The sequence below is a fragment of the Ceratotherium simum genome, chromosome 2 (genome assembly GCF_057802395.1).
Source record: "Ceratotherium simum simum isolate JZ-2026a chromosome 2, ASM5780239v1, whole genome shotgun sequence".
NCBI lineage: Eukaryota > Metazoa > Chordata > Mammalia > Perissodactyla > Rhinocerotidae > Ceratotherium > Ceratotherium simum.
The window spans coordinates 13,667,372-14,244,087 of record NC_141901.1 but is presented as its reverse complement, the minus strand read 5'-3'; the positions used below and the strand labels follow the sequence as shown (position 1 = coordinate 14,244,087).

Below are 576,716 nucleotides of genomic sequence, written 5' to 3'. Positions count from 1 at the left end.
GCTGTTGTTTGCCTCAGAGTTTGCGTAAGTACTTGTGCATGACTATCTCCTGAGATAGTTGAAAACTAAATGGTTATTGGAGCCAGCCCAATGAGCTAAGTGTTTTAAATAAATAAATAATGACACATGTGCATATTGAATATAACTGTCATAAATGACTATTTAAGGTCACTATAGAGAACAAAGCGTAATTCAACCCAGGAGAGTATAGCTAAAACATTCTCAAGGACCTAATTAATTCTTAGAAGAAAAAGACTGCGAGTTGATCAAAGGTTAGAGGATGCTCGCCCCATGATTTGGGGAGGAGAAAGAAACCCACAATTGCTGGTGGGAATGTCAAATGGTAAAACCGCTTTGGAAAACAGTTTGGCAGTTTACAGGTAAAAGTTAAACATAAAATTACTTGGAAATTCCATTCATAGGTATGTACCTAAGAGAAACGAAAACATATGACCTCACACAGACTTGCATGCAAATATTCATGATAGCATTATTCATAATGGCCCCAAACTTGGAACAACCTCAATATCCATCAAGTGTTGAAGGAATACATAAAATGTGGTATATCCATACAATGGAATACTACTCAGAAATAAAAAAGGAATAAACTACTGACACGTCACATCATGGATGAACTTCGAAAACATCATGCTCAGTGAAATAAGTTAGACACCAGAGACGGCATATTATATGATTCCATGTGCATGAAATGTCTAGAAAAGGCAAACTTAAAGAGACAGAAAGTAGGTTAGTGATTGCCTGGGGCTAGGGATGGGAATGGGATGAGAGGATAAGGGATCTTAGGGGGGGATGGAAATGTTCTAAACTGATTGATGGTGATGGTTGCATCACTGGGTAAAGTTACTAAAAATTAATGAATAGTGCACTTGAAATGGTTAAATTTTATGAAATGTAAAATATACCTTGATACTGCTGTTAAAAAAAAAAAAGAACCTACATTTTCCTGGAAGACAGAAGGATGGGCAGTGGGCAAGTGCCCTTGGAAACGCTGCCCTTGAAAGGGATTTGTCAAATCTCAACCTGGGCCGACACGTACGCTGCCAGTCACTTGCTAGGCCTCAGCCCTCCTCACTGTATTTCTCTTTAGAAGGTGTTCTCCTCTAGTGTCTGGTTTGGGCCTAGAAAACATTTAGAGTCCTGGTTGGCACTTGAGTGGAGGAGCCAGCACTTGCATTGCCTCTTGTACCCTCTGCTTCCCTGCATGGGAACGGCCAATTCTGCAGACTCCTGATGGAAAATCTTAATGGGAGCAAGAAAAGCTCATTTGTCAGCCCAGTGTAGGGTAAATCTAGCCAGAGGAAGTGGGGCAGGGTGGAGCAGAGGCCTGAAGAGAGAGTGCCCTGGAGACAGAGGGAGGGAAGAGGTGGGCTCAGCCTACCTGATTCTCCTGGGGAGGAGCCCGGGGTATGGCGGGACACCTTCACCCAGAGAGAACCTATTGCCCTGGGGACGCTTGCACTGTGATGAGAAGCTGCCCATCTTACCCAGGGGCTTGTGCCGCTCTCAATGGTCCTGTCTCACTGGGACGTGCTCAAGACAGCAGGGCCAGAGGGAGCCAGGTTGACCGGGGCGGGGCAAGTATAGTAATGTAGACCAGGAGAGGAGCCAGGGAAGGGGAGAGCCAGACATGATGCTCAGCCAATGTCCAGAAGAGGACAGCTTGGGCTAGGAAGTGATATAGTTTGAATATAGTTATATAGTTTTCATTCATATCTATCGATTATTATTAGCTCTGTGTTCCTCAGCAAATTACTTAACCTCTATCAGTTATCTATTACCACGTATATTTTGTGGTACACTATACTATACTATTATATATGCCTCGGACAGCTGCATTCAGCTGCAGGGTCAGCTGGGGGCTGTGCTCAGCTGAGACTCAGAGCCAGATGGGCTTCTCTCACCGTGTGGGTCTTTTTATTCCTTAGTTTGGTTCTGGATTCTTACATGGTGGCTGAGTTGCAAGAGGATAAGCTCCAGTGCGTAAGCATTTATCAAACTTCTGCTTAAGTCATGTTTGCTGATGGGCCATTGGCCAAAGCAAATCACCTTGGTAAGCAGGGAATCCATGTGGGAGGGGACTATGTGAGAATGTGAATCCTGGGAGGTCTGATTCATGTGGGGACCAGCAGCACAACAGTCTATCACATTTCCTAAGCCTCAGTTTCTTCATCTGTAAAATGGAGACAATATAGTATTTTATTAGGCTTCTTATGTAGAATAAATGAGATAATGTATGTAAAGCACCTATCATAATGCCTAGCATTTAGTAAGTTATCAATGACTATCTGCTTTTATCGTTATCACTAACGTTGGTATTACAATTATTACTATAGTACTTTTCCTTCAGATTTATCAGAGTATAGAGAGATGCGAGAGTGAAAAGCCAGGAGGGCCTGACCTAATCTAGGAAGTCAAGAAAGACTTTCTTAAGAAAATGATGTTTCAGCTGAGGTCTGGTAGATAAATTAAAAGTTTACTAGGCTAAAGGGATCAGTGGGGAAGAGCATTCCAGGAGCGGGAACAGCATGTGCAAGGGCCCTGTGGTTGGGGGGAGTATGTGGCAACTACCACAGCCATGAAAACAGATGATTATACAACGTTAGCATTGCAAACCTATTGCTATTCCCAGGGTGTTATGAACAGGCCCCTTTAACATTTGCAGGGCCTAGGGCAAGAGTACAAAGAGAGGCCCATAGGCTATATATCTAAGTATTTAAAATTATAAACCTAGCTAACAAACTATCAATAAAATATGTTCTATCCTCCTACCTTATCCGATGTACCCCTAGCTCACCCCCTTTGACTTTCCAGCTCCAGCTCTATCCTGTCCCATGAGGGTCAGGGCACATGCATGTGGACCCCCCAGATTACATATCAAAGCTTCTCCCCAGCAGCAAATAGCCATTGCCCAGCCACCCTTCAGCATCTCTCAGGGTGTGTTCACCAGCTGTGTGGTCCATTTTCAGGATGGACCTAGTGAGGAGGGCTCTAGGCCATTGAAGGAGAGCATTCTGGGGTTTTGGGTACCCAAAGTATAGTTCAGAAGGGAGGGCACAGCCTCTAAGTGGGCACATCCCCTTGGTCTATGGGTTATTTGTCCTGTAAAGAGGGGCCAGTCAAAAGGAGGGTAAGAGGGGAGCGCCCTAATACACAAGGCCTAAGGCAGGGCTCCCGGCACCCAGAACAATACTGGTTATGGGAAGCCAGGGAAAATAACCGAGGCCAGGGAGGGGAGGCAGGGTCAGGGAAGGCTTCCTGGAGGAGGAAATGCCCGAGCCCAGTATTTTCCTGCAGAGGAAGCATCTGCTGCAAAATTGAAGTACATGACATAGTAAATCTAATGTTCCTTGAAATCAAATGTGAAATGTTACAGCCAGGTGGCAGACGTTTTAGCTTTGTTTAAGAAGTCATTTCTCTTTTAACCGCTTTGTTTGGCAAGATTACAAGTGTTCTGATCAACTCAATTTCAGTTGAGACGTCTTTCTCTACCAGGCTCAAATACAGTTTAGTGCAGAGCCGTTAGAGGTCCATGCACTCATCTCTAAGTTGCTATCATGGGGATGAGAAAGATTTTTTTAATTTAAGGGCTTAACTATGGAAACTTTTTAAGTGGCTCATGCAATTAGATTTAAATGCTTGGTGTGAAATACCAGCTTGCTGTGAGTGGGGAGGGGGAGAATACGGCTGAGTGAATACAGACAGGAATGCAGAAGAGTGAGCATCCTCGCGTCCTTTCCCTTCTAAGGAAATGCTGACCGAGGGCAGTGAGATGGTCATTCATCATCTCCCCTCTCATCCCCAGGTCAAGATAGCTGCCCTTGATATTTAAGCACCAGAATACTTGACAGATGGAAGGCTTTGTTCTAATATTTATTTATTTATCTATTTTACTGTGAAAATGAGAATTGCATATTTGTCTGTGGAAGTCCGAGGGTGGGACAAGCCAGCTCTGGTGGCAAGATTAACTGCACTAAAGAGAGCCAGGAACCCTCGTATTTTTAAATATAACGATCTCAGTCATTTTGCCCAGGGGGAAATAGCAATGTCGGGAACGAACTACTAATTACCAGCAACATCCCAGAAGAGAGATGGGGAGAGTCCATGTGGGGAGGCATGTGGGGACAAAGGCATGTGACCCATCTGCTGAGAGTCTCCTCAGCAACCCAGTCCAAGAGTCTTTGCAAGAAAAGGGCAGCCTCCCAGGAAATTTCTTCCTAATTCCTCTCGCCCCATCCAAATCCCACCAAGAAAGGAAGAGATGAGGCCAAAATATCTGGAATGGAAGGGAAGAGGAAGGGAGGAAAAATGAACTCCAGAGTTGCCAATTTGGAAGACTGGAGAGAAAGGCAGAACTTTACAGAGATACTCAGTTTAGGGAGAGTTTGTTATTATGACTGTGTCATCAATAGTGAATTTTAACTGAGGGCTTACCCACTGAGTTCCCAGCAGTGCTCGAGTTTATATTCTATGAGGAATATACACATCCCATGAGGAAAGTGCCCTTCTTATCTCTTTTTACAGATGAAGACAAAAAGGCTTCAAGAGATTGGGTTCAGGGTGGTAGGGAAGACAATGGATTCCCTTTGGTCAGAGTGAATTTCAGGTGACATCAGTTCTAAAAGGGGATCCCCATGATCGGAAATCAGATTTCTGATTTCCCCCCCCAGAAATCAGAAATTTGAACCTGAGGGTAGAGGGGAGGCTGGCAGGGGAAGAAGGGAAGCAGGGCATATAGATTTCCACAGTATATCTTTTTGTGTCTTTTGAATTTTGAAGCATATGAATGTGTTATCTGTTCAACAAATAAATAAAAATGTAATAACAAAAAAAAAATCAGAAATTGAAGTTGAGGAAAGGTCAGGACTGAAAAAATAGTCCTTTGAGAGTCAGGTGGTGTTGAAGACAAGCACATAAAAGTGAGTGGGCAACGTCCGGTGACAAGAGCCCAGTAGTAATCGGTAAACCAAGGTGGGAGAGATTGTTCTTGGTTGTTTTTAATCAACAAATCAGAAGCAAACTAAATACTCTCTTGGGTCACAGTTTAGAATCTTAACAGACAAGAGTGAACTCTGGGCTTGTAGAAGTATTTAGAAGGCACTAGGAGAGATTCTTACTACCTGAGTAATCCGGGAAATGTTTATCCTGAAAAGAAGGCTAAAGTAAACTTGTCTACAGCTAGTAATAGAAGCTCGAGGCAATGATGCACAGCCCCGTTCCTCCTAAGAGCAACTGGCTCAAGCATTTTAGGAAGAGGCCAAGGCAGATAAGACACTGCATGGAACTTAGTTATGCATCACTTGGTTTCTTTAATGTTTCCTGAACTAAGTAGGATTATTAAATGTTTTACATTTAATCTGTACCTCGTGCAAGCAGAAATTGGTTCTGAATGCCCAGGAGAACCATTCCTCCAAAGTTCAGCACTTCTAGCTCCCTGGCCAGCCCTTTGTCAGCACCAAATAAACGATGAATGAAGTGGGAGAGGGGAGGTGAGAACCTTTTTGAGAAACGGTTGTCCTCAGTAGGAGAGACAAATGAGAACCACAGAACATTAAGCTGACAGGAACCTTGGAGATGGACTAGGGAAGTTGACCTGAGCATGTATCGGGATCTCACAGAGGGCTTGTTAATACACAGGCTCCAGCCCCAGAGTTTCAGATTCATGTCTGGGGAGGGCCCAGGAATTTGCTTTTCTGATAACTTCCCAGATGATGCTATTTTATTTTACCACATTTTGAGGACCAGTGAACTAGTGAAACCTCTTCATCTTACAAACAGGAAACAGAAGCCCAGAGGGTTTCAATAACGTGTCCTAGACCCCCTAGCTAATGGCAGAGCTGGGACTAGAATCTCAACCTCTCTCTCTTTCCTTCATCTCTAAATATTTCAGCACGTATTTCCTAAAAGTAGGAACACTCTTTCATAACCACAGGACAGTTCCAATATCAGGAAATTAACATTAAAACAATACTATAAATGAATCTACAGACCTTATTCAAATTTTGTCAGCTGTCCCACTAGTGTCCTTTATCTGGGCCAGGATCCAATCCAGAGTCAGACAAATTTAGTTGTGATGTCTCTTCAGTTTCCCTTAATCTGGAACAATTCCTCAGTCTGTCTTTGTTTTTAGGACCTTGATACTTTTGAAGAGTACAGGTCAGTTATTTTGAAGAATGTCCCTAGATTTGGGTTTGTCTGATGTTTTCGCATGATTAAATTCAAGTTGTGCATTTTTGGCACAAATAGCACAGCAGTGATATAGTGTCCTTCTCAGGGCATCACGTCAGCAGCACATCAGGCCCATTTATTCCATTTCTGGTGATGGGAACGTTAATCACTTGGTTAAGATGGTGTCTGCCAGTTTTCTCCATGGTGGTTACCATTTTTTCCCTCTGTAATTAGTAAGTATCTTGTGAGGATATACCTTGAGACTATGTAGGCATATTTCTTATCATACTTCACTCACTAATTTTATCATCCGTGAACGATTCTTACCTGAAGCAACTATTAATGTGGTGGTTGCCAAGTGGTAATTCTCTAATTCTATCCTTTATCCTACATTAGTTGGAATTGTACTATAAAGAAAAGTTTCTCCTTCTCCCACATTCATTCATTCACATCAGTATGGACTCACTCATGGATTCTTTTTTATTCTAGATTCCATATCTCTTGCCACCTAAGTCAGTTCTCTTTTCAGTGTATGGCCCTGCTGCTTATAATACCATTATTTCAGATTTATTAGTTTATCACATTTGTTCAAAAATCAAACTGAAATTTTTTCAGGCTCTTCTCTTTCTTGCCCGTGCAGTTTCCAGACTAGAGTCAAGCAATACTGGCAGTCTTAAAGGATGCTAGAGCTATTGCTCTGGGTCATATTTTCCAGGGTCATAATAGCAATTAAAAAATTTTTGCCTTGAAGCCAATGCCTTCATCATTTCCCATGCACTTTAATTCCTCTTAGGCCATGTGTGTAACCAGTCTAACCATGCTCATATTATGGCCTTTGAGCTAAAGGAGGATGCCATCCTCAAGTACAGATACTAGGAGAGGGGCAGGCAGAGGTGGTCATGGCCAAACCTAGGTTTCCATGAAGGAAAAAACTGCCTTAGAGCAAAACTCTCTATTTGCTCATCCTCCCACTCCATTGTCCCTGAGGTATCCGAAGGAGGGACAATGGCTTGCAGTGGTATTTGGTTGTATGAGTCCAAAGGAAAATAAATGCTAACTCACAAGTAAATATTTGCCATTTTTGACTACAAATTACATTATATGATTAAAAAGAAACAAGTGTTTACCTATCCTTGATTTCATCATCACGTCATTATGCAAGAAAAATAAATCAGCTATTTAGTGGAAGCAAGATGTGACTTGAAAAAAATCTAAGCACTTTTTGTTTTTAGAAACAAATATAGCTGATTCAGAATCATACAAAATGAAAATTTCATTTTGAGTTGCATACACCTAGTTCTCTAAGATATATCCCAAGGGAAATTCCTCTTGGGATATAGCCATTTATGACCAGTATTAGAATTCTCAGGGAATAAGACACCAAACTGAACCAGGCTGAGTTGGAATGTCTAATGCAGTGGTTCTCAAACTATGGCGATACTGCCCCCCAAGGGGCATTTGGTACAGGGTGGATGTATTTTTATGGCTGTCACAATCAGTAGGGTGGGGGTGCTACTGACATCTAATTGGCAGGGGCCAACATGGCAGGGGCTAAACATCCTGCCTGCATGGGACAGTTCCATATAGCACGAGTTGCTCTGCCCAAAATGCCAGTAACATCCCATGGAGAAACAGAGTTTTCCCAGGAATTTGGAATTAGACTAAGATTCCAACTCAGTATAAGTGCTGGCTTGAATTGAAGAATTATAACCCTAGGAGCTGTTGACTGTAGCTATTATTTACTTGGTGTTTGGGGAACAGAGAGAGCTAGTCTGCAGAGAGAGGACTGACACAGATATGTAGAAAGAAACCGGAAAGAGTGACAGAGGGAGACTCTTGCCCGTGCTCTTATTCAAGCCCTTGGCTCTCATTACATTTCAGGCCCATCTGCAATCCTGTTGTTGGTTTCTGTGACATTTTGTTGTTTGCAAACAAGAATTTTAACTTCACAGAGACTAACTGCCATCTTCTGCCCCCTGACTGAGCAAGAGAGAAAGCTAGTGTGTAGAGGGAAAGAGGGAAGCAGAGGCATAGAGAAGCAGAAATGTGCCGGTGGAGGCTGCCTGAAGGCCTTAAGGCTCCTGGTCAGCTTCTGAGGCCCCGCTGCCTCTGGACCAATCAAATGTGGGCTGAGAGATGGGTCCTAGGAGACGGGTCTTTCCAGAAACTGCGTTGCGACTGGAGGGGCCAGGGCAGTTCCAGAAGAGGCGGAAATGCTGGGCAGCAAATTGTACCAGAGTCCACTGCACCTCCAGTAGGAGGTCAGCCCAGACTGAGGCTGGAACTTCTTACACCCCTTCCATGGAAAGAACCAGCATGAGTTTGAATTAGGTGAAGCTGTTTGGTGTAGACTTGACTGCCAGGGGGTTGCATCTGGATTAGGGGTCAGTTAAGAAAATAACCGTGAGCTGAAAATAAATAAAAAAATAAAGAAAGTGACTTTCTTATTTTTTTGGTGAGGAAGATTGGCAACAGATGTTAGCTCAGGGCCAATCTTCCTCTTTTTGCTTGAGGAAGACTGTCCTTGAGCTGACATCCGTGTCAGTCTTCCTCCACTTTTTGTATGTGGGATGCTGCCACAGCATGGCTTGACAAGCCGTGCATAGGTGCTCGCCTGGGATCCGAACCTGCAGACCCCACCAAAGCAGAGCGCATGAACTTAACCACTACACCACCGGGCCAGCCCTGAAAGTCACTTTCTTTAAAGGAAAACAAAAACAAAAACAAAACCCCTCACACTCAAGGGAAAACAGCTCTTAAAATATTAGCCTTGCTCTCTTAATTAGCTTTTTACCTGCTTGAGTAGAATACTCAAGTTTGTGTTGAAGATGGTAGGTTTCATTTCTGTTACTATTGGAACTTGATGAGATAGAGAGGGTAGTATTGGTTTCTTGGTGTATTTCTGTGGGCTGGTGCTTAATTGCTTGGCTGTAGCTTCTTTAACTGAAAAGGGAAATTGGTGAGGGAGAATATAATTCCAAGAACTTTTGGTTTTGCTAGACAGCAAATCATTTAACAGTGATAAAAGTATGGCTTCAGAAGAGGTCGTTTCCTTTTTCACCTGCCATTTACAGGCAGTGAGTATGGACAGATGAAGGAAATGTAGTGGATGACACAGTGTTCTGTGGCATGGCTTGGGTGTGAGATCTGAGTGTTTCCTTGCAAGGCTTCCATCCCAATCTTGTTTTCCTTGGATTTCAGAGACGATGCTGGGATTCCCATGATGGATCACCAGCACTTTTCACTCGTGATTGTACCCTTGGTACATCCCCACCCGTCATTCCCTTAACAGAGTCCTTTCATTCCTACAGCTCTCAAAACAGGATTAGCTTCAGAATCGGTTGCTTTAAAACATCAATTATGCCAAAAAATACATCTCAATTTCAGGAATGGAAACTTTTTTTTTTGTGTGTGAGGAAGACCGGCTCTGAGCTAACAGCTATTGCCAATCCTCCTCCTTTTTTTTCCCCAAAGCCCCAATAGATAGTTGTATGTCATAGTTGCACATCCTTCTAGTTGCTGTATGTGGGACCCAGCCTCAGCATGGCCGGACAAGCGGTGCATCGGTGCACGCCCGGGATCTGAACCCGGGCCTCCAGTAGTGGAGTGCATGCACTTAACCGCTAAGCCACGGGGCCAGCCCAGAAACATTTTTTAAATCAAAGCAAAAATCAAGTCTTGTGCAATAGTCATCTGATTAAACCCCTTCAGCTATCTAAAGGAAGCTCTTTCTTATGTTAACATGTCTCCAGCAGCAGAATTTCTCCAGTTCAGTCATTCTTGTTATTCAACTCTACCAAGCTTGAAAAACTCTGGACTGATGGGTGGGAAATAGTACCTGACACCTGGTGGGCAATCAGCAAATACCAGTTGAATTAAATTGAAGTGAAGCCTGAGTTCGAATCCAATTTGGGCTATCAGTTATCAGAGTGAGCTAGGTCTTGTTTTTACATTTGTGATAGAAGATTGAAGTACTATCTTATCTCTAAGGTCTCTTGCAACTCTAAAATCTATGAGAAATAAAGTGTTTGATAGTACAGTTAGTACTCTGAGCCATTTCTCAGGGCCTATGTCTAACTTTTTGAGAATTAGTTGCATTATTGACAACTATGCCACTCTCCAGTTTGCTTATAACATGCCACAGTGGCCTTCTCTCTGATCCTTGAATAGGCTTGGTGAGCCAGGCCTGGGCTGGATTTCAGCCCCACCTGGCCCCTTGGCCAGGTACCCTTATTCAGTGAACAACCTACACAACTGTGTGCACTCTCTGTCCAGCACCATGCAAAGCGCCTGCAGATAACAGAAACATAATATTAGTTGAATGAATAAATCAACTTTATTGAAGTTTAATTTACCTACTATAAAATGCACCATTTTAAGTGTTCAGTTCAATGAATTTTGACAAATTCATGTACCCAGGTAACCACTACTGCAATCAAGATATAGAAATTCCATTACCCCAAAAAGTTCCCTTATGTCCTTTTACAGTTGTCTCTCCTCCCATGCACCATCTCCCACCCCCCAGCCTCAAGCAATCACTGAATCTTTTAATTTTATTTAGTTATATCTTGCCTCTTTGCAAAAGAATTTTAAAATGGCCTTAAAAGGGAATAAATATATCAAAATCAATAAAAGCGGGGGAATAAAAAGAAGAAAGCAGGATTAAGAGGAGCAAGGCAGATATCCCAACCATAAGGTCGATGGAGTGTCTGTGATTGAGCTGGAAGGCTGAGGTTTGGCTGCAGTCTCCTTACAGCCAAGGCAAAGAGGGAAAAGTGGTACTTCAATTCCTGTCTGAGAGGAAGAAGCATTTCATTTGTCTCACGGGAGATGGCTTCCCTAACACAAAGATCTGAGATACTCCTCACGCGGGTCATCAGATGGAAGTTTTTGAAGGATGCGGTGAAAGGTGTCTTCAATGACAATTTCATAGCAAACGCAGCAGGAATAGTCACTTGTCTATTTCATCCAGACAATCTTCCATAAACATTCCTATAGCAAATATTAACGTACCTTCCCTAAATAAGATGGCCTCACTGGGTTTTTCAGAAAAGTGGGATAGTCAACAATTGAAAATTATCTTCTCTAGTGAGGTCTGGAATTCAGGAATCCTTTACTGTCCTTATGGGCAGAGACTGTGCTTTGAAATCCAGCTGGGCAGGCGGGAGGATTAATGCTCAATTATGAAACTTAAAAAAGCCTGGCCAGGATCCCCGTCTAGATCAAAGGCCTTCCCATCCCTGCCTGGAGCTGGGCTGTGAGTGGCGGCTGTGTCTGAGAAAAAGCCAGGATTTTCTTAAGGAATCAGTTTTGGAGCTGGGCCAACAGGAGCCAGGACTCCGTTGAGATGCCAAACTTCCATATAGTAGAACAAACACTTGAACATGAAAGACACTGTGGGCAAGTGTTGACAGCTTCTCATCGCAGCCATAGGAATTTCTTGGTAATTTTCTTGGAAGATTGAGTTCTAAGCCACCTCACCCATGCCTGTTGTTGGGTTAGAGAGGCCCTGAAACGAATACCCTCTTCCCTGCTGGATTCTGAATCAACTGGGAAATAAGACAAAGGGGTAAAGCAAGAATATATCTGTTGTTGGGAAATGTGGCTGGTGTCTGTGGGCAAGCGAGTTTCCTGGGTTTAAGCCCCAGAATTAGATAGCCTTTCCCATCCCATCATAGGCGATACCTAGCCAGCACAGGCTTCTATAAGAAGTGGGACAAGGAGGATTGAGAACATGGGAACTTGCTCCCAATGCGGGGAGAGAGACAGCGGAAGGAGCTAGGCAACCCTGCCCAGTTCCACCTTCCAAACTCACCAGTCAGGAGAGTTGTTGCTCCTCTGCCTCTGGGCTACCAGAACAATGTATTCCCTATGTATCCGCTGGGACGAATTAGCCAAAAAGTATCTCTGAAGGGCTTGAAGGCATGTTGTGGACTTGTTTGATATTGACCGTTTAAATGTTGTTGGCTGCTAGCTCAAGACAGTAGTTTTTGTGTAACAGCTTTGATGGTTGAGGTTAAACCCTTCTTTTTGAAAATGGGTAGACATCGACACTATTTTCTTCTTTCTGCTTTTCCATAAGACTATACCTGCTGTTAATTTTGGCAAGGGGTGTGTCTATGTTGTCTAAAAGTGGTATCAGCCATTAAGATCTATATTAAAAGAAAGAGGAAGAGGGTGGGTCCCTTGTTTTACACTACTGAACCTCACTTGGTCCTTCAAGGTCATTCTTGCCACTCCTTGATTCAGGGACTGGTATTACAAACAAGATTTTGCAAGCACATTAAGAAAAGCAATCTTGATATGCTTATGTTGCTTGGTCTGCAGTCAGTTCTGCTCAGTGGTGTGCTGGTAAATGCATTAAAAAAAAGGCTCTTGGGGCCGGCCCCATGGCTTAGCGGTTAAGTGCATGCGCTCCGCTACTGGTGGCCCGGTTCAGATCTGGGCATGCACCGACGCACCACTTCTCCGGCCATGCTGAGGCCGCGTCCCACATACAGCAACTAGAAGGATGTGCAGCTATGACATACAACTATCTACTGGGGCTTTGGGGAGAAAAAAGGGAAAAAAAGGAGGAGGATTGGCAATAGATGTTAGCTCAGAGCCGGTCTTCCTCAGCAAAAAGAGGAGGATTAGCATGGATGTTAGCTCAGGGCTGATTTTCCTCACACACAAAAAAAAGGCTCTTGAAGTAAAGAAGTCCTGATTTATAGTGTTTTCTATTTTTCAGTTTCTGTGGGGTAAATACTCCTTCCATGGCTGATTTTGAGCTACCAATGTGATGTCACCAAACATGGAGTTGGGAAGAGGAATACAGTAGCACACCATTTTATGGTATTTCCACCAAACAGATACAATAGACCTAAATTTTTTTTTTTTTGGTGAGGAAGATCAGCCCTGAGCTAACATCCATGCCAATCCCCCTCTTTTTGCTGGGGAAGACTGGCCCTGGGCTAACATCTGTGCCCACCTTCCTCCACTTTATGTGGGACGTGGCCTCAGCAATGGCTTGACAAGCGGTGCATCAGTGCGCGCCTGGGATCCAAACCTGGGCCGCCAGCAGCAGAGCACGTGCACTTAACCGCTACGCCACGGGGCCAGCCCCAGACCTAAATAATCTTAAGAGAATATATATTACATATTAATAAAATATTAGTAAAATAATTAGGAAAGGATACATTTTGAGTATTTATTCTTAATATAATTTATTTAATTGTAAGTTTATATAAATTTGTAATAAGCATACCAAACCAAGTGGGCTCACCTCCTGGTGATTTAAACGAGACTCTACACCAGTAGAAGTTGTCTCACAAAGTAAAGTGTATCTGCAGCAAATAGGAGGCCATGAGGAATCATTTCCAAAGTCATGGCGTTGTGAAACAAAGGGAAGCAGGAACTTTATTTGTGTTGGGGAATGAATATTCAAAAGGGAGAGGCAGGTACACTGCAGATTATGGTAATAAGGCTTAATCTCCTCCTGAAGAGATCTTCGCATTAAAAATAAGGCGAGGTCATGGGCATAGCTCTTGTAGGGAGGCTTGGTTAGCTTCAGGGTGGTTGCTAGTTGTGTCTCCTTAACGTAAAAAACAACTTGGAAAAACAGCTAAATGTTTCCAAACCCACCCTTGAGTTCCTCAGGGCACTAGTCGGTGACAATAATGGTTGCTTTTAACAATCAGCTGGCAAAATTACTGAAATTTAAGGATCAGCTCTCGTGAGCCAGTAGGAGCCAGCTCCAGCACATCACTGGCTCTGATCAACATAATTAAAAGCCAAGGGAAGATCGATATCGCTATGAGGGGAAAATGTACCAATCAGCGGTCAATACTGCAAAGTCAACATTGGACAGAGCCCCAACCCTGCCATTTGTTAGGAAAAGAGCTTAATGTTTTGATGGACTATCCAGCAAACTTAACGGGTCTACAATTTTGGGAGAACAGAGAGGATTTGCCCTTTCAAAAAATGAAACAAATTCTACTTTCAGTCAATCTAGAGTGAGGAAAAATTCGACAAGAGTTAGAGCCCATCTATTAGAACTCATTGACAAGTTTGATGACAAACATTTTGACATTTCAATGTCAACTCGAGTCTTAAGCTTTATGCAGTTTTCGGTGTTTCAGGCGAGTTATGGCTGAAGGGGCCACAGACGATCTATTGTGATGTGCAGGTGGGATGTGATAATGGCTGAGCAAGGGAGGTGAGAAGGAGACCAGAGCGGAAAGGCTGAGGAAGATTCGGAAGGGACCCTCTCCTACTTTCATTGGGCTTGAGGCTGAAGGCAGAGCATCAGTAACCTCCCCATAAACAAAAATACGGAAATGTTTTCATCTAATTTTAAAGGGAACTTTTTACTCTAAAGATATTCAGCAAATGGAGATGACCGTATCAGAACAACAAACCAGCATTTTCTTCTTTTTAAAAAGAAACCGGATTATTTTGCCTGACATACCCATGTGTACAGTGGAGAGAGAAGTGTATTTGGAGTAAGCACACTTCCGAGCAGTTGTGCCACATGGGACAAATCACTTACCCTCTCCCGACCTGTTCCCTCCTCTGCCAAATCGGGCAGAGTGGGCATGACAACTCTCCTGTGTTGGTGTGAGGTCGGATGAGAGAACGTGCATGAAAGCACCTCACACACTCTAAGGCACTGGCAACCCTTTAAAACCAATATGTTGCTTTTGCAAATAGATTAAGAAAATTTTTTTTCTTGTCTTTTTAAATATCTTTCTTGCCAGAGTGTACCGGACTGTGGAACGAGAAACTTGCCTTCCAGTCCCTCCTCCGTTACCCTGCTGCCGGCCTCTGCTGAGAACAGCTATTTTTCTGAGGCTCAGCTTCCTTATCTCCAAATGGAAGGCAGACTAGTTGATCCCCGTTAACATTTTAAAATCCCCTTCACTCCTGTCTTTCAGCTCCTCTTACTAAAACTTTATCTTTGCTTTGACTGAAAAGCTAACTCTGACTCTGAATTCTTTTTTTTTTTATTTGTGAGGAAGATCAGCCCTGAGCTAACATCCATGCCAATCCTCCTCTTTTTGCTGAGGAAGACCGGCCTTGAGCTAACATCCATGCCCATCTTCCTCCACTTTATACGGGACGCCACCACAGCATGGCCTGACAAGCGGTACGTTGGTGTGCAGCCAGGATCCAAACACAGGTCATCAGCAGCAGAACGCACACACTTAACCGCTACGCCACTGGGCCGGCCCCTAACTCTGAATTCTTTACGCATCTGTGAGGCCCCACTTCTTACAAGAGGACATCTTCAGAGGAGGGGCATTTCTATCTTTGTTTTCAGACCTTGAGGGGTGGACAAAGAGGATGATTCTGTTTTCTCCCTCAGGTTTCTGAGTCAAACCAAAGAAAACAAACACAAAAGATTGCAAATCATAGTGGGTTGTGTATCCCTCAATGTGGTAAAGACCTTGAAAAGTGACCTGGTGTTCATCAGTTTAGTCTGTTTGCTGAATTCAAGGTGATTTTGGGTTCCGCAGAACATCATGCTGTTTTCCCAGCCCTTGGACAGCAAGAGAATGCAAAGCACATTTTGTAGTTAGGTTTTACACACATAGGGTTCCAAGAAAAATTCAATACATGTGTTCTGATTCATTCACACTTTACTCAGTAAATAACTATTTGATATCCAAGAAGGCTTCAGAGTTTTAGTGAAAAATCTCTTCAAAGTATTCTTTCCTTTCAACACAGCAGTCATATTTTCCTAAGAATAAGAATTAATAATGGCCAGTAGGGTTTGTGGGTGTTTGAAACATTGCCAGAATTCCTCTTTTGTCAACTTCAGAGTTACTTCAGAAGATCTAACGTACATAATCATGTAACCGAGCAAAAAGGGGCTCATTCTGCTTGCCGCAATCCTGTGCCAATCAATTGCAGATGAGTCAGTGGTTGAGAAAGGAAAGTTTATACGATTAGCTAGCACAACTGGAAGATGGTGGACTACAGTCCTAAAGAACCATCTTAAAGTCATACAGAATCTTGAGGCAGTTATATAGGGGAAATGGGCAGCGTAGGAGGAGGTTTAGGGATATCGACCATCCCATGTGATGAACTTCAAGGTTCCTCATTATCTTTTTCCTCTGTCATTTGTGATGGGTACCAACACAGAATTTTTCTTTCTTGAGCTCATCATGTTCCTGGGGAACTCAGAGAACAAAGTTATCCTTACCACAGCTGGCAGATATACGTAAGCAAGTCATAGAACTAGCAGATCATGTATTTTGCAAAAGTGAGAGATGCTTAATCATCTAGGCTACATGCAGGCCAGAAGGCATTCATAGAGACTAGTGAGTCAGGGTTATAGTTACAATATTGCTTCCTTTCCCTAAAATGGCTTCCCTCATGCTAACTTAAGATCTAGCTGTTACAATCATATTTTTAAAACAATGCATATACCTAGTGTGTGTGTGTGCATGTGTGTGTGTCAGGAATTGTGCTAGGCACTTTACATACACTGTCATGAACGTTGATAACAATGTTTGAAGGTAGGTATGACTTCTCTCATTTACAGGTGAAGAAGCTGAGGGGCAGGTTTTATGACTTGCCCAAGGCCAGAGCTGACAAGTTGCGATGCCAAGATTCTATTGAACTCTCTCTGTTTGCATCTTCTCTGTTAATTTTGTTCACTTCAGCAAATATTTATCAAGTACCTCGATGTGCCAGGTGCTGTCCCAAGCCTGAGGAGAAAAACAAGGAAAGACCTTGAGATGCTCCCAGTGAAGGGCTTCCTATTTTTATCCTTCAGCATGTGACTGGAGATGGCAGGAAAATAGGGGTTTATGAGGTTGTATCAGTTAGGATGTGTTTGATTGTAACTAACAGGAAATCTAACTCAAAGCGCCTTAAACAAGAAGGAGGACACACTGTGGCTAAGAATGCTACTTATCCCCTAATATCCATCTCCTCCTTCTACCGGGGGCAGAAACCCTATTTTTAGCCAGACATATGACCTTCCAGAATAAAGACAATATTTCTCAGCCACACTTGAAGAAGCTAGGTGTGGCCATATAACTAAGTTTTGTCATGTAAACAGAGTGCTACGTGCATCTTCTGGGAAGTGGCTTTCTCTTTTCTCCTTCTTGCTGACTGGATTCAGATGTGATGGCAGTAGTTGGAGCAGCCATCTTGAACCACAGGGGAGTAAATTTTGTGTTAAGACGGTAGAGCTATCAGATATAAGGTATACTATCCCTGGACTATCTGCCTGGACTTTTTTTTTTAACCTGAGAAAGAAATAAACCTTTAACTTGTTTAAGCCACTGTTATTTGGGGTTTTCAGTTACTTGCAACTGAACCTCATCCTAACTCATATAGTATTCACATAACTGGAAGTCCAGAGGTAGGGTGGGCTTCAGTGTTAGTTTGATTCAGCAGCTCAAACATAGCATCAAGGAATCAGCTTTGTTCCAGATCTTTGTTTTGCCTTTGGTGTGGGTTTCATCCTAAGGCTGGCTCTCTTTCATGGGACAAGGTGGCTGCTAACGAAAAGATGGATACATGCTTCCTTATCAATTTTCAGAGAGAGAGTAACATCCAGAAGTGCTCTCGTAAAAACAATGAAGTTCCTTTCCCAGAAGCCCTCTGACATCTTCCTGCTTTTTCTTGCCCTGAATCAGGCCAAATGTAGCCAGGGAAATGCCATGAATTGATTGGTTCAGTTTTTTTTTTTTTTTTAAGTTGATGTAACCTCTTTTTTTTTTTTTTTAAATTTATTTTTCCCCAAAGGCCCAGTAGATAGTTGTATGTCATAGTTGCACATCCTTCTAGTTGCTGTATGTGGGACACAGCCTCAGCATGGCTAGAGAAGCAGTGCGTCGGTGCGCACCCGGGATCCAAACCCGGGCCGCCAGCAGCAGAGCGCGAGCACTTAACTGCTAAGCCACGGGGCTGGCCCATGATTGGTTCAGTTCTGACAGAATGAATAACTGTGGCAAGGGAGTTGGGCTTACACTAATAGACTTGAACTACTCAGGTCCATCGCTGGAGGTGGGGTATTTTTTCTTTTTAAATTCATGATAACATACTAATTTAGGGTCAGTACAGACAATTCTTGGCATCAATCAATTTAACCTTCAGAATTTGTACTGTCCTTGAAGGGCCCCAATAGTCCACTATGTAAGGGGCAGCATAACAATTTCCTGGTGTGGTTGCTAAGAGGATTCAGTGAAATACGCAGCCTCTCTATTTCAGGAAACAGAAAGAGGCTGGTGGGCTAGAGGGAGTCATTTTACTGGTGAGTCCAAACAATGGGCCCACGGAGTCCCCAGATAAATCCCTTGGAATCGTGCAGAGCTGTCAGTACTAGGCCCTCTCAGGGTGTTGTGACTCAGGGACGGCTCCTGCCCGAGCACTTCTCCAGCCTTCCCATCCCCGCTCCTCCAAGGCTACCTGAGGTGCCCTTAATTCTTGGAATTTATGTTCTTTGGGATTAAAACATCTTTTCAGAAAGTCCCCAGTAAGCTGGGAGGAGTGACACATTAAACTGCAGCACAAAGGTGTTGATTAGATTAATTAGAAGGCCTCCCTCCACTCCCCTACTCACCCCCCCCCCCAGCCCCCAGCCTAGCCACCACTACCTTCTCTAACACCAGGGACACTGAGCCAGTGGGCAGCTGGGGTGTCATCATAGAAAAGAAAAAGTTCCCAGGTTCTGGCTAATCATAGAGGGCAGGGTGGGATAGCGAAATGGGGGTCCTGAGTCCCCGGCCAGGACAGGAGGCAGGGATAATAAGAATGATCAGGAAGTGGAGACAGTGGAAGACATCAAAGTCAATTTCAGTGACTTAATAATTTAGCCCAGGGCTAGCCCTGTGCGATCTATTCTGAGGGACAAAATAGCTATCATTTGATTCTGTGGCTGTTGAGAGACAACAGCTCTATTACTTCCCATCTTGGTTGCATCAGTGGTTGCCAGAATCTTTGAAGCTTTGTTTCTTACTCATCCGTCTGGCCTGTGGCGTGCCCACATGGCTCAGTACACAGCCTTGTTAAAATGACAAGACTCCATTAGGCTCCCCAAAATGGCAAGAAACAACCAGAAGGAGGGCATTCATTCAGGACAGAAATCATGTCAGAGGAGTAAAGCCAGAAACACTGGCCTGAAATAGGATTAGAGGGAGCTAAGGCACACTGGCAGGCAGAAGGTCTTTTCCATTATTTTCAACCAACTCTAAAAGCAATTCTACAATAAATATCTTTTTCTGTAGTAAATTCACTTGGGTACTATCTTTCAACAGGCCATCAGTTGGTTAGCTTATTTAAGCTCATCACTTAAAGCAATTAGACATATGATACTTAATCCAAAACTATCAGGACCTAATTTATTCTTCTGAAGGGCCATTCGTGAAGTTCTTGTGAAGCATTTTATTTCATCTTTACCTCAGTTTTTCTCTAAGTGTCCTCCCTGGATCATTCACATACAAATCACATGACAGGGGAGCGGTGGCTATGGTGGTGGTGGTGGTGTTGAGTGATAAAAATCACTCAGCTAACACTATGGTTGTGAAGTGCTCCATCCAGAATCTACTAAACTAGACTATCTGGGAGTAGGGCCTAGAAATGAGCATTTTAAACTAGCAAGTCATGTGATTTTAATCGCCCTAGGGTTGAAGCACATTGATTCCTAGAGAATGCTGATAATAATACCTTACAGTATATGGGGACTTTTGTCCCCATAATATCTCATTGGCGCCTCACCACAAGCTCAGGGAAGAATGTCAGAGCAGGTATGATCATTTCCATTTTATGAAGCAGGGACCGCAGCTCTGTGCCTTCAAGTAACTTGCACAAGGTCACACTCTCATACATGGGGTGGACTGGAACTCAGTTCTTACAGCACCAAATTCAGTGCCCCTGCCATTACACTGAATGGTAATGATATTCCAGCTGACTAAATGTGGAACCCCATCTTGGGCCATTGTCTAAAGGGAAAGAAAACAGACATAGTCTGAGCAGCCATAGGAAGAAGCAGACTTTGTGGAAAGAGAAAAACCATAAAAACTTGGAAGACATCAATAACCAGCATACTTAAGGTCATTAATGGTCTAATCATAATGTTGAATTTGTCCAAACTACAAATATAATAATTATCTTTATTACATATTTAGATTTGGCCTGGTTGACTCAACTAATTGGTTTGAGCAGGGACAATCAAGAGTTTACAGTAGTGAACCACGTGATCAGAAATTCAATTAAGTGAATGCTGGCTACATTCATTTACTTTCAATGGTAAGCATGTTGAATGAAAATCTGTGTGACTCAAACCTGAGTCAAGAACATATGAGGAATTATTCATACCCACTTTCCTTTTGTCAGCAATCCATGATGTCCCAGTTTCATTCTGAAATTTTAGTGGAATTAAATCTGAGGAACTCAAAAAATTACATCATGAACTATAATTTGGTTCAGTTACGATTATTAGCCAGTACAAACCTGCTAATGAGACACACGTTGGCAATTAGCTTCACAACCATAGTGTTAGGCAGACAAGTAATTCCTGCTGAACTCCTGCATATATGTGTGATGGTTAATTTCGTGTGTCAACTTGACTGGGCCATGAGATGCCCAGATATCTAGTTAAACATTATTTCTAGATATGTCTGTGAGAGTGTTTCCAGAAGAGATTAGCATCTGAATTAGTAGACTGAGTAAAGCAGATTGCCCTCCCTGATGTGGGTGGGCATCACCCAATCTGTTGAGGAACTGAATAGAACAAAAAGGTGGAGGAAGGGTAAATTCACTCCCTTCCTGACATTGTCTGCTGGGACATCGGTCTTCTCCTACACTCGGACTGGGGCTTATGTCATTAGCTCCCCTGGTTCTCAAGCCTTCAGGTTTGGTCTTGAACTACACTGGCTTTCCTGTGCCTCCAACTTGCAGATGACAGACAGTGGGATTTCTCAGCTTCCATAGTCATGTGAGCCAATTCCTGATTTATTTATTTATTTTTTTTAAACTTTATTTTCTTTTTTTCCCCAAAGCCCCAGTAGACAGTTGTATGCCATAGTTGCACGTCCTTCTAGTTGCTGTATGTGGGACGCGGCCTCAGCATGGCCGGAGAAGCGGTGCATCGGTGTGCGCCCGGGATCCGAACCCAAGCCGCCAGTAGTGGAGCACACGTGCTTAACCGCTAAGCCACGGGGCCGGTCCAAGCCAATTCCTTATAATAAATCTCTCTCTCTCTCTCTATGTGTATATATATGAGAATATACATATATATATATCCTATTGTTCTATTTCTCTGGAGAATCTTGACTAACATACCATGTAAACATTTTTTTTAACCTCAAAATCTCAGTGGCCACATTGTGGGGTCAGACTGGTCACATTTAGCCTTGACCCCTTGCCAACTACTGGATTTATAGCATAATGCTAAGGAGGCTGGGGTTATGTGTTGGGATCCATATGGAACTGCTCGCTTGGCTTTGTTTGATGGCTTTAGGCTTAGTTCTACTTCCCTGGCAGCCATCTTGTGGTGTGAGAGAGCATAAATGGCTGGTTCACAAGGGTTGGAAAGACCAGATCCCTTTCCAGCATTGCTTCAGAAAGCAACCTCTGGTAAGATACTGTGTAAGCTGAATAAGTCCTTTGTTAACTTGCACTCTGCATGAATTTTTACGTCACATTTGGTGAAAAATGTAGATTACATTCCTGGGTTTACACCACTGTGATTAAACATTTTCCTAATAATCACTTATGGATTAATTATAGTAGATCCTGAGTTAGAATAAATCCAGGCCATTTTGGGGCAATCTGGGTACAATATGTTATTGTATTTCTCTAAATGCCAGTAAGGTTGTATGTTTCTCCATGACAACCCCACCCCCCCAATCTATTCTTCTCTGTTTTGTATTTTTACTTTTTTGATACCCAGAAACATATCTGTCCTCCACCACTGGGATAAATATACTGGCTTGTTTTCTAGTTTTCAAAACAGTTTGTAGTTGTTGTTTAATAATTCTTTGAACTATCTGGGTTTATCAAAATGTATGATGCGTGTAATAGGTATGAACTGTTCCACTGCACTTGAGGTGCAAGAAATACCACTTTCTTTTTGTAGCTCAGGATCTAGTCTCTGAGCCCAGCAGTAATTATTTAGGGAGGGGCTCCTCCCTCTCCCTCATCCTTCCCTGGGTTACGCCAGGCCCTCAGGCGTTACTCTATCTGGGGATAGAGGCCTTTGTCATTAATCCATTTGGTCACCACAGAAGATGCTCCTTGCCCAAGGCTACATAGACCTCATACACAGACCTTGGCTGGCAGGCCTTGCAGCAATCTCCTCACCAGGCCAGACAGCATGACAGCTGCTCCCAAGGTGAGGAGCTTGATGTCTGGCCTTGACAACGTCCCTGCGCCATCTCCCATTCAAGGTCCTGCCACCTCTTGGGCACTGTGTGTTCCCGTCTCCTTAGAGAGGCCTCAAACCAAAGAACCCACCACTCTCTGCCTGGCATCAAGCCTCTCCCCAGCTCTAGACACCTCATGGCCCCCAATCCCACCCTCAGCCTCCTCTTGCCTGGGAAACTGGGAACCAGTGCTCTCAAACACAGGCTTGGTCCTAAAACACAAAATGTGTCCCATGAGAACGAGGAACACAGGGACACAAAGCCTGTGCCTTTTCTGAGAGGGGTACAGGGAAAATTCCCTTCAGTCTTTGCTGATGAGTCCAGAGCAGCCAAAAAAAAAAGGCCTCCATCAAAACATAAACCACAAAAAAAAGGCAAGACACCAGATACTTTCTCAATAATTCACTCTAAGTATGACATATATGTATGTAGAATTATCCCCCTGTTTTTCCTACAGTTTTGTTTAAATAATGTTTCTTTTTCTATTGTTATATAGCTTGTGTTCTCTTCCCTCCCCCAATATGTTTTGCCCCTAAAGCTGTCAAATCTATTTCTGGAATATCCGTTTTATTCAATTAGTGATTTTTTTTTCCTCTCTCTGTTTTGAAGTCAATACCATACAATTTTCATGAAGATTTAATTGTTATATGTTTCAAAATCTAATAGGATGCATCCATAAACTAAGAAAAAAGATTTTGTTATTCTTGACTGCTTTTTCTTTTGAACTAATTTCACACTACTTGTCAAGTTGTATAAATTATCTTAGGGGAAATTTAATGGCATTAAATTCACATCCTAATTTAAGATATATTATGTTTACTATATTCTCTTAACCAGAAGCAAGGTAGATTTTTCCATTTTTTGTCTCCATTTCTTTTTCCTATTATGGTGTTTTACATTTCTTTGAGTAAGATAAATTCTTTTTATTCCAAGTTGAGTCAATACTCAAGAATTTATGTTTTTTGTTACTCTTACAGAATGGAATCTCTTTTTGTTTGTGTACCCCTAATATAAAGAATAACACCACATTTTGTGGATTTATCTTATACTCCCTAGTTCTTTGTCACCTCTCACCTCATGGGTTTTATAAGTATATAATAATATCATCTCCCAAATAGCATCTCCCAAAGATACTTTAATTACAGTATTTCTGTCCTGTGTAGATGCTTCTGTTTCTTGCCCTTCTCAAAACGTTGTTGTCAGCACTTTAATACGGTGCCGAGTGTAATGACAGCAGAGGGCACGTCGCTGGCTTTGCAGGGATTCTTCATATTATGTACTATTGGCTTGTAGTTTTGGTTTCTTTAAAAAAGAAATTTTAATACAGAAACACTTCTTGTTAAAATATTTAGAGTTTTCAAAAGGAATAAATTTTGATTCGATTTGAATTATTTCTTGGCATCTATTGAGATGATGAAGTCATTTTACAAATTTGTCCTATACGCATGATGATTTAAAACCTTTCCCTTGAATGGACGTGTGGGCAACACAGTAATATCTGGATTCAGCTCATAACTCAAAGCTGAAAAACAAAGAAGCAAGCAAGCAAGTAAACAAACCAACCAACCCAGGAGCTCAGAAAGGCCTGAGCTTCTTTATGAAAGAAGCACAATTTGTTTGGGAGTGTTTATCCCCAGGAGGCCCACCATGGGCAGTCATTTGAAATGTGCTCAGCTGATAACCCAGACCACTTCTTGGCCCCTCATGCTCACTCTTGCATTTGATTGTCCTGTGGATTGTGGTCCAGGCTCTGCTGGGCCAGAGAATGTCCTGCTCTGACAATCTTCCTTGTTTTCAACTGATCTTTGCAACCATGGTGCATTCTTTTTGGTCATTCAATCACAGGGATGAAAATTTTAGTTACTGCCTCGTACTATGAACCATAGCAATTGTATGTCATAAGATGACTTTCATGTCCTACTATAAATAGAGTTTGGCTTTCATTACTAGATATACACCGACAATTAACAATAAACAGTAGTTTTTTGGTAAATGGATACTGGGGGAAAATATTACAACCTTGAGTTACACAATCTTGGTTAAAAGAATTGTGTAATTACCTGATGTATTTTGGACTGTTGAAACATATACTCTGTATTGGTCAATGATAGAAATTTTTTCTTTAAGTATTTTGTAAAAGAATCATTTTAATTTTTTTTACACAAATCAAGTTGGCACAGATTGAAAAAAATTTTAACCCATAGTAAGTCAAGGTGAGGGCAATTTGGCAATATCTATCAAAACTGTAAACGCACATGCCTTTTACTCAGTAATTCCCCCACTAGGTAGTTATTGTTCATATACAATAAAATGTGTGTGCACTGTGTAAGGATATAAACATAGTGTATTTATAATTTATAACATTGAAAAAACTTGGAAACATCTTAAATATGTCTAAAAAATAAATTGGTTAAATAAGTTATGATATATCCATTCAATGGAATCCCACACAACTGCTAAAGAATGAGGTAGGTCCACAGGTCCTGATATGAAAATATGACCAAGACACATTAAGTGAAAAAAACAAGACGAAGAACAGTATGTACAATATGTCCTTATTTACGTTTTTAAAAAATAGAATTAGCTTCTTTATGTTTAGAAAAATTCTGGAAGAATACTATTTGACTATTTTACTATGAGAATATGTAATTTTTATAATGAAAAGTTCTTGCTCTCACTTAAAAGTAATATAATTTCATTGTAGAAATTTTAGAAGACAGAGAAGGATATAAGGATAAAACTAAGAATTATCCAGATAAAAATAAGAATTACCCAAAAACAATTTGATGTTTTCCCTTTTGGCATTCTTCAATGCATATTTACACTTTCAAAAAGATTAGCACCCCAATGCTCATGTAACTTTATAGTCAACCTTTTCTCTACCAGCCAGTATATATCATGAGCATTTTTCCATATCATTAGTCAGTAATGAAAATATTTTCCCTGAATTACCCATTCTCTTTCTCTATATCATAATTCAAGACAGTTTTAGTTGGACCTTTCCATTGCTGTATAGCCAGGTACAGTGGACTGAGAACAGACTTTAGAATCAGAAGACCTACCTTCAAGTCATTCTTCTGCTGGTTAGTTGTGTGATCTTGGGCAAGTTGCTTAGCTGAATTGAACAACATTTTCCTTTTCAGTAATATGGGTAAAATAAGAGCCAGCCTTACCTACAGGATAATGATATTGTGAGGATTAGATGAGGTATCACGGGTAAAGTGCTCTTTGAACTGTAAAGTCTGGTAAGAATCTACCCATTGCCCTAAGGCTGACCCTCAGGGCCTCTCTCCAGGTCTGCTCACTCCGCCTTCTCCTTACCTGAGTGATTGAGATCTCCTAAAAGGAGCCCACCTCCTGAGCAGTGAAGACCAGACTCAACCTGGCACTCAAAGACTCTCACAGTCTGGACCAAACCCGCATTTCTAGCCCCATCTGCTGATCCTGCCATCTTGGCACCATTTCAGTCCCTTCCATGAACTTTCACATAGGAACATACTTTCCAGGTATCTTGTTGATATTGTCTTTACCTAGAACATCCTTAATTTTCTCTTGTGCCTGGCAAAATCCTGCTCATCCTTCAAGGTCCATCTCCAGTGTCAGCCTTTCAGTCTGACATCCAAGACTGAAATAATGGTTTCCTCCTCTGGCTCACTCAGTACATGCTGTGGCTGATCTATACCCATTTATCACATGGTTCAAGAATCCCTTGACTCTTGTGGCATAATTACCACCTTTGGGGCATCTGCCCATCTCATGATTCATCTCCATTTTCCAAGACTTGTGTCATTGTACAGCAGCCATATTTGGCCATAGCTGATTGGAACAGAGGTGAATCCTTGGGCCAATAAGATCCTCTTTCCTGGGACTTTGGAATTCACATTTAGGATGCTCGTCAGTGTTGCTGCAAGTAAGAACATGTACCTTCAGGAGTTGAGCTTGCCTTTGTGGAGTGGTCATATCTGCCCCATCTGGGTACACAGAAGTAGAGGATGTTGTCTGTGAAGAAGATCCGTGAGTAATGAACAGAGACCAGAGGCCATGAAACCCCAGTGAGAGAGAGTGCCAGAGGAAGTGCCTTGGTCCCAGGCAGCTTTCTAAGGCAGGGTCCCAGGGCTTGAGAGGCCCCACTGCACTTTGAGCAGCTTTGGGCTCCATGAAGTAACCATACGTAAATAAATATCTCCCTTTGCTTAAGGAAGATGGACACACAAATCACCATAAAATAATGTGGATGTTCAGTACTAGAGACACACCCAAGGTTTTATGGAGCACCTGGGAGCAAGGGAAGGTGCTGAGGTGGGTAGTCAGGAATGGCTTCCTGTAGAAGGTGATGTTGGACAAGTAAGGAGGGCATTTCAGGCTGAGGGAACAGAAGGAGCAACAGAGTGGTGGTGGGAACCACAAGCAGTTCAGCGTCGCTGGAGCACAAAGGCACGGAGAGGCCAGGAGTGAGGCTGGCTGGAACGGCGGGCAGGAGCCTGCTCAGGGAGAATCTCGGGTGCCGTGGGAAGGCGCTTGGACTTCGTCCTGGAGGTCACTGGTTCTCAACCTTGGTTTTACATTAGAATTTTCTGGGGAATTTTAAAAAGAAATATGGATGCCTTCTCCAATCCAGTCTAATTAAATCAGAATGGCTAGGGGTGGAAGCTGGGCGCTCAAATTTTTTAAAAAGCTGCCCAGGTGATTCTGATGTGCAGCCAGCGTGGAGAACCTGACAGGACCTGAAGTAGGACAAAGGTTGTGGGAACGGAGAGGAGAAGAAGTTTATGAACACCTATTTAGGAGATAAAATAATTTTAAGACTTAGTGATTGGACAGTAAGAGAAGGTGGTTAGCGTTGACCTGAGGGTCCCAGCTTGGGTCACTGGAAATGCCTCAGACAGGCGGGCATGAGGAAGGGGTCTGGGGAAAGCTGGTGAGTTCCCTTTGGACCTGGGGAACGTGAGGTGGTACCTGGATGTCCAGGTAGAGATCAGGCAGCTGGAGTGACCCGTCTAAGGCTTGGGGGGGCTACACCAGGTGGAAATAATTGGCAGTTTGATAGCTGATTGAAGGTTGTCTCCGTTTTTACCATTTAATGAGAGTAGCCTCCAAAAAAAGTCACTTTCTAGCTTACAAAGGTGTTAGCGGTGTTAAAAGCAAGGAGCGGCCCCACCCCAGATCACCACCCGAGATAGGGTGTGATGTGTATCTCCAAAGTGCCTTGAAGTCAGGTGGCTCCTCAGAGTTCTAAAATTAGCAGAGCAGCTGTGCTTGGTGGGTGGCAATGCCCGTGGCTCACTCGGCCTGAGAGCTGGGCCTTCCTGCCGTGGGCTCTGTTTGTGTGAGCAGGTCAGGGATCAAGCAGGAATCTGTTTCTTTGAAGAATTCCCCCAGGAGCCGAATGTCATGCGAGTGTGCTGTAAGAGGACAGAAAATGTCTTCCGTTGCCAGATGGAAGGGAAAGACGGGGAGGGTATACTGGAAAGGAGCCTCATGAAAGGGTGATTTTTCAAGAAAGTTCACCCTAGAAATGACACCCCGAAAGACAGGTGAGGAGGCGGTTCGCTTTGGAGGAGTCAGAATTAGGTCCGAAACTGAAAACCTGCGGTGGGGCTCTGTGTTTTGCACAGAAGAGTGCTGTGTAAATGCTTCCTGGTTGTGGTTTTGACTCTCTGGGGTGGTTCAAACTGGGCTTCAGATGAGAGCTCTGCTGCCAACGCCCCCCACCTGAGGGATTTGGGGAGGGGTGCCAGGAAGGTAGGCAGAAGTGGAGGAGGGGGAATCTTCTCAGTGCATTTCTCGATTTAGAAAAAAAAAATATGTGTGTGTGCGTGTGTGTGTATATATACGTAGTATATTAAAGTATATTTTTATATATATAACCAATAAATGGCTGGGGAGGAGAATGGGGGCAAAGGGTTGTAAGTGACAAAATACTTCATCGTGGCTCCATCATGGATTCTCCCCTTCTTGAGCTTTTGTCTGAAGATTATTACACACGTGGAAGAAGGAGGACTGAGAAAATTAAAAGTGGCCAGTTCCTCCCTAACTGAAACATGACTCAGCAACAAGCTGTAGGGGCGTTGTAAATCCAGGAGTAGCACTTTACATAGCATTTATCTGCGGATGGTTTTTCTACAAATACCACCATAATCCCGGATAACACTGGAAGATAGCCTCTGTCCAGAGAGGCGCCCTCAGCTCTCTCCATAACTGTTGGACGTTGGTGAGGACGCCTGGAGTGGCAGCGAAAGCGGAGGAGGTATAAAAGGAGAGGGCAGGTGGAATGTGACCGGAGCAACACCTTAGGACCAAAAAGGAGGACTTTTTGGCTGGGTCTCCTGGATTAGTACCGAGTTGGAGAAAAGAAACTGCCTAGGAAGCTGTGTCAGTCCAGCCAGTGTGTGCCCAGATGTGTGTTATCCTAGGCCAAGCTGTGTCTGCACTCCGAAACACTTCCCTGGCTTGGAATATTCTCTTTTGTAATCTTGGTTGTGTTTCCTAGTGAATCCTTGGATGAATTTAAGGGGGGCTTCCATAGCTAGGACAGCAAGAGAGCAGCAAGTTCCCCATGAGGGAGTCCCAGTGGAGAGGAAAACCTGCGGGTGGAGGTGAATCCTGGAAGCGAGGACTTTGGAAGGAGACAGTTGTAGGCAGCTGGGACTGATGATACAATCCAACCCCTCAGGGCCACCCTGTGGCTTAGCGGTTAAGTGCACGCGCTCCGCTGCTGGCGGCCCGGGTTCGGATCCAAGGCGTGCCCCGACGCACCGCCTCTCCGGCCATGCTGAGGACGTGTCCCACATACAGCAACTAGAAGGATGTGCAACTATGACATACGACTATCTACTGGAGCTTTGGGGGGAAAAAAAGGAGGAGGATTGACAATAGATGTTAGCTCAGAGCCAGTTTTCCTCAGCAAAAAAAAGAGGAGGATTAGCATGGATGTTAGCCCAGGGCTGATCTTCCTCACACACAAAAAAAATAATAAAATAAAAAAAAACCAATCCAACGCCTCTTTTTTCTTTATACTTCAATCCTTGTGTTTCTTTTCTTTTTTCTTGCTGAGGAAGATTCGTCCTGAGCTAACATCTGTTGCCAGTCTTCCTCTATTTTGTATGTGGGTCACCGCCACTGCATGGCCACACAGCACGGTGTAGGTCTGCACCGGGGAACTGACCAGGGCCACCAAAGTACAGCGTGCTGAACTTAACCACAAGGCCACTGGAGCTGGCCCTGTTTTTCTTAATTTTGTTGAAGATTCAACATTCAGCCCATTTACCTTACTTTCATTTATTTATTATTTATTTATTTGGTGAGGAAGATTGTCCCTGTGCTAACATCTGTTGCCAATCATCCTCTTTTTTGCCTGAGGAGGATTGTCACTGAGCTCACATCTGTGCCAATGTTCCTCTATTTTGTATGTAGAACGCCTGCCACAGCATGGCTTGATGAGTGGTGTGTAGGTCTGTGCCTGGGATCCTAACCTGCAAACCCTGGGCCTCCAAAGGGGAGTGTGCGAACTTAACCACTGCGCCGCTGGGCTGGCCACTACTTTACTTTTATTTTTATAGCTGGCAAAGGCCTTTATAATCCTCTTCCAGTGGCCAAGAGAAACCACTGGGCCAGTATACTCTGTGTCTCTCCCTCACATCTAATGAAACGGGCCAGGGCACCGCCAACACCAGCCCCAGGCCCTGGAGCCAGGGATTTCCTCTGCTTCCGAGCTTCTCCTCCTCCAGCTGATTTGGGATCTTGATGACTTCTCTGCATTTCTTCAGTCTCTTCCCTTACAGCTAGATTTAGGGGGGTGGTGCACATCCAGTGGCTGCTTGTACTTCAAAGCTACTTCTGGACAGCTTGAGGCAATCTCAGACCACTCGCTAGGTAAAGAAGAGGAATTTCCAAATATGTAGCTGACTTCGTGAGTCACCTGGGGGAGCCGTTTATTGGGGGGGGCCTCCACAGAGAACATACTGCCCACCCATGTGATCACTTTTTGTCCATTCTGATGCAGAGGCTAAAACACAAAACCCAACATAACATACGTTCAGAAAGGGAGCATATGAGTGTTTCTGCATATATGATCCACAACACTCCTTTGACCCTGACACATTGAGAGCAAATCTGCCCTTATTCGAGGGCACAGGAGTGGCACAGACAGTATGTCTCTTTTGTGGTATTTCAGGCTCAGCTTACAAAGCTTCTTAAAGGGGTGAAGTAGGATATTTTGGTGATGACACTAAAGGGGTGTGTGAAGTGACTACAATGAAGGCTGATGGTCTAGACTCAGGGATCCCATTCCCTCCTTGTTCCTATTTGGTTGAACATTTGGAGACAGGGAGATCTGTCAGGATCTCCCTTTGTTTCTCCATAAGCGTTAAAGGAAACCAACATTTATTAAGTAACTAGTTCCATGCACCATGCTAAACACTTTATATAGATATATCTGTGTAGTTTCATCCTGAAACAGTTCTGCAAGGTAGGTGTCTGTGATCCCATTTCACAGGTAAGAATCCTTTAAGAATCACTGCAAGGTGAAGTAATTGCCAGAAATCTGGATGCTAGTGAGTGATGGATCTAGAATTCTAATCCAGCTTGCCTGATGTCAAAGTCCACGTACTTTCTTTACGCCATGCTACCTCCTGGAAAAGAACTAAATCCCTCTTTTTAGAAGGTTTGAGAGAATGAACCAGGAACTGCATGTAAAAAGCTTTGACAGTTGCAAATCAAAGTCTCTGTAAGTCTTAGATTCTTACGTATGATGAAAAGAAAATTGAAAGAGATCGATTAAAATCTCACCAATTCAAAAAATATTGCCCAGGAATCATCAAAATTAGAAATTGTGAGTAGGAATATGGATCTCAGCCTTTTCACTCAGAGGGAAGACACTACTGAGGCTCAGTTTTGCTGCAGATTCCAAACTGTAATATGTGTGTGCACATTGATAGAATGGCTTCCCAACCTGGGAGAGCTCTCAGGGTCATTAAAAGATGAAGGGTTCACAATGACCACAATCTTTTTTTTTTTTTTTTTTTTTTTTTTAAAGATTTTATTTATTTTATTTTTTCCCCCCAAAGCCCCAGTAGATAGTTGTATGTCATAGCTGCACATCCTTCTAGTTGCTGTATGTGGGACTCGGCCTCAGGATGGACGGAGAAGTGGTGCCTCGATGTGCACCCGGGATCCGAACCCGGGCCACCAGCATTGCAGCGCGCGCACTTAACCACCAAGCCACAGGGCCGGCCCTTGACCACAATCTTAAAGAGGGCTATTAGTAAAGGAAATATAGACTTCTGATGGATTAAAACAGATTTTTAAAAAGAATCCATAACTGCTGGACAAAGACAGCAACATTAATTTCCATTTTCTGCAAGGGGAAGTATATGTCATTTAATTCAAGTCAACCCCACAGTCTTCAGGGTTTAGAGACCTAGATCATTCTCCAGACTTGAGCCAGGCCAAGGTATAACATCAACAGGCTTTAGACGTCTTAAGAAAGTGACATCATTCCAGAGGAAATGAGAGTACCTCACAGAGGCTTTGAGGATAATCCATGACTTCTATTGTTTTGTAAAGAAAGACTCAGGAGTGGCCTTCGGATGGCAACCCTCCTCCCAGCAATGCAGGAACTCACCTCACATCAACATCAACCTAGGTTCTCTGTGTAGGTTGGCTTCAGGGGGTTTGGTTCTGAAGTGATCTAAATAAAGATATATTTTCCCTGTTTACTCTGAAAAGATATCTAGTCTATCAGCAGAGTCCTCTGATGGTAGATGCCACAAAAATAGAGAAAATATAACATCTTTTTTTACAGTCTAACTCTTTTGGATAAGATAACTTTCCTATTGGACTACATTTTTCTTGTTGGTTAACTCCAGTTGAAGAATATGTCAGAGCCATTCAGGCACTTGGTTGCGAGTCTTGGAGGTTGGCGTTGTACACAGAATGTGCAGCCTCCTTCTAGGAGAGAGAGAAGGAGTCTTCACAGCATCTGAGTGCCAGGAGGGAATCTGTAGTAGGCGGCCTCTAAAATAGGTCCCAATGATTCCTGCCTCCTGGTATTCATGCCCTTGTATACTCCACTCCCTTGGGTGTGGGCTGGATTTAGTGAGTCAATTCTAAGGAACAGAATCTCAGCAAAAGTGATGGATGTCACAAAGACTCTGACTTCCTTCTTGCTTGTCCTCTCCTGCTTGCGCTAATAAAAGCCAGCCGCCATGTTGTGAGCTGCCCTATGCAGAGATCCATGTAGCAGGAAACTGAGGGAGGCCTCCAGCCAATAGCCAGTGAGGAACCGAGGCTCTGTCTCCAACTGAGACTCTTATTCTAGGATTCAGAGAGGGACTGAATCCTGCCAACAACCACTTGAGTGAGCTAGAAAGCAGATCCTCTCCACGTTGAACCCTGAGATGATTTCAGCCCCGGCTGACACCTTAATTACAGCCTCAGGGAGACCCTGATTCAGGGGACTTGGCTACGCAGGGCCTGGATTTCTGACCCACAGAATCTGTGAGATAATAAAAGTTTGTTGTTTTAAGCTGCTAAGTTTCAGGTTAATTTGTTATGTCATTTTAGGTAACTAATTCCTCCAATCCAACCTCTATTCTCAGTGAGCTGATGAAGACCTGGAGAGATCTGGTACTTCACAGGAAGTCCCACAGACCAAGAAGCCAAGCCCCTGAGTTTGCAGGTGGGGCTCTCTCACCAATTTACAATGCCCTTCTGCAATTTGGCACTATGGAAATTCATCTGCCATGGCCTTATTTAAAACCCCTTTAAATGAGCCCCCACTTTTTCCCAAGAGGATGTCTCAATTTCCAGCTGGCCAGGAAGAGGACAGGGCAGAGTCTGGAAGGCTGATCTTGAAGCCAGTCTGTCCCCACCATGGCCCCGGGGCAGGGCTCCCTCCCCCCCAGCTAAACCCCGTTCCAGGCACTGGGCTTTCTCTTCTACTCCGAGAAACCTTGAAATTCACAAATCTCCCTAGATAATGGATTCTAGCATTTTACAGCCTTTCTCTCTCCTGCTACAATTTAGAGCTATCTTGGGCTGTTAATTCTTAAAGGAAACGAGCAGTCTCTCCCATCCCCGTTCTCCTCAAGTCACAGATTTGTGTCGTGCTGCCTTTAGCACCAGGCCTTCTGACGGGGTGGGGTGGGGGTGGGGGGGGGGGGGGAATGAAGTGGCTCTGGGAGGGACAGGACAGTCCCGGCAGCACAGCTTTCGGGGTCTGGACAGAAGATGGAGAGGATGGGGTGGGGTAAGCCTGGGGGAAACTGGGAGCAGAGGATTGGGCTGGGCCAGAGGAGTCTGGGCCAAGACAGAGGTGGAGACAAATAAGGGATCTTTGTTCGGTAAGAGGGGGGCAGGAGTTGTGGGCTGTGTGTAGGAGCAACGGTGTAACAGTCAAAACCAGACTGAGAGGCAGGAGGAGCTTGGAGTTAGGGAGGCAGGACAACTACCGGCACAAAAGGGCAACGGCAGGCAGGGGATCAGGAACCCAGGCCTCAAACACAGGCATCAGCGTCAAGTAGACCTTGATGATACTCAATACGAGGCCTTGATACTAAAACAGCTGTCTGCCCAGATGGCCTGTTTGCTCCCAGTTACAGCAGGAGCCAACCCCAGGGCATGGATATCCTTCATTTTTAGAGAGTTTCCACCTCATTTCAAATGTCCTCACACTCAGAGAAAGGAGGAAGCAGGGTCAGGGGTGTCTGCCTTTCACGCTCCACAAACTGGCTCCCCAGTGGCCCTTGGGGTGAGGGTGGGGTGCCAGGCAGGGGTGATGGTGGGTTGTGGTGTGGTCGGCTGTGTGCTTTCCATGTCTCCTGGCATATCTGTGTCTAATAATGATAGGGAAGGAGGGAGGAGGTCTCTCTAGTGTTTGGCTCCTTTAGGATTTGGGGAGCAGTGCTTGGTGAGGCCAAAAGGACAGCTGCTCCTTAAGATTCCAGGTGGATCCACAGAAATCTTCGATTCTAGAGAGGTCAGCAAGCAGGAGAGATCGTCTACCTCTTCCTGCCACCTGGTGCATGCTCCAGCTAATTTGTAGACCATTTCTAAGTCTCTGGTTACTGAAATGACCTTTGTATGGACTACAGCATAGAGGGTCACAAAATGGCAGCCCACTGGATCCTGCCCTCGGATAAAAATTTTATTTGATCCAGCTCAATATTTAAAAAAAAAAAATTAGCGCCACTTAAAAATCAGGATACTTCACTCAAGTCCAGATTTCTGGCTTCTCTGGCTGCATTGGGCCTCCTTCCCTTATGATATCACAGTGCTGAGGCAGGTGGCCTCCTTCAGATGGAGAAAACACTGATGGACCTGCACTTCAGATGGACCCTCCAGGTCCCGGCCTCCAAGGTCCTCACTCACATGAGGCACCGCAAGCACTTGAACCCTGCCTGTTTTACTCATTTACTTTATCTTCCTGGCGCCTGTAGGCATCTGAGATTTTACCCCATGGAACTGAAGGACCAACCTGGCCCAGAAGAAGATACAGGCGTCATAATACAAAGCTCAAAATTCTTGTACTTCGAATACCTTTTTGATACCTGGGAAAGGATTTTCATAATCTCTCTAATTACATGTCTGCTTTATTTCATTCTTTCTTCTGTGTTGCACTTTCAAGAGCTCTCAGAAATTGTCTGAAAGAGCCAACTGTACTTATATAATTAGCGTAATAATATTGGTCAAGATACATGAGCTCTGCACAAACATAAAATGAACAGAGGGAACCATTTCTCATTAACTGAAAGAGGTCACACCGTGTAGATTATGTCCAGAGACGCTACTTTGGTCAAAAGTAATCGGCTCTGATTAAAACAGAAATAAAGTAGCTGAATTATAATAACAGAGCAGCTGCTAAACCCACTGTTGATTTCATCAGGAGACAAGGCGGGTTAGGGGGGGCTACTGATGACAACTCCTGAGTCTCATCCAAGAAAACGCACAGTAATTTTTCCATCTAGTGTCAAATTATTAGCTATTCAAATGAATATTCCTAGTTAAATTCGATAAATTGGATTATCTGCTTTTGTTTCACGTTTTTTTAATGTGCACCTTATATGATTGCACTTAACTAGCACTACACAAATCCCCACACATAGCTGTTCAATATATTCTAATTTAACTTGAAAATGTGCTTCTCAAAAAGATCATTTGGAACCAGTGAACTCTAGTTTCTAGTTTGGCTTAATTGCTATTTTGTTCTATCATATTGAACAGGTGACTTCCTCTCTGGGCCCCATTTTCCCCGTCTCTCGCTCTCTGGGAATCATGGACACAAGCGTCTGAGTTCCGGGTCTGTAACAAAGGCCTTTCTATTAGGGCTGAGGCACAGGAAGAGACCATGAGAGCATGTGGCCTGGGAGGCCCTTTGAAAGCACTGAGCTTTCATAGTCACATCTGTCCTCAGAGGACTCTCCTGGCTGTCACAAGGGGGTGTGGGTTTTGGAGGATAACATGAGGAAATGTAGTTAACTTTAAAAAGTAGATGAATTTAAAAAATATTTATATATCGAAGTATAAGGAAAGAACATAGATCAATACAGTGTTTCTAATTAGAATGAGGAACTAGGTTTAAAAAGGATTTAACTGTGAAACTACAACTTATTTCATTACTCAGACATATACTCTATGGCGGTCTCTGTGGGTAGGCAACTGGTTATATGGCATGATTAAGGGGTGCCAGCAAAATGATTGTCCATAAGGAAAGGAATCAAATCCATTTCCACTTGCTGTTATGGTGCCCTGCATTAACTTAATCAAAAGACATGTAAGGAGCCTACTGCAATGCAGGCACCCGGCCTAATAAATATGGATAAGTGAACAATGCCCCACTCTCAATTTAAAGTTTTCTCTATTTAATGTCTCTCCTACCTGCCTACCGTAGGGACTGAAATCTTACTAAAGATGCATTTCAAGCTGTATGTGTGTGGGAGATGGATAAGCACGTTGAAAAACATCTGTACGTAGCTGGCCCCCTGGCTTAGTGGTTAAGTGCGCGCGCTCCGCTGCTGGTGGCCCGGGTTCGGATCCCGGCCGCCCACCGACATACCATTTCTCCAGCCAGAGAGCCCGTGTCCCACATACAGCAACTAGAAGGATGTGCCGCTATGACATACAACTATCTGCTGGGGCTTGGGGCGGGGGGAAATAAATAAATAAAATTATTAAAAAAAAAAAAATCTGTAGCTACGTGAAGATGGCCAAAATGACGATGCAGCACATGCTTGTGCTTGTGCCGACATCATGCTCTCATGTTGCTGCTGTGTGATAATTTTCTCTTTAATCTCACCCTAAACACTTTTTTTCTTAATTATGTTTTGTTTTCAATGTGATGTGAACTTAAGGTTTTTTTTCTTCTTCTTCTGAAGATATCAGGGGATATATGCACTGCGGGATGTGGGAGATGTTAAAATCCTACTGTTTCTCCCTGCAGTGCCTGTTATTTTCTCCCATTCCAAGCACGCACGTTTACCTCCAACTGACCCAAAGTTGAAATGCTCAGTTCTTTATTGTTTTCTTTTAAGTAATTCATGCTTGGTGAGATGTGCAGTTTGAGGGGAAAAAAAAGAACTTAAAATAAACAAGGGGAAGACATTTTTTATAGACTTGCTAGAGTGGGACAGTTACACTGGTGAACGCGGGGCTGAGATGCTGAGGGGACTCCCTGGCCCACTGCCCAGTGTCCATCAGCCTGCCTCGACCCTGGGAGCCCTGTGCAAATGTCAGTCGTAGCCACAGTGAAAAAGGATGTTTCTTCTTCCTCTTCCTTCTTTGCTTCCTAAAACAACCATCTCCTGACCAAGGACTCAGAGAAAGTGGAACATGTTTTCTCTCTTCTGGTTAGAAAAACAAACACACACTCTGAACCTCCAGCTTTTCCTTTCTGATTCGTCACAGCCTCGCTTATCTGCCTTGCTCAGGGAAGAGAGAAGCTGCTACGCCTAATGCCCTTGACCATCAGAGTCTCACATCCCAGCCTAGTCCAGTTTCTAGGATACCCAGCCCCAACGCCAGGCTTTGGCAGGGAACTCCCCTCCGCCCCCGCCCCCGCCCCCGCATTTAAAGCATGAAATCTTGAGTGTTGCTGAGCCCCCAGGACTTGCTCTTTATCACTCTGGGGGCATTTTCTTTGAATACAGTCCAGTCTCTCAGATTCCCACGTCCCAAGAAGCTGCTCTCTGTCCGATGGAACATTCTGTTGCTGTTCACTGTGAGCCAGTCTTATTTTGTTCTTTTTATTAGGGAATGTTTCCATCATGGGCCTGCGAGTTGAAAAGGATCCATGCTCAGAAAGAGAGTGGCTTTGTCTCTCTCCCGGTAGTGACCTCTATCAGGAGCTCTCTCGAGGCTCCAAACAAGACATAATGGCAAGAGATGCTTCGAGCTGCACTGATGAAATTTTGAGATTTGCAATGAAACTACTAGCCAGGCTGCCTGGATATATTAAAATGTCATCTCTATATTTTGGACGTGACTAGCTTGTTTAGTTAATGCTAGAGGGGAAAATAGACTTTGTTCTCAAGGGAGAGAAGCAGGAGGAGAAAACAGACATATGGACAGTTGACAATGTTCCAGCCACTTTGTAACATAGAGCTAAACCCACCTTTATTAGATCCAAAAATTATCAGCCAATTTAAGTCCCCTGGGAGTGATGCTGGGCTCCAGCAGAGGTGGCCAAAGCGCCCTCAGTATAGGGGCAGAACGCTAAATTCTATTCTATTAACTCCAGTTCTCAAGGGGGGAAGCAGAGATTCTTTGTTTTTTGTTTCATTTTTGTGTGTGTGAGGAAGACTAGCCCTCAGCTAACATCGGTTGCCAGTCCTCCTCTTTTTGCTGAGGAAGGTGGGCCCTGGGCTAACATTCCTCTGCTTTATATGGGACGCCGCCACAGCATGGTTTGACAAGCGGTGAATCGGTCTGCACCAGGGATCCGAACCTGCAAACCCCGGGGCGCTGAAGCGGAGCACGTGAACTTAACCGCTACACCACCGGCCGGCCCTGGAAGCAGAGATTCTTAACACTAGTTACTAATTATGTGTCAGGCACTAGGCTTGGTGCTTTAATGTATACTATTTAATTTAATCCTCACAACAACTTGGAAAATAGGTATTATTACTACTGTGTGTCTATGGATTTATTTTTCTTTACATTCACATCACTCACATCCTTACTTGGTCAGGTCATTGCTCAAATGTCTCCTTTGACAAGCCTTTCTTGAGCCCCCAGTGCATAACCACAGCACCTGTTATTCTCTGTGTTATTTGTATGACCTCTTTGAAGCTGTTTCCTTCTGGGCAAATTCCTCCCAATTCCAATTTGTTAATTCTTTCTTCAACTATGTTTAGTTTAGAATCTATCCTACTGAGTTTTTTTTTTTTTAATTTCAGTGGTTATATTTTTCTTCATAATTTCTAATTTTATATCCAATTGTGCTTATTTCATTTCTGTCTGTTTTAATGGCCTAATATGTCAGTGGCATATATCTTTTTTAAGGATATAATACTTTCATTTATCTCTTCAAGACCTTTTTTTTTTTTTCTTTTTTTGGTGAGGAAAATCATCCCTGAGCTAACATCCATTGCCAATCTTCCTTTTTTTGCTGAGGAAGATTAGCCCTGAGCTAACATCTGTGCCCATCTTCCTCTATTTTGTATATGGCATGCCACCACAGCCCTGGCCCAGGATCTGAACCTGTGAACCCTGGGCCACCGAAGCAGAGCGTGCAAACTTAACCACTATGCCACTGGGCCAGCTCCCAGGGATTCTAAATGTCCATATTTTCAAGTCTTTTCAGAATTTTTTATTATTTTATTTTTTCTGGAAAAACTCATATTCCAATTATTGGTTTTATTGATTGTCTTTCTCGGTGTAAGATTTCTTGATGTATTTTAAAGTGGGTTTACAGGATCAGCATGTGTGCGAGGTTTTTTCCCTGCCTTTCTTTTTCTCTCTCTGTGTACTTCCCTTCAGGGGCTGGTGTTTGAACCTGGTTCTCAAGGCCCTAAGCTACACCCCAGACAGTGGTGGGCAGCAGGTTTTCCAGCTTCCTTTCACAAGCCAGGGAAGCCCTGTCCTGAGCTCTGAATGTGACTTTGGTTCCCGTGCCTCCCGTGGAGTGCTTTCCCCTGTGATGTACTTTTATCTACAGAAGCCAAACTCACCACTCCTACTACCTACTTCTATATCCAGAGCCTGGCAGGCCCTCAGATCAGCCTCTACTCATTGCTTTGCATTTTGATTCTGTTCCAGGACCATGGACATATGTATCTCATTTTAGAGTGTGGCTACGACTTCTTAAATTCTCTTTTATAGGTTATCTATCATTGCTATGTGTTGGAGCAGAGTGGACTTCAAAGCATTCACTTACAATACCATCGAACCTGGTGAACATGAATAAGAACTGAGAAAAATATTTATAGTGGGATAGACCATGGAGGTGAAAAATGGGCAATTATGTACAGGTTGGAAGAGGAAAGAACCTAAAGAAATGATGTGTTCAAGTATGAGTGGTGAGTTGCTGTGCAAGAACTCCAGTTATTAAAATGGTAGGAAAAGCCATGAAATTTAGAGTTGGTTGAATGGCCATGACTTCCTCCCTCTCTCTCCTTCCTTCTTCTCAAATCCCCTCTCCCTCAACCCTTTCACGTTGGTGATAACCCCTAGGGTGACCAACTATTTTGGTTTGCCTAGGACTGTCCTGGGTTTTGCTCTGAAAGTCCTGCTTCCTAGGAAAGCCTCAGTCCTAGGCAATCCAGATGGTCGATCACCTTAACTCTATCTTTCACGTTGTGAGCCCTAATAGAAGCCCTTTAACACAAAAACTAACTTTATTAAGGGATGACGTGAGAGACAATAATGTGAGGGGGAAGAAACAGTTGTAGGCAATGGGCCTCTGCAGTCTTTGCTTGGGTAGAGGAAGCCACAACCCAAGAAATCACTTTCACTTTGAATTGAGTAGAAATACAACTAGAAAGGGCTCTTCAAAGAATTTGAATTTACTTGCTTGGAGAAATCTGAATAACCAATGCAAATGATGTTTATAGTTCCTTATATATTGGATTCAGATATTACTTGCTTTTGGAAAGGAAAATTGTATAACCGTTATTTGATTTACCTTCTCTGTAGTTTTCTTGAGTTCAATAAGCCATGCTGTCATGATTTAAGTATGCTGTATTAGGTAATATTCAGTTCCACTGACTCCATAGTCATTGTCTGTGATCAAAACCATAAATCATTTCACTATATTCAAACTACCTTTATCTTTGGAAATCATTGGTCAGTTCTACAGCTACCATTACCACAGCTAAAAATAACGCTGCCAAGGTTGCCCTTGGCTGTCAGCAGTCATTGCTAACACGCTAATTTTGCGCGAATGGCAGTGGAGGTCAGTGGTGTGTAGCAGCGATGTACCTTGACTCAGGGAATGAAATAAGATCGATAAATTCGATCCAGTCATGGTTATTCTATTTCTCTTTATAAAATACTCATTTTCCCATCCTTCCTTCATGTTAGGAGTAAAATGTTACCAGTTGGGACCAAGGAGACAGAAAATGAAAGTTGGCTGGAAGTTTTCCAGGAAACATTTTGCTTTTCTGATAAAAGGGACAGACTTGAAGGAAAGCTTGGGGTCATTTCTTTTCCCCTTCTTCCTATCTGGAATATGGATGTGATTCCTGGAACTGAGGTAGCCACATTAAGTCCATGAAGTAATAGCATGATGATGAAAAGCAATATGCCTAGTAAGAGGCATGTTAGAAAGAGAGAAAGAGCCTGAGCCATTGATGACACAGTTGAGCTGTCAGACTATCCCTGAGACCATCCCTCTGGACTTCTTGTTAATAAAAACAGATGTCCTTATCATTTAAGCCACTGTTGATGCATATCCCTTTACTAGCAACTAAAAAACAATGTCATACTGAAAAGCAAGGTAAATAACGCATAGTAATGGTACATGGCCATGGAAATGGGGATACACGTTGCCAGATTTGTTGTGATTTTTGGCGGATTTTTTCATTCCATAGCTGTTTATACTAAATAGAAAAGGAAAGACTCTTTTTGTTCTCCTCAGGGCTCAATGATTATTAAGTATCAGTATAAAGAAAACATGCCACAATGTGCTCTCACTGCCGTGGCTGTTAAGGGATGAATATGTAACTCGGCAGGTGAATGACACCATACTAAAATCCTTTTGTGCACCTTGAAAATATAATCTCATCTGTGCTATTGTTTTGGAGCAAAAGGTAATAGGCTGAGGATCAGCAGATCTTCCAGGGAAATGTTTTTGCTGGGAGGCTGGATTAAATCCACTGCAAGAACAAAATAATTGCCTATAGTGGGCTGGGAGTTGTACCCATGAACCTGCTCCCATCTGTAGATCTAAGGAGAGGATTCAACCAATGCTCAAGTGGACAATGAGCCCAACCCAAGGCAGTCCAAATAGCCTCTCTATTTGTAGGAGGATAGATCTTACCTTGGTCAAGGATGAGTAAAGAGGTCAAAAATGAATTACATGGGGGATGCTGTAGAACAAGGTAAAGGGAACTTCATCTCAAGGCTCAGAGGAAGAACATGACTCTGAAAATGATATACTGCAGGAATCAGAAGAAGATTTGGGGAAATGCGTGGCATCCTTAATAGAAAAAAGGTAGGGAGGAAGAAAAAAAAAACACTAACCAAAACCCAAAGAAACAGATATGTTAAGAATGAACCATAGACTTCTTTTTTGTGTGTGTGAGGAAGATCAGCCCTGAGCTAACACCCATGCCAATCCTCCTCCTTTTTTTTTTTTTTCTCTTTTTCTCCCCAAAGCCCCAGTAGATAGTTGTATGTCATAGTTGCACATCCTTCTATTTGCTGTATGTGGGACGCTGCCTCAGCATGGCCGGAGAAGTGGTGCGTCGGTGCGCGCCCAGAATCCAAACCCAGGCCACCAGTAGCGGAGTGTGCGCACCCAACCACTATGCCATGGGGCCGGCTCCAAACCATAGACTTCTGAGTATAGTTAACCTCTGAGTACCTACCATGGACCAGCACTGCACTAGGAGCTGGGGCTCACAGACTGCTAAAGCATAGCTCTTGACCCCCAGGGGCTCACAGCACAGTGATCCCATTCCAACACAGTAACTTATTCCAGGTTGAATTATTACAGTGAGCTATGATATCATGTGGTCCTACTGTATTTAAAAGTGTTTATTTTCTAGACTCAGTCACTCTATTTTGGAAAGAAATTAAATTACCATCTTCTAAGTAAGTAAATGAAGCAGGGAATGCACAGAGGGATGGAAACCTCTGAATGTTTTATTGAGCTCTGATTGATTCATGCAAGACACTCAAGGAAAATCCACCATCCTTTAGAAAATAGATTTCTCCATGCTCAGATGAAAGTGGTGGAAGTTGCCCAGGAAGAGAAGTGAGGTAATGACAACAACAAAAGCTGCTGCCTCTGTCCAACCAGCATTCAGCCCTCGGGTTGAGCCGTAAGCTCTTTGAAGACTCAGATGAATCTTTGCACCAGCACAGGGACATGTCAGGGACGCTCACTCACTGCTTCTGATATTGACAACTGTCAATCCGATCCTGGCCGCCCCTCTACCTCCAGTCTTCCCCTTCCCTCCACTGTAAACAGAAATTAAGCCAACACAGTCAGAACTTCCTATCTTCTTCCTCACCTCCAAGGAAATAATTCACAGCAGAAGAGTGTGGGGGGTGGGGACAATCATTTCTAAGTCTGTGAATTAAGCTTTTCTTAAAGGACTCTGCCTCCTGGGCCACATTGAGGGACCTAAGGGTGGGAATGGGCCACAAGCTGGGCCAATTATAGAGTACCGCCTCGCCCTCGGCACAGCGACTGGGTAAGGGATAGACATCTGACCCAGTGAGGCCAATTACAGCATATGTTGGGAATTTATGACCTACGGACCACAGAGCACAGTGCTCATTTTCTCTCTGTGGTGGAGACTAGCAGTCCTGAACTCATCAAGATGGTGTTTCCCGCCACATGGAGGAAGTTGGCCTGCAGTAGAAGGAATGATGCCAGCACCCAGAGATGCAGTAGGGCAGATCCATTTCCAGCTCTTCATGAGCTACAGCCACACCTCCACTTTCCTGCAGTCGCACTAGCCTTCCAAATACATTTTCCTTTGCATCTAAAATGAGTTTAAACAAACAAAAAAACCCCACTGATTGTTGTACCCTTTATGTGCTTTGGTTTTCCAAAATAAAATTTTTTTCCTGATTATAAGAATGATACTCACAAAATTTAAACAAGATTGAAAAGTATAATATATAAAATAAAAATGACTGTAATTCCACCATCTAGATATAACCACTGTCTTTTAATATTCTTCTAGGTATTTCTTTCTTTCAAAAGAGAGAGAGATAATTTTACAAGTGCAATTTTATAACACACCATTTCACCTAAACATATGTTTGGGGTACTTTTATAGAATAATACTTCTAAATCTACATTTTTTAAGTGGGTGCATAGTATTTTATTACATTAAATCACTTTAATTAATGTACCCAGCCCTTTTTGTTGGACATTTAGATTATTTCAAAAGTTTCACTATTTATAAAGAACACAACAATGAACATCTTTGTATGTACATTTTGGAACACTTGATTGCCTCTTTTTGGATACCTTTCTCACTTCTCAAATACTAATACTGTTATTTGTCTAACGGGACTCAACAAGTTTTGGCAACTCCTCTGTGGTCTGTCCTATCAGCTCCATATCTGCCCTCTCAGAATCACTCCTTATTCATTCCAACTGTCAACAAACATTCACCGAGAGTATATGATGTGCCTGCCACCATAGTAGATTGTGGGGAAACTAATGTGGAGAAGTTTTGGTTTTTATCCTTAAGGAGGAAGGAGAAACTAGCATCTACTGAAATCCGACTCTGTGCCAAGCACTGTACAGGATTCTTTACCTCATTTATTCTTCATTCAAAACAAAACACAACACCACCCTTGCGCAGTGGGTAGTATTACTTCTTTTATATAAATGAAGACAAGGAAGAGCGGAAAGGTTGAGTAGCTTGTCCAAGATCATACAGTCTGTCAGCGCAAAGCTGGAATTCCAAGCCAGGTCTGTCTGATTTCTTTCTGTCACGCACAGTTTAAGGAGAGAGATGTGAAAACAAATGAGCAAACAAGCTGCAAGTGCTTTTTCAAATCTGAACAAAAGGCTGTATTTAGGTCCATCAACCACGATGATCAGCAGCAGCGGACTCTAGACAAGTCTTTCATCTGCAGCAGGGCCCTCTTTAAATAGTTCATGTTCAAGGGTCCAAACCAAACCTTAAATGGTTTGCCTGACTCCACACAGCTCCAGGAAGCCCTTGGTAGCCAGAATATTTGCCAGCTGGGAAGCTGGGGGATAGGAGGAGGCTGTTTCTAAACAGCTCCTATTTAGAGAAGCTGAAACTAGCAGGTGTCATGCAGGGTTCCTGGAAAGATCAGAACAGCAGTCAGAGAGCAGACAGAGCCATTTGAAAGACCTTGGAGGGAAGGGACAGACTGTTGCGAGGTCTTGGGCTCAGACTGGTGGGGATGACACCATGAATAGGCGATGCCCCGGCATAAGCCAACCCTTGGGATAAGCATGAATTTTACTGGAGGCTGGGTGTGGAGGAGCCTGGAAGCATTGCTAACCAGGCACGGGGCTGCAATAGCTGATTAAGCGTGGACAGTTTGTGACTCAGAGTTTCCTGAAGGTTTTAGATTTGTCCGGGCGAGATCCACAAAGCTGACCAGGCAGCACCCCATGACATCAAGCCAGGAAGTCCTTCCACAGATTGACAGGCCTCAGCTCTTGCCTTCCCACTCTACGAGAAGGAAGTGCAGAGCAGGTGCATACGGGGAGTTGCCTGGAGCTGATCTCTCCAACCCTCCTTTCCTTGCACATGTTCCAAGTGGGCTCCTTGTCCTGTGGCTGAACCCTCTACTGGAGGGATCATGGCAGAGTGCAGTGACTTTGCAACCTAAATGAAACCCTCTGTTTAACAAATGAAATCTTGACGGGAACACCAGTAGATAAGGCAAATAAAACTGGAGCTGCTTCCATCTGAGTAGGAGTCGGGGATGCCAGGATCTCCCTCTTTTCCGAGGATGTTCTGTTGGGTACACAATTTAAAAACCACTGCCATAGCTGGAAGAGCCCTGAGTCTAAAGTTAGAACACCCAGGTTCTAAACCAGGCTCTGCCACTTAGAAAGAGTGTGGCTTTTGAGAAGTCATTTAACCTTTCTTAGACTCCGTATTTTCATCTGTGAAATGAAGATAATAATTCTTGTCTACTTCAGAAGTGGTTGTGAGCATCAGGTGCAATCATGTGGGTCAAAGCAGCTATAAAATGACACATAAATGTGCAACGTTCCTCTCCTTGGCTTCTCCACATCTGCATAGCCCCATGACTTTTCCATGTCCTTGGGCTGGGTGACAGAGCCATACCACTTGGGACCCAAACACTGTGATCTACTTATTTTTATGGTTTTCAAAGATAAATGGTCATTTTGAAGGTACATTTCTTGGGTTTTTCTCCCCTCCATGTTGTTATTCTTGGATCATCCTTTTCACTTCTCTGACAGATAGACAGACTGACCCGCTTCTGTGTCTCAGTTCCCCACACAAGGAGACCCAAACCTGCTGCCCTCAGGTGTGCTCACAGTAGCAGATGCTCCATGTGTGCCAGCTGATTTTGTCACTTAGATTTATGACTCTCTGGGAAATCCATTTTAATGGATTGACAAGGGAATGACAAGGTCATCGCCTCTCCTTCTCTAAGTGTACCCCAGATCCGTACAAAATAAAAACACCATCTCTTCTTGGAGTTGTATCAGAGAAACCATTATTTCTGGTGGTTCTCCTGTTGCTCAGTACTTTATGTGGTGGAACTATACGTGGCGAAAGATAGTCTGAGGTAGTGTAACACATCCATGCCAGGATCTCCCACCAGCAAAGCCAGAGATCTTAGGAATGAAGGTGATGGTGGTTCATGAACCACAGTGGTTCATCAGAGGGGACCATGTCAATTCCTCAAAGTCATGGGCTGACTGATACAGTGGGCTTGATTTGGAGGGCGGTTTAGTAAATTATGGTGCCTATGCTGTTCTCAGCTCCTCCTCAGCTGCCTACACTGCAAGAGCTTTCCTTCTAGTGCATGACACTTGGGTGGGTTTTGAAACCCGTGAGTTGTAGCTCCATGTTCCCAGATAGTCACCAGCTGTATATCAAAGGTATATGGCTATGGTTATTGTATTCAATTGGATAGACTTTGTTTTCTGTGTAGGAACTTAGCTAGTGTTGTGATTTTTACTAGTAGAGTGGTTTCAGGCCCATGATGTCAATGATCACCGTTTAAGAGAGAGCCAGTTGACTCTCCTGAAGGGCCAATGGTTTGGATGACCCATTATGGGCAGGGTAGAAATTGGATTTTAAATGGGGGCAATAATTCTGCCACAGCCTGTAGACTAATAGAGCTTAACTTAGCTGCTTACTCGGAAGAGATTTACTTCCTCCTTTTGCACCTGTTTTGACATTTCCCATAGGTTCATAGCCCACTTGACTTTAGTGGGGCCATAGACACCCTTTCTGCAACTGTGCAGCCCATCTTCACAATTTTTTTTGAGTGACATAGTCCAGTGAAAAAGAAGAATAAATAAGGTTAAAGGAGAGAGGCTGCTAGCAGAGAATTCTAGTCCTGAGATTCCTGGCAGCAAGATCCACTCTCCTTGCCAGAGGGGCACTTGAGGCTTTCACTGTTTGGCCTCTTCCCACTGCTCAGATCTGTTCCTTGATGTTCCTCTAAAATACAATAATCCCTCGGGGCCAGACTTCAGGACTTTGGTGTTCCCCCAGAGCATGACGTAGAAAGACACTTCTTTGCTTCTTTCACTCTCTCCACTCCCTCTGCCCATCCCTGTGTCTCTCCGTGGTGCCAAAGAGACATCACACATCCTCCTCGTAGCAGCCCAGTTGTCTTCACAAGCAGGGCTTCCTGTTGTTCAGCCTGCAGCCCGGTCATGTGCGTGGTGTCATCTGGTGACACAGGCCCCACTGGAGCATCCTGACCCCTGAATGACCAGCTTTCAAGCTGAGGACCAGAGAACTCATTGGTGAATGGGTGTAAAATGCGTTTTGTGCCTACACCCAACATTTAATTCTGACCCCTGGCTATGCACCATAAAGGGCCGGAGAGTGTATGGGATAATTAAAATCTCAATTGGTTAATTGGTTTTAACTTCCTTCCCCACCAGACCTTTTACCAGAGTTATTAATTTCCCCATTTTTCTCCTTTCACTTTCTCTGTCCAACCTCTATTTAGGGAACTAATCAACCATGACAAGAATAAAAGGGCGGCAGCCAGGGGAAGGGGAAATAAGGAGCCTGGATCATCTGCAACTGGACCGTGGGCTCCTGAACTGATGGTATCCCACCTCACAGGGGTGAGATGGTCTCACTATCCTTCCCCCTGCTTATAACTCATTACACAGACCTCCTGCGTGAGGTCCCTCCCTCCCATGGGGCCCACCCATCAGGCAGAAAGGCAGAGAGTGTGGCTTTGCTTCTGGGGTGGGACAGGAGGAAGAAATGGCTGCTGCCAAGGGAATAAGGAGTCCTGTGTGAGAGTCTAGGATGTTCTCAGCCTCAGAACAGGCCAGTAAGCTCTGAGGCATGCAAATCCCCACAGATGCAGGATATAAAACAAAAGTGGCCCTGGATGAGGCTAATGGGGCAGCTGGCTACCCATTTTGCATATGCTCACCAGAGGCTAAAGTTAGGTTCTGGCTCACACCAGGTGGAGGGGCCACATTTAGCTACTCCGCACCACTGAACAGGAGGGCTTGCCTATGCTTTGCTTAGGACGGGGTCAGCTTCCCCTTTCAGAGGCGTAGATTGGGCCCCAGGTCATGGTTGTGTTGGGGCAAAGTCAGGGAAAAATCACCACTCCTCCTTCCCTTCCCCCCAACCAAGTCTGAACATCACAGATTTAAAGTCTACCTAAAATGGACCTGAAGGATTGTCGAGTCTTGCCTAGTCACCTCGATGCTGTTAAGCCCATCTCCCTCTTTGCTCCATCCCATCTAAAACATCACCAAATCCCATAAAAGAGGCCCCAGCCTGGTATTGCTCATGGACTTCACTGGAACCATTTCCACTAACCGGTCTCCTGCAGCGTTATTGGCTGTGCTCAGACCCTTCTGACCTCTGACCCCACGATGGGCCTTCCTTTCTGCGGTCTGGCCTCGCCCCTTGCACCCAATGCTCAGCTTCTCTCGCCTTCAATTTTGCTTTCTTCCTTAGCCATGGTTTGCATGCCTATCACAGTGAGCTGCCTTGAGCCATGCAGGCCCCCACGTGTGCAGGACCCAGGCATATGGCCCCAAAGACCAAAGGAGGAAGAGGGGTGTTAACCAAAGAGCCCACGGGGAGAGGAGGTTTGTGGGCTGTGTGTGCCAAATGGAAACCCCTGCGCCCCACAGTCTTGTCTGTACCCCCCACCAGCTCCAGCCCCCTCTTAGCTATGGGATCTGAGCAGACCCCTAAAGTCCAGGCCACGGAACTAGGGCCCCATTTGCCAGACCCCAGGGGCACCTGTGTTGTGCTAAAGACATGGTGCCCCACTGTGTCTTTGAAAGACTGCCCGTTAGACAGACGATTTATTTTTCCTTTTCGAAAGGGAAGGAGGGGAAGGTGGTGGTTTCAGGAAGGATGTGAGACCCAGTTAGCTGCCTTATGTCAGTGGTTGTCAGGGATGGACGAAGTCTTGCGCACAACGGTCTCCGTGACCCTGTGTGAGTGTGGTGGGGAGGAGGCTAGACGGGGTGGAGACTGAGGAGAGCTCGGAATCCCTGCCCCATCTCTACCTCAGGCAGCCAGCCCAGACCCAGTGAGAGGGAGCACATTCCCTTTTTTGGTCCTGGAAATTAAGGGCTGTTCTCTTGTCTGGAGAAAGCTACAGATTCTAAATGCTTCCAAAAGCGAGAGGCCGGTCATGACTGGATTCTGGTCACTAGAATAACAGGTGAACAAGAGGACGGGCTGAAGAGGATGGTGGGCAATGTTTGGGAAACCATTACCCATATCCCACCTGGGCTGCTTTTTAACATGGTGTTTTTTCATAGCTCATGGACAGCGTTGACTACCCACAGAGCAGGCCACTGTGCTGAGCATGCTGGGCCATAATACCAGTGACAACAAAAGACATAGAAGGCTCTGTTCACAAAGAGTTAAATATGTGATGGGGAAGACAAGATGGGACCCAGGAACACACAGCAGGATCTATATCAACAAATGTAATAATTACGTGAGGATAGAGAGCTAGGGAGAGACGTTCCCCAGCAGCCGTTATAGGCATGTAGACAAACACAACTACAAGGGCCCTTAGGTCAACCTTGGAGATGGATCCACGTTCCTCAGATGTCTGAAACCACTCCAATCTGTTTGAAGCTCTCATTACCACATCTGTTCAAATATTGTTTCCGGTGGTTTATTCTGGAAGAGATGTTTGCTCCTTTGGGAATCACTTCGGAGCACATTCCCTCCAGAGAACAACTACAAACATCAGGCACAGGGTCCCCAAAGGCTCTCTTGTAGACGGCAGACCAGGACCTGATGGAGGAGGACCAGCAATAAGGTCGCCTCAAAAAACAGTAAAATGGTTGACCCCTCCAACCTTCCACTCTTAAATCAAGCCAGTCATGCAACTGACCTCACACCTGAGGGGTGGTTTTTGCTTGCTTGTGTTTCTGCTATGTGGAAGGAAACAGGTGCTGAGAAAGGTAGGTTGTAAAAGAAAACGGCTGCCTTACCCTGATTAACTGGGAACAGACAGAGAGAAGGTTTTCTTCTTACGGAAAGTTAAAGCTGTAGAGAGCAGAACCAGGGTTTCTTGACCTGGACACTATTGGCATTGTGGCCTGGATAGTTCTTTGTTATTGGGGGGGCTGTCCCGTGCATTGTAGGATGTTTAGTAGCATCCCTGGCCTCTACTGCCCAGCCCCCACCTCCAGTGGGGGACTGGAGTCATTTTTATTGTAATGTCTAAATAAAAATAAAAAAATAAAATAAATTAAAATGTAAATAAAAATAAAAAATGTCTCCTGACACTGCCAAATGTCCCTTCCCCTGCAAAATCGCCTGCAGTTGAGAGTTGCTGCTACAGAGGAAATGGTGGGGGTCCCAGGCAGCAGCAGGGACCCCCCTGCCATTGCTCTGGAAAGTCTTCACTTCCACAATGGAGACAGAATCACGAGAGGGTGGGTGGAGGTGATGGGGTTCAGCATGGCTCAAACTCTAATGATGTGCATTGCCTTCTCAAGAAAAAAATGTTTGAGGATTTCCAGTGTTGATGTAAATCACTTTTATAAGATTGTTAGTTAAATATGTGCAAACGTGAGACTGGGCGTGCATCCCACAGGCTTGTAACTTTTCTACAACTATGAAATCAAAACAAATTCATGATTTTGACAACCTAAATATAAAACCAGTTACACTCAAGTTAACATTAATTTAATGGGACAGATGCTGTGAGTTTTGTGGAGGAAATTGCCCCTCGCTTTGTCACTCTGGTGCCGAGTCACTTCTTTGGGTCGGGCATTGTCCCATGACTCAAATCTCACACGACATTATCTTTTCAAACTCCTGTGAAAACTGGTTGTGAACCTTCCATGAGGTCACTTGGCAAACGCAGACTTCACTCATTAATGTGACCTGTGTTTTCCTCTTACTGGCTTGAGACAATTAAAACAGCACATCTGGGCCCCGATGTGATTGTAAACCCAGAGCAATGCTGGCACCATCAGCTCTAAAGAGGACACACGGAGGACCCAGATGATGCTCAGATTCTTTAGATTCTCGTCAAAATGAAAAGAATTTTTTATTAAAAATATTTTTAAGTTCCCACAGAGAACTCCCAAGAACACACTAGGAAGCTCTCAGAGGAGTTCTGATCAGGTCTGATCTTCTTTACAGATGAGGAAGGAGGCCAGAGAATTGCCCAGGAAACGCAGCTGCTGAGGGTCAGGGGCTGGCTGGAAAGGGGCCTCTGCTCTGGAAGCCCGGGCCCGCTCCTCTCCTCTCAGCTGTCTTTCCGCCATGACATTACAGAATTCTGATGTGAAACTGGGCATGAGATTTGGCTTATTATTTTAAGTGTTCATTCCACTGAACTGAATACTTAAACTTCATTTTTTAAAGGTACTATATTGAAACAGGAAGTTTCTTTTTAAAATCTCGATCTTTTAGTATTTAATAGTATGGTTAGAAAGCATTTTGTGTGCACGTGTGTGTGTGTGTGAAATATAACATACATACATAAAAGTGCATTAAACATCAATATCCAGTTTAGTAAATAATTATAAAGTGAAAACCCATGAAGCCACAGCCAGGTCAGGAAATAGAACATTTCCGTTGCTCAGAAGTCTAGTATTCTTCGTGATCACAATTCTTCCTTTTCTCTACAAGTAACCACTATCCTGATTTTTATTATAATACTTTCCTTGTTCTTCCTTATAGTTTTGCCATCTCTATATGCATCCCTAAACCGTAGAGTTCGGTTTTGCCTGTTGATGAGCTTTCTATCAATGGACTCTCACTCTATGCATTTGCGTCTTGCTTCTTTTGCTCAACAGTACATTTGTGAAATTCATCCCTGCTGTGGCAAGTGGCTCTCGTTCTTGCTTATCCTTTCTTTGTTGGGCAGACATTTGGGTTGTTCCCAGCTTGGGGCTATTATGACCAAGGCTTCTATAAACATTCTTGTATTTATCCTGTCCACAGGACATACGTGTGCATCTACCTCTAGGCATGTTCCCACAGTGGCATTTCTTAATTGTGAACAGTGTGTGTGAATCTTCAACCTTAGTAACTAATGGCAACTATTTTCCAAAATCATTGCTTCAATTTAAACTCCCACTAGCAGTAGCTCCCATCATTCTCCATCCTCATTAGCACTTGTTATTGTCAAACTTTAAAATTATAACTGGTCAGATGGGTGTGTAGTGCTATCTCATTAGGGGTTTCATTTGCATTTCCCTGATTGAAATGAAGTGCCTCTTACCACAGTCATTGGCCACATGGATTTCCTCTTATGTTGTGTGCCTGTTCAGGACTTTTGCCATCTTTCTATTGTCAAAATTAAATTTTCTTTGAAAATAAATTTTATCTGCATCAAAATTACATTTGACAGAAAAGTGTGCCCATCTTCCAAAGTACTTCTGCTCACCAGAGACCTGTATACAGTAAAGGCAAACTGTCTAAGATCTGTAAGCTTAGAAGGGATTGTTTTTAACTCCAAATCATTGAAAAGATAACAATAGAAGTTCACAGGAAAATACTCATTCAAATATTTTTTCTTGTCTCCATTTTCCAAATCTAACATCCTTTTATTGAATTTTGCCCTCTCTTGGTTCCCTATATTTTCATAGAGAATAGACATGCCCCTATATATCATAGTCCTTTGTTAAAATTACCACATAGAGATAAGGTCATTTATTATTGTATTCTGTATTTCTCAGTGCTGTGTGTTGTAGGCATTACTTTGAGTTAGCTAAATGTCAATAATAAAGTGGTGCCTCTAATGTATATACAACCTTTGCAGCTGAGATAACATTAAGTAAAATATGTATATATGGCTATAGTAGTTATACAAATCTAATAAAAAAATAAATAGCTCACCCAAGCCTGAGGTCTAACTTTTGCTCATCTTATCTCCCGTACACATTTGGGTACGAGTTCATTGGCAAAAAGCGAAGCCCATATAATGCACTGTGAAATAAATTATTCAGTAATCTGTGATGTCCTTGTAACATGAGAATCCCTTATTAAAAAAAATAAATAGCTGCACTGCTTTCAGAGGCATGTGCCTACTATTTATAGTCTTTATAGAAATTGCTTTGCTAGCGAACCCAATTAGGACTTCCTGGTAATCTACAGAATTGATGTGTGTTGCATGGTTTTTACACTAAGCTGTTTATTACCTGTATACATGTGGGTGTGTGATGCATACACACACCCCAGAGGACCAGCAGAGAAAGCCCAAGAGTTATTTGTTAGAGCGGTCTCATTTCCCCCTTAACACTGTGGACACTCAAATAGGGACAAAGCCACTATAGGTCACCTGCAGATTCAATGGTATGTATTCCTGACTGTATCCAGGCAACCGGGTCTCTACTTTCTTCAAAGTAAGCATTTTAGTTGTCTGCTAAAAATAACAGATTTCCCTCCTAGGCAAGTAGGAGCCTGGACACTGAGTCTCCCCCTTCCCCCCCCTTCCCCCAGGTGCAAATGCAATGGCCTGAAAGCTGGGGTGGGACCTGGGTTGCATAGACTTGAGGAATTGAGGAGGCAGCTTGCAGATCAGAGCGGGGAAGATGGCCTAAATGAATTCTCATTCTGGAAGGGCTGGAAAAGAAATAGTCAGGTGTCTATTTTTCATAGTTTGATTTTTTGATTAGAAAAAATATTTTATGAATATAGAAACATAACTGGTATGTGGACAAAGCAATTCCCTTTATAATAGGCCCATGAATGCCAGAATAGCTAATTAACTTCATTATTCATGCAGTATATGTTAACTTTTGAGTTGACAATTACTGAAAATGTTTCAATATTGTGCATCAACTCATATCTCAAAAGCAATCATTGTTAGAATTCTTGGCATATTGAAAAAATTATGGACTGATGAATAAGATGGAATTATGTAAAATACGATTTGAATTTTTCTGGCACTTTGTACAATCGTTCAGTAGTAAACAAGCTTCTGAAAAATAAAAATATATGAAAGCTGCACAAATAAGTAACCGTTAAAAGTTGAAATATAAAAATATTTTTTTGAATTAACATAATGAGATTTCACTACACACCCATCAGAATGGCTAAAATAAAAAATAGTGATCTATCAATTACCAGCAAGGATGCAGAGAAACTGGACCACTCATACATTGTTGGTGGGGGCAGCCACTCTGGAGAACATTTTGGTAGTTTCTTATAAAACTGAACATGCAATTACCACATGACCCAGCAACTGTATTCTTGGGCACCTATCCCAGGTAAATAAAAACTTATATTTTTTGTTTACACAAAAGCCTGTATATGAATGTTCATAGCAGCTTTATTCACAATAGCCCCAAACTGGAAACAATGCAGCTGTCCTTCAGTGGGTGAATGGTTAAATCAGCCGTGGTCCATCCACACCTTGGAACACTCCTCAGCAATAAAAAGGAACCAACTATTGATGCATGCAAAAACTTGGATGGGTCTCAAGGGAATCAGGCTGAGTGAAAAAAGCCAATCCCAAAAGATTACATAGGTTATGATTTCATTTATATAACAGTCTTGAACGACAAAATTGTGGGGTTGGAGAACAGATTAGTGTTTTCCAGGGTTTAGGGCTGGGGGGGTTGAGGAGAGAGCAAGAAGGAGGTGGGCGGTGTTACACAAAGACAAGGCAAGAGATGGTGATTGACCCATAAACCTCCACATGTGATAAAATAGCAAAGAACTAAATACACACACACACAAATGAGACATGTAAGGCGGGAAATCTGAACAAGGTTGGTGGATTGTACCAGTGTCAATACCCTGCTTGTGATATTATGTTAAAGTTTTGCAAGATGTTACCATTGGGGGGAACTGGGTAAAGAGCACATGATCTCACTCTGATTATTTCTTACCACTGCATGTGAATCTATAACTATCTCAAAAGAGATAATTAAATTTTAAATATTAGGTAAAATCTAGTATTTACATGACAGACATCTCTTAACCTTGTTGTAGAGAGGAAGAATCCAGGTGTGAAGCTAAAGAAAGACCAGTGGGGAAGCCCGAAAAAGTTCAAAGTGGAAGACAAAGGCAGAGGCTAGAGCTGTTCCTGCACCTGTGTGTGTACGCGTGTGTGTGTGCATGTACACATGCGCGTGTGAAGGGAAGGTATCAGCAGAGGTCATTTTGAGGGTACCTGGGCAGGGTTGGGAGGGAGCTCTTAGCAATGAGGATCCGCTGTGTGCTAGTGAGGAGGCTCCCAGAGGCAAAGGAGGGGAGAGAGAGCAGCTCCCTATGGGGACCCAAGGTCCAACCATGAGTTTTTAAACTTCAGTAACTCAAACATACACCATTAGATAGAGCTAGAATTACTCCAGCTGCTGGAACCAAATCTTTCTTTTTTTGGGACGGATCCAAACCACAGAGAACAGTGGATTATCTTTGGGCAGCTGTGAACGGGGCTGTATTAGTCACCACAGCTTCAATTGTGCTTCTGTTTGGTTATCAAGCTGCAATTCCATTGATACCCCCTCGGTGAGTGCATCCTCTGTGAGCACCGTGAGAAGGAGCTCCGGTTGAATTGAAAACGTTTTCTGAATTTGTAATTGTAATATGACCTTGCTTCTCCTGGTCCCAATTAACGCAGCTTTAGGATAATCCAAGGTGAAGGAGAGTAAGAGCTGACGAAGAAGGAAATGGGTGAGTCAAGGCAGACGCTGGGGTCTGTTCTCTTAGACCTTGGGTGGGCTCAATGGAACCTTGTGCCCTGGGCTTAATTTGGGCCTCACCCCATCCCAGAGCCTGATGTGAGTGGAAGGGACTAATAAAAACCTACTGACTGGGGGCCAGCCCAGTGGCGCAGTGGTTAAGTGCACGCGCTCAGCTGTGGCGGCCCGGGGTTTGCTGGATCCCGGGCACGTACCCACACACTGCTTGGCAAGCCATGCTGTGGTGGCGTCCCATATAAAGTGGAGGAAGATGGGCACGGATGTTAGCCCAGGGCCAGTCTTCCTCAGCAAAAAAAAAAAAAAAAAAAAAAAAAAAGGAGGATTGGCAGATGTTAGCACAGGGCTGATCTCCTTACAAAAAAACCCCAAAAAACCGAAAAAAACCTACTGACTAGTTGGAGGGGGGCTAGGAGTCCAGGAGATTAGTGGGAAAAACAAAACAGAAAGTACTTCGTGTCCTGTTCAAGACTGCAACTTTCAGTACTGATTTCCTACAGCAATTTCAGCGTGTACCTTACTGGTTCCTTAATTCCACTTCGGAAAGCAAGCAAGTTCCACAGCATTTGTTTCTTAATGGCTCTGTTTCTGATGAACTATCATCGTGGTTCATTTGCTGCCCTTCAGGTGCTCACTGTTGTCCTGTGTCTAAAGGACACCCTGTGCACTTTGTTTGCGGATCTTCATGGACCTCTACCAGGCATCTTCAGCTTCAACAGTGAGGTCTATTTTTCGTCACTCTTCCTGGTGGCCCATCAGAGTAAGATAGATGGTTTGGGGTAAATAATGGAAAAAGGATGATCTTTGAGGCCAGATAGATCTGCACTTGCCAACTATGTGATCTCAACAAGTTATTTAACTTCTTGGAATCTGAATGACAAAGTGGTTAAAAGTAAAGGCTTTAGGGTCAGACCAATGGATTTGAATCCTATCACCGCTACATACTGCCCAGGTGTCCCTGGGTAAATTACTGAACTTCTCTAAACCTCAGTTTCTTTACCTGTCAAATGCATATGGCAGAGACAGCTAGTTTCCCTCCTTCCTTAGTAATAAACTCTTGGTTTTTAGCTGGACACATGACCTTCTAATAATCATATTTTTTAACCTCCCACGTAGCTAGGCATGGCTATGTGACTATGTGATGAAATATCATGTGCAATTTCTGGGAAGTGTCCTTAAAGGAAGGATGTTTGCTCTTCTTCACCTCTTCCTCCACCTTGTTTCCTGGAATGCAGATTTGATAGCTGGAGCCCTAGCAGTCATCTTAGACCATGAAGATGAGGGCCACACTCTAGGGACGGCAGAGTTGAAAGCTAAAAGAAACTGCTGCCCCTGAACGTTTTTAACTTTTTGAACTTACTTTTAAATTTCTAGTGTGAGAGAATACAACTAGTGTATTTAAGCCACTGTTACTTCAGGTTTTTCATCACATGTAGATGAATCTAATCCTAATTGATATAGTAGGGTTCATAATAGCTACCAAGGGACACCAGTGGAAAAGGCAGAGTAAGGACTCCAAAAACTCTTTCCTCTATCAAAGCAATGAGAAAACTGGCAACAATTGTCCAAGTCAACTTTTTCAAAACTCTGAAAATTAACAAAAGGCTTTTTGGTTAGCCTATTTATTCCATCTGTAGACATTTATTCACAAAAAAGACACTGAATCTCAGTAAGAACAGCAAACTTTGTGGCATTTTAACATGCCCCCTCTGTGGCAGTCTTGTAAACCAACAGCCCACAATTGCAGTGAAAACTAGAAACCTGCCAGCCACTGGAGGGGGCAAAACAGGGTGGGAGCACCTTCAAAACCTCATCCCCAGAGAATTGTCATTATTTGACCTCTATAGTGGTTTCCTGAAAGACCCCACTGGCAAGGCTACCTTTATTTGACCTATCTTAGAGCTCACCCAGTGTGAAAAGCCTTTTAACCCGGTATGTTTGTTGACAACAATTAGAGGCAATTATTTAACTTTACAACAGTTGTGGCAAATAATAGGCTAACCAAAAAGTTTAAAAGGAAAAGCTGTGGAATGAGATGTTTATAGGGGCTTTGAAAGACTCTGACACATTCCAGCAAATCTACAAGGCCACACGCATATGTAGGGCTGTGCCCATTCCCAGGGCTGTGTGAATGTTCAGGAAAGACCTGAGAAGGCTCTGAGCTCTCACTGGCTGACCTTGAGGCTCTGAAAAAGCAGGAAATAAAGGCTAAATCAGAGTTGTCAACTGCCCAGCTTAGTGTTGAAGGCATGCTCCAACATTCACACAGAGTCCTCTGCAAAGACTGGGAGACTTGGCCGGCCCCGTGGCTTAGCGGTTAAGTGCGTGCGCTGCGATGCAGGCTGCCCGGGTTCGGATCCCGGGCGCACACAGACGCACTGCTTCTCCGGCCATGCTGAGGCCGCGTCCCACATACAACAACTAGAAGAATGTGCAACTATGACTTACAACTATCGCTTGGGGCTTTAGGGGAAAAATAAATAAATTAAAAAAAAAAAAATTTTAAAAAAAAAAAAAAAAAAAAAAAAAAAAGACTGGGAGACTTATTGGTTTTGGGCATTTAAGGAAATCTCTGTGTAATCATTAGCTGACCACTAAGCTAACTAAGCAGACACTTCAGTGGCCACACACAACCAAAAAAAAAGACTTAGTTCAGAAAAGCCACAAAACAAACAAACAACAACAAACAGCAACAGCAAAACGAACCTAGGGAGGGTGGCAAATCTGCTACATTCCATTGTGGTGGGATAACAGTTGCTACATTATATTATTGAAAATGTCTAGTTTTCAACAAAAGATTATCAGACAAGTAAATAAACAAGAAAGTATGGCCTATATACTGGAAAAAAGCAATCAATAGAAACTGTCCCTGAAGAAGCCCAGACATTGGGCTTACTAGACTTCCTAGACAAAGACTTTAAATCAGCTCTTTTAAATATGTTCAAAGAACGAAAAGAAATAATATCTAAAGAAATAAAGTATGAGAATTATATATCACTAGATAGAGACTATTAATAAAGAGATAAAAATTATTTTTAAAAAGAACCAAATAGAAATTCTGATGTTGAAATGAAAAATTCCCTAGGAGAGCACAACAGAAGATGCGAGCAGGCAGAAGAAAGAATTAGCAAACTTGAAGATAGGTCAATTTAAATTACATGGTCTCAGGAAGAGAAACAAAAAAGAATGAGGAAAATTGAATAGAGCCTTAAAGACTTGTGTGAAACACCATCAAGTGTACCAATATATGCATAATTGGAGGTCCATAAGGAAAAGAGAAAGGGCAAAAGAATATTTTAAGAAATAATGGCTGAAAACTTCCCAAATTTGATTAAAAACATTAATCTACAATCCAAGAAGCTCAACAAACTTTAAGTATTATAAACTCAAAATATTCACCTAGATGTATCAAAATCAAACTGTCAAAAGCCAAAGGCAAAGAGACAATCTTGAAAATAGCAAGAGAGAAGTAACTCATCATATACACAGGATCCTCAATAAGAGTAACACTCAAACACTCCAATTAAAAGGCAGATATTGACAGGATGAATAAAAATAAACCAATGTGATACAACTATAGTTCTCTATAAGAGACACACTGTAGATTCAAAGACACAAATAGGCTGGAAGTAAAACAATGGAAAAAGATATACCATGTATACAGTAATCGAAAGAGAGCTGGACAAACTAAACTAATATCAGACAAAACATTTTACTAATTAATTATACTACATTATACTAATATACGGAAAAATTGTTGCTAGAGAAAAAGAAGGAAATTTTATAATGATACGAGGGTCAATCCATCAAAAAAGATAAAGCAATTACAAACATATATGCACCTATCAACAGAGTCTCAAAATACATGAAGCAAAATAATAGAATTGAAAGGAGAAATAGATAACTCAGCAGTAATAATTGGAGACTTCAATACCTCACTTTCAATAATGAATATAAACTAGACAGAAGATCACTAAGGAAACAGAAGACTTTAACAACACTATAAACCAACTAGACCTAACAGATATCTATAGAATGCTCCACCCAACAACAGCAAAATACACATTCTTCCAAAGTGCAACAGTAATCTTTCTCCAGGATAGACCATATGTTTGGCTATAAAACAAGTCTCAATAATGTTAAAAGGATTAAAATCACACAAAGTACATTCTCCCACCACAATGGAATGAAACTAGAAGCCAATGACAAAATTTGGGAAATTCACAAATATGTGGAAATTATACAACATATACCTAAATAACCAATGGGTCAAAAAAAGAAATAACAAGGAAAATTATAATAATAACTTTAAGGGGCCGGCCTGATGGCATAGCAGTTAAGTTCGTGTGCTCCGCTTCGGCAGCCCAGGTTTCGCCGGTTCTGCTCCTGGGCGCAGACCTATGTATCGCTCATCAAGCCATGCTGAGGCGGCATCCCACATAGAGCAACTAGGAGGATGTACAACTATGACATACAACTGTCTACTGGGGCTTTGGGGAGAAAAACGGAAAAAAAGAGGAAGATTGGCAACAGATGTCAGCTCAGAGCCAATCTTCCTCAAAAAAAAAAAAAAGAGAGAGAAAATTAAACAAAAAAAAGAATAACGACTTTGATATGAAAGAAAATGAATATACAACATATCAAATTTTTTTTTTTTTGTGAGGAAGATTGGACCTGAGCTAACATCTCCCAATCCTCCTCTTTTTGCTGAGGAAGACTGGCCCTGGGCTAACATCCACGCCCATCTTCCTCCACTTTATATGGGACGCCGCCACAGCGTGGCTTGACAAGCAGTGCGTCGCTGTGCGCCCGGGATCCAAACCAGCGATCCCCGGGCCGCCGCAGCGGAGCATGCACACTTAACCGCTTATACCACCGGGCCGGCCCCCATACCAAATCTCATGGGATGCAGTGAAAACGTGCATAGAAGGAAATTTATAACTGTAAATGCCTATATTAAAAAAGAAGAAAGATCTCAAATCAAAACATCATCTTCCATCTTAAGAAGTTAGAAAAAGAAGAGCAAACTAAATCCAAAGCAAGCAGAAGAAAGACAACAAAGATTAGAGTGAAAAATAAATGAAATAGCGAAGACAAAAAATCAACCAAAAGCTGGTTCTTTGAAAAGATCAAAAAATTGACAAACCTTTAGCTACAATGACCAAGAAAAAAGAGAGAAAGCTCAAACTATTAAAATCAGGGATGACAGAGGGATTACACCGACTTTATAGAACTAAAAAGGATTATAACGGAATATTATGAACAACTGTATTCCAACAAAATAGATAACCTAGATGAAATGGACTAGTTCCTAGAAAGACACAAACTATCAAAACGACTCAAGAAGAAATAGAAAATCTGACTAGATTTATGACAAGAGATTGAATTAGTAACCAAAAATTTTCCAACAAAAAAAAAGCCCTGAACCAGATGGCTTCACTGGTGAGTTCTCCCAAAAGTTTATAGAAAAATCAACACCAATCCTTTACAAATTCTTTCAAAAAAAGAAGAGGAGGGAACACTTCCTAACTCATTCTATGAGGACAGTAGTACCTAGATAGCAAAATCAGACAAAGAAATCACAGGAAAAGAAAAAATTCTCAACGAAATACCAGCAAACTGAATCCAGCAACATATAAAAAAGATTATATTATTTTATACATCATATATATTATAGATTATATTAAATGATATAGTAAATGCAAAAGGCAAGCACATAGTAAGTACTCCATAAATGATCATTTCTTTCCTTTTTCCTATGAACTAGTGTGACAGAAATTACCATGGTTCACCAATCTGGTTTCCCTCTTTTGTGCATAGTTGATCCTCATTATTTGTGAGTTCTGTATTTGCAAATCTGCTTACTTGCTAAAATTTATTTGTAACCCCAAAATCAACACTCACGTTGCTTCTGTGCTCATTCACGGACATGTGCAGAGTGGTGAAAAATTTGAGTTGCCTGACACACATGGCCCCAGTGAGGTGAAACAAGCCTGATTTCAGCTCTTCTACTATAAACAAGTATCCTTTTTGGGGTCTATTTAGTGACATTTTTTCACATTTTTGTGCTTTCTGTTGGTGGTTTCACTGTTTAAATGATTCCCAAGTGTAGTGCTGAAGTCCTGCCTGGTGTTCCTAAGCACAAGAAGGCTGTGATGTGCCTTATGGAGAAATACACGTATTAAATAAACTTTATTCAGGCATGAGTTATACTGCTGTTGGCTGTGAGTTCAATGTTAATGAGTCAACAATATATGTTAAATAAAGTGTCTTTAAATAGATACACACAGAAAACAAAGTTATTATTGATCAGTTGATGAAAACGTTGCATCCAGAGGCTCCTAAGAACCTAACCTCGTATTTCCCCTAGGAGCAATGGTTCAGTGTTTTCTAATTCAGTAATTGCAATTACTTTATAAAATACAACTACACAAATAATAAGAATCGACTGTACCTGTATCCTGCTATGATAGATTAAAACACACGGCTACAATGGCTACAACTCCTTCCATCAAGAGACTGTTTCCAGGGGCCAGCCCCGTGGCTTAGCGGTTAAGTGCGCGTGCTCCGCTGCTGGCGGCCCGGGTTCGGATCCTAGGTGCGCACCCATGCACAGCTTGTCAGGCCATGCTGTGGCGGCGTCCCATATAAAGTGGAGGAAGATGGGCACAGGTGTTAGACCAGGGCCAGTCTTCCTCAGCAAAAAGAGGAGGATTGACATGGATGTTAGCTCAGGGCTGATCTTCCTCACACACGAAAAAAGAGAGACTGTTTCCAGACTTTGAATCTGGGTTGGCCCTAGGACTGGCCTTGACCAATAGAATGTGGCAGAAGTGTTGTGCAAGTTCTGAAGCCTGGGCTCAAGACCCCTTGCAGCTTTTGCTTTTGTCCTCTTGGAACACTGTCCTGAGACTATCATATTAAGGAAGTCAGCTGAGTCTACTACTTCAAAGAAGCCCCATGGAGAAGATCTGAGGCACCCCAGCCAACAGACAGCACCAACTACCAGGTACATGAATGAGGACATCTAGGGCTTTTCAGCCCAGCCGATCCTCTGACCAAATACAGCTGTATATGTAAGCCCAGGCCAAACCAGCAAAGAAGTTGCCCAGCCAACTCACAGAATTGTGAGAAATAACAAACTGTGTTGCTGAAAACATATGTTTGGGGTGGGTTTTTTTTTACAGGAACCAATAACTGATACATCCACCTGCTTGGAGTTCAGTGTGGCCATGGGACTCGCTTTTGCAAATTAAATATGACACATCACCTCCAGGGGGAAGCATTTATTTGCTCTTCCTTGCTCTTTCCCTGCTGTGGCAATCAGGGAAGTATGTGTTGATAAGGAAGAGCCACAGATCAAACGGAATGCTGAGTCAACATGTGAGGATAGTTGCTCTGGATAACTGCCCAAACCTACAGCAGATAAGGGGTAAGTTATAAATAAACTTTTGTTGCATAAATCCGAAGATTTGGGGGCTGTTTGTTACTACTATAGCATATCTAGTCTATCTAGCCTATCCTGATCAGTACAGCTGGCATAGCAGGACTGGAGATTTAAACAGACATTTTCTATGCAAGGTACTTTTTCCACCCACCCAAGAATTTCTAGACCCATCTAGGAAAAGGAATTTAGGCTGATAGTTCAATGCAAAGTTGGCTATCTGGGATTTATTAGAAATATTAATCACCCTTTTTGAATCCATTTATTCCATATACATTTGTTGGTGTCCTTACTGGTTCATTGTACAAAAGACATTCTTGGACCACCCTGGTGCCACCCTGATAGTCCTTTGGAGAACAAAGACATGATCCTGAACCAGTTCAGTGGATTCAGCATGCAGAGGAGAACAGAATGGCAGTCAGTCAGCTGACCTTGCTGTCTTTGCTGAGCTGTGTCCCATTATCACAGTCAAGTTCACCTTACAGCTAAACTAGTTTGCAACAATTTTCTCATGTGTCAAGTGAAATGAGAAAACATGCCCCAAAATTTAAATGGCTGATAAAAACGATAGTCCTTAAAAACAGATATATTATTGTCATTTAAGATCTGGTTACCCTCCCTGTCTTTGATGTGTTAATGTACTACGTATGCATGTATGTGACTGTGGAGAAATATTTACATCTTTATTTTAAAAAACACACACCAAAAAACTCTGGTTATCTCTATAGGTGAGGCCCTTCATGGAGGCAGACACTACTTAGGTTTGCAAATTGTAGCTCTGCTATGGTCTGAATGTTTGTGTTCCTGCAAAGTTCATGTTAAATCCTAATGCCCAATGCGATGGTATTGGGAGGTGGGGTCTTTGGGAGGTGATTAGGTCATAGGGGTGGAGCCCTCATGAATGGGATTAGTGCTTTTATAAAAGAGATCCCACAGAGTTTCCTAGCCCCTTCTGCCATGGGCGGATACAATGATAAGTCTGTGACCTGGAAGAGGGCCGTCACCCAACCTTCCTGGCACCCTGATCTCAAGCTTCCAGCCTCCAGAACTGTGAGAAATAAATTTCTGTTGTTCATAAGCCACCCAGTCTGTGGTATTTTGTTATAGCAGCCTGAACAGACTAAGACAAGCACTCAGTGTGTTTCTGCACAAAACACTGTTAATTTAACAAGGTGGAGCTGTGTCAACAAGCGAGGCAGATCCTCACGGATCAGAAAGTAGGCGTGGGGGCCGGCCCAGTGGCTTAGTGGTTAAGTGCGCGCGCTCCGCTGCTGGCGGCCCGGGTTCGGATCCCGGGCGCACACTGATGCACCGCTTCTCTGGCCATGCTGAGGCCGCGTCCCACATACAGCAACTAGAAGGATGTGCAACTGTGACATACAACTATCTACTGGGGCTTTGGGGGAAAAATAAATAAAATTAAAAAAAAAAAAAAAAAGAAAGTAGGCGTGGGCTTAGGCCTGACGTCACACATAGAGACAGGAGACGATTTATGGGTGAGATAGGATCGGGCCGAGGAGATTCAATAGTGCTTAAGAAATTTTAGATACGTTTGGACTGAGATGAACGCCACTATTCCATATTGCAGTCAGTGTCGTTGGCTGCTTCCAATTGGTGTCAATCAACATCAGAATTTACGCCACTGGAGGAGCCGGGTATTTCTGACTTTCCCTATAATTTATTTCACCAAGAAGGAATTGTTCACTATCCTTTGTGCAGCACAGCAATAGCTCCTTACTATGGCTATAGTCCCAGCCTCCGTAACAGTGTAATTCATTTTCCAAAACTGCCTGGTCCACAATTTCCATTGACTCTGGCCACATCTTCCTTCCCCCCCTACTCCTTTTTCTACAATTCTGGATTTTGTGAGTCAAAGTTTGGGACATTGGCAAGGATTCAACTTGAGCCAAACCAGAAGAAATGGATTTGAATTTGAGTTAAAACAGGATTGATTTGGAATAGACATAAAGGAGCAATTCTTGATATACATTTATCTTCGGATTCAGAGACCAAAGCCATGATGATTTAGGCCAGCAACAGACCCCTTCTTCTGTGACAAAATCTTCGGTTTGTGACCTGCATGTGACTAGAGCCTTTGGGCTACCCCGTTTTCACCTTATGCCCAAATACTTCCATCCCACTTCTGCCTGCACCCCCTGCCCTGCCCCCTCCCCCCATTAACTCCAAAAGCACAAATTAGTAACATGAATTTGACTGAACTTTTCATAGGGAAACAAAGGAGGTACACGCACTCACACAGCCACATTCCTTCCCCTTCAGCAACTCTGCTCTTTGTCTGAAGTTCGTCTCCCGATTTCCTTTTGTGCCTCTCCAGCCCCTGCGCACTCCACTCGCATCCCCCAGATCCCCTCTCAAAATACCACCACCTTGCACAGTCCCCTCAGGAAAACAGAAACCAGCAGAACAACATTCAGTACAATAAAAGACCTGTAGTTACCTGTCTGACCATCACGTCTCTGGGGATGGAGGTGGAGGGCGAGGCTCAGGTACCCCCACCCCAAGAGGACCCCAAATCATGAGGTCAAGTTGGGAGAGACGCTGGGCCTTTCATCTGCTCTGAACTCCAGGGCAGGTCATGGCATCACAAGGCTCCCTCAACCAACTAGCAAACATTGGTTTAGGCTTCCGCTGGGCTCAAGGCAGGAGGCGGCCACGTGGGCTCAGGTTGATCCCTAATGGCTGCATGTTCTGTGACCGACTTTCTTGGTGAGTTAGAGAAATTGTGTTACCAAGAACGCAAGCATCTGGTAGAAGCCAGGAGACTTTCCCTGGGGATAGAAGTTCTTCTGAAAACCAAGAATAAAGGGAACAGGGACAAGCCAAAACCAATGGAGTGGTGTTTAACAGAAAATACTTGGAACTAGAAGACACAGTTTCTCCTTTGGCCTGGCTCAGACTGGCTGTCCTGGGCCTTGGGCAAATCACTGTTTTTTTGAACCTCCGCTTGCTCCACTCTAAAAGTGGAGATGCCCTTCCTACCTCATAGGGAATAACGTAATTTGGAGGTTAAAATGAGACAATGCATAGGAAAAGGTGCTACGGGGAAAAAAGGCTTAGGAATGAAATGAACAAGCCGACCTGTGTTTCTTTTCAGCCTGAATGTGGAGACTCTAGGGTACAGTTAGACCAGCTTTTCCCGTGCAAGTTGTTATGGTTCCTGTCGTGTTGGTACTCGTGGAGAGCTTACTCATTGTTTCAAAAGAAAGCTCCTTTTATTGTGAAATTGTGAACTCATTGCCCTAGCAAACCATTGTGGCTAAAAGAGTAGAGTCCCTGATATGAGTGTCAGAATTCTCCCTCGTAGAGTGCCAAGCAGAGGTTGTTTCAAGGGATAGGCAAGCTTGAAGGAGCAAAGGGGTTGGGAGCCAGAACTGGAGGGAGACTTGCTCGCAACACAGCTGGGACAAAGCCCAAGAGGGTCTCGGAAAGGAGCCAGAAGTGTCTCAGGAGGGAGGGTGAGTGGGGCTGCAGGGAGAGAGGAGGACTAATAACGGCCCCTGGCCTTGTGGAGCACACCAGAGTTTCAAAAGTGCTCCTGCATTCGTTATTCCACTGACTCTCACAAGGACCCTATGTTGTATGTATTACATTGACCCGCAGGAAATTGCCGTATCGGCTCAGAGAGGTTAAGCGGCTTTCACGAGGTCACACAGTAAGTATTAGAGCATGGCAGAAAAATGAGGTGGGGTAGTTTGTGAAGTGAGGACATATGAATTTTTTCCCCCACAACTTCTCTAGGATTTTCCTTTTTATTGTCATATGCTGATAAGACAGATTCGAGTTTAAGGAAAACGCTAAATGGCATTTGGAGGTCTAGCGGGGCCACAGGTTTGGTGAGAAGGCAAAAGAATAACTTCCTCTTTTAAAATCCCCGACTCCTTGTCTATCACTGAACCAAACCCAGTTTGAGTGTCTCCCAGGTCTGCTCGGCCCCACGTGTCCTCTGGCCTCAGCTCCTGCTCCTAATACCCCTGGGTGAACACTGGGCTTCCCAATGTTTTTCATGGTGCCTGATGCCAGGCCAAATCTGAATAAATGAAATGTGTGGTGTGAGGGCTGGCTTCACCAGTGACCACTTGGAGAGGCGAGGGAACGCAGCTCAGAACTGTGGGGGAACTAACACGCCATGGAGACAACTTTGACCGGTGAAAGACAACAGACAGCAAGGAGCCAGCAGATAAATTCCTTTCCCTCCTCTTCTGCTCTGGAGTGTGGTGGATCCACTTGGCCCGTCTGGAAGACATCCTGTGTGGCCAAGCTGAAGGCGGCCTTCCTCTGTGAAGTTGTAGCTGGCTGATAACACACCACCTTCTCTTTGCTTTCCCTCCTCTCACGCCCACTGCCTCCATACTGCACCTCCCAATTAAGCCTTAACACAAACTTTGCCTCAGATACTTTTTTCTAGGGAGTTAAGATAATCCTTTGACCCAAATTCCCATTTCCTACCTCATCTGTGGAAGGATCCCATAATCTCTATGAAGTCTTTGGATGAAGGCACAGGACCCCTTCCCTGGGTGAAGCTGGATCCACCGGGCGGGTTAGCAGTGGACGAGGCTGCTATTCTGGGCAGAGCCCTAAGCCAGGTGTTTTGGATGAACACAAAGCCAGCAGAAGGTCCATTTCTCAGGTGAGGTTCTCTGGGTAAAATGGTTTGCTAAGGCCCACGGGTCCCACCCACAGGGATGCGGACTTCATTAATATAAAAGGGACAACTCTCAATGAAAAGAGCAGCTTCAAGGTGGAGTCTCTAAAATGAGTGAGCCATTTACATCCAGAAATGATCAATGTCTATAAAACGAGATTGGTGTTCCCCCTACTTAATAATAAATAGATGAAAAAGAAAAATAGCTTTTACACTGGTATGTGACAATCCATTGTGTACCTCATTTAAAAAAAAAGTCCCAGGGTCATGAAGCCCATGTGGAGTCCAGGCATTTTTAAATCCCCGGAAGAGAAGGGCTCGGGACATGTCAGGTGCGGTTGTATCACTAGGTGTGTGTGCGGCTTAAAAGACAACATTTGGGATCGGCCATCGTTTCCACTCGCTGTCCTACTCCAGAAATCTGTCACAACGCGCATTTCGTAACTTTATCAGGCAGGGCCATGGAGAGGCTGCCTTTGGGGCCAGGGCACAGCTGTAACCTGAGTGTTCCGAGGATGTGGCTTGTCCCCAAGGAGAAAGGTGCTGTCAGAGGAGCAGAGCCAGGGGAGCCAGCAGGAGGGAAGGGAGCCCAGGACCCCTCCCCTGATGTGTGAGAGCTGCTTCTCCTGGAAAAGCAGGACCGGGCTTGAACGCAGACCGGGGAGCAGCCTTCCCCCACACCCCCCACCCCGCCGCCTCCCTTCCTCCCGCATCCAGGCAGAGCTTGTCTTCTAGAACGCTGCTCCCTACTCTGTCCCCGGAGTCCATCTCCTCCCCTTCCTCTCTGGTGGCGCCCGGTGCAATCATGCCTTTGCCTTCTCTCACGCATGACGCAAGGTCACACTGACCTCCAGCTTGCTTCCCTCCAATCCAGTCTCTCGGATGGTCCGACAGTCAATACATCAGAATCATGGGGTGGGGGCGGGACCGGTGCACAATTTTAAAATGCAGACCCTCAGGCCCTGCCCCTGGCCTAGTGAATGAGACTATCCCAGTAAGGCCCAGGAGTCTATTTTTAACAAGCGCTCCAGGAGATTCTGCTGCAGGCTAAATCATCTTTTCCTTGGCTGCCGGTTGAATCTTACACACAGATTTGCTCATCTCACCCCCTTGGTTTAGGCGCTGGGCTGGGGGTGGGATGGGGGTGGGTGTGTCTGCTACATCAGGTGAACTGGTGGGACTGGCCCACCTCAAGTCTCCTACCTGAGGGACTGGGGTGCTGCCTGGCCTGGGAAAGGACCCTTCATAAGACAGGAGACTGGACAGGCTTGACTAGTGAGGACTGCAAACCTCAGTGAAGGCTGAGGAAAGGTTGGTATTTGACCCCAAATTGATGCCTGGCCCTGACCCATGAACCAGCACCCAGCGAGAGAGGGAGCTGGAAGTAAAATCTGGAAGTGCTATTGCACTGAACTTTGCTAACACACGCACACATGCACTCATGCACACGAGCACACACAGGGCACAGCAGCACTTTTTAGAGGCCTTATGGGGAGGACATTTCTCCCACTTCACCAAAGGCTGGCACAATTTTGTCTTTTTTATGGCTATGTAGTATTCCACTGTGTGTGTGTGTGTGTGTGTGTGTGTGTGTGTGTGTGTACCACATCTTCATGGGACGGACAATTTGTAATTAAGAAACTTAAACCCTTATTGGAAAGTTTTGGGTTGTAGCAAGAGAGAAGCTATAAGAACCTTTGTAAATACTTATCATTCACTACAATAAAATAATGAAGACACCACACAGAACAAAGACAATATTTGTGATATTTTGCTCATCTTTATTAATTTCCATTAGAATTTGTAGAAAATGTTCAGGATCTTCTTTCTCTATATTTTAAGAGAATCCTTGTAAATTAATTTTGCTTTGCCCCGTGTGTTATACATACTAAGGCACTGCCCTTGTTGGTTTTCTCATTTCTTTGTTTGTTTAAACACCATTCTGAGCTTTTTAAAACTCAGCATTGTTAGCAGTTACTGTGGGACTGTTCACAGGTCCCACAGCTGCAGTGTCACCTGGGAAAATGAGTAACTTGGATGTTTCGACAGAAAACACGCAGTCGTCCTCTTGCCAGGGTCACAGAGTCCTCTCTGCTTGAGATCTTTGGGCCAGAGCTCACGCGATCTCTGCTTCCCTCCTCTCAGATCCCACCCACGTCCAGTTCCAAGGCCAGGGTCCCCCCGCCCCCCCATTCTTTCTCCACTCCTCCCTGGCCGTCTGCTTTCCGCCCCTGTCCTCCACGCATTTGTTAGAACTCCCTCAGCTAAGATCTCTGGAACTGAAGGGAGAGCTGGAGGAAGCCTGGCAGCCCTGGGACCTCAGGGACTGCAGGTGTGGCCTTGTGGCTGCCCATCCCTCTCTCGGCCCCTCTTCACTTTCTCTGGCTCCTCCAAGGGGCAGAGGTTTTAGCTCAATTCCAAAGAGAGGAGAGAGAATCTTCTAACTTCCACAGAAACATTTCATGGACAGGCTTCAGCCCCCAGCAGGGTCACAGACCCGTTCCAGTGCTCATCCCTGTGGGAAGAAGATGGATGCTATGATCGGTCACTCCCTTCACTCACCTCCTTACTCTCATCTTCCTATAACCCAGTCTCCACAGATTAGTCAGAGCGATATTTGAAAAATGTAAATTGATGTTATCACTTCCCTACTTAAGATCTTCCAGTGACTTCCCATTCCACTTAGAAGAGAATCTGAGAGTTTGGCCACGGCCAAGAAGGCCACAGGATCCAGCCTCTGTAACTTCTCCAACCTCATCTCCTACTTTCTCCTCTTCTACACTTGAGCTATATCGGTACCTTCTTGCTCGTCCTCAAATGCATCAAACTCCTTCCTACCCCAGGGCCTTTGTACTCACTCTGGAGTGCTCTCCCCCTGGAACTTCTCATGGCTGGCTCCTTCCCTGCTAAGATATCACGACCTCAGAGAGGCCTTCAAATCACTTATTTAAATAGCTCTCCTGTCTCTCCATCACACTCCGTCCCCTTACATTTCTTTATTTTCTTCACAGCACAAATCGCCATCTGCAATTCTCACAATTCTTTATCTACAGTTTACAGACTGTCTCCTCTGACCAGAATGTCAGCTCTTGAGGCCAGGGACCTGCTGTCCTTGTTCATAGGTGTGTTCCCTGACTGAGCCCAGTGCCTGGCACATAATTAGTGCTCAGCAAATGCTTACTGGGAACAAATGAATCCAGACCTTGAGGTGAGGCGGCTTAGGAAGGCTGGGCCATGGACATGGCACACCCACCTGGAGCACTTGGATCCATGAAATAACCAGACCTGGTGGCTTAGACAGGTGAGCAACATTTCCAGGTGAAGGTGTGGTGCCAGCCACCAATCGTGGGCGCTCTCTATCACCTTTTCCAATGTTTTTGGTCTCCTTCCAGTTTCCCCCTGATTTCCATTCTCTGCTTTTCTCAGATTCTTTCTCATTCAAACCTGCTTTCTCACCATTTTAGTTTTATAATGCCTGTCACAGAGGTTAGAATATGCTAACGCTGTCTTTGCATTTGAAAAAGCTACTAGATCTTCACCTGCCTTCTATACACAGACAGAGTTTCCTTAGTTATTGTCAAAATTTGGAGGCACTTTTCTTTTTGGCTCTTTATGAGCCTAGTACTAGTTACTGTTACATGAATTTGCCATAAAAAATCTTATAAAATGACACAACGTTTTTATATAATTCCTTTGTTAAATGGCTCTCAAACCATGTAAAATGAGAGGTTCAAAGGAAAATAAGCTGACATTTAGATACTTAACCAATTATCTTTTGCATTTGCATTCATATTTGTCTGAAATATAAGGAACTTCACAATAGTGCCCTTCCACAGTACCTGATTCTTAATTAAATGAACACCATTGCTACAACTCTCAGATAAATAAAATGAGCATTTCTACGTGAATTAGAAATGCCAACTTGTTAATAGCTTCCCTGAGGTTTTGTTATAAAATCACCGCTGTTTCTGTCATTGTTCAGGCATAACAAATCTGGAAATAAGAATGTTCTTCAGGCGGTCGATTCCCAAGTGTGGACTGGATATTCCACAAGCCAGTTTTCTCCTCATTCCTATTATAATCCATGACAACAGTTAATTGGTTGGAAAAATATTTCACACCATTTATTTTAGTGAAATCCACCAAATTCAGATCAGTTAAAAGATGAAGCTGGGGGCCAGCCCATGGCTTAGCGGTTAAGTGCACGCGCTCTGCTACTGGCGGCCTGGTTTGGATCCCGGGCGCACACCAACGCACCGCTTCTCCAGCCATGCTGAGGCTCCGTCCCACATACAGCAACTAGAAAGATGTGCAACTATGACATACGACTATCTACTGGGGCTTTGGGGAAAAAAAAAGGAGGAGGATTGGCAATAGACGTTAGCTCAGAGCTGGTCTTCCTCAGCAAAAAGAGGAGGATTAGCACGGATGTTAGCTCAGGGCTGATCTTCTTCACCAAAAAAAAAAAAAAAAAAAAGATGAAGCTGGTCTGAACTTATTAAAATCAGAAAATTTACAGCATTAAAAAAATACTAGATAGTAAACTTCTTAAAGGCAGAGAGCCTGTTGTACCTGTCTTCGTTTCCCCAGTATTTAGCTGGGTAGTTTGGGCCTCCAAGTGCCTCAGTTTCCTCATCTGTAAAATGGCCATAATACTAGTGCCCAAGGGCCGGCCCCGTGGCTTAGCAGTTAAGTGCGTGCGCTCCGCTACTGGCGGCCCGGGTACGGATCCCGGGCGCACACCGACACACCACTTCTCCGGCCATGCTGAGGCTGCGTCCCACATACAGCAACTAGAAGGATGTGCAACTGTGACATACAACTATCTACTGGGGCTTTGGGGAAAAAAAAAAAAAAAGGAGGAGGATTGGCAATAGATGTTAGCTCAGAGCCGGTCTTCCTCAGCAAAAAGAGGAAGATTAGCATGGATGTTAGCTCAGGGCTGATCTTCCTCACACCAAAAAAAATAAAATAAAAAAAAAGAAATACTAGTGCCCAATACTTCACAGGTCTGTTGTGAGGCTGAATGCTTGGAAAGCACTCAACCAAGAGCTTAGCATGAAGCAAACGTCTAACAGGTGTTACCTGCTCTTGTTAGGCTTAACAAGACTTAGTAATTATTGCTTTATGATGACGAAATGCAGTTCACTACCTTTCAACAACTCAGAATGCTCCCCAAGTCCTTCCAAGAAGAGGTCCTGTTGGGCCTCCTTCAAAGAATGGATGACTCATTTATAATTCACAGTGCCATACCCGTACCAAAAATTATTGTGCTAAAGTCCCTTAAAGAGCTGATTTCTTAGTTAAAACTAACATTTTCCTTGCACTCTAGTCTGTTTGCTGAGTTTTCATGGTAAATCTTTAAAGTAGAATAGAAGAGAATGTCAGTATAGTCTAATCACGTAATATTTATCCACATTTTAAGTTACTGTCATCTAAAAGGATGAAGTTATACTGTGTTTTAAATCAGTAGAATGTGTACTACAAATAATGCACATCTTGTGAGACGGAGCCTTGGTGTATTCTCAGTTCAATGTCATTCCTCTTTCTCTCCTAACCACCCCCTTTGCCTTCAACTCCCTTGTTTAACATTATTTCCATCTTGGAACAGAGTCTTTGAATTCATTATGGGGACCTGCAGTTTCCACTTTGTTTTTCATAACTTATGTATTTAGAAAGTTCACATTGTTTTGTTTTTAAGCTTAGCTAGGCATTTCATTATTTTGGTGACTCGTTTCTTGGCTCCAGACAGGTGATAGCAACAGCAAGATGAAAACGGAACTGCTCTCGGGGACTGAGCTCGCCAGGACACACCCAGGCTGCTTCCAACACTTGTGGGGCCTGGAAGAAGAGATCCAATGGGAGCCTGCATTCTTTACGCTGGGAGACCTCTCCTCGCCCCTCCCACACCATGCCAGGCACCCTCTGCCCATGAGGTGCCCTGATCTCACTGCCTTTGAAGTTCCTCAGAGCAACACGAGGCTGGAAAGTCCAGCTCAAATGCAGAATTCTTGGCCTCCTGGGAACTCCATACTAGAACATGGTGGCACAGGGAGATGGTCCCTGGTGCCCAGCCTGCCGCCAACCCCTTCTCTTCCCACCAGGTTCCAGTGCCATGAAAGCTCTCGTATACTGGCACATGGACACCCAGCTCTGTGTTCAAGCAGGCTCCCTACAAATAGCTGCCCCCTGGCCATTCCATGGGCTGGCAACATGGGCCCTGGGTACCTGGAGAATGTTCTAGAAGGGAGGATGCGGGCTTATCCCTTGAAAATGCTATGCCAGGGCCAGGATTCCTCTTGCCTGGATCCAAAGGCAGTGCTTACTAGGGATTATCATTCTTCTCATAAAGTTGCAGTCCCTGACCCCAAAGTGGGTATTGGAGAAAGGAGTTCAGCCAAATATAAGGGTGGGCTGTTTTGAACGCTGTGCTGTATTCGACACATTATAAACACATTAGATGAGGTTAAAGAAGGGAAAGAGCTCAGCCAGTGTTGCTGCAAGAGCCTCCCTGGAGGAGGGAGGACCTGAACCAGGTCCCAGATGAAGTAGGGAACACCTGTCCGTTATACTTTCTGTTAGAATTTGTGATGGTCTTTCTCTTCACGTCATTGACAGTCATAGCACATATTTTCTTGGACATTATTTTCTTTAAGGTTTTGTCAGGAAAACCATTCTGGCAAGACCTCAGTTTTCTGCCCATCTCATTTTTCTGTGGCCCTCAAAATGAAAACAAGCTCCTTAAAGACCACCACTCCCTCTCCCGGCCTCCACCGTGTGTGCTTCAATGGTTTCTAAAATGTTTAGATGAGCTCCACCAGTCAAGGGCTGAGAAGGTTTCAGAAGTTTCAGAAGCAAAATGTTTTGTCTGAACCAGGCTGCTTTGGATTGTGTTGACACAACCCAGGCACTTTCCTCCTGGCCTCCCAAATTCGGCCCAGAGTTGTCCCCTCAGTCACTTGCTTGGTGTTATGACAAGTAACGAATCAGAGCGGGAACATTTTAGTTTTCTCTGTTTCTTAAAATGCCATCCTGGGACGCCCTGGTGGTGACTTAGGACATAAATCCCAAGGCTCCGTGTAGCTGGCCTGTAGCTACTTGTCTTCCCTGTGGGCCAGAGCTTGTCCTTTGTAACGTTTATGTTTATAACTGGAGAGTTTATTCTTCGGTTTAGGGCACAGAATGATAACTGGCTTACGCAACTCTGGAATTAAAACCGAGAAGGTAGGGAGGCAGGTTTCTTGGGTCTTCAATGAAAAAGCTGAAGGTGACTATCCTGCCTTTTTGACTACAGAAACTGTGATGAAGTGGAAAGAATTTGGACTGTGACTCATAATAACTGGGCTTGATCCCTGAGCCCCTCTTCTGTCCTTCATTGCATACGCACTTACTGAGCCCTTGATGTTCAAGGCACCCAGGATGCCCAGGTGGGCACCACCACATTCTGTAGGGTGGCCAGTCCATCAGCCTCCCTCAGCCTTGCTTTCTTCATCTGTCAACGGCACTAACATGGACACCTCTCAGGGAGAATGGGAAAATCACAGAAGTGGAAATGGCACACCTGGCACTTAGGTGGACAAAGTAAACCTTGAAGAGCCAGTGTCCTGGAACCAGTAGCTGCCTGGAGGATCTGGGTGTGCCCTGTTCTAGTCCCTCTATGTGGTCCTGGGGTGGGGGTCCCAGGCAGCCCTTGGCTGCTGCAGAGCAAGTTCTCTGTCATGAGCAAATAAAGCTGAACTGCTGTTTCTGTAGCAGAGAGGATTTCAGCAAGTTTAGCACTCTTCAAACAAAGAAGGAAATGTATTATCTCTTTCCTGAAGCCCCATTAAATATTGGAAAAATATTACCAAAATTAACTTCAAACTGCAATTTTTAGAAGGTGTCTGTAATGTACCCCCCAGCCTTCCGAAGGGTTCTAGATGCATCTGGAGCTCAGTTATGACCCTCCCCGAGTTCTCTTACCTCATGCGAATCCATCTGCCCTCAGAGTCGAGAGAACATGCATTCTCCTGAACTCTCTTGAAGTCTCTCTCTTGATCTGACTCTGTGGAATTGGGCAGCCAGTGTCTTGTGAACGCGAAGTCAGAGGAAATTCTGAGCAAGGCCCTGTATTTGCTGGGAAGGTAAAGAGACCATTTTCCACCTCTCACTTCTCGCGGGAAGTACCAAAACAACGGGCCTGTCTAGCCCCACTACTGCTTTCTGTCTCTGAAGGCTTCCTGGCGCCAGCACTAGGCCCTCCATCTTATTCATGATCCGAGATGATCCCTCCTGTGCTGTGTATCCATCCCACGGGGTCACTGGAGGGCAGACACCAGCAGGGAAGGTGTTGTTGACTCACTCCCACAAATATCCCCTGTATTATCAGGGCAATTATAAAACACTGCTCCTAAAAATGCAACAATAAAATACCCAACTGAGGACTCTCAGTATAATTTGTCTGCCAACCTTCTGTTTTTATGACAGAAGGTCGAGCTGTGAGGGAAAATAAAGCACAGAGAAGTACACTTACCTTAAGTTCTTCCAGTAGAGAAAAAAATTTAGGCATTTTCTAATTTTTTTTCTTTTTTCTTTTTTTTTTGTGAGGAAGGTCAGCCCTAAGCTAACATCCATGCCAATCCTCTCCTTTTTTTTTTGCTGAGGAAGACTGGCCCTGAGCTAACATCCATGCCCATCTTCCTCCACTTTATGTGGGACACCGCCTCAGCACGGCCTGACAAGCGATACGTCAGTGGCCGCCTGGGATCCGAACCAGGGCCGCCAGCCGCGGAGTGCTCGCACTTAACCGCTATGCCATGGGGCCAGCCCCCTCTAATTTTTTTCCTTCAAAAAAAAAAAAATCTGCTCCTCTAATTCCACGAGAAGTCTAAAGAATTACAGAAATCGTGATTGACGGCCTTGAGACCTGAACTTCAGGAGGCTCAGAGAACTGGGCGTGGGAGTGGTGGGGGTGGTTTTGGGTCAAATCAGAACTTCTCCATTTAAGAAAAGAAAATGAAGTGGTTGCAGAAAGTTCTATAAGAATGACTAGAAAGGGCCGGCCCCCTGGCTTACCGGTTAAGTGCAAGCGCTCCACTGCTGGCGGCCCGGGTTTGGATCCCGGGCGCGCACCGACGCACCGCTTCTCCGGCCATGCTGAGGCCGCGTCCCACATACAGCAACTAGAAGGATGTGCAGCTATGACATACAACTATCTACTGGGGCTTTGGGGAAAAAGAAATAAATAAATAAAATTATTAAAAAAAAAAAGAATGACTAGAAAATGAAATTTTCATTTATTACAGAATTTATCCAGTGCTGCACAACTGTTTGAGATTTCCTAAAAGTCTAGGTTGATATTAACGAAGCGCTTACCTTCCGAAATAATCAGGCTCAACACTCCAGTGAGGTAAGGAAAGAAAGAAACCCAGGCACGGGAAAGCTGACAAAGCTGCGGGCAAGGAACAAAATGCTATAGGAGCCTGCAGCCGCACCAAGCCTGAGCGATGCACGGAAAGGAGCGAGGGACAGCTGCCTCCAAGCTTCTCATCCTCCCACAATAGTACCTAAAAGCGTTGGCTGATATTTCTCCAAGTGTGGCCAACCCACCGCGCCTCGGAGTCTCTTGGGGTATTTGTTAACAATGCAAATTCCTGGGCTCCATCCTTGTCTTCCCGAACTAGAACCTTTAAGAATGAGAAAGTGGAATCTGCATTTTTATACCAACAGCCCAGGGGCTTGTTATTCTGATGTTGCTCGCCAGCTCCTTTTACAGGGTCAGACACTAAACACCAGGTCCCTACTGTGTGTGGAGAAGCATCCTGGGTGTTGTGTGGATGTGCCCAAGAAGCAGAAGGCGGTTTTGTGTCCTAAGGCGCATACTCCCAAGGTGTCCATAAATCCTCAGAGGCATGTCGCTGGGTCCACTTCCTGGCTTCCCCTGACAGTGTTCATGGGAAGCCCCAGCGCCTCGCGTCTCACCTGCTTCTCTTCTCACAAGTAGAAAACCAAGTTCGAATTGGGCAAATGGTTAACCGCCCAGGTGTGGAAGAAGGGTCAAGTCAGAAGTAGGGAGAGAGGGCTGGTTCCCACAGGAATCAGAAATTCCAGAGAAGACGCCAAGCAACTGCACCTTGGTGGGGAAAGGGGAGGGGGAGGGAAGGGGGCGGCGAGAGGCCCCCACTCCATTCCAGCGGGCCTGGGTCCCATTCCTCTCCACTTCTCCATCCCCCACCTCCACGCTTGGTTCCCTTTACCGGGGAGAGCCTCCCCTCACCTCCCACTCCCTCTGCAGCATCTGCAAGAGATCACCAAGATCAGGACGCAGCAAGCTGGTTAAATATCAAACCAAGGCGGCTGACCGCTGACCTGGCCTTGACCAGTGACCATCCTTGCCTCCTCACTTTACTCTGCAAGAGCCGCCCCACCCCCCACCCCGCTCTCATCCTTATCCCCTTCCAGTCCGTCTGTGGCCAAACCCGTGGCCTTGGAGCCTGCTCTGTGAGATGCGAATCCCGAAGTAGAAAAGTTTCTGGAAAGCAAAGAGAAGGAACCAGAGCCAGGATGAGGCCGCAGCGGCCCGCCCAGGTCCAGGCTGGGGCGCCTGGGTCCGCGGTTGCCGATGGCGCCCTCGAGGTCAGCCCCGCGGCCTCCGGCACCCGGCTCCGGACAAAGTGCGGCGCCTGCGCCACCCAGCGGGCGCAGCGAGAACTGCACGCCCCGGCGAGCCCAGCTCCCTCCCACCGCTCGCGGCTGAGCACTAAGACAATTAAGAACAATGCCTGGCGCCGAGTAATGCTCGGTGTAAGGTTGCTATCATTCCTGTGCCAGGAACGAATCCACTTTCAGCAAAAGAAGAAACCGGAATGGTAGTAATACCAATAGTGCGGACGAAGATGGTGACATCTACTATTTCAGCGGCGCTTTAAATTTCCCCACGGATCCATGTTCTGGGCCAGTGAACTGTTTTACAGCCTGGGGCAGAATCAGGAGGTCTGCAGCACTATTACCAGCTGGTGTCTTGGAGTCCTGGGTTAAACATTGCTCAGCAGCATTCATTTATTCACTGAGCTGCCCTTGCCCTTCAGACTGCAGCCCCTGATCCGGAAGGGAACCTGCGCCCCCTCCTGTGGCCAGGGTGGGTCTCGGTGCCCTTCTCTTTTGGCCTCCGAGAAGCGAAGGGATATTTTCCGCTGGTAACTCCCCCTACCTGTGGGGGCAGAGAAAGTTCAGAGAGGTGCAGGGAGGCCTGGGAGAAAGGGAGGGTGTGTGGTCTCACCTCCTCGCCCTGAGGCTGCTGCTCGAGACAGGCGTTAATCGAACACCCGAATCCCCCGCCGGGCCTCGCGCCACCAGCTCCGCGCGCTGCGCTCTGACTGATGTGGGAGCAGGAAGGTGGTACCTGGCGGCGGAGCAGAACCCCTCCAGCCGACCAGGTCTGCATCTCCACACCCAACGCTGCCTTAAAACTGTGGATCCCTCCCTGCAGGGCTTTAGGAGCCCCCACTGAGCACCATTTGTAGAAAATCAGGTCACTGTGCAGAAATGTATGTACTATGCTTCCCCACAACGAGCACGGCTTTCTCCACTACTTCATTCAAGTGTGCCCTCATGTCACCTTCCCAGAGGAACTTCCCCTCACCACTCTAGGCCAACAGCCCGATTCCACCTCCTCCAGTCTGGCACTATTCTAGGCACAGGGGACAACAAGGGTAAAGGAGGGACCAAGTGACATTCAGAGCCAAGGGAGGAAGAGGAAGATGTAGGAAAGGAGGTGTGAGAGGTGTGGAGGGCCGGAACAGGCAGGGGCTTGTCCGCCATGGTAAGGGGCGTGACTTAGGTTCTGAGTCTGAAAAGGAGGGGTCCGCTGCGATGTCCATTTTAGGAAGAGCACTCTGGCTGCCGTTTGGAGAACTGATGTGGGGAGGATGTCCATAACAGAAGCAGGGAGACTGGCTAGGAGGCCACTGGAAGTCGTGACACGGCTTGGACCAGGCCAGGAGCAGTGGAGATGGTGAGAGGAGCTCAGATTTGGGGTCCACATCTGAAGGCGGCGGACAGCAGTTGCTGATGGATATGGATGTGATGTGTAAGCAAAAGAGAGAAATAAAGGATACTTCTCAGGATTTTGTCCTGAGCAACTGGAAGAATGACAATTACTAATATTCATTGTTAGCCACGCACGCTTCTGATCCCTTGATGTATTTTAAAGCCATTTAAATTTCACAGCACTACTGTGAACTAGGTGTTATTATTGTCCCCATTTTATAGAAGAGAAATTGGAGGCACAGAGAGTTTAATCAATTTGCATAAAGTCACACAGCTAGCAAGCGGAAAAGCTGGGATTTGAACTCAATGCTTAACCACTACACAGTTCTCCCTCCTTATAAAAAAGAAAAATAAAGGTGCCAGCCAGGTGGCATAGTGGTTAAGTACTTCTACTCACTCTGCTTTGGCAGCCCGGGGTTCGCCAGTTTGCATCCCAGGTGCAGACATACACACCACTCATCAAGCCATACTGTGTCCCATATACAAAACAGAAGATTGGCATGGATGTTAGCTCAGGGACAATCTTCCTCAAGGAAAAAAATAGAAGAATGGCGTTAACTGTAATAGGAAAGCCGGAGGGTTGGCGGCCGTGGGGGGTGGAGGGGTGTGAATCGAGAGTTCTGGTCCAGATATGTTCAGATGAGATGCCTATTAAACATCCAAGCTGGGTGTGTGGCAGGAGGGAGCTGTGAATCGAGAGTTCTGGTCCAGATATGTTCAGATGAGATGCCTATTAAACATCCAAGCTGGGTGTGTGGCAGGAGGGAGCATGCGGGGCTGGCTGGAGGGAGGAGAGGGCAGAATGCCTGCCTTGAATGGGTGGGGATGCAAACTGATCTTTCAGAGCAGCTCATCAGGCCTTAGGGGCGTCAGGAAGGTGTTGAGGAGATACTGCTCTAGAGCAGTGCTTGTTTCATCTGAAGATCCCATGAAAGCCCTGACCTTGTTCCAGAACAAATCACATCTCACGGGCACTGCTCCACCCACGGGAGCAACATTTCCCACACAACCTCAGGGTGTTCGTGGGCCCTCGGGAGCCAACCCTGGGCCATTCTAGAGTTACTATCACGCCTCCCCTCACCCACCAGCAATAACCAGATGTTACCACATCATGTAGGGTCCAACCAGCCCTCTGATAAGGTCTCCATGGGTCAGACCACCCTCTCTGTCTGCCTGAGGTAGGAAGTACACCATTTCCAATGGAGCAAACTTGCTGGAGAGTGAGAATTGAGTCAATTTTGAATGTCTGTGTAGAGAGAGCGCCTCACCCACCCCCACACGTGTTTCATTTGGAAATGCTTGCTTTGGATATGGCCCCACGTGGAAGAGGAGAATGTACCCACACACAGGCTTTTACTCATCTGTAGGTCAGTTACTCATCTGTTATTAATCTGGATAGTCTTTAAGTTTAAAGAGAAGACTAGCACATTCCACTGTTTCCATCCACAAAACTGCTCCTCTGGGATACAATGGGTGTTTGTTGCTGCTGCTTTGTTTGTTTGTTTTGGCTGCCCAGCTTCCAGCACCCTTCCTCTTTGGGGGACTCTCCCTACGTGAGTCCCAGCAGGAGGCGGGATCCATCAGGCCCTCTGGGAATTGAAGGTGCCAGGCACTTCCACTTCTCCCCACCCCTGCAGAGTTCGCAGGCTTCCTGTAGTGGTCCAGCCAAGTTGGGGCTCTGACCTGTGAGGGAAAAGGTGCAGGGACAGAAGGAACTTATTTTTGGCCGTGGCAACGAGGCCGGGAGACCACCTGTGAAGGCTGTGTGCTGTGTCCAGTGCAGCAGTCCCAGTGGTGGTATCCTAGCCGTAGCAGGGCCTCGGCTGAGTTTCCTGCCGCCAGCCTGCCCTGGGACCTGCCCGTGTCCCCAGTGTGGCGCTCCGGCCTCCCCACTGATAAAGTCTGTGTGTGTCCCCACCTCCACTCAGTAAGCCCCTTCCCCGCCTAAGCCAGTCAGTTTCTGCGCCTGCCGCCCCCTGCAGCAGTTGCGCTGAGCTGCCAGCTGCCGTCGTGCTCTGCTCCACAGTAACAGTGTTTGGGCTGCTGCTTCTCCCAGTCCCTGCGTTAGGATTCCTGGCCTGACAAAGCCTTGCTGTGCGACTTGTGCCAGAGCCCACCGTGGCCTCTGAATGTCAGTAAAGAGAGGGGCTCCTCTCCCAGCAAAGACTCTACAAATGAGAGTGGCTATGCAGCAGCCAGACCCAATTACAAAGGTTATAACAATAACCATCACGTCCCAGGGACAATCCTTTGGTTTTTCTGGCTCTAAATGAAGTCTGACAAGCCATCAAACCTTCCAGTCTCATCGTCCCTGAGATTTTTTCCAACTTCACAAGACCAACCGAGGCTGGAGTCCCACTCCAGGGAGACTGCAAGCCTCTGAGTCGGAGACCGGGCTGTGAGGCTCCCAGCTACTCCTGGCTGGGGCCTGGGCTATATTTGGGTGATGGCTGGGCCAAGACAGAGACATCTCAGCTTTTCCGAAGGCAGTGGGTGCCCACGGGGTCTGCACCATGCTGGAACATACCATCCTTTTCGAGAAGGAAGGAAAACCAGCAGCTGACTCATGACTACGTCCTCCTGCAGACGAGTATGCAGCTTCAGGGTCTGGCTGGAGCGTCTGAGCGCTGGGCTCACATCTCACGGCCACTGCTCCACCCATGGGCTGGGCAGGGCTTCAGCTGGGGCGCGCTGCTCACAGCCCTGAGGGTTGCTGAAATACCAAGCCGCTTCCATCTGGTTAGTAAACAGCTGCTGCCCTGAGCCCCCACCCCCAATCCAACTGCCACCTGTCCATCATTACCCTGGTCCTTTCCCAGGATCCCGAAGACTCCTCACAATCCAGCAACCAGAGGGTCACACCTGGCACAGCCAGCACTTCCAAGTTCTGGTGGGTCAGAGCCAGGGGTTAAATATTTCGGGTATCACCCCTGACCGCAAGGGTTCTCAGAGCCCATCTGTTCCTGACTTTTCTCCCATCACCACGCACACGGCTGCCCAGTCCCACCACTTCTCATCACCAAACTAATATGCAGCCTGTCCTCCTGACCTGGTTCGAGCCCCACCTCCTGCAGGAACTTGTCCTGATTTCATAGTCCACAGATCTTGCCCTCATACCCACACCACTCTGCCTTCCTCTAGCCTCACATGGACCCTGCTTCACCAAAGATGTCTCGCTTGAAGCTCTTCCAGAGTCGTCAACTTATCATTGCCCGGTGGGTTGATGCAGGGTTACAGCTCCCTGCCTTATTGTTACCTGGCAGCAGGTAAGTGATGCCAGGACCTCCAGGCCAGGGCCAGAGAGGGGAAGGTCCCAGGAAGGCCAGGTCACAGCTGGTAGGGCTGCCTCAGAAGGGAAGTTCTTGAGAGAGGCCAAGCTGGAAAGACCTCAGTGCTAGGGAGCCATGAGCAATGCTGAGCTGGTCAGTAGTCAGAGCAGGTAAACTCGGGTGGGGCTGAGGCAAAGGGAAGGGCAAAGGGTGGGTCACACCCTGAGCAGAAGGAGGGCATGGTAGAAGGTCAGCTTAGTCACAAACCCAGTGTGTGGCAGGGACCTTCCCTCTGGGCCAAGAGGGGCCTGAAAGTGACAGGCTCCTGACAGAGTGGCAAGGAGGCCACATGGCACCTATGCCAGCTAAGGAGATGTCCATCCCACCTCCACTCAGTGAGCAGGTTGCAGCGAGGGGGCCTTGCTTTTGGGAACTTGAATCACATTTTTCCATAGTGTGTCATGTTTGTTTAGAAACTGCCCCCCTCCCCAATTGCCAGGGATTGGTGGCTCCTGACACGTTTGCTTTAAATCTCTGTTTCTTGTCAGTGAGCCAGTTTAACTTTCTACTGTGGCACTGATGAAAGTCACTATTCAGCACTAGACCCAGATCCTTCGGGGAGGGATTTTGTCGCCATGGAGATGGAATCTGGGCTTGGTGCTGCCTGTTCAGCCCTGGGTGTTACTGGGTTGACTCAGCCCAGCACGCAGCGGGAGGCAATCCTCCTGCACCCCCGCAGCCTTTCCCTCCCCAACTGTATCCAGACCGTGACTTCTGCTGACCAGCTGTTTAGCTTCAGTACTTGACACACGCTGCTGAAACCTGCAGCCACGGGAGCCCACAGCTGAGCCCACAGGAGCCAACCTCCGGCCTGCTCGGATCTCAGCCACACCCAGAGACCCAGAGAGAAGTGACTCAGGCTGGACACAGCGGCTCCAAATGACCTCAAGTGACACAGCAAGCAGAATGAAGTTGACACTCTGAGTTTCACCTATCAGCTCGATTTGTCATTTACCTCGCAGTGGCTGCCACCATTTCCCAGCACCAGCTACATTTAAACGTGGGCAGACCTGCTAACATCCCCACCTTGCCTGCCCTGACCCCAAGTGCCTCAACTCTGGGTGCACATCCGCATGCCTGGGGAGCATTGCAACCCCGGGCGCCCCGGGCCTCCTGCAGAGATCTTGATGGAATTGGTCTGGGGGGCCTGGGCCCGTGTTTCCAGAGCTCCCCAGGGGATTTGAGAACATCTGATCGGAACATCTGATTCTGTTAGGGAAAAGGATGCTAAACAGACACACTATTTCCATCCCAACTTAGTCACGAACACACCTGCAGCTGGGCTCATGCCTTCAGTCATGGATTTCCGGTGTGAACTCAGCTATGCTCATTCCTGACCTGAAATCTTCCATAATTATGTCTGTATCCAACTCTTTCTCCTTGAGTTTTAGTAACTTTTAAGTTTCGGCTTCATTCTCTGGACTGTGAGTTGAGAGACTCAGTTCATAGACCACCTCTGAAGGCAAATTATTACATCATAAATAATCTAGCGATGGGAAAGTAGGTTGAGAATAAAACAAGAAAGGTCATCTGATTGTTCTGACACAGTCATGGATCTTTTACCTCAATTCTGTTTTTTTTTTTTTATTTTCCTTTACCTCAACTCTGTTTTGCTTTTTGTTTTTTGTTTTTTCTGCTGAGCTAACATCTGTTGCAATTCTTCCTCTTTTTTCTATGTGAGCTGCTGCCGCAGCATGGCCACTGACAGACAAGTGGTGTAGGTCCACACCCGGGTACCCAACCCAGGCCACCCAAGTGGAGCTCACCAAACTTAACCATTAGGCCACCAGGGCTGGCCCTAAACTCTGTTTTGTTTTGTTTATGTGTTTGTTTCTCTTAGGTCAACACTTTGTTGTATTTATTTTGTTTGTTTTAGCTTTTTTAATTCTAGAGACTTTTGAACATAGCACAAAAGTAAACAGAACAGTCTCATGAACTACCACATACCTACCCACCTCCCAACCCCAACTGTGGCCAACCTGGCCCCATCCCCCACACCCATCAATTTAGCTCATCTTCTATTATTTTGAAGCAAATCCCAGATATCATATTATTTCATCTGTAAAAGTTTTAGAAAATCACTCAAAAAGAACTCTTTTTGTATCATAACCACACTTCTATTACACATCAAAACAAATCAACAATTCCTACTGTTCAAATTTCCAGATTGTCTCAAAATTGTCATACATGGATTGAAAAAAAAACCAGTTTGAATCAAATGAGGTTCATGTGTCGAAACTGGTTGATATACCTTTTAAGTCTGTTTTAATCTATAGGTTACTCCTCCATGTTTTTTTTTCCTTGCAATTTGTTGAAGACATTGGGTTGTTCATCCTGTAGATTTGTCCACAATCTAGATTTTGCTGATGACCTCCCTATGGTGTAATTTAATACGCTCTCCGTCCCTATTTTTCCTGTAAATTGGTCCTTGGGTCTAGAGCTTAATCAGATTCAGGGCTGGTTTTAGTGGTGATATATTCTTCCAACAGGAGGTACAGGATGTCTGGCTGTCTCTTTCTGTGATATTAGAGGCTGCGGGTGATCAATGCCTGAATCCTTTGGTTCATTAAACATTTCAATATAGTGATGTCTGATTCTATCATTCCTCCTTCATAGAGGTGTTCCAGCTTATAAATGACAGAGGAGTGACCGAATCAGATATCACTATTTATCTACAGTTTGACACCCGGGATAACTGATTGATTTCCTCCTTTTTTTTTTTTTTTTTTTTTACCATTTTCAAAATAATGAATTGCTTTCCTAGCATACGCTAACAGTGAACAATCAGAGTTTAGTTTAGGTTTGTTTTGTTTTTAGTATTACTATGAATTCCTGGATTTTAACACATGTGATGTGTTTCAATTCATTGCAGTTAATATTCTTATTGATGCTCAAGTGGCCCCGTGTTAGCCAGTGGGAGTCTCTTCCAGTTGGCTCCTGAATCCTTCAGACATGAACTGAGAAGTCTATATATTTTAAACAAGCCTCATCTTGTACATTTTCTGCCCAGACCTAGAATCAGCCATTTCTCCCTGGAGCCCTGGTTCCTTTCAGTGGGAAATAGTACTTGGAGATTTCACCCTGGATGTCTGGAATTTACCTATTCTTCTATTTCACCTAAGTGTCCTCAAATTTTATTTATTTATTTATTATTATTATTTTTTGTGAGGAAGATCGGCCCTGAGCTAACATCTGCCAATCCTCCTCTTTTTGCTGAGGAAGACTGGGCTAACATCCATGCCCATCTTCCTCCACCTTATGTGGGAGGCCGCCACAGCATGGCCCGACAAGCAGTGCGTCCGTGTGCGCCCGGGATCCGAACCGGTGAACCCCGGGCCCCGGCAGTGGAGCGCGCACACCCAACCGCTTGCGCCATCAGGCCGGCCCCAGTGTCCTCAAATTTTAGTCCCTCTATCCTGGTCTTAAAGTCAGAGTAGGTACTGGCTTTAGCTCTGAGGCCACTCAGCATTCTTACAGGATGAACACATGTGAGCACTGAGTCCAAAGATGTTGATGAGCACAGGCTAGGTGGGCATGGACAAAGACAGTCTTAGGAGTTTAGAATCTCTTCTGTAGGCAGCCGGGGCTGGGGGAGGGGGGGGGTGCGGGGGGGGGGAATCCTTCTAGATCAGTGCTTCTCAAACTTTAATGTGCATACGAATTACCTGGGGATCTTGTTAAAATGCAGAGTCTGATTCAGCAGCCCTGGGGGGCCTGCGATGCTGCGTGTCTAACAAGCTCCCGAGTGACGTGGTGATGTTGGTCCACGGGCCTCACTCTGAGTGGCCAGGCTCTACAAGCAGTAAGTAGGAAGGGGGTGTTGGCACTGAATGAGCTTAAGGAGCTCAGAGTGAGGGTGAGGGAGCCTTCACAGAGGAGGTGGCTAGGACAGTGGCTGGGATTGTTTTTTTTAAATCAGGACCCAGAGCAACAGAGTAATGGTAACTTCACTTTTAAACTTAAAAAAAAATTATTAAGGTAGAACATTCATAGATCAAAGGGAACAAATCATAAGTGGACAGCTTGATCAATTTTTTGAGATATAATTCACATATTGTAAAATTCATCCCTTTCAGGTGTAAAATTCAGTTGTTTTTAGTATATTTAGAGTTGTGTAACCATTGCCATGATCTAATGCCAGAACATTTTCATCATCCTCAAAAAGAAATCCTATATCCATTAGCAGTCATTCCTCACTTCCCCCACCCCCAGCCCCTGGCAATCACTAATCTATTTTCTATCTCTGTGGATTTGCCTCTTCTGGACTTTTCACATAAATAAAATCAAACAATATGTGGTCTTTTGTGACTGGCTTCTTTCACTTAGCATAATGTTTTCAAGGTCCATCCACGTTGTAGCATGTATCAGTACTTCATTCCTTTTTATGGTTGGATAATATTCCATTGTATGGATAGACCACATTTTGTTTATCCATTCGTCATCAGCTGATGGACATTTGGGTCGTTTCCATCTTTTAGCTCTTATGAGTAACGCTGCTATAAACATTCACGTACATATTTTGGTGTGGGCATGTATTTTCAGTTCTTTCGGGTATATATCTAGGAGTGGAATTGCTGGGTCAGATGGTAACTCTCCGTTAAATTTTTGAGGAACTGCCAAACTGTTATCCAAAGCAGATGCACCATCTTACGTTTGCAGTTTGATGTATACTTTTTTATACATATCACCACCTCCCAGATCAAGAAATAGGATGTTATCAGCACTCTAGAACCCTCCTCTGCACCTCGTCCCTGTCATCCCCCCACCCTAAGGGTAACCACTAGTTGGACTTCTGTCACTATTGATGGCTGGGACTTTGAGAGGCAGGACTGGGGGTATATTCCCTGTGGTGAGAACAGCGTTAGCGGAGGCACAGTGAACGAGGAGGGCAATTCTGGTTTTAAATCCTTCTGTGTGGACAGGTCCCCAGATTTCCCTGCTGTTGTACCAAGACCTGGTGAAGCGATATTCTCCCTCCACGCCCCACTTCCTGCGCAGCCAGCCTACCCTTTCAGCGAAACAACAAGCGGTGGGCTTCTCAACCGGATCCTCTGGGAGGCGGGCGAGGCCGCTGAAGTGGGGAAGCCATGTGCACGATGCTCAGGGCTCATCCTTGCTCAGGGCTCATCCTAAGGACAATCTCAGCACGAAGCGCCACGGTTCAGCCCGCTTTGTGGCGGGGCGGCTGCAATGAAGGAGTCTGCCATTGCAATGGCCCTGTCACAACTGTCCTCCCCTGCCCCTTTAGTCTCCACTCACCTCCCGCCAGCAGGCTCTTTAGGAACGACTCAGACCCCCAGGCCTCAGCCGGCCGCCGCACGGCGCTGAGGCAGGACTTTCTGAGCAGGTCTCCCGACCTGCGGGGAACTGCGCATGGGCAGTGGGCGCGCCGCCTGTTGTTCCGCGGGGCGGCGCGCTCAGCTCGCTCAGCGAGGAGGGCTTCCAGGAGGTGGCCGTCAGGATGTCGGGCGTGCAGCTGCCTCAGCGAGGCCCCCAGCACCAGGAGGCCCTTTTTCTCGCTTCAGCTTTTCTCCAGCATCCGGCCCTGCAGTCCATCCTTTTCCCCTAAACTGACCTTCTCCTTCTGGCCTCGTCCAAGCACATACATAGAATTACACACACAAAGTCACTGTCACACACACACTCAAAACTGCTCAGAGATATTTATCCCTGTCCTGGAAATTGTTGACTTGCCAATGACTTTTCATTACCAGCCCCTCATCCCCAAAAGTCCCTCCTTCCAGCTCCTCTGAAAGATTGTGACAGCCCTCTGGCAGGTAGGTGGTCAGGCCTTGCTCCAAAAATACCATCCGGACACAAACAGCCTGAAATTGTCATGTCCCTCCAGCCCACTGCCTGGAAATTTATCAATTAGAGGTGAATTTGGGTACTCTTTAAATGATGCGCACGTCCCTGGGAGGGCCAGGCTGTCACACATCAGGGTGCATTAATTTAATAGATTGCTGTCCTACCAACACCGAGCTGAGAAGGGCAGCTGCAGGCATGGGAGTGTGGACGGGAGTGGAGGATAGAAAACTCTGGAGCGAGGTAGCTATGATGGGCAGGGCAGGCTGGGACGTGCTGCTGAGTTCTGGGCGTGCCTCGTGCAGTCCTGAGGCTCTGGAGAGGCAAGTCCCAAGGCAGGATCTAGAAAGGGAAATGGGAAGATGCCAAAGATAGACTTTTTAAGGTTCAGTATTTTATATACACCGGGCAGGAGTTGAAACCCAAAACCCAACTTCCCTTCCTCTTCCCCAGGGTCCTCTTATGCCTACTCATCTCTCCCCACACTTTCTTTCCTCTCCTCTACACTGACCTTCCCCTATTCCTTTTCTCTCCCCAGAAAAGTCTCGTTAGTTCTATTTTCTCTATATTAAAGATTTAAATGGCTTTTGGAGGCTAGCCTTGGAATCTAACAATTGTTACAGCACCACTTTATGGGAAAATGCATGGTCTAGCCTTGTCCTGGCTCATAGTAGGTGCTCAAGAAATGCTGGTTAAGTGAATAAAGGAGTGGATGAAGGTCACTTCATTGTGAGTTCCAAATATGAGTTTTGGGGTGGCCTTTTGGAACTGATCCTTATGTGGGTGACCACTGGCTTTCCTGTTGGCACAAATCAGAGCTGTCAGTCATCCTGGGCCCCCACAACATTCAGAAGATGAAGCCGGGGTGGGACCCACAGTCTAGACCCCCAATCTTGTCTGATTTCGTTTCTTCTGTCCTTGCAGCTCTTCCTTCTGGAAAGGTCTGTGGGCAGGGACCGATGGGGCCCCAGCGCCCTCTGCTGGTTTGTTTTCAATAGTTGGCTTCTGCGTACTTGGGTTTGTAAATACCCTTGCTTTTAATGCGCTTGGGCAAGGCTGGGAGTGAGGATTTCTGGATTTATTCCAGGCCCACTCCTCAGTGAATGGCAAGTCTGGAGGAAGCTCCTGGTGATAAAATTTCAGGGTGGCTTCCCAGCCACTAATAATTTAAGTCGGTTTTATTTTTGTTTTAACAACCTCCCTGGCTTGAGTGCCTAAGTGTGAAGTAGAAATAGCTTCTAGCCCGAGCTCAGTGCTGCATCTCTGATGTCAATGGGTTCTTTCACTTGCTTTTGAGAGGCACAGGTCTGGTTTTCCCTAAGAGAAATGAGACACTTTCCTCTAAAAAAGAGAAGCAACCCTGTCCACAGCAGCACTGCCTCCTGGACAGAGGCTGGCACTGGGCTTTCTCTAATTCACATGAAACTCTGGCTCCCCCCAGAGGCCCGTGGGCTGGCTGAAGAGAGAAGCCACAGGCTTGGCTTTCTGCACCAGACCCTTTCCAGCACTCCTCCAGGATCGCAGCAGCAGATACTGAAGAGCTCCTGGGCTGGCAGGTAGTGGACAGGGAACCACCCACAGGGGTACAGAATCCAAGGCCAAACTAACCCAGACTGGGGGCGGCCCCTTGTTCAGAGGGAGGCCCCCCGTTTTCCGTGCACCAGATGGCATAGCATAGAGCACTGCTTCTCAGTCTTGTATGCGCCCTGGAGTCACCTGGGAGATCTTGTTAAAAAGCAGATCCTGATTGGGAAGGTCTGGGATATAGCCTGAGACTCCGTAGTTCTAGCAAGCTCCCAGATGATGCTGATGCTCCTGATCCGGGGACCACACCGTGAGAAGCAAGAGTGTGGAGGAAATAGGTTCTGAAATCAGAATACTCGGGTTCAAATTCCAACTCTGCCGCTTACTCTGTGACCTTGGACAGATTACTTTCATCACCTTCTCTCTGAGCCTGTTTCATGTATAAAGCAGGGAGAATGAGTTTGAATAACTTCATAAGAAGACAGACAGAATGACTTCATAGGGTGGTTGTGAGAACAAGATGAAACAGTGCAGGGACAGCTCTTCCCCAGAGCCGCAGAGCCTGCTGCACGGTAAGTATCTTTACAGTCGTGTGTCCTCTCAGCAAGTGTTGACTGGTCCCCTGCTATGCACCTGGCACTGCCCTCGGCCCAGGGATGGAGCAGAGACAGAAACCAAGTCTCAGCTCTCAGGAGTGTCCATTCTAGAAGAAGAAGACAGACAACAAACAGGTTCAATACATAGCGTGTAAGTTGGTGATAAGTGTGCTGGAGAGAAAAATAAAGCAGAGGAAGGAAGGTAAGGCATGCTGGGGGTGGGGATATCGCTATTTGTGTGGAATAATAGGGAAAGTGACACTGTTTTGAGTTAATTGTGAGGTAAGGGATCTGGCCACGTGGATAGCTGAGGAAATGGGAGGGAGCATTTGTAAGTGCAAGTGCAAAGGCCCTGAGGTAAGAGTGTGCATGGTACATGTGAGGAAGAACGAGGAAACCAGTGTGGCTGGAGCCCAGAAAGTGAGGGGAAGAAGACCATGTGTGTCGTGGGTGAAGGTGGAGGGCAGATCCTGTAGGGCCTTGCAAGCCATTGACTTTGGATTTTGCTCTGAGAGAAATGGGAAAACACCAGAAAGTTCTGAGCGTAAGAGTGATATGATATAACCAATATTTTAAAGGACAGCTTCAACTTGTTGAGAATAGACAGTGGGGGACTCCTACTACACTCCAAGGCCTTTGTAATAGCTCAGGGGAGAGAGGGGGTGGCAGAGACCACTGGGGGAAGTGGTGGGAGGATATATATGGAATAAGAATCACTCCTGGCTGTAAACATGAAGCCATTTTGATTTTGTTTCCTATTGTTCCTTTAAATGTCTTCAGTGGGGTTAACCTACCCTTTGGATGAACACGTGGAGGGTGCATGGCTTCACTGGGCTCTCCCAGGAGACAGGAAGGTCTGGGGTGCTTCCAGCAGAGGAGATTTTGGGAGATCTTGACTGACTTTGTCTCCATTCCTAAGGGTCCTTCCTAGGCCATCTTTCTCTTCCTTGAAAAAAAATTCTTGCTGAGCCAGCCCTGATGGCCTAGCAGTTAAAGTTTGGTGCGCTCCACTTTGGCGGCCCAGGGCCGGTTCCCAGGCGTGGAACTACACCACTCGTCTGTCAGCAGCCATGCTGTGGTGGCGGCTCACATAGAAGAACTAGAAGAACTTACAACTATATACAACTATGTACTGGGGTTTTGAGGGGGAAAAGGGAAAAAGAGGAGGATTGGCAACAAATGTTAGCATAGGGCAAAGGTTCCCCTGCAAAAAAAAAAAAACATAACATTTAAAAAAAATTATTGCTTTTTATTACACAAATAATACATGTTCATTGTGGAAACATTAGAAATTATAGATAAGCACAAGGAATGATAGAAAAATTTGTCATAATTCTATTATGCACAGAAAACCACTGCTGTTATTCTTGTGTGTATCCTTCTAGGTCCTCAGTTCATGCGTGCCTCCCTATGCACACGCACACAAACATACACACACACCCATTTTTACCAAAAATGGGATTATACTCTAATGCTTCTTCATAATTTGCTGTTTTTCACTTAACATTATATCATTAACATCTCTTGATGGCATTAAATATATTTCCACAATATATTGTTCTTAATGTCAATAGAGCATTCCATTTTATGGGTTGTGCCATCATTTATTTAACCAATTGGTGTCCACTTATGTTGTGTCTGATTTTTAAGTATATATTATAAACAACTCCATGATGAGTACTCTTGTAGCTAAATCTTGGCACCCATCTGTAATTTTTCCCTGTCTTTTAAAGCATCTGATATGTGTCACCAAATTGCCTCTCAGAAATATTTTACTGATTAGACTCATACTGGAGTCGCTTATTTCCCCACAAACTCATCACTCATAAAAAACAAAACAAAACAGAAACAAACTCTTCTTGGTCACCACTTGTAAAAGCTGATGTCAACACTAAAGTGTGTAATGGGCAGAACCTCCCACCATTAAACATCGCTCCCTCACCTGCTGAGGGCACACTGTCCACCTTTGGGGTCCTCTACTGTGAGAATTGGGGTTGGCCTTTCAGACTCTCTGTTTCATCTCAGTTCTGGAGGTTGAACATGTTTTGGTTGTGTTTTGTTTTAATATAGAGATAAGTACCAAAAAGTCACCTTGATCACACACATAGGTGGGCAAATGACCTTTGAAATACTGAGGAGGGGTGCAGGGAGGCTCTGGGGGCCCCTGCAGCCAGTCAGGGGAGCCCCCATTAGGAAGAGGGGTGGGTAGCCCATTGCCATGGCAATGGGTGTAATCGACCTGTTGAGTCTGAGAAAGATTAGTCTGGGCTCCCTCTGTGGTGGTGGATGCCTGAGCCCAGCCTCACCCGCCTTCCGGGGCTGGCTGTGCCTATGTTCAGAGAAGGGGTGCTGTGAGTGGGCACTGTGCCAAGGCCCATGGCAGTGATGGGAATGGATGACACAGCCCAGCCTCCTCCAGGGCCCAGCCCTGCCCACCTAATTGCCACCAGATGATTCACCCTCCTGTTTCTCTGGAGCCTGCTTGAGTCAGGCCTGGGGCTGTAGGGCCGGCCCTCTATGGGTGGGCTGGGCTGAGCCAACTGCACTTCACTCGGTTGGAATCAGACACTGAGGCTCCAGGAATGAGGTGCTGGGTTACAAGGGCCCTATTCTGTCCTCGAGAATGGCCAGTCCCAATCCCCTCACCATTCCTACATTTTCCTATTGTTTGATTTTCTAATATACACATCCTTCCTCCTTTCAAAACAGCTATAGGTCATTTGTTTATTTTTTAAATTAAAGTAGATCAACATCCACCTCATTGCAGGCCTGGCTCTGCCTGGAGTCATCAAGGTGTCAGGACACTGGGACTGAGAATTGAAGGCCTTTTAATCGAGGAAAGGCAATTCTGACCTCCTCATCATTGTTGTCACAGCAGTTTTTGTAGAAAATTCAATCCCTCTACAGATACTCTCATTTAACCCTCCACACCAGCCCTAGAATTAGGTGTTATATCCCCATGTTCCAGATGAAAACACTGTGTCTCGGAGAGGGGAAGGGACTCACCTGCAGCCACACCACTGATTTGGGTCCAGGTTCAGTGCTGAGGTCTATGCTCCTGAGGTCTGTGCTCCTTCTACCTCATCTCCTTCCCCTTGGAAGTGCACCTGGCCCCGGGGAGCCACAGAGCAAAGGGAGCAAAGAGCACTGGGCTGGGAGTCAGAAAACCTGGCTTCTGGTCTTGGCTTTGCTACAAATTGGCTGTGTGGCTGAGGGCACCTCACTGCACCTCTCTGGGCCTCAGAACCCTCATAGCAAATTGAAGAGATTGGCTCAGATGATCTCCGAGATTTCTTCTAACCGTGAGGCCTTAGCCTTGTTCGGTGGTAAGTAACAGAAAGCCACTCTGCGGTGACAGAACAGGCACTGCAGTCCAGGAGCCCAGGAGCCCTCACAAAACTGTGGCAGAAGCCAGCACCAGACCAGTGGGCCTGGACCCGGAAAGTGGCTCTGGCTGCCCCCTCTCTGCAACTGCCTGGGTCTCGACTTCTCTCACCTCCTTTGTTTCATTCTTCTCTCTCTGCAAATTGGTTTTCTTTTTCTACAGACCAGCATTTTCTGCTTCTCTGGCCCATGTTGGCAGATGCCTCCCCAGCTCCCAATTATATGTCCTCAGTTCTGGGGCCAACAGAGGCACAAAATTCCAATTCCAAATCCCCAGGGAAAGAAATCCGATGGGGCAAGTTGGGTTGGAAATCCACCTAGACCTGATCAACCGGGTCCTGTAGCACAAAGGAGAAGTAGGGGCCCAGGGCAGGGAGATGCCCCACAGGAGGCTCTGCACACAGGACAGGAATAGCATCTTTGGGAGGAGAGACAAGGTTAAGTCTAATTTCATTCCAGGTGGGGTGACATTGAGACTGATAGAGAAAGCACAAGCTCACCAGCAAAGCTGGCCCACGTGCGGTGTCAGCAGGAATGATGGGCTGTGGCTCCCCGAAGGTCCATTCCCAAGGGCAGACGCGACAGCTGTTTGACAGCCAGGCAAACCTGTCCTCTCAACACACACTGTTGTCCTTCTGTTGCCTCTGAGTTGGATGGAACTGGGGCACAAGGGGTTTGGGAAGGGTCAAGGGACAGAGACTGCAGAGACCACTGCCACCAGTCTTCGGGGCTTGATTAGCACTGCAGGATCATTTGCACAAAGAAGACTCGGCGCTTCAGCTGATCCTAGCAGCTCGGTTTCCCTGATGACCTTGTTTTAGTTCTTAAAACTGACGTCTGCTTAGGTTTGAAAACACGACCAGGGGAATCTGGCCACAAAATCAAATCTCAAGAGGGATGCTCTGTCATCCCATGAGCCAGTCTGAACACAGGACACAGTCACATATCTATCACATATCTATGTCACAGTCAAATATCCATCTGGGATAGAAATCTGGATAATCTAGAGCGTTTTCTTGGGACCTCCTCTCAGCCTGCTGAGTCCTGGGGGGACCCATGTGGGAGGAGACCCCTGCTGGCACCCCAGGACCCTTCAAGCATGTCCATGGTGCCGAGGCTGCGGTGCTGGGAAAGCTGTTGGGGGTCAAGAGGGTCAACACGTGGACCACCCAGGGAAGGCAGAGAAATTCAGATGACATAGATTCCTGAGCACCTGCCAGGTGCAGGGTTCTGACCCCCATGCTGAGAATGCAGACGAAGACGACAGGAACGCTGCCTCTAGAGAATGACAAGCTGCAGAGGAAAGACATATGCAGGTTGGAAATAGTAAGGAGGTGGGAAACTTCTCTAAATGACCGAGTGGCCTAGTCATTGAGTCCTTGAAGAGCTGTGTGGAGGTAGAGGGTGGTCCAGTAGGGATGATGGGGGCTTCCTGGAGGTGAGAGAATGAGATGAGCAAAGGCAGGGGCGTCGGGGTGTGAAGGGCACATTTGGGGCTCTAGAGTGTAGGTTTACAGATAGGAATGGGGAGAAAACATCAGAAATCTAAGATCAGATCAGAAATGCAAGGTCCTGAGCAGCAGGTTGAGGAGTTTGGATATTGTCCCTTAAGAAACGAGCACTGGAGAAGATTTTTGAGCAAGGGAGTGAGTTGCAGGGAAAAGCAGAGGTTAAGGACCAAGTATCTGGAAGTGGCATGCACAGTGGATTCCAGGTCGAGAAGAAACTGCTGGAGTCGAGGGAAGTGGGTCTGAAGCTGTTATAAGTGGTCCAGGATCCAGAAGCTAAGAGCCTAGATTAGGCTGTGTACGGGAATTGGGCGATTCAGGAATGGACATTGGAAATGTTATAAAGACGGCAGGGGAATTGGTAGCTCATTTGCTGTGGGAGGTAGAGAGAAAATGTCAAGCTTGAACGACTAAGTGGCACCAATGTCAGAAACAGGGAATGTTCACCACACATCCACATAGTTGTCAAATGGCAGGGGTAGTGGGTGATCAATGAATTCTGTGTAGTCTCTGTCCTTAAGCAACTCATATCCTCTTCTGTCATCCTCAGCTCTTCCAGAAAAGGTCCTGAGAGCCATCAAAGATATGTCATGGAGGAAGTGATAGAGAGCAGGGTACAGAGGAAAGAAAATTCCACTGCCAGCCTGTAACAGGTACTTTGCCCATATTCTCAGAAATCCTAAGAACCAGAGGAGCTCTGAGGGAGGAGGCGGGGGTCTGGCTGCACAGAGTAGGGGCCCTGATCTCCACAGCGCTGAGATTTCCTCCTGGGACGTCCAGCCAGGGCACCAAGTGGACAGGCAGATGGGCTGATGGAAGCCCTGTGGGGAGCGAGGTCTGGCCCTTGTTCAGAGATCCTCCTGTGCTCCGGGTGCCAGGACACTGAGCAGGGACAAGGACCCTGTCAGGGAGTCAGGCAGAGAAGGGATTTGGGCCCAGCGGTGAGGAGTCTGTTTTTGGCTGCACTGAGTTTGACAGGATGGCTTGGGCCGGGAGAGATAGGGGGATCTGACCTTGGGTGAGAGGTCACGGTTGGAGTCCAAGGCCTGGAGTCACCTGCCAGAGACCATGACTGGAGACCACTGTTCGTTCTTCCTTAGATCAAAGTTGCCATTAGTTCTTCTCAAACAGATTAACATTCCTGTCTCGGCCAGCTTCTCTGGTGGCATTAACAAGCTGGCAAGTGAATGCTGATGGAGAGAAGGGTTGGGAGAGGCATTTATAATCAAGTGATGATTATGGAGACCCAATTTAAAAAAAACAATAAAGTCATTGTTCCTGAACATGAGGGACAGGACTAGGGGTTGAATTTTAGAGTCACGTGGGATTTCCCTTTTGTCCAGCCCCATTCTTCTTTTCCCCATTAATTAATTAATCTAGACTTTAGATTCCAGAGCCAGTTTGATTTGTTTCAGGAGGGTATCTGTTAATTTGGGTTTGACCTTCTGATCCTGGAGGGCTGATATTGATCAAGTGCCACACAGTCCTCACTCACTGAGCAAACTGTTAATTCTGGGGCCCCTGCGTCGAGCAGGACAGATGTGATTCCTGCCCTCAGTCTCCTAGAAGGAAGTGAAGTAGGTCCCTAGAAGACAGTAAAGCGATATAGGAACAGCCTAGAGGTTGTCCAGATTTAGGATGTAGGCAGAGGAGTAGTGACCAAGAGAGACACAAAAGGAAAAGTTGGGGTGGGAAAAGCAGCAGTCCAGGAAGCCGAGAACCCCAGGAGCATTAATCCCCAGGGCCAAAAGCAGGAACTAAAGCCAGAAGAATGAGGACTGAGGAAGGGCCATGGAACCAGCTGCCAGGAGGTGACTGGCTTCCCTCAGGGGAGCAGCTTCAAGGGAAAAGCAGGGCGGAGGCTAAGCAGAGCAGGGGTGATGACGCAGAGCGGGCCTCAAAGGTGCTCCTCCGTGAAGAGGAAGCAAAGTGTCGGGGGGGATTGGAGGAAGGGGGTCAAAAGTACCAACTTCCAGTTATAAGATAAATAAGTCCTGGGGATGTAAGGTACAACCTGACAACCATAGGCAACACTGCTGGACGCCATATAGGAAAGCTGTTAAGAGAGGAAATCCCAAGAGTTCTCATCACAAAGGAAAACAATTTTTTTTCTTTTTCTTTTTGTATTTATATAAGATGATGGATGTTAACTAAACATTGTGATGATCATTTCATGCTATATGTAACTCAAATCATTATGCTGCACACCTTAGACTTCTACAGTGCTGTATGTCAATTATTAGTCTGGTGTTTAAGATTCGGTGCTCTCACCGCCGCAGCCCCGGTTTGTTTCCCGGTCAGGGAACCACACCACCCGTCTGTCGGTTGTCATACTGTGGCGGCTGTGTGTTGCTGTGATGCTGAAAGCTACGCCACTGGTATTTCAAATACCAGCAGGGTCACCCATGGTGGACTGGTTTCAGCGGAGCTTCCAGACTAAGACAGACTAGGAAGAAGGACCTGGCCACCCACTTCCAAAAAATTGGCCATGAAAACCCAAAGAATAGCAGCAAAGCACTGTCTGATACAGCGTCAGAAGGTGAGAGGATGGCGCAAAAAGATGGGCAGGGTTTCGCTCTGCTATACGCAGGGTCGCTAGGAGTTGGAATCGACTGTAGGGTACTAACAACAATAAATGCCAGTTATATCTCAATAAAACCGGGGAAAAGAAAAAAAGAGCAGCAGGCAGGGCTGTCGGTGGGTCAGCAGTTTAGTGGGCAGGTCTGGGTTCCTGCTTCCCTGGAAGGTAGCAGACCACAGAAGAACCACACGTTTGATTTTCAGGTGGTTGCAAGGACTGTAAGGGTGACTGAGGACGTACCAGGTGTGTACTTCCACAGTCACAGCAGGGAATAAAGCACAATACAACTCATTTTAATTTCTGAACTTTGTACCAGCCGCCTCCCTGACGGCAGACAACGTAATTTGGTCTATTAGGGGTTAAGTGTTCTTCAGTTTAATAAAGCAAATATTTTTTTGTTGGGGAAAAAAAAAAAAAGAGGTAAAGTGACTCGCAGGGCACCATGGGCCAGAGAAGGTGTTTAAAGACAGGCAAACACACAGAGGGCAGTGGGAAAATTGCTTTTACTTAGCCTATTTTAAAGAATCATCTGGGCCACCAATGGGAGAGTGGATAAATTATAGTGTATTCATAAAAAAGAAACTGCATAACAATTAAAAAACAATGAACTACTGCTATACATAAAACAATATGCACGAATTGCACAGACATAATTTTGAACAAAAGAAATTTTGACACAAAAGCATACATATATGATTCCACTTAGATCAAGTTCAACAACAGGCAAAATAATACGTAGAGCAGAAATTAGAATAGTGGTAACCTGGGTGGGGGGTAGATATGAATTGGGAAGAGGTTCTGGAAATGTCCTATAAATAAATGTTCTATTACGATGTCAGTGATGTGCATATATAAAAATTCACCAAGCTGTACTTTGTGCATATAACCATATACTTTATGCCTCAACTTTTGAAGTCTTTAAAAAAAATGAACAGTAGATGTGCACATGTATTATCTACTGCTGCATAACCAGTTACCTCAAAACCTAGCAATTTAAACCAACAAGCATTTATTGTTTCAGTTTCTGCAGGTCAGGAATTTGGGAGAAGCCTAACTGGGTGGTTCTGGCTCAGGGCGTCTCATGGGGTTGCAGTCAATGTACCAGCGGGGCAACAGTCATCTCAAGGCTCGAGTGGGGCCGGAGGATGACTCCTCACATGGCTGTTGGCAGGAGGCTTCAGTTCCTTGCCATGTGACCCTTTCTGTAGGACTGCTTAGGTGTCCTCATGTCATGGCAGCGAGCTTCGCCCAGAATGAGCGTCCAAGAGAGAGCAAGATGGAAGCCACGTGTCTTTTATGACTTAGTCTCAGAATTAATACACCATCTCTTCTGCCATATTCTATTCATTAGAAGCAAGTGACGGGCCGGCTCCGTGGCTTGGCGGTTAAGTGCGCGCGCTCTGATGCTGGCGGCCGGGGTTCGGATCCCAGGCGCGCCCCGAGGCACCACTTCTCCGTCCAACGCGAGGCTGAGTCCCACGTACAGCAACTAGAAGGATGTGAACCTATGACATACAACTATCTACTGGGGCTTTGGGGGGAAAAAATGAATAAATAAAATCTTTAAAAAAAAATAAAAATAAAAAAATAAAAAAAAAAAGAAGCAAGTGACTATGTCTAGCCCACACTCAAGCGGAGAGGAATTAGGCTCCTCTTGAAAAAAAGAGTATCATCAAAGAATTTGTGGGCCTTTTTAAAAACCACCAGAGCACAGAACTGAACAGTGCAGTGTTCCCAGGTGTTTGGAGGTTTCCTCGTCAAGGGGCAGGGTCTGGGGAGTCCTCTGTGGTAGGCAGAATAGTAGCCCCCGAAGATGTCCATGTTCTAATCTCCAGAAGTTGTGAACATGTTATGTCACATGGTGAAGGGGAAGTAAGTTTGCTCAGCAGTTGACCTTAAAATAAGGAGAGTAGCCTGGATTATCCAGGTGGGCCCAATGTAATCACAAGAGTCCTTAAAAGTGGAAGCAGGAGGGGGCTGGCCTGGTGGCATAGTGCTTAAGTTTGTGTGCTCCACTTTGGCAGCCCAGGGTTCACAGATTCGGATCCTGGGCACAGACCTACACACTGCTCATCAAGTCAGGCTATGGCAGCGTCCCACATACAAAGCGGAGGAAGATTGGCACAGATGTTAGCTCAGGGCCAATCTTCCTCACCAAAAAAAGAAAAAAAAAGTGGAAGCAGGAGGCAGAAGAACCAGTGTCAGAGTGATGCAGAACGGGGAAGACTCGACTGGCCATTGCTGTCTTTGAACGTGGAAAGGGGCCATGAGCCAAGGAATGCAGGCAGCCTCTAGAAGCTGAAAAAGGCAAGGAAACAGATTCTCCCCTAGAGCCTCCAGAAGCAACGCAGACCTGCCGACACCTTGGTTTTAGCGTAGTGAGACCAATTTTGGACCAATTTTGTTGTCTTAAGCCATTAAAAGTGTGGTAATCTGTTACAGCAGCAATAGGAAACTAATAGAGGGTTATACATCCCCTTCTTCTTTTTCCCACCCCTAATCCATTTCTGCTTTTATCACATGCCTATGATTATTGTACTTATTTATATACAGTAGTCCTCTATTATCTGCAGGGGATACATTTCAAGACCCCCAGTGGATGCCTGAAACCACAGATTGTACTGAACCCTAGGTATACTATGTTTTTTCCTATACATACATACCTATGATAAAGTTTAAATTAGGCACAGTAAGAGATTAATAACAATAACTAATAATAGAAAAATTATAACAATATACTGTAATAAAAGTTATGTGAATGTGGTCTCTCTCTCAAAATATCTTATTGTACTGTACTCACCCTTCTTGTGGTGATGTGAGATGATACAATGCCTAGTGATGAGATGAAGTGAGGTGAATGATGTAGGCATTGTGACATAGTGTTAGGTTTCTATTGACCTTCTGAGCATACGTCAGAAGGAGGATCATCTGCTTCTGGACCGCAGTTGACTGCAGGTAACTGAAACCGTGGAAAGCAAAACCGCGGATGAGGGGGAACTACTGTATGGTCCATATTTTTAATATACAGGTTTACCATCTCTCCTTTAAAACTACAAGCTCCTTGAGGGCAAGGCCTATACTTTGTTTGTTTTTTAAATGTATATCTGAAGCCCCCAATATATTGCTCCTTACTATGTAGCCATTAAGAACTTGATCAGTTATTTACTAGACTGCCTAAAAGTCGAAGCAGCCAATCTAGCAAAGAGATGAAATAAGAAAGAGCTGGTGTGAAATAAAATATGGAATCCCATTAAATCCTCTCCGTTGAACTGAAGCCAAAGAATCACACTCATGGCCAGATAGTCTACTGAAATACTGTTTTCTCTGTATCTTTCTTTACTCTCATTTCAAGCTCATAGCCAAGCTTTGTCTTCCCTCAGTAGGGCATCTGGAACAGGTCACAGAGTCGAGCAGGGGGAGGTCATGGCTCAGCCCCACCTTTGTAAGGACCTAAGGCCTCTGAAGTGATATGTCTCCTTTTGGGTAGCGGGAGAGGACACCTTTGAGAGGATAAGGAGGGTGGGTCCTCGGAGCCCCAGAAAGGGACCAAGTTCCTATGAGCAGTGGGGACCTGAGTTCTGCTGACAAGACCTCAGAGGGAAGCAGTGCCGACTAGACCCTGGGCCTGGGGGTTCCCTGCATTGCCAAGACATCCCCCCACATTCAGTGCAGGAGCTGAGAACATGGAGGGAGCAGGTGCATAGGGCAGTGGGGGGGTCTCTCCTGCAACCACACAGAATGGCATCTGATGTCCTCAGGGCCTCCCATCTGTTTTGACCTGGGACCTTTGCAGAATCAGGTGCAGTGGAGGGAGGCAGTGAGGTGGAGGGGATGGGGATGACCCTGAGGATGACCAAGATAGAATTTCCCACTAACCCATTAGGAATAGGAGGAGGGATTGGAGTCTGAAATATGCTGATTTAGAACTAAAAAAAGTGACACTCTGCACACTCAGGTTTAGGGCTGATATTCAAAATGATGATACTCGCTTTGGCTTTAAATGAAGATTTTAATCTCCGGGTAGAGAAAGGCCTGGGGCGGGTGGTAGGAAAGAGGGCAGCAAGGCTTCAGTGTGCCGCTCCGGGAGTGGGGAGAGGATGAGCCGGAGCTGCGGGTGGGTTCTGAGGCGGCGCTAGGTTGGAAGCATGTCCCCAGTTGCACAGAGGTTGAAGCACAGGTAAATCAGAAGGCAGCTCCAGATGCCAAGGGTGAAAAGGGCGCCCAGGCCTGGTGTGGAAGTTTCCTGCCAGATGGGGAGAGAGGCAAGAACCTGAGGCAAGGTCAGGTCAGCAGCTGGGAAGGCACCTCCCCTCCACAGGAGCCTCTAGACAGCAGCCTCCAGGCCGGGCTACCCCGTTCCCCTTCCGGGTGCCGCGTCCTCTAAGACTGAGTGGATGTGGTGGGGGCAGACTCTGCACAACCACAGGTGGGATTCGATGCGGATGCAGCCTGAGCACACTGCCTTTGGTGGAGGTGGGGTGCCCGATGGAGACATTTCTTGTATGGATCTACCTACCCCTGATTGTAGTTGCTCTTTAGGGCACACAACATACATTTCTCCTGCAGAGGACAGAAACGGCACAAGAAAGGTCATTTTTCCCTGGTCCAAGATGGCCAGCCTGCTGGGCACCTCAGCAGGTCTTGCTATAGGAGAGGACAGAACAGTACAGGGGTGCTGGTGAGCAGGCACATCCAGGGTTGAGTCCTACTTGGTCATGGCGGAGGAATCTCCCCAGGCCTAGAGGACAAGACCCCAGAGAGGGCTCCAGGCTAGGGAGGCATCCTGGGGCCAGCAGAGGGGTGGAACCAGTCCCTTTACAGCAAGAGATAAGGGAGCCAGAGAGCCCAGGGGAAGGCAGGGAGGAGCAGGAGCCCAGGGGTGTAGCACTGGTGGAGGGCGGTGGGGCTTCACTTACGCAGCAGGTCTCACATTGATGGAGGCAATCCAGCGGGTCCTGTTTTGGTTTCTGTAGTGCCACATTCTTGTGAAGAGCCAGCGGTGCTCCGTCAGCTTCGTGCATTTTCTTGAGCCGAAGCTGTGGGTCAGTCTTTCCCATGAGCCTGAGTTCCTGCTGCTCCTTTGGTCCTCTTCTAAGGGGACTGGGGAGTCAGCGAGGGGCAGAGTTGGGGAGATAATTTCTAACATGACAAGGAGATAACCTGTAGCACAGGTGGCCACGGAAGCCTTTGACTCCAAGCCATTGGGGCAATAGAAAACAAGACAGCTCCTGGAAGAGTGTGCGAGTCCTCTGAACCCCAAGGAACATTTAGCAAAGGGAAGGGAGGAGATTCTTTGGGGGTGAAGAGAGATGGGTGCAGGTTACACTTACTGCTTGCTGTTCTGTATATTTATTAAAACATCCATCTTCTCATCCATATCCTTCTGCATTTCCTTCAAGAGAGAATCCAAAGCTAGAATCATCATCTTGAAGAGCCTTTGAAATCCCTTTCTCCTGCCTCTCTCTGCAAACCACTCAGAGATCACCTCAGCATCTTACTTCCTCAAGAGTCCTCACCGGCCTTAGGTGAGGTGGCTTCTGGTGTGTGTGGGACACGCACCATCTCTCTTTTTCCCCTCCCCCATTCCATGATGAGGCAGAAGCACAGGCAGAGTCATTAGGGCTTTGTCCGAAGTCGCCAGGTGAGTCCGAGGCCAGGAAATCTTTTACTTGATTTCACACTTGGATGAAACCATTATCTGCCTTGGTTCAATGTCTCTACAATGATGGAACCAAGAAAACAAATCTTGTGACCCCCAAAGACGCTTCTGACTCCGATGTTTTAACCCCGGCTATGCACCCCGATCCTGTGTATTTGTGTTTGCTCCACCTTGTACCCAATTCCTGGCAGAAATGGTCAACACAACAAAAAACTGACAGTAGCTCAAATGGCACCTCGTTTATTATTTACTAAGAACTAAAAGAATAATAAAATCTTCTTGGCAAAGTTTAGATCTATAAAATTTGACCTGGGAAATTGGATAGAAATAGTGTTTGCAAAAGAAATTCTAAGATGGCAGACATTATCATTGACAATGTTTGTTATGGACAAAAACCGGGTTGGATTGAACATCATAAAATATAAATGAAAAATAATTTGCTTCAAGGAAAATAATTTTAATAAAAAATGAAAGATTTGGAAACAGTTTACTGATCTGTGGTAGAAAATTAATCAAAGAATTATACTGTCTGGGTGGAGATGATTTCAAAAAATACCTTCTTGAAAAGATTTTTAAATATTAGTATAAGTTTTGAATAAAATATTTGTATTCATAAATAGAGTAAAAATATCCTTGAAGTAAAAATGTCCCCTGGGTCCAAGAAATCAGAGTCAAAATGTCCCATATTCTTACAAGTCTCACCATCACTTCAAACTCGTGGTGTCCCAAACGGACCTCACTTTCTCTTCTAAATTAACTGTTTCCTAACTAGCCTTGTCAATGTCACCACTTTCTTCTAATCTTCCAGATTAAAACTTTGGTGTCATTGTGGCTGCCTGCTTCTCCTCCATTCTCTATATTGAATTAATCACCAAGAATGTTGTTTTTCCTTCGATGCATCTTTCAGATTTACCCTTTTCCTTCTGTTCCTCCACCTGGTCCAGCTTTCTTCACCTTGAGCCAGGAGGCGGCTTCCTGTCTGATATGCTTGCTCCTGACGGCCCCTGCCTGCTCTCCCGGCGCCCCCAGGCCGCCTTGCAAACAGCTGCCGGCTCAGCTTTCTGAAGTGCTGCTCCTAGCATGTTCTTTGATTAAGAATCTCTAGAGGCCTCTTACTGCTTACACAGCCAAGTCCCAACCTGTCTGCCTGTCTTGCAAAAGCCTTCATTATCCACCGCCTTTGTGCCCGCTCCGTTTTACTTCTCTCTGTTTCCCCCAATGATCTCACTTTTATGACTGATCTCCCTGCTGACCGTGATCCGCCTCACGTTCAGCCTGCTTCCACGCTGTGCGCGAGCTGTTCCCGCGCCCAAAATAGCCTCCTTTGTGCCTTTTGTTACCCAGTCCTACTCACTAACAAAATGCTTCCTGTGTTTGCATATTGTTTAATATAGAAATAATGCATGCCTTTTGTAGGAAATTTGGACAATACAGAGGAATATAAAAGAAAAAATTAATCTCATCACCTAGCAATAATTGCTATTAACCCTTCTGGTATATTTCTTTCCTGTCTTTTTTCTATATATTTACTTACCTATTGTTTATTCACATAGTTGAGATCAGCCCATATATACTACTCGTATCTTGCTTTTTTACTTCTCATTATAGGCATTCTTTTTAAACACTGTCTCTGATAGTTCCTAATTTTCATTATATGGATATACTATCATTTATTTGGCTATTCCTTTACTGTTGAAAATTGTGGTTGTTTCCAAATTTTTTCTATGATCAATAATCCTGTGATGAACATCTTTTTGTATATACCCATGCTGGCATTTCTGATTGTTCTCATAGGTTAAATTCTGACAAGTGGAACTGATAAGTCAAGCAGTTTTGATACCTATTGTCTAATTCCTATCTAGTTTTGTACAAACTTGCGCTCTGATCAGCAGTATAAGAGCATTCCTATCTCATTCTCTGATTGTCATAATTTAAAACTTTGCTTCTTGGAATGTGACAGTTATCTAAGTATTGTTCTCATTTGCATTTATTTGATTATTCATGAGGTAAACGTTTTAAATATATTTATTGCTTTTTAGTTATATTCTCTTCTGTGGATTGTCTGTTCATACCCTTTGCCCATTTTTCTATTTGGTTCTTATTGATTTGTGTGAGCTTTATATGTTACAGATAAAAACCTTTTGTCTGTGTCTATTTGCAGAAAATTGTTTCCCCAAAACTGTTGTTTGCCTTTTAATTCTGTATATGGTGCTTTTCTGTTATAATTTTTATATTGTTAAATATATCAATATTTCCTTTGTGATTTTTCCCACGGTATTTATATTTAGACCATCCAGTTAAATATTTACGTATAATTTCTTCGTATTGGTTTTTATTATTTAAATTAACTTTATAGACTATCTCAGTTTATAGTGTTAACAAACCAAATTGTTTTTTCCTCATATAGTCAAGCAATGTTCTTAATATTATTACATAATCTTTTCCTTCTCACTGACATGTAAAAAATCATCTTTATCATATTTTAAATTTTATAGAGCTGTGGTTCCCACCCCTGAGTGTACGATGGAATCTCCCTGGGGATCTTTAAAAACTACTGATGCCTGGACCTCATCTCAAGAGGTTATGATTTAATTGTTATGGGATGCAGCCTGGGATAAGGGGGGTGGAGGGGGCAGGTCAAAGCCACGGTACAGGCGATTCCAATGTGCAGCCAAGGTTAATAACTACTTCCACGGTGTTTGGGATCTGGTTCTCATCCAGGGGCAAGCATCAGAATCACTTGCCGAGTTTTAAGCAATTGTGCCCCATCCTAGAGATTTTTATTCAGTTCATCTGGGCCAGGGCTGGGTCTGTGGATTTTAAAAATCCTCAAAAGTGATTCTCAGTGTATTCCTGGCTGAGAGGCTGTTACAGGGTTACCTACCCTGGTTTTGTTTATCTGTCTGGTTATCTAGACAAGACTATTGTGGCTTTATTATGAATTTTAATATCTGGTAGGGGTAAGTGCACCCTTACAACTCTTAAAAAATTTGTAGCTATCTGCTTTTTCCTATTTATGCTCCTACATCACCATTGATGTAGAAGCATAAATAAATAAACCACTTCTCAAACTTTCACCTGAGGAATGTGAAAGAAAATCCTAGGGTGCAAGCCCCATCCACACAGGACCTGGGCTCTGCTTTCCATATTAGTGCTCCCGGTGATTCTGAAACACACCGAGCCTGAGAACCACTATTCTAGAATCTAGACGATCCTCTCAGTAATTGTTGAGTCCAAAATAATCTTATTGGGCTTTTGGTGAGGTTTGTGTTAAGCTTGCAATGCAGCCTTCAAGGCTCACATAAGACTCACTTTCTCTATAAGGACTTTTCTGGCTACCCCAGCCCACATGTATGACTCACTTCTCTAAATCCCTAATTAACTGACTGCCAGTTATCATTTAGCTTGGTGCTTGTTATTTAATTCTCTCCTACTAGATTGTAAGCACCTGCAGGGCAGGGTCTGGCTTCTCTTGCCTAATTCCCAGTATGGTACTGGCCCATGGAAGGCACTCAGTAAATGCTTACCTTCATAATCTCCACGAATTCCTGGAGTTTATCAAAATCCTTGTCCATTACATCCTTTATCTAATGTGGAAGAAAGGCACAGTGCGTATTACTGAAGACAGTTGTGGAGTCGTCTTTGGGAAATTTTAAGCAAAGGGCAACAGCTGCTCCTCTGGAATGAGCTGGATAAAGCTCAAGGAATGGACTAATAACGGCCTATTAAAGCCACTTTCTCCCCAGGAGTCAATGAAGGGACTAGGGGGCATGTACCATCAAGTCATCACCACCACCAGCCTTGGCACAACTTAGATCTGGCTATTGCAAGGCTCCCATGTGGAGCTCAGGCCACAGCTTCAATTACACCTTCTTGCTTGAGCATTTCCTTTCTTTATAAGTGTGCTATAGGTGGTTCCATCAAAGAAACAAGAAGAGAATTCTTGCTCTGCAGCTTGCTCAGGGGAGGTGAAAAGGAGAACGGAACTGGTCCCTGACTGCCCCCAAATTCCAAGTCAGCCGCTCTCATTCTGTCACTAAGGTTATATCTCCTCAGCCTTATCAATGAGACACCTCAGAGAGTCCTTATCATTGGAAAGTTGGATTTAAGCATCAAACAAGAAATAGATATCCTAAGTTGCTCAACACAAACACTCTAGGGGATTCAGGCTGAGTCAGTTTGATTGCTTTTTCCATGCAGTTTCCTATTTCCTTTGCTATTCAAAGTTTGGTATTGCATTTTCCTCGAAGCTACCCTTTTCCTCCAAGTTAGGAAAAATCTCATCCTCTTACCTGTTTTATCTCCTCCATTTTTTCCTTGAGCTCTTCCCTCACCTCCCTGAGTTCATTCTGAGGAAATAAATAGGGAAGAGACAGTAAAGCAAAAGTCTTGGATGGAAGGGAAACTTTCAAAAGGAGGAAAGGAAAGATCTTGGGGCATTGACAAAAGAGGAACAGAGAGATACCTCCCATTAGGGAGGAAGGAAAGGAAGTGTCAAGAAAATAGGATGGTAGGACACCTAGACATCATGTGCCTCCTGATCTGATGCACTGGGAAGGACACACCTTCACTTCTGTGACATGACCCCCAAAACGCACAGCCTAAATCTAACCATGAGGCAGCATCAGACAACCCAAATTAAGGGTCATTCTACAAAATAAATGATCTGTAATCTTCAAAAATGGCAATGTCCCAAAAGACAAAGGTTGAAGAACTGTTCCAGATGAAAGGAGACTCAAGAGACACAGACACTAGATGTAATGTGTGATCCTGGATGGGATCTAACCAAAAAAGTTTTTTACTTTTGTTATGAAAGACATTAGTGGATAATCGGTGAAATTAGAATAAGGGCTATAGGTGAGTGCTTTGTCAACGTTAATCTCCTGATTTTGATATTTTGATAATTGTACTGTGGCTATGTAAGAGAGTGTTCCTGTTTTTAGGAAATATACTCTGAAATTTGAGAGAGAAACATGCTCTCAAATGGTTCAGGAAATATGTATATTATATATGTGTGTGTGAATATATATATATAGAGAGAGAGAGAGAGAACCATGATAAAATGCCAACATTGGGTGAATCTGGGTGAAGGGTGCAGAAGTCACTGTACAGAATTTACTGTACCATTTTTTGAAACTTTTCTGTAAGTCTGAAATTATTTCAAAACAAATAGTTAAAAAAAGACAAAGAAAGAACCGGATGGAATGAAGCCACAGGGGCTGGAGCAGAGCCGTATATGCCAGCAGTTTATGAGCCACAGAGGTTGTTCAGTGGCCTCCACCTCTCCACTGTGCTGCTGCAGCCTCTGGGGGGTTGGACACCTGTGTTCACACACCTGCGTTTGCACACCTACCTTTAGCTCCTGTGTCCCTCCTGGTTTGGTAAACGGCCCTTCTTGTTTAGCTCCTTTGTAGTCATATGTCTGTTGATTGAAACCAGAAACACAGAATATGAGAAATTGCAGGTGTGGGGTGGATGAGGCAGAGGAGTTTCTGTTCCTCTCTTTGGGCCAAGACAGAGAGGTGAAAGCTGGTGGCCCCACCTGCGCAGCAGGTTCCCACATCCCGCTCCTCTGTCTCTGAACTCATCTGCACTCCCCTCCCGGCCCCCTGGGCCTCCACTCTCAGTGTGCTGAGCAGCCAGGCTCATCCAGCCTCAGGCCCTCTGCACGAGCTGCTTCCCCGCCCACAAAGCTCTTCCTCAGCCTTTGAGTTGCTGGTGTCTTTGAGCTGAGAGCTCAAAGGCAGGCCTTTCCCCACCACCCAATCTACAGCAGCCACCCAGTCATGTTTCCCTATTTTAATTGTCTGCGTAGCAGGTAACACTACTGAATTTTTCCGTGTTTGTGTATGTATCTGATGAGTTACTAGTGTGAAGCTGTATGAGAGTAGAGAGCTTGTCTCTCAGTATATCCCCCAGCACCTGGGAAAGGTCTTGGCCACCAGGAACAGCAAACGACCCCTGAGTCCAAGTCACCTGCCCACAGGTCTCAGGCCTGGCTGCCGGCATGGCCTCAAAAAAGCTTCTCACTTTGGTCGGCTCTGGCTTCAGTTCCAGGCAAACTGTCTTATAGTTCTTGCTCTGTGGAGAGAAGAGGTTGTGATTCAGCCTGCCAAGCATCAGGGCTGGGGAGGGTAAGCCCCGGCCCTTGCAAGAGGACCCCCACCAACCCTTCTCATCCAACTGTGCTTGAGCTCAGGCCCCCATACCCCCCAGCACCCGAGTCAAGACGAGTCAAATTCGGTCACATTATACTCTTCTTATGAGCGTCCACCTGCCAGTCCAGCAGGCAGCCCTCTCCCCGCTGGGGGGCCTGGGCAGGGAAGCACTTTAAGGTAACCAAAGGAGCCGTATAAGTATTATTTCAGGAGCACAGGTTTGGGGACAGACTTGGGTTCCAGTCTCAGCTGTCCTCCTTACTAGCTGTGTCAACTTGGGCAAGTTATTTAGTCTCTCTGAGCCTCCATTTCCTCATCTGTAAACTGGGGCTGATGATTACATTTACCTAATAGTGTTCTTAGCGCCTTAGACACGCCTGTTAGGTGCGGGCCAGGCACAGGCCTGGCGGGGGGTCTTGGCTCCGGGAGTATGGGGATGGGGTGGGGCATTACAGTGCTCTTTGTCCCAGAGGGAGTCAGCAGTGGCCTCTTTCCTTCCCGCCCCAAGGGCAGGGATTAATCCCACCCTCCTTCCAGGCTGAGAGGCTACTTCATGCTCGGAACAGAGAAAGAAAAGCTGAGGATTCCTGGGGCGTTCTCTGAAGCCCCTCCCTCCCAGCCTCACATCTCCATGCTCAGAGAGGGGAGCTCAGAGGCCCCATGTGGCCTAGCAATGTTTCTCCTTTACCAGGTTTGTTTTCTTCAGTTCTGCCTTCTTGGCCAACATGATGGAGGAGGCCAGAGTGTTCTTCAACTTCCCGACCTCCCCACAATGGGCCCCCGTGACCAGGCCACTGTCCTATGCAGATTACAGGCCAAGGTGAGGGCAGGATGACCACCTCTCTGTGTGCGGAACAGCTGAGGTCACAATGCCCAGGACCCATGTGCCAGCCCGGAGTGTCACCACAGCTTTGAGCCTGGGGTGCCTTGGCCACTGAGAAGAGGGACTTGGGTCAAGTGCCAAGCTCTCCTGACATGGATGGACCCTTCCTCGTTTGGGGCTGAGATTCTCTGAAGTCTCTCTGGTTCAAGGTGCGTGTACTGTGCTAACCCAAGTTTCTCGTGCTGGCGAGGGGGAGTGCCAATCTCGGCAGGATGATTTCTGGCCTGACTGCACAGCTGGCCGTGTCTCCTCTCTCCCCGACACCACCCCAGTCTCTCCTCTCGGTTCTTCCATCATCCTGGAAGAGGGTTGGGGCAAAAAGCAATATGTGGACAGAGCTGACAGTGAGAGGTCTGGGGGTGGGGGTGGGGAGGAAAAGTGGGGCTGTTCTGAGGGCAGCTGTAACTTGTGCTTAAAGAGTCAAAGGAACATAGCCTCCCTGGGACCTAAAAATCATTCAGAATTCAAGTTAGCAAGCCTAATTTCTCTTTTCCTCTTATCCCTGGGCATTTCACTTTCTTCTTCCCTCTCATTTCAGCTACTATTTGCTACAGAAAAGGTCAACTTGGGAATTCCAAGAACAGACAGCACAGGAGTACAGGAACTGATGCAAATCGCCTGTGAAGTCCGTGCCCGCACCCCCACACCCCCGCAATGACTTATCACACTCACCCTGCCCATGCCTGTCCCTCCAGAGGCTGTGAGCACCCAAACTTCCTCGGGAGCCACCTGCAGCGTTTCCAATGGATTTCCAAGGGGCTTATTTCACAGCCAGCGTCTGGTGATGTCCTTCCATCTCACTCCATCACAACCATCACACAAGGAGAATGCGACTGTCACTCTGTTCAGTCGGGGAGGGAGGAGCAGGGGTGGTGATGAGCTTCCCGGATTCGCTTTCCCTGCTCGTCAGTGAGAGGCTGGCACTTTAAGGTCCTTTGACCACTTCGCTCTGTCCTCCCAGATCCTCCGGCCACGTGGCAGGGAGGGCCTTTCTCCATAGGTTTCCAAAGATCCTGCAGGCTTGAGCAAGGAACTGCAGTGAAAATGACTGACCCTATCTCAACATTTACCAGTCCTCTGAAAATGGGCACCGTCTCCTCCTTGTTAGGGCCTGAGATCCTCCTGGACCTGCAGCAAAGTCTCCTTTGCTTGGCTGAGAAGTTGTTAAATGAGCCTCCTTCTAGCCAAGCATTTCACATGAGCCCACTGGCCTGTATATCAGGAAATTGGGTCTAAAAGAAATCAATTTAACAACAGACCTACAGCTCCAGGCTGTCCCTTCTCACAATATGTGCTATTCATGCTCCCAAATACATCATTGCTGTTATCAATATGTTCTGGAAGGGCTGGGGAAATCCATTGGGTGAACTTGAATAAATGAGTCTCATGTTATTTTCTTCTCTAAGATTTTGCAACTGCATGAAGTGCTAGGTTGAAGCACCATTGGGATGCTGGGTATTGCTGTGGTACAACTTTGTTACACGCAAGTCATAGGCCGCTTTTACCTGAAGAATGCCAGATATGCTTTTCTAACTCCCCTTCATGGCAAAACCCCTTGGTACCAGGATAAGGAGCACAAAGCCCACAGATGTTCCAGTGGAGTTCGATGGAAAAGAGATATTCACAACAGAGCAAAAGAAGGAGCCACAAGTTGATGTCATTTGGATTTCCTTTTCATTACAAGTGTCCTGGTTTCTCAGTTTCATGAAGAGGGTGTTGTCTGGGGAGGCTGGTGTGGGAGAGGGGATTTTAAGATGGTCTTGGGCCTCTGAGTTTGGCCTCTTGTGATTCCAGGGATACAAAATTCCAGGATCTGGCCAACGATGAAGCCCAAGCTCAGCCACTAACCACGTGTAGGCCAAGAGAACGTGAAGAGAATGTCATCCATGCTTAGGGGCCTATTTGACCGCTGGGTGACCCAGGGTTCTAAAGCCCTTTGATTAGTGTTCTAAAGCCTATGCGTGTTTCATCAGGGTGTCCGGAATCCTGACGGCTGGGGTCTCCAGTCAACCTGGCATGACATGGTTAACTTGTGTGACCTGCATGATTTGCTCTAACAACTCCTGCCAACACACTGCGGTATCTGGGTGCTGCCCTGAGCCCAAGGGCCTCTCTGCTTCCTATGCCCAGGAAACCTCTCACATACATTTTTTAGAGATTTAATATGATTGGTGACTGCATTGTCCTACTTGACTGATTTATAGTCACCTTAGAAAGCTCTACACCGTGCAGGGTACAGGTATCTTTTCTCATTGACACGTTGGTCACCATGCAATTTCTGATTGTTTCTATAAATAGTGTATCAGATCTTGGCTAGAATCATAATCTTATTATATCATTTCTATGGAAAAATTACATCCAGTTTCTATCATGTGAACTTCTAGTACCTCTATTTCAGGAATGTAACATAATATTCTGAGGAGATAATTGTAAATCTCCAGCTAATGATAAGTGAGAAGTCAAAGCAGATGTATGGTATGAGGATTGCAGGCTTTTTTCTCCTGTGTGTTCACCATGATAGGGACACGTTTGCTAGGCCCTCCCAGGACCCAGGGGAACCTGTTACTATTCCCACAGCCAACCATTAGAGAGCAGCCTGCTGTGTGAGATAAAGCAAGAGCCGCCAACGATCAGAGGCTCCCCTGCTCCTGCCAAATTCTGCTCCTGGGACCTCCTCACTTGGCTGGTGTCCCTTACCCTCTTTGGATGGAGTCCAAACAGAGGACGGCAGTTATACTCCTGCCTCTTTTAGCTTCCCTGCTCGAAGACTCTCTACAGTTGCTTTCCCAGTCCCTAACAGCCTCCTCTCCACCTCCGACACCTCCAAATTCCCATTTATCACTGCAATCATAAAACTGAGTGGCACAACAGCCTCTTTGGGTTGCCCTTGTTGGAGGATTATTTTTTGCATGGTGTCCACAGAGGATCACAAATGAAAGATTCTATGGGTTAGCCCTGGGAGCAGCTGCTTCACTCCCACTCCTACTCCTTTGGCTGGAACGCAACCACAAGGTCACACTAACTGCAAAGGAGGCTGGGACACGTGACCAAGTTTCTCTCAAGAATAAGAGGAAATAGGTTTAAAGAGCAGTTAGCCAATCTCTGCCACACCTTCCCAGTGCATCTCATCTTTCTTATTTTACTCTCTTAACAAGTCCTCTGTAAGAAAACTTGATTTAGAGTTCTTTTGTTTTTAATGCAAAAGGGAGGTAGCCGACAAGGTCCAAAAGGGAAGACTACAGGGGACACTTGAGCCGGGACTAAATCTCCTAGCAAATGTGAACTGGCAAAGTTAGAGTTGGGGTTAGGGATCCACTTCTTTCTCACCTGAGTGGTCAATGGGCTGGGACAATGAGACAGATTGTAATAATGATCCTGTCTGGGGCTTTACAATACAATAGTCCCAGTCTATCCCAGTCCCATTCTGCAGAAGACCCTGCAAACCTCCCTCCCTTCCTGCAGGCACCAGAATGTGTGTCTGGTCTGAAGCTTCTTTTGCTGTTTTAAGTCCTCTGAGTAGCACTGGGGCCCAACCAAGTTGCCTGACCTATGCCAGCACCTTCCCTGGGGATGGGCCCTGCTGTAGGCCTCTTGGCTGCGAGTCCATAAACTGCTTCAGATGCACCTGTCTAGCCCCATGAAGCCACCTGAACATGACCCCTGCCTGGGGACACCTACTGCTAGGCCTCATCACCAGAAAACACCAACTCAGATTGGACTCAAGTTCTCCAGAACCTGGATACACTGGCTGCTAGTTGGCCTCCTGTGGTGTCAGCCTGGCCAGTGCCTTTTTCACAGCTAGTTACTTCCTTCTCTGCACCATTTTGCCCCCGGGGTCATTAGCACCTCAGAGCTGAGTCCATGTGAAGAATGGCCCAGGTGTGAATCTTCTTCCCTTGGTAGGAGTTCGAGGGCCTGGGCTTGCAGCAAGAGCATCTCTGACCTGGAGCTGTGGATGATGAAAGCGAGGAAGCTTATAGAGCCATGAGTCATGTGGAAAGGCTAGTGAGCTCGAGAAGGCTGTTTAAATCTGTCTCCACACAGAGGAGCCACACGCAGATTCTGGGAGCCATCCTAGAGCCATCTGGAGACCATCAGGGTGGGGACAGCACAGGCACAGCAGCCCGGAAGCTCTCAGGGGTGACTGAGTTGCCAGTGGGGGAAGCTTGGTGCATTTAAAGACTAAGAATTAGGCAGTATCCAAGAGGTTTGCTCCTTCCTTCTTGTTCCATGACTGAGCCCTGTGCAGGGTTGTGGACCTTTTCCTTCGTTGGCAAACAGCACTGACAGAATGCTCATAAACTGGCTGCCTGGTTCTCTGAATCTTAAATTCAACGGATTCCAGCAAGGAGCTCTGTCTGACTCATGCTGCAGAGGACTCCACATTGAGTCCCCTGTCCGTTCAACACAGGTTTACTGAGCACTTACTCTGTGCCGAGTACCCTGCTGGGCACCAGGGGCTCAGAGATCATTAAGATCCCAGCCGCTAGGAACTCATCATCGATGGGCTGACTGAGACATCAATAGAATCACACTTCCAATATGGTAAGTAGGCCCAGGTGCCGAGGGAGCCCAGAGGAGGGGCACGGCCCAGTTCTTGGAACTGGCTCTCGGCCATGATCTTCTGGATCCCATTCTTGGCCTTGTGAGCTGCCCAATACCCTGGTTCCTCTAGACGCAGCTTCTCTATACCCCAGCACAGGAGGCAGGCAGGGCCATGGTACCTACCACATGCCAGACTTTCCCAATGCTGACCTGGGTCTCTGAAGACGAAGTGCTCCCTCCCCTCACCAGTGGCACCGTCCCCTCCATGCTGGGCCCTCAATGGTGAGTATTTATCTGTCTCCGGCATGTCACATGGGTGTTCCTTCCAGCGCAGAGAGGTCTTCACCTGTCCCAGCGGGGGTGTTGAATGCCAAATCATCCTTCTCTGTCTGCTCCATCTGGCCCGAGTTCACCTGCACCTGGCCTTGTCACTACATACAGCAGTTTGGGCTGGACTTAAATCTCCACATCCCCTCACAGCGTAGAAGAACAAGAAGGTGTCCTCTGAGCTGTGTGTGTGTCAAGCTGATATTTCACCAGGGCAGACCTAGCAGGAGGCCCTGGGTTCTCAGGCCCCTTCCACTCAGACCCAGGCCCCTGGCTGTCCTGAGACCACATCCTTCTTTCCTCCCTTTGTCGTTGTTGGGGAGCTTTCTCCCACCCCGCCACCGTGGCTGGTGACATCAAGGCAAAGTCTTCCGGGAAGACATTTCTCTCTCTGCCCGCCTTTCTGAATCGGCCCATTCAGAGGAGGCCACGCTTTCTCCTGTGCTCACGCAAGGTGCTTTGTGCCTTGGACTCCATCTAGCAGGAGGGTGTTTGCCGTACTCTTTGGATCCCTCGTTCTCCCAGGAGGGAATACCTTGTTTTTCAGATTCCCTCGAGCAGCCCTCAGCCACGGCTGCACCCTGTCCCAGCCCCTTCTGAGCTCATTCTCAGACCTGCCCTCAAGAGTGCAAAAGCCAGCTCAGAGCCCCCGCCCAGCCTCTCCAGTCTCCTCAGCCTGTTGGCACAGCTTGGCTAGTGCCAAACAGGGGTGCAGATTCCTGGGGCTGCACGGCATCGTTTCCTTGCAGAAGGACAGGATGGCTGAGGTGTAAAGAGACGTTGGGCTGTCCTATTGCTAAGGAGGGACTTTTGGTTACCCTGAAGAGGGGCTTTGGGCCTGTGGACCTGGAGTCTCTGGTTCAGTGGTTTCCTGGCGGCCCTGACAGTCTTCTTCCTGCAGGTTGAGCTAGAGTCAAGGGTTTGCCCACAGGGACTTGGGGAGTCACTGCAATAGAACAGCTAGTGTCTTAACCAAGCATTTTGCATGCGTTCTACCTAATTGTGATGGTGGTTCCACTGGTGTATTCATTCTGCAAAACCAATCAAACTGTATACTTAAAATAGGTGCGTATGCCTTAAAATATTTAAGTTAATTTAGAGACAATAAACAGATGCAGTGTTTCTGGCACATTGGAATTTGTGCAGTGTGTCAAAGCCATGACAAAGATTATTTCATTTAATCCTCATAAAGCCATTGTAAAATAGCTATCACTGCCCTCATTTTGCAGATAAGGAATTGTTTAGGAAAACCACCCCCAGTCCTTCCTCATGTGTGTCTCCTTTACTCTCACACCACTACCACACTCGCCACACTTCTGACACCAGATGTGTGGGGTTTTCCCCACAACAAGCAATTCTCTGTGACACCAGCTGAGTATCCTATAATTTCACTCAGTTCTGACACTGTCGACCTGGAGATAGCATCAGATCCCACAGGTTAAGGACTCAATCCTACAAGACTAACCTCCCCTCCTTCTGACCTCTGACTTTAGATGCCAATCGCAAGTCCAGGTTGTCAACTGTGCTTCTGACCAACTGGCTAGAGATTGGAGGTTCCTACGACCCCCTTCTAGGGTTCTATTAGAGCAGCTCACAGAACTCAGAGAAACATTTTATTTACTAGATTACTGGTTTATTACAATAGGAAATAACTCAGGAGCAGACAGATGGAAGAGATGCATAGGGTGAGGTTTGGGGAGAAGGCACAGAGCTCTCATGCCCTCTCTGAGCGGGCAACTCTCCCCAGATCTCCATGTGTTCACCAACCCAGAAGCTCTCTGAACCCCATACTTTTAGGATTTTTGTGGAGGCTGCATTACGTAGGCATGATCAGTCATGGACTCTGGAGGATGAGGGGGTAGGGCTGAAAGTTCCAAGCTTCACACCACGGCTTGGTCTTTCTGGTCAGCAGCCCCCATCCAGGAGCCCACCAAGAGTCACTTCATTAGAACAAAAGACACTCCTATCACCCAGGAAATTACAAGGGTTTTAGGAGCTCTGTGCCAGGAACCAGGGGCAGAGACCAATGTATATATTTTCTGTTATCTCATAGGAATCAAGGCTTAGAGAAAACCATTCGAGTTGTGCTTGGCTGGGGCATTGTGGCCACAATGCACGTCTCTAACAAAGACCCCAGACAGTCGTTAGCAACTCACTTTTCAGAAGAACACCTGCCGGCTCTCAGGGGTGCTGAGAGCCTGTCCCACTAATAAAGCAAATGTGGGAAATGCAGCTTCCACTTTTGGGGATGCAGATCTAGTTGGTCTGGGAGAAAAAGTATATATATATTGTGGGAAAGTGAGAGTTGTAGATCTGCACCCGAGAGAGTGCTATGTCTGGGTGGAAGTGCGTTCCTCCTCTGGGAACAGGAGAAGATGCTGCAGGGAGCGGCCACTGAGGCCTTTGCTTCCTGCAGCTCATGCAAACACAGTGTTTGTTCCTGGGTCGCATAGGAAGCCTGCTGCTTCCTTCTCTCTGTTCCTTTTACCCTGCCTGGGTTTCCTGGCACAACTCCAGTGAAGCTCACGTCCCGGGGAGCAGGGCTGTCCTCCCTCCCCATGTCACTAGCCCTCCGTGTCCAGTCTAAGGCTCCTCATTCATTTATTCATCTCTATGGATCTGACAGAGTCCTAGGTAGGAGTGGGAACCCAAGAGAAAAATAGGAGCCAATCCTCCTAATACAAACTGTAATGCCCACTTGTTATTGAGCATTTTGCTGGACTCGCTGTGGGTGAGTGCTTTGTGCCTACGGCGCAGTCTCTGCTCTGAAGTGGCTCCGCAGTCTAGCAGGAGAAAAGAAATGCGTATGGAATTTCAATCCTGAGTGCCGAGCACTGCCCTCGGGGAGATGCAGTGCCCGACCCCCAGGCCACAGAGGCCCGGCACCCTCACTGAGCTTCCCCAAGTGGTTCTCTCTGCTCCCAATGGGAAGCCCGGGCTGCCTAGCAGGGCCCTAATTCAAGACTCTTGAATGACACCAAGGGCCGAGTGATAGGGTCCTAGCAGGGGTGGTGTTTTCCAGGCCAGGGTTGTCAGGGTCTCTTCTGTCCCCAGAGAGTGGCCCTGAGAGGCCTTGGCACAAACAGGTTCCCATTGGGATGAAGTCATCTGAAGCCATCACTGTACAAGAGAATATTGTGGCAGGACATTGTTGTTGAAGCATTAACAATTTTTTCCTTTTTCCCTTTGCCCTTTCAGTCAGAGGGGCTGTTTGTCCTCCAGGCTTTGGTTTCCAAAAGCCTATTCCTTGGGAGAGTGGAGAGAGCTCTGGGTATAAACAGGGTGCAGGGAAGGACAGAGGGAGGGGAGTGGGGAGAGAGAGAGCGAGCGAGCTGTTCATGGTTCCCCAAAGAAAGCGCTGTGGTCTGGTCTGTGCTTAATCGGGGAGCCGGAGCCTAGCCTGGGGTGGGATCCTCTGACCTTGCTGAAGTAGGACTTGCTGGGGGCCCATCACCTCCCCACCTCATGCTTTCTGGTGACCTGAGCTTGAATTGCTGCCCTGCTACTTTCAATACCATGTAGTCTTGAGCAAGTTATTTCACTTCTCCGAGCCACAACTTTCTCACCTGTGAAATGGGGACCATGATGGCCTCTCTCTGGTGTTGTGGCTGTTGTGGGCGTGGGCAGGGAGGGGAGTCTGGCAAAGCCTGGCCCACATGCCAGGCTGGCCCACATGCCCACATGCCAGGACCTGGACATGCCAGGTCCTCCTCCCTCCCCACCCACCCTTCTCTCTCCCTCCACTCTGTCCCTTGCTCCTCTGGGCCTTGAGGACCCCAGGGGTCTAACCTAGCCTGCCCTCTGTCACCCTACTCCCTGCCTCCCCCTGGCCAGCCCCAGGGTGGGCTCCTCCCCTCCGGTCTCTGGATCCCTGGGCCCTCCCTGTAAGTTCCAGGGGGACAGGGCTCTTTTCTGTTTTATTCAGGCTGCGTCCCCAGCACCTCACACAGTGGCTGGCATGCAGTAGGCACTGAATAAATATTTGTTTAGTAAAATCTGTCAGTTTGGGTAGGAAAGAGGAAGAGAATGGAGAGCAAGGAAGAAATAACCAGAAGACCAGACACAGCCTCTGCCCGAGGTGGGAGCCTTTCCACCCGCCGCCTGTCCCGTGTGCAGCCATGCTGGCCTGGGGGCTGCTGCTCTCCCTCTGCGCAGCAGGTAAGGCTGCTGCCTGGGCCGGGCCAGGGGGCGCTGGGCTCCATGCATGCACAGGGCTTGGGTTGAGGTCAGGGGTGGGAGGGCTCCTTTCCCCTCAGGGTCTCAGATTTCGAGGTTGAAGGGGAGACAAAGTGGAAAGAAATGAATGCTTTTCAACTGTCAGTCCAGGTGTGGTGAGTGAAGCCTCGGCCCCCTCTTCTCTGCTTGCTGCCTCAGCCCTGTCAGCCCTGGCCGGGCTCCTCTCACCCCTACCCTCCCAGATCCCAGGGGCCAGGGGCCAGACCTAGTGTTTGCTGTCCCCCCTTTTTTTTTTTTTTTTGGTGAGGAAGATTGGCTCTGAGCTAACATCTGTTGCCAATTCTCCTCTTTTTGCTGAGGAAGATTAGCCCTGAGCTAACATCTGTGCCTATCTTCCTCTATTTTGTATGTGGGACGCCACCACACATGGCTTGATGAGCCATGCCTAGGTCCATGCCCGAGATTTGAACCTGCGAACCCCGGGCCTCCAAAGCAGAGCATGCGAATTTAACCATGATGCTACCAGGCCAGCCCCTGCGTTTGCTGTTCTGCATATAATTTCACTTACTCATTTCTTCATTTACGCATCTAACCAACAAATACTTACCAAGCGCCTAGTAGGGCCAGTCAGAAATGGACCCTGACTTCACGGAGCTTACGGTCTAGTGGCAGGTCAAGACATCGGCAAGAAGACAGTAAACAAGGTTATTACAGACCGTGACGAATGCGGTGAAGGAGACGATGAGGGTGAGGAGCGGGGAGAGTCACAGGGAGAGGCCTGTGGGGGATCCTTTAGGTGAAGTGGGCGGAGAAGCTTCTCCAAGGAAGGGAGATTTGGGCTGAGTCTAAGGGGTAAACTGAGGAACCAAAAGAATAAAGCCAGAAAAGGTCCCGAGGCACAGGGAAGAGCCCAAGGACGAGCCTGGTGTGTGAGGAACAGATGTGGGAGGCGAGGAGGCTTCCTCCAGAAGCAGGCCCAGGATTGCAGGCCCAGGGGCTGTGGGAAGGTGCTGAAGGTTGGGACCCGGAGGAGTGATGAGTGAATATCTTAGAAAGGTCCCTCTGGCTGTGGCGTGGGGAGTGTACTGTGACGGCTGAGGACAGAAGCAGAGGGAACAGTTGGGGCCAGTGCCATCAGTCCCGGCGAGGGAAGGGCAACTTGGGCCAGGGCAGCAGTGGGCATGGGAAGGAGTGGAAAGTGTAAGAAGGCTCAAGATACACACTGGCCATAGAACTGACAGGATTTGCTGTGTGACGCGACGCCAAGAATAGAGACAGAAAGGGACCAACAATGCCTCCTGGGTTGGGGCTTGAGGTGCTGGATTGAGGGGTGCCATGTGATGAGCTGGGAGACCAGAAAGAATAGAACAGGGTGGATCTATGCGTATGTATGGAACAGACAGTCAGACACACACGCCGAGCTCAGCCGTGGAGGCTGGAATCTGGGAGTTGTCAGCACACAGTGTTTATTTATTTTGTGAGGAAGATCAGCCCTGAGCTAACATCCACACCAATCCTCCTCTCTTTGCTGAGGAAGACTGGCCCTGGGCTAACATCCATGCTCATCTTCCTCTACTTTATATGGGACGCCGCCACAGCATGGCTTGACAAGCAGTGCGTGGGTGTGTGCCCAGGATCCGAACCTGCGAACCCCTGGCCGCTGCAGCGGAGCACGCACACTTAACCCTGCGCCACTGGGCCGGCCCCAGCAGGCAGTGTTTAAAGGCAGGAGATCAGCTGGGACAGCAGGGTTTTCAAACTGTGGGTTGTGACCAGTTAGATCCTAAAATCAATTTAGTGGGCCACAGCCAGTGATTTTAAAAAATTAAGCAGAATAGGATAAAAAATATCAAAGTGAATCACACGTCATAAGAAAGAGTAATTTTTTTTTTCTTTTCCCTTTCATTGGCTCAGGGATCCTCCAACTTTTCTCAACTTTGGACCCTGGTGGGTGGGAGCTTCATTCTTTTTGGCAAGTGCCTGCTCAGGCCTGTTCCCTGTCCCCCCTCTGCCGCGCACGTTCTTGCCGCTCTGTAGGCCCACTTCTTCAGGCTTATCTTCCTCTTCTAGGGCATCTGGCTTGAGGTGGGTCCCAAGATCCTAGCACCAAGAGGCGCCTTCACCCTTTCTACCCCTCTGCACAGGCAGGAGCTGGGCAGAGCAGAGCAGCCCTTGACCAGCCCTCATCTGCTGGGACCACAACGGCATGCAGTCAAGGAAGGAAGGAAACGAGCATCGAGATCCTGGGGCTTGGGGCTGGATCCTGGGAGAAGTGTGATTTTCTCATCATTTCATTCATTCGTTCACTCATTTCCAACACATCAAGCCCTTCTGATGTGCTGGACGCTGGGAATGCAATGATGAATAAGGCTTGTTCTTTGCTCCCAAGTTGCCCGGACCTGGTGGTGGAGACAGACAAGCAAAAAGGTCCTTTCCCAGGGGGCTTTTAAAAAATTTTGATGCTGGTCCCAGCAACAGAGATTCAGATCCTTGCTGTAGGGTGGGCCTGAGCACTGGTGCATTTGAAAAAGCCCCCCAGGTGATTCTAATGTGCAGCCCCAGTTCCAAGCCCCTGATGCCTACGTCAGGGCAGTACCATGCTATGACTAAGGGCCTGGACCTGGGACCCCTGCTCAGGGTCCTTGGGTCCTGACTCTACCCCTTCCCACTGGGTGGCCTTGGCCAAGTCACTTAACTCTCTGTGACTTGCTTTCCTCATTCGTAAAATGTGTGTAGTGACGTCCATCTATCCTGAGGAGTTGTTGGAAGGATGCAGTGAGCTAATGGCACATCTTGAATGCTCAGTAAATACTGTCAGTCGTTACTCAGAGGTTAACAGAGGTGCATTGCAGCATACAGGAAGGGCACTACTCAGGACAGGGCAGAGGGATGAGGAGTTAGCTGGGCGAAGGGAAGGGGGAGATGAGGGAATGGGAGAATGGGGTATTGAGGGAGCAGGCCGGGATGGCAGTCCTCTCAGGCCAAGAGAGCAGCTTGTGCAAAGGCCCGGAGGCAAAGCTTTGTGCAACTGGAGGACCAGCGGTGAGAGGTACAGTGGAGAGAAGAAGATGAAGAAGCGGCTGTGGCATGGCTGAAAGGTCTCTGGGGACTAAGGGGTGGGCGGCATGGGGGCAGCCGTGCGTTGACAACCTCTCCTGCCCCAGTCCTGCAGCTGATGAGCAATGGTAAGACCTTCTCAAGGGTAGAGGAGGAGCTGAGCTGGTCCGAGGCCAGGCAGGACTGCAGGCTGCACCACACAGACCTGACAGACCCACAGAGCGTGAACAGCTTGAGCAGCGTGAACGCTCTGAGGCGTGGCTCGGCCTCTTCTGGGATGCGCGCATTCACGGCCTGAGCTGGGTCAGCGGCTCCACCGTCACCACCCAGGTGTGGAGCTTGCTGCTGGTCTTCAAGGAGGGCTTCTGGGGGCTGCCTCGTGCACAGCTCAGAAGCCCTTCACCTGCTGTGATGGTGTATTCAGAGTCCTACTCTGGGCCTGGTCTTCCTCCCAGGGTTGCTTCTCCAGAGCAAATGAGAGGGGGAGAGCGAGCGAGCTCAATTCTTTCAGAGGATAACTGACTATTATCTTAACCTTTTTTGCTACATTCTTCTCTGCGGCCTCAGTTTCCACCTCCTGTATCCTTCGTTCCCAAGACTCCATCGGAGAAACAGGTGTAAATCAAGGCAGAGAAAAAGTAAAATCTTGAATGTTCCACCATGTCCCCTCCTTCTGCCAATTAAGGATTTGGGACACCAGGAAAAAGAAAGAGAGGAAAAAGGGAAAGGCAGGCGGGGAATCCATTTGCATCTACACAGAAACGAGAGCAGAATCCAAGGTCTCTCGCCTTCTCATGAAGCACAGTCTGGTTTTCTGTCCCTTGGGACTGGGGGAGAGTGGAACAGCCACTCCCTGGGAGAACCTCTGCTTCCGGACGCTGGTGGGTGGGAGCCAGCTGCTTCGGCCATCTCTGCAGGAAACCCAGTATTGGTACTCGATGTGCATGGTTGTTAGGGAACAGCCCCCCATCCTGCCCTTTGCCCAGGTAGCTCATGCCACTGAACCTTGTCTTGAAGGTGCTGAGAAGATCATATAGAAGGATGGTGATAGGCCAGACAGCACTTTCCTGGTCAAAAGTGCCAGATTCTGCTTTTCCCTCAGTCAGCCAAGCCCACTCCTAACCCTAACCCCTCAGATAGCGACATGGACGACCAACCTGATGTGACCCCAATTCTCTGGCACACCATGCCTGTCATGGGGCCTTGAAATATAGCCCACGGTGGCCTAGGTTTGACCTTGGGATTCGAAAGCCAGTAGAGATTTCCAGGAGTGGTGAGCATGCCGGGGTGGGAGTCCCCTGGAAGGAAAGGATGTGTGGGGGGAGCTGTCCCCCCCTCCCTCTAGTGTCTTAGGACTCCACCAAGACATGTCCTAACTCTACCCACTTCTGTCTGTCTCTGCAAGTCCACCCCCAGCACACGCCACCACTGCCTCTCCTGGGGTCTGCCCCTGCCCCTACAGTCTGTTCTCTACACTGAGTGAGCTCTTAAAAGTGTAAACCAGATCACTTTGCTTAAACATATTCAGTAGGTTCCCTTAGCACTTAGAATCACATCCCTTTGGTAGCCACCCAGGCCCTGCTTGACTTCTTTGGCCTCATCTCCTAGCCCTCTCCAGGGCCACACTGGCTGCTTTTTGCTCCTCACACACACGCGGCCCCTTCCCACTTAGGACCTTGGCCTTGGCTCTGCCCGGGGTACTCCTACCTCCTTGCGAGGCTGGCTGCTTCTCATATTCTCTTCAAGAGCAAGGATCCCGCTTATCTTGTTTCTGCTATTTTCCCAGGGCCTAGAATAGCGTCTGCTACACAATAGGCGCTCAATATATATATTTATTGAATAAATGTAGATGGGAACGAACAAGCCTACCCTTGAGCTAGGCTTCTCCTGGCTTCAACTCGGCGGTTCCTGGTGCCTGCAGAGGATCCTGGGCAGCCCTACTCCCGCCCCAGAAGGTGTGGTCTGTTTCTGTTTTGCAGGTGCTGCCGTGGGACCCCGCATCTTCACGGAGCCTGCTCTCAGGCTGACCACCTCTCCAAAGCCAGATACACACTTAGGAGCTCCGCCTTCCCTTGGGCTTGTGCACCTGGACGAGCTGGCAGGTTCATGCCACCTGTGGCCCCTCTGCTCCCCCAACCCCTGCCTGGTTGAGGGATCCCTGGCTTTGCTGGTCCCAGGCTGAAACCCATGGAGAGGATCAATGCCTTTAGTATTCAGACGGACCCAGAGGGGGAGGTGACTTGCTCAAGGTCTCCAACTAGAGACCCCAGGTCCCCAGCTGCATCCCAGCTCTTCCGATGCCCCAACTCAGTGGCTTGGGGGTGCGGGCATGGGCAGCACCTCGTCACAGCCAAAGGCCCGTCCATCTGCGGGGGTAGATGTCCCCCTCTGGATATTACTGCCCTGGTATTAAAAAAAAATGTTTCTTCATGTCTGATGTAGAGAAATTCTATGACGAAGGAGATATACTCCTTGACCTATCTGCTTTATACAGTTGGTTTTCTGCCTGTTATGGAATCTGGAGTTGTAAAGTGAAAATGACATGGACTTCCAAGGCTGGCAGACCTCCTCTGAATCTTGACATGCCACTTAATATGGCCTGAGTTTGGGCAAGTCCTCACCTTTCCATCGCCTCCCTTTTCTCCTCTATAAATGAGGTTAATAACATCCCCCTCTCCGGATTACAGTGAAGATTTAAAAAGATGATGTATGCCACATGCACAGCTTGGGGCTGGAGAGGACTAGGTGCTTAATAAAGGGTAGCTTTAAAAAGTCAGTTTAGATAGGGGAAATTAGGGAAATATCAGGCAAATCTTGACGGGCTTAGGTGAACAGGCCTGTGTCAGAGAGTTTGGGAGGCTCTATTTGAATTTGAGGATGTGACTCCTAATCCCGCAAACAGAGAGTTTCTTTTATCAGGTCTCTGGAATCATCCCTCAGGTGGTGCCAAAGCACATTCTTTCCAAACTTCCGTCATTTAGAATCACAGGTGCTCGGGCTTCTGTGACAGGCCTGGCAAGGGGCAGGGTAGGTGGGGACTCAGGGTAGACGCCGTGGGAGGCTAGCATCTTGGTCTGTCTGACCTCCACCAGAAGTCAGGGCCACTGGGCACAGGCCTGCTCTGCCTCTTTCCAGCAGGTCCGCCCCTCACTAGGCTTGCCTCTTCTCCCTGGCTCTCCTGATGTTGTGAGGAGCATCACACACTTCCTCTGTTCTCCCTCAGCCCTGGAGCCTCCTGAGAGCCAGCCCGGCAGGCACAGCCCCTAGAAATCACACATGAGGCTGACTCCAAGCCAGGATTGTCCTACCTCCCTCACTATCTCCCCCCAAAGTTTAACTACCATTTAATGAAGTATTTATTTTTGCATGCACTGTGCTAAACCATTTCTATATATGGTTTCACATAATCCTTTAAATTAAATGAATTTAGGTACTATTATTATCCCCATTGTACAGGTGAAGAAATTGAGACTTAGACTTACCGTATAAGGCCACTGAGCCATGAGGAGAGCTCTTAACCCCTGCTTCTCCGAATGTGTTCTTGCCCCCAGCTGCTGGTGTTCATTCTCCCAACCTGGTATTGAGTCTGCCTATAAACTTGTGGATTTGAACAAACCTAACACCCAGGGACCAGAGGTCAAGGGCTGGGGTCAGACCAGAGCTCTGTCCCCAGGTGGTGATGAGGGCTGGATGTCAGAGATCCAGACCTCAGGTCTTTATGTTCTCTGCTCCCAGCTGTGGTCCAGATTGGTGGACAGACCTTCATGCGATTTGACCGAGAAATGACGTGGCAGGCGGCCCTGCTCTACTGCCGCAGCCACCAGACAGACCTGGCTGACCTGCAGACGGTGATTGACGAGGCAGACAAGGAGGCCTTGAAGTCCATCACGAGTGACACTGAGGCCTGGATTGGCCTCTACTTCAACGCGGCCTCTCGGTCTCTGAGCTGGTCCAGTGACTTGGGTGCCAGCATCCCCACCTGGCTACAGGTGCCCGAGTTCTGGCCAGGACTGTGTGCGGGAATTGGCACCTTCATGCGCTACTCCCCTAGAGTTTATGCAGTGGTCTGCTCTGCCCTGAAACCCTTCATCTGCTTCTACAGTGAGTGGCAGTCCACCCCACGGGCCCCTGGCCCAGCAAGGCTAGAATGGGATGGGAAATGGGTTTACTTGGCAGCAGGAGACATTGACGATAGACCTAAGGAAGCACTTCTAGACTCTGAGGGTAACTGAGTTCTGGAGCAGGCTTTATTTTAACTCTGGGGGATCTTTAAAGAATGGAATGGACCTCACAGCCTCAGGACATTAGCAATGAGCAATGGCAATTAGTTGTTGGGCCAGGAAGTGGTTTAAAGTGGGCTTTGGAATCAGACAGACTTTACCACTAGCTAGAAACAAGGTGGGTAGCATCTCTGAGCCTCCTTTTCCTCATCTGGGAAATATGTTTAGCAAAATGGTTTTGATGACACCCACCTCATAGGATGGCTTTGAAGACTGAATGAGAATGTGTATAAAGGACCTGGTAGACACCCTGGCACAGAGTAAGCACTCAACAGATATTAACCATTGTCATCGTTAATGTCACTACAAATGCATGGGAACCAGAGGCCGCCTGATTATTCTGGATCTTGTGTGGAATATGTCTCCTCAGCCACAAGCCTCATCCTGCCTTGTCCTCTCCTTCTCTCTTTTCTTTTCTTTCTTTCTTTATTTCCTCCCTTCCTCCCTCCCTCCGTCCTTCCCTTCCTTCTTTCTTTCTTTTTTGTAACAGCTTTAATAAGATATAATTCATATATCTTAAAATTCACTCTTTTGAAGTGTCCAATTCAGTGGGTTTTAGTATATTCACAGGGTTGTCCGATCATCACTACCATCTTATTTTAGGACATCTTTTTTTTATTTATGTCATAATAGTTTATAACATCGTGAAATTTTAGATGTACATTATTGTTGGTCAGTCACCATATAAATGCCTCCCTTCAACCCTTGTGCCCACCGTCCAACCCCCTTCCCCCTGGTAAAAACCAAACTGTTCTCTCTGTCTGTGTGTTAGTTTATGTTCTACATACGAGTGAAATCATGTGGTGTTTGTCTTTCTCTGTCTGGCTTATTTCACTTAACATAATACCCTCCAGGTCCATCCATGTTGTTGCAAATGAGACGATTTTGTCTTTTTTATGGCTGAGTAGTATTCCACTGTATATATATACCACATCTTCATCCAGTCATCAGTTGAGGGACACTTAGGTTGCTTCCACTTCTTGGCTATAGTGAATAATGCTACAATGAACATAGGGGTGCATAAGGCTCTTTGGATTGTTGATTTCAGGTTCTTTGGATAGATACCCAGTAGTGGGATAGCTGGATCATAAGGTATTTCTATTTTTAATTTTTTGAGGAATCTCCGTACTGTTTTCCATAGAGGCTGCACCACTTTGCATTCCCACCAGCAGTGAATTAGGGTTCCCATTTCTCCACAACCTCTCCAACATTTGCTATTTTTTGTCTTGGTGATTATAGCCATTCTAACAGGTGTAAGGTGATATCTTAGTGTAGTTTTGATTTGCATTTCCCTGATGATTAGTGATGTTGAACATCTTTTCATGTGCCTATTGGCCATCTGTATATCTTCCTTGGAAAAATGTCTGTTCATATCCTCTGCCCATTTTTTTTTGACCAGGTTGTTTGTTTTTTTGTTGTTCAGTTGTGTGAGTTCTTTATATATTATGGAGATTAACCCCTTGTCAGATATATGATTTGAAAATATTTTCTTTCAGCTGTTGGGTTGTCTTTTCATTTTCATCCTGGTTTCATTTGCCTTGCAGAAGCTCTTTAGTCTAATGAAGTCCCCTTTGTTTATTTTTTCTTTTGTTTCCCTTGTCCAAGTAGACATGGAACTCTAAAAGATCCCTCTATGACTGATGTCAAAGAGTGTACTGCCTATGTTTTCTTCCAGGAATTTTATAGTTTCAGGTCTTACCTTCAAGTCTTTGATCCATTTTGAGTTAATTTTTGTGTATGGCGAAAGAAAATAGTCTACTTTCATTCTTTTGCATGTGGCTGTCCAGTTTTCCCAGAACCATTTATTGACGAGACTTTCCTTTCTCCATTGTATGTTCTTAGCTCCTTTGTTGAAGATTAGCTGTCTGTAGATGTGTGGTTTTATTTCTGGGCTTTCAATTCTGTTCCATTGATCTGTGTGTCTGTTTTTTGTACCAGTACCATGCTGTTTTAATTATTATAGCTTTGTAGTATATTTTGAAGTCAAGGATTGTGATGCTTCCAGCTTTGTTCTTTTTTCTCAGGATTGCTTTAGCTATTGGGGGTCTTTTGTTGCCCCACATGAATTTTAGTATTCTTTGTTCTATTTCCATGAAGAATGTCACTGGGATTCTGAATGGGATTGCATTGAATTTGTAGATTGCTTTAGGTATTACGGACATTTTAACTATGTTTATTCTTCCAATCCATGTTCATGGGATGTCTTTCCATTTCTTTATGTTATCATTTATTTCTTTCATTAATGCCTTATAGTTTTCATTGTATAGGTCTTTCACCTCCTTGGTTAAATTTATTCCTAGATATTTTATTCTTTTTGTTCCAATTGTAAATGGGATTGTCCTCTTGAGTTCTCTTTCTGTTAGTTCGTTATTACAGTATAGAAATACAACTGATTTTTGTAAGTTGATTTTGTACCCTGCAACTTTGCTGTAGTTGTTGATTATTTATAATAGTTTTCTGGTGGATTCTATAGGGTTTTCTACATATAAAATCACATCATCTGCAATCAGCGAGAGTTTCACTTCTTCATTGCCTATTTGGATTCCTTTTATTTCTTTTTCTTGCCTAAATGCTCTGACCAAAACCTCCAGTACTATGTTCAATAAGAGTGGCAAGAGTGGGCACCCTTGTCTGGTTCCTGTTTTCAGAGGAATGGCTTTCAGTTTTTCCCTGTTGTGTATGATGTTGGCTGTCGGTTTGTCATATATGGCCTTTATTATGTTGAGGTACTTTCCTTCTTTGTACCCATTTTGTTGAGAGTTTTTATCATAAATGGATGTTGGATCTTGTCAAATGCTTTCTCTGCATCTATTGAGATGATCATGTGGTTTTTATTCCTCATTTTGTTAATGTGGTGTATCACACTGATTGATTTGCGGATGTTGAACCATCCCTGTGTCCCTGGTATAAATCCCACTTGATCATGGTGTATGATCTTTTTAATATATTGCTGTATTCGGTTTGCCAATATTTTGTTGAGGATTTTTGCATCTATGTTTATCAGCAATATTGGCCTGTAATTTTCCTTCTTTGTATTGTCCTTGTCTGGCTTTGGTATCAGGGTGATGTTGGCCTCATAGAATGTGTTGGGAAGTGTTCCATCTTCCTCTATTTTTGGAATAGTTTGAGAAGGATAGGTATTAAATCTTCTTTGAGTGTTTGGTAAAATTCTCCAGGGAAGCCATCTGGTCCTGGACTTTTATTTTTTGGGAGGTTTTTGATTACTGTTTCAATCTCTTTACTTATGATTGGTCTACTCAGATTCTCTATTTCTTCTTGATTTAGTTTTGGGAGGTTGTATGAGTCTAAGAATTTATCCATTTCTTCTAGATTGTCCAATTTGTTGGCATATAACTTCTCATGGTGTTCTCTTATAATCCTTTGTATTTCTGGTGTCTGTTGTAATTTCTTCTCTTTCATTTCTAATTTTATTTATTTGAGCCTTTCTCTTTTTTTCTTAGTGAGTTTGGCTAAGGGTTTGTAAACCTTGTTTATATTCTCAAAGAACCAGCTCTTTGTTTCATTGATCCTTTCTACTGCTGTTTTGGTTTCAATTTCATTTACTTCTGCTCTAATTTTTATTATTTCCCTCCTTCTGCTGACTTTGGGCTTTGTTAGTTCTTTTTCTAATTCTGTTAGGTGTAGTTTAAGATTGCTTATTTGGGATTTTTCTTGTTTGTTAAGGTGGTCATGTATTGCTATGACTTTCCCACTCAGGACTGCTTTTGCTGCATCCCATACGTGTGGGTATGGTGTATTTTCATTTTCATTTGTCTCCAGATATGCTTTGATTTCTCCTTTAATTTGTTCAATGATCCATTGGTTGTTCAGTGCATGTTGTTTAGTCTCCACATCTTTGTTACTTTCCCAGTTTTTATCTTGTAGTTGATTTCTAGTTTCATAGGATTATGGTCAGAAAAGATGCTTGTTATGTTTTCAATTTTTTTAAATTTATAGAGACTTGCCTTGTTTCCCAACGTATAGTCTATCCTTGAGAATGTTCCATGCATACTTGAGAAGAATGTGTAATCTGCTGTGTTTGGATGGAGTGCTCTATATATATCTATTAAGTCCATCTCGTCTAGTTTTTCATTTAAAAGTCCACTATTTCCTTATTGACTTTCTGTCTGGATGATCTATCCATTGATGTAAGTGGGGTGTTAAGATCCCGTACTATTATTGTGTTGTTGTTAATATCTACTTTTAGGTTTGTTAATAGTTGCTTTATGGACTTTGGTGCTCCTGTGTTGGGTGCATATATATTTATAATTGATATGTCTTCTTGGTGGAGTGTCCCTTTTATCATTATATATTGCCCCACTTTGTCTCTCATTACCTGTTTTATCTTGAAATTTACTTTGTCTGCTATAAGTATGGCAACACCTGCTTTCCTTTGTTTGTCATTAGCTTGGAGTATTGTCTTCCATCCTTTCACTCTGAGCCTTTGTCTTTAGAGCTGAGATGTGTTTCCTCGAGGTAGCATTTGGTTGGATCTTGTTTTTTAAATCCATCCCACCACTCTGTCTTTTGATTGGAGAATTCAATCCATTTACATTTAGAGTGATTATTGCTATATGAGGGCTTAATGTTGCTATTTTTTTGCTCATTTTCCAGTTCTTTTGCATTTCCTTTGTTTCTCTGAATTGGACTACCAATTCAGTTTGGTAGTTCTGTATGATGGTTTTCTTAGTTTTCTCTTTATTTATCACACGTGTCTCTGTTCTGATTATTTGTTTAGTAGTTACCATGAGGTTTGTATAAAAAATCTCATAGATGAGATAGTCCATTCTTTGATGGCCTCTTATTTCTTTAGACTAAGTTGATTCCATTCCTTTCCTCTTCCCTTTCTAAGTTATTCTTGTCATAACTTATTCCATCTTGTGTTGTGAGTTTGTGTTTAAAGTGATGAGGTTATATTTATTTTGGGTGGTTTTCTTCCCTTAATCTTTGGTGTTATAATTAACTGTTTCCTAACCTTTTCTTATAGAGAGCTGCAATTTTTCTGATTTTTGTCTACCTATTTTTCTCCTTGCTCAAATCTTTGCATTCCCTTTCTCTCTTATTTTTTTTTTCAGGCATGAGGGCCTTCTTGAGCATTTCTTGTAGTGGGGGTCTTGTGGCAATGAACTCCTTTAACTTTTGTTTTTCTTGGATAGTTATTATTTCTCCATCATATCTGAAGGATATTTTCACTGCATAGAGTATTCCTGGCTGAAAATTTTTGTTTTTCAGAATTTTGAATATATCATTCCACTCTCTCCTAGCCTGTAAAGTTTCTGCCAAGAAATTGGCTGAGAGCCTGATAGGAATTCCTTTGTATCTTATTTTTTTTGGTCTTGCTGCCCTTAATATTTTTCTTTATCATTGACTTTTGCCAACTTTACTACTATATGCCTTGCAGAGGGTCTTTTCATGTTGATATATTTAGGAGATCTATTGTCTTCATTCACTTGTATTTCCAGCTCCTTCCCCAGGTTTGGGAAGTTCTCAGTTATCATTTCTTTGAACAAGCTCTCTGCTCCTTTCTCTCTCTTCTCCCACTGGAATACCTATAATCCTTATGTTGCATTTACTAATTGAGTCAGATATTTCTCAGAGAATTTCTTCACTTCTTTTTCATCTTAGTTCTCTCTCCTCCTCCATCTGGAGCATTTCTGCATTCCTATCCTCAGTTTGCTAATACTTTCCTCCATATTGTCAGCTCTGTTCTTTAAAGATTCCAGATTTTTCTTTATCTCTTCCATTGTGTTTTTCATCTCCAACATTTCTGATTGGCTTTTCTTTATAGTTTCAATCTCTTTTGTGAAGAAGTTCCTGATTTCATTGAATTATCTATCGGTATTTTCTTGTAATTCATTGAGCTTTTTTATGATAGCCATTTTGAATTCTCTGTTGTTTAGGTTATCAATTTCTGTGCCTTCAGGATTGATTTCTGGGTGTTTGTCATTTTCCTTCTGATCTGGAGATTTAATTTATTTTTGCATACTGCTTGAGGGCGTCGGCTTATTTTTCCTCATTCTGAAAATATCTGGTTGCAGCTTCCACCTGCCGACACTGGGTGGCGGTCAAGAGCTGTGTATTCTGAGCCTGTGCAGTCCATGGGTGCTCTGGCCGACCAGCTGTGCTGGGGCGCCAGGCGGGGGGAGGGGCTTTCTTTTGCCTTCCTGATCCTGGGGGGCTTCTCACTCTTCCCTTGCTATCTGCTCTCCTGGGGTGCTAGCTTGATGAAGATACCCCCACAACAGTTCAGTCCCCTCCGTATGGGAATTTCCCACAGGCTGTGAGAGAACTTGGAAAGGGATGGTTTTCCCATGGAGGGTCCCCCCCCTGCCCCAGAGAGCCACACTGTTCTGGTCCCAGGGTCGCTGTCATTGGGGAAGGAGAGGAGTTCTCCTTACCTCCTTCCACTTCCTCTGGGGGTTCCAGCAACTCCACCTTCAGATGTAAGGCTGTGTGGGTCTCTCAGATGTCTTTTGTGTTGTGTGAATGTCCTCTGTTGGTATATGAATGTCCTTTTTGTTGTATCTTAGGGAGGGACCTTATTTTAGGACATTTTCATCACCCCCAAAAGACACTCCTCACCTATTAGCAGTCACTCCCCATTCTCCTCCACCCTGAGTCCTGGAAATCACTAATCTACTTTCTGTCTCTGTGGATTTGCCTGTTCTTGGCTATTTCGTTCTTTTGTTTGGTGAGGAAGATTAGCCCTGAGCTAACATCTGATGCCAATTCTCCTCTTTTTGCTGAGGAAGATTGGCCCTAGGCTACCATCTGTGCCCATCTTCCTCTACTTTATATGGGACGCCACCACAGCGTGGCTTGACAAGCAGTGCTTCGGGCCGTGCCTGAGATCCGAACCTGCGAACCCTGGGCTGCCCAAGTGGAGCACGCGAACTTAACCGCTATGCCACCGGGCTGGTCTTTTCTATTTCTTTTTGTTGCATTTGATGAGAATCATGATCCTTATCTGTAAAATAGGAAGGACAGTCCCTCCCTTGAAGATCTGTTGTGAGGATTCAGGACTGTGAGAGTACCTATCTGTGACTGGCATGTGGTAGATCTACAATACATGTGCCCTCCTCAGCTTGGTTCCTGTGATGGGGCTGATGGTGGGATTTCTCACAGGCCCGTTGGGTGTGACAGACCTAGGGTTGCTGTGTGTCCTGTGTCAGCCCTGCCCTCACACTCACTCTCGGTATTTTCTTGCAGATGCCTCCATTGGACACCGGGAGTCGGCACAGCTCCCTCAACTCTTCTACACTCCCTCAGAAGTGACAGTGGGGACCACACCCAGCCCAAGTACACTCCCCTGTTTTACACTCTGTATGCATGCTTTGAGCCTATTCTTGGCTGGATCCTGGGGTCTCCAGGCCCTGGGAAATGGAGAGGGCAGCCTACATGCAGCAGCACAGGGTGGGCCCCATGGGGCCTCCCAGAAGGGCCAGAAGAGAGGTGAGCCAACTGGGTGGCAACCAAGGGCCACCTGTGCAGAGAGGGCTTTCCCTGTGTCACCCCACCCCCCACCCCCAGCTGGGCCAGCTGGGGTTGGGGCAAGGAGGACTTGGTCACCATCAACCTCCTTCCTTGAACTGGACCACTGAACTTGCAGCTTCAGGGACAGGAGACCCAAGAGAGGCTGTGCAGTCTCTCAGGTGAGGTGATGAGGGCCTGGCCTGGGAGACAGAGGGCAAGCCACTGAGCAGTGCTGCAGAGGAAAAATCATCAGAGAAGCCTTTGAGGTTGGGCACCCAGAGAGGGAAGCACAGTAGACATGGCTGTCAAATCCATTCTAATGCTGGGCTCCTTTGGGAGGAGAGAAGATGAGGGATGAGTTGGGATGATGTGTGGGGACATGCCTGGGAATGACAGTGATGATGTTCCTTCAGCATTTTTAAATTCCTGAAACATCGTCACAGCTATTACCTCATTTTGCTTCCCAAGAGTCCTGAAGCTAACTCGGATAATCGAGGGAAAAATCACAGTTCTCCTGGCTTCTTTACAGGTTCCTACCTCAGACAAAGGTATTATTGCCTTTTTTTGAGGACACAGAGAAGTTAGGCGGGTTGCTCAGGGTCCCACAGAGCTTCATTAATCCTGGGGACACAAAGAAAAGGCAGGGCTGGTTCTGAAGGAGATGACAGCCAGGTGGGAAGAGGGCTTGTGAAAGGCAGTGCTGCCTGTGTAGTCACAGGCATAGAGGGGACCCAGAGAAGAGGACTGATTGTCCCAGCTCCCGTAATTATCAGAGGATTTCCTGGAGGAGGTGATTTTCAACTACGAGGAGGAGGTAGCTTGCAAAGGAGAGAGGAGGTGGCCGCGTGAGGGATTGCAGGTAGGGCCCGCAGGTGGGTGGGAGGTGCTTAGGGCTGAGCGGGGAGGCCCGGATCCTGCAGGGGGCCTCCTGTGAGTTGCTAAGGAACTTGGCCCTCACCCTGAAGACAACGGCGCCCGGGCTGGTGTCTGTGGTCAGATTCGGTTCACAAGCTGGGGAAGAGCCTGTCTTCTGCTTCCCATCTAAGGTCTAACTGGGCACCCGCCCGGCTGCCCCGGGCCCGCTGGCCCCCCAGGCCGTTCCTAGCAGGTTCTGGAGGCCCGCCCTGTGCACCTCTGACTGCAATGGGTGTCAGGGCCGGGCGCGGAAGACCCGCAGGGCCACCGCAGGGCTCGGCAGCAACGGCCCGACGGTGGGCTCTTCCCTCCGCCCCGCGCCTGGCAGGCCCCGGAGCCCCGCGCCCCGGCCGAACCTCCCTCCCGGCCGCTCGGCGCCCACAGAAGCCTTCTCTTCTGCCGCAGGGAGCGGCTCCAGCCCCGCGGGCGCCTCACGGGGCCCGGCTCCGACGGCGCCGCTGCCGCAGCGAGTCAGCCCGGAGCCGGACGAGCTCGGTGCCGGCCCCCGCGGCCCCCGCGCCTCCGTTTCCACAGGCCCCGCGGCTCCCCAGCCCCAAGGGACAGCGGCACCGAGCCCTCTGGGCCACCCCACGTCCCCAAGGGATGCCTTGGGCCCCGGGGAAAGGCCCCTGACCCCGCTGGTGACTGCCCAGAGTGCGTCCTCCGGCCCCGCGACCCCGGCCTCCCCGCCGCCCGCCGCGCGGAGCCCCACTGGTCCAACAACCCCGGGGAACCTCTCCGTCGCCCAGATCGTGACTGGGACCCCCATGGCCTCGGCTTCGAGCCCTGCCGCTGTCCCTCTGCCCCTGGAGCACCCCGTTACCGACGGCAGGTCCTGGACTCCGCGGGAGGCAACAGTGGGCCCGTCGCTCAGCTCCACCGGCCCGCCTCAGCTACCTCCAGGGTGGCGGCGCCCCCTGGGTTGGCCACGTCCGGCTGGCCCAGCGGCTCCGGGACTCCGGCGAGCATTCTGGGTACCGAGGAAAGCACCTCGGGGCCTTCTGGCCCAGGGAGCCCGACTGCGCCCCAGAGAACCACCGCGCGCCCTGAGCGGGCAGCCCGGAGCCAGGCCGCACGCCCGCAGACAGCTGGGAGCTGGCCGGGGCCTGAAACGGCCTGCCTGCATCGCTGGGGGCTGGGCACCCGGCCCTGGGCCCGGCCCCAGCGCCCTCCTGCTCCTCTGGGGAGACCAGGCCCTAGCTTCCATGCTCAGGCCACAGGCGGGGAGGTGGAGGGCGCAGGTCGTGTGCTGGACCACAGTGACCCACCTCTGGCTGCATTCGAGTCCACTCTACAGGGGACTGTGTCTGGCCAGAGCCAGGTCACTCTCTCCTCCTCCCTGGACAATAACTTAGGGTGGGGCGATCTAGGGGAGAAACAGTCTATTTCGGCTACAGGAGTCTGACAGCCAAGGGTTGGAATGTTGGCTCTACTACTTACTGTGTGGCCTTAGGAAAGTTTCTTAACCTCTAGGAACTTCATTTTTCTCATCTTTAAAGTGAAGAAAAATACCAATGTCATGAGGTACCTTTCAGTGCATCTGGCAGACAATAAATGGTAGTTATTACCATTCTAATCTCTATTCGCTAGTGAAATGCTTAGTGATTAATTCCATCTCCGGCCTCTGTCCTTACCTTATTCCATAGACAGGGCTGGCCTCATTAAGATTTTATTAATTATAAATGATTATGAATGATCACAATTATGAATTATTGAGATTGCGGAATCTCACAAGGCAGGAACTGTTTTATGACTCTCTCTTTCCCAGGCGTAGAACACTGTTTTGCACATTGGCAGATGATTTAATTCAACAGTCATTTCCTGAGTACCTGTTTTGAACAAGGCATTGAAGTGTGGATACCAAGATGAGCAGGACCTGTTTCCTGTTTTTAAGAGAGCTTAGTCTAACAGGGACTAATAGAGACGACCAGGACAGTTTGATAAGCGCTGCACCAGAAGTGTGGAGCAAGAGCCTTGGCAGGAAAGGGACTCATTCATTCTCCCTGGAAAGGTGGTGGGGCAAAGACTAGAAGGTTCTTCCTGGCAGAGGGAACAGCATGGGCAAAGATAGGTAGATATGAAAGTGTGTGGTTTGGGAATGACAGTCTGATGTGACTGGAGTGTAGGTCACATATTTGGGAAGTGAGTGGCAAGGGCTGAGGGGAAAGAGATGGACTGGGGCCAGATTCTGAAGGACTTGATGCTGCAGTCAGGGGAGCCATCAGAGGAATATGCTCAGATGTGTAGTTAACAGAAGCAAGGTGGTTATAATGACATGGACCAAGGTTTATATAAGGATGCTAAAGGAAAAAGGCATGATTCAACATTATACATGTAATACTGTCACAACACCACTGAAAGGAAACATCAACCTAGGCTTAGAAAAAAGATTGGAAGGAAATGTGTGAAAATGTCAGCAGTGGTTATATTCAGGCGGTGAGAATATGAGCATTTCCTCCCTTCTGTGTTTCTGGATTTTACAAATTTATTCATTTCATTAAAGACATTTACAATATTTTGGGTGGGGAAAGAAGAGGGCGTTTGGAGAGGAGGCCGACGAGGAGGAGAGACGGGAAGGGTATGTGTGGGGACACTTGCACAGTCTGGGTGAGCGGAACTGAGGCCAGATTTGGAGCAGCAGGGTGAGGAGGGAATTGACCTTACATCGTTTGCAAGTGACATTAATTGAAGAAATAGAAATACAAAAACATTTTTAAAAAATGCTCAGCTTTGTTTATTGAATCACAGAAATGCAAATTAAAAGCAAGATGCATTTTAAAAATTTATTTTTTTCCTTACCAGTTAGGCAAAGATTTAAAAGGGTGATAATGCTGATGAGAAGGTGGGAAAATCAGCGACCTCAGACACTGGATAGGAGAGTTAACTGGTGCTACCATGTTGGCAATGCTTGTCATTTTTGAAAAGTGCATACCCTTTCATACAGAAATTCTACCCTTGGAAATTTATTCAGGAAATAATAGTACAAGGTGCACACATATATACACATCCTCCACATACAGGGATGTTTGTTGCAGCATTGTTTATTACAGTGAAAAACTGGAGGCAATTTAATGTCCATTGAAAGCAGACTGGTTAAGTAAGTTATGGTACATTCAATGAAATTCTATGTAGCCTTTAAAGAGAATAAGGTAGAGCTTCACACATTCAAATTAAAAAAATTCAAGTGTGTGAAGGATATTCTATAGCAAACTGTTAATAATGGTTGTCCCTGGGTCAGGGGAGGGGAAACTTTTGCTTAAATATTTTATAATAACGTAACACAAAACCAATATGGTTATTTCCATATTTGAGAAGAAAAAAAGACACCTGCAAGGCACTGACAGGACTTTGGTGACTGAACATGAGAGCAAGTGGAGGGGAGGAAGGGAGCAGCTGAGGATCCCTGCGGTCTCTGGCTAGAGTGCCTCAGGAGATGGGCAGCCACACAAGAAGAGGAGGTTGCTGGGGGAAGGCTGAGCTAGGTTTTGGAATGCTTTGAGTTTGAGATGCTACCCTTTGATGGAGATGTTGGAGGTCCCTGGGTGCCATGGTGGGGGCTCTGTGTAGCTGGCAGACAACCTAAGGGCATTGGGCCTCTTGGAGTAGGAACTACTGAAAGAAAATATTTGGTACTGAGGAGAAATCTCATAATATATTGCCCAATCCCCACAAATCCTGAAATCAGGGACACTTTATGAGAGGTGATGGTGTAGCAACTCAAGGGCTGGGTACATGAGCCTGAGGGAGTAAGTCAAGGATTGGCAGGGATTGAGCATCCCACACTGGATGGTTTCTGCAGCAACTGTGTGCACAGCAGTGGCTGCCCACGCTTGTCTTCTAGCTCAGACCGCCTTGCTCCTGGCTGTATTTGCAATAACTCCTTTATTTTCCTCTCCTGTAGCTGTGCCCAGTGGAGCGAGTGGCACTGATACGAGAGATGCAGCTACTGCCACAGAGGCACATTTGAACTCATCTAACCACCCAGACTCTGAAGAAAAAACTCCAGCACCAGAATCAGGTAACTGCTTCTGGTTACCAAGCTCCCACTCTTAATAACCGAGCAGTTAAATCTGGACAGCCACTCCTTAGCACAGGGCACTCAAGACCTTTTTATGAAAGACAACATGACATGTCGGGAAGGAAACAGAAATAGGAACAAGGATGAGGATCCTAGATTAGCTCCCTGACTATTGGGAAAGCTTGGGGAACAAATTTTCTCACTCTAGAATCTCCTCTATTTCTCATCTGCAAAAAAGGCTACAGTAAAAACAACCCTGCCTACATCACAAGGCTGTTGAAAGCACCCAGTGAGGTAATTATGCAAAGGTACTTTATAAACTATAAAACGCATTACAAATATAAGGAGTCCTATCATGAGGCTGTAGTTCCTGTGATAATTACAGTGGCTCACAGCCGAAGGATTTGTTTATAGACTCAAAGAACTTAGAGTTTTTTGGGGGTAGAGTTGGCCTTTACAAATGTGGGCCCAGGGAGAGGTGACTATTTCCAGCATGGTGTGGAGCATCCACTTAATAGATTCAAAGGAAGGAGGAAAAAACAGAAGAGATGGAAAAGACACTAAATACCTGAGGGTGGCCAGGATGTGGGAGGAGAGCCAGCACTACCCCACAGGAGACTCTCCTTTCAGCCACGGGTTGGTTGGTCCTAACTGTGGCTGAGCATTCTTCTGTTCAGCAGTTTCTTTCTCCTCTTCCTTTTTGAAATCCTTAATCTCCATGGAGCCTCCGTGGTGTCTAATGGGCACTCCTGACTGCTAAGAACTTGAAGTTTGCAAATGGCAACAGGATCATTTCCCCTGAATCAGGGAGCACCTTCTCTTTCAGGGCAACACTTTGGAATACTGAAAGCAGATTTTACCATCCCAGCTCTGATGGACCCAGAAAATATGAAAGACCAATTTTTGAGTGAGGTGAGACTTCTGCCCACTTCTAATTTTGATCAGTCAGATGACTTGACAATGCAAGGCAATACTGTCACAACCAATACATTAGGAGAAAAAGCTTTGGAAAATTAGCTCATCTGTTCCCAGCACCATCACTTTGGCTCATGGTGACAGGTTGGTTCATATGCTGAGATCTTCTCACATCTTTTTCTTACTCTCGCCAACATTTTTCCTGACCTCGTTTTTTTTTATAAAAAAAAATCAAGACAGCATAGTCAGAAGGACCTGAGTTTGGGTCTTGGCTTTCCACTTATTAGCCATGTGACCTTGGACAAGTAACTTAATCTTTCTGAGCCTCAGTTTCCTCCTGAATTAGGAATAACAGTACCTAACTCACATGGTTGGTAGTATGATTAAATGAATTATCCATAGAAAGTGCTTATTTAGCAAATTGGCACATAGTAAGTGCTCAATAAACATGAACATTAGTTCTTATTATCATTATCAACCTTGTTATTGTTCTGAGTATACAACTGTTCCAGGCTTTTTTTTTCTGTTCTTTTAAGAGTATTGTGAGATGGGAGCTTGTGAAGAGGAAGAATTGTCCCTAAATATTGCCAGAAAAGTCTCAAGCTGATTTTTGAATATGGCAAAAGGGCACATTTTTCAGTTACAGCAGATGAGAAGCACAGGATGTCAGAGGTCATCTAGCCAAAATCATAATTTTACAGACAAGGACACAGATTGGCATCTATCTGGTAGCTTATTGCAATTTACTCAATTTACTGGGTGCCGAAGAAATAGGACCCAGGCAGTTCATTCTAAAATCTCACACACTCAAGTTTCTAGAAAGAATGTGTGTGTGTGTAAGAATGTGTCTGTGTGTGTGCACGCACTTGTGTGAGCATGCCTGCCAGGAAGTGGGGAAGGGAACTGGAGAGGTTTCAGTGCATTTTGCTATTGAAGGAAGAACAGGTGCAAATGATGCAATTCAGCATCTGATTCAAGTAATAAGACTGCAGTGCTGAGTACTAGGTCTACAAAAGCCAAAGACCCCCTTTTTTTGGAGGGGGTGAGCCAAACCAGAAACCATCTACCTTCTGTTTTAAATTAAAGCCAATAATGGGAAATTTGGGGTCAAAATGGGAAATTCCATCTCTGGTCACGTTTGTTGGAATCTATCTGTCCCATATTAATGGAGACAATTTCTACCTCACAGATTTAAAGGATGGACTTGGTGGGGATAAGGTGTGTGGGGGGGAAGGTAGAGTACATATTATCAGTTTTAGCAGCATTTTAAATTCCAAATAGAAGGCAGGGAAACACCTGTAGCCAACTTATCCCAGAAACATTGTAACAGACACTCACACACAGAGGACTAGTGGTTTTTAACCCTGGCTGAAGTTAGAATCCTATAGGGAAGTTTAAAAAAAAAAGCCTGGCCCCTATCCTTAGAGAGATTCTATTTAATTGTACAGTGGAGCGAAAGCGGCATCCCTGCTCTTTTTTTTTTTTTTTTTTTAAAGTTCTGCAGTGATTCTGATGAATAGTCAGGGTTGAGGAGCACTCATTAAGTCATTTGTTTTAGTCTCCTTTGTCATCATATACATATATTTTGCTGGGGAGGGTGATGGTGGTGGCCTAACAAAATTGATTTATGCGCCTTCCCTTTGGTGAAGGTGCTATGACAAAAGGCAGGCAGCTGGAGGGAGGCTCAGAAAAATAAAGGGCGTGGCTGGACATAAGCGTCTATAGGTGGACCGTTTAGGGCTAAGATGACCAGGGGGTCACAAGATAGCATCAATAGTCTCTCTCTTTTTGATGTTTCAGATCCAAGAAGTCTTAAAGTTTACATTAGGTCATGAAACATTCAGATTGAAATGGATCAGCTTTGAAGTAAACAAAAAATAGCACAAGTCTACTGATCTGGAGTCTCCTCACACAATCGTCTCTGGATTTTGAGTGAATTTTAGTTTTTTTAATTCCTAGTAGATCAGAATTAGAAATAACTCCAAATATGTGAAGAGGTTAAGTGGTGGAATTTCAGACTTAACACCTAGTACAAAAGAAAACTACACATGGAACCTGCATCCCTTGATTTTACAGAATGAAATAGGTAAGCAGGAGAAGATGAAAGTATTTTGGAACAATAACCTTGAGACTGACAAGCAGACAAGAACAAAAAACCCCAAGAACGAAACAACAAAAATCCTGAAACAAACTCCATTAATCTATCTGGGGAATTAAGAGAGGACAGTAGTGGTCTGGGAAGCTAAGTAGGGCCATACTTCCAAATAAAGTGGAGGACACTTTCTTTACCAGCCACAAGCTATTAATGAGATTTCAAATTCTCTAGAATAAGGTATTATCACAATGCAATGCTAGCTATTTGTCCTACATCTAAATATTTTTTTACCTGTAAACTGGGAAATTCTGAGACACATTGTTCTTAATATTAAAATATACCTTTGGAATAATGTTCCTGCATATTTTCTTTCTGGTTTTTCTCCAAGTGTCCTAATCACCCAGATATATGCTAGAAGTAAGATACTAATACGTCAAATACAGTAGCAACTCTAGTCTGAAATGTTTAAAGTTAAAGTTTATTTGTATTCTTTGTAGGACTATCAATAAAAGACCTCAAACGTATCTATATCTGTACATGTACAAGAACCATCAAAAATTATTCACAGAACAAAAATAAATCATCTTTAGAACAAACCCAGGTAACGAAATGCAGGTATGATCTCACATATGGAACAATCTAAGTGCTACTAGCACAAAAATATGGCTTCAAAAATAAAATAAAATCTTGGGTTTTGTTTTTCTAAGGTGTATTTCTCTTTCTTGAAATAAAAAATAAATTATTTAGAACTATCATTGTAAAATAGTCATGTGTATTAACACACTTTTATTAAGGCCCTGGAGATGAAAAACAAAATCAAATTTAGAAGGTAAATTCTTCACAGGTGTGATTCAGGTTAATGTGCTGCTATCTGCTTGAGTTAATTTTAATGTAACTAGGAAATATCTAAGCACCAGTCAAAATTTAAGCTTTACTATTTATTTCAGATTTTCTGCAGCATAGTGGTCATTGAGTCAATTAGTATTTAACCTTTTGTTGGACTGGTAATTGAGTCAATTAGTATTTAACCTTTTGGTGGACTGGGAATTTTTCCCTTGAGAGTTTAGAAAAGACAAAATTATGATATTTATACATAAATATTTGTACCCCCCCAGATGATGGAGGTCCCTAAAACACAGCTTCTGTGGAAATCTCTCTACAACAACAGATAAATCTGGTTTTAAGTCCCAAACTAAAAAATTTCCTAGGGAAAAATGAGGACATTTGGATGAAAAATAAGAACTGAGCAGGAAATTAAAATACATGCTGAAATATGGGCAAAAACTACCACTTTGCTTTCCTTGGGTGGCTTACCGCATTTGACAAGTCTTGCTGGGTTGGTTACTCAAACACCTGAGGATTAACTGATCAGGAACAAAAGCGACTTCTTTCTGGCTCCTACTGTCAGCTCAGTGATATTCAACTTTCTTTCTATGACTCCCCGTGGTATCAACATTAATATCTAGGGCTTCTGAGACAATGTCAAACCAAATCAATTTCAAGTCACTTTAACTTACATATACATATAACACATATGGTACATTTTAAAGAGGAAAGAACCATTGTCATAAAATCTAACAAATGAGAGCATAAAATGTAAAAAACTCAAGAAAGTTTGGGAATCACTGCTCTGTAAGATGGATTAACATTCAGAAAAAGGAAGCCATAGGAATTGTGTTTTGTGTGGCTATGCGTGCGTTGTTTACAGAAACTGCCTTTCCATTTATCTATGTATTTTAAGAGCAGGCAAAGGATATAAATCCTCCTGTTTCCTTGAACCTTTGGGCTACTGAAAAGGCAGCTGTGCATTGGTTCCCTTTTGGATCATGTATCTTCCTCAGGTTCTTTTACTCCTCATAAGATATTTATTCTATCTCATGCAAATTTCATCACTTTTGTCCTTCATAAACTCAAAAGAATTCATAACTGGGTCATGACAACAAGAGAATGCTCCTAGAACAAATAACAATCACTCAAACATGAAAAGAGATTCTATTTAAAAATTCAACACCCCAATATACCTTGCTTTTAAAAAACTAGTAAAATAGGCCCTTGCAACTGACATATTGATAAAAACAAAGTATCCCAAGTTCTTGGCCCCCAGATGGGGGTGGGAAGGCAACTATTTACTGCTGGGGCAAACAGGAGATTTTCCTACTAGACCTGAAAAAGGGCAGGGGAAATGAAGAAGAAAGCCTTTTTGGCTTTCCACAATCTGTGGGAGAAGGAGGCCTCCAAAAGTGTATCTGGAAATGCAGGGAAGCTGTGGCATGGGCTCAGGAGCTGCTGAGTCAGGCCCAGGGACAATTCTACTCTGGTGTCAAGCCTGGGGCTCAGGGTCGACTAGGTAATCCCCAAGAGGGTTCCTTCCTCAAGTTCAGTCCCACAACTAGCCTTCTCAGAACTCCAAACTGGAGATAACAGAACTAAAACTAGATGGAAGGCAAAACAAATACGAATGCAAACTCACTTGATGGCAATTGTCTTGCTCTGGGACTTCCAAAAAACAACTGCTCCCAAACCCAGTGTGTCTCTGAGGACAGAGTGAGAGCCAGTGGTCTACAGAACTACAGATCCATAAACAAAGGCTGTAGGTAGATCAGGATCTGAAAAGCTTTATGTCTAAAGTCAAGCTAATTCTCAAGGGCGTACAGCAGTCGTAGACAGGAAACCTACTTTTTCTTTCACTGTCCACACCATCACAGGGAAAGATGGAAGAAGACCAGAGAAAGCTAATTCTCGACACTAAGTGAAAAAAGCAAAAAGCTATAGCAGCATGAGTACGTCATTTTACCACATTTCCCTTACCAAAAGACTGCCCTAGACCGCAACAGTCCCTTGGTGATAGTGCCTGGAACAGTAAGTGCTCAAGAGTTTGTTATAGTTACCTAGCTATAATCTCCCCTCTGTCATAGCTGGTATTGCAGAGACTCAGGGAATATGATGACCTGATGAAAATGTAACTCTTTTTGCTGCTTCGGCCCAGAAAACTTATTGCTCCAGTGATATAAAAGGGGAATAGGAAGCTCGTTTCCTAAATCCTACCAAAATTGTCCTTGTAAATGGCCAAGTCTGGTTGTCAGCTTGATAAGCACTTTGCAAGCACTGCACCTGAATTCCAAATTCCATTCACCCCTGGTCTAAGCTACAGCCCACAATGTGGTGATGTGATGGGTGGAAGGAGTGCAAGGAGTATATTAATCCACCTGCTTCTCTTCAAGCATGTACCTCCTCCCAGCAAAACAGAGGTATGTACCTATTTGGGCTGAAGAAAAGCCAATTAAGCAACACCTGCATAAAAATTATCAGCTGTTGCCGCCTTCCTCCATATTAAAAAAAAATCTTACAGAATAAATTCTAAAGATGGCAGCATTCTCTAAAGAAATACTCAGAAAAATATTTAGATAGGAATAGGCTCAAAGGATAATCTAAAATTTAACATCTGGTAACAACTCTGAGCTTCTAGCTTACTTCTACTGTTAATTTTTTTACTCTTTTCTCTTCCTTCAAGCTAACCTCATAACAGAGAGCTGCATAATCTGTGCAACCATTTTGGGCATTTAATCTTCCAAAGTAGGCAGCCATCTAAAGAGCTCCCGCAATGCCAATAAGATATATTGCATCCATCAAAAACACACTTGATTTTGTGTCTTCCCCAATACCCCAATATAGGTACATTTATCAGCCCTCTGTAATCCATAACCAACACTTGAGAGCCTTCAAACCTCAATGTAAGACATCAGGCACGTTACATACTTAAGGCCATCAAAACTGACAATTCTTTTTACCAGGTTTTCTGCTGCACAACTGAAGGCTTTTACAAAGAATTAATTAATCATGGCTAGAGCTGAGAACAGCCACCAACAAGCACAGAGTATGTTTATGATCCCCGCTCCTCCAACAAAGGGCACTACTATTTCAGAATTGGTAATTTTTTCCTATTAAACTAAGTGATTTTGACCACAGTATGCCCTCAGCTTGGAGGGAAGAGATAAGACTGTATAAGATAATTACCAACGGTCAAGAAAATATACAAGTGCCAGAACAAGTGGGCCTCAAGTCTGCAGATCAGATAAGCACAATGAGCAGCTCCTGTTTTAGATCTCTGGCTGGCAGACACGGGAGTGTTATGAAGGGAAATGTTTTAAAGGGCTGTGTGTTGGGGGGCCATGGTGAGGTTGCTGAAGATGCAAGGTCCAACACAAAGAGCCACCCGAGAGAGGGCAGTGCTCAAGAGGTCAGAGTGCAAGCCTGGGCGTGGTGAAAGGGAGGCTTGGTGTCTGTCTGGGCTTCACTCCTGTTCCCTTATAAATATTCTGCCATGTAGAAACACCCACTCCATGCATATGGCTCCTGCAGGTCCTTTTTTTTTTCCCTCTCCTCCTTTCTTTTGTTAAAATTTCCTTCAAGTTTATAATTTACTCAAATAAACATCATTAACTTATTTGAGAAATGTTGTTGCTTTCTCAATACAAACAACTGCTTAGATCTTGCTTAAAGAGATTCAAAACCCTTTTAACATTACATCCAATAGCATAGAAGGCATGAACGTTTCCTATTTGTGCAGTTCTATGTACATATGTGTGAATATATATGTATATATATTTGTATATATAATATCTAACATGTAACAGTCCATATTTCTGATAGTCAAGTCTGCATTCAAGATGACATTTCACATCTCTGGAAAAAAGGAAGTAAACTAGCTTCCACGACTATTTCTGTCTCATAACAAAGTCAAGGATGACGATTGGTGAAACTGGGTCATTACTGCCAAATCGACTAAAAGCGTGGGAATAACAACTGGAATGCGCTGTCCTCACACTTTGTTTTCTTTCTTTAGAAGAGTAATCATGACTTTTAAGAAAGCGATGCTTCAGATTTGGATTTCCTTACCAAATTTTACTGAGAGGATTAGAGAAAGAAGCAATTTAAAAGTTAAAGACTGAGATAAAATTACCCTACCCAGAGATTTGCTAGTACAAATGGATAAAATCTTCATCCCAAACAAAAATTATAACTTACCAATAGAAAATGTCCTTTTTTTTTTTAAATAGGAAATATTCAGAGATCACTGCTATGGGATGGTTAGCCCTTTTCTGTGTGGAAGAAAGGTTGTTGACTTCGGATGGCTTATGGACAGCATCTTTCAATAACCTCTCCAGGGGAGAGTAAACCCTGTTGGTGATGACTGCTCCCACCACGGGGGAGGAAAGTGCAGTGGGTGTGTGAAGATGAAAATGGAATATAGAGACACAAATATTTATAGTTTTGTAAACTCTAAAGAGGAAAAAGAACACCCTTTATTACAACTGGGGTCAAAAAAAAGCCCCCTATCTAAAATGGAAAATTCCCATCTGCTATTGACAGAAGGAAATAAACATCAACAGGAGTTCAACAGAAATTACTCCTAAAGTCCAGTTTTGATGCAACAGCTCTTATCTGTGTCCTCTAAAACAGTGCATCCCCAAATCAGATCAGCCATCCATCTAGAACCAGTCTTGATTGATCAATGGGATAAACTGTTTTGTTTGGATCTTGGTATTTGCATGTTTTCCTAAAGGACAAGGGGGCCAGAGTGGGCAGAAGAATCCCTGAAAAATTCATTCTGACAATGTCCTATTGCACGCCATGTGCTTCTATCACACAGACACTTGGTCTCCACCTACTGAACCCCTGGGCTCATTTCTCACTCACACATAGTTCCTACTTTTCTCCTCTAACAACTGCAGTGCTTTCAACAAAGAGGAAAACAATAATAAAAATAGCAATAATTAAAAAGGTAATCTACATTATTAACTTCCTTTTGGTATATTACAGTGGTATTTTCTGTACATGGCCCAGAACTGAGTTCCCTATGTACATAGAGACATGGGGGGAAAGCATCGACCTTGGAAGTCTTAGCCTTGTGCCCTGAAAGACAAGCTTCCTTTCTTCATTCAAGAGTTTCTCGCCACACTGCTTCTGAAGTAGCAACATTCTGTAAACCTGGTGGGGTTGGGTAAAGGGCTTGGGGACAGGAGAGCGGGAAATTTCCTTCTGTCTCCCCCCACAGTCTGTCTATTCAGAAAGCCCGTCAGCAGCTGCTGTTTTTGAATTCACCATTCTCCGTGATGGAAAGCTTGGTGGGGTTGGTGGGGGAGATGCCATTGCGGACCTGCATGCTGTATCGCTCCTTCACTTGGGTCAGCGCGCTCATCAGTCTGGTGTTGGCCGAATCCAGGGACACGATCCGTTTTTCCTACAACACACCAATCATGGCTTTATTCAGGCTACATGCAGGAAATCATACCATAATACTCTACTGAATGACCGTTCTAATGCTTTCTATCAAACAGCAGTACGCATGATGCTTCCCAGACAAATGGAACGTCTCTGCCTCTTTCTGCACACTAGTCAGGTTCAGCTTCCCCTGAGCCCAATGGGTCTGTGTTTATTTTCTCTCTCTTTTTTCCTTTCAGCACAGCAGAGTTTGTTATTAATAATCCCTTGGGACACCAGGACGTCATGTAAAAATGACACCACATGTTACTTCAGACTATGCAACAGAGGTGTCAAGCTGCCTTACTGTATTAAGTGCTTTGGGTCAAAATTAAAACATGGAAATTAGGTGGCAAAGAAAGAAGCACCAGAGGTTTCATTTCACAGAGGAGAAGTGCATGTGATCTATGGGTTCTTAGCCCCAAAAGAGGGCACATCAGTCACATTGGGAAAGAATTCACATTGTGCTCAAAATTAAAACAATACATGGTGGCAGTTTATAGTCACCAACAAAGTGAGGATGCAACAGCAAGAGGGGGAAAAGCAGCCCAAAGCTCAGACCAAGGAGTTATTTGATATGGGGAGGGAGATGTGGCCGAAGGGGGATGCCATCAACATAACACATGAAAACAGACAGAGAACACAAGCTCCTAGACTCATTCCAGCTCAGAGTGACTCCAGGAAAACTGCTCAATAAGGAGACAGCTTTCATTATACTTTTGAGTCTCTGAAAAAAAAAAAAAGCGTTAAAACCAATATTTTGGGAACAAAGATTGTTGAATACACAAAAAAAAAAGAGGGAAAAAAGAACAAAAAAAAAAAAAAGAAAAGGCAATCTAAAGGAAAGTAGGCTCATCTAAATTAAAAAAGAAAAAATCATCCCATCAAAATATTATCAGTTTCACAAAGATTAGGAGAGAAACCCTAATCTCAGCTTCAGCAGCTAGGTAAATCATTCCAGAATCTTTCCAACATAAAGTTGTTACTTTTCAGAAAACAAGTTAACGCTGAAAAGGACAGTCTTTACCTAAGCTCATAAAATTAAAAAGAAAATAGTACACGAGGAACAACCCCCACAGCCAAAAGGAGCTTTCCTACCCTGGGAGTTTTTGAATTTACCCAGGGAAAATCATAGTAAGGTCAGTCACGGTAAGGTTCAGAGAGGACGTATAAGGGCCGAGGGTTTGATGCTGCTCCGTGCTATTAAAGCAGTAGTTATACAGGGCTGTATGCATGCAGCACTGCTCTCCTGGGAAACTTGCTGCCGGGAGGATGCAGAGTGAATGCAACCGCCTTGGCAGAAAATTTAGGTAAAGGTTATCCAACAGCAGCATCAAGTAACACTTCCCTTCAACCTCCTACTTTGGCAGTGGGGCGGGGATCGGCATGGCAGCAGTGCTGGTGGTCATAGTTTCAAAAGTGTGAAAAAAACTAGCTCACACTTGTTATTATCACTAAAAAAAATTCTTCCTTTCCCCCATGGAGAGCTCAGATGGTAAGATATAGAAAATCAGCATTATTAACTAACCACTAATCTAGTATAAGAGGCTTTTTACTTTGGGAAGATAACTTGTTTCAAGGATAGGCAACAAAGAAAGAAAGATCTGCAAGGCTTTTTAAAAAATAATAACTAAAAAAAATGATAGCAGTGGAGTTTACTGGGATAACAAGTATAGATCTTTTAAAAGCCAGTAGGTAAGGGTTGGTCAGTGGTTACCAGAAAACAAGGGATGGGAGCCAAATACGATGTTTCCCTCCTATGGTTAGGAATGATCTCTAAACAAACTGGCAAAATCTTAAAATGATTAAAAAAGAAAAAATGTTTCACTATTAGGATAAATTATAAGGCCCCAATACTGAGGAATGCAGGATTCTTCAGAGTTTATCCAACATTCATGAAAAATTATTTGATTCTTACAGGGTCAAATGGAAGGCTAAGAATGATGGTGATTATTTATTTCCTACAAAGTAACAACTGAAGCCAAGCAACACCCCTACTAAAGAGCTGAAAGTTTCCAAGAGGAGAAACTCCTTTTTGTAACTCCCCCCAATGCCAACCTCTCAAAATAAAACAAAAAGTAAAAAAAAAAAAAAAAAAAAAAAAAAAATCAAATAGGGACTTTTGAAAGTCAAGTTCAGTTGGCAAAAGATGCTCTGACCTTTTGATTCTGCCTGCATTGAAAGGCAAAGCAATCTAATCACTCCTGCCTGACAGGAAGGATTTCGGGTGTGGGGAGCGCAGGAGCTGGAATGTGTAGGAGGCCAGTGCACTGGGCCAGGGCTGGGAACTGCTCAGCTAGAGAACGGACGGGGTTTACTTGCCTGTTTGAATAATCTCATTTCCATTTATGACCTGTAATTTAACACAGCGGAGATATCACTTGCAACAGTAACTAGGCAGCTGCTTTGCTTCTCATGGGAGGAAGCCCTTTTCTGTTCTCCATCTGAGTCACATGGAGAGATCCTGGAGGTGAAAGGTGGCACAGTCCCTCGGCTGATGTTTAAGAAATGATCCCTTAGTACCATCTCCAGGATCCCCATGGCCGTGCTACAAGGTCCAGGACAGGTGATTCTGCCCTCACTAGTGGAGTGCCCATCCTCTCACAGTTCCAGCTAGAAAGCGGCTGACCCAGGCCAGGCCTTGGAGCATGAACTGACTCTAGAATGGAGACGGAGAAGCTGAATCCAGGGAGAAGCCTATCCTGTAGGGGCACAGGTTTGCTGAAAGAGATGAAAACCAGTTCACTGGGCACCTGGCCTTTAGTGTTTTGAGAAATGTGGGCTCAACTCTAATTTAAGAAAAGCAACTGCATTCATTTCAGAAATATTTCTTACTACCAGCAGTACCAAGGCAGATGTCAGGGACATAAAAGTATGGGTTACCTTGCTGGGAAGCTTTCACCCCCAAACATTTCTTCATTCTATTAAATGATGCCAGAAGGGCTGCTCTGCTCCATCAAACACTTAAGATGTAAGATTTATCCTTACAAAGGAAAGGATCTGATATAAAAAGTCATTTATTACAAAGGTTTCCAAAGGATGTTCAGTCTTTTGCCAAAGGATGTTCAAAGACTTACTGATACAGGATTTCAATGTATCAAGTAAGACAACAGCTGGAATTGGGAAACCTTCCTTTTAAGGAGATTATAATTTTTTAAAAACTATCTTTAATGTTTATGATTTGTGCTGTTCTTATTGCAGCGGTTTTTCAAAATGCGGTCTAGTGGATTCTCCAAGTAGTCTTAGGGATCCATAGTGGGCCTCTGGTAGAATAATTTATTATATAGTAATGCCTATGTTTGAACAGGTAATTTATTATATCTAGCCAACCTCAGTGTGATTTGATCCATTAGCTGAGAGTGGTCCTTGTTGTTGAGTGGTCAGTAGGAGCAGCTGGAAATTGATCTATGGAAGGTGCCAATGGTTCCACCAAAAACAGTCCAGGGAATAAAACTAATTGATAACCACTGCCTTAAGGTAGGGATCCAAAATATTATCTGCCTTAGCCATACCACAAGCCTGACACTGACTGATGCTTTGAGGATAACATTTCTCCCATTTCTGAACAGTGACACCCACCTGGTTAACTGAGAGAAGGTCCTTACTTTCCAGAGCTTTCGAGACTTGATAAATCTGATTCCCTCCCTTGCTTTCACGTTCTACGCCTATGACTCTGCTTCATACCCAGTCATCTTGCCCTAGATGTCAAAATAGGGGGCGGGGGTGGGGTAGAAATCTGCAAAGCTAAAGATGAGGCTGTCTTGACATGCAGCGGAGGAAACGGAAATACTGTATGCATACAGCCATGACTGTGACACACCCAAGCTCCCTCTGCTTAAGACTGACACAGTTTTAGACCAGCTGAAATGATTAAAACTGTCTGTTTTATCCCATTAGAACTAAAATCTCTTCTGGTGTACTTATTAATAGAACTCTCCCTGCTTTATATTGTCATATTGAAAATCCTAAAGTGAAAACTTATCAACACTAGTTTTCCTGACTAAATTGCCTTCTTTATCCAGGTTGTTTCTCTTAAACCTCTGGGATGAATTTGTTTTTTGTTTTTTTTGGTGAGGAAGCTTGGCCCTGAGCTAATATCCATGCCCATCCTTCTCCATTTTGTACGTGGGATGCCACCATGTACTGGTGGCCTGATGTGCTGTGCATAGGTCTGCGCCCGGGATCCGAACCTGTGAACCCCAGGCTTCTGAAGCGGAGTGCATGAACCCAACCACTATGCCACCAGGCTGGCCCCTCTGGAATGAATTTTTTTAGTACATACAACGAGACGGTCTTGTCTCTGCTACCCTTACCTCACTCACTTTGGGGACACCCACCTAGAAAGGTTTAAAAAAAAAAAGGACCAAGTAAGATAATTACAGCAGATCTTGCTTCTGATTCTTAGGTCTCAAGATCCATAAACTATAGAGCTCAAGAGTCTAAAATATTCTGGGGAGCTATGCTGGTGAGGGAGCATCACAACTCACACTCGTCTTCCAAGTTTAGTATGTTTGAAGGAGTATGAGGCCCATAGAGCATTCTTCCCACGGCTGCTTTTAGCCTCACTCCCAATTTCTTTGAAAAATAAACCCCATCCCACATTAACCCTGTCAGGAAACTAGACTGGAGGTGTTAAGTACATGTTTAAGAATACTGGGCCCTCTAACATAGACTGACTACTGGCTGATATGCAGAGAAGACAGTAGAACATAAAGTTCTTGCTCTCCTTTTTTTCACAACTTAGGGATGTGATATGGTTAATGGTGAGAAATGCAAACCTGGTTGAGTTGTCTTCAGGGAGGTGACACAATCAGTGGCTAGACCAGCCACTATCAAAAATGCACCTGCCTTTTGTTATTTGTTTTACTCTAAGAAATACAATTATATTTTGCATTGATAAAATGAAAAGGAATTAGAAACATTTCCTGCCTCCTGGATTTTGCTCTGATCGATCATGTCCCTGTGATGTGCTCTTAGCAGTCATCGTGCCATCAGTGTCACAGGTATAAGTTATAGTGAGCAGAGGCCCAGGTTCTGATTTCATCAACCAAAAGAGGCTCTTTAAGCACAGTGCCAACAAAGAACGGCAGCCAAGCAAATCTCAAGCATCAGTGCCAAATCCTGAACCAAAAGAATAACAAGGAAAGGTACCTTCTACAATCCTGTCTTTCCCCTGCAGTTCCACTACTGTTTGGGGCTAGAGGTTGATGGCACAGTGGACGTGACTGACAAGACCGTGAACATCACAGCCAAGCAATGGTCAGTGGAGGTCACAAGCCAGACACATGCAGTTACCCTCTTAGAGTTTTTCACAGTTACCCTCTTAGAGAATGCCCTCCTTTCCATAAGGAAAGAAGTAAACTCCATCATGCACCAGGTTGAGATTTATCAAGCAACTGCACTAAGCACGCTGATACTTTGCTGGGTTAATAGACTTGTCACCAGTAAAAGAAAAGTAATATAGGTCACATAGAAACTCTTTTCATCTTCAAAAGGTAATGCTGAGAACTGTCTAATGACCCCATTTTCCAATACATGTCTTGGCATTTACTTTAAAGGGGTCACCTAGTAAGTCAGGAAATAACAGTTATTATAAACAAGTGCCTTCTACTAGATTCAGAGCCTGCTTACCTGTGCATCAATTATTTTTTGCTTCGCATCAATAACTGCTTGCATCTCAGCATGATCCTTTTTCAATTCTTCTTCCACAGCCATTAGCCTAGAATGTGGCAGGAAGGAGACATCAATATCTTCAAAGAGAGGGCTAGCTAGTGTAGAGGACAAGAAACCCAAAATTCATCATAGTTCAATATGTCCACTCCTTCCTAAGATAAGATCTGCAACCATGCTTTCTTTCTTCTCTCCCACCTTGGTAGAAGACATCCAAGGTTGATTTTTTCACCTGTGACTGGATCCCGTGCATTTTCATCTCCTCTGGAACAGTATTCCCATAATCATATCCTCCCTCTCCTCTATCAGATCCCTTCCTCAGCACAATTTATTTCATCTTAAGATATCAAACCACCAAAGAAGAAACAAACAATCGTCTCTTAATCATAAGTTACCTTGTAACAGTTGTTCTTTCTCGTCCGCTGCACAGCTAAGTTTCCTCAGAGAGTACTCTATACTTGGTAGGTCCACTTTCTTTCTCATCCACCATTCACATGTTAACTCACTGAAGTCTGATTCCATGAACCTCTCAGTAAGACTGCTAATTACCTCTGTACCACAAAACAACAAACCTTTTCTAACTTCAGTCTACTCGACCTGTCCATAGTATTTGACAATACTGAAGCACAGTGGTTATGAGCATGGACTCAGGAACTCTGGCTTCAAATCCTGGTTGCACCACTAAGGGACCTTGGGCAAGTGACTTAATGAATTTGTTGCTCGTTTCTTTATTTGTAAAATGAGAATAATAATAATGCCTACCTTAGAGGTTGGCATTAAACAAATTATTGTTAACAGATTTATCAAACTATTATTTGTAAAGTGCTTAGAAAAGTGGCCCATAGTAAGTGCTATGTAAGTGTTTGGTAAAATTGACCCCTCCCTAGTCTCTCTTGACATCCTTGGCACTCTCTCTCGGTTCTCTGGCCCTAAAGATATCCAGTGAAACTCTCTTCCATGTCTCTGGACTCACTGTGAAAAACTCAGTTAGTCTTGGACATTGAATCCTTAGCTTTTTTTTTTTTTTTTGTGAGGAAGATCAGCCCTGAGCTAACATCCGATGCCAATCCTTCCCCCTCCCTTTTTTTTTTTCTGGCTAAGGAAGATTGGCCCTGGACTAACATCCATGCCTATCTTCCTCTAGTCTATATAGGACACCGCCACAGCATGGCTTGACAAGCAGTGCGTCGGTGCGCACCCGGGATCCGAACCTGCGAACACCGGGCTGCCAAAGTGGAACACGCACACTCAATGGCTTGCACCACCGGGCTGGCCCTGAATACTTAGCTTTTTAAAATCCAGTTGTCCTCTAAGACCTCTCAAAGGAGTCACTAAGTTTTTAATTTTTCTAATTGTTATGATTAAAGAAAAATACACTACCTCTATCTTCAAAGGAAGTGCACTAAGGTCTCACATTTAGAAAACTGTGATAGATATAGTCAGTCATCACATTTGTACCAAGTACCACAAAGGATATGTAGAGTTGAAAACAGCTTTTGCTGCCACTGCTTTAGGATCATCTTCTCACCTCTTAGTACCCTTGTAGCCCACACCCACCACCACCAGGTGATCCTCTAACCTGCTGATGATGCTTTTCATCTGGCTGTCTTTCTCTTCCTGCTGCCTGCGGAGCCGCTCCTCGCTGTCCTCTAGCCGGGCCTTGTATTCCAGCAGCAGCTTCTGCATCTGCTGCTCCTGCACCAGCAACCGGCGTTCATACTCCTCCAGCCGCCGGCTGGACACTCTCAGGCGCTCCTTCAGTTTAGTAATTTCCTGTTCATACTAGAGCAGGGCAGAAGAGACACCAAAGACAAGGAGAGAAAAACTGGAGTTATGTCGGTTTTAGAAGTTAGTGATTTACTTTTTATGAAAGAAACCCGAGGCAATGTAGCTGGATGCTGTCTGAGCTGCCACTCCATGTGTGGCTAATGTTCTTTAAAACTATTAATAGGCATAATGGTAATGGAGCTCTGCCCACCTCCTAAAATTACATTTTTAATCTTAACTTGGCATTCCAAATCTATATATTTATGTATCTCTCTTCATATTAAACTTCATATTAAACAGTTGCTGCAAGCCACATTCAATTTGTGATGGTATCAAATGGGAGTAGAAAAAAAAAAGATCAAGCATTTAGAAGCCTGACAAACTACTTAATATAAGCCAGTTGTCTACAAGGGAAAAGACTGCTGTATCATCACCTGTACTATAGGATCTCTGACATATCTTGGCCCATCAGACTGCCATTCCTTCACTTTACTAGAATCAGTCCTTTATAGAACAAGCAACATTTCTATTATGTGAAGCTATTAAATCAATAAATAGAATTTTATGGCAGAGTATGGTATTGCTGCTTTCCCCGCAACTATAAACGTGTAAAATATTCTGGTCACAAGCACTAAGCAAAAGGCCTCCACGTTCTCCAGTGCTCAGTAATACTGCCTCTGGGCCCATTTTCATGGAGTGGTTCATCTGCGCAATTTGGTAACTGCTTACTGAAACACGTCTGTTTTCTCACTAAAGCTCTATATAATTCAATTGGTTACATGGTCCTTTCTTTTTTTTTTTTTTTTTAGATTTTATTTATTTATTTTTTCCCCCCAAAGCCCCAGTAGATAGCTGTGTGTCATAGCTGCACATCCTTCTAGTTGCTGTATGTGGGACACGGCCTCAGCATGGCCAGAGAAGCAGCGCGTCGGTGCGAGCCCAGGATCCGAACCCGGGTCGCCAGCAGTGGAGCGCGCTCACTTAACCACTAAGCCACGGGGCCGGCCCACATGGTCCTTTCTTGTACTGAAGTTTCTGTGGTTGCAGTCTGGGTACACTGGAATGTCAAGTTTCTATGTGAGGTGAGAAGCATAAACATTCTTGTGGATGTTCCACTTAAATTCATTAGTAATTAATGACAAATCTGTATGGTGCTTTGTAAAATGCAATCTATTTTCACATAATATCCCATTTAATTGACAATTAGACAATTAGCTTCATCATAGTCTGATATCATAGTCCTAAACTACGCTTGTTAATCTAGAAGATCAAAGATGACAATTTTTATGACATCTGAAGAGGTAGAATGCATCAACAAGCATAGTTTAGGATCATGCTGATAAATAAGCAGAAGCTAGTTGCCTGGTTGTTAATTAAATGAGATAATGTCATACATGATGCCAAGGTTCTTGTTTGATAATCCTTTTTTTCCATGTCAACTTTTCTTAAAAAAATAAAATAAAACCAAAACAATACATAGTTAATGTCCTTTTAAAAATCATCTATAGAGCTAGAAGTTCTTTATCTAGAAAAGACAAAAAGAAAAAAAAATCATTACCAAGGTATAGAAAGGAAGTCTAGTCCAAGGGTATTTTGGCCTTGGTTGAAGACTAATAACCAGTTTATAGAAACACTAAATATTCACCTAAAGTGACTAGAAATGAATAGCAGAGTATTCTCCAAATTAAAGCAACCTACATAAAAAAAAAAAAATTAGAACTAATTCTCCCACCCCAGCTTGACGGATATTTTCTGCATATTTTCACGTAAGGACTCTACTGAATTATTATACATAGATATGTATATGATGGTTACCATAAGAGATGGAGTTGAAGTTGGGGAGGGGGGAGATCATGTTCTTGCCCAGACAAACCTTTTGGTGGCCTATCACTGTGGGGCAATAAGTCAATAAAGACAGACTAGGTTCTACCTTCTCAGCATGCTTGGCTTCATCTTGATTTTGCTCCGTTTCTTCCACATCCTCTTCATATTGCCCATTGTTCAGCACCCAGGCTGCTGTCCTCTCCACTGGGGACATTGTGGCAGAGTCCACAGGTGACTGAACCTGCATCAGAAATATTTATTAGCATCTCCCAAAACAGCTCATCTGCTAAAAGTTATGTTTCACAAAGAGAGCTATTCTTGGAAGACATAATTGTGACTCTTGTTTTCTAATAAATGCCCTCAGTTCTAAGTAATATTTTATTAATGCCAGGGCTGAGAGTGAGAAAAGAGAATATCCATTTGTATAAGGATAAACTACTCTGAACAGAAATTCCTATGTATCACATCCAAGAACCTGCCTTTTTCTCCCTCCAAAGAAAGCCAAGGCCTTAAAATTGTTAATTAGTCTAGCGACCCAAATTACCTAATGAAATTCCAGTGACGACAGAATGAGAGAAAGAAAGCACAATGTGATGGTTGATTGCTCAGGTAAGGAAATGTCTATTTAACCCAGAGATTATCAGGAACCAAAGAACTGATGAACGCTCAACAAACTCACAAAGTGCCCATTTATATATCAGAATGCCGAATTCTTAATTTTCACATTAACCATTTAGAGAAAAGTGAAAAAAAAAGTGACACTGGTCATTTTCAGAGAGCACTGACTTCTTGATGGGTTAAGATCACTCAGAAGTCCATATTTTAGACTGGAAAGTTTCTTGATGAATACAAGATCAAAACAATGGATATCGAATTAGTCTAAGGGATATTTCTATCAAGTTAGGATAGCTAGATAAATTGCCCTTTTCCAATATAGATATACAGAGTGATAAGAACTCTGGTCTTGAGTAGCAACTCTGCCACTTAAATTGTCACTTAATCTCTTAAATACTCTTTTCCTAATCTACTGAATAGGGATACCATCACCACCACCATCACCACTTATCCTGACCATTTCATAGGGAGTTGCAAGGATTGAATAAGACAATGTGTATGAAAGGTCTTCGGAAACTACAGGGTATTAGAGAGCTTAGATGCTATTACTATATTTATGTTTAGAAAACTGGCACTGGATATTACAATTTATATTAGGCTACTGAAAATTAGTGCTTTTTCCACAAACAATGCTGGAAATATACAACAAATTCTATTTCTCTGGCCTGCCTGAGAGAGAGAGAGAGAGAGAGAGAGAGAGAGAGAGAGAGAGAGACAGTGAAAGAGAGAGAGAGAGCAAGCAAGCGCAAGAGCAAAGCATTGTATTTGAATTAGCCTTTCTATAATTAAAATGGATTTCTACTTTGAGGACCAAATATAATCTCATAACTGAAGAGAATTTTCCCTGTATACCTTAAGAATCTTTATGTCATTCTGGAATAGAACCCAGGTAAACTCTAAATAGACAGATATTCTAAAAGAAGGGGTATTTGGATGACTCTGAGATTTAGAAAGACTAGATGAAAAAAATTGGTTGCAGAGACTAAAAGGTTATCAAAGGTGGGTGGGGAGAGACTTGAAAATCTACACATACAAAAGTAACATGAGGGTATTTCTTAAAGGTTTGAAGAATCACATCATTTAGTTGATTTATGAACAGATTATAGATATGTATCAATAAAAAATGGCTTCATGACTGAGGCACACATAAACAATTGTGAATGACTTCTAGAAATTCCTTCTTTAAAGCCATTTTCTCCACTGTGTCAAGAAACACATAAACACGTCAAACATTAGAACCCTCAGTTCTTAAAAGTCTGCTTCCATCTCCACTATGGTATGTGTGTTTCTTACTCTTCATTCATTTGTGGATCACTTTCATTATTTTTGTCATAACCACATTATCATTGATATTTATTATCTCTTTAAAATAACCTTTTTCAGTTAGCTAAGTCCTTGCGATAAGCAATAATATCAGTAAAATCATGAGTTGATGTTACGTATATTATATTTTTATAAATATATTTTTATATTGTTACACATTTTTCTAATATGTGTTAAAATAATTACATGATTAATTAAACAAACACCTTGAATATCTAAATAATTTTGAGTATCCCACTTTGGGAATGCTGGCCTATAGGATATAGCATCATCTATAAAAGGAAGGTAATAATTATCCACATCAAAAGTTATTATAAGAAACAAATGAGACAGCATGTAAAAGCACTTTGTAAACTGTTATACAGACGCACATACACACACATACTCGTTCTCCCCCGACTGGATTTTAAAAGCAGAGAACAATAAATTGCTTTAGTATTGGTAGAGAAAAATAGTTTAACAAGGAGTTTAGGTTTTTATTTGAGATATGTACACCTGAAAGCAAAACAATGTAGTTCTGAGTCTTAAAAAATTAATAGAAAGTCAATATTTAAGGGAGACAAATGCCTTTTTAATTTTATAATCTTAGCACTTTAGCACACAGGGCACAGGAAAGCTGCTTTTCTGTGAAACCAGGATTTTCTATTCCATAGCGGTTTGAGATAAAATCGCTACTAAAACTGATAACAACTTCACTGTTTGGAATTTATTACTTCAAGGCAGATAATTCAATAGCTTTCTGCTTTATATAGTTAACAAGATGTTGCTTGAGTGAACTTTCTTGCCCTGTGATTTGCTATGGGTAACTATTTATCGGATGCCTATAAATGCACTGCAAACTAATGGTATTCCTAAGAACACACCAAGGAGAGATCTCAGCCCCTAAAAGTAGATTAACAACAACTCCTTAGGGTAATCTCAGTTTTAACTGTTAACTGAGAGGCTGTAAAAACAAGAGTTGGTTTATTCCACTGATGATGGTGGTAGCTACCATATCTTTAGGACTAACAATGTCCAGTGAATTCTGAGAGATTGCACAATGGGAACCAGGCATTCAGGTCTATTCCTACTTTATTGGTTCAATCTCATTTTCAACCACTTCCTAATATATCCTAGCACTTCCCATAGAATAAGGTAGGTGGTTAACAATTGTTGAAAAAAATAAATCAGACCAATATTAGCTATTCCTTCTACTCATGATAAAACCTTTACATAATTATAAAAGAGATGGAAAAGTAATACTGAACAAATCAAAAACAGTTATTGTGTTAGACTGGAAGAAAATAGAGGTGATTTTTGTTTCAAAATTATTTTTTGCTTTAACAATTATGTTCTTCATAGGAAAAAATTATATACTGTCTTTTACATTTTCTCCATTGGTCTTGTGTGTGCTGGTCTTATTTCCCAGTTAGACTGTCACTCCTTGAGGCATGGCACCAGATCATATAGTTTTTTTGAATGAAAGTGACTATGTAATTACATACTAGATGCTCAATAAAATATTATTCCTTTATTAATACTCTGGACTCTCTTTAGAATTCATTTCTAAAGTACAATTTATTACTAAGGGAAGGATACTCTATTTTTGCTCTAATCCTTTGGAGGTGCATCAAAGGCTTTTCCTCAATTTTTGTTCCATATTGTTTATAAGCTAGATAGACAGCAGAAGTTATTACCGCTAGTTTATAGTCAAAGAAATTGAGAAAAGAGGTTGGCAAGTGGTTCAGATCCCATTTGCTTAGCTATAGCCTTAGAAAGAGCATTTATATCCACTGACCTCCAACAGTGGATCATTAAAGAAAATGAAGGATGAAAAAGACAAAAAGGAAAGGAGCAGGAATTCCTGTTAGGAATCTCCCTTTTGAGATAAAGCTGTACAGAGATTCTCTGGGAAAAGTAGCAATGCTTTAAGGCAAAAGTGACTGAGACAGCAGTTTCACTGATCCTACAATTAGTCATAGCTTGGCTATGCTGAAGACAATTGTGAACAGGCCAGTTCCCTGTTCCTTGCTAGCACTTACTAGATATAAATGAGACTTATTGGTTTCAGCGTCTCCATAACCTGAAATAGTCAGGTTCCCATAAATGAATAACACTTCTGCTATCAACATCAAAGAAATGGCTGACTAAATTAATAAGTAAACTCAGAGTTCGTGAAGAGGTTGGTTAGGAGAGGGTTCAACAAAACCAAATGCGAAAACTGTAGCATCATTCTGATAGGCTTGTCAAAAACCCACTTTAAAGGCCTCTTCAAATTTGAATTTCTAAGGTTAGGTAGTATGCTAGAGCTGAACAACTCATATATTGTAAATAAAGTCTATTTATATGCAGGGTACATGATACACGAAAAACAAAGTGTAGAGGAAAACGAGAAAAAAGAAATCCAAATAGAGGCAGAAAAGGATCAAAAATTAAAAGATATTTTCCTGAAAAAAAAATTCCTTCTTTGTAGATTGTTTCAGTAGGATTTTATTTGCTTCCTTCCTACTCAGTAGACAGAGAAGACTGAAGGTAGTTACACTGCCAACAATGGCTGCTCCTTTGTGCTAAGATACAAATGGAATTTGCAGGGGACAAAGCCACTGATAATTATAGACGCCTACAGAACAATTTCCACAAAGAAATCCTCTAGTTTTTGGGAGAGAAGAATTCCAACACAATTTGCAATTAAAATATGTAAAAGAAGTTGCCTAAAAAAATGTGCTGATTATACAGAACTTCAGAGGCTTCATGGAAGTGAGATGAGAAAAGCAAGCAAGAAACAGAAAGATAAGGAATAAAAAAATAACAAGTCCAAAAGAATAAACCATCTGTGTAGAAAAAGCCAGTGCAGAAAACCCAGAAACTTGAGCAATCAAAATATAGTGATTTATGCTCTAACTGATATGGCAGTGGCAGTACCAGCAAAGGCATAAACAAAGATGAATACTTAAAGCTGTTCTAGGATGTCTCACTGTGGCTGTGCCCCACTTGACGCCAATATAATACAGACATTCCTCAACTCATCAATGGCTGTGGCATAACAAATTTTTAAATTGGTTGTTTGGAGACTGGATGCATTTCCTCCCTCCCATCATCCAGCCAGCCTTCTATTCACCCACAGAAACATGTATGGAGTGCTTATGTCATAGGCGTTATATTTTCCCATAGCACATATATTATAAATAACAACTGGTTCCAGATGATCACACAAAAGGCTATTTAATTTGTAATACTTATAAACAGCCAGTCTGAGTCATGAGACCTGGGAATTGAGGATTGCATGATACAGGAGGAATAGGTAAGCATTCCTCTCTTCTGTTCAGGGCCGGACCTAAGTCAACTTTTGAAAAGCAAGTGAAGGGCTCTTTCTCCTGTCCTGTCCCTTTGTGCCAATCTGATATTCTTCTCTACTCCCTATCTCATCCTCAGGACCCTCACGCTGCACTAAGCCCCCAAAAGATGTTTGCCTCCACATAGTTTTCCATCTCTAAAATTACTTATCTTTCTTTTCTCCTCTCAAGAAACACTTTAATTCTCTGAAAGTAGTTGATCTCAACTAGAAGCTAGGATAAAAGCAATGTGTGGAAACAAATTCACAACAAGGCATGGATGACCAATAGCCTCCTAACACACAAAGTAAGTGTGTGCGTGTATGTGCATATATATAAGAAAGCATTTAACAAGTGTATTCATTTAAAGAAAAGGGAAAATATTATATTATATGTAATCTTTTTTCCTTTTTAGTGAAAATGCTTATTAAATCAAATGAATTGGTAAAATTTTGGGAAATATAACAAAATATAAATGAAAAATTTAAGACAAGAAAAATTTTATTTCTTAGCAAAGAATGACCAAGCAGGAGGTTTTGCCAGGAAGTTGGCTACCAGAATCAGCTTAAGTTATTCATGCTTTTCATCCTTTCCTCTACTTCTGTATCCAAGGATTCTGTAAATGTTCTAATTTTTTTAAACGATAACTATCAAAGTAGGGGTAAGGACTCTGATCACAGCAGAGTGGAGGCAGAAGCAGCCAAATCAGTAAATGCCTACCTATAAAAACGCAAATATATTAAAGAGAAACATTGAGGTTTTATTGCAGTCTCCTCTGACCAGTGATTTTGCTGACAAAAGGATTTGTCACAGAACTCTTTTTAATCACAGAGCTCCCTAGGACTTATAAATTACGATTAGGTTTCAAAAAAAATTCAACAAATACAGCTTTTTAGGAGACAAATTTTTTAGATGAAAGATTTTATATATATATACACACACATATACAGATATATGAATTCTTAAAATTATCAGTTTGTTTCAAAGAGCAAAATATGTATTGCTGCCTCAAAATGTAATACGTAAGGAAGAAATGATTAAATTCTTGGGAAACCTTTTTGTCTTAAGAAAAACGTTTGGAAATCTCATATTAAGATCAGGTGTGACACTAGCTGGGCTTGTCCAAGTAAATAGAAATATAAGGGATTTGTAAATGTTTAGAATACTTGCCAACCACCTGTGTTTTTATCTTTTTTACCTCTCTCCTCTACCTTGCCTCTATAGGTGTTCAGTTGTTTATTTTTCTAGCCATTTCCAGGAAAAGGCACATGGGACTTGATATTTCCAGAGGGAGTTAGGGGATGGAGTAGAGAGCAGTTACATTAAATTCTTGGCTCAGAATGCAAAACCTAATTCTGGAAGCTTAAACAAAAAAAAAATTAAGGAAGATTAATGTCCAGATTCCCAAAATATATTCTAGTTGATTTGGCCTACAGAGTTCGTAGTTTAAGTCTAATTATTCATTCAACATCCCAGATCTGTTCTCAGTGCAAACTGAGGGAGCAGCTCTGCTGCTTGAAGAGAAGGGAAGGCCCTGTGCGTGGCTGTTAGAGGTACCCTCTTAAGGGTAATGAGTCAAGCTACATTCTGCTACCTCACGTAGCCAGAAGGCTCCCAAACTTTTCATTTCCTCTTTCCATTTAAAGGTTGCAGAAAATATTTTTAAGGGGAAACCTTGTTAGCAATTGGATTTCCCAATGATTTATGTACAAAGAAATGAGGAAACAGTTGCACCAAGTAGAAGCAAGACCCCTCCAGCACTGACCCCTACCTGCTGTGTCTGTTGTCTCTGGATTGCTCTCACTTTGGGAACAGGGCTCTCTCTGGAGGAAGAGGACTGCTGCCGGGACCGGCTCCCATTCTGCACAGGTTCGGCCACCAGGGCTGCAGATGCCACCGACATGCTCCCTGTGCTACGTAAGGAAGCACTGTGTGGCAGGGATGGTGGGGCTTTGGCTCGGGCACCTAACCCAGCCTGGTCCATTTTTCGAATTTGGGCCTGCCCAGTACTATTTTGCCGTGGCAGAGCAAGAGGTATGTGTCTGTCGGGCACAGTGTGCCGCCTGGAGAAGTCCTCACTCTGAGTGCTACGTTTGGTGAAATCTTCCATGCTGCTATTGCTGGGTCCACTGAGTTTGAAGTCTTCACTGTTACTTTGGCTTCTGGAACTGGCAGTGCTTAGGTTCTCCAAACTAGAATCCACAGAGGCCTTTGGCATTGCTGGAATTGGGTTACTGAGGTGATAGACAGGATTCTGGAATGACAAGGGCTGGAGGCTGCCTGGCTGGTTCAAGGCTGGATGCAGGGGCCTTCTCACTTGGGGTGCACTCTGGGGAGTGCTCTGGGTTTCCCGCAGTTGTTTGATGCTGGCCACCTGGGTTATGGAAAGCTGGCTTCCGGTCAGGCGCATAGGCACATCAAGCATGACAGATGCATGCTCCACTTGAGCAGCGTGAGTGTCCTGAAGGTCCATGAGGGAGATGCTCCGACCATTAGGAAGGCTACTTTCCTTTTCATCCTTTTCAGAATAAGTCATGCTCTGGGAGGAGGCTTGCTGAACCAGCAACAATGTTTTCCCTCTGAAATAGCTATCTGTGTTGTCCTGGGTTGGAGATTTTAGTTTATGCAAATCACTGTGGAAAAGGAAAGAACCTTAATTACTCCTGAGGCAAATCCAACAAAATTAAGACTCCTCAACTAAGGCGTATGAACTCTTCTGAAGGCTCTCAGGCCCAATGTGGGTACTTACATAGGTTTCTAAACTCAGATTTCATCATTACAATTCTTAGAATAAAATCCAACATTTTTAGTTTTTCTCCAAAGGTGAAGAATAACACTATATATACACCACTATCTTCAATTTTTCCTAGTATTCCAATCATTTCCTAGTTAGGTTTTAAACCCTCCCAAGGTATTCCAATTCATATTTAATTGATTCTGTCTATACTTTCAAGAAGAGAAGCTCCGAGTGCACAACCAAAGAGTCCTTGCTAAAGGCACAGTCTTGCCAGTACAGAAAATAAAGTCTAAGCATCAACACTGTATCTACTGTCCAGCTGACACAGCCAGCTAAAAGATGGTTCTAACTGAAGTTCTCCAGATTTTTGAGTGCTACAATATATGAAAATATCAATTTCATAGAGCTCTTAGTCTTCCATCAAGCAGGAAATAGGTTTTTTTTATATATTTGTTGAATATATTATAATTCTACAATATCATTCTAGAAAATAAGTATCCTAGATCTTGCGTATTATTAGGACAAACAATTGGATTTATCTCAGGTCAGATGATTCTTTCCAATTGCTCATGACTTTAAAAGTTGTAGATTCAACAAATAAGTTAAACAGATTTTTGCCAAATCTCTAAACGTTATCTCTCTCTCAGATAAGTAGTTTAAATTCTCTCTTTCATACCTGTCAGTGGGGTCTTCAAATATTTTCTGCAGCCCAGAGGAGAGGCTTCCACTGACATTTGGACTGGAGTTATGCTCAGTGAAGCGTCTCAGTTGCTGTTGTATTGGTGTAGGATTAGTCAGAGACTTGGTAATATCAGCAAGAACACGAGGGAGAGGTCCCAATTTTGCCACAGTCGCCTGTAGGAAGGAATTTTCACCCTAATTGGATAATAAGCATTGCGATATCCACCACAGATTGTTTTTGGGACAACGATGCCCATTGATGGAGGGGTGGAGGTTGGAGGGAAGGGTAGGTGTTTGCAAATGGGAGTGGCAGGTTCATAATGCATTGTTATGGAGCAGCGGAACCATGGCGTCGAGATGAATGGAGGAGGCGAAACAAAGTGCAGCAGACATCGAGGAAAGAAAGGAAATAGAAATTAGGATTATGCAAATAAAAATTAAAAGACATGCTCAAAACAACCAAACTATCGCCATTCCAACTAAAATAGGCATGCAAAGCAAACTAAATCTTTGGGACACGAGTAGCTCAAGGTGGGGGAGGGTTGGGGAAGAACCAAATACCTTCTAACCAAAAAGGACTTCGAGACCAGAGGATTGGCTAGTGTGATGAAACTTGCAAAGAAAAGGGATCATGTAAGGAAAGAAATGCATGCCAACATACAAGAAGGTGTTGCATTCAGGGGTCCAGAGCACTGCAAGGCACACAGTTGATACTGCCATTCACTATCCCATTTAATCTTGGGAACCCTGACCTACTGCCAACTGAGTTGGCATCAGCAAGACAATTTTTTTTCTTAAACAGCAAAATTAAGTAAACTCTCTGTGAGATATGTCTAGATGTAATCCTGGTTCCCAGGACCAAACAGAGATTAAAAAGGAGAAAGTGTTTTACACAGCAAAGCCTGTTAAAAAGACCTCAACCCTGAATAAACCAGGCTGATTTTACATGATAACTGTATCTGCATCCCACTGATGCAGTTATTCAACAAAGAATAATTTTTTAGTACTTGCTTTATCCATCTCAATCATGTTTTTCTTTGGGGTACTCTTATTCTCATGGGGTCTTATGGGAACCCTCAACTGTTTTACATGGCTGCCTCTGGGTCTTCTTTGTCTTCTCAACAACCAATAGACTCTTCCCCCCTGCTCAAATGGGTACAAATGCCATCTGAAGAATGTCTTTGCTTGCTCAGCTCTCTTGAGCCATGATTCCTATTCAAGAAATTTATCCTCAGCATAGCTGCAACTTAAAATCTAGCTAGTGTTTGTAGAAGTGAAGAAGGGGCCCTCAAGAATAAGGAACAGTTTATTATTTTACAAATGTTTTAAGCACCACTGGACACCCTATCATTTACATTTCTTCAGGAAACTGGTCTTTATTAATAGGTTTTACTCCTCCTCCCAATTTATTGGTGCAACATTTTTAAGGATAATAGGAAAATGGAGGAAAACAAATTCTTATCACAGAAAAATAACTTTGTTTTTTGAAGTTATTCTAACACATACCACCACACATATTTATAAAGTACCTGTAGCAAACAAAAACATCAATAAATAATTATTGTGATAAACCTAGCCAAAGTCTATTAAACTATTTTCCATTACAAAATATTCCTCTTTGCAAAATTCCAGGAGGAAGAAAATGATTGGCATGGTATACATTTAGTTATTAATATGATATATAATAAAATTCTTAGCTTATAGTCAAAAAATAAATGATGAAAAATGATAATTGTTTTCTGTATTCTTAATTCACATCTGTAGAGGAAAGAAAACATTAGGATTTTCAGATCCATGTAACTCTGTAGTACTAACAGTTACATTAAACTCTCTGACTTGCATGATAAAAATAAATCCCATGGGTAAAATTACTTAAACACGATAGTCTCAATATTTTTCTAAGTCCACACTTTTGTTAGAAATTACCATATGAGGTTTCACCTCATTCTACTATACATGAATAAGGCTGCATACACCAATATTTGATATCAGTTTCTAGGTTAAGTGTATGTGTGTGTTTATATTTATATATACACAAACATACATACACAAATATATACACATATACTTATTTATAGGAATATATACTCCATTTATTAAGGTAATTACCTAAAAATATATTTCAATAATTTCATGGCTTTCTAGAATTTCCTGGTTTGTAGGGCACATATTTTACTCAGAAATGATAACCATTTACTTCCAGACTTCTAGGGCGAAAGGTTGCTTTCAACTAGTAGAAAGCTACCACTCTGTAGACACTCTCCAGAACTCAGGTGTATCACGGTTCTCTACCTCCCATCTCCCATTACCCTTCCAGCCTACTTTACCTTATCAAGTTGGGAAACTACTTCCCACAGTAAGGAATGCAAAACTGAAAGCTCTCGGCCTAGATCAATGTAACCATCAAAGCCTGGGGTGTTTGAGATGGTGTCTGGATTAGAGATCTCCAAGAGAAAGCGCTTCATTCCACCCCATTCATGTTCTAAAAAATCATTCATGAACGCCATGTACTCCTCTTTGTTACCAAATCTGAAGTAGAGGGAGAGAAAATGAGAAAGAACATATTCAGGAAAAGAGATGTGATTATTTTGAGTTGACTTTACACAGAGCTATAAAATTTTTTTACTTTGGAGAGGTAAGTGACTAATTTGTTTATTATCTGTAAGTGATAAACGATAAAACATACTTTCTTAATATTACTTTAATACTCAAAAACTTTGAATAGCTTTATATTCTCTATAAGGTAAAGCCAAAAGTCTTTTTTCTGGTACTTAAAGCTTTCTGTAATACAGACTTCAGTTACCTACCAAATGCTCATCAGTGTAAACCTTCAACATCACTAGCTTCTTCAAAGTCTCCCAAATATATTATACTCTTTTTCTTCTCCAAGCTTTTACTCATACTATTTACTTCCACTACAGAACTTGTCTCCTCTTGCTTATCTGGTTTCTAGCTATCTTCTGGGCCTAGCTTAAGTCCACAAAACTTGTTCCAAAATAAACAAGAAATAATTTTTATCAGAATTAGCTCAAATATGGGTAAATATGCATATTTCTATGTTGGCACATATATATAGGGCACAGAAAGTTAATATAGTGCACTTCCAAAAAGCCACTATTTATAAAACTAGAAAACAATCTGTCTCATTTTAGTTCTAATTTTTTCCTTCTAAAAGAAAGTTATTTTTAAGCTTCAATATTGAGTAAATCTGTGATCAATTCTGCCAGTGTAAATTCTTTCTCAGTTAATTCTTAAAATTGTTTTCTATAAATTATAAAAATTATAGAAACTTAAGAAAAATTTGAAAACAATGAAAAGTGGAAAGAAAAAGTGTGGGTGTACCCACTCTACCACCCAAACATATCTGCTGTTTACATTTGAGTGTATTTCTCCCCAACTGCTTTCTCCTAACTTCCCTTTGAAAATTTTTTTTTTGTGTGAGGAAGATCAGCCCTGAGCTAACATCCGATGCCAATCCTCTTCTTCTTCTTTTTTGTTTTCTGAGGAAGATTGGCCCTGGGCTAACATCCGTGCCCACCTTCCTCCACTTTATATGGGACTCCAAGACAGCATGGCTTGACGAGTGGCGCGTTGGTGTGCACCGGGGATCCGAACGTGCGAACCCAGGGCTGCCGCAGCGGAATGCACGCACTTAACCACTGCGCCACTGGGCTGGCCGCTTCCTTTTGAAATATTTTAAAGCTACAGAAAAGCTGAAAGAATATACAATGAACACCACATGCTGTTTACTGACATTAACCAACTCTTCACATTTTGCCAGGTTTGCTTTCACTCTCTCTATACATATACTTTTTTTTCTTGGCTATTTTAAACAAAGTTGCAGACGTAACCTCTAAATACATTAGCACCTATTTCTTCGGAATAAGGAATATTTCTTACATAAACTAATGCCATTATCCCACTAAAACTTTTAAAAAACATTATTCATGGGGGCTGGCCCCGTGGCCGAGTGGTTAAAGTTCCACGCTGCGCTTTGGCAGCCCAGGTTCATGGATTCAGATCCCAGTCGCAGATCTACTCCACTCATCAACCATGCTGTGGAGGCATCCCACATACAAATTAGAGGAAGACGGGCACAGATGTTAGCTCAAGGCGAATCTTCCTCACCCCCCAAAAAACCAAACCAAACAAAACATTACTCATAAATCTTATATATAGTTCATATTTAAATTTCACCAATCGCCCCCAAAATGATTTTTGTAGATTTTTTTTCCAATTCAGATCCAGTTAAGATTCAAACATTGTATTTAGTCTCTTTTAATCTAGAACAATCCCCTCCATCTTTTTCATTTTGCATGACACGGACTTTTTTGAAGAAGTCAGGCCAATTATCTTAGACAATATAATCATAGAATTTGTCTGATTGTTCTTCCCAACTTTTGTATATTTAGGTTTTTGTGTCTTCATGTTGCTGGGATATGCACCATTTGGTATCCTGTCTTTTTTTTGGCTAAAGGTTTTGTGTTTTTTTTTTGGTGAGGAAGATTGGCCCTGAGTTAACATCTGTGCCAATCTTCCTCTATTTTTTATATGTGGGACGCAGCCACAGCATGGCTTGATGAGTAGTACGTGGGTCTGTGCCTGGGATTCGAACTCATGAGCCCTGGGTTGTCGAAGTGGAACATGTGAACTTAACCACTAGGCCACTGGGCTGGCCCCTGGCTAAAGTTTTTAATAGCATTTTTCATTCAATATATCTTCATCATTTTCCATATTATTGGTTCTTTGTAAACACTATTTGTAATGGCTGCAAATATTCCATTGAATGTATATATCATAGGTTACGTAATTATTCCTCTATAAAGTGAATACTTGTTTCCATTTTTTTTTGCTATTTTTAATAATACCATAAGGAAAATCTTGTAACATGAGTAATGAGGCTCTCCACCATCTAAATTTTAGGTCTCTCTCTCTCTCTTTTTTTTTTTTGCTGAGGAAGATTAGCCCTGAGCTAACATCTGTGCCAGTCTTCCTCTATTTTGTATGTGGGCTGCTGCCACAGCATGGTTGACGAGTGGTGTAGGTCTGCACCCAGGATCTGAACCTGTGAACCTGGGCTGCCGAAGCGGAGAGCACTGAACCTAAACACTAAGCTGTGGGGCTAGCCCCAGGTCTCACTTACTTTTTAAATAATGTTGTTTTTTTTTTTTTAAAGTGGTTATGGTAGCGACACCTACTTGGCAAAGTTAGCCAGGTTCTGAATGACTTTGGCAATTAGAGTCAGAGTCCGAGACGTGCGGTCATCAGGATACTCCTGCATAAGGTTGAAAAGACTGGGAGACATAATGGCTGGGCACAGAAAACGGAGAAACAATGAGGCACTGATGAGCCGCTCGCTGATGTCTTGCTTGCCGCGGTTCAGGCACTGCTGCTTCCATGATGCAAACACTTCTTTCAACTCACGAGGGAAAACGCTGGGGGAGGAAAAGAGATCCAGATCTCTAAATACAAAAGTGCCATAATCCTCGAAAGCATAAGCAATCTCACTCTGACTCAACATACTCTGCTCTAGAGCTAGGCTATAAGGAGGGCCCAGTGGAGAGAGCTATGTCTGACTGTGGCTGAGAGGTGGAGAAAAATTCACAGAAACCTGGATAGAAACTGGAAACCCAAAGCTACAAAACTCAGAGATTAGGATAAATTTAGTTTTACGAAGTGGGAAAATGGCATGAGGCTCCCCACCATAATCTCTCTAAAGACTGTTCATCAAAAATCTTCCAAAATCTCACCAGTTGCTGGGGTTGGAGCAATGATAAAAAATCATTAACACATCTGTTTAACACTAGTAAATATTTTAGAAAGCCATTAAAATACTTTTGGTGTTAAGAGGATGTGGTGTTGGGCCCGCCCTGTGGCTTAGCGATTAAGTGCGTGCGCTCCGCTACTGGCGGCCCGGGTTCGGATCCCGGGCGCGCACCGACGCACCGCTTCTCCGGCCATGCTGAGGCCACGTCCCACATACGGCAACTAGAAGGATGTGCAACTATGACATACAACTGTCTACTGGAGCTTTGGGGGAAAAAAAGGAGGAGGATTGGCAATGGATGTTAGCTCAGAGCCAGTCTTCCTCAGCAAAAAGAGGAGGATTAGCAAGGATGTTAGCTCAGGGCTGATCTTCCTCACACACACACACAAAAAAGAGGATGTGGTGTTAATATTCTGGGGAAATAGTACATTTATATAGATAGTCAGTTCAGAGGTACTTCTGTTTATAATGGAGATTTAGATTTTAGATAGGACCGTATTAGGAAAACTTTCAATTTTCCCCTAAGCCCTTCCTTTGGTTGGGAAATAACAGTTAACACTGTGTTGACTTGTATATGGAAAAATTTAAGTTCCATATGCAGGACATGAAACACTGATACCAGCTCACCAGTAAGAGTTGATGATCTTGCAGAAGGCCAGCTCACAGCACATTTTCAGGTTGCTCTGATGGTCTATCAGTTCACTAGATGAACATTTGTTGGGATCCACTTCACAGTTCTCATCTGACTCATATAAAGCTTTGATGAACTCCCCTATTGAAGAGAGAAGTTGGCAGACAGTATAACTATAAATAATGTCTTCCTGAATAGAATAAAAGGATTTAGGATTTCTGTCCTAAAGTGTATAATGAGGAATTCTTTCTGAGACCTGACATGGAGGGCACAAAAGATTGTTCACGAAGGGCTACTGCTTTGGAACCCAAGAGTCACCACTTTCCATGTATCTTGTTTATTTTCCTTATCCTGGAAGTGCAAAAATAGTAATCACTAACATTATGATCATGGCATTTATAAAAATAATAATGATACTACTGTAAACAATGATATAACTTTAAATCTTTTATCTGAAATCACCAATATATTTAATTTTGCTATAAGGCCCCTCTACCAGGATAAATAATGTTACCATTTTAGAAGAAAAAATAACCCAAGCTTGATTGACTAGCTCACCTAAGGGTTTAAGTACTAATGCTGGTGCCAGAGATTCGAGTAAGGGTCTCTAGGCTTACCTCTTGTAATGGGGATAATCGTTCAATACAGCACAAAATTGTAGCAGAACATCTCTTTATATAATCTGTATACGTTTTTCCAAATATATTTAGCGTAGAAGCCCTGTTCATACGTCCTGTCCTCTATAGAGATATGCCCAATATTCCCTGAAAGAATAAATCCTTACCTCATCTGTTACTCCTCCACTATGCACTACACCTTGTACATGTTCTCCTCTTCGACGCTTCACACTACTTTGTGCTTATTTGTTCACATGTCTATCTCAGCTCTAGGATGAATACCCTTGGAGGTCAGGGACCAGGCTTTATTCATGTTCAAATCTCCAGCCTATCAAATAGCTCCCACAGCATTGCAGGTGCTTTATAAATATTTATCCAAGATGGTAGTGTGTATTCTTGGGTTTTTATAGGTCTTTAGAAAAGAGGCATAGATCTTTCAGAGATCCTTTCAAATCTGCTTGTATTACTCGAGGTTCAGGCTTGTTATAATACATTTCATGAAAGAGAACAATAATTTCTGCAAAATTAAGTAGAAGCAGCAATATAAAGAGCATTTTTTATTAAAATGGTTAGTACTGAGGTAAATGAAGGATTTAAAAAAATAGCTATGATAGAGGATAGGAAGCTATTATTTGGAAGAAGAATGCTTGGAGAACAGGGAACTAAGTGGTATACAGAAAAAGTAACGGCTTTGGAGCCAGACAGATCTCGGATCAAATCCTGGACCCATCACTTAACTGACTGTGGGGCCTTGAAAAGCCACTTAACTAGTCCGAGTTTCAAAATGGCGTTAATAACTCCCACCCTATAGAGCACGGTGAGAATCCGAAATAATGCATGAACAGAAAAGTGTCTGATATGGTGCCTGGCACTTAGTAGGGGCTCTATACAATAAGTATTATTATATACAAACTATGCAATTTTAAAATAACTTCATAACGTGATATGACCAAAATTAGTAAAAGGCTTTTAAAAATGTTTACCAATTCTTACAAGATTTGTATTTGACATGTTCTCAATGTCTCCCATGCTATGTGCTTCCACACAATTTACCTCATTTAAAAAAGTACCTAGGGCCGGCCCCGTGGCTTAGCGGTTAAGTGCGCGCACTCCGCTGCTGGCGGCCCGGGTTCCGATCCCGGGCCCGCACCAACGCACCGCTTGTCCGGCCATGCTCAGGTGGCGTCCCACATACAGCAACTAGAAGGATGTGCAACTATGACATACAGCTATCTACTGGGGCTTTGGGGGCAAAAAAAGAAAAGGAAGAGGATTGGCAATAGATGTTAGCGCAGAGCCGGTCTTCCCCAGCAAAATGAGGAGGATTAGCATGGATGTTAGCTCAGGGCTGATCTTCCTCACAAAAAAATAAATAAATAAATAAAATAAATTAAAAAAAAAAAAAAGAAAAAGTACCTAAATTTAAAACTAAGTTATCAGTGTCAAATCCTCCATGTAAAAATTGGCCCGCCTCTAAATTTATATCATAAATATTCTGTTTAGTGAGTTCCTTAAGGTTATACCTATTCTAGGGAAACAATACTAACATTAATAAATAACTCATGAATTTTAAGAATATTTTTCTTTTATTCTCCAAGAGACAAATAAATAACTCAAGGGTCCAGACCTAAATTAACTATCTAAAGTTTTTTTTTACCTGATTAAGAGGTATTTAAGATCCTCCAAAATTGAGAAAATTATTTTCACTTATGAAAGTATAATCTACATCTGATAATGTGGAAAGTACCACATTGAAAGGTGAACCTTTTATAGATTTGTACCTAGAAGCTCCTTACCTGACCAAAAATTGAGACAGATTCAATAATTCATTTACAATTGCTCTCCTGACTTTGAAAAAAATCAGAGCCAATGTTGTTTAAATGTGTTTGTGCCTAGAATGTTCTATGGTGTGTTTTCTATGTAAATCATTAACTCATTACTATCTAGCATCCAACATGCATGTGTAGAAATAAGTCAATAGGTATGGACATAATTATTGCTAAAAATAAATTTGCCTTTGCCACCAAGAATGGAAATTAGGCCTTTTGAGGGACTTCTTTACTATATCTCACAAACGGGATTTCCCGTGCATCACAGGACATCAACATGCAATCTGATTTCAATCAGAAAGGTAAAAGGGGTTAACAGATAGAGGATTTAACTTTAAGTCTAACTGAGGCAGAGTCTGTGCAGTAAATAGTAATGCTTTTCATCAAGATAAATGAAGACTGGCTAAAAAGCAGATAGATGTTGTATATGACTGGCAACTTTAAACTCAATTTTCTCTGAGAATTCTTCAGGTAGTCTGGAAATAGCATCTATTTTTTTGCCCAAAGTGTATGAAATATAACAAAACTTTAATTATTCAGAGTGCTCAACAGTACTTATTAATTTTTTTTTTTTGTGAGGAAGATCATCCCTGAGCTAACATCCAATGCCAATCCTCCTCTTTTTTGCTGAGGAAGACTGGCCCTGGGCTAACGTCCGTGCCTATCTTCCTCTACTTTATATGGGACGCCTCCACAGCATGGGTTGACAAGCGGTGCATCAGTGCGCGCCTGGGATCCGAACCTGCGAACCCCGGGCTGCCAAAGCAGAGTGCGCTCACTTAACCGCTGCGCCACCAGGCCGGCCCCTAATTTAATTTTTTTGGTTTACTGAGACTTCACTGTAAAGGCCTTTTTATTTAATACTTATTATGAAATTTTCCACAATTGTATTATGAGAGGCTCCTGTCATAACAAGTACAGTATCATATGATGAAAATAATTGAATCTTTCTCAGGTAACTGAAAATTTTGCAGTTCTTCAAGGTTACTATTTGAAAAATCACTTATTACTATCTTGAACCATATAAAATAAGTCTAAATTTACACTGGTGCCAAGATACATTCTGTAAGTTGTTTTGTTTTTATTTGTGTGTGTGAGGAAGATCAGCCCTGAGCTAACATCCATGCCAATTTTTCTCTTTTTGCTGAGGAAGACTGGCCCTGAGCTAACACCTGTACCCATCTTCCTCTGCTTTATATGGGACGCTGCCACAGCATGGCCTGACAAGTGGTGCGTTGGTGGGCGCCCGGGATCCGAACCCGGGCCACTAGCAGCGGAGCGCGCGCACTTAACCGCTACACCAGTGGCCCGGCCCAGTAAGCTGTTTTCAAAATAGAATTTCTGTCATAAAAGTAAAATATGGGAGAAAAAAATCAGCCATTGAGAGTCTAAAATGTTAACGTTAACTAGAAATACGAGGAGTTAAATGGGAAGAACACAGGAGAATCTCTGTCCTGAAGAAGCTTACCAATTAATTTTATTTATGCTCTTGGAAGCAGCAGCCATTTTCACCACTGTGGCCCTTGCTCCTGGGTTACAAATATGATAATAGAGATCTTTATGGGGTTACTTGAATTTCTTCCCATGCTCACTGAATTAATTTTCATGTCTTGTTGAGCCAATAAGCTAATTATTAACTGTCCTATCAAAGGACCCGTATCTACTTTTTACTTCGGAAATTATTTAGGAATCCTGTTTAGCACATTGAAGGTAGAATACAAATATTTGATTTTTAAGAAGTAGATGGTCAACAAATATTTACCCTTATGTCCACAGAATGGAGAATACTGTTTGAAATGCTTCATCATTGCCTTTTATAAGGCAATACAAATCATTAAAGCAAACCATGAGATATATAATGTATGATATGACTGTAATAAGTTCTTTATGTAAGACCATGAACCTCTCTGTACCTTTCCTAATGTCAATGAAAATGCATTTTAATTATTCTCACAAATTTCCATTAGATCTTAAACTAAAGCACATGACTGAGAGAAAAGAAAAGAATATGAAGATAGGAAGCAGGAAGAGAAAAAAATCTACTTCTGCAGAGTACGAACTAATCGCCACTACAGTGAGTCTACTTCACGTAAACACAGTGGTCCTATTTCTTGAGCAGTCATTCACTTTTTGCCCTGTACAGCCTGGCTCCTGTCCTCCTCACAGCAGTCCCAGCCATCACTAGTGACCTTTTAGTTGCCAAATGCAATAGCCATTTTTTCTTTTTACCTTCACCTTCCTCAATCTCTGACTCTATTGATACTTTCTTCCCTCTTGGTCTCTAGGACTCAGTATTTTCCTGATTTTCTTTCTTTTTTTGCATGCTGGTGCACATTTTCTCTCTCTCTGATCACCTCTTCTTCCTTTTACACCATAAACCCAGAGACATTGTAAGATCTGTCTTTGGCCCTGTTCTCTTCCTCCTCTGGTAATCTTGTAGCTTCATTTATCCCCTTTCCAAGAGCTAGCTAGACAGATGTCTTGGGATTTCCTACTGCGAATCCCTGGGACTTCCTACTAGAACTTCAAATTGAATACATGTGAAGTGGAAATATCATTTCCCATCTTTCAAGCCTACTACTTCTATGTTCCCTATTTCTAAGAATCTCATCATCCTTCTAGTCACTCACAAAGGCCCCAAATTTCTCCCCACCCGCCACCAGATTCCTATAATTCCCATAAACTAAGTCCTAACAGTTCAATTTCTTTAATATTTCTCCACCTAAAAGATCCACCTTTTCTCTTACTCTTGGTGACTACCTCATTCAGAGTCTTGTTATTTCTTGCCTTCCTTATCACAACACCTTCTTAACTGGTCTCTGCTTTCAGTTGCTTTCTTCACCAACCCATTTTAACCATTCTGTTAAACTGATTCTATTGACTAAACACGTTGCTCAAAACTTTCAGTGGCTTGCCAATGATTACTATAAAATCTAAACTCCTCATTCAGGCATTCAAGGCTCTCAACAAATTGGTTCTAATTGTTTTTCTAATTTTTGTTCTTGTTGACTTGCCTTTTTCACTTCATTTTTCAGTTAACTGGTTTTACTCCATACATATCCTGTTCTCTCTGCCTTTTTTTTCATGTTGTTCTTTCCCCTGCACTAATCCCTACTACCTCCCTGTCCAATCTGTTTTTATATAACCTTTCTATGCTTCAAGCTACACACACACCAAAATGTATTTCACACAGGAAATTTTATAATACTATCAGCTAGAATCAATTTCTTTAATTCTTTGAAAAACAACAGGATTTCTCTCCCTTTTTGGTTATAGGGATATTCTTATCTTTCTTATCTCCCTATATTGTAAGCTCCTTGAGGGCATAAGTCTATCCATTCATTCGACATATCTTACTGTTTACTCTTGATAGTCACATGTGACTGTTGAGCACTTGAAATGTGGCTAGTCCAAAGTGAAATGTGTAATAAATGTAAAATACACACTGAATTTCAAAGAGTTAGTATGAAAAGTAAAATACTTCATTAATAATTTTTATACTGATAACCTGTTAAGCAATATTTGGATATATTGGGTTAAACAAAATGTTATTAAAATTAACTTTATCTGTTTCTCTTTACCCTCTTTGTACTGTGACTACTAGAAAATTTAAGTTACTCACATGTGACTCACATTATGTTTCTATATGATATTGCTGCTCTCCATTCTGTGTGAAGCATTGGGGATATGGCGATAAAAGAAATGACCATGTTTTTCAAGGAACTCCCATCTGCTTTATCGTTATGTACATCAAAGTGCCCAGCATAGTGCCTTACTCTAGTGGTTAACGCCTGAATTTCATGACCAAATCTGGAACTGCAAGTGAATGGCCTAGTCACCAAGAACTACTGACTGGACAAAAATTAGTTATTGTTAAAAATTCTGGAGGTCTTAAAGGCAGAAACTGGGAGTTGTGGGAATTGGCAATTGCCTTCATTTTTGATGCATGACAGCAAATTTTAACACTTTCAAGACATAGGTAATATATTTATATCATGATATAAATAACCAGCACCTTGGGGGAAACAGGTCACCTCAGCTCTAGTAGTGATACCCACTAATATTGTTGGGTATCTCAGAGTCAGGAACTTGAGGGCCTGGGGGTGTGCTGGGCTTTCTCTTGCTGTACATATTGTAGTAAACTAATCTGTTGTTCCTCCACTGGTGAGTACTGCAGAGACTTCTTACAGCTGAAACTCAAATTTTAACACTCTAGTCAGCTACAACTGCATAACATGGAGAATTCGAGCTCAGTTTGTCTCAGGAGGGTGAAATAACTTAAAATTAAAAGGGAAAGAAAAGAAAACAGATGTTTTTCTTCTCCATACCCAATGCATCATGAAGATACTGTTGTCCCACCAACTTGAGGTATTCTTCAATGGATTTGGTGGCAATGGTGTTCTCTCTGAAGATCAAGACATCATGCTCTCCACAACGATCCACCTCAGACATCACCAAGTCGGTCAGAAAATCCTGGTAGAATAATGTTCAATCAGGCAGAAAGCAACTGAATAGATAACATACATTAGAAGAGACGGATGAAACATCAGACATCCTGGGAATGCTGCTTTAAAACTAAAGCTACCAGATTCATTCGAAAGAAAAAAGTCAAGTCATGATAAAATCTTAGGTGTCACCAGCCCTAAGTTTAAAATTCCTTCAAGGTTTTCCATTGCACTTTTGATAAAGACCATAATTATTATTATTTTTTTTTTTTGAGGAAGATTGGCCCTGTGCTAACATCTGTTGCCAATCTTCCTCTTTTTTCCTTTTTCTCCCCAAAGCCCCAGTATATAGTTGTGTATCATAGTTGTAGAGTTACAGCTCTTCTATATGGGACGCCGCCTCAGCACGGCTTGATGAGCAGTGAGTAGGTCTGTGTCCAGGATCTGAACCAGGGAACCCCGGGCTGCTGAAGCGGAACTCGCAAACTTAACTGCTAGGCCACCGGGCTAGTCCCCAAGGACCATAATTCTGAATGCAGTCTACAAGTCTCTACATTTTCTGGTTTCTGTCTCCTTCCCAGCCTCATCTTGTACCATTCTCACTGCATTCTGCTCCAGCTTCAAGGGCCTACTTTTTAGGTCCTTGAATACATCAAATCCTTTCTAACACACAATATTGTCTGTTCACCACAAAGCTTTTTGCAAATGCTGTTCTCGGTTCTGCCCTGGCTCCCACCCTTGCTCCCAACCCCCAGTGTCATGGAGTTAAATCCTCGGATCCTTTGGATCTTAGTTTGCAGATTATTTCCTCAGCGAAGCCTTCTCTGACCAACATCGCCCCTGAACCCCATTAGTCAGGTCCCCTTAATCCACACTGTCATAGCATCATTTATCTTTTTTTTTCTCTGCACTTTTCACTGTAATCACACATTTATTTCTGTAATTACTTGATTAATATCTGTTTTCCCCAGAAGACTGTAAGCCCCATTAGGCCAAGACAGTGTCTATTTTTATTCACCTCTACATTCTCAGCACTTAACAGTTTCTGGCACATATTAGGTGTTCAATATATAATAGCTACAAATCGGTTCACAGTATCAACGTGGAATTTCTTTCTTTTTTTTTTTTGTGAGGAAGATCAGCCCTGAGCTAACATCCATGCCAATCCTCCTCTTTTTGCTGAGGAAGACTGGCCCTGGGCTAACATCTGTGCCCATCTTCCTCCACTTTATATGGGACACCGCCACAGCATGGCCCGACAAGTGGTGCCTCGGTGCGCACCCGGGATCCAAACTTGGGCCGCCAGCAGCGGAGTGCATGCACTTAACCGCTATGCCATGGGGCCAGCCCCAGGAATTTCTTGAACCCAACACTTGAACTTATCTTCTAGGCTGACTCTCTCTTTCTCTCCATCTATCCATTCGTTTACCCATCCATCCAGAAGAAAGGCATAAGGACAAATAAAGCCCTTAAGAAATAGCTGCTTCATTTCTCAACAGTCTTAAAGAACTTCATATAAAAATCAATGTTCATTGTTGTTCAGTTTGAAATGAGATAACATCATATATTTTTAATGTTATATATTCATTGGATATTTCAAAGTCTCCAAAACCAAAAACAGGGACTACGCTGATTTATTTTTCTTTAAAATAAAGCATTTTAAACATTAATGGGATTTACTCTGGGGACGCTCAACAGTGTAAAAGAGTCGTAGACCTAGGAATCACTATTAAAACTCTTATGCCAAGGGACCGAAGGAGACTTTGGGGGATGATGGCAAAATTCTGTATCTTATTTGTTGTAGTTTCCATGGGTGCATAATCTGTCAAAACTCATTGAATTTTATACTTTAAATGGGTATAGTTTATTGAATGAAAGTTGTACCTCAATAAAGTTGTTAAAAAAATCCTACATAAATCCTTGAACCTTGAGCAACTGAAGAGCAGAAAGAACATATCCATACAATTTCAAAGATGAGACTTAAAATTCCAATGACACCTCACTTCAAACTTGTAGGCTTTTTTTTTCTTGGTGAGGAAGATTGGCCCTGAGCTAACATCTGTTGCCAATCTTCCTCTTTTCACTGAGGAAGATTGGCTCTGAGCTAACATCTGTGCCCATCTTCCTCTATTTTGTATGTGGGATGCTGCCACAGCATGGCTTGATGAGCGATGCCTCGGTCTGCAGCCAGGATTCAAACCAGCAAACCCTGGGCTGCCAAAGGGGAGTGCGCAAACCTAACCACCAGGCCACCAGGCCGGCCCCCAAACTTGTAGGCTTTTGTAACACCAGAGAGCTCAAAATTATTATCAGTAAATTCAACCACAAGAAAGCTAATCAACAGGAAGGTAGTTAGACAAGGAACTAACTACTGAATATGCTGATATACTCTGATTTGTATCAAGAAATCTTAAAAACATTTATCTTTATTGTCTAGTTCTAAACAAATTATTCTAGCTGTGAACTCCTCTAGATCTAAAATACAATTTTATCACAACTAATTTGCATATAATATAATGGAGACTCAGCCTAGTTAAGTGAATATACCTCATAAGTCAGGCTGATCAAAGACTCTATCAATTGATTGGCGTTCTTCAAACAATTAGCATATTTCTCTTTTTCCATCTTCCTGAATTTTTACTTCTATCCAGGATGAAATGAGACAAGGCTATCATGAAACAGCTTATATAACATCCCTTGCGATTTTATTTCCAAATTTAGATTTTAACCCTATGAAGATTCTTGATAATGCCCAGCATGCTTCTGGAATACCTCCTTCTGTGACTAGGGGATATAGTCATCAATTAATCTTAACTTAAACAAAATATAGCAAGGAATAAACCATCATACAACACACTCTAGAACTAAAGATAAATAATCTTAAATGCATTGTGGGATTATCATGCCAATCCTACATTTCTTTTGTCAGACAATAAAGAGCTAGTTGAGGTACCTATGTTTCATACAAATGGAACGTAAATAAATATTTGTTGGTTTCCCCAGCTTACTTTTTTAGTTTTATAATCTCCATCTTTTCTAGATCGAAGAACTGCTAATAGGTTTCCTTCTTAATTCTTTTTTTTTTCACCAATAGCAAAGTATATTTCTCTAATTTGGCTCTTTACAGGAAACATATGTTTGTTTCTTCACAAAAGGTAGGGAAGAGATTTGGGGTAATACAATCTCCTTTTCCTCTTACCTTGGCTCTGCCAGTACTTTGAAGAATGTGCACTAAGGCACAGGCCAACTCTTCCTTATTTCTCACACTAATTACCGGTTCAAGGACAGAACACAGCATGGTATAGTTGCTGGTGACAAATTCTGCAAATTCTTTGTATTGTTCCATAGGCAGAATGGTGATAGTCTGGAAACGTGATTTAATCCGAATAGAAGGTCCTCCTGTCTTTCCTTTGTTGGGTGTAGGTGTACTCACTGGATACCACTTTTCTACAAATTGGCGACCAGTCACACTGGCAGTGGGGATGTTGACTAACCCTACATAATTATTCTTGTCTTTTTTTTTCTTTTTTTCCACATCTTTATAAATGTGAACTGTGATGCTATGAAGAGGTGGAAGGCTGTAGAATTCAAAATGTTCACCCCAGAAAATATTGTCTGCTTTGGTCTTGCTGGTTGTACGAGCAAAGAGGATATCATCAAGGCACAGTTCACAGAAATATTTCTTTTTAGGGGCAAGGTCCTTGGCTTCAATGATCCATAAACGAAGAACATTTTCAGCTCGTCTGCAATTGTCCTATAAGGAAGCAACAAAGTTGAGTTTGAGAGCTGAAATCTCAGACAGACAACATTTTCCTCTTAAAGTAGGTGATGCTGACTATGTACTTTATTAAGAGTAGTCAATAAATAATAAAAGGGATTCCTATGTCATTGTTCACAATAATAGCAAGCTCTAAACAAGAATGTATCAGAATCTTAGAAAGTCACATACATTCTATTTTACTTGGATTAAAAAAATATCCTGTAATGTAAGTTCTCATAAAGCCAGCCTAGTGGTAACTGGACTAGTTTCTGCAAATAAAATAGAGGTTAAGTAGTTAAGAAACTTGTGTTCTAGTCCCATCTCTATCATGCGCTAGCTTCTGACTTGGGCAAGTCACTTAACTTCTGAGTCTTCTTATGCACACTAGTAAAATCATTATAATATCTGCAATAAGATTATTTTGAGCATACAATAGCATAACGTAAATGCGTTTTAAAAACTATAAAAATTAAGGTATTATTACTGCATTTATCTTCTATCAACTTATTGCTTACAGAATTATACATTTTTTAGACACTCAAAGCCACTATTACCTTATTTGGTTGAACTGTCCTGCGAAGGTTTTCCATCCACTTATCTCTCTCTGAAGCGGAGTTGCAGCTGAAGCATTTACTGCCACTTAAGTAGGTAACCTTCAACACGAAGATTAGAGATAAGGAAAGGGAAACAGATGGTTTGGGGGCTCTATCTTCCTAGTTGTATCATCTAAGTGTTAGGGATATGCCATGAACCCAAGTCATACTACATGAAACCAAAATGATAATTGCTAGTTTTGTGATATCTATAGCTACATCTACATCAGCTTTTTGCTTTGTTATCTAGGTAATATGCACACTCATCTCCAGGTATGAGAACAAAGACCATTGAGAATTCAGCTCAGGAAGCTAAAATTGGCCTAAGGTTAAAAAACATCAAAAGTAAAAATCTTTCAGGCCACATCTTAAACTACCTGTAAATGAATATGCTCAATTCTGAGCGAGTTAATAAAAAATAACCAAAAGCGAGGGCCGGCCCGGTGGCACAAGCGGTTAGGTGCGTGCGCTCCGCTGTGGCAGCCCAGGGTTCGCCGGTTCAGATCCCGGGCGTGCACCGACGCACCGCTTGTCGGGCCATGCTGTGGTGGCGTCCCATACAGAGTGGAGGAAGATGGGCACAGATGTTAGCCCAGGGCCAGTCTTCCTCAGCAAAAGAGAGGAGGATTGGCAGATGTTAGCTCAGAGCAGATCTTCCTCACACACAAAAAATAAAAAAAAATAACCAAAAGGGGCTGGCCCGGTGGCATAGCAGTTAAGTCTGTGCACTCCACTTCAGCAGCCTGGAGTTCGCCAGTTCACATCCTGGGCACGGACTTATGCACAAGCCATGCTGAGGCGGCATCCCACACAGAGCACCTAGAAGGATGTACAACTATGACATACGACTTTCTACTGGGGCTTTGTGGGGTGGGGTTGGGGGGGGGGGCAAAGGAAAAAAAATAACTAAAAAGGGAAGCGAGTCTCTAAAACAGCTTAACAAACTTCTCAGGATTGCCTTCACTTACAATATTATAGAAGGCTACTAAAAGAAACTGAAAAAAGTTATGTATATTGAATTACTGTCTTGGGAACCCATTTCTCCTCCACTAGGCAACCAGTCATTTGATTTCCAGTCATTTATTAAGTTAGCCTGACCATTACTATCACTGTCCTTTGAAAATGAAACATGTTGTGTATATGCCTAGTACCTAACACCGGGCTTGGTATACAACCTGCTGAACTGAGTTCCACAAATATGGGAACGTTCAAGTGACTTTTATAAAATAGGACACCAATAAATGACCTGTCTAAATTGCTGAAGTGTGCTCACATATTAACTCAATCTCAGACTGTAACTCAATGAATCAGATCAGATTATATGGTAGCTACAAGCCACATGTAGCTAGTGAGCATTTGAAACGTAGCTAGCCCAAATTGAGATGTGCTCTAAGTGTAAAATATATATCAGATTATGACAACTTAGTTTAAAAAAAAAAAGAATATAAAAAATCTCAGTGATAACTTTATATTAGTTATATGTTGAAATGATAATATTTGGGTTTCATAAAATTTAAAATTATATATGTGGCTTGCTTTATATTTCTGTTGGATACTGCAGGTCCATAAGAACAGGAATCAAACATCTTTCAACTTCTACAACATCTATCATAGGACTCATCACTAGTTACTTAGTAAGTTCGTGTTAATTAATCAAATCCTAACCCTAACAATTACATATATTATTTTAAAATTTAATTTTCAAATGGCCAATTGTGTACATCTAGTTTGGGAGGGAGAAATTACCTCATAAAAAGTAAGAGTCATAATTTTCTGGTGAAGGGTAATTTGCTCTTTCAAGAAATTAGGCACCTGCAATGTGCCAGGGACTGGGCTAGGTGCAGATGATTACAAAAATAAATCAGACATGGTCCCAAATCTTGAACTGCCCATGTTTTAGTTAGAAAAATTATGGTTTTGGTCAATTTCCTCAAAGAATCATTAAAATCTGGAGCTTACGCTTTCAGGAGAAAAATAAAAACATATTGGGTGATATCTTTATCAATATTAAAAAATAAAACACTAGTTTAATAACTTGTTGTTCGTCTTGTCACCCCTGCTAAGAACATACTAAGAACCCATTTATTTTGAAAGCAGACTAGGCCAATAGAAATAAGAAGTCATCATTAATAACTTTAATTGCCAATATAATTAGATTAATAGATTTCCAACCTTTTCCGTGTAAGTAGGTAATTTTAAGCAACTGAAAACCAGTTAAGATGATCAAATCATCAACACCACAGTAATGAGATCACAACATTACTGGATAGAAAATCTGCTTGTTGTTTAACTACTCTTCCTTCTTTCTACCCTTTTTTTTTTTTTTTTTACCTCAAAGCAGAAGTCTTGTCCAAGGATGCTGCTATGGAGTGGTTTCACTGATACAGGCTCCCCTCTACCAAGATCCAGACACTCCACTGCACTGCACGGGCTCAGCAAGGATTCATGAGAACGTGACTCCTTTAGTTTAGGCAGCCCACGAGACCTAAAGGTAGAAAAAGATATTTGAAATGTGTAACTACTTGGCCAAGGAGGAAATGAAGGTCTAATACAATGGAGGCTAACAACAAACGTATAAATGCCTAAGGAAAAATAAATGAGGAGCAAATTAATAGTTAATCTATAATAATAATAGTAACCATATTCATGTGGCACATGTAAACCATATACATTATATATTGGTGTGTGCACACACATGCATTTTTTTTTCAATAAAGAACAACGTGTACTACAATTTTACTAGACTCAAGGGAGCTCAAAGCTCCACCACAGACATTGTTTTTACCCTCATTCCTATCTTCGAGATGGAGAAATATATACTATTCAAGGTTATCTTATACAATCTTTTTTATGTAAAGGTATTATCAAAAGACATGTTATTTCTTTTTTTATTTCATGTGATAGTTTTATCCTCTTCTATCATTGACAAAATAGTAGTGGCTGAATCCTCATTCTGTTTCTTTCTGGTTTGGCAGAATAAACACGCATACACACACAGAATCAAAGCCAAACTTCTCAGCACAAGACCCTGCCTTTAAAGGTCTGATTTCCATCTCAGTATGGAATTCTTTTCTGGCAAGCTTTTGGTTCTATCCATGCTTTAATATATAAATATGAATAAAGAATAAAACGCCTTGAAGAAACCTCCCACCCTCAAATGAAATGTTCAAACTCTCATCCACAAGAACAGATCTTTGTCAACACCATTCAGGCATCCTGGTTGATTTTGTTTCCTAGTTGTTTAAAAAAGGATACTGGGAATCATGATTCTTGTCACTACAGGAGCTAGTACTTCACTGCCTTCCCCTTGGAAGAATTAATGAAGTCAAACAATATCAAGCACAATATTCTTAAATCCAGAACTGGATTGCCATGCAGTTTTACTCAATAATTATAGTATTTATTGACAGAAACACCCAGAGTTAAATACATATATTTCAAGCAGAAGTACCTAGTAACAGGGATAAAAAGAAATGCCTTCTGTAAAGACATTTGTTTTTGTAAAACACACTAAATAAGCAGCTTCATTCATTTCCTTGAAATAACCATGTTAACATTAAAAGGAACTGAAATACTTAATGCCAGAGTAGCTTTCACTTAAATTATAAAGTAATGAGATATAGGAAACTAGCACTAAAGGCTGCTCTTTCCCTTCCGTTTCCATTCTAACATTGTTTAATCAAACTTCATACAGTAAGAAACATCTTAAGCAATAAGGATTTTCGTCCATTCTTTCCACACTCAAAAAAACCAACCACCATTTAATGTTTAGACTGAAAAATGTGTTCTGATATTCAACAGTCTTTTCAAGGTCAAAAAGTCAATAATTATATTTACCCTTGTTATTACAAAGTATACACAAAAGCCATCTAATGTTTTGTACATAAAAACATAACAGCTCCACATTTATTTCCTTTTGTTCTATTGGACAAGACGATGACACATTATACACTGTAAACACAGCACATTAACTATAAATAACTAAATGCTAAAACAATTTTATTCCTTTAATGTAATTACCGTACAACCTTGCCCAGTATGCTTCATAGGAAGCCTGGTTGAGGCAACAGGATACTGTAATCTTTCTTAAACACACAGGAAATAACAATTCCAGCCCATTTTTCCCAGGAAGAGCTGCTTGGAGGAGAAAAGCCTCTCATGCTCTGGGAGTAAGCCTCTTAACAGGAAAGATGAAGGCATATTTAAAGCAGAAGGAGGTAAGACAAAAGGCTTACTCAGTTTTTAAATTCTCTAGGAAAATATTCTAAGACATAAATTAATTTTATTTCAAATAAAATAAATGTCTACCTACATGAAGCAATTGTACAGCCACCTGGCAGTGCAACCCCAAATCATAGCGGTGCCACATGTCACAGTATAGCAAATCACTTTCTGAACTACATCTCAGAAAACAACTCTCTGTTTAGAAGACAAGAACCAATAGAAGATGGCTTCCTTGCTGCCTTTGGTTACTGATAACATCTGTGGATAAATGTTTTCCAGGTGTAATTTCAAGTCTTCAACAGAAGCAGAACAGAAACACAAACAACAGAACTTGAAATCATCTTCCAAATAGGCTGCAGGATAGGTAATATTCCTTCTTCTCTTCCTCAGGCTGCATCCAGCCCCTCAGGTAACACAAACAAGGTTCCTGGGCTCCAGGCTGGGCCTGTTGCCATGGTGCTACACCTATAAAGAGATTAGAGCTAAAGGCAGCAGGGAGAAGCTGCAGCTTGAAGGACTCAAGGAACATGCTCTGCAAACGTGACCATTTTAAGACAGAAAGGAAGAAATGGCAAGGCCCCTACCCATTCCCATTAACAATTTCTCAGAGTAAGGCTGTAGGAAAAAAAACGGAGGCAACTCTGGGGGTGGAGGAAAATCTCTTAATGCTACTAGGGGACAAAGCTGAGAAGCTTTAGCTTGCTTCCTGTATGATTCCCAGCCCCCTTACTAGGTGTTTGCTACATCCTACCTTGCGAGTACAATCTTCCTCTCACATCTGTTCTATTTCTTGTGCAGCGCTTACTCTAGTTTAATGTTTCTAGCTATTATTTTGCATTAACTTATCTGGTCACGTGTTTTTTTTTTTCTTTTACAAAAAAAGTTGCATAAAACTCTTTATTCACTATTTCTAATGCCAAACAAATTTCATTTCAATACTCAGGTCTAACTTCCAAGTGCAGCCATAAACAGATATTACAACCAACCCATCTGGAATTAGAACTCAAAACTCCTCCTAGGTACTGAAATTTCAATTATTAATACATAGTTCAGAATCTCCTATTGTTCAGCGTTTATGTACATATGTGTGTATATACGCAGCTACACCCACACACCCATGATTTGAATACTCAAGTCAGTAATATGTTCAACATTACTACTGAATAAATAAGCAAGCCCTTCCTGTATTGGGAAGAAAGTGTCTCTGAGAAGACAGAAGTAATTCCCAGAGAAGCAGCATTACAGTAAATAGGAAGATCAAGCAGCCTGGGAATGTCTGGGGGGAAGCATTATCTGTGCAAATATTTCCATATAATAGGATCAGTAACCCCAAGTCCCCTCTAAATCATATTTCCCTCCTCCTATACCTTCATATGAATTGATCTTTCTTAGCTCTGCTAACTAGAGAGTTTTAGCAGTTTCGTATGGCACTACAGTTTACTTCTCTAATGGAAAGTAGAATGTGGATTTATTGAGAGAATAATACAAGTTTAAGACAACTCTTCCCAGTCCAATCTGACAACAATCTTCAGGAACCTAGTCCAAAGTGGACATTGTGAATCCCTTGACTACTGGCCCAAGTTCTCTTCCCAACCCTGTATCCTTATCCCCCAACCCCCATCATCCCAAATACCATGTGTGAATAATTCAGGGCTCCAATATGACTATTTCTTGGTTTAATTGGGAAACTCCTCCCAGAAGCAATTTTACTTTTAATTAAGGAAAACCATATTCTTTACATTTTTAAGGTCAGCAGACAATCTTGATTTCTGTGTAAACTCCAGGTCCTCTAGCAATGTGACAGGTAAGAGTTAAAAATCTAATTGCTTTGCCGATCAAGATTACCTGCTGCTACTAACCTATTTAAGAGATAAACTACAAGGCAGGGGAGGCTTTCTATTACTCGCTACAGTGAATGGGTATTATATTGCTTGAACCACACCCCTACCTGAAATGAGTCTTAAAAGACAAAAGTGAAGGGTTGGTGGATAGGGTGTCAACACCCACACCACTGGAAACACTGATGAAGAAAAAGAAAAAGGAGTCAAAGAACTCTGATAGTGCAATGTTAAGTAAAACACAGCTGGATTTTTCTCAGCTTAACCGTCCAATTTTTTTAAAAGCCATATTTCCTCCAAAGCGCCAATGGTGTTTGGATGTGCTAGCTCAATCTGCCACATGTTTACAGATTCAGTTCCAAATTTGGGAAACTTAATTAAAAATGCTTATTGCCACACAAAATCCTGTACTCCAGAGCAGGTGAATTTCTGCTTGGCTTGGCAGTTATGATTCCAGATCGCTTTACTGAATTCTTGAAGAGACAGCTCAGCCATAAGCTGGGGGCCGCCAATATACGCTTGTATTCACTAATACATATTCCTAACGCGCTTTACCTTGTTTGAAAATGTCCCAGGTAGTAATTAACAAAATTCAGTAACCTAATACTCTACCACCAACAGATTTACATAAAGTCTAATCAGTTTTTAAAAAACTGCATCTGTGGGGCCGGCCAGGTGGTGTATTGGTTAAGTTTGCTTGTTCTGCTTCGGCGGCCTGGGGTTGGCCGGGTTGGATCCTGGGCTCGTACCTACTCACCACTCATCAAGCCATGCTGAGGTGGCATCCCACATAGAAGAACTAGAAGGACCTGCAACCAGGACATACCACTAGATACTGGGGCTATGGGAAGGGAAAAAAAAAAGAAAAAAGGGAGATTGGCAACAGATGTTAGCTCGGGGCCAATCTTCCTCAAAAAAACCCGAAAAAACAAAAAAACAAACAAACAAAACCGCATCTGAGATCTCACTTTGGGAAAAATGTAGCTTTACTTGCTCCCCAGATTTTATTGTTTTTCAGCCTGGTATCTGTGAAAACATATAACTTACGTTTTCTGTTTGAAAGAGCAGATCCTTTCCTATACTGTAATTTTAAAGGTTTCCCTCCATGGATTAAAAAATAAAAATAAATTAGAGCTCATTCACCAGAGTTCTAGTTGTGTGCTAAAAAAATGTTCTCCCTGAGGATCCTGACAGCGCTAGCTGCACTGATTAACCCACTGCAGTTGAGCCCAGTCCCTACTGCTTATATTACTCTCTGATTTGGATGTTAGCTTAAAAAAATAGACGATACAACCACTCACACAAAAGCCATTTATGGAAACATAACATTTACTGCTAATCTTCTCTCTCCCTGCTCTCAGACTCTAGACAGGATGGTCTAACGAGTCCAGCTGCTAATGGTAAAGAAGAATATCTGTCAGCCTGAGTTGTTACTTAAAATGAACCAACTCATGGTAAGGAAATTTATCATCAGAGACAAAAATGACATTCAACCTATTCTGGTACATAAACATGTATATATACAATGAAGGCAGACACAGAAAGAAGACAAGATTATAAATATTAAAACATGTTCTGGAGGGCAGAAAACTCAACTAGCCTCCAATCTGACAGACACTAGGGAAGAATCTCTTTACAGAAAGTGTACTATATTGTAATACGCCCCTTTTTTGTCCTTAAATTGCAAATGGAATAAAATCTACTAGTGCCTATTAAGCAAATTAAATGTAAACACAACTATATTGAATTTTAAAAACTCCATGAAACCAAATCAAACCACACTCATAAACCAACTCACCTAACATTCTTACTAGTTAAAGAGTGATTGGAAAGACTAATAACTTTTCTTTCCCTTTTCCCAAATTTAGTTAGACTTCTAGTCTCATTATTGCCGTAAAACTAAGTATGGGTGCAGGGAGAATAAAAGATGAAAAAACTAATGGAGTTCAATGACATGTACTTCTTAATCATTCCTAAACTCATGACTATTTGCTTTCACATTAGTATCTCATTTGGCTGAATAAATGAATATATATATGACTCCATCTATCCATCCAATGATTACTTGGTACACATTATGCATCAGGCACCATACTAGAGGTAGACGTAAGGAATACAATGGTGAAGAAGAAAGGCATGGTCCTTGTACTCACACACAGCTTATAATCTAGTGAGTTAATCCATTATAATACAATGTGATTAAGACCTTCGAAAAAGGATTCAAAAGAGGCTCTTTGAGCACTTAGTAGGGGCCCTGGATCTTAAATTGGGGATTCAGAGAAAGTTTCTTAGAGAAAAAAGTAATGTGAAGTTGTGACTTTATGGATGGGGTGGAGTTAGCTATATGCAGATGTGGAGGTACTGAGAATTCTAGAGGGAATGGTTAGCATGTGAGAAGGCCTGTAGTAAAAGTATACTAGAGTGTTGGAGAAAATGAAGAGTTCAGCAGTGTGGCTCTAGTGCAGTATGGACGTGTGTTGGGGCTGAGAGAAGAGGGGTGGGGAATAATGAGGCTTGAGAGATAGCATGATACAAATTATAGTATTGTGGGTATTTCAATTTGATTACAAGACCAGTGGACACAGAAAGGTTTTGGGTGGTGGAGAGGGAATGACATGCTCAGATGTGTGTCTCAGTAAGAGTACTTCGGCTAAGGAGTGGAAAAAGAGACGGGTACACAGAGAGGAGAGAGAAAAAATGAAAGACAAAGACTAGTTCATAGATTACGGTAGTAATCTGAGTAAAGGTCATTAGCGTAGCAGAAGTGGGGAAGTGGATAGAGTTGAGAGATAATTAGGAGGTAAATAGGCTTTAATGACTGGAATGTTGGAGGCATCAGGAAGAGGGTAGAGTCAAGGATGAGCCACTGGGTAGAAAGATGGTAATGTCTTTTACAGAGATGGGAAATGAGAGGCAATGCTGGTTGAGGTGAGGGTGTAAATGAAGGCAAGTTTTGTACAAGTAAAGTTTGAGGTTCCTGTGGGAGTAGATGTGTGCTACAGACTGAATGTTTGTGTCCCCCAATTTATGTTGCAATTGTAATTTCCAATGTGATAGTATTTGGAGGTATGACCTTTGGGAGGTGATTAGGTCATGAGGGTAGAGCCCTCATGAGTAGGATTAGTGCCCTTATAAAATAGACCCCGGAGAGATGCATCGACCATTCCTCCATGTGAGGACACAGCAAAAAGATGGTTTTTTGAACAGGAAGCAGGTCCTCACCAGACAATGAATCTGCCAGAGCCTTGATCTTGGACTTCCCAGCCTTCAGAACTGTGAGAAATAAATTTCTCTTGATTATCAGCCACCTAGTCTATGGCATTTTGTTATAGCAGCCTGAATGGACTATGACAATGTGAATTCTGAAACAGAACACGCAGATCAAGCAAAGGTCCTAAGAAAATAAACAGAGGAATGATAACACTTAAATCTACAAAAAATGACACAAGAGACTTAAAAATTTGAAAGATAGAAAGACATCCAGGTGACTCAAGTATCATAAAAGCCCAGGGAAGAGCATTCTCAAGAAGGGTGGACTGTCCATTACTGTAGAAGATCGTGTGTGTTGAAATATTAATGGTAGCCACTGGATATATGAACTGAGAGACAATTGGAGACTTTGGCAAGAGTGGTTTCAGTGAAGTGATGAGGACAAAAATGAGATTGCAGTGGGATGAGAAAATGAATAGGAAGTGAGAAAGTGGAGACTAACTCATAAAGTCTGACAGTGAAGGGGTGGCAACTGAGAAATAACTAGGGAGACATAAGGTTGAAATGGGGTTGAAGGAAGTTTTTTTCTAATTAAACATCTTTTCCTCTTAAACAATGAAGTACTAAATGCTCTTGGTAATCAAGTCCAACAGCTCAGAAGGATAGAAGATGAATAATATAAATAAGGGGACTTCCCTCAATCTTCTACAGAAAATACTATTAACAATTTTTGTGACCCCCCCCAGAAATTTTTTATACATAGATAACCAAATACACACACACACACACACAAATGGGATTCTATAATACTTTTTTTCCTTAACAGTATATTTTGGACTTCTGTCCATATTGGAACATACAGATATAACTTGCCTCTTTAGTGACCATAAAGTATTCCCTTATATAGGCCTGGAGTAGTTTAACCAGACCCTGATGACCACTTAAGTTTTTTCTTTTCTTTTTTTTGTGATTACCACCCAGGTTCAAAAAGTTTCTCAGGAGATATATCTTTATGCATTTGTGCATGTATTTATGTGAAAGTGCTAGATCAAAAGGGCACATACATTTAAAATTTTGATATTAATAAATTATCCTCCATAAAAGATGGCATCAATTTAAACTCCTACCAACAGTGCATGCTTCCACATTCTATCACCAAAATGGGATATGGCTGAACTTCAAAAATCTTTGCCAGTATAATTGGTAAAAAAATGGTATTTCATTATTTAGCATGCATTTCTTTAATTATGAGGTTGAGGACATTTCAACATGTTTACTGGCAATCTCAGTTTCCTTTTCTGTGAGTTAAGAACTGCTATATCATGTTCTTGAACCACTTATAGTGAATACTCTTTGTATGTTAATTAAATTAGTAATTTTTCTCTCATATATGTAATTATTTCCCCCAATTTATGCTTAGAAAAAGTTCTTTCATTCCAAGATCACAAGAAACCCAGGCCGGCCCCGTGGCGTAAGCGGTTAAGTGCGCGTGCTCCCTGCGGCGGCCCGGGGTTCTCCGGTTCGGATCCCGGGCACGCACCGATGCATCGCTTGGCAAGCCACGCTGTGGCGGCGTCCCATATAAAGTGGAGGAAGATACGCATGGACGTTAGCCCACGGCCAGTCTTCCTCAGCAAAAAGAGGAGGATTGGCAGATGTTAGCTCAGGGCCGATCTTCCTCACAAAAAAAAAAAACAAGAGAGAAATCCAGCTATATTTTCTCTTAGTGCTTTTAATTTTTCATCCAATCCATTTGGATTTGAAGGGGAAGGGGAGATGAAAGGAGTACAGTAGGGACCTTTATTGTGGAAATTTTATGTGGAAATTGTGGAAATATTATGACCATAAATTGACTCATTAATTATTACTGCATAGTATTCTACTTTTATTAAGAGTTGTTGTTTTGCGTATGCTTGTATGTATGTATATGTGTGTGTGATTTTTACCCTTGATTTTTCCTTCTTTCTTAATCATCTTCTCAGCAAGTTAGGATTCCTATCAATACATGAACAAAGAGTATAATGGAAAAGGCACTCAACTTGGAGCCAAAGCCCTACATATTCATGTCAGCTCAACCACTCACTAGCTATGTGATGTGGAACACATAATTTATTCTTTCTGAACCTTAGTTATCTCATTTATAAAATGTGGATAATGATTTCTCTTCCTATACGTCACACGGTTATTGTGAGAATCAAATGCAATAATCTATGATTTCACAAATATCTCATAAACTACAGTTTCATACAAATGGGCCTATCACTGCAGACAGAGCTTTTTCATAGCAATATGACATGCATTAGTTCATTTTATGGAAATTATTCATCTGGTTGAGATCAAAATAGCTATTTTCTTGAAAAAACTCTTTGCTGGAATAATATGAAAAGAGAAGGAATAAATGTATGGAAATAATGTTTTTTCTACTAAGATAAAACATTCTAATGAATTTAAAATGCTATCATGATACAATTAGAAATTTTGATTGGACTTCAGTTCACAAAACTGAGGGATCCTTAATTGGCCCATAGTAGTAAATACTGGTAAGGGAAACTCTATAATCTATAGCTAAACTGTATTGATTAATTAATGGCCTGGAATCCAATATCTGAGAAGTTGTCATTCTATCAAAGTACATCATATTGAAAAAGATTAGTCTTTATTATCTAGAATTTGTTTGGACTCTTCCCTTCTGTTTCAGGCCAAGAAACATTAAGTTTCTTAATAGGCCAGGCATTGTGCTAGGGGCCGGGGATATACAAAGATTGTTTGCACCCTCAAGGAGTTTCCAATCTGCTGCAGTAAGCAGAGACATGAAAAGATAAATTCAATAGAAAGTAGTTAGTCCTAAAACAGGGTATATACAGTTGGCCATGGTGGGTATGTAGGGTAGGTACTTAGTTTAGGATGATGTACTGTAAGAACAAGGAAAAGAAGTCAGGGAGCACACGACTCCTGACTTGGGTATTGTTGCATGAGTATGAATTACAAGTAAGCCCAACAAAGGTCAGGGTGTAGGAATAGGAAATGGCTTTTGGGATAGAGAGGGCAGCAAGATCAAAAGCAGAGAAATATGAAACAGTATGATAAGTAATGACAGGCTTTGGGCAGGAGTGGTAGGAGATAATGCTGAGAGTTAGGGAAGGATAGGGCTATGTTGCATTTTGTTCACTATGCTAATTAATGAAAGTATTATATACATATGTGATGAGATATTAAAACTGAAGTTTCAGTTGAGACACTAAGATAAAATAGATGTATACCAAAATGTAGTACCAGACAAACTGCAGAATTTACAAAGGAAATGTTTTGGAACCAGTTCCATTACCTTGAACCCCTCCGAACAAGACTATAAAAAGTGGGCAGGGTATGGAGAAGGGAAAGGATTTTGTGAGGGAGAATTTTTGGAGAAAGCTGTGAGGCTCAACTCCCTCTCCCCTATGGGATATGAGTAGGGGATGCGGACAGGGTGAGGTTTGATTTTATCTGGGAAATCTAGATGATGAGAAATGACTAACTGTTGGCAGCAGAACCTGAGAGGGTTGATGCTTTTGGATTCACCTGTACTCCTAAGAGGTTTGTCAGGGCAAAGGATGTGTGGATATTTCCTGTGGACCAGAGGACTGGAAGGGTGAAGAGACCAGAACTGCAAGAATTCCTTCCTAGAAACTGTGAGAGGAGTTGCAAGTGAACACCTGGAATAGAAATGTACCTGCCAAACTCAATGAAACCATAGGTGAGAGCTCCTCAGAGATGAAACACTTGTGAAGAATTCCCCAAAGACCCTATGATAGACGAGTCAGCTTTAAACATCTGCCAGGCTCACAGTAGGTACATACTTATCAATAGCTACTTTAAACGTCAATGGACTAAATGCTCCAATTAAAAGGCATAGGGTGGCTGATTAGATAAAAAAACAAGACCCATATATATGCTGCATACAAGAGACACACTTCAGACCTAAAGACACTCACAAACTGAAAGTGAAGGGATGGAAAAAGATACTCCACGCAAATGGCAATGAAAAGAAAGCTAGGGTAGCAGTACTCATATCAGACAAAATAGACTTTAAAACAAAAACTGTAAAAAGAGACAAAGAAGGGCATTACATAATGATCAAGGGAACAATCCAACAAGAGGATATAACACTTGTAAATATCTACGCACCCAATGTAGGTGCACCTAAATATATAAAGCAATTATTAACAGACATAAAAACAGAAATAGACAGTAACACAATAATAGTGGGGGACTTTAACACTCCACTTACACCAACGGATAGATCATCCAAACAGAAGATCAATAAGGAAACATTGGCCTTAAACGACACACTAGAACAGATGGACCTAGTAGATATATACAGAGCATTCCATCCAAAAACTGAAGAATACACGTTCTTTTCAAAGGCACATGGAACATTCTCCAGGATTGATCACACATTAGGCCACAAAACAAGTCTCCATAAATTTAAGAAGATTGAAATAATACCAAGCATCTTTTCTGACCACAACGGTATGAAACTAGAAATCAACTATAGGAAGAAAATCAGAAAAGCCACAAATACGTGGAGATTAAATAAAATGCTACTGAACAACGACTGGGTTAACGAAGAAATCAAAGAAGAAATCAAAAAATACCTGGAGACAAATGAAAATGAAAATACGACATGCCAGAATTTATGGGATACAGCAAAAGCGGTTCTAAGAGGGAAGTTTATAGCGATACAGGCCTATCTCAACAAACAAGAAAAATCTCAAATAAACAATCTAACAATGCACCTAAAGGAACTGGAAAAAGAAGAACAAACAAAGCCCCAAATCAGTAGAAGAAGGGAAATAATAAAAATCAGAGCAGAAATAAATGAAATAGAGACCAAAAAAACAATAGAAAAAATTAATAAAACCAAGAGCTGGTTCTTTGAAAAGATCAACAAAATTGACAAACCTTTAGCTAGGCTCATCAAGAAAAAAAGAGAGAAGGCACAAATAAGTAAAATCAGAAATGAAAGAGGAGAGGTTACAACAGACACCTCAGAAATACAAAGGATTATAAGAGAATACTATGAAAAGCTATATGCCAACCAATTCGACAATCTGGAAGAAATGGATAAATTCTTAGAATCCTACAACCTTCCAAAACTGGATCAAGAAGAAGTAGAGAATTTGAACAGAACAATCACCAGTAAGGAGATCGAAACAGTAATCACAAACCTCCCCAAAAATAAAAGTCCAGGACCAGACGGCTTCCCTGGTGAATTCTACCAAACATTCAAAGAAGACTTAATACCTATCCTTCTCAAACTCTTCCAAAAATTGAGGAGTGGGGGAAGCTCCCTAACTCATTCTACGAAGCTGACATTACCCTGATACCAAAACCAGACAAGGACAACACAAAAAAAGAAAATTACCGGCCAATATCACTGATGAACATCGATGCAAAAATTCTCAACAAAATACTAGCAAATCACATACAACAATACGTTAAAAAGATTATACACCATGATCAAGTAGGATTTATTCCAGGGATGCAGGGATGGTTTAACATTCGCAAATCAATCAACGTAATACACCACATTAATAAAATGAAGAATAAAAAACACATGATCATCTCAATAGATGCAGAGAAAGCATTTGACAAGATACAGCATCCATTTATGATAAAAACTCTGAATAAAATGGGTTTAGAAGGAAAGTACCTCAACATAATAAAGACCATATATGAGAAACCCACAGCTAATATCATCCTCAATGGTGAAAAACTGAAAGCTATCCCTCTAAGAACAGGAACCAGAGAAGGATGCCCACTGTCACCACTCCTATTTAACATAGTACTGGAAGTCCTAGCCAGAGCAATCAGGCAAGAGAAAGAAATAAAAGGGATCCAAACTGGAAAGGAAGAAGTGAAACTGTCACTATTTGCAGATGACATGATTTTATATATAGAAAACCCTAAAGAATCCACCAGAAAACTTTTAGAAGCAATAAACGAATATGGTAAAGTTGCAGGATACAAAATCAACATACAAAAATCAGCTGCATTTCTGTACACTAACAACGAAGTAGCAGAAAGAGAAATTAAGAATACCATCCCATTTACAATTGCAACAAAAAGAATAAAATACCTAGGAATAAACTTAACCAAAGAGGTGAAAGATCTGTACACCGAAAACTATAAAACATTGCTAAAAGAAATTGAAGAAGACACAAAGAAATGGAAAGATATTCCGTGCTCTTGGATTGGAAGAATTAACATAGTTAAGATGTCCATACTTCCTAAAGCCATCTATAGATTCAATGCAATCTCTATCAAAGTTCCAACAACATTTTTCACAGAAATAGAACAAAGAATCCTAAAATTTATATGGAACAACAAAAGACCCCGAATAGCTAAAAGAATCCTGAGAAAAAAGAACAAAGCTGGAGGTATCACACTCCCTGATTTCAAAATGTACTACAAAGCTATAGTAACCAAAACAGCATGGTACTGGCACAAAAACAGACACAGAGATCAATGGAATAGAATTGAAAGCCCAGAAATAAACCCACACATCTATGGACAGCTAATCTTTGACAAAGGAGCCAAGAACATACAATGGGGAAAAGAAAGTCTCTTCAACAAATGGTGTTGGGAAAACTGGATAGCCATATGCAAAAAAATGAAAGTAGACCCTTACCTTACACCATACACAAAAATTAACTCCAAATGGATTAAAGACTTGAATCTAAGACCTGAAACTGTGAAACTTCTAGAAGAAAACATAGGCAGTACGCTCTTCGACATCGGTCTTAGCAACATCTTTTCAAACACCACGTCTGACCGGGCAAGAGAAACAATAGAAAAAATAAACAAATGGGACTACATCAAACTAAAAAGCTTCTGCACAGCAAAGGAAACCATCAACAAAACGAAAAGACAACCTCACAATTGGGAGAAGATATTTGCAAACCATACTTCTGATAAGGGCTTAATCTCCAAAATATATAAAGAAGTCATGCATCTCAACAACAAAAAAACTACCAACCCAATTAAAAAATGGGCAAAGGAACTGAACAGACATTTCTCCAAAGAAGATATACAGATGGCCAACAGACACATGAAAAGATGTTCAAAATCACTATCAGGGAAATGCAAATCAAAACTACAATGAGATATCACCTCACGCCTGTCAGAATGGCTATAATTAACAAGACAGGAAACAGCATGTGTTGGAGAGGATGTGGAGAGAAGGGAACTCTCATACACTGCTGGTGGGAGTGCAAACTGGTGCAGCCACTATGGAAAACAGTATGGACATTCCTCAAAAAATCAAGGATAGAACTACCATATGATCCAGCTATCCCACTGTTGGGTATTTATCCAAAGAACTTGAAAACACCAATTTGTAAAGGTACATGCACCCCTGTGTTCATTGCAGCGTTATTCACAATAGCCAAGACTTGGAAGCAACCTAAGTGCCCATCAAGGGACGAATGGATAAAGAAGATGTGGTATATATACACAATGGAATACTACTCAGCCATAAGAAATGATGAAATCCAGCCATTTGTGACAACATGGATGGACACTGAGGGTACAATGCAAAGTGAAATAAGTCAGAGGGAGAAGGTCAAATACCGTATGATTTCCTTCATTAAGTAGTAGATAATAACAACAATAAACACATAGGGACAGAGATTGGATTGGTGGTTACCAGAGGGGAAGGGGGGAGGGAGGAGGGTGAAAGGGATAATTCGGTACATGTGTGTGGTGATGGGTTGTAATTTGTATTTTGGTGGTGAACATGATGTAATCTATGCAGAAATAGAAGTACAATGATGTACACCTGAAATTTTTACAATGTTATAAACCAATGTTACTGCAATAAACAAAAAATTAAAAAAAAAAAAAAACATCTGCCAGGCTCAGAGAGCATTATGAAAGGCTAAGACAGTACTAGAACTTTAAACATCTGCCAGGCTCAGAGAGCATTATGGAAGGCTAAGACAGTACTAGAACTTTCTTATCTCCTTTCTCCTCCTTTCTGTCTCCCCTTGCCCAAAAACTGCAGGGCACCTAAAACCATGGTTAGTAAGCTGAAGGGGAAGAGTAGACGAGGAGAGAAGTGGTACTTTACAATACTTCCTTCTCCAAAGGCAGGAAGATTCCCTGTAACTGGTCTGGCTGGGGCAGGTTTGTAGTTTTGATTAATATCTTGAACTGAACATCAATAAGTTCTGAGCCAAGGCCTTTTATTTAAACAACCACAGATTAAATAAATGCATCATAGACCTAAATATAAAACCTAAAAATCATAAAATTCTAGAAGAAAACATAGGTGAAAATCTCTTGGGACACACACACAAAAAAACCCGTAAACATTTTCTGGTGGGAATGTAAAATTGTACAGCTCCCTGGAAAATAGTTTGGCAGTTTCTTATGGACCTAAACATGTACTTAACATACAACAATTGCACTCCTGTGCACTTACCCTAGAGAAGTGAAAACTTATGTGTACATGACTGTTTATAGCAGCTTTATTCATAACAGCTAAAAACCACAAACAACCCAATATTCTTCATTGGGGGAATAGTTTAACAAAGTCTGCTACATCCATACAATGGAATACTACTCAGCAACAACAAGGAACAAACTAGTGAAAGATGCAACAACTTGGATGGATTTCAAGGGCATTCTATTTAGTGAAAAAAAGCCAATCTCAAATGGTTACATACTCTATGATTCCATTTACATAACATTCTTGAAATAACAAAAGTATAGAGATGGAAAACAAATTAGTGGTTGCTGGGGACAGGGATGGGTGTAAGGAGACAGGTATGACTATAAAGGGATAGCAGAGGGAGTTCTTTTCTGGTAATGAAACAATGCTGTATCTTGACTGGGGCGGTGGTTACACAAATCTATACATAGGATTAAATTGCGCAGAACTATAAACACATACAAATGAATGCATATAAAAGTTAGTGAAAACTGAATCAAGTCTGCAGTCTAGTTCATAGTATTGTACCAATGTCAATTACCTGGTTTTGATATTATGCTACAGTTATAAGATATCCCTCTTGGGGGAAGCTGAGGGAAGGGTTTGCAAGACTCTCTGTACTATTTTTACAAGTTGTGAGTATATAAATTCAAAATAAAACATTAAAAAGTTACTTCTAATGAGGAGAAACTCAAGACGTTGAGAATATTGTTCCAAAATTCCCCTTACAAATGAACACTACACTTACTTTTCCTGACAAAGAACAAGTGGAATATTTTAAAACCACGCTTGGTCTGTGAGTCTCAGAATTGAGGACATTACTGCGAAGGTTTTTATTTGAGAGACGTTTGAAGGAGGTGAGAAAATTCTACTCCATGTGCTTATCTTTGCCTTAAGACTTTGGTAAATTTAAGTAGCACATGGAGAGCAAGTTGGCCAGCTGACAGGCATTGGGAATCCTGGAATGCCTGACAATGTAGTATGACCACTGTTTTTTAGTATTTCGTAGTTTTCTCAAACTTTTCAAAGCGCATTTGAATGAAAGGCAAAAATATCAGAGTCTTCTCCCATCCCAACACCCTCCAACATGACATGGCTTTAATGTGAAAATGCTGCCAATATTGATTCTAGGAAATCACTTTACTGGCTTTTATCTGATTAGATGGCTTTGGAACAATGATGACTTTGTGACATCCTATTGATTTTGCCTCTAAAATGTTCCTCCTATCTTGTCTCTGCCACTTCATTCCCACTGCCACTACCCTTCTTAGAGCCTTCATTCTTTCTTACAATAGCTTTTTGCTAACTGGTCTTCCAAACCAAGTCTCTGCAAACCAAGTCATTTGAAATTCCATTGCTAAATTAATCTATATATACTACAATTCTAAATAGGTCATTTTCTTGCTCATAAATGTTTAGAGGCTCCCCATTGCTTATACAATAAAATTCAAACTCCTCAGTCTGACATTCAAGGACTGCCCTGTGTATGGAATATTAGGTTGAAAATAATTTCCACTCAGAATTTTGAAGACATTGCTCCATTGACTTCTGGTTTTCCACATTTCTATTGAGAATTCCAATGCAATCATCCCACTCCTCCTTTGTATGTAAGCTATCTTTTCCTTCTAGAGCTTTTAAGATTTTTTTTTTAAGCCTCAGTGTTCTGATATTTCATGATGATGTGAATTGATGTGTGTGCGTGTTGGGGGGAGTCTTTTGTCTTCATTCATTCACTGTGCTAGAAATTTGGTGGCCTTTCCAATCTGGACGTTTATGTTTTTCCATTTGGGGAAATTTCCTTTATTATTTTTTTGACAATTTCCTCTCCAAAGTTTTTCTATGTTCTCTTTTAACTAGACTCTTCTGGATTGATTTTCTCATTTTCTGTCCTACTTTCTGGAAGAGTAACTTGACTTGAGCTTTTATATTTTTAATTTCCAAGCTCTCTTGTTTGTTTCATTGATGTTCCTTTTCTTATAACATCTTGTTATTGTTTCATAGATGCACAATCTTATCTTTTGAAAATATTCATTATGCTTTGAAGTTGTTTTGGCTCTACGCATTGTCTCTGTTTCTTCTGGGTTCTTTTTTCTCTCTCCCATTTATTTGTTTTGCTCTCTGTCTTTCACGTTGGAGGCTTTCCTCAAATATCTGGAGATTCTTGGCTATCTGTTTATATTTAAGAGTAAAGTACTAAAAAGCTCAATGGAAGCTTTGTGTGTTGGACTGGAGCTTATAGACTGATGAGCTTCATTGAAGAGTACTTCCTGGCCAGCTGTTGTTTTTTTAAAAAATAACATCTTTATTGAGATATAACTAACATACCATAAAATCTACCCATTTAAAGTATACAGTTTTCAGTATATTCAAAGTTGTGCAATTATCACCACAATCTAAGCTTAGAACATTTTCATCACTCTGAAAAGAAACCTCATGTTCATCAGCAGTCATTCTTTATTCATCACCTCCCCTGCCCTATATCCCCAGCCTCTGGCAACCATTAATCTACTGTCTCTATAGATTTGCCTATTCTGGACATTTCACATAAATGGAATCATACAATATATTGTCTTTTGTGAGTGGCTTCTTTCACTTAGAATAAAATTTTCAAGGTTTACCCATGATGTAGCACGTATCAGTACTTCATTCCTTCTTATGGCTAAATAATATTGCATTTATGGATATATCACGTTTTATATATGCATGCATCAGTTGATGGACATTTGGGTCATTACCACTTTTTGGCTATTATGAATAATGTTGCTATGAACATTTATGTACAAGTTTTTGTGGGGACATATGTTTCACTTCTCTTGGATATACTTAGAAGTGGAATTACCAGCTGGGGTTGTAATGAGGGAATGCAAATGTCGGTATTTGTAGGTCTTTTTATCTGGGTTGGTTCAGTTTCTCAAATTTGCTATGTGATGAATGTAAGACTGCCTGTTGGCCTTCTAGAGCTGGGTGGAGCCGAACCTTCCCAGAGTTCTGGGGGTGGGTGGGTAAATCAACCTCCCTCTTATGCCAGAGACTGCTAGCTATCTTCCTAATGTCCATCCCACCCTCCTTCCTTAATAACAGACTCTTGTATTATTAGGGGCAACAATGTACCCAGGCATGACATTTCCCAGTCTCTCTTGCAGATGAAAGTAGCAATGAGACATAAAGAAAAGTCAACGGATGGGGTTTCTGGGAAATTGCTTTAAAGGGAGATAATTTATCTGGAAGACAGGTGCCCTTTCACAGGTCCCTCTTTTTGGTGCCTGAAACATGGATGCTCTGGCTAGAGCTTCAGTAGCTATGTTGTGTTCATAAAGAGATCCTTGAAGATCCTAAGGATGGCAGAGGAAAAAGCCCACAAAGAGCAATGGCCCCTTAACCAGGGCTTGATGTTGTGGTGATTAAATGAGTTACTTTATGTAAAGTGCTTAGAACAGTGCTGGCACATAGTAAATACCATATACGTGTTTATTATTACTACTCATCCATTACACTGATAAAATGTAAACGGTTGTTTAAAGGATAAAAGTAATCTTAATCTGTTGTCTGTTGGTGGGAATGGAATTAGTACAGCTTTTTTGAAGGACAATTTGATAATGTGCATGCTCTATACCTAGTAGTTCTACTTCAGAAATCTGACCCAATCATATAGGGACAAAAAGGTACATGTTAAAAATGTTCATTACATCTCTATTTTGTGCCAACAAAGGGGAAACAATTTAAATAACCATTAACAGAGAAGCAAAGTATGTATGTTATAAAAAACTGTAGCATACCAAGAAGGCAGCTGATAAAGAGAATGATGTAGACTTACATGTACTGACAAATAAAGTTGTCCAAATTATTTATACTAAAAACCAAGTTACAAAGTAATACGTATAATATGATTTCACTTATATGAAAACAAAACATACCTATGTGTGCATTTATGTACGGATTTTTAAAGAAGTTTGAAAATATACAAAATGTTAATGAGGTTGTTTATACGGGGAGACGGGAAAAGCGAAATCGGACATTAGTTTTTAACTCTGTACTTATGTACTAAAACTTTTTTTTTAAATAACAAAGACACGTGTATTTTACTGTACAATTTAAAAACTGAAAAAAGGGGCTGCTTATTAGGTTTACCTAGAGTTTCCGTAGATTTGAGGTAAGAATAGAAATGTTTTGCTAGTTAGATTTGGATACTATATATCCTGTTGGAAAAAATGGCCTGACTTCAGCATATGACCCAAGAAAACCAGGGATGTTCAGGAAATCTTTGGTCACACCTGTAAGGGTTCCAATTCAAAGAACTTTCAGTTGATTAACCTTTTGTACCTTAGTTCTATTTATCTGTGTCTTCAGATAAGCTGAAGGCAAGAGAGCCTATTTTTTAAAAAAACTGTAACACATTCAAACTCTAGTGAGTACATCCCTAAACAAGAAGAATAAAGTCTTTGAAAAATTTCTGTGCAGGAAACCTGTATAATTCAAATGGACTTGAAAAATAAAACGGGTTGTCTAATCTTTGAGATTTACTAGCACCTTTTTATTACGCTGCATTTGAGACAGAAAGATATTACTATTGATTAAAGCAGAACAGCATGGAAGGCACATACCATGAATTTAGGTCATTGTAAAGGCTAAAAATGCACTAACTATATAATAGCTATATGAGAGACTCTAGGAGAATATAATCTCTTGCTAATTCAACCCAATAATACCTTTAGGCTACGTAAAGAAAAATGGAATAGGAGAGAGCACTTTGTTTGAAATATAAAAAGTGACATTTAGTGTAAGTTTAAAAAATAAAATACACCTATAAAAAATATCTCCTTGTCTCCCAAGTTTACACATGATGCTGCAGAGTTTAAGAAACTGATTATTGAATTGAGAGTGTTTTAGTTGATGCACAACATCCTTGTTCTTAAGAACCAATATTCTGAAAAAATTTGTCATTCCATTTTATTGAGACTTATTTATAAAATGCTGAAAATTTGAATTCTTACAATGATGAATGTTGTAGAATAACAGGAATCTAAGGAAAAGATCTGAGAAGAAAAAAATCAGTTTTTTTATGATTACCTTAAAACAAAAAGGTATAAAAGAGGTAATTAACAACACAATTATAATGCAAACTGGACCGACTTGCAAATTTCACAGAGCAGCTCTAATGTGGTTCAGGGGTAAGAAGAGCTCATAAAGCAGTAGTCTCTCATTAACTCAGTAGTGGGACAAATTACTTCATCTATAAAACAAGGAGAGTAAATCTCTGCCTGGTAAATCTATAATCTGCCATTACAGAGATTATAATCTGTATTTCTGTTTGTTATACAGATAACTTCTTACTGAAAGAAAAAATCCCCCAAGTATAAATCAGAGTATCAAATATGAAAGGCAGACATGAGTTCAAATCCAAGCTCTACCACTTAGTAGCTATGTGACCTTGGGCACGTTTCTCAATCTCTTTTGCCTTAGTTCCTCATCTGTAAAATGAGGATAATAATAGTACCTAGGGTTGTATTACATGACAGACTACATTAAAAATGCTTGGCACATAGTAGGCATTCAATAAATATTGGTGATGGAATGACGTGTCAAGATACAATAAGTATCATTTCCTAAATTTGGAACATTATGAAGACATGAAGCATTAAAAATGTGTCCTAGGGGCCGGCCCGGTGGTGCAAGCAGTTAAGTGCATGCACTCTACTCCGGCGGCCCAGGGTTCGCCGGTTCGGATCTGGGGCGTGCACCGACACACCACTTGGCAAGCCATGCTGTGGCGGCGTCCCATATAAAGTGGAGGAAGATGGGCACGGATGTTAGCCCAGGGCCAGTCTTCCTCAGCAAAAAACAAAACAAAACAAAACAAAAAACAAAAAAAAGAGGAGGATTGGCAGATGTTAGCACAGGGCTGATCTTCCTCACCAAAAATAATAATAAAATAAAATAAAATAAAAATGTGTCCTAGCACACGTTCAACAATTTTAGGTTATCCTTAGCGAGCTATGCATTTGAGATTTACTCAAGCTATTGAAATCCAGGCTTCCTTTTCATACTTGTCTTCTAGATGTATGCAGACCAATAAGACCGATTCCATATGCTGTACACAAAGAACAATGTAGCAGTGAAGAGCATGGATTCTGGAGCCAAATTACCCGCGTTCAGATACCATTTTTGCCATCTACTAAGCTGTATGACCTTGGGCAAGATTACTTAACCTCTCTGTGCCTCAGATTCTTCATCTATAAAGTAAAAATATTTGCCTTACAGGGTTATTATAAAGATTAAGCAAGACAATTTATATAAAGCATCTAGTGCAGTACTCAAAAAATGTTAGCTATCATCATCATCCCTTATAGCCATTCTACAAAAGAAAGATACACCTCTGACCACCAGCACTTGATTCTACAGAAAAAACACAACTAATTCTTAAATTAGTTCTTATGTATTCACACACTCTCCAGTATTATAAGATTCGTGGTTGGGTATTTGAACCAACATTTTATACCTTGCCTCAACATGAACAAGACAAAAAGTAAATTTTGTATTAGATCTTTCCAATTGTCATCAATGCGAAATTAGAGAAGATCAAGATGCCTTATCAAAACCCACTGTAAAACTGCTTTCTCTGTTTTAAGCAAATTAACTTCCTACCTGTCATCTGCATTACGAAGAGATGGAAGCCGAAAGCTCGTGTTTCTGTCAAGCTTTGATTGGCTTTTGGTCCTCTTGATGGAGCCTTTCAGGCGCTTGCTGAAGAATCCCTAGAATGAAAAGGCAGAAGGTGATGGGAGAAAGAACCATAAGGGCACCTTGCTGTCTTCCTTATTCTTCTGTGCTACCTTTGCAAAAGATATTCCAATTTTTATAATGAAGACTAGAAACAGAATTTCAGCTTTTAATTTTTTAACTTGTAAATAATAGTTGCTTGAAACCACCTGGTAATGTGATGAAAAAAATCTTTTTTTCTATGATAATTGGGATAATTAAACTTTTTGATAGTGCTTAATTTCTTATTTCTTAAATAGTTTCTATACTAGCTATGATAGAGAAACTTCTAACTTTAATAACATATTTTTAAAAACACAACAATATAACATAGAAAAATATAATCCTTTCTATGAAGATAGTGTCAGCAATCTCAATAGATATGACATCCAGTAATTTCCTGAACTAAATTAAGGGAAAACAGGAAAAGATAACAGTATGTGCAAAGGCCATGAGGAAAGAAGGTACTTGGTGCATTGGAGGAATTTTAAAGAACATACTGATAGTGAGAGGAGAAGCAGCTTTATTCTAAGATCTGCAAAAAGAAAAAGTTAAGTAATCAGTATAAGGTAATGTGCTGGTGGTCTCAAAAGTGTTAAAATTTGGTCTATGTCACCTTGGATATGGTATTTGTAAAGCTAAGTTTTAAATGTAGCTACACTATTTTTAAATGAAATAGGTATCATTTATGAAACCACTGAAACATCTAGACTTCAGGGGAACACAGTGCTTTACACTTTTTGGCCTCACTTGCCTCCTGCCACTTCCACCAAACTATCTGGAGTTCCTTGAACATATTCATAATCTTAACACCTGGCAAATAATGAGTATTCAATAAAAGCTTGTTGAATAAAAGAATAAATGCAAGAATGAATGCCGATGATCACTGCTTTCAAGAAATAACTCTATTGTTGGCAGATGTAAGGACATCTTATAGAAGTATATCAGAATGTCTTAAGAAAAGGCTGTAATTCAAAGAAAAGTATTTTGACACATGGAAAACGACTCTTTCTAATCACCTTGAGATGAGTTATCTTATAGAAGCTGTGTACAATAAATATTTCCATAAAAAAGAAAAGAAATACTGAGCTAATATCAGCACATCAAATCTTACATTCTTTTAGTTACCACCCCAAAGCCCACTGTATTGGGGTGAAGACTATATTATTCAGGATAAGCTAGGTCATGCTTATCTAATAACCCCACAATCTTAGTAGCATAAAACATGCTACATGTCTATGAGCAGGTCAACTAAGGGAGATAGGGGCCCGGCTCTATGCTGTCCTCACTCAGGGACTTAGGTTAAGAGAGGCTCCATCTCTGTGCTTCTAGAGTTGCTGCAGCAGGATAAACGAAATGTGACAAATTATGTACTAGTTCTTAAAGCTTCATGTCACTTCTGGTCTCATTTCATTGGACAAAAAAAAATCACATGATCACACCTAACTTCAATGGGGAAAGGATGTATCATGTGTCCAGAAAGAGAACTGGAAATATTTGATGAACAGTAGTGTGGACTACCACAGTGCTTTTCCACACCAAGTGTTTTGTGAACACACAGCCATTGCTCCTCCCATTAGAGAAAAATGGAAACAAACTTATTTGAATCAGAAGTAGAACTATTTAGCTGACTGAAGAAAAATGCTTATATTATTTCTTGTAGCCCAAAGAATAAGGATAAAAACTCCTAGAAAATATCACATAGACATAATTCCCCAGGCTGTTTTTTATTAAAGGTATATAGAGATTGATGGGAGGGAAGAAAACAAGGCTATTTTTAAAAGTACTATATTTCTTAGAGACAGGCATTTGCCTGGTCTCCTGCACAATCTTAATGATGTTAGGGAAAGTCACTATCATTTGTTCTCCAAGACAAAGGATTTATTTACTACTTTACTTTCTATGATTCAATCAAGATGAGTCACCACATCTGCTCATAAATGTAGTCAGCAAGCCAGACGTAAGTTTATAGAATTCTATTAGAATCATTTATGGTTGGTGTAAAAACCACTGGCCTAAGTTGAGATCCAGCCAAGGACCTGACCAAATACCATATATACATACATTTCTAACAAAAATACAGTTAAGCTGTAACTAAGAATGTACTAATAGATGTTCACTCATATTAACTTTACCTTTCTGTGGCACTTATTATATCATAATTCATATTTTAATCCATGTATTTTAATAAATACTTATTTTATGTCCATTTGTTATAAAGCATTGTTTCAGGTGTTGTAAGGGAATCAAAGATAACACAAACTCTGCCCTCAAGGAGCTTGTAATTTAATATAGGATTTGGAAACTACATATAAATACATATGACACAATTCAGAAAGTACATGTTCCTAATGACTGGCATATTTAATCACAAAATAAAAGTTAACTGTCATATTTCTTTCAATCCAGGACACCACTGATTCTAAGTCACGCCACTATTTTATGTATACTAAGAAAAAAGCTGCTAATTACACTATAACACAATGCTTTATCACTTAGAATTTTTATTTTGTATTAAAGAAGTTTTTAAAGAAACATATTTAGGCAGGTTTTGTCATATATCACATAGTGTATACATAAAAAGTATATACGCAAAATAAATTGGTTAAGGTATTCCTAATGCTTCTTCATTCTTCTGAACTACTTTTTGAGCAACTATTTGTTGATGACAAACAGCATATCTTACAAGTGTAATCTACAGAAATGTTAAAAATGTGAAAAATAAGCATCTTAGAATTGATGAAATATGGTATTATTTTAGAAGGCTACATAGGAAATGATTTCAGGAATTCAGAGAAAAAAGAGATTACATCATCTGGAGAAATAAGGAGAAATACTATGGAAGAGGCAGAAGATGCTAGGTCCCAAAGAGTAGACAGGATTCAGGTTTAGGGGTGTTGAGGAGCAAGGGTATTGTATGGAGCAATGCATGAGAGATGGCATGGAGGCAAGAACACAGAGGGTATACATTAAGAAGATTTAGTCTGGCTGGCATATGATTGGAGTAGTGAAAATAAGGCTGGAAAGGTAGTTTGTCCAGCTATTAATGTATAATTATTGATCCCACTGGCTTTTAAACTTTCGAGGGAAGATATAATGCTCTATCTATCTTAGCATCTACCACAGTGTCTAAACCTTAGTAAGTGCTCAATAAATATCTGATAAATATATACATGAAATTATAGTTGTTTTAGGAATATAGATAAGGGAACATTTAAGATTGCCCAGAGTGGTCAGTGATATTTCCCAGTGATGGTAGCATCTACTACAAAATTCTATTTTAATGTCCTTGATATAACTGAAACATAGTTCTCACCTGAAACATTGTTTAGCTTAGAGCCCTATTTGGTAGAGATTTTTCATTCTCCCCTACCCAATATTCAACGATACCCAGGAAGAGGTGCTAGGATTTTCCTAGCTTACCATGACTGCTTCCATTATCACTGTTTCATAAAATAAGAGTCTGGAGTAAAGCATACTCTTTGAGGTTCACACCATCTTGATTTAACATCCTGTATCGCTCTTCACTGTTCTCATGCATTAATCTCTCTTTCACTTTCCTTTATTCATTAAGGACTTTAGCCCCTAGCTTGTAATATTTCTCTGTCTCTTAACTTCTAACACCATGCTAGTAAATAACCAGGTAACGATCCATCTAATATCCTAGCTTCACAGTTCCTTGACTCTAATAACCCTTATCCTCCTCTCCAGCTACCCACTCCTAGAGCCACAGCCTAGATCTTATCATCATTCAGAGATCCTCCACCTCGGATGTCTTAAACAGTAATATTCTTCTTTCTGACTTTTCTTCCTGATCATATATCTCTTTCTTCCAATACATCTGGCTCTTCAACCTCAGAGAAACCTCCAGTTTCTTGCCCACCCCATTTTCTCCCTGTTCCTGTTTTCTTCTCTATCCAACCTGGACTCCATGGCCAATCATCTGACGCTGAAATTCAGTCACCGACAACCTCCATTCTCTTAATCATCAGCTATTAAAAATTGAAACTGGATCAATATTTAAATTCTGGTCCCATGACCAGGCTGTTCAGGAAGACCACATAGCTGAATATACTGATGCCACTAAATATTCACTATCTCCAAGCTTGGCTTGGCTTCTACTATGTCTTTGCCCTGGACCAATCAAGCACTGAGCCTTCCAGCAACACTACCCCCTCTGGGAAACCTTAGAGTGTATGGCATGCCCACAGCCCCCTTCTGAGCATTGTATGTATTTCTTACATACAAGTAACTATGCTTTGTACTATGCAGTTCTTCTGCCGTGGCTGTAGATGACTAGACAAGGGGTGGATAATTGACCTAAGGTACCTAAAAGAGTGGTCCTGGTAAGAGTTCTGCCTGTAGGATACGGTATCATCTGGTAGCTACTAACCACTCCAGCCTGATCTCTGGCCATTCTCTGCTTCATGCTTTATACTCCAGCAACTCTAAAAGCTTACAATTCTCTACATTCACCATGCATCTCTGCTACTGCTCATACTCCCTCCCTTTATCCTGGCCAAGTCATCCTTTCAGACCCAGCTCAGGCACGATCTCTTCTAGGGTGTCTCTCTCTCTCTCTTTTTTTTTTTTAGTGAGGAAGACTAGCCCTGAGCTAACGTCTGTTGCCAATCCTCCTCTTTTGGCTGAGGAAGATTGGCCCTGGGCTAACATCCATGCCCATCTTCCTCTGCTTTATACGGGAGGCCGCAACAGCATGGCCTGACAAGCGGTGCGTCAGTCCGCTCCTGGGATCCGAACCTGCGAACCACAGGCTGCTGAAGCGGAGCGTGCCAACTTAAGCATTACGCCAGCAGGCCAGCCCCTAGAGTGTCTTTTTTGACATGTCCTGACCCTGCTCTAGACTAGGTGCCCCTCCTCTGTGCTTCTAAGTGTCTATAAATACAGCTGGCCTTACATTTAGCACACTGCATGCCCACTTATGTGTCAGCAGTCTTCCCTACTAAACTCTGAACTCCTCAGGACAGGGATTAAAAATCTTTGCATTCCCAGGGCAGGTCTGATATCTGGCATTTAGTGGGGCCTCAATAAATGTCTGTAGAACTGAAATAAAATAGGCAGTGAAGTGAATAAAAGCCATCATGGTGTTTTTGCTACAAGCCCCAACATGGAAAGATCAGGGAACTCTGAATCAGAAAGTGTGGCTTCAAATCCTGGCTCCAATTTCTCCTAGTTGAATGACCTTGGACGAGTCACAACTTGCAAGTTTCAGATTTCTTATTTGTAAAATGAGGATTAAAAAATCCTTAGGGGCCAGCCTGGTAGCGTAGCAGTTAAGTTCATGTGCTCCGCTTCCATGGCCTGGTGTTCGCCAGTTCGCATCCTGGGCACAGACCTATGCACTGCCCATCAAGCCATGCTGAGATTGCATCCCACATAGAGAAACTAGAAGGATCTACAGCTATGACATACAACTACCTACTTGGGCTTTGGGGAGAAAAAAGGAGGAAGATTGGCAACAGATGTTAGCTCAGGGTTGATCCCCCTTAAAAACAAAAAATTAAAAAAAAAAATCCTCTTCCTAGCGCCTTTTCAAGAATAAGATAACTGAATGCAAAAGTATTTTTAAAATAATGGAAAATAGGTACCTATAAGTATTAATTGAATATGAATCTAGGATGAGAGACTACTGAACAGGCTAGGTAGAATCCCGATTTTTCCTTCTAGAAACTACCACAACAAAGGAAGGGAAAGAAATGAGGAATAAGTTCCACAATAGCAGGGATTTGGGGCTGTTTTGTTCATTGATGTATGCCAGTGCCTACAGTCATATTTGGTACATCATAAATGCTTAATATATATTTGTTGACTGAATGACTTTACTGAAGGCTTCCTGGGTATCATACACCGGCCAGGTGCTTTCCAACACGTAATGCCTTTTAATCCACGCAACAACTCCACGAAGCAGGTATTTAGTAACTTGCTTAGGTAACACAGTTAATAGCCGAGGATTTAAACCCAGTATACTGCTAGTACTTAAAAAGTTTCATTTATTCATATATTTATTGAGTATCTATTATTTGCCAGATACTTGAGGCCCTTGAGATGTACAAAACAAAAATCTTTGCCTTTATTAAGCTTATATACTAGGGAAGGGGACAGACAATAAACAAAGAATGTAAGCCACTAGTAAAAGACAAGCACTATAGAAAAACAGAGCTGTGTAAAGAGAGTTAGGAATATAAAGTGGTCATGGTTGGCCTTATGGAGAAAGATTACACTGAGTCAAGACTTGGAGGAGGTGAGTTAGCCTGCAGATATCAGAAGGGAAAAGCATTCCAGGCAACAGGAACAGGCTAGGCAAAGGCGTCAAGGCAGAAGCATGCTTAGTATGTTCAAGAAAGAGCCAAGAAGTCAATGTGGTTGGAGTGGAGAAAGCAATCGGAGGGGTTGTGGGAAATGAGGTCAGAGAGGAGGCAGGGTGGTGCTATTCCCTGTAGTGGGGTGAGTGGTGAGAGAACACAGATCCTGTAGGCCATTGTTAAGACCTCATCTTTTACTCTGATTTCTATGGAAATCAACAATGAGAGACAAGACCATTCAAAATAGTCATAAATATAAGCATTAGCTTTTCTGAGAGAAATACTTTCAGCTATGAAAATAGAAATAAATGTGTACTGATTTAACATGGTTTTGAGCAAGAATGTGCAATATATGAACAGTTCATTTTCTTCATCCACAGTAGATCACATACCAATAGCTGAGATACAGAGAAGGTATCTGACTTTTCCCAGGTCACACAGCTGCTAAGTGGCAGAGTAGAACTTCAAGTCCAGGCAGCCTGACTCTGGAACCCTTGCTTTTCAACCATTATACTATACTAACTGTCCACCTTCAAATGCCTCTTCAAATAACCTAGGCACTATAATATAACCTATTTTCTCCGTGTGTACTACACTTAATTTCTACACATATCTTATCATAGAATTACATAACACAAAGAGGTAGAGGTACAATATGCCAATTTGAAAATATGAGGGAGAAAAAGAAAACAAAAAAACCACTAGTGTGACATCTGACTTAGAAAAATTGACCCCTATGGCTCCTATTTATATAATTAAACTAAAGTAAAATTGAAACCTTATTGAAATTACTTTTATACGTAACTGATTCTGTGGTCATGGAGAGAAAAAATCAAATATAAAATTGAAAAATAGATGGATGCCAAGAGCTAAATGCTTCTCTCTCTTTCACATAAAGTTATAATATTTATGGAGTAAATGATGGTCCTATAAGCATATTCTAAAAATCCAACAACATAAATGGAAACAAAGGAAAAGACTACAAATAGATTTCATCCTTCTGACACCACCCTAATCTGAAAGAATACTAATAAAACCCTCAAAACAAATGCTACCCAATCCAATTCTCCTTTGAAAGGCTGTTGCTACCATCTACAATTCTTAAAAATAGTAAAAAGCTTATCATTTTAAACAACTACATTGTCACAGAAATTGATACAACTAAAATGACTTACATTAATTAGTTGGTACTCACTATTTTCTGTCAAAATAAGGCTTAAAATTAGCAACTGCCAGTGAAAGCCAAATGTTGCCTTGCTCTGGAGCTTGGTAAATGCTAAGATAATGATAAAAGTTGTTCACTACCTGCAAATTGGAGTAACCTCCGAAGACTGAACTTGGCTATCAAGGCACGATTGGTAACTGAAATAAAACCGCTGCTGTGCAACCACTCTCAGCAGCCTCAGTAGTGGTTAATAAGAGACACTGACTCGCCAGTGTCCTAGTGCTGCTGCTGTTACCTCAAGACATGGAGAAGTGGAGGCAGAGAAACACGTCATCACCTTTCACACAAAAACACAGCGATGTGCAACAGAATCCTGCTTTAATCCTGTCTGAGATTTTCATATCAGCGACCACACAAGGGATTAAGCAATTCTAGGTGATTAAGTAATTTTAATAGCAGTTCCTTAAAATGTTATATGACTCACACTAAGAGAATGCCACCTTGTCAACTAGAGAGGACCCAGGTGAGAACTGTTTGCATTCTTGCTTTTAATGTTTTAGTTTAATTAGTAAACTAATTTCTGTATTTTGCATATGTTAGCAGTTCATATTATGGACTGTAATTACCTGAGAAGAAGGGCTATGTCATATATCAATTATTCCCTTCCTTGCTCTCTTAATATAACTTAGGAACTTGTAGATATTCAGTAAGTGTTGACTAAACTCTAACTGTAGAAAATTAACAAGGAAAAAGGAAAAGGAAGAGTATCTGAAAATGTTAAACTCCACTCACCAGTCATCATATTTTACTTACTTAGTTTATCTTCCAGTTATTGGAAGTCCAAACATGAAGGGAAACTCTAGGTAACAAGAATAATAACAAAACAACAAACAGTTGTAAAGTGCTTTATAGTTAACCAGCAGTTTCAATGTGGGTAATTTCCCCCCTGGGAGTGGGGGTTTTTATTTCTTGTTTTTGCAAATTTAAGCATCAAAGGGAAAAAGAAAGGTTCTATCATAAATTACAGCTGTTTTCTAGCTCAGAGCTGATGAATCGGAATCTTTGGGTGTGGAGCACAGTGATCTGCATTTTTGACAAGCATCCAATGATCCTCTTTAATTAAGCAAAGTAAAACTTTAACGAAACTTTTAAACATACAAAAGCACAGAAATTAATATATTAAGCATATACCCATCAATCAGATCTAACCATTGTAACATACTGATATGTTATTATATTATATTAAAATATAAAAGTAAAATGTTTAATATGTTATAATGTTACATGTTATAATCGTTAATATAATAATATATGTTATAACATATTGATGTGTTAAGATTTGCTGGGGGGGAAATGGAAGATATTTAGCACACCTTCTCTATCCCTAATAATATTCTTTATCTTAGAGATTCATTTTCGTTTGATAGAACACTGCTATGTCAGATTTCTTTTGATTATTATCTTCCTGTTAAATTTTTTCAAACCTTTTACTTTCAACTTTTGTACATTATGTTTTAAAATGTATCTTTTCTTCTAAAACATTAGGTTTATTGAGGTATAATTTACCAAAGGCAAAATTCACTACTTTTAGGTATATAGCTTGATGAGTTTTGACAAATGTATCCTACCACAATTGAGATATAGAACATTTCTGTCACCCAAAAAATGTCTTCCTGCCCATTTATAGTCAATCCCTTTCTCTTCCTCAGCCCCCAGAAACCACTAATCTGATTTGTCCCTATAGTTTTATCTTTTCTAGCATGTTATATAAATGGAATTATGCACTATGAGTCTTCCTTCACTCAGTATACTCTTTGAAATTTATCCATGTTGTTGCATATATCAGCAGTCCATCGCTTTTTAGTCCACTCTATGGATATACCAAAATAAATGTGTTTATCCATTTGCCAACTGATGGACATTTGGATTGCTTCCAGTTTGGGTCTATTAAGAATAAATCTGCTAAAAAAATTTGTGAACGTTTATGTGGACACGGTTTGGGAACCACTGAGTTACAAGTTTGGTTGGAAATTCACAAACAAATAGCAGGAAGAAATGGCAACCTTTTAAGACGATAAGATGTTAATGAGGTGGAGTGGGGGAGGGATCTTGAGGAGGGAAGGTATCCCTGATGTTTTGGCCTTTATATTTGAAATAATTTTAGATTTACAGAAAATTTGGAAAAATAGTACAGTTTTCCTTTGCCCAGCTCTCCCCTAATGTTAACATCTTGCATAACCACAGTATAATTATGAAAACTAGGAAATTAACACAGATACCATACTGACAGAAATTATAGACCTAATTCTAATTTCACCATTTTTTCCACTGTCTTGGCTTTCTACTGCCACCATAACAAATTACCACAAACATGATGGCTTAAAAAGTACAAATTTATTATCTTATAGTTCTGTAGGTCAGAAGTCCAACACAGGGTTCACCTGGCTAAAATCAAGGTGTCAGCAGGGCTGCATTCCTTTCTGAAGGTCTAGGGGAGAATCTGTTCCTTGCCTTTTCCAGTTTCTAAAGGCCACCCACATTCCTTGGCTCATTGTCCCCTTCCTCCATCCTCAAAGCCAGCAATGATGCATCTCTCTGAAAGGTTCTCAGTTTTTAAGGCCTCATGTGATTAGATTGGACCCACCTGGATAATCTAGGCTACTCTTCCCACCAGAAGGTCTTTAGCCTTAATCACATCTGCAGAAGTCTCTTTTGCCATGTAAGATAACATATTCACAGATTCTGTGTATCAGAATGTGGACCTCTTTGGGGGGCCATTATTCTACCTTCCACACATAGTTTATATAATTACTTTCTTGTGAGAGGGCATTTAGGGTTGCTTCAAGTATTTTGTAATTACAAAACATGCTGCAAGGAATATCTTGCATGTATGTATTTTCATACTGATGGAGGTGTACCTTCATGGTAGACTGCTAGAAGTGGGATTGCTGGGTTGAAAGGTAAATGCATACATAGCTTTGCCAAAATCCCCTTTAGAAGGGTTGTACCAGTTTGCATTCCCATCAGCAATGTATGAGAGTGTCTGTTTCCCACAACCTTGCCAACTGAATTTGTAGTCAAACTTCATAGTTTTTGCTAGCCTAAAAGGTGAAATACCTCCGTGTTAATTCGCATTTTTCTGCTTATAAGTGAGTGTGAACATTGTTTTTATCTGTTCAGGACATTTTAATAGTTTTTGAGAATTAACTGTTCATATCTCTTTTTCAATTTTTCTATTGCATTTTTGGGCATTTGTCCCTCAATTTTTAATAGTTTTTTATATGTTGTGAATAATTTGTCCCAGTCAGCTGGTTGTCTTTTAACTTTGTTATGTTTTTTGCCATGCAATTTTTAAAAAACATTTTTGCCTCTGGCTCTTCAGTAACTGTTACAAAAAGTTTTGTCCTATATTAAGGTTAAAGAGGAATTCATCTATGTTTTCTTCTAATAGTTGCGTGGTTTATTTTATTTTATTTTTTTACATTCAGATCCCTAATCCACTTGGAGTTTACTCTTGTGTAAGGTGTGAGATACACATCTAATTTTATCTTTTTTCCAAATGGCTACTCAGTTGTCCCTACACTATTTATTTCCAATACCAACTCCTCAGGAAACCATTCTTGGTTTCTCTAATAGGATAGTCTCTCGCTTCTGATTATCTAAGATCTTTTGTTTATACTACTGTTTTCCTCTGTCTTGACCAATAATTAGTTCTATTCCTATTTTATATACCCCTACTGAGTCTTAACTCCTGAAGGCAAACATTATTGAGCTCAACTTTGCATTTCTTCAGTGCTTAGCATACAGTGGGCTACTTAATACATATTTGCAGAATGCTAACAATGATGAACCTGAACTATTTAAGAAAAGTCCAATTCACTCAAGAAAGTAGGGAAAATATCTAATACATCTGAGGGGAGAAAAACCCCTCAAAATTATTAAAATAAAACCAAATCTAGTGTTTAAAGAGGAAAAGTCTAGTATCTGGAATATTCACTTCTATAGACCACCTCAGTTCCTGCTAATGAAATGTATGTTGATTTTCTTATGACTAGCAGAGAGGTCTTACTCAAGTTCACAGATGATGAATATTAAGGAAGGTGGCTTTAAGGGTTAAAATAATGAGAAATGATGGGTCAAAACTAAGAAAGAGAACATTCCCTCAAAGTGAGATCTATTAGTCTATTGGACAGTCTCCCAGAGGTTATCATAGAAGCCCGAAAAAGCATCAGATAATATAATGTGAAAGACATTTTTTCAGTTTCAGGGGAGATGGACTAGATGAATTTAATTGAAGTTTTCCATCTCTCTATTCTAGAACTCTAAGAATAAACGCATCACAGATGGAGGGGGGCTTTGAAGCCTATTAGTTATTTAAAAAAAATAAAATTCTTATTGCCTCTGGTGAAACAAAATGCACCTAAAAACCCAAATTACGGAAATGGTAGTGAGCAAAAGGTACAAAGTAAAACAATATAATTACTCTTTACTAATATCTACCAGGATGGGCTGTTTTTTTTTTTTTTAAAGAATAAAGTGGGGAAGGGAGGGAGAAATACATCATGGAAAAGATTTTATTAGGCGTATTTATATAACTTCTAGAGGCTATTTCCTAATTGTGCCGCTTCTAATGTTGCAAACATTCTTTTTCCATTATAAATTTAGGCCCCCAAATATTAACAAATTGGTCCTTAATATATAATACCTTTTTATCAGCAAACTTCCCAAGGATCTTAAAATATTTGTGCAGTATTTCATTATCATAAAAAAGGAATCTTATGCCTTACAGGAGGTCAAACAATTTGCTCTTGGTCACACAAGTGAGATGCTAGCTGAACATACATTTAAAAATACGTAATCAGGGCTGGCCCCGTGGCTTAGCAGTTAAGTGCGCGCGCTCCGCTGCTGGTGGCCCGGGTTCGGATCCCGGGCGCGCACCGACGCACCGCTTGTCCAGCCATGCTGAGGCCGCGTCCCACATACAGCAACTAGAAGGATGTGCAGCTATGACGTACAACTATCTTTGGGGGAAAAAAATACGTTATCACTCCCTTGCCTGTTCTAGGTATAAATTCTTAAATGCTAATAATATGTAATCCTTGTACTGATATTCTGGCAGAATTAAACGGGCAGGTGACACAGGCCCTAGATCACATGGTCAGAAGAGTGTCGAGCCTTTTTCAACTGCAGGCATTTGATTTTAATGGGGAAGTGCTCCTGAGTGACAATGGTCTCACTGACTGCATAAGATATGAGCCCAGGTAGTGAAGGACAGATCATCAGGTTTTGACCTTCACTTCTGCTGAATAAATTGTCTTTTTTTCCATTTAACTTTTAAAGAGTTGAGAGGCAGACCACATTCCTACACATCCAATTATTCCTTGAGTGAGAAGCAAACTGAGAAAGACAGTCCCCCTGAGTCACTCTTTCTATCATTATCCTCACAGGGCTTCAACAGAAAGAAAATTATTTCTTTCTACTCACTGTATTCCACCCTTAATTCTATTTTACTTAACAGATCAATGTAGACCCTTAAAAAATACACAATATTAATTTAAAACCATCAACTAATATGAAGATGCTCTGGCATAAGACGTTAATGTCTTTGCAATGTTCATACCTTGAGTAATCATGAATGCACCTATATACTGAGTTTTCATAAACAGATTAGGAAAAAGAAAAGGTCAGTGCTAGAGTTACAAGACGAATAAGATACAGTCCTGATCTTCTAGAAGAGTGGTTTCTAAATTGTTTTGACCATGAATCAAATGAGTAAAATACTGTTGGTGTGCATTCCTAAAATTGTTTACCTATAAATTATAAGGATGTTCTAATATATGACTGTAAAATACTCAATAAGATAAAAACCTAAAAAGAGTGAAAGTTTTAAAAAATCAAACACTTAATATTTTCATTCTGCAAAACCAAATAGATTGTGCTGTGCACCTTCTGAGGTATATATATCCCATTCTAGAGACCACTAGTAGAATATCACAGACCAGGGAAGGCAACTATACCAATAATGACCCCACAATACAATAGTATCAGTACTATAATGGATAAATGCACACTCCTGTGGAAGGACAGAGAAGGTCAAGGTTAACGTTGCCTAGGAGAGGTAGGAAGACACTTGAGCTGAGCTTTAAAGGAGGAGAATACATTTAGGAAGCATAGAAAGTGGTCCTGCTAGGCAAAAGCGTGCAAAGATACCTGAGAAAACTTGTTTGGGGAACTCTTAAAGTTCCCCAAGTTGGTAAAGATGGACCACTAAGATAGAGCACTTCCTAATTCCTAAGTTGGGAGGCTTAGAGAGCTTGTGGTGGGGATGGGGATACCAGGTATTAGGAAATGAGAAGGAAGGACAGCCCAAAACTAGACAGTGAAAGGCTCTCTGTGCCAAGATAACTTTCGTTTTTATTATCCTGTAAAACACGAGTTAAACTCAAAAGCTTTCAGCAGGTGACTGATGTTTTTTGAAGGAAAAGCTAGCTCTGTCTGAAGACATTCAAATGAGGGGAAGGACAAAGGGAGAGAAAAAGGAGAGCGGAGGGCCGGCCCGTGGCTTAGCGGTTAAGTGCGCGCGAGCTCCGCTGCTGGCGGCCCGGGTTTGGATCCCGATCCCAGGCGCGCACTGACGCACCGCTTCTCTGGCCATGCTGAGGCCGCGTCCCATGTACAGCAACTAGAAGGATGTGCAGCTATGACATACAACAATCTACTGGGGCTTTGGGGGAAAAAATAAATAAATAAAATTTTTAAAAAAAAGGGAGAGTGGAAAGAACCCACCCACTGTGCAAGCCAAATAAAATGTACAAAATTTGGTCATGCCCATGGGCATGAGACCATAGAGCGCTACTAAAAGATTTCAAGCAAGGGAGAGTCAAGTAATGATTAGGTTTAGATATTAAAGAGACCACTCTGGCAGCAGTGTGAAGGCTAAAGCGGATGAGGAAGGAATTGGAGACCAGAAAATGAGTTCAAGTCTCTACTGTTCCTAGATCCAACTACATATTTTGAAGGGCTCAGCGCAAAATATAAGGGACCTTGTTCAAAAAACAGAAAAACAGCGCCATTAAAGGTAGTAAGAATTTTCCCTTTCCTCAGCAGTCTCTCTCTCCATCTGCCATGGTGTTTTTAATTTGCTATTTAATGTCATGCTCCCTTGGGCACTAGGTTGCCCTTTGCTAGCCACCAAGCCCACATGCCATGCCCTGTCCCAGCGCAGGGAAGTCGAGCCAGGCTTCTTCCTTCCCACAGCTGCCACTGCAACTCACTAGATACCTGGACTGGGGATGGGCTAGAGGCTTGCCCCAACTGAGGTGTGGCCTCTGGCCACCTGCCAGACACTGGTGGAGCTGATAGGCAGAGGCAAGGACGGCCCGCCAAGCCCAGCCCCGGGACTGCACAGCGTGCGCAGCCTAACCCCTATCTTTCTTATGTTTGTGCACAGGTGCCCACCAGGATCAGAGAGTGACAGACGTTGGCTGGGTGAGGCAGAGAGGGGGAGGCTGGCTGGGATACCAGGGTGTGGGGAAGTGGGCAGTGCAGAATCCATCCCAGGGAGGCAGCAGGTGGTACTGTGCCTTGGCTCCAAGTCCTTGCCCATGCTCCATTGTCCTACTGGACATCACTTACAAAACACAAATCCAAAGATGAATCATTAAGAATTTTGACATGGCAACCACAGAGCATTAAACTCCATGCACAGGGCCTTTCTGAGTGTAGGTCCTGTGCACTGTACTGGTCTCATGCTAATGAAGCCAGGCCTGGTACTTGCTCAGGGGAAGAATAACAAGCACTGATCATTGAAGGCAGTAAGTGGCAGGGGGCTGGAAAAGAGCAGATGGATGCCTGATTTCAAAATTGACTGAATGTGGGAGGAAAGAGAAGCGAATACTATGGCTCTAAGGTTTTTGGCTCTTGGAACTGAAGAAATTTATAGTATAGCCATGCATCACTGAACGACGCGGATATGTTCTGAGAAATGCGTTGTTAGGCATTTTTGTCCTTGCATGAACATCACAGAGTGTATTTACACAAACCTACTACACACCTAGGCTATATGGTACTAATCTTACGGGACCACCGTCATACATGCGGTCAATTGTTGACCAAATGTCATTATGTGGCACATGCCTATACTACAAAGTTAGAAAATTCAGGGGGAAAATAGATTTTGGGAAAAACATAAAGTGAATACAGCTTGGGGCAAGCTGAATTTAAATTACTTTGGGACATCAGAGTAGAATAGTACAGAGGACTATTTAGAAGAAGATTCTCTAAAACAATATCACTTTCCATTTCCTGATTTGTTGATCATTAATTTCATTGCTATAGAAAAGTCATAAAAAGATCTTTCTAATGTGAAGATCTCAGCACTATCCCATTAAACAAGCTCACATATAAAAAATCTTACAAGAATGCAGAGGCAGAGGTAGACGACACACAAAATGAAAAATGTCAAGCAGTTTAATTAATAGACATGAACCTATGGAAGAGATATAAAGTACACAATATAAGATACAAATAACTCATAAAATGTGAAAACTTGTAAAAATTAAAAAATATTCCATATATATTTATGACTGCCATAATTTACTTTTCACTTTTAAAATCAAATGTCATGCTTCCTATTTCTACATCCTTAAGTAAAAATGTATGGAACTATCTTCCTTATAGCAGGCAAATCATGATAGTTCAATAAAAATGCAAATATGCGAAGTATCAGTAATAAGCACCTAAAAAAAAACTGGTAGAAAATAAGCTGCCACTATATAATGAAATGCATTTGTTGTCTTTTTCCTCCCTAAAATACATTTTATTTAACGCAATATATCCAAAATGTTATCATTTCAATTTGTAATCAATATTAAGAAATATTCAGATACTTTCTATTCTTTTTTCCCAAGTTTTTTTTAAACAGCTTTATTGAGATGTAATTCACATACTATCAAATTCATCCTTTTCAAGTGTACAATTTAGTGGTTGCTGTATATTCAAAAAGTTGTGCAACCGTCACCCCAGTCTTATTCCAGAACATTTTCATCATTCTCAAAAGATATCCCGTACCTATTAGCAGTTACTCCCTGCCCCCAGCCCCCAACACTTGGCAACCATTAATCTGTTTTCTGTCTCTATGGATTTGCCTATTCTGGACATTTCATATAAATAGAATTATACAATATGCAGCCTGCTGTGTCTGGCTTCATTCACTTAGCATAATGTTTTCAAGGGTCATCCAAATGTAGCAATGTATCAGTACTTCACTCCTTTTTATGATTGAATAACACTCCATTATATGGATAGACCACATTTTGTATATCTATCCTTCAGCTGATGGACATTTGGGTTGTGTCTACTTTTTGGCTATTATGAATAATGCTGCTATGAACATTCACGTACAAGATTTTGTGTGAACATACATTTTCAATTTTCTTGTACATATAGAAATAGAATTGCTAGGTCATATGGTAACTCTATGTTTAACCTTTTGAGGAACCGTCAAACGGTTTTTCAAAGTTGCTGCACTATTTTACATTCCCTACAGCAATATGTGAAGGTTCCAATTTTTCCACCTCCTCGTCAACACTTATTATTGCCTTTTATTATTATTTTTTTTGGTGAGGAAGATCAGCCCTGAGCTAACATCTGCCAATCCTCCTCTTTTTGCTGAGGAAGATTGGCCCTGGGCTAATATCCATGCCCATCTTCCTCCACTTTATATGGGATGTCGCCACAGCATGGCTTGACAAGCGGTGCGTCCGTGCGTGCCCAGGATCCGAACCGGCGAACCCCGGGCTGCCACAGCAGAGCTCGCGCACTTAACCGCTTGTGCCACTGGGCTGGCCCCTCTCTTTCTTTTTGATTAAGCCACCCTAGTGTGTATGAGGTGGTATCTCAGTATGGTTTTGATTCACATTTCCCTAATGACTAATGACATTGAATATCTTCTCATGTGTGTACTGGCTATTTGTATATCTTCTTTGGAGAACGTCTATTCAAATCCTTTTGGAGTCTTTTCTTTTAATAGCTCCTCAATAGTCTGACAAAAAATTTTGTAGTGCTATTTTAATCAAATAATGCCCTTGGAATGAATTTCCTTTAAAACAAAATTAGTAGATGTGAAATATAAAATAAAGCATTTAAAAATCCAGTGGCATGGTACTGGCATCGGTTACAGAATTAAAGGGCCGGACGGTAGGAAGGCACCTCAAGGGTTATTACTGTTTACCAACAATGCCTGTACCTTGCTGAGTAAAGGTACAGCTGAGAAGTACAAAAATACCTTTCTGTACAGCTAACCCTAGCAAACCGAGAAGTTGGCCAGGTTTCCTCTCTATATCTCTCACTTCCTAACTCCTGTGAAATAGGAAAGTCTCTGATACCAGTTATACTTAGTGGCTAATTACATGCTCCCTTAAGTGGGCATTAGCCCTTCAAAATGTTGATCTCTAATTGTGAAGTGAGAGGTGTTAAGCTTCCACTTCTCCATTAAAGCACAAGGAAAATACCTTTGCTTTGGGGAAGAGGGGCTTATAGTACACTATCCATAAGAAGGAGCTATAAGTGAGTTCATTGAGAGAGTCCTCTCTCTCAAAGAGCCCTCTTCTCCTGGGCAGGATAAACTGGAATCTCCACTAGTTAGTACTGCTGCAAACCTTTTTCTAGGAATAACCATCGATTGAGGAAGGTTTCCATCATTCTTTGATTCTTTCAAGTTTAGAATCTTCCCTGCCACGCCTGCTCCCTTTTCCCCAGGTATTTGCTATCTCCTTTCCATCTCCCTTAAAGGGTCACATCCCCCCTTAAACGGTTATTCCTTTTTTCTCTGTTCCAAATTTTATATTTTCTAGGATATTTATCATGAAAAGTTTTTAAAATTATACCCATTCTGATTACAAAATGATTTAAAGAGATAATGTTTAACATCTTCAGACTATAATTTTCCTTTTTTGACATTCCTATGTTTATTATATTATTGTTACCTCTGGTAATAATATTTTGATAGACATATCATGTGAATATATATTCATATATTACATGTTCATACATATGTGAACATAAATATACTCTTTATTAAAAGAGGTATCACTGCAGGGTGATCCTATTATGGATTTCAACTCCATGCAGATTGTCAGTAAAGAGAAGGAAGAAAGATGGATGTAGAATCTTTAAGCAGCACAGGACAGAACTTGAAGTGTCCTGGAATACAATAGCAATGAGAATACAAAAATTGAACAGTATTGTAGCTTGGGTGCTATGAATTCAAACTGATTATTTCACCCCTAAGACTGAGATTCTTAGGCTGGTCAGAGGTCACCGTGCCACAATAAAGCAAGTTATTTTGTAAATTTACGACTAGTCATCTGAACTGACTGTGGCAAACACTTAGAAGGGCAACTAACACACAATGCAGCAATTTGTTTGTGAGCAATAGCAGGCCACTGAGAAAATATTGCTTGTTAGTTTCTTATGCCAGACTAGAAGGTATAAAAAAAAGCACTGATGTCCACAGGGAAGACATTGACTAAAATGGGTTCCCAATAGTTTAACCAATCATTTAGACAAATAGTTCTCAACCCTGGTTGCACGTTAGAATCATCTGGGAAGGTTTTAAAAAAATACAGAAGACTGGGCTCCAGTCCAGAGATTTTGATTTAACTGGTCTAAGGTGGACTCCAGGCATTAGTTTTTGTTTTGTTTTTTTTTAATGTCCTTAGGTGATTTTTAAGTATGGCCAGAATTGAGAACCACTGGTTTAGACAATGAACACTTTCTGGTCTTTATTAAGTGGGCATGAAGTTTTCTGTCCCTTGGTTTAACTTGGAAAAACAAAGATTTTATTAAGGATCTTATTGATCTTATTGAGGATTCTATTCAAAACAGAGACCAATATTAACAGCCTGATACCTTGATATTTAAGAAAGGATGTAACATCTCTTTTTATACATTCCTTTTAAAACATTCCTTTTTTTTTTTTTTTTTTTTTTTTTTGTGAGGAGATCAGCCGGTGCTAACATCTGCCAATCCTCTTTTTGCTGAGGAAGACTGGCCCTGGGCTAACATCTGTGCCCATATTCCTCCACTTTATATGGGACGCCGCCACAGCATGGCTTTCCAAGCAGTGCGTCGGTGCGCGCCCGGGATCCGAACCAGCGAACCCCGGGCCGCCGCAGCGGAGGGCACGCCCTTAATCGCTTGCGCCACCGGGCTGGCCCCTAAAACATTCCTTTTAAATTTAGGAATTTAACTTAGTCTACATTTATCTTCCAAAGCTTTACTTTCTTCTAAAAAGTAGGCAAAGGTTTCATCTTTTGACAGTCTTTTATATCTAGTATGTCTGATTCGGAATGTTCAGGTGTCATTGTGACAAGAACACAAGGAGGGTTACACAGGAATAGTCAGCTAGTGCCTTAGTTCAACTATGCTTTCTGGTTGTCTTGGCATACATTTTTAGTGCCTGAATTCTTTCAGAGCCAAGCTCAAAGCTAATACAAATGAAGCAGCTGCGACTGCATTGTGTTATATTCACATAGAAGGCCAACTCAGACCATTGTGGTATGGAAATAAGAACACTAAGCTGAGCACCTGGCCCGGAACACAAGCAGCTTTCTTTTAGCCAAAGCTAATTTGATGCCATCGTCTAAGGAGAAGTGATACAAAAATCATAAATATCAATAGACACTTTATAAATAGAATACTAAAGAAAGAAGCCTGTTTCAAAAACTCAGGGAATGTGAAACAAATATATACAATTACAAGACGTGATCATTTTCCCTTTCTGCATTAAATTTAAGGACCTGGATAACTTTTCATTAGTTTACTCATTTCTTCCTAATCATCCCTATAATATCATTTAAATGTAGTTTTATCAATGTGTAAAACATATAATGGATGTTTTATTTAAAGGAAAACACAAATATGACAAAAGTAAAAAGTCTAGCAGGATGTTAAAGAAAAAATGAAAAATAAGATCTTTAAAAAGAGGGAAAAATCATTCAAATGACTAAAATTGTTCTTGAAGAATCTACTAGTCAAAAATCAGATCTGCAAAAACATTGTGAGCTTATACATATGTATGACACCTAAAGGGCTCAAAGAAATAGCCACAGAAACAAATCATTAAATAAGGAATTCTATCTAGTTTCACACAGTATACACTACATATATAAAATACCATAGCCCTGAATTCCAAATATAAATTAAAATCTCTCTTTGCTGAGGGAAAAAATGTAACTATTCTACACAGGTACACTCATTTATTCCAAATGATCTCTCAGTGGTTATTAAATGGTTAAGTAATCCATTTGACTAGAGACATCATCAGTAATACCAAGAGAATAGCTGTGAGAGATACTTGATTCTAGTTCCTAGATAACTCATGCATATTTTATCCCTTCAATGATTATTTGTTGAATGTTTACTATGTGCGAGGTATTGTGTTAGGCACTAGGGTAGCTACAAAGATGAGTAGAAGAGATTTTTTTTTTGGTGAGGAAGTTGGCCCTGAGCTAACATCTGTTGCCAATCTTCCTCTTTTTTGCTTGAGGAAGACTGGCCCTGACCTAACATCTGTGACAATCTTCCCCTATTTTGTATGTGGGTCGCCGCCACAGCGTGGTTTTGATGAGTGGTGTAGATCTGCACCTGGGATCTGAACCTGGGCCACCAAGTCAGAGTGCACCGAACTTAACTACTATGCCACTGGGCCAGCCCCTAGAAGAGATATTTATTGTCTAATGAGGGACAGAGACCTACAAACAAATAATTGCAACTGGAATTAAGGTGAAGAAATATGGAATGAGAGTGAAGGAAGAACAGAAAAAACTATCCTGCAGATCTCTGCTTTTTCTTATGGCTATGATTAGATACAAGTACAAGTTCATTTAAACATTCCTAAATACCAAGACCTTGTCTTAACTGATAGGTTCAGTGGCCATCTAAGTTCCCGCTTCCATTTTTCATGTCCTTATTTTTAAACTTACTGATTCTGCCGTCTACCACCTGTATAAGATGCCTTAGAATAAGGAAGAAATATGCATGAGTACACTGCTATACTAGTTATCCATTTTAAGTTTTTAAAAATATAAATTTTGGGGAATGAGGAAGATATACTAAGGTTTGGGGCTCACTGGTATAGTTACTCCTTGGCTCTTTTCTGCCTTATCTAGCCGCAGTCAGCAGGATACGAGTAACTCTTACCCACTGGTTGCTCCTGAATCTCCCTAAGGCTAACCTCTACTCTAGAACTATCAGCAGTGTCAGCTGATAGCCAGGGGTGGGTGCTGGGCTGGCCTTCTGTTCAATAATGGCCTCTCACCTATCACCCTGAGTTGAGATAGTGACAGCAAGAGAAAGAAGAGTCACTTGGGGAAGAGTCACATAATTTACCAATACCTTCACAGTATTTATACAAATTGGTTTAGATTTTGAGCCAAGACAAACATTTCAATAAACAAATTTCTAATGCTTTAGTGGCCAGCAAAGTTTAGTTAAGCTTGACAAACAAACCACTCACAGTCTTACCCCAATCTATCTTTCCAGCCTTCTCTCTTGCCATTTTTACCTACAAGCTTTTCAGTTCCTGCCTCACTGAACCCTTTCTGTATTCCCTGGAAGCATCAGTCACCTTATGAAGTGTGTCTTTCCAAAATGCTCTTCCTTCAGCCTAGAATACTCTTCTTCCCCTGTCAACTATTTTCATTCAGCCTTTGAAACTCAACTCAAATACTGGTTCCTTGGCAAAGCCTTAGCTTACACAGTGCATGTGTGAAGCTAAAACCTTGTTAAAAACCTGTGTCACCATGCTTATCTACCTCCTTATGAATCTGGTAATTTTTCTGTCTCTTGCTACTAGACTATAAGTTCTCTGGGAGTGGAAAATTTTGTTGTGTTCATTTCTGTTTCCCCAGTACTAAGTATAACGCCAAGAAAGTATCAATAATTGGTGAATCACTAATAGTTTGCCTAAAGTAAGCATTCAGTAAGTATGTCATTGTCAATAATTTCAGTCAAGGCTTGCTAAAATCTATGTAATCTGCTCTTAGTGAGCCTGAAAATGGAGCTGAGAAGAATAAGGTCCTTTCAGAGTCCACTATCAGCTCTTTTTTGGGTACATCTCATGAGTAGCGAACCTGCTGTTCACCAGAGTAAAGAATCCTGGAACCCCAAGTACTTGTGCTTAAATCACACTCCTGTCCCTTTATAGAGTTAGCATGGAAATGATCTTCTTTGAGATAATGTATAAGTAACTTAAAGTTAAGCATCTCAAAATTTGGTTCCTTTTTGTACTGTTTTCCCATATTCAGAGAGTCTTTTGTGATATTAATTACCAAAATATTTTGTGTTGATCTGAAAACTAGACATACTTCTTATCGGCAATACATTTAAGTGATGTAAGTCACATTAGCTCTTGGTATTATAAGGAAATTAAAAAAATACAATGTACTTCCACAGACATTCAAGTGCTGCAGTGCCTCATTTAGCCAGCATATTTTGATTTCTCTTAAAAGAATATAAATTATTTATCTAGCATTATTAAGGAATGAGCTACTTCACAAACCAGATTTTTCTGGATAAAAAGTTTTATAAGCATCACATATCTTCAAGATTTTAAATATTCTCAATGGATATCACACAATATTATACAGTTTCACTTTAAAAAAAGCCCAGCACAACAAATATAATTTCACTTTTTCTTGATGATTCAGGGTCATTATTATCAGTGTCAATTACTGCACTCTGCGCCATCCATCCTGCAATATAATGGTACCCTTAAGGGCTATTGATAAATGTAAGGCTATTTGCCTTTATCCTAAGTGGATTCAGATTGTTTTATGACTCCTTGCTTTTCATTTTCTCTGCCTCTTCCCTCAATTCACTGTCTTTTTTTTTTTTTAGTGCAATCAGTATGTTCTGATGTTTATTTCTCAAACAATTGTCTAGGTGAGGGCTTCTGAATGATTAAATTCTCCTAGAGAGCTAAGTGCATGGGCTTTGTGACTACAATTTGCTAGACAGAGGCCCCTTCTTTCCCTCAATATTTTTAAATCCATGAGGTGGCTGAGACTGTCAGAAGACTAACAACTGAGGAAGTGGTTTATAAGTAGTGCTAGCCTTCATGTATATGCATCATTGGTTTATTACTTTTATTCAAGAATAATTAGTTTTAAATTACTAAGGTAAACTTTGAATTAGCTGTCAAATTATTGCTTAAATATAAATAAAAATTGTTGTTCCTAATGAATTGAAATTTAAAAAGCCCAGCCATGAACTTCAGATTCAATATAGGAAGTACTTCAATGTTACTACATTGTAGAGGGATATTCTTCTTCAGTTATTGACTTTGAAAAACAAATTTAAGAATTCACCATTCTATTCTAACATGATAGAATGAAAACTTCAAATTCTAACTCAATCCTTTTCACCAAACTCTGTACATGGATAGTTAGTTTTACTGTATTTGATCTCTGTTTTATCAGGAAAACAAGAAGGGGAGAGGAGGGGAAAAAATGCTTTCTTCATTTATGAAAAAAAATTTTTACATAGGTTGCTATGTCTATGGAACAAAGAAATTTAGTAAAAGGCATGAAATCTGATATTTTAAAATTCCTGTCATAATTTGGTTAGAATATTAACCCAATACTTACTTGTGATCTTCAAAATATGAGAAAATTTGTGAAAATTTGAAAGATGTCATAGTAACAGATATCACCAACTCTGCAAGGCACTGAGATACAATAAGGGGAAATCTTGCTTCTCAGGGTTAATCCAAAATAAACATTCGATTCAGTTAACTTACAAATGAATGTCAGCTTATATATCTCAAAATATCAGTTCTACTTAAAAGGTCATCCTAAACTTAAAAATAATAGTATTGGAATAAATAAATAAAGAACGCAACATATAAACTTGGCCGAATTAAAAGAAAAAATTTTTTTCCAACAGAAAATTCTTTTCCTAGTTTATACTGCTTTCCATTGTACCTACAATAATGACCTCATTGAAGTAATTCTTTCCAAGTTTAAAATCAATGAATTTTAATAAAATGATATTATTAGGAAGTATATTTCTTATTCAATAAACAAACAAAATGGATGAATTAAAATCTGAGTTACTCAGAGTTATATCAAAAAGATCCAAACCAGGCCAGCAACTGGTAGTCAGACGACCAGCCTTTCCATCTCAGCATTCTTTTGTATTTAATACTGATTCTCAGTACTGCCTAGTCAGTTTAAGGAGTATTTTAAACTAGGATATCTCTTCCAGGGTGATTCTTAAGCCCTTAGATGGCCATCTAAAAGGTGGCTTAAGCAAAGCACAGGCCAGGTTTCAAGATTAGAACTCACAATTGTATAAGTCTCTGATAATTTGCTCCACAACTTTATAAGTCTCATCATTCTCTGCTTGTGCTCCAGCTCTGGAAAATAAAAAAATCATACCCCCCCAAAAAATCCCACCAGTACCTTTACAGAATTGTGACAGGTTTTAGCTAGTTAGGCAGGTTTCAGCTAGACAGATTTAACCTGATAAAAGGACATCCTGCAAAAATTTGCACTCCCTAGTTCAAAGGAATTTGAATTTAATGTATTTAGTTACATATTTTGGAAATACTCCACAAGTAAAAATAATATTCGCTTTATACTTCAAGTAGTGGATATTAACCACAGTTAATCCATGTAAGTTGATAACTCTGTCCTTTAACCTCAGTATTGTAAAGAAATTCCTGAGGAGCAAAATATTTTGGTTCCTTAGTAACTGTCTCTAACTCTAAGAAGAAAGGAGAAAAGTAAAATAGTCTTTTAGAGAAGATAAACACTTACTGGTACTTTGAAGGGTGAGGTATTTGCAGTGTCCATGGAGCTGGGTTTTTCTGATGTACTGGTCCCTGAGATACTCCGTCTGCGGGGGGACCTTTCTGCTGGCACCTCTGGAAAAGAAGAAAGAAACATTAAAAGTCCAAAATTTAGGATCTTTCACTAAATTGTAAAATTATTGTTTTGTTTTTTTCCCACAAAAAATCAGTTTGCTTTCAAGGTGCATTACATTGTATTTCCACATAATTTGTCTCTTTATCTCTGTGGTGTTTGAACCATAAAGACACTAGAAAGACTTGGTCACAGTTAAGAATCGGCTTTAGCATGACAGTTTATATCTTTACCTGTGTACATATAAAAAGTAATTTCCTCTGATCTATGTTTAATCTCTATAAGTTCACTTAATATTTGCATCTCACAGTGAATGAATCTACTTCTATATTTGTCAGCAATATAGCAGTTAATAGAATTTAATGAAATTTTTTAATATTCTTGTGAACAAAATATAGCCTAGTGTTGCACATGATTTGATGGTGTTTGCACAAAGGTCAAAGTTCAGTTCTGTGCAGATAAGATGATTCACCAGACTGCAGCCAAAGGGCCATGAGAAGACTGAAAGCTGCTGCTAGGATAAAATAACACATATGCCTATACAGATATAAAAATAGATCAGCTTCTCCTTGTTCTAGCAATACGACCTTACTAAGATCTTATTCTGGAATCCTAAATCTGTTCAAACTGACCTAACAAGCTTGGAATTTTGCAGATGATGTGATATTCTACAATTTAATTACTATATACTATATTAAGATTACATTTAAAAATTTTTTTTCATAGAGTGATATATATATATGCATATATATATGCACATACACACGCACACACAGATGATAGATATATACATATTATACCTTTATCACAACTGCTTCCCATCTCCACTTCAACTGACAGACATATAGGAATCCAGCTTCTCAGATAACATTAGATAATCTCAACATGGACAAGAAAAGAAAAAAAAACCACATCCTAAAAAAAGTATTCTGTGTTATCTTCCAGATCTTAAAAAATAAGGAGTAAATCGTGACTCCGGAGACTGACATTTTGATTCCTGCTGTTCTCCCTTTAAAAGATAGATGCAGTTTAAACTTCCATTTCTGGCCTCCTGGCCCCTGGGATCCGTGCTACTTCCACTTAAGAGAAAGCGTTTTTTCTTTCGCTCCCTCCCTGTGTCTTGCTCTTCCCCCTCCCTTTCTACAGCTTGCAGAGAGAGCAAGCGAGAAAGAAACACACAGGACTGCAGCTATTCAATCAATCGTTCAGACTGCACATCCTCATTACTTTCGGGCTATTAGCAGACGTCAACCACTACCTCCACTCAGTTACAGAAAATTTCACTGTATTACACTAATCTGCAGCAAGAAAAAACATTTACTGAAATTTATATTCAGCTAGTGCCAAAAGGACACCATTTCACACAGACCCAGTAATGCACACAAATCAACCCCTCCTCTGAAAATCCTACTGGAAGTGCTTACCCTGTTACTATCTTTGCATGCTAGACACTGATTTTCTTTCCATGACTAAACTATCTTCTCTGTGATATCTTGACCAGTAAGACATAAGCCAAACTGCAACATTCGTAATGACTGAGAGATTGACAACATAGCATCTTATATGCCTGCCTGCAGTACAAGAAAGTTCCATGTTTTAAAATTATGACCAATAACTGTAAGTCTCTCAACTTCTCTCTAACCATCAGTGGTTAAATGAGCCTTAATGTACAAAGCCATTTTCAGAATTAGGCACATGTGATTTCTAACGCACAATTCTAAAAAATGGATGTATAATTAGCTAAAATTCACAGGAATGGCACAAAGAACTGAATTTAAACAAATCAGTTGGTCAAAGCACATTGAACAACAAGACCTTTAGAGTTCAGAAACACGAATTAAAAGAGTGATTATCCAAGTTAGGCAATTCTATATGGGGGGCAGGCAGGTGGGGAGAGGGGCTGGTGAAGGTAGAAGAAAATCTCATCTTTCCTCTGATAATTATCTATAATTAGAAGATACATGAGATTGAGTATTACAATATAATATATTTTAATCTCTGAATAATTGATGGAGAAACCAAATTGGGAGAAAAGTTAAGTTCCATTAGCAAGGATAAAATGATCTAGTAAACAGTTTTCCTTATTTTGCAATGTTCTGGTTAAGAAAAATATTGAAACTTATTTCCTCACTTTCTTCCAAACATCTGATTTTAGTCTTCAGGCACACGAACTCATTAAATAAATATATTTCAATGCTTTTAAGTATTTGAAATTATAATGGCTAAAATGAGCAACCATATTTCAAACTCCAACAAATATATTATTTGTTATACTTTTTTTTTCCTTTTAGATTCTTTCTGTTTCATGAAAAAAAAAAAATCACAACTCTGATGTATCTTAAAGATGTTACTGGGTTCAAAAAGAAGAAATCAGGGCCGGCCTGGTGGCACAGTGGTTGGGTGCGTGTGCTCCACTGCGGCGGCCCAGGGTTCACCGGGTCGAACCCCGGGCGCGCACTGACGCACCGCTAGTGAAGCCATGCTGTGGTGGCACCCCATGTAAAGTGGAGGAAGACGGGCACAGATGTTAGCCCAGGGCCAATCTTCCGCAGCAAAAAAGAGGAGGATTGGCAGCAGATGTTAGCTCAGGGCTGATATTCCTCACCAAAAAAAAAAAAAAGGAAGAAATTAAATTATTCTTGAAGTTTCAACAACTTTCACTAAAGAGGGAAAAGAAAAGGGAATGAGGTAAGCTAAATCAACTAACGATAAGAGGAAGAAGTCTACACTTCTTGACTTTCTCAGCCTCCACAACAATGCAACTTATCTGCAGATGCAGAAAAGGCCTTTGAATACCCAGGTTCTTTGGTTCTCAGAAGACTTATAAACTATTTCAAAGCTGAGAGAAGAATATATACCCCAAGAACCAATGTCCACTTAGAAACAGAGGAGCACCATCATCAAGAGCAGAATGAACAACGTGCTGAATTAGTCACAGGCAGGCCTGCACATTACAGTGGTCCAGCTACCTTTAACTTTAAATCTCCAAGCAGAAAGGAAAGTTGCTACTATGCTCTTAAAGCTACATTTCTGCTGAGTCAGAAAGAAAATCTATACTAGTTCCAATAGGCCAAAATTAGACAGCTCTCTCCTCTACACCCCCTCAAGCTACATACTATCTCATTATTTTCACCTGCTGTAAAAATATTCCTTTCATAGTCACAATATTTAATTACAGTCATTTTAAAGTATACTCGCTCTCTACAACTGAGACAAGAGACTTATAATATTGTTTCAGTAGATAAAGGTCTGAAACTGTTTTGTTCACTTTCTCATCCTCTAAAAATAATATTTTTCATCTTCAGATTGAAAGGTGAAAAAAGTTATAAAAGTCCTGGTGAAGTTTTAAATTTATCTCTTCATTTCCTTTGCCACTGGGTATGAATTGAGATAGCTGACAACTTATAATAACGAGACATAACCTCCAACACAGCTCCACACAGGATGATGTATTGAACAAAGAGAACATTTGGGTGCTTTTCTTAGCAGCTCTACCAACTATCTGTGTGGTTCTGTGTAAGCCATTTCACCTTTCCTGCTCTGGTCTTCATTAATCTATTGGGTTATTCAGACCAACCAGAGATGAAGACAAGATGAATGAGTTTATATGCTTTGATGCAAAATTAGCTTTTTGGGAGAAAAGGGCTCTCTAATTCCAAAAAGGAGTATTATAATGTCATTTACTCAACATACTCATTTTCCTCTATGTCAATGTGCTTTCTTTGAAAAGTGTGGCGAAGAAACTGACAACTGGATAATTACAGGAGCAAAAGCACTTTTGGTGGAGGATATGCCTATTCAACAAACAGAAGTCAACCTCTGCCTTTAGAACCTAAAAGTGTGTGCATGGCCTTTAGTTCACTTATCAGGAAGCAAATGTCAAGAAGTGTTTCAGAGAGGAAAAAAAGTAGGACAGTGTAAGGGAGATGAAGAGGTATAGTAATTTCACTATAGTAATTATAGCAAATAGGTAGTCGTATGGATAAGGTGAGGTGAGAGCCGATACTTAAGGAAGTGAAGAAGTCAGCCTTGTAGGTTTATCAGGGAAGAACACTGCAGGCTGACAGAAGCCAATATAAAGTGCAGCGGAGAGGCCAGTGGGACTGGTGTCAGTGAGTGAGGACAAACAGTAGCAGAAAGCCTGAGAAGAATTAGGGCAGGCGTGCTCAGATAATGTAGGCCTCACAGGCCTATACGTAAGGGCTTTAACTTTTTTACTCTGAAATGAAAACCCACCTGGTCAAATACACTTTACCAAAAGGTACAAATCACATAGAAACACTACATAGATACACTTACTGGCACTTTCTGAATTATTTTCTTCTCAGGATTCTGAATAATGAATGTGATTGAAATAATTCTGGAATATTACTATGTTTGGAAAGAGAATAAAGGGAAATGTTTATCATATTAACCGAGAGTTAGGTTCTAAAAACCTCAGAAAATACCTTAAATGAGAAAAGTATCTCTTACATAACATCATTATGGCCAAATATCTATAAACATCAACTATATTTACTTTTTGTTCAATCACATTTAACCAAAATTCATATACCATCATGTCATATATGCATATACTTAACATAAATAACATAGCTAAAAATGTCATGAATTCTGATAATGTCTACCACTTTTAGAATGATTTACCATAGTTAAAAGAAAAAAGGTAGAGGAAATAATTTAAAAATACTTTTTTTAAAGAGAAAAAGATGTACTGTGAAAGTTATTTAAGCATCTCTTTTGTAAATAATTTGTCTAAGACAGAAATATTTTTATGATAATTTTAGTTAATGTTGGGTGTTTTTTATGTGCTAAGCATTGGGTCTAGCATCTACCTTACTTAAGCCCCTGAGGTGGTAACAATTATTATTCTCTTGGATGAGAGTGGGGGCAAAATTTAAAACAAGGGAAATAACCTTACCAGTGTGAAAGTAATTTCAGAAAATTTAACACGAAAGATGAACAAAATGTAAAAAGATATTTATCAAGTTTTAATTTGGTGGACACTGATGTAAGAAACCAAAATATCTTTCTCACAGCAAAACTCTCTAGTTATGACAGACCAGAAAAACACTGCATGTTCATAGATGCAGTCAACTTGGCATATATAGTATACTTAAATACTTCACACTAATAGCAACCCAAGCCAATGCCTAGTAATTTTGTGTACAGAATTATAAAACATGAATGAATGTGAATGCTCTGTCAATTTTAACTATTCATAGGCCCCTTTAATATTTTTGTTATTATATTTAGGAAACAAGTGTTCTAATATTATCCTCAAAAGAGGAATACTTGAGTTTACTTCAAAAACCTTTTTAAAAATCAATAACATTTCAACAAAGCATGATAAAAAATTGAATACACACCAAACTGTTTGTGGACCCATTCAAGTCACTGAAATTTCAGTGTGTATATAGTGTATAGTGTTGCTGAGTCTACTTTACTATGATCTATTTTCCCCCTATATTGTGCAAATAATGACAATAAATAAGATATGATACATCAGTGGCTCAAGTTATTAATGAATGAGATAAGCAAATAACTTTCTCTCCATGCTATGAATACTAAATTAGGAGAATTCATCTTCTGTAGGAGACACAGAAGACATTTAAGAAACAGAATAGGAAGGAAGGAATAGTATTAGGAAAGGAGTTTGCACCTCTTCAGTAAAGAGGGGCTTTAACAGCAAATGGCACAATGTGAAAGAAAAAAAGATTTCATGAAAAGGAAATTTCATACTTCTTGTTGGAGGACTCCTAAAGGTAATGGAGCTTAAAGATGTAGGTACAATTTTATAAAGGAAAAGTGACAAGAGCAAAGAGAAGAAAATTACATACTGCATTTATACAGTTGCTAACACCGTAGCACCTGGGAATTTTATAGATTTCATCCACCTGATTTTCAGTAGGACATTTTCTCCTGTATCCCACTTTTACTGCTTTAGAGCCTACGCACTGACAGTCACTACGATTCAGCTGCTCTGAAATACTAATCCCCAAAGCCACTTTAATTCATCCAATTTGTATCACTTAGCCTGCAGTACTTTACTCAAACAAGCAGTCCTTTCAAGTCTGCATGCCCTAGACACTTACTTCAATACATATGAATTGGTGCTAAGTACAGAAATGTGGTGAATTCTCAGAAAGTAAAGCCATCCAGTCCCTCATCTTTTCTTTACTTCAACAAATTTATTCTCTACTATTATTATTTTTTTTAATTTCTTCTTGTTAATATAATAGAAGAACAGATTTCTCTCTGGTCAAGGAATCTGGAGACCCACAGGTATTCCATTTCTTCAACTTAGGGCTTCACATGATGATACTGGATGAGATGGTAGAGAACAGTTTCAGTGCAAATAACACTCTCAACCAGAAAGGCTAAGAAAACAGCTCAGGGATGTTTATATGGTAACTTAAGTTTCAAATACAAAGCATATCTCTGGTTCTTAGTGATAACTTGGGATCGTAATAATAATAATAAAAACATAAAAAGGATAACTACAACACCCAACTATCGTTTATTATCCCCTCTTACATGCTAAGTATTTTACACGAGTTATTTCTTTAATCCTCATAACAATTCTCTGGAATTAGAATTATCGCCCCATTTTACAGATAAGGAAACAAGAAGATGTTCTATTACTCTGCCCATGCCCACAGCTGGTAAAGGGCAGAATCAGGATTGGAACCCATGCAATTTGGATCCATGCATGCCATCCTGTTCTACCTGTGTTTTGTATAATGGGTTGTAATGGAGATAAGATAAATAATCATAGAGCCTCCAATTTTCTTACTGTTTTCCTAAAAATAACCCAAAGAACTTTAACAATATGCATGTGATACTTCATATTTTAAAGAGAATTAAATCATATTCTTTGAGGGATAATTTACTGCAAACAAAGTTCATTAAAGAAAACTCTCAATCCTGGAACACTGAGGCTAATAAGAATATTCTAGTCAAGAAACAAACAGGTGAGGCAACGGGGTAAAGAGGGAAAAGGTGACTTGCTTATGGTAATGGTGAAAAAATGTGAACAAAGTAAGAATCAAGCTATAAAGAATACCTACTCCTGATTCCTTGAATAAAAAAGTGACAAAAAGTCCTCCAAAAAATAACCTGCCCTTAGCGTAAGGAATGAATAAGTGGGGCACAGAGGATTTTTAGGGCAGTGAAAATACTCTGTATGATACTGCAATGATGTTAACATGTCATAATACATTTGTCCAAATCTATAGAATGTACAATATCAAGAATGAATCCTAATGTAAACTATGGACTTCGGGTGATATGATGTGTCAATGTAGGTTCATCAACTGTAACAAACGTACCACTCTGATGGGTGATGTGGATAATGGGGGAGGCGATGCATGTGTGGAGGCATGGGGTATATGGGAAATCTCTGTACCTTCCTCTTAATTTTGCAGTGAACCTAAAACTGCCCTAAAAAAACAGTCTTAAAAAAAAAAAACAAAAACAACAATCTGCTCTTCTACCTTCATAAAGTAATCTTCAGTACACCTAAGTGGAAAGATAACTACTTAGGTCAATTCTATGAGACAAACAAAGATAAAAAGCATTAAGATCCTAGGTTTTACAAAGAACAATCTCTAAATAACTAAGAAAGCATTGTTCAGCATAAAATGACCGTTTTGAGCATTTCAATCTAGTTATAAGATTTTTCTTAATCTCACAGCTTCATTTTGGTGAATAATATTTTGTCTTCAACTCTGGAAGACAATGTCTTCTAATTTAAGGAGATGTTCTAAGACATTTATTGAAACTTTTTCTATAACTGACCTAATAATATGTTCTTAGTAGTAGTATGTTTCATACATAATTCCAGGTATAATCTTTGATTTATTCATACCATGATTTCAGTATTCATCTTTAAAGTCTTTAATAAAAAGATTTGGTCCTTGATTATGCCAGGGTCTTTTCCAAAACAGACAATAATAGAAAGTATTGAAAACATACAAGTATTTGGGCCTCTAATATAAAGATGAGAATGTAATCATTTACTGAGAATCAAATATGCATATGGCACTGCACAAAAACAAATAATGTTTACACTGGACATCACTCATTAGTGAGGGTAATAGAAAAGGGAGGAGCCTGTAATGTTGATTGTACTCCTTTAGTTACCAAACACTGCCAGGTCTCTCCTCTAAACGTCTGTTGGCTTCATTTTGTCCTCTTTATCCAACTACCATCTATCACCCTAGTGCAGGACATTTTATCTTATGCAGATTTTGGCAGCACCCTCCTAACTGATCTCACTGACTCCTGTGTCTCTCTCTGCTTAAAGCTATTCTGCTCACCATTGCCAGATTAATCTCCCTAAAACATTACTTTCTTGATGTAATTACCTTCCTAGAGATTTAAGATAGACAGCTAGACATAAAAAAAAAAAAAAAAAAATCACCTGGCCCCCACCTTACATAGTCACTCTTTTCTGCCAACACTCCAACTATTCCTTCCCCTGTATCTGTCTTTGCTAATGGTTTTCACTTACCTGCCAAATCTTAGGTGACCTTCAATACCAATTTTAATTCATCTACTTCCATAAAACCAGGCCTAATTATTCACATTTCTTTGATTTCCAATTAATACACTTACATAAGTTCATATTACTTGATTATATGTTCTCTAGTTTCACGTACCAAACTATATTTACATATTTATATTGTAGATAAACTGCCCAATACAGTGTTCTACAACTGAGGGCTTGTGTTGCAAGATTTGAATAATGGTGATCTTTTCTAAATTTTCAAATAAAACATTTTAATAAATAGAATTCTCTCAATTTTAAACACTTCTTCCACAATGTTTCCATAAATCATTTGCACTCATTCTTGCTTATCTGCATGAAGTACTAAAACAGAATAAAAGATAATAATTAGTAATAAATAAATTTTAACTAAACAACTAAAAATAGTTCAGGATAGTCTGGACACCTTTTTTTCCTCCTTTAATAAACATATGTGATCATTTAGAATGCCATTTTTGTATGTTAAAATGGTAAAATATCAGCAATTTCATATGGTTCAACTTAATACATACTAAAATTATTAATAAATTTTCTAGTTATTTCTAATTCACGTATGGAATTAAAGTGTACCATCTAGTCAAGTTTAAGAATCACTGTCCTTTCATGTATATTAACTTGAATCTTCAGCTGTAATTGAGATTTTGATAAATGAACTTTATGGGAAATTAGGCTTAAAAGTTTTGAGGTTTTTCTTTCTATGCATCATTCTATTTGAAAATTCACAAATTTTCAGGTTTTATTAAGAAGCACACATAGATAAATTAATCAGGTTTAAATCTTGGTATGTTCTTATTCATTTCCATTTTCTTTAGATAGCTGATCAGTTGATTTCCTTAAGCTTTTTATCTGCACATCCCTATAAGGAAAATTTTTTGAAAGAACTTTTTTTTCTTCTTTTCTAAGGATATTCCCCAAGCAAAGGATATAAGACTTAAAAACTCTAAGGGAACCATTACCACCCGTGGGACTTAATATAGATTCAGTCGCCATGCTTAGGTTTTAAGCATCGTTCTTAGTATTTTTTGTTTTCAATTTAGATACCAGAATGCCAATTTATTCATTTGCAATGAAACATTGAATCACTGATAGGAAATATTAATGCAAGTGTGATCCAGAATTCATTCTTTTTCAGAAGTCAAGCTATATGAGAAATCAAACCATAACCAGTGGTAGATTTTAATCTGATCCAATTTCTTTAATGGTTATAGGTAGCAGGCCTACTTACATTTATTTCTTCTATAGTCAATTTTAATAAATAACCTTTTTTCTTTAATATGTCCATTTTCTCTAAATTTTCAAATATATTATCATAAATTTGTTCATGATAGTCTCCTATTTTTCAAGTCTCTGATTTGCTGTAATTATGTCCCCTTTTTTCATTTCTTACATTGTCTATTTGTGATTTCTCTTTTGTTTTGATCAAATCTTGACAGTTTTATTTATGTTTATTGGAATTTTTAAAGAAACAACTCTTGGCTTTACTGACTCTACTACATTTATTTCTGTCTTTCATTTCATTATCATCTGCTGTTATCTTTATTATTTTTCCCTAAACTTTCTCTGAGTTTATCTTTTCTTTTTCTAACTTGTTGAATTGAATGCTTAATTAACTCATTAAGTTTCAGCCTTTCTCCTTTTCAAGATAAAAGCTTAAGGCTATAAGTTTCACTTAATTATTTTAGCAATATCCAAGTTTTGATATGTACTATTTTCATGATGTCCAGTTCTAAGTATTTTATAATTTCCATTATTATTTCTTCTTTGACTAAAGAGTTCAATATAACTTTAAAAGTTTCCAAAAGTAAAGGTTTTTAAGGTAAATTGTGTTACTAATTCCTAATTTACTTCAACTATGATCAAAAGAATGCATTCTGTATGATATAAAGACTGAAATATGTTGAGATTTGTTTATGCCCCAGTCTATTGTTAGTTTTCATAAAGATTCCATAGGTGCTTGAGAAGACTATGTAATCGTTGGATTCAGGATTCTATACATCTCCATTAATTCAAACTTATTGTGTTTTTTATACCTTCTATAGCCTTACTAATTTTTGTAGATAGGACTGTAGATTTATCACTTTCTCCTTATATTTATGTCAATTTTTGCCTTATAAATGTTGAGGTTGTTATTGGGTACATGTACGATTTTTACACCTTTCTAGTGATTTCTACATTTTATCATTATGTAGCGACCTCCTTTATTCCAAGCAATGCTTTTTGACATAAAGTTCCATTTTATCTCATTTTCATGTCTATGCTTTCTTTTAATTAGTATTTGCTTGATATATCTTTTCCCAAACCTTTTACTTTTAACCCTACTGGGTCCTTATGTCTCTCTCATTCATAGCATTAAAAAAAAAAATTGAGTCTGACAATCTTTACCTTTAACATTTTCATATATTGTATCTTCTGATATAGGTGGATTTTATTTTTACCATCTTATTGTGTTTTTTATTTACTTTTTTCTATGATTTTTTTCTGATTTTCTGTCTTTTCTCAGATTGATCAAGTTGTAAAAATTCACTTTCTCTTTTGCTTTTGAAATCATGCACTCTATTTCTATTCTTTTAATAGTTGTCCTTAACATTTTAACACATGTACTTAAAGCCTAAAGTTAATCCTGATTTCTATTCTTCTCTTGAATAATTCAATGATCTTAAAATACTTCAATTCCAATTACCCCCTTCCTATCTCTGACACATTAATGTTGTCCATTATTTTAGTTTTACCTTATCATCAGAATGGTGGTTATGAATTTTCAGGGGATTTTTATCCTCCTCTATCCCCCCACTCACATAAATAAGATTTGCCAATTTTTTTTCAGTAAGCAGATTTTTTTCCCTATTTCCACTTTCACTTATGAAGGGATCCAGTCTTGTCGGGAACAATGGGGTGAGGCTTTCAGTTCTAATTCCTCACTTTATTTGGACCCTTGGCCCATCTCCTATCTTATGGCTATTAAAACTTAACCTCCTGGAATTCTGAGATTGGCAAATGCCCCAGGACAATTTAATACCTGGAATTTTAGTTTTCTTTTTTCTCTTCCTGGGGATTTCCTCCTTCCCAAGAGGAGAGTTTAGTCATTTGGTTTAAAATGTTTGTTTCATTAATATGACATTTCCAGTTGTTTCTGTATTATTTTTGAGGATATCTAGTCTGCCACAATGCCAGAAATGAGAGTTTTAACTATTGAATATGCTTTCCCTCCGATGTTAGGTGTGATTTTAGGAATCAGATAATAGTTGCCAATACCAAATTATTAACTGTAGTCAGTAGAGTCATTTAGAAACTTAAAAATCATTAGGTTTTGTAAAAATTACATTCTTTTATAGAATTATTCTATCACTTAAATGACTTAATGAAATGAAATGACAAATTCAGTTTATAAAATGTCAAGTAGTACAAAATACTTATTGAATATGTTCCTTCTTATTCTAGAATTTGGAAAACCCAATTATAATCTACTGAATAATAATTGCAAATGCTACCAATGTACCTTAAATGGTACTTGCACGTATGAGAATAAAGAAGGGTAGTAGAAAAGGGGGAAAAAAAGGTGGATCTGACAGATTTTTTGGATAACTGTGAAAATGGCTGAATCTCAAACTTTTGGGTAAATGAATAGCATTCATTCACTCAAAACATTATTAAGCACCTATTCATTGTTATTCTGGAAGATGCCAAAATATTAAGAGAAGATCCCTACCCTGAAGTAGCAAGGGAGTGCTAGATGGCTACACAAATAACAACATAAATGGGTACACAAATAACCAACTACAATGCAAGAATGGGTAAGACAAATGCCAGAAGATTAATACAATGGCTGTTATCTCTTTCATTTTCCCTACTTTCCGCTGCTAAATCTCTGCAGGCATCTTTGATTCCTGTGTGAGTTTCTCCCTTCTCTCCTCAAAAGGTTAATCCTGTGCCCTTAACCTCACCCTCACTTCCAAACCCATAAAGTATTTTGTTCTCTCAGTTATTCTCCTCTCGTGTAGGTTCAATATCTTGCTCTTTCCACTACCTAAAAATATGCACAAGTCTCCCCAGTTAAAAAAAAAAAAGGCACCCTTTCCTTTCTATCACTCAAAGATTTTTCCAGGCAAGAGTCGTAACCTGTGGCTCTCACTGTCTCATCATCTGCTGTCTTTCTCAGTATTATAAAATCTGACTTCTCCTCCCTCAACTTTAACGAATGAAATAGCACTGATACTTTCACAGGTTATCAAAACTCTCCTAACTGTCAAATCCAGTGGTCTTTTCTGACTTCTCTTTGGCTTTTGTCAACACTGACGCTACCGACCACATCGTTGACGTTTTCTACCTTAGCACTTGTAATACCACACCATCCTGGCTTTCCTCCTACTATTATGATCCTTATCTCTGTATCTCCTTTTCCTCTCTACCTTACCCCATGCCCACTCCTGGTGTTCTTTAAGGTTCAGTCCCTGCCCTGTTTTTTCTTGACAGTCTCTCAATGGTAGATTCCTACAGATGCTTGGAGCTTCAACTATAGCTTTCTTCCCTAGATGATTCCCAAATGTTGCTCTCTACCTGTAACTTCATTTCTAATCATGAGAACTATACTTCTCTCCAGATGTGTACTAGTCACCTCAAACTCAATATATCTAAATAGAACTCACCTTCTTCCCTCAAACACTGGCTCCCTTTCCCAACTTTTCTATTTCTGTTAATAGTACCACCATCCTCCCAAGTTCAAAAATAGTCTTTGACTCATTTTGTTCCCCATTCCTCCAATCTGTCACCAATTCTGCTGATAGATCCTTTGTACTCTCTCCATCTTTTCATCTCACTTATTCATCTGAGCTGTGCAAATATTCATCTGCACCTGGAGTATACTGGGTACTGAAAACACAGAGGATTAAGCCCTTGTTATGAAGGCATTCACAACCTAGTTTTAATAATAAATAAGCAAACCACTAATTATAATATAGAGGGTTAAGTGTTAAAACAGAGGCACTTATTTCATATCTGGACTATGGTAGTAGCTTTCAAACAGGTTTAACTTCTTCTAGTCTCTTCTCCCTATTGCGACACTTGCAGATGTCTTCCTAAAAAACTATTTTGATCATATCTTTTTCTTGCTCAAGAACCTTTAATTCTTCCCAACTGCTCTCAGGATAAAATTGTCACTCATTAGCCTGTCATGAAAGGTCCTACACAGTGAACCACCAAATATCCTTCAAGTATTATCTCTCATTATTTCTTTACATGAACTTTCCATTCCTTTTAAATCAGTTTACTCATTGGACATGAACATAATTTAATATTACTCATGACACTCTTCTCATACAAAAAACTCCACTATTTCCGTAAAAATCTGTTCTATCTTTTAAGATTCAGATCAAATCCTATCTCTGTAAAGCAATCTTCAGTGTTTCTAATCAAAAAATGATGTCTCCCTTCTTCAAATTCCCACAGCAATTTTTGCCTGGATAAATCATTTCACAATCAGGTACTGGCTTATTTTATTTTATTTTATTTTCTCCATTGTTGTCTTGAATTATCATTAAGTTTTTCTCTCTTAATTGGATATAGTTCATATTTTCTCCCCAACCAAACTCTATGCTTCTAACAAGCAGCTTTATCTTATACTTCTTTGTATCCAGCCACAGTAATGAGCACAGCATCTTGTTCATAAGCAAGATCTGAAACAGGGTAGGGTTTTGGAAAGTCCAGTTTGGATGAAGGGACACTGCTGACAGAAGAAACAGCACAGGCAAAGGTAGGAAAGGGCAAGACATAGAAAGTTAATCAGTGTGGTAAAACGAAGCCCCCTAGCCCCCTGAATACTGGAATGTCAGGTGGGGAGGGTCAGAATAAGTTCCAGAGTAAGGTGTTTTACTTTATCTGATTGATAGGTGATGAGGGAGTCACGGAAGGTTTTTGAATAGAATAATGAACAGTTTTATGAAGTTTTATCAAACGAGCAGCGTGCTAAATTAACAGGAAGGCCTGAACGTCAGTGAGGTGGCTACTGTGCAAAAGTGAAGTAGAAAAGCCTAACCAGCACAAAATACTTTTCTTTCATCTCCTCTCCTAGAGAGAAATCTGCCATAAAATTTCTTAGGCAAAGAAAGCATAGTTTGATAGGTTCTTTGATACAATATCTCTTTTGGTTCCACTCATCCTAGATTCACCATAAAGTAGATTCAGTTCTCTTATTTTTCTCTTGGCATCTTCCTTAGGGAAAGCATGTTCTCATTAATGGTAACTGCGTTAGCAAATGACTCATCACAAGGGCTTTGCTTCATCTTCAAACTATAACAAGCTATATCTGAGACAGTTTTGCTCCTAGTTCCTCTGGAGTTGTTTAGTAAATTTCTATTTATCCACAGATGGAGGTGTTTGCTCCCCATGGTCAGGAGAGAGCTTCAATCCCCAAAATGACTTGCTGACAGCCAGGGCTCAGCCCTGCCACAGCAGAGCATGGGATACATAGTTATCTACTCACTCAGTAACCAAACTTCTTGTTATAGCCCTTGAGCAGAATCGTGACTCTGATTTATCTGTGTTTTATCTATTACATATGATAAAGTTTCCTTCCATTAGAGAGATAATTTGTAGGAATCTGCATTTTTCTTCTAAGCATGTTTTAAAATCCTTTGTCTTTATTACCTCGATCTGTGGATAAAGAGGAATTTATCTAACTCTCCTAAATAGAGGATGGGAGTGAGAGTGGGAGGGGGCACAAACGTAGTATTTTTTATTTGCCCATCTCTATTTATTTGATCAAATTCTTTTTAGGCATAGTGGGGTAACGGCCAAAAAAAGAAATAAATTAATCTCAAGGCTAGATAATTAGAATTCATAAAAATGTCATGCAAGACCAAGGGAAAGATGTTTAGCGATGACTCTAAATGGTTAGTTTTACTCAGGGATATTTGTATTTGTTTTTCTTTACTGATGTTTCGCTATGTGCGTGGGGGGGAGGGGAATGGGAAGCAAGTAGAATGAGATAGGCTTCAGAGAAATGAGGAGTTAAAAGGTTTACATATTTCTTAAAGTTACCCAAATGCCTAAGACAAGTAAGACTATGCTAAACAAATTAAAAGTAGGATTAATATCTAAATATATATACCTGAGTCTTTATAGAATTAGAAAAGACCTGATTAGGATGACCCTTTACATCCAAACTGCATGAAAAAAGAAATCATTTGTGTGCAAATGATTATTGTGTGCAGAATGTTAAGACTGACAACACAATTGAATTAAACAAAACAAAACATAAACTTATGCTAAATATAATAAAGAGAGAGATATCTTTTGGAATAGCAGAGGACTATTCATAGGTCATAGAGAATATTCATGAGGAATAAATTAGAAGACCATAAATTTTGTCCATTTATAATAAAGGTATATGTATAGCTAGAGAGATATATTATGAGATAAATCAAATTTATAAAAAAGATAAATTTGAAGGCAATTATTAATCTAACGAAAGTATTCACAAAGAGGATTTTTATAGGCATCAAGTTCTCCTATTTCATTTAAGATATGATTGGATTTGTAACCTAACTTTCCCAGGAATTTGTTTATTATGTCAATAATTCCATGATCAATAATTGCTTTACTTAGAAATTTATTAGAAAGCACCCATGAATGGATAGTTACAGTAATGGCTGGTCCATGTGTCCTATTTTATATACTCAGTAGTAATCTTACACATGAACATTACAAATATTTCACACCTGGCATAAAAGCTACTTCTCAATTCCTATGTGGGCTTTTCTTGCACACAAAGCCTATTACCCCGCTCACAGCAAGCCTCATCATTACTGTAACAAGAGGTATAGTAAAACAATAATACATTTTGGCTAGTAGAAGTTATCTAAATACCACAAACAGCTGACCAGATGACAATGTAAGCCTTGCATGGAGCTAGCACTCTTTGTTAAAGCAAAGCAAACTGTCTCTTATTTCTCATAGCCAATGTTGGTGGTACTATTTCTATAGACATAAACAAAACTTGAAAAGCAAACAACTTAAACATATTCTCTTAATTCCTCTTCCCCCTTTTAAAAATACAAAAGTGGATTTCAGAAAATTTGGGGTCTTACTCCCCAAAGTAAGAGAAGTTCAGACAACAAAGTGTTAAAAGAACAAGCAGAGCCCTACCGTACCCAGAAATGACAGAAGGCTCTTCTCCTCTTCGGTGCTACTATCCAACCACTCGGCCACATCACCCGGGGAAAGGAGACTCATTCTCCAGCCAGAAAACTTTTCCATAGAGAGCAAAATTACTGAATGATGAAGTGGGAAAAGAAAGATACAGAGACTAAATTCTTGGGGGTCCAACACTTAAATTGCTGGCTAGGCTGTAATGATGAAAGAGAAAATGTGATCCTCCCTCCACTCTGAATTCTGTCTCTGTGACATCAATCTAATACAACGAGGGGGAGGGGGAAGGAAATAGAGAGGGTTAAAAGAGGGTGATAGAAGAGAAAGGAAGAAAGATCTGTCCTTCCGTCTCTTGGTGTTAAGCTTTAGCCTGAATGAGAAAGCCAGGACAAAATTGAATAATGATCTGTGTTTAACGACAGGAGAAAGCAAAGGAAAATAAAGAATAAAGATACTCAAAGAAAAAGAAACACGTTCCTACACTGAAGCAGCTTAGACAACCAGACAGCACAATAGCTAATCAGTTAAATAAAGCATATCATCAAACAAAAACAAAGGCAAAAGAACAAATTCAGCATTTTGTTTTGTTCTGAGAAGAAAGGTTTTCAAATTTCCTTTCCGTCGGCCGAGAGAACTGCAGCCCCCAACCCCTTCCTGCTTTAGCTATTTCAACAGCATCCCAGCCCCCTTCACGAAGATTTCCTGCGAGCAAAGGCAGGTTGATAAATCTGTGAATAGGAAGCTCTCATCCCTCCTTTCTTCTCCTCCTCCTCCATTCCTCCCCCCACCTCGCATGGCGACTGCATTGATCGACAATAATGGAATCTGTAACTGACTGCCAACAGCAACATTAAGGATATTACAAGTCCACGTCATAAGAATTCGAGCCGGTGGTCGGAACTTGGGGGCAACTCTGGGCTTCTAGTCAATAGCTCTGTCTTTCTTAGCGAGAAAGAAAACGGGGGGAGAGGGAGAGGTAGGGAGGAAGAGAGGAAGAGAGAGAGAGAGAGAGTGAAGAAGTAAGAGAAGTGAGCTTGTCGGGCTGAAGGTTCAGAGATCCATCAATGTCACAAATGACTGTCCTTCAACTCCTGTCACACTTAAACAGTCATTGTGAAGGAGCCAGATCCAGATGGATTTTTAAATGATATACATTACATATTTACATGGTTTGATTTAAGATTATTTCACAGGCTTACATCTTATTAATAGGCAGAGAAAAACCAAGCAGAAGAGGTATTTTCAGAGACCATAAATCACTAATATCCCTGTTCTCTGGAGATTGATTAGGTTTGTTGCTATGAGAAAATAACACTCTTAAAAAGATAGTTTTTCCCTACATTAGCAAAACATCAGCTCTGTTCCTAATAATCTACTCTTTCTTTCTATTCTAGTAGTCTGCCTTCAGTGAGAGAATTCTCACTGCTTAAGAGTTATTATCTCAATATATCTTGAGTCAATACCCTTCTCTCCATGTTTACTTTAGTATTCTTCATCTGGACTCTAGTCCACTTTGACTGGAAGTTCCTTGAGGACACAGACTTTGCTTTATATCAATCTTTGTAACCCCAAGGGCTAGAGCAGTGCCTGGTACTTAGAAGGAGTTCTCTTAATATTTACTGAAGTTTTGGTTGGCTGCTCTAAAAGTTTTAACAGCTTCAGTACTGGCAGGAGATATCAGGCCGAATATTTTAGGATCTCTTTTTAAAATCAGTCATTCTGACAGTGACTTAAAAATAGTTGTAGCAATAGTACTAACCAATTGAGAAGACGGAAAACGTAAAAAAAGTATTATGAATTCATAATATGTTTAACTATATCTATATTTTATTACTCGAAATAACTACATAAAATTGAAAAGTAGTGATAAATATGTATAAAAAACATTTTATCAAAATCCACAGGCTATGTTTGTTTAGCATCTAAGCATGGACTGATAATCCCTTTGTAATAACTTCATCACACACCAGTATCTCTGGAGGTCCTGGGTTGACACCATTGGCCTAGAGCATCAAGTTCAAACTTCCTGGTGTGATGTGCTCCTGCTTCTTTGTTGGTAGGGGCCCCCAGACTCTCCTTGGCTCAGCCATGCTATACTATGTACCTCACTTCCATGTCTGCATGTTCCACTGAAAGTAATCTATATAAGAGCAGGAAAAAGTCATCTGTTTTGTTCATTGGTGTATTTCCACTGTCTAGAGCATTATTTGGCACACAGTAGGTGCTTAAAAATTTTTGTTGATTGACTTTGGTACCTCCTGTGAGGTGTCATTCTTTTTACCATATATATCTGACAATATCGAACCGATCCATTGAGACTCAGCTCAAATATCACCTCTCTAGGTCGTCCATGACACCTTAAGGTAGAGTCAATAGTTTTCTCATCCATACTTTCATTATTATTACTCCTATTTCTTTACTGAAATTATTTGTTTACATAGTGATTTCCTCCACTATATCCTGTGCTTTTAAAAGGCAAAAACTGTGTTCTACTAATTAAAAAAAATTTTTAATGCCTAGCACATAGTGGATGATTAATAAATGTTTACTGAACAATATATTAGTGACAGTGAGATTGTGATTCTATATACCAAAGAAATACTAAAGAATCCCATATATTCCTGATGTAAGGATTCATACCTTTAGTCTCCAAACCAATAACCAAAACAAAACCTGGTTAAGGAAAAAATTTATCTTTTATTTTATTTATTTTACCAAAGAAAAGGCAGTATAGGCAGAAAGATATCATCAAAATAATCCAGTACTATAAACTTGCCTTCTGTAAACTGAGAGCAAGTAAGCACCCAAGAAAAAGTACTAGTTGTCACAATATATAAGGCATACCTCATTTAAAATTCTTAAACAACTGTGTAAGATAGGTATTGTTTTCATTTTATAGATGAGAAAACCAAAGATCATAAAACTTAACTTGCCCAAGGTAATGCAAGTAGTCATGGGAATGAAATTCGAACTTCTGAATGTTCGGCCAAGATTCCCTATCATACTTTTCTATAGCCTACAAGGACTAATTTAGGCAGGGTCAGCAAACTTTTTCTATAGAGGGCCACACAGTAAATATTTTGGGTTTTGTGGGTCATATGGTCTCTGTCACAACTATATTAACCCCACTGCTGTAGCATGAAAGCAGCCATAGAAAATATGCAGACAAATGGGCATGCGTGGCTGTGTTCCAACACAACTTTATTTACAAAAAAAAAGGCTGTGGGCCATAGTTTACTGACCCTTCATTTAGGCCCACATGTCAATTCAGTAAACATTTTTTTGAGTATTTAATGTATCTGTGGATCTCTGTCAGGTCCTTATGATTTAAAAATAAAATAATTATTTGCCTGGATCAAATAAAGTTTTATTTCATTTTAAGAACTGAATAATTGTCTTTATTGTTTTACTTTCAAGACTCTAAAAACAGTTAATTCTTTCCTCCCACTTCCTTAGTTTCATGGTCCTATAGGAAACAATTTTTATTTGAATAAAGGGTACAAAACATGTAGCCTCCTCTTCAATTACTTCATATTCCTGATTTTTGTTATGGCTGCCTGTACTTATGCTTTCAGATTCACTCATTTGATAACATTAGTGACAATACATGCCAAGCACTGTTCCAAGCCCTGGGATACAGTTGCAAATAAAAGAGAAAAAAAAATGTCTGCCTCATGGAACTCATATTCTAGGAGGAAGAGATAAACAATACACAAGATAAAAAAGTAAAATATATATCGTATTAGATGGCAGAGGCCGGCCCCGTGGCTTAGTGGTTAAGTGCGCGTGCTCTGCTGCTGGCGGCCCGGGTTCGGACCCCAGGCGTGCACCGACGCACCGCTTCTCCCGCCATGCTGAGGCCACATCCCACATACAGCAACTAGAAGGATGTGCAGCTATGACATACAGCTATCTACTGGGGCTTTAGGGGAAAAATAAATAAATAAAATTACAAAAAAAAAAAAAAACAAATGATAGTTAAAAAAAAAAAAAAATACAGATTTAGATGGTAAATAGTGCCAAGGAGAAGACTAAAGCAAAGAAGGGGGATAGGTTACATTGGAGAGGTCTACAATTTCAGAGGGTAGTCAGGGAAGGCATCTCTGAGAGACTGACTTTTGAATAAAGGCTTGCTGGGTTTTTAGGAAGAGGGAAAAACCAATAAAAAGGCCTAGAAGCAGCAACGGTCAGGAGACTAGTGGAGGTAGATTGGAATGAACTAGGGGAAAAATAAAAGGACATGAAGTCTACGAAGTAATAGGAAGCCAGATCATATAAAGTCATAAAGTCTTTGGCTCTTATTCTTAATTAGATGGGAAGACTTTGAGGCAGGAGTAATTCATTAGGCCTTACTTTTTTTATATAAGAGTTTTACTGAAATATAATTCACATACCATAAAATTACTCCAATTAAAGTGGTTTTAAATATATTCACAAAATTGTGCAACCATCACTACAATTTCATTCCAGAACATTTTCATCACCTAAAAAGATATCTTATACCCATTAGCAGTTATTCTCAATCCCTCCCAACCTCCAACCCCCTAGCAACTACTAAGCTAAGTTTTGTCTTTACTAATCTTCCTTTTCTGGACAATTCATATAAATGAAATCATATAATATGTGGCCTTTTGTACCTGACTTCTTTCATTTAATTTTACCCATGTGGTAGCATGTATCAGTACTTCATTCTTTTTAGTGCCTGAATAGTATTCCACTGGTGGACATTTGGGTTGTTTCTGCTTTTTAATAATATAAATAATGCTGCTATGAACATTTTTGTACAAGTTTCATATGGAAGCCTTACACTTTAAAAGAATATCCAAATAAGATGTATTATATAATCTGCTTTTTCTGTACCAAGAATTTTAAAATGCTACAGCAGAAGTGAGCTATTGTCCAACTTTACAAGCATTGTATTTTCTTCCTAATTCATCTGGGATTTCAATCCTTCTTGAAGAAATCAAAACTACTCACTGAGTCTCTCTTCTCCTGATCTATTATTCTTGTACACAGGAAAAAAGTAATACTCAAGAATGAGGTAATATACAATAATAGATGTTTTCCTAAATTGATAACTAAGGTTGGTAAGTTGGTGCAGTTTTTGTTTTTTTTGGGGGGGGGGCGTAATTTTATATTTTGATACAGTTTCAAACTTACAAAATAGGTGCAAGAAGAAACAAGGAACTCCTATATATTTTTTTACCAAGATTCACCAACTGTTTATATTTTGCTACCTTTGCTTAATCTTTCTCTCCGTATATATTATCATATATATGTGCATTTTTTCTAAACCATTTGAGAACGCTGGAGACATTATGCCCTTTACTGCCAATGACTTCACTGTGTATCTTCTAAAACAAAGGACATTCTCTTATATAACCTAGAACAATTATCAAAATCAGAAAATGTAACACTGACATTGGTTGATATTTTAAAGATAAAATTAAACATGCCTCTACACGCAAAATCCACTACACAAACTCTATTTCAATATCATACACGGTCCTTTGCTGAAAAACAAATTGTCTTCAAGCAATGGTGACAGAGAAATCACAAGTACTGACTAAGTACAATTCAAAGTAATAGTCTATATCATATTAAAATACTATCTATCAAATTTTAGAAGGATTATTATTGAACTTATTAACATTCAACATGTTAATTCAACAAGTAAAGTGATCGCATTTCCATCTTGATATTCCTTTGGATATGTACTACCCTTTGCCTCAAAGAAGCTTCAAGTAATGTCAATAACATTTCCTTATATTTTGGTGAGGAGATATTTTACTGTACTAGGAAGAGAGTTAAATTCTATGAAATCTATAGTTCAACACTTTAAATAGTACCCCAAATATATATGTAAACCTCAAACAACCTCAAGCAACTTACATATAAATTATACATCAATGAATACACTCACACATTGTTTTCACTTGCCAGAAATGTTATCTTATATGATTAGAGCTGAAAAAACTAATGAAGCTAAGCTGAATTTTCATTCATTTGGATTTAAGAAGCAACAAGTTTGACATGTAAAGCCATAAATTAATAAGGATATTAATATTATAAAAGCCATTCCTATTACATGATTATTTAAAACATATAGTAGTAGGTGCTTTGATATCCTCCAGCGAAAAGGGGTATCAAAATGTAAAGTAGGGGCCGGCCCCGTGGCTTAGTGGTTAAGTGCGCGCGCTCTGCTGCTGGCGGCCCGGGTTCGGATCCTGGGCGTGTACAGATGCACCGCTTCTCCGGCCATGCTGAGGCCAAGTCCCATATACAGCAACTAGAAGGATGTGGAACTACGACATACAACTATCTACTGGGGCTTTGGGGGAAAAATAAATAAATAAAGTTAAAAAAAAATGTAAAGTAGTACAAAAGAAACAAAGAAAAAAAAATAAGGTAGTAACAGTATGACAAAACAGATGCTCAAAAGTAACATGCCAATCAAAGACTAATGTCAGATTCTGTTTAAGGAAGTTGATGACTATCTAGAATTAAAGATAATCGGATTCCTTAGAAAAAAATGTAAATCAGTGACGACTGTAGTTGAATACATAACTTCTCCAATATTGACCCTTCATTTAGGGTAACATACCCAGAAAGTGTGTAACATACAATTATTCTTGAAAGATTTTTCCCTAAAATAAAGTTAAACTTCACAACTAATTTTACTCAAAGTGTATGCAATTCTTGGAGTCTATTACTTAGCACCTAACACAATATCAAGCACATAGTAGCTACTCAAAATTTACTGAGTGAGTGGGTAGATGAAAGGATAAACCCACACATCTAAGATTATCACTGCTATGTAAGTAAACTGAAAATCATTAGGGTAATATTTCCTATAATCTGTCTCTAGAACCAGCAATAATTTGAACATTTGTATCAAATGTATTGTGCACTGACAATGTACTAGATAGTACATGAAGTACTTTACATGTTTAATCTCATTTACTCCTCATAACAACCCTGTGAGGCAGGAGTAACATTTTTGCCATTTTGTATCTGGGAAACTAAAGTTTAGAGAAGTGACAAAGTCACACAGCCAGTAAGGGTTGGGGGTGGGGTACCAGGACTTAGATATCCTTATTCCAGAACTGACACTCTTTAACCACATTCCATATTAGAATTTCTTTCTATGAAATTTTTGGATACTTTGAGAGAGGTTTGAAGGGTGAAGGTAAACATTCATTAAGCAGGAAGTAAAACTGTTTTCTTTGCTCAACAAGGTTAAATAAATTGTGTAGGAATCCAAAGATCCCCACAAAATCAAGAAGCCAGACTCCATAGTTTCTAATGTAAAGGTATGAAAAGATCAGTTTGAATTTCACAGAGTACAGAGTACATTTGTTTTTTTCTTTCAACCAATAAATGATTCTGATAGCCTGATTGTTTTTTCACAATTATCTCTTAACAAAAGGATTTCATTGAACATTAGTGCAATGCTTGGCATACAGTAAGTGCTCAGTATTTGTTAAATGAATGAATAAATGAAAATATTTTTCCATGCCTAGTATTTGTCATGGTTGTTTGACCCTACAGGCATTTTAAGGAGGCTGTTTGATGCTGTGCTTGACAAATTTGCTACTGCTAATTTTACAATGGAAACCATGTCAATTTTTATCCATCATTTTAAGTAATGTCTTTAAAGTTAGGGAATGTAACATGTTTGAAGGAGAAAATATAACCTTTGGTGGTTTTAAGAGAAAACCTAGGGGCTAGCCCACTGGCGCAGCGGTTAAGTTCATGCACTCTGCTTCCACGGCCCAGGGTTCACAGGTTCGGATGTCCACCTGGGCTCAGATGTACACCACTCACCAGTCATGCTGTGGAGGTGTCCCACATACAAAAAAAAAAAAAATAGAGGAAGACTGGCACGGATGTTAGCTCAGGGACAATCTTCCTCAAGTGAAAAAAAAACAGAGGAAGATTGACAACAGAGGTTAGCCCAGGGCCAATCTTCCTCAAGAAAAAAAAAAAGAAAGAAAGAAAGAAAGAAAAAGAAAACCTAACTTTGGACATGTGGTGCTTGATAAAAGTAAGTGGGTACTAATAATTACGGAGAATGTATATGGTATTACAGAAATGTTTTGTCAACTCAGAAAAAAAAATCAGGTAGTTTCACACCTATTTTTTACATTGAAAACCATAACTATCAAAAACTTTCAATACATTTATTTTCACCTGGATTGTTAAAACACCAAACATAGATGTGCCCAGAAAACATCCCTGATTGAAAAAACAAGCACTACAAACAATTCTTTCATTTCCTGTTGGTTAGTATTTGAGTATGTTGCAGATTGGGCTGTAGTATAAGAATGAACTGGAACAAAACAGTTGCATCAATAGATATGTAAAACATGCTCTATTTGATCTTAAATGGCAAAATTTCTATAGGATTATCTACCTGGAAAGTTCATTCATACAAAATGAAACACATAAAATTTGTGAAATATAGAGAGGAATCAGAAAAAGACTTATTCTCTAGAAGCTCATGGTCTACACTTCTCTGATGGTCTACCCTCATCAATAAAAAATGTAAGTTCGCGTCTCCAGTATATGAATATTTATTTATAAATTATATGCATGGGCTCCAAATCTATGTAGTAAATATTAATAAAGTGTATTTTTTCTTATTTTTGGATAAAAAAGGAATAAAAGCTCTCATATTTTCTTCCCACCCACAATGGACTGCCTTCTGCAATACCCTGGGATGGACCCACTTTGGAGAGAGAGCAAATATGGGGCACACTTAAGTGGCCTTAGCAGATATCTTAAAATGATGACAGCACTCTTCCTTCAGAACCGGAGTATGGCCTTGGAATTCTTTAAACACAATACTCTGTCACTTACTACTGAGTTATCAGTCAGTATACAAATTGAAACAGATTTGCCATCTCTACTCCATATTAATTTAACCCTTTTACAGAGGTAAGACAAGGGCAGGATAAAAGGGTAAGGGGATACTTTATTATTTGAAGGAATTTTAGGTTATAATTGTCTGGACAATCTACTCTATACTTAGTTTGTGCACAGACTGACATGATTCTTCCCCTCCGCTCCTTCCAAAAAGAATGTTGAGTAGAATATTTCCTATTGCCCCCAAATTTTAAATAAACCCAAAGTGGATTAAGTATCCCTACATATCAAAGAAAGTGGAAAACAACCGGAGCCAGATACCTCCTCAGGGCTTCTTAGGAGGTGGCCTCTCTCTGCTAACTCAAGTTCTCAGTCTTTATGAGCAGAAGAAGGAGAATTTGAAGATTATCTTCCAAAATGTTAGCGCTGGTCTAGAAAGGAGTGCTTTTCCTGCCTACCCACCCCACCTAACCTCATAAAGAAGCACCAAAAGAATCAATCACTTATAAAGACTGGGTGTGTCTGACTAGTAACTGGTTCCAGGTTAGAAAGCTGAGGCAGTAGACCTGCTAGAGAAAGGCAGGGGAGGAGAGGAGGAAAACAATGAATTGAATTGTCTCCCCCCAAAATTCAAATGCTAAAGTCCTAGTCCCCAGGCCTTTGGAAACAGGGCCATTGCAGATGTAATTGATTAAGATGAGGTCACTAGAGTAGACCCTAATCCAATATTACTGGAGTGCATATAAAATTAAGAAGTTTGGACACAAAAACACGCATACAGGGAGAATGCCACACGAAGATGAAGGTAGAGATCAGGGTGATGCTTCTACAGGGCAAGGAATGTCAAATATTGCCAGCAAACCACTGGAAGCTATTGGAGAGGCAAGGAACAGATTTCTCTCTCACAGCCCTCAGAAGGAAGCAACCCTTCTAACACCTTGATTTCAGACTTCCAGGCTCCAGAATCGTTAAGACAAAGTTTTGTTTAAGCTACCCAGTTTGTAGTCTTTTGTTAAAGCAGCCTTAGAAAATAATATACTGACCAAGATACAGCAGTGGAGCAGCCTGAAGCCTTGTAATTTTACGTCCCGCTAAGTAAAAACTTGTGTTCCTAACACCAGGGGAGTTAGCACCAGAAAAGGAAGGGAAGGAGTGAAAGACTCAGCTGGGCATCTCCCACTCTAAGTTCAGGTGGTGGTGGGGAGTTAATTTGGATATGAGACAGAATTTGAAATTGAAGTAGACTGAATGGACTGGTTAATTACTTAAAGTAACCAAAAAACTATTGGCTCCCCATTGTATTATTAAAGATCAGATTTCTAGCAGTGATAACACAGTTGGGGGCAAGGAGTGGGGAAAATAAAACCACTCCCCAACCTTTCCCCATGTCTTGGCTTACGTTCACAGGTGGACTCAAGGGTGTGAGGCCTGAAGCTTGTACAATTTGTGGGGCTATCTTTAAGAAAAATCACACAAAATTACAAACACAAGTCTCTCTTTCCTTGTTTTCTCTTCTATTAAGGTCTCATATGCTGCAAAGATCTTTCACAAACAGAGAAAAGAACTTATTTCAACAACAGTAATATAGTCAAAAGTTTATTCAAAGCCCTATAACCATTTATAACAAAGTTATTCATCATTTACCTAAAGATATCAGCATTTGGCTATGGTGTAGAATCTATGGTAATAAGTCACTGCCTTACTTTTCTTAAATGTATCCTTATGTTTCAACAGTGATGCATTCAGTCAGCATAAAGAGAGACCCCCAGGTTTTTCTGCAGATATTTAATAGATAATAAAACTTGAAATCTCTTGGGAAATTTATTAGTGGTGTTTTGTACAATAAAATTAGGTAAGAAGAGTAAAAGGATAAGCACAAAGTCAGCACGCTGGATAACAAAACAAATACTCTAAGGGTTTTAGAGAATACCAGAAAGGACAATATTTATATTATCAATGAACTGCTGGATCTAAATTTCCTGGCTTTACATTTGTGACTTGGCAGAAATGAATAAACATCTTAATATAATATTATGATAGATTAAAAGATAAAAACCAAGTGATCATATCAGGAGATGCTGAAAAGGCAACTGATAATATCCAGTATCCCTTCTGATAAGTAATCTTAGAATATCTGGAATAAATGGAACTTTCTTAACTTAATAAAGGATATAGACCAGAAACCAATAGCAATATACAAATTTCTATACAAATTTAAAACATTAAAAACAAATTTTTATTAAGGGTAGGAGTGACATAAAGATACCCATTATCACCACTTGTTTTCAACAGGATTGGGGTTCACCAGGGTCTGTTATGTGTTACTGGTTAAGAGCTTCTTGCCAGTGTGGTAAGATAAGACAAGCAATAAGGCATATAGACATCAGAAAGAAAGAAAGGAATGATAAATATTTGCAGAAAATAAGATGTATCCCTAAACAAGGATGGCAGCAGAGAACAAGAGAATCAATTGAAAAACAATTCATAAAAGGATTTAGTAAGATGATTAGAATAAAGATAAATAAACAGAAGTTAAGAGTTTCCCTAGACGTGTACCAGCAGTTACCAATTAGAAAAATCAATGGGAGAAAGGGACCCATTCAAAAAAAAAAAAATGAAACTAAAAGCTAGGGATAAGCTTAATAGGAAATACTTAAGACATTTGCAGAAAAATATAAAACTTTATATATGACAGATAGGGTGCTATTAGATCCATGGGGAAAAAGGGGGATTGTTCAACAAATATAGCAGGAAAAAGTTATCAATATCAAAAAAGTATAAAAGTATAAAAACCAACTCCTGGTGGATAAAGGACTTCAATGTCAAGAACAAAATTGAAAACTCCTAATAAAAAATATCTTGAGTCCTTGGCGTAGGAAATGATTTTGTAAAGAAGACATAAGAAATACTCTAAAATAAAAGATTGATAGGTTTGTTTATATAAAATTATGAACTTTTGTTCATCCAATGATCTTAAAAAAAGAAAGTGAAAATATTAGTTACAAATTGAGAGTACATTCACCATACACACAGGTATTAAAGAGTTACTGTCAAGAATATATAAAGAGTGTAGTGGAAAAAAACCTAAAAATCATGAAGCATACATTTTTGGCCAAGATCAGCCATTGACTGGGAGACCTTGATTGAATCATTTAGTGTCTATACTTGATGTTTCTCTTTTATAAAAGGAAAATTTTAGAATAAATATCTTTATGATAAAAAAAGAACATATAAAAAACTCCTATATATTAATATAAACAGCACAACAACTCAATAGAATAATGGGCAAGAGATAAGAAGAATTTCACAAAAGCATTAACATACATAGCCATAGACTTATGGAAAAATGTTCAGTATCACTAGTAATCAGGCTATGCAAATCAATCATTTTATCTTCATTACATGACAAAAATTAAAAAGTCTGAGAATACTAAGTATTGGGCAGAATGTGGATCCCTCAGGATTTCATACATATTTTTAGTGGGAAAACAGTTTGGCATTATTTACTAAAGTTGAACATTTATACGCCCTAAGACCCAGAAATTCCACTCCTAGGAATATAGCAAAGAGAAACTCCTGCAAATGGATAAAAGAAGATATGTACAAGAATGTTCACAGCAGCACTAATACCAATAGCAAAATTCTGTTAAACTAAATACCCTTCAATGTGAGACTGAACCCCAATACCAAACCCAAACTAAACTCTAATTTTGTTTGGTATATTCAAACAATGTAAAAATCATGCAGTAGTCAAATAAATGAACTATATAGCATGGAAAGATATTAGTAATATAACATTTAAGAGAAAAAAATAAGTCCCAAAAGAATATATAAAACTTGCCCTTTATATCAAGTTAAAAACACGTACAACTTAGAAATGTGTATGAAAGTTAATTTCCCCCCAAATAATCTACACATTCATTATAATTCCAGTTGAAATGTTAACACACATTTTTCTTTTTTTGGCTGGGAGCAAGGGACAACTTGATTCCACATTTCATTTGGAAAAGTAAATGCATGAGTAAAAAGCCAAATACATTTTGAAAGGAAGAACTAATTAGAAGGAATCTGCTATATCTATATCAGTAAGAGAAACAAATTAAAATCTGTAGTCATTAAAACATTTTGATTTTGATGTAGGAATAGAACAATAGATCTGTGGAATAGAAAAAGAATCCAGAAAAAGACATAGACATTTAGCTGATAATAAAAGGTACATTTCAAATCTCTGGGGAAAGAATAGACCATTCAATAAAAGGTGTTGAGACAACTGGCTATATAGCTGAAAAAAATCTAATTTCACAAAACCAAAAATAAATTCCAGATAAAGACCTAATCTTAAATTGAGAAAAGCCTTTCTAAGCATGACACAAAAGCCAGAAATTACAAAGGAAAACAGATTGAAAAACATAAAAATTAAAAGTATCAAGTAGCAAAAAAAGACACCCTGAACAAATTTGCAAGGCTACGTAACACTGTCTATCAAAATATGCAATGCAAACTACCTTTGATTCTATTTCTAGGAATCAATCCTACAGAAATATCAGCACAAGCAATTGAACTTAGATATACATACAAAGATGTTTAACATTAAAGATGGTAATAGCAAAAACTGAAAATACTGTGTTCATAAGGAGGGGAACAGATAGAACTACAATGAAACAATACGTAGCCTTTAAGGATCTACAGGTGCAAATGTAATGAAATGAAATGATGGCTTTAATATATTTTTTATTGAAACATAATGCCCTAGAGAAAACAGCATACACTATAAGTATAGAGTTTAATGAATTATAATACCACCAAACCAAGAATTAGAACATTGCCAGCAACCCGTAAGTCCCTAAATACTCCAATCCTCATCCCAATTCCCTCTACCTGATAGATAACCACAACCTAGACTTCTGTGGTAAACATTCTTTGCTTCATTTACAGTTTTAGCACCCAAATGTGTATTCCTCAATATAAAGTTTTGTTTTCTCTTTTCTTGAATTTTATATAAATGGTATAATACAACATACATAATTTTGAGCTTAGTTTCTTTTACTCAAGATTATGTTTTTAAGATTCATTAATGTTGTTGTGTGTTGCTACAGTTTGTTTGTTTTTATTGCTGTATTCCATTGCACGACTATCTCACTTTTTTAAAAAACCCATTTTATTGATTTTTTTTTTCCAGGATATATCCAGTTTGGGGCTATTATGGATATTTGTTTACTCTTTTACATGTATCATCATGTACATAAGCATGTACTTCAGTTGGGTTAGCACTATTTTCAGTTTTACTAGATAATGCCAAATTGTTTTCTAAAGAAACGGTATGGGGCCGGCCCCACGGCGTGGTTAAGTGTGCACTCTCCCCTGCTGGCTGCCCGGGTTAGGATCCCAGGCGCGCACTGACACACTGCTTGTCAGGCCATGCTGTGGTGGCGTCCCATATAAAGCGGAGGAAGATGGGCACGGATGTTAGCTCAGGGCAACCCTTCCTCAGCAAAAAGAGGAGGACTGGCAACAGATATTAGCTCAGGGCTGATCTTCTTCACACACACACACACACACACACACACACACTAAATAAATAAATAAATAAATATTTTTTAAAAACATTAAAATAAAAAAAGAAACTGTATGAACTTTCACTCTCACTAGCAATTAAAAGTTCCCCTTGCTCTATATCATTGACAAGTTTCATCCGATTTTAAACTTCAGTCAACCTAGAGGTTGTGTGGTATCTTACGGTAGTTTTATTTTTTTTTTAAGATTGGCCTTGAGCTAACATCTGTTGCCAATCTTCCTCTTTTTCTTTTTTTTTTCCCCTCCCCAAAACCCCAGTACATAGTTGTATATTCTAGTTGTAGGTCCCTCTAGTTCTTCTATGTGGGACGTCGCCTCAGCATGGCTTGATGAGTGGTGACTGGGTCCGCGACCAGGATCCAAACCCGGGAACTGTGGGCCGCTGAAGCGGAAGGTGCTAACTTAACCGCTATGCCACCAAGGCCAGCCCCATGCACATCTTTTGTTAGATTTATTCCTAAGTAATGACATTATATATTATTGTAAATAGTATCTTTTAAAAAATTAACTTTCAGTTTGTTGTTGGTATACAGAAATGCAATTGATTTTTGTTTATGGATCTTGTATCTAGAAACCTTGCTAAACTCAGTATCTGTAAAGGTTTTTGTGGATTTCCTATACAAACAATTATATCATCAGCAAATTGTAAAAATTTTGTGTCTTTCCAACCCTTATACCTTTTCTTGCCTTACCATACTAACTGGGACCTACAGTATAATATGAAATAGCAGCAGTAATAGTGGACATTCTAACCTTGATCCTCATCTGATACGGAAGGCTTTAAACTGTTAAGAATGACGTTTGTTGAGGGATTTTTGTAGATATCCGTTATCAGAGTAAAGAAATTCTTTTCTATTCCTGTTTTGCTAAGTGTTATTATGAATGGTTGTTAAATTCAATCAAATGTCGTTTTGTATCAATTGAGCTGATTTTAAGATTTTTCTCCTTTAGTCCATTAATCATGAATTATACTAATTTTTAAATATTAAATCAACTTTGCATTGCTGTTATAAACCCAACTTTGTCATAATGGATTATTCCATTTGCTAATATTTTGTTTAGGATTTTGGTATCTATGCTAATAAGACTGCCTTGTAATTGTCCTTTCATGTAATGTTATTGTCAGGTAGGATAAAGGTGATGCTAGTCTTACAAAATTAGTTGATGTGTACAGTCTCTTTTCTTTTTTAGGAAGAACTGGAGTAACCTGAAATTATATCTTTCTTAAATGTTTGCTGTAATACTTAAGCAAAGTCTTCTGGGCTTAGATTTTTCTTTATGTGAAAGCTCTTAACTACAGATTTAATTTCTTTAATAGTTAATAAGAGTATTAGGGTATTCTACCTCTTGTATCAGTTTCAGTAAGTAGTATTTTCCTAGAAGTTTTACTATTCATCTAATTTTAAAATTTATTTCCATAAAGTTGTTCATAATATCTTGTAAATATTATTTATTGTATGCAGAATCAATAGCAATATACCTTTTTCTATTCCTGATAATAATTATATTTTTCTTGATCAGTCTTGCCAGGTTTCTCAATTTTACGTCTTTTCAAATAACTAATTCTTATCTTTGTTGATTTTCTTTACTGTGTGTTTCCATTTGCTTAATTCCTATTCTGATCCTTTTTTCCTTCCTTCTATTTTCTTTGCTATGATGCTATTTTTCTAACTTCAAGTTCTACTCTAGCTAAATCATACAACTTTTGATATATAGTATTTTTATTATCATTCAGTTGAAAATATTTTCTAACTTCCATTAAAATTTCTTTGTTGATCTATGGGTTATCTAGAAGTATATCTTTGATGCTTTTAAGAAGATAGTTTTAAAAAATATATATTTATCTCACTTAGTTGTTTTCAGTGGGAAGGTTATTCAGAAAACGTAGCCTACCATTACCAGTAAGTGAAAAATGCAAGTTGAAGTACAACATGTATTTTTTGATCCTGTTGAAAACAAGACACAGAAAAAATGTCTATGCTCATGTGTTATTCACACACATTCAATATACACACAGAGAGTCTGGAAGGATAAATACTAATTGTTAATTGTGGTTACATGTGCAGAAAATAAAATTCCTGGGGTGTAGGGGAAGGGAGAGCTTTTATACCCGAATTGGTTTGAATTTGGTAGAAGCAGCAGCTATTACTATTATATTTTAAATTAAGATTTTATTTAAAATAGATCTACATAATAAGTTCTATTTTTTTATTTATTTTTATTTATTTTTTATTGCAGTCATAACGGTTTATAACATTGTGTAATTTCAGCTGTACATTGTTGTTTATCAGTTTCTGTATAATCTGCGTCATACTCAGCACCAAGTCTAATTTTTATCCATTACCACATGTATGTGCCCCTTTATCCCTTTGGCCGACCCCCCAATCTCCTTCCCCTTTGGTAACTACTAATTTGTTCTCTCTATCCATGTGTTTGTTATCTTCCACATACAAGTGAAATCAGGCAGTGTTTGTTTTTCTCTGTCTGGTTTATTTCGCTTAACATCATACCCTCAAGGACTATCCATGTTGTTGCCAATGGGATAATTTTGTCTTTTCTAATAGCTGAATAGTATTCCATTGTATATACCACATCTTCTTTATCCATTCATCAGTTGAAGAACACTTGGGTTGCTTCCATATATTGGCTATGGTGAATAATGCTGCAATGAACATGGGGGTGCATAAGTCTCTTTGAATTATTGATTTCAAGTTCTTTGGATAAATACTCAGCAGTGGAATAGCTGAACTGTATGGTATTTCTATTTTTAATTTTTTGAGAAATCTCCATACTGTTTTCCATAGTGGCTGCACCAGTTTGCATTCCCACCAGCAGCGTATGAGGGTTCCCTTTTCTCCACATCCTCTCCAACATTTGTTATTTTTTGTCTTGTTAATTATAGCCATTCTGACCGGTGTAAGGTGATATCTCATTGTAGTTTTGATTTGCATTTGCCCTAATAATTAGTGATGTTGAACATCTTTTTTATGTGCCTATTGTCCATCTGTATATCTTCTTTGGAAAAATGTCTGTTCATACCTTCTTCGCATTTTTTTTTTTTTTTTGGTGAGGAGATCAGCCCTGTGCTAACATCCGCCAATCCTCCTCTTTTTTTGCTGAGGAAGACGGCCCTGGGCTAACATCTGTGCCCATCTTCCTCCACTTTATATGGGACGCCGCCACAGCATGGCTTGCCAAGCAGTGCGTCGGTGCGCGCCCGGGATCCGAACCAGCGAACCCCGGGCCACCGCAGCGGAGCGCGCGCACTTAACCGCTTGCGCCACCAGGCCGGCCCCTCTTCTTCGCATTTTTTGATTGGGTTGTTTGTGTGTTTGTTGTTGTTGCTGAGTTGTGTGATTTCTTTATATATTTTGGAGATGAACCCCTTGTCAGATATATGATTTGCAAATATTTTCTCCCCGTTGGTGGGCTGTCTTTTCGTTTGTTCCTGGTTTCCTTTGTCTTGCAGAAGCTCTGCAATCTGACAAAGTCCCATTTGTTTATATTTTCTTTTGTTTCCCTTGCCTGAGTAGACATGGTATTCAAAAGATGTTTCTAAGGCCACTGTCAAAGAGTAGTGTACTGCCTATATTTTCTTCTAGGAGTTTTATGGTTTCACGTCTTACCTTCAAGTCTTTGATCCATTTTGAGTTAATCTTTATGTGTGCTGTAAGATAATGGTCTACTTTCATTCTTTTGCACGTGGCTGTCCAGTTTTCCCCATATCATTTATTAAAAAGACTTTCCTTTCTCCGTTGTATGTTCTTGGCTCCTGTGTCGAAGATTAGCTGTCCAGAGATGTGTGGGTTTATTTCTGGGCTTTCAATTCTGTTCCATTGATCTGTGTGTCTGTTTTTGTGCCAGCACCATGCGGTATTGATTACTATAGCTTAGTAGTATATTTTGCAGTCAGGGATTGTGATGCCTCCAGCTTTGTTCTTTTTTCTCAGGATTGCTTTGGCTATTGTGGGTCTTTTGTTGTTCCATATAAATTTTAGGATTCTTTGTTCTATTTCTGTGAAGAATGTTATTGGGATTCTGCTTGGGATTGCACTGACTCTTTAGATTGCTTTAGGTAATATGGACATTTTAACTGTTTGTTCCTCCAATCCATGAGCATGGAATATCTTTCCATTTCTATCTTCTGAAATTTCTTTCAATAATGTCTTACAGTTTTCATTTTATAGGTCTTTGACCTCTTTGGTTAAATTTATTCCTAGATTTTTTAATCTTTTGTTGCGATTGTAAATAAGTTCTATTATTATAATAAATTATAAAATTACATATAATCAGGGTAGCAAGGAACTTGAAACTTATTCAATTAATTTCTTTGGCCTTCAAACAGGATTCATTTGATCTCAGGAAAAATAAGAATTTATTTTACTTATGATGTCTCACAAAGAAGAAGATCCTAAGACTTTCAGTTTTAGAGCCAAAAACCTATATATTTCTTCTTTCTATTTCACTTAGATTCTATATACTACCACATTCTCTTTTTTCTTCTCTTAACAGATAGGGAAAATAGCTGGTGACTACGTTTTCATACATGTTTTGTATTTCTCTTCCTCATGCTGAACAACTTCAATGTTTTTAAGTTTTCTTCAAGATCTTATTTTCTAGCCTTTCCCCATCACTGAAAACGTGTCCAAAATTTTTGATATGGCACACAGAAGAGGACACAGAACTCTAATAAAGACTGCAAACTAAAACAGAAAATTACTTAACATGCCTTAAATGTTTAACGCTTATATTATGCACGTAGGTATCACCATTTCTTTGTTAACCATAATACCACATTACATACTGGCTTATCTAACTTGACTCTTAAAGCAGTGCTTCTAAATAATATCTGCACATGGCTTAGCCTTTCTACCTTTATTTATATAGAATTTTTCACTAGAAATTCTATATCTGTGTCTTTGTTTTTTCCACTGTTTGTGAGACGTGCTTCCCAGGACTTAAAACTGTACATGAGTCTGTTAATAGATATTTCTGTTGCTAAGTATTTAAGATGGCAACACATGAGGCATAACATCAGAATTCAAAGAATAATTGGTCTATGATTATTTTACAATCTAACAAACAAAACAAAAGAAATAAAAGTTCAAGGAAGAAGAGTGGCACAGGTTGTCAAGAACTATGAGGCATTAAATGACAGGCATTTGGAAAGGTCTGTAACTGGAAGGCAGAATTGAAAAGAGGTCTCCAGGAACTGTGGTCACAGCCACGCCTGTGCCCAGAGGCCCCAGGAACTGAGGCAATGTCCACAAACAAACACCTAAGCAATCCAGGCAGCCCATGCTCCCAGAGGTGCCAGAAATCACTGTAGGCCCATGACTGGAGGCTCCAGGAACCACAATGATACCTGTGACCCAGCCCTCTCCCCTCCAACACTGGCCCTTCCAGCAGTAGGGGCTGCAACTAAGACCCTGATACTCCTGGCAGCGGCAGCAGTGTCCATGACTCGAGGTCCCCAAAAGTGCACTAGCACTGAAGACCAGAGGCTGCAAAAGTCACAGCAGTAATCACGGCTCAGCCCCTATATCTACCTCGGCAGTGGTGGGTGGCACCAGTGACTTGAGGCTTCAGTAGCTGTAGTGGTGCCTTTGACCTAGCCTCTAGCAGCAGCTCCCACACTAGCCATGTCAGCAGCAGGAGCTGCATACAAGACCCTGGGCCCCTGGCAACAGCAGTGATGCCCATGACCTGAGGTTCCAGGAACCACAAAGGTGCCAGAGACCAGAGGCTTCAGGAGCCATGGCGGCGCTTGCAACCCAGGTACCCCTCCTGCCATGGTTGTGGTGGTGGCAGTGTCGCTCATGACGCTAGCCTACCCAGCAGTGGCAGCGACACCCACAAACCCAGTGCTGCCAACAGTGGTGTTTTCAGCAGTCCTAGACAACCCTGGAGCAGTAGCACAGGTGATGCACACAGCAGCAGGTCCCAAGCCTGTGGAGAGCCCAGTAACAGAGACAATGGAGCCCATGACCCCAGTCTCCCCCAGGTGCAGAAACGCCCACAACTTTGGCCCCCCCACCCATAGCACCGGTGCACGCAGACCCAACAAACATGGACGTGGCAGAGGTGGCCATGACCCCGGCTCCTGCTCCACTCTCCCCTGACCCCCCACTGCAGTGGGAGAACATGCAACTCAGCTGATCCTGGAAGCAGCAGAGGTGCTCGCAGCCCAATGACCCCAGTGGCGACACCTGTGACTGCAGTGATATCTTAAGCAGCAAGGCACCAGCAACCTCAGAGGCACAAGCAGCACAACAAAGATACTGATGATGCCCCTGGCAGAGGCAGAAGAGGGTGTAAAGTGCAGGCTCTCAAATACAACCAGGAGCAGCTCAGAGTCAAAGTAAACAAAGCCTTACCCAAATAAGAAAGGTGTTTACTACCACAAATGTGCAGGCAGAAGAACAACTCATCAAGCACCATGAAGAACTACAGTAACACTGTAGCGCAAAAAGAAAACGACCACTCTTCAGAAACCAAACTTGAAGTAAGAGAAGATTGCAATCTGACAGAGAATTCAAAATAGCTGTCATGAAGAAACTCAATGAGTTACAAGAAAATTCAGAAAGACAGTTCAATGAGCTAAAGAATAAACTTAATGAACAGAAGGAGTACTTCACCAAAGAGACTGAAACTCTAAAAAAACAAACAAACAAAAAACACAGAAATTCTGGGTGCCAGTCCCGTGGTGCAGTGGTTAAGTGCGAGCTCTCCGCTTCAGTGGCCTGGGGTTCACAGGTTTGGATCCCTGGCGCGCACCGACACACCGCTTGTCAAGCCATGGCAGCGTCACATATAAAGTAGAGGAAGATGGGCATGGATGTTAGCCCAGGGCTGGTCTTCCTCAGCAAAAAGAGGAAGATGGGCATTGGATGTTAGCTCAGGGCCAGTCTTCTTCACAAAAAAAAAAAAAAAGAACAACATAGAAATTATGGAGCTGAAGAACACAATAAGTGGGATGAAGAAGAAAGAGAGCAGACCATATGGAAGAAACAATTAGGAAGTTCAAAGATAGAAATCTAGAAATGACTCGTGGAAGAGGAGAGAGAATTAAGATTTTTTAAAAATGAAGAAATCCTACAAGAAAATCAGATTCAATTAGCAAAAGCAACATAAGGATAACGGGTATCCCAGAAGAGGAAGAAAGGGAGAAAGAAGCAGAGAGCTTATTTAAAGAAGTAAGAGCTTAGGACTGCTCAAATTTGAAGAAGGAACTGATACACAAATACATGAAGCTAACAGAACACCTAATTATCTCAAGGCAAGAAAACCTTCTCCAAGGCACATTATATTAAAACTGTCAAAAGTCAATGACAAGCAAAGAATATTAAGGGCAGCTAGAGAGAAAAAAATAACTTACAAAGGAACCTTCATTAGGCTATCAGTGGATTTCTCAGGAGAAACTCTACAGGCCAGGAGAGAATAGAATGATATATCCAAAATATTGAAATATAAAAACTGTCAGCCAAGAATACTCTATTGAGCAAAGTTATCCTTCAGCCATGAAGGAGAAATAAAGGCTTTCCCACAGAAACAAAAATTGAGGGAGTTCATCACCACTAGACCTGTCTTACAAGACATGTTGAAAGGAGCTCTCCTACCTGAAACAAAAAGGCAAAACTATACAAAGCTTTGAGCAAAGTGATAAATAGACAGAATCAGAAAATTGCAACTATATAACAGAATAAGTTAGTGAACAATTAATTATAACATAAAGGCTAAAGAGAAATAAAGCATTAAAAATAATGATACCCACTTTAACTTGGTAACAAACTCGCAATACAAAAAGGGATAATTTGTGACAACAAAAATATAGAAGGAGAAGAGGAAAAGGACAGAACCTGCATAGGTAAATGAAGATAAGATGCTATCAGTAGAAAAAGGACCATCTCATCTATGAGATCTTTTATACAAGCCTCACGGTAAGCACTACACAGAAGTTCAGAGCAGAGTCGCAAAACATAAAAAAAGAGGAAACTGAGAAACACATCACAGAAAACCACCAAATGGAAATGGTAGAAAGAAACACAAGGAAAAAGAAACAATGGAAATGTAGAGCAACTAGCAAACAAAAGATACACTGGCAGTATTAGGCCCTCAGATATCAATAATTGCCCTAAATGTAAATGTATTGAATTCACCCATCAAAAGACACAGAGTGGCTGGATGGATTAAAAAATAAGACCCAACAATATCCTGCCTCCAGGAAACCATTTCAGCTCTAAACACAAACAAAGGCTCAGAATAAAGAGATGGAAGATGATACTCCAAGCAAATGGCAACCAAAGAAAATTGGAGTAGCCATATTTACATCAGATGAAATAGATTTCAAGCCAAAAAAGATAACAAGAGACAAAGATGGACATTATTTAATGATAAAAGAGACATTCCACCAAAAAGACGTAACATTTATTACTAAATATGCACCTAACATAGGAGGACCAATGTATGTAAAGCAACTATTAACAGATCTAAAGGGAGAAATTGACAGAAACACAATAATAGTAGGAGGCTTTAACACCCCACTAACATCAATGGATAGATCATCCAGGCAGAGACTCAACAAGAAAACATTGGCCTTAAATGAAACACCAGACCAGATAGATTAATAGATACATATAGAACACGTTCCATCCAAAAGCAGCAGGATATACATTCTTCTCAAGTTCATATGGAACAGTCTCAAAGACAGACTATATGTTGGGAAAGAAAAGAAGTCTCAATAAATTCAAGAAGACTGAAATCATATCAAACATTGTTTCCAACCACAATGATATGAAACTAGAAATCAACTACAAGAAGAAAGCTGGAAAAGTCACAAATATGTGGAGACTACACAACATGCTACTGAACCACCATTGGATCAATGAAGAAATCAAGAAAATACCTGGAGACAAATGAAAATGAAAACACAACATACCAAAACCTATGGGATACAGCAAAAGTGGTACACTAAGAGGGAAGTATATAGCAATACAGGCCTGCCTCAAGAAACAAGAAAAATCTCGAAGAAACAATCTAACACTACATCTAAAAGTACTAGAAAAAGAAGAACAAATGAAGCAAGTCAGGAGAAGGAAAGCAATAATAAAAACCAGAGCATAAATAAAAAAATGAAATAGAGACTAAAAAAACAATAGAAAAGATCAATGAAACTAAGAGCTGGTTTTCCGAAAAGATAAACAAAATTGACAACCCTCTAGCCAGACTAAGAAAAAAAGAGAGAAGGCTCAAATAAATAAAATCAGAAATAAAAGAGGAGAAATTACAATGGATACCACAGAAATACAAAAGATTATAAGAGAATACTATGAAAAACTATATGCCAACAAATTGGATAATCTAGAAGAAATGGGTGAATTCTTAGACTCATACAACCTCCCAAAACTGAATCAAGAAGAAATAGAGAATCTGATTAGACCAATCACAAGTAAAGAGATTGAAACAGTAATCCAAAACCTCCCAAAAAACAAAAGTCCAGGAGCAGATGGTTTCTCTGGAGAATTCTACCAAACATTCAAGGAAGATTTAATAACTATCCTTCTCAAAATCTTCCAAAAATTGAAGAGATGGGACACTTCCTAACTCATTCTCTGAGGCCAACATTACCCTGATACTAAAACTAGACAAAGACAACACAAACAAGGAAAATTACAGGTCAATATCGCTGATGAAGAGATACAAAAATCCTCAAGAAAATATTAGCAAATCAAATATAATAATACATTAAAAGGACCATACACCACAAGCAAGTGGGATTTATTCCAGGGACACAGGGAGGCTAACATCTGCAAATAAATGTGATACACCACATTGACAAAATGAAGAATAAGAATCACATGATCATCTCAACAGATGTAAAAAAAGCATGTGACAAGATACAACATCCATTTATGATAAAAACTCTGGATAAAATGGGTATAGAAAGAAAGTACCTCAACATAGTAGAGGCCATATATGACAAACTCACAGCCAATATCATATTCAACAGGGAAAAACGGACAGCTATTCCTCTAAAAACAGGAACAAGACAAGGATGCCAATTCTCATCACTCTTATTCAACATAGCATTGGAAGTCTTAGCCAGAGCAATTAGTCAAGAAAAAGAAATATAAGGTATCCAAATTGGAAAGGAAGAAGTAAAACTCTCACTGTTTGCAGATGACATGATTCTATATATAGAAAATCCTAAAGAATCCATCAAAAAACTATTAGAAATAATTAACAAATACAGTTAAGTTGCAGGGTACAAAATCAACATACAAAAATCAGTTGCATTTCTATATACTAACAATGAACTAGCAGAAAGAGAAATCAAGAATACAATTCCACTTACAATCACAAAAAAAGAATAAAATACCTAGGAATAAATTTCACCAAGGAAGTGAAAGACCTGTATACCAAAAACTACAAGATATCATTAAAAAAAATTTAAGAAGACATAAAGAAATGGAAAGATGTTCCGTGCTCATGGATTAGAAGAATAAACATAGTTAAAATGTCCATATTACTTAAAGCAATCTACAGATTCAATGCAGTCCCAATCAGAATCCCAACGACATTTTTCATGCAAATAGAACACAAAATCCTAAAACTTAAATGGAACAACAAAAGACCTTAAATAGCCAAAGCAGTTTTGAGAAAAAAGGACAAAGCTGGAGGTATTATTACACTCCCTGATTTCAAAATATACTACAAAGCTATAGTAATCAAAACAGCATGATACTGGCACAAAAACAGATGCACAGATCAATGAAACAGAATTAAAAGCCCAGAAATAGACCCACACATCTATGGACAGCTAATTTTTGACAAAGGAGCCAAGAACATACAATGGAGAAAGGAAAGTCTCTTCAATAAATGGCATGGGGAAAACTGGACAGCCACATGCAAAAGAATGAAAGTAGACCATTATTTTACAAACAAAACAAAATAGAACAGAATATTATCAGCAACAGAAGCCTCCCTCAGATACCTTTTTCAGTCATTACTGCATAAGGATAATCACTATCCTCAGATGAGTTTAAACTGTGTATAAGTCGAATGACAGAGTATATAACCTTTTGAGACTAACTTTTCATGCTCAATATACATTTGTGAGACTTATCCATTCTGTTGCATGAAGCAGTACTTTGTTCTTTGTCAGTGCTGTATAGAATTCCATTGTATAAGCAAAACACAATTTATCCAGTCTACTGCTGATGAGCATTTGGGTAGTTTCCAATGTTTAGCTGTTATGAATGGTGCTGTTCTGAACATTTTTGTGCAGGTCTTTGGTGAACCCATGTGTGCATTTCTGTTGGGTGCAGAAATAGGAGTGGAATTGCTAGGTCATCGAGCATTGTTCAGCTTTAGTAGACACTGTCAGATAGTTCTCCAAAGCAGCTGTACAAATTTATAATCCCATAAGCAGTGTATGAAAATTTCTGTTGTTCTAGATCCTTGTCAACATTTGGTATTTACAGTTTTTCTCATTTTAGACATTCTGATGGGTGTGAAATTCCATTTTGGTTTAAATTTGCAATTCCCTGATGACTAATAAAACTGAGCACCTTTTCACATACTGAATGGCCATTTGAATTGCCTCTGTTGTAAAATGGGCATTCAAATCTTGCCTTTTTCTCATTGAAGTGTAGGACTTAGTTATATATTATGATTGCATATTAAAATTTAAAAATTTCTCTTTTCAGACTGTCAGAGAAAAATGTAACATAGGCAACATCTAGACTAAACTTGAAGAGCCTTAAAACAGTTTCTATTCTCCTGCAACACAGATTGGACCGGGGAAAAGAAAAAAAAAAAGTCTACCTTTAAATATTTAATTCAAGAACTAAGCAAAATGAAAATGGGTTTACAATTTCTGACACCGGGAGAAACCTACTGGAAAGCTGTCATAAATCACAGCACTTTATAGGAATAAAACAGTCACACCCTTGAAGCTCACTATTTCTTTTTAATTAAAATTTCATTGGCAAAAACATTTTACAGTTTGTTCACAGGAAGATATGGTTCTGAGAAAAACTGGTAAATACTTGGTTGGATTTTTCTTTTAAAAAACACCAGACAAAAGCTTGGCTTCTGGTTTTCAATACCCTTCCATTTAAAAACAAAACAAACAAACAGAAACCCCCGCCACGCTCCCCTCTTCCCTCCCACAAAATACCTGAAATAAAGTGGTATCATCAAGGGTTGACCTGAACAGTTCTACTGAGGCAAAGGGGACAAACAAATGTACTTCTACTAGACTTCTGCCTTTTATATTACAATCAATTCCCTCTGCACAGTACATTTTGGTTTTGTGTAAGCTAAACAATGTTTCTAAGGAGAACAGTAACTCCTAGGATTTCTTCTTTATACCATGTTTTTGGTTTTGTTAATAAAAATGGTCGACTCCAGCTCCAATTTAAAAAAAAAAATACTTACTTTGAAAATTTACCTTTAAAAGTTGATCATCAATCAAGTATTTACTTAGTGTTGTATTTATGAGAAGGAAATGAATAAAACTAAAATTACTAAAAATATATTTCAGAATTTTAGCAATTGTAGCTATGCAAATATTTATAAGTAAAATCATGGTACTTGTAAAACAGAGTGACATTTACTGTTTCAGGAAACTACTGTGACATTTTATTGAACTTCATGTGGAGGCAAAATGCTTCAAGGAAAATCTCAGAATGTATGTTAGCAAACTATAGAAGACAAAATAAAGATTTTAATTAATTAAAAATCTCCTTATATTTCAGCTGTGTAATAGAGACTAACAAAAATCAGACCAAATATGACATGATGCAATTCCTCTACCATACGCAGAAAGCAATTAAATGATCTATTACCCTTTCTTTGAGTGATTAGTTTCCCATACTTTGAGAAAATGCTAATAAGAAACACTCTATAACCATACTGAGCAAATTCTTAGAAATGAGCTCTTCACAATGAGCTCTTGGTACACAAAAGATGATTATCCTCCCGTTAACAGACTTATTACAGCTTGTCCTGTCCTTTGACCGATCAAACCCAATTCTTTCTATGTATTCACAAAAGCTAGACTTTTTGTGGCTCTTCTTGCACTCACTTTGACATATAATTCTTTTTTTTGTAATGAAATAAATGATTTCATCTATTTACCTGACTGTTTATATTCTAGGTTTTCCTGGAAAAAGGAGTTATTGAAGTTGAGACCCAAACATCTTATCTCCTGTGATCTGATTCAAGAGACCAGAAATCAAATCAACTACACACAACCCATTTGAAGTACAATTTAGCAAAAAAGCTACAAATCAGAATACTACAAAGTGAAAAAAATGTCCAATTTTTCTAGTCTTCATATTGATTGACTAAAGGTAGTATCTATTAATAATTAACTATACAACAGTACTGCTAAGTTTTTCAAAAGTACTCCATAGTCTGTGGAATTAGACAAAAGACATCCAAGTTAGCAACTTGTCCAACAGGTTGGCTATCCTGGGTGACGCCTGATCCTGAATGACACCTTCTCAATCCTGGCAGCTCAAGTTGCTTACTTTAGAAAGTCTCTTAAGAGCAAGCAAGTAATTTTGCTTCTTCAAAGAACAGAACTGCACTAACCTAAACTAACTTTTCAAGTTGCTGTTTCAGCAATTCATCTACTCATAAAATACTGTAAACCTGAGAATGACAGAAATGTGGAGTTCTATAGAGTCAAATTATTGATAAGAGCTGGCTCCCTCTCTGTGTGTTTAAGTTCATAGCACTCCTAACTCACTGAATGGTAAGGTCTTAATAGGGGCAAGGAGGGTACCAGAGAAGATAAAGACCTTCATCTGAATTTTAATGACTAATTCAGTAAGTCTCTCCTACTTGTCAAGTATATACAAAGAGAGCATTCTCAGTGACAGTGCTTAAGGCTTCCAAACACAAACTGAGATCATACCCATAACTAAATGTGGAATTTTGATAGACTGAATCCTCATTAGCATTAAAAAAAGAAAGAAAAGACAGCCATAAGAGGATTCATATTGCTGACTCATGACTTTCTGGAATCACTGTTCACTAGGACACAATAGGACACAATCAATTTTTTTCCCTCTTTGCATTAAAAATTAGATATTTTTGGGCCGGCCCTGTGGTGTAGTGGTTGAGTTCACGCACTCTGCTTTGGCGGTCAGGGTTTGCAGGTTCAGATCCTGGGCGCAGACCTACGCACTGCTTATCAGGCGATGCTGTGGCAGGCGTCCCACATATGAAAAATAGAGGAAGATGGGCATGGATGTTAGCCCAGGTCCAATTTTCCTCAGCAAAAAGAGGAGGATTGGCAACAGATGTTAGCTCAGGGCTAATCTTCCTCGCAAAAAAAAAAAAAGATATTTTAAGAAAGTTTATGCAACTCAAGTGTAAGAATCTGGTGAACCTTTTTCCACAACAGTCACCTGCTTCTTCACTAAAACTGATATACAAGGAACTGAAAACAAGAACCAACACGAACAACCGCTAGAGAGCGTGCAAGAACAGAAAGAACAAAACCAGCCTGCAACACTTTTCCTCTTTAGAGGCTGCTAAAGATCAAGACTGGAGCAGAAGGGGAAGCAAAATCATGTTATCTACATAGAAGGATTCCCAGAGTTTTGAGTGCATAATCAGGTAAATTTTATGAGTAAAGCATTAATTTGAAAATTCAGCATTTTACATATCCAGCCTCAGGCCCCTGGCCCTGGCCTGTCTTTTGTCTTGACTTTTGTTTGAAGAGATTTTATTCTTATGGTTTTAAATGGGATACAAAACAAGAATTATACCCAAGAGGTAGGGAGAAATTGCAGCAGGAAAGGAGAAACAACTCCTTTGAAAGAGACAAAAGTTTTGATTAACTGTAGCCAAACTTTCATCAGAAAAATGTCATAGCTATACTGCAGAGCTCTTTACCTTCTTTGAAAATTTAATATATAAACTGTATTTATATGGATATATATATTTCATGATAAAAATTTAAAGAAACTAATATCAAGGAAAAAATCATAAGTAGTGAAAATGGGCCTGCCTTCAAGAAAACACTGGTCAAAAGAAAATTATCTCACATACATATGAGAGTTCCTTTTCTCATGCCACTCATTTCACTCTACCCACTATATTCTCACTTAAAATTTGTCTTTAGTCACAAAATGGGCACCTTACTACTGCTTTTCTTTAACACAGAAGGTATAAACCTGCATAATCTGACATTTGTATTCAGGAAAGAACAAGGAATATGTGTTTCCTTCTAATATTTTTCTCTTTCTAATGCATGGTAGTGAGTTTTATAATGATTAGATTGGTTAATAAAGTAGTTTCTTTCAAGTTAGGTCAGTAAAATACCAGCAATAGATTAACGGCCTCTGATTTTTTCTGACATGGGGAAATACACTCAGGCCAGAAGTCCACCTTAATCTCTCTCTATCTGTCTGAGTCTGTCTGTCTATTTATCCATCTATCATATACACACATAACATACACATGCATACCATGGCAGTCCTTTCACATATTCCATACTCCAGGATAAAAGATGCGAGAAAAATCGAAGCCCTGCGTAATATAACACGAACACTGCTAAATTGAACAGAGCATTATGTCCTTATTCTCACAGCTACCAGCCCTCCTATAAACAGTGTGCTTAAATAATGGATTCTGCAGTAAGACAAACAGTCTCTTGTTTCCTACTGGGTGGAGAATGCACTTTGTAATTTGGTTTCCAATAGCCGACAGCAGTAATGAAACTATTCCTTACAATTTACTGCTCATCCCACACAGACTTGTTAATCACTACTGCATTTACACAGACCCAGTGGAAAACTGGAATGAGCAGGTCAAGATTTAACACAAAAGAACAACATCCCTTCACTGTGCTCATAGCCAAATCAAGCTAACTTGTTCCCATGCAAAGAGCCATGACAGACCCTTTTGACAGTGGCTATCTTTACTATTTAGCTCACTAGAATAGTGTGGCCTCTCTCAACCCCACAATGGTCTCCAGAAAAATGGAAAGGGCAGCAACCTTTCTCAGGGACTAAATGAAAACGTATGAAGACAGATGTTCACTGTCTGTTGTGACTCTCAAGATCCTCCACTTAAGTTATCCTCTAACACATAATTCATGAGGTGAAGTAACAGAGGACTCATAAATGGAGAGAAACAGAGCTGTACCTTGGGTATCAAAGCAATTGGTCCCAAGAGATGGATAATTTAAAAATGTCATCTTAAATTTTTAAAAAACAAACAGAGAGAAGGCAGTGAATATGGGACGATTTTTTGTTTCCAGTAAATAGATACAGGTTACAAAAATGGATATTAGCATACAGGAAAAGCTTTACTAACATAAATTACACAGAAAATTTCTAAATCCTAAAGTCTTTAAAAGAAATTAAAATCAATTTGAAAGAGTTTTAATTTCATTTAAAAATATTCAGAATATGCCACAGCTATGTAATTGTTTATATAAAAGCAGCATACAAACTATAGTCATTTTCCTTAACTGAAAGCCATGTATTTCTTCTGATAAATATTTTTTATATATTTTCGGTTTTGACCAAGAATATGGTGTCAATATTGATTTGACTACATCCATCCCCCAATAGCTCCTCCCCATAAGATTCAATCTAGGTTTATGATGCATTTGGTCTATTTAGGCAATAATTCATGGTACCTGAGGCCAGCAGATACAGTATAGATAAAATGTAAAGCCTAACCGTAACTGGTACCATGAAAAAACAGTAAACTGAAAATTAGGAGATCTGGATTTTCATTTCAACTCTGTTCCTAACTCTGTGATCTTGGGCAAGCACGAAATCCCTCAGACCTCAATGTTCTCACTGAAAACCGAGAGCTGGGACTATAGATGATCTCTAAAGTCTCTTTCAGATTTAACTTTCAATGAGCCAATTAGTTAAAGTTTCTAACTTGTCATCTATTGGCGGAGGATGTTAAAAGCCTACCTCGGGCAAAAAGAATAAAGTTCTCATTTCAATGCTCTTACTGTTGTCTATGGATCCAACCTGTTGAACTTTCTGAATGACAGATTTATTATGTACTACTGAGATTCAAGCAAGGCTGTTACAATCTTATTGATGGTCAATATAGTTTTTCTCTCTCAGAGAGAAATGAACTGTATCCATTCCTGGCTATCTTAATATTCCATAAAGAATTTTGGGGAGGATCCAGAATAAGAATCCACTTCAAATTACTAAAAGAACAAATAAATGTTGTGGAGTTAATATTTTGCTATGATCATTACTCTTTCAATTTACGAGTTTCTCAGAAGGCTATGCTTGTGCTAGATTTTGTACTGGAATGCGGATAGCCTACACACAATACTCCTGTGAACTCACAATAATGAAAACCAACTTAGTTTTTTAAAGCCATGAATCACAAAGGTAAACAGCCATTGCATTTGTGCAATAAAAAAAAAAAAACATTCCCTTTAAATATATACAAACTTTTAACTTCAATCTCAGACAGACTCTGGAACTCTTACCTGCGATTTGCATTCTGTGAAGTTTCTGGGTGTTGCTAACATGATCTTTCCGGCATGCCAGTCAGAAACTCAAAACACTTTGTATACCGTACTGGCCTGTGCTCGCTCCTGCTCGCTCACTCACCCGCTCTCGCTCTCGCTCTCTCTCGCTCTCTCTTTCTTCTCTCTCTCTCTCTCTTGCCCTCGCTCTGTGTCTCAGACAGTTTGGAATGCAGAAAAGCGAGAGCCAACGCCAGTCAAACTCAATCCCCCCCCCCCCATTCTTTTGCTAGAGAGCACTAAACAATAGCCACCCTTCCTTACTCACCACGCCTCTCTTTACAGCACTGGGTGCTGGCAATCTACTTCAGGAGAAGCAATGTGATTTACCAAGCTAGGTAATTCATTTTTTCTGTCCCAAGGGGCAGTAGGGTGGATGTGTGCATGTGTGTGTTTTAATAAGTGATTTATTTTTTTAAAGCAATCTAGTTCAAAATCTGTCTCATTTTAGGGATATAAAAATAAAACAAATTTCAGAAATTCTTATTTTGAATGTTATCATACTGAATTAAAATATAAACTTTTCTAAGTACAAAAACCAGGTAAATATCTTACAGCTGATGTATATATAAGTCTGTATAGAAGTCTGTTAACACACATATTACTATCTTAAAGTCACTCAGTAGAATCACCTTAACTTATCACAACGGAAATATTTTAAATTTAGAAAATTTTTGATTCTCTAAAACCCTTAATTCAGGTCTTAAACTAGAACTTCATTTTAAAAATAAAGAATAATCAAAAATTAATTTTATAAACCGAGTGGCTCTTACTAATTAGTCAACTAGATGTGATGAAACTATAGATATCACTATTCTCAGTCATCATTTGGTTTGTTTAAAAATCAGACATATTTCTAAGGTTTGTTTTTTTCTACAAAAAAGGAAGGCAGGTCAGTGATGTAATCTTCATTATTGGTATGATGACCTAACACATTATGCAGCTGCTCAGTTGCTGAGGTTAGCATGTCAGGACTGATCAATTTAAAAATTCACATTTTGAATCACTGAATAGACTCCACTTGCCACTTCAGACAGTGGAACAGGACAGACATGAGAAGAGCACAGTATCAATCTGTTACCTACCACTTAACAAACAGCTGATGGAAACACATATCCTCGATCTATCTGTATTTATGTGTGTTTATATATGTATTATGTGTAATATGTCTCTCACATACTATCTCACTATATATGTGTACATATCTATGTGTGTGTATATGTGTGAGTGTATGTATATTTCGCACCCTTTGTCTCCTCCCCTTTCTCTCCCCAACTCTCAATAATTTAAATTTAAAGTCTCCTTTAATTCTATCATAAGTTGTTTTTGGTTATCTAGTTTCATCTTCCTTCAAGAATCATAATACTCTAACATTGCATTCTTCTGCCTTTACTTCTGGATTCCTATTTCTACTTCAGATGAACCACTCCTTTAAACCCTACTGATACTCAAATAAGAATCATAGGGAAAGAAAGGAATAAACAAAAGTTATACAGAAAGGAAGAAACTACAGGTCTGACTATGCGGACTTGCAGATCACAGATTCCCACCCTACCCTATGCGAAACAAAACCCCTACCCTTTCATCACCAAAGATGATACAAAGCTTCATCACTATTATTAATTGTCATTTACAATCGACCTTAAAATACTACAAAGCATACCGGAATTATTTTTACTTATTATTCCTCAGAATAATTCTAAGAAATAGGTCATGATTTCCATAATTCTATCCAAGAGTTAGAACTAAGGGCAGTAAGTCTAAGTTTTAAGGGAGAGAGATTTCAGCTCAATAAAAGGAAGTCAGAGCCATGGAAAGCAGTTTTCTGAAGGGGCTGAGTGCTATAAGAGACAGTGACTCCCTAACTCTTCCCACACAGGTTGTTTGTCCATTTGATGAATATACTGCAGTGTAGCAGTTCCCAAACTAAGCCATTGACCAACACTGGTGTTCTGATGATAAAAGAGAATAACAGCAATGTTTTCCCAAATGACAGAAAAAGTTCACGTATACAATTTTCTCAAGTGTCAGTTTTTCTTCTTAAATATATTTTAAAATGTTAGAATCTATTACTGTCAATTAACCTTAAAGATGCCTAGAATGGTTCTAAATTCAGATAAATAACGACATTTTCAGATAACTGAAAGTTAATTATAACAATAACTTATTGTGTTCTGCACAAAGCATGTTTACTACCAGGAGTTCTAATACCTGAATAAATCTGAGAATCACTGTTGAGGAAACAATTTTTTTTAAATCAAAATATGATGCTATTCCATTAGTCAGCAATCTTTAAAGGAGATTATACACCATATCTCATTAATTTCTATACTAAATCTTTGTTACAAGTATGCATTACTATCTGTTATTCCCTGTTTCATGCCTTCCAGCCTTGGCGTTCCTCCTTCTCTGTCCGGAAGTCCCTTCCTTGCCTGGTCTGCCTGTCATACTCTTATTTATCCTTCAAAACACAGATTTAAAATTATTTTCTTCATGTGGTTTACCTTATTTCCAACCCAGAGTTGATCACATTCTCTTCTGGACTCTTTTTTTTTTTTAATCTGCACTATTTTTTTCTTTATATCCCTCATCAATACATTATGTACTGATGAGTAATGTCTCTTTTATTGGGGGTGGGGCTAGGGGAAGTGGCCAGGGGCTTTGTCTTGTTTTCAGCTTATTCCTAGAGCTTAGAACAATGCCTAGCGTTTGTAGGTACTTAATAAATGATAGATTGATGGATGGAAGAATATATTTCACTCATCAAGCCTTTTCTAAGTATTTAGACTTAGAAGTACTTTAGAATAATTTGAGGACAGGAACCATAGCATATCCATTTTCTGATGCCAGAGTTTATTACCACTGGGTATGTTATGCGGTGAAACAAGAACATAAAGGAATTCATCTCAGGCTTGTGCAGTTTCAAGTAACTAATTGAAGCCAATTGAAAATAGTCCATTTCATCATTCACCCAATTAAGATCTACTTGTAATAGGTGGAATCTTGATTGATAGAAGTTGCTTCTCGAAGTAATTTTCACCATCTGTGAACTCAGTGCCATGTGCTGTGCTGCCGTGGCCAGGGATATGCAGCTTCTGAGTAGAGACTGAAGAGACTGATAAGATCTTAATCTCCTACAGCACCAGGGAGGAGTTCTCTAAGAAGCTGAAGAAGTATCAGTAAATGCTTGACCTTTTAGCCATTAGGCTCAAGTTAGAAAGTGGCTGAAAACCATGTCCATATAGAAAATCCCTCACTGGTTAAGAACAGCCTCATAGAGTGTGAAGGAGTTTTGAACTGATATATTAGATCATACAACTAGAACACTCAATGCAGCACCCAGCATGTTCATTTTGGTTATGTGAGGGCACTTAAGCCATTTTATTTCTACAGATAATCACTAGGTTGTAAATATCTGATTTCACATTTCTCCTCTGTACAGAGAGTTGGGTAGGCTTGTCTTGACTAATCCATCTTATGCAGTCATGATCCAGCATTGTACTTAATAAATAGTTCTATTAGGTTGAACTACATGAAAATGCCATTTTTGTAAGTCAAAAATAGTCAAATACCAGTAAGGATCAAATGGATAATAACAAAGATTCAAACATTGAATGAAGGGTTTAACTAGGTACTTTTAAAGGTCTCTTCCAGTTCTGGAACCCCATGATATTATAATTCAAACATAAATAAGAGTATCAATCAATTTCAATGCTTGGTTACCAACTCGTCAAACTATGGTCCTCCTATTATACATTTAACATAGCACTCTGTTCTTGTTCTTCTTAGAACTTCACACAACTATAATTTAGTTATTTATATGTTGAATGTCTATCTGCTCCTCATCCTGGTGCCTGTAAGCTCCATGGTGGCAGGAACTATACCTGCCTTGTTCACTGCTGTATCCTCAGTGCAAACTATAGTGCCTGCCACATAGTAAGTGCTTAATAAATGTTTGCTGAATACACAAATGGCTTGAAAACAAGTATAAGTAGATTACTGAAGACTATATTATGTGAATTTACAAATTCAGTATCAACAAATATTAGTTTTCTTTCTAAAAGACTAGGATGATTTTTCCCAGTTATGAATCAATCAAATCGTATGTTTTGTGAAATCTGAAGAATAGAGACAGCATATTTTCCCCTTACCCCTTACAAAAGTAATTATGGAATTCTGACTTTGGTACAGGCATAGAACTCAACATGACAGCCATTAAGAAACCCTAAAACCATAAATGCATGATTTTATGTAAATCAAAGGGCACAAAAAAGGAGATAGCTGCATATAATCAAACATTACTTGCATATCCATTTTATTTCTTACCAAATTAACAAAAAATCCCTCTTAATACCTATCTCTCTTCTTCCAAGTAGAAACACATCTCAATAGCAGTCAAGCTGAGGTGTATACTAGTCTATATGTGTGCTTCCTCTTTTGAACAGCAGACAATCAGACACACAGCTTCTTCCAACCATAAACAGTTTGGCATTTTGATACTGTGGTCTTCCCACTGCATTCTTTTTAGAGCTCATATTAGAAAAGGAAATCATTGTTTATAATTGGAATGAACACCAAAGCCACCCACTTATTCAGAAATGCCACTGAAATTCTAATTTTTATTTCATTTTATTTGAATATGATGGGACCACAAGAGATACACACACACACACACTTTCCTTCTAAGAAAAAGGTCTTTATAATTAAAGACCAGAGGATCTGTTAGTCATATGGTTAGTAAAGTATTTACAAGTGTTTAGAAGAGGCACGTGCCAAAAAAGTGACAATTCTGACAGCCACACAAAGTTTTTACAATTTCTGGCTAAGCATTAGAGCTTAACTTTTCTTTTCCAGCCAAGATGATTTAGTAGACTGCATTTTCTCACCTGAAATGGCAACTGGCAGGGAGGAAGCATTACAGAGACTAGACAAAATCAGAGATCAGTCACCTTTCTCAATACTCTGGCTCTCATATGAACAGGACTATATTTCAAAGAAAAATAAGCAAAATGTTAAGTGGAAAAATACAGGGAAATCTTCTAGTTTTATTTCATCATGTTGAGTAACAATATACTACAGGAACAAAAGCAACACTTCTATTTCTATGAAAACCATTCATCAATAAACAACAAAAAGCAACCAGAAGCATTTTGGGATAAGGTTGGATATTAATGGGTAATATCTCTGAATGTGCTTATACAGCCAAGGACATGCCTATGATATTGGCTCTTCTCATTTAAAAAGAGGGCTTACAGGGAGTGACGTCAGCATCATGGTGGAGTGAGTTGTTCGCTTTATCTCTCCCCTCTAAGTTACAACTAAATGGATAGCCATTAACAAACAGAGGATTCCCTACACAACACATCAGGACACCTGAGAGATCCATGAAGCCATACATCTGCAAGTGGGTGGACTGGATTCCTGGGAAGCAGTGCAACTAGGTGAGCAGACGCCTCTGCCTCCCCAGATGCAGCAATCCAGGTCACGGATACTCACACAGTGGCTGGCGCAACTGTGAGTGGAAGTGGGGGCAGCTCGGCCTGCATGTGAACGCTTTCAGAGTGGTAGACTAGCCCGCGAGAGCACCAACTTACTGAGGTGGCCCTGCCCACGTGACAGCTCTCCACTGAGTGGTGGCGGCTCAGCTAGCACCAGCCTGCACGCAAGTGCTGCTCTCGCCTAGCACAACAGCTCAGCTGGCCCTACCTGTGTGAGCACAACCTGACCACAGAACACACAGGCCCCACCTGCATGAGCGCAACCCGCAGAGTGGCTGTGGCTAGCCCATGCGAACGCAGAGAGGCCCCACTAGCACAACTACCAGCAGACAGGGGACATCAGAAAACACAGCTTCTTCCCCCCCTTGTGGTGGCAAGTGGAATCTGCAACCTAATGCTATTACAAATTCGCCGGCAAAGGATCGCTTCATCAAATACCAGGAAGAACTACAGTAACGCTGCAGAGCAGAAGAAAAATGACAAGCCTCCAGAAAACAATCCTCAAGTCACAGAAGATTACAATCTAAATGACAGAGAATTCAAAATAGTTGTCATGAAGAAATTCAATGAGTTACAAGAAAACACAGAAAGACAGTTCAATGAGCTCAGGAATAAAAGGAATACTTCCCCAAAGAGATTCAAGCCCTTAAAAAAAAACTATTCAGAAATTCTGAATATGAAGAACAAAATTAATGAGATAAAAAAATAATGCAGAAACCATAAAAAATAGAGCAGATCTTATGGAAGACAATATTAGTGAATTAGAAAATAGAAATATAGAAATACTTCACGTGGACAAAGAGAGAGAACTGAGATTTTTTAAAAATGAAGAAATTCTTTGAGAAATATCTGACTCAATTAGGAAAAGAAACATAAGTATTATAGGTATTTCAGAGGGAGAAAGGAATAGAGAGCCTCTTCAAAGAAATAATAGCTGAGAACTTTCCAAACCTGGGGAAGAAACTGGACTTACAGGTATATTCAGCCAATAGAACTCCAAATTACATCAATGCAAAAAGAGCTTTTCCAAGGCATATAGTGTTAAAACTGGCAAAAGTCAATGACAAAGAAAAAGTATTAAGGGCAGCAAGGCAGAAAAAAATAACCTACAAAGGAACTGCTATCAGGTTTTCAGCAGATTTCTCAGCAGAAACCTTACAGGCTAGGAGAGAAAGGAATGATATATTCAAAATCCTGAGGGCAAAAACTTTCAGGCAAGAATACTCTATCCAGTGAAATTATCTTTCAGATATAATGGAGAAATAAAAGCTTTCCCAGATAAACAAAAGCTAAGGAAGTTCAATGCCACTAGACATGCCTTACAAGAAATGATGAAGGAAGCCCTCCTTCCTGAAACAAAAAGGAAAAGGTTTACAAAGCTTTGAGCAAGGTATAGACAGACAAAATCAGAAAATTGCAGCTCTCTATCAGAATAGGTTAGCAAATATTTATTTACAATATAAAAGATAAAGGGAAGGAAAGCATCAAAAATAATTATAAACACTGCAATTTAGTCACAAACTCACAACACAAAAAAGAATAATTTGTGACAACAATAACTCAGAAAGGGAAAAGGAAAGGGATGGAACCTGTTCAGGCTAACAGAGATAAGAGGCTATCAGAAAATGGACTATCATCCATGAGATCTTTTATACAAACCTCATGGTAACTAGTAACAAAAAAAAAAAAATCAGAACAGAAACAAAAATCATAAATAAAGAGGAAACCACTAAAAAAAACCAAGAAACTGAAATGGCAGTCAGAAATACAAGGGAAAAGAAACAACCGCAATATAGAATAACTGGAAAACGGCAGTCAGAAATACAAGGGAAAAGAAACAACAGCAATATAGAATAACTGGAAAACAACAGACAAAATGGCAGTATTAAGCTCTCATATCACAACAATTATTCTAAATGTAAATGGATTGAATTCTCCAGTCAAAAGACACAGAGTGCTGGATGGATTAAAAAAACAAGATCCAACAATATGCTGCCTCCAGCAAACACATCTCAGCTCTAAAGACAAACATAGGCTCAGAGTGAAGGGATGAAAGATGATACTCCAAGCAAACTGCAAGCAAAAGAAACCAGGTAGGTGTTGACATACTCCTATCAGACAAACCAGACTTCAATAAAAAAAAGATAAAGAGAGACAAAGAGGGACAGTATATAATGATAAAAGGGACATTCCACAAAGAGGACATAATACTTAAGAATATAGGGGCCGGCCCCGTGGCTTAGCGGTTGAGTGCGCGCACTCCGCTACTGGTGGCCTGGGTTCGGATCCCAGGCGCGCACCGACGCACCGCTTCTCCGGCTATGCTGAAGCCATGTCCCACATACAGCAACTAGAAGGAAGTGCAACTATGACATACAACTACCTGCTGGGGCTTTGGGGAAGGAAAGGGAGGAGGATTGGCAATAGATGTTAGCTCAGAGCCGGTCTTCCTCAGCAAAAAGAGGAGGATTAGCATGGATATAGCTCAGGGCTGATCTTCCTCACAAAAAAAACAAAAATAATAATATATATGCACTTAACACAGGACCACCAAAACATATAAAGGAACTATTAACAGAACTCAAGAGAGAAACTGACAGCAACACAATAATAGTAGGGGACCTCAACACCCCACTTACATCAATGGATAGGTCATCCAGACAGAATATCAACAAGGAAACAGTGGCCTTAAATGAAACACTAGATCAGATAGGCTTAACAGATACACAGGGACCATTCCATCCCAAAACAGCAGCATACACATACTTCTCAAATACACATGGAACATTCTCAAAGATAGATGATATGTTGGGAAACAATGTAAGCCTCAATAAATTTAAGGGGATGAAATATTTCAAGCATCTTTCCCAAACAAAATGCTATGAAACTAGAAATCAACTATAAGAAAAAAAAGCTGGGAAAGGGATAAAGACGTGGAGACTAAACAACATACTACTGAACAACCATTGGATCAGTGAAGAAATCAAAGGAGCAATCAAAAATACCTGGAGACAAACGAAAATGAAAACACAACATACCAACTCTTATGGGATGCTGCAAAACCGGTACTAAGAGGGAAATTTCTAGCAATACAGGCCTACCTCAACAAACAAGAAAAGCCTCAAATAAGTAATCTTAAATGACACCTAATACAACTAGAAAAAGAAGAACAAACAAAGCACAAAGTCAGCAGAAGGAGGAAAATAATAAAAATTAGGGCAGAAATAAATGAAATAGAGACTAAAAAAACAATAGAAATGATTAATGAAACTAAGAGCTGGTTTTCTGAAAATAAACAAAATTGACAAACTCTTAGCTAGACTAAGGAAAAAAGAAAAAAGCCTCAAATAAATAAAATTAAAAACGAAAGAGGAGAAATTACAATGGACACCACAGATATACAAAGGTCTATAAGAGACTACTATGAAAAACTATATCGCAACAAATTTGATAAGCTAGAAGAAATGGATAAATTCTTAGACTCATACAACCTCCTAACACTGAATCAAGAAGAAATAGAGAATCTGAATAAACCAATCACAAGTAAAGAGATTGAAACAGTAATCCAAAACCTCAAAAAACAACACTCCAGGAGCAGATAGCTTCTCTGGAGAATTCTACCAAACATCTACAGATTTAATACCTATTCCCAAACTCTTCCAAAAAACTGAAGAAGACGGGATGCTTCCTAACTCATTCTACGAGGCCAACATTACCCTAACACCAAAACAAGACAAGGACAACACAAAAGAGGAAAATTACAGGCCAATATTGCTGATGAACATAGATGCAAAAATCCTCAACAAAATATTAGCAAATGGAACACAACAATACATTAAAAGGATAATACACCATGATCAAGTGGGATTGATACCAGGTATGGTTCAACATCTGCAAATCAATCAATGTGATAGACCACATTACCAAAATGAGGAATAAAAGTCATATAATCATCTCAATAGATGCAAAGAAAGCATGTGACAAGATGCAGCATCCATTTACGATAAAAACTCACAATAAAATGGGTATGGAAGGAAAGTACCTCAACATAATAAAGGCCATATATGACAAACCCAAGCCAACATCATACTTAATGCTGAAAAACTAAAAGCCATGCCTCTGAGAACATGAACAGGACAAGGGTGCCCAGTCCCACCACTCTTATTCAACATAGCAGTCAAGGTTTTGGCGAGAGCAATTAGGCAAGACAAAGAAATAAAAGGTATCCAAATTGGAGAGGAAGAAGTAAAACCCTTGCTGTTTGAGGATGACATGATTCTATATATAGAAAACCCTAAAGAATCCACCAGAAAACTATAAGAAATAATCAACAACTACAGCAAAGTTGCAGGGTACGAAATCAACTTAAAAAATCAGTTGCATTTCTATACGCTAATAACAAACTACTAGACAGAGAAGCCAAAATAGAATCCCATTTACAACTGCAACAAAAGGAATAAAATATCTAGGATAAATTTAATCAAGGAGGTGAAAGACCTATACACTGAAAACTATAAGAGATTATTAAAAGAAACTGAAGAAGACATAAAGAAATGGAAAGATATTCCATGCTCATGGATAGTTAAAATGTCCATGTAACCTAAAGCAATCTACAGATTCAACGCAATCCCAAGCAGAATCCCAATGACACTCTTCATGGAAATACAACAAAGAATCCTAAAATTTACATGGAACACCAAAGACCTCGAATAGCTAAAGTAATCCTGAGAAAAAAGAACAAAGCTGAATGCATCACAATCCCTGACTTCAAATTATACTACAAAGCTATAATAATAAAAACAGCATGGTACTGGCACAAAAACAGACACACAGATCAATGGAAGAGAATTGAAAGCCCAGAAATAAAACCACACATCTACAGACAGCTAATCTTTGACAAAGGAGCCAAGAACATACAATGCAGACAAAGGAAAGTCTTTTCAATAAATGGTGTGGGGAAAACGGGACAGCCACATGCAAAAGAATTAAGGTAGACCATTATTTTACAGCATACATAAAGATTAACTCAAAATGGATTAAAGACTTGAAGGTAAGACATGAACTCACGAAACTCCTAGAAGAAAATATAGGCAGTACACTCTTTGACATGGGACTTAGAAACATCTTTTGAATACCATGTCTACTCAGGCAAGGGAAACAAAAGAAAAAATTAACGGGACTATATCTGACTAAAAAGCTTATGCAAGGCAAAAGAAATCAGGAACAAAAGCAAAAGACAACCCACCAACTGGGAGAAAATATTTGCAAATCATATATCTGACAAGGGGTTAATCTCCAAAATATATAAAGAACTCATACAACTCAACAACAATAAAAACAAACAACTCAATCAAAAAATGGGCAGAGGATATGAACAGAGATTTTTCCAAAGAAGATAAACAGATGGCCAATAGGCATATGAAAAGATGTTCAACATCACGAATTATTAAGGAAATGCAAACCAAAACTACAATATGATATCACCTTACACCCGTCAGAATGGCTATAATTAACAAGGCAAAAAATGACAAATGTTGGAGAGGATGTAGAGAAAAGGAAACCCTCATACACTGCTGGTGGGAATGCAATCTGGTGCAGCCACTATGGAAAACAGTATGGAGATTTCCCAAAAAATTAAAAATAGAAATACCATATGATCCAGCTATCCCACAACTGGGTATTTATCTGAAGAACAAAGAGATGTATGCACCCCTAGTTCATTGCAGCATTATTCACAATAGCCAGTACGTGGGAGCAACCCAAGTGTCCATCGACTGATGAATGGATAAAGAAGATGTGGTACATACCTACAATAGAATACTACTCAGCCATAAGAAAAGACAAAATCATCCCATTTGCAACGACATGGATGGATCTAACACCTATGTCATTAGGTGTTAAGTGAAATAAGCCAGACAGAGAAAGACAAACACGGTATTATTTCATTCACATGTGGAAGATAAACAAGTACATGGATAAGGAAAACAGATTAATGGTTACCAGAGAGGAAGGGCATAGGGGTTGGGGGGGGGGTTGAGAGGGATAATGGGGCACATATGTATGGTGATGGATAAAAACTAGACTATTGGGGGTGAGCACTATGCAGTCTATACAGAAACTGATATATAATAATAATGTACACCTGAAATTACACAATGTTATAAACCAATTTGATCTCAATAAAATAATATTTTTAAAAACGGGGGAAATCTGAATAAAAAATAACTAAATAAAACTTAAAAAATAAAAATAAAAAGAGGGCTTACATTGTACTTGAATAAAGTTTTCAAAAGCTCATTTTCTTCAGTGGCTTTAATATATATATATAAAATTATCTGTTGGGGGGCTGGCCTGGTGGCGTAGCAGTTAAGTGCACACGCTCCACTGCGGCGGCCCGGGGTTCGCAGGTTCAGATCCCAGATGCACCGCTTGTCAAGCCATGCTGTGGCGGCATCCCATATAAAGTAGAGGAAGATGGGCACAGATATTAGCCCAGGGCCAATCTTCCTCAGCAAAAAGAGGAAGACTGGCATCGGATATTAGCTCAGGGCTGATCTTCCTCACCAGAAAAAAAAAAAATTATGTTAGGCTTGTTGATTTCCTATTAAGCTAATCTGTTGTCACAACTGAAGCACTCTTAGTCCATCTTTCCCATATAATGTAGATAACACTTCAGTGTCAGCAAAAATAAGTCATTAGGCATTTGTTTTTGCCTTAGTTTTAAAGAATATTTGCAATTACAGGCTACTGTTTCCATAAAATCTACTTAGAAAAAGCATTGATGATGGTAGTCATCTTTGGCATACCACTGATACAACAACATATACACATATACATATATATAATTCAAAATACTACTGCATACTGCAAGTAAAGTCCATTTCACTCAATTTCCATCATTTCCTTACAACTAACTGAAGCAAACTAAAATCTAGTAGAACTCCAAGAGATAAGTCATGAAGCATTAAAAAAAAGAAAGATTAGAAAATTCTACTAGCAGTTATGTAGGGAAAAGAGTTCTAAAACAGACAACCTAAGAGGTAAAGCTATCATTTTGCCCATTTTAGAGATGAGGAAATGGAGACACAGGCAGGTTTGAGTAACTTGCCCAAGGTCAGAAAGCGGTAGAGCCAGAATTCACATCTCAGCTGGCTCTGGGGTGATTTCCCCTGACCACTATGGTACACTAAACTAAACTACTTCTCCAAATGTATCTTTTAAGTGGCATTTTGGCGTTACTGTTTTCCTCTTCATAGCTTTCTGTATTTTCCAAATTCCTATAGTATTAATTTTATAAAAGAGCTTGCATATTCCTCCAGATTAGGTTTATCAGCAGCTTTGGCTCTTTTCTTCAATGTGTTTGAATCCAGAAGTCACAAAACATATATCTATTAGAACAATATACTGAATTTTCAAAAGAGCATGCCACTTGTGCTTTTTCATTTATTTCAGCGTCTAGAGACAGCTATATTACCCAGAATCTGAGAGGCAGCTCCTGACTGGAAAATGAGTGATAATGTGTGCAAGTTTTCTGAACATCTGGGTCCTAGGATACGGGGAACCAGTAGAGAGGGAGTTCATCTTCTTGGTTTTTTTTGAAGGTAGAAGAGAATTGGTTAAGTGAGGAAAGGGAAAGGGAGATATTCTCAGTAGCTTGGCCCCAAATTGTGTGTTCTCAGGAAGAAATCCAATTCAAGAGAGAACAAGGGGCCTCTTTTCTCAGTTCCATGGCTACTTTTTTCCCTCTTCCATTTTTTAACATACTCAATATCAAATAGGGCAAAGAACTTAATCAGACCTTATCCTTTATATAAAGAAAAGAGATAGAAAAAAAAAAACAGTATCACAAATATATATACAGTCTTTGGTTTGAAGATATTCCATACTTGTTTTTGGTAAGAATATTATCCTTTAATTAAACCTTTAAAAATGATGGTCCTAATCAACAAATGGGACCATATCAAACTCAAAAGCTTCTGCAAGCAAAAGAAACAACTAACAAAATAAAAAGACAACCTAAAGAATGGGAAAACATTTTTCCAAACCATGTATCAGATAAGGGATTAATATCCAAAATATATAAAGAACTCATACAATTTAATAACAAAAAACAAACAACTGATTAAAAAATGGGCAGAAGAACTAAGTAGACATTTTTCCAAAGAGGATATCAAAATGGCCTCAGGCAGATGAAAAGATGCTCAACATCATTAATCATCAGGGAAATGCAAATCAAACCACAAAGAGATAGCGCCTCACACTCAATAGAATGTCTATCATCAAAAAGACAAGAACAGGCGATGGCGAGGATGTGGTGAAAAAGGAACCCCCATACACTGTTGGTGGGAACGTAAATTGATCTAACCACTATGAAAAACTATATGGAGGTTCCTCAAAAAATTTAAAAATAGATCTACCATATGATCCAGTAATTGCACCACTGGGTATATACCCAAACGAACCAAAAACAGTATTTTGAAGAGATATATGCACTCTTATGTTTATTGCAGCATTATTCACAATAGCCAAGATATGGAAACACTCTAAATGCCCATCAGTGGATGAAGGATAAAAAAGATGTGGTATATAAACCAATGGAATATTATCGAGTCATGAAAAAGGAGGGTAATCTTGCTACTTGTGACAACATGGGCGAACCTTGAGCACATTATGCTAAGTGAGATAAGTCAGACAGAGAAAGACAAGTACTGTATGATATCACTTATATATGGAATCTAAAAAAGTCAAACTCAAAAAAAACAGAGTAAAATGCTGGTTACCAGGGAATGGCAGGTTGGGGAATAAAACTGATGTTGTTTAAGAGAGGAAACTTGCAACAAGTAGTAAATAAGCCATAGTGATCTAATGCACAGTATAACGAATACGGACAACAATACTGTATTATAATTATGTAAAGTGATAAATATCGCTACAGAGCCGACCCCGTGGCTTAGCGGTTAAGTGCGCGCGCTCTGCTACTGGTGGCCCGGGTTCAGATCCCGGGCGCGCACCGACGCACCGCTTCTACGGCCACGCTGAGGCCGCGTCCCACATACAGCAACTAGAAGGATGTGCAACTATGACATACAACTATCTATTGGGGCTTTGGGGGGTAAAAAAAATAAATAAATATCACTACAATGGTAATCATATAATAATATATAAATGTACCAAAAGCAGCACACTGTACACCTTAAATTTACATAATGTTATGTGTCAAATATATTAAATTTTTTTAAATGATGGTCCTGATTATTTTTTAATAGAAAATCCATTCCCCAAAGGAAAGTTTAATTCTTAAGTAAGGGGAAAATTAATCTGTGGTACTTCTACTCATTACTTCTGAACCATTAGAATGGTGATAGTAATAAAAATAAGATCTTTTTTTCAATTATATTCCAGGCTCCAAGAGGGCAATCCTGTCCCAGTCTATGATACTAGCCTTATTACGTTTTCATTTCAAATATTACATTTTGAAATACACTTTCCTCCTCTTTTGTGAGAAGTGTTCTTTTTGAAAGTTCCTATGTAATGACATGAGATTTTTTTTTTTCTTTTTTAAGAGTTGAGATGAGGGCCGGCCCCGTGGCTTGGTGGTTAAGTGCGTGCGCTCCGCTGCCGGCGGCCCGGGTTCGGATCCCGGGTGCGCACCGAGGCACCACTCCTCCAGCCATGCTGAGGCCGTGTCCCACATACAGCAACTAGAAGGATGTGCAGCTATGACAGACAACTATGTACTGGGGCTTTGGGGAAAAATAAATAAATAAAATCTTTAAAAAAAAAAAAAAAAAAAAAAAAAGAGTTGAGATGAATGATCCTCCAATCTGTTAAAGCCAAGTGCAAAACATTATGGACATGAAAAACAACTCCATAAATAATCATTTTTAGTTTTAGAAAATATCAGTATATATGAAAAATAACTTTCAAGAGGTTAAAACTTCCTTCTAAATTTCTGCACAGACAGTAAAAAAAATTATTATAGTTACGAAAAAAAGTTCTACATCATATGAAATAATTAGATATTCTCCCAGAAAAGGCAAAAGCAATGGTATAAAAGGTACAGAATTATGGGACAAAGCACATAATCAATTCATGATCAATTCCAAAACAGTAATCCTACAAAGAAAACACAATGCAGTTCAGCAACACAAACACTGCATCCAAGGACTGATTTACCGTTTGCTTTGAAAACAAGCCAAATTTTTCTGTCTGTCACAAGGGATAACATATTTTCTCTTGGCAGTAAAACATGAGATATAAATTCATTACTGCTAAGCAAAAAACAAAAAATATTACTATCAATGAAAATTTTGAAAATCCTCTGTAAGAGATGTGTTTCACTGACAGTAGTGATGCAGTTCCAATACAAAACTAAGTCTTTGGTTTTTAACATATTCAAGAATCATGAGTGTATGTCCGCACCATTGTGTAACCTGTCTTCAATACTGGTTACTGTTAACAGATAAATCTGCCCCAGGATATAGTCCATGTAGAGAGCCTATGGCTTGGGTTTTTGAGCAAATATAAAACTAAATAATGTATTTAACATGCTAGTCTTAAAATGTTATATTGATAGGAAACAAAAATAAATGAAAAATAGCCATATTTCAAGGAAGTCTAATATGTGAGAGATATTTTATGGGTGACAAAAATTTAGAGAGAAGAGAAGAGATTTAATGAATTTGCTAAGGAAATAGTCATGGTGACTAAGGACAGAATCACACACTCATTATGAGATCTCTCAAGAGGCCACCCAAGGAAATAAGAACAGGGATATCTGCGCATGGGACAGAGACATCCCTTTCCCCCTCATCAGGAAATAAATACAATGGTTTCTATCTCATTGGCAAGAGAAAGTCAGGCCACAACACTGATTTTAAGAACATAGATTTGTCCATAGAGAAGTTCTAGGCTTGAATTTGTAAAATCTGATTATTATAGACCATGCTTTATGCTGCATCATCAGCTGCTGCCTATTTAAAATTATCCCCTACAGGAGCCCGCCTGGTGGCATAGTGGTTAACCTCGCGCACTCTGCTTTGGTGGCCCGGGATTCACGGGTTCAGATCCTGGGCACGGACCTATGCACTGCTTATCAAGCCATGCTGTGGCAGGCGTCCCACATATGAAGTAGAGGAAGATGGTCACGGATGTCAGCCAGGGCCAGTCTTCCTCAGCAAAAAGAGGAGGATTGGCAACAGATGTTAGCTCAGGGCTAATCTTTCTTAGCAAAAAAAAAAAAAAAAAAAAAAAAAAAAAAAAAAAAAAAAAAATCTACAAAATTATCAAAATTTCCTAAAACTTTTATGATGCATATCTCAAATTTTACATCACACCCATACATGTAAACATGAAATTAAAAAGAACATGATGAATTTGAAAATATATTGTGCATTCTTGTTCAACATTTAATTCGACTCAATATTTATTGAGTGCCATTAAGTGCCAAACACGTTCTTTATAAAGGAGTTCTCTAAATGATGCACGAAGTTGCATCTTTAGTGTACAGAATTTCATTCATCACAATTTTTCCTACAACTGCTGGTAGCAACAAAAAACCTATGTATTCTGTTTTTATATTTTTGAATAGATGACTACAAATTTTTTCCCACTAAATAACAGTAAAACAGACAATTTTGCTAATGAATTTATTTTTGTAAGGGTATATGATATAACCACTGACAGTGTCACACGACCCAGGAGTATAGAACTCTGCCTCTTCTGCTGACCACTCTAAGGTAACATTAGCAGGTGAAAGAGCATAGTAGTTAAGAGAACTGACTTTACAGCCAGATTACCAGGTTCAAATACCAGCTGTGCAATTTACTATTTGCATCCAGGGTCTTGGAAAAGCATTGCCTCAGTTTCATTAAATATTAAAAAATAAAATAAACAGGGATAATAATAGTACCCAGCTCATAGGGCTAAGTGAGTAAATATTTGTGAGGGTGCTTAGAACAGTACATGGCACAAACCAACATATAAACATCTGTTGAGTAAAATAAAATAAAAATATTATTGTGTGTGTTTGGTGGAGGGAGGCTGTAAAAAAGTAGAAAAAAAATAACCCAAAAGAAAATGAGAACAATTTTCATCACCCATCCCTGATTTGACATAGTATTCTTTCCCTCAAAAAGCTTACCTCTTTGCTATAATTTATGGGTTTCTTCATTTACCAGGACTCACAAGCTATTATTGCCTCAGATGCTCTGAAATCTTTTTCTTTTCCTTCCATTTACAGAAATGTCTAATACTTTTAACAGGAAACACTTTTAATGTGTTCATTGCAGGGTCCAGAGTACATCCCGCTAGAACTAAAATCACGTGAAAAAGTCTGTAACTTTGTCAAAAAAGTATTCCGTTCAGTCTTCTGTTCCATCCACAGAGAATATTAGAAAGAAGACACGACATACCCTACACTGTAATCATAGATACTTCGATAAGAAAATGCTTATTAAATTACTCAAAGAGGTACAAACAGAATGCTTTTGTGAAATAATTTCTCAGTTAGGTACGTTGGACAGTAGCTTGCAGAAAATCTTGGGTATATATTCCAAGCAGAAACTTTAAAACAAAATAACACATCACTTATGTTCTTCATATTATAGGCTAGTATTAGCCCAATCTTCCGAACTTATCCAACCAAACAATTTTGAGAAAAGATTTGTGCAGGGCTTACTAGTCACCTGACAATAATTCTGTAATAAAGTGGAACTATAATAAACTAATGCCTTCACTTTAGCATTCAACAACATTTATACTTTTCCCGCCACAAATGACTCTGATAACTTAAGGCAATTTAGTCAACAATATAAACAACCAAGATTTATTGAATGTATAATAAATGCTGACCTAAATATTGCTGGAGATAGACTTTCCTGTTTTGTTGAAATAAGAAGTACATCCAAAATGGTTGAAGAAAAGGGTGTTAAATTTCATTGAATTAATTTTTTGGTGTGCACTTCACTTCTGAATACATTTTTACTATCTGTGACTTCTTTATAAGGAAAAAAGTTGTTCTCACCAAAAATCTGACATCTTGAATGTTTGTCACAATCTTTTTAATGATGCATAACCAGTACTTAAGTCTGAAATACTCTACTTAAAAATTAGATGGGTTTTAAATGTGTTCACATACATTGATTGCTTGGAATTCAAGATACCTTTTCTTACAGAAAATACAGCAAAACCGGCCAAGAGAAAGAAACTAACATTTCATGAGCACCTACTATGTGGCAGCACTCTGCTGGGGAACTTAATTTTAATATCTTATCTTTCACAACCCTGGGAAGTAGTAATTATCATCCTGATTTTACAAATTCAGAAGGTTGTTTCCTTAAATTACACATGATTTTAGCAAAGCAATATATGTACATTGTGGGGAAAAAAACACCACCATATCTAAAATCAAATAAGCTAATAAAAAATAGCAGCCCCATAACCCACCCCACCAAAGGCACTCCTTCTTTTAATTTTCAGCTTTTTCTTTTGGTATTTATCTCAACATTTCTAAATAAAACCTAGTGGTATAAGAATATTATTTAGAAATGTTGAGATTAAATTGGGAAGGCCTTAGAAGTCTTCCATCCTCTTATTCATTTGGACTGGATGCTCTCTCAGCCAGCTACACGGATGCCATCCTGAGACTTCCCTTCACCAATGTTCTGGGGAACTCCTTTGTCTTCTTCTTATCCTTCTCAATTTACCTCTTCTATTACCTGACAGGTACTTTAGCTTGGAATTTCAGTTTAAAAATCATGTTCACTTGGAACTTTAAGCGCACTGTTCTATGGTCTGAGCTTCTAATATTACCGTCCAGAGACAGATGCCACTCTTATTTGAAGTATTTTTGTTTCTGGTTGTTTTTTTTTTTTTTTTGGTGAAGAAGATCGGCCCTGAGCTAACATCTGCCAATCCTCCTCTTTTTGCTGAGGAAGACTGGCCCTGCACTAACATCCATGCCCATCTCCTTCACTTTATATGGGACGCCGTCATAGCATGGCTTGACAAGCAGTGCATCAGTGCGCCCCGGGATCTGAACCTGCGGACCCCGGGCTGCTGCAGCGGAGAGCATGCACTTAACCGTTTGCGCCACCCGGCCAGCCCCTAGAGATCCTTAATTTAATCACTTCAGCAAAGATCGCTTTTCCAAATAAAGTCAAATTCACATATTTTGGAGATTAGGCCATAGACATATATTTTTGGGGGTCACCGTCATGCTACTACAGCAGGTATTATTCCGTTCTTCCCATTGGATTTTATACTGTACATACCTATTGCATTTTCTATACTGTTTTTCTAGGTATAAGAATCAACAATGTTGTCTTCCTGCCAATTATCCTTTCAGATTCAACAACAGACTATGTTGTTATTAATTACAGTCTCTATGATATTCCAATAGTTTTCTGATATCAGTTTCTAATTTAAAAAGACGTTCTAGCCTCAAGAATGTTCTTTCTAATTTAAATAGATACATAGTGTGCATTTAAAAAGCTATTTAAGATGCCCTCAATGATAGCAACTAAACTTGGATATATACAAATACCAAAATTTTTAAGAGTTCAGTAATTTTTAAGTTTCATTCAAAATAGAGAGAAATGTTAGTTAGAATTTATTAGAAATTATTATTTAGTTAGAAATTATTCTATTTACCTGGACCATATTACTACATCAAACTGGTTCTTTAGTAAGAGCCTTACAGTATTTATACGATGGCATCTTAGTTTAAATGATAGGAATAATCCTACACTTTTGATTATCCCTAGAAAGGAAGAAGCATCACTTAAAATCTATGACCAAAGTCCATAGGAGAGAAGGTAAAATAGGGAAAATGAGAGAAAAAGAGGGTTATAACAAAGAAAGTACAATTTAATTAGATATTTTTTTCTGAGACACAAACTTTTGGTACACCAATTCTGAAATAACATGGCATTATTACCAATAAAATGGAAATAGTATACAATAATTTTGAAAGACAAGTATACACTAAAGGATGACTTCTTAAAGTCTAATATTTCTTCTGGAAACCCATTCATGAATCTCACTTATTAACAAAGAACAAGAGGGAGACAGATTTCTGCTAATGAAATTTTGAATCTGTTCTTTTTCCTTGATAGGTACTGATACAACATACCTTTGTTTGACCTATGGTTCAACATTTCTAATGTGGAAAATGCATAAACCAGCCTTTAAGATGAGCACATGAGATTCTGCAAGATTAATTTTTCTTTAAATTGCTATGTCAATTAAAAGTGACAATAATACTGCAATGAACTAAATGTTGGTGTCTCTCCAAAATTCATGTGTTGAAATCCTAACCCCCATGCTATGGCATTACAAGGTGGGACCTTTAGGAGGTAATTAGGTCATGAGGCAATTAGGTCAAGCTCTCATGAATGGAATCAGTGCCCTCATAAAAGGGACCCCAGAAAGCTCCTCTGTCCTCTTTCTGTCACGTGAGGATACAAGGAGAAGTTGGCAGTCTGCAACCTGAAACAGGGCCCTCAACAGACACCGAACCTCAGACTTCTCAGTCTCCAGAACTGTTAGAAACAAATCTTTGCTGTTTAAAGCTACCCAGTCCATGGTATTCTGTTACAGCAGCCCAAACTGACTAAGACAAGTACTATACCTGAATGTATTATTTAGTCATAAATACAACAGAGCAGTTAAATTCATTGCTATGCCTTGAGAAAGCTTCTGAAAATATAAGTATAATTCTAATTTACTAACCAAAGTAACACATTTAGCTACAAAAGCTCATCTTTTACCTATAACCCTATGCTATACCACCCATGTCAAACATGATCAGAAGAGGCCAAATTTTCTCCTCACTCCTATTCTGCATGCAGTTTCTTTTTTGGGAGGCTTATCTATCATTGTGGAATTTTCTAGCTTTTAGTAGATACTCCAATGCTATTTTTATCTAATTGTTACGTGCACTGCCAATGATATCCTGCTTTTAAATGTATTTTTCTCTTTCTTCTCACTTCCGGTCACACCTAATGTATTATGTCACTAGGCTCCCTCCCTAAGTTCATCTGGTTCCTAATACATACATCTGAACACTTCTCTACAATTTCTACTTTTAAAAATTAATTACAAATATTTGTTTAAATATGTTTTTGACTCTTTGATGGCACTACTCTGATTAAAGTGAGAGGGAAAAAAATCTAAAGGTCTGTAAGTGGAAAAAATGAACTGAGATAAAATAATAATCTTTTTTTATGACCAGTTCTCTTTCTAACTCAGTCTCTTTTACCTGCTTCCTATCCTATGAATTCATGTTCTTTTCACTCTTTTCTCCTTGAATTTTTCCTATGTTATTCTCTACTCTCTAGAGTTAGCAAGAAGAGGTCCAACACAGAAAAAAATAAGAATTATTTTGTAAGCAGAAGGAAAAGAGTGAAATAGATGGGAATTTCCCAATGTGCTATATTAAACATCAATTAAAATGGGAACATAAGTTCAAGTGCAGATTTCTAAAGACTACAGGAAAGAAAATAGGCTGTGAATTTCAGAGAAAAGAAAGTAATCAGAACGATCTAGTAAACACAACAGCTTTATGGGAAACTCGGGAGCTTCCTTTCTTAAGTATCGTTACTACAGAAATCAGACTGCAGGTGGGTGCTGAGAGGGTCATAACAAAACATGCTTCATCCCTGGAGGCACCTCCAGTCTGTTTTAGACACAAACGCAACAAAATTTTCCACCAATCTGATTTATAAATCCTTCTGTTTGAAATACAAACTAAAAAGGCTTTGGTAAACAGCTTAGCCAATCCTGGACTACCAAAAAAAAAGGAGAGAGAAGAATGTGAGACAGTGAGAGTGTGTGCGAGCACAACTAAAGCAAGCAGTGTTTAGCTAATTTTGCTAAACTTACGTGATTCATATATTTTTCCTTTTGGAAAAGGTTCTATGGCAGCCAAGGGCCTAGATCAAGTCTTAAAAATAAATCTCAAGATGCGTTATAAGCAACTCCACACCCATTTTTCTACCTCCATTACATAACAGAAAGGTGAATTATGACTGTACTTTAGAAGAAAGGAATTTGCTAAACTGTGCAAGTAAAAATGGAAAAAACAAACAAGTAAAGTCATGAAATATAGAGACAGGATGCTTCCTAACATGTCACACCTCAGATTTCTTTATTGGGTTGATTTAAACCTGTCCAAGCAAAATGAGAAACATTACACCTACTCTATTATCCCATTGGTTCCATGATTTTATAACAGTCAGAGAGAACTGAAGTTTGTCTCAAATCAAAATTTATGTTGTTGGTCCTGCATTGTTCCTTCAAATCATAATAAAAATCTCATCGGATAAGGAAGCTGAGGTTCAGGTTAATGATGAGAAGAGATGGAATCTGAATCCAGGCAAGGGCAAGTTCAAAGCTTATGCCATTTCCACTGCTCCACCACTGCCTCTGATTAAAGGCAGTCCTTCCAGAGAGGATGGAGAGTTCTAGTCACAGTCATGCATTTTCTTTCCTAAAGCAGCAAACCTTCTCCATCTCTGAATTAACTGCTAAATCTGCTCGTGATTTTGATATACTAATTAGTCTCTTAATAACCTATACTCCAACAACAGCACACACATTTATGCTATCAACCTGAAATGCAGCAAAAAGGATTAAAAGGTTATTTTCTTTCATTAAAATAATTTATTTTCTCTCACCATTCTGTATAGGAACAAGAAAATATTTAATAAAAGCTATTTACTACTAACAAAATCTTAAAAATAAGCACAGATACCTTGTGCACTAGCACAACTACAGTTATGATATCAACCAGTAGCAGAGTCTAAGAGTTCAGATTGACATTGCAACCAGGCACATTCAACATTGTGACTTATTAATTTGGACAATCCCACTTAACCAACTTTGTACTTATCAGAACCAATAGTTGTGACTGTAATAACTGTTTATAGTCCTTGTGGCTGCACAATGATATTTAGTAATTCTTTAATTTCATTCCTAAAATATTTCTTTGAAGTGGATGAGGTTTTTCCTGCAGGAAACAAAAAAAGTATTTCCCACATCTAAGATTATTTTTCATTTTAAAGTGCTTCACCCGAAAAAGTCAAGCAAGGGTTTCTCTAGTGTGTGTCACATTAGTCATTTGCTCAACAATCAGTCACTCACTCAACCTGCAGCAATGCACAAAACAACCTGCTAGGTGCTGTGGTGATACCAACATGAATAAGATACAGTCCTGTCATCTAAGGCTCCTATCTAGTAAAGAAGACACATACCAACAACTTGTTGAAAACATAAGGAAATACATCCCAGTATTAGAGGTAGAAAAAGAGCTGTTTATCACAGACGAATGCTGGTAAATTCTGATTAGTGAAATGAAGGAAAAGAATGCCAAGAGGTGATATCTAATTGGGCCTCAGGATAAAATGGGATTATCATATTTGAAGGTGGTGAAGTGCGTGAATAAAGCAAGGCATTCCAGGTTGATGGCCCAATGTGAGCAAAAGCCCATGTGTATGAAAATGCCTGGGGAACCTGAAGCAGTCCTGTGAGGCCAGAACCCAGAGTATCTGTGGCAGGTAAAGAAAGACGATGTTAGACAGCCAACTCTGGGTCTGAGTACAGAGGCCCTTTAGTGCCACTGCAAATTTGGGCTTCATCCTATAGATAATGAAGATCCAGTAAAGGTGTTTAAACAAGGAAAGTAATATGATTCAATTAGTGCTTTACAAAGAAAATACCAAACAAGCAGTGAAATGACTATCAAAGAAGGAAGAAAACAGAAACAAGAAGAGATAGATGAGTAGTTATTAAGATACCTAGGTAGAAATAAACGGATCATGTAAAGTTAGAAGCACTAGAAGGATGGTGGTCATATTAACAGAAACAACAGTCACATGAGAATAACAGTTTGTGTGGGAGGGAGGGAATGAAGAAGGGGAACTACAAGGATAATGGCTTCAGTTTTGAAGATTCTGATAGAGATGTTCAGATGACCAATTGGAAATTCAGGCTTGGAATGAGAAGAGAAACTGAAGCCAGAAATAGAGATTTAAAAGTTACTGGCACATGGGCTGGCCCCGTGGCTTAGCGGTTAAGTGCTCGCGCTCCGCTGCTGGCGGCCCGGGTTCGGATCCCGGGCGCGCACCGACACACCACTTCTCCAGCTATGCTGAGGCCGCGTCCCACATACAGCAACTAGAAGGATGTGCAGCTGTGACATACAACTATCTACTGGGGCTTTGGGGGGAAAAAAATAAATAAATAAAATCTTTAAAAAAAAAAAAAAGTTACTGGCACAGAGGTAATATTTGGAAAAACGAAAATAGGTGAAGTCATCTACAGAGAAAGAACAAAGCAAGAGAAGAAGGGTAACGATAAGACCCTTAGATATCTGCTCTCAAACAGCAGGAAATAGCAAAGAGGGTACAGTGAGGCAAAAGCGCAGCCAATAGAGGAAAAAAGTCACAGAAGTCGAGAAAGGGGAGCTCTAAAGCAGGAGGGAGAGTCAATCATTACAAACTCTGAAGAAGAGTTAGAGGGTGAAGAGGATTGCAGTTATGGAACTTACTATCACATCTCTGATGCTGGGGAAATTTCAGTGGCATATGAAATCAGATTTTGGGTACAGAAAAAAATAATTAGGGACTAAGCACAGATAAATTACGTTTTAGAAAAAGTTAATGAAGAACTGAGATAGCCCTAAGGTGTCCTAACTTTTACAATCATTTCTAGAACCAGTTAATATACTAAAAACTTAGAATGTGCCTGTTACAGGAGAAGGATGCTAACTGAATCAGTGAATCAGAGCATAACTGGAAATGACTCGTGTGCTATTTTGGCTTTAACTTATCTAGCTTCTAACTTGAGTCAATTCTATGAATTAAATAGTTATAATAATAAAGTGGGAGGAAGCTGTTTTTAGTCATAAAAGTATATCTATGATGCCCACCACCTCAAATCTAATAGTATGTTACAACTAGTATTCAACAAGCAAAGAAACTTGCTTTGCTGCACAGAGAACCGCTAAAAACGCTGGACCTCAGTAAAAAAACCAATACTGTGGACATACTGAAAAGAAATTTCCCCAGTATTTAGGGGAAAAAAAAAGGGAAAAAATCTTAAGGGTAAACAACAGAACATTAGAAAGTAGTCTGAATTCATAAGGTGGTAGTTTGCAATACAACACTTGTCTAGTAACCCTATATTTCATATTTTATTTAGTTTTCGTGCAGATCACTGGCATATCTGTAATCTGAAGTGAAAAGCTGGGGCCCTTTTAAGAGCTGGAAGAGGACTATTTTATTAGCCTAATATTATTTGTTAGGATCATCACTAATAATACTTGAAAAACTGTGAAATAAAACAAAATAAAATTACTTACAAGCAATTTTTCTTACTAATATTCTTCTGAATTCTAATTATCCAACACTATAAGAAACATAATAAAAACAGTCCTAACTAAGGTAGAAAAACTGCATTCTCAGATCTTCTCATGAGAAAAGGGTTGCTATGGGTTTACAGGAGACCTGTGTAGAAGGAATTCTTTCTTTCTTTCTTTTTTTTTTTTTGGTGAGGAAGATCAGCCCTGAGCTAACATCCATGCCAATCCTCCTCTTTTTGCTGAGGAAGACTGGCCCTGAGCTAACATCTATTGCCAATCCGCCTCCTTTTTTTCCCTTTTTCTCCCGAAAGCCCCAGTAGATAGTTGTATGTCATAGCTGCACATCCTTCTAGTTGCTGTATGTGGGACGCGGCCTCAGCATGGCCGGACAAGCGGTGCGTCGGTGTGCGCCCGGATCCAAACCCCGGCCGCCAGTAGCAGAGCCCGTGCACTTACCCGCTAAACCACGGGGCTGGCCCCATATTTTGCTATCATGGTCTTTGGGTTTTGAATTTGTAGGAAGAAATACAAACAAAAATGGTACATTAAATGATAGGCAGAGCATTTAGGATCCACAGAAAACTTGTTTGCCAGCATTACTTCAGCTAAGTTTTAACAAAGAGGCAAGGAGAAGAAAGTATCATTTTAAACACTCCTGAAAAGTCCAACAGAGGTTTCTTTTATAATCTATTAGATTATAATTCATCTAATGTAAAAACATCAACAAGTTTTTAGTCTTGTTTAGTCAGACTCCACTTCTCTTCTTTGCTGCAGATAAATAAAAACTAAGCTGTTTCAATGGTCAACATAATATCCTGCTACAAATTAAGGACTGGAGAGTGAGAAGAAACTTAGCTAATTTTTAAAGCAGTATATTTTAGTAATGTGAAACCCATTGGTTGGCATCAATATAATATATCCTTCCAGTTAATTCTCTAAGATTTTAGTTCATTGTTTTCCCTGTTTTTGAAATACATCATAAAGAACTGAAATGTATTTCAGTACAGGCAGGTTTCTTCTCTATTCTTTCTCTTTCTCTTCCTCCTTATTATAGTTATTAGTATTACTGCCATTATTATTATTATTTAAGAATACGGACTCATTCATTTGATTAAAAGTTAAAAGGTTAAAAAAGGTTATATAATGAAAAGTTAATCTCCTTGCCACTCTGATCCACCAAGTCTCCAGTTCTCTCCTCAGAAGCAACCACTGCTAAAAGCTTCTTCTATATAAGTCTAGAGTTACATACACACGCTTATATGCATATGGCTTTTTTACAGAAATCACATCATAATATACATATACATTTCTGTACATGCCCCCCCCACACAATGTATCTTGGAAATTGTTTCAATTACTATACACGGAGCCACTTTCTTTTTGATAGGTCCGTTACATAGATTTAAGATTATTTAAATAATCTCTTATGATGGATATTTAGGTTGCGTCTGCATGATGGAATGACTGTGTGAGATGTGTAGGACAAATTCTTAGAAGTGGGCTGCTTCTGGGGAAAAAAGGATGGATATTTTTGCTAAAACGCATCCTGCAGAGGCTGCTTCTGTAGAAGCAATTTGGCATTAATGGACTAGAATGCTTGTTTCCTCCTATCCTTCCAAAACAAACTTTTTTCTTTTTGCTTAATCTCGTAGGCAAAAACTGGCAGCTCATTGTAGTTTTAATTTTTTATTGATTATAAATGAGGTATGGCATTTATCCTTGTGTTTAAATGGCATTTAATTTTCTTTCCTGTGAACTGTATATGTCTTTCCCTATTTTTTAAGGTTTTACATGTTAATAAAATAATATACGCACACAGTTTAGAGTCTACTGGTTTTATAAGACTCATTAAAACAAACAGCAATCCCCAGCTCTCCTCTTCTAATACTTTTCCTTCTCCAGGAACAACTTTTATCTCTCTCAGCCAATTCTTTTGGTAGTTACCATCAAATAAATAATATGACTGTACTGATGTTTTTTAATTTTTCCATTTTAGACATTATCTATTGACTTTCCACTATGGAAGATGAGACTCTGATTCTTCTCTCCTCCATTACTACCCCAGTAGACGCATATACACTTCCTATTCTCTCACCCTCCCTATATAGTTACACAGTAATTTTGGTAAGAACAAACAACATTAAGGCTATGTATGCTATTTAGAGTGCAGCCATACAGTATATCCTATTTATACTGTAGCACAGTGATCAAGAGCTTAGATCCTAAAGGCCGACTGCCTGGGTTCAAATCCTATCTTTGCCATTTACTAGCTGTCTAGTTATTTAGGCAAGTTACTTAACCTCCCTAGGCCTCAGTTTCCTTATCTGTAAAACAATACCTTGTGGGTTTACAAGCATTACAAAGTTCATATCTATAAAGTGCCTAATATGTAGAAAGTGCTATATAAGCATTCTCTAAGTCCTGAACGACTTTTTTGTTTCTCCTGTAGTTATTCTGTGATCATTCATTTGCTTAGATTTCTATAAGCTTATTGTTAATTCAATTCCAAATTTGCTTCCTGTTGTTTAAATTCATTAGTGATATCAATTTTGTCTTCTTGGAGAAGTCCTCACTACCGCCTTCTTCTGACTGCTCCAATCTGAACCGGTTGCCTTCATTCTACAGCTGGTGCAGAGTGTTTAACTCGGTTCTCTCTCTATCATTCTTCCGAGGGTTTCCTTTTGTCTTTCCCATGTTGGATCTGCTATTCTATATTCCACATCCTGCTCATTCTTGGTGAAGAATATATTTCATTAGCTTCAGGAGAAATAATGTATAGGAAGTAATTTTTTTTAAAAATCTTGCATGTCTGAAAATGTCTTTATTTCTCATGTATGATTAATGGCTTATAGCTAAATATAGAATTCTAAGTTGGAAATAATTTTCCTTCAGAAGTATGAGAGCATTCTTCATTGTTTTCTAGCTTCTGATGTTGCTGATAGGAAGTCGGAAGCCGTTCTGATTTCTGATCCTTAGTGTGTAATCTGTTTTCCTTTCTGTGGAAATTTGTACGACTGTCTCTTCGTCACTAGAGACAAATTGAAATTTCCCAAAAATGTGCTTTGTCATAGGCACTCAGTAAGTCCTTTCAATTTGGAAACTTACATCCTTCAGTTGTGGGACATTTTCTTGAATTATTTTGCTAGTGATTCCCCCCCCCCTTGTTTTTCTTTTTCTGGATCTCTTTGTTTTGCTATTAGACTTCCTAGACTGGTACTCTATTTTATTTTTTCTTTCCTCTACTCTCTGGGATATTTCCACATTTTCATCTTCCAACCCTTCTACTGAGTTTTATTTCTGTTACTTTTTTTTTAAATACACAGCAGCTCTTTGGCTTTATATATAACAATCAGTTCTCGTCTCATGTGTATAATATTTTCTCTCTCTGAGGATAGTGACGAATTTCTTTTAAGTTTTCTATTCCCTGTCTGTCACTGTTCCTTCAAGTTTCTTTTTCCTTTTGTTTTTTTGTTTAGATTTTTCTCTTTCATGCTAGAAGCTTTTTTTCGGATGATTGCTAGTCTTGGGAATGCCAGTATCTTTAGGTCTTTCCTCTTGGGCCGGTTAAATGTCTCAAATGGTACTGTTCCGATCTCCTGCCCAGAGGGTAAAGGCAAGTGAGAGAAGACCGGTGGAGGAGTCTCATCGCTCAGTGTGTAGATGTTCACTCAATTCCCTTATATTTAAAGTGCCCTATGTTCTCAATTTTGCCTGGCATGCCCCAATCTAGAGACCCTTGGGGTTAGGTAGGTTTTTTCTCCAAGGAATTAATCTCTAGTCTTATATAAAGGTAGAGGCGGGTGTGGGAAGAGCCAGGGTTCAGTGGAATGGAGAAGAGGAGGAGGCCTAGGGATCCACTACCATGTGTTCCTGGTACCATTGATTCCTGAGCTATTTGAAGATTCTGTGGTAAAAATCAGGTTAGTTCTTGGCTTTCCTCATTGCCAGATTAGGATTTGGCTTTCTCAAGTCAGCTAGGTCATTTAGCACACTCCATTTGCTTTCAGCTTTCAATTTATTATTATTTTTTTTGTGTGTGGTATTTTCTTCTTTCTCATCCTCCTTATCCTTAAAAGACTATGTCTTGAAGAGAAAATCCCTTTACTACAGTTGTAGTGGGGTTTCTGGAAGAAATACAACTATATGCTTATTTGCAGCCCACCATTTTTCTTCCCAGAAGTTCAGGCTGAATCTAAAAAACTTTCCTGATTGTTCATGCCACTCATTCTCTAACCACCCTAGTGGATGACCAAGATTAATATTGCCTTAGAACTGGTCAAGAGAGGCCCCTCGCCTGGGCATCACATTTTAGAGGACTCAACTCTGTTGCTCCTGGGCACAAATCCCCACAGAGCTTGAATGTACAGGCCGGGCTGTCCACACGCATGTTTGTGAGGCCTCTGATGATGTGGGACCACATCTGAAAATTCTAGCCTGGACTTCCACATTGTTATAAAAGTATACAGGTATACAGTCAAGGTTGAAGGAAAGAACATATTTTATTTAAGTTTATTTAAAAACAAAAGTTTTTTATGCTAACGTAAATATTAAGATATATGATACAGCTCTGTAAACCTAGCAAATGGTGGTCCACAGTTAAACGGTGACTTCCTTCAAGGTTTCTCCTGCTCCAGGTCTTCTGGCTTTAGAGCAACCCTGACAAGAGCCTATACAAATGACTGACATGAATCAGAAAAGAAATTCCTTATTTAAGACACTTTACTGCTATCTGCTGAAAATTTTATGAAATAATTACAAATCAAAGATGACAATTAAATGACATGCACTCCTAGTTGTCGGGCAATGCATAATTTGCACAACCAGAGGGATAGTACTGCTCTTGAACCATCTTTCACAGAAGTGAACAAATCTCTACCGTGTCAGGATGAGGATGGGGAGGAAGATAGAAGAGCAAATCAGGAATCCAAATTTCCACTTACAAGTTAGAAGTTGTAGTCTGGCACATTGACTTAGAACTGATTTTCTCAGAGAAAAAAACGTTCTAACTGCTAATCTAAATCTAGTTCATAAGAGTAAAATAAAAATCGGCTTTAGTAGGTTAGCTTGAGAGCTTAAGAACTGCTAGTTTTTATTTTATTCATACTAGTTTTGAGTTCCAAATAACTAACTTTCAAAAGAAATTTAGGAAGGTGTTCAAAATTAACTGACATTTTGAAATTCAATTGGCTAACAAATGCAAGCTGCTTCTTTCTTATGGACAAACCTGATTAAATGATTAAATCAGGCTGGCAGTAAGGTCAGCTCTGTTACAATGTTTGCTTTGAAAACTTGAATGTTCCACCACAATTGACACATTAGGGAACAATCCATGATTACGTGAATTTTTGTTTGTTTATGAATAAGGTCATCTCTGAAAAACACTAGGTGAACAAAGAAAACTGCACCAAGCAAGAAAGCTGAACCAAGCCACGTATGAATACACAAAATGCTCACACACATGCAAACTTCAAACATCTACCTGCTGCCTCACTTCACTGTGTGTGTTCTGAGCCACACCCATCCACATCTGGTATGACAATGTTCTACTCAATTTCCAAAAACCCTCCTTCCATCACTTCACAATAACTTACAAATACTCTGATGCCCACTACCACAAGTAAATTTCAGGATTTTTTCAAGGTAAAGTGCTATATTTATTGTAGTATTTATGTTATTTCTCAATAATTTAACATATAAAAATGCACTACCATTTTCACAAAGTTCCAATCTTTGTTTACGTGTCGTTGAACAAGTTTTTGAGTATAGTGCCCCTAATCCCCTTTTCTGCATAAGCTTTGTCATTTTTATTGTGTAATTTTGCACAGAGCAGTGATTTTTATATGACATATGTCACATTATAGCAGGAACTGACTGTACACGGCTATTTTAACCTAGACTCAAGCTCATACTTCTAGAATACATATTATCAGCAGTATTACCATGTATATCTTATAGAATCTTACAAACTGCAAAGAATAAACATATACTCGCTCATGATTTTTAAGAAAATCCAAAACTACCCAACCAAAAGCCTCAAGGGACTTTATTCCAGGGTCTTCTACCTTAATTATCCATAATGTTTTTGATAATTCTATTTGATTTTTCCTCAAAAAACATATGTATCGCTGAAACCTAAGAACGATGGAATACAAGCATAAAGGCTGGATATTAAGCAGCTGTCTTAGCATGAGCCTGCTTATAGATAATTGTGAAATGGTCTCAGTTTATTTTATAGGAGGGGAACAAGATGACAGTCTTAGGACATTTCAAAGAAACCCAAGTACTGCCATTATCCATTCAGCTCTAGCTTTCAGAGCTAGAAATACCAGGCTACTGATTTTTTCATAAATATTTTGATCATTTGTATGTCTATTACCCTAAAGTTCAAGATCTGCTTCTGTTGGTTTTATACACACACACACACACACGCACACACACGCACACACATACACACACAAATTTAACAGTCAATCTAAATATTGAGTGCTACCAGATACAGGCACTATTTATCAGTATCTTTAATTCTATTATTTAAAAAAATGAAAGAATATGTTTCTTGCAATATTAAATTTTCTTTACTCATATTTCTCCTTCTTTCAATATTATTGTTATCATCCTATATTTTTATAGAAGATTCTAGCATCTTGAAAATACTAATTAAATTATCTAGATACTCCTAATAATGTCTTGGGAATAAAAAGAAAGTGATCATTAGTCTATACATAAAGTTAGAACTGAGGCCAATTTAACAGAGAAGGTCAGGGTTAAAAGCTAAGGTTTGAATAATCAATATCTTCTAATAATTTCGAGTAAAAGAGTTTTTCTTTATAAAATTATTATAAAGAAATACCTTGGAGAGGATATTCTGCTTTAATATTCATTTTTTTCAAAGTTTCCACAAATTTTTATCACTGAGGTCAATAAACTTAGGAAAACATAGGTACAAGGTTGACTTTTCTCAAAATTTTTCCAATTTGATTTCATTTTTTAGTGGTGGTATTTTTAATTTTCTGTTTGACTTTTTCATTTACATAAACATGAAAATTCTGGATAGCTAACTTTACGAGACTTTTGATATATTCTTTCCTAAGGCTTGCTAGCATGTATCAAAGGCATACTATGTCAAATTATGATTTTAAGTACATTTACCAAATGTTTCTGGGTTTTGAGGACTCTATAATAGTGAAACAAATTTACTTATCACAGGCACAGTTTTTTAAAACTCCAGAGATTTTGTAAGACCATGAGGGTAACTTTAAGATTTTATCATAATATAATAAAATAGAGGCACGAGATCTCTGCAGCTTTCAGGTACTAGATGTTTGGTTTTGAATTTGCCATTCAATTTGAATCTTCTGTTTGAGAACTGAGAAAGCACAGCCTTATAAATGTTTGGCATTTTCTAATTAAACCAGCTTTATGATCATGTTTATGACATTACCTGCAAACAAGTATTCTTGCTTATTTCAGGCTTCATTTGGGCATGAGAGCATGAACTTTAAGGGAATGTCAAAGAAATGCAACAAACAGATTAGACAGAGTTCCCGATTCATACCTCTGTGCTGTCAACCAGCCAGGCCACAGACAGTTGTCAATAGAGATATATTTTCTTCCATAAATGTATACTTCACAAAAATGTCGTCCACTGTTCAGCTTTCCCCTTTCCTCTATTTCACAGTGTTCTAGCAAAGTATTTGATGGCTTCTTTTTCAATTGACTTCATGTAGGTTACAGGTACATTAAAAATGAATATTTACTAGTTCCAGGTTCATGTGGTCAATTTATACACCTCCCAGTATTGTTTGTATTCAAAGACTCTGCCATTTGAAGAAGTCATTTCCTTTTGAAAACTCAGCAAATCATACTTTACATGGTTTGAATTTGGAAAATCTTTTTTTTGATGAATAAATTAAAATCTGGATATTGTCACCAAGGGAAAATAGGTTTTTCTAGTTTTTCTAAACCTGGAAACAGGTGCTTTAGACATGATGCTCATATACCTCAAGAAAACATCTCATTTTCAGTGGAAAATAATTTGGTGTATCAAAATCTGTGTCAAATGCCAGTGTAAATATAAATTTTAGCATCTTGGGTAATCTGTAAACTGCTGAATGCTGAGAACCATTGAGTGAGAAGTACATTCTGTGCTTATGGCCCCCCCACTGCCTCCCAATACACACTTTTTTCCCCCTAAGTTCCTGACATTTATTAGGTTTCTCATCAGTGTGAATTTGCTCATGTTAACAATGTGTGAGGCACAAATATAGGCCTTCTCATATTTTTACATTCAAAAATTTTTACACCAGTTTGAAATCTCTGATGTACAGTAAATTGGCAGCCACTACAAAAGTTCTTCACAGATCATTACATTCATAGAGCTCCTTTATGTTATGAATTCTCTGAAGTAGAGTAAAAGGTACATGTTTTTCATGAGTGGGCATTTCTCCATAGCTGATTGCCTCATACCTGAAATCAAAATGTATGCCACAGTTTTACAGCTGCAAAAACTGATCAGTCCTCCTTGGGGTTCCACTGGAGAAGAACAAAGAGAATCCAGAGCTTGCAAAGTGTGAGAACTGTGCAAAAACAGAAGGGCTTCCCCATACACACCTGACTCAACTTACTTATTTGGAAATAAAATTCTGGATTTTCATTCTTCTTCTCTGGTCCGTCCTTTGCTAGCGCTTCCTCATCTTCCTAACCTCTAAATGTTGTTCCAGGGCTTAATCTTAGACTTCTCCCTTCTACCTACACACATTTCCCTGGTGATTTCATTCAATCTCATGGCTGCGAACACCATCTATTTGCTAAACGTTTTTATATCTCCAGTCTGTACTTCTTCTTGATTTCCAGACTCATCTATTTCCACTTAGGTGTCTAATAAGACCCTCAAACTTCAAATTTCCAAAATTGAGCTCCTGGGCAATCGCACTTTCAAACTGGCTTATTCATAGTCTTTCCCATTTAAAAAAAATAACTTCATTCTTCTAGCTGCTCTAGCCAAAATTCTTCACTCTTCTGTTTCTTACTATATCCAATCCAACAAGCAAATTCTGTTGGCTCTGCCTTCAAATACATCCAGAATCTCGTCGTTTCTCAGCCATTCCACTACTACATTATGGCCCAAGTTCTACCATCTCTTGTCGAGATTATTGCCATAGCATCCTAATTGGTCTCTGAACTCCCATTCTTGCATCCTTACTCTCAATATAGAAGTTGGTGGCTCCTCATCTCACAAAGTAAAAGTCAAAGCCCTTATGATCACCTACAAGACTTTCATGATCTGCTTGCTCAAGAGCTCAAAGATATCATCTCCTACTACTCTCCCCCTTGTTCTTTCCACTCTAGCCTCACTGGCATCTATGCCGTTCCTAGAACATTCCAAACATATCCCTACTTTATATTAGTTGTTCCCCTGGTGGAACCCCTTAGCCCCTGGTATCCACATAACTTACTCCCATACTTCATCAGATCTTTACTCAAATGTTACTTAACAGTGAGGCATTCCTTGGCACCTTAAGCTAAAATTATACTTCCTTGACACTTCCTATCCCCATTCCCTCCTTTATTTTTTCCTTTGCACTTATCACCATTTAGCATAGTATATATTTTACTTATTACTCTTGCTTATTGTCTGTCACTTCTCAATAGAATGTAAACTCCACAAAAGGATAGATTTTTTTACTTTCTTTTCACTGCTATATCTCAAGTGCCTAGAACTGTATTTGGCACATAGTTGTCACTCAAAAACTATTTGCTGCATAAATGAATGGGGTTTCAAAAAATAAAAAATCAATAAAAGCCATACAATAAAATATACCACAATATTAACATGTATGTGAATAGTCATCAATAATTTATCTTCCTAACTATGTAAGAAACTTCTAATGGCAGAAATTTTATCTTACATCTCTTTTCCTCCTTAGAGACTGGCATAGAATATTACACATACAGCAATTACTCAAACATTTGACAGCAGAAAATTTTGCCTAAAGACAAATTACTAGGAGATAAAAATAGAACAACAGAATAATTATCTAATTCAACATTAGACTGGCATATAAGAAAGAATGGCTTTAAAAGTAGTTTTTCCCCTCTAATATTTATGAGCGATAGCTTCCAGTGCTAATTTAGGATATCCACTGCAAAAAGGATCATGGACTGCCATGGGTCAAGATGGCTCACAGACCTGCTATCAAGCACAGAAGGTAGAGGATTCGCTCTGGACTAGATACCTTGGCCACCTCATCTTAGTTTGTCTTTGGGAACAGTACCTGGAATGCTGGACATGTTTAATAATTTACTATATAGTTCTCTCTTCTATAAAATTGTAATAATTCTTCAGACTACAAGTACACTTCCTCAAAATCAACTGACTTTTGTGGGTCAAAGCTTGAATAGTCAAACGTTCCTAGAAAAGCGGCAAAGACAGTCATCAACATAATATTACAAATAATGACAGCAAAGGAGTTGAAAGAAGGTGACTCTGAGCCAGGCCAATTCACACAGAACTTGTACGTAAGACATAAACAGGCTGTAAAATGGTTATACCCAGACAGGTTTCTAGTATAATTTAGGCCCACACCTAAACTCCTTTCAACACATGCTAAAGAAGTACAATGGAAATAAGATGAGAGGAAAATCTGATTTCTCCAAGTATGACTCCTTTGAGAAAAGTGTTTGCTAACTTGACTAACGTCTAGAAAAGCAACCACTGTTACAGGATAAAAAGAAAAATAAAAGATTCAAATTCTAACCAAGAATTCTGAGTTCAATTTAGAAAATGAAGAGAAATGAAGAAAAAGGCAAAAACAAGCAAAAAAAACCAAACCTTGATTTTCAAAAATTCAACTAAAATCACAGAAATATCCATATTAACCAACATAGAGACAATAAATGATTCTGTTTTATCTACCTACCAAATGTCTACGACTAAATGTCTAGGTTCACTAAGCAAATAATAATACAACAATGCAAGGCATTTCCTACTTTTCAAATTCTTTCATTATTTTATTTAGTCTTAATTATGTTCCCTTAAAATTATTTGACCGGTCTAATTATCTAAATATCCATCGTTGAGCATGCAAAACACCAGATTACATTTGGTAGGAAATAGGGAAAGAGCTGCTTTGATACTGACATTAATTCCTTTAGTGTACAATATCTCCAGTAGGGTTTTTTTGATTTCTCCCTTCTGTCACCCACTCCAACCACAGTCCTGACTATAACTTACGTGGGATGTGTAAAATTAGCTCAGCTAAATTAGCCTGCTCTGACATTACATTATACAAGACAACATCAGTAGCTGTGTGAACAGGAGATAAACCACTCAACACTAAGTCTCCACACAATACTGGCTCCCTAAGGAATCTCAGTGCTTCAACAAGATTACCTAATACTCTTTGAAAATTTAAAGCAAAGCAGTAAACTCAGAAACAACATATCATCCAACTTGCCTAGGACTGTACAGCAACCTTACTAGCACTCAGATAAATTTTTATCTCTGTAAAATAACTTTGCTGCCACTTGGTTATAAAGAATAGAACTTTCTAATGACCTCTAATTCTCAGTTAACATACTATATTTCAACTTGCTTACTTAACAGGAAATGCAGGATGTTTTGTTTTATTGTAACATTCACTAACAAGTCCATAAATTACCAGATAAAAGCTAGGAAGCTCTGTCCTTTATAAGCTTACCCAGTTTAGCTGCGCCCTCTGGTGGGTACTCAGGAAACTGACCCTCGGAAGGGACACTGACAGTTCTCCGCAGGCATCGCCCTTTGGTGGAATCTGTTTGCTGCTCCTGTCCTCCCTCCACAGGTATCTAGTTAACCAACAGAAAAAGAGATGAAACTTAACAGTTAACTCATCATAACTACCTTCTGTTTGAATAATGTTTTTAGTTAATGATGACAGGAGTTTTTAATCATCAGAGCAAAGTAGAAGAAATGTAGAAATAAAGTATATACAATGGTAAGTTATTACTACCCCTTTTGAGAAGCTTTTCTTTAAAAAGAAAACTTGAAAGATCAGGAAAAGTGAGCATGTAAATTAGCTTATAGGAAGTATGTACAAATAATATACAGAAGTGTACCTGCTTTGGGAGCTCCGGAAAATAAAACAAAACACCCACACAAATAAAAGACTCTTTTACATCAAAAACTGGTTCACAAGCACCATTCTGCCCAAAGCTCAATAAGGTAAATGGAAATGAAAGTTGATGAGAAAGATTTAGCTCCAAAATTCTCTACAAAAAAGGTTTTGTTAGATAAAAGTAGTAAAATCACTCAAATTTTCTTCAATGTTAGAATTAAGCACTTAGAGATAGTTAATAAAACACATTTTCAGTGGAAACTTGTATAGATAATTATATAAAATGGCATATTTTCTTACAAAAGTGAGATTAGTTTTTGAAATCCTAAAAAATATTTTTTTCTGGCATAATTTCAGGAACATATCAAGTGTTGTTTATATATGTGGAATGAGAAATATGAATGGTATAAAAGATCTCTAATGCCAATAACTATTTTAAAACTTACAGGTTATCATTGTAGACTAATGGGATGGCTCTAAGTTCTTTTTTTTTTTGGTAATGCTAAAAGACCAAATCATTTTCGTTTGAGAGTAGAGGGCAAGGACTTTTCACAATGAGATTTTACTAGTAACTTTTACCAGAACTAATAGTACTGGTAACATCTTAAATAGTTTGGCAAAATATGTCAGTAATTAATCACAGTTTCTAATTTCTTATGGCTCCAATATTGAAATTTCAACAAATTTCAATAATAATGACTAGCACTGAGTTTCTTACCATGTGCAAGGCTAAGGAATTTACATGTGTGATATTATGAGGGAGCCATTATTATCATCCTCTTTTTAGATGAGGAATAATTTATTTCTCCAAATGATTACAATGTGCACATATCACATCAACTGATCCAGCAAAACTGGGATAGATACAGGCTTAAGGGTATAGGCCTTCTGCTTTGCCCCAGTAATCCAACGCCTGTGACAGGGGTCAAGGGGATGATAGCCAAGGGAAGCTTTCTCTGTGTTACTGAGAATCTGAAGAGCAAAGTCCTAATGTCTTCATAAGGACTGAAAATTTTCACACTCTTTATAGGACCAAAAATTCCTCATTTCTTCATACCATAACTACGGTTACTGCTTGCACATTGAGAAACAAAAGGCAGAATTAAGAAAGGTAAAATTCTAAAATATAAGGGAGACCGAATAATAGCATCAATAAAGACACGAACTCTTCCAAAAGCACTCTGTAATATAAAACTTTACGAACAGTAATCTAAGTCGCCCATCCCTTTCAGGATGGAAATTATATTATCTCTAATTAAATAATTAAAAGAGTAGCACAGAGAGGTTAAATAACTCCCTCCAAGTAAGAAAGGCAAAAATGTATCCTCTACCTGCCTTAAAAGTAGGAAAGAATGGGGTAAAATTAGGAAGGAAAAAAAAAAAATAGTTTGGATCTTTGAACAAATAGATAAGCCTAAATAAACATAATTATTTTCATAAGAGTTCTAAAAATACCTATTATCTAAAAAAATGAAGGCCTAAGCCACACAGAAAAAAGGTGTAGTTATTTTTGATATTTTAGGAGGGAATGACCTATGATCTTTTCTGTGGAAATTTATAAAGGCCATCTCCAGGAAAAAGTAAGAAACGGCTTCTATTGTCATATGCTTTGTCTCCACCATATCTAAGGAGATGATAAATAAAATATATCAAATCTCTTATTTGGGCCTAGAATTCGCTCACAATGATTTTCTCCAAGTTTTAATGTAGACTTTTTGTCTTCTACTGTTGAAACTTAAAATATGATAAAAGGTTTTATTCAAAGCATCACTCTTAAAGGTTAGCGCATTTTACCTCTGACTTGGGGATATAAGGAAGAATAGTGTTGACTTTTATTCTAAACCTGCATTTCTTAAGAATATTTTACTTTTACAGCACTAACGATTGCTTCTTACCTAAAATATTTTTTAAAGATATTGATCTACTCCTCGAAAATTAGAGGGATCATATTTCAAGTATGTTCAAATGAACTAAGCTGGAGTTCACAAATCTTAGTACACAGCTCAAGAGAATCAGTTTTAGAAAAAGTCAACTTTAGAAAAGCAATTTTGTCCATTTTGATTGTCTTAGTTTATGAGTCCACATTTACTTGTTCATACTGAATTACTCTTTAAAAATTGTTTATCTTTCAGATTCTATAAGCTGAGAGGAATTTTGTTTTTCTTTTAACCTCTTTGGCCTTGTCCTGTGCTTCTGAGTCCTCTTTCTCCTCAGGGGAAAAAAACCAAGCGCTTTAATACATTCCATTTTAGATGAGGAAAGTGGAACATAGTGAGAAGTAAATGGATTCTCTGGTATCTAAAACGTGTTAATAACAAAGACAAACTGGATCTCTGACTGCACTCCTCTTTGTTAGTTCCAAACCATCCACGACAACGGAAGAGCAATGTGGCACAAATACATCAAGTTACTTAGAAATCATCCTTGACCACCAGTACTAAGCATGGAGGCATAAATAAATCACTTAGCCTTACCAAATCTCAATTTCTATATTTTGGGGGCATGGTCTTTCTGGTATCTCAGCTACAGTTGCCTGGGGTGGTAAGATTTTAAAGAGGTCTCTCACTGGCAGAGTCAGGCCTCTAGCATTGCTCAATATGACCACCAGTATCTCTATTTTGTTCTCAACATTTCAGCTGCTCTCTAGAAAGTCTGAGTAGTCCTGCCCTGAGCATGTATAGTCCGGCCCTTGACCAAAGACTCACCAGTGTCCTGCCCAGCAGATTCCAGCCCCTTCACCTGCAGAATTCTTTTTTCTGCCTCCTCAGCTCAGTGGGACTACTACACTCTGCTTGGACTCCATATCAAGTACCAAAGTTGGGAAATGGTACACAGCAGAGAGCCAGAGCAATGGTGATGATCACTGTCTTTGGCCGCCTATTGTCCGATGCCTGAAAATAGTTTCTCTCTCTTTCTCTTCTACAGATTAGATAGATAGATAGATAGATAGATAGATAGACAGACAGACAGACAGACAGACAGATAGATAGACAGACAAATAGGCAGTTCTATATATCTCTATATATCGATATATAGTCCAGTTTTATGTCGTTTGTAGTGAGAGGTCTAGTTTTGTACCAGTTACACTATAACACTGGTGGCAAAAGCCTCTTATTATCTCTTATCCAAACCACTAACATGGTCTCTTCATTGGTGACGTTCTGCCTCTTAAATATATCCTTTCCATAGTTATCAGAGTATTTCCAAAATGCAAATATGATTATTTCATTCTGAGGCTTAAAGCCCTTCAGTTGTTCTCCTTTGCCCCTTGCCATGGTTTTCAAAGGAGGGGTGGTGTATTTGTATGTGGAAGTATCTGACAGGGGGAGGTATCTCTCTACTTCAACCAGAGCTTAATTCTGAGTTTATCTGTTTTAAAGGGCTTCTGCTTAAGCTTTTCTACAAAGAAAGGGTTCTTCTGCTAAAAGAGTGTTTTAAAACTACTACTATCTTACAGAGTAAGCACAAGCTCCCTAATATACTATACCAGGTTATCCACAATCTGGCCACTGCGTGAGTGTCCAGCTTCAGACTTTACGTTCTATGAACATCAAATTGCTTGCATTTCCCTACTATATCCCCTATTTTGTAGTTCAGTGCCTTTGCTTAGTTTGTTCTCGAATCCTAAAATATTTTCCCTCACTTTCTTTCCTATTCTATGCCTTCCAGGTAAACTCCTCTTCATCCTAAGGCTTAAGACAGGCATCGCCTCTTCCAGGAATCTTCCCCCTCTACCAATCCCCTAAGGGAAGGTTAAGGTACACCTCCCTGAGGTTCTGTCAATAACAGATCTTTCTCTGTCACTATACTTATTATATTGAATTATAAATATTCATTTGTGCAACTAATTCCACGTAACTTAACAGCTTGTATCTTACCAGTCAATCCCCAAATCTTAAAATAGCTCCAACCCAGAAATGAATAAATATTTGATAGGTAGAGATGGGGCAAAGGAAAAAACATATCAGCCAAAAAGTTGCTAAGCGTATGAATTTTCTGTTTTGCTTTGGAGCAGGAAGTAGGCCAATTTAGCTAGAGACTCTTAAGGGGGATAAGTGGGGTAGAACACCAAAATATATTATGACTACACTGGGAGGGCTTTAATACCAGGTCATGCATAATTCAGGGAGTACTGAGAAACTATTCAAGTTTTTAGATGAGAGGAATGGTAGTCTCTTAATTGGTCTGTCTCCTTCCTATCTCTCTCTCTTCCAATACATCCTACAGATTAATATTCATAACACACAACTTTGATCAAATCTCTTCCTTTCTTAAGCTTCCCTTGATAATTGCCCATTGCCAATAGCATCTTAATGACACAGACTACGGTTCTTTTGAATAAATGGATTTTCTTTTATTCTATCCACTTTACTTATGCTATTTATCAAATGCTGTTTTAAAATTATTTGTCTTAATTCCACAACTAAATCTGGTATGGGGGAGAGAGAGAAAAGAATTGTGTCTTATTCTTTGCAACTTCTAATACAGTGAATACACACACAGGGGCACATTATGTATTTGCTGAATAACCTGAAAGTGGTTCTGAATGAAACATGCCATGAGTAGTTTACCCCAGGATAAATAACAGTTGATTTTAGCTATTTGTACAAACTCTAACTGCTATTTTCATCGGTATATCTGAGTGTAAATACTGCTTTCCAAAAGCAAGAAAAATATTGTAAAATATTTTAAAATTGCATTATTACTACCTTTGCAGCCTGTATGCTAGCATTCAGTTTAAAAAATTTCAAATACAGAAAGTAGAGTCTGAACGAAGAAAAATGGAACCATATTTACCCTTCCTAATGGCTTGTTATTACCAAAAGAAAGAAACTCACAAATTCAGCTTTCTTCTGTATTTTGATACTGGCTGTACCTCAGAGGGGTTCAGAATTGTCTTCTCTACCATTTCCCTCAATTTCTTAATCTCTAGTTTACTTGGTCTTATCTCTTGCAAGCAAAATGGAATTCAAATGGCCTCCTACGCCCTCTTTGAACTGGGCTGGTGCTAAGCCAGCTGGGGCCTTTCCTGGCATCCAGGCAGGGAAGTGTATTTCGTAACAAGCAACGTCTATTTGGCATAATTTGCATGAAGCAATTTACTGAACCAATGAGTCATTTCTCAAGGTGATACTCCTCACAGACTTCTCTTTCAGCATTCTGCCCAGATCTACCCTTCTGCTACATTCTCAAATTGGTAATTGTTATATTTAACACTCTTCCCATGCATATCCCACAAGCAGAATTTTTTCCATTTCTGACAGGAAACATGCAAAGTTAAGAGAGAGCACTGAAATATCCCACACACTGAATACATGAGTAATACTAGACTAATATAGTCCTTTCACATTCCAGCAGCGCCTGGCTAAGGATTCAGCTTAAATCCTTACAGAACCCTCTTAATTGATCTCTTTAGCACAGCAATAAACATCCCCATGATTAGTTGATTAAGGTTTAAAAGAGCCTTTTAAGATAATTTTAGCAGGAAATTCCTTCAACTCCTTGTTTCAAGGAATTCTAAATTGTTCACTGCAAAATTCCAAGGGTGAGAGTTACACTCCTCATGACAGTGTGAGTGAAAGGTAGAAGAGTGACAGCATATTCTGGTCCTTCCACAAAAAATTGCTTTCTAATCCTTTCCTGTAATGAAATAATTAGAATATTAAATTTATCACTCAAGTAGCAGGTACAGCAATGGCTTAACATTTTCTTATCCTAGAGACTTAATTCCATTTTTCCAACTTAATAATGGTAGAACATACTCATCTCAGGGCATTAAACTGTTTTGTAAACTTTTTGTAAACTCATCATCCCTCACCTGGTCTACTGCAGTAATCTAACTCATCTATTTCCTTCCAATCCCTTTCACTCAATTTTCTACATGATCAAAAGAGTTACTTTTCTATGAAGCAAATGTAATGATGTTACTGCCCTGTTAAATACCGTTCCATGGTCCAAATCATTTCCAGAATAAAGTCCAAATTCTTTAGCAAGGCCTTCAAGGCACTTTATTATTTGGTTCTTGACAGCTATTACTTTTCCTCTGGCAAATCATATTCCAAGAATTCTGAACATTTTGCAGTTTGCCAAAGAGATATAAGATGTTTCTTGACTTTGTATCCTTATACATACATGGACTATCCTTCCCTTCTTTTTCTTATCTTACTAGAAGGTAAGCTTCTATTTGTCTCTAAAGACATGGCCCAATCATAAATTTCTCTGTAAAACCTTTTCTGGCATTCTCCACTTCATATGATATCCCACGCAATAGCTCAGCTAATCTTTCCCTTATAATTATATTTTATAAATAAAAAAATAATAATTTATTGAGGTGAAATTCATATAACATAAAATGAACCATTTTAAAGTGAATAATTCAGTGACATTAGTACATTCACAATGCTGTGCAACCACCACCTCTATTTAGTTCCAAATGAGTACAACTTTTAATTTACCTCAACGTGTCCCCAATAAAACTGCATCTTTGCAACCACAATACTGCATACCCAATAGATGCTCAATAAATAGAGAATCACATATTCAATAATGGAAAAGCATCTTATGGAATATTTTTCTCCTCTTTTATTATCCAGTTTTAGAAAAAATATGAAATTAAGTCTCATCTTCTGAGAAGACTTATCACACAAAAAGAAGAGAAGGAAATGGATATTCAGGAATTAAAATTTATAATTTGGCTTTTTCAAATTTATTCAACAAATATTTACTGAGAAGTTACTCATGTGGCAGGAACTGTTTTAAGCACGGAGGGATACAGCAATGAACAAAACAAACAAAATCCATGCCCTACGTGAAAAGATGTTCAAGATCACTAATTATCAGGGAAATGCAAATCAAACTACAATGAGATATCACCTTACATCTGTCACAATGACTATAATTACCAAGACAAAAAAATAACAAATGTTGGAGAGGATGTGGAGAAAAGGGAACCTTCATACACTGTTGGTGGGAATGCAAAATGGTGCAGCCACTATGGAAAACAGTATGGAGACTTCTCAAAAAATTAAAAATAGAAATACCATATGACCCAGCTATTCCACTACTGTGTATTCATCCAAAGAACTTGACATCAACACTTCAAAGAGACTTATGCATCCCTATGTTCACTGCAGCATTATTGACAATAGCTAAGACATGGAAGCAACCCAAGTGCCCATCAACTGATGAATGGATAAAGATGATGTGATATATATATACAATGGAATATACTCAGCCATAAAAAAAGACAAAATAGTCCCATTTGCAACAACATGGATGGAACTTGAGGGTATTGTGTTAAGTGAGATAAGCCAGACAGAGAAAGACAAACACTGTATGATTTTATTCATATGTGGAAGATAAACAAATATATGGACAAAGAGAACAGATTAGTGGTTACCAGAGGGGAAGGGGGTTGGGGGATGGACATAAGTGGTAAAGGGGCACATATATATGGTGACTGACAAATAATAATGTACAACTGAAACTTCACAATGTTATAAACTATTATGACATCAATAAAAAAAATTGAATAAAAAAAAATGTGTGCCCTAAAGCTTACATTCCAGTAGGGCAAGAGAGACAATAAACATAACATATAAATTACACAGCATTTCAGAAGGTGGCAAATGTTATGGGGAAAAAAATTAGAGCCGGGTATTAGATCAGAAGTTCTGGACGGAGATACAGGGAGAGGTTGCAATTTTAAATAGGTTGGTCAGGGTAGGCCTTACTGAGCAGGTGGTATGTAAGCAAGGAATTGAAGATGTGAAAGTGAGTCATGCAAATATCTGAGGGAAAAGCCAAGGCTAAGGCCTTGAGGCAGGAACATGCCTGATATGCTCAACAACAGTGATGAAGCCCGAATGGCTGGAACATAGTGAGCTGGGGAAGTTTTTGGCCTTATAAGTTGGAAGGATGGAGTTGTTATTAATGGAGATGTGGATGGCCTCTGGCAGGTTTGGGAGGGAAGATTAGGGGCTCAGTGTGAGGCATATTGGAGATGACTATTTCATATCCAAGTAGAGGCGTGCAATGGGCAGATGGATATATGAGTCTAGAGAAAACAGATGTGTAGGCCTGAGACATAAAATTAGAAATCAACAGCATTAGAAGGTATTTAAAGTCATAAGATTGGATGAGATTCCTAAGGAAGTGAGGTCTAAGGACTGAACTCTGTGGCACTCCCCTGTTAAGATTTGAAGACAAAAAGAGAAATCTGATGACTCAAAGATGACTCAGAAGGAACTGCCAGGGAGGCAGGAGGAAAACTAAGAGAGCATGGTGTCATGGAAGCCAAGTGAATAAAGCAGTTTTAGGAGAAGGAATGAGCGATCGACTGCATTAAATGCCACTGACAGACAGATTAAGATGAGAACTGAAAATTGACTACTGAATTTAGCAATGTGGAGGTCACCAGTGATCTTAACAAGAGCAATTTTGGCAGAGTGGTGTGCATACGACTCTGACAGGAGTAGGTTTAAGAGACAACGGGAGGAGAGAAATTAGAGACAATAAGTTTAGAAGTTTCAAGAATCTTCGCTGTTAAGTGAAGCAGAGAAAGGGGTGGTAACTGGAGGTAGAAGTGAGGTTAATACAGGCTTATTTTTTCTTTTAAGATGGGAGAAATAATAGCATGCTGATGGGAATGATCTAGCAGAGATCAAAAAATTGAAGATGTAAAAGAGGTAGGGAGAATTGCTAGTGATATATCCTTCAATAGGCAAGAAGTACGGAATGGGCACACATAGAGAGGCTGATTGTTGGATTGTGGAGAGTTCAATCATGGCTAAAGGAAGAAAATCAGGGTATAAGGAAACAGCTGCTGGTGGATGGGTAGACATGGTGATGGAGTATGCAGAAGTTCTCTTCTGAGTACCTGAATTTTCTCAGTGACGGAAGAAGCAAAGTAATCAGCTGTAAGTGAGGGTAACAGAGAAAGTTTTGGAATAGGGGAAGAGACATGAAAAAAATCATCTTAGAAATCATTTTGGATTGTGCTACTCAAAGTGTGGCCCAAGGTCCTGTGCTGTTCTGCAAATTGTTTGTTACTGGTCCACGATAAACAATTTAACAGTATAGAAATTCAGAAGAAGTGTGTCTGGTGTGATCAGCGGATTTGTCTCATTATACAACACACTTTCCATGAACATGTACAATTTTTGTAATTTTATTCCTTCTTTTCCTATTTTATGATTATTCTGTGTATATTTATTGAATTGTAATTTCATTTTTGTTAAATCTAATTAAAAGTTGGGCTTGTATTTTTATGTCTTCTTAAAATTTCATTTTTCTTAACAATTCATTTTATTGTATTTTGTTGCTCATGATGACATGGGGAAAAACTGGTCCTTCACCATGCACAGATTGAGAAGCACTAGTCCAGGAGAGTTGGACAGTAAATGGACTAGGAAAATGTTTTGTGATTACCAAAAAGCATTAGGGGCTTACAGGAGGTTTGCAGCCATTAGTTTAAAGACCATCAGGATGGCGGAGTGATGTTCTCCAGACACATTATGCTGCATAAAAGCAGGGCAGGATAGATGAGGAACAGGATTTAACCAAGCTATCATATTGCAAAGTGAGTATGATGATACAAGAGAAGGGCAGGGAAAGAGTATGCAAGGGATGACCTTGGAATGATTGACCACGTAATTCAGGCTGGGTGAAAAGAGAAGAGAGGATATCAGAGGTATGAGGGGCAGAAACGGTGATAGGACTGATGGACCATAGGTCCCAAAAGGATTGAAGACTTGTTGGAATAAGGGATCATCTAGAAAGACAGGAGATGATGGTCAGAGAGTAAGATGCATGCAATTGAGAATATGAAGAAGTTGTAGCAATGAGGCGGGGTAGAGGAAAAGATTCTTAGAGGAAAGGAGTTCAAGGAACTGAGAGCCACTGTATTCATAGAATCATCTCTGTGGACACTGGAATCATCACAAATTAAGGCTGGAGTAGCACTAGAGATAATGACAATGAGCCAGGAGCAACAAAAAAACGCCAGGGGCATTAAAAAAGCCAGGAGCAACAAAAAAATGAGGAGGTATGATTGGGGGTTGGAAGATGACTACAACATGAGATTCAGAGTTTGGGCTTTTTAGGGAAAATGAGGGAGAACAGATAGGAAGCACGCCTGAAAGGAGAAGGACATCTACTATAGACAGCATGACATAAGGGCTGTGGGAGAAAAACACCCATCACTTGACAGCACTTCACAGAAGACAGTGTCCTTAGGGAAGACACAGGTTCTCATGAGACCAAGAAGTTAAGGGACTTCTTCAGAGAAGAGGTGGAAGAAACAGCTGATTTTGCTGATGATGGGCCATGAGTTGCAGAGGGCATGGTGAAAGGGTTTAAAGAGGTAGGAAAGGATGAGTGGAAGGCCAGGACAGAAAAGACTATTTACAGAGCCATATGTAGAGTGTGGGATATGAGGGGTTTCCCCAGGTGTCCAGGGCTACTCATGATGACTGGCATAAAAAGGGATAAAGTATATAAGATATTATTTTAGGAAATTATTCATCATGGATAGTTATTTTATCAGACAAAGGGAGCCCAGGCCTGGATTACTCAATTGATCAGTAATATTTAATCAACAGATTCTATCTTGGTTCTAAGTAAGGCATGCTTCTTGATCTTATGCTATCTATCCTCAGGCTATTTAACTTCTTACAGTACTACACTGACTAAAATGTAGGTAAGGGCAAAAAGGTGGCAAATGATCTGTTCATATCACTCTTTATTAATAGCTCTGATCAAAGACTGCAGACAGAGCAAGTTAGTTAAAATGAGTATTTTGAATCACCTGTTTATTCAAATTGGATAATTAGAAATCTTCTATACATAGTCACTCTACCAATTTTTATTATGTATCTACTTAATATAAACACAGCAACATGTACTAGACTGTACCAGAAAAGGCTGACCTTTATTAAATTATTTTAATAAAATTAAATTTAATAATATTAAAATTCTGGAAAAGGGTCATGGGCAGGGAGATAGTAACAAAAGTAAGAACATTTTTAGGGGCCAGCCTGATGGCATAGCGGTTAAGTTCGCGCATTCCGCTTCGATGGCCCGAGATTCACGGGTTGGGACCTACTCACCACTCATCAAGCCATGCTGAGGCGGCATCCCACATAGAAGAGCTACAACTCTACAACTATGATGCACAACTATGTACTGGGGCTTTGGGGAGAAAAAAGAAAAAGAGGAAGATTGGCAACAGATGTTAGCACAGGGCAATCTTCCTCAAAAAAAAAAAAAAAGAACATTTTTAAATGGCTGGAGAAAAAGAATAAGCAAGTTCTTCATAGACGACACATTAGCTGGGCCCTTGCAAGTAAGTACTGCCTATTAAAATAAAAGAAGAAACGGAAATTGCTTTATTGTTAGTACCTTGCGTTTACTACATTAAAAAATGCTGAGTAAGAGAAGGGACAGAAAAGAAAAGGGACAGAGAGTGAGGAGAGAGAGAAGAGAAAAGGGAGGGAGGGATCCACAAATGAGAATTGAGAAATGTATTTCCTGTTCATTGCTGCCTCTTTTCACTTTTCAGGAGGGATGACTTCACTAAATTGATATTCTACCTATAGCTTTCTAGTTATTCATATATATTTTTGGCAATTAATCTTTCTCCTTCATTGAATCAGATCTTTTCTTCTCCCTCCCTCTCATTATCCCTCTTCTTTGTCAAGATCATATTCACTCATTTTTTTATGTTGCGGAGGTTGGGAGTAGGATGGTTTTATGGCCCTACCAAATCAGAATGATACAAACTATCTGATAAATCACCAATAAGTAAATGAATTATTTGGATGTAGAAGGATCTGTACATGTAACAGTTTGAGGAGTAAAGCAGTAACAGTATATGATAAGTTCAAGAGTTTTTTAATTTAGAGGGACAGAAAGTTTACCTAGAACTAGATATCTGTGCTAATTACACTCTGTATGCCTCTCTAGATCTACTCTCTGCCCTTCTCTCCCTTGCTGTGTGTTTCAGGAAGTAAACCTCTACAGACCACATCAAGAGCAATCTTTTCCTCTGTCTCCAAGTTAGGTCTGGGCAGTAGGTAACATTGGCAAGAAATCAGAAGGCAGGAAAAGAGAATTGGAGTGTTTATTCTCCCTTGCTTCCTCCCTGCTGGCCATTTTTGTTTCAATAGAGGCTGTGTTGTGTACAGCCATGGCAACTGTCATGCAGCCCTCTCATGCAACTACAGTTCTCTGGGTTCCAGAAACATTGCTCCCCTCCCTTGCCCTGAAGGTCTGGGGTGATAAGTACCTTCTGCTGTTGCTAGTTCATGTGTGTTTCCCCACCCTTTGGTGGGTCCCTTATGTTGCCCCTGCCTCTATAAATAGTCCCTTCATTAAACCTCTTTCAAATAATCCACTAACTGTGCCATTTGTTACTTGCTAGGAGCTAGACTGATATAATTTCCAATAGCTCCTCTGGGTCATTTTCGGGGCCAGGTCTACACAATCCAATCCGTTCTCATTCCAAAGTAGTCAACTCAATAACTCTTTCACTGGTCCTTCAGTGAAAATGCAGCCCATCTTGTTGAACTCACTCCTTCATGGCAATTGCATATCATTATGACATTAGCCACTCTTTAGACTTACTTATAGTTTATCATTCATAAAGTCTCCATTTTCATAAATGCAACTTATCAAAATAAAAATAAAACTAGATTATTTTAGGAATTTGGTCACAAAAAGGAAGTAGCTTTTCTCAGTAATATCCATCTCACCTCCTTCTCCTTGTTGAGCAACACCAATTGGCTGTCTGTGAGGATGCAATACTTTCGTTCCCATGTTGTCGTCTCAGTATAGGGTGACTGGCCACAAGACAGACGATGGGTAGGTGGCCCTTTCACATCTGTGTGACAAATATGAAAAACAGAAGTGACAAATCATTATCATGCTTAGTAAACTAGTATTTTGAACATAAGATTCTTCAAAATCAAATTAAATAAAGAGGTCTAAACACGAATCTAAATGGTAAATTGAAAATTTAACTTCCTCTTAAAAAAGTAAAAACTGTTATGTACAGAGGGAAAAACTGGCCCTATAGTCTGCAGAAAAGAGGGCTGCAACACTCTAAGAAGAATGGTTAGCATAGACTTGACACAGTAACCACCACTGTGTATGCACTAAAATAATCAGAGGGAGCTTCAGAACTAAACCAATATCATTTAAAATAAAGAGGTGGGGGTGACTCAGACAAGAACAAAAGATACAGTCTCTGGTCTTTAGGAGGAAGATGATGTTGCATGTACACTTTTGAGAGTACTGTTGACCCAGGACTGAGAGAGTGAAGTTATTGGCAGCCTGTGCCTTCAAAATGGATTTATTGCTAGTCACTCATAAGAATTAGAAATGTTTAAACTATAGCATCATATTACCACTAGAGGCCAGTAAGATCTTAAAAACATAGAAAGCAATTTCCTCAAGGAAAGATCTAAACATATCACCATCATGTCTCTTAGAGGCGGAGGCATGCAACATCAAAGCTAAATGTCTCAATTCTTCTCAATGTCTTATTTCCCTATAAAATACCAAGTGGTTACTATTATTTTGTTACTTTAAATTTTTTGGACATTAATTGTTCATTCATTCAGGCTGCTGTAAAACTTGGAATATATCTTAATCTAAGTACACATTAGATCCAGTAAATAAGGCTTTTATGACAGTTCAATATATAGTATTAAAAGTTCTTTAGCCACGAAGGACTAACTCTGCTCAGGAATATACTGCAGGGATCATTTAAAATGCATTATTTATTACTATTTAGTTTTTACGCTAGAAGAACATCTCAAACTGAATAAATTAGAGAACAAACACCCATGAGGGCAGGAGACTCATAAATTATAAATAAGCACATTTTGTCTATTATGAGTGTTTTCATTACTATTACTATCTACAGACTTTTAGTCTTTTTATCACAGGATGATAAGTATGCCTGGTATTTACTTCAAGGAAATTCAAATGATTTCCCAGATGTTTTATACCATAATTACCCAAATATGTATAACTATAGTTGGAGTTCTGTAGAAAGTAAACAAGTCAGTAATTAGTGCAGTTAAGTGTATGTCTCTCTTCTTACATCCCCTTATGTGTCCAATATTATCTTCAGTGCTCCTTCTGGCTTAGCTACCTTTGCTCTCTCAAAATCTATCTAAACTTGTTGCTCTGCATGTTTTGGGGAGGTTATCAACTATCCTCCAAAATAATTCAAAGTCCAAGAACCCATAATGTTACTAGGGCTTGGCTGGACATGTTACCAATCCTTAGAAGTTCACTGTTTCTCCTTTATTCCCCCCTTATTTTTCTGCTTCTATCTCCTCTGCACTATGCACAGCAGTAGACACTGCATCTATCGCTTCTCCATTCCACACCAACTCTCTCTCCCACCACCCTCAAGTCTCCCTTTGTATTCTAAGCATCTTAAATTATTTAAAAGTTTTCTTTATATTTCAAAATTTCTTAAAATTATCACCAAAAAATTTAAAGGAACTGACTCAATCCTTTTTGATACATATAGGAGATTCTTGTCTATACTTAGCCTTGTCAAAGCTGATTTTCTTCACATGATTTGGACAAACAAGTGGGTTAGATTTTTACCACAATGTAGGCCTATTTTTAGAGTCAAATACCAAGACCACTTCAACAGAGAGGGATGCACCTACTTTATGTGGAAATGTGGTGGTTTTGTGGCCCAGACAAGTTTTCGTCCAAATGACTAACCTTCTTACATAAGTTAACCATAGGTGACCTAAACTGCCCACTGTAATTTAATTTGAACAGTAATCTTATGATCTATATACTAAGCAAGAAGATATTCATAGACTCCATAAAAATTAGAATATAGGATACCATATATATAGCATAACCCAGGATTCCTGACAAAATATAAATTTGTATCAGCATTGAATTTACAAAAATCTAAATTCTCTTCCTGTGTCATCCTGAGTAATTCTCTTCAAGTCTCACTGTCTCATGTCTCTTTCTCTAACCTGAGCTTTGTTCCTAGTTTCTTCACGGTATTATGAAACTAGACAATGACTCACAAAGCATTTCTCGACCCCAAACTACTTCTCCCCAGTGCCGAGGTAGAATGAAGTACAGACCAACACTTCTATATTTTAAAATTTTCTGTCTAAATTATGAGATTGATTAGCTCTGTTATAATTTCAATTTGTTTTTTACTCATGTCCCCTTTTTGACAATTTTATGAGAATGCATACCAAGGAAGAAAACAAGAAAGAAGGATAACTAACTTAGAATTACAAATAAAAATCTTATTAGCAAAATTGGAAAAAAAATTTAGATTTGCACTGTCCCATTCCTATAAGGATACTAAGGACACTGGATACTGGCCTTATTATAAAAATTGAATAATTTGAGAGACATTAAAAAGAATCAGAGGTTGCCCTTTGGAAAGCACTTCTCTAAGATTGGATATTATCAGTAGACTAGTAATTCTCAAATTTTTTTGATCTCAGGATCCCCTTAGGCTCTTAAAATTACTGAGGACTTCAGACATCTTTTGTTTATGTGGGTTATATTTATCAATATTTACCATATTAGAAATTAAAACTGAAAAATTTTTAAAATATTTATTCATTTAATGATAACATAACATCTATTACATGTTGATATAAATAACACATTTCTAATGAAATGTAACTATTTTCCAAAACAAAAAAAATGAGAAGAGTGACACTGTTTTGAGTTTTGCAAATCTCTTTTAAGTCTAGCTGAACAGAAGACAGCTGGGTTCTTATATGTGTTTCAACATTCAATCTATTGCTTTATGTTGTTTTGGTTGAAGTATATGAAGAAAATCTGGACTCACACAGATATGTAGTTGGAAAACAGAAGAGTATTTTAACAGCATTTTTAGATAACTGGGGATCATCTTTTTTAATACCATACCAAAACCTGACAAGCAGTTACTTCTTAAAAGTGAGTAAAATATGGAATCTAACACCACATCAACCGACTTTTCATACTCTGTTACATAAAAAATCACTGGTCTATCTTGTCCTCTGAATGGATCCTTTACCCATGCACATAAATTTGTAACATTATGCATTGATCATTTAGAAAATATCAGTTCACTTAGTTTTGCAGATCTTACAAATGTTGACACTTTTCATAATATCAAAAAAATCACATTCATTAACCTTCAGAAAAGTCCTGATCTCATCAGAAAAGTCTTTAAGTACTGGAAAGCTGTCAAGCTCAAGGTGGCAGATTCAAATTTTCAAAAATACTAACTTTCATTTTTAGTCTTGAATTTTATCACTGGCAATAAATACTGTTGGTTTTTTCCCCTTAAGTGACAGGTTTACGTCTTTCTCCAGAAAATGTCTGCCAAATAACCAAGATCGAATAACTATAGTTTGCCTATTCAGTTGTTCTTTCAAATAAAAATGGTGTTCCATGAAAAACAAGTGGCAAGTCCAGCTCGCAAATCAATCCGTACAAATGTTTTCCACTGTTATAACCATCATACTTTAGTTTGCAGCTTATGAGTACTTTCCGTGTCATCACATAGAATGTTAAAAAGATGTAAACTCTAGGGTTGAGATTTAATAAAATTAAGGATTTTCACTGAGTTCTCACGGATATTCTTAAGTAAAAGTTCTTTCTTCCCTACTGTATGTGGCAGAGAAGAATGCAATGACTACTGGTATAGTTCGATGCCACGCCTTGATTCCTGCTACTGAGTCAGTAGTTTTATTCATAATTAGTTTTGCATCATCAGTGTAAATATCAACACGGGGGGAAAAAAAAAAAAAGGCAAGTCTTATTATGAAAAGAGTTTTAACCTAGCAGGATCAGGGGGATCCTCGGGTTCTAGGGCTCCACGGATCATACTTTCAAAACCATTTCTTACACAATAGGAAGCCAATGAAGGACTTTAAGAAAATTTGGCAATAGTTTGTAAGATGAAGTAAGTAGGGAAAAGTCCAGAGGTCTTATACAATGAATGAGAGACTAATATAATGGCCTGGGTAAGGGATGATTAGGGTCATAGATTGGTGACAGTAGAAACAGAAAGAAAGGGATTATGTGAGCTAGATTTTGAAATAGGAATCAATTGCACTGGTAACTCTCTAGTTGTTTGTGGTGGAAGAATAGCACAAAAGACGAGAGAATAAAAGAGTAATTAATACAAATATAGACTGATAAATGCTCATGAAGCAGGTTATATAACTGTAACTCTGCTTCAGTTTTAGCAGGGAAGTCCAAAGCAAAGTTTTTCAAAAAAGGAATAAAGAAAACCTAAAAGGGAAGCTTTTGAATTGGAATTGAATTTGAAGGATTCAGTGTAATCCATTACATCCAAATCCTTTCAAAACACCATTCAAAATACCAGATTATTTAGTTTACCTCTAAATCTAAAAATCAAACCCTGGGCCTCTCCAAATGCTAATATTAATTTAGTAACCACTTGGCAAGGAAACAACAACAAAAAACTTATGTGTAATCTTTCCTCATAACCCTTCCTTGTAACCAGAGAAGGGGGCATCATGGCTTGTCACATCACTTGACAAAAAAGATGAACAAAAAGATATGATAGAGCTGGAAATTCCAATAGGTATATCTATAAATATCCACAAAGTAACTTTTCCCTTAGAGGGTAAGCATCTTCTTGTTTCTTCCAGACTTAGAAAGCATCTCAAAAGACCTACAGTAGGAGAGTAAACAAAGGGATCTAATTGGAAGCAGAAAAAGGGGTAAAGGAGAGTAGAAAAGAACAAGTCTATGACCCAAATATGGAGAATGTCGAAGAAAGAAACTGCTTTGGTAAATTTTATTTTTGCATCTTACAGTTCCTTAGAAGTTCATCTGAGTTGCTTTTGAATCACATCACTTACTAGCCACATGTTTTTTAAAATCCCAACCTTGAAAGTTTAATGCAACAGGTAAAATCCTAAACTTATTTACCGCCATCCAAAACAAGCTTTACAGAGAATTCCACAGAGAGAATCTTCCAGCTAACACAAGCCCTAATGTTTCATTCAGTCTCAATAGCCTTTCATTGATTCTTAGTACCAACCTAAAAAAATAAAAACAAAACATAGTTTTGGGAAATCTATCTACACTGGGGAGATTTTAATACATTAAAAGAGAAACACATTTCTAACAAGTAGTTGTAAATTGTAGAGGTCTCAACTGCTGTAGAAAGATCTTTCCGTGTGTGTGTGTGTGTGTGTGTGTGTGTGTGTGTTACACTCCCGATAGTGGTAACCTTGCTTAGAAATGGCAAGTTCTGCCTAACATTCAAACTTCAATTATCAGACTTGTTTTGGTTCTGAATTTGGTTAAAACTCAAAGCCAAAATACAAGCATTACTTGTATAAAGACTCAAAATTGGAGTGACCATTTTCTTATACAAGTAAAAACACATCTAAATAACTTTAAAAGTTATGCTAAACTAGCTAAGAACATGTCAGTTTCCATAAATACACAAAGGGCTATTTTTCTCTTCACCAAAATGTTCAAAACAGTTTTGACAAAAGCTCAAGTTTAAATGTCATTTATAGTAATAGGCCAACTAACAAGCAATGTTTTTAGAAGGCAGTTCTTTATTTTTTTGATGAATAATAAAATCCTTGCCCTGCCATACAGCTTTAAAAATATGATATATGCCTAGCTATCTTCTATAGGCAATTTCTGCTACAAGAGAGGAAATGTTTGAGTTGTCATGTGGAGATGATTCTTAATAATGTCAATAACTGTAACATGCTGCATAACAGCAGCCCTCTAGACATTAGAGATATATGACCAAATTATTTTATAAATGTGTTAATACTATCTGCTCAAGACCTAGTGTAGCTGCCATCAATTACTGCCATCCATATACTTTGAGTTACTCTCTTTTATTCTTCAAGTACAGAAAGAAAAGAAAAACCAATATGGACATTAAAATAAAGTTTAATTCTATTTGTTTTATCCCCTCATTACCTTTCCACTCTCTGTATTCTGTCAAAATGTCAGAAAATGCCTTGTTTCCAGAATAAACAAACAAAAATCTTCTTAGATTGATAACCACTCAAACACTAAAATTATTGTCTGTGAACTCTGCTTTGTCCTGACATACAATGAATCTTTGGGCTGGCAAATTATATGAATCAATGGCCCCAGTAGATTTAAGTATGATGACACTCACCTTGGTGAATAACAGGGTACTAAGTAATAAATGATTCAACATGTTTAAGATATAAAATCATTAGGTCAGAAATGTTTGCCTTAATGGAAATATGTCTTAATCCTTATCATAAATTCACTCTGAAAGGATAACTATTTGCTGAAATGAATTTGTATTGTGTCTTTTGACCTTAGCTAACCATTTTAGTTTCCTTCTCATCTACAGAGGCTTAATTTCCAGGCTACTTGATCACTGGTGTCTAGTCAGTAAATCCCCTATGCTCACCAACACCCTTTTTAAGAGAAAGAGAGGGCAGGTAGGAGATAACAAGTGTCACTTCTTTCTGCGGAGTAATTTCCTCTAGTCTAAAGTATGCAAAGAGTCCCTTTGCTGCCTCCCTCTCAGTCTCAGCAGCACCAGGACCTAAGCACTGGGGGTTCTAACTCTGCTCCATCACAAGGCAGAGTGAGTTGTCTGATAACAGTGTAACCAGTTCCTTGAAGGCATGCTTTATTTATAGTAGACAATCAGATGTTTGATAAAAGTAACACTTCTCTTACAGAAAAACTCATTTTATTTTGATGCTATTACCTAAGTATTCTAAGATGGCCAGGATGGGAAATAATTCCTATGGTGGTTCCAGCCGGCTTCTCCCTTCCACATCACTAGTACACAGTTTGCACTGCACCTGATCATGTGTGCTACGAAACAGCAGGCAGAGCAGATCACATGGTTTTCTTCCGCTTTTTAGACATGCACAAGAGGGAGTAAATCCCATAATTCCCACACTGGGCCAAGCACTGCTTAAGCAACCATATGACTTGGGTAACTGAATAGAATGTTATGAATGATGCCAGCGTTGAGGTGACAGATGGCAGTCAATCACAGCCTGCTCTCCAATCCTAACAGATCACTCACATCTACAGTTCATTCTTTTACCTAAACAGAAAACTATACAATACCCAAAATAAAATAATTCATTTATATACTAATTCTTAGCAGGAAAAAAAAGGCGTATATGAAAGTTTTTCTTAACACTCAAGTATTACACAAATTTGAGAAAATACTAGTCTGGCCCTTAAAATATAACCACAGTGTTATATAAATGATCAAAACTCAAGATCCTTTTCTTGTCTCATGTTCTTGTTACTGGTAGAAAAATGAACTATAGTAAGAATTAATCTCAAACATCATTTAATACTCATTCCTTTTGTTACATTTAGTACCTCTTCCTATATTAATATATTCCTATATATTACATATTTGTAGTATAAAAGGAATATATATTCCTACATTAATATATGCCCATGCTTGTCTCCTTTTGAACTGAATCCCATCACTTTCCTTTAGGGGCAGATGCTGTGGGGAAACAATTAGAGCTTTTAAAGGAACGTGATTCTTAGTGGAGAAAGGGAAAAAAAAGAGTAAATGAATAGTTCACCACTCTTGAGAGATCAGTTTCTCAGATCTGAGCAATGGGTTACACAACCAATTATCTCAGAGAGCAGAAGGTGGTAGACTGCATTTAAAATAAAACTTACGAAGAGTTTGGCAGCATTAAAAAAAAATTTACTAGCTCCACCTCTCTCCACAGTATCAGCTACAATAGAATACAGAGCTACATATGTATCTTTTCTAAAATGTGACCTGCTTGAATCACAAATCACTAAGTTTACAGTGAACACTATCAAGAAGATAATGTAGGCTTCTCTAAAGAATCCTATCACTCACTCACTGGTAAATTGACAACCCAATTCAATCAGCTTGGTCTTGACACAACTTAGCTGGCATACATTAGAAGTGAAAAATCTTTCTCTTTATCAAAAACCACTGAGCTCAAATGAGTATGACCTCAAATGAGTATTACCTCAAATGAGAAGGAGCAAACAAACACCTACAATATGAGACTATAAAGCAATAAAAGAAAGCATTTAGCTTCTTCTCTTCAACACAACCAACACAAATAGAACAGACATCCCTCCTATCGAAATCTAATCCATTCCTGAAAATGTGTTAGATGGCAAATTTTTGAATAAAAATGAGACTATATTCTGATTTTAAGTGGAAAAAGAATAATTTAGTTTAAGACCCTCTAAGACTCTCAATTACTTTCCCCAAATATCATTAAGTATTCTTAAACCTCTACATATGATCTGCCCAAAAACATCTAAATTAAAGATAAACATACAAAATCATTTAATATTCAATAAACTTATTAGTGGGTACATTTGTGCATAGTATATAGTATTGGTCACAAGTTACATTTTCCTTTTATACTGCAAACATGTAATACAAGGTAAATGAACAATAATCTGTTAAAGCAGCATGTGAATGCAAATAGCAAAAAATAAAATTAACAAGACGTTCTGAAACTAATGCCATTTTTATAATTACTTTTTCTTTTTTTTGTGTGAGGAAGATAGGCCCTGAGCTAACACCTGCCAATCCTCCTCTTATGGCTGAGGAAGACTGGCTCTGGGCTAACATCCATGCCCATCTTCCTCCATTTTATATGGGACGCCGCCACAGCATGGGCTGACAAGCGGTGTGTCAGTGCGCACCTGGGATCCGAACCGGTGAATCCCAGGCCACCGCAGTGGAATGTGAGCACTTAACTGCTTGCGCCACCAGGCCAGCCCCTATAATATCATTTTTTCTCACAAATAGGTAAAAATCATATGCATAGTTTATGAGGACATGTGCACAGCCAAGGTTATTTCTTTGTCTTTTTCTCTTGTCTCCTATTAGCCTTTATCATTTCGATCTTTTCTCCTAGGTAAGAGCTTTTCTAATCCTCCAAGACTCACCTACTTTTCAAAAGCTCTTCCATTATCTTAAAAGATTTTTAGATTGCGTGAAGCCTTTAAACAACATGATCACGAAACACAATCCCGTTGGAAGAATAAGTGATAAAAGATGATAGTCTACTCCCTATTCTCTCACCCAGATTCATGTACAACTAAGTGGTTTTGGCCAGAACACACATGTGACTTTCTTTTAATGATATTTCAATTTGGATAGTCAATTTTAGGTTAAAAATTTCCCAGTCATTAGAGGAAATATTTGGATGATGAGAGTTTAGGTATCAAGAGATACATTCACAATACAGACAGTTAAAGAGAAAAGAATGACTACAGGGAAGCAAATAATAATGAGGATCAAGCAGGAGAAAAAATAAAAATAAAAATCAACAAGAAAAGAAATGCATAGACAAGGAAGAGGGAGGTCCTTTGGAAAGCAAATCAGTGTTGAATGATATCTTAAAGGTCAGTATATCACACTTCCTCAATTAATGGATTAATAAAATGAGGCTCAGAGGTATAAAATGACTTGCTTAAAGACACCAAGGACAGTTATCTTAGAATTTATTCTGATATAAAATCTAGGATTTTTTTTCTAGTATATCAATAAAGTTTCTCCTTGTTTTGTTTTGAATTCAGTAAGTATTTATTTATGGTGTGTAAAGCACTGACCTCAAGCCTGGAGATTTAACAGTGAACAAGACCAACCTAGTCCCTGGACTGATGAAACTTAAATTTAGTCAAGGGGTCAAATGCTGTACAAAAGATACAGAATTAATTTAAACAATTATGATAAACACCATAAAGAAGCAGTATAGGGTGCTGTGAAAGCAGATAATAAGAGCAATGGACTTAGTCTGGGACATTATTGCAGTTGGGAGGATAAGTTGGTGGTGGAGAGGAATTTAAGTATTAGCATTTCAGGCACATAAAATCATATGCCCAAAAGCCCTTGAGGAAGAAAGTGGTTCTGCTCTTCCAACAATCTGAAAAGAAGGCCACTACGACTGATGCATATGGAGCAAGGAGGTAAATGCAGAGTTAGGAGGCTGGTGAAATAGTCTGGGCCAAGATCATGCAGAGACCTATAAACCAGGTTAAAGATATACGTCTTGATCCTAGAAAGAAAAGGAAGCCCCTGAAGGGTTTCAAACAGAAGAGTGGCACAACCAATTGGCATTTTTGTCAAGAGGTGAATGTGGGTTTCATTGATTGAAATTAGGAATTCTGGAAGAAGACTCGGTTTGCGAGATAAAATGATGAATCTAGTTTGAGTCATATCCAGTAAAAAAAAAAATCAAGTCAAAAGCTAGATCTATCTACCTAGGTTCAAAACCTCCAACCCTGGCCTACAGAAGAACCAGGATTGGCTTCAAGAGGTCCACAAATGCTTTATTCAAATTTCATCTCAAAAAATATACGGCGGGAGTAAGTTCAGCATCATGGGGGAGTGAGCTTTCCTCCCAGACTCTCCTCCCCTAAGATACAACAAAAAGGACATTCATATACCTACAGAGGACATTCACGAAACACAGAAGACATCTGAGAGAACCACACAGCCATACATCTGAAGTTGGAGGTGCTGGAACCCCGGGAGGAAGTGAAAGGAGATAGGGAGAACTCCTGTCCTACCCAAATGACAAGCAACCATGGGACCAGGTGCACTTGGCCCTCAAAGAGAGAGGGGGGAGGGGCAGCCCTCAGCAGGAAAACTGTCGCAATCCAAGTTCCCTAACAGCCTGAGAGCAACTCCCATATGGAAGCACTAAGCTGTTACGGGGCTGCCTTCATCAAGCTAGCACCCCAGGAGAGCAGACATGGAAGCGCGAGAAGCCCCCGGGACCAGGGAGGCGAAAGAAAGAGTACCCCCCGCCTGCACAGTGTCCCAGCACAACTGGTTGGCCAGAGTGCCCACGGATTGCAGCAGGCCAAGAATACACAGCTGTTGACCCCCAACTAGTGGCAGCAGATAGAAGCTACAACCAGATATTTTCAGAATGAGGAAAAATAAGCCCACACCCTCAAGCAGTATGCAAAAATACATTAAATCTCCCGACAATAAGGAAAATGAGAAGCAACCAGAAATCAGTCCTGAAGGCACAGAAATTTGTAACTTAAACAACAGAGAATTCAAAATAGCTATCATCAAAAAGCTCAGAAAACACAGACAAGAAGAAAGAAAACACAGAAAAACAATTCAATGAAATGAGGAACTTCTTCACAAAAGAGACTGAAACTATAAAGAAAAAACAATCAGAAATTTGGGAGATGAAAAACACAATGGAAGAGATAAAGAAAAATATGGAATCTTTAAAGATGAGAGCTGACAATATGGAGGAAACGATTAGCAAATTGAGGATAGGAATGCAGGAATGCTCCAGATGGAGGAGGAGAGAGAACTAAGACTAAAAAGAAATGAAGAAATTCTCTGAGAAATATCTGACTCAATTAGGAAATGCAACCTAAGGATTACAGGTATTCCAGAGGGAGAAGGGAGAGAAAAAGGAGTAGAGAGCTTATCCAAAGAAATAATAGCTGACAACTTCCCAAACCTGGGGAAGGAGCTGGAAATACAAGTGAATGAAGACAATGGATTGCCTAAATATATCAACATGAAAAGACCCCCTCCAAGGCATATAATAGTAAAGCTGGCAAAACTCAATGATAAAGAAAAAATAGTATGGGCAGCAAGACATAAAAGATAATGTACAAAGGAATTCCTATTAGGCTCTCAGCCAATTTCTTGGCAGAAACTTTAGAGTCTAGGAGAGAGTAGAATGATATATTCAAAATTCTGAAAGACCAAAACCTTCAGACAGGAATATGATATCCAGCGAAAATATCCTTGAGATATGCTGGAGAAATAGTAACTATACCAGATAAACAAAAGCTAAGGGAGTTCACTGCCACAAGACCCCTACTACAAGAAATGCTCAAGAAGGCCCTCATGCCTGAAATTAAAAAAGAAGAGAGAAAGGGGATACAAAGCTTTGAACAAGGAGAAAAACAGGTAGGCAAAATCAGAAAAATTGCAGCTCTCTATCAGAATACGTTAGCAAACAATTATAACATCAAAGATTAAGGGAAGAAAACCCAAAAATAAATATAACCTCATCACTTTAAACACAAACTCACAACACAAGATGGAATAACTTGTGAATAAGTTGTGACAACAATAACTTAGAAAGGGAAAAGAAAAGGATGGAATTGACTTAGTCTAAGGAAATAAGAGGCCATCAGAAAATGGACTATCTCAACTACAAGATTTTTTATACAAACCTCATGGTAACTACTAAACAAATAATCAGAACAGAGACACATGTAATAAGTAAAGAGAAAACTAAGAAAATCATCATACAGAACTACCAACTGAATTGGTAGTCTGAAAGACACCGGACGAGAAACAAAGGAAATGCAAAAGAACTGGAAAATGAGCAATAAAATAGCAACATTAAGCCCTCATATATCAATAACCACTCTAAATGTAAATGGATTGAATTCTCTAATCAAAAGACACAGAGTGGCCGGATGAATTAAAAAGCAAGACCCAACAACAATATGCTGCCTCCAGGAAACACATCTCAGCTCTAAAGACAAACACAGGCTGAGTGAAAGGATAGAAGACGATACTCCAAGCTAATGGCAAAAAAAAGAAAGGTGTTCGCATACTTATATCAGACAAAGTAGACTTCAAGATAAAACAGTTAATGAGAGACAAAGAGGGGCAATATATCATGATAAAAGGGACACTCCACCAAGAAGACATATCAATTATAAATATACATGCACCCAACACAGGAGCACCGAAGTACATAAAGCAACTATTAACAAACCTAAAAGGAGACAGTAACAACAGTACAATAATAGTAGGAGATCTTAACACTCCACATACATCAATGGATAGATCATCCAAACAAAAAGTCAATAAGGACATAGTGGACTTAAACGAAAAACTAGACAAGATAGACTTAATAGACATATACAGGAGACAAAACTAGCAGACTACACATTCTTCTCAAGTGCACATGGAAAATTCTCAAGGATAGACCACATGTTGGGAAACAAGGCAAGCCTCTATAAATTTAAGAAGATTGAAATCATAACAAGCATCTTTTCCAACCATAATTTTATGAAACTGGAAAACAATTACAAAAAAAAAAACTGGGAAAGTGATAAAGATCTGGAGACTAAAGAACATGCTACTCAACCACCAATGGATCATTGAAGAAATTAAAGGAGAAGTCAAAAAATATCTGGAGACAAACGAAAATGAAAATACACCATACCAACTCATGTTGGATACAGCTAAAGCAGTTCTGAGAGGGAAACTCATAGCAATACAGGCCCATCTTAACAAACAAGAAAAATCCTAAATAATGAAGTTAAACTAAAACGAACTGAATTAGAAAAATGGAACACACAAAGCCCAAAGTCAGCAGGAGGGAAATAATAAAGATTAGAGCAGAAATAAATGAAATTGAAACCAAAAACACAATAGAAAAGATGAATGAAACAAAGAGCTGGTTCTTTGAGAAGATAAACAAAATTGACAAACCTTTAGCCAGACTCACTAAGACAAAAAGAGAGAAGGCTCAAATAAATAAAATGAGAAATGAAAGAGGAGAAATTACAATGGATACCACAGAAATACAAAGGATTAGAAGAAAATACCATGAAAAACTATATGACAACAAATTGGACAATCTAGAAGAAATGGGTAAATTCTTAGACTCATACAACCTCCCAAAACTGAATGAAGAAGAAATAGAGAATCTGAATAGACCAATCACAAGTAAAGAGATTGAAACAGTAATCAAAAACCTCCCAAAAAACAAAACTCCAGGACCAGATGACTTCTCTGGAGAATTTTACCAAACATTCAAAGTGTTTGGTACCTATCCTGCTCAAACTATTCCAAAAAATAGAGGAAGAGGGAACACATCCTAACACATTCTACGAGGCCAACATCACCCTAGATACCAGAGCCAGAAAAAGACAACACACAAAGAAGGAAAACTACAAGCCAATATCGTGGATGAACATAGATGCAAAAACCCTCAACAAAATATTGGCAAACTGAATACAGCAATATTAAAAAGATCATACACCATGATCAAGTGGGATTTATACCAGGGACACAGGGATGGTTCAACATCCGCAAATCAATCAATGTGATACACCAGATTAATGAAACGAGGAATAAAAACCAGATGATCATCTCAATAGATGTAGAGAAGGCATTTGACAAGATCCAACATCCACTTATGATAAAAACTCTCAACAAAATGGGTATAGAAGGAAAGTACCTTAACATAATAAAGGCCATATATGACAAACCCACAACCAACATCATACTCAATGGGGAAAAACTGAAAGCCATCCCTCTGAGAAGACGACAAGTGTGACCAGTCTCGCCACTCTTATTCAACATAGTACTGGAAGTTTTGGCCAGAGCAATTAAGCAAGACAAAGGAATAAAAGGAATCCAAATAGGCAACGAATAAGTGAAACTCTTGCTGTTTGAAGATGACATGATCTTATATATAGAAAACCCTGAAGAATCCACTGGAAAACTATTAGCAATAATCAACAACTACAGCAAAGTTGCAGGGTACAAAATCAACTTACAAAAATCAGTTGCATTTCTATACTCTAATAATGAACTAACAGAAAGAGAACTCAAGAAGACAATCTCACTTACAATTGCAACAAAAAGAATAAACTATCTAAGAATATATTTAACCAAGGAGGTGAAAGACATATACAATGAAAACTATAAGATATTATTGAAAGAAATCAATGATGACATAAAGAAATAGAAAGACATCCCATGCACATGGGTTGGAAAAAAAACATAGTTCAAATGTGGATACTATGTAAAGCAATCTACAGATCAATGCAGTCCCAATCAGAATCTCAATGACATTCTTCATGGAAATAGAACAGAATACTAAAATTCGTATGGGGCAACAAAAGACCCTGAAAAGCCAAAGCAATCCTGAGGAAAAAGAATAAAGCAGGAGGCATCACAATCCCTAATTCTAAAATATACTACAAAGCTATAGTAATCAAAACAGCATAGTATTGGTAGAAAAACAGACACACAGATCAATGGAACACAAATGAAAGCCCAGAAATAAAACCACACATCCACGGACAGCTAATCTTCAGCAAAGGAGCCAAGAACATACAATGGAGAAAGGAAAGTCTTTTCAATAAATGGTGCTGGGAAAACTGGACAGCCACATGCAAAAGAATGAAAGTAGACCATCTTCTTTCACCATACACAAAAATTAACTCAAAATAACTTAAAGTTTAAGACCTGAAACTATAAAACTCCTGGAAGAAAATATAGGCAGTATACTCTTTGACATTGGTCATAGAGGGATCTTCACGAATTCCATGCCTACATGGACAAGGGAAACAAAAGAAAAAATAAACAAGTGGAACATCATCAGACTAAAGAGATTCTGCAAGGCAAATGAAACCAGAATCAAAATAAAAAGACAACCTACCAGCTGGGACAAAATATTTGCAAAGCATATATCTCATAAGGGGTTAATCTTCATAATATACAAAGCACTCACACAACTGAACAACAAGAAAACAAACAACCCATTCAAAAAATAGGCGTAGGATATGAACAGACATTTTTCCAAGGAAGATATATAGATGGCCAATAGGCACGTGAAAAGATGTTCAACATCACTAATCACCACGGAAATGCAAATCAAAACAACACTAAGATATCCCCTCACGCCCGTTAGAATGGCTATAATCACCAAGACCAAAAATAACAAATGTTGAAGAGGATGTGGAGAAACAGGAACCCTCATACACAGCTGGTGGGAATGCAAACTGGTGGAGTCTCTATGGAAAATGGTATGGAGATTCCTCAAAAAATAAAAAATAGAAATACCCTATGATCCAGCTATCCCACTACTGGGAATCTATCCAACGAACTTGAAATCAACAATCCAAAAAGGCTTATGCACCCCTATGTTCATTGCACCATTATTCACTATAGCCAAGAAGTGGAAGCAACCCAAGTGTCCCTCGACTGATGATTGGATCAAGAAGATGTGGTATATATACACAATAGAATATTACTCAGCCATAAAACAAAAGACAATATCGTCCCATTTGCAACAACAGGGATGGAACTGGAGGGTATTATGTTAAGCGAAATGAGCCAGATAGGGAAAGACAAACACTGCATGATTTCACTCATATCTGGGAAATAAACTAACAGATGGACAGAGAGAACAGTTTGGTGGTTACCAGTGGGGAAGAGGGCTGGGGAGTGGGCACAAGGGGTAAAGGAACGCATTTATATGCACAATAATGTGCAACTAGAAGTTCACACTGTTATAAACTATTATGACATCCATAAAAGAAAAAATATATATGGTAGCTACTAGGTTAAAATGGCAGATTGAACATATATAATTTTACTCCTTCTCAAAATTCCACTAAAACTACAGTAAAGATAAATTTATATTTACACGTAAAGATGGAGACAAAACCCCAGAAGGATAGAGAAAAAAATAAATGAAATTTTAGAAGCTAGAAAGAATATGTTCAAGTGGTAACTGACTTACCAGGTCTGAGAAAATTTAATCCTAGGCTAATAGTGAGGAAAGCTAAGAACCAATGCAATTAATACCAGAGAATCCTCAAAGAATTCAGGGATAGGCCAGCACTAAGTATCTCTTGATGGGAGGAGGGGTGGTCTAAAATAAAAATTGATTTAAGAATTAGTCAGAGACCCAAGATACTTTCTCCAAATTATTCTAGACATAATTGTCCCTCCCCAACCCAGGAAAAGAATGGAGTTTTGCCTTCTTGGAAGAGTAAAATAAAGCGTTGACTAAAAGATGATGTCACAGTTGAGAAAAGCATGCTGAAAACATATAAGGAATGCTAATAAGTGCTTCCCCAAAGTTCTCTTCATCCCCCATTTGACTCTCAGAACTGGCAGAAAGACTTTTACTCTCCAGGCAGGCAATCAGAAGAATATTCTTTGCGTATCACATCAGCTCAAGAGAAAAGAACCAAAGACGTTAACAAAAGGAGTTCTCCCACCAAAAAGCCCATCCAGATCACCTTACAGTAAAGCTTTCAGTGGACAAGCCCCACTCTCACACTCAGATCTTCCAGGCAACGTTCTTCCATTCTCAACACAGAGCAGACAAACAAGGATTACCAGAGATTAGAGGAAAGCCTCTAGCATGAGAAAACAGATAAAAACAAACAGAAAACAGCAGTTTGAAGGAGACAAAAATGATATAGGGAGGAAAAAACCAAACGACCAACCATCATTACCCTCAAAGAGCTATAAGAAGAAATGGCATCCATGAAACAAAACCAGGACGATTATTATAAAAAGCAACATTCATAGAACTAAAAAGAGCTTTTGTATACTAAAAATATAATAGCAGAAATGACAACAAAACTCAGTAGTATGATTAGAAGATAAAGTTTCGAAAATATCCCCAAAAGTAGAACAAAAAGACAAAGAGATGGAAAAGAAAAAAGAAGAAAATTGAGAAACCAATCCAGGAGGTTCAACATAAAAATAATGGAAGAGACAATAGAAATAAGGAAATCATTAGTGAAATTTCTCAGTCCTAAAGGATATGAGTTTCCAGATTGAAATCCACTGAGAACCCAGAAAAATCAACAAAAACAGCTGCCCACCAAAACACATCACCAAGAAAAAACAGTTTACATGCAAAATCTCAGAAATAAGAATGGATCCATACTTCTCAAACGCAACACAGGAATTAAGAAGACAATGGAGTTGGGGCTGGCCCGGTGGCGCAAGCGGTTAAGTGCGCGCACTCCGCTGCAGCCGCCCGGGGCTTGCCAGTTAGGATCCCGGGCACGCACCAACACACCGCTTGGCAACCCATGCTGTGGCGGCGTCCCATATAAAACAGAGGAAGATGGGCATGGATGTTAGCCCGGGGCCAGTCTTCCTCAGCAAAAAGAGGAGGATTGGCAGATGTTAGCTCAAGGCCGATATTCCTCACACACACAGAAAAAAAGACAATGGAGCAATATCTTTAAAATTTCAAAAGAAAATTATTTCCAACCTAGATTATTCACTTAGCCAACCAACAACCAAGTGTGAAGATAGAATAAAGATGTCTTTACATATTCAAGGCCTCAAATTTTGCCTACCATGTTCTGCTTCACAGGAAGCTGCTGTATTATATCCTCCTTCAAAATAAGGGAGTGTCTCAGTCTGCTTGGGCTACCATAACAAATACCACAGACTGGGTGGCTTAAGAGTAATTTATTTTCCTACAGGACAGGAGGCTGGGAAGTCCAAGATCAAGGCACAGGTCCAGTTTGGTTCCTGGTGAGAGCTCTCTTCCTCTCTTGCAGATGGCTGCCTTCTTGCTGTGTCCTCAGATGATAGAGATAAAGAGATATCTCTTCCTCTTCTTATAAAGGCACCAGCACTACTGGATCAGAGTCCCACCCTTATTACCTCATTTAACCTCCTCAAAGGCCTTATCTCCAAGATACGGTTACACTGAGGGTAAGGGCTCTAACATAAAATAATTTTGGGGAAACACAAACATTTAACCCATAACAGGGAGCAAATAAAGAAAAAAGAAAGCATACAATATTTAAAAAACAAACAAAACAACAACAACAAAAACTACAGCAACAAGGAAAATAACAGGCACTCCAACAAAGGATAGAAGAAAAGGGTAACTCAAAATGATGATGAAGTGAAATAGGAGGTTGATAACTATGTACCAGATACAAGCAGTTCTGACTGGATTAGTGTGTCTAAAGAGACTGGCATGTTGAAGGCTGTCATACCATGCTTTTTGCTACCGTGCCATCTTTTAAAACTACTGGAGGATATGCCTGAATGAAATAAGAAGGTAAATAAAAAGGGAGGAAGACTTAAGATCTAAGAAACAAGGCTTTCAACCTAAAGAAAGGCAAAGGGAATTCTAAGGATGACAGCAAAAGAAACACCTAGGATGACAGCTATTCAGGAAACATTCCTAAATATAAGACTAGGGGGACTCCATAAGAGATGTTGACAAGAAAAAAGAAAACAAAATAAAGCTGGATCTAATAGATTATCTGACATCACTGACCTTGATTAAAAATGTACTGCAAGACTACAGGAAGGTATGGGAAGAATAAATAATAGATACAAAGAAAATTAACCAAATGAAAAAATAAGGCAAGTATTAACCTCACAAAAAAAGCAAAAAAATAGTAAGAAAGGAAATGTAATAACGATATTCAGCCATGCCCAGTGTAGGCATAATAATGTAAATATCAAATACGGATTTTAAAAAAATATATAACTATGGTGAGGAAGTGGGGATGATCGTGTATGACAGCTAAATCCTCATCCACTATAATAGAAAATCAATAAAAAGCTCTAAAATTGATGAATAAAAAAAGCAACAGTATATGCATATTATTTAGAATTAATAAGATGTGTAAATGCTAGAATAAAAAGCTAGAAGAGTCAAAAGTTTTTCCCTGAGAAAAAGGCAAAGAGGGGTGAGAAAAACCAATGTATTCTGTTAAGAAAAGGACAGAAAACCCAACGGAAAAATGGGCAAAAGACTTGAACAGCCACTTCATAAAAAAGAATATCCAAATGTCCACAAAACACATAAAAAGTTGCTGAACTTCATTAATCATCAGGGAAATGCAAATTCAAACCACAGTGTCATATTATTACATACCCACCAGAATGGCTGAAATGAAAAAGATACCATCATGCATTGCTTAACGATGGGGATACATTCTAAGAGATGCATCATTAGGCGATTTCATCATTGTGAGAACATCATAGAGTGTACTTACACAAACCTAGATGGTATAGCCTACTACACACCTAGGCTGTACGGTACTAATCTTATGGGACTACCATCATATATGCAGTACATCATTAACTGAAATGTCATTATGCAACACGTGACTGTACTAAATCAGTGTTGGTGAGGATGTGAAGCAACTGCAGATGAGAGTATGAATTGGTACAATCACTTTGGAAAACTGTTTGACAATATTTACTAAAACTGAACATATACATATCCAGCAATTCTCCTCCTAGATATATACATAACAGAAATGTGGACAAATATTCGCCAAAAGCTATGTACAAGAATGCACACAGCAGCACCTATTTATAATAGTCAAAACTAGAAACAATCCAAAAGGCCTACAAATAGTAGAATGGATAAATTGTGGTCATTCACAAAATGGAATATTATATACCAATGAGAATGAAAGAACTACATGTAACAACTTGTATGAAGCTTATAAATATAATATTCAGCATATAATATTCAGCAAAAGAAGTCAGATGTCAGAAGTCTGAAATCAGTCTATATAAAAGATGTATAATTTTGCTTACATAAAGTTCAAAAATAGGTAAAATTCATCAAAGATATTAAAGTCAGCAACACAGTTACTCTGGATGTGCGGTGATCGGGAAAGGGCATAAGGAGGACTTCTGGGATGCTAGTAACATTCTGTTTCTTCAGCCCGTAAGGTGCAAGTTACTTGGGGATGTAGCCTTTATGCAAATTCATCAAGCTATAAATCAAACTATAGGATTTTTGCAGTCTTCTCTGTGTACTTTATATTTCAATAAAAGTTATACATAAAAAAGATTCCAGTTCTACCACTTCTAAGTTGTGTGACCTTGGACAAATTACTCAACCTAATTGAACCTCAATTTATTCGTCTTCACCATAGGGATGACAGAGTACCTGCTCTCTTAGAGATTTTTGTGAGGTTCAAATGAAATAACACACATAAAGCGCTTAACAATGTGCCTTACACATACTCAGCACACAATAAAGGTTTGTTTGCTATTATTACTAAAATTTGGGCATTGAAAAGGAGGGGGAAATCACTATATAGTCCCATTTTGAACAAATTTGACTTATATGAAACATGAATTTAGCTGTGTAGTGAGATGACTAGATTCAAACCTGCCATTTACAATTTCCATGATTTTGGGCAAATGATTTAACCTCTCTGAAATTACATTTTCTCGATCATAAAAGGGAATAAGATCATGGTGTGTGTGTGTGTGTGTGTTTAGAGAGAATTCTGAAAACAGATTAAAAGTGGAACAGAGTTCAAAACAAGAGTGTTTGAAACTATTTAAGTCTATATTTTCATGTGTGCATTTATGTATGTGTGAATGCATGAGTTATTTAAAAATACGAAGGCAAGTGGTGGAAAAACCTGTAAAGGAGTTAAAGGTGGATGCCTCTATGGAACAGAAACTGGCTGAGGCAATCAGTAGGGAAGCTAACTGCTCTTTTTCATTTCAATCCTTGTAGTACACACTTGTAACTATGTACATCTATCACTTTAACATAAGATTAAATTTTCAAATAACATTATTCACTTTAAACATACAAAGCGAGGTCCTCCCAAAATAGAAAATGGTTAAAGGGAAACTCCAAACTAAGTTGATCAATATCAAGCTTATGGACAAAAAAGAAAACAGAGTTTAAAACACTTCAATACATCTATAATTCAACTTCTCTATCATGGTACAGAGTGTGGGTGGCATAGAAATGCTAACTTTAAGTGAGTCCACAGATGCTTAACTTCCTCTATTATTAGTTAGAGAACCACCTGCTACTAGGGAACCACCTATTTTTAACTAGTTCAAGTCTACTTAAAGACCCCAGGAACCAGAAAAGAAATGCTGGTTGTAAGACTTTTTATTTCTCTTTTTTGGAATATCTAAGTAGCATTTGGAACATGAGGTTGAAACATACCTCTCAAATGACTCTCTAAGGTTTTAATTTCCTCCATACGATAAGTAATACAGCACTTGAATATACAGGAAGGTGATACTAACTCACAGTGCCCCAGCACATACTGACTTCTCCTAAGGTTCTTATATAGAGCTGCTTAACATAATATTGATTTTCAGCACATATGAGTTGTTTACGAAGATCTTTGAGGCTAACAAAGCATAAAAATTTGGCAGAGTGAGGCTCAGAGTCATGGCATGACCCATGTCCCCAACCTAGGTTATTTAACTGAGTTAACACACTAGAAAGAGCTGAGAACCATTTCTCAATTTCTGGCACATGAAAATATTAGCTATTAGCTCTCATTATTATCATTGTTATTGAGAGGCATCATGGTCAAGTGGTTAAGGGCACAGACTCTGGAGTCAGACTGCTTAGAAAGGAATCCCCACTCTATCGCTTACCAGCTGTGAGACTCTAATCAAGATATTTAACCTTGGCCCGGCCCCGTGGCTTAGCAGTTAAGTGCGCGCGCATGCGCGCGCTCGGCTGCTGGCGCCCCAGGTTCGGATCCCGGGTGCGCAGTGACGCACCGCTTCTCCGGCCATGCTGAGGCCGCGTCCCACATACAGCAACTAGAAGGCTGTGCAACTATGACATACAACTATCTACTGGGGCTTTGGGGGGAAAAATAAATAAATAAATATTAAAAAAAAAAGATATTTAACCTCTTGGTGCCTCAATTTCCTCATTAAAATGGGAACAATATGGTTTCTACCTCACAGGGATGTGGTGAAGATTAAGTGAGAATGTAAAGCATTTAGAACAGTGCCTGGCATATTGTAAACCTTCAATAAATGTTAGTTCTTACTATTCTTTTTACTTCACACATCTGAAATAACAAATTGGTTTCTCATTCCAATTCAAAACTACTGATGCTAAAAATATTGTGATAAAATGTCAGGGGAAAAACTGATTTAAATTGTAAATGATCTTCAGAATTATATGATATATGTAAATAAAATTTTCCCTGGAAATATTCTGGAAAAATAACCAAACTACACAGGTTTGTTCTAACATAAGGAAACTTCCATCTGATACCAATGGACAGGTTCTGGTACACCACGGTGCCATGAATCTACATATCACTCTTGATGCAAACCTTACAAAGGAAAAGCCGGTAAACCTATAGCCTTTTGGCCACAGAAACAATTGTAAGCAGAAGTGAATATAAGGACAGGAACACATTGTTTTATTTAGGCTGGTTTGGTACATCATTTAGGTCAGTCTATCAAATACCTCTCAGATTAGGAAAAAAGAAAAGAAAAGAAAGAAAGAGAGAAGAGGAGGAAAAAAGAAAAGAATCTTTTTAATGGCACTGTTTTAATCTAACCAATTAGTTCAAATACCCTCAGCTCTATAAGCCTCTTACCACTGCACAGCTGATGGCTAAACTTGAGAACAATTAATCCTCATCTGTTTCTCTACAAGTTTCAAGTAATACAAAAATGTACATATACTTCTCAAATTCAATCACAAGAATGTAAAACAATGAGGAATTTGGTGGGTGATATTTTCTCGCTTTTTTAAAAAAGTTGAATCTAAACTAAAAAGATTAAGGAATGACTAGTAAGGTTGTTACTTCTTCGTAAAGCCTGAGAGAAAATTCACACACACACACACACACATAATTAAGCCTCAATTCCTATGGGTATTCAGGTGCTTTTCCAAAACTATCTCAACTCCTCTGTAGGTCCACAAACAAGAGATCCATTGTGTGGATCTGTAAATTGTATGACATCATTGAAACACAAGCATCAACTGGTATCACAAACAGTTTGTGTTTCCAAGGATACCAGGAACTTTAAATACCCTGCAGTTATACAAAGCCCAGGAGCATGACCTTCCTAACAATACCGGGAGCCTGCCCACTTTCTCTCTTTTTAGTCACTGTTTCCAACAGAGAAAAGACACTGATTCTGCCCCAATAATTCCTCCAAATAATATACTCAGGAACATTCCTCAATCATTCAATTATTCATTTTTATATTCTTCACATAATGACAGCAAAAAAGAGGATTAAGAATTTACATAGCCCTATGAATAGAAAGACTCTCAAAAGGCCAGCCTGGAGTCCTTTAGCAAAACTTCACATTATAGATTTTTAAAATGCAATGCACATAAACACTTCTGATTAATCCCTACGGTAATGTTCCTCTGTGTTAAGGAGTACACTTCTAGTAACAGAGAAAAATAAATTCTTCCTTGTGTGCCTTTCCTGGGAAAGTTATTTTTCTTTACTTACTATTAGCCTTGAACTCACATATGAATTTAGTATGTAAACGTGTTTATTCTAGCTACAGTAACTACTGCAGCACAGAAACACAGGCTCAGTATGAGGTGATTATGATTAAATTATTGTTAAAGTCAAACAAGTTTATAATCCTTTATAAAGATCTCTTTAAAAAGGTGGTACTTAGGGCTATATTGTTATGAAAGGTCTATAGCTAAGCTCATCTCTAATATCTATCTACCCAGTGTTAGACCAAAATATTTACATTATCTTTACATCAACATTATTCATGGAATGTTTTCAACTAATTATGTGTGCCATTGAGATTTTGGACCATTCCAGAGTTCTTATTTTTCTATTTAGGAGATAAATATTTTAAGCAAGCGTTTCTTAAAATGCAGGCTGGAAACTGACAAGGAAAATTGGGAGAACTCAGAGACCGCAATTAGAGAGTTCCCAAGAACTGTGTGACGATGATGGCAGCAGCAGGAAGCTCTGAGCTATAAGACTGGAATACCACACCTTGTGGTGTTTCTCTTATCTCACCGCACATTCAGACTGTTACAATGCCAAGATTACAGGGCAAAGAGAGTTTCTATTTAGCCATTTTTGTATATATTTTTAAATAACCTCATTTATTACAAACTCCTTTGGGTGAAGGTTATAATAGATGCTTATTTATTTTAATTCAAGTTACTAAGTATTGAGTATATTTTTGGGAGCTTATACATTGTTTGGTCCTTTTGAAGATATATATTACATTGTTCTAATCCTTAGAAAAGTCAGAATCTCAGTGAAGAAAAAAATTACAAGTGCCTTATTTAACCGTTCTTAAAATGTTTTTTAATAAACAATAAAGAATTGAATGGTATGTATAAAGGGTCAATAACAAGACTTAAAATATAGGAGAGAAATAAAATCAAGATTTTTTTTTTTTTACTTTAGAAAGGCACTGTGGGCTTTACATAAGCCCCTTAGAGCCTCCAAAAGTAACAAATATTGCCTTGTCATCAGTGTCCATATGACAACTAATGAGGAAGGGAGACAAAAGGTATCTATTAAGTTTAGTGAGGCACTAGTACAATTTTGAAGCAAAAGAAAGTGTAAAATACAATTCTCAATGGCAGTAATGAGAACAAAGAATCAGATCACAGGTTCCGTGCCTTCCGATTCACTGTTAAGTTGAATTTTACGAGGGTGTGTATTTTTATCAAGCCAACATTGATAGGCAGGTACATTTCTTTATCCAATAGACCACAATCATAAGATGTAATTAAACATATGTTGCTTATAATAAATCACACTTAATGTTGTCAAGACAGGCATCTACTAAAAGTAATTAAGTGAAAGCACCTCATCTTTTTGTAAAAGTACATAATTTCATTGATTAAAAACCAGTTTCACTATTAATGACAGTGCTTTCAAAGTGTCAAATCTAGTGAAGAGAAAATAAAGCATAAGTGGATGAAGAAAAAATTAAGTTTGGAGCAACTAGGAAGCTACTCAATAACTCCTACAATTTCATAGTTTCCATTATACAGAGTAGAGACAAGGAAGAGTGGGAAAAAATGGCTGGGACCTTGATATAGCAGGGCAAATGGAAGAAGCAATGTGCACTGAAGCACAGGCAAAGAAGGAAATGGCAGCATATTACTTCAAGAGGTTAGGCAAATTGAATCCTTCTCTAGCACTGCAGACCAAGGACCAAACTATCTGTTTTCATAACTGTGCCAAGAACAATCACATGAAAATTATCTGGATCAAGAGAGTGAAGCAGGGCCGGCCCTGTGGCTTGGTGGTTAAGTGCGCGCGCTGCGATGCTGGCGGCCCGGGTTCGGATCCCGGGTGCGCATCGAGGCACCACTTCTCCGTTCATCCTGAGGCCGAGTCCCACATACAGCAACTAGAAGGATGTGCAGCTACGACAAACAACTATCCACTGGAGCTTTGGGGGGGAAAAAATAAAATAAATAAAATCTTTTAAAAAAAAAAAAAAAAAAAAAGAGAGTGAAGCATATGAACCTACCCAATTTCTAGTGTTTTACTATATAAACTCTCAGTCCTACAGTAACTTAGATCAACAAAATGACATACATATTAAATTTATTGATGATACAGAACTGAGTGCAATGGTACATATGATAGACACTCAGGATCCAAAATGATCATGACAATTGAAAAAATGTGCCAAATTTAATAAGCTATAATTTATTGGGAATATATTGTTTGCATTGTCTAATGTCCTTTATCAGTCTTTGAGAATGGTTTTTAACATAGTATTGTACCATATAAAGGTACCAAAATTTGTTGAATGAATTCCCTGATGTTGAAAATATAGGTTGGTTCCAATCTTTCAATTTTGTAAATAATTTTGCAACAAATATCCTACCCAAAGTTTGTATGTATCCCTAATTGTTTCTTAGAATAAATTGCAAGAAATGTAATTACTGAGTCAAAAGTTTACATTTTTTAAGACTCTCATACACGTTTTGCCAAACAATCCTTCAGAAAAGTGTATGTACAAATTTATATTCCCCAATGCCGAAGGTTAAGATGTTCATTCTGACAGATGTTAAAGGACAAAGCATGTTATTTAAATCTAGCAATTTTAAAGGTTAAATAAATGTATGTCCTTAAACATGTATTGAGTACTGCCATAAGCAAATCATTGTGCTAGACATTAGGAAGAAAAAATGCCAAGTCTATTGTGAGACAGACATGTAATCAGATATTAGCAATACAATGCAATACACACAAAAAAAGAACAAGAATTAAGTGCTGTGGGAGGCAGAAGAGGGTATAATTAATAAATTTAACAGTTACAGGTATCCAGAGATGGAACAGAAGATGGTATACCCTGTCAGTGGTTAAGGACAGGGAGGACAACAATTTGACTATAAACTTCTTGTAAATGATGGTATGACTACTAGGAAACTACGTCCAAAGTATACAAGATGCCTTTTTATGTGTTCATTTGTTGGTAAACTGCAAAAGTCCGCTAAAGTAAAGAATTTTTAAAAAGTTCTATTTGGATACCTTAAACAGTATGTTTTTAAATCACACATATAAATGCAAATCCGTTGGCCAATCTTTTCATGTAGAGCCAAGCCTTCTTTTAGAATGTGAGTCTGTTGATTCATAGTTCTGCATGGTATTTTTGCATAAACCACACCCATTATATACCAACTATAATTCCTAGTTATTTTATTTTTCTTTATTTAATGAAAACTTAAAGATAGTGATGAGATAACCGGAGCACAGAGTTCTCCCAGATTTTTTCCCCTATTTTTTTATAGTTGATTCACCAGATTACGAGCAATTATTCATAAGCAACTTCTCTTAATTGAGCCTTTCCAAAATATTAAAATTTAACTTAATGGAAACTTTTTACATTCACTTTCATCAATTTATAAAACATTACAATTTCACGCAATCACAACAAGAACAAACTGGCAGTTTTGGGAACAAACATCACTGATTCTTGGTAAGGTTTCAACTTCACTGAATGGTACAGAAGTGAGTGGGCATGTTGGAGATCAGCCCTGCAGCCCCAGTGTACCCTGAGTGACAGTCAGAAGGTTTCACAGAAAGAACAGGGAGTTTTGGGGAATCAATCATATCAGTTAGTCCAGCAAGTCTTTCATAAAATACTCTAGATATTTTAGTGAAGTTACTTATTTAGGATATAGAAAGATGTTGAGTTATGGAAATAAAACACTGCAAAATAATTTTACTTGTAAGGTAACTTGTTTTTTTCTTCTTTGGAGGACTCTAAAAAAGGCTTATGTGTGAATCACTCATCTAAGTGATTTTAAAAGCTGATGGCAAAAGTCATAGTGTTAAACATAATGAAAATTTACAATAAATTATTGAGATAATATCATAATTCTAATCACCTTAATAAAAAATAAGACCAAAAAAAAGGATCCTAAAATCATAAAATCTACCATTACATTTCTCCCTTCCCTAAAACTAAAAAACAAAATTTGCAAACGTCTCTATTAAACCCATTTTCTAAAGAACAATGGTCTTTTATACGTCTTTCTTTGGCTATCATATCATCTTTCATATTTAGGTTTAAATTTCTACCTGGCAAATAATGTTTTTCATGTCACTCTTTGACACAATTTGATTTACACTAAGCAGAAGTCTTAATGAGAACTCTAAAAATGTTAACAAAAGTTAAGACTGTAGAGGAAGATAAAAATAAAAACATATACCCAGAAGATAAAAGACACCAAACTTTCTTGGATCTCCAAGTGTGCTAAAACAACTATTATCAAATTTATTTTAAAAATTGACATCTATTATGAAGGCAAAACAAACCTCACATTTCAGAAAATTCGTTAAGATCTCTAAGTCTAAAATAGAAAATTTTTTTTCAGTAACTCAAACTGCTAAGGCTGTTTGTGGCTGTACTCTATACTCTGAAGTCTAAAAAGCAATATAATGGTTATAAAACAAACAATATCTGTGACATCAAAATGTGTAGTTTATCTGAGAAGACAGACATTTCTTTTATAACAGCTTTATTGAAATATAATTCACAAAGAATAGAATCCATCCATTTAAAGTATACAATTCAATGGTTTGTAGTATATTCATAGATCTGTGCAACTACCACCTTCTCTGTTGATTTTAGAAGATTTTTCATCAGCTCAAAAAGAACTTTCATTATACTTTAGGTAACACCCTCAATTTAATCCCCCCCTAAGAAACCACTAATCTACTTCTGTCTCCATAGATTTCTCTAGTCTAGATATTTCATATGAATGGAATCATATAATAAATGGGCATTCATTCTGCATAACTTTTTAGAGAGTCATCCAAAGCAGTACACCATTGTACGGATATACCACATTAGGTTATCGATTAAAACAGATTTGAGTTGTTTCCGCCCTTTGGCTCTAATGAATAATGCTGCTATAAACATTCATGTACAAGTTTTTATGTGGACATATGTTTTCATTTATCTTGGGTAGTTACCTACAAGTACAACTGCTGAGTCATATGGTTATTCTATGTTTAATTGTTTGAGGAACTGCCAGGTCATTTTCCAAAGCAGCTGTACCATCTTACATTCCTACCAGCAGTGTATGAGGGCTCCAATTTCTCTACATGCTCATCAATATTTGTTATTATACAACTTTTTGACTCTAGCCATCCTAACGTGTACAAAGTGGTATCTCAAGGTAGGTTTTTTCCTATTTTAATGAGGTATAATTGACAAATAAAATTAAAGTGTACAACATGATGATGTGATATAGTATACAGGGTGAAGAAATTCCATCAAGTTAATTAACACATTCATCATCTCACATATTTACTATCCTTTTATGAGAACTCAAGTTCGACTCTTAGCAAATTTCAATTATACGATATAGTATTTTCAACCAGCATCACCATGTTATACATTAGATCCTCAGACCTTATTCATATTATAACTGAAAGTTTGTATACTTTTACCAACCTCTCTCTATTTCTCCCAACCCCGGGCCCCAGCAATCATAATTCTACTCTCTGTATGAGTTCAACTTTGTTGTTATTGTTGTTGCTGTTTTTATTACTTTCCACATATAAGTGATACCATGCAGTATTTGTCTTTCTCTGTATGGCTTATGTCACTTAGCATAATGCCCTGCAGGGTCACTCATGTTGTTGCAAATGGCAAGATTTCCTTATTTTTTTAAGCTGAAAAATATTCCATTATACATATATTTTCTTTACCATTTATCTGCAGACAGACTTTTAGGCTATTTCCATACCTTCACTATTGTGAATAATGCTGCAATGAACATGGGAGTACAGACATATCTTCAAGATAATGTATTGATTTCATTTGGATATGCACCCAGAAATGGGACTGCTAGATCATATGGCAGTTCTATTTTTTATTTCTTGCAGAACCTCTATACTGTTTTCCAAAGTGTATCTAACAGGTTACATTCCCATCAACAGTGTAAAAGGATTCCCTTTTATCCACATCCTTAGCAGCACTTTTTATCTTGTCTTTTTGATAACAGTCATCATAACAGGTGGGAGGTGATATCTCATTATGATTTTGATTGAATTCCCTGATTATTAGTCAGATTGAGCACCTTTTCACATACCTATTGGCCACTTGTATGTCTTCTTTGGAAAAATGTCCATTCAAATCCTTTGCCCAATTTTCAATTGGGTTATTTGTTTCTTTGCTATTGAGTTGTGTGAGTTCCTTGTATATATTGGATATTAATCCCTTATCAAATACATGGTTTGCAAATATTTTCTCCCATTCCATAGGATGCCTTTTCATTTTCTTGATGATTTTCTTTGATGAGCAGAAGCTTTGTAGTTTGATGTAGTCCCACTTGCTTATTTTTGAATTTGTTGCCTTTGTTTTTGGTATCACATCCAAAAAATCATTGTTAAGACCAATGTCAAGGAGCTTACCTATGTATTCTACTAAGAGTTTTAAACTTTCAAGTCTTATGTTCAACTCTTTAACCAATTTTGAGTTGATTTTCATGCACAGTGTAAGACTGGGGTTCAGTTTCACTCTTTCACATGTGGATATACAGTTTTCCCAGCACCATTCATTTAAGAGGCTGTCCTTTCCCATTCTATATTCTTGGCTCCTTTGTTGAAAATTAAATGACCATATATGCATGAGTTTATTCCTGGGTTCTCTATTCTGTTCCACTAATATATGTCTCTGTTTTTATGTCAATACCATACTGTTTTGATTACTATAGCTTTCTAGTATAGTTTGAAATCAGAAAGTGTGATGCCTCCAGCTTTGTTGTTCTTTCTCAAGTTTGCTTTGGCTATTTGGGGTCTTTTATTGTTCCATTTGAATTTTAGAATGATTTTTTCTATTTCTGTGAAAAACGCCATTGGAATTTTGATAAGGATTGCATTGAAATTGTAGGTCACTTTGGGTAGTAGGGACATTTTAATAACATTAATTCTTCCAATCCATGAACACAAAATATCTTTCAATTTATTGGTGTGTTCTTCAATTTCTAACATCAGTGTCTTATATTTTTCAGTGTCAGATCATTCCTCTCCTTGGTTAAATTTATTCGTATTTTATTTTTTTTAATGCTATTGTAAATTAGACTGTTTTCTTAATATCTCTTTTCAATAGTTCACATTTAGTGTATAGAAACGCAACTGATTTTTGTGTATTTATTTGCATCCTGAAACTTTACTGATTTCATTTATTAGTTCTGACAGTTTTCAGGATTTCCTATATATAAAATCACATCATCTGCAAACAAAGACAATTTCACTCTTTCTTCTCCAATTTGGATGCCTTTTATTTCTTTTTCATCCCAATTGCTCTGGCTAGGATTTCCAATACTACATTGAATAATGGTAACAAGAGTGGGCATTCTTGCCTTTTTCTTGATTTCAGAGGGAAAGCATTCAGCTTTTCAGCATTGAGTATGTTAGCTGTGGGCTTGTCACATACAGCCTTTATTATGTTGAGGCACAGTGCTTCTATACCTAAGTTGTTGAGAGCTTTTATCATGAAAGAATATTAAATTTTGTCAAATGCTTTTTCTGTATCTACTGAGAGGATCCTATGATTTTTCTCCTCCATTTTGTTAATGTGATGTACCACTTACATTGACTTGTGCATGTTGAACAATCCTTGCATGCCAGGAATAAATCCCACTTGATTGTGGTGTATGATTTTTTAATGTATTGCTGAATTTGTTTGCAGATATTTTGTTGAGGATTTTCACATCTATGTTCATCAGGGATACTGACCTGTACTTTTCTTTTCTTGTGGTGTACTGCTCTGGTTTTGGATCAAGACAATGCTGGCCTTGTTAAATGAGTTCCCTCCTCTTCTACCTCTTTGGAAAAGCTTAAGAACGATTGGTATTAATTCTTCTTGAAATGTTTGGTAGAATTCACCAGTGAAGACATCTGTTCCTGGACTTTTGTTGATTGGGAGGTTTTTGATCACTGATTCAATCTCCTTACCAGTAATCGGTCTGTTCAGATATTCTGTTTTTCCTGATTCAGTCTTGGTAGGTTCTATGTTTCTAGGAATTTATCTATTTCTTCTAGGTTATCCAATCTGTTAGCATATAATTACTCACAGTAGTCTCTTCTGATCCTTTCTATTTCTGTGGTATCACTTGTAATGTCTCCTCCTCTTTCATTTCCGATTTTATTTATTTGAGTCTTCTCTCTTTTTTCCTTAGTGAAGCTAAAGGTTTGCCAATTTTGATTATCTTTTTAAAAAAAAAAACAGCTTAGTTTCGTTAATCTTTTGTACTGTTTTTCTAGTCTCTATATAATTTATTTCTACCCTGGTCTTTGTTATTTCTTTCTTTCTACTAACTGGGCTTACTTTGTTCTTTTTCTCGTTCTTTGAGATGTAAAGTTAGGTGATTTGAGATCTTTCTTTTTTCTTAATGTAGATATTTATCTCTATAAAATTCCTTCTTAGAACTGCTTTTGCTGCATCCTATAGGTTTTGGTGTGTTATGTTTCCATTTTTATTTCTTTTGAGATATTTTTTTGATTTCACTTTTGATTTCTTCTTTGACCCATTGGTTGTTCAAGAACACGTTGTTTAATCTCCACATATTTGTGCATTTCCTGGTTTACGTCTTGCAATTGATTTCTAGTCTCATACCATTGTGGTCAGAAAAGATGCCTGATATGATTTCAATCTTCGTAAATTTATTGAGACTTGTTTTGTGGCCTCACATATGATCTATCATGCAGAATGTTACATATGCTCTTGAGAGGAAGGTGTATTCTGCTGATTTTGAATGGAATGTTCTGTATATGTCTGTTAAGGTCAACCTGGTCTAACGTGTAGTTTAAGACCAACGTTTCCTTACTGATTTTCTATTTGGATGACCTATTGTTGAAAGTGAAGTACTGAAGTCCCCTACTATTATTGTATTGCTGTCTATTTCTCCCTTCAGATCTAATAATATTTGTTTTATATTTAGATGTTCTGATGTTGGGTGCAAAAATATTTACAAATGTTATATACTCTTAATGAATTGACCCCTTTTATTGTTATACAATGACATTCTTTGTCTCTTCTTCCCATTTTTGGTTCAAAGTCTATTTTGTCTAATCTAAGTATAGCTACCTCTGCTTTATTTTGGTTTCCATTTGCATGGAATATAATTTTCCATCCCTTTATTTTTAATCTATGTGTACCCTTAAAGCTGAAGTGAATCTCTTGTAGGCAGCATATACTTAGATCTTTCTGTTTTATCCATTCACCTACTCTATGTCTTTGGATTGCAGAATTCAAGTTCACTTACATTTACAGCAATTATTATTAGGTATGGACTTACTATTGTGATTTTGTTAATTGTTTTCTGGCTGTTATGAAATTCCTTTGTTCCTTTCTTCCTCTATTGCTCTCTTCCTTTGTGATTTGATCATTTTCGGTAGTGGTATGCTTTGATTCCTTTCTCTTTATCTTTTGTTTATCCACTATAAGTTTTTGCTTTGTGGTTGCCATGAGGCTTACATAAAATATTTAGTAGTTATAACAATATATTTTACCATGATAAGAAATTAACTTAGAATGCATACTAAAGCTCTATAATTTTACATTTTATGTTTTTGATGTCACAATTTACATCTTTTTATATTGTGTACCCATTAACAAATTATTGTAGTTTTAATTATTTTAATCCTTTTTTCTTTTAACTTTTATACTAGAGTCATAGTAGTTCTAGTAGTTATACTTCATATTAGACTCATAAGTGATTTACCCACCATCACAATATTATGAATTAAACTATATATTTATACTATCATATATTCTCGTGTTACTAATTAGTCTTCTTTCATTTCAGCTTGAAGAACTCTCTTTACCATTTTTCATACAGCCAGTCTAGTGGTGATAAACTCCTTCAGCTTTTGCTTGTGTGGGAAACACTTTATCTCTCCTTCAGTTCTTAAGGGCAATTTTGCTGGGCAGAGTCTTCTTGCTTGGCAGCTTTTTTCTTTCAGCACTTAGAATATATCATACCACAATCTTCTGGCTGGCAAGGTTTCTGCTGAAAAATCTGCTGAAAGTCTTATGCTGGTTCCACCAGATATAACAAGTTGCTTTTCCCTTGCTGCCTTTAAGACTCTCCTCTTGCCTTTAACTTTTGACAATTTAATTATAATGTGTTTCACTGTGGGTCTCTATGGATTTATCTTCTATGAAATCTCTTGGCTTCCTATGTCTGGATATCTGTTTCTTTTCCCATATTAGGGAATTTTTCAGCCATTATTTTCTGCCCCTTTCCCTCAATTCCTTCTGGGTCCCCTATAATGTGGATATTGGTTCATTTGATGGTGTCCCTTAAACTATCTTCACTCTTTTTCATTCTTTTTTCCACTGCCTTGTCTTCAAGTTTGCTGATGCTTTCTTCCGCTTGATCTAGTCTGATATTGAACCCCTCTGTTGAATGTTTTAGTTCAGTTATTTTATTTTTTGGCTCTATGATTTCTGTTTTGTACTTTTTAATATTTTCTATCTCTTTGTTGAAATTCTTACTTTCTTCGTACATTGCTCTCCTGACCTCAGTGAGCATCTTTATGATGATTAATTTGAAGTCTCTATTGGGTAAATCACTTATCTCCATTTCATTAAGATCAGTATGAGGAGATTTATTTTATTCTTTTGTTTGGAACACATTCCCTTGTTTCTTCACTTTCCTTGACTCTCTGTGTTAGTGCCTGTACATTAGATAAAGCAGCCACATCTCAAACTCTTGACACACTGGTCTTGTGTAAGAGATTAATCTCATCAATCAGCCCAGTCCAAGCTCCTGGTTGCCTCTCAAACCTTTGTGATTATTCAAGCCACCTTCTTTACTTAGTGGCTCCTAGTAATTAAGGATGTGTCAAGACCCGTCAGTATCCCAAAGGTGCGAGGATTGCCCATATGCCTGTTCAGGCTCTTAGAGGACTACTAATTGCCTGACCCTTCACACCACCCAATGCAAGCTAATTGGAAACGTGACTTTCAGGCAGCAGCTGGGAAAGCCAAGACATTTGTTATACAGTCTAACTCCAATAAGGGAGAAACCAGGAGCTGGGTGTTTTTGATTACCTACTCTTTGGTGAGACAAAGATAATAGTTGCTGGGAGTTATTGTGCAGCCAAATAGAAACTCCTCTATGTTTTGTGTGGTCCTGGGAAATTCATGAATGCCAAGCCCTGTCAGTTCCCAGAGCTGGGTGATTTGGTAGTCAGTTTCTTGGGTGGCAGCCATAACAGCTGGGGTGCTATGTGTGAGGACAATCTCCTTCCATGAAGATGCTGGTAACTTGGTTTAACTGCTGGAGTGAGCCAGGTGGAGACAGCAGTTGACATACTCACCAGCTCTGCTAGGCTCCTGGGAGAATCCCACTCAGCACATGAAGGCTGATTAGAAGCTGGAACCTCAGGCAAAATTAGGAAAGTATGCAGTCAAATCCCTTCTAGGCAGACACTGGGAAATAAGTGTTTTTGCTTGTTCCTTCTGGCTGAATGAACGCAGGGCAGATAGCTGAAAGAAGTGCTTGTGTGTCCATTTCATTTTGTTTTGCTTAATATGGCCTTGTGGGACTCATGAATGCCGAGACCCGTTGGTTATCAGAGCTACGTGATTTGACAGCCCATCCCTCAGGTGGCAGCCAAAAAAGTTGGGTGGACATGCTCCTTCCAAGTAGAACCTGGAGACCTGGATTTTGAGTAAGAGCAAGCCAGTGGAAAAATGAAGGGGAAGTACCCATTGGCTCTTTCAGGCTCCCAGGAGGAACACAGTCAGCACCCTAGATACATGCCAATTAGAAGCTGGACCCTTAGGCAGCAGCTCATAAAGTATGCAGTCAAATCCATTCCAGGGAAAGACCGGGAGGTGGGCATTTTTGCCTGCTCCTTCTGCACTGAGGCCCTGGGGCATAGCCACGGGAAGTGTTCACACACCCATCAGTACCCACTTCTTTGTTTGCTATACTTCTGTGGAACTCTTGAACACAAGCTCCATTAGCTTTCAGAGCTAGGTGATTTGGGGGGCCCATCATTCAGATGGCGGCTTTAAAAGTTGAGGCACCAGATATGTGATCCAAACCCTTCATTCCTCAGAGAGATGCTCGGAGTTGAGTGTCCTCTCTTGATCGTGTGGTGCTATGTTGCGGGTTGGGTTTATGGTACAAGTGAGTTTCAGGCTTTCCTACCTGTTTTGATGTGCGTTTTCTCTCAGTAGCCTGACCTGTATGAATCACTCAGCTAGTTTCTGGATTTCTCTCAGAAGAAATCACCCCATGTGTAGCTGTGTACTCAGTGAGTCCATAGGAGGACGGAAATTCAGGAGCCTCCTATGTCGCCATCTTCGTGACATCTCTCATTGTGGTTTTGATTTGCATCTCCCTGATGACTAATGATGTCAAGCATCTTTTCTATTTTTTGCACTAGTGTTTATTCAAACATACTTTCATGTGCTTATTGGACATTAGTATACCTTCCTTGGAGAAATGTCTATTCCTTTGATTATTTTTAAAATTGAGTTGCCTTTTTATTTTTGAAATCTAAGAATTCTGTATATATTCGGGATAAAAGTCTCTGATCAGATAGTTGATTCGCAAATATTTCCCCTATTCTGTGGGGTTGTCTTTTTCACTCTCTCAATGGTATCCTTTAATGCATCAAAATTTTAATTCTGTTTAAGTTCAAATTATCTATTTTTCCTTTTGTCGCTCACGCTTTTGGTATAATATCTAGGAATGCTTTGCTAAAGCTGAGGTCATATAGATATACTGTCAAATTAATTCTTCAGAGTATTACAGTTTTAGCTCTTACATGTAGGTCTTTAATCCATTTTGAGTTCATTGTGTATCTGATATGAGGTAAGAGTCCAATTTTAATTTTAGCATATGCCTATCAAGTTGCCCCAGCACCATTTGTTGAAAATACTCTTCCCCCGTTGAATGGTTTTGGCACCTTTGTTGAAAATCAGATGACCTTAGTGATATGGTTTTATTTCTAGACTCTTAATTCTACTCCGATATATATGTCTATCCCTGAGCCAGTATCATACTGTCTTGCTTACTGTTCCTTTGTAATAAGTTGTGAAATCCAGCAACGTGAGTCCTCCTGCTTTGTTTTTTCATTTTCAAGATTGTTTTGCATATTCTACTTCCCTTGCAATTCCGTATGAATTTTAGAATCATCATTTCCACAAGGAAGTCAGCTGTAAATTCTGATAGCGATTGCACTGGAATCTGTAGATCAGTTTAGGAAGTATTGCCAGCTTAACAATATTAAGTCTTCAAATTAATGAACACAAAATTTTTTCCACTCATTTAGATCTTCTTTAAGTTCTTCCAATAGTGTTTTGAAGTTTTCAGAGTAAAAGTTCTGCACTTCTTTTGCTAAAATTATTCCTAGGTAGTTTATTCTTTTTGATGCTATTGTGAATAGGATTGCTTTATTAATTTTATTTTTTGGATTACTCATTGCAAGTGTATAGAAATACCTTTGATTTTTGTATATTCACCTTGCATTCTGCAACCCTGCTGAACTCACTTATTTAACAAATTTTAAGTGGATTTCCTAGGATATTATTATACTTGAACAGGTCATTTTCAAATAGAGAGTTTTCCTTCTTCCTTCCCGATGTGTATGCCTTTTATTTCTTTCTGTTGCCTAATTGCCCTGGGTGGAAGTGCCAGTAAAATGACAAGTTAAGATGAAGTAACACTGGAGTAGGAGTCACATCCTTATAAGGAGAGGGAAATTTGAAAACACAGAAAAAACACACAAAGAAGGCAGCCATGTGATGATGGAGAAAAGAGACTGTAGTGATGAAGCTAAAGCCAAGGATTGCCAGCAAACACCATCAGCTAGGAGAGAAGCATGGAACAGATTCTCCCGCTGAGCCTTCAAAAGAAACCAGTTCTGTTAACACCTCAATTTCAGACTTCTGGCCTCCTGAACTGTGAGAGAATAAATTTCTGTTGTTTTAAGCCACCCAGCTTGTGGTCATTTACTACAGCAGCCCTAGGAAACTAATACAGAGGCTATTATGATTACCCAGTCAAGAGGAATGGTAGATTGAAAGCAGTGTGGCAGTAGAAGAAATAAAGGAAGGTCATATTCCACAAATATTTAAGTGGTAAAAGAGACAGGACTTGATGATGAACTGGATTTCTGGTGACAGAAAGGGAAAACAAGGTATTACATAAAAACTCATTTCTGGATTACCAAACCGGATGGTAGACTGTGATTTCATAATGTTTCTTGCCATTTGATCCTTTTCTATCATTAATAAACTTTTTGCCTTTAATCTCTATCTAAAAATTCCTTCTTGAGCTTTAGACAAAAATCTTAATAATTAATAGACTATTTCATTCCTCTTTCTTAGAAGCATTTCAGACATCTGCAACCAAACCAAAAAGACAGAGCTGGACTGATTGACAGTCCCAAAATATCATACCAAAAAGTCTCCTTAAAAACAAAATAAAAGTTTTATTTTGAGATAAAGATAAGTTATCTTTAATTTTGCAATCTTCATAAAACTTACAAACATTAAAATACAGAGTTTACATTTTATTTAAATATCAATGTTCATATTGCTGGGATAAGATATTTCTATCCTAACATTCTCCCAATCAAGTACGAGTGAATAGCAAGATGAAAGGGTGAACACACTATTTGAATATTTGTAATCTATACCCGGATCTGTATTAATCCAGTTTTACATTTAAAATGCAAGAATTCATATGTTTAGAATATAATTTTCCACTTTATTTTCAAATCTTTAATTTCTTTCAATTTCTCAAAATTACTTTTGAAATGAAAATCACTCAGGCTAAATCATAATCTGAAAGTGAATTATGGGGAAATTATCTTAAAAAAAGCCTCTCAAGATAATTTTTCAGATTATACAAGTTTTCAAGTACTTTATTCTCTTGAATAACATAACTTATTCCCTTTATTAAAAAATTACGCACTGACATCAGCAACATGGTGGAGTGACCTGTTCCCTTTGTCTCTCCCCCTTCAAACTATGACTAAATGAGCATTCATTGATCAGCAGAGGAGACACACACAGCACATGAGGATGCATGAGACACCTGCACAGCTATACATCTGAAGGTGGATGAACTACCCACCAGGGAGGTGGTCGAGATAGGTGAGCACTTGCTGGCACCCAGGCAGCCCAGCGCACACATGCGACTGTACTCCCGGCTGGAGCACTCATAGCACCATAGCATGAGGGTGGAAGCGTGCCTCAGCACAACTCTGGAAATAGGTGACGGCAGCCCTGAGCCCGCATGTGATCAATCTCTCGTCTGGTGGGAGACCCCACAGTCCCACTGCCATCCAGGGAGTGGCTCTCACTGGGACCAACTGGGGAAGCCCCGCCCACCAAGCACAACAGCTGATGCAATCTAGGAGCAGTTTTAGGAGCACACAGCAGCAGAGTTGCGGCCTGGGCGACCAAGCTCTCAGCTGTCACAAACGCCCATAGTACTGCTGCAGCCCTGAAGGGGGGACCATGACTAGGCGGGACTGTGGGAGCTGGCAGCAGCAGCCCTGAGGCCCACTGTGATCACTCCCTTGTCAGGTGGGAGACTCCACAATTCCATCACCATCCCAGGGAGTAGCTCTGGCTTGGACACAGTGGGGAGGTACCCCCCACTAAGCACAATGGCTGTTGCGACCTAGGAGCAGAGGGCAGCTGAGTAGCGAGTCTAGGCAAACCAAACAAGTTCACGGCTGCCATGAATGCCCATAGTACCACTGCGGCCAAGAAGGGGGAAGCATGTGTCAGCGGGACTCTGAGAGCAGGGGGCAGCAGGCTGAGATGCCCAGGTGACTGCTTTCCCAATCACTGGGAGACCCCACAGGGCCGCAGCGATCCCAAGGAGTGGCTCAGGCTCCGATAGGCACAGTGGACAGGGATTGCGGCGGTGGACTCAGATTACACAGCTCCTGCTGCGCCCACCCGGTGGCAACAGGTGGGACTTGCAACCAGATACTATCACTATACCCCAGTACACTTCCACTCCATTAAATGGTATAAAGAAATATATTAATACTCCAGACCAGAAGGAAAAAGACAAAGACCCAGAAAACAATTCTGATGACACAGAAATCTACAATCTAAATGATAGAGGATTCAAAACAGCCATCATAAAAAAACGCAACAAGTTTTAAGGGAATTCAGAAAGACAGTTCAATGAAATCAGGAACCAAATTAATGAACAGAAGGAATTCTTCACAAAAGAGATCGAAACTATAAAGAAATGTTTGAGATGAAAAACAATAGATGAGATAAAGAAAAATCTGGAGTCCTTAAATAACAGAGCTGAAATTATGTAGGACAGAATTAGCAATCTAGAGGATAGGAATACAGAAGTGCTTCAGATGGAGGAGGAGAGAAAACTAAGAATAGAAAGAAATAAAGAAATTCTCCCAAGAAGTATCTGACTCAATTACAAAATGCAACATAAGGCTCATAGGTATTCCAGAGGGAGAAAGAAGCAGAGATCTTGCTCAAAGAAATAACAGCTAAGAACATCCCAAACCTGGAGAAGGAGCTGGAATTACATGTAAATGAAGCCAACAGAACCCCCAGCTACATCAATGTAACAAGACCTTCTCCAAGGCACATATTAGTAAAGCTGGCAACAGTCAATGACAAAGAAAAAATATTAAGGGCAGCAAGGCAGAAGAAAATAACCTACAAAGGAAGCCCTATCAGTCTTTCAGCAGATTACTCAGCAGAAACCCTACATGCTAGCAGAGACTGGAATGATATATTCAAAATTATGAAAGACAAAAACTTTCATGCAAGGGTACTATATCTAGCGAAAATATCCTTCAGATATGATGGAGAAATAAAAACTTTCCCAGATAAACAAACACTGAGGGAGTTCATTGCCACAAGACCCCCCCTACAAGATTTCATCAAGAAGGCCCTCATACCTGAAAGAAAAAAGAAGAAAGGATTTACAAAGCCTTGGGCAAGGAGACAGATAGGCAGAAAAATTGAGAAAAATTGCAACTCTCTATCAGAACGCATTAACAAACACTTAACGATAACTCTAAAGATAAAGGGAAGGAAAACATTAAAAATAAATATACTCACTTCATTTTAACGACAAATTCACAAAACATAATGAAATAAGTTGTGACAACAATAAGTTAGAAAGGGAAGAGGAAAGGGACAAAACCTGCTTAGACTAAGGGAATAACAGGCTTTCAGAGAATGGACTATCTCATCTACAAGATCTTCTAAACAAACCTCACAATAACCACTAAACAAAAAATCAGAACAAAGACACAAATGATAAATAAAGAGAAAACTGAAAAAACTACCATATAGAGACACCAAACTGAACTAGCAGTCTGAAATACACTGGATGAGAAACAAGGGAACTACGTAACCACTGAAACACAAGTGATAAAATGGCAACATTAAGCCCTCATATATCAATAATCACTCTAAATGTAAATGGATTGAATTCCCCAATCAAAACACACAGAGTGGCTGGATGGATTAAAAAACAAGATCTAACAATCTGCTGCCTCCAGAAAACACATCTCAGCTCTAAAGACAAATACAAGCTTAGAGTGAAGGGATGGAGAATGACACTTCAAGCTAATGGCAAATAAAAGAAAGCAGCTGTTGCCATACTTACATCAGACAAAGTAGACTTCAAGATAAAAAAGACAATGAGAGATAAAGAGGGGCAGTATATAATGATAAGAGGGATACTCCAGTGGCCGGTCTGGTGGTGTAGTGGTTAAATTAGAGCACTCCGCTTTGGTGGCCCATGGTTGGCGGGTTTGGATCCTGAGTGCAGACATACATACCGCTTATCAAACCATACTGTGGCGGCGTCCCATATAAAGTAGAGGAAGATGAGCACGGATGTTAGCCCAGGGCCAATCTTCCTCAGCAAAAAAGAGGAGGATTGGCAACTGGTGTAAGCTCAGGGCTAATCTTCCTCACAAACAATAAAATAAAATAAAAGGGACACTCCACCAAGAGGACCTAACACTTAGAAATATATATGCACCTAACACAGGAGCACCAAAGTACATAAAGCAACTATTAATTGACCTAAAAGGAGACATTAACAGCAACATAATAATAGTAGGGGACCTTAACACCAAACTGTCATGAATGGATACATCAACTACACAGAAAGTCAACAAGGCAATAGTGGAACTAAATGAAATACTAGACCAGATGGACTTAGACATATATAGAACACTCCATACAAAATCAGCAGAATGCACACTCTTCTTAACTTCACATGGAACATTCTCAAAGATAGACCATATGTTAGGAAACAAGGCAAGTTTCTATAAATTTAAGAAAATGGAAATCATAACAAGCATTTTTTCTGACCATACTGCTATGAAACTAGAAATCAACTACAAGAAAAAAGCTGGGGAAGCAACAAAGATGAGGAGGCTAAACAACACGCTACTGAATAACCAATGGATCATTGAAGAAATTAAACAAGAAATCAAAAACTATCCGGAGACAAATGAAAATGAAAATACACCATACCATCTCATATGGGATGCAGCAAAAGTGGTCCTAAGAGGGAAACTCATAGCAATAAAGGCCAACCTTAACAAACAAGAAAAATCTCAAATAAGCAATCTAAAACTACACCTAACAGAACTAGAAAAAGAAGAACAAAGCACCAAGTCAGCAGAAGGAGGGAAATAATAAAAAATTAAAGCAGAAATAAATGAAATTGAAACCAAGAAAACAGTACAAAGGATCAATGAAACAAAGAGCTGGTTCTTTAAGAAGATAAACAAAATTGAAAAACTCTTAGCCAGGCTCACTAAGAAAAAAAGACAAAGGCTGAAATAAATAAAATTAGAAGTGGAAGAGGAGAAATTACAACGGATACCACAAAAACAGAAAAGATTATAAGAGAATACTATGCAAAACTGTATGTCAACAAATTGCACAATCTAGAAGAAATGGATAAATTCTTAGACTCATACAATCTCCCAAAACTGCACCAAGAAGAAATAGAGAATCTGAATAGACGACCTGCAAGTAAAGAGACTGAAACAGTAATCAAAAACCTCCCCAAAACTAAGTGCAAGATCAAATGGCTTCTCTGAAGAATTCTAGCAAACATTCAAAGAAGATTTAGTACCTATCCTCGTCAAACTATTTCAAAAAATCGAAGATGACAGAACACATCCTAACACATTTTAGAGGGCAAATATCACCCTGATCCCAAAGCCAGACAAGGACAACACAAATAAGGAAAACTACAGACCAATATCCCTGATGACCACAGTGCAAAAATCCTCAACAAAATATTGGCAAACTAAATACAGCAACATCAAAAGGATCATACGCCATGATCAAGTGGGATTTATACCAGGGACACAGGGATGGTTCAACATCCACAAATCAATCAATGTGAAACACCACATTAACAAAATGAGGAATAAAAACCACATGATCATCTCAATAGATGCTAAGAAAGCATTTGATAAGATCCAACATCCATTTATGATAAAAACTCTCAAAAAAATTGGTATAGAAATAAAGTACCTCAACTAATAAAGGCGACATATGACAAACCCACGGCCAACATCATACCCAACAGGGAAAAACTGAAAGCCATCCCTCTGAAAACAGGAACAAGACAAGGGGGCCCACTCTTGCGCCTCTTATTCAACACAGTACTGGAGGTTTTGGCCAGAGCAATTAGGCAAGAAAAAGGTATCCAAATTGGAAAGGAGGAAGTGAAACTACTGCCGTTGGCAGATGATATGGTTTTATATATAGAAAGCCCTAAAGATTGCATGGGAAAACTATTAGAGATAATCAACAACTACAGCAAAGTCGCAGGGTACAAAATCAACTTACAAAAATCAGTTGCATTTCTATAACTTAATAACAAACTAACAGGAAGAGAACTCAAAACTACAATCCCATTTACAATCACAAAAAGAATAAAATATCTAGGAATATCTTTAACCAGGAGGTGAAAGACCTATTCAATGAAAACCATAAGACTTGATTGAAAGAAATCTATGATGACATAAAGAAATGGAAAAATATTTAATGTCCATGGATTGGAAGAACAAACATACTGAAAATGTCCATACTACCTAAAGCAATCTACAGATTCAATGCAATCCCAATGAGAATCCCAATGACTTTCTTCACAGAAATAGAAGAAAGAATCCTAAAATTCACATAGGGCAACAAAAGACCCCGAACAGCTAAAGCAATCCTGAGAAAAAAGAACAAAGCTGGAGGTATCACAATCCCTGGCTTCAAAATACACTAGATAAAGCTATAGTAATCAAAACAGCATGATACTGGCACAAAAACAGACACACAGATCAATGGAACAGAATTGAAAACCCAGAAATAAAACCACACATTTTTGGACAGCTAATTTTTGACAAAGGTGCTAAGAACCTACAATGGAGAAAGGAAAGTATCTTCAATGAATGATGTTTGGGAAAACTGGATAGCCACATGCAAAAGAATGAAGGTAGAACATTATCTTACAGCATACACAAAGATTAACTCAAAATGGATTAAAAACTTGAAGGTAAGACGTGAAACGTTAAACTTCTAGAAGAAAATACAGGCAGTACACTCTTTAACATCAGTCTTAGAAAGATCTTTTTGAATACCATATCTACTTGGGCAAGGGAAACAAAAGAAAAAATAAGCAAATGGGACTGCATCAGACTAAAGAGCTTCTGCAAAGCAAAGGAAACCATGAACAAAACAAAAGACAGACCACAACTGAGAGAAAATATTTACAAATCATATATCGGACAAGAGGTTACTCTCCAAAATATATAAAGAACTCATACAACTCGGTAACAAAATAACAACCTGATCAAAAAATAGGCAGAGGAAAAAACAAACTTGACAAGTCCACAGTGATAGCCAAAACAAATTTTTTTTTTTTTTTTTGGTGAGGAAGATCAGCCCTGAGCTAACATCCATGTCAATCTTCCTCTTTTTGCTGAGGAAGACCAGCTCTGAGCTAACATCTATTGCCAATCCTCCTCTTTTTTTCCCTTTTTCTCCCCAAAGCCCCAGTAGATAGTTGTATGTCATAGTTGCACATCCTTCTAGTTGCTGTATGTGGCACGCTGCCTCAGCATGGCTGGAGAAGTGGTGTGTCAGTGCGCGCCCAGGACCCGAACCCAGGCTGCCAGTAGCAGAGCGCACATACTTAACTGCTAAGCCACAGGGCTGGCCCCAAAACAGAAATGTTAATGGTATGAAGGGGGAGGGAATGTTCTTTTTCATGGCACAATGCCAGCAAATAAAGTATAAAGGTATGAACGAATGAGGAAAAAAAAAATGGGCAGAGGATATGAACATACATTTTTCCAAAGAAGATATACAGATGGTCAACAGGCAAATGGAAAGATGTTCAACATCACTAGTCATCAGGGAAATGCAAATCAAAACTACAATGAGATATTATTTTACACCTGTTAGAATGGATACAATTACCAGGACAAAAAAACAACAAACATTGGAGAGGATGTGGAGAAAAGGGAACCCTCATACACTGCTGGTGGGAATGTAAACTGGTACAGCCATTATGGAAAACAGTATGGAGATTTCTCAAAAAATTAAAAATTGGAATATCATATGACCCAGCTATTCCACTACTGTGTATTTATCCAAAGAACTTGAAATCAATAATTCAAAGAAACTTATGCACCCCTATGTTAATTGCAGCATTATTCACAATATCCAAGATATGGAAGCAACTCAAGTGCCCATCAACTGATGAATGGATAAAGAAGATGTGGTATACATACACAATGGAACACTACTCAGCCATAAAAAAGGCAAAATCGTCCCATTTGCAACAACGTGGTCGGACCTTGAGGGTATTGTGTTAAGTGTGATAAGCCAGAGAGAGAAATACAAACACCGTATGATTTTACTCATATGTGGAAGATAAACAAATACGTGGACAAAGAGAACAGATTAGTGGTTACCTGAGGGGAAGGGGGTTGGGGGTGGGCATAAGTGGGGCATATGTATATGGTGACTGACAAATAATAATGTACAACACTGATTCTGGACACCAATGAGAAATCACTTCGGCAAATTTGAAACCTTTATGTGTATGTCTTTTATTCTAACCTGACCATTTGACTCTTTGAAACTTATAAAAACATTTAGCTAAATCTAGCTAATTTAAAAGTCAAAATCTTGCATAAGATTTCATATCATATACTACCTCTATTTGCAAGCAACTTTGAAAAGATTAGTTATACCAGTAATCATAATGAAAGAATAAAGAGTTGTTTTTACTTTCCCTACAAGACTATAAGCATCTGAGCAAAAGAAAAGAATTGTCCTATCTTTCTCCAGGCACATAGTAGCCACTTGATCAATAATTACCAAATTGAATTCATTAAAATATAACTCTATTGTAGCAGGAGAAACGCTAAATGTTCTTGTAAGATACTTTTTAGCCCACATTTTACTGTCATTATAATTAATCAACCATTCCTTGTAACCACTTCCATCCTTTTTCATTTCTTTAAAAAGAATCAAAGCTACATTTTAATTAAAACTAAGTACAAAATAAGGAATTATTATTCAGTCATTACCTATAATTTATACATACTGATTTTTATATATATTTCTAATATGTGGCAACAAGGATCTGCTTTTTCTTTTTTTTTTCTTTTTGTTTTGTTTTGGTGAGGAAGATCGGCCCTGAGCTAACATCTGCCAATCCTCCTCTTTTTGCTGAGGAAGACCGGCCCTGGGCTAACATCCATGCCCATCTTCCTCCACTTTATATGGGATGCCGCCACAGCACGGCTTGACAAGCAGTGCATTGGTGCGTGCCTCGGATCTGAACCAGCAAACCCCGGGCCCCCACAGCGGAACGCGTGCACTTAACCGCTTGCGCCACCGGGCCGGCCCAAAGATCTGCATTTTTTAAATGAAGAAAACACAAAAGGAAATGTTCTAACAGAAGTATCAACACCCCTACATTATACATATACAGTAATTTTGGATTACTAGTTTAGCTGATTAAAAACTGTATACATATTTAATGAGCAAGTTAATGTCAATGCAGAGACGAATACAGTTATAAGCTTATATAGCACCTTTCTCCCACAGATCTTAAAGCATTTTCCAAAATATTCTTCACCATCTTCCATAAAGTGAGCAGATGGCTAGATTCTTCTAGCTTTAAATGGCAAGATTTAGATACAAAAAGGTTAAGCAGTTTCCCAAAGAGTCCAAGTGAGCCAAGAGCAAAACAGAAATAGAACCTCAGATTCCTGACTCTTAGTCTCACACTAAAGCTACCAGACCTCACTTAACCCTTGCCATTTCTGATCTTAGAATTTTACAAAGTAACAACAGTAATAACAGCACCAGCAAACACGGTACTTAATAAGTGCTAGCCACGAACTGTACTAAGGGCTTTCTATGCATGATCTCATTTACACCTCACAGCATCTCTGTGAGGTTGGTACTATCATTACTTCCACATTACACATAAAGAAACTGAAGCACAGAGAATTTGAGTAAACTGATGACAGTCACACTGTTAGTAAGTAGTAAAGTCAGAATTTCAACCAAAGTAGTTTGACTCTGTAGCCCATAATCATAATCACAATGCTATGCTACATCTGGGCTACTCACTGGAGTCAGGAGTTTTGGGGTCTCACTAAGCTAGATTTTATTCTTACTAGCAATTTGGTCTAGGTATAAATACTACATGTCCCAGATTACAGCTGTTGTCCCAAAGTAATTGTTAATAGTGCCCTCTTTCAATCTTCACAAGCCTCTCTGTTTAAATTATAAATTATAAGGTTATCTTCAAATTAGGCATGTCTTTTATCTTCACTTTATTTTACTCACTTGTAAAATAAAGACATTTGATTAGAGGACTTTTAAGGTTTTTTAAAATTCTAAAATAATGTAATAAAATAAAGTATAAGGACATAGATAATTAGAAAGGTTTTTGCTTATAGTAAGTATTCATTATAGTCCTTAAAGTTATAAATTTTTATAGAAAAGCAAAAGTTTACCAAACACAAAAATGTTCACTAGTTAACTGAGCTCTTACAAAAATCAATCCCCACTTGAACACTATCCATCCTTGAACCTTTGTTGGTCATTGTTAAACACTGTATGAGTCAAAATAACTGCAGAGTCAAATTGCTAATCTTGCAAAAGAGATAGGATTTCACAAAGATGAGAGAGCTATGTTGGAAAAGAGCTCAGATCTCATGTAAAATTTCTGATAAGTAAGGATATGTAAGAGTTACATCATTTAACAACTGCAGAAAATTGACATGGATGATGACAAGCTAGGCACAGTAAACAAAAATATGAATAAGAAAGGATTAAGAAAGAGTCTTGGGCCAGACAAGATGGCATAGACTCATTTCTCCCTACTCTTCCCTGCTAAATACAACTATAAACTTTGGAACTTCAAAAGGCTGCCACAGAACTCTGAAAATGGAAAGAAGGCTGACTTGCTAGGGGCTCCAGGGCTGAAGAACAATATAGTGGCAGGACATCTTACAACCCCTGGTTCAACAGAAGAAGGTGACCCAGGCCTTGCCCCAAACCTAGCAACAGAAAGTGGCCTAGGGAGGCTCATTCCTTTCAACACTGGACAAGGCCAACAGCACTGGTAAGGGGGTATTGATAGGCCTGCAGACAATGAGCAGCCGAGGGAAGCACTCTCCTTCCCTTCCAAACCTAAGACTCCCCTCCCCCACTGAGAACACTAGGTAGCCCAGGGGCATTGGAAAGAGGGACCTACTACAACAAGGGCCCAGTCTGGGAATAGTTCTCCATCTCTCACAATCAGGGGGATCCTGCCACAGCAGCCCAGCCTGGAAAGACTCTTTGTCCCCAAGGGCTGGAGACTCCCTTCTCCCTCTTAGAGGCAAGGATGGCCTGTCCTGGGGAAGCTCATTCTGCTCCCTCAGCTAGCACCAGCAGGGACCAGTAGGAGGCCCAGATAAACCAAGCACACCAAAAGAGTACTCCAAAAGATCTGAAAATTAAATTGTCGGTGGAACCAGATTCCTCAACAATAGGCCTGTAGCTACATGCTAAACCTAAATAGGGTGACTGCCTGCTAAAATAAAAGATTTAAATAGCACCCAGAGTTTCCTAACATAACAGCCAAAATGTTCAACATTCAATAAAAAAAAATCATCCATCATAACAAGAAACAAGAATATTACAATTTGAATGTGAAAGGACAGTCAACTAAGATGAATCAGATACTGAAATTATCTGAGAAGAAATTTAAAACAGCCATCATAAAATGCTTCATAATCAACTGGAAATTCTCTTGGAACAAATTAAGAAAATAGAAAATCTCAGCAAAGAAACATAAGTTATAAAAAAGAACTGCATGGAAATTATAGAACTGAAAAATACAATAACAGAAATAGATAGCTCACTAGAACAGCTCAATAGTAGAAAGGAGATGACAGAAGACAGAAGTATCAAACTTGAGGACAGAGCAATAGAATTTACTGAATATGAACAACAGAGAGAAAATAGACTGAAAAAATAAATTTAAAAAGAACAAAGACCTGCAGGATGATATCAAAAGATCCAACATTCGTATCATCAGGGGCCCAGGAGAAGAGAAACAGAGTAGGGACAAAAGAGTATTTGACAAAATGGCTGAAGACCTCCGAAAAGGGTAGGCAAGAGACAAAAGCCTATAGATTCAAGAAGCTGAGTGAATCCAAATAGGATAACCCCAAAAAGTTCAAGACAAGACATATCATAACTAAACTGAAAAATAAAGACAAAGAATAAATCTTGAAAGCAGTCAGAGAAATGACATATTACCTATAGGAGAACACCAATTCAAATGACAGTAGAATTCTCATTTGAAACCACAGCGGCCAGAAGGAAGTGGGACAAAATTTTTTTAGTGCTGAAGAAAAGAACCATCAACTGCAAATTCTATACCTGATGAAACTATCCTTCTGAAATGAAGGGGAAATAAAGACCACTCTCAGAAGAAGGAAAACTAATACAATTTGTCCCTAGCAGGCCTACCCTTAAAGCATGGCAAAAGGGAGTGCTTCAAACAAAAAGGAAATGATAATAGAAGGAATTTTATAGCATTAGGAAAGAATAAAAAACAATAGAAAGAGCAGAAATATGAGAATATATTATATTCTGTTATCCTGAGTTTTATAAATATTGATTGATTGAAGTAAAAATAACAATACCATCTGACACTTCAGGTAATGACATTTTAAAGTGGGAAAAGTAGAGGGACCTAAATGGAAGTAAGGTTTCCATACTTCACTCACTCACCGTGGTAAAATGTTGATACCAGTAAACTGTGATGTCACATATGAATAATTTAATACCTCTAGAACAATAAATAAATTTAATTTTGTATAGAAGACTATATAAAGAGATACACTCAAAAACATATGAACAAATCAAGAAACGAACCTGCAGGTGAAATAAGGCAGTTCTCTATCCTCATGCTGTCAACAGTGCTCCCTTAGTAAGTGACCAGTTGAACTGGGGAGAGAGCTAAAGGTAAACACCATAGCAAGAGAACATAGAATCTTCATATGGAAAGAAATTTCCAGACTAAGAGGTCCAACTATAGCCTCCACATGGATGTATGTGTTTGAGGAGGGGGGCAAAATTCATCTGCACTATAATTATCTGCATTTCACAGTTACCCAAATGAAGAGTAAGTAAAGTTGTCCAAGATACTGTATTGCTAAGTTGGTAGGCTTCTTGCCACCTTTTACTCACTCTTACCAGTACAATCATTAATCATGCATCATTGGCAGAGGAAGGGAAGGTATTAAGTAAACGTTAATGAATCTTATCCATGATCAAGGCTCGACTTATTCTTGTTCAATTAATGTAAAGACAAAAGGATAAAGATATCAGACTGGTGGTGGATTCAGGTCTACCTCTTAGGGTCTCCCATCTCTCATTTCCAAATCCACAGCCTTAACAGAGGAAAGAGCTTCCTTCTGAAACTACAATATTTATCCCCACATATAAAATGTTTCTCCCCATACATAAAGTGAACTTACTACTTTCTCCACAATGCATGTATTATCAAATTACATATGTGAAAGGGTTTGAAAACTATAAAGAACCCAAAAAACATACAGTACTTTTGTTGCTTGTTTTACAACACAGATTGCAGATCTTCTGATAGCTATACATAGAGAGCACTTCATTCTTTAATACAGTATTTTATCCCAAGTACAGACACAATTTACATCAATAATACTCATTTAGGATATGTAAGTTCTAAATATACAGCACTCCAGAAGGAAGCATGATTATCAGAAACTAAATACTCAGCTGTATTCACAAATTCATCTTATTTTTTCATTTTATTTATAAATTGCAAAATATTTATTCTTTCCCCAGAATTCTACCTTGTGCTTTATGTCCTACGCTTTTATTTTAAAACTGTGTTGTTAAAATATAACAATGTGGCAACAGGATTTAATAATAGGGCTTAGTTTTCCAATAAACTGAAATAAGTATAAATTTTAAAAAGAAGGAAGCTTGGGGCCGGCCCTGTGGCGCAGCGGTTAAGTACACGCACTCCACTGCTGGTGGCCCGGGTTCAGATCCCGGGCATGCACCGACACACTGCTTGTCAGGCCATGCTGTGGCGGCGTCCCATATAACGTGGAGGAAGATGGGCACAGATGTTAGCCCAGGGCCAGTCTTCCTCAGCAAAAAGAGGAGGATTGGCATGGATGTTAGCTCAGGGCTGATCTTCCTCACAAAAAATAAAAATAAAAATAAATAAAAAGAAGGAGGCTTGAAAGAATTAACTAAAGGACTAACAAATTCTTCTAATGATTTTGTAAAAAAACTGTAATAAAATAATTGTGCAGAGAAAATAAAATGTGAAGAAGTATGCCATAACTTGCAATCATACAATTTTGTTCAGAAAAAATACTCCAAACAAAAGTTCATTATTTTAATAATTAGTGCATAGTTGCAATTCTAACCTAAATTTTATTTAAAAGATTAAAGTTTTTCATAAATTCCCATTTCATATTTTTTCAAGATAAATTCTCAATCATCCTCTATCTTCCCCCTGCCCCCTCATACACACATGTATACATTATTTAGTATGAAATTCTGGCAACTGCTTTGAATGATTTATTTGAAGTGGTATTTTTCCAATACCATTTACTCTTGGATGAAATGTCCCTTTGCATCTAGTATTTGCAGTAGGCTAATGTTGAAAAAGAAAAGTGGCTAAAAACAGCAAAAAACGGCCCTATTAATAGTGCTTAAATGAACATTCCTCATTGGTGAAAAAAATACATGATGAACACTAGCCTTCAGAATAGACAGGATTCACAAAAAAATATTAAGTTTCTTTCAGTTGAACAAAACGATACATTTAGAATTCCATAGAGAACAGGAATAGGAAAGCATTATTCAAAGGAATACAGTCTCAATCTAGGGATCAATAGCAATATCTGAGGCATAACTATCAATCCAATAAATTGGAATAAAGGCTAGAGAGGATTAATAAACAAGCTACAATCATGATTTCCACTAGCAACCAACCTCTGTTCACTGTGGACAATAGGTGTTCACAAAACACTGTTTGAAAGGCCATGCCCTAAAGTTAAGTCATGGGACAAAAAGCAACTCAACAACTTAATATTAAATATAAAACAATCAAATATAGAAATCTGAGTTAAGTTAAATACTTCATATTTTATTATAGACTAAGCCAGGCACCAAAATGTTAAGAAATATTCATAAAAAAATTTTTAAATGCCGTTCATCTGTTTTTAATAAACTAGGAAGCGACCTGTATCACCTTATTTTAAGAGCAGAATACCTCTGCCCAGATTAAGGATGAATAATATTACAAGAGGGCTTATTTTTTTGAACACCTAGTTTAGGATGCCAACAAAAGGATGGAGGCAAATAAAACAAATGCCAGAATATCAGTGCCTGGTCTCCACGTATTAGAATCACCACACAATCTTAAAGCATTTTCCTTACTCTGAGATACTGGCAAGTACTACTGTGAAACGAATGAGTTCCATTAGGTAAAGTTTTCAGCAGTCCCTTGAATGTCTAAAACACTTTGAATAAAAAAAAGTCCATTATAAGTTGCTTAAAATACCATCACTACTACTTAAGAATGATAAACATGCCTTTCTCAAAGAAAGCTTAAAGATAGCTGTACCCATGACAGCTATCATTATTTACATATATTGTCAGTAATTTGTTGTATATTATTCTGCCAGTAGTAGAAAGTCTTCACTAGTATTTACAGTACATCTATAGCTTATAAAGCACTGTGTTAAACATATACCAGGCATGGACTCTGCCTCTCTCTTAAAAAAACCTTGGATCTGGAAATAAACCCACAAATGCTGACAACAACTCATATGTTCTAACCACCAGATACCATTTTTCTTCAGAACAACAAACCACACACACAGCATTCAAAATACTCTTTATTTTGACCAAGGTTATCGTTATATACTGTGCTAAGCTGTAATTGAATTGGTATCCCTTAAGCTTCATACTATTTTGACATTTTGGTGATAATATCAAAAATATAGACATAACACAGGATTTCTATTTTATAAAGGCAAGTGAATAAATAATCATCAAATCCAGAAATTAGAAACTAAGAGAAAAACAAAGCTAAGGATGTCTCAATGAGAAACTTCACATGAGAATGACAGGATAAATGCCTGTGGTTTACTGACTAAAGTTCAGTCACCAGGAACCTGTATACTCATGCGGATGAGGTTTCACAATCATAGATTCAGTCATTACTCATCTTACTCTTCTCTCTGCTTCCTCACAAAACTATATCAGCCTTGAGCGTGAGAAGTTGACTAAAAACTGCCTCAGGCAGATAAAAATATGACAATCACCCTGTCAATGAAAACAAATCGCCATGTTCACTATAATCAAGCTACCAGTGGGAAACTCTAGATAACAGAGTAGGAAACATTCATATTTATACTTTCAGCACAGGTGTAGGAAAGTGTTGATTCCTGAAAGTATTCGATTAAGACTAATATCTTGCAAATACCTTACACAAATATTTATTCAATGAACAAATACCTAGATCTAAAATACGAATAAAATAGCAAGACTGTTACACGTTTAGATAACAAATGAAAAACTAAATGTGACTTAAGGTCTCAAAACACCACATCATTATTTTGGATGCAGGAAATCTCCTTTGCAAAAAATAAGAATAAGTGCCCAAGAGAAATGAAAACATATGCCCATATAAAAATTTATCCTTGAATGTTCATAGCAGCATAATAGCCAAAAAGTAAAAACAACCAAATGTCCATTCAATTGATGAATATATAAATAAAATGTGGTATATCCATATAATAGAATATTACTTGGTCATAAAAGAAATGAATTACTGATAGATGTCACAACATGGATGAACCACGAAAACACTACGCTAAATAAAAGAGGTCATATACAAAAGGCCACATATTGTATGATTCCATTATATGAAATCTATAGGCAAATCTATACAGACAAAAAGTGCATTAATGGTTACCTATGGCTGAGTAGGAGGCAGTTGTGAAATGACTGCTAATAAGTACAGAGTTTCTTTTTGGTGTTACAAAACCGATTATGGTGTGGTTACACAATTTTGTGAATATACTAAAAACAACCAAATTGTACAAAAGGACAAATATTGTATGATTCCACTTATACAAGATACCTAGAGCAGGCAAATTCATAGCAACAGAGAGTGGAATAGTGGTTACCAGGGGCTGTGGAGAGAAGAATGGGAATTATTGCTTAATGGATACAGAGTTTCAGTTGGGAAAGATGAAATACTCTAAGCTGGATGGTGGTAATGGTTGCACAACAATGTGAATGCACTTAATTCTACTAAACCCCACACTTAAAAACGTTAAAATGATAAATTTTATGGTATGTATATGTTACCACAATTCAAAAAAAACCAATTGAGTTATGTACTTTAAATGAGTAAATTGTATGGTATATGAATTATATCTCAATAAAGCTATTAAATAAAAGTAAGTAAGGGGTGCAAGGCAAAGGAAACCACGAACAAAATGAAAAGCCAACCCACCAACCGGGAGAAAATATTTGCAAATCATGTATTTGACAAGAGGTTAATTTCTAAAATATATAAAGACCTCATATAACTCAACAACAAAAAACAAACAATCCAATCAAAAAATGGGCAGAGGATATGAACAGCCATTTTTGCAAAGAAGACATACAGAAGGCCAGCGGGCAGATGAAAAGATGTTCAACATCACTAATTCTTAGGGAAATGCAAATCAAAACTTACACCTGTCAGAATGGCTATAATTAACAAGACAAAAAATAAATGTTGGAGAGGATGTGGAGAAAAGGGAACTCTCCTACACTGCTGGTGGGAATGCAAACTGGTGCAGCCACTATGGAAAACAGTATGGAGATTTCTCAAAAAATTAAAAATAGAAGTACCATACGGATCCAGCTATCCCACTACTTGGGTATTTATCCAAAGAACATGAAATCAACAATTCAAAGAGATCTATGCACCCCTATGTTCATCACAGTATTATTCACAAGAGCCAAGACGTGGAAGCAACCCAAGTGCCCATCGACTGATGAATGGACAAAGAAGATGGGGTATGTATGTATATATATAATGGAATACTACTCAGCCATAAAAAAAGACAAAATTATACCATTTGCAACAACATGGATGGAACTTAAGGGTATTATGTTAAGTAAAATAAGCCAGACAAAGACAAACACCATAAGATTTCAGTCACATTTGGAAGATACACAAACACATGGATAAGGAAAACAGATTAGTGGTTACCAGAGGCAAAGGGGGTGGGGGGCAGGGCAAAAGGGGTAAAGGGGCCCCTATGTACGGTGATGGATAAAAACTAGACTATTGAGGGTGAGCACAATGCAGTCTATACAGAAACTGACATATAAGGTACACCTGAAATTACACAATGTTATAAACCAATATGATCTCAATAAAATAATTTTAAAAACACATTATGACAAAGCCAAGACTAAATCTATGTTTAGCAAAAATTTTAAATGTACCCAATATACCTTTAAAAAGAAAAGACTTTCAGTCTAGTTTTATAAAAGCCAAATATACTACAAAGTATTTCAGAAAGGTTAAAATAAAAGCTTGGGTAAATATACATTTAAACAATACACACAAAAAGAAAGCATTGGTTGTGATTTTAATATTAAAAAATAGAATGCAAGAAAATTATCAAAATAAAAAAGGATACTTTATAATGATAGATTTTAATTCACAAGGAAGACTTACCCGTGACTGTTATCTATGCAAATAGTAATATAGCAACAAATATCTTAAAGCAGGCAACTCCTCATAAAGGAGATGCAAAGACAGAAATACACAGAAGCATTCTAACATTAGAAAAACCTATCACACATCTATCAAACATTTTCAGCCAAGAAAATGTTAATTAATTAATTGGGTGGTGAACACGATGTAGTCTACACAGAAATCGAAATATAATGATGTACACCTAAAATTTATATAATGCTATAAACCAATGTTACCTCTGTAAAAAAAAAAAAAAAGAATTAAACTACCAAAAAAAAAAAAGTAAGCAGACTGTGTGTGTGTGTGTACAGAAAAGTAAGAATATTAAACTTGCCACCACAACAGGTAAACTCCAAGTCTATACTCATAAAAGTTGAGTGGCTCTGCTAATAAACTCTGGTTAGTCTGGAATAACATGGCCAGGTGTGTCAAGGTCAGGGTGCTAGTCTTGACACTCTCATTACCCTCACGCTATATCCCCCACCTGAGTGATTTCATCCACTCCTGTGGCTTCAACGCCCATGTGCTGATGACTCCCCAGTGTGTATCTTCATATGGGAACTGATCTCTACTCCTGAACTCCTGCCACATTATTCCTCAATGCTCATTGGATGGATGCTCCCAAGTTCTTGAAAACCTCTCAAAAAAATCATATACTCAAAGGCGGCTACAAAATGGAGGGGTAAGAACAGAGGTTTGGAGTCAGAGAGACCTAGGACCTACCACTTACTAGCTGGATAGTCTTAGGGAAGTAACCAAAACTTCCTGTGCCTCTACTCCTTACTTTTAAAATGAGAATAACTCTAACTGCTTCACAGGATTATTCAGAGGATTAACCCAGATATATGCATATAAAGCGCCCAGAGGTTGAAAAAACAAGCATATAGAAATTACTGAACACATGTCCACTGCCTTCCCCTTTGAACTTTCTCTACTTCTTTATTCTCAAACTTGTTAAAGGTGTCACCATTTTCCAAATCTATAAACCTTGTTATTATTGATTCCTATTTGCCTTCTGCATTATTCTTCAAATTCTATCAATATACCTCAGAAATGTCTTTTTATTTGAGTCGCTACCCTCATTTAATATTGAGACTTCTTTAATTTAGGCTTTTATCATGTCTCACTTAAACTCTGGCACAATTTAATTTTATATCCCCATCATCAGCCCATCATCCATGCTACCATAAAATTATCTTTCTAAAAAACAAAGCTTATCTCCTATCTTAAAATCTCTGTTACCTTTGAAATCCAAAAACTTTAGCTTGATACTCAGCACAGAACTCTTCAAACACTGACGCTCCACTTTCCTTTCCAGTCACATCTACTCATATTTCCATCCTCTAAATTTTTTACTTTGTGAACGCCTCACCATTCCCTAGATTTACTCCCGGCCTTCACACTGTTCCCTCTGTCTAGAATACCCCTGACTCCTTTCGTTAACTTGGGAGAGTTTTATTAATCCAAATCTATTTCAAATGATCTTGTCAGAGACTGTTGTTTCTGTTTACATATCTGCCTCCTTACTATACTGTAAACTACTAGAGCAAGGATAATGGGCTATATTCATTTCTGTATCATCCTCAGTGGCTGGTGATAAAGAAAAAATGAAGTGAGTCAATAAGAAAGAAAAGACACAGATCTAGTTACATTAAGAAACAGAGCCCAACAAAAAATGTCACAGGTTAATTTTTGCTCCAAGGTAAATGCCAGAGATGCCTAGTGTTTGGTGCAAGTCACACCATAAAGTTTCGACCAGTGACATAAACTATTAATCACAACATTTAAAACCAAATCCTTTCTGGGTTTTTTTTTCTTTGCTTTTTAAGACTTCACTGGAAAACCATAAGCAACTGAAAACCAAAGAATCACTAATCTTTATACTCTTGAGGAGTTAAAAAAATGATCCAGTTGCAAGATACATCAAAAAATATTACTCAGATGAATAGGCAAGTTTTAGAGTGGTTATTGAAAATTTCACTAGTTTTTTGGGCTAGGTCCTAAAATTAGAATCTCTGATTTTGGAAACTGAGATTAACAGCAAATTCTAAAGCTGACAGACAGGTACAAGTTTATGGTATCATATCCCTAAGTATACCGGCAGATTACATACCTATCTCGAGATAAATTCTACTCTAGGTTAGGGGTGGCTCAACACTCAAGATTATTAGGCGTAGTCTAGGAAAACTACCATATGGTTGATGTCACCATTAACTACCATTGACTACACTGGGTCAGACCCTTTGCACTTAATATTTCAATAAAGAATGTCTTCTGGTTATCTGAGGGTTTGGTAATCAACGGCTCTCTAACTCAAATATCTAGAAAATGAGCATGAAAAAAGATACTGGCAGCCAGGAGACGGTGGGATAACAGCTGAATAATCTTGAAATGAACTAGGATATTTCAGATAAATGAATAAATTGGCTAGGAAATTTTATTCCTTAGGATACTGGCTCTCTCCTATACATTTATTTACTGATTTACTGACTTGGTGACTTTAAGTTAAATTACTTTGTTTTAGATAAGAAAACCAAAACAGTTAGTTAGTTGTTAAGGAAAGTCTTTCCATATAAAGCACATATTTTTTTCATTTTATTTGTCAGATTGCTCAGAAATTGCATAACCACACGGAAAGAGTGAAATCTGATCATTTAAGCATGAGACAAAAAGGACAAGAAAATTTTACTTTCAAGAATAGCTTTGTTGGAGCCTTTGATACAAATTCAATGAGGACATTAAACTAAAATATTCAAGTAAGTTTTTCTATTGATTATATCTAATAATTAGCTCAGATTTTATACTAACTGGATTTACTTAAACAAAAGGCAAAAAGAAATACAAATTTTGTTAACACTGGATGTTATTTTACTTAGCACATATTAGCAAACTGAAAATCCAAGGGAAAATAATTTAAAAACATAAAGCACCAAAATGAAACAAGAAGCAGAAAAACAGTTATCAATAATAGTGAATGCAAAATTTTAAATCATCTTAAAAAAAATCACTGAAGAATAAAAGCATGAATGAATTCACCAGAGATAATTTGCAAAGTGTTATTTATATTATTCTAAAATTCAGAAGAGGATTACATTTTATTCAATGGGCTCAAAAGTAATACACAGTTTTGATCTCAAAAATCACTCAATAATAGGATCCAAAAAAACTACTGTGCAATCTCAGAGGTAAGAATACAGTTACAGGGCCGGCCCCGTGGCTTAGCGGTTAAGTGGGCCCCATGGCTTAGCGGTTAAGTGGGCCTGCTCCGATACTGGCAACCCAGATTCGGATCCCGGGCGCGCACCGACACACCGCTTCTCCGGCAATGCTGAGGCCGCGTTCCACATACAGCAACTAGAAGGATGTGCAACTATGACATACAGCTATCTATTGGGGCTTTGGGGAAAAAAAAAAAGGAGGAGGATTGGCAACAGATGTTAGCTCAGAGCCGGTCTTCCTCAGCAAAAAGAGGAGGATTAGCACAGATGTTAGCTCAGGGCTGATCTTCCTCACACACACACAAAAAAAAAAAAAAAGAAGAAGGAAGTATCTGATTTGGCTTTAAAAAAAAAAAAGAACACAGTTACAGATGATTTACCAAAAAAAAAAAAACAAAGATCGTAACAAAAAGTATTAACATACCTCAGCAAAAAAATACCTTAAAATAATTATCTACCATATATAGGTTTTCCAGACATTTAATGCTGGTAAAATAATAGGAAAAAGAATAATAAAAAATATCTCTCAACAGATGCCAAGAAGGCATTTAATACAACTCAATATTCAACTCTGATTGATATTCTAAAATATTAAATACAAAATTTCTTAATATGAGAAAAAGCATATTTATATCTAGAGTCAAAATCCTATTTTCTCTAATAATAGTGGTTATTAACTCTAAAGATTTAAATAAAAATAGGTGTTACCAATGGTATGTCTCTAAAGGTTTAACAACTGTCGCTCCTGAAACACCACCACCCACTACCACCACCTCCACCGTTTGGGGTAGAATAGTCCCACCACAGTTAATTTGAAGCTATCAGTGGAATGTCACTAAATGGGAATTGGGAATAGATGCACAAAATTGGCTTCTGCAGGCTAGCTCCAGCACTCCACTGGGTATTAATGTCTATTGAGCTCTTACTACCTGACAGGCACTATGCTATGGACTTGACACATCCCATTTCATTTAACCCTCACAACAACCTACAAAGCAGACGTTACTTCATCTTATAAATGAGGAAATCAAGGCTTAGAGAGAAAAAGTAATTTGCCCAAGGTCACATTACTAATAAGTGGTAGAGCCAGGATTTAAAAATATTTTTAATCATTTTAATTATCCTTCATTCATGACCCATTGTTATTAATGGGCCATGCATGGCCTGATTTTTAGATTAATCGACTCATCCATTCATCTACTTATCTGTACTACAATAAATACTAGTAAAACCATAATTCGACCCCTAATGAAAACAATGCCAGTACTTACATCAACCTACACACTCCTTCCCTTTTTGTCTCCTTAGCTCTCCTCAGCAAAGGCAAAGCCTAAAGTTGCTATTAATCATTCTCTTTAAAGCCAGATTTAAATCCCAGATATCTCCGAAGAAAACCTCAGATTCTTAACAGCTACATTATGTTGCTTTTTAATAATCTTTCAAGGTAAATATTATCCTTATTTTAAATATGAGGAAGATAAGGCTCAGAGAGGTCAAACATAACTCACCAAGAATTATGTGGCAAACACATGACACATAAAGAATTTGAAAACAGGTCTTTATGTCTCCAAACATTCATCTCTTTCCAGTAAAATATTCTGCTTCTAAAATAAAGAATGCTGATTTTAAATATCAGATAGTCAGTAATTAACTAGAGCTCAATAGAAAAGTCAACATACTTCTTTATCATCTTTAAAGATTTTATTTATTCAGTTTTTTCCCCCCAAAGCCCCAGTAGACAGCTGTATGTCATAGGTTCACATCCTTCTAGTTGCTGTACGTGGGACTCGGCCTCGCGTTGGACAGAGAAGTGGTGCCTCGGGGCGCTCCCGGGATCCGAACCCGGGCCGCCAGCATCAGAGCGCGCGCACTTAACCGCTAAGCCACGGAGCCGGCCCTATCATCTTTAAAATTAACTATAAAACACGCAATCAAAAGAGAGCCCAATCACAAGTATAGCAAAATATTTGAAGGTTAATTTTTTTTTATTAAGAAAATTTGCAAAATCTCAATGGAAAAATTAAAGAAGTCATGAACAAATGGAAGTGTACACATGCACACACAGTGCTCTTGGTTGAGGAGACTACATATTGTAAAAAATTGCAATTGTTCTTCTATTAATTAAACAGTAAGTAAATAGGAAGCTAAAGTAAAGTATTTCCAGAATTTGAGAACACATTTAGAAAATATCACTTAGACAAAACTGGTTATCTTAAGAAATGATTTATAAATGTATAATTAAGATTGGAACATGTATTAAGTCTACCCCAAGAAGATTCCAGGGTGTAGCCTCATGAACAGATGGCTTTACTTTTATTTTAAAGCTACCATTAATTGAGCCCCTACTATGAGTTAAGTAAAGCACTTGACAAATTTAATCCTTATAACAACTCCGTGACATCTGTATTACTAGCTCTATTTTCTTGTAAAGAAAATAGGGAATCAGATAGGTTATGTCTACTTCACAGCTAAAAAGAGGCAGAGCCAAAACTTACCCCCAGATCTAACTCCCACATAAGGACTAAGCAGCATCATATCACATAACTATCATATAACTGTTTCATACCTGAAATTAAAATTAAAATCCTGGGTGGGCCCCGTGGCTTAGCGGTTAAGTGCGCGCACTCCGCTGCTGGCGGCCCGGGGTTCAGATTCTGGGCGTGCACCAACGCACTGCTTCTCCGGCCATGCTGAGGCCGCGTCCCACATGCAGCAACTAGAAGGATGTGCAGCTATGACATACAACTATCTACTGGGGCTTTGGGGGGAAAATAAATAAATAAATAAAATCTTTCAAAAAAAAATTAAAATCTTTAGCTTGGCAACTAAGGATTATGGCCTGTTTTAATGGTCTTCCTTATATTTTTGTCTTTGATAAAATTTATACAGTGATTTTTTTTTTACTTTATAATTGGAGAAAAGGTTATTTCATTTTGCAGGAAAAAAACTTATTGCTTTCAGAAACGGTACAATCTGTGCCAATAAGAGCAATTCCAAGGAACATTTTAAAACAGACATAGAGACATTCAGAATATTTTAAACATATGCTGAAGTCATGTAGAAAGTAATAATTTGGTACAACTGTTATTAATATTGCTAACAGCTTACTTAGTTCTACACATCATATCATACAACTAAATCAATCCCAGAAAGGATAAGTAAGCATTTAAAAGAATTTTTTTAAATAATGAAATATAAGAATATATTTGTACTAAATGTTAAGATAAATTTTCTAAATAATGAAGAAATAAAAGAAGATCAGAAACATGCTTTATAAGATTTGAATAGCTCTTTTAAACTGCTCAAATTTTATTTAAAAACAAGAATATTTGGGATAAACAAATAATTTTAGAACCTACAATGTAAAATAATTGAAAATAAATATTGCTACATTTACTCAGATTCAACTTGATAAATAATCAAAGGAAACAAGAGATTCTACTTGAAAAATGATCACATTATATTACAAATATAAACCATTTTAGGGAAAAAATGTGCCATTTCATTAACAAATAAAATAAAAATATAATAGTGATATTATATACCCATTAAACATATAATCATAAAACTTTTATTAAGTAACTACCTAATATGAGCTAGGCATCTTGTTTCATTTACTATCTGCAACAACCCTACAAAATAGTTATCATCATCGCACATTTTACTGATGAGAAAATAGACGCTCAGAAAGGTTACAGGAAACTTTCTCAGTCATATAACTAGACAACAGCATGGGTAAAAATTTGAAGCCATTTGTCCAACTCCAAAGATCTTTTCCTTTCCCTCACCTCATGCTATGAGTAAAACAAAAAACAAAGAAAACCCAGAATGCTTAAGCCCAAATTTGGTAATGTCATGAGAGAAAACTGTACTCAAATTGTTATGGGCATTATTAATGTGTTATATCTTTCTATCGGAAAACCTTACAATATATAATGAGCTACAAGATAGTCACATTCCAAGGTATAATTATTCCTATATACCCCAAAGAAATAAGCCAACAGGAAAAAAAAAGAGATTTCCATAAGTGGAAACTGTAATGGGAAAAAACTATAAACAACTGAAATGTCCAGTAGAACATACTTCAACATTTCAATGTAACAGATTACCAGACAATCCAACATCCTTACCATTTTTATTACTGGTCAATAAATGGGAATGTATATAAAATAGTCTTAAATCAAAAAAAGGAAGATAACTCAGCACATATTTTGCAGTGAATATAACCATTTAAAAAATATACATAAATAATAAGGAAATGAGACATAAACTTAAAGTGATATAGCCTATATTTCTCTAAAGCCACTTAACTTTATAACAAAATTTTTTTTAAAGTTTCAGCATATGTGACTACATCACGTAACATTTTAAAATTTATGCTAATATATTTCATTAATGATCTCATAATTGTTGAAACCTTTGTTCCCTAGTGTTATGGACTGAATTTTGTCCCCCCTAAAATTCATATGTTGAATCCTTAACCCCCAATGTAACTGTATTTGGACATAGGACCTTTAAGAAGGTAATTAAGTAAATGAGGTCATAAGGCTGGGGCCCTAATCCAATAGGACTGGTGTCCTTATAAGAAGAGGAAGAGACACTAGAGGCACCTGTGCTCAGAGCAAAGGCCAAGTGAGAATACAACAAAAAGCGAGACCAATCTGCAAGCTGAAGAAGCCTCAGGAGAAAGCAACCCCACCTATACCTTGATCTTAGACTTCTGGCCTCCAGAATTGCAAGAAAATGAATTTCTGTTTTTTAAACAACCTAGTCTGTAGCGATTTTGTTATGGCAGCCCTAGCAGACTAATACATCCAGAATACATTTATTTAAAATGAAAGAATTATATTGATATGTTGAATAATTTCAAATATAGTAGACGTATACAAAAATAGCCTAAAGTATTCAAGTTCGTTGCCTAAATTTTTAAAAATTTATTAACTTCAAGGTTGCTTAACAATAGACAACATAAATATCGTAAGTGGCAAAATACTGAATCAGTAACTGCAGGACAGCTTAGATGCGAGAGATGGATAACAAAATGCTAGCTTGGTAGGTGTTACACATGCTGAAATGCAGTGATTCTTAGGAGCAATGGCAGGAAGGGAACACATTTCTCCGTAGTTTGCAGAGATAGCTCTTTTGTCAACTCATTATGATATAAAGCAAACAGAAGGTCCAATTATAGAGAAGATGTGAGGCACCATTTAAATTCTTATACTAACTAGACCTTACTACTATTTATTATATGTAAATCTAGTGAATTATTATATGTAAATCTAGTGAACTTAGAGTACTTTATTTTTTTTTCTAATTTACTAATTCCCTAAAATAAGTGAGGAAGCTGTTAGTTAATAAAATAATGTGCTATGTTCCCAGCACCAAGAACAGTGTTTCAGGAACTCAATAAATTGTTGGTGAGTTAACGTTTAAGGTCCTTTCTAATAAGGTTTTTAAGGAAAAGTTATTAAAAATTGAATGAGAATATTAAAAGAAAATTATCGAGAAGAAAAAAAGTAAAATTTTTTTCTAATTCCTGAGTTAGGAGGTCTTTAAAAACTAACACTGGGGAGAGAGGATATTTTTATTACTATGACAGTATAGATAAAGAGAAAAGATAAATTACAACTAGAAAGGAGAACTACATGGGGTATATTTAATTTCCTTTCCTACTTTTTTTTTTTAAAGCTTTCATTCCTATCTCTACCTACCGACAGAAGAAGAAAAATAATTTAAGAATGAAATTGCCTCCCAGTAATTTCTACTTTCTAAGTGTTATACACGTTACATCTATATAGTTTACATCCCATTTATGTTTACAATTTAACAGTTTCTTCTAAGTTGCACATAACTAGTAAGTGTCAACTATGTAGACCATATGGTATTTTGTTGATTTGATATGTCATAACCTGTTTAATTATTCCTCTCTTACTGGGTGTTTCAATTTATTTCCACTATTGCAGGCATGTTGACTCCATGCTTAGACATGAGCCCAAAGCAGTTAGAATCACTTTTAGTTATAAAAAGTAAAAGTTTTATTTTTTATATTGTATCATTTGACCTAGGTATTGTATCAAATGAAGGAATATATATTGCACAACTGGAGGGTTGAACATAGAACAGTAGTGAAGTTTTTGAGCTTCTCCCTTTTAAATTGATTAGGAACCCTGAGTATGATAAATTTCATTGCTTTAAACACAAGGGTAATTGTGTTCAGCTGTGATATAAGAAATTATTACTTGTTTATGCTCAGAACATGCACATGCTCAGAACAAGTTTGGGTTCAAAGAATTTAAGACTAGAACATTACAATTTATTTATATTCGCGAATTATAACAAATTCAACAATCAGATATCCTCTTTCTCCTCCTGATTTTTTAATAAACTATATCCAAGTTCACTTTCTTAATAGAAACAATATCTAATATATATTAAACAACTGCTATGTGCCAAACACTGTCTTAAATGCTTTAAATACATACTACGTTATTTAACGCCTCACATCTTGCAGTTCATATTGAAGAAGAAAAGTAACAAACACTAGTGAGTTTCAAATTAAGAAATATATCGAGGGCCGGCCCCATGGCTTAGTGGTTAAGTGCGCGCGCTCTGCTACTGGCGGCCCGGGTTCAGATCCTGGGCGCACACCGACACACCATTTGTCCGGCCATGCTGAGGCCGTGTCCCACATACAGCAACCAGAAGGATGTGCAACTATGACATACAACTATCTACTGGGGCTTTGGGGGGCGGGCGGGGGAAAGGAGGAGGATTGGCAATAGAGGTTAGCTCAGAGCCGGTCTTCCTCAGGAAAAAGAGGAGGATTAGCGTGGATGTTAGCTCAGGGCTGATCTCACAAAAAAAAAAAAAAAGAAATATGTCGATTTTCTTAACACAGCCTAAAAGACATCTATGTCTTGATAATTCCATATCTTGCCACAATACTGCAATAAGAACTCTGATATGAACACTTTTTATTCACATAGCATGTGTAAACTATAATTTACATAGCATGTTCAAATTTCATTTACCACTTGTGAGGAAGGAATTACTATTTCACAAAGGTGTAAAGAGAAATTCAGAGATTAAATTTCACAAATGGTAACTGGCATAGAGGGAAGTAGAATTCAGGTCTCCTAGGCCAATCGTATTCTTTCCCTTGTGGGGAAGAAAGGTTCATAACCTCAGATGGTTAGAAAACCACTGACAGAGACTCCACACTGGGTAGAAGCTACCGCCCAAAAGAAAAGGAGATCTCTTGACAAGAACTACCTTCAATCTTTGTATTAAATAGTACATTTCAGTCTTAAGAGCTTGACTCGCCATTGGTGAAACACTTAGGAGATAACATAGTAACCGGTTATAAAAATTGCTGATCTGACTGGTTGGAATACTATGTACTGTTTTTTAATTATTAGACTTGAAATCCCTTATAATACCACCTGAAACTCTGTATATGTTTCGACATGCCTAATTATTCTATGATTAGAATAGATATTAGGAAGTAATAAATACAGAACATTTCATATCTCCTTAAGTAGACCAAAAATGTGTAAAAAGCAGGAACACATTCTCAGAGCAACTCATACATAGTAGGCAATCAGTAGCTTGGCATATTTGTTAAAAACTTAAAGTGAACTATAAAAGTCCAAAAATGTTTGTAAATACAAATATTAAAAAAAAACCCTATAGCCTTCTTTTATCAAATGTACATACGTTAACCACTGAGAGGCATTAATTCTAAGAATTTATCTTAAATTCATGATTTCCTTTGATGCTCCTTTACATCATCCTTTGATCACCTGACAAGGAAATAGACATACTAGCATCCAAGGAAATGTAACAACCTAGTCTTTCAAAAATGGTAACAGAATGTTAACAAAGGAACATCAAGAAAGATTTTACTCTTGGTAATTATCTATAATCCAAGGGTAGGAAGAAAATATATACATTTATAGTATTAAAACTCACTGAGCAAAGGAAAATCTGGAAAGGACAGTGTTTAGGAGAAATATTGAATTATTGGCTTACATATATTTGGAAAATCACTTAACTTTTCACTGATATATCACACTTTTGCATTCTCCAACTTTATTTTAAAAGGAATTAAATTGTACTCCAATAACAAAATTCTTCAACAATTCTCACAATTTTAGCATAAGTTTAAAACTTCTGCTGATGTGGTCAATCTCATAAGAAAGATAACCTAAAGTTTTCTAATGGTAAGAGCTTGTCCAAAAATGACCTCAAGTGGATGGATATATTATCAGAGTTTCAGTGTTAAGATTTTGAAAAACAAAAAATAAACAAACATAGGTCCTAACACATAAGTGAAATAGTTCATCAGATAAGGTCAATCATCTCTAAGGCAATCAGATAAAAATTTAAGAGGTTTTTTTGGCTTTAACAATGCTACCGTCAATATAAAACATTTTTTAATTTAAACAAGTCCTAAATGAGGTTTACAACAAATCAATGATTCTGTTGTCTGAAATGAGTCAAACACAAATTTCTATTTTGTCATCTTAACAAATATTCAAGATTTGCATCTTCTACTTCTATATTCAAATTGTGTATTTTTATGACATAAGCAAGTCAAAATTTCACCTTATTAAAAGCTACCAATACGATTCTGCTCTAAATAGTTCTAATAACATTTGTTAATTTTTATGAAGAGATAACAGTAGAAATTCTATTTTTACTTCTCAACTTGTCATGAGGAAATTATTTGATTATTTCTCCCTCTAAATTGCATTTAACTTGCAAAAGTAGATCAAAGGGGATAAATAAGGGTAAAAACAAAGCAAAACACAACAAAAAACTTCTACACAGGCCCCAAAATTGAGTGCAAGAGTATAACCTAATAAAAATATTCCTTAGTTTAACCAAATCCAAATTTTTGGTTAACCAGATTTTTATAATTATTTCCTATCACTCATTTAAAGAGGGTTTCTGAAGCAGTATTTATCCCTTTTTAAAAATTGTACTAATTAAATAAATTTGTTTTATAATGAGCAAACAGAATGGTTTAGCTTATCATAAAACACAATTAATTAAAATTCCAATAGTAATTAAATCTGAGCCATCCCTTCTTTCCCCTTCTTCATCACAATATACCTTCTCTTACTGGCTCATTGGTTGACTCTCCTTTTAGACTCAGCATCCTGGAGAAGCCACTGGACAGAGTAGAGAAAATGCCACGGATGAAATATCCCTGCTGCTCAGACTCCACAGATCTCACTGAAGTCGGCCACGGTCTAACAAATCTGATACTGCAGCGAGGTTCCGGCTCTGAAATAGATCTGGTGAATGGAACCCGAAGTGACTGGGTGTTGACTAGGTTCAGCTTCTCTGTCGATGTTCGAAGGACCTCATTAGCAGAGGAAGAAGCATTATTATCAACCATCTTTGGCAGGACCTTCTGTTGTGGTTCATCCAAGTCTCCTTTATTATTTTGCAATCTCTCCCTTTTGCCCCCTTTCCACCTAAAGCTGGAGTATGTTTGCCACCGATAAGCACCCAGTGGCTTTCCTAGATTAGAAACAGTGTGTTCATTTTTCTTCCTCTTGCTTTTCACTGGACCACACCATGGATAACTCTTTAAGCTTGTTTCTATGTCTGAATTTGCATAAGCAGGTTCTGACAAAGATCTTCGATAGTTTGGAGGACAAGGTGATGTTTGTCTCTTAAAGAGGCTCATCTTCCACGACTCCATTTTTAAACTTCTTTAAACTGTAAGTTTCCTCTATTCCGCACGCAGTCTTTGCAGTTGAACCACACTTGTCCGTGCAGTCCAAAACATTCAACTGCTTAAGCAGCTTTCTTCGTGTGGCTTTGAACCACAGCAGATGTTGCTGCTTAAGAGCTGGTGTCATGTTATTATCCCATTTTCCCAGATCTCCAAAATTTCAGCAGCACCCAAAAATCTCTTGCCTGAAGCAAATTATCTACAGAGTACAGAGAAAGTAAAGATTTCCAGAAGATCTTCTTGCTTCTTGCAGTAGGCTACATTTCTGTACTAGGTCTTCAGGAAATGATTTATAAAAAAAATAAGAAGTGAAATAAAAGTGACACAAAACCCACAAACACCTTTATGAACCAATAGTAGTTAAGTGTTCACCATGCAAATCATAGTGGGTTAAAAACAGATTGTGAAAGTACTCAAGCTGCCATACACACTTTCCGGAAGAAGAAAAAACAAAAAAAACTTGCTTAAAGCCTGCTCTTTAAGTGACAGCTCTTCAGAATAGTTTTTACAGTCTGCATTTCAGAAATTTAATTTCAAGAAAATCATTGCTATTTACACCACAACTTCTCTCAAAGTTAATATTGTTTTTCAACCAATAGGTAAAGTCATATACTGTTTTATTCAATTAGGCAAGGCAAAAGGGAAGAAAAAAGGACACAAGAATGTCAAAATTTAAAGCCATTTTTATTGTAAATAAAGAGAATTAAAAAAGCATAAATGGATAGAAAAGAGAACAGGGATAGAGGATATTTGCTCTGAACTATAGCAAAGGAAAAGGAAAGTCTTGAGGCAAGATCTTGTGGCAACTGGAACATAGGAATGTACATACTTAAATGATTTCGAGAAGGGGAAAGTTTGCTTTATAAATCTAACTGGGATAAGTTGTCTGGAAAAATATTCCCTATCTATTTAACCAAAGAAATTCCTTTATTCCTCTTTGTGCTGCTTACAACTTTAAAAAACAGCTGACTATTTAAAATTTTGTTAAAGCCAAGTACCTTATATTGAACCAAGATCATGAATGCCAAGTTTTTGGCTGGTTATTTTATTTTTTCAACTGTCTGCTCATAAACTCCTGAAAACAGGGGTTTCGAATGGAAAGCCTGACAGACTTTAGACCACCAATAAAAGAAATATAACAGAGCAATCAAATCACTCTGTAAGTTGTATAAAAAATGATGATTTCATCTGGAAAACTAAAAAGCTATGCATTTATTTGTAGAATGTGTACAATGAAAACCAGTTCTCACACTAAGTCTCTCTCTTCTTACTGTAGAAATAGTAAATTTAGTAACACACCTATTCTTTCAAACATATTAAAATGTTCTAGTTATTTCCATTATCATAAAGCAATAATCTCATTTTCATTTGTCTATATACCTAGTCTCTAAATTTATACATTTCTATATTAAAGAAATGTTGAAGTACTAGGCTTTCCCAAAAGCATAATATATCAAATTAGAGTATCTTACAATAGTAAAATTTTCCCTTGTTTAAAAAAAAAAACACACTTAGAAATGTGAATTTGCACAAAGAGAAAAACAATAAACATTAAACTCTAATCTCTATTTATAGGATATCACACCATCCACAAAAATTAATCTGTGATGGAAAATAAACCTAAATGTAAAATATAAAACTATAAAGCTTGTAAAAGAAACCATAAGAGAAGTTTTTGTGACCTGAGGGTAGGCAAAGATTTCTTAGAACACAGAAAGCAATAACTATGACAGGAAAATATTTATAAATGTGAATTCATGAAAATCAAAAGCTTCTGTTCCATAGAAGACATATTAAGAAAAACAATAAGCAAGCCACAAAATGGGAGAGAATATCCACAATGCAAACATCTCACAATTTGTACCACAATATTTAAAGAACTCCAACAACTTATTAATAAAAGGAAAAACAACCTAATTTTTAAAAAATAGGCAAAAGAGTTGAACAAACCCTTCACAAAGAAAGCTACATGAATGGTCAATAAGCATATGAAAAAAGTACTCATCCTCATTAGTAATTAAAGAAACGCAAATTCAAGCCACAGTGAGATATCACTCACATCCACTAGAATGGCTAACATTTAAAGGGCTGATAACACCAGATGTTGGTGAGAATATGGAGCAACCAGAAATGTCATAACTGGTAATGGAAGCATAACATGGTACAATTACTACAAAACAAATTCAACAATTTTTTTTAATAAAGTTAAACATACATTTACCCTATGACCCAGCAGTTCCACTCAAACACACTTACTCAAGAAAAATTAAAATATACATACTTGTACTTAAATGTTCACAGTAGCTTTATTTATAATAGCCATAAACTAGAAACAATCCAAATGCCCATGACAGTAGAATGAATAAACAAATTGTGAGTATTTTCATACAATGCTGTACTACTCAGCCATAAAAAGAATGAACTACTAATACAAAAAACAATGTGGATGAATACCACAAATATTATGCCAACAAAAACTGGGCACAAAAGAGTACACACTGTATGATTCCATTTCTATAGAGTTCTAAAACAGGTGAAACTAATCTATAATGGAAAAAAACCCAGAAAAGTAGTTGTCAGTGGTGGAGGGCACTATTAACAGAAAAGGGCCACCAGGAAGCTACCTCGGGTGATAGAAACTTTCTAAGTCTTGATAGAGATGTGAGTTTGGGTATATATATTTATCAAAACTCACCCAACTGTTTCCTTAAGACTTATGTATTTTGCCATAATTAAATTGTATGTTAAAAAATTGTAAGCAACACTGAACTCTAGTTAGTAGGTTTGCTTATCCAGTATTATGGGTTAGCAATTTTGAAACCACTTTTTGTGTACTTTAGGCTTGAGGAAAGGAGTAAATACATGGAAGAGAATGAATGAATGAATGAAAGAATAAATACCAATAATAGAATAAACTAACATTATGTGCCTCCTGACATGGTGAACTGCGAAGGATACAACATCACTTGTGTGTTATTCATGCAAAAATTGCGTAACCTAAAACTAATCAGAAGCAACATCAGATAATCTCAAATTAAAGAAGATCTACAACTGTTCTCCTTGCTTCAAAATGTCAAGGTCAAGAAGATCAAAGAAAGGCCATGGAACTAATGCAATTCAAAGAAGACTACAGTGAGACAATTAAAAGCAAGGCATGATTTTGGACTGGATCCTGAACTAGGGCGAAAAATAGCTATAAAGGACATTATGGGGACAATTGACAAAATTTGAATATAGACTATGAATTTGATAGTAGAACCATATCAATGTTAAATTTCCTGATTTTGATAATTTTACTGTGGTTATGAAAGAAAATATTCTTATTCTTAGGAAATTCACACAGAAGTATTTAGGATATAGGGGCATGACGTTTCCAACTAACTCTCAAATGATTCAAGAAAAAAACTATGATAAAGCATATGGGGCAAAACATACACAATTGTTGAATCTGGGTAGAGTATATGGAAGTTTTTTGCACTCTACAAGTGAATTTTTAAAAATTTTACAACTACTTCCTTTGGATCTATAATACAAATATTTTTATTATTAATACTGTAATGGTCCCTGTTTCAGAATATCTTTTGGGCAACATAACGAAATATCTACTTTCACAGGTCTTACGGGGGAGGGAAGTTAATCAAGATCATCCTATTAAAATACCTCAATGGAAAATTAAATTAAGACTATAATTTTGAGAAAAGTTGAACAGTAAGAGTAGAATTTGGGCCCTGTAATCAACACTGTGAAATTCAGAGACTCAATGTTAAATGAGAAAACACTTTTACACACTAAATGGGTAAAGGTCATGGGTAAAAATAATTATCGTTGTTTCTAAACTCATCAACTCAATTCTTTTGAGGAACTACGACAATTATTCTTACCATAAACTTCCCTATTTGAGGAATATGGAACTGGAAAATATTAAATAACACAGAAAAAGATTCAAGCGAAATCAAAAAGCAAAAGAACTACAGACTAAGGAAGTGACAGTTTTTAAACAGGAATAATCAAAGAAATAAAGAAAATTCATCTCTCTCACAGCTGACTAAAGTTGGATTTGACAAATGCTTCAAATTGTCTTCTCTCATTATGAAAGCCTAATATCACTTATGTTAGTTATTTCTCAAAGTTTTATCTTTCATCTGAATTTAAGATAGTAACCTGACACTTCATTTTCTGAATTTTCTCAAATATATATAATGAATTTATGAATTTTTAAGAAAATATTCACAGGATTTATAATTTCTTAAAATTAAAAATAATGACACTAGTACCACTGAATTACTACATTCATTATGAAACCTACTGTAAAAATTGGCTGCTGATTGAAGGGTCAGAACAAGAACGTTTCTGCCACCTCAAGTATCAACTAATTTTCTTTATAATAATTCGTAATATTTAAAGCACAGCTCTAAGAAGTATTCTGGTTGCTAAGTCAGAAGAAACATCTGAATTCCCTAAATAAATATGCAAGTACTTATATCAATATAGAGTCATATTTCAAATTGTTATTGAGCACCTACCATGTGGCAGGCACTGTATTAGGACTAGAGGAACAAAAAAGAACAGGACAAACACTGTCCCTGCCCTCTTGGAACTGCCAGTTGATCAGGAAAGGCTTACATTAGGAAGAGGAGTATACAGGGTGTTAGAGAAAGTGTGTAATTAGGGGATTTTTACCAAATCTCAGGATAAAGGATAGAACCAATTTCTTTTGAGATTCTCTTGATCTTGAGATTCTACCGTTACAGTCAATTCTGCTATAATTTGACATGCATTCCTAAAAATCACCACATTATACAAAACTGCACAATAAAACTACAGGGCTTATAGGGAAGATGGGGTTGAGGAGCAACATTCAGAAACTTCAATAATGTCACAAAAAAAGATAGGAAGCTAATAAAAACTGTAGACCAATTTACACATGTTAAATGGTTAAGAAACACTCAAATGCTAAAATAAATATGGCACGTACCTTGAAAAAAGCCTTAAGTTTGACCGTGGAAGTGAGCATCAGAAAGGCTGCAGCTTTGCCATTTTTGTAAAGTGGTGGAAGGAGTGTTATCTGAAGTCTGAAGGACAGCTTTAACACGGTAAGTGGATGTGTGTGGCTCATAACACCTGTGGAGAACTGAGGTAGCTGGTAGTTGGTTGAAATGTATGCTTTCTGTGTATTTCCTACACAGCATGTGTACCTGGATCCAGTTTTCTGTGTTCAGCTAGTGTTTCTCAGACAAATGGCATGCAAGCAAATACAAAATTCATGTAATGCTCAAATTTTTTGCTAATATCAATCACATGGTACAAATCCTCGTTTTCAAAACAAGCACGATAAGAGAACTGACTGTATTTTCTCTTCTCTTGCATGTAAGTGATATGGTAAAAACCAGGTAAAAATCAACAGGAGACCTTACCATTGAAAGGCACAGTGAAAGCAGAGGGGAAAAGGCTCTTAACCTTAGTAAATTCAGCTCTTTAGTTCAAACTTTTTCATTTTTTTCTTTTCTTCCTCCTCTCTTTATCAGAGCAATAAGAACCAAAGAACCAAACTCATGATGTGGGCACGGAGAACGAAGAAGCATAAAAAAAAAAAGCAACAGATCTGCTTCCAGACCAGTGTTTCTCACGTTGTAATGCGTGGATGAATCACCGGGAGATCAAATAAAACGGAGACTTTGCTTTAGTACACATGGGTGAGGGCCTGAGAGTCTACATTTCTAACAATGGTGGTTCTCCTAGGTGGTACCTGTGCTGCTGATCCATGAACCAAACTGTGAATAGCAAGCTGTAGACACATGTTTAAATGAAAAGACTAAAGGAGTTCTCAATGCTCCCATGATATTCAGTAAGGTTCACCAAAATAAGAAATTGTATTGGGATTTAAGGTTCACCAAAATAAGAAATGGTATTGGGATTTGAGAACAAAGTGAGAACATTTGCCTGAAATACTCTGTGAGAGTGTATATTTATCACATAGAGATTTAGTAGTTCTCAAGGTAGTGTGCTGAGAATCAAAGATACAATAATCCTAGCCAAATCTCTTTCTTGGATACAGCAAAGACTATCTACAACATATAAATGAAGCCCAATTAAAAATCCAACAATCTTCTGCACTTTATGAATTACATCATTTCTTTAATGGAAGGCAGCAAGCGAGGGGGATGCTAATGACCATCAACAGGAGAGAAACTAGATAAATCACAGTACATATTTATACAAAAAGAAACTTACATGTATTTAAATGTGCTACAAAGACACAAATTTTTTAAGAGTGACTACCTGTGAAAGTACAACTGAGAAATTACCGTAGGTCTTTACAGTTTTAATATTTAACTGTGAGTATATACTACATTTATAATAAGAACAAACTTAAGAGAGAAACTTATGTGGTAGGAGGTCCAAGAGATAAGGTAGAAAAGCAAGATACACCATAAAAAGTAGAGCATGATCCCACTTGTGATAAATATCATAATATGTCAGTATGTACATGGTGGAATATGCATGGAAAGAAAATTTGTTGCTTTTTTCTTTTAGTTATTTCTTTTTTAACAACAACAAAATCTGTTATTTTTATTACAAGAGACTTTCATTTTTATATTATTAATTTCTGTAATATATGAAATTTTACAATAAGCATATATATTTTTATTCTTTTTGAAAGCAGAAAATTTTAATAAATATATATATATTTAAATCTACCCACAGCAAAAATAAAATCCTTAACATTAACCTACAGAATGGGAATTAGAGAACACAGAACTGGACAAGTCATCACAGATAACTTAACCAACTCTTACATATAATCAAACTAGGCCAGAGGGAAAAGACTTGTCCATAATTACTTAGTTAACAGCAAAAAAAACAAGAACACACGTGTATCCTAATTCCCAGTTCAGGATTCCATAATCTGCTTAAATTAGCATTTTCCAAATTATGATCCACAGAACATAGTTGAGAAATTCAGGCTTAAGGAGCGTAAGTGTGACATTAAGTCCACAGTCTAGTGTTATTTAGTTTAAATGCTAAAATCCTTTCTTTTTTAAAGTTTAAAATAGGATATCAGGTTCTCATTAAAATATCTTTTTAGATTTATTTCAACTAAGGGAAGCAAGCAGAGATGAAAAGGCAAAACTTGAGCTTCTTCAGTTTACAAATAGTCTGCAACCACTTCCTATCTTAAGACACAGCTTTTCTATACTAAATTCTATTCTATATATCCCACATACTCCTTTGTAATAGAAGACATGACATATGCTACAATTAACAAAGAGTTCTGGAGTTCTGTTAGTAGAACAAGAGAGTACATATCTCCTAGACCAACTCATGAAAAGCTTTAAAAATAGGATTAATTTCTATAAACCAGAAGAAGACATCTTTCAAAACTACAAAACCCTTGTTTATAGAAAGCTAAGTAATTAATAACAAAACATCCCCTTCCCATCGCCTATCACTGGAGCACATCTGCTTCCCGATGAAACACTTCCTGTGGCAAAAACGACCTCCCTTCTAAGTAGTAGAACTCAGACACACCTGACACGTACACAATTACTTCTCATTTAAGAGACAAAGATATGTCTAGAAGGGCTAAATAAAGATTATTTTTAACAGACAAGTGTTGAAATCAATGAGTTTTTAAAATAATAAAACAATTTAAAATAAAAACAAAAATACAGATGACTCCTAAAAGCCTTTTAGGAATTCCTTATAGGATTCCTTAAAGTCTTCTTTGTTTGTGTGTGTGAGGAGGACCAGCCCTGAGCTAACATCCAATGCCAATCCTCCTCATTTTTTGCTGAGGAAGACTGGCCCTGGGCTAACACCCACGCCCATCTTCCTCTACTTTATATGGGACGCCACCACAGCATGGCTTAACAAGTGGTGTGTCGGTGTGCGCCCAGGATCCGAACCGGCAAACCCCGGGCCGCTGCAGCGGAGCGCGCGCACCCAACCGCTTGCACCACCGGGCTGGCCCCCTTAAAGTCTTTTTTTAAAAATAAGAACTTCTGGTTTTCCTCTAACCTCTCTTGTCACACCTTCTCTGTCTTCTTTGAGGGTCATTCTTCTCTATCTAGTCTCTAAACGTTGAAAGTTTTTCAAACTGGGTCTTTGGCATCCCCTCTCCACATTCTCATCATGTACATCATCATTCATAGTTACCACATCAACTTATACCTCCAGTTCAGATCAGTCTCCTTTGAGCAACATAACCATATATTCAATTTGACATTCTGTGGCTATGTCAAATTCAAAATGTATAAAATCTAACTCATGATCTGTCCTTTAAAATCTGGTCTCATCCAGTGTTCCTTATCCTAATAAAAGGCACCACATCTATCCAGCTGTACAAGCCCCAAACCTTAGTCATCCCCCTCTCTTACCATTCAATATCCAACCCATGAGTCTTATTGAATTTCCCTCCTAAGTATTACTTAATCTATCTACTTCTTGCCATTTCCCCTAAATCAACATACTATCAATTCTCACTTGGATTACAACAGCCTCCTAGATTCATCTACCTACATCTACTATGGCCCCCTGCAAACCATTATTCCTACTGTAGTTAGAATAATCTTTTCAAAATACAAATTTACTAGATCCTGTCTAAAACCTTTCAATGGCTTCCTGATATTCTTCGGAAAACAATACAAAACAAATGAAAATTCCTTAACACAGCCTGGTCCCTACCTACACCACCCCTTTAGCCTCGCTCTTAAACTTGAATCATTTTGGTCCTTGACACTAGCCACTCTCCCTCCCACCACAGGGCTCTTGTTCACAGTGCTCTCTCTACTGGGAAGGATCTTCCTCCCCTTATCATCTGCCTACTCATGCTTCAGGTTTCAGTTCAAGTGTTACTTCCTGATGGAAGTCTTTCCTGACCTCCCTGACTAGGTCAAATCTCCCCATTATAGGCCTTTACAGCCCGAGCATCTCTTTATTACAGTTATAGTTGTATTTGGACATTTCCTTGTGAGATTATTAATCAATACCCGTTTTACCCATAAGGCTATAACGTCCATTTCTGTTTTTATTCTCCTTAGTGTGCCGACTGCTTGGCATATGGTGAACACTCAACAAATACTTGTTGAATTTAATAAAATCTGAGAAAGATCTAAAATAAAAGTACCTAACTTCAGACTAGTAATGAGAAGGGTCGGTGATCACATATTTCAGTTTGACATTATCTCTGATACTCTGAAGATCACATCAAAATACATATCCTAAGAGGGGGAGAAGACAGTCAAATACTCTCCAGGGAGATGTTTTCCTGGAACCACGTGGTTATTTGTTTCTTCAAGGATATGGATAGAGAGGAGTATTAAAGGAGGAAACTAATGAAAGAATAATGTGAAATGGGAGGAGGTCAAGAAAGAGGCAAGAAATACTGCTTTAATTGTTAAAAAGTTTTTTTCCAGAAATGCCAATCTAGTTAATGCAGAAACTACTATCTGGCTTTTCCATGTTTTCTTAAAAATTATTTTTAATGTTAGCATCACCATTTGGAAAAAATCTTAAGCATAAAGAGATAACTACAAGCTACCAACAAGTTTCATATGTTCTTTAATGAATATATACTTGGAAAACGAATAATATTCTGATAACTGCAAGTAAATATCAGCATTGCACATCTGATAAGTAAGAAAGCACCTTGTACTAAGCAAAATTGAGGGTGCCAGAGGAAGGAATTAGGAATATTTTGTTATTATAAGGTACTTGTACTACCTGTGAAGTGATATAGTATTACTTGAAAGTGGACTTGGATTATTGTAAACATATATTGCAAACTCTAGGGCAACCACTTACAAAGTAAAAAAAAAAAAAAAAGTATAACCCATATACCCTGAGAGAAAAGAAATAGAATCATATAAAATGCTCAACCAAAATCACAAAAGACAAAAAAGGAGTGTAAGACAATTATGAGATCAAAGAACAAAGGCAACAAATAGAAAACAGTAACAAATATAGTAGACATTAATTAAACTATATTGATGATCACTTTAAATGTCAATGGTCTAAATACACCAATTAAAAGACAGGGATTGTCAGAGGGGATCAAAACACAAGATATCTCACTACATGCTGTCTACAAGAAATCTGCTTTAAATATAAAGATAGATTAAAAGCAAAGGGATGGAAAAAGATGTACCATGCTAACACATATATAAGCTAATCAAAAGAAAGCTGAAGTGGCTACATTAATTTCAGACAAAGCATAATTCAGAGAATGAAAAATGATCAGAGATAGAGAACGGCTTTACTTAATGACAAAGGAGTCAATTCCCCAAGAAAATATAAGAATCCTTAACATGTATGCACCTAAGTGTAGAGCACCAAACTACATGGGGTAAAAACTGAGAGAGCCGCAAGGAGAAAAAGATGAATCCACTATTCTAGTTGGAGATTTCAACACCCTTCTATCAGAAATGGACAGATCCAGCAGGCAAAAAATCAGTAGGACACAGTTGAACTCAACAGCACCATCAATCAACTGGATATAACTGACATCTATAGATTACTTCATCTAACAACAGCAGAATACACATTTTTCTCAAACTCATATGCAACATTCACCAAGACAGACCACGTTGTAGGCCATAAAAACCACCTTAACAAATTTAAAAGACTAGAAATCATATAATGTATGTGCTCAGACTCCAGTGGAATTAAACTAGAAATCAATAACAGAAAGATAGCTGGAAAATCCAAAAATACGTGGAGATTAAACAACACAATTCTAAGTAACACATTGGTTGAAGAAGAAATCTCAAGAGAAACTTGAAAATTTTGAACTAAATGGAAATGAAAATAAAACTTATCAAAATTTGTGGGGTGCAACAAAAGAAGTACTTAGAGGGAAACAATGCATATATTAGTAAAGAAGAAAGATCTAAGATCAATAATCTAAGCTTCTACTTAGCATACCAGAAAAAGACAAGGAAATTAAATCCAAAGTGATCATGTCTAAATATAATTCTTAATGCAACAATGAGACTCAAATACTTCAAAATTATATTTAAATGGTCAGACAGAAGTCTAAGTCAGACACACCACAGTCAGCATGACTCAAGGAAAATGATAAAGATAAGGCAGTAGATGAGGTAAGAGAGACTACCTCTCAAAGAGGTCAGTTTCAGGAAGAAAAGGTAACCTTGAGCCAGGCCAATCCTAGCACTAGGGAGAGCGTTTACCAAGCTGTACTGTTCTGGCAGGAGCTGGAAAACCTTCTGAAGTGTTTGGTCCCTGGAAATACAGAATTGCCAGATTATCCCTATTCGTGGGCTGAAATCCCTAAATCCCAAAGGGCCTTTATTATGTTTTTTTAATTGTGAAATTTTTGTTGTACATTATTGTTTATCAGTCACCATATAAGTGCATCCCTCCACCCCTTGTGCCCACTCCCCACCCCCCTAGCCCCTGGCAACCACCAAACAGTTCTATCTGTGCGTGTGTTGGTTTATCTTTCAAAGGGCCCTTAATAAGCGGTATTGATGTTAATCAACTAAAAGCAAAGGATTGCCCTCATATTTTTGAATTTGTGTTTGAAAGTACAGCCACATCGTTAGGCAAATAAGGAATTAGTGATGACAGCCATATACTCAGTAAATTCTATTCAGTTATAGTCTGGGCATTGGAAAGAAGCCCAAGCTCCTCCTCATCAGACTCCTCCTTTATCCTCAGTGAACCCAGTTACCTTCTGGGACAAGAACAAAGGAACTGATACTCTGGAACAAAACAACGAAAATTCCATCAAAAATGAGGGGCCTGGGCTAGATGGTCACTTTCCAACTCTGACTTCATTTTCTCATTTGGTTCTTATGAAGGATTTTTAAAAATTCCATACATTTCATAAAAGCCCGCATACACTTGATGTCCTACATGAGGCTATTCCTCAGGCATCTCTTTTACACAGGTTTGCATTATTATTATAATTCTCCTAGGAATTACATCCAAAAATTTACTACATCGTTATTAAGTGGAATGGTTCACAACTGGTAGCAATATTATAAGATTATTTGCTGATAAAGATATCAACATAATTCCTACATTTAAATATCTCAATTTCATAATAGCTTCTAAAACTACAATTATGTTGTCAACATTTTTTTTCTGTCATCTAAAAATCAACACTTTCCCACTTTTTTATTCTTGTTCTTTCAAGAATATGTTTCACACTGAAAAAAACTCAAACTATATCCCTCAAACCGTATCTACCTACAAGTGTGATGATGGGCCATGTCCTGTTAATAGAAGCCATATGGACCATTGGTAAACCTCATGCATGTGAGTAATAATCTTAAATTTCTTCATTTCTCCTAGTCATTCTTTCCTTCAGACTATTAGCAACCATAATTGATATGCAGTTATTCATCTTCCCCTGCGGGGATTATTTATTATACTGCTACCTCTCATCCATTTCCTAGTACCAGATCTTATATGTTCTAGTTGGCACGAGCATTTAGTAGGTCATATTAGGTTCTCAAACGAGAATAATATAGACAATTTGAAAATGCTCTTTTTATATTTGTTCAGTTATTTATGCTTGTTACAGTTCACTATATTATTTGTTGGGTGAGTTCTTTTGGAATTCATTCATTCAACAAATACTTATCGAATGCCTACTACCCTGTGATGGACTAAATTAGTTGAACATCTACTCTGCCAGTTTTTGGTGTCTTCTATAATTTTACAGGGTCATTTTCACTTTAGACATCCTTTTCCAAAGTGTAGACCATCCCAACATGTACTAGAATCCTAGAAATCTTTAAGAAACAACTTCAGAAACCATATACTGTACTTCTTCATTTTATAGTTTATTATGAATATTAAATGAGAAAGATTTAAATATACTGCTCAAGTCAAAACATTCATTCAATTACATTTTTAAAGCACTTACTGTATTCTCCGAGTTGTGCTAAGGATTGGGCATAAATAACAATGTATTCTATATTCCCTCAATGACCTTACAGTTTAGTTAGGGGAAACAGACATGGACACTAATAACTGCTAAGATGGGTTGGTTAGTCCAAAAATATAAGTACATACAAAATATAATGAGGACAACATGGAAACCAGTCTACTCTGTGGGAAATGAGAGAGAACATGAAGGAAGCTCTACAGAAAAAGAATTAGTCAGTTTTCCCAGGTTTTAAAGGATGAGGAGTTTTGTAGGCCAAGGTGATAGTGTTTGAGTGTAAAAGAAAGGCACTCCTAGCAAAGAGCACAGCATGGGCAAAGATACTAAGACATAAAAAAGCATGATGCATATCAGGTATAATCCCGATTCGAGTCCAGAGTATGAGGAGAGAGGGAATGAGAGAAAACACTACTGTAGAGGTAAACCAAGGGAGAACTAATGAGTCTCTTATTTGCTAAAGAATTTGGACTTCATCTTGTAAATAATGAGGAGCTACTAAAAAAGTTTAAGTAAGCTAGTAATGTGATCATGTTTGCACTTTTTTAGAAAGCTATTTCTGGCAATGGTTAGGAAGTTAGATTGGCAAGAGATATGGATCAGTGGAGGGAGACCAGCTAGGATATTATTAGAAGTAAAATAATGAGAATCTGTACTGAGACAGTAAAGTCAGTGATCCCCCTTCACTGGCTCCAAGACCTACCAAAGATTTCATGTATCAAACAACTAACCAGATGGTGAGGAATTACCTGGCTGAGACAACAACCCAGAGGAGTGAGCTAGGCACTTAGGGGTGGTTCTCACTTGGGGGCTTTTGCTACCCAGAAGAGGTCCTGAGAAACTGAGCTATGTCATTAACAGGCACAAGGGGCTACAGAGATAAAAAGTCAGAGACCAGGGCTGGACGGAGTTGGAAACCCAGGTTACTAATCCCCTTCCCTTTATCCCCCTTTGGACTAGGACCCCACAGAGTCACTCTAGGACTAAAGGTAAACCACAAGTAAGCCAGATTTACAAGGAGCCTGGCTTTGAGTCTTATGGGTAGCTCATCAAAAATCTCAAGTCTTGAAATTAGATTATGGTAATTTCAGTTTGTTAGAACCTCTAGTGTTGGGCAGGAGATAACAAAAATCTTATTGAGAGAAATATAACATTGTCCCAAGCATCATATTATTTCCAGAAATAAATTTTCAAATAGATCCACTACTTTTTACCAAAACTTTCAGGCTAAATGTGTTTGAGAATTCACAAGATTTCATATTTTAGAAAGGTAATAGGATGCATATACCATATATTGTTATATCACCAGTACACTGTGGGGCAGCACTCTGTTACCAATCTGAAGCAAAATGTACAAACATTCACACTAAGTGAGATAATGCTAAACAGCTTTGCATCATTTCACAGCAGGTTTGGCCAATAAATGAGTTATGAAAAAACTGTTCGTTATCAGAGGTTTTTGAACTTTGGAATTGTAAATAAAGGATCATAATGCTATATAATGCTCAGCACACAATTAAAAATAATGATGCACATGAGAAGGCAAGAAATCATGAGCACAAACAAGTAAAACCAATAGGCAACAAAAAGAGAGACATTAACAGAGACATGTATTTGAATTACAAGGACAAGTCTATATAATTACATAGTTATAATATACTGGACAATAAAATCCAAGCTTAAAAATCTGACAAAAACACTGCAAATTATAAAAGTGTCATAACAAATTAGAAAAAGAAGTAAATAAAAGTCCTAGAACTCAGAAAAACCATTAGATACTGCTAAAGAGAAAATTAGGTCAGAGAAAACGATCCAGAATAAAGCATGGAAAGACACACACACAAAAAAAGAAAAATATAAAAATATAGGAGGTATTCAGGAGTAAAAATACAGGAGTAAAGAGACCTAGAAGTTACAGGGAAAAAGTTTAACATGTTAAATTGGACTCCCAAAAGGAAAGAGGAAAGAATGGAGAGAGGTACTTTTTCAAAGGCAGTGACAGGATTTTCTATATTTGATGAAAGATATCAATCTACAGCTTCAAGAAGCCCGAAAAATTTCAAACAGACATAAATAAAAAGAAATCCAGAAAATAGAGATGACATAGGAAAGATAACTTTGAACTTTAAAATAAATAATAAACTCTCTTATTACTGCTTTCAGAGTGATTCATGAAGATATTTGCCTTCATTAAAGAAAAACAGGATGCTATGGAAAAAAGCAATTATGTTCTAAAAAGAACTCCTGGCAATTCAAAATAGCCAAAACAAAATAAAGAAGAAAACAAAGCCTCAAAGACCACTTGAAAAATAAAGGTAGGAAAATGTCTTAGAAAGAACAACCTAAAAACAGAGGCGGAAAAAATGAGAAAAATAGATAGATCAATCTATACAAGGTCTAACATTTGATTAATAAGGGTCCAAGAAAAAAAGAATAGAAAAATAGATGTGAAGATGTTGTTATATAAGAGAGAGACAGAGTGGGAGAGGAGGAGAGGGAGAGAGAAATTTCCAGAACTGAAGTATGAGTCTTCAGATTAAAAGAGCCCACCAACTATTGAATGAAAAAAGACCCAACCAGTGCGTATATTTCAGAATACTGGAATAAAGAGATGGGCTTAAAACTTTAAAGGAAGAAGGGAATAAAAATATCACCCACAAAAGAATGAAAAAAAATGAGAAAACATTGGATTTCTCAGGAGTCACACTGAATACCTCCAAGATATTGAAAGTGTCGTTAGACCAGAATGACATGCAAGGATTCAGAAATTTTGATCCCAATGCACCATTTCTTAGGAAGGTACTTGATGATGTGCCTCAGCAAAATAAGAATTCAAGAAAGAGAAAAACACCGGATCCAAGGTACAGGGTATCTAATCCAGAAAAGCAGTTAGGGAAAGTCCCAAGATTAGGTCACAAAGCAGATCTAGAGAGCACCAACAGAGATAGGAGGTGGTGGACACAAAGCTCCATGCGGAATATCTCCAGAAAAAACAAAATGTTGTTTGCAGGTGGGGGAATTTAATATAAAAGTATATGAAAGCACTTGATACAATGGCACATTTGGAAAACAATGAGGATATGATAAGAGAAATCAACGCAAGAAGAAAGAATTAGAAATTTAAGGAAAAATAGAATTAGATGTACCAGAAAAGAAATATAATCATGTTTAAAAAACATCTTTTTTTCTGATTTGACTAAAACATGTACTATAGCTATTTTGGGGATGCCGTAGTGAAACTGTGCATTATAAGAGTCCTAATGCTTTATCATAGGAAGAAGCAAATAAATAATATCTAAAATCGAGAAATAGAAAATAGTGTCATATTACTTACCTATGTGGAAGTAACCCAGACAAAACCATCTAAAGAATTTAAAAGTAGTTGCCCTAGAAGTGGAAAGGCGGAGGGAGCAAGGGACTATTGCTTTTCATTATAAGCCTTATAAGTTATTCATCATATGCATATATAAGTCTGATGAAACTTTTTTTAGCAATGAAAGAATCATCTAAAATCCCATCATTCAATTAACATTTTAGTTTATTCCCTAACATTTTAGTTTATTCCCATAGTATATATGAGTCAGGTATGTATATATTTCTTTACATTCGAGAACATAATATTCTTCTTTTTGTAAAACACATTTCCTATCATCATTAAAATGCTTTGAGATCATTACCTTTATTGTCTGTACTATATTACATTGAATGGATTATCATAATTTATTCAGCCAGTACTTAACTAGTTTCAGGCTTTTCGTTGATTTGCTTTGTCTTTGCTTTTACAAGTAACATTGCAACAAACAACTTTGTATAGATCTTTGTCCAAATCTTTACTTTTCTGGGGTAGATTCTTAGAAACAGAATTAATGGTTCAAAAGGTATAGAAAAGTTTAAGGCTTTCACCAAAGAGTAGTGACTGGGATGGGATCTTAAATTTAAAAAGAAAATAATGGTGACTCGCAAAGAACATGGGCTTTGTAGCCAGACAGCTTTCTATGTCCAGTATCAGTTCCATTCCTCATTATCTGTGTGATTTTCCTTAGGCTCGTCACTGAACCTGTTGCCTCATCTGTAAAATGGAAATAATACTTTTCTCAGAGAGTTTCTGTGAACATTGATTGAGATAACATACCAAGTGTCCAGTGTCATACATATTGTCAATAACTCTTAGCTGATAGTTTGACTAAGTAGAAAGCGAAAGGTTAAGTACATTGCTACATTGGTGTAGCAAGATCTGGTAGGGAAGGAGAAAGTGAAGGGAATACTAGAAGTAAAGTATAGTTTAGCCATTTGGTCTCTAAAACGGAATCTTTATATGAGAATAAAACAGAATGCCACTCCTCTTTCCTCTCTGGCTTTCTTCACTCCTATCTTGCCTGAAACTTGTATCTGAGCTTGGCTTGTTTGGGTATATGAGTATAGACAGGACAGAGTACATAGAGCAAGAGAAATACATTGAGGAAAATTCTACATGGAAGCAAAGGGCAAAGGACTAGAGCTAAGGAACCAGGCTGGAAAGAAACAGTCAGAAAAATAAAAAAATCAGGACAGTAACATCAAGGAATCTGGGGAAAGAAAGACTTCAAGGAGAGGACAGTCAACAGTGTCAAACAGAAGTCAAAAATGTTGAGGATTTAGAAGTTGCCATTAGATTCAGCAAGTAGGAGATTTGTAATTTCAAGAAAATGTTAAGTATGGATGTCAAGTTCCAACAGACTTCAAGGCTAAAGTGATCCAATAGTAAGGAAGTAGAGGTGTCAATGTAGGGTCCTTTTAACAGTTAGTGATGTGAAAAAAAAAAACTGGCCTGACTCATGACTCTGTTTTTGGCCTTTACTTAAGGCATTCAGGAAAGAAGTCACTTTATAAAAAATTCTCTAAGACCTGGTATGGGCTGTTAATTCACATAGCATCGATTTTTCCGTAAACATGAACAAATTTTTGATAGTATCTAATGTCAGAAAACATAGCAAATAACTGTCTTTACTAACCGCTTGACTATATATTTTCAACGAATAATTCTAATATTCTTCCTTTTATTATCATGGATATATGATAGGCTCTAATTATGGTCAAGGAATGAATTTGGAAGCCTTTATATACTCCTCCAATTATGAAATACCATTATATTCCATTTTCTGGAAGAAAGTACATGCTAAACTGTAACTGAAACTAAAATGACAAATGATTCATCTTTAACTTTACAAGCATTTTATATACTAATTGAAAAAATCCATGAAACAATTTCATAAATTGCTTTTATTCTTTCCGTACAGAATATAAGATGGGTTTACTCAAATCTTACAGTCAGGATGTCTCAGAATTCAGTGTTCTGCTTTTTAATTTGTGGAAGATTTCAATATTTGGCTTAAGAATCATCTTTTTCTTTCAATTTTTTACCTCCATGAAGACCAGGAAGTAGCTTTCTTTTGGAGATCAATTTAAAAATGCAAAATCATCCAATTTGTATCACCCCCTCAGGAGGGTACTGAGTCCTGCATATGTTTCAGGAATAGAGTGAAATCATCAGAGGTGCAGTGAGGGACTATTAGTAGAAGGCTACCTTTGCTTAGAGCAGCGTCAGCCTCCTGGTGGTTGAGGCTAGAATTTTTGCCACCAAAAAGTACAAGAGCACGTAATAGAACTTGTAGACCTTCACATATAAAATGTTGTATGTAGCTGCAGTTCCTTCATTTTCACTACTGTAAAACATTCCATTGTACAAATTTACCACCATTTATTTAACAAATCTACCAATAATGGACATTTGTGTTATCTCCAGGTTTTTGCTATTATGAACAATGTTCCTGTGAATTGTCTTACACATGTCTCTTGGTACACATACTCAAGAATTTCTCTAGGGTAAACATGTAGAAGTGGAATTGCTGGATCATAGGCTATGAGCATGTTTAACTTTACTAGGTAAAGCCAAAGTATTTTTCAAAATGCTTGTACCAATTTACAGTCCTGTGAAATAGAAATAAGAATTTCTATTGCTGTACATCTCCTTCAGCACTAATGTCAAGCTTTCTAAACATTTACTGATCTAATGGTGTGTGATGGTATTTCCTTGTATTTTACGTTACATTTTCCTGATTACTAATGAGGTTGAACATGTTTTGATGTAGTCACTGGTAATTTGTGTTTCCTCTTTTGTTAGGTGCCACTCAAAGAACGCCATTTACTCATTTTCTACTGGGTGGTTTGTCTTTCTCTTATTAACCCATAGGAGTTCTTTATTTTAGATGTTAATCCTTTGTTTTATACATTGCAAATATCTTTTCTCACTTTGAGGCATGACTTTTCCCTCTCTTTATAGTGTTACCGCTATTTTTTAACATGTTTTTAGTGAGGGTGAAAGGCTCCCAAATTTTGCAAAGCAATAGATTTTTAGGCATATATGATGCCATTGGCAATTATTTACTTATTTTTTAAATCAGTGAGAACAGGCACCACAAAGAGACAAAAAAACTTTTGAGAATTAAAGATTCTACTTTATTTCTTAAACATCTATAATATTCTACATCCTTCTTTCACTTTTTTTATTTGATATGGTTATATTGATACCCTCAAATATTTATGAGATATAGAATTCTCTTAAGTTTTTGGTCTTGGGGTAGTGGATTTGTCTCTTCAATATGTTATAGAATACTAAGATTTATATAAGTCCCTTGAATAGTATGGATACTATATATGAATAGTATGAAAAAATATATATATCTATGAATAGTATGAGTTGAGGGGAAACTGTCAGTAACCTTTTTCTTTTATGATCACAATAACAGACTTGAGATAATGATAATGGCTCCAATGTATTTAATTCATAGTCCACCATAATTAGCTTATTTTTTTTCCTGGATATATAAGTGTCACACTCTCAAGAGTTCTATCTAGAAAATAATGTGTAGTTTGATGAGTAATTTTGTTTAGTCTTGATGTCATAAAAAGTGATTCATCTTCCGCAACAGTTTTTTGAGAGGAAAAATAGCAAGTGTGTTAAAGGATAATAATACCTGCTATTTACTGAATACTTACCATATAGTGAACAGCTTATATTAATTATCTTTTTTAATTCTCACAGCATTCTATGAGGTAGGTATTATTCCCATTTTATAGATGAAGAAAATGAAGCTCATTCCAAAAGTCACACAATAAGTACCGGAGCAACAGTTATTAAGTGCTAGAGCAATATTTAGCAAGAGGCAGAGCAATAATTCAAACACAAGCCTAGTAACTCCCAACCTTAGTACTAAGCCACATTGCATATTAGTGAAAGCACTTACAATTAGCTGTTCAAATGCAGTTAATTAAATAGTAAATATTTAATAAACTTCTAATATGGGGAAAGTAGTATATTAATCACTGACACATTAGAAGTGGTCTGGATTATAGGACAGAATATAAGCTTTAAAATCAGAAAAAGATGAGATCTAGCTGGTCCTGATCACAACTATCTAATTGACTGCCCTTAAGCAAATCATTTAATCTCTCTTAGCCTTACTTTAGCCAAATAAAAAAGGGACTATAGTGGAATTGCATAGTGTATGTGTACCTGTGCTGAATGAAATGGGAGCAGGAATGAAGTTAGGCTTTAAAGCACATGATTAAAGCTAAATTGGATACAGTCAAAATTACCCTTGAAAATTCTTAAATCGTTCAAACTACAGTATTGGAGGTACCATCTCTTAAGTGCCCTACACAACTATATTTATGTTCGTTTTTATTTTTCATCACTTGAACATGGCAGGTTGAGCAGCAGAAAAATAGTTGGCAAATATTTGGTGAGCGGGTTGAACCAAAAATATCTACATTTAAACCTTAAAATCATTCTTTGTGTCAAGTGCTTATAGTTAAATTTAAGTCTCATGTATGTATAAGGTAATATAAGTTAGTTACAAGGAAACAAAGAGTAGGTCCCTCTCAAAGAGGACATTTAAATGTAGGTAGAGAAGCAGTGTATCACCTACCTGTGTTAATTGCTGAGAGAGAGGGTGGGGCGGGGGTTGAGGAGGAGAAAAATTTTAAAGAGTAAAGAAAGGTTAAAGAATTTCCAAATAGAATTAAGTTTTATGAAGCATAATGTCACAAAACCATGTCCTTGGTTTTTCAGGACAGTGCTGATTATTTAACTTTTAGTCTTTTTAATATAGAGGATTCAGAAAATTATAAACAAAAGCAATTTATTTTACTGTTATAAGGCTTTTTCTAACAAATAAACTTCTAATCAGAAAAAAAGGACAGAAAGGAGGGTTTGTGGCATTTATTGTGGTCTTTAACATTTGCTTAATAACGTGACCTGTGCTTATCCTATGAAAGGTATTTAAAGAGCATTACACAGCTGGCAGGTGGGGTTAAAATACAACAGAAGATTATCAGTCAACGTTTGTGAAGAAGAATCAATAAAGGTAATTGCCACATGAATCCACACTGATTTAGGTCATGGAAGAATAATTTGAAACTGTTGGGATGGATTCCCTCAAATGTGATCCAGATTTAAATATACTTTTTCTTTGCTTCCTGTTTAGCTACAGAAATATGATCCTACTAATGGCCTTTATTCCTTTAAAAATAATTTCCCTGATTCTCAAGTTGTGACTCAGTCTGGCTGTGCCTATCTGCCTTCTGCCAGGGACAGCTTCTCTGTGGGAACTGGAAATGTGTGCATACCCAAGGAGTGATGCAAGATCTGAACTCTCCCCAAAGGCAGTGCCAGCATCCTAGGACTTCAGACTTCTGTACTTCTTCCCTCTCCTAAACCAATCTCTTGGAAATGGAACGCAAAGGAAATAGTTGTGCAGCTTCACCAGGGGAAGTGCTGAAAATTATACATTCATTTGCCTACTGAGTTACACACTAAAGCAGGAGACTGTACACCTCTAAATTCCTTACCATTTTCATCTCCTGTAGATTCATTTCTAGCTTTGCAAGCTAGATCTGTCCTTTACTGATGGATTGCTTAAGCTAAAGCAATATAATCTATCAATCTATCCATCTATTTATTATTTAAAGAAAATATTAAATCTACTTCAATATAGATGTGTCATTTATAAGAGCTGTCCTAAACATATCCCCAAACCGACTCAGATGAAACACAAAAATTTGAAAAGCATCCTATAAACACTTTTCTTTTTTGGTGAGGAAGACTAGCCGAGCTAACATTCGTTGCCAATCCTCCTCTTTTTGCTGAGGAAGATTGGCCCTGGGCTAACATCCGTGCCCATCTTCCTCTATTTTATATGTGGGACGCCTGCCACACCATGGCTTGATAAGCAGTGTGTAGGTCCGCGCCCAGGATCTGAACCTGAGAACCCTGGGCCACTGAAGCAGAGCGCATGAACTTAACCACTACGCCACCAGGCCAGCCCTTATAAACATTCATAATTTTAAAATAATCTATACATATTTTTAAAATTTCTTCTGCCTTCATTCTTCTACTGCACTTTCTATCTTATGCATTTTACATTATGTTTGGGTTAGTTTTATGTATTTCTGACTTCTTCACAAGATTTTAATCTCCTCATGTTTAAGCTCCTTTGTATTCTCCAAGGTGCCTAGCAGAGTACTCAGTAGGCAGTCATCAAATATGCATTGCAATAAATCGAAGGAGTATGATAGAATACCAGATCTTTATCGGAGGGGCAAGGAGAAGAAAAAAGATATAAGTATAGTACAAAGTAACCTTAAAACACTTGGGGCACTGGTATTCAATCTCCTTCCCCACCCGAATACCCTCCCCTGCCAAAAATTGTTAAACCAGTGTTGCTAACAAGTTAGCTTAAGTGGTTTGAGTTTTTGGTTTGTGTTCATGTATGTTTTTTCTCCCAATCTGTGTTATACAGTTACAAAATGTGTGCATGTGTTCATTTGTCAATCTATTGTGGGTTATTTTTATAAGGAGTTGATTCACATAAGCCTAACTTTTGAGACTAAGAAACTGTATTCTTTCCACAGAATGAAGTTTTCCTTCATCCAGTATATGTTGATATTTAGAGCCTTGAGATTTTGCTGCAATTTATTCCTTCATTAAACAGAATTTTACTTATTGTTTGCTATGTCACAAACCCTCCCCAGCTCTTAAGGACTATTTTTACATTTCCTTTAAATGAAATAAATGAATTAATATAATGATATAAGGGAGACCCCTTTGGAGTGCAGTGAGAGCATAGAGGATGGATTACCCAAGCCAGCTTGGAGAAGTCAAGGCAAGCTTTGCAGGAAGGTAATATTTCAACTGAGATTAGGCAGAAATTTGTACTTAGTGAAGGCTAAGATGTAAATAGCAGAAAAGGAAATTTTATTTCAAATAATTTCTATTGAAATCAGTTCTGCTCAAAGCTTGGTTCTCAGACCTCTCACCAGAAACTCAACAGTTTCTGCAAACTGTTATGAGGCTGTGTCAAGATGAATACGAAAATAGAGAAGTAGTATTTAGAAATTTGTATAGAAATTTGACAGAGTAATTTTATGTCTGTTGAATCTAATAATTTAAAAAATACAAGTTGTTTTTTATTTCATTTCTCTAGTTACTCATTTTTATTATATTTTGCTAAAGTGTTGGTTCACAACAGAGTGAAAAAATTTTAAAAAACAGATAGTTTCTTATTAAATACATCTAATTCTGACTATAACTTTCAAGTTGTTCCCTATTTTAAGCTTCTTTTTAGATCTAGAGGGAACTCTAAGAGGCTTATTCCCTATTTCCAGGAAGAACCTCATATATAAATTAGATGATGAGCCATTTTAATTAAGGATCATGCTAACAATTCAGCTATGCTGACCGAACTCCTCAAGCATCTCAGTGGAGTGAGGAGCAGATGGTTCACATTCTTTGGCACATGTTATCAAAAGGAGAAGCAACTAGATGGTGATAGAATACTATTCTATTTCAATTTTCCAATACTTGAAGCCATTAATCCTTATGACTCTTTTGTGAGGCAGGCTTTGCACCTCTTTGGAATCATCTTTATTTAAAGCACACAAGTGCATACAGAAATAAGACATGTTTGTTTCAGATATGAATTCAAATAAGGACAGGTCTTCACTATCTAAAAACTTATGCTCTAAAATGGAAACCTCAGTGAATGCTTATTCCTGCTACAAATAAGGTTTTTTTTTCCAGACCATGAAGCCAAAACAAAGTTAAATATGCATAGGATCATGTACTGAAGGCACATAAACTCAGAAATAAAACCTAAAGTCAGAATCTTCCTATGAAATCAGTAGATCATATACTCTTTGTTCTTTACTTTGCAAAACAGTTCATTCTAGCTGACGATGGATTCTCTCCTGTCAATCTTATCAGTAGCTGCTTTCTTTTTAGATTTCAATAATCAGGATGCCAATTTAATTTATAAAATATCAAATGGCTTGGTACGATACAAATACATAAAGTAGAATTTAATGAACATATTTAGGTAATCTCAGAAGTGTGACACCACACACAAATATTTAAGATACTACTATTTAGGGCTTCATACGTTTTGTTACCTCTTCCTCTAACTACTCAAAATATCCTTTTGGTTTTACAAAATACTAGATGTTTATAAGTACCTTCAATTTTTTTGGTGCCTATTTTTGAGATATTAGAAATATAGACATACACATAGGAAAGCCAAGTAGTCTACAGTGAGATGAAAAAGAAAATAAACATAGGTTAGACTCACTTCTTTGCTTTCCATCCATCAAGGAAGAGGAAATACAATCTCTAGCAAGGTTTCTCAAATTCATTTCAGACCTGATAATTCCTTATGTATGTTTAGTGGGGTATGTTGGGGGGAGAACTGTCCTGTGAACGGGCAGATGTTTAGCAGCATCCCTGGCCTCTACCCAATAGATACCAGAAGTACACCCTCACACCCTAGTCATGACAATCAAAAATGCTTCCAGACACTGCCCCCAGTTGAGAACCACTGATTGACAGTATAAAATAATAGTTCCAAATTTTTTTCCCAATGCATACCATCAGTAAAAAAAATTTGGAGCATGCATCTCTATCCAGGTATATTTACTTATAAATTACAAACATGAACTACTGTACTAATGTTACATATATTGTAAAATATAAATATAAATTTAAACAGAATGAGATAAAAATATATCAACAGAAGTGTTAATACTTTTATAACCAGAACCCCAGAGGATTATCTTGTATACCCCCAGGGATGTACACACCACACTTTTGAGACAACTGGTATGGATTATGTTCACAGAAGATTTGTTTCTTTTATTGGCTCAGTTACTGACCTATAGTGAGACTTTGAGACTATTGGGTTATGACATAGTCAGGCCATTTTTAAATCGAATATAGCTCTAATATACAGCATAACAGAAATATCGTGACTTTTGTTGAAAAGTGAAAGTATTCTAAAGCTTCCAAGAAAATGTATTAATTAAATTCTTGATATTATTAAGAAGTATGACCTTGAGACCAATGACTCAGAATGAATTTTCTGGTTGACAATGATCTTTCTTTCCCCTGTATCTGGTACTTGTATATACTCTGAGTTCAAAAAAAATGATGGATAGATGTCAGTATTCCTACCAGTTCCCACAAAGTTCCACAACCCTTATTTTCATACTGACTCCACTACTAGACCAGGAATTAGCTGTTATATCCTCACATGACAATCAATTTTTATTAAAAATATTTGGAGTATATATACCAGGGAACATAAGAACTATAACTATGGAAATTGCTGCAAGTCCCTTATTTATGCCATAATGATGTAGCCATATAACAGTGGTTTCAGAGATTATGACTCATTCACTTATAGTAGGTCATAGTTGATAATGATGCAGTTGATATCTATGTAATCAATCCAGGTTTTACAAAGGCAACATAAATCAACATTTGAAGTGGACAACAATAATTGCTATGGTTACTTGCCTTTATTTTGGGTGCTACTACCTACCATATGGGTCTTTATCTTATAATTGGTGCCAGTGAAGGCATCTCAATATTAAGCAAACTTAGTGGTCCTATCTATCAATCATTGAATCAAAACAAAAGAAATATCTGAGAAATAGCACTCTAATTTTTTAGGGGGGTATACAATTGAGAAATTTGGTACTTTTAGTGACTCCTGAAATTCTTCACCCTAGAACGTAATTTACTTCACATTTAAGCTAATATACAAATATTTGTAAATACTGAGTATAATTTACCTCCTAAATAGTAATACTCCATAAATGTTGGTTGAACTAAACATAGAATCAGAAAGTAAGTTTAAGGATTTTACTATTTCTAGGTTTTATTTAAACATGCTTAAGGATAGGATATATTTTAAATAATCTGTGAAGTAAAATTACTTTAATGGTAGACTTTCTGGTGACGCAGTTCATATCGTCCTAAAAATGAAACTATAGTCATCCATTTCCTTCCATGACCAAGTAACTGATATTGAACTTGTCCTCTTGCTGTAAACAATTAGAAAACCAGACAAAATATTCGAAGCAAGTTTTTTCAGATATTAGAAAACAGGAAGCACAGGAGTGTGATCCCTAAAAGAAGGAAAACATATCAGATAAACCTTATGATAATCCTGGATTTAAAGCTGGAGGCATTTTCTGAATATTGGCACAGGGAGAGGAAACAAAGGCAGAACACAATGATGTCACTGAATTTGAGGCGACAGAAATGGGAGTTCAGGGAGACTGAGGCTGATAGAATTTGCAGGGTAAAATACCAAGAGAAAAGGAAATTACACAGAGAAAGAGATCCAGAAATCTGCATGGGGATCCCTTTGAGTTAACGGTTGCAAAATTAAGCTACATGTGTGTAGGTTTAAACTTCATGACTGCTAGCAAAGACAACTGCTGGGAGCTATAAGCTGGAAAATCCTCACAACTCACTCGGGACTGGAAGACATTTGAGATCCCTCAAGTCAAAAGAGAAGAAATCTTGTTTAATACCCAAAGCATTTATAGATATCCTCAAAAGGTTACACATTGGTAGTAGGACTAAATTAGTCCAATAAAAAGGCTACTTTAGACCCAGCCTAACACACCTTTAAATCAAGCCTCAAAACTAACAAGCTGATTCTCAAGAAACATAAACTCAATCATAATTAAAGACAACAAAAAGCAAAAAATCAACAATGTAAAACTCACGATGTCCAAAATATAATAAAAAATTACTACCCATGTTAAATAGGAAAATGTGAAACATAACCAGTAGAAAAATTAGTCAGTAGGTACAATACCAGAAATGAAAGAGATAATGAACTTAATAGACAAAGACTATAAAACAGATATTATAAATATGTTTAAGGATTTAAAAGAAGGCATAATAATAATGAGAGAAATGTAAGATATTTTTAAAAGGACCCAATGGAATTTATAGAACTGAAAAATACAATCTGAAATGAAACGTTGACTTGATGGACAGAAGAACAGATTACATTCCACAAAAGAAAATATCAGTGAACATGAAAGACATAGCAATTCAAAATATCCTAATCGAAAAACAGGGAGTGGGGGAGCAGGGGAAAGGCTGCAAATAAAGATCAGTGATCTGTGGGACCATATTAAGCAATTCCTGAAGGAGAGGATAAAAAGGGAGCGGACAGAAATAAAGCTGAAGAAATAAGGCTGAAATTTTTAAAAATTTGAAGGAAAAAATCCATAAAACCAACAAATCTCAAACAGGATAAAGCCAAGGAAACCACATCAAGACACATCATTATTAAATTGCTGAAAACTACTTATGAAGAGAAAAATAATAAAGTCAGCCAGAGGGTTCAGGAACGTAACATGAAGAGGAAAAAATATGAGAATGACTGGTGATTACTCATCAGAAAGAATCAAGCTTCAAGATAATGGAACAACATTTTTACATACAGAAAAAAAACTGTCATACTAAACTCTATACTTAGTAAAAAACCTTCAAAAATGAAGGCCAAAAAAAGACATTTGGGGAAAAAATAAGAGCTGAGTGAATCTACTGCCACTAGACCTTACTTAAGCCTCAAACAAGCAAAGGAAAAAAAATTAGAACAGAAATCAATGAGATTGAAAACAGGAAAACAATAGAGAAAAATCAACAAAACCAGAAGGAGCTCTTTGAAAGGATCAACAAAATTTATAAATCTCTACCCAGGCTAACCAAAAGTAAGAAAGAAGACACAAATTATCAAAATCAGGGAAAAAAAAGTCATAACTACTGATCACATGGACATTACAAGGATAATAAATGCATGTTACAAACAGCTTTTTGCCCACAAAATTGATAATTTAAATGAAAAAAGACATAATTTACCACAACTCACACAAAAAGAAACAGATAACCTTAATAGCTTTATGTCTATTAAAGAAGTTAAATAAATAATTAGTAATCTTCCAAAAACAAAGAACTAGGCCCAGATGGTTTCAAGGGTGAATTCTACCAAACATGTAAGGAATATGTAATACTAATTCTCCATAATCTCTCCCAGAAAACAGAAGCCTAGAAATCACCTCCTAACTCATTCTGTGAAGCCAGCATTACCCTAAAACCAAAATCAGATAGAGACAGTACACAAATCTAACAATGTATAAAAAGAATTATACACCACAACCAAGTGAGATTCCAGGCATGTAAGACTAGTTCAACATTTGAAAATCAATTAATATAATCCACCATATGAACAGGATGAAGAAAAAAATCATATAAGCACATCATCTAAAGACAAAAAACAAGATTTGGAAAAAATCTAACACTCATTCATGAATTTAAAAAAAAGGAAAAATCCTCAGCAAATTTCCTCACCTTCATAAAGAACATCGACAAAAAAGCTTATAACTAGGGACCAGCCCCATGGCCTGGTGGTTAAGTTCAGTGCACTCCGCTTCAGCGGCCCGGGTTCAGTTCCTGGGCGCAGACCTACACCACTCATCAGAGGCCATGTGTGGCAGTGACCTACATACAAAATAGAGGAAGACTGGCACAGATGTTAGCTCAGGGAAAATCTTCCTCAAGCGAAACGAGGAAGATAGGCAACAAACGTTAGCTCAGGGCGGAACTAACATCATATTTAATGGTGAGAGGCTGGATATTTTCTCCCTAAAATGGAAAATAGGCAAGAATGTGCTCTCTCATCATTCCTATTCAACATCCTACTAAAAGTCTTAACCGGTGCACTAATACAAGAAAAGAAATAAAAACCATCTAGAGTGAAAAGGAGGAAATAAAACTGCCTCTATTTGTAGATAACATGAATGTCTATGGAAAAACACAAATAATCTATAAAAAATCTCCTGGAACCAATGAGCAGGTATAGCAAGGTCAAAGGATACAAAGTTAATAAACAAAAGTTAATTACATGCCTGTACCAACAATGAACAATTGGAATTGGAAATTTAAAAAAATATATCATTTACAACAGCATCTTCCCTCTCTACTAGACTCACCAAGAAAAAAAGAGAGAAGGCACAAATAAGTAAAATCAGAAATGAAAGAGGAGAGGTTACAACAGACACCCCAGAAATACAAAAGATTGTAAGAGAATACTATGAAAAACTATATGCCAACCAATTCGACAATCTGGAAGAAATGGATAAATTCTTAGAATCATACAACCTTCCAAAACTGGATCAAGAAGAAGTAGAGAATTTGAATAGACCAATCACCAGTAAGGAGATCGAAACAGTAATCAAAAACCTCCCCAAAAATAAAAGTCCAGGACCAGACGGCTTCCCTGGTGAATTCTACCAAACATTCAAAGAATACTTAATACCTATCCTTCTCAAACTCTTCCAAAAAATTGAGGAGGCGGGGAAGCTCCCTAACTCATTCTACGAAGCTGACATTACCCTGATACCAAAACCAGACAAGGACAACACAAAAAAAAGAAAATTACAGGCCAATATCACTGATGAACATCGACGCAAAAATCCTCAATAAAATACTAGCAAATCGCATACAACAATACGTTAAAAAGATTATACACCATGATCAAGTGGGATTTATTCCAGGGATGCAGGGATGGTTTAACATTCGCAAATCAATCAACGTAATACACCACATTAATAAAATGAAGAATAAAAATCACATGATCATCTCAATAGATGCAGAGAAAGCATTTGACAAGATACAGCATCCATTTATGATAAAAACTCTGAATAAAATGGGTAGAGAAGGAAAGTACCTCAACATAATAAAGACCATATATGAGAAACCCACAGCTAATATCATCCTCAATGGTGAAAAACTGAAAGCCATCCCTCTAAGAACAGGAACCAGACAAGGATGCCCACTGTCACCACTCCTATTTAACATAGTACTGGAAGTCCTAGCCAGAGCAATCAGGCAAGAGAAAGAAATAAAAGGGATCCAAACTGGAAAGGAAGAAGTGAAACTGTCACTATTTGCAGATGACATGATTTTATATATAGAAAACCCTAAAGAATCCACCAGAAAACTTTTAGAAGTAATAAACGAATATGGTAAAGTTGCAGGATACAAAATCAACATACAAAAATCAGTTGCATTTCTGTACACTAACAACGAAGTAGCAGAAAGAGAAATTAAGAATACCATCCCATTTACAATTGCAAAAAAAAGAATAAAATACCTAGGAATAAACTTAACCAAAGAGGTGAAAGATCTGTACACCGAAAACTATAAAACATTTCTGAAAGAAATTGAAGACGACACAAAGAAATGGAAAGATATTCCGGGCTCTTGGATTGGAAGAATTAACATAGTTAAGATGTCCATACTTCCTAAAGCCATCTATAGATTCAATGCAATCCCTATCAAAGTTCCAACAACATTTTTCACAGAAATAGAACAAAGAATCCTAAAATTTATATGGAACAACAAAAGTCCCTGAATAGCTAAAGGAATCCTGAGAAAAAAGAACAAAGCTGGAGGTATCACACTCCCTGATTTCAAAATATACTAACTACAAAGCTGTAGTAACCAAAACAGCATGGTACTGGCACAAAAACAGACACACAGATCAATGGAATAGAATCGAAAGCCCAGAAATAAACCCACACATCTATGGACAGCTAATCTTTGACAAAGGAGCCAAGCACATACAATGGGGAAAAGAAAGTCTCTTCAACAAATGGTGTTGGGAAAACTGGATAGCCATATGCAAAAAAATGAAAGTAGACCCTTACCTTACACCGTACACAAAAATTAACTCCAAATGGATTAAAGACTTGAATGTAAGACCTGAAACTGTGAAACTTCTAGAGGAAAACATAGGCAGTACGCTCTTCGACATCAGTCTTAGCAACATCTTCTCAAACACCACGTCTGACCGGGCAAGAGAAACAATAGAAAAAATAAACAAATGGGACTACATCAAACTAAAAAGCTTCTGCACAGCAAAGGAAACCATCAACAAAACGAAAAGACAACCTAACAATTGGGAGAAGATATTTGCAAACCATACTTCTGATAAGGGCTTAATCTCTAAAATATATAAAGAACTCATGCATTTTACCAACAAAAAAACTACCAATCCAATTAAAAAATGGGCAAAAGACCTGAACAGACATTTCTCCAAAGAAGATATACAGATGGCCAACAGACACATGAAAAGATGTTCAAAATCACTAACTATCAGGGAAATGCAAATCAAAACTACAATGAGATATCACCTCACGCCTGTCAGAATGGCTATAATTAACAAGACAGGAAACAACATGTGTTGGAGAGGATGTGGAGAGAAGGGAACTCTCATACACTGCTGGTGGGAGTGCAAACTGGTGCAGCCACTATGGAAAACAGTATGGAGATTCCTCAAAAAATCAAGGATAGAACTACCATATGATCCAGCTATCCCACTGCTGGGTATTTATCCAAAGAACTTGAAAACACCAATTTGTAAAGGTACATGCACCCATGTGTTCATTGCAGCTTAATTCACAATAGCCAAGACTTGGAAGCAACCTAAGTGCCCATCAAGGGACGAATGGATAAAGAAGCTGTGGTATATATACACAATGGAATACTACTCAGCCATAAAAAACGATGAAATCCAGCCATTTGTGACATCATGGATGGACATTGAGGGTATAATGCAAAGTGAAATAAGTCAGAGGGAGAAGGTCAAATACCGTATGATTTCCTTCATTAAGTAGTAGATAATAACAACAATAAACAAACACACAGGGACAGAGATTGGATTGGTGGTTACCAGAGGGGAAGGGGGGAGGGAGGAGGGTGAAAGGGATAATTGGGTACATGTGTGTGGTGATGGGTTGTAATTATGTATTTTGGTGGTGAACATGATGTAATCTATGCAGAAATAGAAGTACAATGATGTACACCTGAAATTTTTACAATGTTATAAACCAATGTTACTGCAATAAACAAAAAATTAAAAAAAAAAAAAAACTTAATTACATGCCTATACCAACAATGAACAATTGGAATTGGAAATTTAAAAAAATATATCATTTACAACAGCATCTTCCCTCTCCTCAAAAAAAAGAGAAAGACTTAGGTACAAATCTAACAAAATATGTACAGAATCTGTATGCAAAACCTGCAAAATATTAATGAAAGAAATCAAAGAAGATCTCAATAAATGGACAGATATTCCATGTTCATGGATTAGAAGACTCATGACTGGAAAAGTGTCAATTCTCCAAATTTGATCTATATATTCAACACAATTCCAATCAGACTCCTAGCAAGTTATTTTGTGGATACCAACAGTTTCTAAAGTTTGTATGAAATGGAAAAAGACTAAGAATAACCAACATGATACTGAAAAAGAACAAAGGTGGAGGATCACACTGCCAGAACTTAAGACTTACTATAAAGCTACAGAAATCAAGACTGCACAGCATTGGCAAAAGAATAGACAAGTAGAGCAATGGAACAGAACAGAAGCCCAGAAACAGACTCACACATGTGGGTCTCTGCCTACGTACACAAATGTATGTAAATGGGAGATGGGTTAAATCCTGGCTAGGTGCATGTACAATGCTTGGTCAAATCCCATTTCCAAATACAGTGGACAGCTTTACCTTCACCCTTCACAAATCATCATCTGTATTCCAACCATAATGATTTAAAGAAATGTGTTTACACATTTTTCTACAAAAAGCAAAAAGAAAGAATGGAGAAAGGACAGTCTTTCAACAAATGGTGCTAGAACGTCAGATGTCTATATGTAAAACAATGAACCTAGACACAGATCTAACACCTTTCACAAAAATTAACTAAAAAAGAACATAGACCTAAATGCAAAATGCAAAACTACAAAAGTTCTAGAAGAAAACATAGGAAATATCCTACACGACCTGAGGTTTGATGTTGAATTTTAGATACAACACCAAAAGCACACAATCCATAAAAAGAAAAAAACTGATAAGTAGAACTTTATTAAAATTAAAAACTTCTGCTTTGCAAAAGACACTGCTAAGAAAAAAGACAAGCTATAATAAACTGGGAGAAAATATTTGCAAAACATATATCTGATAAAGGACTTGTCCTCAAAATATACAAAGAACCCTTAAAACTCAACAGTAAGAAAACAAACCCAATTAAAAAAATGGGCAAAAGGAGGCCGGCCTGGTGGCACAGCGGTTAAGCATGCGTGCTCTGCTTCAGCGGCCTGGGGTTCGCAGGTTCGGATACCAGGCCAACACCAACGCACTGCTTGTCAAGCCATGCTGTGGCAGTGTCCCATATGAAGTAGAGGAAGATGGGCATGGATGTTAGCCCAGGGCCAATATTCCTCAGCAAAAAAAAAAAAAGAGGATTGGCATCAGATGTTAGCTCAGGGCTGATCTTCCTCACCAAAAAAAAAAATGGGCAAAAGATCTGGACACACCTCACCAAAGAAAACATACTGACCGCAAATAAGCGTATGAAAAGGCGATCAACATCATTTGTCACCAGGGAAATTCAAATTACAACAACAATAAGATACCACTACATACATATTAGAATAGCTAAAATCCAAAACACTGACTATAAGAATTGCTGATGAGGCTACAGGGCAACAAGAACTCTTATTCATTGCTGGTAAGAATGCAAAATGGTACAGATACTGTGAAATATACTTTGGCAATTTCTTACAAAACTAAACATAGTCTTCACAGTCATACGATCCAGCAATCACGCCACTAGGTATTTACACAACTGTTTGAAAACTTACGTCCACACAAAAACCTGCACATGGAGGTTTACAGCAGCTTTATTTATAATCACCAAAAACTAGAAGCAACCAAAATGTCCTTCAACAGCTAGTGGTTATTCAACAGGCTATTCAACAAAAGAAAGGAAGAAGCTATCAAGCCACATGAAGACATGAATCTTAAATGGATATTATTAAGCGAACAAAGCCAGTTTGAGAATCTTACATAATCTATGATTTCAATTGTAAGACATTCCGGAAAAGGCAAAACTACAGAGATGGTAAATAGATCAGGAGTTGCCAGGGGATTGAGGGGATAGGAGTGTTGAACAGGTGAAGTACAGGGAATATTTTCAGGCAGTAAAACTCTTCTGCATGATACTGTAATGATGGATACATGATACTATCCATTTGTCAAAACCCATAGAATTTTATAACATAAAAGAGTCCAACCTAGGGCCAGCCCCGGTGGCCAAGTGGTTAAGTTCGGCACACTCTACTTTGGCGGCCCGGGTTCGGTTCCCCAGCGTGGACCTACACCACTCGTCTCTCAGTGGCCATGCTGTGGTGGCGGCTCACGTAGAAAAAAAAAGGAAGACTGGCAGTGGATGTTAGCTCAGGCCAAATCTTCCTCAGCACACACACACACACAAAAAAAGAGTGCAACTTAAAGGATACAAATTAGAAATAAATCATTTAGGAAGTCGAGTGAATCCCAGAATTGAATGCAGAATGTGGTAAAACAATCTACCTCTAATATGAACGTGTGAAACAATCTCACTGAAAGTGGTAAGGGGAACAGGGACTACCCTAAGCAACTCTGGAAATTAGTGGAGCCTGTAAGACTAAAAGTAAAAAAAATTTTATATAAGCACTGTACTTGAGTTGATAAAGTTGTTTCCCACAGGGATCTGGATTAACAATTCTGAAATCCCTATACATGTATATTTGGAATTAAACAATTAAGTAAATGGATGCCGGACTGTGGAAGCCAAATTTCTCACTGTTGGAATGGGAGTTTATAGATAAGCCATGGAAGGAAGGTAGAATGATCCATGTGGTAACAGATAAGAGTTGGAGACATCAGTATGAACTCACGTTTCAGCTTATACAGATACAGATGGTTACATTTAGAAATATTTATTGATATGTGTATATGGTACACAAGTCAGTATACACACATATATTTCCTTGCTCTGTCAACTGAGAGGGTCTAGAAGCAACAGTACCCCAGTATAAAAAAGCACACCTAGTTCCCAGATCTTGAATTCTAATACCATTTTCCAATAAAAGGAACAAGAGCTCTTTGGAGAAATGGCTGATTCTAGGACTGGGGCAGGAAATATACAAGATGGGCCTACAGCATCTTATAGTGCCAGAGAGTAAGGAAAGTGTTCAAATGAAAGCATAATGATGGAGTATGTCAAAAGCACAAGGAGCCAACTGAAAGAGCTCCCAATGGCCAAAGCTAGAATAATCTGAACAACAAAATATAAAGTACTATTGGATTATAACCCAAAGTATGAAATAAATATCCATGAATCTATGGTGATATAACTAAGTAAACGGGGGGAGGGGGGTTGGGATAGACAAGGAGGAATAGACAAATCTCCTGTACAGAAAAATGTCAAATAATTTATGTAGATACTGCACCTTCAAGGAGATGGAACATAACTCATCACTCCTTAAGTATGCTGACCACTGGACTTCCTTCCAAAGAGTACAATATGAAAAACGGGAGGAAAGAGTAACTTTACAATGGAGAAACGTAACAAACCTACCTCAGCCAGGTGATCGAGGTCAATACTAACAGTATTAAGTTATGTTCTTAAACATAAGACCTGAAACAGTAAAACTACTAGATGAAAACATAGCAAAAAAGCTTCTTGACATTGGTCAGGGCAATAATTTTTGGCGTATGACACCAAAAGCACAGGCAAAAATAGACACATGGAATTGCATCAAACTATAAAGCTTCTGTACAGCAAAGAAACAATCAATAGAGTGAAAAGGCAACCTACAAATAGGAGAAAACATCTGCAAACCATATATCTGATAAGGGGTTTAATATGCAAAATACCTAAGGAAATCCAACAACTCAATAGCAAAAAAACAACCTGGTATAAAAAATGGACAAAGGCCCTGAATAAACATTTCTCAAAAGAAGACATACAAAAGCCCAAAAGATATATGAAAAGGTGTTCAACATCACTAATCATTAGAGAAATGCAAAACAAAACCACAATGAGATATCACCGCACACCTGTTAGAATGGCTATTATCGAAAAGACAAGAGATAACAAGTGTTGGTAAGGATGTGGAGAAAATGGGAACCTGTTGGTAGGAATGTAAACTGGTGTAGTCATTATGGAAAACAGGATGGAGGTTTCTCAAAAAATTAAAAATAGAACCACCATATGATCCAACAATCCCACTTCTGGATATCTATCCAAAGGGAATGAAACCTGGATCTCGAAGAGATAATCTGCACTCCCATGTTCACTGCAGCATTATTCACAGGATATGGAAACAACCTAAATGTCGACAGATAAATGGATAAAGAAAATGTGAGAGAGAGATTATATATATACATATATACACACATATACATACATACACACACATACCCAATGGAGTATTATTCAGTCTTAAAAAAGAAGGAAATTTTGTCATTTGAAACAACATGGATGAACCTGGAGGACATTATGCTAATGAAATGACAGACACAGAAAGACAAATACTGCATGATCTCTCTTATATGTGGAATCTAAAATAAAAATAATCAAATTCATAGAAACATAGAGTAGAATGGTGGTTGCCAGGGATTAGGGGGTGGGGGAAATGGGGAGATACTGGTCAACAAGTATATAGTTTCAGTTATGCAAAATGAGTAAGTTCTGGAGATCAAATGTACAGTATAGTGACTATAGTTAATAATACTGTTTTCTAAACTTGAAATTTGCTAAGAGGGTAGATCTTAAGTGTTCTCAATACACACACACAAAGGTAACTGTGTGAGGTGATAGATGTTACTTAGCTTGATTGTCATGATCACTTCACAATATATATGTATATCAAAACATCAAGTTGTACACCTTAAATATACACAATTTGTCAATTACACCTCAATAAAGCTTCAAAAAAAAGAACAGTGTTATGTTGACAGTATGTACCCTTGATATGATGTAACGAAAATGGCATTTTATCTCTGCATCTTTCTCCAAAAACTCCAAACTCCGGTCTAATCATGAGAAAAAAATATATATAAATCGCAATTGAGGCATCTGACCATTACTCCCTAAAACTGTCAGGGTCATCAAAAACAAGGAAAGCCTGTGAAACTATCAGATCCAAGAAGAACCTAAGGAGATATGACAACTAAATGTAATGTGGTATCCTGGATAGGATTCTGGAACAGAAAAAGTATATTAGGTAAAAACTAAAGAAATAGGAATAAAATATGAACTTTAATAATAATGCATCAATATTGGTTCATTAATTGTGACATGTGCATTAGTAGTGTAAGATGTTAATAATAGAGGAAAATAGATGTGGAGTATATGGGAACTCTCTAGTATCTTCATAATTCTATAAATCTAAAACTATTCCATCATTAAAAGTTTATTTAAAGAACTCATAAAAACATCAGTAACACAAAAAGCTGACTCTTTGAAAAGATTAATAAAATTAAAAAACCTCTAATCAGATCAAGAAAAAAAGATACAAATTACCAATATCACAAATGAAATGAAGACGTCACTACAGAGTCTACAGACACTAAACGGATAAGGAAATATAAATAGCATTATGACATTAAATTCAACAACTTAGAAGGGAATATTTATCTATTTCTTATCTGATATGAAAACTGGTCAGCAGAATTAAATTTCAGTGGTTTCTTTTCTCCAGCTTTAATTGGTATCTTTGGTTGTGAGCTGTGATTATTTGTATACAAAGTAAACTATGTTTCTTTCTTATAAAGTCCCTGTTCAGGATTATTTTAATATTTTTCCTGCATAAACATTTTAGATACTTCTAGTTGCAAAATTAATTAAAAATTGTGGTTAGGGTAGCAATGGTGCCTTCTTTTTCTCTTCTTCCAATATTATGTTTTGGGTACCAGATAATTTTGCAAGAGTGGGAAAGAGAAAGATTCATAACCAGTCTCTGAAAACCTGAAGTGAATGAACACATTCTAGATGTGCTCTGAAAATCTCTCTCTTCCCCCTTGTTATTTACAACAACAAGCAATTTTGTAAATGTTGAATGTATGAGAGTATATTTAGTTTTCTTTTTTACTCCCAGAAAATTGTGGTTATTTTCTGTCATATGAATAACAGATTGTTATTTATTATCTACATTAGCCACTTTGTTGGCCTGCTTTTGTGTGCAGTGATGCAGCCACTGGTTGAAGTCGGTGTGAATAAGAGTGGTAAGACTAGATCATCAGTTGCAGGAAGGGAGTTGTCTGAACACAATCCCACTTAAGATGTGGTGGCCATTATTATCATTTCTGTATGCTGTGTGGCTTTTTTTTTTTCTTTTTTAGTGTGTGTGTGAGGAAGATCAGCCCTGAGCTAACATCCATGCCAATCCTCCTCTTTTTGCTGAGGAAGACCGGCCCTGAGCTAACATCCGTGCCCATCTTCCTCCACTTTATATGGGATGCCGCCACAGCATGGCCTGACAAGCGACGCCTCGGTGCGTGCCCGGGATCTGAACCCGGGCCGCGAGCAGCGTAGCACGCGCACTTAACCCCTAGCTGCATGTCCTCTTGAGAGTGACAAAACCACAGTATACTGCTGCCTATTTTGATAGAACTTGAGTTATCACTTGAGTAAGACACGTTTTTCTTCCCCTACCTCCAACATGGTCTGAATCAGTTGCTCTCAATTTTCAATCTTAAAGCTCCTTTCTTCCTCCTTCCCTCTCTCCCCCTTCTTTCTACCTTCTCTTCCTCTCTCTGTTTCTTCTAGCTCCTTCTCTCCTCCTCAAGTTAAAGGAGGGAAGTATTCTGCTATTTTTTACCCAGAAAGGAAACAGAGTATTGTAGAAAGAATACAGTCTTGAGAATTCAACCAGTCTGAGTGTGAATTTTGGCTTTATCAAAGAGAAGTTACTTTGTTTTCAAGAGCCTTAATCAGTGGTATGCTAACGCATGCCCACACTACTGGAGAGCCAATTGTGCCCATCTCTTCCCAAGTGCCCTTCACTAACTTGAAGTCAGTGGTAGCTTGAAATCAGCCACGATGGGAGCCTTCACACCTCAGAAATCAGCAAATGCTACAATAAGGACATTTTTTTACCCAAGGAGCCAGTTGTTAAACATTCACCAACACATCATTGGGCTCAGTTTCCACATTTCTCAAATGGGACTAATAACGCCAACCCTGCAAATCTGTTGTAAGAATTTCAAATATAAGTAAAACACCTAGAAAAATGCCAGACACATAAAAGACACTTAGTATGTGGTAGACAGCAATATTGTTATGGTATTACAAATACAGTCTGGCTATATGAAAGCAGAGTATTAAAAACCCTATAAGCCAGGAAATCAATAATGTAAAAGTATAAAGCCATTAAACTTGATTTTAGTACGGTTGTTGGGTCCTTTAGAATTTCTAAGTGGAAAAAATTAGCACAGTATTCCATACACTACCCCTCACATAATGAGAACAATTTATTTTTTTTGCATCTTCTCCAATTTTCCAGGTTCTCTTTTAATAACGATCTCCTCTGTCCAAGTTGTCAGCCACCACTACTTATCATATAAATGCAGACTTTTTGAGTAGTGACTTGGAAGGATTCAGAAAGCCATCAGACTTATGAAGAAGTACTATAAAAGGGAAGTCATAAATAGAAGTAATTTAGTAACTATAATTAAGCATATAAAGAACGCTTAGGTGACCACCTGTTCATCATTTCTTCTGACAGCTGAACCAAGATTTTGGCTTCTACTGGAAAAAGAGAAATTTAGATTAGGTGTGGCAAAGCAATCTCAAAAATTATTCTTATGTTCAACAAGAGATTTTTCTCTCTTCCTGGAAACATACGAAAACAGAATTGATTTACATATATATATGAGATTCTTCTAAATGAGAAGGGGGAAGAGAAGAGTGACCAATGATCTTGGACTGTAACATCTACTTCTGGGCCTTGTGTTTGAGGTTTTCACAATTCATTTTACATTCAGAAATTTGAGCAAAATCTCTTACCTATAGTTAATGCATAATAAACTGACCTGTAACACTTCATTTAAAAAGATCACTTGGAGGCGTTCAAAGTGTCTCAGAGTAAAATATGTCTATGTATCTGTCTAGAAAGATACTGTTTTTCCTCCCTTCACTAAATAATGATTTGAAAAGTTTTATACTTGAGCTCTGATAAATAAGTACCAGGTCTTCATTTCAGATTTTCACTGCACTGCAAAGATCACATAAATGAAATAAATTATTAAAAGAATTTTTTATTTCACATTCTTTGTATTAAGTGGTTAATTTAACCCACATTTCCCACTCAGTCCTATATATCTTCTGATGTTGATTTATTACTTGTATTGAAGTTAAATTTTTTATGGTCATCTAATGTCTAAATGTTTGCACTGGTGGTAAGATGCCCTTAAATTCCTTTCTTATCATTGACACAAGTCTTAAGATCATTCATGCTCTTAAAGCCAAAACTCAATTCAATAAACAACACTCAATACAAAATTTGAAAACTGTAATCACAAGAGAGATAAATAAAACCCTTTAAAATATGAGATTCAAGTTTTAGCTACGAATAGTTTGAAACTTTATGGAAATGATGAACATTGAGACTGGAAATATTCTTCTAGTCTAAAACATAATTTTGGTGTAGGGTATTATCCACCACTAACTACTGAACTACTACTAACTACTAAAACATAAATTAAAAAAAAAAAAAAAAAAAAACAAAACAGACAACCCCAGGATCCCAGGGGCTTAAAAGAAAAAAAAAAGTATTTACCGAACACTTTAGAATTAATTATGTCCTGTGGTCATTTAAATTAGTTATTTATACTATAGTTGTAAGCCTGTTCCCTGCCTACCTGTCTGGAATCATCTTACGCTACACCTCTAATTACCCACCACACCCAGCATTATTGGCTTTCCTGAGTTTTTGTAATACACTATCCTTCCTCATTCCACAGGGCCTTCCACATGCTGCTCCCTCTGACTGAACTGTTCTCCCAGTGCTCGCTCCAGTCTGAATCCCAGTTCAAATATCACTTCCTCAGAGAAGTCTTTCCTTATCTCCCAGTGAAGGTCATATTCCTTTCCTTGACAGCATTTACCAGTTTATATTTATACATTCACTGTCTGTGTAACTAACTAAATTTTAGATCTCAAGAGAGCAGGGATTTTGCCTATTCCTGATCACCATTATAACCTCAGGATGCAGCATGGTCTTTGGCACATAGTAGGTGAATCAATGAATGATACACAAATTACTACAAATTAAGCTTCAAGATATATGAATCAACATTAGATGTAATTCAAGATCACAGCATAATTACTGAATCCCATAGAACACTGATCTGGATACAGTATTATCAAAACTTAAGATCATACTGGAGCCTATTGGCACCACTTGAATGTATTAGCTTCCAAAGACATAACTCAGGCACTGTATTTTTTTCCAATACAGTGGAGACTGAGTAATTCTCAGGCAGTATCACACCCTGTATTCACGACACTCTTCTCTCAACTATACATGCTACCCACTATTCCTTTAAAAAACTGAAGGAAATATTCAGATGAAGGAGATTCTGGAAATAGCAAAATTTAGATTGATTTCCTGTAAAAAGGTCTACACTGATAGAAAACTAATCTTTTGCCAATGTTTAAAAAAATAGAAAATAAAATATCATGAAAAATAAAGTAAAATATAAAATAAATATGTTTAACTGGAGAAAAGGGGGCACACACATGCATTCATACACATAGGTGCTAGTGTGTGCACAGAATATTTCTGGATGGATACCATGGCAAGATAGGTTAGTTCTGGGAGACAGGCCTAAGAAACTGGGGGATCTAGGGTAGGAAGTGGATTTCCCTTTTATCATGTACCGTTATAGGTGTTACAATGTTTTCCATACTCATATGACTTTTCCCCCAAAAAAGTTAATAAAAATTTTCAAAGGTAAATGAATGGGATTAAATGGGAATAATTAATCCTTCCTATAATTTAACTAAAAAGGAAAAAATACATTTAATTAAAATCATGGAAGTGAGGGGCCAGCCTGGTGGCGTAGTGGTTAAGTTCGCATGCTTTGCTTCGGTGGCCCGGGGTTTGCAGGTTCGGATCCCAGACGTGGACCTACACACTGTTTATCAAGCCATGGTGTGGTGGCATCCCATATAAATTAGAGGAAGATGGGCATGGATATTAGCCCAGGGCCAATCTTCCTCATCAAAAAAGAGGAGGACTGGCAATAGATGTTAGCTCAGGGCTAATTTTCCTCAAGAATTAATTAATTAATTAATTAACTAAATCAAAGGAAAAAAAATCAGAGAAGTGAAAGGGACCTAAGATCAATTCTCTTCCATTTTCTCGTTGATAAAATGGAAACAATTAACAAAATTTTGTTCTCCCAAAGTTAGCAGTCAATCAGTGACATTAGTTCTAAAATCTAGAAACTTATTCTCAATAACGTGCCACGTACTATACAACTCTCACTATCTCATCTTAGTGATAGAAGTGTCAAAAGCTCCAGAGAACACTAAAACTTTCCTAAAAGCTTCTTGTCACTCTAGGTAAGAAACATACAACACTCAGGACTTCACAATAATTTTTACTGATTTGAAAACAGGCAACTCAAAGCTGAAATCTGGCAAGGATGATTTTTGTGTGTGTGTGTGTGTGAAGAAGATCAGCCCTGAGCTAACATCCGTGCTAATCCTCCTCTTTTTGCAGAGGAAGACTGGCTCTGAGCTAACATCTATTGTCAATCCTCTTCCTTTTTTTTCCCCAAAGCCCCAGTAGATAGCTGTATGTCATAGTTGCACATCCTTCTAGTTGCTGGATATGGGACGCGGCCTCAGCATGGCCGGAGAAGCGGTGCATCAGTGCGCTCCGGGGATCTGAACCCTGGGCCGCCAGTAGCGGAGGGTGCGCACTTAACCACTAAGCCACGGGGCCGGCCCATGGATGATTATTTTTTAAAGCAAACTCAGGAAGGAGCTGAATTTAGCTCATGAAGGAACTAGCTGCTGCCTACAATTGTCCTTGGAAAGTAAATGCCAAAGTCAAAGGGTTCATGCATGAACTCTTTACACTGCTTAAATCCAGAGGCAGAAGCAGGAAACTAATTAGCCTCTCACTTATTATCTGTTTAGGCCTTCTTGACTGACCTAATTATAACTTATTTTCAACACAACCTAATCATTTAGGGAATTTGGTCTAGAAACAGTTTAAGTTCACCTAACCTATGGATTTCATAATTTAGGTGCCACCCTGAAAAGAGAAGTCCCCATTAACTCTTCTTTCCACATGATATCCTTACTTGAAAGTATATGTTAGGGCATCATTCGGATTATATGTGTTAGAAAAGTACACCTTTTGTCTTACCAAAAATTGATGAAAGCTTTTAAATTTTCCAACTTAATATAGTGGAAACTGTATTATCAGGTAAACATTAACCTTAGACAGCAAATGAAAAAAGGAAATATGAAGAATATTAGAAGAAAGAATCTTGAAACCAACTCCCAAATAGTTAAGACCTAGAAAGATACAGATAAGGGATATACGTATTCTAAAAAAATTACTAGGAGGAGATGCTATATGACCTAAATTAAGCATTTAAAGAGACGTCTAAGAATATTGCTGAGATTTTCCAAGAAGACAAAAAGATTATATGCTAATGCTTTTTTCATATCACACTCATTTATTAGGGGACAAAGATTTTTCTTGAAACTTCTTGGAATAAGTAACAAAAGGAAGAGGCTGCATCAACTAGGTAAAATTTGTCCTAAAGTCAGTACCTCTCTTAAAAGTAATTTCCATAGGGTATGAACTATGGTCACACATATGGGAATAATTGGAAGAGAGGGCAGAGTTAAAAAGTCTCTCATTTTTTAAATTTTCTTTTTTTAAATGTTAGACTTGATTACAATACAAAACACATTTTAAAAAAAATAAAAGCTTGTTTGTCATGACTAATATCCTGCAAAGCTTTACCCAATAGTTAAAATTCCTCTCCTGGAATGTGACAGGATAAAGACTCAATGACAATATGTTAGCTTTCCTTCTGAGAGTTTTAATGTCATGGTTTCAAGAAACCTAAATGGATTTCCTCAATTACAGGATTTTAATCCCTATTTCTTCTCGTCAAAAAGGAAAAAAGTAGCGGTAAAGGTAAGGTGACTCTCATCTCAGTCAACCTCAGGGAGTACCACTGTGCTCCAAGGTTCATAGAAAGAGAACAGGCTCCTTCCACACTTGTTAGACTTCATGCTGACCTCAGCGACTGCTTTAAGGAGTACTCAAAACCATGGACCATCTACCCAGAAAGAACATACACACACACTGTGTGATTTCAGAAAGTACCCAAACTCCAGATTAGCACCTTTTGCCCTAAAAAAAGAATGACAGGTTTATAAACTTTCAGCCAAGGCAAATATGCTATATCTAAATGTATACTACAATGTGACGATGGCCTTTTTTGTTTCATTTATTCTATGCATCCTCTAGTAAAGATCATTATCTCTGGAAACAGGAATACCAAGAATGGGCCACAAATGCCTTACTAGAGACACACTGGACTATTAGAACTATTTTCACATTGACCATTCCTCTAGGGCAGTGGGTCAAAATAGGGGCTGTGCGCCCCTAGGAGGCACTTTGGAAATCTGTGAGGGTGTTTTTTGTTACCACAGTAACTAGACGTTGCTGCTAAGATTTAGAGTTCTCTCCTCCCCCCAGCCCCTGGGGGACATGTATACTAAGACATCTTGGAATGTATGGCTAGTCCCACACAGTGAATAATGTCCTACCAGACATTCACGTGGGTGAAAACAAGTTCATAATTATCGAAGCCTAAATCTGTTCTACACATAAACATAGGTATTTTTGCACAATTTTAATATACACTGAATTTCGAGGAATGCAGTTACCAAACAAATAAAGATTGTATTTTTGTTTCATTTGGAACTTTACCAAGGTTGTTTACCTTTTCAGAAAATCATGTCACCAATGGCAAACACTACTCGTGGTATTTTAACTGCCATTTGCAAGTGCCACAATCACAGTGATTCTATACATAGATGTAAGCACCTACTACCTCATATGTCTTCTAGTGTAGTCATGCTTGAGCATTTACATATTGAAATACATATTATTTTATTCTAAATTATTTTCCTTATTATTTCTCATTTACATCACTTGAGGTATTATGCAGTTGGCCCTTCATAGCCGCAGGTTCCGCATCAGCGGAAAAGCAACTATGGATCAAAAGGCAGAGGATGGTTCAGTGTACTGAACATGTACACTTTTTTTTCTTGTCATTACTCCCTAAATAATATAGTACAACAACTAATTACATAATACTAACACTGTAACAGGTATTATAAGTAATCTAGATATGATTTAAAGTATATGGGAGGGGGCCGGCCCTGTGGCTTGGTGGTTAAGTGCGCGCACTGCAATGCTGGTGGCCCGGGTTCGGATCCCGGGTGCGCATAGAGGCACCACTTCTCCGTCCATCCTGAGGCCGAGTCCCACATACAGCAACTAGAAGGATGTGCAGCTATGACATACAACTATCTACTGGGGCTTTGGGGGGAAAAAATTAAATAAATAAAATCTTTAAAGTATATGGGAGGATCTGTGAGGTTATATGCAAATACTACGGCCATTTTATAGTATAAGGGACTTGAGCATCAGAGGACTTTGGTATCCTCGGGGGTCCTGGAACCAATCCCCCTTGGATATGGAGGGATGACTGTAATTACTTTTAACTTATGTGTGAGGTAAATGTCTAAATGTACACTATATAGATATAGATATATTTAATCTATACCTATGCACACACATACATCTGTGTGTGTGTGTACGTGTATATATATGAATTTTGTTTCAGGATGGGGTAAAGAGAACATCACAAAATATTTGCTATAACAAGCGGACAGTGAGTTTGATAGGGTTGAGAATCATTGATCTAGGGATAACAGTATTAAAATTTAAACAGAAAACTTGCCATATTTCTTTATAAAGAGAATTTAATATTATTAAATGGCAGTTTGTAGGATTAATTTGCAGGATATTTTTATGTATCTCATGCTAGAGGCTAGGGTTTTATAGTCAGCTTCTCTTAGACCACCACCATTTCCACAAGTTGTCTAGGCCATAGGCAGAAGTGGCCATTCCTCTACCTTAACCTTTGACACTATTAACTGGGCCAGTTTGTAGGTATAATTGATCTTGTGAAATTGGATGGAAAAAGAAGATTAAAATGGCATAAAGGACTTTCAAATTCATGAAAGAGACCTCTCTTCCATCTCCTATCAATTTGTCATTGACAACTTCTCTGAACAGGAAACAGTCAATAACAGTTCCTTTTTTTTTTTTTTTTTTTTGGTCAGGAAGATTAGCAATGAGCTAACATCTGTTGCCAATCCTACTCTTTGCTGAGGAAGACTGGCCCTGGGCTAACATCCGTGTCCATCTTCCTCTACTTTACGTGTGGGACACTGCCACAGCATGGCTTGATAAGCAGTGTGTAGGTCCATGCCCAGGATCTGAACCTGTGGACCCTGGGCTGCTGAAGCGGAACACACAAACTTAATCACTACGCCATCAGGCCGGCCCCTGGCCGGCCCCTGTGTAGTTTCAAATTTAATTAGGCCTTGCCCAGGTTCAAGGTTTGCAAAAGACTTTCGCAAATGAATGGAAGGAAGAGAAGAATGGAAGGAAGGGAAAAGAAACGGAAGGGTTCCGGAAAAGAATCTTGCTCACGCAGGTAAGGCAACATATGAAATAGAACATGAAAAAGGCTATCCAGGAACATATAAAATTTATACACCTTTAAACTTCTTAATGGTTCAAAAAATATTAGGCATAATAAATCCTTTTAAAAAGCTTTGAATGATAGAACCAAGAAAGAGGGCAAATTTATGGACATGGTTACTCAAACTCCCATAAGAGAATGTGAAAAAGAGAAAGCAAGTAACACTTGGGAGAGTTACACCTCAGTCTCAAATCTCCACCCTGAGACCAAGGTTTCATGAAACGTCTCCAAATGGACCATCGGATTAAAACAGCATAACTTTTGATTAAAATAGCTTATATTAAGTACTGAGTAAAGAACTTTGCCACAGAAACTATTCATAACCTTTTCTCTCTAGTAGGATCTGATCTAGACCAACCTGTTCACCCCAACTCCATGAGTACAATATTGTCTGAATGGCCCAAGTACAATCTACCCCATTTTCAAACAGTCAATCCTTGCTTCCCTCAAAACTGCTAACTGCTCAGACTTCAAGTCTGAATTTCCCAGACCAATATTTTAGGCAAGCTACTCAAGTATCAATTATTATTTTCATTCTTCTGTAGAGAAAGCTGCTCAGATAATGTACGAGTTTGCAGGTTTTGTCAATGTTTCCTTAGTCTTTACTCTATGGGCAGAAACCAGTGACCGATTAAGCTGCCTGAGCGCCACAGTATTGATACTTCTCAAAACAAAACCAGTACAAAGGTGAGGATAGGAGTGAGTGGGAACAATGTGCTGATAGATCAGATTGCTTTAAAAGGCCTATGTTTTGTTCCTCATCTTTTCACCACATATCTTCAGGATTAGAAACTGCTTTTGGATGACCTAGAAACATAATATGTGGATAAAAATATTCCATACTCTCAGGAACAACTGGTGTAGAGTAGTGTATAAATTTAGTGACTGCTGATTAAGTAATAATTAATTGATCATTAATTTATTAAGGACATAAAGATAAGCCTATTTATATTGACCAAGAGCATGTGCCAAGAAATTTAGCTGAAATGAATTCACTGCCCCCATTAAACTGGCATAAAAAAATAAGTTAGAAATGATGAAAGAAGGAATGGAATGATGAACAACACAAATCAACAAAACTAAAAAAAGAACTGATAATTTTAAACAGAAAAACACTCAGGCTGGTATGTATGTGCATCAGTGCGTGTGTGCATAAGTGTGTGTGTATAAGTATGTGTGTATTTAATTGTAAACAAATGCTGATGCATGAATGATTAACATTTGAAACCTGAAGATCTTAAAAAGGGCTAAAGATCAGAATTCTTGAATAAATAAGATATATGAAAAGAGCATGTAATATGAATGAACAGGATGTCTTTCACAGAAAACAGCAAAAAAAATCAGCTTAAAAAGTGAACACAGGGGCCAGCCCCGTGGCGCAGCAGTTAAGTGTGCACACTCTGCTTCGGCAGCCCAAGGGTTTGCAGGTTCGGATCCCGGGCGCGCACGTCACACTGCTTGTCAGGCCACGCTCTGGTGGCATCCCATATAAAGTAGAGGAAGATGAACACGGACGTTAGTCCAGGGCCAATCTTCCTCGGCAAAAAAAGGAGGATTGGAATCAGATGATAGGTCAGGGCTGATCTTCCTCACAAAAAATAACAATAACAATAATAAATGAATGAATGAATGAATGAATGAACACAGAAGGACCAACTCAGAAACAGATCCACCAAAGAACTCCTCTTGAAAAGTATGCTGTAAAACTGGAAAGAAAATTTTAAATAGTTGCACATGTGAATGAATATTAAAAATATTTTAATCCTCCTAAGAAGTGTGTTTCTAATCAGATACTCCTTTATCTGTTATATATTTTACTGCACTGGAGGAATTAACTATGACTTAGCTCTTCCCACAACAGCAGCTGTTAGACTTATCTTTAGCAGCTTCCTCTTTCATGCTCCTACCAAAACATGTGTATACTGTGTCTTAACATACTTCTTCTAGGGAAAGACCACAGAATTTTTCTATTTCAATTTAGCTAGTTCCTGGGGCAATTTACTCCATCTTTTTCCACGTTAAAATAGAGAGAGGAAATGCTTTAATCTACTTCATAAACATTTAATTCTCTGGTCAACATTTTAGTCCCTATAAAATGCAGGTCAAGAATCCACTTTCAAATGTCTTGGAATATTTCTTAGCAACGAAGTAAGAGAGAATATTGCCTATTTTCAATTTATCTATTTGGAAATAAGGAACAGTTTAAATAAACAAGAAAAGACAAATCTAAAATAAATCAGGGCAAGGAGGACGGAGAAGGACAAAGTCACACACTAAGGATTTTAAGAGTGGAAATAAATGTATTCATAATCACTTAGCCAAACTGTTAATCTATTTTAAACCTTCCATTCTTCCATGACGTGTATTTCTTTAAAATATAAAATGGAATGTTAAGAAGGCAGCACTCCGGCAAGTACAAACACTCCAGAATTTTTGCAGGTTGCTTTTTGGAAAAGCCCACCCACTTAACTCCATCCCCATTTTAAAACTGTACTGTCCCATAAGTAAACACTATAGCCTTCATTTTAAAGGTTGAAAGCAGAATTGCAACTGTTCTCTACATTTGCAACTCAGCATATGGTTGCAAACCCTAAAAGGCTAATTTTAATAATAAAGAGAATAGTTGGAAAAAGGCACAACCTTGAGAATTGTGGAGAAGAATCTTCAATTAATAGGTGTGAGTTAAGCAGGACCAATAAGACTTCTGCATATCTCTTGGCTTGTACCTCCTCTAGCGGTAAAAGATAAAGATCATCTCTTGCACCTATTCAATAGTTAGCATCCTCATTAAATACCAAAAAAGGGAGGCAATTAGTGTCAACTGTAAGGATTGAAAAGAACACCTTTCAAAAATGAACTCATCTAGTAAATGAACCTACTGAAAAGTCAAGCAAGCCCTTGACTTATAGACATATAAAAACAAAGCCCTAAAGACATATAAAACAAACGAACACATCACCAAAATAAAATTTTCTAACAAGAGCTGCCACCAAAATCCCTTGGGGTTTTTCGAAACTGTGAATACAACTTGTCAATCATAGACGGAAGAAAAAGTAACCATTATAGTTAAGTAAGACTTGGACATATTCAAACATAAAGAATAAATATTAAGCTTTTTTCTTTAAGTATACACTAGCTAAGGAAAAAAAACGGGCAATCAGGGCCGGCCCTGTGGCTTGGTGGTTAAGTGCGCGCGCTGCAATGCTGGTGGCCCGGGTTCGGATCCCGGGTGCGCATCGAAGCGCCACTTCTCCGTCCATCCTGAGGCTGAGTCCCACATACAGCAACTAGAAGGATGTGCAGCTATGACATACAACTATCTACTGGGGCTTTGGGGGGAAAAAATAAAATAAATAAAATCTTAAAAAAAAAAAAAAAAAAAAACGGGCAATCATAAAAATAAAAAATTGACAAATGGCACATTTTTAAAGGGCAGGTAGGCAACTGTGTATATCGATGTTAAAAATAATTTTGAGGTTAAAGATTATATCTTCTATTGATCTATTACTACCCCAGTAAAAGATGAAAAATAAGGATAGTTTCGTTGATCTTTCTTCATTTTTGTGGAAATCTTAAATGAAAAATGTTTTGTAGTTAAAAGAATAAATTTATGGAGCCTCAATTAACTTCAACATTATCATACATGTTCAAACACAGATTAAAAGACTTTGGTTTCCATATATGAGCTGTACAACACTTGACAAACTCTAAAACACCACATAGTAAGGAACAGTAATAAGAATGACTATAAAAGAGTTCATTCTGTGTGACCCGCTAAACGCTTCTCATATGATGGTACAGACAGCCCCACTGACTGCTATGAGGTCGAGCATAAGCTTATAGGCAAAAATCTCAGAAATACACAGCCTGGTGTGCATTTCAACTAGACTCCAGAGCTAGCAGTGCTACTGCTGAGATCCTGCAGGCCACAGTAAAAATAGAACATACCCACAATCCCAAATTTTACAATGAGACATGAAAGTGGGAGTAGAAAATATCATACTCAAAATAGGAGTGCTCTCTCATAGATTACAAACGGGTCCTTCATTAAGTACTGTAAAGGAAATAACCTCTAGAAACTAAGCTGAAGGTGTAAAAAGAAAAAAAGATTTCTGGTAATAATATTTCTGATAAATCTTCTCCTTGGAGAAATACAATATATATGTAGTATTTTGCCAACAATACTACTACTTTCTTGTCTGCAGTTTTCATTTTTTGGTTTGTCACAGGATCTATAAAATAAGACAAAATCTTAGCTATTTGTGTGCTATCTCTGATTTCAACTTTAATAAATGTGTTTGTTAAAACCGTAGAGAGTATTTAAATTTAAAAGTGCACTAGGATTTTATGAAGACTAGAACATACACAGGTGGGTGCTGAAAGAATTTTCTGCCCATTTTGGCAGAAGCAGGATGCCATCTGCTTGTGCCATGAATCAAGCTAACCCTCAGCAGTTTCCAAAGTTGACAGGAAAGTCTGGTTGTTTAGTTAATGTTGAAAACACACTCTAAAACCAAGATGAACTGTTTTTTTTAAAAATGCTCTTAGACGTAATTAAAAACTTCCCCTTTAAAAGCAGCTGTCTGTTTTTATATCCTTTCCTCATACAACTACTTTAAAAAGAAAAATTGAATTCTGCAAACCGCCAATTTCAAAATAGTACTCTCAAGTAACTGAAAATCTATTATTTTGATTTATTATCTAAAAAATAGGCTCATCTTTTATATGAGAAGTTATTTCTATCTTGTATAGTACAGATAAATAAGACAAGAAAAAAGCACAGTAAAACCATTTCCATGACTATCTTCTACAACAGTCAACTGGAAAATAAAAATCTTCATTCTCTCACTCTGTTACTGCTTTATCTGTCTCTCTAATTTAAACTTCAAGTCTTCTGAGCAGGGATAAAGTCCACTGTCATTCTGTCATTGTGTTTAAACAGCATAAAACACCAACAACTAGTGGTTTATGCAAATTCTAACTTAGTGTGCACCTTACTGAAAGCCTAAAGAAAATGCTAACAATGGAAAATATCTTGCCAGATATTGGTGGAGGGAAAAATGTCCCATTGGATGTATCAATTAGGAAAGTTTTTTGTTTGTTTGACTGTTTTGAGTAACAACTGGAAATACCTTCCTCAGAACAGAAGCTAGAAAAAACTGTAACAAAACTCTGTAAAAATCCATGTAAATGACTAAAAATTTAAACTAAAAGGTGACCTCCATACACTGATTTTTTCTTTTCTGAATTAATTTTGTTTCCTTTTTGAGTAAACATACTAACAATGAGATATCTACCTGTATGTTTTTTAAAAATATATAGAACTTTTACCCACATCTTAGTCATATTAGGCACCTATTGATTTTAGTTCCATGAGGATTATCTGTCATTTCATAAAAATCTTACACCTTAAAATTGGTGCTATTTGTATAACATGCCTGGAATTTTTTTAAGTGCATTAATTTAAAAATCCATTATGCAATCAGATTGGTATCGTCACACAGCTATTATTTTCACGCTTTGCAACACTGAGATTGATCACAAGCATGTGACCTGTTAAAAAAGATCCCACCTAACTCCCTCGTTTCTAGCACCTTCAGGAAACAAGGTGTTATTTTACTTTCAGGAAGTGAAAACAGATGAATCTGGCTCTGGTGAGATCAGGGAATACTTATGGGAAAAGGGGTTTGTTGACACCTGCAATGGAGATGGATCAAGCGGGTTTGGGGAACTGTCTAGAGTATGCCTGTGCACACGTGCATACAGAAGGGAAAAAGATTGTGAATGTAATTTCACTATCTCAGTCATTTATAACTAAGACTTGAAAGCGCAACAGGCCAAGTATTAGGTTGATGTTTGTCATGGTTAAGACACTAGCGAACAAGGCAACTTTGGACAAGAGACTCTGGAACTCAGCTTCTTCACTAGTAAAATTAGGGGGAGGTCTTGTTTAGTTTATACGGTTCCTTTCAGTTCTAAAAATCAAATATTCATGGAATATCAATTATTAAGAACATAAAGATGAATAAAACATAGTTGTGACCTAAGAATGATTTGATGAAAAACTCAATCACCATATTCACTGTTCCTAAATAATTTTATACACACACACATACACAAACATATACATGAATGTTTGAAGAACACAACCACGTGTTCTGAAAAAGACTTAAAACTTTGGTCTTATGAAATGAGAAAAATAAGTGAAAACTGACAATGTATCACTCCGCCAAAATAAGTAATCCATCAACCACAGGACTGCCCAAGAACAAGCTTTTAATAACATGCTCTATAACCAGCCATACATACTTCTGTCTCCTTTAAAAAAGAAAAGAAAAAAATCCTGCACTCATAGAGAAAAATGACATCAACAAATTTAATGACAGTTTATTTTCAGGAAATCATTTAGAACAAAGAATTGGAAATATGGTTTAAATACCACATACACACACCATAATGCTACTTATCATTGTAATTCTTGTTTAGATGCTTAAAAATTAAATAGTTTTCCCTGAAGATTTTTGGCCTGTTCCATTTGGAATGAACCAACTTTTTCAATAATTAGAATTAGAAAAGACATTAATCTATCTGATTAATGGCATAATAATGGTTGCCAAAATGGAAGAAAGGTGTTATAACTGGTGTTTTGAACTCAGACATGCACCCCATTTTTTCCTAACCCCCTCCCAGAAATGAGACCTGACAGCCAATAAATAGTATTGAGGAATCCAAGCACTAATTCCTATGTCTATGAGTTGCTCTATCTTCCTTTTATATAGTGTTTCTTAAACTTTTTATGAAGGAGTTTCACACTTACAGAAAAGTTAAAAGAATTAAACAAAGAATTCTCATAAACTCTTCACCCAGATTCTCCAAATGTTAATATTTTACCACTTATGCTTTATCATTCCCCCTCTTATTTTTTTACAAAAGCACGAACAAGAATAAATACTTAGAAATAAACTTAACAAAAGAAGTGAATGACCTCTATATTGAAAACTATAAAATACCATTGTAATAAATTAAAAACGACCTAAACAACTGGAAAGATAGCCCATGTTCATGAATCAGAAGATTTAATATCATTACAATGGTAATACTCTCCAAATTGACCTACAGATTAAACATAATCCCTATGAACATCCCAGCTGATTTTACCTTCGCAGAAATTGATAAATTGATTCTAAAACTCATATGCAATTGCAAGGGATCCCTGATAGCTAAAACAATCTAGAAAAACAAAAACAAATTAAAATACACACATTTTTCAACTTCAAAACTTATTACAATGCTACAATAATTAAGACTATGTGGTACAGATATAGGATAGACATATAGATCAAGGGACTAGAAATAAACCCATCCATTTATGAACAATTGATTTGACACTGGTGCCAAGACAACTTAATGTGGAAAGAATAGTCTTTTCAACAACTGGTGCTGGAATGACAGATATCCACATGCAAAAGTATTAACTGGACCTCACACCATAAACAAAAATTGATTCAAAATGCCTCCTCCAAGTCTCACAGTTATGGATGCTGAGCCACCACACTCAAAGCCCGGTGGAAGCCAAAGCTGCACCTCCTGCATGGCCCCTCCAGCCAGCTGGGCACCTAAGACGAGAGCTGCACCCAGGCCAGCACCAGCAGCTCAGCCATAAACAGCAGCTATACCATCTGCTGTTGGCTCACCTGCTGCTGTACCCTGGCATCCAGGTCTGATAGGTCTGATGGCCCAGATGGCAACCACTGCAGCTAGCGTGGCTGTGGGCTCTGCTGTCGGGCACACGCTAGGTCATGCCATCACTCGGGGCTTCAGTGGAGGAAGTAATGCTGAGCCCTCAAGGCCTGACACCACTTACCAGGAGCCCAAGGAACCCAGCAGGCATACTAACAGCAGCAGTAGTTTGGCCGGTGCCACTACGAGATGAAACAGTTTTTGGAGTGTGCCCAGAACCAGGGTGACCTTAAGCTTTGTGAGAGTTTCAGTGAGGTGCTCAAACAGTGCAGATTTGCAAATGGATTAGCTTAATGAAGAAGTTCAAACTGAAGACATGGAAATCATCTCTTATAACCAAGTTTATTTAGCATAAAAACATAATTGATAGTGAAGATATAAAGTGTAACACCATCAGTTAAACCTCTCCTCTATCACTAATAGCTTCCTTGCTTCAGAACTGCAATGGAAGAGGATGTTTTTACTATACAGAAGTTCAGTGAGATGGTATGGAGTTTGGACCTGGGCAGATGTTTGTGCGGCCTCCTTAAACCAGCATTTGTGATGTTATTGTTTGTGAATTAATTAGAATAAAGTGATTTTCTTCCTCCCAAAAACAAAACAAAACAAAATTAATTCAAAGTGGATCTTTATATACTGTGAATTCTAGTTCCTTATCAGTATACTGACATGACTTGAAAATATTTTCTCCCATTCTACAGGTTGTCTTTTTACTTTCTTGATGTCTTTTGAAGCTAAAACTATAAAACCTTTACAAGAAAACATAGGCGTAATTCTGCATGACACTGAAATAGGCAATGGTTTCTTTGATATGACATAAAAAGCACCAAAAAAAGAAAAAATAGGACTTCATTAAAATTTAAAATTTTTGTGCTTCAAAAGACATCATCAAGAAAGTAAAAAGACAACCTGAAAATGGGAGAAAATATTTTCAAATCATATATCTAATAAGTATAGTATCTAGTATAATTCTTACAAATCAATAATCAATTAAAAATGGGCAAAGGATTTGAATAGATGTTTCTCCAAAGAAGATATAAAATGTCCCATAGGCACATGGAAAGATACTCAGTATCACTAGTGTCTAAGGAAATACATATCAAAACAACAAGAAGATGTCACTTCACTAGGATAGCTATAATGAAAAAGATGAACAGTAACAAGTGTTGACAAGGATGCGGAAAAACTACAGTCTTCATTCATCGCTGATGGGAATGCAAAATGGGTATATTTTGGCATTTCCTCCAAAAGTTAAGCATAGAGTTATACCATATGATTCAGAAATTTCACTCCTACACATATACCAAAGAACACTGAAAACATGTCAACAAACTTGTTCAGAAATGTTCATATCAGCATTATTTATAATAGTCAAAAACTGGAAACAATCCACATGTCCATCAACTGATGAATATGGTATATTCATACAATGGAATACCATTCAGTCATAAAATGGAATGAAGTACTGATATATATAACACAGATGAATCTTCAAAACATGCTAATTGAAATAAGCCAGTCACAAAGGCCACATTATATGATTCCATATATGTGAAATGTACAGAATAGGCAATTTCATAAAGACAGAAAGTAAATTTGTGGTTGCCAAAGACTAGGGGAGGAGAAAATGGGCAGTGACTATTAATGCATAGGGGGTTTCTCTTTGGGGTATGAATGCTCTGGAATTAGATAGTACTGATGGTTGCACAAGTTACTGTGCAATATACTAAAAACCACCTAACTGTACTTTTTTTTTTTTTTTTTGGTGAGGAAGATTGGCCCTGAGCTAACATCTGTTGCCAATCTTCCTCTTTTTGCTTGGGGAACATTGTCCCTGAGCTAACATTTGTGCCAATCTTCCTCTATTTTGAATGTGGGACGCCACCACAGCATGGCTTGATGAGTGGTGTGTAGGTCCCCACCTGGGATCCGAACCTACGAACCCCAGCGTGCCAAAGTGGAGCACGCAAACTTAACCACTAAGCCACCGGGCCAGCCCAAAAAGGGTGAATTTTCTGGTATGTGAATTATACCTCATTTTTTAAATTATTTGGGAAAAAAAAAACCCAACATGTTGTAGACTTTTCTGGGTAAAAAGAGGAAGAAAAAAGAAAACAGCAGAACAGACACTTGGAACCCTCATCTGTGTGAAACAAAGAGAAAAAAAAAAAGGCCAGAGAAGCAATCAGAAAGAACATGGAGGGCCGGCCCCGTGGCTTAGCGGTTAAGTGCGCACGCTCTGATGCTGGCGGCCCGGGTTCGGATCCCGGGAGCGCCCCGAGGCACCACTTCTCCGTCCAACGCGAGGCCGAGTCCCACGTACAGCAACTAGAAGGATGTGAACCTATGACATACAACTATCTACTGGGGCTTTGGGGGGAAAAACTGAATAAATAAAATCTTTAAAAAAAAAAAAAAAAAGAAAAAAAAAAGAAAGAACATGGAGTTAATTATGTCCACTGGAACACACAGGTGGCAGCACCAGATTCTTTTGGGAACTGATTCTGAGTGATGGACATGCTTAATACAATGAGTCTCACCCAGTTTAAGTACTCTCTCTTAAAAAGAAGCCTGGTTACTATTCTATCCTCTTTCTCTAGTTGGGGCCAATCCTGCAAATTATCGAAAGCAATCAAGCTATCTTCTTTTAAAATGTTCCCTAAGTCAGACTTTTCACTGCCTGACTGACCTTTCCTTCATTAGACAGGATTAGTAAATGTTTACTCAATAAATTTGATATAAATGGGATTCCTTTATTACCACCCTGATCCTGATATCATTTCATGAGTTTAGTTATTAAAAGAAAATCTATTCTCTTGACCCATCTAATAAATAATTTTATTACTTTATTGTTTTAAGTTATTACGTTTCTTTTTTCCTCTGCACAAGTTCTACTATAGTTTTCAAAACCACAGAACAATTTTCTCAGAGTGTCACTGGAAAATTAAAAGTTCTGATTATTTTGATTTTTTGCTTTGGACATACTCATCCAAAGTGGTATTTTACGGAATATACGCAGAAGGGCAAAAAAAATGACAGACTTTCTTTTTCTTCAATAATTGTCTAATAAGTGAGAGCATTTTAGAAAAGAACAAGTGGATGTGTAAATCAGTTTGTTTAAAAGCACTTTCCCCGCATCACATTGTTTTGTTTTAATTTTATTTTCTAGGGTATCTGAACACTATAAGGCTGTAACCAGACTGTCTGGTCAGCCAAGACAAAGTCTTGGCACTATTCTGAAATAAGATATGCCAGGTCTACCCTCCTGTATTATGTGACTGGCCTAGACTATGATAGTCAGAGAGACAGCATCAATATGGATGCTATAGTGTCATCATCTCATGAGTAATGTTTCTCGTAGCAACTATATGCATGCTAAATTTAAAAAGACTAAAATATGAATGATAAAGAATTCAAAAATAAAACCCAAGATATCCAGTGTAATACCAATTTGCACAATTTAGTTTGAAACACCAAACAGTACAGGCGTATAGTTACTTTCACTCTTTTAAAACTATATTTTATTTTCCAAGAATAATTTCTAAATTAAGTCTTCTGTTATTTATACTCCAAACTTCAAGTTATATTTTACCTTATTGGTTCCAGTATAATTAAGACTTTTTAAAGATTATACTTTGCCAATATAGAGCTCACAAAGTAAATATTACCCAGTAATCCAAATTTAAGCCTTAGAATCTAGAAGTCATCAAGACACATTTTTATTACAATACTTTTTAACACTTGCGTGTTGTCCCATGCCCTATGACCTCAGAATTATTGGATGAAATTGATACCTATTAAAAGAAGCAACAAGTAAATTTAATAGAGAAATCCACTTCTGTATTTCCACAAAAAGCAACTTGGGAATTTGAATTACAAGGGGAGAAAGCATGAGGGATCAAAGTAACAGGTACTACTAATATTTTGAGAAAATTGCCATGATACTAGTGGTTCTTCGTTAACTCTGTCTACAATAAGAATCACTACCATTTATGGGGTACCTACTGTGTGCTAGATGCTACATATAAATTGTCTCATTTAATCCTTAAAAATAACATTATTTTCCCCATTTTACAAAGGAGGTAAATAACTCCTTCAACTCGTTCAACTACTTTGTCCAAGGACACACACAAGGTACAAGGCAGAGCAGGGTTTTGAATCCAAGTTGGTCTAATCCCAAAACTTATCCCTTCACTATATATAACGCTCCACCCTCTGTTCTTCTAAAGCACGGTTGCAAAAATCAAATGCCAACAAGAGCCTTACAATTAAAATAAAAAGTATGCAGTGAGTTAAAAAAATAGAGAATAAGATGGTTTTGCAACCAAGCATACATCTGCCTATCTAACCTGGCCTCTTGAAATATATTGTGCAAGCGTTAACAAAGCAGCCAAACAAAATATGCCCACTGGCCACTAATCTGCTGGACCCACATTAAGAAAAAAATCACGATTTGGAAAACAGCAGAAGATGAAAAGCTATCCTAGCAAGAAAGTATTTTTTTTGAAAAATTAGTGATTTTCAAATGAGATGTGTAGGGCTGAAATCAGTCATCAAAGAGCAAGTAAAGAAAACATTGACTTTTTTATGACATTGACTTTTTTATGGTAACTCCTTTACTTTTAAACCTTACGTAAAAACCTTGCAGCAATAATAAACTTTGTAGTAAAGCATCATTTAATACTGGCACTCCTCTACTCTTATATATATCATTTCCAAAGATGCATTTGAAGGTTGAATGTATGCGAGTCTAAAAACAGACGTATATGCTATACTGGTGGTTATGTTCTCAGAGTACTAAAAGATATAATCAAATCTAATTAAGGCTTTGAGGGCATTATCTACTGCCTGAACACCACCCTTACCCTAAACCCACAAATCAGGGAGCAGCAGATAACCCTCAGAGGCACCTCAACTCTGTGGTCTTGGGAATTAGAACCAGGTTATTTCTCCTTCCTACAGGCCTACAGCCCCTCCAGTGACCAAGCCCCACTCCCTACAAGAACAAAATCTGGGTGGTATAATGGCAGAGGGGTGACAGAAAGGGAAGGGCGGGACATGGGCACCACTGTAAGCAAACCAATTCCAGGCTCTGGCTGTGCAGTGATCCAGAGAAGCACCTGGCAATCTAGGATTTCTGGGAGGCTCCCTCCACAAGACAGGACACAGTGAAAATACTTAGACCATGGCCAGCCCAATCATCTAAGCTAAAAAACTGTCGACGATCTTGGGCAAGAAGTGCCACAATGCAACAGTTCAAAATTAACAAGACTCAGGAAACAGAATATGGAAGATTCAATCCCACGTGCAGAAAGGAGTTCAGGAAGTCAATATAATGTTCAAAAATAGGATTTTTATGAAAGTCAAGGTCCACCAAATACGTACTATCATTTTATACACACACAAGAGGCTATTCATAATGTCAGATATTATAAGAAAAGATGATACTCATAAGTAGGTATTTAGGCTAAATAGAATTGCTGATTTATAGATGAAATACTACATTGGTCTAGGCATTTGTGAAATGACATTGCCAAGGATCTTACACATAATCACATTTTTCAACCTGTTCTAACATTATATTTTATTTTATTTTAATTAGTATTATCCATCTATACACCAGGGAATCAGGTTTTTAACACTAACCTTTTGTTTGTTTTTGCTGAGGAAGATTAGCCCTGAGCTAACATCTGTTGCCAATCTTCCTCAACTTTATATGTGCATCAGTCGCGTGGCTGACAGTGGGTGTAGGTCCGCATATGGGATCCAAACCCACGAACCCAGGCAGCCGAAGCGGAACGTGCCAAACTTAATCATTACGCCACGGGGCCGGCCCCAACACTGACCTTTTTCATTGTGTTTTTTTAAAAATAGTATTTATTAGAAAGTCTAATAATGTTTGATGCTTTTAGCTCATTTTCTCTCTTCTCTACCCATTCAACAGGACCTGTTAAATGCCAACCATCCAAAAATCTGCCACTTACTCTACTCAGAATTGCTGAGCAGCTCTAAAGAAGTCTAATACATTAGCTGACACTTATAATTTAGAGACTAATTTCATGTATATTTCTTTCAAATAAAAAAGTATGCATCTCAGCACAGCTGACATTCTGACAACAAAAAACAAACAACATACATCTCCCCTAATCCTACCTATAATTTACTAGTAAAATGACCAAAGTTCCACACTAACACTCATAGTCTAAGTTTACTATTTACAAAGAATCCAGAATTCTAGAACTACTTGATATAATGAGAAGGGGAAGAGGGTAGAAATCACACAATTAATGCTTACTTAGAGATGAATGATTTTTATAACGTACAAAATGCAAATTAAAGGAAAATGAGAGAAAATTCTCAGAACAAACAATAATTTAAATCACTATTGTTCCTAAAGCAATAGGATTTCTTTGTATTTATGTATGTGCTTTCAGCAGCAAATAGTGAATAATTTGGTGGCTCAATTCCAGTATTTAATCTGCCTCAAATGAAATCATTTTTAAACTTCCAGTTAGAAATTTTGGGGCTGCAACTTTCTATTATGAGGTCGTAATTACGAGTTCCTAGTTGTGAAGTAAATATTACCTGAACAGAACTTTTTAAAATACTCTTTGCAATTAAATACCTACTAATCATTTAACAAGGCAAGAAATACAAGGTTTATGGGGGGAAAATCAATCAAACACTACTTTACAACAGGTTTCTGGAAACTATGAACTCAAATGGCAGATTACCAATTGCCAGGAAGGAGAAGGGATCTTCGTTCTAAGGATCTCTGTAACAACTTAGATATAGATGTAATAGGACCTAACTGAATTGCTCCTTACATAGAACAGAGGTATAATATTCTCAACAAAGTCCTGTAGAGTACACCCACAGCCTGTTGAAAAATAGTCATCAGTGGTAAAGTCATTCATGGGGGCTTGAAGTAGAACTGAGAGAGGAAGTTTAACATATTCAGCATATTCTCTCAAGAGAAAGAAAAAATTTAGGCTGGCAAGATGACAGGGAGTCAGCAAGATCTGTCTCCCATGTTACAAAGATGTAGGAGGATACTTGAGAACTGACTAAAAAAATCCCCTGGAAGACAGTTAACAGATTTTTTTAAAGGTAACATGTAAATTATAATAATAGGATGTCACCACCACACTTCTACTCTTTTTTTTTTTTCTGGTTTATAATGTACTAAGTGAGCTATATTCTTCAAGTGGGGGAAAAACTTCCTTAAAATATCTTAAATTTTAAAAATAAAGGGCAAGTTTATCAGGGGAAATATGCATAAATTATGAGAAGAAATTCTGTTAGAAGATAAAGCATGCAACCTGATGGCTATGACTCAGAATTGAGTAGTTTACATCAGAACGGCATGTCCTGAATATTCTAATAACCTCTGGGCCAATAAAGAATATAGAATCAAGGTCCTGTTTCTTGGTACTATATCTAGATTATCTACCTAAACTCATGTTTATAGTTTGGGGCCGGCCCAGTGGCGCAAGCAGTTAAGGGCTCGTGTTCCGCTGCGGCGGCCCGGGGTTCGCTGGCTCGGATCCCAGGCGCGCACCGACGCACCACTTGATAAGCCATGCTGCAGCGGCATCCCATATAAAGTAGACGAAGATGGGCACGGATGTTAGCTCAGGGCCACTCTTCCTCAAGAAAAAGAAGGGGAGGATTGGCATCGGATGTTAGCTGAGGGCTAGTCCTCTTCACAAAAAAACATAAATAAAATAAACTCATATTTATAGTTTAAAGAACTGGATTTTAATGTAGAAAAAGACTGAATCAATGACAGAACCAAAGTGAATAACTCTATTTCTTTCAACAATATAATCAGGCTCAAAATCTGGGAGTTCCTTTCCTTTCTTTTATGCCCTATAATTACTAAAAACTAATAAGTTTTCTCTCAAAATGTTTCATATCTAGTTAGCATAGCCTCAAAATATCTCCCTCAAATACTGATTAATTATGTGGTAAGTTTAACTTTTGTCCACAAATTCTTTTATACTTCTCCTTCTGGGAGGCGGAGTTTAATTCTCCTCCCCTTGAATGTGGGCTGGACTAAGAGACTTGCTGCTACTGAACAGACTATAGAAAGAGAAAAATAGCAATTTTGCAGTGGAGAAACCTGGCATACATCACCTTACCAAGTGATCAAAGTTAACATCACCAGTGGTAAGTCATGTTGATATCATGCACCCCTTGATATGACACAATGAGAAGGGTTCTTCACATCTATGGTATTCTTCCCCAAAACGCATAAGCCCAGTCTAATCACGAGAAAACATCAGCTAAACCCAAACTGAAGGACATTCTAAAATATCTAACTTGTAGTACTCGTCAAAAGTATCAAGGTCATGAAATACAAGGAAAGCCTAAGAAAGCACCACAGACTGGGAGAGACTAAGGAGGTATGACAATTATACACAACATGGTATCCTGGATTAAATCCAGCAACAGAAAAAGGGCATTAGTGGTAAAACTGGTGAAATCCGAATAAAGTCTATAGTTTAGTTAATAGTATTGTATCAATGTTAATTTCTTCATTTTGAGCTATGGCTATATAAGATGTTAACACTAGCAGAAGCTAGCAAAAAGGTATATGGGAACTCGGTACACTATTTTTGCAACTCAAGTAAATTTAAAATTATTTCAGAATAATGTTTTTTTTTAATTTCTTAACCATATCTTCCCTTACTTTTAGAGAGCTAACACCCTAGCTCCTAGGTCTCATCCCTATTACTGAGATTATTCCAGATTCCCATGTCTCTAGGATCTGCCCTCTCTAATTTATCTGATATACATTGAAGGATCAATCAAAAATTTATATCAACTCCCTACTCAAAAACTACAGACTTTCCTACTCAAAACTATAAATGACTCCTCAGTGCCCCAATATTACTTATCACTAAGCTTATCACTAAAGGGCATCTGCAAAGCAGCCATACACTGCTTACCTAACCTTATATTTCCACTGGAGAGACTTACTTTTTATCTTTAATCATATACCAATGACAATTTTTTTAAAAATTTTAATTCGGTAAAATACTGGGCATTCTGGGCAATAATAGGAGATTTAAAAGACAGAAGTATGGATTTTGCTTTTAGAAAATTTACAATCTTGCTAGGTACATGATGGCTATTAATTTTATATTTTTATCTTATTTCCCATCACTTGACTGAACTTTTTTTAGTAATTTTAATAGGTTTTGTTCAACTGAGTCCTTTGTTTTCTAAATATGTAATCATATCGTCTGTAATAAAACATAATTTTATATTTCCCAGTATTTATATCTACTTCTGACAATGGTTATTATTTTTGCTTTCACTTGAAAAAGTATTGATTAAATTCTCAACAATTACAAATGATATTATAAAATGGCACAGTAAACACACAGCTGACCCAGAAGAGGATAACTGGTAACTGAATTGCCGAATCTTATCAACATACCCTAAGAAATCTCCTTGGAAGCTTACTCTTCCCTATATATGGAGGCTTTTTCAGTCCATTTTAATGGACAAATCATTTTTCTAACTACCTACCTTAAAAATATTTTAATTATATCCAGCAAGTTATTTTATGGATATCAACAAACAGATTCTAAAGTTTATATGGAGAGGCAAAAGACCCAGAATAGTAAACATAATACTGAAGGAGAAAAACAAAGTTGGAGGAGTGGCACTACCCGATTTCAAGACTCACCCTAAAGCTACAATAATCATAACAGTGTGATATTGGCAAAAGAACAAACAGATAGATCAATGGAACATACCAGAGGGCCCTGAAATAGACCTACATAAATATAGTGAACTGGTGTTTGACAAAGGAGCAAAGGTAATACAATGGAGAAAAGACGGTCTCTTCAAGAAATAGTGCTGGAACAAATGGACACTTACATGCAAAAAATGAATCTAGACACAGACCTTACATCCTTCGCAAAGATTAACTCAAAATGGATCACAGACCTAAAAGTAAAACACAAAACTATAAAACTCCTAGAAGATAACATAGGAGAAAATCTAGATGACCTTGGATACAGTGATGTCTTTTTATTTTTTTTTATTTTATTTATTTATTTTTTTGTGAGGAGATCAGCCCCATGCTAACATCTGCCAATCCTCCTCTTTCTTTGCTGAGGAAGACTGGCCCTGGGCTAACATCTGTGCCCATCTTCCTCCACTTTATATGGGACGCCGCCACAGCATGGCTTGCCAAGCCGTGCATCAGTGCGTGCCCAGGATCCGAACCAGCAAGCCCCGGGCCACCCGCAGCGGAGCACGTGCACTTAACCGCTTGCGCCACCAGGCCAGGCCCCCAGTGATGCCTTTTTAGATACAACACCAAAGACACAATCCATGAAAGAAATAATTAATAAGCTATATTTCACTAAAATTAAAAACTTCTGCCTTGCAAAAGGCAATTATCAAGAGAATTAGAAGACAAGCACCAGACTAGGAGAAAATATCTGCAAAAGTGGCTAGCCCCATGGCTTAGTGGTTAAGTGCTCGCACTCCGCTACTGGCCGGCCGGGTTCGGATCCCGGGCGCGCACTGACGCACCGCTTCTCCGGCCATGCTGAGGCTGCCTCCCACATACAGCAACTAGAAGGATGTGCAACTATGACATACAACTATCTGCTGGGGCTTTGGGGAGAAAAAGGAGGAGGATTGGCAATAGATGTTAGCTCAGAGCCGGTCTTCCTCAGCAAAAAGAGGAGGATTGGCATGGATGTCAGCTCAGGGCTGATCTTCCTCACAAAAAAAAAATAAATAAATAAAACTGTTAAAAAAAAAAATGTACCACTCTGGTGAGTGATGTTGATAATTAGGGAGGCTATGCATGTGTGGGGGCAGGGAGTATATGGGAAATCTGTTATCTCCTTCTCAATTTTGTTGTCAACTTAAAACTGCTCTAAAAAAGGTCTCAAAAAATTTTTATGTTATATTTATACACACAATATATACTTATCTTATATCTGATTCTTTATAACTGTTTCAATCAGTTACTTTGCTTCCCTTTCCCTCTTTTCATTTGGCCTTATGAACCAATTAAATCCAAGTATCCATTTTGTCTTTGTAAGTCATCTGACCTCCACTTACATTTTATCCTTTGCCTCAGTGCTACAGATGTGCGAAGGGGCACTGATGTGAGTCAAGCCAACTGGGCTATGGACCTGACTGCTTATAACCACACAACTTATCCAAGTTTCACATTCTTCATCTCTAAAATGAAGTTTAGGGACTAAATGACCTCCCAGTTCCTTCTGGCTCTTAACTTTTTACAATTCTCAGTTAGTAACAGGTACAATTAAAATAAACATGAAGGGATTCTGGAAGACGATGACGAAGACTGCATACTTTTGAATTTCCCTAAATTCTCTCATAAAAACAGACCAACTAGGATACTTAAGCCAATAACTTACAGACAATATTTATAACAAAACTAGATAACAAAGTATTCCCATGAACATCAAAATATAAGCAAACAAGGAAATAATACCAACAGCTATAAGACATGTATAACCAAAGATTCTATATCAACACCAACTGACCTTGAAGTATAATGGCACATACTTTTATGAATATGCAAGAACCCAGGGAATATTGTTGCCTTGAGCCCTTCCTGAAAACATACTGCAAAACGGCAGTGACCAGTAAAAATTTCTGCAATGATGGAAAATCTCTCTCTTTGCTATCCAATATAGTAGCCACTAGTCATATGTGACTATTAAGCACTTGAAATGTGGCTAGTGTAATAAGGAACTAAGTTTTCAATTTTATTTTAATTAAATAGCTTTGTGGCTAGTTTTTGATGGTGCAGCTACAGAATGAGCATTAGACAACTAAAATGACTGGCATGCCCTAAGGACAGGCAAAGTATTCCAGCTACTAAACGAAGAAGGAATGACAGCATCAAAATGAATGAATGAACTAATTAGTTAATTCATTGATAAGGGATCTACCAATGGCTGATACCATTCCCAAGAGTGACAATCATATACTCTGTGCCTCCTGATGGAAGCACACAGTAACTTAAGAAGTTGTCTTGTAACATTTCTCCAGCGAAGATATACAAATGGCCAATAAGCACATGTAAAGATGCTGCACATCATTAGTCATTAGGAAAATGCAAACTAAAACAACAATATTATATCATATATCACCCACTAGAATGGCTATAATTAAAACGTCATACATTAACAAGTGTTGTTGAAGATGTGGAGAAATTGGAAACTTCATACATTACTGGTGGGAATGTAAAATGGTACAACCATTTTGTAAACCAGTTTGGCAGATATTTTACAGGTTATTATAGAATTATAACATTACCCAGCAATTCCACTCCTAGATATCTATATAAGAGAACTGAAAACATGTGCCTACACAAAACCTCGTATACAAAAGATCATAGCAACATCATTATTTTTTTTTCTTTTCAGTTTTTTTTCCAGTAATGAGATATAATTGGCATATAATATTATATTACCCAAGGTGTACAACATAACGATTTGATATATGTATATTTTGCTAAATGATTACCACAATAAGTTTAGTTAGCACCAGTCACCTCACAGTTTCAAATCTTTTCTTCTGATGAGAACTGTTAAGATCTACTCTCTTAGCAACTTTCAAATATAAAATATTGTTAACCATAGTCACCATGCTGTACATTACACCTCCAGAACTTATTTATCTTATTAAGTGGAAGTTTTTACCTTTTGACTACCCTCACTAATTTCCCCCACCCCCCTGCCTCTGGCAATCACCAATCTGTTCTCTGTATCTATATTCAGTTTTTTTAGATTCCACATAAAAGCAAGATCATAGAGTATTTGTCTTTCTTTGCCGACTTACTTCACCTAGCATAATGCCCTCATGGTGCATCAATGTTGTTGCAAATGTCAGGATTTCCTTCTGTTTTATGGCTAAATAATATTTCATAGTACATATATACCACATTAGGTCATTTCCACATCTTGACTATTGTAAATAATGTTGCAATGAATACGGGACTGCAGATATCTTTTTGAGATGATGATTTCATTTCCTTTGGATATATACCCAGAAGTAGAATTGCTGGATCATACGGTAGTTCTATATTTAATTTTTTGAGAAACCTCCATACTGTTTTCCATAGTGACTGCACCAGTTTACATTCCCACCAACAGTACACAAGGGCTCCCTTTTCGCCTCATCCTCACCAGCACTTATTATCTCTTATCTTTTTGACAGTAACAATGTTAATAGGCATGAGGTGATACCTCATCATGGTTTTGTTTTGCATTTCTCTAATGATTAGTGATGTTAAGCACTTTTTCATGTACCTGTTGACCATCCATATGTCTTCTTTGGAAAAATGCCCATGCAATTCCTCTGCCCATTTTTTAAACAGATTGTTCATTTCTTTGTTATTGAGTTATATGAGGCAGCATTACTTTTAATAGTCAAAACAGTATACCAGGGGAGTGACGTCAGCATCATGGCAGAGTGAGCTTCCCCCATTGAACTCTCCCCCTCTAAGACACAACAAAAAGGATATTCATATTCAAACAGAAGCTATTCATACAACACAGGGGATGTCTGAGGCACCCAGGCAGCTGTACACCCAAGAACTGAGGTGCTAGAATCCCCAGAGTAAGTAGAAGGAAGTAAGAGGAGCTCCCTTCCTTCCCCAAGGACTGCAACCTAGAGAGTGAGACCACGTGGCTCTCGGCGGGGGAGGGGCGGCTCGCTGCGTGAAAACCGGCACTCTCCAAGACCCCTGACATCCCCTAGGGATCCACATAGAGAGGGAGCGGAACTGTTGTGAGGGTACTTTCAACAAGCTATCCCCTCAGGAGAGCAGCAACAGCAAGGCGAGAAACCTCTGAGATCGGGGAGGAGAAAGTAAGGGCGCCTCTCCCACCTGGCCCACACGACCGGCGCTTCAGCACAGCGGTGCTTCAGCTCAGGCCCGTGCCCAGAGGCAGCAGCCCTCAGACGCCCAGGCCCCACCTGCACGGGCAGCGTGACTGCGCCCCACCCCCACAGGAAGCGGCCCCCAGGTGCCAGGGCCCCACCAGCAGCGGGGCGAGCCGGCGCCCCTGCACCAGAGGCAGCAGCAGTGCAGGCCCCACTGAGCCACAGCCCTAGCTGCTCCGGCTGGACTAAGCCACAACCCCAGCTGCCCCAGGTCCACTGTGCCTCATCCCCAGCTCCTTCGGCTTGGCTGCTGCCCCCAGCCCCAGCTCCAACTGCTTCAGCTTGGCCTCTGCTCAGGCTCCAGCTGACATGGCACCAGGAACTTCAGCCCACTGCACTCCAGTTCCAGCTTCTTCAGCCCAGCAGTGCTCCAGCTCCTCCTTCTTCAGCCCAGTGGCACTCTTCTTCCTCCTTCTTCGGCCCAGTGCACTCCAGTTCAAGCGTCTTCTGCCCAGCGGTACTCCAGCTCCTGCTTCTTCAGCCCAGCAGCACTTCTGCTGCAGCTGCTTCAACCCACCTGCACCCAAGCCCCAGCTGCTTCAGCCTGGCTGCACTCCAGTCCCAGCTATTCCCAAACTCCAGCTCCAGCTGTTCCCACACTTCACCCCCAGCAGCCTCTGCTCAGCCGCGCTTCAGATCAGCCGGGGGCCGACAGCAGTGCCTGCAGATTAAGGCGGGCCAGAATACACAGCCCTTGACCCCCATGAAGCGGCAGCAAGAGGAAACAGTGACCATATACTTTCACTATGGGGGAAAATAAGCCAACACCAACAGGCGCTATGCAAAAATATACGAAATCTCCAGACCAAAAGGAAAATGACAAGCACCCAGAAGTCAGCGTGGGATGCACAGAAATGTATAACCTTAGTGACAGAGAATTCAAAATAGCCATCATAAAAAAGCTCAATGAAATACAAGAAAACACAGACAGACAATTTGATGAAATCAGGAGTTTCTTCACAAATGAGATTGAAACTATAAAAAAAAAACCGATCAGAAATCTTAGAGATGAAAAACACAATAGAGGAGATAAAGACAAATCTGGAAGCCTTAAGCATCAGAGCTGACAATATGGAGGAAAGAATTAGCAATATTGAGAACAGCAATGCAGAAATGCTCCAGATGGAGGAGGAAAGAGACCTAAGACTAAAAAAAAATGAAGAAACTCCGAGAAATATCCGACTCAATTGGGAAATGCAACATAAGGATTATAGGTATTCCAGAGGGAGAAGACAGGGAAAAAGGAGCAGAGAACTTGTTCAAAGAAATAATAGCTGAGAAATTCCCAAACCTGGGGAAGGCGCTGGAAATACCAGTGAATGAAATAAACAGATCTCCAAAATATATCAACATGAAGAGACCCTCTCCAAGGCATATAGTAGTAAAGCTGGCAAAAGTCAATGACAAAGAAAAAATATTAAGAGCAGCTAGACAAAAAAAAATAACATACAAAGGATTTCCTATCAGCTTCTCAGCCGATTTCTTGACAGAAACTTCACAGGCTAGGAGAGAGTGGAACGATATATTCAAAATTCTGAAGGACAAAAACTTTCAGCCAAGAATACTCTACCAGCGAACACATACTTCAGATATGATGGAGAAATAACTATCTCAGATAAACAAAGGCTAAGGGAGTTCATTGCCACAAGACCCTGACTACAAGAAGTGCTCAAGAAGGCGCTCATCCCTTAGGAAAAAAAGAGAAAGCAGACTCAAAGTTTTGAACGAGGAGGAAAATAGGTTGACAAAAGCAGAAAAATTGCAGTCCTCTATCAAAATAGATTACCAAAAAATTATAAAACCAAAGATCGAGGGAAGGTAAGCACCAAGAATAAATGTAACTTCATCATGTTAAACACGAACTCACAAGAAGGAATAAGATGTGACAACAATAACTTAGAAGGAGAAGAGGAAAGTGATCAAATCAACTTAGTCTAAGGGAATAAGGGGCCATCAAAAAATGGACTATCACATCCACGAGATTTTTTTATACAAACCTCATGGTAACCACTAACCAAATAATCAGAACAGAATCACACACGATAAAGAAAGAGAAAACTAAGGGAACGCCCATACAGAACTACCAAACTGAATTGATAGTCCGAAACACTTATATCAGACAAAGTTGACTTCAAGATAAGACAGGTAATGAGAGACAAAGAGGGGCAATATATAATGATAAAAGGGACACTCCACCAAGGAGACATATCACTTTTAAGTATATATGCACTCAATACAGAGGCACCAAGGTACATAAAGCAATTATTAACAAACCAAAAAGGAGATATTAACAACAACACAATAATAGTAGGGGATCTTAACACCCCTCTCTCATCAATGGACACATCATCCAGACAGAAAATCAATAAGGAAATAATGGACTTAAAGGAAAAACTTGATGAGATGGACTTAATAGATACATATAGAGCACTCCATCCAAACACAGCAGATTACACATTCTTCTCAAGCGCACATGGAACGTTCTCAAGAACAGACCATATGTTGGGAAAAAAGACATGCTTATATAAATTTAAGAAGATTTGAAATCATAACAAGCATCTTTTATGACCATAATGCCATGAAGCTAGAAATCAACCACAAGAAAAAAACTGGGAAAGTGACAAATCTGTGAAGACTCAACAACATGCTACTAAACAACCAATGGATCACTGAAGAAATTAAAGGAGAAATCAAATCATATCTGGAGACAAATGAAAATGAAAATGCACCATACCAAATCATATGAGATTTAGCAAAAGCAGTCCTGAGAGGGAAACTCATAGCAATACAGGCCCACCTTAACAAACAAGAAAAAGCCCAAACAAGCAACCTCAAACTATGCCTAACAGAATTTGAAAAGGAAGAACAAACAAAGCCTCAAGTCAGCAGAAGGAGGGAAACAATAAAAATCAGAGCAGAAATAAATGAAATTGACATCAAAAAAACAGTAGAAATGATCAATGAAACAGAGAGCTGGTTCTTTTGAGAAGATAAACAAAATTGACAAACCCTTAGCCAGACTCACTGAGACAAAAAGAGAGAAGGCTCAAACAAATAAAATAAGAACTGAAAAAGGAGCAATTACAACACATACCACAGAAATACAAAAGACTATAAGAGAATACTATAAAAAACTATATGCCAACAAATTGGACAATCCACAAGAAATGGATAAATTCTTAGAGTCATACAACCTCCCAAAACTGGATCAAGAAGAAATAGAGAAGCTCAATAGACCAATCACAAGTAAAGAGATTGAAACAGTAATCAAAAACCTCCCAAAAAATAAAAGTCCAGGACCAGATGGCTTCTCTGGAGAATTTTACCAAACATTCAAAGAAGACTTAATACCTATCCTTCTCAAACTATTCCAAAGAATACAGGAGGATGGAACACTTCCCAACACATTCTACGAGGCCAACATCACCCTGATACCAAAGCCAGGCAAAGACAATACTAAGAAGGAAAACTACAGACCAATATCCCTGATGAACATAGATGGAAAAAACCTCAACAAAATATTGGCAAACTGAATACACAATACATTAAAAAGATCATACACCATGATCAAGTGGGATTTATACCAGGGACACAGGGATGGTTCAACATCCGCAAATCAATCAAGTGATACACTACATTAACAGAACAAGAAATAAAAAACACAAGATCATCTCAATAGATGCAGAGAAAGCATTTGACAAAATCCAACATCCATTTATGATAAAAACTCTCAACAAAATGGGTATAGAAGGAAAGTACCTTAACGTAATAAACCATATATGACAAACCCACAGCCAACATCATACTCAACAAGGAAAAACTGAAAGCCATCCCTCTGAAAACAGGGACAAGACAAGGGTGCCGACTCTCGCCATTCTTATTCAACACAGTACTGGAGGTTCTGGCCAGAGCAATTAGGCAAGAAAAAGGAATAAAAGGAATCCAAACAGGCAACGAAGAAGTGAAACTCTCGCTGTTTGCAGGTGACATGATCTTATATATAGAAAACCCTAAAGAACCCATCAGAAAACTATTAGAAATAATCAACAACTACAACCAACTGGCAGGGTACAAAATCAACTTACAGAAATCAGTTGCATTTCTATATACCAACGACGATCTAACAGAAAGAAAACTCAAGACGACAATCCCATTTACAATTGCAACAAAAAGAATAAAATGTCTAGAAGTAAATTTAACCAAGGAAGTGAAAGACCTATACAATGAAAACTATAAGACATTACTGAGTAAAATCAATGATCACATAAAGAAATGGAAAATTTTTCCATGAACTTGGATTGGAAGAATAAACATTGTTAAAATGTCCACCCTACCTAAAGCAATCTACAGATTCAATGCAATCCCATTCAGAATCCCAAGGACATTCTTCACAGAAATAGAAGAAAGAATACTAACATTCATATGGAGCAACAAAAGACCCTGAATAGCTAAGGGAACCCTGAGAAAGAAGAAGAAAGCTGGAGGCATCACAACCCTTGACTTCAAAACATACTACAAAGCGATAGTAATTAAAACAGCATGGTACTGGTACAAAAACTGACACACAGTTCAATGGAACAGAACTGAAAGTCCAGAAACAAAACCTCACATCTACGGGCAGCTAATCTTTGACAAAGGAGCTAAGGACATACAGTGGAGAAAGGAAAGTCTCTTGAATAAATGGTGCTGGGAAAACCGGACAGCCACTTGCAAAAGAATGAAAGTAGACCATCTTCTTTTGCCAAACACAAAAATTAACTCAAAATGGATCAAAGACCTGAAGGTGAGACCTGAAACTATAAAACCTGGAGGAAAATATAGGTAGTACACTACTCGTCATCAGCCATAAAGGGATCTTTTTGAATTCCATGTCTACTCAGACAAGGGAAACAAAAGAAAGAATAAAGAAGTGGGACTTCATCAGATTAAGAGCTTCTACAAGGCAAATGACACCAGGATCAAAATGAATAGGGAACACAACAACTGGGAAAAAATATTTACAAACCATATATGCGACAAGGGATTAATCCCCATAATACATAAAGAACTCACAAAAGTGAACAATAAGAAAACAAACAACCCAATCAAAAAATGGGCAGAGGAAATGAACAGATACTTCTCCAAAGAAGATATACTGATGGCCAACAGGCACATGAAAAGATGCTCAGCATCACTAATCATCAGGGAAATGCAAATCAAAACCACACTAAGAGGGCCAGCCCCATGGCTTAGCGGTTAAGTGCGCGCACCCCGCTGCTGGCAGCCTGGGTTCGGATCCCGGGCGCGCACCGACGCACTGCTTCTCCAGCCATGCTGAGGCCGCATCCCACGTACAGCAACTAGAAGGATGTGCATCTATGACATACAACTATCTACTGGGGCTTTGGGGGAAAAAAAAAACCACACTAAGATATCATCTTACACCCGTTAGAATGGCTATAATCACCAAGAGAAAAAAACAACAAATGCTAGAGAAGCTGTGGAGAAAAGGGAACCCTAATCCACTGCTGGTAGGAATGCAAGCTGGTGCAGCCTCTATGGAAAACAGTATGGAGATTCCTCAAGAAATTAAAAACAGAGATACCTTATGATCCAGCTATTCCACTACTGGGCATCTACCCAACAAACCTGAAATCAACAATCCAAAGAGGCTTACGCACCCCTATGCTCATCGCAGCATTATTCACTATAGCCAAGACATGGAAGCAACCCAAGTGTCCCTCGACTGATGAATGGATAAAGAAGATGTGGTATATATATATACACCATGGAATACTACTCAGCCATAAAAAAAGACAAAATCATCTCATTTGCAACAACATGGATGGACCTGGAGGGTATTATGTTATGTGAAATAAGCCAGAAAGAGAAAGACAAACAGTGCATGATTTCACTCAAATGTGGAAGATAAACCAACACACGGACAAATAGAACTGTTTGGTGGTTACCAGGGACTAGGAGGCTGGGGGGTGGGCACAAGGGGTGGAGGGATGCATTTATCTGGTAACTGACAAACAATAATGTACAACAAAAATTTCACAATAAAAAAAAAAGTATACCAATTGCTGAATTGTCAAACAAAATGTGGTATATCCATATAATGTAATACTATTCAGCAATAAAAAAGAATTACTGATACATGCTACAAAAGAGCACATATTTTACAATTCCATTTATATAAAATGTCAAAAAAAAGGTCAATCTATAGAGTCAGAAGTAGATTAGTGGTTGCCTAGGTCTGAGGACAGAAAGGAATGATTATAAATGGGCATAAATTTTCTTTTTAGGGTGATGGAAATGTTCTAAAATTAGATCGTCATAATAGTTGTATAACTGTAAAGATACATTCATTGAATTGTTCACTTAAAACCAGTGTACTTTATATTTTGAACATTATGCCTCAATAAAGCTATTTAAAAAAATAGTCTTGCAAAAAAACCCTAAATCAGATCATGCCTGCGGATCTAACTACATATATATAGGAAGAGCAGAAGCAAGATGACATATTAATGACACAATAGGGATGCAATCAGCAAAACCCAGACTTGTGGGAAACTGTAAAGGACAATCAATTCTGTTTCTTTAATAAAACACTGCAAAGAGGGGGTAAGAAAAGGAGAGAAATAGTGGAAGAATCTATAAATTAAAAGAGACATAAATATATCAACAATTGAAATGTATGGAACCTATCTGGATCACATTCAAATAAACTAAAGGTAAAATGAAATTGTAAGACAGGGGAAATGTGAATACTGATTGGATATTAGACTGTTTTTAAGAAATGATTAATTTGGAGGGATATGATAATGATATTGGGGAGAATTCTTATCTTTTAGAAGTACACACTGAAATATTTACAGATGAAAAGATGTATGGGATTTGCTTCAAAATAACCTGAAGAGTTGTGAGTAGAAGTGAACAAGTATAAATGAAACAAGATTAGGCATGAGCTGATCACTGTTGAAGCTGATTGATGGTTATATGGGACTCATCACACTATTTTCTCCACTTCTGTGTATGTTTGAAATTTTCTACCGAAAAAGGTCTTGGATGTATGTATCAGTTCCCATGCCTGCATAACAAATTATCCCAAAACTTAAAGGCTTAAAAAAAATAATCATTTACTAGTCTCACAGCATCTGTGAGTCAGGAATTTGACAAGAGCTCTGCTATTTAATTCTCACTTAGGTGTCTCATGTGGTTATAGCCAGATGTCTGCTTAGGCTGCATTCAGTTGGAGGTTTGATTGGATATGAAAGATCAATTTCCAAGGTGATCAATTCACCTGACCAGCAAGTTGGTGTGACCTGTTGATCCGTGTAGGGTTTTTTTTTATTCCTAACACCAAATACATGGTGTCTTTTCCAACAACAATTCTCCAATTCCTCAACATCAAGTAGGTGTCCAACAATTCAATTCAATGCTGACACTAACTACTCGGACTTAGCACAGACCCCACAGGTTAAGGGCTGAGTCCTATAAGACTGCCCCCACTTCAGGTACTAGTCACAAGTCTAGACAGGGCCACCCATACTTCTGACCAACTGGCTATAAATCAGGGGTTCCCACAACCTCCTCCTCAGGCTCAATAATTTGCTAGAACAACTCACGGAACTCAGGAAAACACTTTACTTTCATTTACTAGTTTATTATAAAGAATATAACTCAGGGACAGCCACATGGAAGAGACGTATAGGGCAAGGTTTAGGGGGAGAGGGGGTGGAGCTTCTATGCCCTTTCCAGGAATGCCTCCCTCCCAGCACCTCCATATGTTTACCAATCTGGAAGCTCACCTAATCTCACTGTTCAAGAGCTCCTAAAGAGGTCAATCTCTAGCCTCTTCTACCTTTCCTGGAAGTCAGTGGGTGAGGCTGAAAGTTTCCATGTCTATCACTTGGTCTTTCTTGTAACTAACCCCATTCTGGGGCCATTCAGGGGCCCTGGTCTAAGTCACCTCACCTGCATAAATTCAGGTGAGATCAAAAGGGGCTCGTTATAAATAACAAAAGACACTCCTAACACTCAGGAAACTCCAAGGGTCCTAGGAGCTCTGTGCCAAGAACTGGAGACAATGACCAAATATATATTTTTACTATACCTCAGTGGGGGTCCTCAGTTCCTTTCCAAGTGGGCTTCTCCACAGGAGTGCCTAGATGTCCTCTGGGTACAACAGCTGGCAATCTAAGCACCAATCTAAGCAATCTAAGCACCAAGTTTGTAATGATCCAGCTTCAGAAGTTACATATTGTCACTTCCACTGTATTCTATTGGTCACAAAGGGCCAATCACCTGCCATTCAGTGTGGAAGGGGGTGTCAATACCAGGAGGCTTGGATCACTGGAGGCCGTATTGGAGGTTGGCTACCACAATATACAAGCAATTCTCATTATTTACAGTAGTTATATATTAGTAATTACTGAATTAGCGATTACTGAACCATTGTTCCTAGGGGAAATACACGGTTAAGTTCCTGGGAGCCTCTGGTCATAACATTTTCTTCATGTGATCATTACATAATCTTGTTTTACATGTGTTTCTGTTTAAAGCACCTTATTTAATATAATAATACGGGATTTGCTTCAAAATAATCTGAAGAGGTGTGAGTGGAAGTTCATTAACACTGAACTCACAGCCAACAGCCTATACTTCATGCCCGAATGAAGTGTATTTAACACACATATTTTCTCTGTAGGGTACATCAGTCTTTTTGAGCTCAGGAACCCTAGATACAGCACTTCAGCACTATGCTTGGGTGCCATTTTAAACAGCAAATCACCAACAAATATGCTATAAAATGTGGAATTAGACAGCAAAAAGGACACATGTTTACAGTCTGAGAGTCAAAACAAGAAGGCAGAGCATCACCTCGCTTGACCTCAGCTGGGAACCTGCACATCGGGTGACTCAAATTTTTTGCTGCTTTGCAAATGGCTGCAAAAATGCCAGAGTATTGATTTGGCGTTACAAACAAAATTTAGCAACTAGGCAAATTTGCAAATACAGAATTTGCGAATAATGAGGATCAACTACACGTGCAGAGCAGTGGGGAAAAAATGTTCAAAATCTTCATTTCTAATTGCCTCAAGTTACACATCTATTTCGGAAGTTTCAGTGATCATGTATGTTTACTAAATAGTAAGTCCTTAAAGAGAATGGTCTAAAATGTAATATCCTACAATGCTTAAGAGGATATAGCATCAATTAAATGAACCCTTTTTTAATATGAGAAACTTCAGCAAATTTTACTGTGATATCTCTGAAATTTTACAAGCAACTAGCTGGTTTGTTATTAATATTCATTTTGCTTTGTATTTTTAACCCCGGCAAGCATCTTGTTTGATGCAAATTTTTTTTTCTTTCCAACTGGGGAATACTTTTGAAGAAAAAAATTTACCAAATTTTCCTAATAATCATTTTAGGGTTATAAGTAGTATTAAAAGTATTGTTTCACCCATAAAACAAACAGTACAGAAGACCTAAATAACCTTTTATTCAACCCCTACAACTCTAAAAAGCAGGCAAACAAACAAAAAAACACTAACTAAAATATACCCCTCCCCCCAAAAGTACCATCACAATCTAGGCACAGCTTTACAGCTTTACATACAAACTTCACACATTTTGATACCTGGATACAATAACCTATGTTTTTTAAAAAATCAGAACGCTACGGTCTTTAAAAATGTTGAGCCCATTCAAAACAGTGTTCATTACACCACTATAGAGAGAACACTGGAATAGTGTTCAGGACTCATGAATTACTATACTAGTTCTTCTTATACTACCAGCTTTGGTCAAGTTATTTATCTTCTCTGGACCTCAATTTTCTTATCTTCGAAATATAAAAACTGACCTGTAATGAGGACCTTTCCAAATCTACAATTTTCTAATTACTTCCTCATTAGATATAATACAGCAAGAATCCTCAACCTACAGAAATCTACATTTAAATGTCAAAACCATATCTCTAAGTCAGCTGTGCCTGCCACATCCACCTATCCAAAGATTACAAATATTTCCAGTGAAGAAAGTTCTCTCTCCTCCCTTACTCACAGATTTTTAGAGACCTTACTTCTCTTTCTCTTCCCCTTTCCCCCACTCTCAAAAGTGCAAGGACACGTAATATACCTAAGAGTTGAGAGATCCTAAATTACAGTTTAAAAAAATGATGATGATGATGAAATTTTGAACTACACACACTCTCCATAGAAGCAACAAGTTTTAGAAGTATTCAATATTTCTATATCACAATATTTGAATTATACAGCAGGTGATATTTTATCTTTTATGGAGAAAATAACCAGTGTATTCTTATTTTGGCTTAAAAAACACAAAACAGTTAAGTCCAATATGCTATAATTTCTTAATTTAACCAGACAACAAAACAAGGGTTTTAATTTTAAAAAATATCTCAGAAAATCTATAAAAAATGAAAAGTATGAGGAGCAAGCTTATGTAAAGACTTGTCAAGGAGCTAATTTACAATTCTAACTCTCCTAAAACAGGACAATACTTTTACAAATGGGAAAATCACAAGTTGAACCACCTAAAGCAGAAACCAACACTAACAACTCACCATGTTTACATACTGAAGGTTGTGGGGTTTCCAAATCCAGTCCAGTTACAGTCATTCCTAGTCTAATTGTTCCCATTTGCTAATGAAGGAGGTTAACCAATGGTCAGACAACAGATAATTAAGTATTAGAGTGATCCTATTTGCATGTAAATGTAATTTATTTTAAGTGCAACAGAAAATCATTCAGACTGCACTATTTGATCAAATCTGCCTTCCATTTAGGAAGGTGGTGGAAGAAAAGACAATGGGAAAAGTGTTTAAGCGGAATATAGGACAGTTTTGACTTCATACAAAAAAAGAGCATCCATTTTAAAGTGCCTACTTTGTTCAAATGCAGCTCACAGAGAACATGGAATCTCTCTCCAATTGATACTCAAAAGTAAAAGGTAAATTAATGACTAAAGCAAAATATGAGAAAAGGCAAAGACAACAAACTCTATAAAGCAAATAACAGAAAATGAAGAGATGACAAGCAGAAGGAAAGATTACCATGATTGAAGAGATACTGGCAGAAATATGGAGGTTAAGGGAAAAAATGAATTAAGACCACAACAATTTTAGAATTTCTTATAGTGACAATGTGCACAACCACCAGAAACAAAATATCTACCTCATGATACATGTTTAAACAAGAGGTTAAAACTCCCACAAGTGCTTAGTACATTCCCTTGTATACAGTAAATACTCTAAAAATATCTACGCACATAAACTCTTCCTATCTTACTCTCCATAAATTAGGAATCTCTGAAAGGCTTCTTAATTTTCATATGACTACCTAGCACATAAACTAATGAATAGTTTAGAGACAGCTTATGTCCTAGATTAATGTAGCTCAACAAGGACATTTTTACACGGGTTTAGATCTTTCACACAGCATAATCCTCCCTAATGAAATACTTTTAATCATTTATATTTAAAAAAAAAAGAAGGAAGGAAGGGAAGGCAAAAGGAGGGGAAGAAAGAGAGAGAGAGTGAGAGCAAGAACCTGTAACAACAGTCATTTATTTTTTTTCCAGATCAGAGAAAGTAAGTGGAAAATTATAGTGCAAGAAAATGTAATTTGCAAAATTACAAAGGCAATCTCCAAGATTCACGTAAATGTAGGGTAAACAGCTTTAAGTGGCCATGGACAACTCTAGAAATTTCTAAACTCTAACCTAGTTAACAGTAAAGAATGAAATAGATGAAGCACTTTAAGCCTGTTGATTACACTTTTGATAACATCATTGATTAAACTTAAGAGACAGTAACTAAACGGTTTTCCTTCAGACAGTTTAAGGTGTTTATATGTAACTTGCCCCTGAAGGGTCAAAATTAAAAGTCAAAGCAGTTCACCAAGGCTTACCCTTTCCTGTCACATCTTTTCTCTAATCCTTTACTTATGGTTTTATACCCCTTTTTAAAAAAATGAGTAAAGAAAAAAAAAAGAACACTAGAGAAATACTAGTTATTCCAGTATAGAGGCTTATGGTAAAAAGGGATTCAATCATTTTGTGGTAATGCTGAAAAATGAAATCCACCTCATTTCAGGAATAAAGTTGCAAAGTAAGGTGAGCTTTCTCCTGATGTACATATGAATATAACCTAGTTCTGTTACTGCATCTCAAACCACCAAGGAAAGAACATATTATCTTGTATAATCTCATCTATTTGCCAAAGGGAGCCTGTGTGGTCATATATATTTTAATGGTTTGTTCATATTCACTTACCTATTTTACTGCTCATATAAACTAACTTAAGATAAGGAGAGTAAAATGGTGTAGTAAAGGTGAAGACAATTAAAATATTCAATCCTCCTAATATAAAATTTCAAAATAAAACAATGAGTTATTTACCATAAACATCGACTTTGGCATAACCAATTTAAAGGAAGATTTCATTATAGCTGTAATTTACAACTACAAAAATAATCCAAGTTGTATGAAATAAATGAACCAATCTGAAAACAGTTGGAAATAGCCAAAGGCTAAAAGGAAGCATTTTATACTATTAAGTAACTCTGGCATTCATACCAAGCCTTTATACAGACATCGCCACCCACAGGTTTGTCTGACATATGCCATGCTGAGACTAGGTCGGTGTGGGAAAGGTTACTGCCATCCATTACTGTGAAAATTAATAGCTTTATAATAGTTGAAGAAACAGAGGTATGGCACAGCAACCTTGTAGCAAATATAATTTGCTACCAAAAAAGCGTAGGCAAAATCCATTCATAACATTCCCTTCCCATGGCCACCTACCAGTTAATTCATTATTCGAATGCCAAAGATAGCAGCAGGCGCAAATACTCAGCCAATAAGTCACCATTATAAAAGCTGCATAAACATTTCCAGCTCAATCATCTAAGAATAATAGAATGAGACAGGAACATGTTTCTCAAGCATCTCAGCAATAAAACTTGTAACAGCTTTGAAAACAACATGATTACATGCAACAATGGGCCCAACTAATATTTTTTGAGTGTCTTATGGAATAATTTATATATCTCAAGTTCTAATTTTCTTTTTGAACATCAGAAGACAAAGAATGCATTTTGACTAGAACTGGTAAGCATTAAAAAGCTAAATAAAGCTTGCAGGGCTATACCCACATCAGTTTGCAAAGGATAACATCAGAACCCCATGAGGACTGCAGAGTTTGAGTATGAGGAATAAAAATAAGAAAAATTATTCCTCTCTATAGTGAAAAATCAAAGTAAAATCTCCCTTATTGAGTCATATATATGGTGATGGACAAACAAAAATGTACAACCCAAAATTTCACAATGTTAGAAACCATTAAAACATCGATAAAAAAAAAAAAAAATCTCCCTTATTTCCTAGAAGTACCTTTTTAAAGCCCTCTGAATACAAGTCCATGGCAATCATCCATGTTCTTTCCAATAAGGAATTTATCAGAGAGATCTTGCTAATAAATGACTAAAATTAATTCACTGCAATTCCGAAATAATCAGCCAAATTTTCAGATCTATTGTATCTCAGTAGAAACAAAAATTTCTTTCCCTCACTATGGTAGAGAATGCTACTTTCCTATCCTCTACGTACTCTCTCTTCCTTCCTTAATAATGGAACCCCAATTTTATTTGGGACAGCAATGCACCTTAGTTTCAGATTTCCCTTATAGCTAGGTGTTGCCACGTATCTAAGCTCTGGCTAATGAGATTAAGAGGAAATGTTGTGTTGGGACTTTCTGGGAAAGTTGCTTACATCTAAGTGCCTCAAACTGAAAGGTGGAATCTTTAGGCTCTTTCCCCTTGCTCTTTGCTGCTATCTGGAATACTGACACAATGGCTAAGCTCCTGCAGGCACAGCAGTCTATAAGGTCACCTTAAAGATGATTCTTGGAAGAGAAAAGATTTTAGCTATTAAAATGGTTGATGGCCCTCCAAAGGGCCACAGTACATTAACAAATGCACATTATATCTATGATATTAAAATTTCATGGTGGGGTCTAAAAGGCTCCTTGAGATTTTGTTTTTCCAGTCCAACATGTGAAGAGCTCACAAATACATAACTACCAAAAATTAGAAGCAAACAGGGCCGGCCCCGTGGCTTGGCGGTTAAGTGCGCGCACTGTGCTGCCGGCGGCCCGGGTTCGGATCCCGGGTGCACACTGACACACCGCTCCTCTGGCCATGCTGGGGCCGCGTCCCACATACGGCAACTAGAAGGATGTGCAGCTATGACAGACAACTATCTGCTGGGGCTTTGGGGGAAAAATAAATAAATAAAAAATCTTTAGAAGCAAACAGAATGCCCTTCGATAGGCAAACGTATAAACAAACTGTGGTACATCCATACAGTGGAGCATTATTCAGCAATAAAAAGAAATGAGCTATCAAGCCACGAAAAGACAAAGATGAACCTTAAAGGCATACTGCTAAGGGAAAGAAGCCAGTCTGAAAAGGCTACATACGGTTGATTCCAACCATACAACATTCTGAAAAAGGTAAAACTATAGAGACAGTAAAAAGACCAATAATTGCCAGGGATTCAGGGGGAGGGAGGATGGGAGGAGGATGAAGAGATGGAACACAGGGCATTTTTAGGGCAGTGAAGCTATTCTGTATGAAAATGTAATGATGGATACATGACACCTGCATTTGTCAAAACCCAGAGAACTGTACAACACAAAGAGTGAAACCTAATATAAACTAGGGAGGTTAGCTAATAATAACGTATCAATATTGGTTCATCAATTGTGACAAATATCACCACATTAATGACAGAAGAAATTATGCATGTGTTTAGGAGTGGGGGACATATGTGAACTCTGTACCTTCTGCAAAATTTTACTATAAACCTAAAACTGCTCTAAAAAATAAAGCGTATTTTTTAAAAAAAAGGCTGAGGGGGTGGCATGGGATGGGAGAGATAATGAAGAAAAGGCTGAGAAGCATTGATCTAGTCTCTAGCTATTTAAGCTTTAAACTTTCACCAGCTTTCAGAGGTTTTAGAATAATGTAGAACTGAGTTCAAATCCTGACACTTACTAATAAGCTGACAAACCCTTTAACCTCTTTCAGCATTGTAAAATGGAGGTAGAAATACCAACTTTAATATGTAAAAAGAAAAACGTTATGTATAGCAAAGTAAATATAAGTGCACATGTAAAGTGCTCAGGCTTTGACACAGAGGAGCTCAGTAAAAAGTACCCTTTTACTTTTTTATCATGAAACAGCAAAATTTGGGTACATTTCATTCTCATAAAAGGTAATAAAGCATCTAGACTATTTTACCACTACTCTAATTTACCACAAAGGACATCACTCTGGAAAAATGAACATTAAAAAAAAACTTACAATATAATAACTGATAACTTTATATGACAATTATGACATATAGTTCATGTGAATCAGTGAACAGTATAGTACCATACCAAAAGAAATAACTTCTCTATTTTGTTTCCCCTATCATAGGCAACTTTCCTACATGGTAAAAACTGAAAAATATTTTCTCTACAACTCTGTACCAAATTGATAGTTAGAATGAAGAATGGAATAATGGTAAGAAGTTATTTTAGGGCCGGCCCTGTGGCTTGGTGGTTAAGTGCGCGCGCTGCAATGCTGGTGGCCCGGGTTCGGATCCCGGGTGCGCATCGAGGCACCACTTCTCCGTCCATCCTGAGGCCGAGTCCCACATACAGCAACTAGAAGGATGTGCAGCTATGACATACAACTATCTACTGGGGCTTTGGGGGGAAAAAATAAAATAAATAAAATCTTTAAAAAAAAAAAGTTATTTTAAAAAATTCAAAAGCTCTTGTTATCACTCTGGATTTCTATTTTAAAGTTGGAAGCAGTACATATACCAGGAAAAAGGCCAGTGAAAAAGTTTACAGAGATAATCAGATAACCACTAATTATAATAGTAATCTATTAGATTTAGTCTGGATCATCTGAAAACCACAATTAAAAGAAAAATTTAAGTGCTCAATTTTTCACAAATATGGTCCTCTAAGGAAAAAAGTTCTCTTATTTCCATTAGAAAAAGAAAGAAATGTAAATAGAAAATTTGTACCACCAAAGACTGACAACCTCCCAAAAAGTCAAATTCACTAGATATTTTCTTAAAATCTACTCCCTCATATCGATATCAGAAAAACAAACAGCAGAAACTTACATTTCTTGTATTAAGTATAAATCATGAAGTCTGCTTATTATTACCACTTTTATCATCCTCATTTACCTCTTCTGCCCAGTAATTGTCTCTCCTTTGTATTTATTATACTTCTATAACACTAAGGAATTTAGTTTTCCTTTTCAAAATGTCCAATGGAAAATGCTTTGTGTTCCACGGAGAAAAGGTGTTATATAATTGTAAAATCATAAATAAATCAGCCAACCACTATCATTATATTTCTAATAGATATTAAAAATAGCTAACACTTATATAGCATTTACTAGGTGGCAGGTACTAAGTACTTTATATACATTAACTAATTTGATCCTCAAAAAGACCCTTTGAGGTAAGTACTATCATCAAATCTATGAGGGTGGCTAGATGCTGTGATCTTACCAGGAGTTATCAATGAAAGATTTTCATATAACTTAATCTCCATTGTCATCTGGCTGACAGTAAGACATAACAATCATAAAAATACATTCTAATCTCAGAACACTTAGAATGTGAAAAAAATGTTTGCAGCTCAGAATCAAAGAAAATAGGGCATTTCCATCTCATTTTAGACATGAGGGAACTGAGGGATAAAAAGGTTATGCTACTTGCTTAAGGCTATATGGCTCGTAGATATAATCCTACCTCCACTCTCCATTCTGAAAAGAGACCATGTCTATGTTGCATCCCAGAGAGAACTTGCTTGACAAAATCAGTTCTAATTCATGACACTATTCTGAAAGAGCATTTTGTAAAAAACTTCTACATTTGAGATATATCCCTATGAGGCATAAAAGAACCACCATTATGATAGCAATGTACAAGAGTATATGATATTAGTCATTTGACAATGTGGGGAAACTTGAGGAGAATTGGGTCATGACTTTAGAAGGGTTATCAATTATTATTCTCCTCTTTTTATAAGGCGGCCAAAAGATCTTCAGATTCCAAACAGATTCTCCCTGTGCAGTCAAATGCAGACATCAATCACCATTTTTCTATTCCTACAATAATCTGAATACTTAACTGACATATCTAAAAATATTTAACCTTAAATTTAACTTTATCACTCAAGTGGAAAACCTGTGAAAAATATAAGAGCGACAGAAAATTCAGATTAACCAGCTCTAGGAGCTAACATGTAAACTTCCTCTCAGCTGAATCCTGCCAATGACCTTATTCTCTAGGACTGTATTTAGAAACTTATTTAAAGGAGGTAACAAGTAAATGCAATGCATGATACCAGACTGATTACTACTAGTTTGGACAAATTAGTTGTAAAGGTAACTTGAGGGTTAATCGGCTCATTAGATGAGATGAAAATTTACTGAAAGGTAGAGTCAGCTGGAAAAAAAACAAACTAACATTAGTGTTCATACAATGGTAAGCTTTACGTGGTAGGAATTTAACTTTTTTTCTTAGCCAAATATTTAAATAAAATATAAATTATATATTTTATAATTTTCAACAACATACTTGGACTGCTTCTGTAATAATGAAAGGTTATTTTTTTAAGGAAGGAAACAGAAGAGAAGGGAAAAAGGAAGGAGAAAAGAAGGAAGAGGAAGGATAAAGAAGGGGAAGAAAGGGAAGCAAAAAGAAAGAAAAGAAGGAAGGAAGGAAGGGAAGGGAAAAAAAGGAAGGAAAGACAGATATGGCTTCAGAATTAGACAGACCTGGGTTCAAATCTTGACTGCACTATTTAAGAGATGTGTGACCATGGGCAAGTTACTTAGTCTCTTTAATCCTCAGTTTCTAGAGAATATCACCTGTGTTATAAAAATGCTTAAATGAGATAATTAAATGAGATAATTAAGTACTCATATACACTAACACACAAAGGATTAATTAAATATTAGTTGTCTTCTTCCTCTCCCTTCTCCTAGCTAACAGAAGGTAGGAAAACACACCTGGCTCCTCTCTTGAGTGCTTCTGGAAAGTGCAGAGTGGGAGAGAAATGAGAGCATCTATGTTTCCACAACGTCTCTGACAATCCAGAAGAGCAGAAACGGTGAATAAAAATGGTATCTACTCTAGACACATTATATACTTTTACTTAGGTTAAAAAAGTAAATATTTGGTATTGGTTTAATTAAATCATCCAAGTCACAACCATGATTTTTTGGCCACAAACAAATCATTTCACAAAATCCTTAACTCTGCTTTTTGTTGACTATTTCAAAGTGTCAGTCAGCATCTGAGGCTGACTCTCTTCCTAAAAGCACTTACAAGATTTTCATTCTGTAAAATAAAATTTCCAAACTTTCAAAAAGTCATTTAAAATTTAACAGAGGTTAATAAAGTAACCTCCAATATTACTCCCTACTATATATCCCAGATGATAGATGCACAGCAATAGAATGCTATCAGCATAAAGAGAAAAAAGAGGATGGGAGTATGTGTGCCTTAGAAATGGTCCAGAAAATCTGCTTAGCCAACAGTAACAACTGTGCAACACTCCACAGAAAAACAACAGAGGGAGACAGCAGAACTCATTTCAAACGCTCAATCCCTAATTTCCTTAAAAATGCAGTAAATGGAAGAAAAAGCACAGAGGAGAAAATAACTTCAATTCTGAGAGCAGAAGCAGAACAGAGAGGAGGGGGAGGTTCTGTCTCAGTCCCTGCAGTTATTTTAAAGCTCTTACTGAGAAAAGAACATAGATCTACATGGATCTCCTCTACAAAAGTTTATTCTTTGGCTTTTGAAAAAAGAAAAAAAAGACTTGAAAGCAAGTAATAAACATTAAATTCCCAAATTCTGAAAAACAGAAGGAAAGTAAATCTCTCCTCTGGAATTAACTGCACCCTATGGTCTCAAATTTGTGAAATTATAGTTACAGCCCTTTTGGATTTATACTCTCCAATGGCTTCCACCACACTCAGAATTAAATACAAAGAAATGCTTACCATACCCTCAAAGTGCCTTAAGACCCCGCGACCCCACTCCTACCTATCTACCTCTCCAAACTTATCCCCACTATGTCCGGGGACAAAGACTTTGATTAGTCCTTAAAACTGTCGAGCTTGGGGCCAGCCTGGTGGCAGAGTGATTAAGTTCAGGCGCTCCACTTTGGGGGCCCAGGGTTCGCAGGTTGGGATCCTGGGCACAGACCTACCCATGGCTCATCAAGCCATGCTGTGGAAGCGTCCCACATACAAAATAGAGGAAGTTTGGCACAGATGTTAGCTAAGGGACAATCTTCCTCAAGCAAAAAGAGGAAGATTGGCAACAGATGTTAGCCCAGGGCCAATCTTCCTTACCAAAAAAAAAAAAAAAAAGAAAACCATTAAAAAAATAAAATAAAAACTGTCGAGCTTGTCCTCCCTATAGTCTTGTACAGGCACATGTTATTCCCATTGCCTGTATAGGGCTGGACCTTTAGGTCTCAATTTAAATACATCTCCTAAAGAAAACCTTTCCCGACTGCCTTATCTTTTCATTCTTTACAGAAAAGGAGCAAAATGAAGGTAACTAAGATTTACTGAGTATCTAAGAAACACTGGGCAACCCTTCACATGACTTCATTTCATCTTCAAAATAAACCTCCGAGATAGGCACTATTCTTATAGCTGAGGATGCAGACTCAGCAATTAAATAGCTGGCCCTAGGTCACATACGTAATATATAATGAAGCAAGGACTCGAGCCCAAATTTGTCTGGTCCCAAACCCGCAATCTTTTTGCTACACTATATTGCCTCTCTGTTTAAAAGGAAACTATCATACTAGGAGGAAATGCTTAATTAAATACAAAGTTACAATCAAGCCAAGAAAAGACACAGAAGAATTAATCTTAAATACATATTAAGTGAAAGAAGCCAGTCTGAAAAGGCTATACTGTATGATTGCAACTATATAGCATTCTGGAAAAGGCAAAATTATGGAGACAGTAAAAAGATCAGTGGTTGCCAGGGATTCATGGAAAGAGAGGATTGATGAATACGTAGAGCAGGGGGGATTGTTAGCGAAGTGAAATTGTTCTATACGATACTGCAGTGGTGAATACACGTCATCACACATTTGTCAAAACCCATAGATTGTATAACACAAAGAACAAACCCTAACGTAAACTATGGACTTCAGTTAATAATAATGTATCAGTACTGGCTCATCAACTGTAACAAATATACTACACTAATACAAGATGTTAGTTAATAAGAGGAGAAATTTGCAGGGGAAGGGGAGTTAGAAGAGTATATAGAAACTTTCTGTACTTTTTGCTCACTTTTTCTGTATACCTAAAACTGTCTCTCTAAAAAAAATAAAGTCTATTAGTTAAAAAAAAAAATACAAAGCTACAATAAGGACCGTAGTTTACATACAGACCTATAAACTGACAGTCTGGATAATTAACTCTGTATTCAAAACTCCCCTTTAGTATCTGCATTTCTTTTATATTAGCAGTTAGCTAACTAGGATCATTAAAGGAAAAGTGACTTTCTCCTAAGACTCAAAGAGTTCATAAGGTATATTTAAAATGCTGCTATTTCTCTTCTATACTTTATACATTTAGTATAACAGGTAAATCAAGTAGTTAAATTACAGAATTTCTGAGTCTACCGTAAGGAATTCAACTAATACATACTCAGGAATGGCAAGGTTTTTGTTGTTTTTTTAATGAAGACACGAGATTTTTAATATTCTCCAAGTAAGGTTAATAAATTGGAAGACTACTGAGGCAAAGTTAATTTGAAAAAGCAATTCATAAGCATTCTGGAAATATATCATATTTTATCTTGGTTTCTTGTTGCTTACATACGTGCCTAACTTTCCCACCCAGGACTATAAAATTCTAGAGGGCAGAGTCTTTAACCTATATATATGCATAATATCTTGCAATGAAAGGACTCAAAATCTTTTTTTAAATTACAATTATTGAAAAAAGGAACTAATTTTATTTTATAACCCATGTTTATACTATGTCCACAAATTCTTTAGCATTCCTCCCATTGAAATATGAAGCCTAATTCCCCTCCCCTTAAGAGTGGGTTGGCTCAGTGACTCCCTTCTAAGGAAAGGAATAAGGCAGAAGTAACAGTAGATGATTTCTAAGCCTAGGTCATAAAAGGCACTACAGCTTCCTTCTTGTTCCCTCTTTCGGATCACAAACTCTAGGGGAAACTAGCAGCCATGTCCTGAGAACACTCAAACAGCTCTACAGAGAAGTCCACATGGATAAGAACTAAGGCTTCCTGCCAAAAGCCAGAGAGAAAGTGAAGTCTCCTACCAACAGTCATATGCATGAGCCATCTTCCTGCCTCAAACAAGACTTCAGATGACTACAGCCCGGCTGACATCTTGACTACAATGTTATGATACCCTAAGCCAGAACAACCCTGCCAACCGGCTCCTGAATTTCTGGCCCACAAAACTGTGTGAGATAATAAATGTTCATTGTTGTTTTAAACTGCTAAGTTTTGGGGGTGGTCTGTTATACAGCAATAAATAAAGAATTAAGAAACTTCTCAATTATTAAATTCCTCGCATTGTTGCCTATGAACATCTGCCTCAACCTTTTTCCTTTCCCAACACTCATCAGAATCTTGGGGAGCAAGGTAGCTATTTATTTAGAAAAGGTCCCCCCACATGTTCTTGTCACACCTCTCCCTTATGTGACAATCACTGATAAAGAACATAGTTATCTGAAAATAATAAAGTGCCCTTTGGATGTTGAGTGCAGTAAAAAAGATAAGAGGCTTTGCCAGACTTAGACAGTACCCAGGCTCTCCTAGGACTTCCTAACTGGTATGACTTACCTAAACCTCAGAGGGTTTTCCCCTACTCTCTCTTTCACATGAGTCCTATGAACAGGCTTTTCCCATGGAGCAGGGCAAGAGCCCCACTCAGAAATTTTATGGAAACTCTAATATACTAATGTGCCTAACTACATATAAGACAAATTTTCAGTTTTATTAGACAGTGAATTATAGAGCAACCTAAATTACTACCACTCCCACCAAACACATCCTCCCTCCCCCCCAAAAAAAGAAAAAACAACAACAGGGAGCTGTTTTCTGGTGGCACTTCTTTAAGATTAAGAAAATAACCTCCTTGCCCACATACCACATTCAAGTTTGTCCTGCTGCTCACGGAGTTGCCAGGTTTACTCGTGGCTGATATAATGTGACCAAAGTGATCATGGAAAGGCAGATGACAGACATTTCGTTTCGTGCCATTTAGACCCCCACCACCCAAAAAAAGGAAGCAAAATTCATAAGACTAAAGCTAATTCCTCAGGCAAGTTTACTAACGGATTGGAAGTGAGGAAAAGAAGAGAAGGGTAAAAGAAGGACGACAGGAGACAAAGCATTGAGCTCTAACAGACACCAAATTGTACCCTTAACTTATGGATTTCACTTCCTTGTCCCAAACTCTTGTACAAGTATCATTTACATTTCCAATCACAAAAGGTGAATGAAAGCAACATAAAAGACACACAAATCATACAGTTATAGCACTCATCCTCCAAATCTGAAGAAAAATCCAATAGGCTATTCAAATTCTATCTCTAAGTTACACATCCAGAGAGATTTCTCCTCCACTTTAAACAAGTATGACTCATCAACTCATCACTGGGGAACTGCTTCTACTATACAGTAGTCCCCCCTTATCACAGCAGATATGTTCAAAGACCCCCAGTGGATGCCTGAAACCATGGATAGTACCAAACCCTATAATGCTGTTTTTTCCTATACATACATACCTATGATAAAGTTTAATTTATAAATTAGGCACATAAATTTATAAGAGACTAACAACGACTAATAATAAAATAGAACAATTGTTAACAATATACTGTAATACAAGTTATGTGAATGTGGTCTCTCTCTCTCAAAATATCTTATTGTACTGTACTCACCCTTCTTCTTGTGATGATGTGAGATGATAAAATGCCTAGGTAATGAGATGAAGTGAGGTGAATGACGTAGGCATTGTGACATAGTGTTAGGCTACCAGTGACCTTCTGATGTCAGAAGGAGGATCATCTCCTTCCGGACTGCGGGTAACTGAAACCTCAGGGAGCGAAATCACAGATAAAGGGGGACTACTACAGGCCTGAACTGTTACTTAAAGTAAGTTATTTACTTTCCCTTTTTTTAAGCATTTATTTATATTGCAAAAATAAAACAAGCTCATAGCAAAAATTTCAGAGTACAAAAAGTTATATTTCTCCCACATCTAGACCTTAGTTCTGTTTTTCAGAGCCAATGATCATCAACAGTCTCCTTTGTATCCATTCAATTAGAAATTATTTACTCTTCATATGCTTGTCTTCTTTTTTCTTCTGAAGGGAGGAGCTATGCTTTATATTTACTTGTATTCCACCCAGCACCCTGCATACAGTAGAAAATAAATATTTGTGGATTTAACTATGACTACGAAGTACCTGCCGTTCATTTATTCCCAGAACTAACAATTCCAGTAAACAAAGTTTGCTTGTTTGCATACATTTCATGTAACTTGAAATGAATAAATCCACAAAAATCATGTCACAGTGCCAGCAAGATAACTGGAACAAAAAATATAAGCGATATGTTTAAATACAATAATCGAGTATTTGATCCTTCCAGAAAAGCATCTATGTGTCCTACATGATATCTTACTGTAGTAACACTCTGAATATCTGGAGGTAAACTACCTGGTAATTTGTTTTCCTCACTTATGACCTATTTACCTTTAGATTAGAAACAACAGTAACAAGCTTGCTTATCTACCTGATCTTCAAGCCTACAGAAGATTAGAAAGAAATAAGAAGAGGCATAAAAATAGGTACGCTACATTGTAAGTTACTTAAAAAAAAAAAAAAGCCTCAAAGCGAGGGAAGAAAAATTAGAATAGGAAATATAAAGACTCAAAAAAGGAACAGCCAAATCAGGATTTTAATATAGGGATGAACAGTCTTGCCACGTCAAAACCCTCCAAGGGCATTCTAGTAGCATGTAATTACTAATGTTTATAAAGCTGTTGAGGCAAATGCTGCATAGTGATTAAGAGTTCAGGCTCCAGGCCGGCCCCGTGGCTTAGCTGTTAAGTGCGGGTACTCCGCTACTGGTGGTCCAGGTTCAGATCCCAGGCACACACCGACGCACCGCTTCTCCGGCCATGCTAAGGCCTCGTCCCACATACAGCAACTAGAAGGATGTGCAACTATGTCATACAACTATCTACTGGGGCTTTGGGGGGAAAAGAAAGAAAAAAAGGTGGAGATTGGCAATAGATGTTAGCTCAGAGCTGGTCTTCCTCAGCAAAAAGAGGAGGATTAGCATGGATGTTAGCTCAGGACTGATCTTCCTCACAAAAAAAAAAAAAAAAAAAAGTTCAGGCTCTCTGGTCAGACAGCCCAGAACTCACAATAGCATTCTGCCACTCACAATTCACGTGACCTTGGGCAAATTAAAATTATTTTACTTCCCTGGGGATAACTTATCTAATCCTTACTCTAAAGATACTAATGTCTAATTTGTGGGCTGATGAAGAAATAAGATAACTGATACAAAATGTTCAGCTTAATGCCAAGTTTCTGGAAAAGCCATCATCACCCCACCCCCCCAACAGTTATAAAGAGAAGATTAAATTAAGTTTGATGTACACTTTCTAAGAGGGCAAGAAAACAAATTTGAATATTCGCATCCAAGAAGCTTGCCATTAAAAGGGTCTTGGCACTTAATGGGTTACGCTCTAATTATCTGGAATTTTAATTATACAAATTCATCTCATAACCTAACAAAACCAAATTACAAACATTATTTTTTCAGTATAAGGAAAGAAGGAAGGAAGGGAGGAAGAAAAGAAAAAAAGAAGGAAGGAATATATGACAAGAAAAGCAAAGTCAAAAGATCAAGATTAATATTTGATTATATCTGCCCAACAAAAGAAAAAGAAAAGACAAAAATCTTTATTTAGCCTGGAGGTTTTTCCCCCAAAGGTAACATCCAAAGATTGGAACTAAATCAGATATACCGGATGTGACAAAGGGCTTCTTTATATTTCCCATACGATAAATGATTCAAGTCAATACACACGTAGTCAAAATAGTATTCAAGATTTGACTTGTACAAAATACACAAAAAATAAGAATAAATTCTCTCTCTCACACGGAGGTGATGTGGTTGAAGTTGCATAAGATTTTTTAGGAAAAAAAAATACTCTTTCACATGCCAAAATAATAAGTGTGGCCCTGGGGCATATTTAAGGGCAACTTAGCATAAAACAGAAAAGAAACTTAATTAAGCATTTTTTCTTTAGACTTTTATCCTCTGAAAATTGTATGACCTGTCAATTATCAATCACATACTACTTATATCAAAATTTGGGTAGAAGTCAATACCAGAGGCCCAGAATGACACGGAATAAAGATGTAGGGATTGGTTGTTTAAAGAAATCACGTTTAACATAAGCCATAATTTAACATGTGCTATACATGTTTTACAAATTGCCCTGCTGAATTTGGATATAATATGGAAAAGACCTGTTCTATATTTGAAATGAAGATTTTCCTTCTACAATTATGCAAACATCCATATCCTATAAAAAGTGAAGGACTATTGGGGCCAGCCCAATGGTATAGTGGTTAAGTCTGCGTGCTCTGCTTCGGTGGCCCGGGTCTCACAGGTTCAGATCCTGGGCGCGGACGCACACACCACTCATCAAGCCATGCTGAGGCAGCATCATATACAAAAAATAGAGGAAGACTGGCAACAGATGTTAGCTCAGGGCCAATCTTTCTCACCAAAAAACAGAAAAGGTAAAAGACTATAAAATTAGCACTTATGCTAATTCTAAAATATAAATCTTGCTAATGAGTTGATATTTTATTTTAATTATTCTAACTTACTGTGCTGGCATCAAAAAAGAAAAAAAATATGTTTCAATGTGCATACAACATACATCAAAAATTCACAAATAATCTTACTTCATGGTCAGTTGTTTTTCAACAAAGATGCCAAGACCATTCAATGAGGAAAGGATAGTCTTTTTAACAAATGGTGACAGGATAACTGAATATCAACGTGCAAAAAAAAAAGAAAGAAACATGAATGTACAGACTCTTACTTCATAGCTTACACAAACAGTTAATTAAAAATGAATCACAGACCTAAATTTAAAAGCTAAAACTACAAAACTTCTAAAAGAACCAAAGAACATTATCATGACCTTGGGTTAAGCAAGGAGTTCTAAGATATGATACCAAAACCATGATTCATAAAATAAAAAATTGACAAACTGGGATTCATCAAAATTAAAAACTTTTGTACTTCAACAGACATCATTAAAAAATAAAAAGACAAGCCACAGACTGGGATAAAATATCTTAAAATCACATATCTTTATAAAGATCTTGTATTCTGAATACAACAAGAGTTCATACAACTCAATAATAAGACAAATAACCCGATTTAAAAATGGGCCAAAGAGGGGCCGGCTTGCTGGCGTAGTGGTTAGGTGTGCACGCTCCTCTTTGGTGGCCCGGGGTTCGCAGGTTCGGGGCCCGGGCGCACACCGATGCACCACTTGTCAAGCGATGCTGTGGCAGCGTCCCATATAAAGTGGAGGAGGATGGGCACAGATGTTAGCCCAGGGTCAATCTTCCTCAGCAAAAAGAGGAGGATTGGCATCGGATGTTAGCTCAGGGCTAATCTTCCTCACCAAAAAAAAAAAAAAAAAAAAAAAAGGGCCAAAAATATAAATTGACATTTCACTAAAAAAGATATAGGAATGTCTACTGAGCACATTAAAAAAGTGCTCAACATCATTGGTAATCAGGAAAATGCAAATTAAAACCACAATGAGAGGGGCCGGCCCCATGGCTTAGTGGTTAAGTGCGCGCGTTCCACTGCTGGCGGCCCAGGTTCGGATCCCGGGCGCGCACCAACGTACCGCACCGCTTCTCTGGCCACGCTGAGGCCACGTCCCACATACAGCAACTAGAAGGATGTGCAGCTATGACATACAACTATCTACTGGGGCTTTTGGTGAAAAAAATAAATAAATAAAATTATGAAAAAAAAAAAAAAACACAGTGAGATACCACTTCATACCTACTAGGATGGCTATATAAAACACACACACACACACTCAGAAAATAAGTGTTGGGGAGGATATGGAAAAATTGGAAGCCTCATACATTGCTGGTGGGAATGCAGAAAGGTGCAGCTGCTATAGAAAACAGTTTGGCATTTCCTCAAAACGTTAAACATAGAGTTACCATATGACACATCCCTTCCACTCCTAGGTATACACCCAACAGAAGCGAAAACATACTAACACAAAAATTGGTACATGAATGGTCACAGCAGTATTATTCATAATAGCCAAAAAGTGAAAACAATTCAAATGTCCATCAATTAATGAATGGATACACTAAGTGTGATAGATAGATCTATACAATGGAATATTATTCAGCCATAAAAAGAAATGAGGTACATGCTACAACATGGATGAACCTTGAAAACTTTATAGTGAGTGAAAGAAACCAACCACACATTATGATTCCATTTATATGAAATGTCCCGAAAAGGTACATTTAGACAGTCAGAAAGTGGATCAGCAGTTGCCTAGGACTAGGAGTGGAAATTAACTGCAGAGAGATACTTTTGGGGACTTCTGGGAGTGATGGAAATGGTCAAAATTAAACTGAAGTGATAGTTGCGCAACTCTATAAACTTACTAAAAATCAGTGAATTATACAATTACAGTGAGTGAATTTTATAAGTAAAATACACCTCAGTAAAGCTATTTAACAAAAAAGACATACAAAAAACAAAAACAAAAAAATGTACAGAGTATTATGTTTCAAATCACATAAAATGATTCTTTTATGTCCGTTATAATGTTACCAGTTTGAGATACTGAGTAACTCAATCCTCACAACAAGTTAACAGGTAGATTTCTATTATTATCTCAATATCACAGATATTGATATTGACTTGTTATTCAGTTAATAAATTGCAGAACCAGGACTGGAACTTTAGTTTATCTGTCTTCAAATAACAAAAATTGACAGCTACTGCATTTGTTTATAAAATGAAATAAGCATTTTCCATATGGATCAATTTTTTAAACTCTCAGGTTTTCAAAGGGAAAGAAATTCTTTAGATCACCAAAGAGATCATAAATACCTAGATAGTGTTATAGAAAGAACACTTCATCCAGGTCAGAAGGCCTGAATTGATAAACCTTATGTAAAAATGAGGGAACTGACCTAGACTATCTCTAAAGTCCCTTTTGATTTTGTTCCACAAAATGAAATGTCTTCCAAAGAATATAGAGACATTTTCACCACTGGTTTTCTATAGCCTTAGTAACGTAGCCACCAGAGCAATCATTTGCTCCCTCCTAATTTTTTATATGCTTTATTTAGAGTACGGTAGAGGCATTGCTCTCTACCTGGCTCTCTTTTCCACTAGTCATTCATTACAAACATATTCTTTAGAAACAAAGTAACAATGACAAAATTCAATCAAAATTATGTACAACTGCCTTGATCAGAGATTGAAGGGGAAATGTGTCTATGGGCTAAGGGAGTATACATATGAAAAGTCTAGATTCTAGAATAAGTATTGAGAAAAGAAAAACAAATATACTAAAGGCCTTTTATACAAAGATGGTCATCACAGGAATATATCTCCAGTCTAAAAGTAACAAAGTTATAAAATGTAATGTTTATTCCATTTCCTCTGTAAGTCTTTTTTTTTTTTTTAATTTTATTTATTTATTTATTTTTTCCCCCAAAGCCCCAGTAGATAGTTGTATGTCACAGCTGCACATCCTTCTAGTTGCTGTATGTGGGACACGGCCTCAGCGTGGCGGGAGAAGCGGTGCCTCGGTGCGTGCCCGGGATCCGAACCCGGGCCGCCAGCAGTGGAGCACGCACTTAACCGCTGAGCCACGGCGCCGGCCCTCCTCTGTAAGTCTTGAGTTTCATTTATATCATGTATGTATCTCAAACAAAGTTCCAAAAAGATGTGCTCTTCCCAAATAATCTATTCTTGAAATTTTAAAAATCAGAGAAAGCACTATCAATGCCACAAAGGAATGCTGTATCATTTTTACGTACTATTTGGGAATGGAGAGAGTTAATACTGTTTTTGTTATTCCCACAGGAAAAAGGGTACTACCACTTCCTTGAGACTTTAAATGCTTCCATTTCAGAACAGAAAGCATTTTTTTTCATGCTGCTTAATTTTTAAGAGGCTGTATATCTCACTAAAACTCAAGAACAATTCAAAGCCAAGAGAAAATGCTGAACTTAAACATACTTAAACATATTATCATTAAGTCCTGGATAATAGTGATTGTTAGAAGAAAAGTGACTTGAAAAACATGAATAACCTTTGATAAGTCTCTATCTTCAAACCACTATACCATCCTATCTGTGACACATTCTGGAAATAATAAAATTAATCAAACAAGAGTAGACTCAATCTATAATCTGTGGGTCACATATGACTGAGGGCAAAATAAGCTATAAAATGAAGGACCAAAGAATGAAAAACAGTCTTCTAGCTGCTCTGAGTAGATGTTTACTTCTCTTGCACTGAAGGCCAGGTCTCAATCAAACCACTGAGTCAGTTTTACTCAAAGAGTCATGAGGAGGCAGACTGCACATGACAGCATGCTGTGTAATGCATGACACACCCTATTTCTGAGCATAAACCTAAAGCATTAAAACAAAGTTAACAGAAGTCATTTAGAGGACTGAATGAATGCAACTGTTCCCTTCTTCTCTTCTCTCTCCCCATCATCTTCCAAGAATTATGAAGCACAACTTTTCAAGAGTAGTGCAAGTAGAAATCCCTTAAAACGGCAGCTAGATTGTAAAATATATCTACTCTTGAAGCTTTCTCACATTTTTATTTAAATAGACTGCAAAAACAAGAGAGAAAATTTTAATAAACTACTCACTATAACTACATGTATGTGGCTAAAAACTGAACAAATAAACAAAAAAAGTGCTGCCTAAAAGAATGGTGTTTCTTTCATTCTTACTCATATAGAGTGCATATGCACACTGCATAGCCCACCCCAGCTGCTCAATAATATTATGCAACACTACTGCCAGAAGTCTAGAATTCTGATTCTGCCTTACTATGCCAATCTAGTCAACTAAATGGACCCACCTTTCTACTTATAGCATTTATTTACAGTCTACAACCTTTAAAAATATATCCTATGTATCTTTCACACGTTTGAGACTTGTCACCTTGACTATAGATTATTTGCAGGCAGGAACCATGTTTTCTACTTTCTAGTTTAGAGTACGGGTTAAGATCATGGGCTCTAGAGCCATGCCACCTGGGCTCAAAGCCAAGCTCCACCATCAGCTTTGTCACTTTGACCAAAATATTTACCTTCCCTATGCTTCAGTTTTCTCATCTGCGAAACTAGGATAAGAGCATATAGTGGTTTTAAAAATTATATGAATCATAAATTGAGTGCCTAAAAAAGTGTCTGGCATACAGCAAGCACTATAAAATATCAGTTATTATAATTATCTGTATCCCCTACTATACCTAGCACCAAGCCTTTCTCCTTTAGTATATGTTCAAGTATCTGCCAATTGCCTAAAAAATGGACAACTGTATCATTAATACAATTTCTCTCATCACCACCATATAGTTTATGAACAATGAAGTCTCTACTGTTAAAGAGAGACAGAGAGAGAGGGAAAGAAGGGGAGAGAGGGAGAGAGAGGGGGAGAGAGGGAGAGAGAGGGGGAGAGAGGGAGAGAGAGGGAGAGAGAGAACAGTCCCTTAGAAAACAGTTTGGCAGTTTCTTATAAAGTTAAACATACTCTTACCACATGACCCAGCAATCCAAGACTCCTAGATATTTGCCCAAGAAAAATAAGAACATATGCCCACAAGAAAACCTGCAGGCCAATGGATACAGCAGGTTTATTCATAATTGCCAAAAACTGAAAACAAACAAAATATCTATCAACATGTAAATGAACAAATAAACTGTGGTACATTCATATAACAGAATACTACTCAGCAATGAAAAGGAATGAAACTCCGACACATTAAAAAAATTTTTTAATTAAAAATGAGGGAATCTCAAAAGCATCATGCTAAGCTAAGCAAACCAGACATACAAAGCTATATACTCTATGATTGCATTTACCTGACATTCTGGAAAAGGCAAAAGTGTAGGAAAAGAAATCAGATTAGTGGCTGCCAAGGGCTGGGAGCAGGAAAGGGGGAGTGACCATAGAGGGGCAGGAGACCACCTTTTGAGAAGATGGAAATATTCTCTATCTTGATAGCAGAGGAAGTTTACGTGACTGTCTACATTTATCAAAGTTCACAGAACTGTACACATAAAACAGGTAAAATTTACTATATGTAAATTATAACCCAATAAACAACCAAAACTTAGAGTACTATGATCAACTTAAACATTTCTGCTTCTATAGTAAGTACTCAATATGTAAGACAGTAGCTGACCATCTAATTTTGTACTTCTTTGCTCAAATAGAACAGAGGTAAAAATCATGTTTCTAATTTTGTCCTCCAAATTTGCATTTTATTTCTAAAGATAAAGGATTGAGTTCATCATGGCAATACACTAGCAATAACCAAAGAGCGAGCAATAAATTTCAAAACAGGTTATCATAACATAAATAGCTTTCTGGGAACTTACCTTACAAATCACATTAACCAGATACAGGTGGCAGTTTCCACTCACTGGGAACTCAAAAGTACTCTCCTGGGCCGGCCCGGTGGCTTAGTGGTTAAGTGCGCCCACTCCGCTACTGGCGGCCCGGGTTCGGATCCTGGGCGCGCACTGACGCACCGCTTGCCCAGCCATGCTGAGGCCACGTCCCACATACAGCAACTAGAAGGATGTGCAACTATGACATACAACTATCTACTGGGGCTTTGGGGAAAAAAAAAAGGAGGAGGATTAGCAACAGATGTTAGCTCAGAGCCGGTCTTCCTCAGCAAAAGGAGGAGGATTAGCACGGATGTTAGCTCAGGGCTGATCTTCCCCACAAAAAAAAAAAAAAAAAGTACTCTCCTATGTAGACTGAAGTAGCAAATATCACATAAAACAGAATAACACATTCTATTGCATGTAAAATTACTGTTTTCAAATGCCTTCTGTTTCTACTTAATAAAATCATTTGCCACCACTTCAATGTTGAAATAAAACAATAAGCATTAGGTAAGACCTGTGTTAACCACCGTGATTGACCATAAAACTGTGTAAAATTATAACAGCTAGCTCTTGTTTTCTATATCCATAGAAAACAGTGAGATACTAAATTTTCCACAAGATTTATGAAAAACTCCATGCCTAGTTATTAGATTCCTAATTGACTCAAGTTAATAAGTATATATTCTACATTGCATATGAAGAGATATCGTTCCCATGCCTTATGAAAAAATCCTAGGGAAAAGTTTTCAGATAAGGTAGTAAGAACATAGTTCCAACAATCCTCACCAATCAGATACTTCAATTTCCCCTGAAACATAAGCAAAAATTATCTAAACTGTGGTACATTTAGTAAATATCTAATGCCACAGGAACTGGCTAAAATGCTATATATCCACTAAAGAGGAAATAAGGTTTAAGGAAGCATTTTGGGTGACCAGAACTTCCTTAACATACTTTTCCTAATTAACATTTGGACGTCAGTTCCCCCAGGATATTTCTATGACTAGCTATTAGGAAGGACCTAAGGAGGGTAGGAGATAATTTCTCAAAGACTGCAACACAACATTCTAAACTCAAGTTTTTAATCTCTCTATAGCACTTCCTTAAGACTGAATTAAAATGATGCTGCAATAATAGAAACAAGTTTATGGAGAAAGGAGATTCTACTAGAAATATCTCCACTTTAAAAAAGTCAATCTACTTTAATAAAGGTGACTAAAAGTTTCTTTAAAACAAAAAGTCAAACTGGCTGATAAAAGCTGGCCATAAAATAAAAGAGAACCAACCCCAAAGGGGGGAGGGCAATTCTAAAAGAGAGGCTATTATCATCTCATACTGTGCACATCTAATAGGTTATCATACATAAAATATAATAACATATTTTCTTATTAAAGATTTTGCTAAAACTGTTGAAAGAAAACTTATGTTTAATCAAAATATCTACAAAATAAATACCCTAATGAAAGAGTAACCTAACAACGACATCACAATTTACCCAGCTACTCATTTACAAAAACATATGCCTCTGAACTCTTATTTACAAATAATATGATCTGTAAACCAAGGTACATTTTAGAATATGGTCTATAAACCAAATCACATTTTAGAAAACTTGTTTCATTAAGGCAGGGTTTCTCAACCTAGTCACTACTGACAATTGAGGCAGGATAATTCTTTGTTGCAGGGGGCTGTCCTGTACACTGCAGAATGTTTAGCAGTACTACTCTGACCTCCACCCACTGGATACCATTGGCTTCCCTCCCTCCACCCCAGATGCAACGTCCAAAATGTCTCCAGACATTACCAAATGTCCCCAGGGAGGGAAAAAGTGCCCGAGGGTGAGAATCACTGCTCTAAGGTGATTCTCAGACTTTAGTTTGACAGTACTTCAGACTCTCCCTTCTTCTTTCTACTCATAATTTAATAAATATTAACTACCTCTCCTTCCAGTGGTTTTCAAATTTTATACCCAAGACCCTAGAGTGCCCAGGAAATGCCTCAGGAGCATTCATGGGGTGTAACCAGAGCAGATCCACTCTCGTTTTCTGGGGTTCTGGATATATCCCTTGGGAGGAAAAAGTTTGAAAATCCTGACATAGACAGACATATCATAATACCAAATTCCATACAGCAGTGAGTAAGAAACCTCAAATTTTTTCCCTCCTTTCTCTTTTTATATTTTAAATCAAAGCCAATTTTGGAAAAACTGACATCTGGAAGAACACCAGGAGTGAGAGAGTACGGTGAAGTGGGGACCAGAAGGCAAGTTGAATGTGTAGCTTATCTGTATTTCTTCAGCCCAATAGGAACTGAAATGCAGTCTTTAGAAGCCTTACGGTACTTTACCTTGCTTAAACAAACATTACATGTTCAAAGCCTTGAATTATAAAATTCAAGTCCAAGTTTAATCCTCAGGGGAAACTAATAAATGAAATTAATGATGTAATTATATGTTAGCTTTGTTTTAAACTTCTAAAAATCTATTTGATTCTTAAATCGAAAATAGATATCTTTGCCCTTCCCTGCCTTCAAGATCTCCTAAATTAACCTTCTTAAACAGGAGAGCAATGTCAACATGTTTAATTTTCTGTAAAAGGAGATCTCAAATTTTAATGTGCATCCAAATGAGCTGGGTGCTTGTGAAAATGCAAATCCTAGGAACAATTCCCAGAGATTTTGATTGGTGGGAGATGTGGGTAGGAAGGGTCCAAGGTTCTGCATTTTTAACAAGCATTCCTGGTGATTCTTATGTAGATAGGCTGAAGGACTCATTTTTAACAACACTGGTCGACAGGTTGAATTTGGCACCAATGTTATATGTTATCACGAAATGCTAGCATCCTCTATCCACAGACTATAATATACTTGGTATTTATTACCATTAGCTTCTGGTCAACTCAACTAGGATCTAAAAAGGAAAATAAACTTTTAATACTAAACAATTAAAATGGTCCAAAGTAGCGGCCAGCCCGGTGGCGCAAGCGGTTGGGTGCGCGCGCTCCGCTGCGGCGGCCCGGGGTTCGCTGGTTCGGATCCCGGGCGTGCACCGACGCACTGCTTTGGCAAGCCATGCTGTGGCGGCGTCCCATATAAAGTGGAGGAGGATGGGCACAGATGTTAGCCCAGGGCCGTCTTCCTCGGCAAAAAAAGAGGAGGATTGGCGGATGTTAGCACAGGGCTGATCTCCTCACAAAAAAAAATAATAATAAATAAAAAAATTAAAAAAATAAAATAAAAATAAAAAAAAATGGTCCAAAGTAGTATGTGAGCAAAGAAATGGAAAGTAAATATTACAGATGCATTTCATGATGAATAGCTGGACTATAAAATCTGACAAATCTGTATCATTAATTCTTCCCTCCTACAAAAACTACACTTATCCCAGCTATAATTTTAGATATTATAACATATACCAAAAAATAAATAAAACTTCAGTGGTTATAAAAATTCTAGCTCTTTGATAAAGGTTTTTCATGTACCACAAACATACTTGCCTCTAACAAATCAGTTTATGAATCAGTCAGTTTGATTCATTTTCTTCCTGGATACACATTAAGATGACATGCTAGGATGCAAACAGATAAATGACTTCTCATGTCATTTTTGACATCCAATCATTATTACTGCGTTCCTACTATAGTCTTCACTCCTGAAGACCTGAAAATATTATTTAAGCAAATGGCCATGTCAATTTCATTTTCTCTATTTTTTTTACTTAAGCATAGTCAAAGCAGATACCATCATTTTCTTTTTGACTTAATGTGCCCCCAAAATACTCAATTTTTTCAACTCTGATGTTGGCTTTATAAAACAGATGAACAGTCTCATACTTGTCTATTTTTTCTTATACTAGGCAAAAATAGGATTACTGATAAAGCTCATTAATATTTTCACACTTCACCTAACATTCCAAACCCATTCAGTTGAACATTTCGTGAGTCTCAGGCTGGTGGCACACTCAGTCATTGATTTTTTTTTCAGCAGTAACAACAGGAGTCAGCTCCATGGATTCCATGCTCCTTTGAGAAGACTCAGGGTGCCCTTTGTCTTGAAGGTACAGAATACCATAAATAAAAATGAGGCAGTCCGAGAGCAAGGCTTAGCTTTTAAAGAACATCTATCTCCAAAAGCTTCCAAAGAAACCCAGAAATGAAAAACAGGAAGACTAAAACCAAAAATGAGGTGAGGTCAGTGAAAAAAGATTAAAAAGTAGGACTAGGTTTTTCGTTTGTTCTTTTGTTTGTTTCAAGCTATGTACAGAGAAACATGACCAAATCAGAAAGAGGTCTAAGGTTTGGGGGAAAAGAGTGTAATGACAACAAATGACAAAGAGAAAGCAGAATTACTTGATTTCTATTAGTAGAATGTAGATCCAATACTGGATTGGCGTCTGTAACTCTGAACAAGTCACAACTTGTTTTAGATTTAGTTTCTTCACCTATAACCCCATCTATTTCACAAAGTTGCTACGAGGAACATGAAGGGAAATGCATATCATACATGTCCAAGAGCTACACAAATATAAATTTTTAATGCCTTAGTGAACAAAATACATTTTTTTAAAAAAGGAACATTAAGAGGAAATTGGAAGAAGAGATTAAAAAACATTTATTCACAAAACTTCTGAAGGTGATCTCATATAAAGAAAAAATATTGTACTGATTTTCATGAAGCAGTTAGGAGTAGGGCTCAGAAACTGGAGACCAGTAAGGCTCATGCTACTCACTTGGAAAAACTTGAAAATGTATTATGAAACAGGTGATCTGTGAAAACTTGGGGAAAAGGAGGTTACTGGGATCCTGCTCTGATTCTCTATAACACATTAAAAGAATCTGACTCATATTATCATATTCCAAGTTTTAATTGTGCTTTATTTATAAGATCTTGCTATTTCCTTTCATTAAGGCATCTTTTTTTTTTTTTACTACTTATTTGGAAGACACATTTAACAGCTTTTTTAACAAAAATATGAAAACATCATACAATGCTTAAACAGAATGGGTTGGAGTTGAGTTCATCTCGGAAACTGAACCTGATTGACATGGTAGCCCAAAAAGTTATGTCAAATCATCAGAAAGATTACTATTTACAATAGTATCAGATACTTTATTACTCAAAGACTTCCATTTACTCTGTTAGAGACAGTTAAAGGGAATATTTTGATCTATGAAAACACAAAATAGTCTCATTCCCAGGTCTTCGAAAGTATCCTTCGATATATGGCATGGATCTGCAAAATGAAAACAACAATACTTATCTTACTATCTAACAGCCCTGATATGAGACTGGATTGAGACATATGAGTGAATATGCTTTGAACATTTATTAAGTCCTATCTATACAAATGTTAAGCATTATATAACCCTATGCTTAGCTCATCAATTGCAGACTGATGAATTAAATCAATAATTATAAAAATTAACAACCCATTTTGTTAAGAAACTTTGACCAAAAGCATTCATATTGGACTGAAGTAGTACCTTTGTTTTTAAAAATGTAATGTTTAATAATGGTTAATGATCTAAATAATGGAATCATGTTAGACTTTTCTACCATTATATCATCCTAGTGAATTCTTCTTGTATGTAGATACTTTAACAGACACAAGAGTTTTAATTTACTAAAATAGTATACTCCTCATGAAACCCACACCTTCATAAGGCCTTAGTATGTGTTCATTAAAGAAACAGTTACTGTTAGTCGTGAAACTATCAAAATGAATAAAATTCCCTTTCAATAAGCAGTTTTCAATACAATAAAGGAAATAAAACATATACATAAATAAGTAGAACACAACAAGTTAGACGACAAAATGTTCCATAACAGAAACATAAACAAAGTTTAGTAGAAGTTTAGAGAAGAGAAAGGTTATTTCTAGCTATGGAGGAAAGCCGTCAATGAGATGTCAAGAAAGACTTCAAGGAAGAAGTCATATTTATGCCAGGTCCTAAAGGATGAATAGGATTTTGAAACATCCCTAAACAAAATACACATTTCCCTGAAATAAAAATGCTTCTAGGGGCCGGCCCAGTGGCGTAGCGGTTAAGTTCGTGGGCTCCGCTGCGGCAGCCAGGGGTTCGGAGGTTCGGATCCCACGCGCGGACCAACGCACCGCTTGTCAAGCCACACTGTGGCGGCGTCCCATATAAGCAAAGGAAGATGGGCACGGATGTTAGCCCAGGGCCAATCTTCCTCAGAAAAAAATGAGGAGGATTGGCAATGGATGTTAGCTCAGGGCTAACCTTCCTCAAAAAAAAAAAAAAAATGCTTCTAGTTCACTGGGGAAAACACTGTATCTCAGCAAACAGTATCAACAACCCTCCGATATTCATTCACCATTCAACTAGAAGTTACCCTTGACACATCTCCCCATCTCTCCCCGTATCTCATTGCCCCATATCTAATCCTTGACCAAATCTTACCCATTTTAACCTCCTAAATATCTCTCAAATCTGTCTACTTCTCTCTTCTCCACCACCATATCCCTAGCCCAAATTACCATCATCTCTTGCCCAAATTACAACAGTAGCTTTTTGACTGGTCTCCCTGCTCCACACCAATCTATCTTCTACACTGCAGCCAAAATGGTCTTTTCTAAGTAAAGGCACCAGGCATCACCTTCCAGACCCAAATTCTTGACACATGGCTACTTCTCTAGCCTCATCTTATACCATGTGCCCTCTCACTATCTGTGCTCCAGCCACACTGGTCTTTTTTTTTCTTTTTCCTTTTCATTGATATATAACTGACAGACAACATTACATTAGTTTCAGGTATACAACATAATGATTTGATATTTGTACACTGCAAATACTCTGGTCTTTATTCAGAGTTCCTCAAACTTGCCAGGCTCACTAACACCAGGACCTTTGCACATGCTGTCCTCTTCACCCTGAACACTCATTCACTCCTAACCCCCTTCACCTAGTTAACTTCTATTCACCCTTTAAATCTTAGCCACTTCCTCAAGAAAGTCTTCCCTATTCTCCCAAACTAAACTAGATCATTTGGTTATATATTCTTACCACACCACATACTTTCTTATACAGTATTTGTTAGAATTGTAATTTTATATTTATTTTGTGTTTATTTGATTAATAATTACTTCCCTGACTAAACTGTAAGCACCATTAGGGCAGTGCCTATAAATAATTTTGCCTTAGGTTAAACCTGCCAACATACATATTTGTTCCTAAGTCAATATGTTTTCTTTTCAGTCAAAATATCTATGGTGAACTAACAAGCACAGACATCATTGCTATGCCTGCACTACAACACACAGTCTGTGTGCCAAATACAGACCCCTAACCAGCTCCTCCCTACCCTCACTTCCCACTGTACATTTAGCAAAAATAATTTTTTTTAACCTAATAGCATGATTTTGTAGCTTAATTACCTACTAATAAGAAGCTTAGGAAGTTTGGTCTAAATCTAGAAAAACTGATTTTGCTTGTCAAAAATCAGCACCTTCAAAAAAGAGAAGCAAGTGTTTCAGCGATTTATTCAGGTCAAATAAGCGTTCCCAACTTCCACTCCACCATTTACAGAAAGAGATGTGATGTGAAATTTGTAGTCAAGGCTTACGCCATTAACTGTTTTGTGGTATATATGGAGGAATTTAAGGTAGCATATGAAGGTTTTTTATTGTACTGAGTCACATGGCTACATGGGTGACACTACAGAGATGTAGTGACCTCCTTGGAGTACTGACTTTAAATAAGTAAAAGGCACTAAAGAAACCGAATTTGTCAGAGCTCCAACAGCTCAAGATCATACCTCTCCGAAGACGTGAAAAATACTAGATTTAAAACTGCAGAAAGAAAAGAATAACACTACGGAATTGCTCCAGGATGTGTCATCATTCAGGCCCAAACCAGATATAGGGGGACTTCTGCTATCAGCCAAGATGGAGTAAAAAGGACCAGATTTACCCTTCTGCCTGAAACAACTAAGATTTTTCATCTAAAGATTTTTTCTCATATTATTTAAATCTTTAAAAGATAATAAACTATTTAAAGCAAAAACAATATTTAATTGTGGGGTTTGTAAGTAGAAGTAAAATATATTACAAAAGTAAAAAGGCCATGAAGTAAGAAATGGAAGCATAATGTTATAAAGTTCTTATACTATACACAAAGTGGTATAACATCACTTGAAGGTAGACTTGTAATATTATCACTCATAAGTTAAAAGACGTATACTGTAAACTATAAAGGAATCACTGAAGTAATACAAAAAAGTTAGAAAACAATCATAAAAAACACAACTAATGCAAAACAGTATTAAAAGAGTAAAAAGAGATACAATGCAAACTACAAGACATTACTGGAAAAAATTGATGATGATATAAAGAAATGGAATGATATTCCATGCACATGGATTGGAAGAATCAACATAGTTAAAATGTCTACATTACTAAAGCAATCTACAGATTCAAAGCAACCCCAATCAGAATCCCAATGACCTTCTTCACAGAAAGAGAACGAAGAATCCTAAAACTCTTATGGGGCAACAAAAGACCCCGAATAGCTAAAGCAATCCTGAGAAAAAAGAACAAAGCTGGAGGCATCACAATCCCTGACTTCAAAATATACTACAAAGCTATAGTAATCAAAACTGCATGGTACTGGTACAAAAACAGGCACACAGATCAACAGAACAGAATTTAAAGCCCAGAAATAAAAGCACACAGCTATGGACAGCTAACCTTTGACGAATGAGCCAAGAAAATACAATGGAGAAAGGAACATCTCTTCAATAAGTGGTGTTAGGAAAACTGGACAGCCACAGGCAAAAGAATGAGAGTAGACCATTATCTTACACCATACAAAAAAATTAACTCAAAGTGGATTCAACACTTGAAGGTAAGACACGAACCCACAAAACTCCTAGAGGAAAATATAGGCAGTACACTCTTTGACATCGATCTTAAAAGGATCTTTTCGAATACCATGTCTACTCAAGCAAGGGAAACAAAAGAAAAAATAAGTAAATGGGACTACATCAGACTAAAGAGCTTCTGCAAGCCAAAGGAAACCAGCAACAAAAGACAACCCACCAATGAGGAGAAAATATTTGCAAATCATATATCCGACAAAACGTTAATCTCCAAAATATGTAAAGAAAAAAAAGATACACAGATGGCCAATAGGCACACGAAAAGATGTTCAACATCACTAACCATTAGGGAAATGCAAATCAAAACTACAGTGAGATATCACCTTACTCCTGTTAGAATGGCAATAATTACGAAGACAAAAAAACAACTGTTGGAGAGGATGTGGAGAAAAGGGAACCCTCATACACTGCTGGTGAGAATGCAAACTGGTGCAGCCACTATGGAAAACAGTATGGAGATTTCTCAAAAAATTAAAAATAGAAATACCATACGACCCAGCTATCCCACTACTGGGTATTTATCCAAAGAACTTGAAATCAACAATTCAAAGAGACTTACGTACCCCTATGTTCATTGCAGCATTACTGACAACAGCCAAGACAGGAAGCAACTCAAGTGCCCAACAACTGATGAATGGATGAAGATGTGATATATATATGCAATGGAATACTACTCAGCCATAAAAAAAAGACAAAATCATCCTATTTGCAACAACATGGATGGACCCTGACGGTATTACGTTAAGCAAAATAAGCCAGACAGAGAAAGACAAACACCATATGATTTCATTCATAAGTGGAAGATAAACAAATACATGGACAAAGACAACAGATTAGTGGTTACCAGAGGGGCAAGGGGTTGGGTGGTGGGCATAAGGGGTAAAGGGGCACATATATATGGTGACTGACAAATAACAATGTACAACTGGGGGCCGGCCCAGTGTTGTAGTGGTTGAGTTTTTGCACTCTACTTCAGCGGAGCCCAGAGTTCGCAGGTTCAGATCCCTCAGACCAACACACCACTCATCAAGCCGCACTGTAGCAGCATCCCACGTAAAAACAGAGGAGGATGGGCACACGGCTAATCTTTCTCAGCAAAAACAGTAAGATTGGCAACAGATGTTATCTCAGGGGCCAATCTTCCTCACCAAAAATAAAAAGATTAATGTACAACTGCAATTTCACAATGTTATAAACTATTATGACCACAATAAAATTTTTTTAAAAAGAGAGAAAAGAACAGACAGGAGAAATTAAAAATAAATAGCAAGACAGATTTAAACCCAACCATTCATTTTAAACCCAAGCAATCACATTAAATATAAATAATTAAATATAATCACATTAAATATAATCACATTAAATATAAATGGTCTAAATACTTCATTTGAAAGACTGGATAAAAGATCAAGACCCAACTATATGCTCCCTACAAGGAACTCACTTTAAATATAAAAAGACAAGTGGGTTAAAAGTAAAGGGATAGAAAAAGATATTCCATGCTAATGCAAATCACAAGAAAGCTGAAATGTCTACATTAATATCAGATAAAATAGATTCTAGAACAAAAAATATCAGCAGACATAAAGAAGGCCATTTCATAAGGATAAAGTACATAATGACATTATGTTTAACAGGAGGACATAATACTCTTAAATGTTTATGCTCCTAATAATAAAGCTTCAAAATACACAAAGCAAAACCTGATAGAACTGCAAAGAAAAACCGACAAATCCACAATTATAACCAAAGACTTCAACAAATCTCTCCCAGTAACTGATAGAAAATCATGAATAATATAGAATACTTGCACAACACTATCAACCAACTAGACCTAAGAGATATTTATAAAACACTCTATTCCACAACAGCAAAATACACATTCATTTTAAGTGCACACTCTATTCTGGGCCATAAAACAAGTCTCAGTAAATTTAAAAGGATTCAAATCATACAAAGTATATTCTTGACCACAAATTAGAAATCAGTAACAAAAAGATATCTGGAAAATCCTCGAATATTTTGAAACTATATAACACATTTCTATATAGCCCATTGGTCAAATAAGAAATCAAAAGAGAAATGAGAAATTATTTTGAACTGAATGAAAATGAAAATACAACATATTTCTGGGATGCAACTAATGCAGTCCTTAGAGACATTCACAGTGTGAAAATGCATTTATTAGAAAGGAAGAAAGATCTCAAGACAATGCCTCAGCTTTTACATTAAGAAACTAGCACCTCAGCATAAAGAGAAAGATTGGCATGGATGTTAGCTAAGGGCTGATCTTTCTCAGAAAAAAAAAAACACGAAAGAAACTAGCAAAGAAATAACAAATGAAACCCAAAATAGACAGAAGAAAGAAAATACTAAAGATCAGAAGAGAAATCAGTCAAATTTTTTTAAAAAAGAAAAGAAATAGAAAAAAGACAATGGAACCAAAAGCTGATTCTGAAACCAATAAAATTGATAAACCTAAACCAGGCTAACTGGGGATAAAATAAGGAAGACACAAATTAATATCAGGAATGAGAGAGGTAACACTGTTACAAATTCTAAAGAGGGCCGGCCCCGCGGCTTAGCGGTTAAGTGCGCGCGCTCCGCTACTGGCGGCCCACGTTCGGATCCTGGGCACGCACCAACGCACCGCTTCTCCGGCCATGCTGAGGCCGTGTCCCACATACAGCAACTAGAAGGATGTGCAGCTATGACATACAACTATCTACTGGGGCTTTGGGGAAAAAAATTAAAATAATTAAAAAAAAAAAGGAAATCCTAAAGATATTAAAAGGATAAGGAAGTATTATTAACAGATTTATGCTGAGCCATTTGACAACTCAGACAAAATGGACACATTCCTTAAAGATACAAACATCAAGAAGAAATGAGTAACTTAAGTGGCCCTATATCTATTAAAGAAATCGGATTTGAAGTGAAAAATCTTCCCACAAGGTCCAATGGCTTCTCTGATGAATTGTGCCAAACATACAAGAAAGAAATAATACCAATTCTACACAAACTCTTTCAAAAAACTTAAAAAGAAAAGAATACTTGACAACACATACTACAAGGTCAACATACTCTGAAACCAAAGCCCAGAGAGATATCACAAGAAAACTACGAACTAATCTTCCTCCATGAATATAGATGCAAAATTCTTTTAACAAAATTTTAGCAAATCAAATCAAACAACATATAAAGAGGATAAAAATACATCATGGCCAAGTAGGGTTTATGCCAGGATAGCAGGTTGGTTTAAAATTCAAAAATCAATGTAATTAACATTAGGACTAAAAAAGAAAAACCAGGGCTGGCCCTGTGGCTTAGTGGGTAAGTGCCCGCGCTCCGCTACTGACGGCCCAGGTTCGGATCCTGGGCACACACCGATGCACCGCTTCTCCGGCCATGCTGAGGCCGCCTCCCACATACAGCAACTAGAAGGACATGCAACTATGACATACAACTACCTACTGGGGCTTTAGGGGGAAAAAAAAAAAGGAGGAGGATTGGCAATACATGTTAGCTCAGAGCTGGTCTTCCTCAGCAAAAAAGAGGAGGATTAGCATGGATGTTAGCTTAGGGCTGATCTAAGAAAAACCAAACAATCATCTCAATAGATGCAGAAAATATATTTGACAAAATCCAACATCCATTCCTGATTAAAAAAGAAAACTCTCAAGAAACTAGGAATAGAAGGGAATGTCTTGGGCCGGCCCCATGGCTTAGCGGTTACGTGCACGCGCTCCACTACTGGCGGCCCAGGTTTGGATCCCGGGCGCGCACCGACGCACCACTTCTCCAGCCATGCTGAGGCCACATCCCACATACAGCAACTAGAAGGATGTGCAACTATGACTGACACACGGCTGTCTACTGGGGCTTTGGGGAGACAAAAAAAAAAAGGAGGATTGGCAATAGATGTTAGCTCAGGGCTGGTCCTCCTCAGCAAAAAAGAGGAGGATTAGCATGGATGTTAGCTCAGGGCTGATCTTCCTCAGAAAAAAAAAAAAAAGAAGAACGGAATGTCTTTAAATTGATAAGGGGCATCTACAAGCAAACAAACAAACCTAAAGGTAACATTATACTTCAATGGCAAAAGACTGAAAGCTTTCCCCCTAAGATCAGGAAGAAGGCAAAGATGTCTGCTCTGACCACTTCCACTGAACATTATCCTGGAGGTTCTAGTTGGTGTAATCAGGCAAGGAAAAGTAATAAAAGGCATCCTGATTGGAAAAGAAGTAAAACTGTCTTTATTGGCAGACAATATACATGACCCTTTATATAGAAAAGCCAATAGAATCTACAAAAAATCCACTAGAAATAGCAAGTATAGCAAGGTTGCAGGATACAAGACAAAAACGCAAAAATCTATTGTATTTCTATATACTAGCAACAAATAATTGGAAATTAAATTTTTTTAAATCATAGCATCTACAATCTCATCAAAAATTGCGAAATACTTAGGAGTAAACCTAACAAAAGATGTGCAAGACCTGTACACTGAAAAGTTTGTAGAGAGAAATTAAAGAAGACAAAATATATAAAGAGACGTACGGTGTTCCAGATTGAAAGACTTAATACTGTTAAGATATTAATTCTCCCCAAATTGATATCTAGACTCAACACAATCTCAATCAAAATCCCAGCAGGGTTTTGTGTAAAATTTGTCTAAAATTCATAGGGGCGAATGACCTAGAATAGCCAAAATAACTTTGAAAAAGAAAGTTAGAGGATTTATACCTCACCTCAAAACTTATTATAAATCTATAGTAATCAAAATAGTATCCTTGTAAGTCAAGATAGACAATAGAATGATGGAATGTAATGGGTCCAGATATAGACACACATATATTTGATTGCCAACCAAGGTACAAAGGCATTTGAGCGCAGAAAGAATAGTCTTTTCAACAAATGGTGCTGGAACAATGGTGCTGGTAAAACGGCACAAGCACTTAGAAAAACAGTTTGGCAGTTTCTTAAAATGTACCTCCATATACCTACCATATATGACCCAGTCATTCCATTCTTAGGTATTTGCCCAAGAGAAACAAAATCATATATCTATACAAAGACTTATATGCAAATGTTCACAGATGCTTTGTCATTGCCAAAAAACTGGAAACATAACCCAAATGTTCACTAAAGGTGAACTGATAAATAACTGTGGAATACCCATTCAATGGAATACCACTCAACAACACAAAGGAACTACTGATACATGCAACAACATGGATGAATCTCAAAATATGCTGAATGAAAGAAGCCAGACTAGAAATGAGTACCACATGATTCCATTTATATAAAATTCTCAAAAGTCCAAACTAGTCTATAAAGACAGAAAGCAGATTAGTGATTGTCTGGTGATGGGTTTGGGAGGGATAGAGTAGAAGGATTACAAAGGGATGCAAGGAAACTTCTAAGAAGAAATATATGCTCGTTTTCTTGATTGTGGTGATGGTTTCATAATTATTTACAAATTTCAAAACATATCAAATTATACTTTAAATAAGTGTAGTTTGTTGCATGTCAATTATAATTGTTTTTTAAAGATGTATGAATTGATCAGAATATAAGTCTATAACTCACTTCCTATTGCTAGGTTTCCCATAGCTCAAAAGAATCATACATTTTAAAGAACAGCAATCTATTAGTAGGAAAGAAGTTAAATTTCAGAACTGATTCACACTCTTTATTGTGTATAAATCTTGCTTTAAGTTTTGAGTTCCTGAAATACAAACCTTAGGATATGTCTAAATTATACAGCATATGCTCCATAAGGACAGCCAGGTTTAAGAGGAACTGACTCAGGGGGCCGGCCCCGTGGCTTGGTGGTTAAGTGTGCATGCTCCGCTACAGGCGGCCCGGGTTCGGATCACGGGCGCGCACCGACGCACCACTTGTCCGGCCATGCTGAAGCCACGTCCCACATACAGCAACTAGAAGGATGTGCAACTGTGACATCCAACTATCTACTCGGGCTTTGGGGAAAAAACAGGAGGAAGATTGGCAATAGATGTTAGCTCAGGGCCGGTCTTCCTCAGCAAAAAGAGAAGGATTGGCATGGATGTTAGCTCAGGGCTGATCTTCCTCAAATTAATTAATTAATTAATTAATTAATTAAATAAAAAGAGGAACTAAGATGAAAGCAAACCAGGCCCAACAAGAGGCCAATGTTCCTGGGCTTTTAGGAAAAAAAATATGTGAATTCAATAAGTATCCTAAAATGTCTGTTATAGAGCCAACCTCTGATCAATGTTTGGGTTTACCTGGTTCTATAAAAGTGGATTCTCTTTCTTCGAATTACTGATATTAAAGTGGAGAGCCACTTGAAATGTAAATCCTAGAATAAATAAAGCTACGCTCCAGATGAATAGAATTCATGGTTCTTAAGATTGTGTGGTCTTTTAAATATCACTATTCTCACTGGCTTGATCAAACATAAATAATAGGCCTAGAAAGGCATGCTTTTATAGAAAAAAACCTATTTTCATATTTTGTATTACCGCTCAAAATACCTAAATTTTAGACAGCTAACAGACTTTGTTTAACCTTTTAAATTATAGAAATATTCACACCACTTACCCACATACAGCTTTTTCATGTTGTCTACAGTTAATAAAACTTGGACAACTCTATTAAGACATTACATAACAACATGCCATCCAAAGCATATCCAGCAGATCAAATGTGATTATAGTTACAGTGATAATAAAACACACAGGTAAACTACAGGTTCAAGATTCAAATTAACAAATACCACACTGAATGCTCTTTATAATAACAGTTTGAATTTTTTATCTGTGAGAAGCCAAATTACACAGTAGTTAAGAGCATAAACTCAAGAGCGAACTGCCTGGATTCAAATCCCATGTCAGGCTCTGATTCCTCATCTATAAAATGAGGATAATAATACTATTTACTTCATAGTATAGTTAGGAAGATTAAATAAGTTAATAGGCATAAAGCACTTAGAACTGCCTGGCTCACAGTAAGCACCCAAGAAGTTTTACTTTGTCATTGTTATAATTATGCTCATGATTGTCACTGTTATTAGAGTTAAGATTAATATATAGGTAATCAACACTATCAATTTGAAAAATACAAATATATCTACTAAGAATTAATATAAAAAAAAGAACTTGAATAGACATTACTCCAAAGAAAATACACAAATAGCCAATAAGCACATGAAAAGATGCTCAGCATCACTAATCATTAGGGAAATGCAAATCAAAACCACAATGAGATACCACCTCACACTATTAGGATGGCTATAATCAAAAAGAATGGAGGGTCGGCCCTGTGGCTTAGCGGTTAAGTGCTCGTGCGCCGCTGCTGGCGGCCCGGGTTCGGATCCCCGGGGGCGCACCGACGCACCGCTTCTCTGGCCATGCTGAGGCCGCATCCCACATACAGCAACTAGAAGAATGTGCGAATATGACATACAACTATCTGCTGGGGCTTTGGGGGAAAAAATAAATAAATAAAAATTAAAAAAAAAAAAATGGAAAATTACAAATGTGGGTAAAAATGTGGAAAAACTGAACCCTTGTGCACTGCTGGCAGAAATGTAAAGGAGAAACTGGAACCCTTGTGCATTGCTGGCAGAAATGAAAAAAAGTGCAAGACGCTATGGAAAAGTTTGGCAGTTTTGCAAAGGGTTAAACACAGAACTACCATAAGACCCATCAATTCCACTCTAGGTATATATCCAAAAGAACTGAAAGCAGGATCTTGAAAACATATTTGCACACCAATGTTCATAGCAGCACCATTCACAATAACCAAAAGGTGGAAGCAACCCAAGTGTCCATTGACAGATGAATGGATAAACAAAATATGGTATATACATACACTGGAATATTATTCAGCCATTAAAAAAAAGAAAGAAACTTTGATATATGCTACAAGGATGGATCTTGAAGACATTATGCTTAGTAAAATAAGCCAGACACAGAAGGACAAATATTTAATGATTCTACTTATATAAGGTACCTAGAATAGGCAAATTCATAGGGACAGAAAGTAGAATAGAGGTTACCAGGGGCCAGAGAGGGGAAAAGGGAGAGTTATTGTTTAATAGGTACAGAGTTTTTGTTGGAAATGATACAAAAATTGGGAGTATAGATAATGCTAAGGGTTACACAACATTGTGTATGTATTTAATGTGACTGAATGTACACTTACGAATGGTTAAAATGAAACTTGGTGTGTATATTTTAACACAATAAAAGAAAAAGAATTAATGCAAAAAGAATTTACTGGTTACTCCACCTAGCATCCTCACTTTTATTCCTGCAGTTCACCAGTGAAGAACTCAATATTTGTTCTTACCTACATGGCTCTGAAAGAAGCAGAGAAGCTAGGACAAGACATACTGCTAAACTCTAAAGACAACTCAGAAAAGCATAAAAATGCTACTTTAAACAGCTTGTGACACATTTTAACACCAATATATCAAACTGGAAACAGTAACTCTGAACTTGGATAATAGAGATAGGGTAATCTTTCAAAAAAAGCACTAGATTGGAACTCAGATTCCAATCTTACTCAGATTCTAATCTTACTTCACCAAGAACCTTTATAATTTTATTTATTTATTTTTTACCCCCAAAGCCCCAGTAGATAGTTGTAGGTCATAGCTGCACATCCTTCTAGTTGCTGTATGTGGGACGCGGCCTCAGCATGGCCGGAGAAGCGGTGCGTCAGTGCGTGCCTGGGATCCGAACCCGGGCCGCCAGCAGCAGAGTGCGCACACTTAACCACTAAGCCATGGGGCCGGCCCAAGAACCTTTAAATTACTAACTTTTTCTTTTTTTTTTTTTTTTTTTTTTGTGAGGAAGATCAGTCCTGAGCTAACATCCGATGCCAATGCTCCTCTTTTTGCTGAGGAAGATTGGCCCTGGGCTAACATCCAAGCCCATCTTCCTCTACTTTATATGGGACGCCGCCATTGCATGGCTTGACAAGTGGTGTGTCGGTGTACACCTGGGATCCGAACCTGTAAATCCCGGGCCGCCAAAGCAGAGCGTGCACACTTAACTGCCAGGCCACTAGGCCAGCCCCAAATTACTAACTTTTTCATGCTTACTTCCCCAATAATATGGAGAAACGATTTATCACGTTTCATAAATTTGTTGAAAAAAAAAATGCAGGGTATTTTGAGATTGTAGGAAAAAAACTTTGTAAAAACATATAATTTTACAAAATCTGCTCATAGGAAAATGGAATAACGTTATTGGTTATATAAGGGAAACATTATCATTGCTAACAAAACTACAAGAAAAGAAAGATGACCAGTCAATAGACATTATAACATAAAACCTCTCTCAATCAAGGTCTACACCAAAAATACAACCTGAAGTGCAAATAGTTAAAAATTTCTTCTTAAAGTGATTTCGTGTATACTTGTAAAAGAATGACTTAGGGCTTTCTGACCTGAACAAAACAGCAAGAAATATGGCCTTATCAAATCCTCTAGAGTATCTTTCTCTTTCAACAGGAATCACCACACGATACAGTTCTTTCTTAACTATGTTATCAAGCTAGATTCAAAAAAAGTGTATAAATCTTCAGTCTGTAAAAAGGAAAACTACTACAAAGTCTTTATGAAATCAGAAAATACTAAAGGTAGAGTCATTTTTTAGACATTGAAATGTCGTTTGTCAGCTGGTAGCTACTGCACTGGCCATCTTTTTCAAGGTCTGTCCATTGATACCAACTAATCACCAACCACTTGGGCAAAACGGGTCCGTTTTAAAATAAGAGCATGCACTAGAAAGGCCTTGGTTTCCTTACTCAGGGACATTCTTGAAATTTACAAATATACAGAAAATTGTACACAGTCAAGCCTAAGGGAGCAAGATATTTATATATTATATCCTGACCAAATTTAATTCAAACAAAATTTCCTACAATATTAACTGGATATGGGAATCTTTTTTTCATTTCACTCTGAAACTTCTATATCACTGTTAAACGATTTTGTTCCTTTCTAAGTTTGCTCCTTTCTGACTTTGAAAAGCAAGCTTATGATTACATATTACATGCTAAACAAAACAGCTAACTGATAAAAGAAAATTTGGGTATGACTCCAACTATATAGCATTCTGGAAGAGGCAAAACTATGGAGGCAGTAAAAATATCAGTGGTTGCCAGCGGTATGGAGTAGGGAGAGACGAATAGGAAGAGCACAGAGGATTTTTAGGGCAGTGAAAATATTCTGCATGATACTATAATGGTAGATACATGTCATTATACATTTGTCCAAACCCACAGAACGTACGACACCAAGAACGAACCCTAACGTAAACTATGGACTTTGGGTGATGACGATGTGTTAATGTGGGTTCATTAATGTAACAAATGTACCACTCTGGTCAGGGATGTTGATAATGAGGGAGGCTATGCATATGTGGGAACAGGTAGTATATGGGAAATCTCCATACCATCCTCTCAATTTTGCTATGAATCTAAAAATAAATAAAGTCTTATAGAAAAAAAAAAGAAAATTTGGTTAAATGCTTAATGGTCTATGTACACTATGATTTTTCAGAGTCCAATTCCTATTCCTATCCTTTTTTCCCGAAGAAAAGATTTTAAATTACATTTGTCATTAATATTAGTTCTTGTTGGGCCAGCCCCATGGCTTAGCGGTTAAGTGCACATGCTCCGCTGCTGGCGGCCCAGGTTCGGATCCCGGCACGCACCGACGCACTGCTTCTCTGGCCATGCTGAGGCCACCATCCCACATACAGCAACCAGAAGGATGTGCAACTATGACATACAACTATCTGCTGGGGCTTTAGGGAGAAAAAGGAGGAGGACTGGCAATAGATGTTAGCTCAGAGCTGGTCTTCCTCAGCAAAAAGAGGAGGATTGGCATGGATGTTAGCTCAGGGCTGATCTTCCTCACAAAAAAAAAAAAAAAAACAAAAAAATTAATTCTTGTTACCTTTCCTTGAATTTGCCTTTGTTTGACATTATAATACACTTCCCTAGGACATACCTAAATTAATCCAATGCTGTAAAACTCAGTCATTAACACAGTACTATACCGCATAAGGAGTACACCTCAATCATTCATCCTGCTAAAACCAAATGAACCGATATTCAAATCATGTTGGAAAGAACTTTCATGAATGTCAATTCCTTCTTAATACTCTGAAAAACAAAGAGCAAAAGGGGAACACAGACAGCTGAGATAAAAGGCACCAACTATATTTTTCCTAGAATATCTAAAATATTATGTGTCTGTGTCAGGTTATTTCAATTGGAGAGTCTAACATAGTTTTAAAAAGGCCATGGTCATGGATTCAACCTTTAGCAGACCAACTGCTTTGACTCTATACTCACGCCCTTCCCTCCTTCACCTGGAGATATGCCATTAATCAAAAGGAACACCATTGGAAAAACAATTCAGTTTCTGAAGGACAGTGTTATAAGCAATAGAACTCTGAGGACATTCAATATGTGCTAAATAATGTTTAAGGTGCTACATGAAATCTATGTAAAAATATTTCAATATGTTGAAAGGAGCAATACAAAAGTAGGACTTAAAGTTATGAGCCATACTTTCATATACTTGTAGCAGGAATTGCTTTCCAGGAAGGAGGCACCAATTTGGCACCAAGTCTCAGGCCTTTAAAAACACACTCTTGGCCGGCCCTGTGGCTTAGCGGTTAAGTGTGCGCGCTCCGCTGCTGGCGGCCCGGGTTCGGATCCCGGGCGCGCACCAACGCACCACTTCTCCGGCCATGCTGAGGCTGCGTCCCACATATGGCAACTGGAAGGATGTGCAACTATGACATACAACTATCTACCGGGGCTTTGGGGGAAAAATAAATAAAATTATAAAAAAATAAAAAATAGTAAAAAAAATAAAAATAAAAACACACTCTTCTAGGAATTCAGCCTAAGGAAATGGCTAGAAGTTCAATTCAAAGACTTCTGAGCAAAGACAATCAGTAGACTGTTAGTATAAAAATTTTGAAAAATGTTAATGTCTAAAATAGGATAATGGTTAAATAAGTTATGTTAAATAAGAGTCATTAACAAATTATATTTTCATATTATAAAAACCTCAGTAACAAAGCAGCGTGACACTGGCATATGCATATAGACAGACCAACAGAATAGAAAACCTTGAAATAAACCAAAATACTGTTACCGCACCAGGTCCGTTTTTGCCCGCCGCCCAGAAAGCCAATGACCGAGATGATGAGATTGCAGAGAGAGAAGGTTTAATCACAAGGCAGCAAAGTGAGGAAAACGGAGAACAAGTCTCAAATTCGCCTCCCTGAAAATAGGGACTCAGGAGTATTTATGGGGAAAGAGCAAGGTGGTCTGAAATGATTGGAGGTGAGGAGAGATGAGGTAATTGATGATCTGTGCAAGCGTAGTCAGCCTTCATGCCTCTTCGTAGGACACATGTTCACAGAATGGCGGCATTAGCATGCCCTGAGGGTGGAGTTCCAACCTCTTGCCATCAAAAGGGCTCAGTTGATGGGTTGGTGGTCTCAATCCAGCCTGAAGTGGACAAGTGGTTCAGTTCCTAGAAAAAAATAGCTCCAACACCCATTACCATAGTAACCCAGGCTCCAGGGAGATGTCATCTATAGGAACCTAGTGGGAGTCAGACAGCATATTGCCCAAACAGCACAGTTAACAATGAGTAAGTTTATCATGCGGATTTAAGTCTTCATTTTCCATTCTGATAAGTTTTTAGGTAAGGCCATCCCCCACCCCCTTCCTGGTACAGGGAAGAAGATACATTTACAAATGGAAATTTTCTTTACACATGTAAATGTCTCTCATACAGGGTAACTAGAACTAAGAAGGGGTGTAGCACAACCCACCCAGGTACCCGGAGATATCTATAGTAATGGCCTTTTCTGGAGGCAGGCCTCCTATCCCAAACTCCTTTGGTCAGTTAGTGGGGGTGGGGGTCAAAATGTCATTCAGGCAGAGACATATTTTGAGTTCCCAAATTCCAATCCCCATAGTTACTAGCAGCTTAATCATCAACGGCTGTTTGCCGGTTACAATACAAATGGCAATCTATCTAGTAAAGGATAGAGGAGTCTCAAATCAGTGGGTAAAAGACAGATTATTCAACAAATAGTTTTAGGACAACTGGAAAGCCATCTTTCTAAAAACGAAATTGTATCCATATCTCGTATCAGGATGAATTCCAAATGGATCAAAGATTTAAATGTGGAAAATGAAAACAAAGTACTAGACAAACCATGGGGAGAATTATTTTATAACCTCAGAATGGGAAAGACCATTCTAATTAAGACATAAAACCAAAAAGCCATAAAAGAAAAGACTGATACATCCAACTGCTTAAAAATAATTTCCTCATGGAGGGAAGGGAAAAAAAAAAAAGACAAATGAAAATACTGGCAACTCATCGTAGCAGATAAAGGGCTCTTTACTTAATATAGTAAGAGTTCCTACAAATCACTAAGAAAAAGATCCAACAACCCAATAAAAATGGGCAAAAGATATGTACAGTTCACAGAAAAGGATATATTTAAATAGCTCTTAAACTTGAAAAAAAATTCAATCACACTTAATGTAAGAGATATGAAAAATTAAACTAAGACACTATTTTTTCACTTTCAGATTGTAAGATTTAAAAATTCCTGATAATTCCCTATGTGTGGGGAGATAGGCAATCTCATCCATTGCTGGTGAAATATAAATAGGTACAACCCCTAAGAAGAGCAATTGGGAATATTTTTCAAAATTACAAATACACATATCTTTGACCTAGCAATTCCAATTCTATTAATTTTTCTTACAGATATACACAAGCAAAATTGCTTATATTCAAGATTATTCACTGCACTCTCACTTGTACCAGCAAAACTTGGGAACTGATTAAATAAATTATGATACATCCAGGCATTATGCAGCCATAAAAAGAATGAGGAAATGCTCTACAAATTGACAGGAAAATATATCCAATATATATTAATAAGTGTGTGTGGAGGGGGGATGTGAGGTAGGAATAACACAAGGTGCAGATCAAGTCCCATAATGGGTTATCATTTATGTAAAAAAGGAGAAAAAAGCACATACACAGTAAAAACTATGATAATATCAATTCAGATATAAAGCCATTAACAACTGGCTCCAGACCCCCAGATCTCCCAGTCAACCTCCCTTTTGCAGGCTTACTCCAGTCATTTCACTAACCTTGCAACAACATCACCCTGCATTTTTTTTAAACTAAATTTCTTGGACCCCATTCTTGGCAGTTTTTACACATCAATCTATCTATTTATCTGCCTCTATGTGCATGCAATAGGTATGGAAGACATACACAAGAATTTCAAACATTTATTGATTGTGTGGAAGGGACAATGATTGCCTGCCAGATGGCAAGACAGGGGTGGGGAGGAGGGGTGAGAGAGACCTCATAGAATATCCTTTTTACACCTTCTGAATTTTGAAAGAAAATGTATTACCTATTTTTAAAATTAAAATTATATGTGAAAAATTTTAAACTCTCTCAAAAACATGAGAAAATATACTGTTAAGAGAAAAAAGGCAGGACATAAAATATATGCAGTATGATACCAAGTATGTACAAAAATGTACATTTGTACACAGAAGAGACTGGAATAAAATATTAAAAGAATAGTTATTTCTGAGACATGAAATTACAGACAATTTTGATTTTCTTTGGATTCTTCTCATAATTCAAATTCTTTAAGCACAGGTTATATTCATAATTAGAAAAAGGTATTAATTTTTTAATGATTGAATTAGAGAGGTTAGAAATTAAAAAGAAAGGTAGAAAGGTATTAGGTATTTCCAGGGTTCTAAGCATCATAAATGAAACAGTCAAATTTCCTTAAAATATCACTTCCAATGGCAGAATAAGGAATTTATGGATAAGGGATTTAGGAAAACAGATGAAAAATATCTAATCTGTCCTCTTAAGGATCATTGTGAGATTATTCTCATCCTCCTACTTTCTGGATGTTTTGTCCATTTTTGTTTTCTGTTACCTAGGTAATAGTATTGCCAGCATTTCCCTTAAAGGCTGTGAAACTAACAATCTGGTATTTCTCACTGTCGAGTTTTCCTGACCTTCAGCTTTGAAAGGCCATCTCCCTAAGGGAAAGCAGTAAGATCTAGAAGCTAAAACAGGAGGCTGAGGAATCTGAGGTTAAGAGTTCTAATCCTGACAAACTGTGGAATTTGTCTCCAATTTTGGGAATAAACTAAACTTCCTGAGTCAGTTTCCTTAATGAGGAAACTTACAGGATTGTTTTGAAAAATATTTAGGACTTTAAAGTTTCTTTGTAACTTTTCACACTATTCTTCTGAATTTTGTTTTCTTGCCTTACTTTAAATATTTTCCTCTCTAAATTTTCACCCTCCCAAACAGTATCTGCAAGTATTACCAATCTCTTAGACTCAGGAGGAGCATAGGGGGTACTTTTAGAAAGCCTACTGAAAATGACACAATGTGAAGAGAACTTGAGCAATGCTGAAGACAATTTATGGAGGAATAAGAATGCAATCACGATCTAAATTGGACCCTTATGAGCAAAGCAAACACAGACAACTAATTAATGTAACCAACACTTGGTAAGGGAAGGTAAAACTCAGACTCCCAACATTTGAAACGCTGCTACAGACATAAGATGATAACTTCTGTATCACAGGCAAGCAAAGGAAGTTTTGTCACGCCTTCAAGGGTTCAATTTTCATTGCTTTTTGTTTACAGCACACCCACTAACACCAATGCGCTGGGCCTCAGAACGTCTTTTTCCCTACTATTTGCATATCAGGTACCTCTTGATGGCTGCCTGGCACTAGAAAATAAGCTACATTAAATTTATAAAAGGTTCTCTACCTACAGGTCTTGAGGAGCACTTGATAGCCTTCAGAAGAAAGGTGTTTTTACAAACATCAGAGAGCAATTATCCCTCTGACAAGACAGGATAAAGCAAATCCAGCAGTGCTCTCTGCCAACTTCAAACTCCTCCTCCTGGTTAACAAGACCAAACACCTCTCTAGTTACTTAAAAATTATTCCAATAGGGAGGGACAAGGGAGCAGACAGCTGAATTTTTTCTAGATTAACTCAGTCATTAGTCTAATGCTTTTTTGTGGTTCACCTACTTAAAAGGTGATCAGATCACTCTGTGCTAGTGAAAAGAGCAACTGAGAAGAACAATTACATAAACCCTCCCTTCAACTTACCTCATCCTTCTTCCTAATGAAACAAAGCTTTGGAAACCACTGCCTTGCCACCATTTCCTTAGAAATCTCAATAAAGCCTACTTTCTCTGTCATGTGAATACTTTTTCTTTTCCTTAGCAAATCAGAGAAATTTATTTCATTCAACATAATTAGACACAACTGTATATCATTTTTAAAAGTGTATGCACTGAATTTTATTATCTGAAAAAGATAAAGGCAATCATTATAAACCTACTATTATCAAATAAAGAAGGGTGTTCCAGAACTTCATATAATTTACGTCAGAAAATTTGTACAGACCCTCAATTCCATACCTACAATTCCTAAATACAAAAAGCTCTGAAAACCAAAGCTTTTTTCATAACTTTTCTAGCACTACAATCTGACCCACACTGACATAAAATCATTTCTAGTCTCATACCATACTTAACGTGAACATTCCTTTGTTTAATTGCAGAAATATAACACAACTGAACCCTGGATGTTGCTCCAGACCCCAGTAGGGGGTTATGTCACTGTATATATACCGTATTTCCTAAAATCAAAAAATTTTGAATTCTGAAACACTCTAGTCCAAATGATTTTGGAAAAGAGACTGCTGACGTATAGTTCTACTCTTCAAAAATATTTTCATTCTTTGAAAATGAAATAGCAATAAACCAACATGATAGAGTAGAGAAATACTAACGTGTTATAGAGGAAACTGTCCATCATCTGTAAACATTAACAGAACACACAATTTAAATGAGACATACAAACTTTCTCGCAAAGGAAGAAAACAATGGGGCTATTTTAAATCAATATAATTTAAAACAAATAGTATATGCCTAGGCATTCTTGCAAGTTCTTATTTTAGTAAAGAATTGTCTACTAATATGTATAAAATGTATTTGGAGATCATGTGTCAACACTCAAAGTCAATGCCACATTCTAAGTATTAAACATAAGCTCAGGAGGGCTGGCCCCGCGGCTTAGCGGTTAAGTGCGCGTGCTCCGCTGCTGGCGGCCCGGGTTCGGATCCCGGGCGCGCACCGACGCACTGCTTCTCCGGCCATGCTGAGGCCGTGTCCCCATACAGCAACTAGAGAGATGTGCAGCTATGACATACAACAATCTACTGGGGCTTCGGAGGGAAAAAATAAACAAATAAAATCTTTAAACATAAGCTCAAGATCCCAAGAATTCCTAAAATATTAATACTGGTTTGTAGAAGCTCAATTAACAGTATTAAGGAAATTAAAACACTTAAGTAACATGAACACGTTTGGGGATGTAATGGGTACGCATTCACTGATTTTCTTCTAGCAATCAACTAGCTAGAGCACAAAAAACTTTTAGTCTTGGTTGAACAATTTCATTCATCTACACATTAACAAAAAACAGGCGTCAAGAGGTGCATATTTAAGACGTGAGAATGAGTGATTCGTTAAGAATATTCAAAGTTAGTTATGTTAAGAACATTCTGTATAATGCCAGTGAGTCACATCCAATTCATACTGGACCGAAATGAAACAACTTCCTGGACTTGTTACTGGTTGCAACATTTTAAGTAAATACAGAGACATATTCTCTAAAAATGCAATAACATATATCTTATCCTCTGTTTTAATTTGTGAAGCATACTCAATATTATTTATTACAACCAGGTAAGACTTCTGCCCCCATCAACTCACATCCAGTTCACGAGAAATTCTTATCAAATTGCCATTGCCACTTTTCTAGAATTATATGGTAGTTGATGCAGTATGATTAATTCCCTTTTTCTTCTGCTCCCTGAAATAGTATCAGCCTTTAGAAATTCTCCAGTAGGTCCCTATCAGTCATCAATAAACAATGAGCTGTATACTAGCTTAACGGTAAACAATAATGTTGACGTTATTTATTTTATTAACTGAATATTTTAGGTAAGACCTCTGATACTATTAAATTAAAAATATTTGATTTCTTGGTGACCGCTTTCTTGTGATAACTATATGTCCCTTCTAGCTATCCAAGAGCACATCTGTGCATACACTTGCAGACCTGTTGTGCTCACGCGTGCAGAACTCCAATGCAGGAACTGCTAGAGAGGGGTATCTTAAATTTCTCCCAAATAGTGTCCTACACTCACCATCCATTCATGGTAAAGTAGTTGATTTTAATGTTCTCATTGTTGACCAGAAAGCACAGACAGTGAGGCTGGCTCTGCCGCTCCCGTTTCCTTTTGCTAGGCTGCTGGGCTTTTTCAGCCAATTGACTTTGCTTTGAGGCTATAAATATCTGAAAAATGTTCTGCATTTGATGCTGTTGGATTCTGCATCCATATTTAGCTGTTTGTGGCATGCCTTTGTTTAAGCTACTCTACCACCCATACAATCAGTTAGGGTGAGCTCTGAATGGTCAAAGGACAGATGGATCAACATTCAACAGACAATGACTTAGGAATAGCAAGGTACCAATCTGCTAGACATGGTGACAATGAAGGGGGTGGCAAGATAGGAATACAAAGATAAACAAAATAGACTCCCTGGTGTCAAAAATTTTATAATCTTGACAGGGCATGAGCACAACTTATTATAATACTGGAGTAAAGCAAATGAAACATTTTACAACTGAAAGAAAAGGAAGAATAGGACAGCATAAATATTTTCTTAGCTGTGTATCAAAGATGTGCATTTGTTTGTGTTCTAAACATAGATCCACCTATTATAAAACTCTGTACATATTCCAAAGAAGTTTTCCAATCATAGCAATACACAAAACTCTGGATATACGTATTATCTACCAAAGAGCCTGACCTGTCAATAGCAAACTCTAAACAGTGTCTAGTCTTCAAATTTTGCTTCAAGTGAGGCAAACTAAGAAAATATTGTTTCTAAAAGTTTCTGTTAAGATATTCTTTGGGGGAGGGGTACTTTTGTTGTTGTTTGTAAACTGATTTCAAACATAAGTCTATTGCAGAGGATGTGAACCATAGCCAGAAGCCAGCAGCACTTAATACATCTCCTTATTTTGCATCCTATCTTTAAAACCAGAATGGCTATTTTAGGTTAGGTCTCAAAACTGAATGAGCTAGACCTGAGCAAGATCCCCATTCCCACCTTCCTATCTTGTGAAAACATTCCAAACAAATGTACATCTGCCCTCAACATTTCTTCTTTCAAAACTCAGTTCACTGACCTTTTGACAAAAGTGCTCCCCAGAATCCCCCGACGATCATGATTTAAACACCTTAAGTTAGGGGCTTGCTTGATGCCTGGCCCCAAGAGTTAGGCTGGAATTAGTAGGCCAAGTCGTAGGTAAAATACTAGGCCAGGTCATAGAATCAGACAACTCTAAAGCTAAAATGGACCAGAAATACCAATTACTCCAGATTCCACATTTTATGTAGAAACCTAGACCCACAGAGTTAAAATTACTTACCCAAAGTTAGACCACCAATTTGTGGCAAAGGCACAATGAAAACCCAGGTTCTCAACCCCTAGTTGTATACTCTAGTTTCTCAGTTTCCAGATTTCTTTAAAAAACATTAGACTACACTCATCAAAGTCTCTTTAAATTGTGTAGAAGAACCTGAATGTTCCAAAATAATCAAGTTCTTGAACACACAAAACAAGTAAACAAGAAAACCAAAACAAACTAGAGTTTTCCAAATTGATTTTCTACATTCTATTCTTTTTACTTCACAGCTTTTCCAAGAGTTATACAATAAGCAATTTAAAAACTAGCTACGGACATAGAAAAACCGAGAGTCATTCAGATAGTTTTAGAATATTTACATCAAACTAAAGACAACAAAGGAGTATCCAGGATGAGCTGCCCTAGAGGAAGGAAAGTAGCAGTATTAAACAGTAAATAAAAACAACTTCCGGTTAATTGACAGGGAAGACAAAAAAGTTACAATGCAGTGGAAAGTCTGCAACTTGGCTCTGAAATACACAGTATGTGTGTGTGTGAGAGAAAATATATATGTATGCATATATTTACATGTATATTTAAGAATATATATGTACACATATTCATGCACATACACACACACAGCTCTCACAAAGCTACAGCTCTAGGAATGGACTACAAAAACAAGCACGTATTTTTATGGGTTACTTGCAAAGAATGATAGTTAACACTAGGTCTAGAAAACCCAGACAGAATAGTTTTGGACACTAAAATATTGAATTATCATATATACATAATCTTGCAGTAACATGGCCCTATCTCGAACTTCATCTAAAAAACAATATGCCAAAGAAGTGTGTAAGGATACGAATGAGGATAGAATGGGAAAATGTAACCACAATATACTCTAATTCAAGCTCATTTTCAGATACTCATCAACCTTTGTTAAGACCTACCAGCTAAGTGGGCTTAGCAGTGGATGGAAGATCAGGCACTAAAGTTTTTAATCTGCTGAGAATGAACTGGGTGACCCTGCATCATTTCCCATTTCTTTGCTTTAATTCTTTTAGTTAATTAGAATAACATCAAGAAACATTTATAAACATCCAGCAAAATACAAAGTGGTACATACATAAATCCTTAAGAATTGGTTATAAGAATTACTGGATTTTTAGAACTGAAAGGGCCATTAAAAGATTATTTAATCCAATCCACTCATTTTGCAGATGAGGAATCAGAGGACAAAAAAGTGACTTGATCTGCCCCAAACAGCAACTTAGTGACTGGACTGAGACAAAAACTCAAATCTCTGGACTCCTAGGTCTGTGATCTTTCTGATAGTGATAGACTTGAACTGAAATCAACCGAACTATCCAGAGAGATAACTTCTAAATCTTGGTCACTCTTGAATAGTAAACACACCCTGTTCAGAAGGATGAAGAAAAAAACCATAATGTACTTGATCACTGCAGGCTTAGATGTACACGACAGCAGGATAACATCTTAACATTGTGTCTGATCCCAGGTGCTTCAAATTTGCCATCTTATACTCAGCCACATTACTAATATCTTTTGTGTTCATGTGAGCTAAGTAATAAACATCTTGACGTTTCAATATTTTGGAAAGCCACAGCTCAGTCCTGAATGCCAGGCTATAAATCCTTGGGCTATGAGTTTTCAAAACCAGCGTGGTTTTAATGTTGCCACAAGGCTCACCCTAATAGAATCTCATCATTCCGTTTTAATTAAAGAGGTGGTTACTAGGAATACAAAAAAGGGAAAGTTTTAGTGTGTTCATCACTTTTAACTTGCTGAGTAGCAATCCAGTCACTTTACAAAGAGAACCAGAAACAACAGTGCAAGCTGAAACAATCCACACCCCCTGGACTAAGAGGTTGCCTTTGGAGGGTGAGGTTCAGAAAGAGGTTATAGATTAGTCTGTTCCCACCAAATAAATATTTTTGTTCCCAAAAATAAATATTTTTGGTTTTTTATTTTATTATTATCCTCTGCTAAGCTTTTTCATAATATCTTGGTTTCCAGCCTTGCCTCACTTACGAGAAAGAAATGAAAGCCCATTCACTTGCTTTCACGGTGTGTTCCATCATACCTTCTTGAAGATCGGTTGACAGTTCCCTGGAAGTAATCACCTAAGAATTACGTCTGCATAGCCCAGCTCCACCTTAAATTTACTGCAGGTGCCTGAAAAGGTCCAAAGACCATTCTGAGTCACATCTCTCTACCCAAGTGCTAGTCCGGAGAAACTTGTCAGAAATGCACCCCAGAACAAAAAAGGATGTGGGAAACTGACCCAGGATGGATCGGACTGAGAATAGGACTGAGACTAGGGAATGAATTTAGCCTGAGCAAAGATAAGAAACACCAGCCTCTACGATGGCCTGGGGTCCTTACCGTACACCCGGACCCAGCTCTGTTGCTGGCACACGGACTCCAGAAGAATCCGATCCAACATGCCACCGGCCACGGCCCCACTGACTGGGACAACAGCGTCCAGCTCTTCCGGCGGGAGCGGCGAGTCGGACTCCAGTCCCGGGAACATCTCCGGCCAGGACAGCGCCTCTGCGGCTCCTCCGGACGACGGGGAGAGCTCCATGGTGCCCCGGAGGGACAAGGCGGCGGCGGCGGGGCGGGCAAGCGGCTCCGCGCCCTGTCTGCGGGAAGGGGAGGAGGAGAGCGCAGCAGCGGGGGCAGGACCCGAGCGGCGGCCGGCGCGGACCCGGTTCACCTCCTTCCCCGCCGCCCACTGCCCGCGGCTCGGGCGCTGCAGCCCACCTGCAGCCGGCGGGCGGGACCCAGGCCGGGAGGCGGGTCCAGCGTGGCCCCGGCCGGGGGTGGGTCCGGACTCAGGTGTGGGTCCCTCCCGGGAGGGGACGTGGAAGCACCCGGGAGGGGCGGCTCGCCCGCCTGGTGCCTGAGAGCCGCCTTCCTTATCCCCCAACGACGTCTCTTGCGGCCAGACCGGGATCGGGCTGGGGATGGAGTGGGACCGGGCAGGGCTGGGCTGGGGGCGTCGCCGCCAGGGGCCGCCCCCTCTGACCGGCTCCCGCCGCCGCCGCCGCCTCAGGGGCTCCGAGTGTCCGCTCCCTCAGCCTGAGGGGGGCCGGTGGCCCCGAGTTCTCGCCCGCCTCTCCTCAGCCCCCACCCAGGAATGAGCCGGCCCGCGCCCCTAACTCTCCGGCCGCGGCTCCGGCTCCTGCTCCGCCGCGGATCCCACAAGCCCGGCGGCCGCGGCGGTGGCGGCGGCAGGCGGCATCCCAGGGTGATAGGCCGGAGCAATCGAGGGCCGAGAGCCCAGCCGCGTGTGCAATCGAGTAACGAAGCAGAGGAGGAACTGCCACCGAAGGCAGGAAGAATCGGACACCGAATTATTCATCTGGCCAGTCCCGCCTACTTCCCAAATACCCTCTCCTGGACCGCCCGGCAGTGCGTAGTCCAGGTCTCCCGAGCCGCGGTGGAGGCGGGCAGGAAAAGGGGTGCGGGAAATTTGAAAAGAAAGGAAACGAGTTTACCTTTCCCCGCTTCCACCCTTTTCCTCTTATGTGTGTATTTCTGTTTTTATTTGTTGGGACCAACATTTCTTTCTTATTGGACGAAGAGATTTGGAGAAGTTGCTTTATGTCACGGTTACTCCGAGTTGGCAGCGGGGTCTGGGATTGTGTGATATGTGTGGGATCCGCGCTCTGCGCCCTGTCCGCTCTGAATCTGGACTTGTCATCGGTTTAGAATAGCATGGTTAAGAAGTGTGGTGTGGATTGATGGACGGGCCTCGCAAGCACATGCAATGCTCGAAAGCCCAGTATTTTTTTTTTTTTTTAAAGATTTTATTTATTTATTTTTTTCCCCCCCAAAGCCCCAGTAGATAGTTGTATGTCATAGCTGCACATCCTTCTAGTTGCTGTATGTGGGACGCGGCCTCAGCATAGCCGGAGAAGTGGCGTGTCGGTGCGCGCCCGGGATCCGAACCTGGGCCGCCAGCAGCAGAGCGCGAGCACTTAACCACTAAGCCACGGGGCCGGCCCTCGAAAGCCCAGTATTAACCAAACTTATTTCTCTTTTTTTGCCTTTGATCTTTGTGCAATTTGTTGGCTTTTTTTCCTCTAATGATGTCACTTGCGTTTTATTTTTGGTCTGCTTGTAGACTCTGTCTCCCTTGACCTTGGCTTTAATTTTATGCCCACCCAAGGCGGTATTCACCAGTTCAGGTTTAAGAGATTGCTGGCAAAATAATAATTTTAAAGTTGAAACTAGCACCTTGCACATAGTAGGTCTCCAACAATGTTTCTTGAACATGGCTACTTAAAATGGAGCAAGATTTCCACAGTATATGTTGCTTCTTTTTTTTTAAACACATTTTTGGGGGTTTAGTTTAGTGGTGTTTTCCCCCCATTTATCCCTACTTTGCACAGAGACTGGTCTATAAGGGGACATCTTCGTTTGCTGGTTTTGTGGGATCCTATTGTGTTGTTTGGGCTTTTTGAGAGCTATGAAGATGCATTTTGTAATTTTCTCCAAACTCTTATCTAATTTTTTTTAATTTTATTTATTTTTTTTTTCCCCCAAAGCCCCAGTAGATAGTTGTATATCATAGCTGCACAGGCCGGAGAGGTGGTGTGTCAGTGCGCACCCGAGATCGGAACCTGGGCCCCCAGCAGCGGAGCGCGTGCACCTAACCGCTAAGCCACTGGCCGGCCCTCCAAACTTTTATTTAAAGTAACAGTATTTCAGAAGCAACCCAAGTGTCCCTCGACTGATGAATGGATAAAGAAGATGTGGTGTATGTATACACCATGGAATACTACTCAGCCATAAAGAAAGACAAAATCGTCCCATTTGCAACAACATGGATGGACCTGGAGGGTATTAAGTGAAATAAGCCAGAAAGAGCAAGACAAACAGGGCATGATTTCACTCATATGTGGAAGATAAACCAACACACGCACAGATAGAACTGTTTGGTGATTACCAGGGGCTAGAGGGGGTGGGGGGTGGGCACAAGGAGTGGAGGGATGCACTTATATGGTGACATAAACAATAATGTACAAAAATTTCACAATAAAAAAATAAAAATATATATATATAAAAATAAATAAAGTAACAGTATTTCAAAGCAAGAAGTGACTGTAGAGATAATCTCATCCCGCCTCTTGTTTAACAGGTGAGGAAACTGAGGAACAGTTACCTGGCAAATCAACCACGAATACAGATAGGTCTGCAATGTCTCAGTGATATTGATTACTTCGACTTTGTTCCTCAAGAACCTTTCCTGATTAAGCTGGCTGATATGTGGCTTGGTGATGTATTGGAGTGATCCTTTCCAATATCTAGAACACTGATTTCTTATCTGTCTCCTTAGTCACACTTCCAAGTCTAAACCATGGTATTCTTCAATGCTTGACTGGACAGGGGAAGATGTTGAAGCTCGGAGACTACAGGGCCTGGCACTGAACAAAGCTAGAGCATTTTTATTTATACTAAATACTGTTGAAGTCATGGTAACAGAAGTTAGAGAGACGTGAATAATGGGCATCAGATGTACAAATCTGAGCATCTCTTTATTAGTCAATATATAAGGAATTTATTTTCCCCAGCAATTATCTCAAAGCAGCGTCAGGAGTGGTGTATGAAACATGCACAGAGGTTTTTAATCAAGCTTGCTCTCTCATGGCTTCATCCATTCTTGAGCTGAAGAAAAAGCTTCTGCCAACCCCCAGTAATCCTTTTTTCATCTAGACTCTCTAAGTCCTCGTCCCTGCCTCACCTCCCCATCTGACCCCAGACTAGCTGCAGTTGTTATCTAGTTGCCTAAGTAATAGTATGTCTGGAATTTATCTAATTTATATTTATAAATATATAATTGCATATATTATATATATAATTATATTCTAATTAAATTTATAATTTAAAGAGAAAATACTTTTACAACCTGAACAATAATTCTGTGAGATAAGCAGAACCAGTATTTTTTAAATCACCATTTAGCCAGTGAAAAAAATTGGAGCATCGAATTCTATTAAGCAACCCACCTAAAGTAACATAGCTAGTTAGAAGACAGATTAAAATGCTAGTCTCCTAATTTTTTAATTCACTGATGAATCTGGACTCCTTAAGGGTTTTTGTTGTTGTTGTTGTTCCTTTGGTGGGTAGGGTTGTGCTAACAGTTGTGGAGCCAAAAGTAAATATTTCATGGTTTTTGCAAATTATTATCACTTAAGAAAAATATTGAAGAAAAACAAAACAAACAAACAAAAGTGATAAACCAATTTGCATTGCTGGGAGGCAGTTAATCCTACTTCGATTTATACCAGTGGTATCTCCCTGGTGTAATCCCAGATCTTAACGTGAAGATAACTCCTTGGCTGATAAAGTCTTAGTTTACATTGTAGTTTGCAAACAGGCCTTTGTGTGTGAACTACAATAGAGCTAAAGTCTCATTTGCCTGCCTGCCCAAGCCCTCCTCTTTTTTCCTCCCTCTAGAGCTTCAGACACCAAGCTCACAGAGGTGATCTACATATTTATTGTCATTGGAATTCAACTCCAAGAATCAAACCCAAGACCCAGGACAAGAGGGAACTAAATATTGGGGAATTTAGGAGGAGAAAAAATGATCTTAAATTCCCCTGGTAATAGTCTGAAAAACAAAGGCTGGCAGTAATCTGGGATGTCCAAAAGAAAGAAAGAGGCCTTGGGTTCTGAGTACACATCACCAACATTAAGGAGAGATGAGGATTTGGAATCTTGGCTGTCACAATCTTGGCGTGTCCAATTTCCTCTGTCTGTCAGAAAGCACACACACATAAGAGGTTCCCTCTTCACAAAAGCTCTTAACTATTTTCTTATAGCTAGTCCCTATCTAGACACCACCTCTACGCAGCTAATCCCCCAAGCAGTAATGCAGCTTTTAAACTGCGTTTCACCAGCCGCTCCCTTTCAATATTCCCTCTCCCCTTGGACACAATGATGCAGGACTCTCCTGATTATATTCTATAACATTGACCATGCCCAGTTCATCATAAGGGAAGAATTTAGACAATTTAGATTCTGTTGTCCGTGTTCCTCCTGCCTCACTCTCCAATTCCCTGGGGCTCTATTCACTTCTATGATTTCAACTCGCACTTGGGTAATGTTGCCTCTGAGATGCCCATCTCCAACCCCATCCACAGTACTGAGGTTGAGTCAGGAGTTCATAAATGTTGAACACCTCTGCCAAGATATGCTTCCTGGGGGCCGGCCCGGTGGCCTAGCAGTTAAGTTCCCGCGCTCCGCTTCCTGGGCCCGGGTTCTTGGGTTCAGATCCCTGGGGAGGAGGGACGCACTGCTTGTCAAGCCATGCTGTGGTGGCATCCCATATAAAGTAGAGGAAGATGGGCACGGGTGTTAGCCCAGGGCCAATCTTCCTCAGCAAAAAGAGGAGGATTGGCCACAGATGTTAGCTCAGGGCTAATCTTCCTCACACACTCACACTCACACTCACACACACACACACACACAAGATATGCTTCCTGTACTTCAGACTCGATGCCTGGAAAGTGAACTCTTTCCCTCTTTCCCCGTCCCAACAACCTTCCCTTCTGGAATTTCCTTTTTATGTTAGTTGAACTAGTAGGTTCAACCTCAGACTTGCTTAAACATGAAGTTACCTTGGAGTCCTCTCCTCCACCCTAGCTTGCATAAATCCAATCGCTGCTTTCCGTTCCCAGTGACACCATCCTAGCTCAGGCCTGGTTAGCTTTCACCAGGATTATGCATTAGCTTTTTAGCTGTCCTCCTTCCCCTGAGGCCTTTCCACCTCTAGTTCATGCTACATGCTGTACTGTAGGTGAATTACCCTAAGGCACAGTTTAGACCAGGTCACATCCAAGCTCAAAAACAGCTCCCAGCTGCCTTCTGAGTAAAATGCATGCTCTACTGAGATTAAAAGGGCCTTCCAAATGTGGTCCTGAACCACCACTACTACCTGACGCATTGCCTGTGCTCAGCCAACCCAAATGGCTCACTGTTCCCCAAATACATCAGCACTTTCCTTGCCCCTTGCCCCTGCTTGTTTCTTATGTCAGGAATGTCCTTTCCTCCATCTCTGCCTGCTAAAAACCCAACATTCAAGCCCTACTCCCTCCACCAAATGCCAATGTCCTCCTCCAGCAAGTCATTCCCTATCCTCCAAGCTGCCAATGATCTCTGCCTCCTCTGAGTTCCCATGGTATTTGTTCCTGTCTGCCTTCTGGAACCAATCATAGTATTTCTTGTAGTATAGTCCTATGCGTAACTCAAATATCTGCTATTAGGTTATCATCTTGAAGGCAAAGGCCTTGTGTTATTCATGTTTATCCCCCACAATGTCTTTCACGTATCAACCGCTCAATGAAACCAGAAGCCAGGAAACAAGAAATTAAACTGAAAAAGAAAACCCGGTTGGGTTCATAGATGTTTGGCGCTGCAAAAGAAACTAAAAAAGCAATTTAATGAACTCAGCCATGCACCCCCCATTCTGTCCCCTGCCCCTCCCCCATTTAAAAAATAAACATACCTAGACCAGGAAAATGACATGGCTTGCTGAAGGTCACACAACTAGTGACAGGGGAAGGATTAGAATTCAGATCTCCTGAATCTCAAGTCATCAATTCCATCAACACATTGTTTCCTTCTTGCCCTTTTCTGTGCTTCTCTAAATGAATATTTTTCTTGTTGATAAAGGTTTCCTCAGTAACTTTATTCTTTTACATATCATTTAAGCTTAAAGCATTTGTGCCACATTCCTGGCCCCACATATAATTTTAGCAAAATTATACTTTTTTTTAAACCAAAGGACCAAACAGAGACATCAGAGAAACATCTGGTCTGATTCATTGGGGTAGCAGCAACATTTCTATTTATACATGAGCACAGCCCTATCTTTGTAGCTCTCAGCTGTTCCTCATTGCACAGTATGCCCCGCTTTTCAACCTTGTCTGTCCCTCATCAAGAGAGCATCCTGCATCCTCAATCTTAAGCAGAATCTAATGCAATAGAAGAAAATATATTCCCTATTCCCTAGAAGGGGTCTGTATTTAAAAGGAACTAATTCTCTATTTTCTCAGTCTCTTTGTTCAGGAGCATAGGACAGGAAGCCTCAAGTGGTTGGGTGGCTGCCATTCATTCCACTGCATTCTGGGTAGAAAGAAGTTGGATAAAAACCAAAGCTGTGGCATAAGTCAAGTTTGGAAGCAGGTCAGGTAGAAAGGAAGTGAGTCTTCTAAATGGAGAAACTGAGATTGAGGTAGAGAACTTAAGGAGCTGACTCTTCTCACAACAACATTTGAAGGGGATTATAAATTAGAAACCATTTGATCTTAGGCATTCCTTAGTACCAAAAAAGACTTGGGAATCTTCCTGGGTTTTGTGAGCGCTCTTTTATATCTGGCCCGTGGCCCCTAAGAGAAGGTCACTGTACCAACCAATGACCATATTGTTTGGGAAAGCACTGCAACAGGCCAGAGACAAACAGATCTTCACCAGTGATTTCTTCTTGGCAAAACCTTCTCCAAAATAATGACCTCACCTCAGAATTCAACGACAGGAATGCAAAAAGAATAAAAACACTCAGATGGAACCACAAGGGCCCCTGACATCAGGGCCTAATTAAAACCTTTAGAGGTCCTAAGCACTGAAAATAATAAGGTGTTCAACCTCACTCCATGTAATTAAAAAATTTGCAAAGTGTTTAGAAAGAGCAACAAAGTTCTGATTTTTTTTCAGTGATGACGACTGCAGAACTTGTTTTAGAAATGGCAAATCTCAAACTCTTAAAAATGTTGTGTGTGTTTTTGTTTCCTCCTGCTTTTGTCAGTGCTCTAAACACCATGTCTTTTGAGTAATCCAGCTCTGCCTGGAATACATAGTACTAACTATCTATTAACACAATCCGTGAAGAGGGTAATCTTTAGCAAATTAATTTCTGTGTTCTTCTAGTAACTATAGAAACATGAAGTTACTTCACCCTCACCAAAGAAAATGATCACTTCCTTAGCTCCGTGGTTCTAATGAGTCCTCGAAAGATGCAATAAAAAAGTCAAAGCCAAATGATTCCAGAGGAGAGATTTTTAAAATGATTCCACTATCCTCATATTACCCTGAGAGCAATATTATCATAATTGGTCAACACATGGTGGCTACACTGGCCCATTTGCATTTTACCTCTGGTATAATAAAGGTGTCAAGACATCACTTATAATAGCCGGAGGCTGTTTAAGACTCTTGTGAGCAAAGAACAAAAAAATATCCAAAATATATCCCTAGTAAGCTGTCTTCTAAATATGGATGAAGATGGACATAGCAGCTCCTGAATATCTCACTATTATTGATCGGGATTGATTGCTAGTATTGAGAATAAGAAATCTGGAAAGATTTTTGGGTCATTTTCCCATTGGTCTATAACAGGACAACCTTAGCAGAACAACTAAGGAGGAGCTACAAGTTTAGAAGCTAGTGGTCAGAAAGTGGGATACTGGAATTTAAGATTGCTGAGGTGTAATGTTTGAGTGATGACAAGATATAGAATGAGCTCCTGGGAAGTAGATGACTAAAGTAGAGTGGAGGAGAAGGTCACTAGGGTTAAGGAGGTACAAAAACTAGGAAGCTAAGTTATTGAAGTCCTAGGATGGTGGTGGGAGGTGGGATAAAGAGGACAATTGTGAATTATATCTCAGAGTCTTGGGGGATGAAAGGAAGCAACCAAGAGGTTGGTTAGTAGCAGGGAGGAGGAGGGGGTTGAGCTTATTAAGAGAAGGATGAGCTTTTACATACAAATTAAAGAGTGACGGTCTGGAAGTAGCAATGGAAGTTCTGCCAAATGCCAACCCCTGCACCCCAACTCCCTCTACAACACAACAGAACAGAGTGTATGAGAGAATGAACGGCACCAACTAGAAGAATTTGCAGGGCAAATCCTAGCCTTGAAGGAGACCCCTTAATTCAAGGCAAGAAGCAGAGACTATACTTCCAAGAAGAAATATTAAGAAGGTGGATTATTTTATTTACAATGGAATAAGGTTCCAGATGGCTCAGTGGAAAGGATGATTAGGGGTTTGTGGTGATCGGCACAGGAGATGAGAAAGAGGGAGTTCATAGTGATAACCTGAAGAAGTGAGAAAGTACTAAACCATTAAGGGGATGGGGGTAAAAGAGAGGATAGGTGACTAGAAGCATTTCTCTTTTAATCAGCGCCTGAGGATTATAGGGATGGGAGAGAGACGGGCTTCAAATATTATACTTTGGCGCACAGTTTTTGGTGTCCCAGTTGGATAAAGGTTCTGTTAAAATGCAGAGATGTGGTGAGGGCTGCCACAAAGTTTTTGGAAAGGCCATGGGGACTTTGTTCTTATCCGAGCTATGTCTCTGTGTGTGGAGTGGTAGCAATGAGCATAGTTAGGACAAAGTTTCTCTCTAAGTTTGTGGCTTAGCAAAGGGGCCATTTCTCCATTTCATGAGACCTCAAATCTGTTGATCTCTTTATTTTATTCCCAGACTCTCTCAGTCCCATGCCCTGACTGGGACTAATGTTTGCTCATCTGAAATACCTTCACACTACTCTCTTCCATTTCCTTGCACACTATCCCGTTGCATCAACTCTGGATCATTCCCACGGTCTGCTTTTTTCTGCTCCTCCTTCTCAAAAAGCTGCAGGCTAGAGAAAATCACATAATCTAGAGTCTTGTGCTGCTACAGGTTCAAGCTCAACTTGGCCTTCAGAGACTTCATCAATCCCTTAACTTGTCTTTGATCAATTCCCTCTCCCATTCTCTCCAGTAAATATACCTAATCGTTGTCTCTTTCCTCAAGACCTAGTCAACTCCCAACTCTCATTCTCAACAAATGTTTCTGCCTCCTATTTCAAGGAGAAAAATTTAGGCCACTGAGCAAGATCTCCTTCAACATCCCCACCCACCACCATCTTTTCCTTCACCCTCAAAAGATGAGCAGTCCCTCCTTTTTTTCCAAAACCAAACTCTCCCACCTCTTTCAGGGCTTGAGCAATTATTTTCTCTTTTTTCTTTCAACTTGCAACATTGGCTCCTTCTCTTAATTTATGTGTTCGTCTCTCCAATCTAATCAAAAAGCTCCTGACCAATGAAGCACATTGATGTCTGCAACTTTCTTTGAAATACATCCAGAAAATAAGATGAGTTGATAGATGGACAGATGGATAGATATGTGATAAACCAAATACAGCAAAATTCTCTTTGTAGAATTTAGGTGATGGTTACATAGATGTTTGCTGTACAATTCTTTCAACTTTTCTGTATGTTTAAAAATTGTCATAATAAAAATGTTAGAAGCGGGGCTCCCAATTCAGTGTCCTCCTCAAGTCATCATCAATCTTTCTTCTTCCTTTTTCCATCTGAACTTTTTGAAAGAGTAGACTATACTCACTGTCTTCACTACCTCCTTACCTCCCAGTCACTATTTTTTCTTCAGATCTTAAAAAAGAGATAAAATACTGTGAATATAACTGAAGTCCCCTTTACACCCCATCTAATCCCTTTCTGGATTGTCATCACTATTCTAATGTTGGTACGTATCTTTCTCACACATGCATGTGCACATGTGTATATGCAAATCCTTTGGTGATTTTTTTTATTGAATTCTTGTTATGTGTCTTCATGAAATTTACATATATATAATATATCCTGGAATTTATTTTTTGCATTCAGATTCATCTATGATGATACTCATGGATCTAGTCCATTCATTTTAACTGCCGTATAGTTTTCCATCATATAAATAGTCCATTATTAATTTACGCCTTTCACTATTGATGGTTGTTTCCAGTTTTTTACAATTGCAAACAATAAAGCAGTGACCTTCTTTTAGGCAATTCTCCTTGTGCATATGTATAAGTGTTCCTCTAGACATATGTCCAGAAAGTGAATTGCCGTGTAGTAGGGTACACACTTAATTACACTCTACAAATATTGGCAAATTGTTTTCCATAGTGGTTGTACCAATTTACTTTCCCATTATCAGAGTATGAGAGTTTCTTATCTTCACATCCTTGCCAATAGTTAGCATTATCAGATTTTTAAATTTTGCCATTCTCATATATTTGAAAAGCAATCAAATTTTGCATTTTGCATTTTCCTCTGGAGAGGTCAAGCATCTTTTCATATGCTATTGGCAATTTGGGTTTCACTTTTCTGAATTGCCTATTCACATTCGTTGACGATTTTTTCTTTCTATTGCATTTTTTGTCTTTTTCTTATTGATTTATAAAAGTTCTCTCTCCTTATGTGCTGTGCCCTAAACTTTTGGCAGTTATTTGAATTGCAAATATTTTTTCCTAGTCTTGTCTTTTAACATTGTTTATGGTATCTTTTCTCAAATAGAAATTTTAGTTTTAATTTATCATCTTTTTTTGTTTCTAGTTTAAGTTTTTCCATGCCTTAAAAAAGCCTTCCCTACTCTGAAGTAATAAATATATTCTCCTTTATTCTGAATGCTTCATTATTCTGCCTTTCACATCGAAGTCTTTAATCCAGTTGATATTTATTTGTGTGTAAAGTGGGAAGGATCTAATTTTTTCCTTTATGGTTAGCTAATTGACCCAGCACCATTTATTGAATAGTCCAGCTCTTCCCCATTGCTTTGTATTTTCGCTTCTATCATAAACCAAGTTCTCATATGTGTTGCTCTCTGTCCTGTTCTATTGGTCCACTGATCTATTTATGCTCTAGTACCACACTGTGTTAATTTCTCCTCCTTCTTATTTTTCTTTTTCAAATTGCCTTGCCTATACTTGACCCTGAAGTCTTCCATGTGCATTTTAGAATCAACTAGTCAAGTCCACAAAACAACCTGTTGGGATTCTGACTGTAAATTTAATAAAATTTATACATTAAGGAGAATTGTCTCTTTATAATATTGAGTTTTTCCTTCAAGAACATGGTATATCTCTCCTAATTTATATCCATCAATAAAGTTTTATAATTTTTTTCATATAAGACATTTTTTGTTAGTTTTATTTCTGAGTACATACGTTATGGCTTTTCTTGAAACTATAATTTAGGTATTATTATTATTATATTTTCTAATTGGTTATTGCTGATGTCTAGAAACACTTGGTTTTGAACATTGATTTTGTGACCATCAACCATGAAGAACTGTCTTATAAGTATTGATTACATGTCAAAAGATTATCTTGAATGTTCTGTGTAGATAACTATATTATTTTCTTTTTTGTTTGTTTGTTTATATAAGGCTGGTTAGTTAACAATCAACCTCTTATTATTTTTATTTTATTTTTTGGTGAGGAAGATTGGCCCTGAGCTAACGTCTGTTGCCAATCTTCCTCTTTTTGCTTGAGGAAGATTGTCACTGAGCTAACATCTGTGCCAGTCTTCCTCTATTTTGTATGTGGGACACTGCCACAGCGTGGCTTAATGAGCAGTGTGTAGGTCTGTGCCCAGGATCCAACCCCATGGACCCCAGGCCGCCAAAGCAGGGCGTGGGAACTTAACTACTAAGCCACTGGGCCGGCCCTAAATTATTTTCATATAATGATGATTTTGTTTCTTCCTTTCTAATGTCTTGTCTTTTTTCTTGTCTTTTCTTGTCATTGGTTAGAACCTCTAGGACAATGTGGAATGGATAAAATAGCCACGTCTTGTGCCTGACTTTAAAGGGAACGTTTCCATTATTTCACCATTAAGTATGATGTTTGCTATACATTTTTGATATTAAGGATTATCTTATCTGTTTATAGTTTTCTAAGAAGGATATTTTAAAATCATGAAGTGATTAAATTTTATTAAATGTTTCTTTTTGTATTTATTGAGGTGGTCATTTAGTTTTCTCCATTAATTGGATAAGATGGTAAATTACATCAATAGATTTCAAAAATAAAGTATCATTCCATTTCTGAGATTAAACTCTCCTTGATTATATTGCACTTTCAATGAATTGTAAATATTTATTTAGTTTTTGTGTATCTATATTTATAATATAAATATGAGATCAGCCAATAATTTCCCCTTCTGGTGCTGTCCTTGTCAGGTTTGAATATCTTCCCTGGATATTCAAGGCGGTTGCCTCCCTACTCACTCTTCAACCTCTTGCTACTCTATGACAACGGCTCTCAAAATGTTATCTAAGTGGATAAATTTAAAGTGTTTTCCTGGAGCCCTATATAGTATACCTCTGTTACACATAACACTATTGATCTCTTCCTTCTTAAATTTACTCTTTATTTTAATGACACCACACTCCTCTCGTTCTCTAATACATCTCTGAGCATCTTTCTCTACTTTCTTTGGGGGCCTATCTGTCTTCTCCCTGGAATCTCCCTTGACCAGCACTCTTCTCACTCTGCAGATGATCCCTAAGTGACCTGATGCACCCTCAGTGTTCCTACTCCCACCTGTATAGAGATGAATTCCAGTGCTGTACCTTCATCTCACATCTCTCCCTTCTAGCTGATTCTGGCTCATTCTGGCTGTCCCAAAGGCAGCTGGGACTTTACATATTTAAAACGGAACTCTTCATCTTCTCCATTAAACTAGTGTCTCTTCCTGTAGACACGATCTTAGCTCCTGAGCTCATTATCCATATTTGTCATCCAAGAAAGAATTCTTTGGTAATCTCTCTCCTTCATTTCTCAAATCCAGTGAATTACCATGCCCTGGCAATTTAACTTCTTAAACACTACTTGATCTGTTCCCACCTCTTCATCTTCACTATCCATGCCTCAGATCTCTTCATCTCTTACCTGATCTAGAACAACAGTTTGCTAACAAACCTCCTTTGTTTTGTCTGCCTCAAATATAAGTACAACCACAGGTGCCACTACAACCCTTTTCGAATTATTTTCTTTATAGTCACTGAAGTAGTTTATTTAAAACTAATCTTGCCATGTCACTTTTCTGCCTTAAATCCCTTTAGTGTTTCTCCATTGCAGATAGGATGGTCTACACTTTCACATTGGTTTATAACATTATATAAATTTCAGGTGTACATCATTATATTTTGGCTTCTGTGTAGACTGCATCATGTTCACCACCAGAAGTTTAGTTTCCATCTGTCACCATATGTGCCCCTTTACCCCTTTCACCCTCCCCCTACCCTCTTCCTTCTGGTAACTACTAATCTGTTCTCCATATCTGTGTTTGTTTGTTTGTTTGTTTGATCTTCCACATGTGAATGAAATCATATGATATTTGTCTTTGTCTGTCTGACTTATTTCGCTTAGCGTAATACCCTCAAGGTCCATCCAGCTTGCCGCAAATGGCACAATTTCATCTTTTTTATGGCTGTGTAGTATTCCATTGTATATATATATACCGCATCTTCTTTATCCCTTCATCTGTTGATGGGCACTTAGGTTGCTTCTAAGTCTTGGCTATTGTGAATAATGCTGCAATGAACATAGGGGTGCATATATCTTTTCAAATTAGTGTTTTCATGTTCTTTGGATAAATACCCAGAAGTGGAATACCTGGATCATATGGTATTGCTATTTTTATCTTTTTTGAGAAATCTCCATACTGTTTTCCATAGTGGCTGCACCAGTTTGCATTCCCACCAGCCGTATATGCGAGTTCCCTTCATAGCTTTCAGAGGCCACCATTATCTAGCTCTTACCTTTTTCTCTAGCTTCATTTACATCTTCATCTTGTCTTCAGCAACTCAAAACTGCTTGTAGTTCCCTATGTAGCCTATGCATTTTTTCCTTCCAGGCATTTGCCTATGCTATCCCTTCTAGAAGGCACATCTCCACTTCTATTCACCCCTCCTACCCCTAACTCAAGTCTAATTTCCCTCCCCATCTCTACCTGACTAACTCTTCACATGCCTTAAGATCCATTCAGCTGTCAGCTCATTCAAAAAGCTTCACTATCCCTGACCCCTCCCCCAGGCTTCACGAAGTGCCTCTCTTCAAAAATCTCATAAATGCCATGATTATTACTATATTTGCACTTACCATATTATATTGTAATTATTTATGTACCCCCCCCCCCACTGGACTGTGAACTCATCAAGAAAAGCAATTGGGTTTTATTCATATTTAAAGTTCGAGAACCTAGCAGAGTATAAATATTTGTTGAGTTCAATGAATAAATGATTTAGTTGAATTGAATATGCTCTTTGCAGAAACTTTTAGTTTTTCGGTCTATTATTGCTTAAAATTTACTTTTCACTAGACTTCTCCCAGTACAAAGACTTCATAAATTTAATTTTTTTGCTCTGGCTAACCAACTCTAAGAATAATAAAAAACAGTGAACTATGAGTGTGGCTAATATGGTTTAGATTGGAGTATGGAACCATGGTGAAAATAGAAACAAAGCAGAAGAGAATGATGAAAGGAGAGGATCCAAATTGGAATACATACACGCTATCATCCCTAAGTAGGGTTTTCACTAATGGCATGGTGAGGAGTGATTAATACTTATCAGCAGAGGGCCGGCCCCGTGGCTTAGTGGTTGGGTGCGTGCGCTCCGATGCTGGCGGCCCGGGTTCGGATCCCGGGCTCGCAAGGGTGCGCCGCTTCTCCGGCCATGCTGAGGCCGCATCCCACATGCAGAAACTAGAAGGATGTGCAACTATGACATGCAACTATCTACTGGGGCTTTGGGGGAAAAATAAAAAAAAAAAAAAAAAAAAATACTTATCAGCAGAACAACAGCCAGTGGCTCTTGGATTATTTGTGAAGTCAGATATTACCTTGAGATTTACATAAATGCATCTGGAAACCCCATCCCATGTCTTATGGGAAAACCAATGCTCTCCCCAAATTCCCTGCAGTTTTTCTGGGCTCCCTGTTCTCTTGGTAACCTCAGGGTTTGATTTCTGGCTTCTGCTAAATTTCCATTCTTCACTCTGTGTCTTGCAGCTGTTCCTTTATCTGCATTTGGCACTGACCCAAGGGTGGGTTACAGCCCCTCCTCCTAGATTTCCCACCACAAATTCATGAGAGGCAGCTGTGCATAGTAGACTCTTCCTGGTGATTTGAAGATAATGTTTGCTATATTGGGGGGCTATATGGCAAATATGCAACACTTTCAGCAGCCAATTTAAAACTGAAAATTTGATTTCCTTGCTCTGTTTCCACCAACCCAAGTTAAGCCTCCTGACATTTTGCTCAGCGTTCTCTCCCACTCTTCCTCCTCATTTACTTCTTCTCTATTCTTCCCCTATTTCCCAGTTTCTTATGCGGAATGATTTTATGACCTTTTTGTTGTTTCTTTCCAACCCATACAGAGCCTCTACTTCCACTATTTAGGCATCTCTTAAGACGTTATTCTAAACAAAGACAATTCATTACCTAAAAAGAACTCTTGTGCCAGTTTGCAAAATAGTATTTCAACATTCCTCGACTACATTTCTATTTATTGTTCATATACGTGTATATGGCAGGTAACTAAAAATTCAATATTGTTTATTCTAATCCATGTGATTATTTCTTCCCAACTAAATCTTTTGTAAAATCTTATGTAAAAGAACATTTTTAGTTATAGCTAATGATTGGTGTCTGAACCAGGGGGTACCAACAAACACATAGAGTCACCATCCTGGTGTTCAGGTTGGGACAAACCAAGGAGTAGTCTGTAGAGAATTATGTCTGAAGTGGGCCTTAAAATAGTCTCAGTTTGGGGCTGGCCCGGTGACGTAGTGAATAAGTTTGCGCACTCTGCTTCGGGGGCCCCGGGTTCACAGGTTTGGATCCCAGGCACAGACCTATGCACCATTCATCAAGCCATGCTGTGGTGGCATCCCACATACAAAGTAGAGGAAGATTGGCACAGATGTTAGCTCAGCAACAATCTTCGTCAAGCAAAAAGAGAAAGATTGGCAACAGATGTTAGCTCAGGACCGATCTTCCTCACCAAAAAAAAAAAAAAAGAAAACAAGTCTCAGCTTAATGCCTTTAAATAAACATTCCTCATATTTGATACATGTATATGTGGCCAATCTGGATGTGATATTTCTGAACAACAGTAAATATTGATGGTTCCTAAATTTCTGGAATTCCAAAGAGATTTTTTTTTTTGGAAAGACTTGAATTCATTCTTTCCAGCAAATATCTGCCAAGAACCTACTGTGAGTTAGGCACTACGATAAGCCCTGGAGACTGAGTGCCGAAGAAAAGAGTTGAACTCTCTGCTCCCATGGAGCTTATATTCTAGCAGGCAACACAATTAGTAGGAAGGAAAAAAACAATTACACATTGTAGTAAGTTCTGTGACGAAAGTCAACGTGGTGAGTTGGTGGAGAACAAGTCAGGGGAGAGGAAGGTACTCTCCATAGGGTACTTTGGGAAGTCCTCCTTGAGCCTTGACTTGTTATCTGAGACCTAAGTGATGAGAAGGAGCTAGTTATGCAAAGAAAGGGGGAGACCAGTTAAGAGGCCATTGTGGTAGTCCTGGTAACAGAGATGGTACCTTAGTGTAGGGTTGTGGCAGTGGAGAGAGAAGGAAGGAGATGTAGTCAAGATATGTTTTGGTGGAAGAACTATATAGTAGTATTTGCTGATGGGTTATATATATATATGGGGTGAGAAAAAAGAATCAGGGATAACTTCTATTTTTGTGGCTTGGACAACTATATGGTTCATTTTGACACTAAGATGGAGAAGACTAGAAGAAGAACAAGTTTGGGTGGGGAAATCTAGTGTTCCATTTTGGATCTATAAGTTTGAGATGTCTTTCGGATATTCAGATAGGGATACTAGATATATGAATCTGGAGTTCTGGCAAAGGTTAGGACTGGAAATATATATTTGGAGTAATCAGCACACAGATGCCATTTAAAGCTCACAAAATTGAATGAGCCCTCCTAGGGAGAGAGTTATTCTTAGAGAAAAGAGTGCAGGATTGAGCACTAAGGCACTTCAACATTTAGAGGTCAGACAGAGAAGTGGGAGACAGAAAAAGACTAGAAGGACTGCCCAGTGAGGCAGGATAAAGCCAAGAGAGCACGGGACCTCAAAAGTCAAGGAAAAAGTGGGACGGTTAAATTAAACACAGAGCCATGTCCACTGTATATTGCACACCCAGTTCAAGAATCTGCCCAATCTGTAAGCTTTCTTAACCTGAAGATATAGGTCAAGAAAGGTTTCTAACATCAAACCTTCCAAGAAAGGTTTTGCAACCTAACTGGGTGTCTGAAGAGGCAGCAGCTCAGAGCATTTGCAGGTGTTATGGTTCTTCCAGGCTTGAGACTGAACACATAGTGGAAGGCAGTGAACAAGTGACTCCAGGCTGACTTCATGTTGGCATAAATTTGTTGGCTGATTCTTAGTAGATAATTCCAAAAGATCTTTGTGATGAGAACAAAGTGTAAAGGCATGAATATAAAATTAGTATGGGAGTTTCACAATTTCCATGCTAAAAGCAGGATCATCTTTGTAAATTTGTACCTAATTCCTTTTTGCAGAAGGCATTGATCATTAGGAATAAAGAGTGGTGCCTCTTTGTCATCCACTTCTTTGTGGTTAAGTCCAGCACCTAAGTGAAAGTGGAAGCATCAACGGAAAGAAACACAACTTTTCATCTTATCTTGCTATGAACAGCACTGACATTCTAGAAAGCATTCCTTTGATGGCAAGTCCTATGCCAATGTAGGTTACAGACATTTTGATACAGGCTGTTTTGTTGTAGTCAATTTGCTGACACACAGCTTTGACACAGTCATTTTGATGCCAGGAACATCTTGATGTGGCTGCCTTGAAGTGGCTATTTTGATATGGGAACATTTTGACTCTGCCCAAAACAAACCAATAAACTGTTTGCTTAAAAAAAATTATTACCAAGTAACGTGCATTGACACATCTCTTCACCCACTCCCTGAGGCCCATCTCATCCCCTATCCTCCACAATAGAAGCCAGACTGCAGAGGTGGGCAGTGGGACCCTTGAGAGGAAAAAAATCACTGTGAGGGAGGGAGGAGACTAGAATAGTGGACCCAACTTAGCAATACAACCTGAAGAAAGGGAAGGTAATTCTGTTCTTGAACCTGTCCTGACTCAGCCCTTTAAACAAGTCAGTGTATCTCTACAACACTCAAGGAGCTCTGCTGTAAGACAAACCCCCATCCCCTCTCAAGAGCTTGCAAGAGCTCTGCCATGACCAGGCATTTCTTTTCTTTTTTCTTTAAATAGGAGAAAAACAAACAGAAGTTTAATAACATGTATACCTCCTATATACATGGAGATACCCAGGAAAACTGAGTAACTCCAACCAGGCATTTCTTTGACAGGACATGTACCATTGAACGAAGGACAGTACCATTGAGCAGGGAGGTTAAAAAAAGCCACAGCCCTGCCCATCCAAACAAGGGGCAGCAACCCCAGGCTGCCAAGTGACAGATGTGGGCATGGAGGAATCAGATGGTTGGGTTGATCCAGGGTTGATATTTTGTCGTTCAGGTGTTGATTAGACAATAGGGAAAGGAAAGCAAAATGCCTTGGGCTCATTGTCCCACTCATATTATCCATCAGTGATCTATTATCAAGTGTCCTATTAGTTGAATAGAGAATATAAACTGACTTCCTCCAAAGCAAAAAAAATTTTTTTTAAAAGAATTGTCACTTTAAGCAAAATAGAACTGAAACACTTACTCTGGGAAACCAGTTAAATCATTAATATAATTAATGGTATAATTTCTCTAGTACTAGGTGTTCATATCATTTAAGCTCATGAAATAAAATATTAAATATTTTCTAAAGATGAATCTCTATTTCTGCCACCATTATCTCTTTAAAGATTTGAAATGTTATTTAATTGAATTTGGAGGGTATTGAATGATATGTAATAGGAAAATCTATACAGCGCATGTGACTTTTTTCCTGGAAATATGAATTTCCCCTCTCCCAAAACCTATTTACTTCACCTTTCACTGCAAACATTTCATATTTTGTTTTTTTATATAATTTTTTTTAAGTATTTATTTTATTCATTTATTTAGTGTGTGTGTGTGTGAGGAAGATCAGCCCTGAGCTAACATCCATGCCAATGCTCCTCTTTTTGCTGAGGAAGACTGGCCCTGAGCTAACATCCATGCACATCTTCCTCCACTTTATATGGGACGCCGCCACACCATGGCCTGACAAGCGGTGCGTCGGTGCACGCCAGGGATCCGAACCCGGGCTGCCAGCAGTTGAGCACGCGCACTTAACCACTATGCCATGGGGCCGACCCCTCCTATTTTGTTTTAATTTCAATCCTTTCCAAATACTCTGATTTCAATTTAGGTCAACAGATACGTATTAAATACTACTATGTGCCAGTGATTTTGCCAAGCACTGCAGGGAACACAAATATAAATATGAATATGAAATAGCCTCTGTTCTCAGGGAATATATTGGGGGAGATTAGACTTGACTATAAACAAAATACAAAACAAATAGAGATATCACCAGGCATTCTTATGCGTTTAAATATCGTCTGATAAATTTCAGATGCCATAAGCTGGGATAATCAAAATGACTTGGGACCACAGTGACTGGAGCAATTAAACCCTACTGAGAAGGAAAGGGAAACTGGCATTTAACTCTGGGTAGCCTACTCGGTGATAAGCACTGTACTAAGTGTTTTACATATCTTATCTCATTTAATCCTCCCAATAGGCCCATTTCACAAAGAAGGAAACAGCAGCTCAACAACATTAAGTACCTTGCCCAAGGTCATACAGCTCAGATTTGGTGTGGAGGCCAAGTTCAACCCTGGCAGAATCCACACTCATTTCAGTCCCCTGAAGGAAGGCAGCGGTGTGGGTTACCATTGAGGTAAGAGAAGAACTGGCAGCTCTTGACACTAATGTTTGAAAGAATGACATTGAATTATTAAAACTATATAAACAGAAGGTAAAACAAGTGGTAGTCATAGCCAATCTAGATCCACCACTGAGCAATTCAGTGGGTGCATGGATCAAAATAGCTATTTGGTAAATATAACTTTTTATAAGGTTTGTTGGATTGTCAATGAGAATAACAAAAAAGTAATGAAAACATGTTTACCTTTTAAAATGCCTGTATCAATTCTTTAGCTTCTTGAATCTAGAAAGGTACCTTTTCCTCCAATGAGAAAAATTAATAATAACAACCAACATTTATTGAACATTTACTAACTCTGGGCTCTGTGCTAAATATATAGAAGTTGAGATCATAGATTTAGAACCAGGTTGAGAGGGTTCTAATCTTAATTTTGGCACCTATTAGTTATACCTTCACCAAGTTTTAACCTCTCTGGGCCTTAATTTCCTCATTTGAAAGGTGAGTCTATTTCATAGTGTCTGACAAATAAACACCTGGTAAAATTAGCTATTCTTATGGAGTTGGAGTATGTTTAACTACTATCCCAGATAGCAAGGGAGTTTTCTGAGGACACCCACCCATGGATAAATCCAGGCCTCCTTCTTGGGGGCTTATAGCAAGGTGGGGGTCATGTACACAGGATAAGCAGGAATGAGCCAAATCTCAGAGCATGGTGGCCATCACTCCTGCTGGAAGGCCTTGTGTAATCAGGGGAAGTCTGCTGTAGAAGAGAAGTCCTCAAATGATGCCAAAGGGAAGTTGAGCTGGCGGAACCATAGATCCTGAACAAAATCCCAGGGAGGTCAGGTGGTCTGCTCCCACTCGTGCCTGGCTGTTCCAACAAACCCCCTAGCAGTCTCCAAAATAACACCCAATGATCCTCATTTCCTAGTAGTCACATTCTGGTACAGTCCCCTCCCACACTGTACCAGGGTTGATCTGTGTAATACAGTAGAATAGGACAGAAGAGATGGTATGAAACATCCAAGATTAAGTAATAAAGGACATTGTGGCCTCTCTCTTGGCCTCTCTCCTCTTTTTCAGATCACTCACTCTGGGGGAAGCCAGCTGCCATGTGTTGAGCATCCCTATGGAGAGGCCCACATGGTGAGAAACTGCGAGTTCGGGATAATAGTCATGTAAGCGAGGTTGGAAGTAGATTCTCCAGCTCCAATCAAGTCTTCAGATGATGGCAACCCAGCCAGTGGCTTCACTGCAATCTCATGAGAGACCCTGAGCCGAAATCACTTAGCTAAGCCACTCCCAAATTTCTGACACTCAAAAACTATGAAATAATAAATGTTTGTTTGTTTCCTTTGACTGCTAAGTTTTGGGGTAAATCATTACAAAGCAATAGATAACTAATAGAGTGTCCTCTTTGCTGAGTTTTCCTTCATTCCTATGGGCTTGGTTCTGATAAGTCTGGACTTCTCTCTAGTGACATACACATACATGTCCCCCCTGCGCGCGTGCACACACACACACACATACACATACACACACACACACATACCTCCTTCTCTCTCAGCTCCTTTTCTTTCTCTTCAGGAAGGAGGGAATCTTTTCTACTCTTTAGGGAAAATCAATTGCCCCAGAGACAATCCTCTTGCTATTGGCTTCAGATGTATTGCCTGGCATAATCTTCCTAATGGTTTAGAGGTTCCCAAATTAGGAATCCTAGACACCTTTTTTTCTGACTTGTTCCCCCTCCTCCTTCTACTTCAAGGAATAGACCACAAGGAACAGTTCCAGGGAGGAAATTGGTTAATAACTTAAAAGTTAATATATCAAAAGTACTATCACAACAAATACATTATCTCCTTTAACAGCCCTATGAGGTAAGTGTTCTTTTTTTTTATAATACTTTTTTTAAATTATTATCTTTGTGAGGAGATCAGCCCTGTGCTAACATCTGCCAATCCTCCTCTTTTTTTGCTGAGGAAGACTGGCCCTGGGCTAACATCCGTGCCCATCTTCCTCCACTTTATATGGGATGCCGCCACAGCATGGTTTGCCAAGCAGTGTGTCAGCGCGCGCCCGGGATCCGAACTGGCGAACCCCGGGCCGCTACAGCGGAGCGTGCGCACTTCACCGCTTGCACCACCGGGCCGGCCCCATAGGTAAGTGTTCTTATCATCCCCATTTTACAGACAAAAGGTTATCTTGCTTTAGGTCACATGGCTATAGGTAGCCTAATCAGGGATGAACCCCAAGTTTGACTCCAGAGCCTGTGCTTTTGACCATCAGGCAATGCCACCTCCTTCTACCAGTTATTCCAATGTCCTGATGTTAGAATCTAACGAGAAGATGAGATCTGTGGAGTCTGTATATTCATTGTAAACACAGCACTTAAAATGAATCATTAATGAATATTAATTCTAAGAAATATTTGTTTATTCTAAGTTCAGTCAAGTAGCTAACCTGTCTACCTATGTTTCAAACTTATTTGTAGAGTAGGATAAAGTACTTTCGCAGGAAGCTCCTGGGTCTCATACAAAGCAGGGAATTTGGCTAAAAGTGTGCATCACAGTGGGGAAGGCTCTCTGACTTCACTCCAGACTCAGCTGGGACCCTTGTAACATGTTCCTTCCATTCTCCAAAGCAGCTCTCTCACATATTCTCCTCTCCGCAAATCTGCAACCATCCCTCCTATCCACACATGTCACTTCCCCTTTACTCTCAGCCAGTGACTCAACACCCACTGATAGGGAAAGCACAAGCCACCGAATGATAACCACCTCATCTCCCACCACCAATCCTAAAGTCTGGCCTCCCACCAGACATATCCCATCCTCCTCCTCTCTGCAGCTACAACCCCTGCCTGTCCTTTGGATCCCAAACTCTCCCACTTTCTCAGGAGTCTTGCTCTATTGATTTCTCCCCCTCTCTTCATTGTCCACTTTTCCCTCCCCTACTAAATCCTTTCATCAATATTTAAAATGCTGAAGTCTCTGCAATGAATAAAAACAAAACAAACAAACAAACAGACACCCTCCCATGGCCCTTGCCCTGTCTCGCTCTTCCCCTTCTGGGCCACACGTCTTAAGGAGTTGTCTACATTTGGTCTAGTCACTACTTCTTTACCTCCCACTCAGTCCTCACCCCACCACAGCTCAGCTTATGCCATCTACACTTCTCTCAATCTGCATCACCAAGGATACCAGTAACCACCTTATTGCAAAATCCTTGGGACACTGCTTACTGCATGGATTTCTTCACCTCTCAGTGTTTGACACTATTGTTCACAATCTCTTGAACTGCTCTCTTCACTCAGCTGGATTTTCTTTCTACCTCTCTGGCTATACTTTCTTCTTTTTAAGCTCCTCTTCTACTGGCCATCCCTTTTCCTTGGGGTTCTGTACTGGGGCCACTTCATTTCTCAATCTACACACTTTTCCTGGGTGGCCCCATCCTCTCTCTTAGCTTTAGTTACCATCTATTTGCCTGTGACTCCCAAATCTAGAATTTTGGCCTAGATCTCCCTTCTGTGCTTTATATTTAAATATATGTCATTCTGTCTCCTGCATATTTTCATTTAGATGTCCTGTAGACACTTCATGCTCTTCAAACTCAGCTGCTCCAAACTCACCTGCTTTTCCCTCCCGACCTGTTCTTCCTGCTTGGTTCCCTGTGCCAGTGAATGGTCCTACCACTCAACCAGTTGCCTAAGCCAGAAATGTGGGTGTCATTCTCAACATCTCCCTCATCTGTACCCCATTCCAATCAAGTCTGACAATTATACCTTTAGATATCTCTGGAATCCATTCACTTATTTCCATTCCCACTACTACTGCCTAGTCCAAACCCCTACTTCTTCTGACCAGGATTACTGCAAGCATCTTCTGACTGGCCTGTTTGCATCCAATCTTGTCCTTCTCTAACTCATTCTCTACCCTGCAGCCAGAGTGATCTCTCTAAAGTGCAAATCCTTCAAAATAAAACTCTAACTTCTCAGCATGGCATGCGTGGCCTCTTGTGTGACCTGGCCATCTGTCACCAAGCTCTCCTTTGCCCCCCTTCCCCCATAGTCTTCTAACTGGCCTTGATGAACTGGTACTGGATTCTTTGCTTGAAAACTGTCCTTAGTCTCAATCTAACTCCTCCTTCGGGACATCTTCTCTCACCCACCAACCTGTATGTCTGCATATGTTTCTACCTATTGTGGATTAGATGAAAGTATTTTCCCAAGCATGCTTTTGAGTCTCATATAAAGCAGGGAATTTGGCTAAAAATGTATGTCATGGTGATAAGTAGCTTGGGTCAATATATGTCTTAAATACTCCTGATTCCCTATACTTCCTTCAATCATAGTACATTTGTCTGTTTTCTCTCTTTAGACCCAAGGCACTTGAGGCTATGGCAATCAAGTACAATGGTTAAGAATTCAGGCTCTGGACAAGATTGCCTGGATTCAAATTCAGTCTCTGCAACGTCCTAGTTCTGTGACATTAGACAACTTGCTAACATGTGCCTCAGTTTTGTCATCTGCAAAATGCAGATCATAACAGTATCTATCTCACAGAATTGTTGTGAAGATTAAATGATAAAAGCTAAGTAAAGCATTTGGAATGGTGCCAGGCATGTAGCAAGCACTCAAAAGAAGGCTGTTATTACTTTTGAAGGCAGGTACTGTATCAGTTTTCTCCATAGAGCTGCTCACTAAATATTTATAAAATGAATAAATGAAGGAAATGTTTGTATCTAAACTTGTCACCAAAATTCTTAACGTTAACCTCAAAGTGAATATTAAATACATTACACTGAGCACCAGGCATAGAAATACACCAACATGGTCGCTGGTCACTTGGAGCTTTTTGGAAATGAGGTCATTCTATTTCTACCCAAGCACTCAGGGAATGACACTCCCCTGAGGAGGGATGTCTGAATCAAACAGGACACCTCAAGGTTCCTGAAGGCCTGATGACTGACTGAGATAATGTCTTCTTTACGTAAACATGGCTGTTAAAAGCAAGAAAACATTAAGGTAACTGTTTTAACTTATTTTCTGGTAATTTAAGACTACTGGGCCCTCCATTATTCTAGTGTCACAGACACCTGTAATCTCTCTCACCTGCTCAAGGAGAGGGCTGTGTTCTGTGGGTACTTTCCCTTTCAGAGGCCTAGAAGCTAGGCTGTACTTCAAGCTTCACAACCTTGTGTGATTTAAAAGTCAATTTTTTAAAAAAAATTTTGTTTATTGCAGTAACATTGGTTTATAACATTGTAAAAATTTCAGGTGTACATCATTATACTTCTATTTCTGCATAGATTACATCATGTTCACCACCAAAATACTAATTACAACCCATCACCACACACATGTACCGAATTATCCCTTTTACCCTCCTCCCTCCCCCCTTCCCCTCTGGTAACCACCAATCCAATCTCTGTCCCTATGTGTTTGTTTATTGTTGTTATTATCTACTAGTTAATGAAGGAAATCATATGGTATTTGATAAAAGTCAATTTTTAATAACGAAAGTAGTGCCACCAGATGCTTAGTTTGGTCAGGGGAGATATAGAAGCAGAATAAAATTGTTTATAAATAAACAAGGAAATTGTTTAACATTCCACCCAGTTTGTTTCCAAAGAAACAGTCTAAGAGGGAACTGAGGTGACCTAAGAGAAGTTTCAGAGTAGGAAAAAAATATATATGGAGACATATCAGGAGACATAGGTATGGCACCGAGCTGCCAAATCTATATATACGTAAATAAACATGCATCCCACTTTTATTACTGCTTGCCTTCCTCATTGGCCTCCCGCCTCTTCTAGGGATAGACAGACACTGACACAGTATTTCTGTCTTCATAAAGAAAGGCTGGCATCTAGGGAAATGACCTTGATAGACTGAACTATAAATACAATATTAATCAGAGCAATTTGCTCTTCAATTGTGCCCCCTTTCCCAATATCCCAAAGCAACTCTTGGAGAGAGGCAAAAAAGCACAATCACTAGCCATTTAATGAGTGTGCAAGTAAAAGTCACATATTCCGGGGCTGGCCCAGTGGCACAAGCGGTTGAGTGCACGTGCTCTGCTGTCACGGCCCGGGGTTCACCGGTTCGGATCCCGGGGGCGCACCATCGCACTGCTTGTAGAGCCATGCTGTGGCGGCGTCCCATATAAAGTGGAGGAAGATGGACACCGACGTTGGCTCAGGGCCAATCTTCCTCAGCAAAAAGAGGAGGATTGGCATCAGATGTTAGCTCAATGCTGATCTTCCTCACACACAGACAAAAAAGGTCGCATCTTCTAACACAGTGGGAAAATAACCTGTGTTCTGCCTCCAGAGAAAGTTATTTCCCAAGATCAGCTAAATCCAAATAGATCCCACAGGCAGCACCCCTGCGCCAAATGGTCTCTCTTTTGGTGTCATAGAGCAAGGTACTAAGGAAAACAAAGTTTTCCACATATAACTAGTCACCTTTCCTCTCTGCAAGAGTGATCACCACAACCCTTACTCCTGGGCCAGCTGTCTTGCAAATGGCTGTCTTCTAGAATGTCTGGGGTGAGAAGGCGGCTAAGAATGAATACCAGCCTATTGTCATTAATGAGAAAAGGAAGTAGCAATTCACAATCACAGCCTATTGGCAATAAGAATAGCACGTTACATAAATTTGTTCTATACTCTCAATGAACGTGAGCATAGTTTTCAGGTCAAATGAATGCTTGATTTCATCAGGACCAGTACTCTAAATGTCCCCCAAACAAATGTCATCAAATGGACATTCCACCCAGTGAAAAGAATATTTTCAGTGTAAAGGTTGAACACAGAAAGGGGAGCCCCTTGTTCCTCCTTGCATAAGAGCCTCTGTGGCCAATTTAGTTGCTGTTTTACAAGTCAAAAGGTGGCCTTTCAACTGCCAGCACTGGTCCCCCCACGTGAGACTGGAGAATTGAGCTGCTCTCTCTCTGCCTCTAGTGACCCGCTGAGTAATAAAGGTTTGTGGAGTTGCTTTGTTTCTTTCTTTTTTTGTTTTTAAATCAGAACTAAGCTGACAGTCTTCATGACGACGGGGAGGGCAAGGGCAAGTTAAAATCCACCTCCAGCTCTGCAGGGAATGAAGACGCTGAGGCTCATTCCTGTCAGCAGGTGTGAGTCAGACACACAGGGAGGGGCAGAATTGAGTAAGAAGGTGCCGTTTTGTCGTCAATGTTCCCACCACCACCACACAGAAATAAATAGTTTGAGAAAATGATCCAGGATAAAAGAACGATCTGGCTGGGAGTCAGACTGAATAGAAGGTTCCCATTGAATGCTGCTTCATTATGCAACTTTTCCTTTCACTGAGGATTCCAACTCTTGATGGAACCAATTGTGACGAGGAAGTGCTGACAGCCCTGGGAACCAGCAAAGCTGGCCTTTGATTTGTTGCTTTGAAGCCCAATCCTATCACTGCATTATTAGCTGAATGTAAGCAAGTGAACTTGGCCTAATTGAGTCTCAGGTTTTTAATCTGGAAACTGGGATCCGTAACGTTTATCATTAGATTAATGTTTATATGTAGGACCTGAGTTGGAGATACCATCATGCCACTTTTTAACCATTGCCCCAAATCTCCCTGTAGATACCCTTCTTGTCTTTCTGTTTATTTTACACTGAAGGTTTGCCTTTCCATCTCTTCTCCTCTGGTCACTGCTGGAGGGATGGTGATTGGCTTGATGTTTATATAGCCCACACTAGGTAAGCATCAAAGGAACCTAAATATACTCAGGGCACAACTGCCGCATAACCAGTTTTCTAGTGTGAGAGATTGGAATTTAACCTCACAGCTTCATTCTATATCATTTATCATTTCTGTATGCTTAAGCTTTGACTGTTCGGTAAGCTATATGCAGTTCATTCGGAAGAGACTTTGAAAGGAGGACCTGTTGCATATAGTTCATCCCAGAGAGTGGGAGAATTGTCTATAAATCCTTTCACTTGTTTCATTATAAAGCCCTGAATTTTAAACACAAAACTCCACCAACTATTATTTTACAATTCTGTGGTTCTCAACCTAAAGTGTACATCAAATATACATTTGGGGACCGCACTCCAGACCTACTAAAGCAGAATCTTTGGGGTTCTTGGGCAAGAGTAATTGGCAAAGTTGCCACCCTGCAATTCTGATGAGCACATGAAGATGAGAACTTGTTACAGACAAAGTTACTTGGATCAAATGGATCCCAGGGGACTCTGGTGCAGCCTTCCTTTTCTCGGGTGAAGCTTTCTTTTTCCTTCTAGTTACTCAGACCAAAAGCCTTGGCGTTGTCCTTGACTTAACTTTTATTCTCACACCTCACATCCCATCTATTGGCAAATCTTGTTGGCTCTGTCTACTTTCAAAATATATCCAGGAAAAAAAAATATATATATTCATTATACCTAGGATTCATCACTTTTGTTGATTTCCTAATACAGTCTTTTTTCTACATAGCAGTCGAGGTGATTCTGTTAACATTTAAGTCTAATCATTTCATTCCTTTGCTCAAAAACCTCCTGTGGCTCCCTCCTTAACTCAGAGTAAAAGGCGAAGTTCTTACATGGCTTTGGGGGCTCTGCTGACCGCGAACCGGTTGCCCGGTGCCCTCTCCTCCTGTTCTGCCCTACCCCAGCCACAGTAGCCTCCCTGCTGTTCTGGGTGCATTCTCATCTCAGGTCCTGTGCCTTGGCTTGTCTCTCTTTCAGAAAAGTTGTCCTCCATAGACATCCACAGGGCTAACTCCATCACCTCCATCAAGTCGTTGTCACCTTCTCAATGACCACCTCCTGACTTCCCTGATCCACTTTTTCAACTGCAGCCTGCCTCCTTCACCCCAACTCACCTAGTTACTCTTACTCTGATCTATTTTTTCCTTTTTCCCCAAAGCACTTATCACCTTTTAATATAAAATCTATTTATTGTGTTTTGTGTATTGTTTATCTTCCCCACTAGAATATAAGCCCCACAAGGGCAGGAATCTGTGTGTGCTTTGTTTCCTAATGTATCCCAAGCACCCAGAACACTACCTAGAATGCAGTAAATGCTTATTAAATATCTGAAGCATTTAATGAATGAAGATTCTTGAATCCGGAGAGAGCAAACCAGGTAAGTGATACCCCCTGCGGAAGGCTGCCTCAGCAAAGTTCTCTCCTGATTGGGTTTGCCACTACAGGGACAATCACAGCTTATATTTTAAGACTTTTCAGTGTTGTATCCTACAAATGCCATAAAATACGCTATTCTTGTTTTTCAAATCAAGAACTAAGAGTTTTTGAACTACTACGCTGACAACCAACAGCTAAATCAAAATAGTTGCTAAAAATTTCACTTTAGCTGGACTCCTGCATGTAATACATAGGAGACGGGGTGAAACAGAACACAGATATGGCTTAGTCCTGCGACCTCCAGCTTCTACCAGGTGGGTAGGGGTCAAAACTCAAACTGTTGGAGGGTCCTTCTCTGAGATGAGTTAGTAATAGAAACTCAATTCATTGCAGAGAGAATATTAAAAAAAAAAAAAGATTTCACTTCACGTATCTATTTTTATTTTATCGGGCTTTATCACAATCTCCCCCCAAAACAGTTGTCCCAGCAGGGCAGAGAGATCAAGAACACCACAATAGCGATCAGAGGCAGCTGCACTCACCCCTGGTGGAAATAGCCTCTGAAACCTCCCCGCTCACAGGACAATGCTCTTAATTGGCTGCACCATATTTCCCCGAGAACAAAAGCTCCCCACCCCTCACAGGAAAAGCTTTTCCAGGAGATATCTCATTGGGGAAGCGCCAGGCACACAACAGGGAGAGGAGAACATACAGGCTGTTCTGAGCCCTGCAAAGAGACACAAACTCTGGATTCTCCAGGGAGTCGCAGAGGTTAGCTGGCACATTTTTTCTCCACGTGACAAGCATGTGCTTCACATACCCTGAGGTGGCCGACTACAGGGCCCCTTTCCTCCTCCCTCTCCCTCAGTCCCTAGCTGGGGTTAGGAACCTTGGGGGCGGCAAAGTAAGCTGGAATAATCTTCAGAATTGAGCATCTGGGGAGCAGGAGGGAAGGAACTGGGAGTTTATTTCAGGTGACAGACATAGAGCAGGCCCCTATTTTTTCCTGAGACTATAATAATATTTCTGGCACAGGGATGCTTGAATCATATGTCTCTTCATATCACTGTGTGGGAAGTCTCAGTTATGAGCCCAACAATGGAAGAGACGGTGGTGCTTTTAGGACTTGGTGGGGGCGTGCAAAGGAGTCTGAAGGCGTGCTGGGGGTGGGAGGGGGGTGGGGAAGTGAAGCAGAAAAGGCAATTAAAGGGGAAAGGACCATCTCACCTGAGCATATTTGAGGACTGAAGAGGAGGGGCTGAGAAGTCATCTCTCTACAACAGTTTTGCTCTCCCCATTAAATGTGTTTTTTTGAAAAACACAGAGGGGAAAAAAAACCTCTTGTTTAAGTGCCTTTTCCTGAGTAAGTCTACTGTCAGGAAAGGAAAATCCAAATGCTCAAATATTCTATTTTTGTGCCCAGAGGCTCCAGGCCCTGAACACAGACTCTTCCTTATTCTGAAGGAAAGGAAACTGGGTGTGAGGCCTCCTGTCACACAGGCCGGAATTGAGGAACCTGTGCTACTCGAAGGCCTGTTCTCCACGCGGCCTCCATTTTAGGAAATAAAGATATAATGCAGGATGCTGTCGGACTAGCCTGAGGGTGGAGTTGGTTAAAAAAAAAAAAAAGTGCACCTCTGATTATTCTCTAGGCAAACAACTGTGGAACCAGACTTTAATTGGAAAGTTCAAACAGCTGCATTAGCATTGGGCTTCTTCTGGCCGTTTAGGTTTACTGCCATCACCTGCCTCTGGGCTACCATGTAGATAAGGATGGGAGGCCTGATTAAGAGTTTGATGTTTTGATGTGTGGGCCAAGTGAAAGTCATAAGTCAGTAATAAGAGTAATAAAACAGCAGTTACCTAGGTAGATAAGGCCTCCCTTTGTACATTTTGCATACATTTTGTGCACTGATTCACAAGTTTGATGTTTCCCTGCCTGCCGTATTGCCTTTAAACAGTTCAATGGTGGTGCTTAGGGCTTCCACCCTAGGAAATGGGGCTCAGACCACTCTTCCTCTCAATCTGGTGTGGCCATGCCTCCCTCTCCACTTTGCCAGAGGTCGCCTTTCTCGAGGACCACAGGGTATGCCGAGAAGGGCAGTCCAGCCTGGGAGAGTCAAATCTTTCAGGCTATGGCTGCCGTCTCTGCTGTCTGACATGTGAAGCAGACCTTAAAAAGAGACCTCTGGGGACTGGCTCCATGGTGTAGTGGTTAAGTGTGCGCCCTCCGCTGCTGGCGGCCCAAGGTTCGGATCCCGGGCGTGCACTGATGCACCGCTTGTCCGGCCATGCTGGGGCAGCATCCCATATAAAGTGGAGGAAGATGGGCACAGATGTTAGCCCAGGGCCAGTCTTCCTCAGCAAAAAGAGGAGGATTGGCATGGATGTTAGCTCAGGGCTGATCTTCCTCACCAAAAAAAAAAAGAAAAGAGACCTCTGTTTTTAAAGGGTCTCCTGGGAAGCTGGTGAGTGGGGATGGAGGAAGGAAACTGGAGAGGTCCAATTAAAGGGAGAGACTGATTCCTTTGGTTTTGCTGGCTTATTACTATACCAAGGGAGCACTGACCCTGGCACAGGGAGATCCTCCTAAAATGCAGATCTGATCAGGGTACTACCCCTGCTCATAACCCTTCAATGGCTCACTGGTACCCTTAAGATAATGTCCAGATATCCCCATTAAGATTTACAAGGCTGCTCATGAGCTAGCCCCTGCTCGTCTAAGCCCCTCACACTGTTTAGCACCTACCACTACTCCATCAGCTCTACTGAATTTCTTTCAGTTCCTCAAATATGACCTGCTTCTTTTCTTCTCCAACTTTCAAACATGCCTTTTCTCGCTGCTCCTAACTCATCCTTTACGTTCTTCCAATAGGACATTCTACCCTGGGAAGTCTGCCTTCACCACCCTGACTCTGGGTTGGGTTTCTCTTCTATGAGCTCCCACAAACCCCCTACTTAACCTATCACTTACTCATGACTTTGTAATTATGTGTTCATTTGTCCCTCTTCCTTACTGAAGTGTAAACACCGGAGGGCAGCACTAAGGCGTCTGTCTTGCCCACCATGTCTTCCCAGTGCATGGCCAGGGCCTGGCACACGGTAGTGCCCACAAGTATTTGTTGAATAAATGGGCACTATGCCAATGTGACAATAGAAGGCCCAAAGGTCCTTCCCAGATTTGCATTTGCCATGTTTATTTTAGTGAAGTGCCTGCTGAGAGGCGAGGAAGAACCCTGAATTAGAAAGACGTCTTGTAGCTGGGCTGGCCCGACCTCCCTTCTCTCTCCCATCCCACCTTTTCCATGATTTCTTCCCAGGGGTCCTGGTCTGTAGTCATCCCAGGCAGCTTAGGGCCACTCGTGGATCTTCTTGTTTGTGCATATACCGGCACCCTGTCTGTGTCAGGTTTAGTACTTTCTTCTATTTTTTATTATTTTGAAAATTAATTTAATATTAATTGTAGTGATTTTTAAATGATTTCATATTTATGCCCTATCTTTCCCACATTTTTCTTGAGAGTAGAAAGAATGTCTTCTTTTATCAATCCTTTTAAAACCTAATGTGGTTGTGGTACACAATTTGTAAGTATTTAGTGAATAAATATAGGATGATTTAAAGTCTGATTTTTCTTTGGAAGTTGAATTTATTACAGTGCCATTGTGGAAATGCATGCTAGATATATTTGGTGATGTGGCAATTGGACTAAGTTTCTTAAAGGAAACTGTGGTTCCAGGCTGGGCTTGGAAACTGTAGCCCAGAACTATGTGGGCGCCACAGCCCTGGTGGGTTGGCAGGAGCAGGAAGACCGCAGCCTGGGAAAAATGTTGTTCCAGGGTGCCCTCTAGTGATCTAAGGCACCACTAGGTCAGAAGCCAGGCCCAGAGACTCTCGGACTTCAGCAGGAAGCAGCATTATGGGGGAGCCTGGTAAAACAAACTACAGATGCCAGGATGCCAACCCAGCTGGGAGACCAATCCTTTTAATCAGCATCTTCAGGGATCTGATGCACAGTCCTTAGATCACACTTTGTGAAATACTGACTAGGTGATGCCCATCAGAAAAAATTTTCCAGGTATGTCGTCTGAGAAGACCCGAGCTCATTCTTCTGCTCCCAGGGTTAGATTGCTGACTCATTGCTGACTACTCAAGTGTGGACTTGAATGAGAAAGGAAGAGAGACACAGAGATGGCCTAGACCTCTGGTTTGAAATACAGGACACACAAGAACAGTTAGCAGCATAAAAATGCTGGACCATTGAGGAAATGTTTGAGAGAGGACTGTGTCACCTTCTCTTGATGTCTGTTCTCCAATCAACGGTGGGCAGCCCATTTCCTCTTTTTGTGCCCTTCCAGGCAATGGGTGCCTGGTTTCCATCGAGCACACACTCCACGGCCAACACGGTGTCAGACTGTTCACAGCTATCACCTCTGAAAGTCCCTGGAATCATCGCAAGGGAGGCAGTCCTTATGCCACACAAGCAGAGGGAAGGATTGCCAGACAACTGGTTCAAGCATAGGCAACAGCTAGAATTTGCTTTCATGTGTTCTGTATTTACGTTCATTTAAGCAAACTCACTAGAAAGATAAATAATGCAACAACCACATCCTTTCCTCTATTGTAAAAAGAGCTAATTCATGCTCACAAACCCTATAGACAATGTCCATCAGTGAGAAAAAAATTGCATCTCTGAATCTCCACCAGTACTTTTCTTCCTCCCTCTTGATAGTTTCAACTGAAGGCTGCTGCTTTAATTAGGGGCTGTTAGCACATTAAAATGTTTGTTGAACATTGCAAGGTGATAAATTACTCTGATTTTCGGTCTAGTACTTGGGTCTAATTATTTCATGTACATTTTCATGTATAAATAGCACCTAACGAATTCAGTTAAATGGTAAAACCACATTTATTGAGTGTCTACTATGTGTCTGGACATTGTGTTGGGCTGTGGAAATATAAAGGAGGCTGGGTAAGGCTGAGTGCTTACCCCACGGAGGTCAGAGCCTAGAGGGGACATTATCTCTGATGCAATGTGATGAGTACCCTACCAGAAATACGAACCCAGGGCTAGGATAGCACAGGACAATTACTTCTCTCCATGGGAACAAGCTGAATAGAGAAATGCTATCACAGATACATTCTAATAATTGATGAACATTAGAATTTTCACAGGGATTGGGTAAAACCACATCATTCCTTTTCAAATTATCTTGGACAAAAGAGTTATCAAACCTCTCTTCTCACAAATAACAATGTTTTTGTTCATAGTCCCACTCCCCATTACTATATTTTTAAAACAAAACATGAGGTGCTGGCCAGATGCCATCTGATTTCAGTCCTGCTCATTTGCTTGTCCAGAAAACTTTAAGCATAGGCTCACAGAGCCCTTAATGAGAAAGCTCATTAAAAAGCCGTCTGAAATGGGGAAACAAATTACATGTACAACACAGCCCACTCTTTTCCTCTTCATTTCCTTCTCCCCCTCCCAGCCTGCAGCATTATAAATGACAAGTTGGAGTGAGTCATCAGCTCTAGAATAGGCACCGCCGAATAGGTCTGTCTTTACCTTGCTGCTTTGATGAAATTTATCTTGCTTCAGTGCAGCACTAAAATGTTGCCCAAACAGCAGGAGGGCCCTGTGCATGTAATGATGGCCTTGGTAAAGCCTTTGATTGTGTGTTTTTGGGTGGAACTTGAGCTTGTAATTGGCGAATGCACACATTGTCTGATTTTAGAGCCTCTCCCTAGAAAGCTTGTTTGTTCCTGGGGAAGGCAGAAGTTTCCTTCCTTCCTCGTGTATCTGTGACAGTCTTATGAAGCTTTCCTCAAGAGTATTTCTTCAGGATGGTAGTGATCATATTCAGGGCTGGCCTAGCTACAAAGTGTCTTATTAAGTCACTCTACTCCTCTTAGGTTGGGAATTTCATAAGCTCGGATAGGCTTCCTGCCTCCTGGCTCGAAAGGAAGCGATGGTGGTGATTGTCCACTGGGAGGAAGAGATGGGAGGTGGTGGTTTTTTTTTTTTTTTTTCCTTCCTTCCTTCTTCTCTTAACCTGGAGGTAGCAAAAGGGAGGCTACAAATTCCAAACAATCCTTCCACACCTGGTAGCCAGGGCAATGTTTGTGGGGAAAGGGAAATCCTTCCAGCTGCCACCTTGCCCCTTGATTTATATAATTCGCTGGAGTTGAGGCACTTAAAATTAAATACATGTAACATGGTTCTTTTCTGTGCTTAAGTAGGGAGACTACATACTTTAATGTCCCGGGACCAGGGTTTAGGCCCTGCCTTTATCATTTGCTAGCTGTTTGACTCTTGTAAATTTGCAAAACACCTCTAAATCTCAGTGTGTCCCTGTGCCAGGCCCTGAGAATGCAAAAATAGAGAAATCACTGGCTCCACCCTCAAGTTTTTCATAATCTCCTGGGGAGACAGATGCATAAACAGTCACAGCGCAATGTGATATGTGCTTTGCTGGAAGAGCTGCCGTGAAAGCAAGAGGAGGGGATTGGGTACGTTTTGGAGGCAGGAGAGAAGAGTGTGAGTGAGAGGTGGTGAGACTATGGTTAGGGAAGGCCTCACAAATCATAAGCTTGAGCAGGATTTTGAAGGAAAAAACAGCTCAGAGAGAGCAGGGTGTAGAAAGAACCCTGGTTGACAACATTAGAGGGGTGGCAGAGGATAAATAATCTGAGGACAAGTCTGAGAAGAAGGGAGCTGAGAAGTAGGAGGAGAACCAGCAGGCACTGGCTTCAAAGGCTAGAGAGGCCAACTATGACGGGGACTGACAAGAGTCCACTGGTCTGGGCAAATGGGGGATCACTGGTGACTTCAGCAAGAATAGTTTCAGCAGCATTTAGGGGAAGATCCCAATGGAGAGTGATGGGAGGAATGCAGCAGAGCTAATCAGCATATTCTCAACGTGGACGTGGCTGTAAGGAGGAGATGAATAGGGTTGTTGGCTAGAGAGGGATGAGGGATGAAGGAAGATTTTTGTTGTTTTTGTTTATGGTTGAAACTTGGGCCTAGGTATCTATCACAGGGAAGGAGGCAGTGGAGAGGGAGGAGTTAAAGGAGAGAGAGGGGATTAAATGGGGTTAATTCCTACCTTGTAGAGTCCTTCTGAGGATTAAATGAGATCCCCTAGGTGAACCCTTTTTGTCAAGTGATATACACAGGTGAATATAATTATCCAGCTACTGAAATAAAACCCCCAGGCATCACCAGGCATTTGAGCTCACTTATCACTTGGCTGCTGAGATAGGCAAAGCTCCCTCTCCATAGCCTTTTTGTGTGCACTGCTTTCCTATTTCCTCCTGCTGCCACTTTAGACTTAGAGCCCAAGAATGAATTGAGCCCTCCTTGACATTTCTTCCTGCCAAACAACACAACTCACCAGTTCCCGTGGATCACAACAGGAAGCTGGGGGTTGATAAGTGAGAAGTGGTTAAGGGAGGGGACAGGAGCCTCCTCATTGTTGCGAAGAGGTGGGAGTCACATGCAGACCTCCTGGAACCTTGCTTGGCCAGTTTATTAGCTTTTCATCAGATAACCCTGGAGGCACATGGGCTATGAAGTAGACTGTCCCCTCACAGACACCAGTGGCCCCCTTTTCCATCTCAATTCATGAACTGCAAGTCCAGTCCCACCACGGCAGAGATTCTTGTCTCTTTTGTTCGCTGCTGTATCCCCAGTGACCAGAACAGTGTCTGGCACGTGGATGGTGTCAAATATGTGTTAAGCAAATGAATTCACCCATTCATTCATCCTGCCAGTGATTCAATCAAAAATGAGTGTATACCGCCAAGTTCATCCTAGATAAACAGAGATAAATAATACTTTTTAAAAAAGTACATTCTGTGCCAGGCACTTTACATACATTGATTCATGTAATCACAATCATTTCACAAATGGGGAAACTGAGACTCAGAAGTCACTTGGTTGAGGATATATGGCTGGAAAGTGAAGCTGGAATTCCTTACTGCCTGATTCCAAAACCTATGCTCTCTCTACACCACCACCTGCTTCTCCAGCCTCATCCCTCACCCGTCTCTGGCTCAAACCATAACTTCAGTCATAACTGAGCACTTACAATAAACTGAACATGCCATGTTCTCCCTCATGCACTCCTTTGCCTGCAACACACTTAGCTGTGCTCTCTGCCTGGCTAATTCTTCCTCATCCTTCCTCTGGGAGGCTTTCTTGAAATGACGCTCTCCAGGTGGAGTAGGTTGACCTTCTCTGTGCTCTCACAGCCCCCTCTGCAGCCCTCTGTCATAGGACATATCACAGGCGTTTTAGATGCCTATTTATGTGTGCCTCTCTCCTCTAGATGATGAGAAGTTCAAGGGCAGGGACTGTCTTCATAATAAGAGCTGCCATTTATTAAGTGCTGCCATGTACTCACTTACCTTGTATAATTCTCACAAGTACCACCTGAGGAGGGTATTATTATGCTTGTTTTACAGATGAGGAAATAGAGTCACAGAGAGGTTAAATAACTATCCCAAGGTCACAATGGGTAAGTGGTAAGCCAGGAATCAAACATCTGATTCCAAGCCCCAGATTCTTTTCACTTCACTATGTTATCATCAGAACCATCCACAATGCTCACAGCATAGCTGCTGGGATGGATAAATAGAAAAATGCCGCCTGAACAATGAGATTAGCGAGCTAATACAGGTTTACACAAAGTTCTTTGGGGGAACATATGGAAGAACATATGTTCTCTCTGGGGGAAATGAGGGTTGGAAAGGCTTCATAAAGTTGCCAGAATGCTTAGGAACTTGTAAACTGGTTCCATAATGATGGTTTAAGGAGGAAAACAGATGCCTGCATCAAATACTGATGGTTAGTTTTAGGGGCCATGGCAGCCATTGCCCAGGTCACCACTGCTTCCAAATTAGTCCATCCGGGTGCCAGGAATTTAGCCCAACTCCTGCTGGTACCTGCTTAAGCAATGACTGGTAACCAGGCAACCCAGTCAGCACATTTGTTTCATTAAAATCATATTTGTGTATGTGTAAACTACTGTACATAATCACAGTTTTAGTCTTACACATTATACTTTAAATTTAAATGAAATCAATACACTTTCAAGCTTCTGGCTATATGGAATAGGGTAGTAACTCCTAATTACGTGTCAGCTTCTCTTCCTGCTCCCTAAACTGCAGGCCTTCTTGGAGGCTGCTTTCTCTATATTCTCTCCTTCAGGAAATTCATCTATTTTCTAGGCTTGAACTACTGTAAAATTCCTATATAATTAAGCTTAAAACTACAAGCAGAGCATGGCTTTAAAATGTATGTACAATGCCTTCTTTGTCTGCTCCGGAGGGCGTCTGTGAGGGAAGGCACGGTGGGCAGCCGGATACCATTGTCGGGGCTCTGGCATCAGGCAATTAGGAGGCTTCTAAACTGCTCCATGTCCTAGCTGTGTGGCCTTGGGCAAGTTACTTAACCTCCTTAAGCCTACATTCCTGATCTATAAAAGAGTAAAAATAATAGTATCCTCATAATAGGACTATTGTGAGGACTAACGGAATAATGCAAAAGCCCTTAGTGACTGGTTTGTTATGTTACCAACAGGTGCTGGTTGTAATGATTTTTATTACTCTCATCATTGGCGGGATGAAGCAATTTGAGTGACAGTGATTTGAAACCTATGAAATCCTATGAAAATATGAAATATTATTATTATTGTGTATACTGTTGAGTGAAAACCAAGAGCTTGGTGGAAAGAGAAGCAGGTAGAACAAGAACTCAGGAAAGGCAGATCCTGATGCTGCTCCTGCTGCTAACCCGCAGTGTGAGCTTGGGCCAGCCTCTCTCTGAGCCGCTCCTCTCCATTTGTAAATGAAGCAGTTTGATTAAATTATCCTGACGATCATCCCAGCTCTGAAGTGCTATGAATCCATGAGTGTTGGAGCAAAGAAGTTACCTTAAGCAAACCTTACACGGTTCTTGGAATAGAATAGAAGGTCAGTATGTACTACATACATCAACGGCCAAAGTTCATATCTGAGGTTGGTAACACTTAACCCCAACTGCAACAACCAGAAAGAGAAATCTGGGGGAATTCAATGAAAGGGCAAACTACATACACCTCAGGAATCTTGGAGCACATCATTGTGGCAGAAGACAATAACTTATATCTACAATGGCAATACTGAACTTGTCAGAAAAAAAACCAGATTATGCCCAGCAACTGCCTACTTTGGGAATTGGGCGCAAGACCTCTTAAAATGTTTTGGCTGTGGCTTTGGATAGTAATGTGCTGGTAGCTCTCCCACACAGCTTGCAGGGCCCCTGGCTTCCTATTGAGTGCCTGCTACGTGCCAGATGTGGTGGTAAACTCTGGGCCACAGAGACACAGTCTCTATTCTCAGGGAGCCGACAAACTTTTGGATAAGGCATTTTAACTGTGGGGATACTTTTACATTTTCAGCATAGTCCTGAATGGTGCTTATATTGTTTATATCTTGTCTGTCTATTATTCTGTGAAAACATAGCTGTTTGTGTATTCAGCTCTGATTTCCTTCCCCACCCTCAGCTCTCCAGCAGCTTCTGGATGTTAAATATTCTCTCTCCATGTGACTTGTACGAGAGGGAAGGGTCATCTGTTCCTCTTTTACTTCCTAATGAGCCCTCAAACTGGTTTGCACGGCAGTTACCGATTCTTGCTTTCTTCCCGGAGGACCCATCAGTTCAGATGTAGCTGCTTGGTCTTATTCTCCCCCAGCACTCAAGTTTTATTCTTCCTGTCCACTGTTCTACCTTACCCCCAAATAAAACAAAATAACCAGAAACGATAACAAAAACTAGACTGTGTGGTGTGGTGGCAGCACTTTGATGAATAGGCTAAATATTTCTTTCGCTGCTATAGCAACTACAATTAAATGCCTTGCCAGTTACCTTTGAAGCTCTTTGGAAATGTGAACGTTATCTTACATATAAATGCTTAAATTACCTCAATTACCTAAGACTCTTTCATCTCCCTCCCAGATTCTTCTTGAAGGGACTTTTACTATTTTCTTCAGATATTGTTATAAATGTAGAATGCAGCGTTGATAGATTTCTTCAAACTCACTGATTTTCATATTCCCTGAGAATGACAAGGATATTATGAAAATCACAATAAGAAAAAAAATTTCCACAAAAATACTTAATCAAAAATAAAAGACTTGATGCTTAAAGATACTTCCAATTATCTAGAAAATTGATACTAGATAACTGAGTGCTCATTCAACAATTCATTAGATAAGCATGTATTAAATGCCTAAAAGTGTTGCATTGTGCAAAGTACTGTAAACGTCAAGGAGATTAAGAAATGGTTGCTGCTTTCAAGGAGCTCAATTAAAAATTGCTTGCTTTATATCTTGCGTAAATACGTAATATTTTACAAAACACTTTCCACATGTAACAACTCATTTCATCTTCAGAACAATCAATCCTGGTTTCACACTTCGTAAACTTGAGATTTCTTGTTGCTCACTATTTGGCAACCAGAATGTTCATTTTGATGATGATAATGTTAGTATTTCTCCATTATTCCTCGTTTGATTTTATGTGCCTAATGACTAAGAGTTTACAAAGTGTCTCATTGAAAACAACTTTTTTCATCTTCTCA

The 576,716-nt window shown here is 39.2% G+C and overlaps 3 protein-coding genes, 1 long non-coding RNA gene and 1 pseudogene across 12 annotated transcripts; 2 read left to right on the top strand and 3 right to left on the bottom strand.

Moving 5' to 3' along the window:
* Nucleotides 1-69,914: 69,914 nt before the first annotated feature.
* On the bottom strand, nt 69,915-78,741 carry LOC147917760 (uncharacterized). Its single transcript, XR_015554084.1, has 4 exons — nt 77,693-78,741; nt 77,202-77,577; nt 76,110-76,262; nt 69,915-70,662 (listed from the first exon to the last, which is right to left on the bottom strand). It is a non-coding gene; the product is annotated as an uncharacterized LOC147917760 (long non-coding RNA).
* A 24,159-nt stretch (nt 78,742-102,900) lies between these two features.
* Nucleotides 102,901-111,445, bottom strand: TEX35 (testis expressed 35). Its single transcript, XM_087418461.1, has 9 exons — nt 111,407-111,445; nt 110,537-110,641; nt 109,914-109,982; nt 108,853-108,909; nt 108,088-108,147; nt 104,232-104,293; nt 103,818-104,001; nt 103,418-103,461; nt 102,901-103,144 (listed from the first exon to the last, which is right to left on the bottom strand). Exons 1-9 carry the CDS (start codon nt 111,443-111,445, stop codon nt 103,084-103,086), a joined length of 681 nt encoding a protein of 226 aa, XP_087274587.1. The 3' UTR covers nt 102,901-103,083.
* An 11,930-nt stretch (nt 111,446-123,375) lies between these two features.
* Nucleotides 123,376-141,468, top strand: CLEC20A (C-type lectin domain containing 20A). The gene is given in 11 exon segments (XM_087436530.1): nt 123,376-123,691; nt 123,814-123,957; nt 123,960-124,162; nt 125,556-125,747; nt 127,438-127,807; nt 135,196-135,285; nt 136,780-137,028; nt 137,124-137,492; nt 140,276-140,392; nt 141,219-141,380; nt 141,383-141,468. Coding segments are annotated over 11 exon segments (2,298 nt in total).
* RASAL2 (RAS protein activator like 2) lies at nt 139,144-536,452 on the bottom strand. 9 transcript variants are annotated; one of them, XM_014783389.2, is made up of 19 exons: nt 535,634-536,452; nt 334,525-334,652; nt 321,377-321,503; nt 235,045-235,151; nt 209,621-209,730; nt 187,565-187,718; nt 185,195-185,293; nt 184,080-184,634; nt 180,764-180,908; nt 173,986-174,130; nt 172,790-173,026; nt 169,919-170,120; nt 167,587-167,786; nt 165,945-166,806; nt 159,031-159,165; nt 156,913-157,115; nt 155,295-155,382; nt 151,986-152,016; nt 139,144-149,643 (listed from the first exon to the last, which is right to left on the bottom strand). In XM_014783389.2, exons 1-19 carry the CDS (start codon nt 535,833-535,835, stop codon nt 149,501-149,503), a joined length of 3,873 nt encoding a protein of 1,290 aa, XP_014638875.1. In that variant the 5' UTR covers nt 535,836-536,452; the 3' UTR covers nt 139,144-149,500. The 9 variants fall into 9 exon arrangements, with proteins under 9 accessions (XP_014638875.1, XP_087294482.1, XP_014638872.1 ...); XM_087438356.1 differs by having other exon boundaries at nt 167,587-167,765; XM_014783386.2 differs by lacking the exon at nt 535,634-536,452 and adding an exon at nt 403,512-404,242.
* On the top strand, nt 458,676-459,255 carry LOC106800977 (coiled-coil-helix-coiled-coil-helix domain-containing protein 2 pseudogene; annotated as a pseudogene).
* Nucleotides 536,453-576,716: the final 40,264 nt, after the last annotated feature.

What these genes read in the sequence shown, in the direction of transcription:
- TEX35 (XM_087418461.1), bottom strand. Translation starts at nt 111,445, where the DNA reads ATGTTGGCCAAGAAGGCAGAACTGAAGAAAACAAACCTG. An exon ending in GGCCTGAGACCTGTGGGCAG is followed by an intron (nt 109,983 to 110,536) that starts GTGACTTGGACT and finishes TTCAATCAACAG; the next exon opens with ACATATGACTACAAAGGAGC. An exon ending in AATATACAGAACAGCAAGCA is followed by an intron (nt 104,002 to 104,231) that starts GTAAGTGTAACC and finishes CTGACTCCCCAG; the next exon opens with TCCCCTTAGAAGAGGACCAA.
- RASAL2 (XM_014783386.2), bottom strand. Translation starts at nt 404,109, where the DNA reads ATGGAGTCGTGGAAGATGAGCCTCTTTAAGAGACAAACATCACCTTGT. An exon ending in AAAGTACTGGCAGAGCCAAG is followed by an intron (nt 180,909 to 184,079) that starts GTAAGAGGAAAA and finishes TTATTCTACCAG; the next exon opens with GATTTTCTGACCGACTTGGT. An exon ending in TTTGAAGACCCCACTGACAG is followed by an intron (nt 166,807 to 167,586) that starts GTATGAAAGAGA and finishes CCTTTTCCACAG; the next exon opens with TGATTTGCATAAACTAAAAT.